The following is a 576,716-nucleotide window of genomic DNA, read 5'->3' as shown; positions in this document are numbered from 1 at the left end:
CAATAGAGTTCCCAAGCAGGGAGCAGAGTTAACTGGTCATGCTCAGCATGCCAGGAGGGGTGTCTCGACTCAGTTCAACAGAAACCAGGAGCTGGGCTGAAGGGGTAACTTCTCCCTGCCTGAGAATGCTGAAGAGGACTGGAATGCCAGAACCCTCCACCATCCCCCAGAAGGGATGGATCGGGTGCACACACTACTGGGCAACAGCTCTCGGGATGGTAGCCCTGGAAAGGACAGTGCAGGGTGACCCTCTGTTGTCCTCTGGGAGCAGCAGAGTGAGTAGCACAGGATCCAGCAACCACTCTCAGTGCACTGCAGGAGTCTGTGGAGACAGTTCCAAAATTGTAAAGAAAACAAAACATATAACCAAAAATAAAATTCAATAGAATGAACAGAAGCCAAAATGAATATATCTATAAAATGTAAATGTAAAAAATGAAAGCTAAAAACAAGACAGACTATCTACAGAAAGAGGGACTTCATAGGCAATGCAATGGCACTAAATTCATACCTTTCAATAGTTACTCTGGATGTAAATGGGTTAAATGTGCCAATCAAAACACACATGGTATCGGGTTGGATAAAAAAGTAAGACCCATCTATATGCTGTCTAAAACAGACTCACTTTAGACCTAAAGACACAACCAGACTGAAAGTGAGGGGGTGGAGAACTATTTATCATGCTACTGGACCTCAAAAGAAAGCTGGGGTAGCATTCTTCATATCAGACAAATTAGATTTTAAACCAAAGACTACTAAGAGTTGAAGAGGGACACTATATCACACTTAAAGGATCTACCCAACAAGAAGACACAACAATTGTAAATATTTATGCTCCTCCCTTGGGAGAAGCCAAATGTATAAACTAATTAATAACCAAATTAAAGAAACACATAGATAATAATACATTAATAGTAGGGAACTTTAACACCCCACTCACAGCAGAGATATCATCTAAGCAGATCAACAAAGAAACAAGGACTTTGAATGACACACTGAACCAGATGGACTTCACAGATATACACAGAGCATTCTAACCTAAAGCAAAGGATACACGTTCTTCTCAGGACGTCTGGGTGGCTCAGTCAGTTAAGCATCTGCCTTTGGCTCAGGTCATGATCTCAGGGTCCTGGGATTGAGTAGCACATTGGGATCCTTGCTCAGTGAGGAGCTTGCTTTTACCTCTGCCTGCTGCTCCCCCTGCTTATGCTCACTCACTCTCTCCCACTCTTGCTTGCTCTCTCTGACAAATAAATAAATAAAATCTTGGGGAGGGGGAGAATATACATTCTTCTCAAGTGCATATGGAACTTTCTCCAGAATATATCATATACTGGGTCACAAATCAGGTCTTAACCAACAACAAAAGATTGAGATTATTCCCTGCACATTTTCAGACCACAACGTTTTGAAACTGGAACTGAATCACAAGAGGAAATTTTAGGAAGGAAAACAAACAGTTGGAGGTTAAAGAGCATCCTACTAAAGAATGAATGGGTCAACCAGGAAATTAAAGGAGCATTTAAAAAATTCATGGAAACTAGTAAGAGTGAAAACACAACTGTTCAAAATCTTTAGGAAACAATAAAGGCTTTCCTAAGAGGGAAGTGCATTGTAATACAAGCCTCAAAAAAAATGAGAAAAATCTCATATACACAAGCTAACCTTACACCTAAAGGAGCTGGAGAAAGAAGAGCAAATAAAGCCTTACCCAAGCAGAAGAAGAGAAATGATAAAGATTAGAGCAGAAATCAAAGAAATAGAAACCAGAAGAACAGTAGAACAGTCAGAAAACAGGAGCTGGAAGCTTCAATGAAACTAGAAGCTGGTTTCTTGAAAGAATTAATAAGATCGATAAGCCTCTGGCCACACTTATCCAAAAGAAAAGAGAAAGAACCCAAATTTATGGAATCATGAATGAAAGAGGAGAGATTGTGACTGACACCAAGGAAATACAAACAATTCTAAGAGAATATTATAAGCAACTCTATGCCAAAAAAAAATTAGGCAACCTGGAAGAACTTCATAAACTGCCAAAACTGAAAGAGTAAGAAATAGAAAACCTGAACAGAAGCATAACCAACAAGGAAATTGAAGAAGTAATAACCCCCCCCCCAATAAAAATCAAGAGTCCAGGGCCAGATGGCTTCCCAGGGGAATTCTACTAAACATTTAAGGAAGAAATAATACCTATTCTACTTAAGTTTTTTTAAAAAATAGAAATGGAAAGAAAACGTCCAAACTTGTTCTATGAGGCCAGCATTACCTCGATCCCCAAACCAGACAAAACTCCATCAAAAAGGAGAATTACAGACCAATATCTCTGATGAACAAGGATATCAAGATACTCACCAAGATACTAGCCTTTAGGATCCAACAGTAAATTAAAAGAATTATTCACCACAACCACATGAGATTTATTCCTAGGATGCAAGGGTGGTTCAAGTTTCACAAATCAATCAGTGTGATGCATCACATAATAAAAGAAAGGACAAGAATCATATGATCCTCTCAATTGATGCAGAAAAAGCATTTGACAAAACACAACATTCTTTCTTGATTAAAATTCTCCACAGGGATGCTTGGGTGGTTCAGTCAGTTAAGTGTCTGCCTTCAGCTCAGGTCATGATCCCAGAGTCCTGGGATCAAGTCCCACATTGTGCTCCTTGCTCAGCGGGGAGTCTGCTTCTCCCTCTGCTTCTTCCTTTTACCCTCCCTACTTGTGCTCTCTCGCACACTATCTCTCTCCCTCTCTCAAATAAAATCTTAAAAAAAAAAACTTTCCATAGTGTAGGTATAAAGGGAACATACCTCAATATCATAAAAGCCATCTATGAAAAGCCTACAGTGAATTTTATTCTCAATGGGGAAGAATGGAGATTGTTTCCCTTAAGGTCCAGATCATGACAGCGATGCTCACTCTCACCACTATTGTTCAATATAGTACTAGAAGTCCTAGCCTCAGCAGTCAAACAACAACAACAACAACAAATAAAAGGCATCCAAATAGGCAAAGAAGAAGTCAAACTCTCTCTCTTTGGAGATGACATAATACTGTATGTGGAAAACCCAAAATACTGCACCCCAAAATTGCTAGAATCATACAGAAATTCACCAACATGTCAGAATATGAAGTCAGTGCACAGAAATCAGTTGCATTTCTATACACTGTAACAATGATACTAAAGAAAGAGAAATTAAGAAATCAACCCCATTTACAATTGCACCAAAAATCATAAGATACCTAGAAATAAATGGAACCAAAGAGGTAAAGGATCTGTACTTGAAAAACTAGAGAACACTTATGAAAGTAATTGAGGAAGACACAAAGAGATGGAAAAACATTCTATGCTCACGGATTGGAAGAATAAACACTGATTGTTAAAATGTCTATGCTACTCAGAGAAATCTACACATTCAACTTAATCCTTATCAAAATACCATTGACATTTTTTATAGACCTGGAACAAACAACCCTAAATTTTTTATGGAACCACAAAAGACCCTGAATAGCCAGAGGAATGTTAACTAAGAAAACCAAAGCTGGGGGCATCATGACACCTGACTTCAAGCTATATTACAAAGCTGTGATCGTCAAGACAGCATGGTACTGGCACAAAAACAGAAACATAGATCAATGGAACAGAATAGAGAACACAGAAATGGAGTGTCTACTCTGTGGTCAGCCACTCTTCAACAAAGCAGGACAGAATATTCAAAGGAAAAAAGATAGTCTCTTCAACAAATGATGCTGGGAAAATCGGAAAGCCACATGCAGAAGAATGAAACTGGACCATTCTCTTACACCATACACAAAGATAAAATAGAAATGGATGAGAAACCTCAATGTGAAACAGGAATCCATCCAAATCCTAGAGGAGAACATAGGCAGTAAACTCTTTGACATCAGCCACACCTACTTCTTTCAGGACATGCCTCTAAAGGCAAAGAAACAAAAGCAAAAATTAACTACTATGACACCATCAAGATAAAAAGTTTCTGCACGGCAAATGAAGCAGTCAACAAAACTAAAAGGCAAGCTATGGAATGGGAGAAGATATTTGCAAATGACATCAGATAAAGGCCTAGTATCCAAGATCTATAAAGAACTTATTAAACTCCACATCCAAAAAATAAAAAATCCAGTCAAGAAATGGGCAGAAGACATGGACACTTCTCCAAAGAAGACATTCAAACAACCAACAGATACATGAAAAAATGCTCATCATCATTCATAATCAGGGAACTACAAATCAAAACCACAATGAGATACCATCTCACATCTGTCACGATGGCTAAAATTAACAAGAAATAGCAGGTGTTGGCAAGGATGCAAAGGGAACCCTCTTACACTGTATCTAGTTGGTGGGCATGCAAGCTGGTACAGCCACCCTGGAAAACAGTATGGAATTTCCTCAAAAAGTTAAAAATAGAACTAACCTATGATCCAGCAATTGCACTACTGGATATTTACCTCAAAGATACAAATGTAGTGATCTGAAGGGGCACTTGCACCCCAACATTTATGGCAGCAATGTCCATAATAGCCAAACTGTGGAAAGAGTAGAGAAGTCCTTTGGTAGATGAATGGATAAAGAAGATGTGGTATCTATTACTCAAATCAGAAAGGATGAATACCTACCATTTACATCCACTTGGATGGAACTGGATTGTATTATGCTAGGTGAAATAAGTCTATCAGAGAAAGACAATTCTCATATGGTTTCACTCATAAGTGGAACATAAGAAATGGTGAAGAAGATCATAAGGAAAGGGAAGGAAAACTGGATGGGAAGAAATCAGAGAGGGAGACAAATATGAGAGACTCTTAACTATGGAAAATAAACTGAGGGTTGCTGAAGGGGATGTGGGTGGGGGATGGGGTAACTGTGTGATGGGTGTTGAGAACACAAGATGTGATAAGTGGTGGGTGTTATATGCAACTGATGAATTGTTGAACACTACATCTGAAACTAATGATGTACTATGGGTTGGCTAATTTAATTTAAATTTAAAAAAAAAAGAAAAATTGATGCTGTGAAAAATTGGAACCTGGGTCTTTTTCATTAATATGTAATTTAGCATTAGTTTGTCAATTTCTGAAAGAAAAAAACAAACTCACTTACTGAATTTTGTAGGGATTGCATTGAATCTTTAGATCATTTTGGGTAAGTTGTGATCTTAACAATATTGAGTGTCTCAATCCATGAACTTGAAATGCCTCTTCACTTAGGTCTTTAATTTTCCTCAGCAATATTTTGTCGTTTTCAGTTACAAACTTTACAGTTTTGTGTTAAATTTATTCCTGAGTATTTTATTATTGTAAACTGAATCTTTTTAAACCTAAGTTAGTTGTTCATCGCTGGTACATAGAAATACAACTGCTTTTTGTATATTGATCTTGTATCTAGCAACTGCTGAACTCAAAACTTTTTCATGTGTGTGAATATTGTAGGATTTTCTATATATAGTTGTCTGCAAATAAAAGAGAGTCACTCATTCTTTTCCAATGTGGGTGTGTTTTACTTCTTTTTCTTGCATGATTATACTGGTTAGAACCTCTAGTATAACATTAAATAGAAGTGGTGAGAGTGAATATCCTTGTCTTATTCTTGATTTTTATCTATCTTCATTAAGTACGATGTTAGCTGTGGGTTTTTATAAATACCTTTCATCAGGCTGAAGAGGTTTGTTCAGAGTTTTATTATGAGGGATGTCAGATTTTTGTAAAATACTTTATCTAAGGAGGGCATGTATTGATGGATTACTGGGTGTGGTGCATAAACAATGAATCTTGGAACACTGAAAAATAAAAAAAAATACTTTATCTACTGAAGGGATCATGTGGCTTTGTCTTTATTCTATTAATATAGCACATTACATTAATTGATTTTCAGATGTTAAACTTTGCATTACTGGAATTATAACCTACTTAATCGTGGTGTATAATTCTTTTTATACATTGCTGGATTCTGTTGGCTCTTTTGTTGGGGATTTTTGGATCTCTATTCATGAGATATCTGTCTGTAGTTTTCTTGTGATACCGTTTACTGGCTTTGGTCTTAGGACCTCATAGAAGAAGATAGGAAGTACTCCTTCCTCTATTTTCTAGAAGAATTTGTGAAGGATTGGTATTGTTTTTTTTCTTAAATATTTTTCATAGAATCCACAAGTGAAGGCTTCTGGGCCTACGTTTTTCTTTGTGGATAAATTTTTAAGTACTTAATTTTTTTGCTATTCAGAGTCCCGATTTTTTAAGTCAGTTTCAGTATCTTTGTCTTAGTAGGAATTAATTGGTCCTAGTGTACATATTACTCCCTTATAATCCTCTTAAATTTTTTAAAAAATAAATTTGATAGTGAGTTCCTTTCATTCTTCATTTTGGTAACTTGTCTTTTTTTTTTTTTTTCAGAGTCTAGCTGACAGTTTGTCAGTTTGTTGATCTTTTCAAAAAACCCATTTTTTATTTTGCTTTTTTTTCTTTATGGTTTCTGTTTTCTTTTTCATTGATTTTCACTCTTATTTCCTTCCTTCTTGCTTTGGGTTTAATTTGCTTCTTCTTCCCATCTCTATGTCCCTCTAGTTACTAAAGTGGAATCTATTGACTTGAGGTCCTTTTTTTTTTTTTCCTTTCCAAATATAGGTTTTTATAGCTATACATTTCCCTCTAAGTACTGCTTTAGCTTCAACCCATACATCCTGATGTGTTATTTTCGTTCAGCTCAAAATATTTTCTGATTTTCCTTGCCATTTCTTTTTTGAGCTATGGGCTATTTAGAAAGTGTTTTGGTTTAATTTCCAAATATTTGGGGATTTCCCAAATTTCGTTCTGCTGTTGACTTCTATTGTAATTCTGTTGTGGACAGAAAAATGTTTTGAATGATTTTAATCCTTTTAATTTTATTGACATTTATTCTATGGTCTACTCTGGAGAATATTTCATTTGTGCCTAAAAAGAATGTATATTTTGTTGTTGTTGTGTGAAGTGTTTTATAGGTAACTTTTAGGTTCATTTGGTTAATGGGGCTGTTCAAATCTTTCTATCTTTATCAGGGTTCTCGTCTAAAGACATAAAATAACCACACTCTGGCTTCCCACTGACTTTAGAGCAATATCCAGGTTTCTTCTCACTCCTGCCTGTCTCTGTGTATTCATCATGTATAATTCTTCACTTTGTTCAGCATAATTAGCAAGTTAAAACTATCTTTGTCTCCTGTTACTGATATCAAGATCCATTACAAAGATAGTTAAGATAATGTGGTATTCATGCACGGATAAATAAGGTGACCTGTGGAACAGAACAGAATTGAGAAAGGAACTCACACATGTATGATCACCTTAAATGTAACAAAAGTGAAAAATTGTGATTTAGGAGGAAAAGATGGTTTTTCTCAATAAATGGTGCTGGGAGAGCTGGAAATCCATAAAGGGGAAACTTCTCCTTTCATTAATTAATTAATATTTCTTTTCAGTGGCCCAGAATTCATTGTTTATGCATCACATCCAGTGCTCCATGCAATGCATGCCCTCCTTAATACCCACCACCAGGCTCACCCAACCCCTCACTCCCCTCCCCTCCAAAACCCTCAGTTTGTTTCTCAGACTCCACAGTCTCTCATGGTTCATCTCCCCCTCCAATTTCGCCAAACTCACTTCTCTCTATCTCCCCATGTCCTCCATATTATTCCTTATGCTCCATGAATAAGTGAAACCATATGATATTTGAGTCTCTCTGCTTGACTTATTTCACTCAGCATAATCTCTTCCAGTCCCGTTCATGTCGATACAAAAGTTGGGTATTCATCCTTTCTGATGGAGGCATAATACTCCATAGTGTATATGGACCACATCTTCCTTATCCATTCGTCCATTGAAGGGCATCGTGGTTCTTTCCAAAGTTTGGTGACTGTGGCCATTGCTGCTATGAACATTGGGGTACAGGTGGCCCTTCCGTTCACTATGTCTGTATCTTTGGGGTAAATACCCAGCAGTGCAATTTCAGGGTCATAGGGAAGCTCTATTTTTAATTTCTTAAGGAATCTCCACACTGTTTTCCAAAGTGGCTGCACCAACTTGCATTCCCACTAACAGTGTAAGAAGGTTCCCCTTTCTCCACATCCTCTCCAACACATTGTTTACTGTCTTGTTAATTTTGGCCATTCTAACTGGTGTAAGGTGGTATCTCAATGTGGTTTTGATTTGAATCTCCCTGATGGCTAGTGATGATGAACATTTTTTCATGTGTCTGTTAGCCATTTGTATGTCTTCTTTGGAGAAGTGTCTGGTCATGTCTTCTGCCCATTTTTTGACATGATTATCTGTTTTGTGTGTGTTTAGTTTGAGAAGTTCTTTATATATCTTGGATATCAGTCCTTTGTCTGTACAGTCATTTGCAAATATCTTCTCCCATTCCGTGAGACTTCTACTTTAAACCCTACCTTACACTATTAACAAAAACAAAACAAAACAAAACAAAAAATCAGTATGATTTCGGATTAAAAAGTGAACAGTGAAACAAAAAAGATTTTAGAAGAAAACAGAATATCTTCATGATCTTGGAATAGACAAACTTCTTAAGCAAAACATGCCAATTATGAAAGAGAACATTGATATACTATATTAAAATTAAGAGCTTCCTTTCACATATATACATATATACACACACATACACATCTATATATGTGTATGTACATACACAACTATACACATATATACATACACATATATAGACGTATATATATATATATACACTTCAATACATATCTATATATGTATAGATATATCTATATATATTTTCAATACATTCTCACAATACATTCAACAGATGACTTGCATCCAGAATTGATATATTTTTGAAAACCACAAGTCAATACAAAACATAATCCATTCAATAGAAAAGTGGGCAAGAACCTGAACAGATATGTAACAAGAGGATAGTCAAAATGCAATAATCATACGTAATGTGCTCGATCTCATTAATTATAGTAAAATGAAAACTAAAGCCACAATGAGAAACTGCTACATGCCAGCCAGAATAAAATGAAGAGAAGACACTACTGAATGTAGGGCAATTGGAACTTTGGAAAACTGGCAGCATCTAGTAAAGCTGAATTATGTACATACTGTGGCCCTGCAATTCCACTGTTAGGCAGAAATGAGTACCTATGTGCACCAAATTCTTGTACTAAATATTTGAGGCAGTACTATTAATAATAGTTCTGAAACTGGGAATGAACCAAACACCCATGTGATAAATACATGGTTTATTTATGCAGTGGAATACTATACAGCCATGAGAAGGAACCACATACAAATACATGCAACAAAAACCTTACAAACATAATGTACAGCAAATAAGCCAGATACAAGAGAATACATACTATTTGATTCCATTTATATTGTGTCCAAAAACAGACAAAAGTAATCTATGTTCTTAGAAGTCAGACAGTGGTTACCCTTGGGGAGGTAGTAACTGATAAGGAACATGAGGGGGCCTTCTAGGGTGGTGGTAATAGTTTGTTGATTGAAGTGATGATTGTATTTGCACTCTATTTGTTAAAAACCAAAGACCTGTGTATGTTATACTTCAAAGTTAATACAAAATGATTTGCTTCTGCCTGGGTAATCCACTCAGACTGAAGAAATGATTCCTTCTCTCCTGGCCTCTTCATTTGGCTATACTCACACTTGTGTTCCCACCTCTTGCTACTTCCCAATGGTGAGGGTGGGAAAAGAACCATTCCCCACCCCCTAAGATGCAGACTAAACTAGATTTGCTACAGGACTGGTTGCTAAAGGAGCAGATCTACCACAATGTGAAGTCCAATTCTATCTTTGCCCTCCTGCCTATTGATGACTCACTTTTTACCCTTGGCTCCTAAGTACACTCAAATGCCCTTCTGCTCTCTCTGCCCCAAGGCCTCTTACACAGGATATATGTTCCTCTCAGGGGACACTTACATAAGTATCAAAGGTTGTTCTGTATTTTTTTTTTATTAAGATTTTATTTGAGAGAGAACATGCATGTACACAAGCAGTGTGGGGGGTGGGATGCAGAGGAGAAGCAGGCTCCCCTCTGAGCAGGGAGCCCAACACAGGGCTTGATCCCAGGACTCCAGGACCATCACCTGAGCCGAAGGCAGACATTTAACTCAATGAGCCACCCAGGTGCCCCAAAATAAGTATCAAAAGTTTGAACCTAAAGGTGGGAGCACCCAGTTAACATTTCAAGTTGTGGGTAGTGAATGGGTGAGAAGTCGTCTGGATTTAATACTCCTTGAGGTGTGTAACATGGCATTGGATTGCAGGCTTGACTTGTCTTTGTCAACTCTGTACTCTCTCTGTGCCTCAGTTCCATTATTAAAACAGAGCTTAGTTCATATACTTATAAGAATCAAAATGAATTAACACATATGAAAGATTTAGAAAAGTAATTGACCTAAGGAGCTTAATAAATGTTGTCAACCTGGCTTTATCCAAGGTATGCTGTCCCCAAGGAAGCATGGCTCAGGATGAATCTAGGAAGCAGAGGACTTTGGGGCTAACCCAAAAGTCTCCCCAAACTGAGGAGGGTACTTTTGGGTGTCCCACACTTGCTTAGTATTGCAGTGAGGAGCAGAAGCCCATGCTTCAGGATTACATGGGAGCAGAAAAGAAATTGAGAAGGTGAAGAAGAGCTGGCTGTCCCCCAGCCTAATCACATGTATCACTAAATAAGTAAGTGTAGGAGTCACTGCACTGACTGCCTTCAAGGAATCAGGAATGTTGCTCCATCAGAGGGTGAGAAATGAAAAAACTTATCAGTTATGTAGTATTTGACATAACAGCATCTAGGGAGGTGGTAACATCATATACCTATGCTTCCTCTTTGACCAAAGGCCCAGTAAATACCACAGACATTTTGGTAGAATTATTATAGGACACTGGTCCCTGGATCTGGCCTTAAAGACCCAGACTTGGCAGTTAACTGGCTCACAATACATACAAAGCCTGGTAGACAACAAAAAGTCAGTTTATCAATAATGAAAAATAATATTCAGTAGCTAGAGTATTTGCACTGGCAGAGCTACACAAGAAACCACATCTTCACTAGGATGCTTGAAGACTTAGCAAAATAACCTATCAATAAGCTAAGACAGGCTGAAGAACACATCCCCACAAGAGCTAACGTGACAGGAGATCTGGACCTCTGATACCTGACAATGCTTTCTCTACCTCTCCACTGTTGACCAACATTGCATGCTGGCTCAAACCCCACCACTTTGCACACCTCTGATGCCCTAATAATGCTACTAACATGAATTTAGGCAGCAATCACATTTCCTCAATTTTTGGGTTTAGGGACAGGGTAGGCTAGGAAACTCCGTACTGGAAATTTACCTTTTAGAGTCATTACACACCTTAGTTAATAGAAGTCAAGATTTCTAATTGATGTCTTCTCTCCCTGAAAGCAAATTTCTTTGGGGAGTCACCCTGGAACCAGAGGCTCGGTGGACACTGGAACAACAGTCATTACCCGCAGACAGCTGCAACGTGCAGGTTAGGACACCTCCCCTTTGGATGCAGCTGGAAATAGTCAGTTTGTCTCCCTGATGTCTACGTGGTGCCTCTCCTTTAGTGTACTCTAGGCCCAAAGAATTCAACTTGAGCATTCTTTGTTTATACCACAATCCAGCCATGTTCCCAGACCAATCCTCCCAATCTGCAGGCTGTGTCCTCCCCATAAAAGGCTGGTTTGATCTTCATTTCACTTTCATCCGCAGAGGACAAACTGGAATGCCTATAATCACTTTCATCAACTTCACATCATGGACCTGATAGTAAAGAGCCATGCCCCCTCCCTAATAATTATAAATCTTGAACGGAAAATTCCCAAACATTTAGACAGGGGGGTGTGGTGGTGGGAGGGTGTCCTCCCAGCTTTTACCTTGGTGATGGGCAGAATCTACCTTTTCCAAAAAGTTCTTCCTGAGTCACTGCCCAGACCTTTAGCTGTAGCAGGAAGGCATCAGGGAATGGAGTGAGGAGGAGAGGTGGCCAAGGGAATAAGAAAGCTCATGCAAAGGGCAATGCCATAACTGCATCCTCTGGGGGTGGCTCATGTACTTCCTGTACACACAACAGCTTACTTCGCTCCGATCGAAGACATTGGCTCAGTCCACCTGGGTTTCCTTTACTCCTTTCTACCCCTTCGGTAAAGGTCCTGGGGGACTCCACCATCCTTTTCTGCTTTGTATTACCACCAGTCACTCCATCCTTCAGGGGATCCTTCTCTCCCACAAGTCATCCATGGGGTGGAAAGGGCAAGAGTCTAAAAATGTTTTATTACTTGTTTAAAATCAGCCAAGACCATTAAATGAAAATGATGATAGGAAATAATAAAGAAGCCATATCCTCTATCAAACTATCAAAATACTTTCTGGAACTTCCCCCAGAATTAAAATAAACCTGGGTGTGTATGTAACGCTAAGAGCTCACCATCCCCACCTCCCAGCACCATTACCAAACCTTTGTTAGCTAACGGCAGCCACCATAGTCAGAAATACTATTATTTATTTCCCCAAACGACTTATGGCAAACCACCACTAAGGCTAAAAGACTTAAATTTTATAAACTGGTAACAGTATGGAGATTGACAAAACACTCAAGAAACAGAAATTAGGTAACCTGTGTTCTCTTGCTAAAAGGTCTGTTACTCTAACACCGTGAATAATCAACATATATAAACAAATTAAGAAACCTCAAGTTTTAAACAAGTACTCTGGATAATTACAGAAAGTAATGTCTTTTAAATCCATGCATTCAATAAATGATTTTTAGAAGAATATGCAATAACTGCTCTGTTTTATTCTTTGTAAGTTTTTCACTACACCTAAATACTGGAAAGTTTTTTTAAACAGTAAAATGTAAAGTAAGGAGAAGGATTCACCTAGGTATCAGTTTTGGAAGAGAAGTCAAGCAAGAAGCCAGGGCTGGAAACAGTCAACAGTTCTGAAATGGCAAATTCAAGTTCTGAGCAGTGATGGGATGCTGGAGCCTACTGCACAAAGTATGATGGTTTTTTGTTTTTTTTTTAAAGATTTTATTTATTTATTTGACAGACAGAGACCACAAGTAGGCAGAGAGGCAGGCAGAGAGAGGGGGGGAAGCAGGCTCCCTGCTGAGCAGAGAGCCCGATGCGGGGCTCGATCCCAGGACTCTGAAATCATGACCTGAGCCGAAGGCAGAGGCTTAACCCACTGAGCCACCCAGGCGCCCCAAGTATGATGTTTTAATGCAAGAGCAGGTACCGCTTCTCTCGGGGCTGAAGGGGAGGAACACAGCACATAGTGCTGGTAAGCTGTATCTAACGTCAGGGAGAATTCATCTGAAGTCTGCTTTTCAGCTTCCTTTCACCTTCCTTCAACCCTCCTATTGCAGTTCCATACATCTCTCTGAGGAAAATGTGCAACAGGTTCACACGGGACAGGTTTTCATTAAGTCGTGGAAAAACAACTACGGCATTTTCATTCAATGAAGAAAGGGAAATCTGTCTAATTACATTCTTGATAACTAGAAACATTAATTGCTATGGAAGGAAATTCTTAAGATAAAGCCCCTAAAATCTGAAACAATTTTATGCTGGCATATAAAACATTCTAACCAGTTCCAGAATTAGATCTTATTAGCAAATAAAGCAGTTAGTATTTATAATGAAATGTAGTAACTGGCTAAAATTCTAGGTAAAAAACTTTCGTGGCCATCTAAAATTCTGCTTTAAACGTACAACTTTAGCGATATATATTGAGCACATTCAATTAATTGTACAGAACACAATCCATTTAATCTTGAAAAACACTAGATAACAAAACTACAGAAATGAGCACAAACCCCCATAAACCAGTATGCTCCCTCAGCAGTTCTACAAGGGCAATGAATTTAATACTGTAAACAAACACTGAACAAATCAGAGCACTGTGGAAAGAGTTCAGCAGCTCTAACAAGTCATACTATTAATTTTTATGCGCTAGGAGAGTAGTGAGGCAAATGGAATTCTTAGAACATTACTTAAAAATAGATTTTTAAAGACAAAGGTCCCAACTCATTCTTATATACACACACAAAAGTTCATCTGTCACAGACAGCAAATGTTGAATTTATACACTGGAGTTTCCGGCAGCATCCTGCACATTTAGAGTAATTACAACAAACAAACAGAAAGTTGTCAGATCTAGGATGGAGCATTCAAATCTGCACAGGACGGGACACAGCTGTCCTGGGGCTACTGTGTATGTGCTCACCGCTGCTTCTCAAATGCAAAAACCAAGTAAATACCTAAAAAGAAAATAATACAAATTAGAGTTTGATTTCTCATATCTGTAGGCTAAACAGAACAATTTCAGTCCTGTTTGGAATTTGGTGAAAATTCTCAAGTTTCTGAGGGGAAAAATCCCAGTATTTCTAAGAGCCCTCAGTTATCTTGAGTCATACTTAAGCAGATACGGGGTCATAGCTATTTACCTGAAAACAAATATCCACGTACTATAATACTCAGTGACATTATAGATCTTGAGAAAGCCAATTCAATGGTTCTAAAAATCTCTAAAAACAGCTTGAGATAAGAAAAATTAAAAGTATAAAGGCAAAGAAAATTAAAACTAAAAAATCTTACAACTTAATTCTTTTTATCTGGAGCAAGACAGGTAGAATAACCGCACTACCATGATTACTTCTGGCATTGGTTACCTAGATTTTCTATTTGGGGGGAAAAATTATTAAGAATTATAAGGAACATATGTAACTGGCAGGTTAAAATTCATCCAATTATCCAACTGTTCTACTGTAAGGACTGATAAGGAAAGTGAGCCAAAATCTACATGATAATCGATGCTTAGACGTATTTATCTGGCCCCAACAGTGATATTCCAGTCCCAAGAATACTCTCCCTTAAATATGATTTCCTGCTTTGGCATGTGTTCACTCAAAGAGATCTAAGTGCATCTATAGTTCCTCATTCTGGATCACACTGAAGTTCAAACCTATTATATCTTCTAATAAGATACTAATAAATTTTATGGTAAGCAAACACCTGAAAAAAATGACAAATCCTTAGAACATCACAAGGATGTTCAGCGTGTACACTAGGACATTCAGTCAGTGAGTCAAGATAGTAGGCCAAGTACCTTGGTGCCCTCCCTTTCTGAGTTAACTTCTGAACAGGGTGCAGATGAATGACTGCAGATCATGTAAAAACCTCCCAATCCTCTAGCTTTTTCCTCAACCTGTCCAGGAGTATGACACCAGTCCTTCCAAAATGCTATTTTAGTAATGCTATTCTGTTTCTTATCTACTAGTTCCCAATTTCTTCTAGGAGAAATGAAACATTGCTGGCAATACAGTAGACAGATGGACAGAGAACAGGCAGGGTGATATCAACATGGTAGATTCTTCTGGAAGACAAGAAGGCAAAGCAGTCCAAGACATTCACAAGCATGTCACAAGACTCAGGAGCAGATAGCATTATTTAGCGTGGCCCTCACTCCAAGCAATCCCTCTGCAGTCCAACCTTGCCAAAACCACCCCAAATACACTAGTACCTACTGCAAACAATCCAGCAGCCCTCACCTACCTTAAATCTAGGAAATCTAGGGTCATTTAAAAACCACTCAGATGCAATGTTTGAATTCAGATCAGCAATAAATAACATTCTTTCCTTTCTAACGCAAACATTCTGAAAGTCTCACTCATATAAGATGTTTTCCATGCAGGCCTATCAATTGGGATTTAAAGAAATAAACACTGAACCACTTCTAAAAGCAAATCAGCGGGAACCTGGGTGGCTCAGTTGGTTAAGCAACCGTCTTTGGCTCAGGTCATGATCCTGGAGTCCCCAGATTGAGTCCCGCATCCGGCTCCCTGCATCATTGGCAGGGAGTCTGCTTCTCCCTCTGACCCTCCCCCATCTCATGCTTTCTCTCTCTCTCTCATTCTTTCTCAAATAAATAAATAAAATCTTAAAAAAAAAAAAAGCCAATTGGCAACAATTCTTCATGTTCCTCTCCCATTTAAAGAATCTTCTAGAGGAGCAGCAGGTTCTGGTAATAGGAGCTTAACGATTAGACCAGCAGGAGTTTGAAGTATAGCTTCTTGAACTTATTAGGCTGTGACACCAGACAAGATGCTCTCCAGTCCACAGAGCCCTCCAGTTTAGAAGAGTGTAATTCATCAAAGAACACACTGATCCGGACAAACTGGATCCTGGCTGCAATGTGACCACTGTTCCTTGCCTACTGCTTTTCACTTCTCTAAGCCGTCTCCGTCCATGGTCTGGGGTACATCTAATTTATCCATCTGCATGCTATCACTAAAGTCCACACTAAGGTGCAGAAATGCATTTTTCTCAACTACAGCTAGTACCACCAGCACTACTTGTGACCAAAGCTGTTTTCCTTATATCATACTTTGGGAGTGGCAGGCTACCTAAGAAAACTGTGCCATCTCCACTCTAGAAAAAGTAATGAAATGTACAGGTTTAGGCATACATTTCCCAGTCTGTTGGTCCTCTAATCCCATTTCCACTAAGGGCAGCAATATTCCGAGACAGACAGGCTCAACATACTGGCTCTATTTGTGTTCTTTTCTCTCTTCAATTCAGCAAGTCCTAGCACAATCCTTTCACACATGAGGCCATGGTTACAAGTATGAATCACCTGGGTAAGCTCTGAGACCTCAGACAAGTTATCGAAGTGCTTTTTTTAATCTGTGAAGATACTATAAAAAGTAGCCTACCCCTAAATTTGTGAGGATTAAATGAGTTAAAACATATGAAAACTCTCCAGTCATGCTTGAGCACGTGTTACTCAATTCTATCAGCTATTACTATCTTTCAGATTTTACTGCTTTTCCTTACACTCTCCTTAATCTCTTTTCCCCATTATAGAAACTTCAGTACTTCAAACAGTTTGCCTACTACTGCCTTTATCTGTGTCTGTTTCTTCCATTAGACAGTATACATCTGGAAAGTAGAGATTATAACTCTACTGTTTTTTATTCCCCCAAAGCCCTTTCAAAGAAATTTACGTAATACTCAACCTTTATCAAACAGATTGTCTCTGATTACCATTTATGCCTTCAACAGAGTTAACAAATACTTAAATGAACAAGAAAACTACTTTTTATGTCCTCAAGGCAGCCATAAAAGGGTATTATCATCATCTTAACACTGAGGGTCTGGGCTTTCACTTCCTCAACATCCACGGACTTCGCAGATTTGCCAGGTCTCTGTCTTCTCTTCCAAAGACAGGCACCTCACTTCAGCATGTCTCCGTACCAGGCCTTTCCTAATCACACATCCCTTTAAAATATCCTGCTCATTGCTGCTTCACTAAATGTTCTAGTACCTGTTAATTATGCCTTTGTTGTCAATGTCAGAGTGGCTAGAGACAAAATACATCGTAGTGTTCTATAAGCCAGAATTTCCAACAGAAATCTGAGGTAAACATAGCAAATACTGATGGCTATGTAGTAATGAGTAAGCAATGCTAATGTTTAAGAATGCTCATGAAAGTTTATATTAAGGAACATCCTGCATGTATTTTCTCTTGGCACTAAACAGCTGTGCAAGAAAGGGGGCGTTAGACATACATAGGGATTCTATGTAAACATAAACACACACACCCTAATATGTGTTGGAAAAATTCCAAAGTTTTCAAATTTTAACGATCATTCTGAAATGATCTTTGGAAACATCAGTTAATCTATATTGATGATATACTCACTTGTGGCTTCCCACTCCGACTTACTTAAGGTTCCCTGAAATTAAAAAAAAAAGAAAGAACATTTTTAGATTGAATATAAATAAATGCCTATTTTTCAATACTGGACAGAAGTGCCCAAATACCCCACTTCACTATAAATATAAGTTGACCCTTGAACAACACAGGTTTGAATTAAGCAGCTATAGTTATATGTGTATTTTTTTCAACAAATAAAATAATCTAAATGTGTTTCCTTTTCCTTTCGATTTTTTTTTTTTAAGATTTTATTTATTTATTTATTTATTTATTTGACAGACAGAGATCACAAGCAGGCAGAGAGGCAGGCAGAGAGAGAGGGAAGCAGGCTCCCCGCTGAGCAGAGCCCGATGCGGGGCTCGATCCCAAGGCCCTGGGATTGTGACCCAAGCCGAAGGCAGAGGCTAAACCCACTGAGCCACCCAGGCGCCCCCCTTTTGATTTTCTTAATAACATTTCTCTAGCTTACATTTTTGTTGAGAATACAGTATGTAATACATATACAAAATATGTAGTAATTAACTGATCATGATACTGGAAGGCTTCTGGTCAACAGTTGGCTATTAGTTATTAATAGCCAGCTATTAGAGTCATTAAGTCTGGAGTCAAAAGTTATAGGTTTACTTTTGACTTCATGGGGAATGACCCCCACACTGCCCAAGCGCCAACTATACACATAATTTAACGTTTCTATTATTGTGAACTAAATATGTAAAAGAAATCAATGAGATTTTAATGGTATCCTCTGAATTTTGTCCTCCTGCCTAATTCTCTAAACCACTGATTCTCAACCAAAGGGTGAATTTGTGTAAAGAGGGTACTTGTGCATGTGTGTAACTAGAAAAAGCATCTACTTATATTTTTAACTTGGAAAATGAAAAAATAAAAAAGCCTATCTTTTTTTTTAATTAAATTTTTTATTTATTTTCAGCATAACAGTATTCATTGTTTTTTCGCCACACCCAGTGCTCCATGCAATCTGTGCCCTCCCCAATACCCACCACCTGGTTCCCCCACCCTTCCACCCCCCGCCCCTTCAAAACCCTCAGGCTGTTTTTCAGAGTCCATAGTCTCTCATGGTTCACCTCCCCTTCCAATTTCCCTCAACTCCCTTCTCCTCTCCATCTACCCTTGTCCTCTATATTATTTGTTATGCTCCACAAATAAGTGAAACCATGAGATACTTGACTCTCTCTGTTTGACTTATTTCACTCAGCATAATCTCTTCCAGTCCTGTCCATGTTGCTACAAAAGTTGGGTATTCGTCCTTTCTGATGGAGGCATAATACTCCATAGTGTATATGGACCACATCTTCCTTATCCATTCGTCCGTTGAAGGGCATCATGGTTCTTTCCACAGTTTGGCGACGGTGGCCATTGCTGCTATAAACATTGGGGTGCAGATGGCCCTTCTTTTCACTACATCTGTATCTTTGGGGTAAATACCCAGTAGTGCAATTTCAGGGTCATAGGGAAGCTCTATTTTTAATTTCTTGAGGAATCTCCACACTGGTCTCCAAAGTGGCTGCACCAGTTTGCATTCCCACCAACAGTGTAAGAGGGTTCCCCTTTCTCCACATCCTCTCCAACACACGTTGTTTCCTGTCTTGCTAATTTTGGCCATTCTAACTGGTGTAAGGTGGTATCTCAATGTGGTTTTGATTTGAATCTCCCTGATGGCTAGTGATGATGAACATTTTTTCATGTGTCTGGTAGCCATTTGTATGTCTTCATTGGAGAAGTGTCTGTTCATATCTTCTGCCCATTTTTTAATATGATCATCTGTTTTGTGTGTGTTGAGTTTGAGGAGTTCTTTATAGATCCTGGATATCAACCTTTTGTCTGTACTGTCATTTGCAAATATCTTCTCCCATTCCGTGGGTTGCCGCTTTGTTTTGTTGACTGTTTCTTTTGCTGTGCAGAAGCTTTTGATCTTGATGAAGTCCCAAAAGTTCATCTTTGCCTTTGTTTCCTTCGCCTTTGGAGACATATCTTGAAAGAAGTTGCTGTGGCTGATATCAAAGAGGTTACTGCCTATGTTCTCCTTGAGGATTCTGATGGATTCCTGTCTCACGTTGAGGTCTTTTATCCATTTCGAGTTTATCTTTGTGTACGGTGTAAGAGAATGGTCAAGTTTCATTCTTCTACATATAGCTGTCCAGTTTTCCCAGCACCATTTATTGAAGAGACTGTCTTTTTTCCACTGGATATTTTTTCCTGTTTTGTCAAAGATTAATTGACCATAGAGTTGAGGGTCCATATCTGGGCTCTCTACTCTGTTCCACTGGTCCATGTGTCTGTTTTTATGCCAGTACCATGCTGTCTTGGTGATCACAGCTTTGTTAGTAAAGCTTGAAATCAGGTAACGTGATGCCGCCAGTTTTATTTTTGTTTTTCAACATTTCCTTAGCAATTCGGGGTCTCTTCTGATTCCATACAAATTTTAGTATTATTTGCTCCAGCTCTTTGAAAAATACTGGTGGAATTTTGATCGGAATGGCATTAAAAGTATAGATTGCTCTGGGCAGTATAGACATTTTAACGATGTTTATTCTTCCGATCCAAGAGCATGGAATGGTCTTCCATCTTTTTGTGTCTTCTTCAATTTCTTTTAGGAGTGTTCTGTAGTTCCTCGAGTACAGATCTTTAACCTCTTTGGTTAGGTTTATTCCGAGGTATCTTATGGTTCTTGGTGCTATAGTAAATGGAATCGATTCTCTAATTTGCCTTTCTGTATTTTCATTGTTAGTGTATAAGAAAGCCACTGATTTCTGGACATTGACTTTGTATCCTGCTACATTACTGAATTGCTGTATGAGTTCTAGTAGTTTGGGGGTGGAGTCTTTCGGGTTTTCCATATAAAGATTCATGTCATCTGCGAAGAGAGAGTTTGACTTCTTCCTCGCCAATTTGGATACCTTTTATTTCTCTTTGTTGTCTGATTGCTGTTGCTAGGACTTCTAATACTATGTTGAACAAGAGTGGTGAGAGTGGGCATCCTTGTCGTGTTCCTGATCTCAACGGGAAGGCTGCAAGCTTTTTCCCATTGAGGATGATATTTGCTGTGGGTTTTTCATAGATAGATTTGATGAGGTTCAGGAATGTTCCCTCTATCCCTATACTTTGAAGCGTTTTAATCAGGAACGGATGCTGGATTTTGTCAAAAGCTTTTTCTGCATCAATTGAGAGGACCATGTGGTTCTTCTCTCTTCTCTTATTGATTTGTTCTATCACATTGATTGATTTGCGAATGTTGAACCATCCTCGTAACCCAGGGATGAATCCCACCTGGTCATGGTGGATAATCTTTTTAATGTGCTGTTGGATCCTGTTTGCTAGGATCTTGTTGAGAATCTTAGCATCCATATTCATCAGTGATATCGGTCTGAAATTCTCCTTATTGGTAGGGTCTTTGCCTGGTTTGGGGATCAGGGTAATGCTGGATTCATAAAAAGAGTCTGGAAGTTTTCCTTCTGCTTCAATATTTTGAAACAGCTTCAGGAGAATAGGTATTATTTCTTCTTTGAAAGTTTGATAGAATTCCCCAGGGAATCCGTCAGGTCCTGGGCTCTTGTTTTTTGGGAGGTTTTTGATCACTGCTTCAATCTCGTTATTAGATATCGGTCTATTCAGGTTGTCAATTTCTTCCTGGTTCAATTTTGGGAGTTTATAGCTTTCCAGGAATGCATCCATTTCATCTAGGTTGCTTAGCTTATTGGCATATAACTGTTGATAATAACTTCTGATGATTGTTTCTACTTCCTTGGTGTTAGTTGTGATCTCTCCCTTTTCATTCATAATTTTATTAATTTGGGCTTTCTCTCTTTTCTTTTGGATTAGTGTGGCCAATGGTTTATCGATCTTATTGATTCTTTCAAAAAAACAGCTTCTAGTTTCATTGATATGTTCTACTGTATCTCTGGTTTCTACCTCATTGATCTCTGCTCTAATCTTGATTATTTCCCTTCTTACGTGTGGAGTTGGTTTGATTTGTTGTTGATTCTCTAGTTCTTTAAGGTGTAGAGACAGCTGGTGTATTCTGGATTTTTCAATTTTTTTGAGGGAGGCTTGGATGGCTATGAATTTCCCCCTTAGGACCGCCTTTGCTGTATCCCATAGGTTTTGGAGTGAAGTGTCTTCATTCTCATTGGTTTCCATAAATTGTTTAAGTTCTTCTTTGATCTCCTGGTTGATCCAAGCATTCTTAAGCAAGGTGGTCTTTAGCTTCCAGGTGTTTGAGTTCCTTCTGAACTTTTCCTTGTGATTGAGCTCCAGTTTCAAAGCATTGTGATCTGAGAATATGCAGGGAATAATCTCAGTCTTTTGCTATCAGTTGAGCCCTGATTTGTGACCCAGTATGTGGTCTATTCTGGAGAAGGTTCCATGTGCACTTGAGAAGAATGAGTATTCTGTTGTTTTAGGGTGGAATGTTCTGTATATATCTATGAGGTCCATCTGGTCCAATGTGTCATTCAATGCTCTTATTTCTTTATTGATTTTCTGCTTCGATGATCTGTCTATTTCTGAGAGAGGCGTGTTAAGATCTCCTACTATTAATGTATTCATATCAATATGACTCTTTATCTTGATTAATAGTTTTCTTATGTAATTGGCTGCTCCCATATTGGGGGCATAGATATTTACAATTGTTAGATCATCTTGGTGGATAGTCCCTTTAGGAATGATGTAGTGTCCTTCTGTATCTCTGACTACCGTCTTTAGTTTAAAATCTAATTTATCTGATATGAGAATCGCTACCCCGGCCTTCTTTTGAGGCCCATTGGCATGAAAGATGCTTCTCCATCCCTTCACTTTCAATCTGGGTGTATCTTTAGGTTCAAAATGGGTCTCTTGTAGACAACATATGGATGGGTCCTGTCGTTTTATCCAATCTGCAACCCTGTGTCGTTTTATGGGCACATTTAGGCCATTCACATTGAGAGTGATTATTGAGAGATACGTTTTTATTGACATTGTGTTATCTTTGAAGTCTTTCTTTCTGTCGATTGTCTCTATATTTCTGTTCAATGCTATTCTTAGGATTTTTCCTCTTTTATAGAACCCCCCTTAATATTTCCTGCAGTGTCGGCTTGGTGGTTGCATAGTCTTTTAAGCCTTGCCGGTCTTGGAAACTCTTTATCTCTCCATCCATTTTGAATGTCAGTCTTGCTGGATAAAGTATTCTGGGCTGCATGTTCTTCTCATTTAGTGCCCTGAATATATCTTGAAAGCCCTTTCTGGCTTGCCAGGTCTCTGTGGACAGGTCTGACGTTATTCTGACGGGCTTTCCTCTGTACGTAAGGAGCTTCTTTGTCCTAGCGGCTTTCAAGAGATTGTATCTACAATTATGATTCCTCAATTTTACTATGAGGTGCCTGGATGTTTTTTTGGAATTTATAATCTTGGGGGGAGACCGTTCTGCCTCTAGTACATGAACACTTGTTCCATTCGCAAGACTGGGAAAATTTTCATGAAGAACTTGTTCCACTATATCTTCTAGACTTCTTTCTTTCTCCTCCCCTTCAGGGATTCCAATAATTCTGACATTGGAACGTTTCATGGCATCATTTATTTCCCTGATTCTGTTTTCGTGGCTTCTAAGCTGTTTGTTCCAGGCTTCCTCCTGATCCTTTCTCTCTATCTGTTTGTCCTCCAGATCACTAATTCTATCTTCTGTCTCAGTTACCCTAGCTTAAAAAAGCCTATCTTGAAACATCTAGTAGCATTATAGGAGGAGGGAATAAGATTTTTCATGCTTTTACAAAGGAATCACAAAATCCGTATCATTCAAAGGAAATAAATTATGTTTAAAATAGTTATCAAAATACTAAAAAACATGTTGATATAGTCATATATATGCTGTTTTGCACATACACTAACAAGACAGAGTAACTAATACAATTTTGAAGAAGTGATGAATATGAACGATAGTCTAAGATGTCCCCAGATATGTGTTATGCAAATATCTGTAATTTCTATTGATAGCGAAGTCACAGCTATATCTAATACCATTGTGGTCCTACTGCATTCTTAATTAAAGAAAGTGTGAACTTCCATGTAGAAGTCAGTGAAAATGGAGATGTAATTTTTCTCCATGTAAGTTCATAGGCCCATGAATTTTATCTATGGAACACAATGAGTCAGCAGTGCCTAGGTTAAGACATAATGACACAGAAAGAAACTCTCCAATCAAGCTTGTAACTTTCTCCCCAGCCTTATCACTCCATTCTCAGTACTGACATATTTTCTTTTCTATTCTGTTTCTAAAAAGGGGAAATATAGGGAGGGCACAGATTGCATGGAGCACTGGGTGTGGTGAAAAAACAAAGAATACTGTTACGCTGAAAATAAATAAAAAATTTAAAAAAAAAAAAAAAGGGGAAATATATTGACATGTACCTGATTTGTAAACCAATGAAATACTTTTGTAAGTTTCCATAAAACATGAGCTTTTGTTTTTCATTTTCTAGAAAACATGCTACACATGAAAACTTACCAAAGGTAATCTTACTTGACTGTTCTTCATGTACTCTGCTGCATGTTCATAGTCATCTATTTTCTCAGAGGCAAGTTTGGAGTTTTCATTTGCTGGATATGGCTACGGAAGCAAGTGAAATTCCTAGTTAGGAAATTAAATGAAGCTTATAATTCAGAAGTAAAAACAGTAAGTCACAGAAAAAAATAATTAAGAAAATAATCCTTAAGTATTATTTTAGCAATATAGACCACACATACTTTTGAAATACAGAAAAAAAATGGGAGAAGGGGATCCTCTCCTAACAAAGTAGCTGTTATCGACAGTCAACTTTCATGATAATCATAGAATATTTATAGTTAGACAAAACTGTACCATTTATTTAATCACCTCCAAGGACCACTTAGCAGCAAACACTTGCATCTCCCTGACTCCCAGGGAAAGACTTTTTCTGTTCTGACACAAAGCTGAAGGAAGTTATTATTGAAAAGGCTAAATATTAATTTAAACATTATGGTGATGTACTAGCCATCAGAAACATGAACAGAAATTATAAATAATACAAATGAAAAACTCAAAGTCCTGGGGGAAGATGGTGGTGGAGTAAGAGGCCCAGAGGCTCACCTCATACTATGAATTCAACAAAGTAACTATCAAGTCATCCTAAATACCCCAGAAATCAGTCTGAAGACTGGTAAAACAAACTCTACAACTGAAGGTAGAGAAGAGACCACACTGAAGAAGGTAGAAAATGCAGAGAGATGGTTTGGAAAAAGCAGATAGTGGCCCCTCTGGTGGGGAGGGAGCTGCAGTCACTGAGAATGAGAAACAGACCAATACGCAGGGAAGCATATGGGGAAAACAAATCCTCATAGCATTTGGCTTGGAAAGCAAGAGGGCCTGAACTTCCTGAGTTCTTGCAACCAGCAAGGCTTAAAGCCTGGTCGGTGTGTTTGGCTCTGGGAGAGCTCAGAGGAAGACACTGGGGCTGCTGTTGAAGAAAAAGCACAGAAACAGCCTGCAGACATATAACATGGAAACAGCAATCTGAAGACTGCATGGGGCACACAGTGGGAAGGTTAACTGCTCATCTCAGAATATGTCCCAGAGAGACAATGATCAGAGACTCCTCCAAGAATAAAGGAACTGGCTGGCATCATTTCCCCTCATGGTCCCTCAGCATAAACACCAACCACCTGCAGGAACCAGGGCTTGTGAACACTCACTACCTAAACTGCTTAAGACAATCCGAGCCTGCCTACACTCTGGTGGAACGGCCCTTCCCAAGAACCCTTGCCTCAGTCCCACTGTGGTGGGCCCCCTTCCATAGAAAACGGGCCCAAACCCGTATCCACACACCTCCCTACCTAGGTGTTTTGCAGGGCCTCAGTTCCAGCAGCAGAGCAAGAAGTCCTATCTCACAAGCAGACCAGAGCACATCTTGATAAAACACACATTCAAGCCAGGGAACAAATAGTGCTCACAACAGGCAAAGACAGCCTCTGCAGATGACTAGCCTAAAGGACAGAGAGACCAGGACACAACAGCAGAGCACACAAAACACACACTTAAGACACTCCTGCACACACCAGGCCCTGGGGACCAAGGGGCACTACACGGCAGAGTACCAGAGAACCTCTCTTCCTAAAGCCATTATCCTCAAGAACAGGAGATGTAGCTAACTTTCCAAACACAAAGAGACACAGACAAAATAAGAAGACAGAGAAATTTGTCCCAAATGAAAGAATAGGACAAGGCCGTGGCTGGAGATCTAAGTGAAACAGATATAAGCACAAGCCTGATGGAGAATTTAAAGTAATGATCATAAGAATACTCACTTGACTTGAGAAAAGAATAGAGGACATCAGTGAGACCATTAACACATATAAGGAATAGCAGAGATAAAGGGATTAAAAAACAAAATGAGAAACATGCTTAATGGAATGAATAGCAGGCTGAAAGAAGCAGAGGAACAAGTTAATAACCCAGAAACACAGTAGTGGAAGAAAATAATCAAGCTGAACAAAAGAGAGAAAAAAAATAAATAGAACAAAAATAAACTTAGGGAACTCAGTGACCCCATCAAACATAGTAACATTCATTTTATAGGTGTCCTAGAAGGAGAGGAAAAGGGGCAGATAATTTATTTGAAGAAATTAACAGCTGAAAAGTTCCCTACTCTGGGGAAGGAAGCAGATGTGCAGATCCAGAAGCACAGAGAACCCCCATCAAAATCAAGAAAAGCAGATCCACACCAAGGCATGCTATAATTATATTTGCAATACAGTAATGAAGGAAAAATATTAAAAGCAGCAAGACAAAAGAAGTCATTAACTTAGAGGGGAAAACCCATAAAGTTAGCAGGAGATTTTTCCATAGAAACTCTTGAAGCCAAAAGGGAGTGGAATGACATACTGAAAAATACTGAACGGGAAAAATCAGTAGCCAAGAATACTCTATCCAGCAAAGCTACCACTCAGAACAGAAGGAGAGATTAAAGAGTTTCCCAGACAAACAAAACTAAAGGAGTCTGTGACCACTAAACCAGACCTACAAGAAATATTAAAGGGGATTCTTCAAGTGGAAAAGAAAGACGAAAAATGACAGTATGAAAGTAGGAAACACAGAAGCAGTAAATACGAATGTTTCTGTAAAAACTCAGTCAAGGAACTCTCAAAATAAAAGGATATGAAACTGGACATCATATACCTAAAACCAGGGAAGAGTAAAGAATGGGTTCAAACTTAAACAACTATCAAATTAATATAGACTGCTATATGCAGAAGATGCTATATACACACCTAATGGTAACCACACGTCAAAACCACTAATATGCAAGGAATAAAAAGAAAGAAATCCAAATATATCACTAAAGAAAACCTGCAACTATGAAAGAAAGAGAAGGAAGGATCAGGGAAAATCTCCAGAAACAACCACAAAACAGATAAAAAAATGGCAACAAATACATATCCATCAATAATTACTTTGAATGGAAATGGACTAAACATACCAATCAAAAGACACGGGGTAACAGAATGGATAAAAAACAAGACCCATCTATATGCTGCATACAAGAGATTCATTTTAGTCCTAAGAACACCTACAGATTGAAAGTGAGGGGATGGAAGGGTGCCTGGGTGGCAGAGTCTATTGAGTGTCTGACTCTCGGTTTTGGCTCAGGTCAAGATCTTGGGGTACTGGGATTAAGCCCCATATCAGGCTCTACACTCAGCATGGAGTCTGCTTGGCATTCTGTCTCCCTCTCCTTCTGCCCTTTGCTGCTTCCCATTCCCTCTCTCTCTCTCACACACAGTAAAATAAATAAATAGATCTTTAAAAAAAAAAAAATAAAGTGAGGGGATGGAGAAACATTTATCATACCAGTGGATGTCAAAAGATAGGGTAGTAGCAGTACTTACATTGCAAAAAATAAATTTTATTTTTTTTAAATTAACATATAATGTATTATTTGTTTTAGGGGTACAGGTCTGTGATTCATCAGTCCAACACCATTCACAGTGCTCACCATAGCACATACCCTCCCCAATGTGCAATATATTTCAAAACAAAGACTATAATAAGAGACCAAGAGGGGCAGTAGATAATAATAAAGGGGATAATCCCCAAAGAAGTTATGACAATTGTAAATATTTACGCCCCCAACATGGAAGCACCCAAATACATAAAACAATTAATAACAAACATAAAGGAACACACTGATAAAAATACAATAATAGTAGGTTACTTTAACTGCCCACTCATATCAATGCACAGATCATTTAAACAAAATCAGCAAGGAAACAATGGCTTTGAATAACACAGCCTACCAGTTGGATTTAACAGGTATATTCAGAACATTCTATCCTAAAGCAGCAGAATACACATTCTTTTCAAGTATACATGGAACATTCTCCAGAACAGACTGCACATTAGGCCACAGAACAAGCCTCAAGAAATTTAAAAAAGATCAAAGTCATACCATGCATCTTTTCTGACCAGAATGCTATGAAACTAGAAGTCCACAAGAAAAAATGTGCAAAGACCACAAATGAAGGGAAGTTAAATAACATGCTACTAAACAATGAATAGGTCAACCAGGAAATAGAAGAAATAAAAAAAGTAAATGGAAACAAATGAAAACAAACAACAGTCCAAAACCTTTGGGATGCAGCAAAAGCGGTTCTAAGAGGGATGCTTATAGCAATACAGGCCTACCTCAAGAAGTAAGAAAACTCTCAAATAAACAACCTAACCTTATGCCTAGGGGATCTAGATAAAGAACAACAAACAAAACCTAAAATCAGTAGGAGGATGGAAATAATAAAGATCAGAGCAGAAATAAATGATGTAGAAACTAAAAAAACAGCTAAACAAAAAGCAATGAACCTAGGAGCTGGTTCTTTGAAAAAAATCAGTAAAATTGATAAACCTCCAGCCAGACTCATCAAGAAGAAAAAGGACCCAAATAAACAGAATCACAAATGAGGAAGGCAAAGTAACAACAAACACCATAGAAATATAATTATAAGAGAACATTATGAAAAAATATATGCCAACAAATTGGACAACTAAGAAGAAATAGATAATTCCTAGAAACCTATAACCCTACCAAAACTGAAAAAGGAAGAAATAGAAAATTTGAACCTGCAAAGAAATTGAATCAGTCATCAAAAAACTCCCAACAAACAAAAGTCCAGGACAGATGGCTTCCATGCAAATTCTATTAAACATTTTAAAAAGAGTTAATATCTATTCTTCTCAAACTATTCTAAAAAATAGAAAAGGAAAACTTTCAAATTCATTCTATGAGGCCAGCATTGCCCTGATACAAAACCCAGATAGACACCACACACACAAAAAGAACTACAGGCCAATACCTCTGATGAACATAGATGCAAAAATCCTCAACAAAACACTAGCAAACCGGGTTCAATAATAAATTTTAAAAAAATCATTCACCAGGATCAAGTGGGATTTACTCCTGGGGTGTAAGGATGGTTCAATATACATGAATCAGTTATGATACATTACATCAGTAAGTGAAATGATAAGAACCATGATCATTTCAATAGATGCAGAAAACTCATCTGACAAAGTACAACATCCACTCATGCTAAAAACCCTCAACAAAGTACGTTTAGAGGGAACCTACTTCAACAGAATAAAGGTCATATATGAAAACCCAAAGCCAGCATCATCCTTAATGGGGAAAAACTGAAAGCCTTTGCCCTAAGAGGTCAGAAACAAGACAAGTATGTTCACTCTGACCATTTTTATTCAGCATAGTACTATAAATCCTAGCCACAGCAATCAGACAACAAAAAGAAATAAAAGGGATCCAAATCACTAAGGAAGAACTAAAACAAGAAATGGACTTTTAATTATAGAAAACAAATGGATGGGCGGGATGGGTGAAACAATGGGCAGGGATTAAGGAGTGCACTTGTCCTGATGAGCACTTGGTGATTAAAATGAAAACTTAAAAAAACAAAATACAGATAAACAACTTGAGTCAACAGAGAACAGTGTGAGTTCAAGAAGATAAGGAAAATAACCCAGCCTCCAAATTATGGGCAGTCTCCATATTTCTCTCTCTCTCTCTCACACACACACACACACACACACGCTCACTGCTTTGTTGTTAAGGCTAAGTTGGTCAGATGTTTATTCAAATTACCTCAAGCATTATTTATTTTTTTAAAATATCTTATTCATTTATTTGACAGAGAGAGATAACAAGAGAGGGAATACAGGCAGGGGGAGTGGGAGAGGGAGGCAGGCTTCCCGCTGAGCGAGAACCTGATGCAGGACTCAATCCCAGGACCCTGGAATTATGACCTGAGCCAAAGGCAGATGCTTAATGACTGAGCCACCCAGGCGCTTGGCTCAAGCATTATTTTTAATCCATTTCAAGTAGCATCCCCTTATACTATGAAGTGAACTGCTCTGTAATATATGTAAATCAAAACAGAATGAACTATATAGAATACTTAATATTTTTAACAACCATCTATTCTACAAAGCTTACATATTCTTTTTAATTACTTTGTCTTTTTGCAGCAAACCAGCTGGCAAGGACTCAGTTTAAACCCAGATCTTCCTGATCAGTTTTGAAGAAAATGATCTGGAAATGTCTACTTTGCTATCTTCCTTTTCCTCTTTCTTTATATGCATCCTATAATAAGCTCAGATACTAAATTTGGCTGTTTGCTGTTTAAGTACATGTTTTTGTACATGCAAAGCACCAGGAAAGATGACAACCTACAGGCGTGTGTGTGTGTGTGTGTGTGTGGTGATTTGTATACACACACTTTTTCTAGTTTTCTATTCTCCCTCAAAATAAAAACAAGCTTCTCCTGCCAACATAAAGTAAATACAAATATTCTTAATTCTAAAATATAGGAAATAAAATCAATGACGAATGTAACATTTTAGTGGTTTAATGGTTTCAAAAGATAATTAGGATTTAAAAAGGATGCTTCCACTCCAAATTGGGAAAGTTGTATGGATGCAACTACAGCAGGAGGCTTTTGTTTAAAAATCACCTATAAAAACTAAAGAAAGTATGAAGGTTAATAGTTTTGTGACCTTGAACAAGTCACATATCCTCTCTGGGCCGCAGACTGCCCATTTTAAAATATGGACGGTCACTGTTTTGCCTACTTTGTGGGGTAATTAGCTTAAAGTACTTAAAAAAAATTCTAAGTTGAATGAACTCTCTGAAGAAGTTCAATGATCAGTTGATTAATATGATCCTGTTGATCAAGAATAAAAATGTTGGGGTGCCTGGGTGGCTCAGTGGGTTAAGCCTCTGCCTTCGACTCAGGTCATGATCTCAGGGTCCTGGAATTGAGCCCCATGTCGGGCTCTCTGCTCAGTGGGGAGCCTGCTTCCCCCCTCTCTCTGCCTGCCTCTCTGCCTACTTGTGATCTGTCAAATAAATAAAAATTTTAAAAAATCTAAAAAAAAAAAAAGAATAAAAATGTTCACTCACCATTTTAGACCTAATTAAATACTGAAAAAGGGCATAAGGAAAACTAATCCATGGCTATCCACTATATTTAAAACTTGTATAGAAACTGTCATTGCTGCAATTAGGGAAAGCACAAAGGGGTCCAGAAGCAGGTCCCAGCAACAATATAGTCTAAAAGACCAGAATTTTGCTAGAGAGTCAGCAAAGAACAAAATTAGGCATGGTATGAGCTCAACTTAGACCCTGGCCAGGAAGATTTTTAAATTACTAATGTTAACGAAAGGGCAATACTGTGAAGAAGTAGTGCAATAATACACCCCTGGGGACATTTGGTAATGTCTGGAGTCATTTTTGGGTGTCACAACAGGGGGCAGGGGTGCTACTAAAATCTAGTGCACAGATGCCAGAGATGATGTTGAATGTCCTAGTGTGAATAGAATAGCGCCTAACAACAAAGAAATTAAAGTCTAAAATGCCAACAGCCCTGAGGTTAAGAAATCCTATTTAAAAGCAATACTATCCAGAAAATAGAATTTGATGATAGCACCACTCACTCACTCATTCATTCATTCAAGTATTTCCTGAGTACCCACCAAGGAAAGTTTCTGTAATGAGCTCTGTCCTAGGTGCTGAAGAGTCTATAGTGATACAAAATAATCCACGACTTATATAAATATTGAGCATCTATATGGCCTTGAAAGGAATCCCAGAAACAGTCAAACAAGTTTACCAAGATCTGGAATGTTTATACCTTTTCTAAACACCTACCTCTAGGGCCTGCATTCGTTTTAACAGCATTTTATTTTCATTGTTCTTAATCTTTTCTTCATAGAACTCCAGAAATGTTTTTTTGTAGACTAGTTTCATATTGTACTTCTTTGCCATTCTGTCCAAAACAGATTACTTAATGAAAACGTTTCCAAAATATTTATAATTCCTCTATAGTTTACTTTCACATAACAGTGACAATGTCCGGGGATCATCAAAAAACTGTTATAAATTCACAATAGGAGAATACAAAATGAATGAAGAGTAACATGCCAATAATTACATCTATAAGATAACATGCATCCTAAATCTCAGTGGGTCACAGGAAACTCTATTACTGTAACAAATGGATCAGGAAATAAAATGAAAGCTATGAGATGGGGATGAACATCTATAAGGAACACTTTTCTATTAATTCCATTTTATTTAACTTGATCCCTCACAGTGGCATTAAGAACAGCTACCATTCCTTCTTAAAATAGTCTCTTTCATCTCTTGGATTCTCTGACAAGATACACTATTAATTTTTAAACCACATCTTGGGCTGCTTCTGCACAGTTTGTTTTACAATTTCTTTTACCTAACTTCTAATGTTCTGAAGTTTGGCCCAGAGCATTATTCATTTTCCCTTTCCTGACTTCATACAGCATGCCAACAGCCATCTGTAGCTCAGCTCTCTCTTGTCATTCTCATTTATTCCACTGCTTCCTAGAAATCTCCACCAGGATGCATCACAGGTATTCTCCAACTTTCCAAATCAAGGCTGAACCCCACTAGACTGTTCTGCCAATCTTTGCTACTTCAGTAAATCTATCTAATGATTCATGCCAGAAACCTCAGAGTTCTCCATGCCACCATCCTCTTTCCAATGTTCCACACACCACTACATCCTCTGTTTACCTATAAAATATTCTTCAAGTAGTTCTTAACACTTCGTTGGCCACCATCTTGCTTTAACTATCACCACCACTCAGCTATACTACTTTGCTTGTTTCTCTGCTTTCATTCTTATTCTCCCTCAATGAATTTTCCAACTACAGTCAGACTGAGCTTTCAAAAAAATACATACATATCACTTCCCTCATCTATGCCCTGCAGTGGCTTTCTAGCCCACTTGATAGAATATAATTCAGAAGCCTTTTGCATGGCCTCTAATGCACTCATCTATAAGAAATGGTTCCTTGGGGTACATGGCTGGCTCAGTCCATACAACTACACAGTATGTGACTCTTGATCTCAGGGTCATGAGTTCAAGCCCCACACTGGGCACATTATTTAAAAAATAATAATAATAACGATGCTGCCTCATCTTGAGCCACTTGGGCCCTGATTCCTTACAACCCACACAATGGTTTTCCTTCAGCTCATTCACATATATTGTCCCTATACCTGGAACATTCTCCCTTTTAGTCTTCAACTGGCAAACTTCTTTTGATCCTTTAGATGTTGACTTAAACATCCCTTCTTCACAGGTGGATTCCTTAAATACTCAATTACACGAGGTCTCCCTGTTATACTGTTTTTTTCCTACTGCATTTGCCAGAGTTTATAGTATCTGTATTTGTTGACAACATAAGGAGTCTGGAGGATGATCTCAGGTAGAAGGTAAAGGAGGAGATGAAGGGAAAATAACTCTTAAACGGTCAACGAGAAGGCTTATGAGGTGAAAGGACAATGGGGAAAGGACAATGAAAAAGAGTATGTGTGAGAGCCACTGGGATATGGATGTAAGAGGCACATGTAAGACAGTGCTCCCCATAATTTGAATTAACCCTTCTTGGAAAGACAATGTAAGTTAAGAGTCTCTTTTATTCTAGGCAGTTCACTTTCTACCATAAGTCTCCAAAATAAGCCTTCAGAAATAAAATCAAGTTGTACACCTTAGAAATAGCAAAATTACAAAGAACTAAGACTCAATTTGTCCAATTTGAATAGGTTTGCCATATAAAAGCTAACTATGTTTTTGTTCAGTTTAATAAAACTGCAAAAGAACATCTCAAAATCCTATGCATTTTCAGATCCTGTCTCACTGAATGTGTAACTCTTTTAGTAAATAATCTTTAAAAAATTTATATTATAGTGATGACTTGTGACTATACATGTGTATCACCATTAAGCAAATTAAGTACAAAAATTGCTAGTGCTTCCTAGCATTTAAAAAAACTTTCATTTTAAAGGCAGGTGAGCGGCTAGAGGACACCTAGAACCAGGTGCATGAGTGGAATACATTCTTGAATCAGGATCTTATTATCAACACTGCCTATGTAACGTATGCAAGTTCAAAGCTATAGTGAAATGTAAAACAACTTTCAATACCTATCCTCATCAAAGGAGGAGCTTTGCTTTATGAAGACTCATTTATATTACAAAGTTACTAACAGTTTAAAAAAATATCTTTCACTATTTTCAATGTCAGGTATTTTCTGCCACAAGATGAAGGCAACAACAAAGTCTCCCTTTCTTATCTATAGGATAAAGTAATTCCATGCATAAAAGAAAATTAAATAAGCAAGGTATAAGAAGCTATGGCATAAACCTGAACTTGAGATTAGTTTTTCTCTTTTTACAAGGCTATACTTTTTCTTTGGGTTCCATTTAAAATAAGGAATGAACAGAAATACTAATTTTTTTTCTTTCTTTCTCTTAAGGCAAAAAGAGAAGAGTAACAGATTAATGACATTCTTACTCATTTAGCAATGGAAAATAGACCAAGAATTCAGGGACATCCACAACACCTTCCAAGTTGAAGTCATATTTGCAGCCAAATAAAGGATAATCTCCTTTCTTCTGAAACTTCACAGTATATATCTCATTCCCAAATGATTCTGTTTCTGAAGCTTCAAGGCGTCTTCTATTAAAGGTTATCCCCAAACCAAAATAAAAAGATTAAAGCTGTTATTAGCTCAGACTTATTCTGATCAGATTATGCATGTGAAAAAACTACAAGATGCAATTTTAAAAAGATACCTGATCAGCTTTTTAACTGGATTTGAACTACTTTTAAGAAGCAATACATTAACAGATCATTCACATGCTCACTAATAAAATTAGGCTGGAAACAGGCTTCACTTCACTACCATGACTACTAGCTAAGTCTTTGAGTATCTGATCTGGAGTTTGTGTAGCACTACAACCTCTGGCTGGGTATAGCATAGGTCTCCAATTTACCCATAAAGATGTTTTAAAGATTCATCTGTAAATCTACCTTTTGACCTTAAATGTTGAGTATCTACTCAAATACATTATCAAAGTATTCAGCCCTTATAAGATCAACATGGCATGTTTTATGAACTCTATTTCTGATAAACATTTGCTACTTTACAATAAGCCTAATTGTGAGTATCTTATAAACAACAATATATCAAAAGCACTTACATCAGTTCAAAGCTATTGGGAGTAGTACCAATAAAATAACCTCCAGGGCTCAGTCTCTCACAAGCATTTCTGAGCATCATGTCAGCCTGCTCATAGGATTCAAATGAATAATGACAGACAAACTGACAACTGCAGATGTCAAAGCACATTTCTGGGTCACGAAATTTGTTAATCAAAAGTTCCTGAAACAAAATTAAAAATTAAAATGGGTCAAGATTTTGAAGTTAACTGTAATATAAAAACTTTTTTGCTAATTAATTTCTAGAATTAGGGTCCTTAAAATAAAGTAGATTTGTCCTCCCGACCACCTATTCTTTCTCTCATTATGTATAATGAGGTCCACAATGAAATGATCTTTTCCTTCTGGTTCAACAGAATTTGATTCCCATTTTCAAGGTAATTTAAAAACTAAGGATGAAATCATGTTTCAAAATCTATCAACCAAATATGACATTTAAAAGAGTTGATGCTTTTATTTGGCTTTACTTCAAGGCTAAAGTAAAATATCAAACAATAACTGTGATTAAAAAAAACCAAACACACACAAAGCTGGCCTTTGGGATACTTTTTAAAAGTGCCAGTATTTTTAAAGGTTTCCAATATTCTAGCAGTATACTACCATTTTTCCTTCTCACTTTCATAACGCCTCTGTAGTTCTTAAACTTAATAATAGTTAAGAAAATCAGAAACAAGTGGAAAGTGCAAAACATCAAATTCTGATATACTGGGAAACTACCCTAATAAATTACAAGGTAAACAAAATGTATGTTCAGTTCTATTTTAAAATACTGGAAAATAAATCTTGTCTGAATAGAAAAGCAACAAATGATTTCTAAACTTCAGATTATTAAAGTAAAAAACCCCCGGAAGTACTCAGTGGGTCATCTAAGGAAATTTATCATTAATAGAATTTCTAGCTGAAACTGAAAATACATGGCATGAGACTTGTAGTGTTTCAAAGTACATTCTAAAAGAACTAACTGCTTTTTAAACACATCACTCAGCCAAACTAAAAATATTAAACATAAATTGACAAACTGAAAAAAATTCTGTACCTTTGAACAATCAGCAGTTACAAATTCTGCACTGAAAATATACTCGTTATCACGACAACGATTTTTCATGTCCTCATACCGCTGCTGACACTGTTTGACAGAAACATCAGCGATATCTGGAAGCAGGACAGGCGTTAGTAACTGGCAACAAAGGCCCACAGAGATAGGATGTAAATGCAAGGATGGTTCAAATCTAGACATTTAGCATGGAATCTATCCTTAGTAAGAGCAAAAAAGGTTCTATTTCCTTTAAAACAAAAAGTATCTCTTCCAATGTAAATGCCTTATTATTTTTTAAAAAGATAAAAAACTTTCTCAATAGGTAGTGATAACAGAAAAGTTCTACCATGATTTTTAAATGCTTATTCCAAGTTAAATGCAGAAAGTTTAGACTCTAATTTGAATTATAAAATGTAAACTATATGCCCAACTTTGAAAATATCAAGGCCCAGCTTTGAAAATATCAAGTTTATTTTTTCTAAATAAAAAGTTACTTGCTTTTTCCTGTGTTGGGATTTGCAATGATGATGCAAAAGCACTGGAAAGTAAAGCTGGCACCTTATCATGAATACAAGCTAGTAGTGCACCAAATGATAAGGTAATACTTGATATCTTCTTCACCACTATAAACTAGCATGGGGGAAAAAACCAATTTCACTTTAAAATGTTCTTGATAAAGCAGTAAAAGTTGATTTGATTAAATCTTGGCTCTTTTTCAATATTCTGTGTAATGAAATGGAAAGTAACAGAACATCTGTGCTCCCTAGTGAAGTCTGAACAGGACTGGTATGACTGTGTTGTGAGCTGTACTGGCGACTTTTTTTTTCTTTATATAATTTTTTATTTTTTTATTAACATATAATGTATTATTAGCCACAGGGGTACAGGTCTGTGAATCGTCAGGTTTACACACTTCACAGCACTCACCATAGCACATACCTTCCCCAGTGTCCATAACCCCACCACCCTCTCCCTACCCACCTCCCCCCAGCAACCCTCAGTTTGTTTTGTGAGACTAAGAGTCTCTTATGGTTTGTCTCCCTCCTGATCCCATCTTGTTTCACTTATTCTTTTCCTACCCCCCAAACCCCCTACGTGGCATCTCAACTTCCTCATATCAGGGAGATCATATGATAGTTGTCTTTCTCTGTCTGACTTATTTCGCTAAGCACAATACTCTCTAGTTCCATCCATGTTGTTGCAAATGGCAAGATTTCATTTCTTTTGATGGCTGCATAATATTCCATTGTAGATATATACCACATCTTCTTTATCCATTCATCTGTTGATGGACATCTAGGTTCTTTGCATAGTTTGGCTATTGTGGACATTGTTGCTATAAACGTTCGGGTACACGTGCCCCTTCGGATCACTACGTTTTTATCTTTAGGGTAAATACCCAGTAGTGTGATTCCTGGGTCATAAGGTAGCTCTATTTTCAACTTTTTGAGGAACCTCCATGCTGTTTTCCAGAGTGGTTGCACCAGCTTGCATTCCTACCAACAGTGTAGGAGGGTTCCCCTTTCTCTGCATCCTCGCCAGCATCTGTCATTTCCTGACTTGTTAATTTTAGCCATTCTGACTGGTGTGAGGTGGTATCTCATTGTGTTTTTTTTTTCCACAGTCAAGTGTTTTCACTTGAAAGCAGCATTGACAGACAAACTGGTTACTTAGACTTTATAATCTGGCAGACATTTTCTTGAAAATGAATCAAGTGAGCCTCTTTCTTCAAGCAAAATAAAGGACAGTATTTGTTACCAATGATAAAACCTGAGATTTCAAGTGAGAATTACAACTTGAAACACTTGTGTCTACCACCATGGGCTGGGCGTCTTACCAATACTTAAAACTTTTCTGATTGGTGGTAACATTAAAAAAATGTGATTTCTAGATGTCAACATTTAGAAGATCTGCATAACTTTAGTGAACATTATTTTCCAAATATCACAAAATCTTGCAGGGCAGATAATCCATTCAAAGCACAAGACAGACCAATGGATTTAAGTATAACAGAATACAAATATTTCATTGACACAGATTCAGATGCTACATTATAACTATCTTTAAGGAACTACCACCTGTGGAGTTTGGATACAGTATGAAAGATGAATATACTCAATTATCTGAAAGGAATGTTAAAGTAGCCCTTCATCTTACAACTACTTTTCAAATAATACATCTCAACACAGTGAATGCAGAAACAGGTATGAAAACCCAGTTGTCTCCTATTATTCCAGACTCTAAAAGTATTTGGAAAAATATTTAAAGTGCCAATCTTCTCACTAAACTTTATGTTTTAATGAATAAAAATACTATTTTAATTCTCAATTTTAATTTCTATAATCAATAGCTATAGCCACATATACAGTACCTTTCTGTGGTCCTCAATCTTTTTTTTTTTTAAAGATTTTATTTATTTATTTGATAGAGAGAGAGAGATCACAAGCAGGCAGAGGCAGGCAGAGAACGAGGGGGAAGGAGGCTTCCCGCTGACCAGGGAGCCCAATACAAGGCTCGATCCCAGAACCCTGAGATCATGACCTGGGCCAAAGGCAGATGCTTAACCATCTGAGCCACCCAGGTGCCCCAGTGGTCCCCAATCTTAAAAATAAGGGTATATACTGTTTATAAAACCAAAAAAGTTGAGAAGTGCTAATTTAGGTAACTTCACAGGTGGTGCTATGTACTTCACCTCACTGGAAGAATATCTGCTTGTCCCACTTTAGTGTTAGGCTGACTAATGGGTTCAGGTGCTTGATTCATTCAGCTACTAAATTCCATCAACCTTTCTCACCTAAGTTGCTTTAGCAACTTTTTATGATTATTGCTTAGATCTATCATTTCATAAAGGATGGAAAATAGTGATTTTCATCAGTGCTACTCTGCACTTATTCATTCTGATTTCTTAATAGAGTGGAATTTCCCTTTTCAACCATTTGGTCATCTTGAAATACAGTTCACACAGGGTAAGGAAGATACCCCAATCGTTAATTTATGAATTGAAGAACGATGAATAAATTTCCTAGCATCCTCCAAGGGTGAACAACAGGTTTTTTTTCTTTTATTTGATGTGTTTCAATCCACTGAAATCACTATTCTTTTTGATGATGAAACTGTCCTATCTTTGCCAGTGGAAGTTTCAAGTTTGTGCTTTAGACACGACTCCATCTTTGATTACTTCCCTCCTTTTAGGAAGGACAAGTTATCCCAGGCTCATTAACTATATTATGTAACACCATCAGTAAAACCTCAAAACTCATTTGAAAAAACACCCATCTCAAACACAGCCACAGATATCTTCTTCTAAGATATTTTAGTGTCATGTGATACTGAGATTCTGTTTATTTTCCAATTACCTGATGGATCACAAGTTATTCTTTCCCATGTCATTATTTATCTTACCTGTACAAACTAGTTTGTTAATTCTTCCCTTTTTCCACTTGAGCAAATCTCCACCTTTACCACATCCCAGGTCCAAAACAGTGATATCACGTTTTTTTTTCTGTCGTACCTTTTCTAAAAATTCCCCTAAAAGAGAAAAATGTCATAATAATCATTTCTCCATTTTTACTACAGCATGAACTGTTACACCTAATACCTATTAACACGTGCCTGACATTATTATAAACTATTACATGTTCTTTTATGTAGTTAATTCATAACTTCTGGTGAACATTTCATTTATATCAGAATATATGTCTGATATTTTAGAAAGTTCATATAGGTTTGTGAAGGTTATTTTTAGAATTTGACTAAACATTGAATAGCAGACATTTTAAATTCTAATTAATACAAGAAAGTTCAATACTTGTTCATATGAAAAAAAATTACTCATAATTTTTGTAGTTTTCTCTTTCTAAAAACTAAACATTTAGCTTATAATATACCTAACTAATTCAAAATAATTAGGGAATAATAAGAGTGCCTGACTTTTATAAAAGATGTCAGGCTTACCACCAAAACCACTACAAGAACTAGTCCAAAAACTATACATACCTCTTAATTTTACTGTGATGAAAATTCTTAAAACACTCCAAAAAAATGAAATCTTTCATCCCAATCTACCAAATCACATTGATAACCAATGAATAGTATCAGTAGGACCCCATACATCAATAGTCAAATGATTCAAGTATCAGTTAAAGGCATATTAGTATTCTTAGACAACTGAAGTATTCAGCAATTCTAAAACCTGATATAATACGGATTTGTATATCTACTCTTCCTCTATTACTCTGTGTTTAACATTTCCTATTTCATGTGTGTACCATTTTGACTGCTAAAATATTCACAGAGAACCTCGTGGCTCAGTCAGTTAAGCATCTAACTTCGGCTCAGGTCATGATCTTGGGGTCCTGGGATCAAGCCCTGTGTCAAGTTCCCTGCTTAGCGGAAAGGCTGTTTCTCCCTCTCCCTCTGCCTCCCACCACCTGGCTCATGCTTTCTCTCTCTTAAAATAAACAAAATAAATCTAAAAAAAAAAAAAATTCTGTATAAATATTTCTGGCTTTCACTGTCCGTAGGATCTTAAAATAATTTCAATAGAGGCACAAATGTTCTATATTTAACTTTCTGCTATGAATCTGAAAAAAAAACAGCATAACCAGAGTGCCCAGGTAGCTCAGTTGGTTAACTGGTCAACTCTTGATTTTGGCTCAGGTCATAATCTAGGGTCTTGGAATTGAGCCACATATCAGTCTCCAAGCTCAGTGGGGGATCTGGTTGAGGATTCTCTCTCTCTCTCCCTCCCTCTGCCCTTCCCCCAACCCATACGAGCGCCACACACAGGCACTCTCTAAAACATATAAATCTTTTTTAAAAAATAGTGTTAACAAATATGGAATAAGTAAAAAACGACTGTAACATCTCTTTATTTCCATACAGTAAGACTAGTAAGAGGGGAGATCATCATGAAACATTACTCAGAGATACCTTTATCACATTCAAGCAGTTACTAAGCTGTACAAACAAGAAAGAAAAAAATGAATGACCAAGAATGGGCATTGAGAAGAGAAAAGGAAAAAAAGCCAGAGAAGGAAGTAGGCATAGACCACACTGATTAAACCAGGCCCAGAAAGACAGGTGCAGATAGCAAAGCACCCATTAAGGGAGTTGCTTGAACAGCTGAAGGAGGAAAGGATAGTATAAATATGAGGACAGAAAAAATTTTTGCTAAGTCTGACTTAAGACTTTTAAAAAATGACCTGTTTCCCTGATTATAAAAATAATACAACTAATGATGTGAAAAATATGGCTGAACTTAAAATATTTATTCAATGAATAAACATATGAATAAATGACACATCAGAAAAAAATACCCTAGAAGTTATCTATATTACTGAGGATGATGAGGAAAAGAGGAAAAGAAAAAAGTGAAAAGAAATTAGGTCTAGAGTCCATAGATTACCTTAGAAGTATAGATTAAAAATGCCATAATACTAACCTTAAAAATAAAAGGGGAGGGGTTGACGAGCCAACATTCAATTACCCTAGCTGAAAACTAGTAGAGACAAATAAATCATATTTCTGTAATAAAACACGAATATTAAAAACAAAGTGAGACAGAAAATATTAGTATGTGTTCGAAATAATGACGCTAGTTCCCACTCCTAATACTATTCAGAATGAATAATGTATCTTTAAAAATTATTCAATTATTGGGGCGCCTGGGTGGTTCAGTCAATTAAGCATCTAACTCGATTTTGGCTCAGGCCATGGTCTCAGAATTGTGGGATCAAGCCCCAGTGTCAGGCTCTGAATTCAGCGGGGAGTCTGCTTGAGATTCTCTCTCCCCACCTCTTCCTCTATCCCTCCTGTTCGTGCTCTTTCTCTCACTCTCGCTCTAAAATAATTAAGTCTAAAAGAAAAAAAAAAAAAGGTAAATTATTGGGGCGCCTGGCTGGCTTAGTCTGTAGATCATGTGACTCTTCATTTTGGGGTTTTAAGTTCAAGCCCCATGTTGGGTGTAAAGATTATTTTTAAAATCTTTAAAATAAGTAAGTAAAATAAGAATTAGTAACTTATCATCAAAACTAGTAGGAAGTACCCATAATTAGCACCTTACTCTTTCTAGTGTAATCATGAAAGCATTCTCACTTTATCTGAGGCTGGCTTTTAAAAAAAACAAACAACCCAAAAACCTTACTTAAAAAACTTCAAAACCCACTGGCTTTTAAAACTTGGGACGCCTGGGTGACTCAATTGTTAAGCATTTGCCTTCAGCTCAGGCCCTACATGGGGCTCCATGTAGGGAGCCTGCCACTCCCCCTGCTTGTGCTCTTTCTCTGACAAATAAATAATATCTAAAAAAAAAAATCTCTAAACTCACATAAGGAATCTGACTACTTAATATGCTAGATATACAAAGCAATAAATATATTCTGAATCAGATTTTTACCAAAGATTTCCATTTTAATTCTAAAGATGAGTTTCCACAAATAAAATGCAGGCTCCAAAAAGTTGAATATCTTCATCAAGTCTCAAAGTAAACTTTATTTTTCCCTAGACACTTCACAAGAAAAACAAGTACAATGAAAAATCTCCACATAACCTTTTGACTCATTAAAGGTCTAGAGATGAAAAATCATGACCCTGCCCATTTTCTTGACTTAATAGAAGCTGAATACTTAATCCAACATTATGTCACTGTTCTAAAACTATTAAGAGTAAAATAGAATAATTACTTAATAGCACTAGGTAATCTTAAGTATAAAAGGAGCACACTGCTTTTTGAAAGCCTAATTGACTTATGAACTTAATATCAATCAAACTCATATATCTTACATAGTCCAAAAGAAAATATGAAAAGAATTATCTTGAAGGTCTAGTTTTAATTTTTGCTCCAGTTTTATGAAGTCAAGACTTGGTAATTAAATGAACACGAAGGAAAGACTTAATGATTTAGCATATGAGTAATCATTTGGGGAAAAAAATGAAACATAAGCAGAAATAAAAAACTCCAAGCTATAAATCAAAAATCAATCAATCATACCAATGAGGACGCTTTTCATCCAATTATTAAAGTTTCTTAGGTAAAAAATACGACTTTGGCTACGCTTCTCCAAACCAACTTCCTGTAGTTCATTATAGTGGGCAGCCACGGCTGAACTGTGTCCCTCTTCTAACTTCTGAAAATAAGAGAATGAAACAAAATTAAGAATCAGAACATGGCAAAAATAAGCTAAAAGAGCATCTGACCTATATAAGGATAAAATACTAACGAAATTGGTAAACTTGAATAAGCAATGGCATGGATGACAAAAATCCCACTAATTATAATCACACATAAGATTTGTTCTCCCCTGTTCCCTATTTTTAAAAACATCTCTTGGTTTAAGATTTTCATCTTGATCTTTCATCTGTATAATTTTGGTCTCAATGTCTAAATAAAACCAGTACTCTTCCAGAGTTCTGATTTATTCAATTCAATAAATGTCAGTCAGTGGATTGGGTTCCTACAAGAAAATAAAATAGGAACAAGTTATATTTATTATATTATTATATAAAATTGATGTAAGTATTAAATGAGATAACACACATAAAGGAATTAGAACTCATTAAGCCATGTTCAGGGTCAATGTTTTTTGTTTTTTCTTTTAATCTATTCCAACAGTTTCCATTTGTGCTACCTACCTAAGACATTCTGTAAAAATGCCACAGTATACAAAGGGCTTCAAATTCCCACACTTCTCTGTTCAACCAAAGTGCTTCATCTTTTACCTATCTTATGTATCAGGTTTAATATTTTTACTTGGAAAAAAGGGTCTTGCTGCTGGTAAAGTTTGAAAACTGTGTGTATAATACAAGCTCCTCTCTGTTAGAAGGGTTCACACCATACCAATGGCAAAAGCCTGGCCTAACACTTTACTCTCCAGGACTGATGCCAGAACTTTTACTCATTCACTAAAGTACTCCTTCCATCCAAACTCATCTTCTGCCTCAGATTCCTGCATAATATAATATTCCCAGATGAAAATAACTTGCTGTCCCTTGTTCTACACTACCCATCCAAAATATCAGGCTTATGTAACTACCCCGATGAGAAACTGGAAACAATATAGTTAAAGGAATTACATTAAAGCTGGGTGTAATGTTGAAATTTATCTTTTAAGTCATAATCTCTACTATTTCTGACACAGGAAAGTGATGAACATATAATATTTTACTATATGTGCTGCCGAAGCGAGCACTGATGAACACATAATAAAAAAGGAAAAAAAAGTATATCATTTGGAACTTAACACTTGTGTTTTTTAAAACACTGAGAAAAAGCAAACTATAAAAACTAGCTTTCAGGTTTCTAGTGAAATAAGAGTTCTTAAATAACAAAAATTATCTCAATTAGCATTAAGTTTCACCTAAATAAAAGCAACTAAATTACAGGAGTTAAAAGCCTACTCTATCTTAAAACATTATCTATTACTAATACAACATTCTTAAGACATTATCTATTACTAATAGAACATTCTTAAGCTTTAAGATTAAATAAAAAATATTCACAACAGTTCCACATTTCAATGACACATCCCATTATGAATAAAAAAATACATTCAACATACTTTTTGCTTTTCAGGAACATCCTCAAGTTCTATTTTTCTCTTTTTCTGTGCGCCATCTCCAGTAGAAGGTTCATCTTTTGGAAAATCACCCGTTTCCATTCTTCTTTTCCTTGAAATGCCTTCATCATCACCAGAACCTTTTTCCTCTGGGACAATTTCAGCATCAAGTTTCCTTTTCTTGGTTGGAGTATCTTCCCCACAACTAGAACTTTCCTTTATAAGATCATCTTCAAATTCCATTTTTCTCTTTTTTGGTGTGTCTACTTGTCCACAGATAGGAGCCTTTTCAGAAAGGCCAGTCCCAGGAGTGGTTGTGTTTTCATTAATACTGAATGAAGATTCTGTTTCCAAATCTACTGATGCTTTTGCCTCTTCAAGAGAGATCTTTCCACACTCCTCTGCTTTTGCAGAATTTTCCATTTTTGCTTACTTAAATAGATAGTAAAACTTCATGAACTAACACTGGAATGGCAAAAATTTGATATTACTTGTAAACACGAGTACTGAAACTTTAAATCAATTTTAACCAGAAGCCAGCCATTTCATTTCAGTAACCAACTAGGAGTTTTTTAAAAAAATCTCATTATAGTGAGAATACTGAAAACATTAACTGATATATGTTTAACTGATATATGTTACAGATGAATCTCTGAATATATGGAAGTACTAATTATAATGCCTAAACATACACACAATCTTACCCATAAAAGTCATTACTGGCGTTGAAACTGACTGATATGTGTGGGGGGGGGGCGTGGTTATTACACAAGCACTAGTTCCATTTCTATTCTGATTCTCAATTTATAGCCTTGGTTCCCAAATTGTGAGCTGGACACTATAACAAACTTGTACAGGCACAGCAGGACACTTTAAAATTTTAAGGGAGGGGCACCTGGGTGGCTCAGTGGGTTAAAGCCTCTGCCTTCGGCTCAGGTCATGATCCCAGGGTTCTGGGATCGAGCCCCACGTCGGGCTCTCTGCTCAGCGGAGAGCCTGCTTCCTCCTCTCTCTCTGCCTGCCTCTCTGCCTACTTGCGATCTCTATCTGTCAAATAAATAAATAAAATCTTAAAAAAAAAATTTTAAGGGAAACCCTGGTATCTGACATATGGAAGATACCACAAGTATAGCTTCAAATAGAGCACAGCGTCAACTGAATAGACCGCACTACATTCCTTTCAATGCTATCAGAACTTGTGAAGCTGAGATTTTGGTGGCACCACAGGAAATCAATGTGAAATAGGAAATGAAGTTGGCAATGTCAAATCTTATTTCAAAGCTTGAGAAACTGTGCAGTACCCAATAGGTGTACACATCCCATTAGTAAGCATTGATGGTTAACGAAAAATTAAACACAAACATCATTTTTTCCTTTCAACATGTGTATTATTGTTTAAGTAGTTATTAAGACATAAATACTAAATTCTTTGGATTAAACTACTTACTAAGCAGAACTGGTGGGTATTTCTTTTGACCTAGTGATACTGGGAAAAAAAAAAAAAATTCAGAGACTAAGAGCACCAAGAACAGGAAAAGTCTGGGAACCTACAGTTAACTTCTGAAATCCTTATTTCATAATGGGTGCCAGAATTAGAAAGTGAAGACAGCAGAAATAGCTTTGGACAAGAAGTTTCAAAACCCAGTCTGCAACTTAATGACTATTAAGTCTCCTTCAAATGTTCATAGGCTCATGAGTAAAATGGAAGGGAGAGAGAAATAAGTAAACTATGGAACAGGAACTTACTAGGTCATTTGACAATTTTTCTATACTTCAACTACGGAGGATCTCAATAAGGCACTATGTGGTTAGTCTTCAAGAAGCTTACAATCTATATACCACTTTTAAAATGTTAGGCTGTGGGGCGCCTGGGGGGCTCAGTGGGTTAAAGCCTCTGCTTCCGCTCAGGTCATGGTCCCTCTAGCCCAGCATCCGGCTCTCTGCACAGCAGGGAGCCTGCTTCCTCCTCTCTCTCTCTCTGCCTGCCTCTCCACCTACCTGAGATCTCTGTCTGTCAAATAAATAAATCTTTTTTAAAAAATAAAATGAAATAAAACGTTAGGGTGTATTATTCCAACCAAACGGAGAATGGAGAGTAAAAGTCCAAAAAGTGGTGAGATTCAACAAATTCAAAACCTGAAAGTTAAAAAAAAGGTGGGTGAAAAATCTTTTGAGTGAAGAAATAGAACAAAAAATGAAGTTGCTTAAGAGAATGGGTAAAAACAAGTCCTTATAAACCCGGAAGGGTTTCAAGGGATATTAGTTTTCACTACCCAAGGTGTAGGTAACAAAATACCAAGACGTGCCAAACTAGGAGGAAGAACTGAATCAGAGGGAAACACACACACACACACACACACACACACCCAGAAACGTAATTTTCAGTATAACCATTTAAAATGATTATGTAGTAATACTGGCCACCAAACTATCAAATGTCTAGGTCAGAATAAACCACACAAAATTTTAAAGGACCGCAGAAATGGGTAAGAAGGTTAAAAACGGAATCAAAGTGCAATAATGAATAAACTCTAAACTAAATTGAGCTGCCCCTCAGAATCCTCAAGGAAGGACCTCAGGGTAATGATTAAACTGACACCGAGATGGAAATGCATTAAATACCCAAAAAGGCATTTCGACCTGGCTTTACAGTCACACCTCTGAGGCAGGCCACGTCTCTATCATTTCAGTTTCTCAGAGAACGACCGAGCCCTAAGGACCCCGAGGCTTAACCTCAAGCAGGATAACCCTTACACTCTGACCCGTCAGCTAGACGGGGGTCCATTCGGGAGGCCTAAGAGGACGCAAAAGAGGCGAGAAGGGAAATCTTCAGCCAAAATCACCCTCTTCCGTCATTGGCGCGGCCTAGCTCTTACTAAACCTCCAGCTCACATTTCCTATCCGCAGCTCAAGACAACACAGACGCTACTTCGGATCCGACAATCCCTCCCCCAGCCTGCCTTCTCAGCACCGCCGAGGTGCGGCCTGAGACAGCTCTCAGGGCTGCACCAGCTCTCAGGTGCAAGGCTTGCTCGGTCTGAATGAGCGACAGAGCCTGCCGACTCCCACAAGTACTGCCCACTTAGCTTCGGGTTGGGTGCACAATAAACCTCCAGCGAACGGTACTGAAGGAACAGGACTAGCGCGAAACGAGCCCATGTCAGGAGTTGGGAGTGCCCCTTGCATCGCGAGGGCGACGGAGGGACTAAAGACAAAGAAGGATGGCCAGAGTTCCAGACACCACACTTACCACACAGCCATCTACAATTCTGTTTGCGGAAGCGGCGGTCGGCGCCACGCGTGTGTTGTTACGCCACTTCCGGGGAGTGGACGGTCACGTGACGCCGCTCTCGGCTGCGAGTGGAGGGTCTCTCGACCTTCGAGCCGGAACTACGAGTCCCGTCGTGCCGCGCGCGGGGGCCTGCTAAGGGACGCGCGGAGCCGCACGGACAGTAGCAAGCACGTTGTTAGTGGGCGCGGCTGGAGGGCCAGGGAGGGTGCCGGCGGTAGGGGCGGGGAGCCAGCGTTCGCCTGAGCCCCTGGAGTTCCGGCACCCTGACCCACGCTCGATCAGGTCACTCTGGTGAGTGCCATTAGAAGAGCTGTCTTTTGGCCTATGCGGCGAGAAACGGCGGTGGCCTCAATCTCCTAAGAGGTAGCCAGGGCCCAAGACCTCTAAGGAACTGCGCAGGGTGGGGGGGTCCAGAGGGCACCTTCAACCCCGGTGCACGTTGGGGAGAAGAACTAGGGCGCGAACCTGACACGTGCCCCGCGCCCCGCGCTCCCTAGGCTACGCTGGTAATTCCGTCGGCGGGGCGGGGGTTCTCCACACTGGCCCGCCCACCACCCCTGGCGGCCGAGAGAGGTCACCCCCGCCCTTCTCTGGCAGGCCTGTGGCTCGGCAAATCCTGTTTGGGGGACTGTTTTTCAGCTTTCTGCTTTGTAACCCTTCAATCTCTGCTATTACCTACGTCAGAAGATGGCTGAGGGGGGACCTGGGAGCCCCCGCCCTTGCAGTTATTTTAAAAATGAGCAATATCTTACATCTTAGGGACTGGCGGATCTTTCTTTACTGCTATACTTGGGAAATCTCTGCCATACCTCCCTTCAAGAAGGCCATTCGCATCTGTCAGATTCTGGAGAGAGGGGCAGCCCATCCCTGTTCTGGAGAAACCCTACAGTATTGTTATTCTGTGTTGGCTGGACTTTCTCGTACGGGATGGTTGGGGGAGAAAATGCACTTTGTCCATCTCCTCAGATTTCCACTAGAGTCCAAGGCACTTACTGTACTGAAACTCGGAAGCTCCATAGTTCAGGTCTTTCATCCCGAGAAAAGTAGGGTCAAAACTGTTAACTGTAAACTAAGGTCATTGATGCGTGTACATTTTAACGTTGTTGTGCCTCAGCACCTCTCCACGTTAATGGCGTAAAAATAGCGTGATTAGATTCACAGTTTTAAAAAGGGGGCATGATTAGATTACAGTTCACCTTGAATTCTTTACCAGAACTGATCCCATGCAAACGCATTTTACTGGCCTACCTACTTGTCGGGGGATAGTGATATTAATGAGACTTCGCTTTGGGAATGGCAACATTTGCAGCCTGTGGTTTACCATCTAGTCATTTCTAAGTTGTGGGCATTAACCTTTCTGAGGTTGTTGACCCTTTATAAACTTTGGACCAAGAATGAGGCCTATTTTTAACAAATGAGGATGAGCCATCAATTTCAGATGACTGTGCCTGTACTTTTTATTATATGCAATGAGCTGTGTTGAGAATTAATTTCAATTCATGTATATAGACCACTGCAAAGGTATAGGTCCTAGAGATTGTACTGTATACATATCCATCCACTAGAACTAAGCGATGACATAGCACGTATTTGGTGGTTCTGATGCTGAAGTATTGAGATAATTGCTGTTATAATTTTGGAAAAAAAATGAATCCAATTTTGACTTCTTAAGAAAATTTTTGATTAGATTTAAAGCCTCTTAACTGTGTGTTTATATAAACTCCATCATGAATTAATGGCATGCATGGGATATAGAGAGATCACATCTTAGGATTTTTATCAAACGTAACTGAAAGTCATGCAGTTTGAGTTGAGATAGAAGAACTCTTGAATGTAGTAGTAATGGAAGGAGTGAATGGGCCAGATAAAATTCTATTTAGATTACTGTTGATGATATTTTCCCCCATTATTACTTGAGTAATATCTGGTTTTCTGAATATTGAATTAAAATAATAGCTAATATTTTGGTACCTTCTGTGTGCCAGACTGTGCTTTACATATTTGAACTCATTTAATTCTTATGTAATCCAGTAGGGTAGTTGCTATGATGATGATTATGATCATCATGGTCATGGTTATGATGATGATGATGATTTTATAGATGAGGTTAAGTAACTTGGCCAAAGTCAAGCAGCTGGGAAGTAGTGAACTAGGATTTGGACCCAGGCATGCTGGCTCCAGAGAACAGAATCTATGCTAATAAAGAAATAGTGCCTGCTGGAAAACCAGCCTTAGAACTGGAAGTTGGCTCCCATATAATACATCTTCAGAAAGTTAATTGATACTTCCTAATGCTTGGTATTATGTTCAGAGAGAAAATAACTCGATAAAGATGTTATCTTGCTATAGTATGAGTTCCAACAAGGCAAGGATCATCATTTTGTTCAATGAGTGCCTTGAATAGTGCCTGGCATACCTGGGTGCTTACTGAATGAATGAATTGCCAAGAAAAGTTTTAAAAATTCTTTTTTTTTTAAAGGAAATAACAGAATTTATTTCAGTCCATTTATAAGATTTCTTTACGCACTGTTTTGATTATTTGGCTCATTATTCACCCAGCGTGCTTTGGATTGTCCTGGTTTGGATTATACTTTTGTCAGTGTGAGAAAATGGAGTAGTAACTTGCAAGTTTTCTAAAGTAAAGGTAAGCAACAGATTCAGTAGATACCATTCCTCTTTTTAAGTCATTAAAAGTGATAGCACTCAGAAATGTAATTTTAAAGTATGATTTCTGTTGTGCAGTTGAAGATCGCATTTTTGAAACATAAAAGTAGATACAATCTTAGAGCTTCCTAAGCCTAATAGTGTTGTTGGAGGATGAAGAGAGGTGGTTTGTGGAAGGGTTGTTTCTCTAGTCTTGGAAGAATGATGTTCTTCCAGTCCACTCACCAAAGTCATCCTACTGGAATTTTACTGCCTTTTTGGAGCACATAAGATATTCTTGTTCAAAAAGTTTTTGGTATGGTTGAAAGTCAGGTTTAGTTGAGAAATCTAACTTTATTATGTGTGGTGTTTAGTTTATGTCTTGACATATATACTTTATATACTTGACTGGCTATACTACTGTGGTTATTTAATCAAACACTAATCTAGGTGTTGTGATGGTATTACAAGATGTGGTTAACATCTGCTTTAAGTAAAGGAGATTACCCTCAATAATGTGGGTGGGTCTCATCCAATCAATTTAAGGCCTGGCTTTTTTTTTTTAAGGTTTTATTTATTTATTTGACAGACAGAGATCACAAGTAGGCAGAGAGGCAGGCAGAGAGAGAAGAGGAAGCAAGCTCCCCGCTGAGCAGGGAGCCTGATGCAGCTTGATCCCAGCACCCTGGGACCATGACATGAGCCGAAGGCAGAGGCTTTAACCCACTGAGCCACCCAGGTGCCTGAAGGCCTGACTTTTAAATTGAAGTGTCTCAAGAAGAAAAAATACTTCTCAAGACTATTGCACTGATTTCTGCCAGTTTTTAACCTACAAGTCTGCCCTATACATTTCAGAGTTGCTGGCCCGAATGGTTTTGTGAGCCAATTTCTTAAAATCTATATCTATTTAGATAAGTAATCTAATAAGATTCCTAATACATAGAAATAAATATCCATTTACCTAAATATAGATAAACCTAAAAACAGATAGATAGTGATTTAGGTATACATTATTTCCTGTTGGTTTTATATCTCTGGAGAAACTTGTCTGATTCAGAGTTTGGTGCTGAGAGTAATTCTAGAGGAACAGATTCTTAAAGATGAGTTTTCTGGGGACGCCTGGGTGGCTCAGTCGGTTAAGCCACTGCCTTCGGCTCAGGCCATGATCCCAGGGTCCTGAGATCGAGTCCCACATCGGGCTCCTTGCTCCACAGGGAGCCTGCTTCTCTCTCGCCCTCTGCCTGCCACTGTGCCTGCTTGTGTGTGCGTGCTCTCTCTCTCTCTCTCTCTCTCTCTCTGTCTGACAAATAAATAAAACCTTTTTTTAAAAAAAAGATGAGTTTTCTGAATTGGTTATAGTATTCTTGGAATTGGTTCCCTAATTGGATTTAAAGGCACTAATTAATGACTATTTCCAGTGGTGAAAAGGGCACTGATAGCCTATGATATGATGTGGCAATATATGCAAAAGGCAGAACATTATCGTCTGTATGCAAGTATTTATAAAAGATATGGTTCTTGATGGGATGATCACCTATTTGATGACTTAAAACATTTTTGTCAAATTACCAAGTATAATGAGACGGACTGGTTGCTAACTGCTAGCTGCTAACTATGCTGGAGAAAGGGGAAAGAAGAGGATGAGCTCAGGTCTCCTGATTCCCAGCTCAAGCTCTGCGTAAATAACTGGAAAGTTTTATGTCTGGCCTAAAGAAACTCATCTTCTGTAGATGCAGAGCTGAGATTGCTGAAAACCAAACCCAGAGCCCCATCCTGAAAAATGGTTGAATTACAGTGCAAAATGAATTCCCCATCTAACAGAGTATCTGCTGTTAGAAAGAGGACATTGATTGAGAAGGAATGCATTCCTCAAATTTGGAATGGGGTACTGAACCCCTAAGTTTTAATCCCTTGTCTTTGCCAGCAAAAGCGCCCTTCCGCTCCTCTTTGAGAATTTAATCCTGCTTTGTGTGAAGTACCTGAATTGGCCTTCCCGGAGTTACTTGCCTTTCAAGACATAGCCCATTCTCCCTAAGAACTACCCCTACTACACTTCTTTGCTACTAGACTCAAGTCCTAGTAGGCCCTCAAAGGGAAGCTACAAAATGTGTCCTATGAAGAGGAGTGCTGCACTCTAAAAACCACATGATTTTTTTTTAAATTTGTAGAAATCTGGGGAAATTTTGTGGGGTTGGATATTAAAGGTGGAATAATGGTGGAAGGAACATAACTTTGGACCAGGTCAAATTTATTGATATAGGAACCATTAAGCAAAGATTCTGGATTCACTATTACAGCTTGAGGGATCAAGAAAGGCTTCTGACAGTTTGGTTAGTTGGCTGAAGCTTGGACCCAAAGGTGACCCATGCTTCCTGAAGTTAAAACACCAGAACTGCCTTGCTATACTATAGAGGAAAGGATCCAAAGGGAGATTGGACTGGTGGAGTGGATTTATCATGTAAGACCAGCTCACCCACTGTGGGAGGGTGTAGAGGAGATGCCTTTCACCATGACAGTGAGAAGTCAATTTATGAGGGGAGCCCTAGCATCCATGAAGAACTTTGTGACTGCTCTTCTCTGGGTCAGAAATTACAGCAGAAACTGCTGCCACTGAACTACGAATCCTTAAATACAGTGAGGATAATAGGAAATTGGGCAGGTATTACAGAGAGACCTATTTTCTTAATGGCATGTCTTATATGCTGAAGGTAAGAAGCCAGAGGAGAGGGCTGTTGAAGTACAGGAAGGAGAATGGCAGTGAAATACAAGGAAAATGTAGTTGAGCAGAGTCTTGGAAAAGACAGGAAGAGGTTAGATCTAGAACACAGGTGGAGGATTGAGCTTCTTTTCTGAGAAAGGAGTTTAGGGATTCTGAAATAGGTGTGGTGCAGGTAACTTTACAAGTGGGAAGGCTGTTGAGAAAATTCACCCCTAATAACTTTGGCTCATTTTAACCCGCTAAGCCACCCAGGCGCCCCCAAACTTTGGCTCATTTTTAAAGGGAAGAGGGGGATAGGTTCATCTGTCTTGTGCGACCACTAAGTAATAAACACAATAAGTAAGTAAATTGTATAGGATGTTAGAAGAGGACTGTTGTGAAAAAAGAAAAATAGAGCAACATAAGGAAGATTAGGATGTTGGGAAGGAAGGATTGGAAGTGGTATTGTGATTTTAAATAGTGTAGTCAAGGGGTACCTCATGGAATGGATGCCATTTGAAAGAAGACTCATAGGAAGTGAAAGAATTAGCCATGCAGACATCTGGAGAAAGACTCTTCCAAGCAGAGGGAACAGCTAGTGCAATATTCTTACAGTGGCCTTTTTAACACGTTGGAAGAGCTGCAAAGGTGAGCCAGTGTTGTTGGAGCAGAGTGAGAAAAAGAAAGAGTAGATGATGCATTCAGAGAAGAAAAGGGAGGAGATATTTGGGGTATTGTAGATGATTGTAATTACGGACTTAAGCTTTTACTCTAAGAGAAATTGGAGAGTTTAAATAGGAGAGATGTGATTTTATATATCTTTTTTATTTTATCATGGGCTGAAAATAAAGTATAAGTGGTTTAAAGTGGTTGGGAAAGGTGTGGAATGGTCATTGAGGGAAGGGAGAGGAAGCTGATTGGATCAGGAACCACTGTGGGTTGTCACACAACATTCACAGCCTTTCTGAAATAAGATGAGGTACCCTCAGTGTATGCTGGGTACTGATTTACTCAATTGTGTGATTTTTGTTAGTGCTTAGCTCCTAGATGAAGTTGTAGGAAAAACAGTTGGACTAGCTCAAGATTACATTTTGTGGGCTGGTATTTACAGATGGACAAAGTAGTAATCCAAGTAATGCACGGAGAATTGAGGCTGGTTAAAGACTTCTGAATGAAACCAGGAGGAGCTGTTAGATTTGAAAGAAAAAGGAAGGTAGGGTAGAGTGCGGCCCTGGAACTAGAGTCCAGAGAGTAACGGTGAAGGCTGTAAGTAGAAGAGGCTGCAGAGAGTAGTTTCAGGATTTCAGTTGTGGAGAAGTATTAGATGACTTCAAGGTGGAATGCATTGCTAAAGAAGCTGGGATTTTGCATGGGTCACCCAAGTGGAATAACGATAAAAATTTAGATGAAGGAAGAATATGAACTTGGTTTGGCCAGGTCAGCAGATGAGAAGGTAAAGAAGGAAAACTAGAACCAATTATTGTTACAGCATACTAAATGGTAGATACCTAACATATTTTTCTCATTTCATCATCATAAGTACTATAGTATAAAAGTTTAATTAACCCCACTTTAAGGATGAAGAGAAATCTACATAAAATAATGCTGGAAAGGGCTGGAACTCAGATCTTTCTGACTGCAAAGCCTGCATTTTTCCTATTGCAATGTAGTAACACCTGCCAGACCCAGAAAAGAAGGAGTTGGAGGAGGGACCATGTCGATTCTGGACCAGTGTTAGCATTTAGAGATCACTATGGCTTGCCTTAGGAAATTTAGATCCTCTGGAAACAAAAAGACATAAACATTTTGTGTAAATGAATATATTTATGTAGTAATTTTGGAAAAATCATTGATTTTCTCTACAGATGATACATTTGACATTTAAGACGGCTCTGGAAATCAGTGAATTATTAATGAGATTCCTTGGGAATTCACTAGGGGGCATAACTTAACCTTTCCTGAAGATTAAGAATTTAACAATGGCTCCATCATTGCCACAGCTCGTATATGTTGCTAAATTCTTGTATTAGAAAGCTCAAAAGCAGAATAAGTTGAAGGAGGTTGAAGGAGGTGGATTATATAATAGAAATTAAATTGAAGGTATCAAGTTTGTTAAGAAGTAGGAAAATAACAGCCCAGAAAGACTACAAACTTGCATGCATTTACTTTTTCTAAACATCAGTTAAGGTGTGATTAAGGCAGATTGAAATGCATAAATTAGAATATTTATCTGTTGGAAGAGGAAAATTTGAATTTCCCCCATTTGATGGTAACGGAGGGAGTTTTTATAACTAGAGCGATTCTTTTCTTCACTTATCCCTTTTATTATGGTCCAGCCTAATGAGTTCTACAATGTATCCCTTCCTTTTACCTGTGATTTAAGTTAAAACTATACTAAATATCAGTTGTATTTGGCAAGGCCAGAGTGTACTTTAAAAAAAAAAGTTAATGGATTTTATTTTTTAGAGAAGTTAAGGTTTATAGAAACATGGAACAGAGATAGTACAGAGAATTCCCATATTATGCACCTCTACCTCCAGTTTCCCCTGCTATGAACATCTGGTAGTAGTGTTGTTCCTTTGTTAGAGTTGAAGTACTGGTATTGATACATTATTAACTAGTGTACATAGTTTACATTAGGGTTCTCTTTTTGTGTTACACAGTTAGTCTGTGGGTTTTGACAGATGTATAATGTATAATATAATGTATAATGACATTTACCCACCTATAGGATCATATAGAATGCTTTGCTGCCCTAAAAATGCTCCGTGCTCCACTTAAGCATCTCTTCCTTCCTGGACACTGCAGCCTCTGGAAACCACTGCTCTTTTTACTCTCTCTATAGTTTCGTCATTTCCAGAATGTCATATAGCTGGAATCGTGCAGTATATAGCCCTTTCAGACTGACTGCTTTCACTTAGCAACATGTTTCCCTCCATGTTTTTTCATGGTTTCAGAGATCATTTCTTTTTATCACTAAATAGTATTCCTTTGTATAGTGGTTCCTCAGTGTGCTTATCTGTTCACCTGTTCAAAGATTTCTTGATTGTTTCCAGTTTGGGGCAATTACGGATAAAGCCGCTATAAGTGTTTATATGCAGGTTTTTGCGTAGATTTTTCAGCTTACTTGGGTAAGTACCTAGGAGCATTATTGCTAGAGCGTATGTTAAGCCTATGTTTAGCTTTCTTTGGAACTGCCAAACTGTCTTTCATGTTGCCTATTACCATTTTGTATACCCCCTAAGAATGAATGAGAGTTCCTGTTCCACATCCCCACCAGCATTTTGTGTTTGTTAGTGTTTTGGATACTAGTTAATTCTAACAGGTGTGTAGTGGTATCTCATTGTTGTTTTAATTTGCAACTCCCTAGTGACAAATGATGTTGAGCATCTTTTTTTTTTTTTTAACTGAGATACAGTTGACATATAATATTATTAGTTTCAAGCATACAACATAATGATTCAACATCCATCACCACATATGTCTTTCTCCCCAGCCTCTGGCAACCATCAATCTGTTCTCTCTACCTGTGAGTTCAGATTTCTTTCTTTTTTTTTTTTTAAGATTCCACATATAAGTGAGATCACATAGTATTTATCTTTCTGTCTCTGACATTTCATTTAGCATAATGCCATTAAGGTCCATCCATGCTGTTGTAGATGGCAAAGTTTTACTCTTTTTATGGCTGAATAATCCATTGTGTTTGTGTACTATATTTTTTTTAATCCATCATCCATTGATGGTTATTTCTGTGTCTTGGGTATTGTAAATAATGCTGCAGTGAATATGGAGGTGCATATATCTTTTTGAGTTCAGGTCCCCCCCACCCCACCCCAGATAGATACCCAGAAGTAGAATTGCTGGATCATATGGTAGTTCTGTTTTTTGGGGACATAACTGTTTCCCATTGTGGCTACACCAGTTTATATCCCCACCAACAATGCACAGCACTTTCCTCCACATTCTCACCAACACTTGTTTCTTTTTCTTTCTTTCTTTTTTTTTTTTTAATAATAGCTATTTTCACATGTGTGAGATGATTGAGCATCTTTTCAGATGTTTATTTGCTATCTGTGTATCTTCTTTAGTGAGATGTCTGTTCATATCTTTAGCCCATTTTGTAATTGTTGAGTTTAAAGAATTCTTTTTGAATTTTAGATGAAGTCTTTGATACATGCTTTGCAAATATTTTCTCCCCATTTGTGGCTTGTCTTTTTATTCTCTTAACAGTGTCTTTCATTAGAGAAGTTTTTAATTTTAATTAAGTCCAACTTACCCTTTTTTTTTTTTAATGGATCCTGCTTTTGGTGGTGTATCTAGCAAGTCATTGCCAAGCCCAAAGTCACTTAAACTTTATTCTATGTTTTCTTCTAGAAATGGTATAGTTTTGCATTTTACGTTTAGGCCTGTGATGCATTTTGACTTAAATTTTGTGAAAGGGTTAAGGTCTGTGTCTGTGTTCATTTTTTTGCATGTGGACATCTGGTTGCAGTATCATTTGTTGGAAAAAACTATCCTTTCTCCATTGAATTGCTTTTTCACCTTTGTCAAAGGTCAGTTGACTATATATATGTGCATCTCTTTCTGGACTGTCTGTTTTGTTGGTCTGTTTCTTTGCTTTCTCCAATACTGCACTGTCTTGGTTATTGTAGCTTTATAATAAGTCACTACTCTATAATAAGAGTGTATCAGTGATTCTTTTTGTGAGGGGTTGGGGGGGGTGTCTTACTGCACTAGCTAGGAATTGCAGTACACATTGAGTGTAAGAATAGTGAGAGAGGACATCCTTGCCTTGTTCCTGGTCTAAGGAGGAAAGTCCCTGGTCTCTCTCCTCTTAAGTATCACATTAACCATGGATTTGTTGTAGATGTTCCTCATCAGATTGAGAAAGTTCCCCTGTACTCTTAGTTTGCTTAGAGTTTAAAAAGTCACGAAAAGGTGCTTGATTTTGTCAAATGGTTTTGCTAGATCAATCCCTATGATCCTATGATTTTTCTTAAGCTTGTTGATATGTTACATTGATTGATTTTCAACTGTTCAATCATTCTTGAGTATCTGGACTAATTCCACTTGGTTTGGTGTATAATTGTTTTTAAACATTGATGGATTGGATTTGCTAATATTTTGTTGAAGATTTTTACATGTATATTCTTGAGAGAGATTGGTTTATAGTTTACTTGGATATCTTCATCTGGTTTTGGTAATAGGCTAATACTGGCCTCATAAAATGAGTTAGGAAGTCTTCTTCCATTTTTATGGAAGAGAGTGTGGAGAATTGACATTATTTCTGCCATAAATATTTGATAGAATTCACTAGTAAAAACACCTGAGGCTGGTGATTTTTTTGAGCGCTTAATCCTTATTCAGTTTCTTTAAAAGATACAGGACTATTCAGGTCATCTTTTTCTTCTTGTATGATTTTTGGTTTGTTTATATTTTTTAAGGACTGGCTCCATTACCTAAGTTACCATATTGGTGGTCATAAAGTTGTTTACAGTATTCCTTATCACTTTTTAAATGTCTGTGGGTCAGTAGTCAAGACTTCTATGTTTCATTTCTGATATTAGTAATTTGTGTTTTCTCTCTTGGGAAACTTAGGGAGATATTTTTCAGAGAACCATATTTTGGTTTTATTATATTTTCTGTTGTGTTTCTTTTCAGTTTCATTGATTGTTGCTATGATGTTGATAATGATGGTGATAACCTGCTTGCTTTAGGTTTATTTTGCTTCTCTTTCTAGTTTCCTTAAGTGAAAGTTTATATTACTGAGTTTACACTTGTCTTTTCTAGTATGTTCATTCAGTGCTATAAATTTCTCTGTAAACCTGTTTTACTCTGTCCCACAAATTTTGATACGTTGTATTTCCATTTTTAATTCAAGATGTTTTAAAACTTATTCTTAGAATTTTTGACCTATGGATTATTTAGAAGTATGTTGTTCAATTTCCAGGGGTTTTCCAGCTGTCTTTATGTTAGTGATTTCTAGTTTAATTCCATTATGGTCTGAGAACATATTTTACATGATTTTTATTCTTTTAAATATGTTAAGGTGTATTTTATGGCCCAGAATGTGGTCTATTTTGTGAACATTTCATGTAATAAGCTTGAGTAGAATGTATATTCTGCTGCTGTTGAATGGAGTATTCTATAAATGTCCATTAGATCAAGTTGATTAATAGTTTAGTTCAACTATACCCTTAGTGATTTTCTGGCTGCTGGATCTATCAAGTACTGACAGAGTGGTGTTTAAGTTTCTAATTATAATAATGGAAATGTTTGTTTCTACTTTAAGTTCTGTCACTTTATGCCCTGTACTTCAGTCTCCTTTTGTTAGATATATACATGTTTAGGATTGTTATGTTTTCCTTATGTTATCATTGCATTGTTATTTTTTATGAAGTACCCCTCTTTTTCATTGATAAACAAGAGATTTCAAAAGTTTGCCTTGTCTGAAATTAATATAGCTACTCCCATCTTTTTTTTTTTTTTAATCAGTGTTAATGTGATGTGTTTTCTCCATCCCTTGACTTGTAACTTAATCTGAGTCTGTATATTTAAGGGGGCATTTCTTAAACAAAATGTAGTTGGCTTTATTTTTTTTAATTCTCTGACAATTTTTCTTTTTATTGGCTTAATAATGTACCATGTTTGCAAATGTTTTTTATTCACTGCCATTTGTTCTTTATTTCTTTTCCCTTTTTTCTGCCTTCTGTGGCTTTAACTGAGAATTTTATATGATTCTATTTTATCTCCTCTTTGGGGGTATCAATTGCAAAAACAACAACAACAACAACAACAACAACAACAACAAACAGTTTATTTGGAGAGAGAGAGTGTGCACAAGTATGGTGGGAAGGGGGCAGAGGGAGAGAAAGTCTTAAGGACCCTGAGGTAATGACCTGAGCCGAAACCAAGAGTCGGACACTTAACTGACTGCACTACTTAGGTGCCCCTCAGTTGCACTTTTTAAATAATGTTTAGTGGTTTCCCTAAATTTTGTAATACACTTTTATCTAAATCACTTTCAAATGATTCTAAAATATTTCATTTGTAGTTGGAAGTACCTTACCATGGAGTGTTATTGTAGAGTATTCTCAATTCCTTGTAGCAGTGCTGTTCTTATTTCACTTATTTTATGCTATTAATCACTTAATGTATTGTTACTAATATTACTTCAAACAGTTGATTCTAGATCGATTAATAATGAAAAAGATCTTATTTTACATTTTTGATCCTTCTCTGTCAATCTTTCAGCTTTTTTAAATTTAAATTCTATTAACCAACATATAGTACATTATTAGTTTCAGATGTAGTATTCAGTGATTCATCAGTTGAATATAATGCCTAGTTCTCATCATATTGTGCCCTCCTTAACGCCCATCACCCAGTTGCCCCATCCCTTCCACCTCCCCTTCCACAGCCCCCAGTTTCCCAGAATCCAGTGTCTCATGGTTTGTCTCCCTCTGCTTTCTTCCCATTCAGTTTTCCCTCCTTTCCCCTTTGGCCCTCTGCACTATTCCTTATGTTCCACATATGAGTGAGAGCATATGATAATTGTCTTTCTGTGCTTGACTTATTTCATTGCATAATCCCCTCTAGTGTCATCCCTGTCAATGTAAATGATGGGTATCCATCCTTTCTGATGGCTGAGTAATAGTGTACATATGAACCTCATCTTCTTTATCCATTCGCCTGTTGAAGATCATCTCAGCTCTATCCACACACAGCTTAGCTATTGTGGACTTTGCTGTTATGAATAGTGGGGTGCAGGTGCCCCTTCGGGTTACTACATTTGTATCTTTGGGGTAAATACCCAGGAGCCCAGTTGCTTGGTGATGGGGTAGCTCCATCTTTAGCTTCTTGGGGAACCTCCATACTGTTTTCCAGAGTGGCTGTACTAGCTTGCATTCCCACCAACAGTGTAAGAGGGTTTCCCTTTCTCAACATCTTCACCAACGTTTGTTGTTTCCTGTCTTATTAATTTTAGTCTTTCTGGCTGGTGTGAAGTGGTATCTCATTGTGGTTTTCATTTGTATTTCCCTGATGGCAAGTGATGTGGAGCATTTTTTCGTGTGTCTGTTGGTCATTTGTATGTCTTCTTTGGAGAAGCGTCTGTTCATATCTTCTACCCATTTATTGACTGGATTATTTGCTTTTTTGGGTGTTGAGTTTGATAAGTTCTTTATATGTCTTGGATACCAGCCCTCTATCTGATATGTCATTTCCAAACATCTCCCATTCTATAGGTTGTTTTTAGTTTTGTTGACTGTTTCCTTACCTGTGCAGAAGTGTTTTATCTTGATGACCACCACAGTAGTTCATTTTTCTTTTGTTTCCCTTGCCTTTAGAGATCTGTCTTGCAAGAAGTTACTGCAGCCGACATCGAACAGTTTGCTACCTGTGTTCTCTAGGATTTTGATGGATTCCTGTCTTACATTTAGGTCTTTCACCCATTTTGAGTTTACCTTTGTTTATGGTGTAAGGAATGGTCCAGTTTCATACATTTGCATATGGCTGTCCAGTTTTCCCAGAACCATTTGTTGAAGAGATGGTCTTTTTTCCATTGGATACTCCTCCCTGCTTTGTCAAAGATTAGTTGACCATAGAGTTGAGGGTCCATTTCTTGTTTCTCTGTTCTGTTCCATTGATCCCTGTGTCTGTTTTTGTACCAGTACCATGCTGTCTTGATGATCACAGCTTTGTAACATAACCTGAAGTCAGGCATTGTAATGCCCCAGCTTTGTTTTTCTTTTTCAGCATTCCTCTGGCTAATTGGGGTCTTTTGTGGTTCCATAAAAATTTTAGGATTGTTCCAGGTCTGTGAAAAATGTCAGTGGTATTTTGATAGGAATTTCATTGAATGTGTAGGTTGCCCTGAGTCACATAGACATTTTAACAGTATTTATTCTTCCAATCCATGAGAATGGAATGTTTTCCCATCCCTTTGTGGCATCTTCACTTTCTTTTCATAGATGTTCTATAGCTTTTAGACTACAGATCCTTTACCGTTTTGGTTAGGTTTATTCCTAGGTATCTTATGGTTTTCAGTGTAATTGTAAATAGGATCAATTCCTTAATTTCTCTTTCTTTAGTCACATTGTTACAGTGTATGTGCATTGATTTTGTATCCTACTACGTTGCTGAATTGGTATATGAGTTCTAGCAAGTTTGGAGTAGAATATTCAGGGTTTTCCACATAAAGTATCATGTTATCTGTGAAGAGTGAGAGTTTGACTTCTTTGCCAATTTGAATACCTTTTATTTCCTCTCGTTGTTTGATTGCTGAGGCTAGGATTTCTAGTACTATGTTGAACAACAGTGGTGAGAGTGGGCATCCCTGTCGTGTTCCTGACCTTAGGGAAAAAGCTCTCAGTTTTTCCCCATTGAGAATGATATTTGGTGTGGACTTTTTCTAGATGGTTTTGATTATATGGAGGTGTGTTCCCTCTTTCCCTACACTGTGGAGAATTTTAATCAAGAAAGGATGCTGTATTTTGTCAGATGCTTTTTCTGCATCAATTGAAAGGATCATGTGGTTCTTGCCCTTTCTTTTATTATAATGTATCACGTTGATTGATTTGTGAATGTTGAACCACCCTTGCAATGCAGGAAGAAATCTCACTTGGTCTTGGTGAATAATCCTTTTAATATACTGTTGGATCCTGTTGGCTAGTGTCTTGGTGAGAAATTTGCCAGCCATGTTCCTCAGGGATATTGGTCTGTGAGTCTCCTTTCCGATGGGGTCTTTGTCTGGTTTCAAATCAAGGTAATGCTGACCTCATAAAATGAGTTTGGAAGTTTTGTTTCCATTTCTATTGTTCGAAATAGCTTCAGAAGACTATGTAGTAGTTCTTCTTTAAATGTTTGGTAGAATTCCCCTGGTAAGCCATCTGTCCCTAGACTCCTTTGTTGGGAGGTTTTTGATTACTGCTTCAATTTCCTTGCTGGTTATGGTTCTGTTCAGGTTTTCTATTTCTTCTTTTTTCAGTTTTGGTAGTTTATGAGGTTCCATGATTTTATTAATTTGGGTCCTTTGTCTTGTCTTTTTGATAAGTCTGTCTAGGTGTTTATCGATCTTATTAATTCTTTCAGAGAAGCAGATTTTAAGTTCGTTGATCTGTTCTCCTGTTCTTTTAGTTTCTATTTCTTTGATTTCTGCTCTAGTTGTTACTATTTCTCTTCTGCTTGGTTTACCCCTTGTTTGCTGTTCTTTCTCCAGCTCCTATAGTTGTAAGTTTAGCTTGTATATGTTGGACTTACTGATTTTTTGAGAAAGGCTTGTATTGCCATGTACATCCCTCTTAGGACTGCCTTTCCTGTATCCCAGAGGTTTTGAACAGTTATGTTTTCATTTTCATTTGTTTCCATGATTTTTAAAAAATTCTCTAATTTCCCAGTTGACCCATTCATTGTTTAGTAGGATGCTCTCTAACCTCCAAGTGTTTGAGTTCCTTCCAAATTTGCTCTTGTGGCTGAGTTCAAGTTTTAAAGCATTGTGTTCTAAAAATATGCAGAGAATAGTACAGTGCAGTCTTTTGATACTGGTTGAGATCTGATTTGTGACCCAGTATGTGATGTATTCCAGAGAATGTTAAATGTGCACGTGAGAAGAATGTGCATTATGTTGTTTTAGCATGGACTGTTCTATACAAACTACAAAGTCCATCTGGTCCAATGTGTCATTCAAAGCTCTTGTTTCTTTGTTGATTCTCTGCTTAGATGATCTGTCCATTGCTGTGATTGGGGTGTTAAAGTCCCTTGCTCTTATTCTATTATCAGTGTGCTTCTTTAACTTGGATATTAATTGACTTATATAATTGGCTGCTCCAGGGCGCCTGGGTGGCTCAGTCGTTAAGTGTCTGCCTTTGGCTCAGGTCACGATCCCAGGGTCCTGGGATTAAGCCCCGAATCAGGCTCCCTGCTCAGCTGGAAACCTGTTTCTCCCTCTCCCACTCCCCTTGCTTGCGTTCCCTCTCTTGGTGTATCTCTATCAAATAAATAAATAAAATCTTTAAAAAATAATAATTATTGGGTGCTCTGAAGTTAGGAGTATAAATATTTATAATTGTTAGATTGTTGTTATTGTTGTTGGATAAACCCTTTAAATGTGACGTAGTGTTCCTCTTCATCCCTTCCTACAGTCTTTGTTTTAAAATCTAATTTGTCTGATAGGAGGATTGCTACCTCAGCTTTCTTTTGAGGTCCATTAGCATGATAAGTGGTTCTCCACCCCTCTCACTTTCAAGAAGGTGTCTTTAGGTCTAAAATGTGTCTCTTGTAGACAGCATATGGGTAGGCCTTGCTTTTTTATTTAATCTGATAACCTGTGTCTTTTGATTGGAGCATTTAGCCCATTTACATTCAGAGTAATGACTGAAAAGTATGAATTTAGGGCCATTGTATTACCTGAAAAGTCCCTGTTTCTGTAGACTGTTTCTATTTCTATCTGGTCTCTGTTACTTTGGGGTTCTGTCTTTGCTTAAAGGATCCCCTTTAATATTTCTTGCAGGGCTGGTTTAGTGGTCACAAATTCTTTTAGTTCTTGTCTGTCTTGGAAGCTCTTTATCTCTCCTTCCATTCTGAATGACAGCCTTGCTGGCTAAAGTCTTGGCTGCATGTTTTTCTTGTTTAGTACCCTGAATATATCATGCCAGCCCTTTCTGGCCTGCCAGGTTTTTTTGGTTAGGTCTGATGTTAATCTGATATTCCTCTCTCTGTAGGTTAAGAGTTTCTTGTCTAAAACTGCTTTCAGGTTGTGAGCTTCACTTTTACATGTTGGGGTGTAGATCTGTTTTTATTGAATTTGGGAGGGGTCCCGTCCTCTCTTCCTCTTGGACATGAATGCTTGTTTCCTTCCACAGATTAGGGAAGTTTTCAGCTGTGATTTGCTCAAATAAACCTTCTGGTCATTTCTCTCTGTCTTCACCTTTAGGCACCCCAAAAATTCTGACATTGGTATGTTTCTTGCCATCAGTGCTTTCTTAAAGCCTGTCTTCATGAGCTATTAGTCATTTTTCTCTCTTTTCCTCAATTTCCTTCCTTTCCGTCAACTTATCTTCTAGATTACTTACTCTCTCTTCTGCCTCATTTATCCTGCCTGTTAGAACATCCAGTTTAGACTGCATCTCAGTTATAGCATTTTTAATTTGGGCCTGATTAGATCTCATTTCTGCACTAAGAGATTCTCTAGTGTCTTTCATGCTTTTCTTTTAGGTCCAGCTATTAACTTTATAATTGTTATCCTGAATTTCAGCTCTGGCATCTTACTTATATCCATATCAATTAGGTCTGTGGCAGAGAACCATTATCTCTGATTCGTTCTTTCGTTGTGAATTCTTCTTTCTAGTCATTTTGCCCAGAGAAGAATGGATGAGCAAATGAGCAGAGTCAAAAGTATTCACCACAACCCAATCAAAAGACACACTAGAGAAATCCAAAGAGATCAGAAACCAAAACAGAAAAGCAAACAAAAACAAAACAAAAAAGGGAGGTGGAATATCATCTCCCAGGATGGACAGAACAGGGTGATCCACTTGTTCCTGAGTAAATTTTGGTCTGTGTGTTAGAAGACACTAAATCCCAAAATTGCAAAGGAGGAAGAACTTACTATATATATATATATATATATATATATATATATATATATATATATATATACACACACACATACACACACACACATACACACATATATATGAAAAACTTACATATATATATAAATAGAAGCGTGAAAAAGGCCAAAAATGAAGTATATATCTATAAAATGTAGGTATAAAAAAATAAAAGTTAGTAACTTAAAAACAAAGGGTTGATAAGATAGGAAACTAGTTGAAAAGGGAGAAAAGAATTTCTCTATTCTCCTACTGGCCTTCCTGTCATGTGTATCTTATACCTTTTGAAGTTGTCCCACATGCTTGGGTGTTTTGTTCTGGTATTTTTATATGTGTTCCTCAGGGGAGAAGGCTTTGGTTTTTTGTTGTTGTTGTTTTTTTCCCCCACTTTGTATTGTAGTTTAGGAAATTGCTTTTGGCCTCCCTTCAAGCTCACCTGTTCTTTCCTTGGCTCTGTGGATTATGAATCCGTTAAAGGCATTGTTGATTTCTGTTACAGTGTTTTTGTTCTGTGGCATTTCTTTTTGATTCTTAGAATTTCCATTCTGCTTACATTCTATGTTGTTTACCTTTCGCATTCAGACTCCTAACAAATTAGTTTTTTTAAATTGACAGGGTTAATTTTTAAGTCCTCAAAACTTCCCAAGCTGAAAGATGCTACATTGATTTTAGAAGTCATTTTTTAGGGATAAATTGAGTCTTTTAAAAACTGACAAATTGTTGACATTCACGGAACTGAATTAGATTGGCCACTAGATGCCAGGTTTTGCACTAGTCCCTGTAACTGCTGGGAATTAAGACAAACTTCTTGTTCTCCAGGAACATAGAGTCCGCAAAGAAAAAAGAAGATTCCAATATCTATGTTTTCAGTGGAGTTTCTTCTTTAGCTTGCAGGACTCAGGGACTTCAGAAGGAATTAGTGCCTGTGATGTAACTTACAGGAAAATGGCAATTGAAGTATGAAGTAGGACCATTATTTACAGAGAATTTTCCACTTTGTGATTTTGTTTTCACAGTTAGGACATCTGTGGCACAGTGGCCCATGGACTGGAGGAGGTGAGGACAAACCAGAAGACTTTATTCCTCTCATTCCTGCTATAACCTGAGCAACTTTGCTTTTATTTATTTATTTTTATTGAACTTCCAAATAAGGTTTTGTTTGACAAGAGTTATTTGGATTCATACAATAGAGACTCAATCTCGCTATTGGAATTGGTTGTTTAAACTCTCTAACTTTTGGGGGCACCTGGGTGGCTTAGTGGGTTAAAGCCTCTGCCTTCAGCTCAGGTCATGATCCCAGGGTTCTGGGATCAAGCCCCGCATTGGGCTCTCTGCTCAGTAGGGAGCCTGCTTCCTCCTCTCTCTCTCTCTCTCTCTCTCTGCCACTTCTCTGCGTACTTGTGATCTCTGTCAAATAAATAAATAAAATCTTTAAAAAAAAAAACTAACTTTTTAGTTAGTGTATTTTTATTTCTTATAGAAGAATAGCATATAAATTAGTTATTCCTTGTGTACTCAGCTATTGTATTTCTAGTGCTGCTTCAATGTCTTAGGCTTCCAGGGCATCCAGGTTGTGAGGAACAGAAATGTGTTCATATAATCTTGAGGAGTGTGGGTTAGGTTAGGAATTTCATGAACTCATTCATTTGCCTTATAGAACTGGAAATTTAGGGGCACCTGGGTGGCTCAGTGGGTTAAAGCCTCTGCCTTCGGCTCAGGTCATGGTCCCAGGGTCCTGGGATCGAGCCCCGCATCGGGCTCTCTGCTCAGCAGGGAGACTGCTTCCTCCTCTCTCTGTCTGTCTCTCTGCCTACTTGTGAGCTCTCTCTGTCAAATAAATAAATAAAATCTTAAAAAAAAAAAAACAACGGGAAATTTAGGATATACTTTCTATAGGATTCCAACAGCATTCTAACATTTGTGCTTTTTCACTGACTTTTTTTCCAGTGCATTCTTCCCTCTCTGCCATTCCTTTAACTTGGTTTCTCTTCTTTTGGTTCCCATCGCTTCCTTGTATCTTTACTTTTTCTTTCCTTTCTTTCTTTTTTTTTTTTACTTGAGTATAGTTGACACACAATGCTACATTCGTTTCTGGTGTACAAGGTAGTGGTTTGACAAGTTTATGCATTATGCTAGGCTCAACACAAGTGTAGCTATCATCCGTCACCATACAAAGTACTACAATATTATTGACTGTATTCCTTATGCTGTGCCTCTTAATCCTGTGACATACTCATTCCACAACTGGAAGCCTTACACCTTTACTCTTGACCACTATGTCTTCACCTTCTCTTTGCCTCAGAATTGCTGTGGAGAAGCTCCTAACTTTCACACATGTGTGTTAACTCCTTCTTTGTGCCTGGTCTTGGGTGGATATTATTGGATTGATTGACTACAGTTTCATGTAGTTTACCAAGTTTTCTGTCAGAACTGTCCTAGACAAGTGTTTATCCTCTGTAATCTCCTTTCAGCTCAGACACTGATCTTTAGGCTGTTTCATTGTGAATAAGGGCAACAGACTACTTTGTTTACTTACAACCTTAGAATAATAATAACTTGTAACATTTTCTGAGCACTTGCTACATATTCCTCATTTCCTAAACATTTTACATGTAGGTAGTTTAATCTCATAACAATCTTATGAAGTAGGTGCTATTATTAAACCCCGTTTTACAAACTGGAAACCAAGACACAGGGTGCTAATTAATTTGTTCAAATGGTACGTAGTTTATTTTCAGGATGTGAACTTGGCAGTCTGACCTTGGATTCCAGGCTCTCAGTTTTTAAATTCTACTGCTTGCTCGTGAAAATTATTCATGACAGAATCAGGCTTTACTTAGAAATTATTCGTAATGCCCCTAACCATACAGGGTAGAGTTTGTATACTGAGAATTAGGCACCATTAGTCATATGCCAGCCACTTGCCCTGTTAAAGACCTTTATGACATAATGCTAAAGTGGAAAAGGATAGCCACAACAAGCAATGTAATCTTGTCACTTCACTTGAGTCTAGTAATGCATTTTATCATTTATTTCCATAACTGAAGCATTAAGCAGTTTAGAACACTGCCTCATCTACACATATGAAAATTTCAAACTGCCGAGGCAGGAAAATACCAGGCAACTTTTGGTATAAGCTACGTCTCACGATTTAAAAGATGTGTTACTGAAATTACTGTATTTCACTGGAAGAAATTGAGGTTTAAGTTGTTCATCACTCCAGATCTCCATTTATATCAGAAATAGAGGCCTGTTCATTCATACCTTCTTCAGGTCTACTCATCCTGCCTATAACAAATTCAATCTAAGTAGAATTCATGAGGAATGACACCTCCACCATTGACCAATAACCAAAAACTTTTATCTTTAATTGAAAAGATGAGCAGACTAATAAAATCCAGAAATGGAAGCTGCCAATGAGCTGAAGCCATTATACACAATACTAGCTGTGAGGCCTAGGTTTTATTTTTCCTGAAGCCTGTTCATTCCAGAATATGTATGATACTAATCAGTCTGTACTTACCATTTACTTTTATTTGAATTCATCTGAGGGTTTGTTCCCTGAAATCTAATGAATCTTACTGTGTATGTCAACAGTATTATGATTGATTACCTTTGGAAGTCTTGGGTTGTACTGTCAAACATTGTTGGTCATTGCCCATGTGTTGTCATTAAAATTAGTTTTAATTTTTATTTTTAAATTAAAAGTTAACTTGAAGTTACAAGTTAATTTCTTAGGCCTTATGTTTCTGTAGGGCACTTTTATCATGTGTCTTATGTATCTTAGTCTACTGAAAATTGGCACAGTTTCTTTCTTCCAGAAGTGGCCATATAGCTTAGTGACTAGGTTTGAATCCCAGCTTCTCCACTCACCAGTTGAGTGTATTTCCTCTTTGTGTTTCAGTGTCCTCGACTGTGAAATGGTGACAGTAGTCCCTCCTTCATAAGATTTATAACACCTACTACATAGTAGGAGCTCAAAAACATCTTACAGTGATGATGGTGGATAACAGCATTGCCACCACATTGCCTCTGGCACTGAAGCCATTTGCTGGGCCTAGAGAAATGACCCCCAGATTCATATTGAGAGGTGTGACCTCGCTGTACAGGATTCTGATTCATTAGGTCTGAATGGAGACCAGGAATCTGATTTTTCAAACAACCTGCCATGATTCTGATGCATAGCCAGTTTTGGAAACCACTAGCCCAGAGATTGGTTTCTAAGGAAACCAAGATAAATATTAGCTCAAGAGGTAATACAGGGGTGACTCTTGTAAACTGTTACTTGAAGTGAAAGAAGCCAGTCACAAGAGACCACATACTGTGATTCCATTTAAATGAAATATCCAGAATAGATAAATATAGAGAGACAGAATAGTTTAGTGGTTGCCTGGGGCTGGGAGTGGGACGGAATGATGAGTGATTGCTCATGGATATGGGATTTCTTTCTGGTGATGAAAATGGTCTAAGACTGTGGGGATAGTTTTACAGCTGTGAATATACTATAAGTCATTGAATTCTACAGCTTAATTGAGGGAAATGTATGTTTTCAAATAAATATTTCAATAAGGATTTTTTTTCAATAGTCAATTAGAAGTGAGAGAGGATAAATTTTTTTTTTAATGGGAGGGGCTGGTTGGGGAAACCAGGGAAAAGGGCACAAACTGGATGCTTGGAAAGAGACTTTTAAAAAAAAAATTTTTTTTTAATTTTTTTTCCTTTAATTCACAAACACAAACATATAATAATCTAATTATCTGAAAGTCTTCTGGGAACTTCACCTCCTGGAAAACTGCCTTGTAAAGGAAATAGGTTTAAAAGAAAAAAAGACTTTTGAGTTCAGGAAACACCTGCATTAAAGCCATGAACAGGAATAATTCAAAAATAATGGTGCTGGAGAAAACCCTCAAAATAAATGCAACTAAAATAGAGACCAGAGATTCATGGTAAAATACTTGAAAGGTATTTTTTGTAAAAAATGAAGCCAAATGTTGTATTGGACAAATTTTAGGTTATAATCCCAATGCAGCTAATTCTTAGAATAAGTAACCAATTGATGTTTCTTCCCCCTTGGAATAGACATAGCATAGATTTGTAGGAAATAAACAGCATAGGCATGGATTGTAACTAAGGACCATGACCTTTACCTAATGTTTGACTTTCAAAACAAATAAGTCAATTTTGTAAAAGTAATTAAGTACTTAATCACTTTTCTCTGTGGCCTTTCTTAGTCGTTTAATATGTAAGTCATTATTTAAAGCACCTGTTATCATTCCTGCTGTTTTTCTTTTTGGTTGTTAACTAGTCTGATTCTTCAAATTGTTTCTTGTCATTGACTTTGCTTTTCATTGCAGCAATCTCCAGTATCACCTTAAAGGTTTCCTGGGAGCCTATTATTGCAAGATGTGCAGTTTCTTTTCATAATTTATTTGCATTGTGTTGTTGGATTATCTGTGAGAGCCTGATAAGAGCTAATATTAACTATTATTTAGGGAGGAGTGAGTCAGAGGATTAATTTTATATGGGGACAATTCATTAATGGATATTTTTATATAATGACGGACAACTTTGTACCCCAGATAACAAATATTCATTAAAATGGAGTACCTATATTTAGTGGATTGCTAAGTTATTGGGGTGCTAACTCATATGCTGTTGACTAGTGTACAGTTTAATAAACGAAAACATCTATTCACAATGTAGGAGAAGCAGTAAGGTAGCTGATGGGGTAGGGGTGGAGATTGTGGTCAGGTGGAACTGCCTGGTATTAAGGGAACGGAACTGATTTCCTGTATAGTAATGCATACCGTAATTCTGTTTTAGTAGTGAGGAAACCTGCGCCTAGAGAAGCTAAGTAATTTGCTCAAAATAATATCTCAGTTGGGTCTGTCTTATTCCAAAGTTTGTATTCTTTTAAAATAACATTATACTGTCTTTTGACAAAAAGTTTAGCTATCTGAAAAAGTTTGTCTCCTTACCAGTCAGAAATATATGTGATTTATAATTTTACATAATATAGTCAAAAGGCATTATAGAAAAAAAGGTACTTGTGTCAACTACTTACCAGAACTTAACAGTTGTAATAATAACTTAGTTGATGCTTGTTAGTTTACAAAGCACGTCTACATCAGAAATTTTATGTTTTATGTAACAACCCTGTGAAGTAATCCTCATTTTACTAGTAAACTTGGGCTTGAAGTTTAAAGTCAGTTATATGAGGGCCCAGGTTTTTTTGCTTCTAGATCTTACTGTTTTTCCATTATGCTCCACGGCTTTCTTGTAGAATAATAGAAGCCCTACAAACATCCCTTTTGTAGCAATAAAATACCCTCAAAATAGTACCCTTAGTGATATCTGTTGGACTAGTTTACTATATCATATTTAAATATATTTTAGTAACATTTTAAAATTGTGGTATGTTTAAACTGTACACCTTAATATTAATTTCTATAGATTTGATGGCAATGTCTGTCCTTTACTTCCTAATAGTTAATGATTTATTTTTCAAGTGGATTGATTTAAAATGGAAATTGGTATAATCTATTTTTTTTTTAATCTAGTCTCTGTAGAAGCTGATATCCATCAATCACTGTTCTTCAAAATGCAATGGAATGTACCAATGTCTGTATTCCGACTGGCACATAGGACATGCATGGAACCACATAAAGCCAGTCTTTTTGGACACTGTCAAAACATAAAGGGACCATTACATTTGTATAAAGCTGAATCCAGAGTAGTTTTGGTACAGGACCCTCAAAAACAATGGCTGCATTTATCTGCTGTCTCGTGTGTTGCAAAGGAAAGGAAGCCATTCACTGCTCATCCACCCCAGCCGGGGGTCCTTCGCCATAAACAGTGGGAGCAAGATATTTTATCCAAGAGGGTTATGTCATCCAGTGCCACATCCCCTGGAACTCCTTCAGAAAAAAAGGAAGAACCTGATCCTTTGCAAGACAAATCTATTAGTCTTTATCAACGATTTAAGAAAACATTTAGACAATATGGAAGAGTTTTGATTCCAGTGCATCTAATAACTTCTGGTGTTTGGTTTGGAACATTTTATTATGCAGCCATAAAGTAAGTTTTTGCTTGGGTTGAGCACCTTTCCCTGCTTGATCAGAATGTTAATCTTCTTAATCGTAGTAATCAAAGCCTTAAATAGTTTTTTAAATGCTTTAATGTCTTTAACTGTTGAGTGTGACTGCTTTTCATAGCTGTTTTTGACATTTTCATAGCTAAATTTGCTTGTCATTCATAGCAGGCGTTATATGAAAATTTTAAACTGTACCATCTCATTTAATCCTCACAACTCTATGAAGTAGGTAGTGTAATTATTCCCATTATATTGATGAGATTAAGGAAGAATAAGTCAAAACAACTTAGCTTTTCCCCAGATATTTTGGAGTCTTATTTCAAAGCCCCTGCTGTTCATCACTGTGCTCGTCTGTCAACATTTAGCATGGCACAGAAATAAAATAAGAGATTTCAGAAATTTGGCAGCACTCTTGAGTTCTATATTATGTATTTCTTAAAGGGTTCACGAATGTAAAAAGATATCTATTACTTTGTCCTATGTATGATTTTGGTGGGAAATTAGTATCATGCTTTTTGCCAAAGCCTGGCTAATATCTGTTATAGATACAAAAATGAACAAATTGCAGGCTCATGTTTTAGTGTTACCCACAGCTGAAAATGTGTGAAGGTAAGGTCTTTTGTTCTGATCAGAAGTTAATTTGTTGGACACTTAAAAACTTGAGCATAGATCTCATGTTAGGTGTTCCTATCACAACTAAAATAAACTTTCCAGAAAAAGTCAATTTGGTGAGCCTAGCGTGAAGGTATTATAAAACACAGAATATCTAAATGCACCTTTTTTGGTTAAATGCGCCTCCTTTCTTTTAAGGTAAGTTTATTATTTACAATGTTTTAGGAGCAGGGTACGCATTGAAACAGATCCCAATGATTTCCAGTTTGTTTCTGCCACTAGCAATTAGGCCATTCCGAAGTCTGCCTATTCCTTTGAATGTGCCCTGTGGGCTTTTCTTGTGTTAGCCTGGGCATGACAGAGCTGAGTGAGCTCACCATCCTGAGCGCAGTGAAATGGCACAGTGAACCCCACTTTGAGTTTTAGTAAACTCAATCCTTATGGGGCTAGAATTATTTTATTCTTTCCAGAAATCCATCGATTTTCGGTGTTTGGTTATATTTAATGGCTTGATAGATTAATAAGATATGTTGGTTTTGCATGTAAGGCTCACTCCTTGGGAAAACGTTATTTTTTACTAAATTAAAGGATAATGAAATGAAGACTTGTTCTTGGAAAACACGGGGATTAGAAGTGTTTCTTTACAAAAGTTCTGGAAGGATTTTTTAGCTTGTGTAGTTGATGCTGTTCTGATTCTCTTCACATCTATTTCTCCATTTTCTTCCTAATCAGTTATACCCTTCTTCGTTACATATCCTTATCCTTTAAGAATTGTGTCTTTCTCTTTATAAATAACTTGGCATTTGGGGACTATCATTTGTAATGGCCTGAAAGAGCCTCTCTGTACATTTCCCGCACAGTATACCCATTACATACCATTTGTTTGCATCTGTTTGTCAGCATGTGTATCTGTACTTGGTAGATGTGGGGGAAGGGACAGAAGATCCAGCAGTCACAGGAAATGCAACAAAAAACTAAAGTGTTTACCCTGCTGGGGGAAAATAAAAAAGAATTGTCCCTTTCTTTACAGAAGATCCTCGTATATCTGTACACTTTATGGATTATCTTTTTCATTAATGACATTGTTCTGTGCATGTATAATATTTATAGAAGTCTTCAAAACTGCCCTTAGTGAGGCGCCTGGGTGGCTCAGTCGGTTAAGCGGCTGCCTTCAGCTCAGGTCATGATCACAGGGTCCTGGGATCGAGCTCCGCATTGGGCTCTCTGCTCCTTTTGCCCCTTTTGCCCCTTCTCTCTGACACAACCTTGTAGAGATCTTAAATCTGACCAGAAGTTCTCTGTTTGATAACTGTAGCTTTGTGATGATGGTTTTGTTCCTGTAGTTAGATGCCTTGTGTTTTAGGCCTCAGGTTTCTAAAGTTACAGATCCATTCTGAGGCACAATGCTGCCTGATTTTTACGGCATTGTATTCTTACTGTGAATGTGCTTTTTTCCTTGTGTATTTCTGCATCAGTTGAAACGTCACAGAGGTGGCATTTGTAAAGCACAGATTTCTGTGAGGCCATGGAAGCTTCAGAGTAAAAAGTGACAAGTGGATATTACTGTTGAAATCAGTCCCTCGCTAGTGTTTCCTATTTAGCAATTCCAAAGGAAATGGAAGTTATTATTAGTTTAAAATAGTCAAATCATCAAATCAGTATTTTAGAAATAAATAGAACCAGGGGTACTTGGGGTGGCTCAGTTGATTAAGCATCTGACTCTTGATTTCAGCTCAGGTCATGATCTCGGGGTTGTGAGATCGAGCCCCACGTGCAGCTCCGTGCTCAGTTGGGAATCTGCTTGAGATTCTTCCCCTCTGCCCCTGCCCTCCTGGCACATGCTCATGTGCCCTCTCCCCCTCTTTCTAAAATACATAAATCACTAAAATAAAGAACTAGAACCAGTTTTTTGCTAATTTATTTTGTAAAAGATACTTGTGCAAGGTGTCTGAGGTAATTGTTTGATCTTTATGATAGTTCTTTTTTTCCTAAATCACTCAGTTTTATCTAATTTTTGGCCAGATGTTTGTCTTTTGTTTCCCCTTCATGATTGCTTTTAAATTACATACTGGGCTAGGAAATGAGTGATAAAATAATTTTATAATTGTATTCGTTGTAGAAGATATAATTAGCATATCGTGGTGAGATATTAATGGTGCATAGTGACTTGATTAGACCCATAGAATAGCTAAGTCCTAGTACTACTAAGTTTTGCTTTAATGGGATTCTGTTGTTATCTAAGAGACTTGAAAAGGAACTGATGGTGGAGAAGGAAGAAACCAGGTTGGACTTACAGTCATTTTTGTCATTTTTAACTTTTTAAAGATCCTTCAGTTACCTGCTTTCCTTTCGTGGATGGCAGGTAATTTTCCTTAATGATGATCAGCCATATGTTCTTGAGAGTAGTCCCTGATTTCAGAGTGTTATAGTGAAATCGTAGAGGGACAATGTCCCCAATTAACTGAATTTTTTTAATACTAAAAATAAATTGATTTACTAGCTATTATGTTATACAGAATACAGCTATCCATAATAATAATGGATCTAGGCAAGTCCCTTCCTTAATTACAAAGAGAAGGAGCACCTATACAGAGACATGCCCTGTAGACCCTCTTCTAACCATGAGTCACACATACACCAGCTATGGGACAGACCGACATCATGTGGCTTCTGTTGTGATACACTGAGACAGAATTAACTGTACAGTTTTCCTGTTTAAAAACGTTTACCTGAACCTGATCAGGAGGGGAAAAAACAGACAAATCCAAATGGAGGGGTATTCTCCCTTGCTAACTGGTCTGGAAACTTCAAAAATCTCAGTGTCAAAGATGTCATACCCTCCTTCTCAAAAAAGTTCTGAGGATCACTTCTAGAGGAAAGGAGACCGGAAAGAAATGACAGGATAGTGACAAGGGACATACTGGAATGAACAATTCAGGAAATTTTAATATTAAATAATATATTATATATTAACTATATACTCTTGTGTATGTTAAATTTCCTGAATATGGTGGCACCTGGGTGGTGCAGTCAGTTAAGCATCTGACTCTTGGTTTCAGCTCAGGTTGTGATCTCAGGCTCATGCTAAGACCTTCTCCATCTCCCTGTGCCCCTCTCCTCCATCCCCTCCTTTTTAAAAATTTAATAAATCTTTTTAAAAATTCCCAAATATGATAGTTATCTTTATGTAGGAAAAGCACAGAACAAGAACATTGTTCTGAGTGAGGGGTGAAGGGTTAGTGTCTATAAGACAACACACAGTGATAAAGGGAGAGAGTGTGAGAGAGCACATGCCAGTATAGCTAAATGTTGATAATCATGGAAACTAAAAATAAATTAGGGCTTAACAGTTCATATTAGAGACTTTTCTTTGCCTTCTCTCCCTCCATCCAAAAATTTGTTGCAGTTTATGGTAATTGCTTCTTCACCTGCCTGCTAAGCCTGCTAATAGAATAGAGAGAGACATCCATTTAGAATAATTAAAGTTTTCATCAAACCCATAGAATCATTTATTCTTTGTATAATAACACAACAAGTACTGTTATAATGTTGCTTTTATAGCAATATAGTTTGACATGTAATTTTAGAGGTGAAAAGCTTAGGTCTTGAAGTTTGAATTGGAGCATTCTGAAGAAGTAGTGTTCGGTTGGGGAAATGAAGACCAAGTAAATCATTCTGGTCATTCCTTCTTTCTTGTCATTTAAAGCTATTAATTTTACTCTGCTAGATCCTTCTATTTTTATAAATATGGTAATTAGTGATATACATCCATGTGCAGAAGCAAAGCAGAAGCTGCAAACAATAAGATACGGTGTAACATTGATGTTTCTGTTCTTTTTCTTCTAGAGTTAAATCACAGTTCTTGACAATGCATAAGTGACCTTTAAACAAAATTTGTTTTGGTGTTTTCAGAAGACTTTTTGAAAATATTTATCCCTTAAAGTTTGTGTGTATACAAACATAATTATGTGTGTGTGTGTGTATGTATATATGTTTCTTTGTTTCTTAGAGGAGTGATGTATAAATATATAAATCATTTTGTTTCTTTCTTAGAGGAGTGAATGTCGTTCCTTTTCTAGAATTCATTGGGTTACCTGACAGCATAGTAAGCATTCTGAAAAATTCCCAGAGTGGAAATGCACTAACAGCATATGCCTTGTTTAAGGTAAGTACTGTTATAAATGAGTTGCTCTTCACACTTAACCAATAACAGGCTCAGTTCCTCATAAAACTCCGTGTTAGTTCCCAGTAGTAATTTTTTGTACCTAAAATACCACATAAAGTACCAAAGTCTAATGGTTAACATTTATATTTTTTTAATTTAATTTAATTTAATTTTTTGGTGTGTGTTCCAAAATTCATTGTTTATGCACCACACCCAGTTTATATTTTTTTAAGTTTAAATTTTAAGAATAACTAAAATGATGGTTTAGAAAGAAGTGACTTGAAAATAGGTAGATCATTCCTAACTTGCTGTGATGAGACAAATGTGAGACTTCCAAATTTCCGTAAGTCATCTTTTTGACATTTCTCCCACTTATGGTATCTTAATTTCCCTTATTCAGAGATCCATGATTGTTGGTTATATTTAGCATTTATTTTACTGTTTATACTAGTTCATCTACTTGGTAAGTCAAATAGTAAAGCTTAGTTCAAATTGTTTTATGGGATAAACTCTAGACTCAGTAGTTACATAGGTTTCATTTTAGAAGTTTGTCCACTATAGCTGTTCTCTGGAGTTGAGACACCAACATCTTTATAAGCAGTTTCTACATCTATGGGTCTTTCTTTATAGTGAGGAGATTCACTATAAATTGTGGATTTTAGCTATATTAATCTTATTTTTCTCAGTTGACAAATAATTATTAAGTTCTATATATCTTCATCCTAAGAAAGAAAACAGAAAACGTTTGGAAACTAGATTTTATTTTATTTTACTTTTGTTGTAATAAAAATACTTAGAAGTATGGTTTTATAGTAGTACAGGTAACATTTTATTCTGTCATCCTCATTAAAATCCTCAGAAATCTTGGGAGATTTCCATTTTTATTTTTATTTTCCATATTTATTTTTATTTTGATTCTGACTAGAGGGCTAAAGCCTAAGTGCTGAGTTTTCAACATTAAAACTTAATAAACTTACCAATTATCAAGTTTCTAGTTATAGTGGGTGTAATTTACCTTAATAAGTCAAGGTATCATGATGATTTAAGCCATTTCCTTAATTATAATCACTCCTTATCCTGTGCTCCCATAACGTGTATGTAGCTCTTATAGTTCATGTCATGGTCTGGGGTTAGTTTTGCAGGGCTTTTTTGTTTTTTTAACATTTGGTTTCTTTAGTGGATTTTAAGTGTTTAGGAATTCGAGGTCATGTTCTCTTTCTCTGTGTTTTCACTGCACCTGATACTGTGCTTTATAGGTGCATCAATGTTCAGTGCATGTTTCTTAGGTGGGAATTGAAACAGTGTACCTGTACACGTAGGTAGGTTAGTGTCAGCAGTGTTCCTTCCCACTCACTGTTCCTCTGTGAGGTGGGAAATATGCAGGGGATTCTCCTGGGTATTTTCTGTCACCCATGGTTTCTCAGGTGGAGCAACAAACACTTGAGATTTATTGCTTCAATAAGGCAAAGCTTCAAAAAGAGGTATGGCGAAGAGCGGAAAAACCACCGGGAGTGTGACCTTGTGACACTGACTAGCACACAGTCCTCAGCCCCCTAGCACTGTCCTGGAAGTGTACCTTTGTTTGAATTGACAAAAATTTGTTGAACTCCTATTCTGTGCCAAGTGCCATTCTAGGTACTGGGAATACTGTAATTAAATAAAATGGTACAAAACACATGCCCTCATGGAACTTACAGTCCAGTAGTGGGAGGCAGTTAGATAAAGAAGGAAAGTTAAAACACACACACCGGGGTGCCTGGGTGGCTCAGTGGGTTAAAGCCTCTGCCTTCAGCTCAGATCATGATCTCAGGGTCCTGGGATCGAGCCCCACATCGGGCTCTCTGCTCAGCAGGGAGCTTACTTCTCCCTCTCCCTCTGCCTACCTCTCTGCCTACTTGTGATCTCTGTCAAATAAATAAATAAAATCTTAAAAAAAGGTTGGGGGGGGGGCACCTGGGTGGCTCAGTTGGTTAAGCAACTGCCTTCGGCTCAGGTCATGATCCCGGAGTACGAGGATCAAGTCCCGCATCAGGCTCCCAGCTCCACGGGGAGTCTGCTTCTCCTCTCTCATGCTCTCTTTCACTGTCTGTCTCTCAAATAAATAAATAAAATCTTTAAAACACACACACACACACCCCCACCCACCCACCCACCATGGAGTTTAGGTGATGTTAAGTGCTAAGAAGAAAGAAGAAACCAGCAAGTGTTGGAGCATTTTTTTTCTTATTATTATTTTTTTTTTCCAGAGGGAGGGTTTCCAGAAGGGAGGGAGTTCAGGCAGTTGTATGCAAGAAGAGCATTCAAGGTCAAGGAGGGGAAATGGGAGTATAGTGTCCTAAGGCCGCAGGGTTCCTGGAGTATTGGAGGGAGCAGGGAGGACGCCGGTGTGGCTGGGATGAGTGAATGCCAAGAGGTAATAGAGCAGCCAGATGATGGTGGCTTTACGGGCCATTATGAACACTCTGGCTTTTACTCAGAAGAGATGGAAAGTCACTGGGCAGTTTTGAGTATCTGACTTGTGTTTTAACAAAATCATTTTGGCTGCTATGTTGAGAACAGTCCATATATGTAGCTCAGCAAGGGTAAGAAGCCCAGAGATTGAGCAGGAGGGGTTACTGCAATGGTATGGGTAAGAGTTGGTAGTGGGAGGACCCAGATGGTAGCAGGAGAGCCCGTAAGATGTAGGTGGCTTCTGGATGTGTTTTGAAGATGGAGCTGATGGACTTTTTTAATGGATTAAATATAAATTATGCAAGAGAAAGGAGTTGAAGCTATTGTGTATGTTTTTGGCTTGAGCTACTTAAGAATAGAGTTGCAGGGCACCTGGGTAGCTCAGTCATTGAGCTTCCAACTCTTGGTTTCAGCTCAGGTCATGATCTCGGATCATGGGATCAAGCCCCACGTCAGGTTCTCTGCTTGTGCAGTGGGGGTGTCCTGGTGGCTCAGCCCATTAAGTGTCTTACTCCTGATTTCAGTTTAGGTCATGATCTCAGGTTCATGAAATCAGGTCCCATGTGGAGCTCCCTGTTCATCAGGAAGTCTGCCTAGGATTCTCCCTCTCCCTTTGCCCCCCCCCCCATGCTCTGATAAGTAAATGAAAAATAGAGTTGCCATTTCCTGAGATGCAGACAGCTTTGAGAGGAGCAGGATTGGGGTGGGACCATTGAACATCATGAGATCAGTTTTGAACAGATGACATTTTGAGCTCCTATTAGACATGCAAGTGTAAATAAATTGGGTGTTGTATATACTGGAATTTAGGGAAAAGGCTCAGTCTGGAAATCTAAGAATCATTAATGTACAGGTGGCAATACAGACTTCAAATTGGATAAGACCATCAAGGGGATGAGGTAGGAGGAGAAGGAGTACAGGGGCTCAATACTGCCCCACAGTGTTCAGAGGTAGGCAACAGGAAGAAGAATGGGGAGGAAGGACTGTAAAGGGGCAGCCTCTGAAGTGGAAGGAAACCAGGGCAGTGGGGGGCGTGGCAGCCAGGCAGGACAGACTCCAAGGAGTAGAGGGGGTAGCTGTATCCATAGTTCTGATGGCTCACAGGCCTCTTCAGTGACTGATGAGAGGTGGGCGTGAAGGCTTAGAGTAAATTAAGAGAAAATGAGGAGGGAAGGTGGAGATGGAGAGCATAGGCGGCTCTTTCAAAGAGTTTTGGTACTGCATTTTAACAAAGAAGCTATCAGAATGTGATACAGTTGCAGTGTTGCTCTTGGACCAGTTCATCTAGTATTCACCTGTGGTCCTTAAATCTATGGTCAAAGTTAAACCTGTACATTCCTGCACTGATTGATTGATTGATTGATTGATTTTCTTTCTTTCTGTCTTTCTTTCTTTCTTTCTTTTGCCTCATGGAAGTTCCCAGTTGGAAGTCCAGACCCAGGGTGGGTTGTAATGAGAAGGTAGCATAAGGCCTGGAAAAGTCAAAGGGATTTGGAAGTGAAACTAAACTAAATTCAGTAAAGAAATAAACATTTGGCCCATGTTTGCCTCTCACCATTTGAAGTGCTTTGGTTCCGATTTAGTTCTACATGTGCGGTATCCACAGGTTAGCAGGGTTTATAAGGACAAGAAACGTATGTGTGTTTGTTGTTGGCCCCGAGCCATCTTTCTCATTTCTCCAAGGTTCACTAGCACTTCAGTGCCTCTACTGGGAATATCCTGTAATCCTTGGCTCAGTGTCCAAGTGACAGGTGTTTGTAAAATGCGTTTACAGAAGAAGATCCTTTGCTAGGAGGGAAAACCATATAGGCTGTAACTATATTAGCCTGGTGAAGCAGTAAAGTAATTTATACTGTTTGGTTATTACTAAAAATTTAAATTTCAGATTGTTTTTGCTAAGACGATAGGCATGATCAGCTGTTGATCCGCCTGTGTTTGCTTTTCTCCTCAGATTGCAACACCTGCCCGATATACCGTGACTTTGGGCGGAACCTCGTTCACTGTGAAGTATTTGCGTAGTCGGGGCTACATGTCGACACCGCCTCCTGTCAAGGAATATCTGCAAGACAGGATGGAAGAGACCAAGGAGCTTCTCACAGAGAAAATGGAAGAAACAAAGGATAGACTCACTGAAAAATTACAGGAAACCAAAGGAAAAGTTTCTTTTAAGAAAAAAGTGGAATAGGGTGCCTTATATAACAGGTGATAGACAATTTCTGCACTTTAACCCTTTGGAAACTATGGACAAAGATACATACATGCTCCTGATTAGGAGGGTTTTTTTTTGTTTTTGTTTTTTTGTTAGTTGCCTAAATACACCAGTTCTCTGAGGGTTAAAGACCTAAGATACCTTTTTAAAGTTGAATATTACTAGAAAAATCAGTGCTTTTTGAAAAGAAAAAGGAACCCAGTATAAGAATTTAACACCAGTAACAGCATCAAGCAGTGGTTCGTGTCTTCGTAAGTCAGAGTTCTTTTTTCAGGGTCTTCAGAATCATACTTGCTTTGTGTTTTGTTGCAGCAGATGGAGCAGTTGACTCCTTGAATAACTGATGTGCCCCTAGGCAGGGTGTTAACACTGGGTTTACATCTTTATGTTATTCGTTGAGCTTTTAACTCTATTCATTTCTTAATGTGGAGACCAATATTATCATCACAACTGCCAGTGAACAAGAGGATATTTAGTGTTTCTGTAAAAACCATATATAATAGTTACCTACCAGTTAAAATACACATTTTATATGAAGGAAGTTAAATAAAAATTGAGTCATATATCTGTAAATAAGATGTATTGGTTACATGTAAGTGAAAAATTGACCCTTTAAAAATTTATTTTTACCCAAAGCTTGTCAAAATCAGTTTTTTTTTAAAGCAAATACATATATCTATGGTACTTTTTCACCTAAAACATAAATCTCTACTTTGAATCATTTGTGTTCTCTCCAACTATTTTTCAGAGGACATGTGAGAATAATATTATACCTTAAGTTTATTGGTGAAATCAAATATCCTTAAGCCATGACTCAGGTTTGCGGTTCTCGATCAGATGCAGGTGTGAGAGGATGGAAGGTGCTATCAGGTTGTTCCAGAGCTGACTCACTCCTGCCATGTGGCAGGCCTTTGTCTCCACAGGCCAACACTCTCAGTGTCTGTTTCAGAGTTAATGTTGATTTCATTGTGCAGTAAAAAATTGTAGCTGCTTTTTCCCTTATCCTGAAATATCTTTTTCCCTTATATTGAAATATGCCTGAGCATTTTACTTGAATTTTTTTAATAGCAAAACTGTCATTAAATTATCTGCTTGGAATGAAATTCAGCCATTGTCAGATGTGAGTTGCCATGATTGTGTGTTTAAGGATGTATGTGTCTGTTTCTTTTGCTCTAACTGCTTTTACTTCAGTTCTAACTCTTGAGTTGCTATTCAGAAGACAGGATGGCCTCTTTCTAGACCTATCATTGTTTTGAGCAATGTGATAAGGCAGGAGAATGTCCGAGGGACTTCCAGAAGCATTCTGGTAGGGAATCACTGCTGTTGGGCAGGATTTTTGTACTAAATATTTAGTTCGGCCAAATTTAGAGAATAATTTAAAAGAAAAAAAATGTTTGCATTTGATACATCTAATCATTATGTTGGAACACTTTATAAGTTAATGCTTTTTTCGGGGGAGGGGCAGGGCAGAGCAGCCAAGGGGCCCGCTGTTGCTCTGCCACACACACTCTTGATCAGGCAGAATGGTTTGGTCTCCTGATACACAGTTGAAGCCATGATTTCAGATTGACAGCACGTTTCAAGTCTAAACACCATTTCCATGTTTTAGCTTGCTTATTCACATTTTTGCAGATATTAAATGCTAAAATATTAACAAATTTCTTGTTTCTTTTTTTTTTTTTTTTTTACCACTTGAGACTATGCCTTTGTTTTAACATCTTATATGAAATGCTTCTGAAACAATTTACTTTTCATGTTACACAGGGCATATTTTCTAGTAGGGTTAAAATTTGGTTTGTTAGAAGTCACTAATAATCCTGAGACTAAAATTTACTTTTCCTGACTGTCCACCATTTGAGTTTTGTTACCTTCCAGTTTTGTTATTGTGTTTATCCAGTTATAGAAAGTGAGTTGCTGATGTGTGCTTTGAAATTCTCTAGTAAAATGTTCTCTGAAGAGGTGAGTGCTTTTGTCATTACTTGGCATCAGGAATATTTGTATCCTATCAAATGCTGTTGTTAGCTAACCTAGTCTTTAAGGCAAGCTACAAATGGCTTAAAAGGGGATACCTGTGTTGTTTGAAATATTAATAGCAGGCTAACAGAATATAGTAATGTGTATAAGTTAAATATATCAGAGTAATATATATAATAATTAAGTATATATTTTATCATATTCATGTAATATCTATTTATATAACATAATTTTATTTAATATGACTATATAATATTTATATTTTATATATTATTTATGATTATATATATTACTCATATATATATCACAGTAAATATATATAGTTTGCTATATATAGTAAACTCCATTTCATTCACAGTCAACTTTATACTTTGGATTAATTTGCCACTACCTTCTGTGAGCAATGAGGCAGAGCAGGGTCCCAAGTCTGATATGCATGTCTGTCTTTAAGTAGGATGTGTTGATAGGGTAAAGAAAGAGCTATGACTGAGATTTAACTTATATAAAGTGATGAATACAGTTTACTCAGCAAATTCACAATTGAAATGAAAAATAGGTTAGGCAAGAGACTTAGTTTATTCAGAAATAATAGCAAAACCAACCTTTTAATGTACCAAAAATAATCTTTTACTGAATCTGTGGCATATAGTGTGATTCTGTTCAGATTTCAACAAAGGAGAAAAAGAATGGATATATTGAGATTCCCTTTCCCCCAGTAATGAAATTACGCCTTCAAATGTAATCTTTGTATTTTTCTTGTTACAGAATATACCCCCATTTATTTACAAATGAAAGATACCCTGTAGTCCTCATGCCCCAGGGTCAAATGGAGCTATTGACTGCTCTACTTTAGTGATCTTAGAAGATAATTTCAGGAATTTGAAAGATCTTAATAGTTTGGGCGGAAGATGTGTTGGGCAAAAAGCATATCTAGCTTTACTCTGTGTTCTTTCCACTGGGTTCAGGCCAAGTCCCAGGATTTCTTTTAAACATGGACTATGTGTGGTGGAATATGGTGATGGTAATGAAATGGACAGAAGGTGATTTTAACAAACAAGACAGAAAAAGTGCAGCTTTCCTTATAATTTTGAAATACCATTTTTGTAAAATGTGTTTGTGACATATACATTTCTCTTTTTCTTAAGACTTTGTTTGAAAGAAAGAGCGGGAAGGAAGGGCAGAGGGAGAATGAGAGAGAATCTCAGGCAGACTCCCCACTGAATGCAGAGCCTGACTCGGGGTTCGATCTCACAATACTGAGATCATGACCTGAGCAGAAACCGAGAGTTGGGTACTCAACCGACTATGCCATCCAGGCACCCTGAGATATGTTTCTGAAAAATACTTTTTTTCATGGTAATGTAGACAAATATATCTTCTGTTAGCTACAATTTGTTTTTTGAAATGGGGATCTTCATTTATTTGAAATTTTCAAAATTGGGTCCATAAGGCCTAAATGAAAACTGTTTAAATGTTTCCAAAGTTGGTTGGAGTATCATTCCATCTTAAAAGCTAACAACCTAATTGACTATTCATGCCATAGTCTAAAATGCACCAAATCATATTGGCCTAGAGCGAATTAGCACAGGAGTATTCAAATAGAAGAATATGAGCCTTTCTACCACCTTGGAATTGAACAACCTGAACCAGAAATCTATAGAACTAAAGGTAGGTACTTTTAATTATTCACTGTGCAAATATGACCTTTGTCTAGTCTCCTTTGTCCATCTGTATGTCATGTGGTATCCGGTTAGCATTAAATGGGATCCCACAAGATGCTGTCCTATGTACCTGAAGGTACAGCAGACTCCAGATTTCATTCTCCCTTAGAGACTAGAATGGCCTGGGGTCCCACTCCTTTCCAGAACCCATCTTCAGCCATGAATTTTGGCCTAGCCTTCTGATTCTTAAAAGATCCTGCAGTTTGAGCTTGTAACTTGTATTTGAGAAAAGCTGATTCAGGCCAATTGTATATATTTTTTCCCCCTCTGTGAGATTTTTCTTTTGTGACTTCTGTGTCACATTGGTTCATTTTAACTAGTCAAAACAAGTTTTTGATTGTCTTGCTTCTTCAGGGTTAGGCTTTGAAAATCAAGCTGTATTCTTTCCTGTGCATCATTGACAATCATCAACAATAATAATTACGGATCATAATTATCTTGTGGCAATTATCTGGCTATTTTCATAAGCATGATCTTACTAGGAAGAATGCATCTTGATTTTGGAAACCTTCAGGGCAGAGTATAATGTTTAGCCCATTCTTTATTCTGATGACTTGATTGGACAGCCACGGTGAGGAAGCATGTGGTTTCTCTTTGCAGATGGGAGCGCTCGAGAGGAGTAATATGAAAGAACACTTGTTCCACATTGTGCTTTCTCTGGGACAGCATGATCCGTGAGGGCAGAAACCGCAGGACAGTTAAAAGATGTTCCACATTTTGGCTGCCAAAGCGTTTCCTCACTTTTCCTGAAAGGGCAGCTTGCATAGACCCTTTCTTCTCTCATTCCCTCTCCCTCCCTCTGTCCAGCTTTTTTGTTGTTGTTTCGGATTTTGATCAATTTAAAAGAAAACTTGTAAGTGAGAAAGGAAACAGGGAGTGTGCACACAAGCTTGCCTGCTTCTCTGTCGTACAGGCCAGTTCTCCCTGTCTGCCTTTAATGGGCACGTCCGCATGGCCCAGCTTCAGAAATAGTGGGTCGGTAAACGCAGTTCCCTGACTTTTTAACCAAATACATGGTCGAAAGCCTTTCACTCTATTTAATAATTCCATAAATGTCATTCTAAGCATATGACATAAAATCATGGCAAATCTGTATCTTCCTTTTTACCAATTAGATGTTTGAGCGCCTTAAAGCTAAGTTTGACTTCTTAAAGAATATACAGCATTTTCTCTATATACACAAATATTTAAGCTGTAATTACCTTTTATGAACCTCTAAGTACTAGATTTAAGATTCTATAATGATTGAAGCTCATTTTGATTAATTTGTGTTTTAGTGAATCTGAATCAGTATTTTTCTTTGGATACTTAATATGGTGACTTAACTCTCTCCATTGCTTTACTTCTCTAAGAATAGCAGCTTCTTTCGTTCTCCTTGTGCTAAGGGTGCAAAACGCGAGTGTCTGTGAAGTCCTCAAAGAGGGATGGCTCTGACTGCCCTCCAGCTACCCTCTGGAGATAGAGTTGCAGGGCTTGGTTGCCCTGGGACTCCACCAGCTGGCCCTTGTTATTCCTCTATTAAAAGAGGATATAGGATATGGTGGGTCATAATTCACGTTATTACTTCTTTTGGTTCAGAAATAAGGGACAAGTCTCAGTGGTTTCCCCCAAAAGTTGGAAATGTCATCGGATACTTTTGTCCTCAAAATCTAACGCAACTTTTGTTGAGGAATCTAGACCATTTAGTAACTGCATTATTTTAGAAGCATTTTAGATCAATAGGAGTTTTGAGTCATTTACCCCAGGCTTGCAGAGAATTTATATAGAACTTTGCTTGTAGCAGGTCATTTTAGAACTGAAACCAATATTTTTAGTTGAAGAAAGGCATGGGAGAGCTGAGTCTGGAATTCAGATCCCAACTTCCAGTTTATTTGATTTATCCTCTTGTGACAGGCATGAAAATAAAGTAAGTCCCAGCTTTGGGTCTTTTGAAATTCTTCGTATTTTTGGAGCCAAAGCCAATTTATTAACATTCTTTGCCTCTCTTCTGCTGGTGCCTGCCTGCCTTCTTTTCGGCTTTTAATCTTGTAATTTTTCTTTAATTCATTCACAGTCCACTATTTTCATCCTTTTCTCTTTAGAGTAGTAGGAAGGGGGAAAGGTAGCTATCCTGTTATTTCCCGTATGGCTAGCAAAAGGAGATATTGCTTCATTTCTCATGCTCCAGCTTCATTTCCCTCAGCCAGCAACATAGGGAGGTTTCAAGGCCGGTTGATGCTAGCGTCTTCTTGCCATCCAGGTTGACCTTGGCAAAGCAGTTAGTAGCTGTTTTCAAACACCTAAATCCATACTCGAGAACAAGTAATCAAAACTTTGGTAATTAGATCTAGTCTTTATATATCTGTACATTTAATATTTCATATATCCAAAGAGGATTTGATCTCAGGAAATTCTCCATTGCCTCCTTGGCAAAAAAAAAAAAAAAAGGAGTTTGTGTTTTCCCATTGCTCCCGTGTGGTGGATTGCTCCTTTGTGGAGCCTGTGTCTGCGGCATACTTGGAGCCAGCTCAGATTGGAATTTTCCATGTACTCGAGGCCAGTCACCAGAGCATGTGACGTGATCAGAAGCTGGCATTTATGGAAAATTTTAGCACTGAGAAGTTCAGTATATCCCTGGTTAAGGATTATCAGGTTTCACTAAAGGATGAGGTTTAGCTGCACTGAGTCCCAAAGAAAATGACCAAACTTAAACCCTGGCATGGCCCATACTGGTGAGCAGCTGTGTGGTACGGCGATGTGTCCCAGAGAATAGCTGTAGTCTTCACAGTGTCATCTTGTTACACACGCTCTGTGCAAGGGGCATGTCTAATGGACCTGACAGGCTAAAACTTGGTTTGCTGCATCTGCCTTGCCTCTGTCACTCCTGCAGCTTGCATGCACACTTCATGGCTGGTGAAGCAAGGATGGTGAGAACCAGATATGCTCCTGTTCATGGGCAGGAGCCCCTCTGTCTGAATGCAGAGCCCCTCCGGGTGGGTTGCCACATCTTGCCTTGTCTCCCCTGTAGCTGTGTCTGGCTGAAACACTTGCCGGCAGAGACTGGCTGATGGAAAAAGAAACATCAGAGTGAGAAATGGAGAACACACATGTTCATCTCAGGTTTAAAGGAGGTTGACAGTAAGGGAAAAACTTGAGTGCTCACGGGTCGCATTCCAGAAGAGTGCAATCATGCCAGTGTTAGCAAAGAGAAATGAAGAATATGGCCTGGGTTTTAGATGAAGAAAGGCAGAGGTGCCTGAAGGGCAAGGGCCTGGTGCTTGGGGCCTGAGGCTCATCCAGGGTCTCCCTCAGGACGAAACTGGGGAAGTAGAGAGAATGCTAAGTAACAGAGCTCAAATCAGCATTAGCTGCTCCCCCACGTAAAAAGAAAGCAAGAGACAGAAAAAGGGCAAGGTGAAGGGGGCAAGGCAAGGAAGGAAATTATTTTCTAAACGATTCTCTCCTTGTATTTTCACATGGTTTCTAAGACACACACACGCACCCTGCTCCCCGCCCCACAATGTGGTTCATTAACCAGAAAACCTGTAGATGACAACAGTAATGAAGAGAAAAACACATATTTTACACAAAACCTATGGCAAGGAAGTTTTAGGCCTGGTGATTTAGTCTTTACCTTGACATTGGATACTTCAACCCTAAGCTGTACTAACTGCTGGAGTATTAAAATCTGGGATTGTGATGCTACCAGCTTTGGTTTTCTTTTTCAACATTCTTTTGGCTATTCGGGGTCATTTCTGGTTCTATATAAATTTTATGATTGTTCTAGGTCTGTGAAGAATGATGGTATTTTTATAGGGATTACATTGAATGTATAGATTGCTCTGGTCAGCATAGACATTTTAACAATATTGGTTCTTCCAATCCATGAGCATGGAATGTTTTTCCATTTCTTTGTGTCTTCCTCAATTTCTTTCACGAGTGTTCTATAGTTTTCAGAGTACAGATCCTTTACCTCTTTGGTTAGGTCTATTCCAAGGTATCTTATGGTTTTGGGTACAGTTGTAAGTGGGATCAATTCCTTTATTTCTCTTTCTTCTCTCTCATTGTTAGTGTATAGAAATGCATCTGATTTTGGTGCATTGATTTTATATCCCACCACGTTGCTGAATTCCTGAGTTCTGGCAATTTTGGGGTGCAGTCTTTTGGGCTTTCCACGTAGAGTATCATGTCATCTGTGAAGAGTGAGACTTTGACTTCTTCTTTGCCTATTCGGATGCCTTTTATTTCTTTTTGCTGTTTGATTGCTGAGGCTAGGATTTCTAGTATTATGTTGAATAGCAGGGGTGATAGTGAAAAATCCTGTTGTGTTCCTGACCTCAGGGGAAAAGCTCTTAGTTTTTCCCCATTGAGAATGATAATTTGCTGTGGACTTTTTGTAGATGGCTTCTATGATAATGAGGTATGTTCCCTCTATCCCTACACTATTGAGTTTTAATCAGAAAAGGATATTGCATTTTGACAAAGCTTTTCCCACATCAATTGAGAGGATCATATGGTTCTTGAAGTTTTTTCTTTTATTAATGTAATGGATCACATTGACTTGCAGATGTTGAACCAAACTTGCAGCCCAGGAATAAATCCCACTTGATCCTGTGAATAATCCTTTTAATACAATGTTGGATACTAATGGTTAGTATCTTACTGAGAATGTTTGTGTCCATGTTTAAGACGGTTATTGGTCTGTGATTCTCCTTTTTGATGGGGTCTTTGTCTGGCTTTGAAATCGAGGTTAATGCTGACCTCACAGAAAACATTTGGAATTTTTCCTTCCATTTCTATTTTTAAAACAATTTCAGAAGAATAAGTATTATATCTTCTGTGAATGTTTGGTAGAATTCCCCTGAGAAGCCATCCAGCCATGGACTCTTGTTTGTTGGGAGATTTTTGAGTACTGCTTCAATTTCCTTGCTTGTTATGGTTCTGTTCAAGTTTTCTGTTTCTTTCTCTTTCAGTTTTGGTGATTTATGAGGTTCCAGGGATGCATCCGTTTCTTCCAGACTGACTAATTTTTTGGCATATAGTTGCTCATAATATGTTCTTAAATTGTTTGGTGTTGGTGTTGATCTCTCCATTTCATTCATGATTTTATTAATTTGGGTCCTTTGTTATTTCTTTCTGATAAGTCTGGCTAAGGGTTTATCGATCTTATTCTTTCAAAGAACGAGCACCTGCTTTTGTTGATCTGTTCTGCTGTTCTTTTGGTTTCTGTTTCATTGCTTTCTGCTCTGGTCTTTATTATTTCTCTTCTCCTGCTGGGTTTAGGCTTTATTTGCTCTGTTTTCTCCAGCTCCTTCAGGTGTATGGGTAGGTTGTATATTTGAGACTTTTTTTGTTTCTTTAGAAAGGCTTATATTGCTATGTACTTCCCTCTTAGGACTACCTTTGCTCCATCCCAAGGGTTTTGAACAGTTGTGTTTTCATTTTCATTTTTTTCCATGAATTTTTATAATTCTTTAATTTCCTGGTTAACCCACTCATTCTTTAATAGGATGCTCTTTAACCTGCATGCATTTGTTTTCTTTCCAAATATTCTGTTGTGATTGAGTTCAAGTTTTAAAGCATCATGGTTTGAAAATATGCAGGGAATAATCCCAATCTTTTGGTACCAGTTGCAGCCTGATTTGTGACCCAGTATGTAATGTATTCTGGAGAATGTTCCATGTGCACTCAAGAAGAATGTGTATTCTGTTGCTTTAGAATGAAATGCTCTGTATACATCTATGAAGTCCATCTAGTCCAGTGTGTCATTCAGAGCCCTGTTCCCTTGTTGATCTGCTTAGATGATCTGTCCATTGCTGTGAGTGGAGTGTTAAAGTTCCCTACTATTATTGTATTTTTATCAATGTATTTCTTTAATTTTGTTATTAACTGGTTTATATAATTGGCTGCTTCCAAGTTAGGGGCATAAATATTTACAATTGTTAGAACTTCTTGTTGGATAGACCCTTTAATTATGATCTAGTGACTTTCTCCATCTTTATTTTTTTTTTTAAGAAGATTTTTATTAGAGAATGAACAGTGGGGAGAGGCAGAGGGAGAGAGAAGCAGACTCCCTGCTGAGCAGGAAGCCTGACACTGGGCTGAATGCTGGGACCCAGAGATCTGACCTGAGCCGAAGGCAGCTGCTCAACCAACTGAGCCACCCAGGCACCCCTTCTTCATCTCCTATCACAGTCTTTGGTTTAACATCTATTTTGTCTGATATAACGATTGCTACTCCCATGTTGTTGTTGTTGTTGTTTAATGTCCCTTAGTATGATAAATTGTTCTCCACCTCCTCACTATCAATCTGGAGGTGTCTTTGGGTCTCTTGTAGATAGTGTATGGATGGGTTTTTCTTTTTTATCCATTCTGATAACCTTTGTCTTTTGATTGGCTCATTTAACCCATTTACATTCAGAGTAACTATTGAAAGATACGAATTTAGTGCTGTTGTATTACCTATAAAGGCCCTGTTTCTATAGACTGTGTCTGTTTATTTCTGGCCAATGTTACTTTGGGATCCCCTTTAAAATTTCTTTTAAGGCTGGTTTAGTGATCACAAATTCTTTTAGTTTCTGTTTGTCTTGGAAGCTCTTTCTCTTTCTATTCTGACTGATATAGCCTTCCTATCAAGTATTCTTGGCTGCATATTTTTCTCTGTTAGCACCCTGAATATATCATGCCAGTCCTTTCTGGCCTTGGATAGGTCTGCTATCAGCTTATGTTTCTACCTCTGTAGGTTAAGGACCTCTTGTCTCGAGTTGCTTTCAGGATTTTCTCTTTGTCTCTAAAATATGCAAGCTTCATTAATATTTCATACTGATGTGTTGACCTATTTTTACTCATTTTGACAGGGTAGAGGAAGGTTTCTGTATGCCTCCTGTACTTGAATGCCTGTTTCCTTTCCCATATTATGAAATTTCTCAGCTATGATTTGCTCAAATATATTTCTGCTCCCCCCACTTCTTCTTCCTCTGAAACCCTAATTATTCTGCTATTGTTTTGCCTTATGGTATTGCTGATCTCTTGAATCTTCCCCTGGTGATCCAGTAGTTGCTTATCTCTCTTTTTCTCATTTTCTTTATTTTCCATAATTTTATCTTTTATATCACTGATTCTCTCTTCTGCCTCATTTATCCTAACAGAGCCTTTTTTTTTTTTTTATTACATCTCAGTAATACAACCTGATTAGATTTTAGTTCTCTTATTTCTCCAGAAAGGGATCCTTTGGTGTTGTCTATGCTTTCTTCAAGTTCAGCTAATATCTTTATAATCATTATTCTGAATTCTAGCTCTGATATCTAATTGATACGCATATTAAGTCTCAGGCAGTTAGTACTGCCTCTGGTTCTTTTATCTGGAGTGTTTTTCTGTCTTGTCATTTTGTCCAGATAAGAACAGATGAGTGAGGGAAACAAACACAAAAATATCAACCATGACCCCAGCAAAATATACATTAAACAAATCAGAAGAGATCAGAAATGAAAAAAGAAAAAAGAAGGAAAAAAAGAGAATATAATCAAACAGGTGGACAGAACAGAATAATACACTAGGTCCTGGGTATATTTTGGTCTATTTGTTAGGAGAAACTAGATCCTAAAATTGTATAGAAAGAAAAAAACTTATATATATACAAAAATAAAATTGAATACAGTGAAAGGAAGCCAAAAATGAAGAATATATATTTAAAATGTAAATGTAAAAATGAAAATTAAAAAAGACTTAAAATGTAAAAGTGAAAATTTTAAAAAGACTTAAAAACAGAATTGATAAAATAAGAAACTAGTTGAAAAGGAAAAAAAGATTATCTAAACTGAAATACTGAAGAGTCATAAGGGAAAAACATGAATTCTATACACTTGTTTTCTTCTAGCACTGGAGTTACATACTTTTGTGTTTGGTGAACTTGGTCTTAGCTGGATGTTCCTACTGGTCTTCTGTGACAGGGCCTGTTGCCCTGATTCTCAAGTGTCTTTGCCCTGGACGGAATCACACCCCCCTTGAGAGGGGGCCAGGCTAGGAATAAGCAGCTTCAGGTTGCTCTAAGTGGCTTTTGTTCACTGAAGGCTTTCCACGCCACTTTAGAGGATGAAAATGAAAATGGAGGCACTTTGATCTCCAGGCCTGGAGCTGAAAATTCGTGCCTCCCTCTCTTCAGTGAGCCCTCAGGAGAAGCAGTCAGTCTTGAATCCCTGGTTTCCATCTGCACTCTGTGTTCACCCAGCCTGCAACCAAGCTTTTTATCTCAGGTGCATGACCCCATTTGGATTCTCCAAACTTTAGAGGGTCCTGCAGCTCCCACCTGCACCAGTCCTACCAGAGAAGGGAGGGGGTCTCACTGTAGTTCTTCTGGTTGGTGGGTCCCTGCTCAGAGAGCAGTCTCTGGACCATGCTGTGGTTTGTGGTTTATGGCAACCCTGAATTGAAAGCCCACTCCTGGGATCGCTGATTGTAGCCGGCTTCCCCACTCCCAATACCTGGGAGCTCTGTCACACTCACGCACCTCTGTTCTTTCTGTGACCCCAGGGATCCTGAGACCACACTGTCCCATCTAGGATTCCACCCCACTTTGCCAAGTTCTGATTTTGCGATTGGATGCTATATAATTTTCTAGTAGCCGGCTTACAGAGACTCCCTCCCACCATGGTCTCTCTCCCATATATCACCTCGGGTTCACTTCTCCACACATCCTACCTTGCAGAAAGTGGTCTCATTTCAATTTGTAGAGTTGGCAGCAATTCTTTTCTTAGATCTCCAGCTGAGTTCACAGGTCTTCAGAATGATTTGATAGCTATCTAGCTAAATTCCAGGGACCAGAAAAAACTAGGGTCCCCTACTTCTCAACCATCTTCTTCCTCCTGGAAGTTTGTGCCTTTTGACCACCTTCCTCCTGTTCCCCTCCTCTGATCCTCCCCTTCTGGTAACCACAAACCTGATTTCTTTTTCTGTGACTTTGGTAGGGTTTTGTTGGTTGGTTAGTTTTTAACATTCCCACATGTAAGTAAGGTCATACAGTATTTGTCTTTCTCTGTCAGACCTATATCAGTTAGCATAATACTTTCAAGGTCCATCCATGTTGTTACATATGGTAGGATTTCCTCATTTTTTAATGGCTGAATAACATTCATTGTGTGTGCATGCACACACATATACACCCACCACCACCACCATCATCTTTATTCATTCACCCATTGATGGACACTTAGGTTGTTTCCGTGTCTTGGCTATTGTAAACAATAGTGCTGTGAACATAGGGGTTGCACATATCTTTGAGTTACTATTCTTGTTTCCTTTGATATTTGCCCAGAAGTGGAATAACTAGATCATATGGTAATTCTCTTTAAATTTTTGAGGATCCTCCATATGGTTTTCCATGTGGCTCCTCCAATTTACTGTCTTGCCAACAGTGCACAAGGCTTCCCTTTTCTCCACATCTTTGCCAGCATTTATTGTCTCTTGTCTTTTTGATAACAGCCATTCTAACAGGTGTGAGGTGATATCTCATTGATACCACATTTCCCTGATGATGAGTGATGTTGAGCATCTTATCATGTACCCATTGGCCTTTCATATATCTTTTCTAGAGAAATGTTTATTCAGGTCCTTTACCCACTTTCTAATTGGGTTGTTTTTTTGTTATTGACTTGTAGGAATTATATATTTTGAATATTAACCTCTTACCAGATACAGATAAATATTTGTAAATATTGTAAATAATATTATAAATATTTAATAATATTGTAAATATTGTAAATATTTTCTCCCATTCAGTAGGTTGACTTTCCATTCTGTTGATGGTTTTCTTTTGCTGTGCTAAAGCTTTTTAGTTTGATGTAGTCCTACTTGTTTATATCTTATGTTGTTGCTTGCACTTTAGGTGTGATTTTACTAAGTCCCCTGTCAATGAGGTTTATTCTTATGTCTTCTAAGAATTTCACGGTTTTAGGTTGTAAGTCTTTAATCCATTTTGAATTGATTTTTGTGAATGGTGTAAGATAGAGGTCAAGTTTTATTCTTTCACATGTGAATGTCCAGTTTTCCCAGCACCATTTACTGAAAAGCCAGTCTTTTTTTTTCATTGTGTATTCTTGACTCCCTTGTCAAATACTAGTTGACCATATATGCTTGGGTTTATTTCTGGGCTCGTGACTGTGTTCCATTGGTGAAGTGGCCTGTTTTTATGCCAGAGCCATATTGTTTTAATGACTGTAGCTTTATACTGTAGTTTGAAATAAGGTGTGGCACTTCCTTCTGTGTTATTCTTTCCCAGGATTTCTTTGGCTATTTGGGTTTTTTTGTGATTCCATATAGATTTTAGGAATTTTTTAAAATTTCTATTAAAAATGCCATTGTAGTTTTGATAAGGTTTGCATTGAATCTGTAGATGGCTTTTGGTAGTATTGACATTTTAACAAGATTAATTTTTCCAGTCCACAAATATGGGATGCCATTCCATTTATTTGTGTCTTCCTTGATTTATGAATGTCTTATAGTTTTCAGAATAGAGATCTTTTACCTCCTTGGTTAAATTTATTCCTAAGTACTTTGTTGTTTTTGATGCTATTATAAATGGGATCAATTTCTTTCTTTTTTTTTTTTCCAGAAAATTCATTGTTGGTATTAGAAAATTCATTGTAAGGATATAGAAATGCTATTGATTTTGTATGGTAATGTTATATCCTGTAACTTTACTGAATTTGTTGATTAGTTCTAACAGTTTTTTTTTGGTTGAGACTTTAGGATTTTCTATATATAAAATCAGGGAATCTGCAAATAGAGACAATTTTATTACTTCCTTTTCAATTCTTTTTTTTTTTTTTTTAAGATTTATGTTTTTGAGAGAGAAAGAGAACATGAACTGGAAGGGCAGAGGGAGAGGGAGAGAGAATCTCAAGCAGAATCTGAGCTAAGCACAGAGACTGACATGGGGCTCAATCCCGCAACTCTGAGATCATGACCTGAACTGAAATTGAGTCAGACGCTCAACTGACCATACCCTTCTTTTCCAATTCTAGTAACTTTTCTTTTTCTTGCCTGACTGCTCTAGATAAGGCTTCCAGTACTGTATTGAATAGAAGTAGTGAGAGTGTTTAATTTGCTCGTGTTGGACCATCTTTGCATTACAGGGATAAATCCCACTTGATCATGGAGAATGATCCTTTTAGTGCTGCTGAATTCATTTGTTCATATCTTGAGAATTTTTGCATTTCTGTTCATCAGGGATATTGGCCTGTAGTTTTATTTTCTACTGGTGTCCGTATTTGGCTTTGGCATTAGGGTAATGCCGGCCTTATAAAATAAGTGTGGAAGTATTCCCTCATCTTCAATTTTTTGGAAGACTTTGAGAAGAATTGGGATTAATTCTTTAAATGTTTGGTAAAACTCACTACTGAAGCCATCTGGTCCTGGGCTTTGCTTTGTTGGGACATTTTTGATAACTGATTCAATCTCCTTACTAATAATAGGTCTGTTCAGATTTTCTATTTCTTCCTGATTCAGTCTTAGTAGTTTTTATGTGTTAAGAATTTTTCCATTTCTCCCAGGTTGTCCAATTTGTTGTCATGCAGTTGCTCATAGTAGTCTCTTATGATTGCTAGAATTTCTGTAGTATCTGTTTCCCTTCTCATTTATAATTCTGAAATTTTGTTGATTTGGTCTTTCTCTTTCTTCCTTGGTTTGTCAATTTTGTTTATCTCTTCAAAGAGCCAAATCTTAGTTTGGTTAATCTTTTCTATTGGTTTTCAGTTTTCTGTTTTGTTATTCCTGCTTTGATTTTTATTATTTCCTTCTTTCAGCTAACTTTGGGGTCAGTTTATTCTTTTTATAGTTCCTTAAGGCATAGAGATAGATTATTTATTAATACGGGTGTTTATTGCTATGAATGTCCCTGTAAGAACTGCTTTTGCTGCATCCTATAGATTCTGTTATTTTTGTGTTTCCATTTTTGTTTATCTCAAGAAACTTCTATTTTCCCTTTTAATTTACTCTGGTACCTGTTTCTTTCACTGGCATTTTAAGCTGTAGGAGTGAGTGTAGACAGCATTCCAAGATAAAGCACTGTCTACAAGTCTGCAGTAATTAGCCAAATGTTTTTTAATTAAATCTAGAATATGGTTGTTATAACAATAGCAGCTCCTTTCATTGAGGGCCCACATGGCAAGCACACTCTGTCCTCCAGTCTTTCCATGGGTGTTCTATGAGACAGGTAACATGTAAAAGCACAGCCCATCAGGGACATTAATTTGAGATAAGGCTAATATTTGAACCACCCAGATCTGTAGGTTCCAAAATCTGTGCGGCCCTTTAATTGTAAGTAGGAGATCTTATGGAAGTGGGACAGATGCCAAATCATCTTAGAATCCATGCCAAAGATGGGAGTGACTAATGGTGCCCTCACTCAGGTAATAGCTCAGAGCTGCAGCAAGTGAGGAGGGGTTGGGGTCACCTGACCCACACATTAGGGGAGACGGACCTTTGTACTCTGGCTTTAAAGCATGCTTACTCTATTTGCTAGTGAGGCTTACTAGAACCTGTGGTGCTTATAGATGCATGGTAACAGTAGCCACAGTACAACTCCAAATGCAGATGGCTTTGTAAACAGGTTAAATTATACAGGAGCTACTATATACAGCTATCTGCAAATATATATACCAGCTTCCTGGTAAGTCCTTTTGAAAGCCTACATTTCAGTCACCACTATGCTGTGTTAGAATGATTAAAACTGTAGCTTTGGCATGTCTGATTTTTTTAGAAAATTGTGTAAAGTAGGGCAAGTGAGGTTTGTAAAAGCTTAAGTCTGAACAGAAACATGATGTTAAGACAAAGAACTTCACAAGTGCAAAGTTTTTACTTTGGGGCCGCTATTTTAAAACAAACATTCGAATTAGAATCCAAAGCAAAACAGCATAATGAGCAATCTAATTATGATGTTCTAAGGAACAGATTCATTATAGAATGGTATGTGCAAGTGTCATCATGGAGAGTCACAAATCCAGAATCTTATTTCAAGGCTCACTATGAGTGGATCTCTGGAAGAGGATGCCCTGTGTTTCCAAATGTTCTCCTAAGGGGGCAGGAAGCAGGCAGCTAGCGGAGTGTGATTTCCAGCCAGCAGCCCTGCTTCTCACAAACAAGCTAATAACCAGAAGAAGTTGATCAAAGGAAGTCAGAGATTGGAGGAGTTTGGGGTCTCGGCAGGCATGTTTTGGCAGCCCTGAAGTACTGTGTCCCCCAGGTTGGGACACAAGGAAGCCCAGGCAGAAGAGAGGTCATCATCAAGGAGGGGGCGTTTGGGGGTCCATTCATGTCCTGTGCTGAGTGTAAGCCTATCTGGGAAAATGGCGGGTCCGGAACTGGGCCTCTCTCTCCCCTGCCAGCAGCCCCTGGCTCTTGGCAGGCCCCTTCCAAGAGCGTCATTACAGCCCAGATAGGAGGAATGACTCCTATGCATGCTGGCAGCTTCCAGACATCAGTTGTCTGGGTTTTTCTGCCCCAGCACTTCTCCCCACGTCTTCAGTTTGTTCCTACCCAGAATGTCTGGGAAGATAATCCCCAAGGGCAACCCTCCACACTGGAGATTGGTGTCCCCGCCTCCCCTCCTTCTTGGCCCCATCCTGAGCCCCACTTGCCTACAGTGGGAATCTGAACACCTTTGCCAGTCTCCTCTCCTCTCATTACCCGCTTCATCCTCTGGAAACAACTCCCAGGCAAGCTACCTGCATGGAGATTCTCATGTCAGCTTTTGCTTTCAGGTAATACGGAGACAGTTACCAAGGGGTGCTTGGTATAGATTCCTTGTGGCAGAGGGGGGACAGGGGTAGGGAGCTGTTTCTTTGCAGACTCCAGGGTTTACTGAACAGGATCAAGGAGGCATCTCAAGCCCTGAACCCCCTCATTCCTGTGCAGAACTCTCTCCATGAGGAAAGTTTATACTAGTCTTAGCTTCACTCAGGGATAGCAAGTTTGGGGGATATTCTGTAGTATCTCTTGAATGATCTACTGAATAAGAGATTAGAGAATTTATTCCAGAACATAGTATGATCTATTACTCATAGAGTAATAGAGAAATAATAGAGAAATAGATAAATTCTTTTCTTATAGCTGTTTTCCCCCTTACACCTTTTACTCCCCTTTCCAAAACAATTTTAAAGAAATTAATTCAGGGGTGCCTGGGTGGCTGAGTCGGTTACACATCCAACTCTTGATTTTGGCTCAGGTCGTGGTCTCAGGGTCCTGAGATGGAGCCTCATGTCAGGTGGGCATGGAGCCTGCTTCAGATTCTCCCTCTCGCTCTCCCCGCTCCATCTCTCAAAAAAAAATTTTTTTTTGAAAATCTGAAATGGGTGTTATTACCAACAATGACTTATATGGCATTTTTAAGATTTCAGTTTCCAAAGTTCATTTGTTTCCGAAGTTCATTACATAGACATGCAAAAATAACTGCTTTTTGTAACCATGCTCAGTTCACTTATTCCAGTAATTTGGTAGATGGAGTGAAGTTTTGTGCATACACGGTTATGTTATCTGTGAATCTGTGTATGTAATTAGAGCTTAGAGATACTATTCTAATCTCTCAATGAAGTAAATTTAGAGTTCTTTTGCTGCGTGATCACAGACTGAGAACCTCTAATGCCGAGGATCTTAAACCTCTGAGGCATCTCTCTCCTGGTTGAACAGTTCCCATTGCTAGAAATCTTTTTTTAATGTTCAGTTAGCCAGCATATAATACATCATTAGTTTTTGATGTAGTGTTTCAATGGTTCATTAGTTGTGTGTAACACCCAGTGCTCACCACCACACAAGCCCTCCTTAATACCCATCACCTGGTTACCCCATCCCCCCACTGCCCTCCCCTCTGAAACCCTCAGTTTGGTTCCTGGAGTCCAGAGTCTCTTATGGTTTGTCTCCCTCTCTGATTTCTATGCCTTCATATTTCCCTCCCTCTGTGGTCCTTCATGCTATTCCTTATGTTCCGCTATGAGTGAAACCATCTGATAATTGTTTCTCTGCTTGACTCATTTCACTCAGCGTAATCCCCTCCAGTTCCATCCATGTCGATGCAAATGGTAGGTATTCATCCTTTCTGATGGCTGAGTAATATTTCATTATATATATGGACCACATCTTCTTTATCCGTTCATCTGATGAAGGGCATCTTGGCTCCTTCCACGGTTTGGCTATTGTGGACCCATTGCTAGAAATCTTGTTCATGTTTTGGGCTTAGCTGGTTTCTGTTTCTCTGACAGCCATCCTAAAACTGGGAGACAGCTACACATCCTCAGGCACCTCGGCTCAAGTGAAGCTGTTCTCAGTGGCTCCTCACACGATGAGACCCATGGACAACCCCTGAACATTTCTATGTAGAACCTGGGCTTGAGGAAAGGTTAGCTAAGAAACCCTAAGAATAGTGTTTCTTTGGGACTAGATTTTAAGACACATGTAGTTTCCCCCCACCCTCACATATGTGCTTTGTTTTTTAAAGATTGCAAAAAAGAAAAACAGGAGACACATGTATATCACTGATTATTTTTAATGATTTTGTGCTATGGTTTGACCACAGCATTAAGAACAAGCAGAAAAAGCTGATTTCATAACTAACAAACAGCACTTAGAGCAACATCTTTCTTTAAAAGTATTGCAATTACAGACCTTAGGTCTAAGAACTACATCACCATTGCTCAGTTAAAAGAGGCAGATACACGACAGTTGGAAATATTTCTCTGTATATAGCTGGGAATTATGTTGAAAGTAAGCACAAATGGCTGTTACAGACTTTAATAACTTCTGGTTATCAGAGCTCACATGAGCTACAGAAAAGCTCGCATACAGTTGTACCTTTTTAGTTGGCTGCTTTATAATAAAAATTAAATGAACTAAATGCTATGAATAGTGTTATACACATTTAAAAATAGCTTTCCAGTAGACAAAGACAATCAGAAAATGTGATTTTTGAAAGCCATGAAATGAAAAATAGCAATATACCAACGAGCACATTAAGGTGAACCAGTATCATTAACAGCAAAGTTTAAGCCTCAATTCTGTAGAAAGGAAGCAGTGGTGTGGGAACACACTTTAGTACCTCTGAGTCTAGAACATTCTCTGATGACACTCATCCTCAAACAGTTCTCCCAAGAGATGGAACCTGGAAGGGTGGGAGTGTTGCTCCTGACAGCAGAGAGCCTTGGCTCCTAATGCCAAACCAGAACCATGAGAAGCCCCCACAGTTCATGAGGGGAACCGAGGGTAGGGGCTGGATGGACAGAGCCTCTCCCCCCCAAGATAACTATCTTGTCACACCTTTTCAGAACAGTGAGAGAAGGAGTGACTATTCATTCTTCAGCATTGAGAGTTGCATTGTAGAGGTGTTTTCAATGTAAGAATAATCTGTAGTCATCTGCTTTCTGGAGGATAAGGGCATGATTCTTTTGTGATTTTCAAAATTAGAACATAACACCACAGAGCAAATAAAAAACATGGATTTTACTAGAATTAATATCCTCTGGTGACACAGTAGAGTGGAAATATGGATCAGATGGGCAAAATTTCACTGACTGCCTTTATGGACAGCACTGGAAAGAATGAACATGCCCATGATTCAACTATGGTTTTGGTGAAGACATGATGGGCTTTTTCCTTTTTTAGTATTAGAATATTTGAAGATAAAGGCAGAGGTCACAAAGGACACTGAGCTGGAACGATAGGATGTGTAAGAGGTGCGAAAGAACAGGCGACGGAAAACGTAATCCCTAACGGCTGGCAAAACCTAGCTTATCAAGATCACCCCGAGACACCAACAGGAATGGATAAAAGATTCTTCACTTGACTGACCGATAGCTAGTTCTCTGTGAATGATAACCCAAACAGAAGTTTTGCTAAGAGCGGGGTCATCTCCTAAGTGGATTTGTTTTTCCTGAGATACTCTTGCCCTACACACGCGTAACATCATTGGCTCCGCAACTTCAGTTTGTCAAAGGAAAGGCACAGAGAGACTAAGGACACGGATGGCTCCGAATGCCTGTGTACTGACCAAAGTCCTCTGCTGCTGGCCAATTTCCTGAACTTGGGCATCATTTCTGTAATTTTAACAAAGTACGCACTTTTCACTGGAGCCTGACCTCTCCGGTCTTCTACAACATGAGATATCTTCTCATAAAGCAAATTCAAAAGACACTTTTTTTTTTCTGACTCTAACACTGGTCCAACTGAGCCTTACTAAAGAGATGAAAATGAGAAGCATCTAGTGGCAATCAAAAAGCTGTGGGATTCTTTTTAAATTATTTTTTAAAAGGTTTTCACAGCAAAGATGCAACTCACTTGCTATACATATGCTGGTCATAAACAGTGGATTGCTTGTTCAGACTTCTTTCCCTTGTGTTATAATATTGATATTTAATAGGAAAATAAACTACATAGACTTTTATCTGTATGCATCCATTTGCAAATTTCCTTACAAAAGAGGACAAAGCACATAGGCATTCACAAATTCTATGCCATTTCTGTTAAAATCAGTATCTATACATTATATTACAGTATTAACAATTTTTTGTTCTACCCATTGGGTAGGATATGTGCATAATATATTCAAGTTATATACAGCACCTTACAAATAAAAAGAGAAGACAGACAACTGAAAAAGCACCATTGTAAGTGAGGCACAACAAAGGTGGGAGCAGAGTGCGGTGGTGGGGGTCTCGGTTCCTGGGTCTGCTGAAGTCAGCAAGAGACCCCGTGGGGGCTTCAAAGCCACTGGCATGCAGAGCTCTTTGGAACGCCAAGGGCGACGCGACATGCGAGTAGTGCGTCCATTACCCACCCACCCCCCCGCCTCCCCCCACCCCCCGCCCACTGCACACAAACAAGCACACGCAGAGAAAGGGAAGAGGATCAGAGGAAGGCAGCGCTTTCTTAGCAAGGCATTCCGACTCACACACACCAGCTTCCCGATGCAGCTGGTCTGGAAAGCAGCAGCAGCAAACGACCGTCTAACCCTGGCAGTCAAATACAAACTTGAACTACGTGAAAGACGCAGTACTTTGGGTAGTAATATCACCTCGGCTGAGATCTTGGTTCCTGAAAAATGTAGGTTATGGCGAGGCAGGAGGATTTTGCAAGGTCCTCTGGCCGGCCTCTGGCAGCTGGCCCCAGTGAGGCGAGCCCGCAAAGCTGCTGAGACTAGCTTTTGTGGTCTGGGGCGAAAGCTATTTCTTCATCTGTGACTTTGGTTGGCACTGGTTGACACCGTGTTGCTCACACTGAGGAGGGGAGACGTGCCAGCCTGTCACCCAATCATGTCATTTTATTTAGGTTCACCAAGGCCAAGGTAATCTGGGTGAACATCAGCAGAATGGAGTCTGCGTTGGGCCCTTCCACTAGGATTGGGACCTGGCAGAGAGGGGAAGTGGCCTTGGGGGCTATGCAATCATACAAAGGCTTGGTGCCAAGCATGGGTCTGTCTTGTTTTAGTCACAGACAAAACCAAAAAGTTAACAAAAACCAAGTGTCCTTCCCAGTTCTTTTTTTCCCCCCTTTGCATACTGCTGAGCTTTGGAAATCTGAAGAGAAATGAATGGTATACGAGACAGTATGCAGTTAACGGTGCTGCTTTACATAGCAAACTCCTAGCAGGAGTCCTGGCATAGCTACCACCAGATGGAAGCTGCAGGCAGGGAGCACAGAGGGGAGCAGCCCCCAGCCTGGCCCCTGAGGACCCCAGCAGGACCCTTCTACAGGCACCCCCTAGTCAGCAAAGCAACTGGATGGATGGTACAGGAGGGCCCTGTCCAGGGGGGCAACTCTGCTTCTGAGGGGAAGGCTGTGATTTGACTGGATTCTTCTAGGTCAGAGCAGTTTTCTAGCAGTGCATGCCCTCTGAGTTCTTCTCATTCTAATGAACACAGAATAAAGGTAAAGAAGATCAAAGATCAAAGAAGTTCAGAAGCATAAGGCATGCTCATCTGTGCACCACATTCCTATGCCAGTGCTTCTGAAGGCCTCCCAGGCTACTATCAGCCCCTGTCCTCTCTGAAGAGTTTGAGCTAAAATCAGCAGACAAACATGAAGTCCTCCTCATGACAAGTCTTTTTAAGTTTTCAATGCTCTCTTCGGCTATCTTGAAATGTCTTGGGGGCTGTGTGTCCACAAGTGTATGTGATGGGGAAGGATGGAGTGCATGCTTGCCAAACTCCTTAACACTAAATTTTGGTCAGGGACACAAAAAACAGAGCAACGTTTACTTAATTACACAGTTTGTTTAGCAAAATCTCGTTTGTACTAAGGACTGCTTTGGCAACTGAAGAACACAGACCTTCTGAAAAAGCAAATACACCCCTGAAGACTTTGTTCCTAGAAATGGGATTCAACATACCCTGGGTTTTATGCTCCTGGAAGTCTGGGGACAGAAGCTGGATGTCACAGCTGGTTCCCTGGGAGCACTATCTCCCCACCCACTGTTCCTTTGAACAATGCAATCCTTTAACACCCTTCTGAAATAATTAACCCACCATGGATCGCCTAAATCACAGGCTCCCCAGCCAGACCTTTGGATCTCCTAAGCATGTGGGCTTCTTGAAGGTTGGGCCTCCGTACAAGCTGCCTCCTCACATCACCCCTTGTCCCTCACCCGGCCAGCAAGGGGGTAATGTGGTGTGAACAGAGCAGCCACACCTTTCAAGAAGCTGTGGATCTAAATCACCTTTTCCCCATGTCAAAGGAAATTAACTATTAATTCAACTCATGACCTTGGCTTTCAAACTAATTCATCACAGAGGTCCAGCCTCAAAGACCATCAAGTCATGGTTTGCTAGGTCTGTGTCTTTAAATAACTATCTAACTCAAAGGGCAATTCTCTAGGGTGGCCCAATGGGAGGAACCTCTTTTGAAGGACGATTCAAGTTACTGGAATTAAATAATTGCTTTGCCAAATTATTGTGGACATCTGCAAAACATTCATAAACTTGCAAAGTGACTAAGGAATTTACCAGTTTCTGACCATAGCTCATTCTTGTAGCAGGTAGGAAAAGGATTGTGCAACCATTTTGAGGAAGAGCTACAATATGGCAGGTTCACCACTTTACCAAAATTGCAGGTGAGGTTTGGAATGATGACTAAGCTTCTCCTTTTGCATCTGAGGGGACACCTAACCTACCCTGAGCCCCCACCCGTGGGGTCCTGACTGGGTCAGATGCTAACAATCCCTTGCACGGTGAGGTAAGGTTCATGCCAAGGGGATGCCCAGCTTCCTTAAGCACGGGCCTGTAACCCAGGCAGTGAGCTGAGCCACAGGAGGGCCTGGGGCACAGGAGAGGCAGGCTCTGGGTCTGGGTCCAGGCTCCCAGGGATCTGTCCAGTCTCGGGGTCCCTGAGGAAGCCCCCCAGAACAAAATACGCCTCCAAACAGGGTCTGAGGCCTAAGTGGCAACTGCTGCCCACTTTTTCTCTCTCTCCTTTTAAGAGAGACTAGATCTGTGGAGGTTACTGTGTGAAATGGATGAGTCTAATGGAGATTCCAATCCTCAAAGCAAAACAAAAACCAGCCACCTACTGACCAAGGGAAGTAGCAGAAAGGAGCCACGGACAGGACTTGCCATTCAGAACATTCTCCAGCTCTTAGCCCACAGCACAAAGTCACCTCCCTGAGAAACCACCCCAGAGACCCACAGACAGACACAAACACACATGTGCCAATTCAGCAATGAAAACCACAGAGATCAGAGTCACTGAGCCATCATTCCAAATTCACTGTTTTACATGCAGAAGCCAAAGGGGACAAGCCCTCCCATGGCCCGGTGCTGGCCAACCCCACAGGCTGCAGCCGTCACACGGGCCAGATGCTGGCTTCCACACAAGGAAGTTACCTATTCTACATAAGAGCAAATGTTTGTAAATATCAGGAATAGTAAAGCTGAGACTAGCGATATTTAAAATGAGCTTTCTGTTTGCATTGAACTACGTGTTGTGCTTTTTCTCCTGTGTGCTTCCAGTCACTCCCCCCGCCCTGCACCGTTGGGTAACCATTGGGGGGTTGGGGGCTGAGGAAGCTCCCCCCACGGGCCAGGATGGGTTCTGAGTACCGCATTCCTCCAAGCGCCCAGGGCCACCAGCAGTGATGGGCAGCGTGCGTGGCCCCCGCCACGTCCTCTCACCCGCTCCAGGGGCCTCCTGCGCATGAAGATGCCCCTGGGGGCATCGCCTGCACACGTGGCCAGGTAGGCTGCCCCAGGGGGCCACTGCTGAGAGCCTCCTCCAGAGCCCTGACCAGCCGTCCAGGCCTGAACTGCACTACCTATCTAGAAAAGGAGAGAGAAAACGGAAATACACTGAGAAGTCACATATTTCAACAGTATTAAAAATAACCACCTTGCATTTTAAACAATTTATTGCGTAAAATAATGTATGTATCTGAGTATATTTCATGCTACAGTGGAAAAAAAAAAAAAAAAAACCTCTAAATTACTGAAGAAACTGCTCCGCGGGAGGATGGGCAGGACTGCGGGATACCGGGTACATAAAATGCACATGTCAGGGTCAAAGTTAATCAAATATGTAGCCTAAGACTAGCAGAGGAACTCAGCAAGTCAGAAACGCTGGGATTTAGTCTTTCCTATCTTCCAATCCCAAAGTCTCCAGATGCTTCTGTGATGCACCACTATGTGAGCCAAACTCGTGCAACGGTAATGACCTCCTTGATTTAGGTAAGTTGGCATATGTTAGGCTATATCCCCAAACATCTTTTCTCGCGTGATTATGGGGAATACTCCGGGTATTCCTTGGGCCTAATAGTAATCCACAGGTGAGAAGACAACATACAGAACTTCACATAGAACAGTCCCCTCATATATAAACATTTAGATAGTGCAACTTTTAAAAAACACATCATCACGACACAAATTAACTCCTTGCATTCATCTAACTTCTTCACTTTATACCTTGGCACACAAAACAGGGATTTTGAATCATATTTTTAAAACAAAATAAAAGTTCCACACCTTCGGAGAAAAAGCAAACTGGCCGATACTTCCCCATGATAATATATAATAATGCATCCTTTTTAATCAATTCATTATAAAATGGGCCATTCTGGCCTCTTTCTCTGCAAAGTCTCCTTTCATAATTAAATAAATCAAACACCTCTGTGGGTTTTATTTCATGATATCTTCCAACCATCCCTTTCTCTGTGTTCCCAAGCCCGCCCTTGGTGAAAACCAGCCCACATCCCGTCCTGACGCCTGTCCCCAAATAAACACTGTTCGCGGTCAGACCGGATGGAAGTTTGTATTATTTCAGTCTAGTCTGCTTGCAATTCCCCTGAAAGGAATCAGAAACAAAGACCACGTTTGCACATTTGGTTTTACTTCGTTGTAGCACGTGAAACGGAACAACAGCGTGCTTGGGGGCGGAGGCAGTGCGGCCCTCCTCCCTCCTTGGTTTCTTCCTCCTCCTGCGCCGTCGCGGGGTCAGACTAAGTTCCCGGGCTTCCTGTCTTTGCCCTGGATGGGCAGCACTGTGCCCCCCGAGCTGTCCTGCTGAAACGGCAGTCTGCTCCCTCTGTGGGCGCCGCTGTGCTGGTGATGGAAGAAAGAGGCGCCCGGATAGTGGCCCATCACCTCGCTGTACGTCGGGGGCGGCCCCTCCATCCTCCCGTTACTGCTGCAGGTGCTGGCACTTATCCCCGAGTTGCTGCTCGGCGGACACGGGCCCCCACTGTACGCGGAAATGTCTATCAAATCGCTGTCGAATATGGTTCGGTTGGGCGGGGCCCTCACAGATTCTCGGTTGAGTTCCCTCTGCTGTTCAGGGTCCCTGAGCTGCAGGGCGCAGGGCCCCTGGTAAGGAGGCGGCTCCTCCCCGTCAGATAGGGAGATGGTGGGCGGAAGGTCGATCTCATGCTGCACGTAGGGGTAGGTGGGCTGGAAACGGCTGAACCGGTCCCTCTGGATAAAGGATGGGGCCGTAAACCTGTCCCTGGACCTCGGGGCATACATGATCTGCAAGGGAAGGAGGACAGGGTTGAAGGCATCCGTGGCACAATGACCACGAACCTGAGGGTATCAAGGAAATTCATGCACGGTCTGTGTTCTCAGCAGTTTGAAGACTTTTCACGCAGTCCTCAAACAGGAAACAATGGGAAACGACTATTTCAAGGGGGAAAAAAGGTAGTTTTCTTATTCCTTGTGACTTACACCACTCACCTTGCCAAACTACAGGTAATCTAGGATGGTTCAACAGTGGAGATTGTGGTTAACTGAAAATTTGGGTTTGATGGGAGTTACCGTGAACGCTATGTAAACATTTTCTGCTGGTTCCAGTGGAGTTCAACAGCAAATTCCGGAGTGGAGGAATGAAGTGGAAGAACGCTGTGGGGGTGGCACAGCAGTCCTGTCCACCAGGGGACAGCTCCGGGCCCCCACACCTTCACCTGGAGCGAAAGGACCCCACTACCCGCTCCTTCGCCTATGACTCAGAAGAATGGGGGCCCTCAGAGTTTTCATGTAAATCTAAGAATAATCACACACAGTGGTATATACGACACACAGTGGTATATAGGAGCATGTTGCTCTATCCATCACTTAAGAAAATACAGAACAAGTGAGTTCTTTTTCTTTCTAGTTTCTAGACTTTTCCGGTTGTTTCGTTCTGGATGAAAGTTTCCTGTAGTTACTTTTAGTAACTGACATGAAGAACATTTTGTACTCCAAAGTAAATACAATTACAGATTTGTTTTCCCAAAATGAATCCAAGTACTATTCTTCTTACATAATTCTCTCCCCTATTCCACCAACCAGATTTCTTCTAGAGGAAAGAGATGTATACAGATATAAAGATCTATATCTCCACTGACTTCTTTCACACTGGAGTTTTAACTGATAGGCAAATCTATTGTTATTTTAAAAATCATATTATGAAAGTTGGAGATGCATTTATAAACTATGCCTACATCTGCCAAGCCTCGTTATTAGCAGCTTATGAAATCAGGTAGAGATCAGGGATTCTCAAACTGATTTCTCTAAGGAGCTTCAGACTAGCACAAATCATCTCTAGGACATTCTAGAGAAAAACTCCTCCTCACCTTTTTAACCAAAGTTACAGCATATGCCTTGATCGAAATGTGTTATTTCTTTCTTTCTTTTTTTTTTTTTAAAGATTTTATTTATTTATTTGACAGACAGAGACCACAAGTAGACAGAGAGGCAGGCAGAGAGAGAGGGAAGCAGGCTCCCTGCTGAGCAGAGAGCCCGATGCGGGACTCGATCCCAGGACCCTGAGATCATGACCTGAGCCGAAGGCAGCGGCTTAACCCACTGAGCCACCCAGGCGCCCCCGAAATGTGTTATTTCTTAATCTGTGCTGTAATACACTTAGCCTTTCCATCAATGTTGTCACAGCGGTTATTCCCCTCCTCTCCTCCCCTCACATGGGTGCAACAGCTACCTCCCACAGCCCACCCCCCACCCCTACCCAACTCCTTACCTCTGAGGCCCCTGGCCGAGGCCCGGAGCTGTCTGAAGGCCACAGGCGCCCTTCCTGGCAGTGGGGGGACAAGAGACATCACAAGAAAAATTATTAGTTTCATGCAACAGCACCCAAAATCAAGGGATCACATTCCTCTTTGACAGCAGCAGACCTGTTTAAAACATGGAGTGACAAAGAACTGGTCCCTTTCACACCAAACATCTAGACAGAGAACTATGACCACAAGGAAAAGTTGGAAGGTTTTGGTCTCAGCCATAATAGATTGAAAACAGATCTGAAATCAAGTATCTTCCAAACTATACACCTGTGTGTTTGCAATACATTCAAAATGTCCTCAAAAGTGGACCCCCGGGTCACCACCCGGATCTGGGTAGGGTCTGAGTGAATCCAAGCTCTTATTTGGAGGCCTGCCCCTCACAATGGGCACTAGCTGCCATGGGCCGGGCACCAGATAACCCCATTCTGGAATGCAACCAGCTTTGCCCTAAGCAGCAGCAGCAGCAGCAGCAGAAGGAAAGTACTACCCTGCCACACTGGTTGGCTTTCAGACCAAAAACTGAGTTTCCCAAAGCCCAAATGCCCTTTAAATGTCTTGTAACGAATTTCTTCTTGAGTCCGTATATATTCATAAGGCAGAGGTAACCGGATATCTTGTTGTTTAATATCTTTTTCAAAAATGTTTGACCAGACTGACGAGGTGATATGCAAACAGTGTACGTGATTAAGGGTCATTTCTAGCACCATGAATTTGTTTACAAGGCATCTCAGTACGTCATCCCTTTTGAACCGCAATTGTTGGCTATTAGCAAGTGTCTGCTGGGCTATTTATTAACTGAAGGCCTGTTACTGTAAAAGAATAAGAACAATTGAGTTGTTCTTGTTGTTGCTGGTGGTGGGGAGAGATGCTTGCATTTTTGGATTCCTAGGAATGTGCACACATGACCTTGTGCCATCACTGAGCCTCCTGAAACCTAAGAACACCCATGAGAAGACCTGCCAGGTGAAACACCCCTACGTGTTTGGACACAAAGGCAACCCTCTCTTGCTCTCTTTTGTAGGCCAGAATTCGAATACAAACACTCCTTTGCAGCTAAACAGTGTTTGTCCAGTACATAGAGCCTGTTCCTAAAATACCCACAGGACATCATGGAATCAGGGGCAAAAATATGAACAGCCCAGCTGCATTTAGAGGAAGTTGGGGCTTAGGGTCTGACTATGAAATTATGTAATGAGCCGTTTTGGTGCCAGCATGGCGACAGGTGACAGAGAGTCCCAAGTAGAATCTAATAAAGCAGCTGACCCGCACCCATGGGCAGTCCTTCACCGGGCCTGGGCAGCTTGCCGGGAGCTTCCACAACTTCCTCCGGGTCAAAGGGAAACATTCAGTATGTTTTGAGGTCATACTGAAAACAGCATAAAAACGAATCCTTGGATATGTCTGTGACTTGTCATTCTGCCCCAGCAACCCTTTCTGTCTGTCAGATGAGCTTGGTTCCATTCCTGCCCCTGCACACACTGGCCACCTCCCTGACCCGGGGGACTGACACCAGGCGACAGCCGGAGCAGGTGGTTAGCCCAGAGTGAGTCGCCAAAGGGCCACAAATAACAGCACCACGCAAGGTGACCCAGAAGCAGGGGCATGCACATTTTCTGAAGAATGGAAATAACCATCCTCAATGGTTTTATTTCCCTAGAAATTAGCCAAACTGGGAAATCGCCTAGAAGAGACCACACTTCGTGGTCTTTCTCCTCCCATTACCACTTCCACTTGGTGCTCTGGGACCCTCCTCTGGAGCCTTTCTCTTGCTGCCTTCAGGGCCACCCTCCCTTCCTGGTCTGTGCCTTCACCCACACTGCCCGAAGCTTGGGGGTGCCTCCAGCTCTGCATTTGGTTAACTGTGGGGAAGTCCTCAGACCCTGTCGGGGGCATGTCTCCTCTCGCTGCAGGCTTCCTGGGCTACTCCCTCCCACCCCCCTTACAGGGCCATCCTCATGGGGATGGGTCTACACCACAGCACCTCCTCCCGGGAGCTCCAGGACCCAACTGTGGGGGCCTCCTGGATTCCAGCGGAATCCCAGTGCTGACCTCTTTGCACTGGCACTCATTAGCTTCTCCTGAAACTTCACATTCCTCTGTCACTCCGGCTCATCTGCTCACTAAGCCCCCTCAACCCCGCTCTGTCTCCCTCACTGCTATCATCAATATTTTATTTATTTATTTGTTTGTTTGTTTGTTTTTAAATATTTTATTTATTTATTTGTCAGAGAAAGAGAGAGAGTGAGCACAGGCAGAGGGAGAAGCAGGCTTTCCTCTGAGCAGGGAGCCCAATGCAGGGCTCCATCCCAGGACCCTGGGATCATGACCTGAGCAAAGGCAGACACCCAACTGACTGAGCCACCCAGGCTCAGTCTCTCCATCATTAATATTTTAACAACGGCATGGCTTATTTAACCATTCACTAACAACTCCCTGCTCCCTGATTCATTCGTTTCTACAGGACACTTATTTTTTAGGCCTTTCACCCACACAGCACACAGGAGCCCATTAAAACAATGAAATCTACAAGATGCCACAGTGAGAATGGTTAGGGTCAACAGCCCAGAAAGCTGTCATTCTAGTTCTGTGCTGGTCCACAGAGAACTGAGACCCAGAAGATGACCAGAATTCTAGAAAGCTGGATCCCAGCTGACCTGATGGTTAGGGACCTGCCTCACTCAGGTCCTCATGCCTTAACCTGCTTTGGCCACACACCATGCTGCCCATCACCAGACTGTCCTCAGTAGCACCGATTCTCACACTGCTGGCAAAGCCTGATTATTCTGGCCCCCCAGATGAGGTGAAGTCCTTAGACTATGATCTGACCCCATGACCAGGGTCCTCCAAGGGGCCTATACTATCTTTTTCAGATAGCTGTGCCTAGCTGAACTCAAAGATGTGGGCCCTCTTGTCTGGACCCCTCTGTTTCCTCATCTCCAAACACTAGTGGTAACATCTTCAGGGAGAAGGGGCTCATCATACAGCCGGCACCTACTCAAATGGCAGTATTTCTGGATCCTCATTATGGAACCAACTTTTATCTTAACAGTGAAGTCTCTACTGTTCCTGGCTAATGCTTATATTATTACATGGTATTATACTTGGAATAAGCTGTGAAATAAGATAATACTTCAAATAGTTCATAGAGATTTGAGCTATAGGAATAAAATTTTGCCAATATTATTACGCAGGCTTAAAATCTTTCACTTCCCTTACAGCTGTCCCTTGTTAGAATACCCACCAAAAGGAAGGGACGCATGCATTCATTACTTCCTCATACATCTACTGGCTACTTCCTGACAAGGGGTCTTGATCCCAACACATGAGATGATGTGCGTAACCGAAAAGGCCCTGTGCCACACCTTCCCATGGGATGGGGTGTGGGGGTAAACAGGGGTGCTGCATGATCCCCAAAGTTAAGCTGTCACTCTCCCACCTTGTTCCACTCAAGAAAGCATTCTGGAATGTGAGTTGGCGTGACATTACTCTAAGGATCACTTTCAATCAATTCTAGTTCATTTTTTTAAGGTCTATTATTCTCAAGTCGCTCATGTTGTATCTATTACTAGACCAATTACTTGAGACACACATTAAAACTGAGCAGGACAACACATGGGGGAATGTCACACCTCATCTAGGAAGCTTACAAGAAGGGCGTTCTCTTGGGTCCCTCTCCGTATGTGCCCTGCCTTGCATGTGTGTTTCTTACTCTCTAGTTTTCTGCCTGGAACAAAGTCACTGTAACAAGAAAGGTAATGACTGATTATCTGATGACAACTGAATATTACCCGGATGGATGACACAGCTATTGACACAGAACAGTAAGGACAAGTGAACTCTTGAGTTGGGGAAAGCCCTTGGCCACCACTTTTCCATCTGTGACTTCGGCAAGCTTACTTCATTTCTCCAAGCCTCAGTTTCCTTACTTGCAAAAGGAGCTTGTTCTGAGGCTCAAATATAGCAAGGTATGCAAATTCCTTTGTCCACGCCTTGCACATAAATATTCAGTAAATGGTAGCTCTTACCATTATAGGCAATGGCTACTGGCTGTTTTACACAGCTAAAATGGGGATAATTTTCGGTTATCACTGCTAAAATAATGAATTCATTGAAATTTCCTCATTTGTTTATTTACAAGACTATTCCAAAGGTGGCATTTTGTCTTTTTCAAAAAAATTGTTTTTGAGTATACCTGACACACAATGTTGCCACCACCTGTCACCAAAGGTGGCATTTTTTTTTTTTTAAGATTTTATTTATTTGACAGAGACAGCTAGAGAGGGAACACAAGCAGGGGGAGTGAGAGAGGGAGAAGCAGACTCCCTGCTGAGCAGGGAGCCCAATGTGAGACTCGATCCCAGGACCCTGAGATCATGACCTGAGCCGAAAGGCAGATGCTTAACGACTGAGCCACCCAGGCGCCCCCCAAAGGTGGCATTTTGAATAGAAACACTAGAAGCATTGGAAGGCTTAAGCAAAGTTGCATTTATCTCAGATTTCTCCAGAACATTTCTCATAAGGTCGGGAGCTGATTCCTAAGAGGGCATTACCCAGGAGACCCCTCACAGCAAGTTCTTCTCCACCACTTCCCACCACTGGGTTTCAGCAAGACCCCAGGTGCTACACAGAAGGGCCCACCAGGGCATGATCACTCTCTGTACTCCTCAGTCATCAGCTCAGCTGACATTAGCCGTCGGCTGAGGGAACCACCATACGTCCAGACACCGGCAGAGGCTGCTTATGCCATGCACGGCTCCTTCTGATATCCTCACATCAAAGTAGGGAGGCAGAAAACAGAAAGATTTAAGAGCTTATCACGAGAGCTTATCTCTTAGATTTTCTTTTATTTGCTAAAATGAAATCTTTCCTGTGAATGAGTACTTCGCCATTTGTCATTCTTCTGCTAATATAGTCACCGACCAGTGCTCACTCATGTTCAAGCACCTGGAGTCGGGTGACCTATTCCTTCTGAATCTGCAAGGCTGTGGGCAGAACCTGGTCTGCGGAAACATGCCAAGGGAGAGGCTTCCCCTCACGACAGTGCCTATCAGCCCAGATCCACAAAAAAAAGCACCCGAAGCCCTTAGACCACCCTGGGGGCTGGCTGGTCATCAAGGGGGTGCTACTGAATCTACATGTTATGGAAAAGGGACACAGGACAGCTCTAAATCTTGTGGGCTTGAAGACAGGTATTTTCAGACTCATTTATACTTGAGAAGTTGCTTTGTATTTTCCTCCTTTCCAACTGTCAATGAACAGTCATACTGATGGAAAAATTTCCTGTTGAGTTGAATCTGCTTGACGCTTAAACATCTGCATTGAAGACAAAAATAATCACCTATCTTTCCAACGATTATCTTTATGACGCCAACAATCAAGATGTGTTATTTGCAGACCTAGAACACAATGACTGCATTTTTTCCCCTTTAAATCTGACCATTTGGTACATTTCAGGGGGTGGGTGGTGAGTGGGAAACTGACTTGTCTTCTTTTTATTCTTTTTTATTGTGGTAAAATGTACATAACGCAAAATATGCCATCTTAATAATTTAAAAGTGTGTTCTATGGCATTAAGTACACTCACATTTTTGTGCAACTATCACAACCATCCATCTCCAGAACATTTTCATCTTCTCAAACCGAAATGCTGTCCTCATTAAACACTAACTTCCCATTCCTTCCCCTGCTGACCCCCTTGCAGCCACCATTCTACTCTCTATGAATTTGACTATTGCAGGTACATTTTATAACTGGAATCATACAACATTTGTCCTTCTGTGGACAGATAGACTGCTGTATTCTTTTTTCACTTTAATATCTTTATAATATCTTAAAGGTTCCTCAATGTGTCAATATTTCCCTCCTTTTTAAGGTTAAGTTATGTTGTAAATATATGTCATATTTTGTTTATTCATTCGTCCGTTGATGGATATTTTGGCTGTCTTCACCTTTTGGCTATTGTGAATAAAATTGCTATAAACGGGGGTTTATAAATATCTCTTCAAAGCTTTGCTTTTAATTATTTTGGGTCTAAAGCCACAAGTGGAACTGCTGGATCATATGGTAATTCTATGGTTAATTTTTCGAGGAACCAAACATACTGTTTTCCGAGCAGCAGTACCATTTTACATTCTCATCAGCAATGCACAGGGTTTCAATTTCTTCCCATCTTCACCAACACTTGTCATTTCCTGGGGTTTTCTGCTAACAACCATCCCAATGGGTATGATGTGGTGCCTCATTTTGGTTTTGATTTGTGTATAGTGTATTAAGTCAAGGTTTTCCAGAGAAACAAAACCAATAGGAAACATTGATACATAGATACACACAATATATGTATACATTTAATATATATAACTTAATTTAACGTATATCATATTATATATATACAGTAGGATAAATATATAATAGGATATTTATTACAGGAATTATAAACAATTATAGGAATTATAAGTAATTACAGGAATTATAAATAATAGGATACTTATTATTATAGAAATTGGCTTATATGGTTACAGGGACAGACAAGTCCCACAATCTTCCATATGCAGGGTGGAGAACCAGGAAAGTTTGTGGTATAATTCAGTCTGAGTCTGATGGCCTGAGAAGCTGGGGGTGATGCACAAATATAAGTGTTAGAGTCCAAAGGCCCAAGAACCAGGAGTTCTGATATCCAAGGGCAGAAGATGTAGCCCCCCAGCTCAAGAAGAAAGAGACAAAATTTACCCTGCCTCCTTGAGCCTTCCAGGGATTGTATGATGCCTGCTCACACTGGGGAGGGCAGATTATTTTTTCTCAGTCAACTGAGTCAAATGTTCATCTCTTCCAGAGTTACTCTCATAGACACATCTGAAAATAATATTCTATTACCTATCTTGGCATTGCTTAGCCCAGTCAAGTTGACACATAAAATAAACCATCACAATTAGTGATACAGAGCTTTTCTCATGTGCTTATTGGTCATTTGTGTATCTTCTCTGGAGTAATATCTATTCAGGTCCTTTGCCTATTTTTAAATTACATTGTCTATGATTTTGTTGTTGAATTGTAGGAGTTCATTATGTATATTGGATATTAATCCCTTACTAGAGATACGATTTACAAATATTTTCTCCCATTCTGGGAGCTGCCTTTTCACTCTCTGGACAGTGTCCTTTGATAAACAACTTTTATATTTTTTGAATTCTAATGTATTTTTTTTCTTTCATTGCCTGTGCTTTTGGTGTCATATCTAAGAAATCATTGCCAAGCCCAATTTCATGAAGTTTCTCCCCATTGTTTTCTTTAAGAGTTTTATAGCTTTAGCTCTTACATTTAGGTTTTTGGACCATGCTGAGTTAATTTTTTGTATATGGTATTAGATGATAAGGTTCAATGTCATTATTTTGCATGTGGACATCTAGTTTTCCCAATACCATTTTTGAAAACACTGTCTTTTCTCCTTGAATGGTCTTGGCATCCCTGTCAAAAATCATTGACTATATAGGTGACAGTTTATTTCTGGGCTCTTTAGTCTATTCCATTGGACTCTATGTCTCTATGCCAGCAATGTACCATTCTGTACTGTAGCTTTGTAGTAAGTTTTGAAATCAAGCAGTATGAGTCTTCCAACTTTGTTATTCCTTTTCGATATTATTTTGGCTACAGTGGGGGGGGGCATTATCTCCCTGGAGATGGCATATGCATTTTAGGATGGACTTTTCTTTTTCTGCAAAAAACCGTCATTGAGTTTCACACGTTTACACTGAATCTGTAGATTGTTTTGGGTAGTATTGACATTTTAAGAATATCAAGTCTTCCAATCCATGAACATAAATGTCTTTCCATTTAGCTGTGTCTAAATTCTTTCAGAGCATTGTATAGTTTTCAATGTACAAATCTTTCACCTTCTTGGTGAAGTTTCTTCCTAAGCATTTTATTCTCTTTGATGCTACTTGTAAACTGAACTGATTTCTTAATTTCCTTTTCCGACTGTTCACTCGTAGTGTAAAAAATGCAACTGATTTTTGCATATTGATTTTTGTATCCTGCAACTTTGATCAATCTGTTTATTAGTTCTAGCAGGTTTTTGTTTGTTTGTTGGAATATTTAAGGTTTTCTATATATAAGATCATATCATCTCTGAACAGAGGTAATTTTAATTTTTCTCTTCTAATTGAAATGCCTTTTATTTCTTCTTCTTGCCGAGTTGCTCTGGCCAAAACTCCCAATAAATACTATGATGAAATAGAAATGGTAAAAGCATGCATTCTTGTCTTGTTCCTGATCTTAGAGGAAAAGTTTTCAGTCCTTCACCACTGCATATGTTAGCTGTGGGCTTTTCATGAGTGGCCTTTTATTATGTTTAGATAGTTTTGTTCTATTCTAGTTTGTTGAATTTTTTAAAAATTTTATTTATTTATTTGAGAGAGAATGAGTAAGAGAGAGCATGAGAGAGGAGAAGATCAGAGGGAGAAGCAGACTCCCCAAAGAGCCGGGAGCCCGATGTGGGACTCGATCCTGGAAGTCCGGGATCATGACCTGAGCCAAAGGCAGCCGCCCAACCAACTGAGCCACCCAGACGCTCCTTGTTGAATGTTTTTAATCATGAAAAAGTATTGACTAATTTCGAATTCTTTCTCTGCATCAATTAGATGATCATTTAGTTTTTCCTCTTCATTCTATTAATGAAAGTGGATTGATTTTCATATGTAGAACCATGCTTCCATGAGAGAAATAAACCACCTTTGGTCATAGTGTATAATCCTTTTAGTATGCTACCAAACTCAGTTTGCTCGTATTTTGTTGAGGATTTTTATATCAATATTCATAAGGGATACTGGTTTTCTTTTACTGTTGTTGTCTTTGTCTGGCTTGAGGGAAATGCTGGCCTCACAGAATGAGTTAGAAAGTGTTCCCTCCTCTTCAAATTTTTTGGAAGAGTTTGAGAATGATTGGATTAATTCTTCTTTAAATGTTTGGTACAGTTCACAATGAAGGCATCTGGTCTAGGTTATTTTCTTTGTTGCGAGGTTTTTGAATATTGGTTCAATCTCCTTACTACTTACAGATCTATTCAGACTTTCTATTTCTTTATGAGTCAATCTTAGTAGGGTGTGTTTCCTGGAATCTGTCCATTTCAACTTGTTCATAGTACTCTCTTATAATCTTTTTTTTTTTACTTCTGTATCTTTTGGATCTTTTCCCATGCAAAGGATACAACGTTTGTAGCATTAAAGGAGAGTAATATGTGACCATGATTTACTGGGGCTTCTGCTGGGACCTGCAGCTGAAACCTGCTGCCTTGCACCCACATGCACTGTGACCATGTGTAAGGCCACTCTCATGCCCCAAATCTTCTTTGTTTTATGCTCTCAGTCCAACTCTCCTTTCCATATACAGGAGACCAGAGGAAACATATTTGAGGACTGGAAACAACCAGATCTCTGCGAGACTGTAAACTCCTAATAAAGTGCTTTTCAAACTGTGAGTTGCAGTCTCTTAGAGAACTGGAAAATCAATTTAAGCGGGTCGAAACCAGCATTCCAAAAAACTGAAATAGAACAGATAATGACTGAGTACATTGTGAGTGTTCTGCAACACTTCTTCCTTAGTTGTGTAAATGAGTATTGTGAATTACAATGTAAAATGTGTTTTTTACTGTTCTTCAGGGTCAAAAACAATCTGAAGGCTTCTGATCTAAGCCAATGATCCCTCATTTTAGATGGGAGAAAGGTGAGGCCAAAGAAGGTGCCCTGCTCATCAGAGGTGATAGCCAGTTTGTGTAAAGCAAGGCTGTTGCTGGTTGGATATTTTGTCTTCTACCCTACAAGGGTACCTCCCAGTGAATGAATGTATTGTATGGCATCAAATATTTGGAACTGTTTTCTCCCCATCTCAGGGTGAGAACTTCAACGCAGAGGCAAAACTCATCTTTGATTATTCAGCAACGCCTTTACCATCTAGTAAAATATATTTTCTCTCATGTCTTCCTTTTCCTCACATAGCTTCTCACCATCCAAATGCTTTAGTATTTCTGTCTTTCCACCCTAGATGGCAGTAACAGCTTAGATGCAAAGGCAAGACCGCTAGGTATCAGTGACTGTTTTCTCCAGTATTTCCTCCTTTCTTCCTCTTCAGGAATCTACCAGCAGACGTATCCTCAAGACTTAAAATGTCCTTCCCAACTCTACTCAATCTAGGCACATCCCTTAAGAGAAAGACAAATCATCCAGGATGACCTGTTGGGAAGAAAAGGGAATCCTCTGTATTTCCAGAACAGTACAATAGATCATAGGCTCTGAAGAGTGAGCAGGAAAGGAGCCACAAAGGTGCCTCTTCTGCACTTGGTGCTGGGGGAGAGTGAGCAATCAGACCTGGAGACAAACTAGCCTGGGAATTAGAAAGCTCAGGGCAACAGAGAAATGTGGAACTACATGCTATCAGCCAAGGCGGGCACAATCACCTCCTCTCTTGTGAGATTAAGCCCAGGGACAGGGCCAGTGCTTTTCCCAAGGTCATAGAGCTGGTAGGGGGATTAACACATGGAGCCAGAACCCAGCTACCTCCCTTGACATCTTTTGATAGCCCCGGGGAGCCTCCTCAGCTAGTGCCACAGAATTAGAATAATCTAGAGAAGTTTGATTTCACCAGAAAAATTTCTAAGGGCTAATTAAAAAGAAACAAGACAGGCTTTACCATTAAATTATTAAATGTTATAGGGTCTATCAAAGCATCACTAAAATTTACCTATTAAAATTTTCACCAATTTTACTTAAAGATCTGATTTTAGCATGCTTTTGTCATAATACACACCATACTCAAATGAGTTATCTTGGGAGTCTATAGATGCTCAGAACATTATTGGACTTGTCTTCATCATCAGCTTATGTTAGCAGAAGATGTTTTTTAATTGCAAAAGTAGCACATGAACACATTCTTATCAAAAAAGTTTTAACACACAAACCAGCCTCTCTTTGTCCACCTCCTCCCATCCCAGCTCCTCCCCAGAGGAAGCCATTGGTTTGCTGTGGGTTTTTCCTAACCCTTCTCTATGGCATCGGTTTGTAACTCAGACAAAATCAGTCTTCCTAATTGAGCACCAAGCTTGTATAATTCAGCCTGATCAGTCACATCATTTGTAAGATTTAACTCTAAATGGATTTTTGGCTGGTACCAAAAAGCAAACCATCTTCAGGGAACAAAGAAGAAAAAGGAAGATTTGCCATCACCGAGATACTCAAAAAAAGATTTTCTCCCTTGAAAGATCTCCAAAATAGGACCCTACAAGCTCTGAAGGTAATTCCAGAACTGTTCTGAGCATCGGCAACATCACTGGAGGGGCAATTTGCACGACTCACATAGCTCTAAAAACAAATCTTGGCTATTAAAAAGACCTTTCTACTTTTGTTCTGAAGAGAATCTGCTGTGTAACAGCTGTGTCCCAGCAACCCTAGCCAGTTTTTGCTAGCAACTTCCCCTCCTGTTTCTCTCACTTGAAGGGAGGCAGTCTCATTCGGAAGCTGTTACAATTACCTTCTGATGCTTCAATCAGACATACCAAAGTGTAAAACCATTTAAATGACCAGTCTGGCAGCTGGACTGCATCTTATTCAGGGAGAAACAGTTTGACAATAGTCAAACTGTCAGTTTGACTGACAACTGCTTGGAGTTTACAGTTCAGTGCTGACTGGTCTGCCCCTCGAAGTCCCTGTGACATTAGGAAATGCAGTTTCAGAGACTCATGATATAATGAATTTTATGGCAACAAGTTGACAAGTACCCCTGCTCTTCCCGGGCAGCAAGAATCTGCCTCCCCCACAGAGAAACTGTCCCCTGCCATCTTTCCTCTCAGTCCGATGCTAAATAAAGCTAGCAGCTTTCTTCTCTTTAGTCTGGAGTGTCAGAGACATGCTTATTATAACTACAACATCAAGTCCTTTAGTTCATTTTTTTTCCACCTTACTAAAATAGTTCATTTCTATTATTTTAGAAATGTTTTTCTAAATGCTTTTCTAAACCTACGTAGAAATGAGAAAAGGCAGGTACAGAGCAGTGCACCTCTCTAGTCCCTGTGGGAATGAACTGTGTCTGTGGTTGACTTCCCCACTCCCTGCACCCTTCACTGGGCCCAGAACACAGCCTGTGGGCTTCTCAAGCACCAGGAGTTCTAAGCCCAGTGTGGTGGATTCCTGAGCTGCTTCTAGAGGAGTCCGGAACTGCCTATCCTCAGGTCATCTTTGCTCCCAAGTCGATGGCCATCTCCTCTATTCTTTTGGCCACCAGAACCCAGCTGCGGAGGAGATGGCCCCCTCTGAGTATGGGACTGGAAGGCAGGGGCCAGAACGAGCACATCCAGCTGGACGGAAGAGACACCAGACTCTGCTGGCCCAGACATACTTGGTTGAACTCCTCTTCTTGCATGAATGATTTTCACTTCTACAAGGAAGTTCTCTCCCATTTCTTTGGAAACCAGGGGCTCTCTTGGTGTAACTTTTGTTTTCCCTCTTGTGATAGAGGTATGAGCGCAGAACAGATTTTCTCTAAACACAATCACCACTGTGTGAAGCAATAGATGGTAATGGCACCATACCCACAACTGAGGGTTCCCCACAGAAAGATGGGACCACAGTCAAAAGGTAAGCACTAGTCCATTCAGAGTGGCTCCATCATGGGGATGCCAGGCACAAACAGAGGCCAGTGTGGCCTGATATGCTGACTTTTCAAGAGAAGTTGTAAATTTCAGTTTTTATATGAAATCTCCCAATTTTTGCAGTTCGATCAAGTTTTGTCAAAACACCCTGTGGGGCAAACCATACACACTGGCCACACCTTAGGCCAAGTCTGCATGCAACATCTGTAGGGAGGGACTTTGGGTGTGGGCTTCTTGCACCCTGGGACACTTTGGATCTCCAGAACCCACATTTCTGTACTGACACAGCTGGGCGTGGCAGGCATGTCCTCCTTCCCAACAGCTGGGAGACAAAACAAATGGCATCCTTCCAGCATCCCACTGGCAATCTCCCCATGGGGCTGGGATAGCACAGGCGGTGCTGAGTGCAGGCTTGGCACAGCTCCATCTCCACGGGGAGGCTGAGGCCCCCATATTTTCACAAGTGATTTAATCCCTGCAGCACTTACTAATGGGGAAATGCTTGACGTGACTCCTGTTAATTTTTTAATTGAAATGGCTGTTTTTATAGGTCAAAATGGCTGAATATCCACAATTTCATATAGTTAACGCCAAGCAAAATGTTTCTGTCCTTCTGCTGTTCCTCAGGAAGTGGCTGGCCACTCTGACCTCACCACTTTCCGCTGCCTGCTGCACCCCAGGCTGTCCAGTTGGGTTCACTGCAGGCTGGCAGAAAGGGCTGCTCCTGTCCCCATCAACCCCCTGCCCAGCTCCCGTGAGAGAGGCTCTGGCGACATGGGCAAATCTCTTTCAAGGCTGTGTCTGGAATATTTATGCCCCTCTCCTTACCAGTCTAAGGTAATGGAAAGAGATCTAGACAGTCTCAAAGTCCAGAAATCACATGAATCCAGGCTTAAAAAAAAAAAAAAAAAAAACCGAGTCTACCTCAGGGAGAATACTTACAGGTTTGTGTCACAAAGCCACTCACTGCTCTTGGACATTAGCTAAGCATTTCCCTCCTTGTAATTTAAGCCTAGGTTGCTATTTTTCATTTTCACCCAGACACGGCTGCTTCCACCAAATTGATGGCCAGTACTGCCCTGTCCCCAGGCTCCCACAGAACCGTGTCTCAGAGATACCGTGGTGATGAAGGCTGACTGGCCGGGGCCAAGGCCGATTCCCATCCATTCCTTTCATGGCCAGAGGGAGCTGGCACAGAAAGGATATGCTTCCAAAAGACACTGTTAGAGCTGGGCCTGGGAGTCCCTGGGAGGGGGTGCCATGTGAGGAAGAAGGCATGTGGAGGAGTCATGGAGGAAGGGACCTCTGACTTTACAAAGCAAACCTCCCAGAATCAGGGTGAGCCTGACGCTTGGCCCAAAGGGGCAACTGGTCCAACCAACCATTTTCCAGAAGAGGACTCTCCCTGAGAACTAGGGATATTCATGGCTATTCAGAGTCCATCTTATTAACCTTAGTTCTGCTTTTCCCTTTGGTCAGAGTGGAAAGCCCATCAGCGAGGAGAGGGGTGGCTCACGTCAGGGCAGTGAAGTTTCCTCAGGCAGAGGCCAACATCTACATGTTCAACCTCTTCCTTGAAAGTCAAACCCAGCTAGTGTCTCACCTGCTGAGATCAGGGGTTCTCCACTTCGGTGCTACTGACATTTAGGGTCACGTCATTTTGTTGTTGTTGTTGTTGTGGGGGCTGCCTTGTGCCTTGCACAACCCTTTTCACACATGTTTAAGATAAATACATCTTTTCTAACATGCTCAGGAGACTTCACAAGGTTCTAGAATAAACGGGCCAGGGTCTCAGCAATGCGCAGGCTCAGAACCGTGAAACGCTCACCCATGGGGAGGCTGACGGGGGGCATTCGGCACCCACAAACTGCCAGCTAGTTGGGCACCTAGGAGGCTTTCAGCGACAAGCTCTGTCCATGAGAGTGGGGCCTTCCTCAATGCCAAGTTCCATCTGAGCCCCTCAGGGGAGGAGGCTGGCTGGCACAGGTGGTCACTTCGGGATGTTCAGGGAGGGCACCTGGATGGGCAGCTTGAAACTTTCACACTGAGCCCTCGTGCCCCAATCCACACCCTTCCTATAGTTTATAGTCCCGTGGTAGACACAAATGGCCACTGGAGACCCCTGGCCCGTCCCAGGAAGACTAATAAAATGCCAAACAGAATTAGCCAGCTGGACATTGCTGAGGGCCGCAGGGAGGGTCAGGGACAAGGAAACATCAGGCTGTTTCTTCATTATTTTGCTCACTGCCTGGTTCGTGTTCAGTGAATGACTAAATGAACAAAGGAGGGCAGGAATGGGTGGGGGAAATTATTCCAAGGCAGAGTCTCAGACCAGGACCCTCTGATCACGCAGGGGACCCCCAACACTTTCCACCATGCTGTGGGGCAATGTTCTCTTCACTCTGTTGAAGCCTCAGAGTCAGCCACGTGAGATCCATGTATAGTAACAGGCACCCTCTTTGAAAAGTGCCTCTAGAAAAATAGCAGTCAACACCTGCTGGGACCAGGGGTTCTCCACTGTGGGACTACTGACATTTAGAGTCAGGTCGGTTTTGTTTGTTTGTTTTGTGGCGGGTGCTGCCCTGTGCACTGAAGGATGTTTAGAACATCCTTGTAGCATCCCCAAGTTATGACAACAAAAATGTCTCCCGGGGCACCTGGGTGGCTCAGTAGGTTCAAGCCTCTGCCTTTGACTCAGGTCATGATCCCAGGGTCATGGGATAGAGCCCCGCATCGGGCTCTCACCAGGGAGCCTGCTTCCTCCTCTCTCTCTCTCTCTCTCTCTGCCTGCTTCTCTGCTTGCTTGTGATCTCTGTGAAATAAATAAATAAAATCTTAAAAAAAAAAAAAATGTCTCCCGACATTGTCAAATGTCCCCTAGGGGGCAAAATCACCCCAGCTGGGAACCATGCACGTAAATTAATCAATTGCTCTCCTAGTGCTGTACTAGGGGAAGCTGCATTTCTTTTTTTTCTTTTTTTTATGTACATATTTAAATCACGTTTTATCTTTATTCATACATAGTAAAAGTATAGATCACATTGTTACATGAATTCCCATCCAACCTCATAGATTAATTTTCCTCCTTTCTGTATTTGTAACTCCCCCTACTGACAGTAAGATATCTGATGTCCACTATCCTTGATGTATTTATGTATTTAATCATCCCCTCTTTTCATACTTTCTTGAGCCATTAGAATGAAATTTGATCATAATAAAAAAGCCATAATTTAAAAGGCTGTTGTGAAAGCAGCCATTATAGGGTATGAATGAACTCACTTCTTAAATGTTATCTTGTAATATTATTTTTTAAAGATTTTATTCATTTATTTGACAGAGAGATAGAGATCATTTCTTGAAAGGCGTTAGGGAAGAGAGATAGACAAAAAGGAGGCAAGACATCTGGTTGGGGCACATTCCTGGGCAGCCAGAAACATGGTAAGCAGCCCACAGTGGTGGCTGTATTCGTCTCTGTGTCTAGAAGACAAGTAAGGTTGCTTTCTCACACTTTCTCTTCCCTCTCTGGACTATCCACAGGTCAGTAATGCTAGTCAGGAGCTGGAGCTACAGTCTGGGCCTGAACGGTCTCTAGTCACTGCGTAAAAACACATCTTGAGTTTGTGAAACGCTGAACAGAGCCTACGGCTAAGCTGTGCAATATCCCCATTCCCATTTGATTAAGAAGGAAAATTCAAGCTTTGAGAAGCAACAGCACTCAATACCCGGTCACGTAAAGAAATAAAAAAAACAGTACAGTAGCAGTGAAGGCATTAAACCCTAAGTTGAGTGCATCCTACGTCTCGGAACCAGGGTCCAGCTCTCAGAGCTAAAACTTTCAGACATTTATTAACAAAATTAGGCATACAGTGTGAGGGAGACATCTAGGGACACAATCACTAGATATTGATTATCTCTTCATTTGCTGTGCAGCCCTTAAGGGACATCCAAAAAATTACCAATTACCTTCTCAGTTTCAAGAAACAGGCTCTGTTGCCCAGCAAACCCCAGAGCAGGGTAGATGGGGGGGGAGCCCCTGGCCCCCAGAAGATGGCCCCACACAAACCCATTCCCAAATGAAACAGAAGACACATTCTAAGTAAGAACAAACTTAGGGGCTCCTGGGTGGCTCAGTCAGTTAAGCGGCTGCCTTTGGTTCCAGTCACGATCGCTGGGTCCAGGCTTAAGCCCTGCATCAGGCTCCCTGCTCAGCGGGAAGCCTGCTTCTCCCTCTCTCCCTCCTCACTGCTCATTCTCTCTCTCAAATAAATAAATAAAATCTTTAAAAAACCCCACCACCCTTAAATTTTCACTTTTCTGCCTAAGCAAAAGTGTTATCCTGCTGGTAAGAGTGTGACTATGTGTGCATACATGTCCCATCACCTGACTGGTCATGGAGCTCGAGGTCTGGGGAGCAGAGCCATGGGCTGGAGCTTAGCCACAGTGGATGGAGGTGGGGACAGCAGACACGGCCAGGTCTACGCTGAGGAGTGGAGGGAGGAGCCACCTCATCAATGCGAGGTGAGTCATGTAGAAGCAAGGTGATCCCCAAATTAAATCTGAGGGGAACACAGAGATCAGTGGGGACCCAGGCCAAACACAAGAAGGCAGTCTGAGTCCCTGTGTGCAGTGACTCCAGATCCCCTGGGGAGTGGAGCCCAAAGCCCAAGGCAGGGAACGTGGGTAAATTCCTGGCAGGAACTTCATGGAAACTTGAGGTCTGCCTATTGATGGCAAGGAGTGAGGATGGTTTTGCCTTCTTCCCCCAAGGCTGGCAGTCAGCATTTCCCGTCTTTGCATTAAGGCTGAGGCAAAGCAGTGATGGCTGATCCTTCTGCAGTTCGGAAACTGTTGCCAAGAGTATGATCTTCTCTCTGTCTTCTCTCTTTAAACTCTGGGGAATGGGGGCGCCTGGGTGGCTCAGGGGGTTAGGCCTCTGCCTTCCGCTCGGGTCGTGATCTCAGGGTCTTGGGATCGAGCCCCGCATCGGGCTCTCTGCTCGGCGGGGAGCTTGCTTCCCCACCCTCTCTCTGCCTGCCTCTCTGCCTACTTGGGATCTCTCTCTGTCAAATAAATAAATTAAATTAAATTAAATTAAATTAAAAAAACAAAACAAAACAAAACAAAAACCTGGGGAATGATGTGTGTTCTGTGTTCAGAACTCTGGAAGAATTCATTCTCTCCTTTAGGGGACAGAACTGTCCCTATACCACAGTGGGGAATCTAGGGGCACCAGGATGCCAGTGTTGGGTGAATCTGGACCCCTTCGGTACCAGACTACTGGGATGACAAGGGGCCTGGGGCCCACAGGGAAACTGGTGGTGGTGTGATGAAAATCCTGTTAGTAGGACTGTTGGAAGCTCATGGGCCTAACCGGGGACCCAGAGAGATAAAGGCAGGGGACTGCAGCAGACAAGGGAAAGCAAGAGGGAGAAGGGGGTTCTTTCTCAGGACTGCTCCCAACAGCCCCATCCCTTCCCTCTCCCTGCCCCCGCCTGCCACAGACACAAAACACCCAACAAACCTTAGTTCCACCCATGCAGACAGCAGAATTAATGGGTCACTGAGCAATTCTGCAGCCCTGATGAAGTGTGAACCAGCCCTCCCATAAGGGTCCAAGGGCCCTGGGCCCGGCAGCCACTCCACCACACCTGCCAGGACGGCTGCACCCCCACACCTATGACAGCCAGTTATCAGACCCCCGTGTCCTGACACAGGGACTAAGTATCACGAGGGGCTGAGTATCATGAGGGGATCCTGCCTCTTTTGCCCACCACCACAACCAAGAGTTTGTAATTGCCTTTCTAAGCCAGGAACTGAAGGCTTCCAGAATCACGGATTGTCCTAGCAGCTCAGAACAGAAAGTGCCAGTGGCCTTCTGTCTCCTGGGTACAGATCATAGAGCAGTTCCACTGAAAACATGTTTTATTTTCCAGGGAGGGCGATTAAGGGCAAGAAGTAGCTAGAAACCCTAAAAATCACAACCTAAGGAGCCTTACCATGGGCTGTTTTGGGAGTCCTCTGCACAATCCAACCCACCCTGATCTCCTTGAGGCGGCCCCGAGCTCCTGCTATCCCCCCACTGGCCTTCTAGCTCACCCACACCCACGGCGCTGCCGAACCCCCGGGGCATCTTATGGACACAGGTGGTGCTTCACGGGCGCCCTCCTGATCCCTGGAACATCTCCAGGGCTGCTTTTAAAAAACAAACTCCATGTAACAGGATGGGCGATTTAGTGAAAGAAGCCAGACACAAAGGAGCACCTCCTGTCGGATTCTTTTGTTAAAAATATTGTTCAAAAGCAAGCGAAAGTGATCTGTGCTGACAGCAGTCCAGGCAGCAGTGACCTTGTAGGGGGCATGCCTAGAAGCGGCACCCAAAGGGGCTTCTGGGGGCTGTCATGTCACTCTTCTGATTGGGGAGTGATTACATTCGGGGTCTTCGGGTTGTGAGATCTCACGGACCTGCAACACTCACGACGCCCGTGCTTTTCTTGAAGTACAGGAACCTTCCATAGGGTGTTTGATACCTGTGGACCACTGTGGGCTGACTCAAGAGGCTGGCCTGCTTTGTGGCCCTTGCTGGTACCCAGCCTCATGTCTGGAGCCTGGGACAGAGTCCTGGGCAGCGCCGAGAGGGAGAGGCTCAGCCCACACTTACCGGCTGCAGCCCGTCCTCCTGCCTTCTGCTCTGATTTGGGCGGTTGATGAAGGACCGGGTGGAGACTTTGTAGTGATTCAGCAGGCAGACAATGACCACGACCATCACCGTGACCACCACAACAATGATGATGATCTGGGCAAACTCCAGCTCCGCTGTGAGGGAAGGGGAAAAAGCCTGTTAGCCACGTGCCCCTTCGTGCCATCACCCAGTTCTCTGAGCAACGTGAACACCAGGTCCTCTCGAGGACCTCAAGAAAGAACTCTTTTACCCCAGGCCTGCTGCTGCCCGAGGCCATTGGCAGACTTTGACAGCAGAATAACATCTGAAGAAAAAGAGACCTGGGCATGGGGCTCTTGCCAATGGACCTCTGGTGGTCAGGCAAATGTGGTACTCAAACCTTGTCTCTGCAAATTGTGTCATTAAGTAGGGCCTTAGGAAAACGTATTCTTGACTTCTAGAGGTGCTTGACTTCTAGAGGTGCTTGACCCCATCCACACATGTATCTCGAAGTTCCAGCCCAGTGTGCATGCCATAGGCTAGCAGCTGCCCAGGCTGCCCCTTCCCGTGGGCAGGCAGGCCCTGGAAGGCTGCTGCCTCCTGGGGTATGAAAAGCTCCAATATCCGAACTCTGTTCCTGCTGGATGGCCCTGCCCCCAGGGGAGGTAAGAAAGTCTGCCAAAACTGAAGCTGCTCCTTCCAGGGTAATCTCTCCCGGAATGTTAAACCCATCTTTATGGTTGAATCACATTTTCCAAAGCACGCCCACGCAGGACCCCCACAATACACCGAATGGAGAATATGTCGATAAAAAGCTCCAATTTCCTCTGCTTAGGGCCTTGCCTTTGGAAGTGATTTAGAAAACACATCGCCCCTGTCTTCAACCTTGCAGGCACCATATTTTATGAGCGGTCAGAAGCTGCATTCCTGAGACGGCCCTTACAGAGGATTTCCTGGCTGCCACCGACACACGCATCAAACTCTAGGACAGGACCGGGGAGCGACCTCTAGAACCACGGCACACTGAGTCGGCAATTAGAGCTGGGTGATTCAAGCCCTTCGGTTTTGCAGGGAGGAAGCAGAGGCTCATTGCTCAAGGTCAAGCCTAGAACCCACGTTTCCTGCTTTCTGACTTACAGCTCATGGCTCTGCGGAATGTGGCCCACTGGTTCCTGGGAGTTACCCCGCACAGGGGTGTGATTGTGCAGGGGGGTCAACTTAAATGGGGAGAGGCTCTGCGAGACGGTGAGGATGCGCGTACACAACTTTGCTGTGAGGTAGGGAGGTATGGGGTTTAATGAAGGGGAAGAGAGAGGGGAGAGCTCTGTCAATTGTGTCCCTGCCTGGAGCCTGCAACACACACCCACGCATACACCCACATACACACCTGCACCCCCACATGGGCTTACAGCAACACACATGTACATGCATGGGCACAGTGCATTCGTGCACATCACACATGTATGTGGATATACATATGCACAAGGCATGCACACACACACACACACACACACACCCTCTTGCTGTAGACCCCAGGCCAGTGGAGAGGTGTTTTCTCTCTGTGTACAGGCTCACACCCAGGATAATGCAGGAAGGGTCTCAGTAGCACCCTCCCTCCAGGGTCTGCACCTGTGAGCCTCCACCGTTCATACCCTGGAAACAGAGGGGCTAGAGTCGGCATGGAGGTAAACCAGAGGGTGTTCCTGGACCCCCCCCGTGTCTAGCCCTGGGACACTGCCCTCCACGTTTGCCCATACATACCCAAGGGACAAAGATGTACAAATGTGCTTGCTGGAGTGGGCTGGATGGTACTTAGCGTGGGGCCTATAGTGGGAGCGGCCTGGATGTGCACCCTGGAGCACGGAGAGCTGAGTGTGAGGGAGCTGAGCTGCTGGGCCGATGTGGTGAGTGGTTGAGGCCAGGCAGGTTTGCCGGGCACAGTCCTAGTGGGCAGTAAAAGGGTAGATCCTATGGGCACGGCTGACTCAGAAGGCTCAGGAGGCAAAGCCCTGAGCAGCTCTAGAAGCCGGTGGTCAGCAAGGCCCTGGTGCTGTGCTTCCCACCTCACCCCCTCCACTGGCATGGCTGTCACTGTTCTGGACACCCCCTGAAGCCGTATGGCTGATCATCAGGTTAAATCATGTCCTGGACTTGACAAATGTTTTCTTTTCTCAAAAAAGCTTCACTGAAGGGCGCTTGGGTGGCTCAGTTGGTTAAGTGTCTGCCTTCAGCTCAGGTCATGATCCCAGCGTCCTAGGATCCAGGCCCATTATCAGGCTCCTTGCTCAGCAGGGAGCCTGCTTCTCCCTCTGCCTCTGCCTGCCATCCGCCCTGCTTGTGCTCTGTCTCTCCTTCTCTCAAATAAATAAATAAATAAATAAAATCTTAAAAAAAAAAAACAAAAAACAAACACTTCATTGCTCTATAAATATGGAAAGAGAGGAAAATGATGATTACAGTGAGGGGCACTGCACAAAGTCTTCATGGGTTAATTCTTCACCGGGAGGATGTCTTTCTAGGTTATCTTTCCCTGTATACAGAAAGCTATGCAGATAACCATTTGTAGCAACACAGTCAAATTGTATTTTCCATGATTCTACAGGCATTTGGGGTATATTTGTGTTTCGTTTGAAAAGGATTTTATTATAAAAATAATGAAGACTTCCTTAAAATGTAAACAATACAGAAGGAAATAGTGTACGATGTAAAAGTCTCCTTTGTAGGCCTGCAGCCCTCCCTGACCCCACCCAGCCCCACAGTGTCCTGGGGGACAGCACAGTTCACCTGTTGTGTATATCTGTGCATTTGCCTATTGAATAAAGGTTTTCTTCTTTTAATGAGTGGAATCATTGTACAAATACATTGCTTTTTTTTCACTTAATATATCACAGACATTTTCAAACAAGAATATATAAAAACCAACCTCATTCTTTATGGTGGTTGTCTAGTCCAGAATACTGATGTACTGGAATTTATATTCTCCAAGTGATAGATGTTTAGGTATCTTTTTTTCCCTTTTTTTCTATAATATCAAAAGATTGTGTGTGCATGTGTACGTATGTGTGAATTTGAGTGTTGACCCACATTTTGAGTATCCCTACAGGAAAGATTCCTAAAATTGAAATTTCTGGGTCAAGGACATATTCTTTTAAATGCTGATGGCTACTGAGACTCGGCCTTCGGAAAGGTCTCTCGCCCCACAAACTACTCAAACATTGAATACTCACCCTTTTCATTTGCACTAATCTGATGGGCAAAATATATATCTTGTTTTAAATTGTATTTCACCAATTACTAGTAATTTTAGATCTTCCCTTGTGGTTATTGGCAATCTGTATTTTTCTTTTTCATAATCACAGTTGTTCATACTAGCTTATTTGTCATTTTCTCATTTATTGGTAAGCAGCCTTGATGTATTATGACCACAAAGCTTTGTCTGTTACATATTTGCAACTATTTTCTCCTCATCTGTCACTCACTAACTTTGCTGTGAGTTTCTCTATAGAAGATAAAAATAATTTTTATGGCATAGAAATAGTATTTTTTTTCTTTTATGTCTTCTAAGCTTCCTGTTTGATTAGGAAGGTCTTCTCCAATAGTCTAAAAATATTTTCCCTAAGATTTTTACACGTTGCATTTTTATGTTTAGATCTTCGTTCACTCTGAATTTGATTTCTTTTGGTCTGAGACAGCACAAAGAACATTTTATATCATCTGAAAGGCATGAATCTTCTGATCTAACATTACATTAGAAAGTTCATCACAAGCAAGAGTACGAAAGATCTCGGTTGTGGGAAACAGTGTATGGAATCTTTTTTTGAAAGGGGACTAGCTGCTCTGAGGTTGCATTTCATCAGCTTTCATATCAACATGGTATGTGCTGTGGGCCCCACGCTGGCCCTGCTGAGAAGCCAAGGCCAGGCAAGCCCACCCCACCCCCACTACACATCCAAACTTGCCGCACTTCCTCCCGGGGCTCTGCGCTCCTGCTCTGCTTACACTCACAGCTCTGCAGTGCTTTGCTCTCAGGACCCCTCTATCCTCTTAAAAGCTACTGATAACCCCCAAAGAGCTTTATTGTACGGGTGACAACTACTGATATTTGCCATATTTGCAATTAACACTGAAAAGTTTAAGAATTTATTCATTAAAAAAATAAACTCATGTTAACGTATATAACAATTATATACACTATTTCTCAAAACAAAAACTTAGTGATAAGAGCGGCACGGCTTTACCCCTCTGCACATGTTTTCACGATATATGCCTTAATAAGAGACAGCTGGATTCTCCCCTCTGCTTCACCTTCAATCTGCTGTGACATGTTTGTTCGGTTAAGATACATGAAGGAGATCTCGTCTTACCGACCACTGGAGACTGGGGTCTTAGAGACACCCCAGAGATCCCTGAGCCCCAGCTGGAGAAATGGTGGTTTAGACTGATGGACAGCAGGTACTCTAGTACAAACACTAATGGCCTGGACTTCTTGGGGATACTCCAGACTCCAGGATTTGAGATGTGGTCAGAACAGCTGTTGGGCCACTGTCCTGAGCTTTCATGCCCAAGAACAGCCACAACAGGTGCACCTACGCAACACAGGACACACAGAGACCGCAGTGGGGTTCATAGGCATCGAAACAGTGTGGAACTCGCCTGGGGCACGGCAAGGGCACAGGCTGGCAGGAGCTGGGTTCCCAGGGTGCCACTCACTAAGGCAAAAAACCTGGTGGTATAGCCCAGCTGGCCAATCTGGGTGACAGAAGTCCAATCAGAGCCTTGGCCACTATATCCCGTGGGCCAGCGTGAGAGGCAGCCCTTCCTGCAGGGACTGGCCTGGGTCCCAAAGGCCACTGTCCTAACAACCAAGTCCTAATCAGACACAGGAGCAACGATAAGCACGGCAGCAAGGCAGCCCCTGCTTCAGTCCGGGGTCACCTGCGGTGTTCCTTGGAGCCCCAAGCGGAGCCCCTGGGGACGGAGCCTCAGCAGAGCGGCACAGCCCCAGTCAAATGAGCAGGTGACCTTCACTTTTGACTCTGGGCAAATACATAGTCAATAAAAACAGACTGCTTTCTCAAACGTCAACAACAGGGAAGTAGGAAGGTTCTGCTCTCTTGGGGGCTATAAGTACTCCTCCAAGAGGGGTTCAGAGAATTCTCAGAGTCAAAATTGGAACAAACAGAGTGAGTGAGTTTTCTTGGGGACAAGCACGATGACGTCCATACTCCAGAGACTTCTGCTACTGATAACCTCTCCCATCAAGACAAGGGTATGTGAGCAGGCCCTCTTCATATTTGCTCTCCCACACCCTCTTGTACTTTAAACAGAAAAATTCTACTAAAACATGCATCATAAAAGGCAAGTTAAGGGAAGACCACACCACTATAGGATATCAATAGCCTGGACACAGTAGATGGGAAACCCAGTCCCCCTTCTCTCATTCCATACATCGTGCAAAAATGGTGATAGTGAATCCCGTCTTTTCCTTTGGCATCCTAAACCCTTCACTCCTGCATGGACACTGCTCAGAGGCAACTGGGACCCCACAGTATTTTGCAGTCCCCGGATGTGGCTCTGTTGCCAATGGCCTGATTTTATGCCTCAAGAAAGTAACTCACAGGACAAGTAAAAGAAGCTTTCCAGGGGCGCCTGGGTGGCTCAGTGGGTTAAGCCTCTGCCTTTGGCTTAGGTCATGATCCCAGGGTCATGGGATTGAGCTCTGCATCGGCTCCCTTCTCAGGAGGGAGCCTGCTTCCCCCTCTCTCTCTGCCTGCCTCTCTGCCTACTTGTGTTCTATCAGATAAATAAATAAACAAGTCTTAAAAAAGAAAAGAAGCTTTCCATTAAGAAAAACAAAACAAACCTTGTTTTCTCACTTCCGAATGTGAATACCAGATGAAAATCAGCACACCTGTTCTTTAAGGTGTCCAGTTTCAAGATTGTTCTACTCCTGATCTCAACCACAGACCTTCTGGGGGCTTCTGGGGACCTTAGGTAGCATTTTCCTGTACTGCACAGTCAGGGCTCAGGCAGGCTGAACACTCTTTGTTTCTCGCTGAAACCACCATCTCTTCAAGGGAGCGATCCCTGGTCACCTGTTTTCCCACACGTGTGTGCATGTGTGTGTGTGTGTGTGTGTGTGTCTGTGTGTGTACACCAACTGCTTTGCACGACACTGATTCCTCTCCACGGTGCTCCAAGCTTGGGAGGCCCAGGGTGCAAAGGCTGTACATACAGAGGGGCAGAAGGTACGGTGCGACCTGTTACCCACCCTGTAGGAGACACCTTTGATGGGCCTTGAAGAGGCATATTCTTCAGACAGGTGCATGCATGCTTCCTAAATCAAGAGGGCACCCAACCCTGTGCCTAGGAGCAATAATCTATACACAGAAGTGAGCCAGATACCAGCTGAGACCTGGCACTGCCCTGGGACCTTGCTGCCTCTCCCCCTCTCATCCTGGTCTGCCCACACCTGGCCTTACAAGATGCTGTCTGTTTTATTACAGTCGAGGAGAGGCAATGTGCGATGGTGCACGGAAAGGAAAAATGCCAGGGATTCTGGTGGGAATAGGGTGGAAAGAGGAGACTAAGGAGAGAATGAATTCTGGAAGAACAATTAAAAATAAAGATTTTTTAAAAATCTACAGTAATAGTAGAGTTCTGAGAAAATAATGGTATATTTTAGGATTTCCAAAATTTCACGTGTCTAGTTTGGACGCTGAACACAGCCCACAGGTCAGTTTTCCTTGATTCCAGTAGAGACTGACATCCACAGAGGGACGCCAAAAAGCAATCCATGCGAGGAAATAATTTTAGGCCACAGTCAAATTTTCACACTCCCCCTCCTTTCATGGGGCTGCAGTTCACGATGTTATAATGGATGAGTCATTACAATCCAAACACAGAAATTTTATAATAAATTTAGTCTAAAACTTACAGGAAGGCATCACAGCACCTTATTTTATTACTATGAAACAGTGACAGCGATGATGGTGATGATGGCATCCTTCTATTTTTATAGAAACATCCCCAAGAAATGCCAGGCTGTGCCATAGAGAATTACAAGAACGGAGGAAACTGTGTGAGGCCTGTTGGTCTATTCTTTGGTTCAATGGAGAACTAAACTGACTCATACTAGAGGCATGAATGTCTGTACTATTTTTAAAGAACTCTGGGGAAGCATGGTTCTACCACCTTGGGTTCCTAATATAACACTCATTTCTATTTGTGGGATGGTTAACACCATCTTCCACTTGGTCTTTCCTCCATTAATATATCATCCTTCCCAGGAGTCCTGTTTTCTAGATGTTTAATTATAAAGCTCCAGATGTGTAATTTATGCCCTTATGGACCCTAAAAATGGGGTGGAGGGGCAAAGTCTGAGCCTCCCATCAGCCCCCTCCTTTCACCCAGCCAAGGAACTATCTTGGCAGCCAGCATTCAGGAAAGTTGCCATGTAGAATACTGGGATGTCGCTGAAAGGGCTGAATGCTTTCCACAGATCCCTACACATCACGGCAAAGGGCCTCTCCCAGTCTTACAAATGACAGCACTCCACTTTTCTCCCCAAGTGCTACAGTCCCTTGGGAATATAGAGACTGTGGCTAGCTGCCACCCAGGCTTATTCTGGGCAGCCCCTCTCTCCCAGGGAGCTTTCCTAGGTCTCTACCATGGCTTGGGCACAGCGATTGAGTATCTGCATCTCCTTCCTCTTTGTCCTCCTGGGCACAGTGGGTGTGGTGAGAAGATGGCAGCCTTGGAGGGTGTCTTACTCTTTATTTATGGCTCTGTGACACTTTTAAAGCGCTGAGTGTTCCTAAAGGCTGGTGAATCCTTTCCCTGGTCCTACAGAGACTGGGCAGAGGGGGCAGGAAGATGGGTGGGGGCAGGAGTTGGAATCTACATGGACCATGATTGCCTCAAGGTTGTGAACTGCTAGTTTAAAAATACCCTTGGAGACTTTAATGGCTGAACGAAAATTCACACTCATTAAACACCATGGTTGAGGGGGGAAAATTGAGCCTGTTAGATGAATAACTTCACAGCTTGAAGCTCAGAAGGCAAAACAGTAAAAGCGATAATCATAATGATTAGATTATATATTTTGAATGTTCTTTTCCTTGGCTGGGTTGACTCTTCCAATCCAACCTGTAACAAGTAGAACAACGGAAAGGGAAAAGAACCACCTGCCAGAGACAGGCCAATGTGGCTTCTCCTCCTAGGCTTTATCTTCCTTAAGAAGCTCTTTCCACGACTTGATGATGGCTCCCTTCGGAGGCTCCCGGAACCCTGTCATAGGACTTATTACTCATAGCGCCCATTTTCTGGTCGTCTTCATCAGGGACTCATCTCTGGGAGAGTACCCTGATCTTCTTTAGAATCCTCAGGAGGCAGCACATGACTCACACAAAGTTCGTGCTCATTTTAGATAAACTGCTAAAGAAATCCGTAGAAGGAAGGGTCCCAGTTCCCTAATCTGCTTTTAACAATGTCTAGCACAGAACCATAGTCCACCAGACATTTCCTAGTGACTTCAGTGATGAAGTTTTGCCAAAGGTTTTCATAGTTCTAAAAACTGACTATTACTATTCTAGGCAGTGTGGACTATCACTGGAAAAAGAACCTTTTGGTTGCTATACGTTACCTGTTTACAGAATCCCATTTCTGTTAATATATGTATATAAAATGTTTTACATGATAATAAATGTGGGAAATGATACCTGTGATCTCTACGAGGAGAGATGAAAGCAGAGTGCAGTCAAATGGCCTGGGGCTCTCTGAGCGGAAGGTGTGGCCCACACCTGTCTGACCCGAGCCCAAAGCCAGGTGCCTTTAATGACACTGGCAGGCAAGGAGCAGTGAGCAAATGAGTTGACTGATTACTGAATCCCTAGAATGTGGACACTGCGGGTCCATCCAGCTAGAATAACATCTTTTTAAATGACTACGGTCCAAGCATTCATTCCATACAACTTTCCCTCATGCATTTTAGAATCTAGAGTCTCATGATCTCTTCAGAAAGAAATCTAGCTAAATATGTTCCAATCAAAGATGATTGACAGGATTTTCTGAAAACACAGCCGAGGAGTAAGCGTAATTACAAACCTTTTCAAAGTCTATCCCTCCACTGTGTTATAAATGGAAAAAAAAAAAAACATACATAAACCCACAATTCCCTCTATAGGATTCATTTAAAATCTGCCCCCACGCCACCCCCACATTATTAATTTAGGTAAACGTATCAGAAACATATACAGATGCACAAGTCACCGTCTTCTTCACATTTAAGAGCAGTTTCTGGTTTCTGAAAGCTCCCTAGCTAGCCGCCTCTGCCTGTCTCTCACAGACTCTCTCAGAGTCACAGTTGGCTTTTCTAAGGTCTACTGTTACTAGACGGGTGACCTGAGAAACAACCCAGTAAACCACCCACATCCTGAGAAACACATCTTTTCTTTCAAATGCTGTTTGCAACGACTCAGGGTGGAAAAAAAAAAACAAAACACCCATGAGTCTAGCAGTGAGTAATAGACTTTCCGGGGGTGGGGGGAGAGTTAGTCTCCCATATAGAATGTTTTTGAAAAAACAAAACTCCAAAGCAGCAAACCTGTGTATTTATGTATAGCATCTCCAGCAGGAACAAACTGATCGCTGATGAGAAAGAAGACGAAAAAGCCTAAAGTACATCTTCCTCCAAAGAGTCGAGCCCTGAAGAGTTCTCAGAGCGGACAGACCCTTCTTGGGTAGATACAAACTTCTTGAGAAAGAGCTTCTGCTCTTCTCAACTCTGTGCTCAGCCCAAACTCCAAGAACTACCACCACAAACCCCAGAGAACAGGCATCACCCGCAGCTGGCCTTTGAAAGTGTACCTTTTTTCAAGAACGGGTCTTTAAACGGGGCCTCCTTCAGTGTGCTGTTGTTCAGGTGGTCCCTGGACATAATCGGGTCCTTTGCAAGGGGGAGTCCAACCGTGATGCAGCCCCCCCGCCCCCAAGTTCAAAGCATCCCTTCGGCTTCAGGCAATCTCCTCTTTAGGCAGCTCAGAGCTGCAGTTATAGCCAGCGTGGGGTGTGTGAGAGAGAGTGTGTGTGTGTGTGTGTGTGTGTGTGTGTGTGTGCGCGCGCGCGCTTCTGCCTGTCTCTCTCTCTCTACTGTACCAGCGGGGCCCAGCCCAGGTGCTAAACTCAAATGCCGTGGCTCTGACCGCAGATCGTGGCTACCAGTTAGTTACCAACGGCCATCCACACAAATCAGGAGCTCTGCGGCAGGAAGCCGGTGGTGTCACAGAGCAGGTTAATAAGTCCAGGGTCTCCGATTGCGCGAGCAGCTGAACACCCAGTGTTGTCTACAGCAATGGACAGCAATGACTCGTCTGTATGTCTCACATTTGGCCTCACGTGGGACATGTTAGGCATGCAGACGAGCAGAATGCAGATAGACTGCCTTGTTCTGTTGCATTCAATAATCTTTTTAACAGGCAAATATCAAAGCCGGTAAGGCAGAGAGCAGGGGAGATCTACAAATCTCAATACAGTATTTCTTCCCTTGATCCCCAATAGAAGCTTTCAAGGTTGGAGAAATGCAGAGAGAGCTTACCCAGGCAGCTCGTGCAAACGGGTGGGGGGAGGCTTAGCTACTCAGGCTTCTCGCTGTGGAGCCAGCTTCAAGAGCACGTCCTGGCTTGAAGTGCCCACAGCGTCTCTCACACCGGGAGCCAGGCTGCAGGCTGTTCCTCGGGGTCCTCCTCTCCCCAGAGTCTCTCTCTAACCGATGGAAGCAGTTCACATAGCTCTCGCAGTGAAGCCGTGCACTGGCAACTGGCAAAGTCATAACCACAGCAGGAAACACTCAGCTTCTCCCCCTCCCGCTCTCACTTCCCTGCCAGCCCTTCCCCTTCTCTTCTCTCCCCTCTGCTTCTCAAAGCAGGGTGGCAAAAACACACCCACAGAGATGCTGTCAAGTCAGGACTCTGCCCTTCCTACTAGGCGGTTTTAGTTTTACGAGGTTCCGAAATGAGAGAAAAGCATCCGAATGGTAGAGCAGAGACAGCTCTCAGGAGGGTACTTTTTCCTGGTTCATTTTGTGCAAACCGCAGTCTCTGTCTCCCCCGAGGTCTAGGCGGTTTTTCGCAGGTGTGTGAAAACACCTCTGGTGTATTCTGATTCCCCTGGGGCTGCGTGAAAAGACTTAAGAGAAGGCTGTGCGTCTGTTGCAGCACTTTTCAGAAAAATCACAGTGCGGCCACAGTGAAAAGGACAGCACGCTGTGGTAATGTTGCAAATAACCCCAGCCCAAGCCCCGCTCTATGCTCAGAATAGCCTTTGTTTTTCCTTGTTTAGGAGAAATAGCAATGACATGTGGGCCATAACAATAGTTTTGGCTGTAGGAGGAGTTGTCAAAGCAAAACTAAACGCCGTTGGTTACCACCAGCATTAGAAACGAAGACAGTTACGTCAGTAGCCCGTCCCTGCTGTCAGCCCCGGCGTGTCACCTGGGGCCCGCAGCAGTGTCCTGGGCCTGATGTCCCCACCGGTCCTCAGGTTGGCCAGAAGGCATCACGATTTCAAGTTTTAAACACTGGGGGAGGGGGGCAAAAGGGAGGGGAGGAAACAAAAGAATCATCAAGAAGATTTTTCAGAGATTTCATGTGGATAAAGGAAGTGGGAATTTCAGCAAGAAAATTAACAGTTGCGTACATTTGCATGTGCCAGTCAAGACAGCCTGATTTTTCTTGAGCAATTTCCAAATTTAAAACATAACTCTCCTCTCTTGTTCTACTTCCCCTCCCCGCCCCATGTCACCTCAGTCACACGGCTGGGTGAATGAAGAGGGTGAGGCTCTGGAGACTGGGCTGGGGTGTGGCCACCAGGACTGGGGACCCTCCTCAGAGAAGAGCCAGCATCAGAAAGCATCAAGCTTCAGGAGGCCCTGCTGGTCTTTGACTCTCCTTTGTCCCTACAGTCCCAGGTCCTTGCCATCTGGGGGTAGCATTTTCTCGTCCATTTAGTCAGAGGGACAGGATCATTCTGAAATCAAGTCCTTAAAAGAGAATGTTCACAAGATTGCATATGACTGCCACGAGAGTCCATTTTTAAAAATTAGGGATTTAGTCAATATCATGAAAATGTTAGTCAACATGATGAAAATTCAGTTCTGCCACTTATTAAGGATTGCACCTGCATTTTGAAATGGTTTTGAAATAGCCCACTTTGGGGTCCTACATTAGGAAAGAGGCCTATCAGTTACCCCCAAAAAACCTAACACATTTCTCACCTTTAATGGCTGCATTGTATTCCACTCTGCCTTAACACACTTATTTTGTTTGGCTGGCCTCGTTACCGCTGCATATTTGGGCAGGGAGTGGGGCGGGGGGAGAATGTGGGGGGGGGTCAATCTTATTTAAACTCCTTGTTCATTCTGTTTAATTGTTCTCAACGTTTAATCTATTTAAAAATCATGTTCAAAGACTTTGACTGTACGGATGTGCCTTGTTTTCAAAATGTTGCCCAAACCACACGCTGGACCCCACTGTGGGCTGGTGCAGCTCCCCGCTGAATGGGAGCTGCGCTCCTGGCTGGCTACGTGTTTACCACAGCCCCCCACCCTCCATGCTGCTGGCTTAACACCAGCATGTCACCAATCTTCAGCATCCCCTAAAGGCTAAATCACCCCGTGGTGGCCTTATTTTTGTTCTATTTCTTTTGAAGGACTGGCCTGAGGACTTTGGGAAGAAGGCACAGAGGTCAGAACGGGGATGCCCAGAAGCCAGGGGTTTGTGCCTTGATCAACACCTCCTTCGAGCCGGCCATGATGGCATGTGAGACATTGGGGCTTTTTAATTAATTGATAGGTGCCAAGATTTCTCTTCCTTTAATTCAGAGAAAATGGCAGCACACACAGCAGAAGGGTGTGGGAAGAGACTAGTCTGTGGAACAAAAACACGAAAGTAGGAAAGAGTGTAAAAAGCCATTTGCATTTAAGAATGCTTTCCTCCCTCCTTGTCTTTAAATATGCATCTTTCAAATGAGTACTCTGATGGGCTAACTGCTTTTGCTAGTTAAAAAAAAAAATGTCCCAGAGCTGTATGTGGTTTCCCTGTGTACACCAGAGGCCTTGGAGATGATGCAAGGAAGGGTCACCTATGATAGACATTTTCACAGGGTCTGTTGACAGCAACAAGGACCTGAAGAGCCTTTGTCTGCGTAGACCTACTCTACCAATATCTTCAGGTTTCCTCTATAGAGGCCTTCATTTCATCAGTTCATCTGACAAATATTCACTAAGTGGTTCGAGACCTTTGGAGGAAATACAGTGGACCTCGAATGTAATCTGACAGACAAGCATTTACTGTAGGGCTGAACTTGTCTTGGGGGCTATGTGTAGGTAGTTCCTTATTTAAGGAACTGAACAAGCTCTAAGGATTGGCTTCCAGCCCCATCTGAATGGGACAAGCCGAGGTGACTGGGAGTATCTGTGACCTGAACGGCCAAAAGAGATAGCACAGGGTAGGAGATTTTAGCCCAGGGGCTACTCAGGGCTCATTAGCTTCAGAAACTACCTCTGGGTGTTAGAGGGGTGCTCCACTATACAGAATCTTTCTCTGTCACATATAACCTGGGTTAGCACCTTGCCTGGCTCCATCCTTGGCTTTAATCACCATGGGCTCCTTGGTCATGCCCTGCTGTCTCTCCCCACCACATTCCCACCCTCACCAGGTATCCCACTCATAACACAAACTTTCACAGATAAATATACTGTACTTTTATAATAGTAAATATTTATAAATTTTACTTATTTTAATATTTATGTTAATATTTATTCATTATCATTTATTTTTATTAAATATTTATATATTAAATTTTATTTGTAATTTATAATATAAATATAGTTATACTTTTATAATGGTTACATAGCAGAAAATTAGCATTTATAAACATTTCTAAAGATCTGTTGTTGTGTTCTAGGCACTTTCAAGTGCCGTATATCTTTTTACCTTCATGTCAACCCTGTGAGGCATGTTTTCTTATTACCACTTTCTAGAGGAGGAAGCTGAGGCTCGGAGAAGGTAAGTCCTTTGCCCAAGGTCAAATTGGCTGCTAAGAGGCAAGCTGGGATTCTGGGGTCAGAATCCTAGGCAGGCTGACTCAGAAGTTCCTACCTGCCCCACTCTGCTCAACGGGCAGTGAACTTACAACGATCCAAACTAAAGGTCCCTGAATGAACCAAAGTATCTCACCAGACTGATGATTGGATTTTTAGAGCCTGACTGCCCAATTCCTTTTAGGCACTAACTTGCAAGTCCATGTTAAAGATCCTGTATCTCCACATGTTGCCAGAGGCTCTTGGAACCATTTTATGTGTCTTGTATACTTGTTAATGTGACTCCTGTTAAGAATCAATGGCCCTGCCCGTTACAAATTCCTATTCTTTGAGGTTTATAACTATGCTGTAAAATTCTCCTCTGACGTGAAGTTTTCCACATAAAAGTTAAGTCCTGGAATTTGGCCTTTAGAAAACAAAACGGTTTATTTTCAGTAAGTTTGCAATGCTTTAAGTCATGAATGAGGATTTTAAAAGAACGCTGACTCCTGCAGACTCAAAACATAGTAACGGTTTGATATTTATGGACATCAGCCTATGGCATGGAATAATTTACTAATGCATGCTTAGGGCTTAATAACTGCAACAGGGGGGCACCTGGCTGGCTCCATTAAGCACTGGACTCTTGATTTTGCCTCAAGTCATGATCTCAGATCATGAGATGAAGTCCCACATTGGGGTCCGTGCTGGGCATGAAGCCTGCTTAAGATTCTGTCTCCCTCTCCCTCTGCGCCCCCACCTCCGGCTTGCTCACGCTCTCTCTCTGCCTTAAAAAAAAGAAATGAAGAAAAGAAAAGACAAGACAAGAAAAAAGAAAAGAGAAAAGAAAAGAAAGAAAAGCAAAGCAACAGAAAGGTTTTCTGTAGGAATATGAACACTTTGCATATCCTCCAACCACAGTGCTTGATACCCCCATCGTTGCTGGTAGAAATGTCAGCAAATATAAAAATACGCAACACGATGGAACTAGCAAGCTGACTAGGCGGATTAAAAGCTTATTAAATAAATTAGTCTAAATCGAATAGCCTTAAATAGCTTCCTAATATGCAACAATACCCCCTGTATTAACAGACTTTGGCAGTTATCTTACACAGTATCTCTTCCACCATAATATTTTTTCTTCTAATGGAAAAAAAAAGAATTATGTATTATTCTACGTTCATGGTGGTATAGATTTTTATAATGGCTAAGCTACTCCTTACTAAGTGAGTTACACACCTCTGAGAACTGCAGCTATTCTTCCAAGCCCCAGGGAAAAAAAAAAAAAAAAGGAAGGCAATATGAAGTTTTTATAGTGGCTAAAATCCGAGGCCCGTTAGACCCAAGTCAGAGTACCAGTCCTGCCATCTGACTGTATCAGCTTGAGCTAATCCCCTGCTTCCTCAGCTGTAAAATGAAGCTAAGAGTACCTGTGCAGGGTGCTTGGAGGACAGACTAAGACGTCATCTCTGAACTCTTACCCCTCAAACTGGTCCAGGGAACTTCAGCATCGGTTAGCAATGCAGGATCTTGGATCCTGCCCTGGACTTACTGAACCAGAGTCTGCATTTGAACCAAAACCCCAGGTGATTCACCTGCACATCAAAGTTTCTTCTGATACTTTGGACTCATTCAAATTCCACATTCAGATTAAATGAGCAAACTGGGGCTTGAAGAATTCATGACACACCACGCAAAGGAAATGAGGGTAGAATCCAGATCTGCTGTTTAGGGCCCAAGCAGCTGCTACTCAATAATGATTTTGAACAGTGGTACTCCACATGCATGCCTTTGTGAGCTCATGTGTGTGAAATCACACGCTGCCCTCCTGGGATAAAGGCAGGGCCTGGTACCACAGGCCAGGTGCTTCTGGCCATCCTCCCCGCTGGTGCTGATGGGCTGACACTGACCCACCCACACCTCTTAGAAAAAGTAGGAGGGGTAGACACTGTTGTCGGGGCTCACAGTAATGATGAAGCTAAACTAGCTTAAGTTAAAACAGTCTCTAGTGTTGAAATACAATTTCTAGGATATTTGGCATTCTTCATAAAAACTCTGGAAGTCCTTGAGGACTTCTGGATATTATATGTTAAGAAAGAGTTCTAATTTTGCCTTCTGGAAAAACTCAAGTGCCATGAGCAGACTCTTCTTAAAGACAGAATTATGAAGATGCCCTAGTCCACTCCATGAACACGGCCCTGCCATCACGTCCTCCCCAGTCTCCCCGTTCCCTGAAAGAGACAGATACCAGGAAATTCAGAGTCTTGGCACTGGGGTTCTGGAAACAACTTTCTACTTCGGTTGCATGCATTCTTCCAGTGGCCCCTCCCAAACTGTTTTCCTTAGCAACAAGACTTATGGATGGTGCCTTCATGAAACTGCCCCGTCATCCTCAAGGGGAGGCCTTTTCAAGGTGTCAGAGAAATGCTCTACTCTACCCTCTTCACATTTCAGGTAAAATATACACATATTCTATATAAAAACACAGCAAATACTTTAATGTTTAAAATATTCAATGTGGTTATTCAGCAAAATATTTTATTTTGCTTTTCAAATATATGATATTTCTCAATTTTGTCTAAAAGCTAGAAGGCTAAATAACCTTCACAACTCAACCTATCTCTGGGAAGACCATAAAAAATAAGCTCAAGATGTTTACAGCTCAGATTTTAGATACTGTGATTCCACTCCTGGTTCTTGACCCCTTGGTGATGGAAATACTATTTTCATTAACACTCTACTACAGGCAAACATTGGGCATTCTTACACATATACAGTATATGACACAATATATGGTCTCTCTATTTGGTATGTATTATTGCTAGTTTACTGAACCATGCTGTGATCATTATTCTTGAGGATTCTAAAGCGTGGTCTCTTCCCAATCACAAGCATTTCTTGGACAATCTGAATTTGGAGGAGAGGCATGGGCTATTGTCTCCAGAGCTCGTATTTTTCTTGCTTATAAATTTCAGGATGTGTCTGGGCAGTTCCAAGACCTTTAGGTTCCTGGCTTTAGTGAAAGGATTAATTTCTTCAAAAGTTGAGAAAAAGTCACAGCACATTCCAGAGTTTTAGTTACTGTTTTAATGTGTATACTAAGGTGAACACTAGAAAAATCCCAGGCTAAAATCCAAGTTAATCCCAAATCACATCGGATTGATATAACTACACTCAGTTCTCATCCTTGACACTTTCAGACAAGCCTAGCATACCTATACTTTAAAAATTAGAACCACTGTTCTCTGGTATCAGATCACCCTTGAAAACATGAGGTCAATCCTCATTTATGTCAGAGCTGAGCACTCACTAAATACCAGTCACTGTGAGGAGACAGGATACAAAGAAAGTGGGGAACTGCCCTTGTCCATGACATCCCTAGTTCATCCTGAGCAAGAGCTAGCAAAATAGTTAGAGTGGCAGGGTGCTCAGTGAGGAGCAGGTGAATGAATAAATGAATGAATGAATGAACAAGTGAATGAGGGTCCTGTAGGAAGAGGGGTTCTTAACCTACATAATAACACTAATAGCTAATACTTCTATAGCACTTACTATGTGCCAGGCAGTATTCCAAAGCACTTTACTCATTTACTTAAGCCATTTAATCTTTACAGGTAACATGAATACTGGTTATTTTCCCAACCCTACAGATGAGAAAACTGAGTCACAGAGAGACTGTGTCCAATGTCACACAGCTAGTAAGTAGTGGTGCCTGGACTTGAGCCAGGAAGTCTCACTCCAAAATCTATTCTTAACCACTAATCAGGCTAACTCTAAATGTGGCAGGTCCAAGAAAGACCCCTGAACCAAATCCTATTTTTTTAGAAGGATCTTGGGGCACCTGGGTGGCTCAGTTGTTAAGCAACTGCCTTTGGCTCAGGTCATGATTTCAGAGTCCTGGGATCAAGCCCTGCATTGGGCTCCCTGCTCTGCAGGAAGCCTGCTTCTCCCTCTCCCACTCCCCCTGGTTATGTTCCCTCTCTCGCTGTGTCTCTCTCTGTCAATAAATAAATAAAATCTGAAAAAAAAAAAAAAAAAAAAAAAAAAGAAGGATCTTGACAGGCAAGCCCCATTTAAAAGATTCAAGGAATGAATTAATTCTCTGAGGCCAAGGCTCTTGGAAGGGCTGACCCAACACAGAGACCATTTAACTCTACTGTCTGAGAAGGAAGTCGTCACATCTCAAGGAAGACACTGTTGGAAGCAAATTTAATTGTACCTTTGGGCAATTTTTCTTTTAGGTTAAACTAAACCTGTCCTCTGGTAAATTAAGGCTATTGTCTTTTATCCCTTTCCTTTTTGGGGGGGTCTCTGAAAGGATGAAGTGTCTGGTTCTATACTAGTAGTATAAAAAGGTAAATAAAAATAAATGTAAATATTTATAAAAATCAGAGGTTTCAGGGATGCCTGGGTGGCTCAGTTGGTTAAGCATCTGCTCAGGTCACAATCCCAGGGTCCTGGGATCAAGTCCTACATCAGGCTCCCTGCTCAGTGGGGAGCCTGCTTCTCCCTCTCCCTCTGCCTGCCGCTCTGCCTACTTGTGCTCTCTCTATCTCTCTCTATCAAATAAATAAATAAATAAATAAATAAATAAATAAATATTTTTTTAAAAAAAATCAGAGTTGTCCAGAAAAACATCATCCCATCATCCCAACCTTTCTTTTTCTCTGTCTCTAGCTTGTTACATCCATAGCCCTTACTTTTCTTTCTAATTTAAAATTCCTTTTCATTTAGATTCATTGGAACCTATTCTAATATTGAAAATTGTAATGTGCTTGAAGGAATTGTTCAGTGTAATATCTTATTCATTTGTGAATTGAAAAGGACTGAAACTGAAAGATAATTTTTAAGCCCACTATAATGTCAGTCAGATTTCTTTGTTTAAAAGGAGGGATCTTTCTACAAAGGCAATGAAATCACCACAAGGAAATGGGAATAATTTAGGTGTTTAGCCAGAGATAATGAAGATGAATTAGGTTTTGAGGATATCTTGCCACTGTGAAAACAGGCAGATACCAAAAAGTTTAGGAGAGTGGGGACTCAGGAGTACCTTTCATGTGGATAAGGTGAAATGTGGTCCTGTTTTTATTAAAAGTGACCTTAATCAAGTCTGTTACTATCAACAATAAGCACCCAAATTAGTAAAGCAACGGAATATAATAAAATAGAGTGGCAATAATAAAAATGGTTGGAATTTCCATAGGATGAATGGTTTTCTGGCAGAAACTCAATTGTGGTTATACAAATAAAACCAAATTTTAAAAATTTAAAGGCCCAAAAATGGTAATGTTGCAAATGTCTTCACAATTTTTTTTTCCCTGTTATGTACTTGATAGAAAAACTTTCCAAAACTATCTATTTACCATTTAACCCTCTTAGAAAGTAGAACTCCTGGCCAAGGCTGGCTGCAGGGTGGCAATTTGGTCACACATTCTCTTGTTGCTGAGTTTTAATTCAAACAGATAAAACAGCAAATGGAGAACCTTGATCAGATTTCAAATAAATGGCTCTTAGGTCTTAGGCTACATATAGGTTCTCTCTGCAGTCACTATGTCCGAACACTTGGCCTTAGCTCCTCCTAGTGGGGTTGAACCCTGGTCAGGAGGCCAGTTTCTGGTGCTGCCTCTACTGTTGCCTGAGATTGCCATTAGTAAGCCTGTGGAGGCTCAGTCCCCATATGTTTTCTCACTTCACTGCTGGGACAAAATTCCAGTGTTCTGCACAATTCAGTCCTTCAAGGCCCACACATAGGATTCTTAAAATATCTGCATTCCACCTATACTATTATTTACTTAATAGCAACTTTTAACTGGACTTTTAAAGTAACTCATTTGAAAAAATTTCAACCTCTCCTAACTAATATCTATGGTTTGATATGCTAGGGATTTTTTTGTGACATATACTACTAAAAATTTACAGCAACATTAAGTTTGAATATAATCTTTAATACTATTTATAATATAAAAGAAAAATTCTTACTGTTGCCCCTTTAAAAAGAAATGTTTGCTATACAATTTAGTTTCAGTCAATTATTTAAGAAAAAGATGATTTATCTACATGTATGCTATAATATTTCTGAAACTGAATATATTTAAAATAAAATATGGGAGTGCCACTTCTAAAATAGTGGGGTAATGAGCTCCATGGTTGGAGAACCTGGGTGGCTCAGTGGGTTAAGCGTCTACCTTTGGCTCAGGTCATGACCACAGGGTTCTGGGATCAAGCGCCGCATCAGGCTCACCGCTCCACAGGGTGTCTGCTTTTCCCTCTACCTCTGCCACTCCTCCCCCCACCAGCCCCGTTTGTGCTTTCTCGTACTCTCTCTCTCAAATAAATAAGATCTTTAAAAAAAAAAAAAAAGGATATCCATGGTCCCACTCTCCAGGAAAATAACCAAAAAGGTTATTAAAAATTAACCTTTTAAAGTCTCTGAAAACTATTTAAGGAGCATAGAACAAATTAAGAAATATTTAGGAGCAAATGAAATCCAAAGAAGGAGGGGAGGGACAACTGGGTGGCTCACTTGGTTAAGTATCTGACTCTTGATTTCAGTTCAGGTCATGATCTCAGGGTCAAGAGATCAAGCCCTGCATCAGGCTCTGCACTCAGCATGAAGTCTGCTTGAGATTCTCTCTCTTCCTCCGCCCCCCCACCGACTCACATGCTCTCTCCCTCTAAATAAATTTTAAAAGTCTTAAAAAAAAAAAAGGAGGGGAATAATAAAGATTAGAGCAGAAAATAACGAAATATAAGTAGAAGAATAGAGAAAATCAACAAAATCAAAATTTAGTTCTTTGAAAAGATCAACAAAATTGACAAACCTTTAGCAGACTGATAAAAAAAGAAAAAAAAGACTCAAGTTACTAAAATCAGGAACAAAAGAAGCAATGTTAGTGTCCCTATCTTACAAATATAAAAAGGATTATAATGAAATAACATGAACAACTGTATGCCAACAAATGAGATAACTTAGATATAATGAAAGAATCCCTAGAAAGGCCCCTACTACCAAAATTGGTTCAAGAAGAAATAGAAAATCTGAATGGACTTATAATAAGACCTTGAATTAGTAATTTTTAAAAAGATTTTATTCATTTATTTGACAGAGAGAGAGAGAGATCACAAGTAGGCAGAGAGGCAGGCAGAGAGAGAGGGGGAAGCAGGTTCCCCACTGAGCAGAGAGCCCAATGTGGGGTTGATCCCAGGACCCTGAGATCATGACCTGAGCCGAAGGCAGAAGCTTAACCCACTGAGCCACCCAGGCGCCCCTTGAGTTAGTAATTTTATAACTTCCCACAAAGAAAAGCCCAGGCCCAAATGGCTTTATTGGTGAATTTTTCCAGAAATTTAAAGAAGAATTAACTAATTCTTTACAAATTATTCTAAAAAAATAGAACATTTCCCAACTCATACTATGAGGTAAATATTACCCAGCTAACAAAACCAGACAAAGACATTATAAGAACAGAAAATAACAGACCATATCTCTTATGGAATTAGATGAAAAATCCTCAATAAGAAACTAGCAAAACCAAAATCCAGCAATATATAGGAAAAGGTTACGTATTATGATGAATTGGGATTCAGTCTAGGACTGCAAGGTTGGTTTAACATCCAAAAATCAATTAAAGTAATATACCGTATCAATAAAATAAAGGACAAAAATGACACAGTTATCTCAAAAGCTGCAAACAATGTGGTACTGGTATTAGGCTAAGTATGATCAGTGGAACAGAGTTCAGAAATAAACCCTCACATTTATAGTCAGTTCATTTTGGACAGAAGTGCCACAATCAATCATTGGGAAAGAAGAGTCTTTCCCACAAAAGGTGATTGCACAATGGATATCCACAAGCAAAGAAATGAAACTGGATCTCTTCCTCGACCATACACAGAAATTAATTCAAAACGGATCTAAATGTAAGAACTAAAACTATTATAAGTTTTTTTTTTTCTTTTTTAGATTTTATTGTCAGAGAGAGAGAGAGCACAAGCAGGCAGAGTGGCAGGCAGAGGCAGCAGGAGAAGCAGGCTTCCCGCTGAGCAAGGAGCCTGATGCGGGACTCAATCCCAGGACCCTGGGATCATGACCTGAGCCAAAGGCAGCCACTTAACTGACTGAGCCATCCAGGCATCCCTATTATAAGATTCTTAAAAGAAAACACAGGAGTAAATCTTTGTGACCTTTATTACGCAAAGCCTTCTTAATTATCCCGCCAAAAGCACAAACAACAAAAGAAAAATAGATATACTGTATTTAACAAAATTAGAAACTTGTACATGAAGGAAAGGTGAAAAGACAACCCACAGAATGAGAGAAAATTTCTACAAATCATGTGTCTCATTATATATCTAGAATATATAAAGAACTTTTACAACTCAATAATAAGAAAGACAATCCAATCAAAAAGTGGACAAAGGATCTAAATAGACAATTTTCCAAAAAGACATACAAGTGACCAACAAGCACCTGAAAAGACGTTCAGCATCACTGGCCATCAGGGAAATGCAAACCAATACCACAGTGAGATTCCCGACACTTGACACTCACGAGGATGACTATAATCAAAAGGCTGACAATAAGAAGTACTGGTGAGACCGTGGAGAAATGGAAACCCTCATACACTGTTGATAGGAATGCGAAATGGTTTGACTGCTGTCCAAAACGGTCTGACAGTTCCTCTAAGTTAGACATATATTTACTGTATGACCCAGCAAGTCCACTCTAGGTATATAATCAAGAGAAATGAAAACACGTATCCACACAAAAACTTCTCTAAATGTTCACAGCAGTAATACTTGTAATAGCCAAAAAGTAGAAACAGCTCAAATGTTCATCAACAGGAGAAAGGCTAAGACTAAACAAAATTCACAGAATGAAACTTTTTCAGCCATAAAAAGGAATGAAGTGCTGATACATGCTAACACATGGATGAACCCTGAAAACATCATGCTAAATGAAAAAAGACTGTCACCAAAGACCACACACTACATCAATCCATTTATATGAAATGTCCCAAATTGGCAAATCCATAGAGACGACAAGTAGATTAGTGGTGGTCTAGAGCTGGTATCTTGGGAGAAAATGGGGATGACCACGAACAGGTATGAGGTTTCTTTCTGGAGTGACAAAAGTGTATTCATTGTAGTGATGACTGCACAACTCTATGAATATACTAAAAACTACAGAGGGGTGCCTGGCTGGTTCAGAGGGAGCATGCAACTCTTGACCTCAGGGTTGTGAGTTTGAGACTCACCTCAGGTACAAAGATTGCTTAAATGAATAAATATATTTTTTAAAATACTGAAATATATACTTTAAATGGGGGGGATTGTATGGTATGTGACTTATATTTCAATAAAGCTGGAATAATAAAAAACTATGAAAATAAAATTGTTTTGTGATTAACAATTAACAATTGCTCTTACTAACATTAATAAGTTTTGTATTTCCAGCTTTAATAACTCAATGAGCTTGCTTTTGCAATTTTTACTCTGCACCATTGTTTGCAAGCATCTTTCTAGGTGTGACTGATGCTTATTCTCAATAAATATAAGCTTAACCAGAATATAATTATCAACATATTTTTCCTCTTTAACATTACATTTTGAAAAACCAGAAACATCTATCAGAATAACGAAACATATAGATCTGAGCAAAACATTGAGATAAATTTGCAAAGTGATTACAGTTTTTTAATCTCCTCACTCGTATTTCAACATCAGTGTTTTCTTCATTAACCAGTGGCTCACAGTGGGAATAAATTAAATGATATTGTTTGGAATAAGGACAAGTTGAACCTCTAGCAGTCAGAATCACTATGGTGTCTGGCAGTGTCAGCTGAGTGCCAGACAGGCAGAAGGACTGAGCCAGGAGCCACCTCCTTCAAGTTCAGTTCCCACCAGGTGAGCTCATGGGCACACTCTTGTGTGTAGGGGGTGATTACAATCGTGTACATGTAAATATATGCAAATGCTCAATGAGGATGCTGATGGAAAATCAGGATAGAAAAACATTTCGGAAGAAAAAAAGTTTTTCCAAAGGCTGCCCAATTTTCCCATCCCCATACTCTTCAGCATTCCCTTCTCCATTCTTAGGCTATAGGCCAGACCCCTAGGTGCAGACTGAGCCTCCCTATGACAAATGATCACAGAGCATCTCCTATGTAACCATCTCTGGCAAAGCACCGTGAGGAAGAAGAGAAATCGATGCCCAGGTCAGCTCACACAAACCTCACAATCTTGCTTGTAGTGCAAGACTGCCCGGCCCCCAAAGGCAATTTAAAAATGTAAATAATATTATTTTGCAAATAGTACTTCATATATTTAAAAATAATTCTACATGTAGACTCTCATTTAGAACAATCAGGTTTTAAGATGTAAGTCAGATAATAAATTCTTTTTTTTTTAATATTTTATTTATTTGACAGAGAGAAATCACAACTAGGCAGAGAGGCAGGCAGAGAGAAAGGAGGAAGCAGGCTCCCTGCGGAGCAGAGAGCCTGATATGGGGCTCAATCCCAGGACCCTGAGATCATGACCTGAGCTGAAGGCAGAGGTTTTAACCCACTGAGCCACCCAGGCGCCCCCAGATAATAAATTCTTAAGAGATTACTAGAACCTGGGGTATGGGGCTGGCTTGGTCAGTTAAGCGTCCAACTCTTTTTTTTTTTTGAGGATTTTATTTATTTATTTGACACACAGAGAGAGATCACAAGCAGGGGGAACAGCAGACTTAGGGGGAAGCAGGCTCCCCACCAAGCAGAGAGACTGATGTGGGGCTCAATCCCATGACCCTTGGATCACGACCCGAGCCAAAGGCAGACGCTTAACCAACCGAACCACCCAGACACCCCTAAGAGTCTGACTCTTAATTTCAGCTCAGGTCATGGTCTCAGGGTCATGAGTCGAGCTCCATGCTGGGCGTGGAGTCTTCTTAGGATTCTCTGTCTCCTCCTCTATCCGCCCCTAACTTCCCTCTCTAAAAAGGAAAATGAAAAAAAAACCCAAAACACTGAAGGGATCACAACATTCATTATCTTGCCTTGGAAAAACCATACACCTACACTCATCATTGTGTAAGATTTTTTCCTTAAAAGGGTTAAAAGCCTGGTTGACTACATAGCATCAAGACACCAAGCTTAGAAGTAATAACATTTCCCATACACTCTACAAATAATCTTTTTTCTTTGGCCTACAGCAGATCTTTCTATAAAGGCTGTGTAAGACAGGTCCCTCACTTTTCTGATCATGATGTTATCCTTTCTGTGGCCTTCAGAGAGAAGGGAAGCGGTACTGTTTTTCAGGTCATGGGTCCCAGTCCATTAAGCCAGTCAGTGCCGCAGACTGCCACCAGCATTTAAAGAAACAGAACAGAATGGAAAATACTGGAGTGCCGATAGCGAGGGTAAGCACCGTGAGAGTTTATCTACAATAAGGATAAGCACAGTGAGAAGTGTGTTTGGGCTCTGAATGCATGTATCCGTGTTTGCACTGGGTTTTGATATAAGATGTATTTCTCACTGGAGGTCAGAGTTCAAACAAATTTTGAAAGGCGCTTGCTGAAAACGTAACTGACTATTCAAATCTGTCATTTCTCCCCAGTTAAACAAGGTGAATCCTCTTCCACAAAATTCCAGTCTTCATCAGGAACACAGGAGCAATACACTAATGAAGGTCTTTTGGAGGTTTGCAGGCGTAATTCAGAGGACTAACACAAGCACCCCAGGGGAGGTCCTGGGCTAGAACCTGACCCACACTACCTGCAAACTGTGTGACTCTGGATTAGTCACATAAGCTTCTTTAGCCTCGGGTTCCTGATCTGTGAAATGGTCATCATCACTCTGAAATGCCCTAAGGCTGTCATAAAAACCAAATAAACCAGTATGTGTGTAAGTGGCATGTAACTCTAAAGCATGCATTATTTCTCTTTGGCCTCATTTGCAAGTGACAGCTGAGTTCTAGATTGGCTCCATTGTTCACAGTCCTTGAATCCAACTCTACACTTAACTCTTCAGAGCAGCGGTGGTTCTCAGCTGGCTGCAGATTTTATCACCTGGGTGTTTTACAAATACTAGTACCTAGGCCTTGTCTCAAACAGACTAAATCAGAAGCCTGACAGGTGGGCTTAGGCATCTGTAATCTTTAAAGCTCTCCAGGTGATTTTAGTGTGTGGTCAGGGTTAAGAATCACTGTCCTAGACTGGATTACTGCTATGATTATCCTTATTTTAAAAGAGTCCATCGGCTGTCTTCCTCTCTCTCTCTATGCTCAGGCAGACAAGCACTCACGAATATACACACATGACTCTTTTGGAATACATTCCTTCACATTGCAGCTGACTTCAGAAAAGACAAAAAACTAAGGCTGATTTACTTAAACCTCTCAATTCCTCCTCTAATTACCTGGTAATGTTAAACGTGAAACTCAAAATCTTTGACACCAAACCAGTTTATAGAATAAAAGTCTTAAACTAGACAAATTATCACCTTGGGTATGCTCCAGGAAATCCGCAAAGAGTTTTTATTTATATGGCATTATTTTAAAATTGTTGAAAGGGAGAAGAAATGGAATTCTACTGTGAGCAAACAAACAAGAGGACAAGATTTGAACTCTGGCTTTTCTCTTCCAGATGTTTTAGTTGTTCAGAGATAGGAAGGCAGCCCAAACTCCCTCATCAAAGGCACTCAGACCCACTCGTGATTAATGGTGTAGAGCCTCCTGCTCCTTTTTATTCAGACCTAAAGCAATGTCTGAAAACAAAAAGCCCCAGGAGTTCCAGTGAAAAGACAAGCATCAGCCTCAAGGCCACCAACTCATTCTGCTGTTTGTTCTTTTCCATTTCATAATAATGGGACCTCTGGATTGAAAATAATAAATTGGTCTTTCAAACTAGTTCTAAATATAAGAGGCTTTATAAATTTAAAAATCCAAAGTTAGAATAAATCCCCAGTACAAGTTATTAGCAAATACTTCCTGAGCTTTAATTTCTTTTTTAATTTTTTAAAAGGATTTTAGCAGACAGAGAGGCAGGAGGAGAAACACCCACCCCCCGAGCATTCTCTTGCAGGGCTCCATCCCAGAACCCGGAGATCATGACCTGAGCCGAAGTCAGACACTTAAACAACAGACTGAACCGCCACGCACCCCCTCCTGAACTTTTCATGTGTTTGCAGGTGTGGTGGATACAGAAGGACTAGTCACATATGTCGAACAAGATGGGGCACCTTTTCAGCCAGAATTCCACGATGGTTTAAACTATTTGTAGAGATTTAAATATTGCAGATTTTAAGAGGAAAAGAAATCAGAGAGGGCTGTGTGGTCAAGGGGGTGTTATGTCGGAGGTAGCCCTCAGGAAGTGTGGCTGCTCCAGGGACATGCCAATTTTTATCATACAAATCAGAACATAGAAGAGGTGGCGTGCCTCCATGGGTGATGTTTCAGATTCTGGGTCATTTACATTTTTTGCTACGCATGAGTGAATGCTCAACATACGTGCACGTGTGCACACACAACACCCCCACTCTCTGAGTACCTGCCTCGTGTCTTTCCTTGTTTGTTTTCTATTTTACCCTTGGAGGGGAAGCCCGGCACCCCACACAGGTAGGGATTTTCTCCTCTGTCCTTCATTCCTTTTGCTAGTTTACACCTTTCTACCACACCTTCACCTCCTTTATCTCATCTGAGATTTCTTTAATTCTTAAGGCATCTTTGCTTTTCTCCAATACCCGTCTTCTTCCCTCTCTAAGCCTCTCTCCCATCTGACTTTTTCTTCCTTTCTAGCTTCATTATGTGAAATCTGATCCATGCCCACAATCTAAGACCTGTTATGCTCATAGCAACCCCAGATGTAATGAGCCTACCTGGGGAAAAGACAGACCAAGGCTGCCAGCACGGCTGCGGGAGTCCCGATAACAGAGCTGTGGGTTCTTTTGGAGCCGGAGCCAGAGCCAACCACCTTCCCTCTCTGCAGCTACATATATATATATATGTAGTGTGTGTGTATATATATATATGTAGTATATATATATATGTAGTATATATATGTGTGTGTATATATATGTAGTATATATGTATATATATACTGTGTGTATATATATGTGTAGTATATATGTATACATATATATGTATATGTAGTATATATGTAGTATATATGTAGTATATATATATATATATGTAGTTCCTGCAGACTCCCTCTGGGTCTCCACCAGGAATGTGCCAACAAGAACAAGCCCCTTAAGTCTCTCTGGATGAAGGCGAGTGTGTCACGGAGGCCTGAGCTCCTTTTCCACACCTCACGAGCCTCCACACAGCAGACAAAAACCCAAGCTGAGGAGGGCGACATGCGGTGGCTTCAAACTGGGGTTTCACTGTCTTTCTCCTAAGGCAGATTGTTCTATAAAGATGAAAAGATTCTGGAGGCAGGTGCTAACAGTAAAAGAGAAGAGAGAGAAAAAAAGGGTGATGGATGATTTAGCTGAGCTTCCTGAGTACACAAACAGCTGAATGAGGGCACCATAAAACATAAAATCAATGTTTGCTGGACTCTGGGATTAAGAGAGCATTTCTTCTAAAATAGGGTCAGCATATTCCCAAGGAACCAGTGGTGATCATATATTCTTTGGGAGGAGATTATGTTGATAGCGCAAGAACAATTCAGTCCTAAGCACGCAGAGGGAGCAGTCCTAAAATATGTCTTCCAGAATTGAAGCTGCTGATGGAAAACACCAGGTGAGTCTGCTGAAAACCAAACCATGGGGATAAAATGTGCCTTTTCTCTCTTCACCTGGTAAAGTGAAACAACCAGATACATTATACTTTTCTAAAAAAAAAATTCTAAGGCAAGGGAGGTAACTGACATTTTAAAAGTAATGCATTATTTGGATGATATATTTTAAAATATATTCCTCATTGAAGCCCCATTTGTTAATTTATTTTAATATTCTGCTAAAAAAATAAAGAATGATAATCCAAAAATTTCAGAAAATGAAGAAATCAACGTAGAGACTGACTTCCTAGCCTCCAAAAGTTATTATTTTATCTATAAAATCCCTGTGTAAAATATTCGTCTCCAACTAGTTCACCCAGAGCAAAGAAACTTCAAAATGATATTCAAATGGGGAATAAAAAGGAATCACCTGCCGGGGGGGGGGGGGTTGAAAGAGAAGGCACAGGTGCACCTCCGAACACAGTGAAACCACTTCTAGTGTAAATGTTGCCAGCGGTTTCAACCTCAAGCAGGAACGAGTCTATCTTCTCACAGTATTTTCATCAAGCTCCTCAAAGTGTCAGTGAGATGGGAGGACAAGTAAATCATTCTTGTGAAAACAGTATTTAATAATAAGTGATGTTGGACTGTGTCCCCCTCAGGAACGTACAAAATGGCACAACTTACAAAAAACCTTTCTGAATTCCAGTTTTGAGGTGTTCTTGAGTCTAAAATAAAGAAATAACTGGTAACTTAAAGGACAGCCATCCAATATACATGAAAGAGATCCAAGATCAGCTATTATTACTTGAAGTTATTTGGGGGCTAAATTTTTAAGGTTGAAAGTGACCTTGGTTTTTTGTAGACACTACAGAGCTAAAGAACTAGACAAAGGATTTGAGGAGCCTAAACAGGATTATAAATGAGTAAAGGCCTGATCATGAACAACAGTTCTTAAGTACTAGAGAAAAATAACCCCACTGTGTACCTGACCTGAGCAGTGGCCCTAGAAAGGATCCAAGGACCTACAAATGGATACAAAAATCCATCCATCCAAGAAAGAGTTTATCCTGCAAAACCAAATATCACACGTCTACTGGAGATGGAAAGATGTCTCCCAAGGAAAGGGAAAGCAATTGGAATTGTTTACCCTTCTGTGTCTTGTAAACTAAGCATAGACCCAGGAATTACCAGATCTTCAACTTGTCCCTGTAGGTGGGCTAAGGGTGAACGTGGGTTTTTCTGTGAAGGACGATGAACAGTTGTCTGTCAATAAAGGCCAGGATGGTGTATTTCCCATATTCCACACACCTAGCCCCGTGCCTGGTACCTGGTGAGCGCCTAATAAATATATGCAAAATATGTAAGTGTGAGACCACAGACAGAATTCTGGAATGTGAGGCCTGGACAGTGGCTCTCAGAAACTGGGGTTTCTGGACCAGCAGCATCAGCACGAGTATCACCTGGGACCCTGTTAGAAATTCAGATTTTCAGGCCCATCTCAAATCTACCTAATCAGAATCTCTGGGTATGGAGCCAATAATCTGGGTTTTATGGAGCCCTCCAGGAGACTGTAATGAGTGCTAGAGTTTGAAAACTACTGACCTAGGGAAGGGTGGCCCGTCAAGACTGAAATCTCCAAGAAGAAAATGAAAACACACAGAATATTTTGATAGTGCCAAGTTTGTAGGCAATCAGGTTTCCTTAGGTCTCTCATTTCCCAAAACTGGACTGCCAGCCCCTTCTGTCTTTTGGATTAGATGGAGTGTAATGCTACAGGAACACACCCACAGACAGGTCCACCCTAATGTTTTAGGCACTCCGACTGTTTCCGATGGAACATTCTGAAAGTTAGGTCCTTGAGTATTTCGGTATTTGTGAGCACACATGGGTGTGAGTCTGTAGGCATGCTATAAATAAACACAGAATCACAAAGTGTACAGTATCTTCAACGGACCTATTCTGAAAAAAAGAAAAACTGTATGATGGGAAACAATTTTCTTAAGGGGGACTCTTGTAAAAATCACAATCTTATTACATGTACACTCTGACTTCCAACGAGACCACAGAGAAAACCAAATGCCATGTAGGAGCAGAGAGTCTCAGGGAAGCCCTTGCCTACACAAGAGAGCCTTCCCCTATTTTCCCAAGTAGGGCCTCTTTTTGATACAGTTTCACTTATTATTATTATTTTTTTGCAATCAATTATTAAAAGTCACTATTGTGACTGAATCAATTTCTTCTCTCTGGAACATTTCTTATGTCTGCTCATTTCACAGGTAGGTCTAATTTTTTCAAGAATTCCAGAGACAAACATGTGGATCGTTCTGTATTTTGAGTTTCCTCAATTTCCATTTTGACTCAATATTCATTTTCATCTGTCATAGAGCATCTAGAACTTAAGAGCCAGGTTAACTGAAGTGAATTTAAAAAGAGAACATTGAGTCAAAATATCTTGGTGATCAAAAGAAAGCTCTTCTTCTGAACATATCGCTCCCTCCTCCACTCTCCCCCACTAGATGTTTCTCTGGCTGAGACAAGCAAGTTCCTCCTAACATCATTTTAAAACCACATGAATGCCACAGGAAAACTAAGGCCAGGAGGGCATTTAGGTGCTAGAGGAGGGAATGATAAATAATGCCTGGAGGGTTGGGGGGTGGGGGAGTAGCTTTCTACTTTAATTCTCATACTTGCATTTTAGGTAGAGCAACTGGCCAGTTCATCTTTAGTAATTATTCTAATACATTTCATAATATTTTCATGAGACTGTGTCTGTTACATAGTTTTTAATTCTGTCACATCTGAAGGATATAAAAAGCATCCATCTATTAAGCCCTCACAGATAAATCCCCCAAACTCCCTGCCCTGGCTTCCATCTCAAGCAGACAAGTGCGTAATATGCAATGGAGAACATTCTGAAAAATTGAACCTTTTCTTATCAGAAGTCATTATGCAAACTTCCTACTTGAAATCTTAAGGTTTTAAAACATTTAAATGAAACACAGAAACATTTTTTCCTACATTTTAGGCTTGAAAAATAATTCTCCTTCGCTGTTGGTCTTATTTCCTTTCCTGTTACTTTGCATCGTCTGCTAGGCCTCAGCTCAATTGATCCTCTTAAGAAAGAAAGAAAGAAAGAAAGAAAGAAAGAAAGAAAGAAAGAAAGAAACCCAACAAATACACAAGGAATGAGATGTTATATATTTAGGCAGGGAAGGAGAAAAAGGAGAGGGAAGGGGAGAGAGGAGGGGAGAGAGGAGGGGAGGAGAAACTGTGTGTGTGTTTCGGAGCTCTGAGTCTGTCCTTACAATGGGACAACTGCTATCATAATCTGACTCATTTGATTCGCAGAAGAAAGACAAATACTAACTGTGACTCAAAACCCTTCTTAGTTTCTGTTCTTTACTAGGTACTCTTCTCAACTCCTAAATGACAGTAATTTCAGCCTCTGTGATTTGCCACACTTTCAGCTTTCACTCACTTTAATTCATCAGTTAATCGAGTATTGGCTAGCTTGTACCTGACAAAATATTTTCGATCAGCTTCTTTAAGGGAAGAAGCAGGGGAAATCTGAGGGTTTGGTGGACAAGTCCACTTGGGAGGAAGTAGGTTTATAGACATCAGCTAAATTTCAGCTCCTCTAGCTGATCTGTCCCACTGACTGGGTTCAATGTTGAGATATTTTTCTTCCAATACAGGGCTTATTATTCTGTAATCTATTATTAGGAATCTGCAATCTCCACACAATTTAACACCAATCTGAGTTAAATAACAGATATTTTAGTTGTTGTAGCAATTGTGCTTACATTTGGAGAGAATCTGGGAGAGCAGCTGTCTGCATCAGTAAAATTCATCACTAAAATTAAATGTTTTAATTTTCCTAATGGGCTTCAAAGGGGGAGGGAAACCAAATGTGCTTTTGAAAGATAATCTCCTGGAAGAGGAAGTCTGTATGGAGGCTTAATCAAATCTGGGGCAGAAGTTAGGTTGCCAAAATTACTAATCACCAAAACGAAACTTCTCGCTCATTAGTGCATTAATACGTGCGGACACCCTTCACCTGGAGTGAGCCTCTAATCCTTGTGGTCAGGCACAATCCTTCTTCTCCCCTCTCTTCACCTTGACCTTAAAGACTCTAAAAAGACCTCTTCTAAAAACAAAACTCGGAAGGCACTGTTATTTACCACCGAAGAGAACAAATTAATGCAGCCTATAGGGTTTATGCCAGAATAAAGAGAGCTGGTAACAGATTTGTTCCTGATGCATTAGAAATGAGACCCTGAGACAAACTCCTGCTCTCTCTCCAGCAAAGCTGATGCACTGACTAGACAGGTAGATATTAGGTACTCAGGCTGTCTGGATGCTATGGAAATAGCATCGAGTGCATTTGACCATCGGCAACGGGGCCAGATGAGTATGAGGCTCATTCTTATTCCAGCCAGGGAAGGAACCTCGTCTGTGTTCCCCTTTTCACTGAAAGGCTGCCATATTTGTCAGCTCAGCCGTGTGTAAGATAAGCTCTCTCCTCGTTATCTAGTATTTCACCAGGCAGGAGTACCAAAGGATAAGAACAATCTTAAATGCCCACGTAGGCAGGAAAGCTGGAACGCCGTCGGACTGGGCACAAAGCCTGAAGCCCGGACTGGAGGAAGTTTACAGTGGAAGTTAATCACTTCATTTGGAAGGAAAGCTCTAAGGGACTTGGACAAATGATTATGATGTATCCTGGCTAGAGAATGAATCAGGAGACAGATCTTAAGGCACTAACTGCAATATTACCCTTAGATAGGTTCTTTAATTTTGTCCCCACTACATGCTCTTACCTTAAATTTCTCCTAAATTAAACAGAACTAAAAGAAGTGGAGGGGGCGTCTGGGTGGCTCAGTTGGTTAAAGCCTCTGCCTTCGGCTCAGGTCATGATCCCAGGGTCCTGGGATCGAGCCCCACATCAGGCTCTCTGCTCAGCAGGGAGCCTGCTTCCCCTTCTCTCTCTCTCTCTCTCTGCCTACTTCTGCCTACTTGTTATCTCTGTCTGTCAAATAAAAAAATGAAATCTTAAAAAAAAAAAAGAAGTGGAGTTACGTAACCATCGGTCCAGAGTAAATGAGGAACAGGTATAAGGAGAGATCACTTTCACAGCCATTCCTCCACGCAATAGTCCATCTTCTTCTTAAAGCTTCCTGAGTACCTGAGTACCTGAGTACTAGACACAGTGCTAGTCACTGATGAGAACAAATGGACAAGTCCGTGTTCTTAGAGAAGCCTGGAGTTGCTGGGGGCAGGCAGGACATGAAGTGATTGTTACAAACCTGGTGGCAAGGGCTGTGTACAGATATTACAGCCCACAAAGGAGCAGAAAGGAAGTACCTAGCCAGTGGGAGGAAGAGACGGGTGGGAGAAGGCTTCCTGGAGGAGGTGGCCATTAATCTGAGTGTTAAGGGATAAGTAATTATTAGCCAGATGAAAGAGGGACAGGAGAAGGGTGCCAGATTCCAAAGGAGAGAGATTGCCATGAAACCAAGGCTTTGAGATGGCAAAGAGCTTGGTCTATCTGGGGCAACTCTCAGCAATGTGATATGGCCAGGGTTTTGTGACCAAGAGGCTAAATGAGGTGTGTACAGACTCCAGACCCTGTGGGTGGGAGGAGCTACTGAAGAGTATGGGGTTGTGTGATCCGGCTGGGGGTTCAGATCAACTGAGTTCTATGGAAAATGGGCTGTGCGGGAAATGGATGAGAGGAGGACAGGGAGAATGGCTTAACAGGACTAGCAGTACTCCAAGGAAGAGGAGATGAAGACATGAGGCATGGCAGAGTGGGAAGTGTTGGCAGGTTGTGGAAATACACCGAAGTACAATGATAGGACTTGGTGGAAGAGGAAGAAGCACGTGTCAAAAAGGACTCCTGGTTGTCAGAGTGTGGCATAGAGGGGTTACAAGTTCAATTCTCTTCGCTCAGAGCATAACATTTATTAAGCCCAGAGATACACCAGAACAGCAGAACTGAGAGGAGCCCCAAAGAAAGCCACAGGCAAAGCCAGGAAACAGTGACGAAATGTTGCCAGCAAGACCATGAGGCAGCAGTACCTGCCTCAGGGTGTGACCTGCTGCTGGACTTCCGTGATGGCAGAGGTGGCACCTACAATGACCCAGGCGGTCCTCAGCACGTAGTGGGCATTTGCAACTACTTATTAAGTGAGTAAATGAGCGAAAACTACATTTACTCATTTAACAGTGGCCAGGCCACCTGGACTCTTACTCTGCGTATCTTTGGATAAATAATAAAGTCTCTTAAAATCTCATTTCTCAGTTGAAAGTGGTGATAATAAAATGTCCCCCCAACAATCTTAGGACCCAAAACACTTTCTTTCTGGAACTCTAATAAAACTTGCCATTTCTCCAGCTTACTTAGGCTCCCAGGTCAGTTTTCTAGAATTCCTAACTAGATTCTAAGCACCTGAAAGGGAGGGCCTGGCCCACATCCTTCCCAGAGAGCTCAGCATCTAAAGGCGCTCACTGAACACATGGAAATCCAGAGGACAGCGCTAGTCCAGGGCCCAGGATCTGGGTTTCCTTCAGTGAGGTGGTCATCCTTTCTGCACCTTAGCCTGTCATCAGCATATAGGCAAACATTGTGTCCTCTACCCATTTCATAGAGCTGTTAAAAAAAAAAAAAAGAGAGAGAGAGATCGTACAAAGGAAGTACTTTGACATCTTAAATTATGTATGTTTATGGGATTCAGTGACAAAATCACAAACTAGAGCAGCTAGACTTGGGACAGCAAACAGCCCACTCTGAGTAGCAGTAAGCCTCAGAATAAGAGCTATGACTCCCAACTGTCTTCCAGTACAGGTGAAGTAATCTTAAAAACAAAAAACAAAAAACAAACAACAACAACAAATAAGAGAGCTCCTCGGCAGAAAATGTATCAGGGTTTGATTTAGTCAAGTGTCAAGGCGAAGTGAGGCCCCTTGAGAGGTGAGCCATCCTGGGGGAGAGCCCAGAGGTGAGCTGGTAGGAACACAGGCCCAGGTTGGTGCCCCGCTAGCCGCCACGCTGTCTCCGGCATTCAACCCACTGGGTTTCTTGGGTCTTGAAACCCCCATGTTTTCAAATGCTCGTCACACATCCCACTCACAGAAACCAAGGCGGACAAAGCAAAGGAGTTGCATATATGCTCTTCTCCTCTAGGCCTGGCCTCTGGTCTTAGGATAGGCACCTGAGAAAGAAGTACTTTCGCTCTGATATAGTATGCTCAAGTTAATTCACATTCAAAGGGAGGTTGAAATGTCGTTCTTTGATGTGCAAAACCATTATGCTGCCCACAGTGCCCACTCCAGGCTCCACACAGTAACCCAGCACAGAACGGATATGGATATAGACGCAGATTCCTCCCCTCTCCTTCTCTTCCCAAAAGCTTCTTGCCCTTTAGGCAGCTCGAAGGTCAAAGGGCAAGGGAACTAACGGTTCGGCGCCACACGTCATGCTAAACCGTTTTATGTCTTTTTTTCCCCCCTTTTACTTTTGCCAGGAATTACTCTGCACACTTTGAGAGAGGAAGATACTGAGGATGAGCAGTATGTGACTTGACCAGAGATGTATGGCTAGCAAGTGACAGTGACTCCAACCCTCCAAAGCCAAGTTTGTTTCAGTGTGCACTAAATCATGAAAAGATAGATGCATTTTCAAGAAAAGCTCTAAATTGTCAAATGCGGTGATCTGCTCCCCACTAACCTCCCACCACACACATGCAGATACCCATGCACATACAGGCACATGAGCAGACATGCACACCCATGCACACCAGTCCTAGCAAGCGTGGCAGCTGGGCTCAGACGTCAGCGGGGGGCTGGGAGTCCTCAGCCGCTGGCTACTCACACACTCACCAAGATGGGTTTGCAGTTTTTATTTTTAACCACTGGGTAAGTGTTTGGGAGCCAATCGAAACCGCAGAACTAAAATTATCAGGTTCAAATTGCTGGACAAAGTTTAGAAAAGGATGAATAGAAAATGAATGGTAGACAAAACAGAAGCTAATGCGAAGATGCAATTTTATGGCTGGATGATCTCTGGTTTCTTTTTATAACGGCACGAGTCCCTTTTTCATGTTCCCGGAGAGAGGGCTCCAAAGAATTTAGAAGAGTCTATCCAGAGAAGCCAGAACGCAAGCAGCTCAGCTGTTTGAAATATGCTAGACTGTCTCCAGACAGTTTACTAGGGAGACAGAAAATGAGAGACAAGCCTCTGTAAAAACTGCCTCACGAGAAGAACAGATCAGCAGAAACGCATTACGCAGAGCACAAATCCAGGTATCAATCTCACGGTAACGCTGTAGCTATCCCCATTTCAGAACTAAAAGCTATGTGCTGGTAAATAAAAGGTGAATTCGTACTAATTAGGCGATGCCGCTTTTCTCTTTGCCAAGGGCTCCCTTCGAAAGAGAGCTGTAGTTCGTTTAAAGACATGTTATGGTTTCATAATCCAGGAACATATAAAATCCTTAGTAACCCTTATTAGGTCCAGAGCTCTGCCCCTCCACCAGACCATGATCCAGTCAACCAGGAGAGGAGATGAAAGGTGGTCAGTCCCAGGAGAGATTCGGGGGTGGGAACCGTCATCTCATGCTTCTGTTAAGCAGCTGCTCTGGGCTAATAATCATCCTCAGGTTCCAGAAGAGTCCTCCTGGCAGCTGAGGTCATGTTCCTGTTGTCATTTAAGCTTATTCCAAGGGCATCCTTGTCAGCAGCAGCCAACACTCACTGAGCACCCTCTTATTTTGTTTGGGGGATTCTGGAGAACTCAGCAAATGGAGACGCCTCCCTGAGCTGGAGGACTCGCCCTCCAGCTGGAGAGATAGTCCTCTTACACCCCCAGGCATGGAGAGCCTCAGGAACCGGAGATGACTGCGGGGGCTGGGGACGGTGGGGAAGCTTTCGGGAGACTGAGCAAAGGAATAGAGGCGGAGATACACACAGCTGTGCCAGGGGCCAGGCTGCATTGCTGGGGCGGCCGGGAGCTCAGGGGCCTGGGGTCTGCTGTGGAGCACCTCGGGGCCAGGAGCTGAGGCTCCTGAAGTCATCCTGAGGAAAGGTGTCAGTAGAAATGACAAACACATAAGCAAAGAATGTGTGAAAAGCACAGCATGGATAAAGTAGATTCATTTACAGCTAACTCGTGGTGAACTAGGGGAAGGGAAGGGAGAGCTGGGAGAGGCTTTAAGAGGGAATACTTTTTGGGACTTCGCAGCTCACGGTGAAAAGGGATGTGGCAGAGAGAGGAAAGTCTGACTCTTGCCAAGTACATATGGCCCCCTGATGCTGTACAGACAGACTGCGTTCCAAAAATATACACGAAAGTCATTTGGAATTGGGAACTAATTTCTCTCTAGAAAAAAGACATCACCAATGGTGGGCTGGTGTCCAGGATACCTCACAAAAGTCTCCATAATCCACATGTAACGTAAATACATGCTAGAAGTAAAGGTGGCATTTCAGCTCTATTGTACATAGAGTCTTTGGTGACTTTGCCTGTGGAGCCCAATCCAATGTTATCATATCTTCATCGGTTTAAACTTCAGATTCAGGATGATCCCAGGAATAGCTGGACTATACTGGCAACCACCAGCCACAGCAACCATCAGCCTTAAGACTGCCCCTCAGCTACCATTCTTTCAGCCATGCCAGTCATCCATGAAGCAAGAGGTCCCTCAGGTTGGGAGAAGCTGGAAAGCCCCAGGCTCAGTGAACGGGGAAGAAGTGATTTCCTATTAAAAAGGAATTCACCCGGGGCACCTGGGTGGCTCAGTGGGTTAAAGCCTCTGCCTTCAGCTCAGGTCATGATCCCAGGGTCCTGGGATCGAGCCCCACATCCGGCTCTCTGCTCAGCGGGGAGCCTGCTTCCCTTCCTCTCTCTCTGCCTGTCTCTCTGCCTACTTGTGATCTCTGTCTGTCAAATAAATAAATAAAAATCTTTAAAAAAAAAAAAAAAGGAATTCACCCACTTAAACACTTGCCATATACAACCAGCTGACTACACATAAAAAAAAAATCAAATGGCCAATGACTTAATAATTACTTCTTTTGTATTTTCCAGATACTTCTCACATTCAAAAATCACCACTATCATTTTAAACACACACTATTCTGTCACCAGCAACTTATGGTCCACTGTGACCCTTGACTCAAAAAAACACTTGGACAACTTTTAAATTTTTTTTTTTTTTTTTTGAATTTTTTTTTTATTTACTTATTTGACAGACAGATCACAAGTAGGCAGAGAGGCAGGCAGAGAGAGAGGAGGAAGCAGGCTCCCTGCTGAGCAGAGAGCCCGACGCGGGGCTCGATCCCAGGACGCTGGGATCATGACCCGAGCCGAAGGCAGAGGCTTAAACCACTGAGCCACCCAGGTGCCCCTTTTAAACTGGCCACTGTATTTTCATGGATTCTACTTTGAGCTCTTGTATTTATCCTTGCTGAATTTCAGCCTGTGTTTCATCCCATCAAAAACCGAAAGTTGCTCCAAGCTAAATAGATTACAGTTACACCACATCCCATTCAGCTTCTTTCCATGATCTGCAATACATACCCACAAACACTAGGTGTCACTATTATTTCTCCCAAGGGTTTCTGTGCCCTCTTCCTTTGAAGGTTAATACTTAATGTCTGTCTCTTCTTTCCTCTATATCCCCTCCAGCTCATTCTCTGGTATCTAGAACCATACATAGCAAACACTATTTGGAGGAGGGCAGAGAAGAACGTGGTGGGGGTAGTGGTGATAATACGCAGGTCACAAGGTGAGATTGGGAAGGTCTTATCTCCTGGGACAAGCAGGGCCTCAGATTACTTTATCTACATTGGGGGATATTTTCAAGGTGTTCCACAGGAATGTAAGTAGCTATTAAAATCAGAAAATAAATAGGAAGGAAATAATTCATCAAAAAGATGATGTAACCAATTGCTTTATTTCAAACATGGCACCTAATTGAGTCTGCAGCAGGTACTTTAGACTGAGAATCCATGGATGGGGTTCGGGGGTGTGCAAACCCCATAACTATACATGAAGCTTAGTGTAATTTGCATTTTTCTGAGGTGAGAGTGGTTGGCCTGCGTTACATTCTCAAGGGCTAAGAACCACAGGTTATTAGAGATGGATTTCCCCCACTTGATCTCTTGTCCCACCAAAAAGGAGTGGAAAAGCACTGACCTCCCTCTCCTCACTCTCATCCCAGCCTCATTCGGGTGTGGAAGGTATGCAGGTATACAATTTTTATCTTTAAATTGATAAAATCTCAACTTTAGAGATACCAACAGAAGAGCCCATCCGTGATTCAGATTCAGTAAGTAAAAATTGGGGCGCCTGGGTGGCTCAGTGGGTTAAAGCCTCTGCTCAGGTCATGATCCCAGGGTCCTGGGATCGAGCCCCGCATCAGGCTCTCTGCTCAGCAGGGAGCCTGCTTCCCTTCCTCTCTCTCTGGCTGCCTCTCTGCCAACCTGTGATCTCTGTCTGTCAAATAAATATATTAAAAAAAAATCTTTAAAAAAAAAAGAAGTAAGTAAAAATTTCAGGATAAAGCCATGCTCTGTCATTATTGCTTTTCTTTTCTTTTTTTTTTTTTTAACCTAGAAAATAAGAGTCCATTTTCAGGTAACCTGATTTTGTTTTCTTAAGAGGTTATGCCTCACATAGTCAAACTATATTAGAATTAGCCCACAGCAAATCAATTTGCAACTGATAATGCAGCCGGTAGTTTTCCTTATTAAGGTTCCATTTATTCATTAAAGAGGATTTGTATAATGCTTGAGATACTATGCACGAAATCTCCCTTCTTCCTTCACTTTTTCTCTTTCCCTCCCTATCACTAAAAAAGAATTCACAGTTTAGACTTTAGAGAATAAGAACATCTTCATTTCTTATGTTTTCTCTTAGGATTTTTCTTAAAGGTTGCTTTTTCTTCCCCCTAATTACAATCAACAGAATTGTAACTCACTCTGGTCATATTTCTAACTTACCACATTAAAAAGATGGGCCTCAGCTGAGCAAAAAAGCTTCTCACTGGCATCTCTAGGTGCTGGCAAACCAATTTCAGTACAAGCCCCTCTGAGACTCAGTACTACAACCACACAGTAGTTAAATCTCAGTTCTCAAAGGCTGGCGACCACGGTTTTTTTTGTCCATGACACAACTATTGAAATATCAGTCTCATTTCCCAAAGTAATCAGATTTCTTTCCAGTCAATGCAGGCAGGGAACAGCATGCCCAAGAGTTTACTTTCCCATTGTGAGTCCTGGTCGTGTTTACGATCATATCTGCTTCCAATTGCACAGGTTGAAACTTGCAGAAATAGGAATCTAGTTTCATGTAAATTCAGACACTTACGAAAAGGCTAAACCACAAAGCAAAACAGAAATGCCACCAGGATATTAAACACACAGAACTTATTTGCTAAATGTCAGGGCAAGATATCCAATAGTATTTTTTGAAATTTATGCTAAGGATTCCTTTCTGCAGAAAACAACATGTTGTTTTGCTTAATGGGGTCAATTCTTCTTTCAAAGCCAGGTCCTCGCTGCCTCCGAAGCAGCAGGTTTCACTAAGCGGTGCCCACGGCCCTCCTCTGGGCCTCCCTCCCGAGATCCCAACACCACGTCGTGCACACCCCTCACTTCACACTCCACCTTCCACTGCCACCAGACATACTCTTGCTACTGCCTTCAGTCATGATTTCACTCATCATGTGTCTTTTGTCCTCTCACCCAACACATCTTAAAGCTCTGACAAAGGGACAGTGCCAGAAACAGGGCAGATAATCCAGTCTGTTAAATGGAAAGAGGATGACAAGGTCTTGATTCGACTAACCCTAGACAGCAGTTATCATCCAACTCATAGGTGTAGTTAAAACAATTTTTAATTCCAACCAGAAAGGTTTAAAATCAGAGGATCAGCATGTGGTTCAGTGAACATTAAATGATGGGCTACAAACTAAACTAGAAACTGGACCAGGAATCGACTGTCTTGACACATGCAATAACTTTTGGGGGACAAGATATCCTCCTCAAAGACTGTTTTCATAGTAACCCTCCCTTTAAACATTTCCTTTGAATTTCTGGGAGTTTTCCTTTCTTTAAAGCAAAATCAGTACTCAGCTGGGGAAGGCGACAAATGGGACGATACAGCCTCTCTCTTCCTTCTAAAAAAGCTTTGTGCTCTAAGGAGGCAAGACACCCAAAGGGAAGGGTATGTAGTATAAATACTCTCACCAGAAATGCAAACTTCAGGCTCTGGATTCTTACTTTTTGGCTGCTGTTTGGAACCCAGTAGAATCTGAGTCAAGAGCAGCAGGAAGGTCTTTGTTTCTAAAACTTCACAATAATCTGTGAGGAGGTTCTGAGCACACTTGCTGCACTGGGACTCCCTTCTACGTTCTGGCATTTCAGAGGGCCACCCAGAAGCCATGGTCTGGGAAGTGCTCACAACGAGCACCAGAGCCCCATCAGCATCAATGCCCAGGACCCCAAGGCAGCAAGGACGGTGAACCCTGAGATGGAGAAGTATGAGGACTGCACACCTTGGACAGGCCACCTTTCTGGAGCACTTAGACACCAGATGCGGGTTGGGGAACAAAGACGAACAGAACACAATTCCCGCCCCAAAGGAGTTAGTACTGTGTTGAGGAAGGTGTCCAGCTGGATGGGTCACAATGTCACAAGGCTCTAAACAGCACACTGTGGAGGGCAGAGGGAGCAGCCCCTCTACCCGAGCTGGGGACAGACAGTTGGCTTCACCCAAGAGCCGTAGTCTGGCCATGTTCTCCTTGTTTCCTAAGAGATTTTCTAATAATACAAAAGTAATCAAGTAACAGGTAAACCTAACAGATGACAGAACAGCCATTATTAAATTTGATAATAGTTGAATGGACTTTTGCAAATCTGGTCATCTTGAAGCGTTCTTAATCGCCAAAGAAGAGAAGTGAGCATTACAAATGACTGCCAGTTACAGTCTCCACTAGGTGATCAAGAAATTAGGCTTCCTTCAATGTCTTCTCCTCAGCAGGCCAAAAGGTCTCTATCCAAGACTACGCATGAAGCCCAAAGACCTCAGACCGGTTCCAGATGTCAGCCCGGAAAAGATGTAGCTTCTGTTCCATGAAGTTCCTGACCCAAAAATATTGAGATGAGGACATGAGACGGAGCACATCAACTATAAAATATCTGGCTTCTCTTTCTTACAGAAGATCTAAGCCTGTGCTCTCACCTTCATCACCCTAGAAAGTTCTAAACATGTGAAACTGAATTTGTCACCAGACTCGCACCCTGAGTTGGCTTCTCTGACAATATTCTGTCTATCGAAAAACTATTACACTCCTCCCCTATCGAACAGAAAATGAATTCCAATTACATGTTCATTTGCTTAAGTGTATGTAAGCTACACACATCTCTTCTCATGACCTCTAAGTCCAGAATACTCCTAAGATTTCTATGGAAAAACTGAGAAAAACTTAATAGAAGAATCCCTGTTAAACAAAACTTTCCAAAGCACCAATTCCTTGAATAGCCCCCTTCCCAGTGTCCTGTAACAAGCACCCTACACAGGAAGGAGCAGCTCCATCCATACAGCAATCCCTCATGCATCCCACACTCACTGGGGTCTTGCAAGTCTCATTTGTGCTATTCTGTACTCTCTATCCTCCTACTATTAGGACAGGACAATGCAAGTCCAACAAGCAGAACACTCATCCCTAGTATTGGTGAAAACTCCCCATTAGGGGGGTTCATGTGACAATGATCACTTCTGGATGAACAGATAAGCTACCCCAAAACACTACGTACTGCTCAGCAGGGTTTAGTGGCCCTAACTTAGGTAAAAGACAATAAACTCTGGGCACTGAGAAACATTAGCATGATTTAGAGGCATGACTTGGAAATCATACAACAACTCTGAGCACATCAACTTTTCTTCCACTGATTGTTCCCTTCTCTGCCTTCCTTCTGGGGTTTCTTATTCTATGTGCACTGAAGCACAACAAAAGACTTAGAGAGCCTCTTGACATGGACTGAAGGATCCCTAAATCTTCTAAGACAAACACAAAAATGAGCCAAAAGTCTGAAGAGTTCTCAGAATCTCCCTCTGTTCCAATCCCAGGTCTGCAAGCACTGCCGTCTACATTCAGATCACCAGTCAGAGTCCAGGAGATGAGGGAATTCACAACTAACGTTCAGCCACTACAGGATGACAGCCGGCTCAGAAGGTAGCCAGAGGGAGGATGTGATGGGGGGCTGATTTCTTCTGGTACTTGAAATCCATCATATAAATCTGTAACTTTTTGGGAGCATGGGTAGCGCAGTTGGTGAAGCATTCAGCTCTTGGTTTTTCCTCCAGTCATGATCTCAGGGTCACGGTATCGAGTCCCACATTGGACTCTGCACTCAGCGTGGAGTCTGCTTAAGATTCTCTCTCCCTCTCCCTCTGCCCCTCCCCGCTGTGTGTGCTCTCTCTCTCTCTAAAATAAATACATAAACCTTTTTCACTGTACCCCCCAACAGTTAAAACACTGGCCCAGTCTAAAAAAATGAGTCTTACATATACTTTGTCCATCTTAGCAATGATTAATGAATTAATTCCAGTCTATGGATAATCGTTCTACTTTTGTTCAGAATTCTAAGCAACACTGGCACATGAACAGTATCAGGCAACCTCAAACTACCCAAAAAGATCATCTACAACTTTAGAAGAACACATTTTCTATGACTCTGATGAAGATTCAACATAGGTGCTCATCTCATTGGCCACCAGAGACAACAGTGGGCATGGAAAGGGCATGGAAGAGGTGTGGCTTCATGGTAATCCCCACACGTTGGGGCCGTGGGTGGAGGTGGCAGAAATAGTACTTGCTTTAGGGAGTCACATTCAGCTTCCTATGCTTTACATGTAGGGTCCTTGGAGCCACTGGGAGCTTCAGGGAGGCAGAAGCTCTGTTCGAATTTAGTGTCTCAGCTTCTGACAGCTTTCTGGAGGAAAGAGAAGACGTGCTTACTAACTCCATACTTCAAAAAGGCAACCCAAGACCCTACTTATGGTCATCGTGGTGTGCTCACCTCAAAGCAGTCCTGGGCACAGGAGACCTGTCTGACCCTATTTACCTCTCCATGTGCAAAATCAGGAGAACGCCTTTTAATTTACCTAGAGCTATGCTGGTCAGTGGCATATACCCACTCATCAAGTGCTTGGCCAAGGCCATGCCACTTCCTCGCTGCCAGACTCCTGCCTTTCTTTACCGCCCAGCAGTCAGGAAGGTGCCTGGCAGAGCCCTGAGAGTGCTGTGAGCTCTCCCATTCTCCCTGAAGACTTTGCCTCTCCCTTGCTCCCAGGACAGCTAATGTCTGGGCTCCCATTTGGAAGCCGTATAAGCAACAAGCTTCAGGACAAGGTCATTTCATCTTGGACCATATAGTGGCATTTTGAGAAGACCCTATCCTGGGGTACAGCTGACACACACACACAGAACCCGACTTCCACTTCCTATTGTCCAGACCCTCTGAATAGTCACATGCCTGTAATTCTTCGTTGTACGACGGGAAGTACTACGAGGGTCAGTTTGCTGAGAAAACTAAAGTGTCATCTTGTATCACGGCCTTTTATCTTGGCTTCAGTTAGATTGAGACCATCTTTCCAGGGCTTAATGATCTTTTAAAAAGAAGAAAAAAAACCCTGCAAAATAAAATAGAACCATCACCTCCACCAAAATATACTTCTGAAGCCCTGCAGCTTAATTGTGATGGAGATCAGCTGTCTTGCCTCACTTATGCATAACAAAGAAAACAAATAAATAAAAATAAATACTACCTTATTCTTCCAGGGGAAGTTTAATACAGTTCAACCAAATTGTTGGTACAATTATCAGTTATTCTCGAAAGAGAAATTAACTCAAAGTAATGCTAATCATTAGCACAGAAGACTTCAAAAAAATACTTCTTCCTCCAAAGATATAAAAAGAGATTTCTTTTAAAACAAGGTAAACATAAGCAGAGTCTCACTTATGGATTAGATTGGTTCCCAAAATTCAATTATAATCGACTTATCCTTCAACTGATAAGCATTTTTTTCTACGGAAACAAGTGTACAGTGTTTTACTCCCTTGAAAACTCAGCTCTATTCTGAGCCCCTGTGTTTGTTAGGAGGAGAGGGTGGCCATGAGAGGGCAGAGGGTTGGGATAGAAGCTTCTGGAGCTGAGCAGCTTAGGGTGAAGGTTTCAACAGCAAGGAGGAGCGAAGAGGATACTTCAGCTTCTACTACGTGCCAGGCTTCTTAAATGAAAACCAGTACCTAACATGAGCATCTCAAGACAATAGAGTCCCTCACATTAAATTACTGCCACAACTTCTCTTACCTTCCTACAATTTTTTTTTTCAAATTATGCATTTGCGCCTATTAATCTGCCAGAATCAATTCATTCATAAAATGTTTATACACTTAGTGCCCACGAAGAGAGTTAGACTGAGCAGAGGGTGTAGAGTGAGTGAAGCTATTATCCCTTAAGACCCAGGTACCTGTCAAGCTGGGATACAAAGGCCTTTCCATGTGCCCTTTTATGACAACTGTGCAGACTAGGTATGCATATACTGACCGGAGAGATGAGTTTATCCAAGCCATAAATTTAAATAACTTGATTAAGAAGTAGTTAGACCTGAAAAGTCAGACCTAATGGGCCTCTAAACAGACGCTCTGTCTACTACAACCTGTGAACCCTGAACTAAGCCATGAACCTCTCTGGCTTTAATTCCTCCCTCCCCTTCCTTCGTTAGCAAGAGGGGGGCAGTGCCCAGCCTCACTTGCCACCAGGTATGGCCATATGATGACCTTCCAGTCATGAGACATTCACAGATGTGTTTTGTAGGATTCCTAGGAAGGATCTTCAAAGGAAAAAAGTGAGCATAATTTTAGACTCTGTTCTCCCTCCATGGTCCAGCCTGCAATATGGATGTCATGGGTGGTGTTCCAGCAGCGATCCTAGATCATGAAGCAACCTCAAAGTTGGAAGCTAAGTTCTGGGAGGGGGCAGGGGATGTAGAGCCGAAAAAGGGAAAGTGCTGGGCCCAGAAGGACTTAGTGGAGTCACTCTACCATTCTACCAACGCTATGCAAACTTCATCCAGAATTTTTTTTTTAAGATTTTATTCATTTATTTGACAGACAGAGATCACAAGTAGGCAGAGAGGCAGGCAGAGAGAGAGGGAAGCAGGCTCCCCGCTGAGCAGAGAGCCCGACGCGGGGCTCAATGCCAGGACCGTGAGATCATGACCTGAGCCAAAGGCAGAGGCTTAACCCACTGACCCACCCAGGCGCCCCCATCCAGAATTGTTTTTAATGTGACGGAAAAAATGCTTGTGGTTTTAAAGCTCTGTAGTCAGGTATCTGTTACTCACAATTCCTAATAGCTATACCCAATATAATAGCAAACCATTGCTAAGACACCAAGACATTTTCAAGCTAGGGTTCAAAAGCAGTGGTCATCATTTTGTTAATCTCATTTGAAAACAAGTAAATATTCTAGTATTTTTGGCAAAAAAGTTCTCTTAGTTTTATTTTAAAGGGAGAACCTTCTCTATTCCACCAACATAACAATTATGACCAGCAAGATGAATAGAAACCAGGAGAGAAAATTCATTTGCATTCAGGAGAAAGAGAAAAAGGACCCCAGAGAAAATTCTTGGTTTGGTGTTAATAGTCTCAAATCTTCAGAGAATTTCAATGCTGAGAAAAAGGCTTTTAAAAGCTGTAAACAATTTGAGAGTTTTTATTCTTATTTAGGTGGTTGGGTCTTTTGCAAAAGTATCAATTCCTTAGTGTTCCTGCAATGCCAGATGAAGACAGTGTTTCTGTGAGCAGGCCCTATGGGGACAGCCAAGTGTGCAGTTCCACTTCTGAATAACTATGAAGTTGAACAAAATTAGCTTGAAGAATAATACATTATATGTTAATAAAAATTAGCTAGAAGAGCTTCTATGCCAATAGGCCCACAAAGGTAAAAGCCCTAAAGGGGCCTCATCTCTGCTTCTGATCCATCTACCCCAGGAATTTCAAGCAATTCAGATACCTCTGAATTAGGAATATATGAGGTACATACTTTTCTTCCCTAAGTGTATTCATTTAAGCTGCATCCATGAAGGTCTACTGTATCCACAGAAGTGCACATCATAGCTAAAAGAGAGAGGCTGTGGGATGGGGGAAATGATTCATACTGACCAAAACAAACCATAACAACAACATGAGATGAGGAAAAGGTTGGGGAGCCCCAAATAGGAATAACTATGAGAAGTGTTAAGCTGTGTTCATTCCCTTGTAGAATGTGGACAAGACTTGGGCTTAGATTCTGCCTAGCCTCTCCACATTAGCTGTGTGACTTTGGCCAAAGTACTTAATGATGCTGGGCTTCAGTGTTCACTTCTTTAGAGGGATACTGAATTGATTAAATTTGTAGGGCAGTACTTAGCACGCAGCAAATGTTCAGTAAATCTAAGTACTTCTCACTTTCCATGACACTTTCATATCCTTTTGGGTAGAGGCATATAAATAAAACAAAGCAAAACTATACACACACACACACACACACACACACACACATACATATATACATATATATACATATATATTTAAATCATCCCTTCTTTTGGTGGGGGAGACTCATGTGTCAAGGATAGTATATATAAAACCATAGTACAATACTCCATTAGTTATTTTCACAGGGCCAAGTCACACCTGTCCATCAGTCCATTATTTAACACCTACAGGGCATGCCAGGAATTCTATTCCATTGGAAACAAAGAAAACTCAAGCCCATCATGCCAAGCAGAGGACAAATATTGGGTTCTATTCTAGTACTATACTGACTTTTAAGGGACAGGGAAAAAAGTAGCCAAAGAACACCTTGTTCACCTTGATCAATGGCCTTTCCTATAATGGTTTCTACACTGACTGGAGGCCCCTGCCTGAGGCCCTTCAGACTTATCCACCAAATGGGTATGACTACTAAAGCCCCATGTCCAAGACACCTGTCCCTTCCTATCACATGCCATGCTGCTGGGAGCAAGTGGAGGTGTTTCTGTATCTCCATAAACAGATAGTATTTTTATTAGAGAAAATTCATGACTCAGATTTGCTGAATGAAGGAAATGATGATGGACATGTCAGAGTGCAGCACCCAAGGCTTTTTTTTTTTTTTAATACTGCGTATAATGTCATCCTGTTCTTCAAAGTCACATCTGATCAACACTGATGGAATTCTTCCCTCTGGTACAAACACAAATCCTTTAAGGCTCCATTCAAAATGCGCAACCCAAGAAGTACACAGGAATTCTGTCCTAGGGGCTATGAAAACGGAATATACTAAATTTCCTCTGCTCATGCAAAAAATTAAGGTATAGGTATAGAATTCTGCTCTCCGTGAGGCAACCATTTCTTTCCCTCAGCTGAGAAAGGTTCTGTTCATTGCATGAACTACAATATCATCCCCTTTTGTTTGTTTGCCTGTTGATGAGGGAGTGTGAGAGGGGAGAAAAGAATGAGTATTTCAGTACAGCTGGGCTGGCTCCCTCCATAGGCCCAAGACCAGGTGCCAGGACAGCCCAGCTGTGAGGGGCAGCTCGTGCCAATGTCACGACCCGGCTACTACAAGAGACTGTTATTTCCTGCTGCTGGCAGACGGCAGGCCCTGCCTGTGTGGCTGAGGATCTGTAGTCCCCCTCTGTCCAGCACCCTGGAGGGCTGCCCAGCTGTTCTCAGAATGGCACTGGCGGGCCCTGACTCCAGCTTGGTGTTGGATATAGCTCTGTTCCCTTCTGCTGCTCAGGCCCCTTGCCACACAAGCTGCAGGCAGCCGTCTGAGACCACAGAAGACACTTTCTTCAGCTATAGCAGCTCTGGTCCCACCCCTCGGTATCCCTTGCTGGTCCGTTTATTATTAGACAACTGGTAGACCGAAAAGTCCATGCATTACCAAAGCCCTCTGAGACATAACTAAGTGGGGATGCTTTTTCTTTTATGGGGAATTATAGTCACACAAAGCCTATTTCTGCGGTGGTATAGCTTTATTTTATATTAATACTTTGAGTTCAAATCATGGTAACGTGAGATTTCATGGCCTTTACTTTTCAGACAAGGGCCTACAGGGTGAAATACGCCATGTTCCAGAGTAGTGACATAGACGTAACTGACATGTGTGGAGCAAGATTCACTAAAAATTCCCACCGGCTAAGCCTCACTTTTAATGTGTCTCTTCTTGCTTTGTCTTTTCTCTTTTGGGCAGGGGGTAGGGGAATAGTGTGGGCAGAGGCACAGAAAACAAGGGCTCTTCAGAGGATTCAGGAGATTTGAATCTAAGTTGCGCCAAGCCTAAAGAATAACACACACCTGGACTCGTCAATGACCCGACAAGCTACAGGGAAGTTAGCAAGGGAAGATTGGATGGCGGCTACTGTAATGAAAGAAAACCGGTTCCCAGGCAAACTGCCAAATCAGGAGAAATGGGAGGTGGTGAGGAGAGGGAAAAGACAGTGGGAGCAGAGAAAAGGTTGCTGGGGCCCCTCAGTGTCCTTTACCTGCTGTGGTTAAACACGGACTTAGTCCCCAAGAAGGTTTTAAATTTGAGGGTGTGTGTGTGTGTGTGTGTGTGTGTGTGTGTGTGTTTGAAGAAAATGGGAACATACAAATAAACTGCTGACATTCTCAAAAACACAAAAACCAAGGATAGCAGGTGAGGAAAAGGTTCTCAGAGCAGGCCTTATCAGGGAAAGACAAGCGACCCCAACCCTCAGGGACTGGCCCACTTAGCAGAGGTGGGCACACACAGCTGCTAGCCTTGGTCTAGAAACAGGAGGGAAAATTGCCAGAGATTTACCTTCAGACATAACAACTGCTGTTTACTTCCAAAGAGGACCTGCTAGAATAACAGCCACCTTCTAATCCAGAACACTATTTTGTTTAGGGGGGGAAAAGAGAAAATAAAATTTCTGTAACTACCAACAAAAAGCATAGGAAGGGGAGAAATCTGGTGGTTTGAAAATAGTCCAGCTATGCCCTGGCTACGAGGATTTAAACCACAGCCCAGACAATTATTGAGGGGTCTTGAAAAGATGTCTGTTTAGAGATCTTTGAGAATAGGGATCTGTTTTGTGACTTTTCTATCTCTCATGGGCCTGGCATTTGATATGCACTTAAGTATTTCTTGATGTATGAGAACTACAGATCCTTCTGTTTATCTGCCCAGTAGGTATGACCATCTATCCCTACAGACCTGCTAATGTTACTACAGTCAAAGCCTTCTGTAAGGAAGCTCTGCACCCTATACTTCTTTGGTTCAACCGAAAAGAGTAACATGGAAAAGCCACAGAAAATGTCATTTCTATAGACTTGCCTATCCCTAATTGAGAAATAGCTAGCTCTCTTTTACTTCCTTCCTTATGCCATATATCTAGAAAACTCTTCTTGTGTGAACAGATTTTGGGAGTCAGAACACCCAATAGTCACTCACCAACAACTCTTTCAGTTGACCTACAGTCCAGCCATCTAGAATTCACCCGCTCTTCCTACTGCCATCCGTAGGCATGGCTGGAAAGGTTTTCATCTGGGGTGCTTGGAAGGCATCTCTGTAATTCCATCACCCATTCAAAATTAAACTGGATCTAATTATCAACCTTAAAATGTGCTATGGATTTTGGTTTAAAGATTAATTAATGTTTGTGAACATGCTCATGTTACCAAAAATAATCATTAGTTATCCCTAAAATCTTTCAAAGGTATCTGTCATCCCCAATGATAAAAGTATCATTTTACTAAAAAAATAAATAAATAAATAAAGTGACAAGAAATAGTGAGCCTTCAGGTATACCGATGGTAAACCATCAGGTCTGTCTATCCCCAAATAGTCAGAAATGGGAAATGGAGGGTTAAGTCTCTTCCTCTCCTAACAAAGAACTGTACTAGTTACACTAGATCAAGCAAAACAGTCTCAATATAGAGGGTAACAGTTGGTTCAAGTTCTACCTTCCCTTCTCAGTCTGATCTATTTTAAGTCTGCAGCAGAGGAAACTTGGCAGCTGAATGTTTCCAAAAGTTAGCATGTCACTTCCCTACTTCAGATCACATATGAGGGCATAGCCTGAAAAGTACAGAGATTCCTGGGGTGGGAGGAGGAGGAGGGCAGGCGACAACCCAGAGCTCATATGTCTCATAAGTTCATCAATGTCCTATCAATAGCCTTTCCTGAAAATTTTTTTAAATTGAAATTCATTGAAAATAAATTTAAAAGAAAAGGCTTAGTTAAGTGGGTGGAGAAATGGGACAAGATCAGGTTTAACTGATTTAGGTCAGCAGAGCTGGCTGAGTTACAAAGTCTCAAGGTAGCCATTCTGGGTCTTAGGGGTCAAGGATGATGGTGTCCCTGACAGTCCCTCTACCAAATACAGTGTGCATTGTCATTTACTCTCCTAACAACCTACACCTACGTACAAAGTAGGTATGATTATCACCTTTTTACAGATGCAGAAATGGAAGCTTGGAGACATTACACAACTTGCCCCAGGACACATCTTTTAAAAAGAGATGAAACCATGATTTGGGAGCCTGAATCCACTTAACCCCAAAGTTCTCAATCTCTCTGTGATCCCAGAAGTGAAGGGCTCTGAAGTCAGATGGGTGAGTAAAACAGGAGCTATAGGATTCGTATTGGATATTTTAGACTTTCCACTTTTTTCTTTCTTACTATTACTCATTGTTAGACATCTTTCATTTTTAAGTTTTCTCTAGTATAATAATACAACAACTATTTACAATTACAAGGGGATTCGATAATCAGAAAAGCTTCCCGGTTCAGCTTTTCCAAAATTAATGTCAGATTCACAGTGCATCCTTCTTGCACTGTATCACTAAAGTAAACAAATACATATTTTAATGCCTCATCTTTCACAAGGTCCAAAAAACACCAAAATAAGTCTCTCATCAAGTAAAGGCAAGTTTCAGGGTATGTGCTTGTGAATGGGTGTCCTCACATTCCTGATTTCTATGAACATGTTTCTTGAACTATAATCAGGACACCACTCATGATGATGAAGTACACTTCCAACAAATAAAATGACTCCTCCGCTCATCAAGTATCTCAGCTGCAGTGTTTAATCACATGGCAGGAACCATCTATTTTCTCATATATTTCTCCTCCTTGAAAGATCTCTTAATTATCTCATTTGCTCCGATATAAAAATGGTACTCTAAAATTTAATTACAAGTGCAAAATCTTAAGGAAGAGTAAAATCGCATCTACTATTGAGAAATTCTCAAAATTCCGAAGTGTATGACCTGAGGAGAAATAACTAGGTAGTGCTCTAAGAAAAGCAAAGGACAATAAGATACGTTAACAGAAGCCATCTTAAAAAGGGTGAAACAAAACTGATTTTTGACACGTTGTCTCCCAAAATAATTTGAGTTGTACATTTCAGATCAAAAATTTGAACACCAGTCACGTTGAAGGATAGCTATAGTGGAGGGTCCCTAATATCTACTTGGGATATTTCCTGAGGCAGTAAGATCTGGAAACTGAGAAGGTCATGTGACGTATCATAGCCATTGTAGAAGTGAGAAAATAGAATCAAAACTCTTCGGAAACTTTCCTAAGGTCCCACAGGTTGTATGCAGAAAACTGAGGAGGACACTCACTACTTTCCTTTATTCCACACAGGTCTGAAGTTTCTTTGTTGAGAGTGCCATAGTTGGGGGTACCAACTGGCTCGTGTTCATCTGCAGTCTTCAATGGGTGATTTCAATCACAGCTCTGCATTCTATTTCCTGTATTTTTATCAGCCACACCAAAAGAACTACTACTCCTTCTTGAACACTCAAAACACTTGAAATTGGAGTCTTCTTTAATGATTATTCTCAAGATAAAAGGCTGAGGTTGAAAGAAGAAGCCTAATCTCATTAAGACCCTTTCATAGACAAACCAAGATGAACACTGATTTCTGGTGGGAAAAAAATAAATTCAAAACTCAAGGATAAAGAGGAAGATTATTGTTTTCCAAATCTTGTCACTCAGTGACCTAAAGATCTTTGAGTCACTCAGAATTCTACTGAGTCATATCTGAAATCCAAGTCACTTGGTATCTTTGGAAGAAGTGTCAGCCCCACTTTTCCCCACTGGCATGGAGACTGATATTTCAGATGCGGGTCTCTTCTAGAGCTGGCCCAAGTCAGTAGTCCCAGCCTAGGAAGTAGGAAGCTAGAATACACTAGAGTTCTGAGATTGTGTCAAGTTATCTGTCACTTCCAAACGTTTGTTCAGAAGCCGCAGAGAAAAACTCAGCCACCAGAAAGACGCTTAGTGACTTGGGTTGTCACATATCTTCCTTCAGCAGTCTCATCTATAGTCTTTTTCGGGGTGTAGCTGGTTCATGCCAATAGATACAAAAGCAAAGGGACATTCTTGTAATCATCCCCCCCACCCCAATGAGGGCTTCCATTCCCTAAAAATAATTTCTTGGTTCCTTTATTTATTTTGAAGACATAAATTTAGAAAGAAAATACAAAAGCAAAACAGGAACTAAGGAGTTCCAGTTTTTCTACTAACAGTTAACCTAAAATCTAAAAAGTACCCAGTATACCCACAAATGACCAGACCAAAGGACTGAACTAGAGATTCCTTATTGCTAGGATTCAACACTCAGCTTGGGAGATTATGAATTGGCAGACTGAACATTTCACAAATGGAACACTCATGCCTCCCATTTAGAGGGTGTTAAGGTACCACCCAGACATATACAGCAATCTCACAAACCACACAGTCTTTGAGGTAGAAGAGGCCTCACAGACTTCTAGCCAACTCCCGTGATGGAGAAGTTGAGGCCAGGAGAAGAGAAGTGATTTAGCCGAGGTCATTGAAAAAGCAATTTGTGGAGTGTAAGGACCTATTTTATGTTTATATTTTGTCAAGAGGCTTTCATTGAGGTTAAACAAAACCTTGTTGTTTAGCCCTTGAACTGTCCTCGCTCCCCTTCCCCCAGGGGATTCACTTAAAGGCGGTCCCGGAAACCAGCTCCCGGTAACAATGCCCAGATACAAAGGTGGGTCAGGCCAGGTGGAGACATCCGATCAGTAGGGGGTTGCATACTGTCTCCCTAGCTACCAAGGAGCATGGGCCCCCGCCCTTTGGGTACCCTTTTGGCGCCAATCCTAATCAAGGTGTAATAGGCTGATTCAAATGTCTGCTAGGGTAAATTATAATTCAATTGGTCACCTAACATCACTGTGGAGTTTCCTGTGTCTGTTACAATCTCATTGGCCACCTGTGCGTGGCCAGGCCCGACCGCATGGTCTTTGCCCTTAAAAGCTAGACTGTGAAACAGACAAGGGTCGCCCTCTCTTGTAAGAGGTGCGGCCCCGAACGTTCGGTTAGATTCTTGATGCTTGGCGCGAAATAAAGCTTTGCTTGACCTTCGCTTTGTATCAGTCTCGCTCCTTTAATCACGGACCCGTTATTGGGGCATAACATGGAGGTGCTATCAAAACCCAGTTTCTTGGGGCACCTGGGTGGCTCAGTCATTAAGCGTCTGCCTTTGGGTCAGGTCATGATCCCAGGGTCCTGAGATTGAGTCCTGCAGTCGGGCTCCCCCTTCTGCAGGAAGGTTCTCCCACTACCCCTGCTTGTGTTCTCTCTCTCTGTCAAGTAAATAACTAAACAGATGAAACCTTAAAAAACAACAACAAAAACCAGTTTCTTGACTCTCAAGTAATGTGATGTTGGTCTCTAGACTTTGAGGAAATAATGTATGTACATATACATACACACAGATATATACACAGACACAAATATTTAGAGATTCCAATTCTGGACAAACAGAGGCAAATAATCTTGTTGCATTGTTTTTTAGTTGACTAGCCTTAAAATATAATTAACAAATTATAAAAACAACTTGGCTTAAGTATACAGACATTTTCCATGAATGCTATTTCAGGGCAGCTACCTCCTTTCCAGGTCTGTCATTCATTCATTTGCCAGGGGAATGAGTAACAGAAGTAGCTGGTAGCATTTCAGAGACCCCAGTGAGGAAGCAGATATGCAGATACTGTTCTAATCACCTACCAAGTATTTGAGTACTCCTTTGTTATTAATCAGTCAACAATTATTTATTGAGGAAAAATGAAAATAGGGATTTTCTCTTCCTGAGAGAGACATTTACAGCCACTAAAGACTTGTGATTCACAATCTCGACTCATTTATTACTTTTATCTACAATGCAATTTTACATTGGTCTTGCAGATACTACTGCATTAGATACTACTGTGTTCTGGAGTATGGTAGTGACAGATCTAGTGAGAGTAACAACACTTGGGTTCCTGAAAACTGTCAAGGCATTCCCGAGAAGAAAAGTATCAAAGGTGTCCACTGTGGTTGATGTGCTTCACAATACCATGATTGCCCAAGCTTATGAGATTTACTGCCGACTTTCTCTTGCTGCATGTTGGGGATGGGAGGAGTTACTCCTGGGAGAATTAGAGGTGTGCATTTATTATATTAGTCAAATTACATCATAACATTTATTCTTCGTTACACCTGTAAGCAGAAAGTAACATTGACATAAATATTCTTGGGAATTCATGTATGATGCTATTATATGCTTTTCATAGTTATAATGTATTTTACTATTATCAAAATCATTTTGCATTTCTGAACAAACACTAACTAATATGGAAGATTACCCAGAAACACATGAAATTCCTGTGGGTATCTTTCAGCTAGCCAATGAGCATTTACTATGGAGGCTCTGTAGGTACCTACCCTATTAGAAATAAAAATTTGCTACCCATACCACATCAAGTGCTGCCCATTTTTCAGGTTTTGCCTACATAGATTATAGCTTTTATTTTTATTGCTACTCTAATGCTTTATGTATAAGTTGGGTTGACTGTGGCCAGAGTGTTGGGTTCAGAACAACATCTTCCACAAGTGCTCCTCTTCACATTCCCTTGACAACCTGCCCCTTCTGGTCAGAGAAACCCACATTGAAATGAAAACACTAAGGCCAGAACAGGGCCTCTGGGTGTCCCGGCACCCTGATCCGGGCCTGGGTGGGTCTCCCATTGTCTTCCCACTCCTTGGTAACTCATGATCTTGTTTTCTTTTGCCAGAATGACACCTACTGGAAAGTATGTATAAATGCAGCCCATTCCCGCAGTACAGTCCTACTCAACATTCTCCCTGGTCTATTTTTGTACAAGGGTAAGAATTTCAACCAGCTTGGATAAACACAGAAGTTGTGTGATGTGGAGATAAATTTGGCAATGGTTGCTTAGGAACTGACAACAGTGCAATCAATAGGCAGTTTCCCAGAGCACCCTACTCCAACACATTTTGAAGTGCCAATCAAACCTCCAAAAACCATTCATTATATTTTGATAAGTAAAATTTCCTTATATCTTGAAAAAAATGATTTGATTTTGGTTTTGTTTCCAATTTTTCCTACTTCAAATTCAAAGCAAATAATGAGACTGCTTATCAAGAATTTGGGTATACAGGTGTCTGTCATCAGGGTGCTTCAGCTATCATTCAGTTGTCATTGCTTCAGTTGTCATTCCATGACAACAATGACGATGAGGAGGAGGAGGAAGAGGATGATGATGATAGTGATTTTGAGAATTATGACTAACACATATATAGTTATTTCTATATGCCAAATACTAGGTAAATGTCATTTCTTACCAACTTCTAATCTCCCTATAAAAAACTTTATCTAAAGGAAACCACCTTTAGATATTAGTTTTTGAGAAGGTCAAGTTTAGATTAGTATCTATTTCAAAGTATCCCAAGGTCTACTAATTGCTTATTATTTTCTTAAACCTGACAAACACTCTGGTACACCCATGATTTTCATGGACTGATTTTCAGAACAATACGTTGAAAGATAGCTATCTATACTTATATTACAGAGTATTGATCAAGCTTTAAAGGGTGGTTCCCTGTAGATGAGGGGGAAAAGAATCACTTTACAGTGGAGAACCTGACAAACACTACCTCAGCCAAGTGATCAAGGTCAGCACTAATAGCCATAAACTGTCTTGACAGTATAGACCCTAGATCAGATGTACAAAGACTAGGAGGTAATCAGCAACAACCAATTCCCCATCATGGAATTTCCCCCAAATATTCCAACTTCTCCCATTGGCATGTCTTCTCTACTAGATGAAATTCATTTTTCCTCAAATGCATCCCCCTACCTCAGGAAACCTATTTACACTTAAAAAACTGGACTCATGTGCACCTATTCCATGAAGCTGTCCTTGCTCTCTATGTCAGAAGTTATTTCTATCAAATTTGTTTATCTGGATCTTAGGTCTAGGCTCATAATTCCTCTTTTTAGAAAAAGCCTATCTAGGTTCAAGCAGAGCCGAGCAAGATGCATCCTACGTATTTCATACGATGAAAGAAGTATATACATTGCAGGTAATCATGGGTCTTCACTGGATTGTAAGGTTCTTGAAAGCAGAGTTTACACCTGTTTAATTTCTGTCATCTCAAACTTACTTATTTCCATAAGGCCCTGTAGCCTCCTACTAACATGTAGAAATGACAATGACCTATCACAAGGATGGAAGCTCTGTTCACTGAAAATGTTCTCTGATTGCCTGGAAATGATAACCAATAGTCTCAGAAATTCAAAGTGACAATAAATAACTTCTTTTTAAATCAAGTTTCCAGACATGATTAATTCTACAAAACAATATCACTAATGCTAAAGAAGATGGGTTTTATTTACCCAATTTATGAATATGCAAATTATATCTCAGCAACTGACGAGCAGGGCAGAAATGTATTCAAAAACTATCATTTGTCTCATGCTTTGGTGGATAATAAATCTAATGCTTAACACAGACTCACATTCTCTCTATAATCATGAAGTCACAAGGAAGACACTGACGAAGCTATTAAAACAGAATGGGACAGAAAGATTCGCACACAAAAACCTTCTTAGAAAATAATACAAGTCCCAAACAATTCTCAAGCTTTAAGTAACCATCTAAGCCCCAGTCTTACTCCATCTATAAAATAATTCAATTATATACTGTATAAACTTCTTTCAATTTCTAATTCTGTATCTTTGTCTAATTATAGTGAGTTTCTTTGAGGCACACCTGGTTTACTTAATAGGACAGACCATGAATTTTTCAACTCAAAAGCCAACTGATCTGCATTTCTTTGTACACTAAGCTAACACCTGCTGTATACATTATAGAGCTACACGACAAAATTTAGACACTTAGAGTTTCTATCTTCTAGCCCATTTCAAATGCAAATTATTTTCAGTAGCCCAAAAATCAACAATTAATCTAATACTGCATTCCACAGGTAGGAGAACATCAAGAAGTTTCATCAGAAGTAATCTAGCTGAGTAACTTCTGAAAACAGAAAAAGAAGAGAAAGAGATAAGAAGGAAGGAGAAGGCAAGTTGTGATGAATTTTACTGCTGTCTTACTGCAGTTGAAGTTAAAATTTTGTATACCAAACTATACCAAGTTTGGTATACAAATCCACTTATGGATTACAATTAAAAGAAAAATTAACTGTAGTCCATAGTTTGTCTATATTTCCTTATTTCTTTTTTTTATTAAAATTTTTTTTATTTTTTTATAAACATATAATATATTTTTAGCCCCAGGGGTACAGGTCTGTGAATCGCCAGGTTTATACACTTCACAGCACTCACCATAGCACATACTCTTCCCAATGTCCAGAACCCAACCATATTTCCTTATTTCTTTTAACATAATGTCTTTTTTCTGTTCCAGGACCCCATCCAGGATACCTGAGTACATGTAGTCACCATGACTCCTTAGGCTCCTCTTGGCTGTGACTATTCCTCACATTTCACTTGTTTTTGATGACCATGACATTTCTGAGGAATACTAGTCATATATTTTGTAGAACTCCCCTTGATTGGGATTTGTCTGATTTTTCCCCCCTCATGATTAATGCTATGAGTTAGGGGGGTGGGGGGAGAAAAACCACAAAGGCAAAGTGTCATTTTTGTCACATCATATCACAGGAGTACATACTGTAAGTATGACTCATGATGTGGATGTTAGCATAGATCTCCTGGCTGTGGTAGTGTCTGTCAGGCTTCTCTACTGTGAAGTTACTCTTCTCCCACTCCTCTTTAAACTCTATATTTGGAAGCCAGTCACATGCACAGCTCAAACCTAAGGAGTAAGGATTTCTGCTCTTCCTCTGTAGAGGTGAAATACTTATATAAATTACTGATCACCTTTTGAAAATATGCAAAAATGGAAATTACTAACTAAATTATTTTTAATGGTCAAGGCACTAAAATTTAAATTCTATTATAATGGTGTTATAATGTCATAATTCTAAAGAAAATGCCATAAATGTTACAATGTTATAATTCTAAAGAAAAGAATAACATTAAAGGGCAATAGTTCATTGTAGCAAAAAATTAAGTAGGTCTATTTGAAAGTAACTTTGGACCCTGAGTCTTTGGTATCTAGACATTCATGTGTAAATTCAGTATCTACATATTCTACCTACACATTACCCTTTTTGGATTATACCTGATCATATAAAGGTGAAATGTTAACAGAAAAGATCCTTTCTAAAGCTGTATTTTAAATTAAATGCCTGAAATAGTGCTACCAAAATATACAACGATTTTATTTAACATATACGGACTTCCTGACTTAGAAAAACATATAAAAACAGCTTAACTTTTACATTCCACTTAAATACACTGCCATGGGCAAATTTTGGATTTTGACCATAATTTGTAATATTTTTATAGGGGAATTATGTATTTTTTTCAAACAACTGAAATATAAAACATTTATAATAATGCTTGCACTGCCTATGACTCGTTCATTAATCTATTGATTCAATACCATTTATGTATGGAGGGCCTACTGTGTGCCAGAAGAGAAAAATAAGGTAGTTATATCATCTATTCAAGCAAAAGATAGACAACAAATGGGATAATGGGATTAAATTCCAGCTATATAACTGGAGTAATTAGAAGTAATAAAACCCACAAAGAGATAAAATGATCTAGGAAGGGACATCCATATAGACAGAGCCTTGGATGGTAAGACTCAATAACTTAAAAACTTGCTGTACAAATGGCAACCAGACTTGCTCCCAGGTCAGAAACCGCACTCATCAGAACAATCAGACTTGCCTCCTGTATTAATACCAAAGGGGGAAACATACTCAAAACACACATCACAATAGACTAGTGGTGGGCCAAAGTTATTGTTTTTATGGAAGGGACAAAGACTATTGTCAACAATAGAAATGGAGATTAGCCAATGTGTCTGAGCTGGTTAAGATTTAAATAATAAAGGTATCAAAAAACTAAAGATTAATTAAGTTCCATGGCTATTAATGGGAATCACCCCCTGTTCTTGGCACAGTTCAGGGAACATAATGTTTCAAATTCTGAAAAGGAAAAACTGATGTTCAAATCATTATTTTAGAGGAAACAAATCCTTTTCATTTAGGATTTTTGCTAACTCTGTAATTGAATTTATTTCTGTGTTAAGAGGCAGTTTGCAGACATATTTTGAGAGTACCGTTCTTTAAAATCTTGTCTCAGATCTTCACATGCTTTTCTGTCACTACACCCAGTGTCTAGACACCCAAATTAAGTACTGTAAACCCAGCAACAACCAAAACGATCCTTGTGCCTTAGATAATGTGTACACAAGTTCACAAACACGTAAGTGTACAAATATTTTCAACAGGCACCAAACAGACCTTTATTTGTGGATAAAAATATTGATGTTGCTAAGTGATAACTGAATAAATCATCAACTATAAGTCTTTTTTATTTATCTTCATCTATTTCCTACTCATAAATAATTTTAACACTGTTCTAGGTCTGCATATATTTAGACTCAACCAGAATGTCATATTTACTAAAAATACATAATAACAAAACACTAACCACTTATCATTTTTCAAATCCTTCCTTAAGACTATAGCAAAGATGGGTAAAGTCTTAACTAATGAAATAATAAAGAAAATAAATGAACCCAAAATAAATAAAATGATTATGGTTAGTTTCAACCTAACTATAGGTCCTTTTTTGCATAGCAAACCCTCAGTTTTTCTTAACAAGAGAGAAATAAAGCTAGGTAAAGAAAATCTGGGAAGTCACCAGAGAGGGAGAAAAACCAGGAGAGACTCTTAACTGTAGGAAACAAACTGAGGGCTCCTGGAGGGGAGGTGAGTGGGGGGATGGGGTAGTTGAGTGATGGGCATTAAAGAGGGCATGTGATGTGATGAGCACTGGGTGTTACACGCAACTGATAATTTATTGAACACTACACCTGAAACTAATGATGTACTATCAGTTGGATAACTGAATTTAAATTAAAAAAAAAAAAAATCTATAGGCAGTCCCAAACGGAAACTCAGCAAATAACTGCATGCACATTCTCTACTAAGGCGGCCAATGAGAGTGAAACTGGCTGAATGTAGGTTCTATCACCTTCCCCATACCTTCCAGAAGAGCAGCACCTTTAAAAATCAAGACATACCAGGAAAAGGGGAGTAGAGAGCAAAACTCCCCTAGAAGCCATGGGGACAATCAGCTAGCTCCCAATCATTAGGAAGTAGTGGGATAAAGCGCAGCACCTGACTACCAACCAAACGCCCAAACCAAACTGTGCAGAGAGCCATGGAGAGGGGCAGAGTCAAGGAAACATGAGCATGAACACGAACACAGGCTGGACAGTATCATGACTTCTCAGGGGCTAAAGAAATCTTGAAGATATTTTCAAAGATGTGAAAACCAAGGTCTAGAGATAGTGCATAAGCCCCCCAAATTTGTCTGAGGTAGAGAAGACTAGGGCACATAAAATATGAACAACACCTTTCAACGTGCCCTCCCCACAGTGCTGGGCTTTCACGATGTCAGCACTATCCGCCTGCACTCCCACAGCAAGGAAGAAGAAGAAGGGTTGTGGAAAAGGCTGCCAGATAACTGAAGAGACATGGGTTCTTGCCCTGTCTCATTCCAGCAGGACTGGGATGCTTGCTTGGTCTCTCTGTGCCTCACTTGGTTGATCTGCCCACTTCCCAAGTCCAAATGCATTGCAGATCTGGGGCTTCTCAGCCTAACTGTGCAAGTGATTTCTTTCCCATTCTCCCTGCTTTCCTGCTTGGCTAGGGGCCTTTGGCTGTCCCCTCCCTTATCAGGTGTTCTGTGATACTGTACTGCCCACTCCTCTAATATCACTTCTCCCATTTTCACCAACTTTCAGCTACTTTCCTCTTCCTTGGGTCACTTTCACTCTCCCTGCAAACATAGGGCCACCTCCTTGCTCTCAGCTCTATCACATATGGTCTGTGACAGCTGAGGCTTCAGCCACCTTGCAGGACTCACCCTTCCCACTGTGTCAATATGTGATTCTGGTTCAGTAGCATGACACATAAGAGTTTGTACACAGATGAAACATAAAATGTGCTCTTTGTAGAAAAACCCGACAGGAACACTTAATCTTTATAAGATGACTGAAGGGAAGGTCTGTGCAGCTGTCCCAGGACTAGGTGGGACAGCCCCTGTTATTGATTAGACAGGCTCCAATGCTGCTTGTAGGGGGATGACAGACCCTGCTTTAGTCATGACCACTGGAGGTGAAGTTGAAAATTGGGTGCTGCTAAAAGTTTTAGGAAGTGGTGTTAGGGGTGATGACATTCAGAGACACACAGAAATTGCGGGCGTGGCACCTGGAAGATAAAAAGTACCGACTGCTCTGCTACCTTGTGATCTAGAAGTTAAGTCTCTGGGCACAGATGGGTAACTAGTGTTCACACCACACACTACCACAAGGAGGGTGTGGCTGAGGATAGTATGTCAGATGGCCCCAACCCAGGGTGGTGGTGTCTGTGCATATCAGAGGGGGCTCAATGGAGGCAAAGAATGGGACATTCCAAATAGGAAGTCAGTATTGGCTGGACACTGAGGAAGGGACTCCTACTTGACACAGGGTAAGGAGACAGACTCTGGAACTCACTTTCAATGTGACTCAGGTTCTTGTCCTTCATGAGAATCTCTAGAACACCCCTAGATTTGGGCAGCCACCAGGGGTCTGTCAGCTGGACCACTTTGATATGCTTGGGCTTACACCTAGACTTGTGATTAGCTCCTGGTTCTCTAATTATTTCTTAACCTAATGGTGACATGAATCCTGTGCAGTTGCTATAATTTAAACATATTACAGAACACTGCTCAGTACTACTCAATATTTATAGGCACGTCAACATAGCCAGTCTAATCCATCACATTCAACTCCTTCTTTACCACTGGTATCAGGGACATTTTCTCTCTTATCACGGTATGCTTTCGTAATACAACTGAACCCAGCCACATTCTACATGGGTGAGCATGAGCTTATTCCAAACCCTCTGTAGTTCCCAATATTAATTCTTTCCACAAATCCACTACAGTTTCTAGGTTTTTTATTTCATTAATCAAAATCTGCATAATACCAATCAGGTGAAGATGTTTCTTTCTTTTTATTTATTTATTTATTTATTTATCTATTTACTTACTTAGAACGCATGCCTGCGAGGTGGGGAGGGGCAGAAGGAGAGAGAGAATCTTAAGCAGGCTCCACACCCACTATGGAGCCTGATGTAGGGCTTGATCTCGTGACCCTGAGATCACAAGCTGAGCCAAAATCAAGAGTTGGAAGCTCAACCGACTGAGCCACCTGGGCTTCAGGTGAAGATTTTTCTTATGCTAGCCTTTTCTTTATTATGGAAGTTAAGCAATTCTGCGAATGAAAGCATTTTCCTGTTACATGTGAAGTGAGTTTCTGCTCAAGGTTCTGTATTTTTTACACTCCTCATGAAGCCATCCCTTGTCCTACCAAGTACTACAACATTTTGTTGGAAACTTTTTTTTGATACTTGTCGTGTTCTAATTTGTAATAATCTGTTTTCTTCAAGTCTTATATAAAGTAGAAGTAAGCCCATTCAAGACAGCAACTGTGTCTGATTTCTGTTTCTGGACATGGTCTACATCTGTCCCCCACCCCTGACCCTGCCAAAAAAAGTTTGCTGAATAAAAATGTGGTAGTTGGAGGATGGCAGTAGTTCAGAATGACCCATGAAACAGGTAATATCATCTCCATTTTATAGAACAAATACAGCTCAGAAAAATCAAGAAACTTCAGTTCCCCAGGCTACTAAAGTGGTAATGCCTAAATCTGAACCCAGCTTCACTTGAAAGTAAAGTTGTCTTCTTGACAACTCTGCTGTCCACTTCAGGAGAAAAATGAAGAAAGCAAGAGCTAAAAGGCTAGAAGCTGTTACATTCCACAAATGAAAACAAGAGAGTCCTGTCTGACCCCAGACACTGTTTGTCTGGAGCGCAACATGGTCAGGGCAAATTTTAACTCCTTCTCCTTCTTCTCCCCCTCCCTCTCCTCCCCCTCCTCCTCCTTCCTTGAAAACTCTTTATTCTTACTGAGTTTCTTCTTTCTGGTCTTCTACCAGAACTCCAAATCCTCTTCCTTCAGTAGCCACAGTCTTTTATTTTATGTTTCACTCTCATGCTCAAACACTTAGGTTCGGTTCCCTTTCTTTAGACATGTAAAAACACAATTACATATTTGTTCTTCAAATTAAATGCCTCTGTGAGTAAAATAAATTTAACAGAACTATTTGGTCTTTTAGAACCTTATACATTAAAACACCATGACCTTAAGCTCCCTGACCAGGCCTTCTAGAAGTCACACCTCACCTGTGACCTGGACCAGCTCCCCCGATCAGTGCTGATTCCTCAACTGTGTGACTTTTGTGGTCGCTGAGAAATGAAGACAGCTGTTTTCATTATGGTTTTAGCCTAAACAAAACTCCAAATTCTTATTAAGAATGTTTAATAAAATCAACAGGGCGTTAAAAACTGCCAGCAGGGAGCTTAGCAAATTAGATGTTTGCCTGTTGCCTCCCTCTGTGCCTAGATGCAAATATTTCTCATCTTTATACAGCTTTTCTGAAACATCATAGTGCCACCCCAACCAAGCACCCCCTCCCCACCTCACGTGACTATGTGTTTGTAAGAAGCAAGCCAACATCATTTTGTGACAAAAGTGAAACTCAACTACATAGCTGCTTGCTTTCGGAGAGCTGGAAATTCGAGAAGTTGCCCTAGGACTCATGAAATAATTGAGAGAGAGCCCCACCTTGAGAAGGTAAAATGGAAGCAATCAGTATTCATTATATTATGCCATCTAATATTTATAGAGTACTTAATAAAGTGGAACCACATTGTTAGACATTGAGAGATTCTTTTTCCCCCACAAGTTTCAGATATTGTTCTTACTCTCAAGTACTTTGTAAAGGAAGTTAATTTTTTTAAGTAGTTCTAGCTTTCAAAGAAGCCCAGAATCTGTAATCCCAACTTAGGGTATAAAGAATCATGACTGTGAACGGACGCTGCTCAGGTAAATGATGAAATGCTACCTATTTCCTGCCTTTACATCTCAAGACAATTTAATTGAAATAAAGTCAATATCAGAGAGAAGAGTAACAAAGGGAGAGGCCTAATTCTCACTGGCATGAGAATGTAAATGCCAGCATCTGGGCTCGCTGTAATCTTATCTAGCATCCATAAATTTCAAGATGTCAAAAAAATTGACAACAGCTCACAGCCTTACCTCACCAACTGGAATTTCAAATATTATCTTTTTCAGTGAGTAAATTCAAGAGAAGGGGATGCCTCCATCCAGGGGAATGTAATACCAGTAATACCATCCCTCTAAGTAAGCTCATGTTCCCCTAGCGATTTCACAACCTTTCCGGCTGCTTCATAAGCCCTGAGGTGAACCCACCTGCAAGCAGGAGCCGCACTCTCTTATCAGGACTTTCACTGAGGCAGCGAGCAATGCGGTGGAGACCAGATGTCCTTCCAGGGCGTTATACCTAATTAGTTCATATTATGTGACCTGTTAAGTCACAGTGAGCAAACGCCTCTTTGGGTATGACAACAGTTTGTCACTTTTCATCCAGGACGCAGAGTAAACCCATCATATTATGCATCATATTATTCAGTTACATCAAACTGCAGGGGGGCTTCTGGTATTAAAAAAAAAATCTCCATGTTTGGCCATTTACTGCTGAGCTATTTCACTCTTAGACAAATAACTCCCAAAGCAGCACATGGTAATTAAACAGCAGGAGAATAAGTCTGTAATATTCATCGGCAGAGCTTTCGTTGCTGACTTCCTTTCCCTCAACCCACAGCTTTCCACCCAAAGAGCTATGAACGTCAGATAAAGACTGGACCCACCTCTCCCTCTATGCAGGTAAATCTGTTTCTCCATCTCAACTGCTGTTGGCTCTGACAAGCCCACTCCTAGCTGAGCCCCCAACAGAACAGCAGAGGCTGACTCCTAAGCCCTAATCCTGAAGGGCCTCCCAGCACTGGCACAAAGGCTCATTTCACAGTGGGAGAACTGACGCCCAGAGAGGGGAAGCAATGGGCCTGTGATTCCACAGCTACAGCGACTGTACCAGAACACCATCCTCCATACTGATACTATTCCATCTCAGCTTTGGTTTTAAGGTAACTCTAGTACTATGACTCTAAATGAAGCCAAATGACTCCATTGATCGGGTTCTTCTTAACCCCAGTCTTGTTCGATTGGCTCTCCCTGCCTTTTAAGAGACGTTGACAGCCATCATCTCTTAATGATTCAACCCCAGGATGTCCCAAACACAGCAAGCACTCTGTTTCATAAATTAGCTATCTTTCCTCCATAACATCTCCCATGTCTTTCCCGCCCTTCCAGTTTTAGCAGCCTCCTCCCTGCCCCTGCGACTCCTTTGTTACTGACAAATACAGCTCACGGTGGATTGCAGCAGGGTAGTCACACTGAAGAGCAACCGAGGCAGCTTTTGGTGCTAAACCCACCACTCCATAAAAGAGAAAGCCATTACTGAATCCCAACAGGGTTAACATAAGATCATACAGAACCATTCTCTTTGGGCACCGTGACGTATGTATCATCCCTGAATTGGTCTTAATCTGCGAAAGTTTACACGTAATCAAATTTAGGTTTTCCCACCCTTCCACTAAAGCTTCAGCCTGAATTTTGGTTCTGCCAAGAGGATTCACTTATGTATTACTTGGATATTAAGGAGCCAAGCCCCCAAAGAGTCCCCTGGAGCTCTTGGATTCCAGGCATCTGATCTGAACATGCATGACTAGTGGGTAGTTCAACAGTGTGTTAAAGAGGCAGAGTCCCCCGGAGCAAGGCGACAGACATACAGACTACTGAAGTCCTGGAACCATCTCCCCTCACACTCCATCTGCAGTGTCCACGAGATCCATGCTGCCTAGGCAATTAGGACCATCGAGAAGAAAATGCTCACTCTGCCCTCTTCCCCCAGCTAAGAAACTTCTGAGAAGCCCTGATGAATAAGTCTGAATGGTTTGACCATTAAAACCTCAGGGTTGACTTCATACAATGGATGTTTACATTCTAAGAAAGTTTCATTTATACTTTAATAATACCTTCAATGACAAGAGTAATAATATCTGCTCATTTTAGAAAATATGAAAAATACTGGTAAGCATGTAAAGAGACACAAGAAAGGTCATCCTGTTACTTCCGACATTCTGAAATGTTTCAGGGAGTTGAGCAACTCTGTCCTAGGTAAAGTCTGAAACTTGAACGAAGCCTCTCTTGGCCTATGAAACATCGCTATTATAAAGATGGCTTCTCTCTGTCCTCTGAAAATTTTCTGGTGTGTTCAGACTTCAGCAAGTCCCTGGTTAGGCCCACCTATACGCTGACTGCCCTCCCTTCTTGCCTACTTGCGTGAAAACAGTATGTTTCCGCTAGGTGCTTTACAACTACACACAAACTCCACTTTCACAGTCCACCATGCAGGCTGCCATCATCAACAATCAATTATTTCCAGAAGCCACTCAAGGTCAATCAATTTCTGGGCCCTGGCTGATTTCATAATTTTCTGTCTCCTGAAAACACATCTTTGTACATAGTTTTCTTTTCGGATCTGTAACTGTATTAAGCTCAGGGCTCAATTCTTTCCAGCTTCAAATACCTTCCCTGCTTAGGAGGTGGGAAGGAAAGCATAGCTTCTACTATTTATGGTGTCCAAGAGGGTTTGTTTACCCTATTAACAAAATCAACAGTTGTGACTCCATGACACCCTAAAAATGTCCCTGGCCCACGGCAGCACCCTGATTGGGAAATTACACTCCAGGAAAACAGTGCCCAGGCAGAGCAGAGCAGTGCCTAGGGCAATAATCTCATTTTCACTAACGTTTCCCAATCCTCTTTCTGAATGTTATTTTTGAATAGCAGCATGGTTCCGGAGCAGGCCCAGCAATTTAGACAGCAGTGTCAGGACCGAGGGTTAGCGAATGCTAGGCTGAGTTCCATGGGTGACTCATACTACGTGTGTGCGCGCGTGCCCACGCGCGCACGCACATGCGTGGTGTGTGTGTTCAGGGTGGGGCTTGTCCAGGTGTCCCTAGACACCTACTCCATGCCAGAGGCTGTGCTCGTTCCCCTCACGTACATCTTCTTACTTAGTCCTCCCAGCAGTCCTGTTTGAGGTAGATATTAGGGCCTTACTGAAGAAACTGTCATGTAGAAAGGTTGACTGACTTTCCCAAGGGCACAAAGCAGATAAAGGGAAGAATCTGGGTTTGGATGACCCCACAGGTGGCCTTTCACTCACCAACAAATTCCAGGTGACTCCACCAATCCAGCTCTGAGAAGTAATATAAGACAGACCAAGAGGGTCAAATAGAAAGATAATTTATACATGCTTCTCAAAAGATGGGATGCTAATTTTAACAATAATGCAACACGGCACATTTTCTCCAACTGAAAGAGGTCTTGTTCTTCAATTCAGTTTGTTAAACCTCCTTCAGGGGCTCTTATACCTTTTAGATAACCTTCAAATTACACATGTCCGTGTCCCTTATCTCCCACCAGCACACCGTTCAGTCAACAAAAGTACGGCTATGTACATTACATGGGCTCAGGAGCACAATGGACAGGACCATAAAGGAAAGAGCCAGATGGTCTCAAAATTCAGATGGCTCCACACCCAAGAGGCTCACAGCTGCTGGGAGTGTTCTGGCAGGCAAAGCCTGCAGAGATAGGATGGAGATAATTTTAGGACCAGGCACTTAAGACCTTCAGCTCCAGCCTGACTTAGAGACACTGGTCGTCCCAGGAAGGCACAAGGACACGTGAAGCCAACTGGGGTTCATCTATGTACTTGGTACGTGCACCTGAGAAGCAAGCTTTCAAGAGAGGGCAGGGATCTGATTTAATGGCAGGACTGAATCAGAAGAGCCATGTTCGATAAATCCTTAAGAAATGGAAATGGGTGATCCCTAAATGGCCTTTCCAGAAACATCCAGCTAACACAGCAGGGGCCCCTGCCATGGAAGCAGGCTGCTAGGCTCCCTGCCCAATGGCACCAGGTAACTGCCTATAAAAGGCAGCAACTGCAGGCCACATCTTCCTTGCTTATCCAGAGAAAGGATTTTCCCTTAACACTTGGGCAACCAGGCAAAAAAGAGATGGAAAAGGAAAACATCAGGAAGGACTCAGAGGGGATACAGGCGAACGGGAGGCACCTTCTGTTCCTCGGAGCTTGAATACACAAGAGGCCTCTTTCCTTATAAACCCAGAGAGCCAGTAGATCTGTGCTTGAAAAGCATCCGAGGCAGGGAGAGGATTTGTTTAAAAACACCAAGGACTTACAAGGAAAAGCAACATAAAAAGAAGGGAGGGGAGTTCTGTGTTTCTGGGACAGCACCTCTCTTCCACTCCCACTATTCCTGAGGGCTGCTATGAAGAGGGCTGCAAGCCGCCCCCTGCCCACCAAGACGCCAACAGAAGGGGAAGGAGATTGATACCTAACCAAGAAGGGTGACACACTATGCACAAGATTGTCACAGGAGCCTGTCTAGAGATGCAAGACAAAACTAGCAAGTTCTTCCTGGGGGGTCAAGGCTGACTTCATCAAGGGGGGCACCTCGATCTAATTCAGGTAGAAAAGGTACATCAGGGTAGAGGAAACGGTGTGAGCACAGGTGTGCAGACAGGAAAGAGCCAGTAGTCCTGGGAAATACTGTGCAGGTAGTGATCAGACACGAGGTGGGAGGCGAAGTGACGCCGGATTGTGATCACGCGGTTCAAGACTACACAATTGCCAAATATTTACCGAGCCAGCAAGGCCTAGTCCAAAAGTGGATAGTAAATAAATTCTCCACAAAACACACTGGCTTAATTCTGAATTGACACAACCTTTTAAGCCACTGAGTCCCCAGTGTAAACTACACAACATTAGTTCCATGAAGAGAGCTTTTGCTATTGGTAGAAGTTGAATTTGAGTTCAAAATTCTTTTTTTTTTTAAATTTTATTTATTCGTTTGAGAGAGAGAGACAGAGAGAGCACAGGCAGGGGGAGTGGCAGAGGGAGAGGGAGAAGGAGACTCCCCACTGAACCAGGAGTCTGACCTGGGGCTCGATCCCAGGACCCTGTGACCTTGACCTAAGCCAAAGGCAGATGCTTAACCACCTGAGCCACCCAGATGCCCCTATTTTTTTTTCATATGTTGCATTTAGTATGTTAAAATTCTCCTACCAGACAAGGTCCAAAAGTAATCCATACTCCAGACTTAGAACCATTTCCAATCATTGTGACCACAGAACAGTATCCTGAGGCATCTTAATTGCTAGTAATGTTCAGTATTAACTAGACACATGCAGACTACTATACACTGGATGATCTTTCAGTAAGAAACACCAGTTCTAGAGTCAACACGCTCACATCTCAAAAGGGTACCTTGCTGCTCCACCAGCTGAGAAAGCCACCACGTAGATGTTGGTGGTTACCCTTCTTCATGCCTCTGTAAACAAACACGCAAGTGGACACTCGCACTTTTGCATAAGAGATCAAAGGGCTCTCACTGCTTTTTCTCTCTTTACACCCTCCCCCACCCCCTGTAGTCTGTGGTAATTCTCTCTCTGTAATTTCTTAAACCAAGTCCCCATTCTTGGCACTACTTATGTGAATTTGAGTTCTTGGTACTACAATGAGCAATTTAAAGTGAACCATGTTGGGGGCACCTGGGTGGTGCAGTCGGTTGAGTCTCCGACTCTCAGTTTCAGATCAGGTCATGATTCCAAGGTCATGAGATCAAGCCCCATGTGGGGCTCCACCCTCAGCACGGAGTCTGCTTGAGCTTTGCTCTCCCTCTCCCTCTGCCCCTCCCGCTTATGCTCTCTCTCTCTTTCTCTAAAATTAATAAATAAATGTTTAAAGTGAACCACTTTTGGGAGACAAATCGTAAGAGACTCTTAATCTCAGGAAACAAACTGAGGGTTGCTGGAGGGGAGGGGGGAGGAAAGGATGGGGTGGCTGGGGGATGGACATTGGGGAGGGTATGTGCTATGGTGAGTGCTGTGAATTGTGTAAGACTGATGATTCACAGACCAGTACCCCTGAAGCAAATAACACATTATATGTTAATTGAAAAAATTTTAAAAAATGAAGTGAGCACTTTTAATGTTATAATGAGCATCCTTGAATATCTATCTTGTGCACTGATCTAAACTGTTGGGTAGAGTGGTACCCACATTTTATGTTTTGTTACATTTTCCCCAAAACCTTCCAAAATGGCAGCCCAATTTAGACCCTAGTAGGAATATTTTGTTGGATCAGGCTGGTCTTGAAAGTGAGGGGTGAGGACTCAGCTCCTTGCCTTCTGAAGAGACCACATGGACCATGTTGGCCTCAGGAAACTCCCATCACAGACAGTTGGCAGTGCCCACAGAAAAGGGGCCAGGCAACTTGCTTAGTCCCCACAAGGAGACAAGTCAACAAACTTGATGGGACCTCAGTAGGCAAAACTCCTGGCAACCCCAAAAGCAAGAGAAAAAAATGCTGCTGAGACACCAAAAGAGTCTTTTATCTTAAAAACTGCTATCAGAAGACAGTGATTATCTAAGTATTTCACACCAGATCTTTCTCCTGACACACTGTAACTAACAACATGTGTGGAGTTTCCTTCAAATTACCTTTCCTACTGCTCATTATAATCTGAAGTGATTTATAATGTTCCTATGAATCACACTGGATAGATTATTTTCTTTAATTCCAGCCAGCAGCTGTTGAAGCAGACTAATAAATAACTACTGTAGAACCCCCACTGAACTCTCTGGAAAGGCTGTAAATATATTTAACAATCCACAGCATAAACACATCTCCAGCTCCCAACCAGGATTGAATACCTTTCAGAAACTCTGTTAGTTATGAACGTATCTGAAGAAAACACACACACACACACACACACACACACACACACACACACACACACACCAAAACTCTATAGGACACATCTGAAATGCCTACTCCTTCCAGAAAAAAAATACAAACCCTGGAACTTCCTGTTTCCCTTACCTGTGCTTTTAACAAATGCAGACATCTGCAAACAGTAGTGCCCTTACATTACACTGGAGTTTATTTAATGTCCATTTAATTTTAGATACTTTGCCTTAGAGACTAAACAAAGAATTACGGAGTTCACGACTTTTTGGTACATGTCTCTTACCAGTTTTTTTTTTTTTTGTCTTTTTATCAAAAAAGACAAAGTGGAAAAATTTGATGCAAAAACAAAAGAACAAAACAAGACCAAAAATCCCAACCCTGTTTTACCTAACCTCTGCTAGCAGCTGGCCATGTAATTTTCAACTGTATGTTTTACTTATTTTCTTGTTCTTGGGCCAAAAGGAGCTTTAACATGCTGGTGCCTACCATTTAGTCTGCCCACACCCCACCCACGGATGTCAGGGCCACCAGGGCTGGACCCGTAGACCTAGCCAAGGTTTTCAAGGGCCCGGTGGCTCTAGGTAGCCCGAGGCACAGCCACCTGGCTCCCTGTCTGGATATCTATCTCCCAGCTAGGCAACTATTTCCTCTCCTCCACTATGGCACCAGTTATACCTCCTTCTCATGCACTGGAGATCGTCTCTTTGAAATAAGAATTATATGTAGACAGTATATTCTTCACCTGTTGCTGGCACTTAATCCAGTATGCAATTGAGCAAATACACATACAGTAATCCTCAGGCTTATTCCTATCAATTTCTGATGTAATGTCTTTCCTCCAGCCGAGACACAGCCATCAATGATACCTACCTAATTCATTTGTTATTTCCATTTGGGCAAAAAAGAAAACATAAACACTGTAACAGTGATTAATACTGAAATAGGCAGGATAAAGTAGGGTAGCATAGGTGATCTTTAAAGAGCTGAAAAGGGGGTGGGAAATAATCTATGTTGTTTATCTGCAATGCACGAACACAAGAGCTTTCTATCGTGAAGGACACAGCGAAAAAAAGCTTGTATCTGTTTTTCCTGTTGGTAAAACGTGAGCTTCCGCAAGTTCTGGTTCCTTCCTTGAATAGCTCTATTTCTACACCAGTAAAACAAATGAAATTGAACTACATTTAATGACTGAAACATTACACTATGAAATTCTTCCTTCAGCTAGTCGGACCTCAAACAGGCACATCCCTGCTCCACAGTATGAGTTTTGCTGTGTTTATTCATCAGATGTTTCACACCCACTTCTGGACCCCAAGTCTCTGCAGAGGCCTCCAGAATACAGTGTTGTTGGGAAGGTAAAAAGAGGATTTCCCAACAAATGTTTACTACTCAAACATGCCTATAAGAGCAATCACTCCACTCTGAGAAAAAGATAAATTGGCAGGAACCACTTGTGGTGTGGGTCCTCCCCCGCTGCCTTTTGTAACAAGGACAGGAGACTTCAAGCCAAAATCAGGTTACATTAAAGGAAAGTGAATTTCCCATTTAGAACCAAAGAGAAACAAAACACTAGCCTCAATTTCCTAAAGAAGGCTTTTCACAGTGACAGCAAAAGAGTCATAAAGGAATTAAAAAATTTAAATGACACCTTTCATATCCCCCTCCCCCAAAAATCTATGAATGGAAAGTTGCAGGTGCCTGGGTGGCTCAGTGGATTAAGCCTCTGCCTTCGGCTCAGGTCATGATCTCAGGGTCCTGGGATCGAGTCCTGCATTGGGCTCTCTGCTTGGCAGGGAGCCTGCTTCCTCCTCTCTCTCTCTGCCTGCCTCTCTGCCTACTTGTGATCTCTGTCAAATAAACAAATAAAATCTAAAAAAAAAAAAGAAAAAAAAAGAAAGTTGCATTTTGCTCCCATTTATACCATAACGTCCACTCTTATAAATAGTTCTTTAATGGTGCTTTCCACATACATTAATTTGATAGGAGATAAATACAAATGTATTCTCACCCTCATTTTACAGATGAAGAAATTGATTGTTGATAATATGATCAGGGTTATATAAACTCAACTCATCCATGCCTAGTTTACAATAAACTTGGTTTTCCTGCTGCAACTTAGGTACAAAAGGCACAGTTGATGAATTTTATATGTACAACCCTGACCGAACTGCCAATCCATACTTCCCTCAGTTTCCAGGCAGTTTCTCAAGCTCCATTTCCATTAGACACTTTCACTTTATACCCTATCCAGAGCATTACTCAACTTTCAGAAATAAATAAATAGCTTCAGGTACACTGCCTGAAAAGATTTATATTGGGCCCTTGAACAAAAACAAGGGTCAGGGACACTGCCCATCACCAACCCCCCCCCCCACCCCCCCGCCACCATGTACTCCAAACTCTGCATATAACTTTTTTTTTTTTTTTTTAGATTTTTATCTATTTACTTGTCAGAGTGAGAGAAAGACAGAGAGAGAGAGAGAGCACAAGCAGGGAGAGCAGGGAGAGGGAGAGGCGGGCTCCCCACTGAGCAAGGAGCCCGATGTGGGACTCAATCCCAGGTTCCTGGGATTGTGACCTGACCTGAAGGCAGATGCTTAATCAACTGAGCCACCCAGATGTCCGTATATATAAGTTTTGACTTCCCCAAAACTAAATTAGTAACAGCATACTTTTGACCAGAAGCCTTACTGATAATATAAATAGCGATTGACACAACTTTTTATGTTATATATATTATGTACCGTATTCTTACCATAAAGAAAGCTAAAGAAATTGGGTGAATGTCCTGCAGGTTCTATTTAAGACAACAGCAAGGAGACACTTGAGTAATTTAAAGAAGCAATGTCTAGGGGAAAATGAAACAAGATGAAACCAGAGAGGGAGACAAACCATAAGAGACTCTTAATTTCAGGAAACAGAGGGTTGCTGAAGTGGAGGGGGGGTGGGAGGGAAGGGGTGGCTGGGTGATGCACATTGAAGAAGGTATGTGCTATTGGTGAGTGCTATGAATTGTGTTAAGACTGATGATTCACAGACATGTACCCCTAAAACAAATAATACATTATATGTTAATAAAAAAATAAATCAATTTAAAAAAGAGGGAGAGACTTTACATCTAACCACAGCATAACAGACATTCTTGTCAAGTCTAGACCTTAGGACAAGTGGCAATTAATTTTAAATCCTAAAATCATCATACACAGTACACTGACCACAATGAAATAAAATTAGAAATTAACAATACTAAGATGACTAGGTAAGCCCCAATAATTAGAAATTTAACAATCCATTTTAAAATAATCCATTAGTCATAGAAGAAATCATGAGGGAAATTAGAAAATATTTTGAAATAAATAGTAAAAATAAAACACTTCAAATTTTGTGGGTTATAGGTAAAGCAGTGCTTAGAGTGATGCTTACAGCTTTAAATATAGAAAAGAAGATAAATATAAAATCAATGATCTGAGTTACCACTTTAATAAATCAGAAAAAGAACAAACAAAATCCAAAGAAAGTAAATGGAAGAAAATCACAAAGAGAAAAGCTGGTTATTTGACAAGATCAACAAAATTAATAAACCTGTAACTAGTCTGGTCAAGAAGAAAAGAGAGAAGACACAAATTACCGGTAACAGGAATAAAAGAGAAAATATCACTACAAATCCTACAAATATTGAAAGGGTAGTAATGTTATGAACAATTTTGTGCTGATAAATTTGACAACTCAGATAAAATGGACAAATTTCTTAAAAGACATATGAAAGCAAAATTGAATACAAAAAAGAATAGAAAAACTGAGGAGCCCTACACTAATTAAACAATTTGAATATGTAATTAAATACCTGTCCCCCAGACCCAGATGGCTTCTCTGATGAATTTTATTGAAATTATCAAATATTTAAAAAAGAAATAATACCAATCATACAAATTATTTCAGAAAACAGAGGAGGAGGGATATTTCTCATCTTATTTTATGAGGCCATTGTTACTCTGATATCAAGTCAGATGAAGGCATTACAAAAGAGAAAAACAATAGAACAATATCTCTCATGAACCCAGAAGAAAAAAAGTCTTTGATAAAATTTTAGCAAATCTAACAATATATAAGAAGGATAATATAACCATGGCAAATAGGATTTATCCCAAGGATAAAAGGTTGGTTTAATATCTGAAAATCAATGTAATTAATCACATTTATAGAATAAATGTTTTTTAAAACCACATGATCACTTCAATAGATCCAGAAAAAGTATTTGACAAATCTCAACATCTACAATAAAACTCCCAGCAAAGAAGGAATAGAAAGCAACTTCCTCAACCTGATTAAAAGCATCTAGAAAAAACATAGAGCTACTACTATATTCAGTCATGAAAGGCTCAATGCTTTCCACCTAAGATTAGGAACAAGGCAAGGATATCCTCTTCTACCATTTTTATTCATCATTGTACTAAAGATTCTGACTAGTGCAATACAGGTTGAAAAGAAAGAAGTAAAACAGTTTCTGTGCAGACAACAGGCCTATACAGAGAAAACTCTAGAGAATCCACAAAAGAACTGCTAGAACAAAAACAGAAATTAAGCAAGGTCACAGGATACAAGGTTAACATATGAAAATCTACTACATTTCTTTAAACTAGCAATAATGACATAGAAATAAAATTTTTTTAAATTTCATTTACAAAAGCATAAAAATATCCTTAGGGGTTAATATAATGAATTTAACGAATGATCTGTGTGCTAAAAATACAAAACTACATAGAAGAATCAGAGTAGACCTTGGTATATGGAGAGATACACAATGTTAATGGACTATAAGACTCAATATTATTAAGATGGCAGTTCTTCCCCAACTAACCTTTAAATTCAGGCAAGTGCCATTAAATCGTAGCATACTTTTTTGAAAAGACTGACAAATAAAATTGCAATTTTATGCGTAAAGGAAAAGAACCAAAGCCAAAGCTGTCTTGAAAAAGGGTAAGATTGGAAGACTTACAATACCTCACTTCAACAGTTCTTATAAGGCTATAGTAATGATGAGAGCGTGGCAGCAGTGTAAGGATAGACATAAACTTCAATGGAACAGAACAGAGTGACCAAAAATAGACCCATCCTTATATGGCCCATTGATTTTCACAAAGGCATCATGGTATTTCAATGGGGGTAAAGACTACCTTTTCCCCTAAATGGGGCTGAAACAACTATTTATGGAAAAAAGTGAACTTGAATTTTATCTTAAACAAAAATTACCTTGGTAAGGATCATAGAACTAAAATATAAGAACATAAGAGCTAAAACTACTAAACTTATAGAAGAAAATAGAAAAATCTTTGTGACATTTACGTAAGGCAAAGATTTCTTAAATAGGACACAAAACTACAATCTATATAAGAAAAAAATTATAAAATGGACTTCATAAAAATTAAACTTGGAGGGTACCTGGGTGGCTCAGTTGGTTAAGTAGTTGCCTTCTGCTCAGGTCATGATTCCAGGGTTCTGGGATCGAGCCCCTCATTGGGCTTCCTGCTCATAGGGAGCCTGCTTCTCCCTCTCCTCCCTGCTCCTGCTCTCTCTCTCTTTCACTTTCTCTCTCTCAAATAAATTTAAAAAATCTTAAAAATGTATTAAATTTTGCTCTTCAAAACATAGATAAGAAAACAAAAACCAAGTCACTGACTCGGAGACATATCTGACAAAAGTTTTATATGCAGAATTTATACATGTTTCTAATAAATCAAAAGGAAAACAATCCAATTAAAAATGGGCAAAAGAGGGCACCTGGGTGGCTCAGTGGGTTAAAGCCTCTGCCTTCAGCTCAGATCATGATCCCAGCGTCCTGGGATCGAGCCCCACACCAGGCTCTCTGCTCAGCAGGGAGCCTGCTTCCCTTCCCCTCTCTCTGCCTGCCTCTCTGCCTACTACTTGTGATTTCTGTCTGTCAAATAAATAAATAAAATCTTTAAAAAAAAATGAGCAAAAGAGTTTAACAAGCACTTCACAAAAGTAAATACAAAGAGAGCCAATAAACACATAAAGAAGATGCTTAACATCAAATGCTTAATCATCAAGGAAATGGTTATGAAAACAATGAGATGTATTACATAAACAGCCAAATAACTAATGGTGAAAGACTGACAATACCAAGTGTTAGTGAGAATGTGGAGCAACTGGAACTCTTATTAACTGCTAGATGTGATGCAAAATTTTATAGCTACTTTGAAAACCAGTATGGCATTGTCTGTTAAATTAAATATATACTTACCATCCGATCTGGCCAGTCAACTCTTCAGTATTTACCAAAAAGAAACGAAAATATATGTCCACACAAAACTTCTATGTGAATATTTACAGGAACATTATTCATAATAGCCCCTAACTGGAAACAATTAAAGCAGATTAGAAGTGGCCTGGGTCTGGGGTCTGGGGTCAGGCAAGTGAAATGAGCATGAAGAATGAATTGGATACAAAGGCAGATGGTAAACAAAATATGTGTGTGTTGACTGGCCCATTGATAGCTGTGGTTAAAAACCATTCTGCTTCATTAGATACAGTCGCTATGGCCAATGGCAAAGGAAATAAACAACCCTCCATGGTAGCCTTCCAGGGTGTTCCAGTGGACAGGTTGGCTTCTCAAGCACTCACCACAGGCTTTATATCTGTCTCTCTGTCTACCTTTCTCCCTTGGATAAAGAGTCAACTTATATATAACTTACATATAACTAAAAGGAATGAGAACCCGGCAGGCCTGGCATCCCCTCCACTGAGGTAGCACACTCGAAATTAAAATTCCCGAAGGGCCTCACCTGGGCCTGGCATTCACTCATGCAGCTCTTTCCTTCTTTGACCTGTGTAAAGAAGCTGGGAAGAGCTAGGGATCAGATTCCAGACAAAACCATCTGAAGATACTGCTAGAATATTTTTTTTATTGTTCAAGAAAAATTCTAAAGCTCTCTAGCCCTCTTTCTTGAAATCTTCCCATTCCAAAGTTATGGTCCTCCAAACCATAAAGGAATATAAGCAAAGCTCCTTATTATTATTTTTTTTTTTTAGTTAAAAATGTCGATAACATTCCTCTTTGTAAGAAGGAAAGATAGAAAGAAAGAGGAAGGGAGGGAGGGGGGAGAGGAAGAGAGGGAAGAAAGGAAGGAGAGGAGAGAGAGAAAGAGAGAAAGAAAAAAGGAAGGAAAGAAGGAAAAAAGGGAGGAAGCGTTTCTGTTTACAAGGTGATTTAACTACGGGTCCCATTAAAAATTTAACCAGCTTTCTGAAAATAAAATTTGATCCATGTGGAGTATCATCAGAAGTCCAAATACCAAACATACCCAGACTGTGCAGTGAGCTAATTACCCTCTAATTTTAAAAAGTGTTGATACATTCATGTGGATGTATGTTAAAGAAAAAGAGAGAGGGTTATAGGAACAGATAAGATAAGAACAGAACAGCCTTGGAATAATAATCTAAAGTCCAAAGGCAGCACGATATAAACCTAGTAGGAGTTTCAATGACAGAAATGAGAAGGATGGGGCTGTTCTAACCGTCCACAGGAAGCACGAGAAGGAAAGGCAGCTTGAAGAGCCAAGAGACATACCTCAAGCTATTTCAGGGAATTTAACAGAAATACAAACAGGAAGGCAACAGCTTCATGGCCCATTCAACTTAAATGCACTTTAAAACTGCATTGTAAATTAGTGCATTTCATACAGTTTTCCCAGCATCATTCCATTTTGCAATTTGTCAAAGGAGCTGTGCAGGTTTCTGCAGACCCTTACAGTTCAGTGAAAGGCATATTATATTCAAGAGAGACACTTAGAATTCTTTTATTTCCCAAACTAGAACATTATTCACCTATTGAGGTGAGTCATTAAACTCAATTCAAAAAAGCTTACCCATCCATCCATCCATCCATCCATCCTTATAGCTATGGACATAAATATTTTTTAAAACCTTTATTATATAAAATTCAGGTATATGAAATACTGCTCTATGGTAAAGGTCAGAGCATTATCACTTCCAAAACATCAAAGGTAATGGGCAACTGGGACACTATTCATAAACTGAATTAATATTTAAATTAAACCCAGATATTAAAAACCAAATTCTTGCATAGCGGAAAATGCTCCGGTTATGTAAGTTGAGATAATGGGCTAAAAGTAAATCCTTAATTCTGTTTCTACTTTCTTCACCATCAAGCCTTTTCTCCTTAAGATGCTCTCCAATAACAAGATGTACTAATTTCAGTGTTATTTTCCTTACCTTCCTTTTCTCATTCTTTCAAAGTAAGTAATGGGGAGTTAAACAGTCAAACGTTTGACAACAGTTGGGGACCAGAAATATATCAAAGTGAATGGATTATGAGTCTGAAAAATCGATGGCAACAAAAAAAAAGTACCTTTCTGTGCAGATTAATGTACACAAGTTAATACTGTTAGAAGCCCCTCTTGCTGAACTTGAGCCTTTAACTAGAACAATGAGTGCTATGAGAAGCAAGGACACTATTTTGTTTACTGGCATGTCCCTTAACCCTTGACACACAGTAGGTGCTCAGAAATACGATGAATTGGGGTGCCTGGGTGGCTCAGTCACTTAAGTGTCTACCTTCAGTTAAGAGCATGAGCCCAGAGTCCTGGGATCGAGCCCCACATCAGGCCCCCGTCTCTCTCTCCCTCTCTCTCTGCGTGCTGCTCCCCCTGGTCGTGCTCTCTCTCTCTGTCAAGCAAATAAATGAAATCATTTTAAAAAAGAAATATGATGAATTAATTAATGGAAAACAATAAATGAGTAGCTGTTAGTAACCAAAACCAAGAAAAAAAAACATAGTGCATATTATTTCTAAGTGAGGCTCATTTTTATTTTGCTGAGTTCTGTTCTACTTTCCAGCTAGCAGCCTTGACATTGAGCTCTGAGCTCCTGGACAAGGGTTCCTCCTTCTGTCCCTGACCAGAATGGGGTCCACTGGCCTCCAGAGCCTCTCTGGAACCCAGAGGACTAAGGACCCAGAACTGAGTGTGCCATTACGTAGTAGGAACACAAGAAGCAAAGAGGTCTTCTGCCCTAAGGGCTAGGAATCCAAAGTATTTTACAAGTACCACTGCTGTTAAAGTTATTATAAAGATGAACATGCCTCTGTTCTGCCAAGTCTGATGATGACTGAGTCTTCACCATATATATAAAAAACACAGACAAGGTGATAAGCATCAAAATATTAGGGATAAGATTAGACTAGTTACCCAGGTGAACTGGTTGCCTGAATTGTAATTCCTTAGACAAATGCCCTCATGCCAATCTAATGCCATCTGCCCATACCCCTTTGTATTTTTTTTTTTTTTAAGAATAGAGGAAATGGGGACTCTAATTGTGTCAATATTTCTTTTTTCCCAAGTACAGTCTATGGAGTAGTAATCTGGCCTGACCTATTTGGAAATAAACTCAGATCACCAAATCATAGTAATCGACAGACCTATTTTATAATCATCCATTTAACGCCACATTTAGCTCAGACAGAGTACAACAGCACAAGCCCCAGTCTCAAATTTGAATTTATAGTAATGTACTTCTAAGAGGGAGGAATAATACAGCCCAAAAGTCTGCTGCCTTGGTGCCCAACCCCACTTAAAATCACTTTTTCATATTTGAATTAAAGAGTATGAGCCCTTCCATTGCATGTAGTGTGGGAAGTTCACATCCTCCTCAAGATTTAACAAACCCCAGCCAATTACATCCTCGGGATCTGATTTACTGCTTCCACTGAGCTCTCCCCCAGCCAGATCCTGCCCTGCTCCCTTCTAGTACCATCACCCAGCATGGCACACGGTCCTTGTTCTTTATTCCCTAAGCAACACCACTGGAAGACAAGCTACTACACTAGGCCTAAGTCAGTACAATGGAGGGGGTCAGTAATAACCTGACTGCTCAGCATAATAAAACATGAAGGTGCCCCAGGCAAAACCAGCAGGGAAGACTTGATCAGCCATACTACCTCCTCAGTGCAGGGGTGTATGACCTCTCTCTCCCCACAAATACACTTTCTCCATTTCCCCACCTATTCTGAAGTCCTCACACTATCTGACTATGACCAGGGGTCAGATGGAGTAAAAATGTTCACCTTTCATACTAAAGGAGGCCCATCAGTGTTCCAACCCAAACTGCAGACCTTTATTACAAGGTATTCTTCCTCCTCCTAATACAGACAATAGCCAGCCAGAATAACCTTCTTTCCTCCCTCTACACAACCTTTCTCTGCTCTATTGTTACCATAAAGTGTGATGATTAAGTCCTAAGACTGATTCCACAAGGAGGATACTCACACATCCGTCTCCGTACTTATGGTCTTTGTGTTGAAGGAACATCAAACATGAGGCCAGATCCTGACTCGTAACTGGTGCCATCCCTTCCTAGACCCTTCGGTGCCTCCAGGGATGGGTTGATTCTGAACCCAAGGCAGACCTTGGAGTTAAGAACTGGCAACATGTGGCTTTGTACAGTGCAGGAGCAATGGATTGGTGGACAAGGCCTGAGGGCAGCACAGTGTGGTCAGCAGATGAAATGAATAAGAACCATTCTGTTAAGAGGTAGCCTAATGCTACTCTAAATCTATCTCTGAGCATGGAAAGTTTTCAATAAAGCTCCTTCAGAATGAATATTTACTGCCTGGGACCACCCTAGCCCATAGGACTACAAATCAGTGCCACTCTCCAAGTACTGTGTCCCAGCTGACATTTCTTATGCCTTGACTTCTTCCTCCCAACTCGACTATAAGTTTCCAGAGGGCAGGATTTATAGCTTTATCTGGGCATCCGCTCAGAGCTCTAGAGATTCCCTGCACATTACACATATTACCAAACCAATTAAGAACCCATGTTTTTCACACCAAGGGAATGTGAGCTATGACTCAAGGCAGCACAGAGCCCATGGTACTTCCTGCCACATGAGCCAGCAGGCTTGGTCTGGTTTCCTCTCTCCTCTGGACCATGTGGAGATTTTTCTTGGGTCAATTTGCTTGTACTGTAGATGTGGCCAGAAATTTAATTCATTTTGGCCAGAATATTTTTGGAACCGTGCTTGAAGGACACTTTGCCCAAGAACATCAAACACTGCTAGAATCATGCCCTTCCCTATTGAGAAACATACTGGGTATTTCATAATTTAAGACTGTTCATTAAATGGCTATGGAATCTAGTTAAAAGAAAAATTTCAGTATGTATTTTAGATCCAAAGATTGTTTTTCTTCTAGGAGAAAAAGAGAGGGAGATGTGTTTCTTCCTTTTGTTACTTTTGTAGTCTACAGCGACACACTACATTTCAACCTAGTTATATTGATTTTTATGGCTTTTTATTGCAGCACCTTGGTGACTCCAAAAATTATCCTTCAAAGAACCTAAAGGTACATGGCTAGAATCACAGGTAGAAGGGGAAACTGCATTCTTTTGCCTTAAATGTGAAATTTACAAGCAGGTAATTTCTTCCCCTACAACCTGGACTGTAAGAACACACATTTGAGGATGACAATCACCCTAAAATATAATTCAGTCATCCTGAATTGAGATATTTCAAAATAGAAAGCTTCCCACCAGAGTGATCAGCATATCATTTTTATGAAAGAAAACTTTATTCAAGAATGACAGTGCTTCAAATTGGAATCTCTCCCATCTCAGGAGGATGGAGTCGCAGTGTGTGTCTCTAACCAACAACTTGACATATGCGATAGGATGCATTTTGGGTGGACAACATTTGTGGATGAAAACAAGTTAGTCAAAACAGCAGGCTGTCTTTTGTGCGCATGTATATTCACAGGTCCTGCCCCATATACAGAGAAAGCTTTGCTCTCTGTGGATGTGAAGATTCATTTTTCTTTCTTAGTGTTTTCCCACCGGAAGGGCTGGCCGCTCACTTCCTGTTTCTTGGCATGTCCACTCTGAATATGAAAAAGACACCTCACAAAGCAACTTGATAGATTCCATCATAAAAGTATGTATTATTTACTTGTGACTCATGCCCTGAACTCTGCAGCAGCCCAGCTCCCTACAGGGCTTTCTAAAAGTCTTGCCTTGCTACAGCCTGCCTTTGAAGCCGCCAAAGTCTCCATATGCACTCCATCATTGGTCACATGTGAATGAATGACTTCCTTTTCAAAGGAGCCATGTTCCAGGTAGCTTGCAGTAATCACCACCCATCTGTATCATCAAAAGTTATCCTCAGAATGTCTTTCTGGGGAACCATGCTATTTGGAACATGGGAGAATTCGATCAGAAATATAGGCCCTGAAGTCTCCCTCGGCACCTAATTCTTCCTGAAAAGCCCCCACTGTTGTACACTGTTTAGAAAGGCAGAATCTCAGGCTTCACCCTGACCTCAAAATCAGAATCTGCATCTTCATAAAACCTCCTGGGGACTTGTATATTATCAAAGGTGGGGAAACGTTGTTACACGAGGGCTAGCTGGGTGCCCAATGGGAGCCTCAGGCTTTACTGCATAATCTGAGTCAACAACCAAAACCAGTTCTGAGCAAACTATTCTTTTAAAGATGCAATCAACTAGCTGTGTGACCTTGGGTGAGTTACATTAACCTCTTCAAAAAAGATTTTTAAAAAACACTAATAATAGTACCTGACTCATAGTGCTACCATGAGGATTACATTGGGTAATATAGGCAAAGAGTAGTTAGCTCACCACCTGGCATGTGGATAATAGCCAACAAACATTGGGTTTTCACAAATGTATTTTTAGACACAGGGTGGAAAAGAGCATGCAATCTCAGACATCTTGCTACCAAGTTACTACAGGAAAACCAAGGTAAATTGTCCAAGGCAGCAGATCAGACAATGAAGTGAAAAGGCCAGATGCAGAAGTTGCATCTCTGAGTAGAGAGTGGTCACCAGGAAACTGGGAAGATGGCACCAGCCTACCGTGCCACAAGAGCGAGCAGAGGGTAGAGGCAGCGGGTTGACTATGTCAAACCAAAATAAAGCAGAAAGCAAGCTGCAGGACACTAGTGGCAACAGAGGAGGAACAGGCTGTGCCGCAGGAGTGTGAGAAGCTGGGTGCTCCAGGCCCAGACCCAACTCTCTGCCTCAGTAAAGACCACAGGTGCCATCCAGGGCTCAGGCAGGTCCCATGAGGTCTGTCCTGTTCATTAGCCCCACCAGTCTAAACCAGGCAGCGCTGCTCACTATTTTACTCCCCTCATTTTGTGTTCTTGGGACTCTGCCTCTCTTTCTCTCCCCATCCGTGCCCTTTCTTCTGTTTCTTCCACTACGAACATGCAGCCAGGTCACCCCAAATTTCCTAGGAGGGGTAGTGGCTAGAAAAGGCCAGAAGCCAAAAAAAAAAAACCACTGGGAGAGAGACCGCAGGCTACAGAATGGCTAATGTTTGGTCAACCTGCAAGTAGGGCTTTGGATGGGGCTGGGAGAAAGTGGGAAGAAGAACGGGACTTTCTCAAAGCAGCATCCTTCCTCAACTTGCAGCCCAGTTCTGAGAGCAGCCCAACCTTGCAAAGGTAAGCTTGCAGAAGGCCACAAGAACCCATGGGTCAGCCTAGGGACTGCCTGCCTATAAAAGGCACACAGTACATGCCTCATTCGAGGACAAATTCATTTGCCAAATGACAACCCTGTCGGTAATATTAAGGTGTCTCCCGTGTACTGCTTTCCAAGGCTGATCTGTAAACGACATCAAGAAACATCTGTAGGACGGGCACTTTTTTTTTTTTTTTAAGATTTATTTATTTATTTATTTGACAGAGAGAGAGATCACAAGCAGGTAGAGAGGAAGGCTGAGAGAGAGGAAGGGAAGCAGGCTCCCCGCTGAGCAGAGAGCCCAATGTGGGGCTCGAGCCCAGGACCCTGGGATCATGACCTGAGCTGAAGGCCGAGGCCCTAACCCACTGAGCCACCCAGGTGCCCCGAGGACGGGCACTTTTGGAGCACCATTAAATTCATCTATTTGAATTCCCTGCTTCAGAGCTTTCTCCATGGAGCTGAGAAAGGTCAATGCCATGAGACTTAATGGTTTCTTACGAAGGGAATGTGTCAGGTCATGAGGGCCAGTGTCTTCCACATTCTACCAAAGACTCCAACCTTAGTCAGCATCGCCTTCAGACTTGCCTCTCTTTGCCAAGGACTACTACAAATGACAGAGAAACTTTCATTATACAACACAAACATAATGATAACATGCACCATAAACACTCATCCAGATAATCTTTTACACTTGCAGGACATGTGGTAATGTGGAAAAAAAAAAGAATGAGACCATGGGAAGGGAGGGAGTGAACAAGGGAGGAAGGGAAGAAAGAGAAGGGGATGAGAGGACCTTGGAGCAGAACTCAGAAGTTGTTCCAACTGTTTCTCTCATCCTTAGGTCCCTGAGCAATTCTCTTCCCCTATCTGAATCTCAATTCAATCACACGCAAATGGAGAAAACACCTTGAAGCATTCAGTAAAGATGAAATGATAAGATGTGGAAAGTGCTTTGTGTACTATGTATCACTGTAGAATTTACATTTTATTTTTGCTCTAAGAAAAACAATACCCCCCAAGAGTTAAGATATAAATCATGATTAATGCTCAAGACACCTGAGAAAATTTTTGTGTTTATTTCAAACACAAACATTATTTGTTATTATTTCAAAAGTATGGCTCAAGTGCAAGGGCCCTCAGGATACACAAAATATGTAACAGATTATTTTTTCTTATATACTTTCAGCTTTATTGTTACGGCTAACATCATTTCCCCTCTTACAAATATTTCTTTTTTACTTCTCACACATGTAAACCTATTCAGACGGCATGATAGGTTTTCCAATATTATAAAAATCCTTTCCACACACTTTGTGATCTGCCACAGCTGATCTGGGGACGCTTTTCCCACCACATGCAGATCAAGGAGTCACTACAGGCTCGTTGACAAGAAGGGGCCTAATGGGCTCCTACAGAAATCCTAAAGGTTTCAAAGGCACTGTTCATTTAAATTGGGAAGGGAAATGAACATGCACAGAGAACATATTTCATACATTTCCAATGGGAGTGTTTGCTTATAATAGTACCATAAAAAATTCCCACAGGAAATGAGCCCCCCCAATAAAATAAGATTCCCAAATTGAAATAGAGTTCATGAGATTTCAAGCATGTTTAATGCTTAAAAATGTTCTTAAATGGAAAAAGCTGCTCAAAATTTGCAGACACAGAGAAACACACACACACACACACACACACACACACACACAGAGGCAAGTGGCCATTTAGAAAACCAGTGCTATAAGGAGGAAAGGGCGAGGTGTGGCAGCCATCATCTAATTCGTGATCCTGAAGCAAACACCACTGTTGTTATATTCTTGCCTCAGGGTCTTGGTCTTCCCTTGCTGAACCATACTGAAGTAGAAGTGATGGGAGGTGGCCCAGTCCCGGTGTGGACAGGTCCCTCAGGTGGGGCTCCAGGTCAGGCATATGGCAGGAGTACTGTTGGTAGAAAGCTGCAGAGCTCGGGGGTCAGGACCCAGGGTACCCAGCAAGGGACAGCGGCAGCACAGAATGAACTTATTTGTGGACACCTGGGATTCCCCAGGAAGCACCCCAAAATATCTGAGAGCACCAAGTAGAACCAAGTGGAATCACATCAACAGAAATTTCCACGGATCTACATCCCTTCTTGCTGATATAGGACCCCCTGTCCCCTCAAAGTCACTCTCTGCTTGAGAATTTCTGCCAAATCCTGGGGGCCACTTGGGCTCTGTTCTCCTGTCACCAGTGCCCTACACCCATCCTGGTGCCCAAACTCCTAGCAGCCCAGAAGGCAGAGAGGAAGAATGGCAGTTTCTCCTTTCTGTTACCCTCCCTTAGAGTCATCACAGCAGTGTTTTACAGAGTTCGGTAAAATAGGTCTTCAGTTTTTCATTTACAGGGCATCATTCTCCCTGTAAAGCAGTTCCAGTTAAGCTAGAGTTCTGGTCTGCAACCTGTGCTCAGGTCTCCTGCTGTCTTCCCATGGCTCAGGGGCTATGGCGGGGCCATAGGGCGGAGCCCCGTTCAAGAGGCCTGGCGTCCTTTCTGGAGGCTGCCTTCAAGCCCGAGTGGCCCCACATGAGTTCCTCTCCCAGAGGCTCACAAGCCGCATGAGGATGGGTCTTTGTGGGCAGGTCAACCCCACCAGACTTTAAGACCTTCCCAGATACAGTGCAGACTCAAGATGGGATCTTAGCCACCGGAAGCATGGTTGTTAACGCTCAGTGGTATTGGTAAAAATTTCTGCACAATCAATCAAGTTTATAGGAATACTCATGTTTTCTTGGGGATCTCGATGAGTTAGCACCCCCCAGCTGTGCAGGATTATCATGATCTAGAAATGGTCCTGTGGTCTGAAAGGCACACTTTAAAATGTTTAAATATCCAAATGAGAGCCTCAAAGGGCATAGGAACTAACGCTTCCTGAATACTTATTTTATGCCAGGTGCCGTGCACTCTTCCTTCTTCAGGCAAACAGGAAGTTGATGTTAGTATCTCTATTTTACAGAGGGGGGCACTAAAACTCTTGGCTATTAAGTCATCTGCGGAAAGTCGCAAAAATATTAAGTCAGGACTTACAAAATGCAGGCCTCTTAATTCCCAATCCACTCTCTCCATCATTAAACACCATTTTCCAAAATAATCTAGTTCAGGGTACCAGAAGAGCTGAAGACAAGTGTGTCTAGCCTGCTTGTGAGCAGACACCCATGCAAGGGCACATACACACTCCCAAATCCAGCACAAGGATGGTAATTAAGCTTTTCTGACACTCAGGCACAGTGAGGATAAGTACTTTTAAACTAGGGCAGCCTTAATTTAGAAATGGGGTGAGATGGAGAGTGACACAGCCAACTTAATTGGCATCTTAATTCTTTTTAAGATCAAGAAGATCAAGTCACACTTAAAGCGTTCGTTAGAAGCTGAGAATAAAATCATAGGCTTAGTTCTGACCTGGAAAAAAAAATGCAGAGCTTCAACCCCAGAGAGCTTGCGTTAAGGGACATCTGCTTTGGTGGGAGCTGTACTGTGTACAATGCATTCTATATGATCTGATTGCTCCAGCTTTTGCTGCAATAAGCAGGTTTTGGAATAAAGACAGTGGGGGCTGCTTAGGAAACAAAAAATAATAAATGGTTACTGTTTTAAGCCTTAGAGTTTTTGGAGTAGTCTGTTACACACCATAACTGAGCTACTAGCTAGCTGCTACAGACAATAATTTTCCTTTCCAGTGATAAGATTCTCTCAAAATCTGCTGCCAGACCATAGTGTAACCACTCTGCATGTTTACTTTTTTAAAAGATTTTATTTATTTTTTTTGACAAAGAGTGACACAACCAGAGAGGGAACACAAGCAGGGGGAGTGGGAGAGGGAGAAGAAGGCTTCCCACCGAGCAGAGAGCTTGATGTGGGGCTCAATCCCAGGACCCCAGGATCAGGACCTGAGCCAAAGGCAGGCACTTAACCACTGAGCCACCCAGGCACCCCTTGTTTCTTTTTCCTAAAAAACTCAGGTTAAAAGATATGAGTTGGTGGCTCATTCGTTAAGTGTCTGCCTTCAGCTCAGATCATGATCTCAGGGTGCTGGGACTGAGCCCTGCATCGGGCTCTCTGCTCGGTGGGAAGCCTGCTTCTCCCTCCCCCACTCCCCCTGCTTGTGTGTTCTCTCTCTCTCTCTCTCTCTCTGTCAGATAAAAAAAATAAAATCTTAAAAAAAAATAAGATATGCCTCTATTTAACTAACTTCTTTTTTTCATATATAGAAATGATACATTAGTTTTCTTTAGGAAAAAAAATTAAGCAGGGGTGGCAAGATGTGGAATTGGTAGTTTTGAATGAAGAAGGGTCAAGATGCAACAAGAGGAATATGCCAAAGCAAGGGCACAGATCAACATGTACTTTCATAAGAAAACACAGAAGAAAAATTAATGGCTGGCACCAGATATTAGAAGACCCTCCAATGCTTACTCACACTCGAGTACAAAAGAGCCATGGCAACATCTGAGGAGGGGTTCTCTCCGGTGTTCCCAAGTTCACTCCCAATCCCAAGAGTTTCAAGAGGGAACTTCTGATCTAGACCGATCTAGGACCCCTGACATCAGAGAACTCTGTAAAGAGAAACGTCTCTGGAGAGTCGTGCTGTGTGTCTCACGAGGACTCCTGACCAGGGGACATGGTGGGAGGGTGCTTCCCTCTTTGCTTCTGGCCAAGGCAGAAAGACGGTCATGGGGCCACTCAAAAAGCTTTAAAAAAGTCAGGGAGCCTCAGTGCACTGCTGCCTGATTCCCACCAAAGAAACCGAGGGATGGAAGAGAGGGGCTGACTTCTTTGTTCCTGCTGCATGGGACTGGAGCTAAAGGATTTCCTAGTCTTCCTAAACAAAGGATGTGGATCATGAGGGAGAGCCCACGGAATTCGGTCCGAACCTTCCACAAACAGTCTGACTGGGAAAACAAAGGGATCCTAACAGAAAGGGTCTGTGTGCAGGGAGCCATCCAAATAGCAAGAGAAGCGTCCAGTGGAGGAAGAGGTATCACCTACACCAAGGAAAGTACAAGAGAAAATTCCCAATGGGCAACTCTGGAGAACCCATGTGGACCAGTTTTCCACTGTGGCATAGCCGATAGCCATAAATTCAGTGGCTTAAAACACCTGGTGATCAGCTCACAGTTCTGTAAGCTGGAAGTCCAGCAGGGCATGGTTAGGTTCTCTGCTCACGGTCTCATGAGGCTGTGCTGTCACGTGGAGCTTGGGATTTTCTTCCACATCCACCCAGGTTCAGGGCAGAATTCAGTTCCTTACTCTTGTAGGACTGGGACTCCCATTTCCTACAGCATGGCCCACTCCTCTGACAACAGGACAGCTCACTTCATCAAGGCCAGCAGGATGGCATCCAAGCTGCTGGTGCTTCTCATCTCTTTTAAGGACTCACCTGATTAGATCAGGCCCATCCTGGATAATCTCCCTTTTCATGAACTGATTGGGAACCTTATTACATCTGCCAAATCCCTTCACCCTTACCATATAATCTTGAGAGTGACTGTCCAATCACAATTAGAGCTGCCACCCACGCTCAGGGGAAGGGATTAGCTGGGGTGTGTTTATCTGGAGGCCAGGATATTGGGGACCATCTCAGAATTCTGCTTCACATACCACAAAATCACTAAACAGAGAGTGATACATATATGGAGACCCAAAGAACACAAACCATCCTGGCCTTGCCAGCATTCCAACTTCCCTAACCCTCTCTCTTTGTATATTCTATCTTGGTTAGCATGCTGGAGGCAGGGTAGAAGTGTGATGGGGTTTAAGGACAGACGGCCACACTGCTCTCTGGACTCCTACCCACAGACACTGACCAAGCTACTTTTTACTGCCTAACAACGAGGAGTCAGGGAAATGCCCGAGCTGAACCAGAAGGGTGAAGAACTTCCATGGGAGACAAATGAAAATGTTTTTAAAGATTTTTTTTTTTAATTTGAGAGAGAGCACAAGCAGGGAGAGCAGCAGGCAGACGCAAAGGAAGATGCAGGCTCCCCACTGAGCAGAGAGCCCAAGGAGGTGGGGCGGCTCGATCCCAGGATCCTGGGATCCTTGAGTCCTGCTTGATCAATTACAAGGAGTGATGGGTTTGGAGGCCACTTGGTTTTCTTCTTTATGCTTTCGGAACTCGAAACACCTAATAAATATATTAAACACATATATGCTTTTTATATAAAGATAACACTGTAAAATATTATTTACCAAAAAAGTTGATCATATTATGAGTTTCTTACTAAAGTTCCCAAACAACAACAGTAACAACGACAACATCACTCTAGGATTCACTGCTGGGATTTTAAGAGCTTGGGCTCATTTAAAGGAGTAATAAGTACCTCTGGCCCAGATTAGGAAGACAAAGGTAAACATTCAGGATACGGCTTTTGTGGCTGATGTCACATCACTCTGGTCCCTTTTTGCAATGTTCACGCTTCTACTTGAATGACGTGGATGAAGACTGGTGAGTATTTTGGGTAGGTGCCATGTTCCATGACATGAAACTTAGCAAGTCAGTCACATCTCAGATAACACATCTCATTTGCACAATAACTTTTTACATAGAATTTAGCCCTCAGGACCACCCACTGCAGACATGGCCTCTCCAAGCATCTGGGAAAATAAGAAATGTAAAAGGCATGTTGTTAAGCATATTTACATGATTAGCATACAGTATAAATTCTACACAAATGTCAAAAATTGGTCTGTTGCAGAAGATTTTCTAGAGTCAGTTATGGATAATGTTCCATTTCAAGGGGCTGCTTGGGCAGTGGGATCAAAGGCTCTTTTGTTTTACATACCAGCAAGGTTTTCAAACCAGCTGGTCAGAGAACTATGCAGCTTATCAAGGGAACAGGAACTCAGCCAGCCACAGCCAATACTGAAAAGTAAATTAAGACAGGAATACTGAGGCATTTATCACTTTAAACAAAAGAAGCAGATCAGAAATATTTTTGTTTCAATACATTGCCTTTAGGAGAAAAAGGATATTAGCAAACGTAATCAACAAGTAAAATTTGTAAGGGGCATTATAAGAGCCAGGAGTGAAGTAAGAGCTTAGGTAAGTTACTTTGCCATAACCCTGGAAAGTAAGAATGAGGACTGTTATCTAGCCTGCAGACAGGAGACCTAGACGAGGCAGGTTCAATCACTTGCCCACAAAAATAAAACCAAGCATGGGAACTAATTATTCACCAGCCTTAGAGAAAACATGGATGGCTATTAGGTTTCAAATAGATGTGCAATAATGAGTCTTACCATTTTATAATAAAATTTTTCCATGTTTCTCATTCTTGTCCTAAGGTATCTCTCATATTTAAGATATTTTTAAAAATTTTAAAACACAGAGCAAATAAGCGATAGGGCTGAAGTAAACTCTGATGACTCCCAGTGGTTTGTTCATTAGAACGGATCCTGGGACAAGGAAGGTTTCCAAATCACAGCTCCTCCTCACTCCACTCATCATAAAACAGAGCAATAATAAAGGCTGTGATCTTGTGGCTTTTGGGCCATCTCCCAATTCACGTCATCAGCAGTATGTCCAACACAGGTACTCACATTGGATATCACTAAAGACACTCCGTCATAATTTGAAATCTTCTGGTTTGTTTTATTGTGTTCGATCTCTAATGAGAGCACCAGCCATAAGCTCTTAATGACTATAGTATACTTTCCACAACAGGCCGATTTTCACACCTGTATCAAATTATGAAATAGTCTAATCATGTAAATATGCTTAACAAGAAGATAATCAATCTTCTCAACCCCATTTTCCAAACAAATATTCCTAGTGAAGACAAAGAACAATTTCATTTAGGAAGTTCAGAGAAAATGCACTTGCTGTTTAAAGCAGACACACTGGACTCTAAAAATACGGAGCGCAGGGAAGAGAATCTGAGTTCTGCATGGAGAGTCCCGATCCGTGAAAGGCAGATGAAGTGGGGTAAGTAAAGGAGACTTGGAGGGGAGGAAGGAGGAGAAAAGAGAATGGTTATCTCAGGTATGGCAGAAGCAAGGGCCCCTTGTGAAAGCTCCTAGGCACGGCAGACTTACTGTCTTCCAAAATCTAGTTTCCTTCCCACACTAGAACATTCATCTATAGTACTCATGTTCCAGAAAACTAAAAGCTTGAAGAGCCTCCTAATGTGTAACACCAGACACCATGAGAAATTGAAAACATGAGCATCAGAACAATGTCTCCTCCCAAAAGGGGCTCACAGAACATGTTTGTTCCACAAGTTGTTAACAAGTCCTTTTCTAAAAACAAAAAGGACTCCATGGTTAAGTAGGTATGGAGATTGCAGTGCCAAGCAAAGTCGAACAGGCTTTCTGATTTCTTGGGACAGTCAATGGACTAATGAGAGTGGTAAGTCAGCAGAGGAGCCAGGAGGCGACCAAGGGTGGGGTGCAAATTCTCCACCACCAACATCCCCTCTATGTTTTGACAAAGAAAATTCCTGTCTTCCTACTCTCATATAAGAGAACATTTTTGAGTTGCCTCTTCTGGGTCAGTTGTCCTAAAGAATAGCTACCCCTAGAAGCTTCCTGTATAGCATTTTGAACAGCTAGATGTGTACCCAGTGTTCCCAGCCTGGTCTGAATATGGAGCTTCCTCTGTCAAAAGACATCTATTACTATGTCAGTGAACAGAATACTAAAAATATACGAAATGTGGTTTAGCAAAATTCACATCAGAGATATTAAGGTGAGGCTGTTCTTCTATGCCTCACTACTATTCTAGGTTCCTATTTTTCTTCATCATGGAATGCCAACCGGGCCACTTTCTGGTAATCCTGGAGCACAGTATTTAGCAGACTTGGTAAGCCACCTCCAATGAAACAGTAAAGAAAATCAGAGTCATCCCGTGAATTCCTCTGAGGACCTATAGTAACTTCCTTCATTGCCTGACCCCCTGATAAGTGTATTCTCAAAAAGAACTGGTAAATTATAGGGCTTTTAGAGGACACTCATGATTAAGAATTATTCTGTTTCTGCTCTCTTTTTCATGTATATTCATTACTTAAGTGCATCTGTAGTTAGGTGCACATTTTACCTACTAAATTCCAAGTATGTTTTAAACTTCAAGTCTTTGTAGGTAACAGCATCTAGTTTACACAGCAGTGCTTGGTTACATATACCCTAAGAACAACTTGGAGCTCATGAAAATGAAAACTCTATATGAACTGGCAAACCACAACACTTTTAGAGTATTTACTCTAAGTGAGAAAATAAGATATGGTAGAATTTTCATCTCTGCTAACTTCTGGAAGATGTTAAGTCTTTTTGGAAGAGGCCAAGTTCCCCTTGAGGAAATTAATCCCAAGAAGGAAAATCCAAGGCAAGGCAGACAAAGGAAGTGCTGATGGTAAACCGAGGAGAGTATGGCACATTGATTCCAAATGTTTCTGAACTAGAAAAAGGAGGAGTTCCACCTCTGACAATACAGTGAATGAGATCCCCAGACCTGCCCCCTGCTGGAAACAGCTAAAGTGCTGGATAAAATAAAATGAACAATCTTTAAAATACAAGTAAAAAAGCAAGCAACATTCAGAAATTACATGAAAGCAGGCACTCAGGAAGTCACTGAGCAGTGAATGAAGGCCAAGGTGATGAATCTGAGTTTTTATTTTAATGGCTCTTGCAGCACTGTAGACAGGAGACAAAAACCCCAGGGCATTTCCACTATGGGGGTCCAACAATAAACACTGCTGTTTGATAAAACTGGGTCTCTCGAGAATTATATGCTTAGGGTAATGGTGAACTAGAATAAAGCCACCCCCTGTGCCCATCTTACCCAATGGCCTATAAGGAAAATTACTAGGCTTGAGGAGGTGGGAAACAATCTCCCATGAGAATATATGACCCTACGCTTGTCCTGAGGCAGGTTTATAAACTAAAATCATACTTCCTAGGTAAGTCAAAAACACTCAAACCAATAACAGAAAATGGTCAAAAGCTAAGGATATTTAAGACATTTGGTGGATATAAATGCAAATAGCCCCTGGAGGTCTTCAATCTAGGCCTCAGGAAGGACCACTGGCATAGTTCTAAGAAAATAGAAGCTCACATTAAAACACACCCCCCCACACACACACATTCCAACAAAACAAGAAGCAAAGCACCATGAGTGAGAGCCAGCAGAAGCACAGGAAGCTGAATGAGATTTGCAAAGACTTCAGATATGGAAAATATCGGTTATACAAAAGAAAATTAAGTATGTTTAATATGTTAAAAAAAAAAAAGAAATGGAAACTTTATATAAGGAACCAGACACAATTTTTAAAAATGACTAGTCCAACTGAAAGAAACAAATAAAACTTCTAAAAGGAAAAATGTAATAACTTAAACACAATCTTATTGCATGGGTTTAATAACATGTTAGTGACAGCCAAGCAGTGACTTAATGACTAGAGGGAATTATCCAGAATGTGGCACAGAAAAACAGAAGACATGGGAAATATAAAAGCGTTAAGAGACATGGGAGATAGACTGAGAAGAATTAACATACAGTTAATCATAAGGAGAGGAGAATGAGAACAATATAGAGACAATATCTGAAGAAGTAACAGGTGACAATTTTTCAGAACTGCTGAAAGACACCAATCCAGAGACTTGGGAAGATCACAAAATTCAGAGAAGGGAGTAAGATCTTGGTCAGGGGAGAAAGGGAGAGAGAGGGAGAACAAAAGGAAGAAGAGGAGGTAGAGAAAAAGAAAAAGAAATTCATGGGTGCTTGGGTGGCTCAGTCGTTAGGTGTCTGCCTTCGGTTTGTGTCACGATCCTGGGGTCCTGGGATGGAGGCCCACATCAGGCTCCCTGCCCAGCAGGAGGCCTGCTTCTCCCTCTCCCACTCCCCCTGCTTATGTTCTCCCTTCTCTCTGTGTCTCACCCTTTCAAATAAATAAATAAAAATCTTAAAAAAAAAAGAAATTATTGTCTACACATATTATAGGGAGAAGAGAATATCACATAGAAAGACCTTAAAAAAATAGCTGAGAAAAACTATCCCACCCATGCAGCCCCAACAACTATAAACAATACTTTCTTTCCAGGGGACCCATACAAGCCTCCAGACTATACTTCTTGTGTAGAAGACAGGTATTCACCTGCCAGCTTCCTGAAAACATAATAACTTCACTGTAGTGCTGGTCCTAAGAGCTCATTTGAAGGTTTAAGGAAACACCACCAGTAGATCATGTAGCCCTTAGGCACGTGAGGAACACGCTCCAAAATGAAGCTACTCTTGGTTACATAGGGGGGTTCTTGGAGGAATGACTGATTCACTATCTATGTGCACTCTGTAGGCAATGAGCATCTTACAAAGGGAGTCACCTGACTGGAAAAAGGGGAACAAAATTTGTCCTTGAACTGAAGTGATCAACAGTTCCTTGACTCTAGAAGGCATTCAGGTCAGCCTCAGCTCACTGGGCACAGTTGGTCTGGGTGACAGACTTGCCTTGGTCTCTTGTGGGCCAAGGCAATCTGTGCAATAACTTATCCATTCTGTCATGCCCAGATAAATACCTCAGGTCGTGTGGAAAGGTCAACAGAGAAATGTAAGGAAAAATCACCTGACTTTCTCAGGTAGTATTTGATGATTTAATGGGATCTCTTCTGCTTGTTGGGTCTGGGATCCTGAGGGACAAAGCCGAAGTCATTATTTCAGGTTGGTCTTGTTCTGTTGATAACAGCCTTAATTAAATATTGTATGAAACAAATTGAATGGATTTGGTTCTCAGCCTTTGTGGTGATCAACAGAATGGTGTACTCAGGGGAAAATTTCTCAGAAGCCAAGTTGGTGTAGAAACAAGAGGTGGATATTACTCGAAAACAATTCTCCATGGGGCTCTTGTGGTTCTGCAAATCTTGTAAGCAAAGGCACTAATTGTCCTTCGTTCTGGATTATAATTTCAAGAATGTCTATATAGGAACCAGCCTTACAAGATAGTATCTCCCTCTGGAGCCAAGGGCAAGTCTGTTTACTTCAATATAATAAAAGACAATACCTCCTTCCAGACTAAAGGAGGGACATGGGGCACCTGAGTGGCTCCGTGGGTTAAGTGCCTGCCTTCAGCTCAAGGTTCAGGTCATGATGGAGGCTCCCTGCTCAGCGGGGAGTCTGTTTCTCCCTCTGCTCCTCCCCTCCCCTCCCCCATGTTTGTGCGTGTGCATGCGTGCATTTTCTCTTTCTCTCTCTCGCAAACAAGTAAATAAAATCTTAAAAAAAATGAAGGAGGGGAACGCTTACTGCTAATTATAAAAGATTTGGGTTACCTAAGCTCAGGGTTTAATTCAAACCACTGCCTATGCATCCATTTGGGCCAATGGCACCCCAGTGGGACTTGGGGCAAGGAGAAGTGATCCTAATATGCTGATGCTCATGCTGTTTGTCATTCTGGAAGTAATAAAGTCCTTTGTTGATAATCCAGGAGTCTCATATCTTCTGCCAGTATCCACAGAACTGGCAGGCTAAGTTGTTAGCTTGCAAGTAGGGTAAAACCTTGGACCGTTCCCAGATCTTGACACAAACAACCTAAAAGAAAATGGGCAAAAAACTTGAAGATGCAATTCATGGAAGAAAAATTAGGATAGCCAATAAACATACCAAGTAAATGAAAACGAGAGCTCCAATGAGATACTATTTCACCCTGAAAAGCCTGACAAAAGTTGAAGAGTCTGACAGGAAGAAACTCAACACTTAGACACTGCTGGTGAAAATATAATTGAGCTAATCACTCTGGAAAACAATTTGGACTTCCAGTGCCATTGAAGACTTACATATCCCATGCCCTGGCAGTATCATTCAAAGGTGATTCACTGAATCCCTTGCATACAGGCACCATAAGACAAGTATTATTTGCAATTAAAAAATATTTAGAGCAACTCAGATATCTAACAATAGGAGAATGTAAATATCTACCTTGTGGCATATTTATACCACCCATGCAGCTATATGGATGTATGTCAGAAACTTGTTGAAAAATAAAGTTGCAAAAGAATAAAGCTATTATGATTCATCATATAAGGTTTAGAAACATATTTTAAAAAACGAATTGTTTAGGAACACATATATCTGAGGAAATCTATAAAGAAAAGAAAATAAATGATAACTACAAATGCTGAGTAGTGGTGACCTGAGAAGAGAGAGAAATGGGTGAGCCCAGAGTAGGCACATGAAAGATAGCAAAGGTAAGGACTCTTCTGCTTGGACCAAGTGGTGGGAACATGAGTGTCCACTGAACCGTGATGCTTCTTAATAGCTTACATATATGTTACAAGCATTTGTATGTAAGAAGCTAAAAGGGTTTTATTTATTTATTTGACAGAGAGAGAGAGAGATTTTTTAAAAAGGGATGTGAACTGCCTGAGGAGCACAGGCTGATTCCAGGTTGTTTTCCTTCAAAAAACAAAAACAACAAACACTGTTAAGAAAGCATCACCAAGGGCTTTTTGTCCCAGTGAGTTGTCACATTCCAGGGTCAACAAACCCAAACCTACTTTACATAACCTCATCTCGAGTTCAGGATCAAACTTTTTAGAATCAAAATACACAATGCTCGGTGACGCTCACCCTAAATCAAAAACAGGGTCAATGTGAAGTACTGCTTTGTTGGTTTAGGAACCGCTGAAATTTACAACGCTACCTGAACACTAAAGGGCCCAGCTCCATGAGCACGTGTCTGTGAAGAGTCTTTCTGTTGCCGAGGGGCAGAGCTCTGCCTGAGGACATGCTACACACATCATACCCTCAACTGCTTCACATCATAACCCTCCTGCTTCACAGGAAGAGCAGGTACTCGCTGGATCACCATCGTGCCTCTTCAGCTTACGAGACCCAGCTGATGAGTGAACAAAGATGGGAACACCATTGGAAGTACGGATATCTACAGCCATCCATTAAAAAATGAGGTCTTCAGAACACCATTAAAAGAGATCATTCATGATTTTACTGCTATAGGGCCTGCTAGAAAGATTGAATCTTATTAGAACTTTTTATGGTGCTATAACAAAGTTTTACCTTCATTTTGGGGGAGGGCAGGGAAAAAGGAAGAGATAGAGATAAATATGGAGACTTTTAGGAGGCAGAATATTTTAGCTTGCTTAAGAAACATTCACCATAAAATGCAAATAAATACTTCAAATAGTAATGATCTAAATATAATTCAGAAATGTTTTTGGCCCTGCAGATCTTTTATCATTGTCTGATTGGGGGGGACGGGGTGGTCCTAAGAAAAGTAAAACAGAAACCATTGTTAAATGATGGGAATTAAATATTTAAATTTGTAAGTTTACTGAGACTTCTTTAAGAGATTGGTAAAACACCAGGTAACCTTCATCAGTGGTATATATTAGCAGAAAAGGCATCTGTACTTCCCTGAAATTCTGCCTAAATGTCTCATCAATGGCTTGCTTTATCTGACAATTTAAAGTTTATTTCTTTATCTTGGGTTCTACATGCTTTCAGGTTTTTTTGGTTTTGTTTTTTGTTTTCGTTTTGAGAAAAAGAATGCATGCACATGTGGAGGGGAATGGAGGAAGAGGGACAGAATCTTAAGCAGGCTCCAGGCCCCATGTGGAGCCTGGTGCGGGGCTTGATCTCACAACCCTGAGATCAAGACCTGAGCCAAAATCAAGAGTGGGACGCTTAACAGACTGAGCCACCCAGGTGTCCTGAAATGCTTTTGGTTTTTGCAAGACAATTGTCCTGTAACTGCATGGCTTCTAGGACAAAGTTAGCTTTCAGAGTTACATTTAAATGGAAACACACTGCAGCAACCCACCACTTCTAGGACTGGATCCCTGTTTGTCTCCTGCCCTTTGCTATATATTTGGAAGCTTTACAAAAAGTGAAGTCAGAACTACTCATCTTTCCTTCCTTCACACCCACAGGTAGCTCACCATGGATTTGGGTTTATTTCAAACAGCCTCTCATGAAATAGAAGAGTGATATCAGGGCTGTGCACGAGGCAGGGAAGCTCTCTGAGCCATCTCCATCCATAGGGAAGATTACTTACACTGTGCTCCACCATTTACATTCTGTCTCCAACAACAGCCAATCCTTCGACACTTATGTAACTTAATTACTTCCTATTTAAACATTGCAAAAATGTCCATGAAGAGGAAAGCTGCCCAGCCACAGTGGTACTGGGAGAAGAAACGAGGTACAGAGTGGGCACAGTTTTGGCTAATACGTCTTTCAGTCACAGCATACAGCAATGTTCTATTTTGCTGCTTAGAGGAGACTTTTTATTCTGCTCCTCTATAAACAGCAAGATTGGGCAGATTTGAACAGAGCGGTTCAACCCTGGAGCTCGAACCTTCTCACTGGGAACCTGGAAGAGGCTGCAGCAGCAACACAGGCCTGGGTTTCACCTCTGGGCTGATGCATGTGCTTAGATCATCAGTCTGCATTACTTAACTCTGGTTCTGGAATGGGCTCAGTCACTGCTTCTCAAGATAGAGTTTAGAGTACCAAGTGGACCCACAGCTTCTTCAAATGAACTTACATAATGACACAAACACTAAACGAAACACAGTCAAGATTCTATGTAACAAATAGCACCCTGATTAGGGACACTACGGCCACACTGGGCCTGCTCCGTCTCTATTTTGTATCCCAGGATCTTGGATGATCGGTCAGCTAGCCCCACCTACTTCAGATATCTATGTTTAATTAAACAAGAGTCAGACATTTAAGTCTGAATTTCATAAAGAGAGGGAAGGAGAAAGGAAATGGGATAAATACTTGTTGAGTATCTATTACATAGTAGAATCTGTTCAGTGACTTATTTGCATTCAGTTTCCACATAATTTCATGAAATTAGTTTATTACGTCATTGTATAGATAAAGAAACTGAGGTTAAAAGAAACTAAGTCACATGCCCAGTCATGAAGGGGTCAGGACTCAACTTAGGACTTCAGCAATCCAACGATATGCATTTGAAAACATGTGGGTCCACGTTACAGAATGAGAATTATATCATTTACTAGATGTAAATGTAAAAGTTAATATATGAGGGTGTCTGGGTGGCTCAGTAGGTTAAAGCCTCTGCCTTCTGCTCAGGTCACAACCCCAGGGTCCTGGGATCGAGCCCTGCATCGGGCTCTCTGCTCAGCAGGAAGCCTACTCCCCCCCACCCCCCGCCTGCCTCTCTGCTATTTGTGATCTCTGTCAAACAAATAAATAAAAATCTTTTTAAAAAGTTAATATATGCAACATGCTATAAATCAAATACAATAGTAATTTGTAATCTTTGCACCTACCCATTTATAAAATGGTGAAATCTTAAACAGAGTGGAGGTAAGAGACATGACTCTGATACTTTGAATCATCCTCTTTTCATCACCCTATATTTATCCATTGTGATTTTCTATGAGCCTTACAGCTGAAAAAACCTTTACTACTTTCTGCTGTGAGTTCTCAATCTGTCTACAGTTTCTCCAAACTCTGACTTTGAAATAGAGTCTTTATCAACTGGACTTCTAAACTCTCTTATATGTTGCAAATTTAAAAGGATAAGCTAATGTGTGCTAGGTTAGTATATACCTTTCCCTGTTACCTAGGTCTGCCTGGTACTCTATAAATATCCTTTAACATTCTCTAGTGAAATCAAAGTGTAACCTATCTCCAAGGCTTAGGGCCCTGATGTTTTCTACCTGTCAAGAAAACTTAGCATAAGTTCTTGAAGCTCACAGAAAATGGAGATGCCATGAACTGATGATCAAGAAATGTGAGAGGGGGCGCCTGGGTGGCTCAGTGGGTTAAAGCCCCTGCCTTCAGCTCAGGTGATGATCTCAGGGTCCTGGGATCGAGCCCCACATCGGGCTCTCTGCTCAGCAGAGAGCCTGCTTCCTCCTCTCTCTCTGCCTGCCTCTCTGCCTACTTGTGATCTCTGGCTGTCAAATAAAGAAATAAATAAATCTTAAAAAAAAAAAAAAAGAAATGTGAGAGAAGGAAGTCTGTGATGACCCATGAGCTATCTATCAGCTAATGTGGGCCCAATACCCCCACTCCCCCTAAGAACATCTGAAGCTTCCAAAGTTTGAATTTTCCCTAATGAAACAGGGGAACGAGGCACGTCATTAAACTACTCCTTAACTACTTCACTACAGTAAAACATGTTCATGTAGGAAAAATATTGCCCACCCACAAAAATACGTTGTGTTTAGCTCATAGTAATAATGTGGCAAATGTGACTGGTCTTCTGCTATTTAAATGCTTTCTGAAGAATTAGACAAGTTACATTCCAGAAAGTAGTACTAGTTTATATATAAGCCTGGAGGCAGGAATGGTGCAGAGATCATAGCCCCTTCAGAACCAGCTCTATGACCACAGGGCAAGACTATTGAGAAAAACATGAAATGTAGCATAGGGCAGACTGAGATGATTTGTTAATCAAACCATCAACATGTATCAAGCCTATGAAGCCGGCAACATCCTGTTCTGGTGCTGAGCAGGCCCCTCTGGGCAGTTTAGGTCCTCATTAGTTTAAAGGAACTGCTGCTGGGCAGCTAGTGTCTGTGGTCAAATAGGAGTCACTGCTCGCATCATCTGATAACTCAGAGCACAGCCCCTGAAGTCCGAATGCAGTGAGAGAGGATGGGATATTTTCCCTGGGGGGATACGTAAAATAAGTCAAAAATTTTTTATTTTTCAGTATTTGTGGGAAGTAATCTATGTTGTCAAAGTTATCTTCAAGCAAAATTTGACATGCCAAAATATTATAGCCAATGGGAATTTGGCTAATAATACCCAGGACAGTATGTGAACCTAATTAACCCTCAAAAAACTAGATGGAAAATTTTAAATTAAATTAAAAAGGAATGCAGTTATGGTTAACTAGAAGTGGAAGGAGGCTGAATACTAGGGGAAAAATCAATCTCCAATTTTGTCAAGTTAAATGTAGTAGTCATTAGTTTTCTAAGACTACTTCAAGAAAGAATTGATCAAGGCCATTTAACATAGTAACTATAAACCACATAAAATTGGTCAATGAATCTAAGGAAGTATGAATCTAGCATGTGAAGGACAAAAGTAGCAAATCTATTAGGGACATAACACACATGTTCAAAAGCATCAACATTTGAAAGGAACCCGGCATCGAAACAAGGAATACTTAGGGCGCCTGTGTGGCTCAGTCGGTTAAGGGTCTGCCTTCGGCTCAGGTCATGATCCCAGGACCCTGTGATCGAGCCCCACATAAAGCCCCACATCCAGTCCCCATTCAGCAGGGAGCCTGCTTCTCCCTCTCACTTTGCCCCTCCCCCAGCTTGTGCTCTCATGCTCTGTCAAACAAATAAAATCTTAAAAACTGTGAGCATCTGGGGTCCCAGGGTGGCTCAGTCAGTTAAGCATCAGATTCTTGGTTTTATCTCTGGGTCAGGAGATGGAGCCAGAGGTCCAGCTGGGCGGTGCTAAGCGAGGAAGGAGCCTGCTTAAGACTTTCTCCCTCTCCCTCTGCTCCTCCCCAACCCCACACCTATGCATGCACTCTCTCTCTTTCTCTCTCTCTCCTCTCTCAAAAATAAATAAATAAATCTTTTTAAAAAAATTGCAAGCATCCAACCATTTCTACTCCAGAAGCTCATGGTAAGTGCCTTGCAAAACCATATGTAGAATATTCCTGTTTCAGGATATTTTCTTACAAAGTTGTTCATAGGAAACAAGGCCATGGATGATTAGGCAACTACTAACTACACAGGGATCTAAAACCATAAATCGTGTATTGTGACTCTCAAGGACAGTCCTTCAGAGTCCTTAATTTGGTCAGGTAGTTATGCCACAAAAGATGTGCAGCTGAGGGGTTAAAAAAAAAAGGGGGTAGCTAAAATATAGACACATTTCCTTATTAAGCTTGTATCCTAGAAGTCTAATGCAAGAGACAACCATCAAAAGAAACAGAAGCAAGTCACATTTAAAAACAAAACACCATGGTCTGCCTTCCAACCCATTTAGATAAACAAAACGACTGCTGGATGAGAATCCAAAGAATTTCAGTGATAAACACTGAAAGTACTCCTTGTTATAAATTTAACTTCAGTGCCCAAGAAATGTCTTCAACTAGATGCATAAGCAGACACAATAACATACACTCCAGATGTTTTACATCTTGCAGTCTCTGAAACATCTTTCCCAGTGCCAATGACAGTAAAAACAGATTTCTTGGGACAGTTTCTAATAGTCTGATTTGGGGAGTTAAGTCAAACAACCAAAAGTAAGGCTAACGTCTTTTCTTTCTTTTAGGTCTAGGCTTTCTTACTCTTGAGAACCAATACTTTCTAATACAGCATGTTTAAAAAGAAAGAAATACTGACGGATGATGTTATGCCAGCTATACTGATGGCATAGGACTTTCATATCAGTGGGTCAAAACCAACTACTCATTTTCTCATCCCCGAATTTTCCAGTCAGTCCTCTAGGAAAAACCTTCCCCCTCGGGAGATCACAGAACTCGTGATATATATTTTCTTTACCCATAATTTTGGAGAAACATGCCCATTTTGTAGTAAACTGATAGCTGTGTGATGCTTTTTGAGAATATTTTGCTTTCTCTTTTCAGAAACAGAATTAAAAAGCACAGTGGGGGGCGGGTGGAAAGCACAGTGGAGAAGAGGCCTTCTGAGCTTGCCCAGTTTTCTCCTACTTCTTCTTTGGGCTACCCTTAGACCATTCCTCAAAGATCCTTTTTGTAAAGACACAAGCGACACAAGACTAACAGTCTCCACGGGCAACCCAGTCCAGGCTCAAAGGATCTTGCTCTCAGAAATTATTTCCATTTCCCTAACCTCAGTGTGTTAGCTTTTATTTGGAAGACCTAACTTTAATTCCATGTTTCCCAAGTAGATGAAAAGACTACTTTGGTACCACCTCTACACCTCTTCCTTGGTTGTTTTTTTTTTTTTTTCCCTCTTACTCCTTATACAAGCCACATTAATCCTACAATTGCTTCCTATAAAAGCTGTATCTCCCCCATCCTTTAGGTTCCTCCTACTCTCAGTAACGAAGATGGGGAGGTGCTCACCAGGCTCTGGGTGTGACCCTCACAAGGGCTGCAATCTGTCATTACATGTTAGGAAAGCTAACCTGATTGTCATAACCTTTCCTCAGAGGTCTCCTTTTTCAACCCTTTAATCATCTTTAAATGACTTTCTTTGGAAGTATCTCTTAAAGTGCCCCCATACAGTAGAATTGAATCATTTTAGAGCTGGAAGAGACACTGTAAAGTCATCCATGCTTTTACAGAAGGGAAAACTGAGACCCAAAGAGGCTGGGTGACAGGCAGAAAGTCTCCCAGTTGATTACTAGATTTTACTGATTCCAGTTTTAACCAGAAGTCATGGATTCCTATTCCTACGAAACATGTTACCTGTTCTGTTCAAGATCTAAGTACAGGCAATGTTTGCTTTACACGCAAAATTCGGATATGAAAAAAAATGTCAATTACCACACTTTAAATAACACCATCCCCAAACAACACAGTTCAAATTTTAGTTATCAGAGTGTACTGACTAGGAGTAATTGCATAAAGCCCAAACTCTACAGCTAGCTCTTCAGTCTACAGATCACTCTGTAAATAACAGCTGAGCATCAGGACCAGTAACCAATCACATCACTTCTCTCAAAATCTGCTAGTGACTGGTCACCACACAGCTGTTATTTACACATAAACAGCAAAGGGCGTAGTTGTGCTGTGTCCTGTGTCCCAGGGATACATACGTGCCATTTTACAAAAATGGTAATCAGAAGAGAGAACTAGCCAACGAAGATAGAAAGAAATCCCAAGGGATGAGGCTGGAAGTGAAATCTGAATTATAAATGGAGGTATAGAAGAAATAGCCAACAATGGGAACAATGACCTTGATGCTGCTCAAGACGTATCATGGACAGCTAGAAAAACTCTGAGAAGGCAAGCTTATGGACGTAAAGGAGGAAAGGAGTTGTGACAAAAAGGATAAAGTTGTGACCCAGGGGAAATGATGGCACCAAAAAAAAAAAATTTACATTAAAAGAACTCTTAAGAGATATTTCACAACACTGAAAGCACGAAGGATAAAATACTGGAAGCTGATCCAAACTATGAAAGGAGTATGACAATTCATCAACGCACAGGAGAAATACTTGCTCCATACCATAAGTTACAGGACAGGAAGGAGATAGCAGGCTATGTTCAAACTACTCTTGATAAGTTTTAGGAGAAATAGAACAGTTTGTTTCTCAATGTTTCTAATGTTTTAAATTACAATATGCTAAATAAATACTAGTTGTACTACCATTTGTCTCTTCCCTATACATATGTAATTGATAATAGGCATTTTTAATGTTTTGACAAAAAATGTTTAAAGGTCAAGGAACAACTATAATTTTTCCCATGATGATTGGTGGGGCTAACCTAAAAAAAAATCTCCTTTTTCTTGTTGGTAGAAGCTAACTGAGACTTAGCTTATGGCTGATTAGCTCCTACAATCTACAGGAATTAAAAGACATTAATATATTTCTTATTCAGAAACAACCACCATATCCTGGGAGTCCCCAGAGTGTGCGAGGGATTCTACCGTAGGCCATCATGATAACCCTGCGAGCTAGGGATCAGGTGTCTCGTCCAAGCCACTTGGCAGGGCTAAAATCCAAAGCCAGTTCCTCTGACTCCACAGCCTATCCAGGTCCTCTGGTGGGAAGGAGGGCCTCTATTACAAAGGATGGCTAGTCCCACATCAGAATCCATCACAAACAGCAGTGGCAAGAACGGCGGCATCTTTGTGGGAAGGTCAACACAAGACTCTTAATCATAACTCGCACTCTTGCCTTCTGCGGAAGAGAAAATGTGTATTCTGTATTACCTATTCACCCTTGAGTGTGCAATTGCTCATTTAAAGACAATGGATGTTCTTCTTTATAACGATGGTCTTGGTCTTTCCTTTTCACTTCTGCTGGATATCCAGCTTCGAATGCCCTCCAAGAATAAAACAAAATTCATTTCAGAACAGGCCTCATTCATTTTGCTGTCTGGGTCCTCTCTAGCACGCCTATGCTCCCACTTCCTATACCTATGGTTCTTTATTTTATGTGGAACTGTTGGAATATTCGAGGAAGTTCCCTTCTGATCCTTCTTCCTCTTTCCTTTCTTACCTGTTTCCCTTACCTGATATTTAAATCCCAATCCCTACTTAGAGGACTTAGGGTATTTTTATTTAAGAGAGAGAACCTCCTACATGTCACCATTTGTTCTGGTACCTGGTGGTGAGGAAACATGTTGTCTGTTGGAAACAGCGGCAGACTGCCAACTATCTGTGGAAAGGGATTTTCAAAGCCTGCACAGCATAGAAATATTGCTGGAGCACAAAGTGCTGCCTTTTTCAATGATACCATTTGTAATAGTATTTAGGGCCATCTTCCAAGTAACTGAGCAAAAAAAAGTCATAGAGTAAAATAAGTCTAAAAAAAAAAATCCTTGTCAATGAGTACAAGGTGATGTATGGAAGCACTGAATTACTATATTGTACACTGGTATATTTGTATATATACCAATGTATGTTAACTGGAATAAAATGAAAACTCAAAATAAAAAAATACCCTTTTATCAATCTCTGCTTTTAGGTATACAAATTATAAATATTTTATCACATATCATCAACTGATTGCAGCCACAGATGAACGTTAAGAGACACCATTCATGCACAGTCAAAATTTAAAACTCCATGTAATACCATCAGTACCTTAAGTTTGTATTAATAAAAGTATATAATCCTGATTTATACAACCAACCCTGCTGTCACCCTTCATTCTTGAGCATCTCCCCCAAACTCCGTTATTGCAGCAGATATTTGCTGTATTTCCTGACCTACAACTCTCTGGACATAAAGCCCCTATTAGATGGAAAGAAATCCATCCCCCAAATAGCCCATGGAGAGTTGTCTAACGAGGTCGGATCTCGGCCGGTGGACGTGGGGGGTGCTCCGTGGATAACTGTGCAGTCTGTCACTGATTTCCCAGATGGCTGTGCTCTCTGGGGATGCCAAAATCTGTGCCGAAGCACTCGGAAGTCCTGTTTCCTGGGCAGCTCACCTTCCTAGGCTTGGCCCAAACAGTCCTCCCGGTGGGCAGTCCCTGTCCTGGTGTACCTGCGGATTCTGGACAGTTGCAGCCCAAGCTGGCTGAGAGTACATGAGAAGCAGAGCTACAGAGTTTGGCCCATTCTGCCATCAGAAGGAAGCTATTTTCTCTAAACATTATTTTGTCTGTAAAGTGTTAACAAATAACTAAGAATTTAGTAGATAGCCAAACTGTATATTTATGAGCTTGGCACTCATGATATTACATTTTTTAATGACTTTGTGGCTAGAATGAACTTCATATACAAAAATTTGGCTAATGCTTATAGGCCAATAATCAAGATTCAACTGTGGGTGTGTAAAGGAGTTAGAACAACTTAAATCCAAATAAAAGCATTTCAGAAAAAAAACTTAAAAGTTATCACAAAATGTACCTCAATACAGTCCTAAGAACTGGTTAAAAATCAGGGCCAACACAGAAGCTGTTTGGCTCTGGGGAAGAATTTTAGAAGACATGACACCAATTGATAACATTAATTCACTTAGTAGCAATAGCATGAAACCTGTGTGATATGAAACTTTGAGTCAAGAGCTAAAGAAAACATAAGGCAAATCGGTCCTAGGAAGAGATGGAGTGGTTTTCCACACCCTATTTGGAAAACTTACGGAATGGCTACTTGTGCTTTCATGATAATTCAAAGCCCTGTTAATATTTTCAATATTACCCAAAGATTTTACTTCTAACCAGATTTCTCTGTTGTGCTTATCCTGAGCCTCTAATTTGTATATAGTACTAACTTCAAAGTAGTTTAAGGTTGGTAGGATAAAAGGATTTTAAATGTTCTGTTCTCTTGGGTTGGAAATAGCAAAACCACAATTTTAGTGCAGTTTCAATGTTTCAAAATATTATTTTAGTTGTTAAAGATCTTGAAATAAAACCCCCTTCATTGTGCAACGTCCCTTGTATTTATCATGAACTAAAAGAAACAAAAAAGGCTGTTTCATTCCCCTGCCCCTGATTCTTACAAAGACAGAGGAGTATGTGTGCTTGCAAGTGTGAGGATGTGTGTATGTGTGCATGCACATGTGCGTGCATGGGGGGAGGTGTCATACACAAGTACTTCACTTTCCCTCCTAATTCTGATCTTTCAGGTTTCTATGTGTGCTAATACACACCCACCTGGCTGGCAGACCTTTTCACAGTGTGCCCTTCAAGATTAAAAAATATATATATGTGTGTGTATACACACACACACACACACACACATATGCATACGCATGCTGATATGTATATATACACACATCTATACATACCAGCACAGTTTGAAAACAATGACAACCCAATGGAGTGCTGCAGAGAGAAAGAAAGGAACTAAGGATGAGACAGACAGACATGCTCAAGAAAATCACTTCCAACCAGGGTCTGGGGCTGCACAGCTAACCAGACAGGTATTCAGCTCTTCGCTTCTGCAGACTTGCTCAGCATTGAAATCGGCTGTCTGCCCAGGAGGATGAGGTAATGTCTAGGTTTAATGCCAAAATCTCTCTAACTGGCAGGACACATCGGGTAAATATTTCTACTGCAGGAGACCACATTCATTTGATGCTGCTGCCAGTTTTATTATTGTTATTATGCTCATTAATATTAATACCTAGCCATCATACCTGTTTAAGACCGAATATGGAAAGCCAGGGTTTTTGCTAAAGTCACATTAGCAGGTATGGGAGAGGAAAAAGCAAGCCTCCTGCTCTACTCCCCACCCCCAAGCTTCCCCTAACAACGACAGTCACAGCATAGACCTGCAATCCCTTTTACACTCTCCGGGCTGCACAAACTGTCTTTCCCCGTGACTGTCTCTCCCAGTAGCTACAAATCTGGAAAAGTCCTTGGGTTTCCCCAACTTGCACCCTGTCAATGAGAATGGGGGAGGAGGTCATAGGTGGGAGGGGCTTCAGGCCCACTTCAAACTACCTGGATGGTTGTGACATTTGGAAACATAGTAGATTGCCCAGGGTTTCTTCTTTCTTATTAAAAAAATTCCAAATTTGCTACCCCATCGATTTTTGATGACCTGCTTTATGGCCTTACAGATTAAGGGTACCCTTGTGCTGATACTGAACAGACCCCATAACTTGTTCCCTTGATGATCTGTCTCTGCGGTTACTGTCAACAATATATACTCATATCACAGCATATGATCCTACAGAAACATTTACAGAAATGCTCAGGGCTCCTTTAATTTAAATTTTCCCTGTTGTTACTGGATGAGTCCTCTGACATCAGCCTTTATTCGGTTAAAAAGGCCAGACTTTTTGTTCTGGGAGTCCCCAACTGAATGTCAAACTTCACATGGGTTCATGAAAGACCGCTTACAAGGGACGGTCCAACTTTCACCAATCTTATCTCTTCTCACCAAAGATGTGAAAACAATGCTTCCCTTTCCCAGGCATTATTCCAGGAAGGGGCAAGAAAGCATGATGACAAGCAAAGTCGTCCTGCAAAAGGTGCCATAAGGGCAGTAATTATGCGTGAACAACACGAAAGAACATCTGAAACCCAACATTATCCTGCAACAAGACAGAGAGAGGCACCCCTGCACTCTGACCTCATCTACATCACCTGATGGAAGGAGGAGCTCTAGAGAATGGAATCAGGAGGCAACTCCTCAAATGTGCCAAAGATGGGAAAATAGACAGACAGACACTATTCTTGTGCTTGGTTAGGGCCAGTCCAACCCAGCTGGCTGCTAACGTCTATACCCAGTGACTCCATGAGGTTAGCTGAATGCTGTTTTGTTTTTGTTTTTGCTTTAAGATCAAACAACCCTCCATAAGCAAAGAGTTTCAACTTATTCCTAACCTTTCCAAATTTCGAAGTCTTGGACAACATACACGTGCTTCTAAATGGGAAACCAAGATTTCCTATGAATCAGGAAGGTGATTCACTGGAGATGGAAACTAGACATGGAGGTGAAAAGGAAACCAGACAATGGTGAGGTGTTCCACTGTTAGGGGAGTGGGGACCTAGCTACTTGTCCCAAGAATAATACCGGAAGGAGAGATCAGAGTGAAAGTGAAAGGGGATCATGGAGATTTTCCACAGCTGGGGAAGGTAGATGCTTGGAAGGATTTCTTCATGTCATCCTCACCTGGGCGACTTCCCACTGTGAGAGCTGAAAGAAATTTTACTGTTTCCCCTCCCCCCATAAAAATATTTCTTCTCGCTATAGCTTTGTGTTCATAACTCATCCTTCTTTCTCCCATAAAGGGGGGACCTTTGTCACCTACAAGAAAAATTGGGCTCCCCAAATGTGTTTTGATCTGATATTATGACATGAAAGTCACTTGTGTCTTCTTATAGGGTTTGGTGAACTGCTTTTGAAAAATGGTAATAATTAAGAAAGGCTGAAAATGTACAGTAGTCACCCTTTTAGAAATGCTAAAAGGCCCATTTTTAAGCTGTAATAAAAGAAGCTAAATAAAAATTCCCAAAAGCTAAGCAGTCTAAATTTTATTTAGACTGCAGAAAATGCTCATTATGAGTCGGGCAACAGGCTGAATGGAAATTACTAATTAATTGAACACTGGAAATTGCTAATTAATTGAACATTATAGCCCTAAAACTCATTAATTCATCTTACTGCACTTCCTGAATACATGCACATTTTTTATGTTTTGTTAAACTAATAAAAAAAAACAATTTTAAAAAATTAATGAAGAGGTTCTAATCCTTGTGCTACTTGGCTACCTATCTTCAAGTCTACCAGTCGCAGGGTCGACTCCCTTCAGATTTGCTGAAGTGAATAAACGTGTGAGCATGACATTTTATACTCTGTGGTTTTAATTTTGGCTTACATTAATGCAGTGGTTTGGTGGTAACAGCCACAAACCTTGAAATCACACCCTTTTCCTCCCACCTCCCTATCCTTATTAATCCTTATTAATCTCAACTATGGGAGCCTTCGACTCTAACACCAAAACCAAGAGTCAAGACTCCGTGATACCCCTCCCTGAAACCACTGAACGAGGCGACCCAGTTCAGTGCCAATTCTTGAGTCACCCTAACTCTAAACGCTCTAAATTTAACTGGATTCTTTCAAGGTTGAATTCTGATCTCCTCTGCTCTTCATCCCCAGTGGGAGCGTGGCTTAACTTCCACAGGAAAGATTTAGGTCAGATGAAAAGATGGTATTAATATCTTCAACAAAAGACTTGTTAAGCATTAGACTGTGCTACCGTGGAAACCTCATCCCCTGCAAATCTTTTAATAGAATCAAGAGGGAGGATGGGAGGTCATCCTGTTTACCCCCTACCTTCAAGCAGACCCCACTAAAATCATTCTGGGCAGCGAGGCTGCCTTATTTTCAGGGCGTGTTTTTTGTTTTTCCAGAGAAGCAGATTCCACAATCTTCCCTAACAATTTACTCTAGTTCCTGACAGTCTTCATGACTCAGGATTCATTTCCTTATGCTTAACTTAAATCTCCCAAGCTGCCACTGGAGCTCATTTCCTCCCGTGCTCTCATTGGTACCGATGCGGAACAGCTGGTGCCTGTCGTCCGCGTCATAACTCTTCCTGTCCCTCCAGACACAGCCAGTCTCCTCCAGGCCAAGCAGGGGGGTCCAGAGGGGTGCCAGGAGAGCCCAGAGAGTCTCCCCTGGGGGGAGGGGCAGGAACGACTAGGATAAAGAAATTCCACAAAGCGGCTGGCAGTGGAGGCAAAGGCAAGCTGACTGAGTTAGAAGATGAAGAGCTCTTCGAGTTCACTTAATTTTATAAAATAACAGCCCTTATGATTTTACTATGGGATCTAGGTGGAGCTTATAAACCCTTTGAGTTTCAGCTGCTATCGCAGTACGAAATTAACACCTTAGTTACCTAAAAACAGAGGCTAGGCCCAGTGACCTTAGAGGTCCTTTCTTGTTCTAGAATTTGTAATTTTATTAACCTATTCTTGACCCATCTTAGACACTTTAGAGGTTACTGACCCAATTCTGAGAAGCAGTTAAGGGAAGATTGAAGGATCTTTAATGTATTTCTTTTCCTTTCTACTAAGCCATGTTATTAGTAACAAGCCCCTTTCAAGAACACCATCCCATACTCCAGGAAAGGAGAAAAAATAAACCCCTGTATTTCCTCTAAAAGATAAATACAAGGGCTCACTCCAAGTGACAACACCAGAGCCATTTCTTAGGCTGATGAATAGAAAACATTTGTTGACTGAAGGCAGGCTTAGAGAAACAGATGAGATACATTTACAATTTCATTTGTCAGGAGAATTTTAAGTTCTGAGATTTGTCAACTAAAGAACAAAAGCGATCTGGGTTCAATTCCTTTCTCCTTCCTCCCAGCTACATTCACCTTTTTGACACTGGAATTGAAACTGTTTCCCAGTTTACAAAATAAGGCCACGAGAGTTCTAATTTCTCTTCTATGACGAAACTCTGTATTTATGGATGTAGATTTTAATTTTAATTGTCTTTCCTTAGAATCCCACCACATCGGCCCTTCTGAATAGTCCCATACATTCACATTCAGAGGTCATTTTCACAAACAATGACTTATCCACTGTAAAAATTTGGTGAACTTGAAAATGGAGGCCAATAAGATCTTAAGAGCCATCCTAACCACCATGCCAGGAGGCTGAGGGTACCAGGGTAGAGGTGAGTATGAGCCCATTAGATTCACTCTCACTACTGTAATAATAGGAAAAGTGACCTTGAAGGATGACACGTACAGAGAGAAGACACTGAATTACAAATTAACATTTTACAAGACTTGTTTAACAATACTTAAGAATTCATTGATAAGGCCTATATCCTGGGAAGCTGGGGTGGGGCACCCAAACTTCTTACAGGTCACATATTTTCTTCAAGTTCCCACTATAAATGTCATTTATTTAATGTGTATTTTCTATACTACAGGCATACAGTCAGCATGTAGTATAAGAGAAGATATATTTGACTTGTTTTCTAAAACTGAGATAGTAACTTGAGAGAGATCTTGAGAGAGAATTTGTTTCAGTGGACACACTGCATTGTGAACTCACTAAGAAAAAGCTTTCACAGACTTCAATACCTAAACTCTTCAACTGAGGCCAGGCTGGAAATGAATCATATTAAGCTCTCTCTTTTTTTCAACTGAAGCCCCTTGAAGCAGAAGTTAGATGAAGATTTTATTTCCCCTTTCAGTGAATATATGTTTTTGTGTTAGACAAGCCAAAAGCTACCACAGTTGGAATACAGTACATGTCAATATTTAATCTGTCCCTTCCTTTTCCATTTTTAAACCACAATACATCATCTCAGCATGATTAATAACAACTGTCTCGCTTCTCCCTGCCTGACTCCAGCTTTTTTTGTTGCTAGGTAATGTTTGCAGTCAGCTGTCCTCCAAACACGGGGAGGATGGACTCCTGGTAGCCGCTCATATCTGAGGACATCAGTATGGTGGCTATTGTGTCTAGGGTCAGCGTGTCTGTCTCTGTACTATGGGGCACCCCCAGCACATTCTCAGGACACGGGTACCCCTTGGGTTGTCCAGCATATGGGTAGGAAGAAGCAAGAGCCCCACAGGGGTTTAAGGAGGCCCAATCCAGCAAGTGTTCTTCTTCCTAAGGACCACAGGGGCCAGGGGCATGGGTGGGTATGACTGAGGCTTTTACCTCTGCCACACTTTGCGCCTGTTCTGTGTACTTTTTTTGTCTCAAATAGAGACAGGCCTGCCAGTGGACAAAGTAAAGAAACTATGTTCTGCTCTGAGCCCTGCATGGGATTTCCTGGTGTAGCAGAGAGAAAAATCAATGAATCTCAGTCTCCCTCAGTTCCTTGCTTAAAGAAAAGCCCTTATATTTTGAGCCAGGCAGAGTGTTCTATGATTTAATGACAGAATGCTATTCGAATATTGGAAAATATTTCCAATGTATTCAAAGCCATTCCCAACTAGAAATACCATAGGGATTCTCAGGACTTTAGGAATAACATGACGCAGTAGGGGGCGTACAGTGCAAAAAGAGGAAAAAACCAATATATTTGTTTTTATATAAATTCTCTTTAGTGATAAATACTTCCAAGATCTAAATTTCTCTCTTATTTTTTCTAGCTCTAAAATCTGCTTCTGTGATCTAACAAAAAAAGCAAAAAGAAACTTCACAACAAACCAAAAACCAAAAACCACAAAACCACAACACAAAAAAGACTCAAAGAGCTAAAAAGACCAGACTGTCAGGATGAGCCTCCAGATGAAGGGGAGGCACATTCCCAGAATGGGTACATATGTACAAAACAGCTCTAAAATTGTTTGAAACAATTAAATGTATTGATTGGGGGCAACATGTCAAGCTATTTAGAAGACGAGGGTCACATCTTAGATTCCCCCATACCATTTTGCTACGGGAGGGACATTCAGAAACAGTTGAGTAAGGGGGGCTTGTTGGGATGGAGAGAATGAAGGGTGGGACGATGGCCTGGCTGGTGCTCTGACAGGGCACCCAGACAGCCCGTGTACTTCAGCCTCAGCCAGGGAGAGCTCAGTCTTTGGGGGAGCAATGAGGGCCTTGCAAGGTACCTTGAGAATAAGGATTCTGGGAGTGTACCTCGCTCTGGTGGGCTTTGCACACAAAGGCTCGGAGGAGGTTCAGTCCACCACAGATCCACAGTCCACAGATCCCTCTGGAGATCCCCAAGGCTACCCCAGTCTGTGGAGACCCCACCGCTGGGTAAGGTGAGACAATGCCCCTTAGCCAGTCCGTGTCCTCTTCAGGGAGGTAGACTGTCCTGTTGGGCCAAGGAAGAGGCACTTGCTAAGGAACAGCTACTTCCTGACAGATGACAAGAGTGAAGGAACACGAGCAAACTTGGAAAAGCACACGGAGTGAAGGGATAATCCTTTCTGTTATACTAAATAATACAGACATTCCATATCTTCGTTACCTTTAGCAAGGCAAAGACACAAGCAAAATCCTAGACAGCAAAAGGATGTCACCTCAGGTGGAGACAACTTGTGACTAGAGGGAAGACTCTTCAGAAAGGCAAGATCCTATCAAGGGCCCAGAACGTGGGGGAGAAAGACCGAGATTCACCTTCCTGGATGCCTGGGTTCTGGAGGAGCCTGACAGCAACCTACTTGCATATGCACCTCCATGTGTCTAAGTCCTCACAGTGTCACCTCATGGTCTCAAGCCTTTCCCCAGCAACTCAAGGGATAAACATGAGCTGTGTCTGGCCAGGCTGGCCTAGGGTGGCATGGGTCTTAAAGCACAACAAGCTGCATTTTGAGCTCCTGCCTAGATGCCTGTCCACCTATAGCAGCTCGGCAGTGGACCAGCAATGAATGGGGGGTGGGGCACAAAAACTTAGAAAGCAACACAAATTATCTATATTTGTATTAATTATATCCATAAAATACAGTATTACAGTTTTAGATACAGTGAAGCAAGTTTCATTGGCATCCATAAACTGATGATAGAAACAGCTCTACTTCTCCTTTAGTGATCAACGCAAGCTTCTGTGGAGGTCTGCAAGTTCAGGGATCCAACAGCACCCACCTGACGCAACTCTGGCATGACAAGGTACAGACCTTCACACTGACTTACTGAGGAAAGTACTGGGTGGAGAAAGAAGAGATCTGTTTTCTGGGCCTCTAGTTCTAGATCTTATTCTTTGTCTGTAAAGTATGTGAAGAACTTACCTCTGGGCCACCTGACATTAACTTCATTGTTGCATATATGCAAATATCCTTGCTGTACTCAAGTGCTTCTTTTGCTATAAACAAATGTTAGCATCTTAACTCTGGGCTACTAAATGACACTGACCAACACTACCTGTCTCTAAAGAAAAGATGCAAGTTAGATTCGATGGTACCAGCTATTAATTATTTCAAACATAAAAAGTAGCTTCAAATGCAGTAAGTCAAATATACTGTCATTCAACTTTAAATGTGTCTGTTTCAGGGCATTCTCCAAAAATCTCTGTCTTTAAAAGGAACACCCATACATAAGAAAGTATACCCAGTAACAGAGACAGTGACCACCAGACATCAGACTTGGGTTCAAGAGGTCATCAGCCTCAGACACGACAAATAATTCTAGGAATGTCTTCATTATCACAGTTATCTTACACATAGACATTTATAATAAATTATTTACAAAACACTACCATAAAGGGGCACTTGGGTGGCACTGGACTCTTGATATTGGCTCAGGTCATGATCTCAGGGTCATGAGATCGAGCCCCGAGTCAGGCTCTACACTCAGCGTGGAGTCTGCTTAAGACTCTCTCTGCCCCATCCCCACCACACTTTCCCTCTCTGCCTAAAATAAGTAAATTAAGAAAAAAATAATCTTTAGGGGCACCTGGGTGGCTCAGTAGTTAAGCGTCTGCCTTCGGCTCAGGTCATGATCCCAGGGTCCTAGGATCGAGTTCCATGTCGGGCTCCCTGCTCAGTGGGAAGCCTGCTTCTCCCTCTCCCACTCCCTCTGCTTGTGTTCCTTCTCTCACTGTCTCTCTCTCAGTCAATTAAATAAATAAATAAAATCTTTTTAAAAAATTAAAAAATTTTAAAACTATCTTTAAATAAAAAAAAACACTCCCATAGAAATATAGCACATCTCAGGAGGGAGACAAACCATAAGAGACTCTTAATCTCACAAAACAAACTGAGGGTTGCCGGGGGGAGGGGGGTAAGGAGAGGGTGGTTGGATTATGGACATTGGGGAAGGTATGTGCTATGATGAGTGCTGTGAAGTGTAAACCTGGCGATTCACAGACCTGTACCCCTAGGGCTAATAATACATTATATGTTAATTTAAAAAATTAAAAAAAAAAAAGAAATGTAGCACATCTCAACCCCTCCTTCTTAAGTATTAAGGACTCTGTATGGTATGTAGCATGTTGAATAGAGTCTGTCTGCTGCCTTTTCCATAAAGAGTCTAGATGGCACCCGAGTAGGCCTTTCTCCTGTGAAAAGGAATGGAGACTGGTTGGCCACCCACTACTTCCAACTAAATCCCTCCCACAGTCCAGGGATTCACTCTGTTGCCCATTTTCAACTTCTGAGAGCTTCAGGATAGAGTCACAGAAACACCGTCACTAGAGAGAGGAGGAAGACTGTCTGAAGGGAAAGGTAGTACAGGAGCTTCAGCCTGCCTCTCCCTGCCCTGTACAATCTCTGGCATAGCCAACTTCTGGTAAACTCCTTCGTTGTACAATGAGCCGAAACCGACTACCTCATATCCTCTAAGGAGAAAAGCACGGCCAGGTGAGGCTATTTCTGTTCTAAAGAAGGTAAGCACTTCCCCTTCACAGCATCCCAGAACAGAGATTGTCAAGATGCTGCCTCAGTCCCACCTTATGTCCCAGCTGTCTCTTTTCATGCAGTGCGGGTGGTCTTCACACAGAGCAGACCCTCATCTGTACACGCTCACTGCTTCCAAGGTCTCCTCTGGCCACAGCCTAGATGGCAAAAATATGCCCTCCATGACCAAAGCCACACCTGTCAGGGACACGGAGGAAAGTTCACTGTTTGCTTTTAATATTCTTTTCTTTCCTTTCTGAAAACAGCATAAAAAAACTTTACCTAGAAGCTTCTATAAACCGTAAGATGAGGTAAAGCTTAAAGGGGTTTGGGCTGTAATTAAAAAAAAAAATATATATATATATATATTTTAAAGATTTTATTTATTTATTTGACAGAGAGAGACACAGTGAGAGAGGGAACACAAAAAGGGGGAGTGAGAGTGGGAGAAGCAGGCTTCCCATGGAGCAGGGAGCCCAATGTGGGGCTCGATCCTAGGCCCCGGGATCATGACCTGAGCCAAAGGCAGATGCTTAACAACTGAGCCACCCAGGTGCCCCTAAAAATTTTTTTAATAAGGTGTAATGGAAAGCACACATGTCATAAGTTACACTTTCAGAAACTGAACACACCCATGTAAATGTTTTAATTTGGACTGTAATATGTTCAAATAAAAATCTCACAAAAGGATACATGAGGGGAAAAAAAGGTTGGATTTCACTTCATGTATTTGAAATTCACTTGCTATTATTTCATAGTAGACGGTCACAAAGTTATTAACAAAACTTAAGGGAATATAATTACTAGACCACATCAGGTCACAGTAGGTCACTTTGGGTATATTAGCTTTATATCCCATAATGCTGAGTTCCTGGCTGTTAGCACCTGGGGAAGATGGCATATCCAAGACAGGAGTCTCCTGGTCTCTGAAGAATGAACCATGGTTTTCTAATCATTTATGGAGGTTTAGGATAAGCATTTACTTCTATATGAAGTAAATTATTAATCTTTTAGCCACCTTCATGCCTGGCACACAATCCCCTCCTTTCCTCTTCAATCCCAGGTTCCTGTAAGTCACTCACGTTAAAACAAGCAGACACACCACAGGGGCATTTTAAACTAGCAGAGATGTGACTCCAACCCACACGCTGGAAAGGCTGTTGCTATGACACAACTACATGGCTGTTTGTGTCAGGAATGTTGGGCTGGGGAGCCTCCGGCCCCGCCCCGCTGCTCTTGGACCTGAGGTACTATGACTCAGGAATCCTCACCAGGATTTCCAATCTGTGTATCTGCTATCGATGTAACGGGGTTGGGGGAGGCAGTCAGTGTTCATGTATGAGTAAGTATGTATGCATGTACATTTGTAGAGCAGGAAACACAAGACATTAGATCAAGAGCCTACCAATGAGTTCTGAAAAATAAGGACGAAAAATAAGGATGATTCTGTTGCAATTAAAAATGCCAAGCGGCAAACATCAATTCAGTATCTCCAGAGGTCTTGTACCCCCTTGTGATAGGTGCTCAACAGGGAATGTCTTGGACTGATGAACAGAAAACACCATCAGTGCAGCCCTCATGCAGCCTACATACCTCAGAAATGCACCTAGAAGGGTGGCAGGGAGAAGGACCACGTGGATTTTAAGCCCCTACAACAGTCAGGGCATACTTCTGTCTTGCTTCGCCTCCCTCCAAGACAGCAGGATGTAGAAGGTACCGAGGGGCACTGAAGGAGATGTCAGCTCTGCCCTGGGACATGCTCGCCACCAGGGCATAGGTGTAGGGGACGAGGACCCAAGAGCAGAAACTTGAAGAGGGAGCAATGACGCACAAGGCCAGAGTGGCCGACGTGGAGAGAAGTGGGGCAGAGGGCAAAGTTGTCCCTTGAAGTCCTTGATGGGCTGGGGAAAGGGTGAGCTTGGAGTGGGGCAGGTATGCTAAGAGCCAAGGAGTCTGGTGGTTTCTCTCCCATGATGTAGGCAGGGTTATCCTTTAAAAACCCCAATCAGCTCGTGTTTTTCCTGGCCCAAAGTCCTCCTCGGCCTTCCGCTTTCACTTGAAGAAAAATCCAAGTTCCTTACCAAGGACCATGAAGACTTACCTAACCAGGCCTCATACCTCTGTGCTGGCCTCCAGTGAAAGCATGCTCCTGCCTCTAGCCTCCGATGGCTCCTCCTGGTGCCTGATACTCTTCCATGAAATGGCCTGGGTACCCCTCACTCAAAGACCTTCACTACCGCCGGCTGCCACCACTCTCCAGCCCCACCCCCACCATTTCATTCTTCTTCAAGGTACCTCTAATCACATGATATTACATCATATTTTTACTGTTTTTTTTCCGTCTCCTAGAAGGCAGGCACTTTATTGGTGTCTTAGCCCCAATGTTGAAGATACAGCAGAACTCAGTGGTACTCATTGTACAAAATAAAGAAGAAATGAACAAATTAATTCATTAAGCCAGACAGGCAGGCAGCCCATGGTCATTAAAAATCCGGACAAGAAGAGAGAACAACAGTAGCAACAGCAACAAATGAAGTTGATGTTGTGACTGCCTCTCTGCAAAGGTTCTGGCATTTCTGTCCACATCAGGCAGGATGGCATCTCCACGGGCCAGGCTGGGGAGCCAGCCCTCTTCTTCCATCACCCTCTCCCTGTCCTTGCCACTTGGCACGGCCAGTAAGTCATGAAGGCTCCCTGAACTGACATGCCTTTGTAACTCTTTCTGACCATATCCCCAACCAAACAGCAAGGGCAAGCCTAGCCAGACAGGGCTCCTGGCCACCATGGAGGACAGTGTGCCTTTTGCTCTACTGGGGAGGCAGGGAGGGGAGGGAGACAAATCCCTTCTGTTTCTGGAACTGGACTACGGTTGGCGAATGAAAAAGCAATGATCTCCCTCACAGAAATTCTACTAAGGAAAGAAAGATCTCTATTTAAAACAGAATTATGAAAACTCAGAATAACTGATAAGCACATGGAAAGGTCACAGTCATCTAGGAAATGCAAATTAAAGCTTCAATAAACTACTACTACCCACCCACCAGAAACAGCTGAATGAAACAGCCTGACCATAGCAGGTACTGTGGCGTATGTAGAGCACGGAAGATTCTCATAACTCTGCTGGTCACTGGCTGGAGTGGAAATGGCCCCAGCAATTTCATTCCTACTTTTCCAATGAAAAAGCAGCTCATGGGAGCTCTGTAGGTGGGGATGGGTGAAACAAAAATACAGTGAGCTCTGACATATGCACTTTTCTAATGGACATACTGACGCAATAAAAAATTTTAAAAACGGAATGACAACATAAAAATGAGATATCTTTTCTTCCCTCCTTTCCTCAGAAGAACATTTATTTTGTAAACAGAGGAAAGGTGTGTGCAGAATCTTCTCTTTAGAGATCTCTGTGTGGTGTCTTCTTTCTCCTTGGTGGAAGGAGCTCTGGTCACTCTGCTTACGTAACAACAGATCCCTTCTCCTGGAGGGGGTAGGTTTTCCTGTGCATGTGACAAAACCCATCCCTAACCTTTCCAGATGGCTTTAAATTATACTCTGCTATTTGTTTTCATGATCAGCCAATCCAACACATTTCCAATCCTTTGGAGAAAGGAACTAAGGGGAAAAGTCATAAAGAAGTAATACTAACAAAAAATAAATGTGTAGAAAATTAGTTTGTACGTGAAAATTCCATACCATGTCACATAACCCAGGGACCTATGACTGCAACAAGCAAGTGCTTTTCATACTTGGCACTCATCACGCTAACAGCGCTCAGAGCCCTTGGAGAAATAATGGTGTGTATTTAGTAACTATTTCCTCATTAGATGGTTTCTGAAGTCCCATCGCATTACTGTTTGGAAAGTAGATAATGGGGTTAAAATTCAGTTTCCAGGATTGCTTCTTAGTTCTTGATATTTCCAAGTAGTTGATGCATCCCAGAACCATGGGTAATTGTCAATAATCCACACCTTCTTTAGCCGAGGCTGCTTCCATATTACTATAAAACTAATAAACCAGAAGAAAAGAAGGGAAAAGGCCCCTTTTAAAGCAATTAATAAGGCTTTATCATTTTGTATTTTCAGCCACAGTTGATGTTTTCTGTTCTTATTTTTGTGTGGTGCTATTACCTATTTACCCTGATGCTAAAATATAAAAATTATATAATGCAGGACTCAGTACTCTGTGACACGCGGGGAAATGATTAAATTACTAAAATTGAAGCACCTGAGCACATCAGTAATGAGACTCTGGTGCGTGAGCGGGCGACCCTGGGGCCATGCACTGGGCCAGGTTAACACCCAGACAAGAGCAGCAGCCATTTTCACACCATCTGTACTTTACCCACAATGCTGTCAGTTGTGTGGCCAAGCTTTCTTGGCCAGAACCGCTGGGCCAAGCTTCAAATTTGGGCCTTACTGATTCCCAGATCTGTGTTTTTACTGCCCAGCTACACTGCCTCACACCAAAGCAAGATGTCCATCCAAAGAACAAAAGCATAGATAAGAAATGTGAGTACTCCCCCAGGAGGTTTTGGTCAGCTGTGAGAAGGTAAGCACGCTGACAGCCATTCTCAATACACGTGGAAGTGTTTCCAGGGATCCCAGCGAGGCTGAAGAAGCAGATGCTTTTAACCAGAAAAACAGGCAGTGAGCAACCCCCTGGGGCTCCTTAGACAAAGGATGTTGTATAAGCCCAGAATGAAAAACCAACCTAAGGTGCCATTTGGGTCTGTCATTTGATCTACGCAGACCAGCTGTGAAAGTTCTTACAGAGTCCAAGTTCTGACCATTCAGGAGGAAGCGAGGGATGGCTTCCAGGCTGGTCAGGTGCTACTCTATCTACCATATGTAGTAAGCTTTGCTGCCTCCTCCATGAAGCCCTCCTGACTCTCCCAAGCAGCTTCAGATACCAGGATGAGACCTTATTACACCCAGGCGCGTGTCATCACTGTAGTGATACTATCTGTTCTCATGACTTCTCCCACCAGCCGAGGACCTCCCTTCAAGGAAGGTTTGTCTTTTCATCTTTAGATGCCCAGTACCTAGCAAATAATAGCTATTCAGTAAATACTGGCTGAATATATGCTCTAGATATAATATTTCTCCAAATACGAAGCTGGTGTCCCCACCGATCACCTCCATTCGGTAATGTGACTTTCCAAAGTTTTCAGAGGAGCTACAGAAATAAAAGTTATGTTCTAATTTTATAAAATGATCCTCTATCATAAGTGTTAAAATGTATAATAATACTGCTGTACCCAAGGCTGAAATTTAAATATCAGAGATATTTAAATCTACCCCCCAACACATCCAAATCAGTGTCAGATTAGCTGACATTCATTTGAAGAATCAAAGAAGGTACAGGCACCTATGTTGGGTATGTGCACTGGGGACTGTCCTGCTGGGGCAATGGTGGGGGCAGAGTTGTATCTTTTTAAGTCTGAGATGAGAGAGTAATTTTCTGGAGAACGCTCACCAGTGAAATAGAAACGGTGTGTGTGTGGGGGGGGGGGGGTATTACTCATAAAATTTAACAAGAAACTGGTTGACTATCAAAACAAGGTCCTGTGTTGTGCCTGCAATTTAGCGCCTTTGCTGAGAATTCCTTTTGTGAATGGAGTGAGAGAGAATGCAGATATCTGGTAGGCTTGGTCAGAGTGGGCCAGATCCAAGTCCAACGGATCAGGTTAGGAGTGGTGAGGCGGGGGAACCAGCAGGAGACAGAGCAGACATGCTGAGTCTGGAGTCCATTATGGAGGGCATGTCCTCAGTGAAAACACAGAGACCCTTCCAGAACCTGGAGGAAAAGGCCTCAGAACTGGCAGAGCTGGAACACTGCAGGGCGAGACCTAGGTAATGACCTGCGCCCCATTAACCTCTTGTCTCAGCCTGATTCCTCATCAGTAAAATGGAGCTAAAAACATTCACCCTCACAGAGACTGAGAAAATTAAACGACACAATATACATAGTGCCTAGATTTAGCAAATGAGCAACAAACATGTCTCATCTACCTCTTCAAGACCACTGGGCCAGGAAAATGGACCTGAGACATAGAGCTCATGCCCTCTGCCCCCACTTGTGGCAGGTGCACTCAAGACCGGTGCTCCTTTCCATCCCAGTGGATGCAGATTACAATCCTTCTCAACACAGCAGCTGGGCAGCCACATGGTTTAGTGAAGACCTTCAACAGTCCTCAAGTCCAGGGGTCCATCTGGGCAGGGGCAGGGCAGGTGTTTTACAAAGGTTTCAGCAGTACACATGGAAGACTAGACTTGAGGACAAGGAGCTTTAAAAATAGAAAACATATTTCTTGGGACACCAGGCAAAGGTCAGAGCTTCAGAACACAAAAGACATTCCTTAACTGCAGCCCTGAGTCACGGCAACTCTAGTTAGATGCTAAGCCTAGGTGCCTGGAGCTCAACAGAGCCCCTCCAGGTGGGTTCCACCAGGAACCCGGATGGAAACATGGGCAAAGGTTTAAGAGCCCTCAGTAGGAAGGGGTTAGGGAGGAGGAGACTCCCCTCTGCTGCACCTTTGGGCATTTCCAAGGTTTGAGAGACGCAGGTCACCGGCCCTAAAGGGATGCCCCTCGCTTTCCTGTGGGAGAGGCGAGATTTCCAGTCCAGGCTCTCAGATTGTTTTGACTTAAATGGAAAGAATTCTTTTCCTCCCCTACCAGTATTTCTCTTTCTTTATGCTTTCACATACCATGACAACAACAGAGGAAAGATGCCAAAACAGAGTTGCAGCAAGGTCTGGCTACTGACAAACTGTGTGGCCTCAGGCAAGTGGCTTAAAACTCACTTAAAATGAGGGAGCTGGTTCCTTCCAAGACCCCTTCTTCCCTCTGTTACCACATCACAGAGGAAGGAACCGTCCATGAGAGGAATTGATTTGTTACTGATCTAAACTCTTCCTTACCTCCCTCCCTACTATTTCTTTCTAGTCATCTACTTGATCACCACCTGGCCTCAACAGCCTCCCCGGTTTATCAACCACATTGTTTTGTCCAGCAGAGCAGTTAGAGATATGATAATAAAAGTATAAGCTGCTTGGGGATAGAGTGGGGGGGAAAGGGGATAGAGAGGGGGTGTCATTAAACATCCAGACTAAAACATTGATTTCTAAGAAAATCAAATCAATTTTGACTTCTGGTAACTCTGGCAATTTCTGCCTGTCTCCTCCTTAGGTATGCTGCCTAAGGCACTTTCTGGATTTACCCTGTCCCTAGGACAAGGGTTTAAAGCACATGACAGGCAAATCATATGCTAAATCATTAGCAGAGCTTCGAAGTTGTTTTGCAAGTAAAAAAGTTATCCTTTCTTTTCTGGAGAAAGACTCTTCTTATGTGCTGCTCCAACGGGGGGGCGGTGGTGGTGACGGGGGTGGCAGGGGTAGGAAACAACCCAGAACAGAGATGAATTAGGGTCCTGGAAAAATGCATTTCTGTCCAGCCTGCAACGGTATTACCAGAAATAAAGACAAATGAGAGTTTTACAGAAGAAAATCAGAACATTCTGGATAAAAACTGTGAGTAACTTTAAAACCCCACATGTTATTACAAGACAAATCAATTGAAAACTCCAGAGTAGTACAAACTATTTCACCAGCCCTTCCTCAGCCCCATACCCACTTTCTTCACGTTCCTTCTCCTTTCAGGCAATGGGAGCCCAGACATATCAAGTGTCTGGCCCATCCCAGTCACTACCTGGTGTTCATCAGGAATCACAAACTTAAGATGTCCAAATCAAGACCACCCAGCACCACAGTGACCCCGTCCTGGTCGACGGTGTCTACATCCTTCCATGAGCTCAAGTCAACAACCCTAGAGCCTTCCTATCTCCCCCATCGCTCCCACATCCAATACCTGATCCATCTGGTCCACAGCAGACTCTGTTGACTCAGCATTCAAAATATACCCACTACTTCTTATCCCTTCACAGGTACCACCATGTGGTCACATCGTGTTTCATCTCTTTTCAGAATCTTCCAGTGCCTCCTCATTTCAGAATAAGAGACTCCTTCATTCGGTGGTGCTTGAAGCCCTACAGGATCTGGCCCTTCACTCTCCCATGATGAACCTGCTTCTTTGACGTCCCTCAACTCTAGCAGACATGCTCTGTCCCAGGGCCTTTCCACGGGATGATCCTTTCCCTCTACATCTGCCTGGTTTACTGCCTACCCACCTTGGGTTATCATGCAAATGTCACATCCTCAGTGAGACCTCCTCTGATCTGAAGTGATCCCCATTCTTTCCTTTGCTTTCTCCAAAGCACTCCTCACCTTCCCTGCACCAAAATGTCTGTTTCGTTCACAGTGCCTGGTACATAGCAGGTGTTCAATATTTGTTGAATGAATGAATGAATGAATGACACTTTCACCTTAAGTCTCCATACCGGGCTCACATTTTATTAACTCAACTTCCAGACATCTCCGAAGTCCCACCTTTCAACTCAAGGGCAAAATCTATAGTCCAAGATTTCTCATCATCAAAAAGCTGGTATTTAACTGATTTTCTTTTCACCAGTCTGTTTATAGTTCTTTTCCTATGGAAAGGAGAACACTCATCTCTCTCCCTCTGGTCTTGTCCACTCCCAAACCTCTCCATCAATCTGCTTTATCAGGCATCTCTTTAATGCACAGAGCACTTTCAATGCAAATACTGTTTACTCTGATACACAGACACACCCACAACTGTTTCAGAAAGCAGACAAGGAGCTCTGTACTACTACTATAGAACTATTCGTCTTTACTATACATTTTTAAAAAGATAGATATTAGTTTAAAAATCTATATATGGGGCAGGCTTGGCCCAACTCTGCAAAACCACATAAAGGTCATCCAAAACTCATTGTTTATTAGCAACACCAAGTGTCCTGATTCTTCTGATACAAAAAAGAAACTATAACCTGAACCATTAGAAAGTACCCAGACCTGCAGACTTTGCAACACATTTCCATTTAGTGATTTCAAAGGCAGAAAACTTATTACTTTGAGGGACTGCTAATCTTGTTTATCTGAAAGTAAAACAGTTGTGTTTGCTTTGAAGGGCTCTAAATGGTTTCAGAATTTGGGGATAGTAATTTGGCCTTTCACAAATACATAAATTTCTGAAGTACCACTCTGAAGCAAGCACCTCTAAAATAAAAAGCAATTCTTCCTTCCCTCGGTTTGCCATCTCTTCAGTCATTTGCCTTTCAAACACCTCAATGCCTAGGGGTTCTCCTGTAGAAGACAGAAAGGTATCCTTTCACCCTCAATCCCTGCTCACTACCTCGACTCCCACACCCTTTCAAGTACTGACCAAGAGACTTCCTTCATTTCCGCTCCAGTGTCTTCCAGCTTCCTCCCTTTCCAGAACTGATGCCCCATTTCATTAGGCTACATAGGTGCTCCTCAGGGCTTTAGGGCTCAACTTTCCCTCCCGGTGAGACCTGGAGTTGCAGCTCATCCCTCAGGGCTCACTGTGCACAGATGGACACTTCCACCAGGGGCTGAGGGCCGATACCAGCAGCCCCGACCCAGACTAATTATCACTGCTCCCACAGGAGGTGGTGACAAGCACTTTATCACATTGAGCTGCCCCAAAAGCCCATCAGACACTGAGCAACCTCAGTCACCTTCCGGAGCCATCAACTTACTTTGTGTCCCACATTTCTCCATGATGTGCAAACCAATGGGCCTCAGGCTAGCATCACCTTGCAGTCAGCTCAGGCCCTGGACCCCCATGGGACACCTCTGGCCCAGCACCACATTCAAGTTTCCCCATGTTCCTTCCCTTTTGTGTAACTTGGCAAGTTCTGTTCTTATATTTGAAGGGAGATGGGGAGAATTCAGAGATTTAAGTCCTTATAAGAGCTTCTCATCCAGTTGTTCAGTAAGAGTGGCGGTTTGTGCCAAGCACAAACTGGAAGGCTGGTATTCCTAAAAGACAATGATGTGGTGCAGTAGAGCTTCCTGGACCCATCCGTCACAGGTTCTCCCCTGAAATGCCCCACTCTGGCCCTACTCTGTAGGCCCCCAGCCCTCACTGTGATCCCAGTTCCCATCTCTCTCGTGGAGCAAGCCATCCATCATTCTGAGCTTGCTCACCTCCACGCCTTCTCCACCTGCAACTGCAGAGACCTCTCACTCCCCTTCCTAGACCCCTAAGAGTCGGGCCTCACCGGCTTTGCACCTGTCACTCTGTTCATCCCCACCCCCAACCCTCCTCCATACTCTGCCCACTCTCTCTCCTTCTCTTCCCCTGTGGGATTCCACATGCCACTCTCTTGCCCCCAACTCTACTTACCTTTCACATCCCAGCTTAAATGTCATTTCCTCTGGGAGACCCTTCCTGACCCTCCAGTGGAAGCCCCTTATTCAGGGCCCTCTTATAATTCTTTTTCTAACTGCCCACCTCTTCCCACAGATTGCAAGCTATGGAGGAACAGATAAGACTGCCTATCCTAAGCCTGCAGAATCCACACACCTGGCACAGACCCGACATGGGGCAGGCATTTAATAAAGATTTTTGGAGGGAACAAAGAAATAAATGGTGATGTCCAGGGACAGAACAAGGCTGTACCTGGAAGAAGTATGAGTGATGGGGATAAGTGCACAGGACTGGTGTGTGTTTGGAGGGGTGAGTGTATGCCAGGGATAGGAACTATGACAACAGCTCAAGGGCAACTAGGGCTCTTCTCAGCAGATGGGGACACATGCTCAACCTTGTCATCATGTCCCCCAGGAAATCAAGCCACTGCTGTAGCAGTAAGTGTCAACGCTCAGCCTCCATCTGTAGAGAAACCTTGCCTACTCGGGTTTGAGCCCAAATCAGCCTATCTGCCCAGAAGGCAGTCATGGAGTTAAGGGCTTCCAAGTAAGGGAGGGAGGGAAGCATCTGGTTGGTGACTCTCCACTCCCAGACACTCTCCTTGTTGACACTTCCTCAGCTGGGCTACCTCCTCCTGGCAGGTGTGTTCACTCTCGAAAGCCAGACATCTGCCATCTTAAGATGACTACAGGAGGCAGAAGGATAGCTACACACAGTATCTGTGAGGACTGAAGCCACATACCAGTGCATGCTGGTATGTTGGTCTGTGGCCTAAAGTCACATGCATTCACAGCTTCCAGATCAGATCTCCTGAGAAGACTAACCAGGTTTGGCCAGAAGGCTAAAGTTTTGCTTAGGTGATCTTTACCTGTTATTTCTTCGATGCTGTGCTGGCCATGCCTCTCTGGCTAACATCAGGGACAGCATGAATGTGGGGAGCACCAGTGAAGATGTGGCTGGAGGGATTTTTCTATGCTCTGTTTCAGGCCATTCATTCCTAACACATCTTGTCATGGCCCAAATCTAACTTTGAGAGCATCCTTCGACATTATGAAGCTCTACTTAGGATGTTTTTAATAAAGGGGAAAAATCTGAAAACACTGAACATTTACACAATAGTGTATTTCAAAATCTTTTTAGTAATTTTATCTTAGTTGCTGTAAGTTACTATAGGATTCCCTCTTTTGCTGAAATAGTCAAATAACTCCCTAATGAGAAAAAGCAAGCCTAATTTTCTTTCCAAATCACAACTACGTAGTTGTCAGACTACATAGTTGCAAGTCAGACTCATTTAAGATAGAAATCAATAACCGTAACAAGAACACAGAACATGGCATCCTAGCATGGGTGCAGACACTTGCCAGAGAGCACCTTCTGGGAGGCGACCCTCTTCTACCATAGTCAACTGAGCCTGGAAGAAAGACACAGTGAAAACAGCGAAGTTAGTGCTTATGTGATTTAACAGTGTTTCGCTTCAAGTTATTTTAGAAGCAAGACAGCAACATAATCTCGTGATGACAGATTAATTTCCCTAAAACGAAGAAGCCAAAATCACCGAATCATGTTTGTTAGAACAAACCTTTAGCTTCTGAAGACCTGTTTTTGTGATAAATCCTGAAAACTATTATATGATGAACTCCACTCTTTAAGAAAGTAACTCAACTTAATACCTGCTGCGTTTGCTTACATCCCCTGTGAGTACATATGCTTCTGGGCTTCCATCCCTTCCACACTTTGCATCTGGACTCTCCCAAACATGCCTGATATCAACAGAGAAATCCTTCACTAAAGCCTCCACGTGCACTCGAGGCTCTCCTTTTACTCTTTCTTTCCTTCCCCCATGGCCTGGCTGACCCCCAATTCCTGAGAGCTGAGTCTGACTACAGGGAGTAGAAGTTCTCTTCCTTTCCCCTTGGGCCTGTGATTCCAATTTCTACCTCTAAAAGTGCAAAGTCAGAGGGAACAGGTTTAGATCACAGTAACAGGTAAGACATTTATGAAGAACTTCCCAGAATCCCAGGATCTAGCGGCTTCAGACATCAGAGGACTAGGGCTTTGTCTACCTTGGGTCAGACACTCAGACTAGGATTTATGAAACACAGGCCCACGTCACCAAGCACTGATGTCTAAGATTCTTCTCCAGAAGTGTTTTATTTATTTTTATTTTTTAAATTATTTTTATTATTTTTTATAAACATATAATGTATTTTTATCCCCAGGCGTACAGGTCTGTGAATCGCCAGGTTTACACGCTTTACAACACTCACCATAGCACATACCTTACCCAATGTCTATAACCCCACCCCCCTCCCCCCAGCAACCTTCAGTTTGTTTTGTAAGATTAAGAGTCACTTATGGTTTGTCTCCCTCCCGATCCCATCTTGTTTCATTTATTCCAGAAGTGTTTTAAAAGCATGAGCACCTTCCGGGCAAAGAGATATATAACATCAGTGACTCTCAAGCTTTTCTTGCTTGAGAACTTAATGTTCAACTCCAGGTCTAAAAGGGAACCACAACTGTGGCTCTTTTCTAAATGGTTCACTTAATGTATGAGAACTATCACCACACCATCAAAGCAGCCTGTTAACCTACAGAATAATATTCCTATTGAGCTGAAGCCTCCTGGTGCCCTTTTCCACCACTGCTCACTCATCCAACACATACTGAGAACCTGCTTGTGCCCAGCACCACGCTAGGATCAGAGCCTGCCCTGAGGACCACATGGAGAGCAGGCATCAGGTGGACCATCAGTGAACCAGGCACATGAGCCTGGAGAGGACATGACGCTTCACAGAAGGAAGTCTGGGCAAAGCCTTAAAGCAAACGTGGGCATTGAGCCAATTGGGTGAGGGGAGAAAAACACTCAAGAAGTGTGGTTCAATGCAAAGAACTCAGGAGGTCTTACAGAGGAGACCAGGGTTGCCAGGTGGTCAAGTGGGGTGCTAGCCTGCAAAAGGGTCTTGTGTCTGCTAAGCAACAGGGAGCCAAACAAGGATTTTAGGCAAGGAACTGACATAACTAGATTTTCATTGTTTTTGTTTTTTTGGGTTTTTCTTCTTTCTTTTTTTTTTTTTTTTTTTTGAGGGGGGTAGTGGAAGAGAGAGAGAGAGGGAGAGAACCTTAAGCAGGCTCCATGCCCAGTGCAGAGCATGACACAGGGTTTGATCTCAGGACTCAAAGATCATGACCTGAGCCAAAATCAAGAGGCAGATGCTTAACCAACTGAGCCACCCAGACACCCCAGCAAGATTTTGATTTAAATCAGAACTCCAGCTGCTGTTCAGAATGGAAGGAGAACACATGCTTCCGTGGAGGGAGGGGGAGTACCTAGGGCAGCGTATCTCAATTTGGACGTGCACACTCATCACCCAGCAACCATGCTGAAGTGCAGTCTATCACCCAGTAGGTTGGGATGGCGCCTGGGATTTGGAATTTCCAACAATACCCCAGGTAATGCAAATGCCGTAGGTTCTCAGCCATGAGGTCACCAAGGTCTTAGGGAGAGAGAATGAGGGTCTGGGGTTAGGCATAGTCAGTGAGGAAGGGCCAGGTTCCAGAGGCAGGTACAGTTTTCTTATGATTGTTCCACTGCATCTGACTATCAGAATTACGTTGAGCGCACGGTAGGAAACAGATGAAGGGGTCAGTGAATGGATGAATGAAGACAATGTGCCTTTGGCACCTTTAGTTGACTTGAGATGGGCCATCAGCATCAGGGACTGAGGATAAGCTGCTGCCACCTTTCCTCTAACCAGTGAGATGTGCCTGCTGGATTCGTCCTATGGCACTGGTCCTTCACTACATTAATTTGAAGGTTCTACTTTACTGCCCATCAGCATGGCTGTGTGTCTCCTGTGCAGCTGCTTTCTCCTTCCTGAAAGTGAATGCAGCTTCTCAAAAGGAGCAATGAATTGGGGGGCACATAAGTACCTGGATATCCCCTGGACACGGACCCTACGCCTCACTTTCTATGTCACGGTTTTTCTTAGCTATGAAAAGAAGGATTGGACTAAGAAATGCCTACAGTCCTCTTTCCATAATCCCATAACGTGAGCTCCACCCTCAGCCTTCCCTCTCCCCTTTGTTCCCAAAGATTTACTCAGAGCCTCTCTACCTCCCAGACTAGGGCTTTACCCCAACTTTCAGCCTCCAGCAACTGCTGAGGGAAAGAGTTCACAAAAGAAAAGCAGTTTGGGGAGCACTTTTCTAGAAATACTCCTACCATTTCATTGGTTATAGAGATTGGTAGATGGGCATGGAAGAATGGCAGTTGGCTGCCTTCACAGGCAAGCCCGTGTTTCCCAGCATGTGGACATCTCTTTCAGCTTGCTCTTCTGACCATGAATCCCAGCAACAAATACCTCTTCTGGTCATTCAGACTGAGGAAAGGAAGTATAACACCACAGTCTTGCTGGAAGGGAAACTGAGGTATAAAAGAAGTTTCCCTCTTGGGAAAAGTTAGGGCACAATCAGGGTTTCTTACTCCTGGTGTTCCTTCTTTTATTCTCTACCTCAGAAAATTCCCCCAAATTATTAAATTATTCATTAATATAACTTCAGTCTCTTAAAAGGCCTAGTCCATTGTGGGGACAGATTCAAACATGTTTGTAAAAACTGATTTAAGTAACCTCTTTTTTTTTTAATCATGATACAGTTGACATATAACATATTAGTTTCGTGTGTTACAACATAATAATTCAATATACGTATGCGTGGTGAACAATCACCACAGTAAGTCTAGCTAACATCCATTACCACACACAGTTACAGATATGTTTTCTTGTGGTGAGATCTTTTAAGATCTAGTCTCTTAGCAATTTTCAAATATATCATATGGTATTATTAACTATAATCACCATGTTGTATGTTACATCCTGGGGCTTATTTTGTTTTGACACCTTGAACCATTTTATATAAGTAACTTTTCTTGATACATCAAAAAAGACAAAACCAAAAAATGCTAGTGGAAGGCTTTTTCTGATATAAGACCTAATCTAATTTAATGTAAGTATTCTCCACGTCACTCCATCCTCTTGTTTAAGGATATGAGGCCAGGCAAACATTTGCAGGAGACCATACCTAGGGCCAGATGCCCTCACCACCAGCTGCTAAGCAGGTGATGTCAGCGAATAAACTGGGCTGGATGGAAAAGACAGGGCAATAGTCACAACACCACAAAAGACTCATGCCTCTTTGTGAAGGAGACAGAACCAGCTACTACCTGAGCCCCACCAAGGACCACCAGCAATGCAGGCCCATCTGCCAGGACACCTTCCCAGTTTTTGAGAGACATTTGACTGGATTCGTGTTAAGTCCCCTAATTTTTTTAATGTTGGCAGTGTGTTCATAATTTCTAAAACACTGAGAGGTAACAGTGTATATGCCAAATTAAACACATGTCTACTAGATGTGACCAAATATGGCAGTTTACAACATCTCACATACAACATACAAAAGAACCTCCCCATCCCCAAGGAATTTACAGTCCATGGGTTCACAATCAAGGTTCTCGCTTGCTTCTGTATCAAGTGCTAATGCCATTACAGGTTTAAAGATCCTTCATTGTCTGGTCCCCCAGATTCATCCAATTTATAGTGCAAACCCCTGACACTCAATTCTAATCAAAACACTGTCCTGTATCCACACGATCGGACCATTTTCATTTCCATCTCTGTCTCTTTGCCTAAGTTATTTTACATTATTTCCCAAAAATGTCCTCTCTTCTCCTGTCCATTCACCACATACAATCACAACCTTTCCACACCACTTTCCTCTGTACCTCTGGTGAAAGTATCTTTAATTGTCAATACCACAGTTTAGCATGTCATCATACACTGCTGTTATTGTGAGTCAATTGTTCCATATATATTTGTTATTTCAGGCTGGGGAAAAGGAGCAAGGTCTTGTTGCACAAGATCCCGTGTGTTTTAAAAACAGGGTCACAGGAGATCACACATACCATAAGATATAAAGCCGTGTGGGACATCAGCCACAAAACATACTACATTAATTAATATAAAGCATAATAGCCACTCCTGGCTTGGCATTTCTTACAGTGGGAGGGAGAAGAGCAACCCAGCCTAAAATGGATGCATTAAGTTACAGTGCAAAGTTAAAATGGAAAACAGCAAATGAATGTTCACAACCTTGAATTCACCAGTCTACTCTATTTCCCTCTGGAGTCAAGTGAGTACTGAACTGGTACTAAACCTTACTTGGGGGTTTTCTGGAAACTGGAAAGAGTCATACCAGACCCAGGGCAAACTCAGCTCCCAGACTGTAGTTCCCAGGAGACCATGGCATTTGTCTCTGTTCCACGAACCATTTTAACCCCACACCAAACAGGACCCGTAGTCTTACCAGTGAACTGATTCCAAGAGGAATCCTGAACCAACCCCTTGCCTGGACTCCTATGGCTACACGCTTTCCTAAATGTTTCCTGAGTCTTTTATAACTGCCACCAGCAAACTTTGAGCCAGATAAATCCAGTCTGACCTCAGGACTCCGAAACCCACCAACTGTTTGAATTCGTCTGGTGGGGATAGTGTACTCATTCAGAAACATCTTGACTATGGACAAGTGCCTACAGCAACTAGAGAAGTTAGAGATGGCAGGAAGAGGCCAGGCAGCGTGCTCTCCATTTCCTGTCTAGGACTGTAGTCTGGGGAAGATGAAAACAAATTTTAATGTCTCCATTATGAAGAGAACACAACTCACCAGGTATATGATTGTTAGGCTATAACTAGGTTTGCTTCTTCTGTGAATGGTATTCTGTGATCAAGTGTTTAAACCTATCTGATGTGTTGAGGGGAGGGGGGCACTGGTGGCATTCACCTTATACCCGTAAAGTATATTCATTTCAATTGAGAAGCTTAATTAATGGTGGCTTCTACAAACAAATGCTGTTCAGAGAACGATACTGACATATTGAGATTATGAGTACATTGAAAATTCACACAATCCTTGAAAATCTGTTTAAAAGACATGTACCCACCCACAAAATCTTCTCTACATGCTACCCAAGGAAAGTGATGCATTTTTTGCTCATAAATGCCCACTATGAATAATGAAACCTACCCCTTTTCATCTGTTGAAAACAAAGATGGAATAGATTTGAAGAGCAAGATTATTCATGAGATAATACAAAATTCTGTAGTGCGTCAACCAGGAATCTATGTGATTCATAAATAAAATCATTTTATTGCACTTGACCTTAAACTTTCTCTCCATGACCTTCCAGCTAACAGGAAGGCCAGGCAGATGAAAATTAAGGTAACAAGACAGAAAGGGCGGGAGTAGGAGAATGAATCGGATGAAGGAGGCTGTCAGGTGGATTTTGCGTTAGCTCCGAGGACGCCCAAATCCTCAGACTTGGCTCACAGCCTTGGCAGGGTCAGGATCCTGCCGATTCCACAGTGCTGCTCCTTTGTTCATATTCTAATGGGTTTCACAGCACAGAACAGAAGCTACACTGTTATGTCAGAACATTTCATGAACCTCAAGTCTTTTATCTGAAACTGAAGCCTAAATGACTCCTTTTGTCAGCCCGGGTTGCTGGCCATTCCCTTCAAGTACCTGAATAAAAACAAGGCAGGCCAGCGCTGTCACATTTCCAGGCTCCAATGAACTCCACAGCATCTCAGAGGGCAAAGAACTGATTTGGTTTGTGGGGCTTCAGAAGGCTGTTCTCCAGGAGATGGCAGGGTGTAGGAGAAAGCACACCGTCTGCGGACTGGCTGGCCGAAACAGCGTGAGACCTCGTCCGCCAGGCCTGTCTTCTTCACCCTCTGTCCTAGCAGGCTGCTGGTAGGTGGGAGGCTTCGATTTTAGTGGGTATGACAAACTCGACCCAACCAAATCCTCTGCCTCAAGCCACAAATCTGGTTTCTCTGAGCAGAAAGTCAAAATCCATGCTTTTAGGAGCTGAGTTTCCTTCTCTTCATGACCTTCTCTTACAAGAACTCTTAGAACAAGAAGGGATAAATTATTTAGTAAATGTCTCCTATAGTGCCAAAAGCTCCATAAAAGCCTTAAACAACAACAATGACAGTGTTGTTCAAGGAAACTGCTGCATCATCCATGAGTGATTAGCAAGAAGTTGGGGAGCACCCAGTTTATCTGGATCTGGGGGCTGTGTCAGGCACAGCTATGAGGTTTGCAAGTCTGCTTTGACCCTTCTTCTCCTCCTCCAGCTGCCCCCAACATCTGACTCTGTCATATTCTCCAGTGCCCTTAGGCTGATGGGTCTCAATGCCACAGCGGCATCAGCAGTAGCTGCAAACTTAGAGGAAACACAAACTCTCTGAACACCCCAGGACTTCTGCATCTCAGAGGATAGAGTGATATCATGGACAAAAAAATTGGACAGTCTGTGCCTGAGCCTTTTTCTCCCTCTTCCCCATTAAAAAAGAAAAACAGTGCTTTGTTCCTTTCTGATGGTAGGCTAAGTGTTTCACATTTTTACCACCGTCACTGTTCCCTATTTAGCAGATACACAGCGACAGGCTACAATGGCAAAGAACCTGATCAGCGTTCACTATTATCATTTGCACATTGCCTTAACCAGATCAAGGTTATGAGTCTGATTCCTACAGATGTCTATTTACGCTGGGTCACTCTGAGGCTACAAGGGGAAGTCCTTGGTCTGAGACAGACATCAGTGTACAGCCCCTTGGAAAAACCAGTCAGAAAGACCATGAAGAGCCACTGGGGCAACCATCAGTGAAAAGTGCTACATACAAATTATGACATCGGTCATGATACCTACAGGACTTCACAAAAGTATCTCCAAGTGTGTTATTTCATCCACAGCAGTGGCATTCCAACACACTGTCTGCAGACCAGATTCTTTACCTAGGTCAGCCTGGCCATGGAGAAGTGGGTGTGGCTGTAGAGTCAACAGCAAAAAGAAGGGCCCACACACCTCATCAGAGTGCTCTCAGGGGTGCTCTGGTTGGGGATGATTGAAGGTAGGGCACTAGTGAGGACCACCAGGTGCCTGTGCAGCCAACAGGTGAGGTATCAGTCTGGGGAAGGAGAAAACAATCTTCTTGCCCCCAGTCTTCCTGCACCCTGCACCGTGGATAAGAGCAGCAGGAAAGCTCTCAGAGGCCCCACTTCAGAATGAGAGAAAGAGTCATCACTATAGATCAAATACCCCATTTCTCAGAGTGCATTCTTAATTTCAAAACATATTCCTGAAAAGCAATACCATACAGAAAAACCAGAAGGGCTGACAGATTAAGGTCTGTGCTTTTAACTACTTCAAAGTGACCTACTGGGGCACCTGGGTGGCTGAGTTGGTCAAGCATCCACTTCTTAGTTTCTGGCTCAGGTCATGATCTCAGGGCTGTGAGATCGGCTAGTTTCAGCTCTGCGCTCAGCAGGGAGGCTGCTTGAGATGCTCTCCCTCTGCCCCACCCCCACACCACTCTCTCAAATAAATAAATCTTAAAAAAAAAAAAAAAAGAAAGAAAATGACTTACTGATCCATTCATTCAAGGAATAATTCTAGAATTCATACTCTATGCTAGGCAGGGTATAAAATGACTTCATATACATCTCACAAAGCTTGTGCTCCAGTGGTCCAGGCCATTTGCTTTTTGCAAATCTGTACAAGTTAGAGTCATGAACTGTGAAGACTGGGGTACAATCACAAAGCTGGTGAGGGAGCCAGATAAATGCCAGAAAGTTTGTTTTTTCATGAAACGTGACCATTAAGCTTGAGGGTGAAGATACAGTAAGCACTTAATTCTCTATGTAAACATGACTCTGGAGAAAGCCAGGAGACACTACAAACATTTCTGTAGCCTCATATTTAAAGATTTGCAAAAGTGCTCAAGTGCATTCCTCTGAATATAAAGGATCTAGTGACTATTACTTTCTTATCATACGTAATCCTAACAGGGAAAGCCTATTACTCGATCTTTTCTGATCCCCAGAACTGTAAGACTAATTCTGGAGAAGGAAAAATAAAACACAACATTATTTCCATTCTATTTTAGGGGGGGATAAAGTATATAACACATTTTGTCATTTAAACCATTTTAAGTATGCAGTTCAGTGGTATGAATTATATTCACAGTGTTGTGCAACAATCATCATTATATGTTTCCATCTTCTCCATCACCCCAAACAAAAACTCTCTAACCAGCAAGCACTAAGCCCCCATTCTTCCCTCCCCACAGCTGGTAACTTCTAATCTACCTTCTGTCTCAATGAATTTGGCTTTCTAAAAACCTCATATAAGTGGAATTAAACAATAATTGTCCTTTTATGCTTGGCTTATTTCACTTATTATTATAAAATGTTTTTCAAGTTTCATCCATATTATAGCCTGTATCAGAATTTCATTCCTTTCTATGGATGAATAATCGTGTGGATATATCACATTTTATTCAACCATTCATTAGTTGATAGACAGTTGGATTATGTCCACCTTTTGGCTGTTGTGAACAATGCTACAATAAACACTAGTATATATGTATGTATGTGTGTGTGTGTTTGAGTTCCTTGGTGTTCAGTTCTTTGGTGTATATACCTAGGGATGGAATTGTGGGATCAGATGGTAATTCTACATTTAGCTTTTGAGCCTTAACAACAAACCATTTTCCACAACAACTGTACAATTTTATATTCCTACCAGGAATGCCCAAAGTTTCCAATTTTCCACATCTCTGCCATTGCTTTCTGATTTTTTATTATGGCCCCTGTACTAGGTGTTAAGTGCTATCACATTACAGTTTTGATTTGTGTTTTCCCAATGGCTAAGTATATTGAGCATCTTTTCATGTGCTTTTTGGCCATTTGCATTTCCTCTTTGGAGAAATATCTATTCAAGTCATTAGCCCATTTTATGGTATTTTATTGATTTTTATTTTCAATTTTTTCCTGGTTTTATTGAGATATAATTGACATATAGCACTGTGTAAGTTTAAGGTATACATCATAATGATTTCATTCACATACACTGTGAAATGATTATCACAATACCTTTAGCTAACATCCATGATCTCATACAGATATAAAAAGAAAAAGAAAAAAATGGTTTCTATTCCTTGTGATGAGAGCTCTCAGGATTTACTCTCTTAACAGCTCTCATATACACCATACAGCAGTGTTAAGTATGGTCATCGTGTTGGACATTTCATCCCGAGTACTTATTTATCTTGTAACTGGAAGTTTGAACCTTTTGACTGCCTTTCCCCAAATCCCCCTAAACCCCTACCTCTAGTAACCACAAATCTGATCTCTATTTGAGTTTTTTTTTCTTTTTTAAGATTGAACATATAAATGAAATAATATACTATTTATCTTTCTCTGGCTGATTTATTTCAGTTAGCATAATGTCCTCAAGGTCCATCCATGTTGTTGTAAATGGCAGGAATTCCCTCTTTTGGGGCGGCCGAATAATATCCCAACAAACACACACAACCCACATTTTTTTTATTCTTTATTCATTCATTCCTCTGTTGATGGACACTTAGGTAGTTTCCATGTCTTTGCTCTTGGAAATAATGCTGCTATGAACATGGGAGCACAGATTTCTTTTTAACATAGTGTTTTTGTTTCCTTCAGATACAGTAGCTCTCTCCCTGCCCTTATCCACAAGCCATACATTCCAAGTACGTTAGTGGATGCCACAAACTGTGGATAGTACCAAACCCTCTACAGACCATGTTTTTTCTCATACAAACATACCTATGATAAAGGTTAATTTATAAATTAGGCACAGTAAGAGATTGACAATAATAACTAATAATAAGATAGAACAAATTATAACAATATATTGTAATAAAACTTAGATGAATATGACCAGTCCCTCTTTCTCTCTCTCTCTCTCTCTCAAAATACCCGACTGTACTGTACTCACCCTTCTGAGGATGAGACGAGATGGTAAAATGCCTACATGAGGAGATGAAGTGAAATGAATGATAGAGGCGTGTGGCATAGAGCTACTGTTAACCTTCTGATTATGTCGGGAGGACCACCTGTTTCTGGACTGCAGCTGACCACAGGGAACTATATCTGCAGAAAGTGAAACTGCAGGTAAGGAGAGACTACTGCCTATTTCCAGAAGTGCAACTTCTGGATCATATGATAATTCTATTTTTAATTTTTGAGGAACCTTCACACTGTTTTCCATGGTGGCTGTACCATGGAATACCACCAGCAGTGCGCAAGGCTTCCCTTTTCTCCACATCCTTACCAGCATATGTTATCTCTTGTCTTTTCAATGACAGCCGTTCTAACAGGTGTGAGGTATGTCACTGTGATTTTGATTTGCATTTCCCTTCTGATTAGTGATGCTGAGTACATTTTCATATACCTGTTTCGCCATTAGTATATTTTATTGGAAAATGTTTATTCAGGTCCTTTGCCCATTTTAGGACTTTTTTTTTTTTTTTTTTTTTTTTTGCTATTGAGTGGTATAAAGTTCTTCATCTATTTCGATATTAACCCTTTGTTGGAGATGACATTTGCAAATATTTTTCATATTCTTGAAGCTGTCTTTTTATTTTGTCTATCACTTCTTTTGCCATCCTTTTGCCCATTTCTGAATTGGGTTGTCTTTCTCTTAAGTTTCAGGAGTTCTTTATATATTCCACATATTAAAACCCTTATCAGGCATATGATTTGCAAATATTTTCTCCTATTTTGTAGAATGTCTTTTCACTTTCTTGATAATGTCTTTCAATGCACAAAAGTTTTTAATTTTGATGAAGACCAATTTATCTATTTTTCCTCCGGCTGCTCATACTTTTGGTATCATATCTAAGTATCTATTACCAATTTTATGGCCATAAAGATTTCCCCCTATGTTTTCTTCTAACAGTTTTGTGGTTTTACCTCTTATAATTAGATCACTCAACTATTTTGAGTTAATTTTTGTATCTGGTATGAGGGTAGCATTCCAACTTCATGCTTTGGCATGTGGAAATTCAGTTGTCCCAGTACCATTTGTTGAAAAGACTATTCTTTCCCCACTGAATGAACTTAGCATCCCTGTAAAATATCAGTTGGCCACAGATATATAAGTATATATTTCTGGACTCTCAATTTTACTCCATTGGTCTATATGTCTATTCTTAAGCCAATACCATCCCATTTTCAATACTGTACCTTTGCAAGCTTTTAAATTACGAGTCCTCTAACTTGGTTCTTTTTTCAAGATTACTTTGGTCATGTAGGATCCTGTACAATTCCACGTGAATTTGAGGACTGGCTTTTGCATTTTTGCAAAAAAAAAAAAGGGTGGGGGGTTGGTATTTTGATAGGGATTGCACTGAATCCGCAGATCATCTTGGGTCATATTGACATCTTAGTAATATAAGTCTTCCTGCCCACAAATATGTGATATCTTTCCATTTAATTAGGGCTTCTTTAAATTTCTTTCAGCAATGTTTTGTAGTTTCCAGTGTACATGTCTTTCCTACTTGTTTAAATTTCTAGGTAGTTTATTCTCTTAGATGCTATTTTAAAATGTTATTAGTTTCCTAATTTCCTTTTCAGATTGTTAATTGCACATGTGTAGAAACATAATGGATTTCTCTGTGTTAATCTTCCCTGCAACTTCGCTGAATTTTACAAATTAACTCCAGTAAGTTTGTTTGTGGAATTTTTGGTATTTTCTATACATAAGAGAATGTCATCTGCAAATAAGGGCAGTTTCTTTGCAATTTGGATGCCTATTACTTCTTCTTCTTGTCTAATTGCTCTGGCTAAATTTCTAGTACAATATTGAATAGAAGTGGTCAAAGAGGGCATCCCTGTTTGTTCCTGATCTTATAAGGAAAGCCTTTAGTCTCCTACCACTGAGTATGGTGTTAGCGTCAGTTTTTTGCAAATGTCCTTTACTTTGTTAAGGACGTTTCCTTCTATTCCTGTTTTTGTGAATGTTTTTAATCATGAAAGGATGTTGGATTTTGTCAAATGCCTATTTTGTGTCTATTGAGATGAACATATTTTTTTCTTCATTCTATTAATGCAGTATATTACTTTGGTTAACAGTATATTACAGCTTCATTATTTTTAAAGGGTAATTATTACAAATATGTATTGCTATATAAAAACTATGCTCTGAGCATCATTTTAAAGATTAGTTCATTATTTCATTCATATATTAATTATACTCCCAGGCTCTATCCTATGTACTGAGGGTATATCACACCAGTCAGCTAAACAAACATATCTACCTTCCTGGAGTAACATCCTGATAAGTAAAATATAATAAGCAAGATAAGTAAAATATAGAGTATGTTAATTAGTGGCAAGTGATAGGAAAAATAATAAAGCAACAACAGGGACAGAGAGTATGAAGAAGTTTGATGTTTTAGTTAGAAGCCTATCTAACTTACAGCATTACAGTTTATACACATGTCCATAACCTAGCATTGCTGTAGAATTAAAGAAAAACACTTTTAGTGAAAAGGAAGAAATTGTCTAAATGACTTAATGTCTCCCACAAAAATCCTCTGCCAAGCCACAACCCATACTAGGAAATCTCATTTCCTTTTGGCTCCATGTCCTCCACCAACAGATACTGACCCTGATGCCAAAAGTAACATGGTTTTTAGGTGTTATGAGCCAGTGAGGGCATAAATGGCACCAGATATTGCCCTCTTCAACCAGAAAAAGGCTATAGAATCTATCAAATGATAAATGAGTAATAGTCCAGAGTCAAATGCTTCAAATTACCCACGTTTTCTAATTTTCATCCCTTTCATTTATTTTAACAGCTGAAAATATTCAGGACTGTGCATTTGTCCTTAAGTCTTATAGGCTAATTTCTCGATATTGTATGATTCTTTAAGTTATAAAAGGTTGCATGGTCTTTTCATTGCTGACTCCAACATGCTACAGAACTTGAACACATTCACCTAACTTGGAGAATAATGAAAAAATGCAGCATGAGAACGAAGAGCATGCATGCTATTTGATAAACTGACCACGTACATGGAAGCAACAACTGAATGCCACTTAACTAAATCACAGAAATAAAATACATCCAGGTTTTTAATTTTCTTCTAAGGAGGCTCCCCACCCAGTGTGAAGCCCAACACGGGGCTCACAATCACCATTCTAAGATCAACACCTGAGCTCAGATCAAGAGTCAGACGCTTAACTGCCTGAGCTACCCAGGTGCCCCGACACATCCAGGTTTTTAAAACCAATTATTATGTAGGTTAAACACCACTTAATTTAAATTATAAAACAAAATAGCAATATGCTTATTAAGAGCTATGTAGACTTTTAATAAGGAGCTTCTTAGAGAAAACAATCATTTGACTTTATATCTAAGAGGCTGCCTGCCGGTCACAGGCTCAGTGATGTCTTTCAGGCTGTTCACCTCACTCGCCTTTCTCCCATCACAGCAGACAGGACACACTGTGTGAGTAACAGGAAACCTGTGCTTCCTAGTCTTGTGCCCAGGCCAACCAATTAGCATGTCACCAAGAGGGGCAGATGCACATGAATATGGAGCACAGAGCCTCATTTTTCTCTTCAGTCTATCAAGCCATGAATTCACTAATCCAGTTTTATCCTAGAACCTTGGGGGTGGGGCTGAAGGGAAGAAGGGTTTCCCAAGCCCCATCTACAGGGATGTGAAACTCGAAACAGTCAGGCTCTGTCAGCCCCAAAGGGTATTTCTGAATGCAATGGCTCCATCTTTCTATACCCAGGTGCACTTCCTGGCAGAAGGTAATAGGTATACAGTGACCTCCAAACTATTCTCTATGGTAGACAGTCTTGATGTTATGTCATTTTATATAAAGAAAAAGGAAGGCTTGTTATAAAATTTTTTGCCTGAAAGGTAACAGGTATGCCCAGACATTTAATAAAAAAAGGCCAAAACATTGAAATGAAATTACGGGTTGCCTTGATTTCAGAAAAATGTAGGGGAATGAAAATATGCAATGATTAATTTTATTTATTAGATTTGACCAATTTCTATAGAGAATTACTATTCTTTGCTCGTCAACACAGTTTAAGGCAATGTAAACACATCCCTATTGCTACCATGCCCAAATATTTCTCTGCTGAGCTATTAGCCATAGTTTCATTTTATAAAAACCATAATAGAAAATGTGGCCAAACAGCTAGATGGAGTGTTCCCAGCAATATGGAGAAACAGTTGTGTTTATGCAGAGATTAGTCTTTCAAATTGAGAGATCTCCAAAGCTCCATTTGTACTTAAAAGGCTTGTCTTTTTGTTACCCAGTAAATAGCTCATTCATATTCTACAAAGAAAACCCTCTAAATTAGGAAAAATAGCCATATTTAACATTAGGTAAGGAAATGGGGCTGAAAGCGAGAAAATAAGTCTATTTCCCCCAGTTTCTTGGACTAGATTAAAGCCTGTCTTTATAATTTAAAATAGCCTCTGTTTTTTCCACATACAAGAGGCAGAAATTTCATGAAAGGCTGAGAAGTACTATCCATAAATGTAAAAATTATGCCAGAAAACAAGAAACACATTTTTTAAAAGAAATCTTGGGCCTTCTTCTCTTATTCTGCAGCACATATTTCTTAGCTGCTACATTTCCTCCAAAGATGGAATGGTAGTTGTCAAGATGGTCTGAAAAGGCAGCATTCGGCAACAGGTCTTCATGCCAGGGCCATCCTTCCTACGCACAAGAGTACCCATGAGAGTATTTTTGGACGACTTAAAACAACTTAAACGTGACCTGAAGTTCATTTCTCAGAATTAGGAAAAAAATATCAGAATTGTGTGGGTGGCATGTACACTATGTGATGCAAATTAGAGCCTCTGGAAGGCACAATGTACACTGGTTAAGTCACTATCTCAAAAAAATGACAATCTGAGAGATGAGAATATGTGTTAAGAATTGTTTTCAAGTCTGATTAAATATTAAAATAACATAATGGAGCTATGACACTGAGAGGCAACAAAGGCAGTGTGTCCTGCCCTTCATCAGCCATGTGTCTACACATGACTTTGTTTTTGCCTTTGTTGTAGCAGGCGGAGGGTGCAAAGAACTGACAAGTGGAGCCCGACAAGCAGTGTGCTCTTTCAAAGGAGGAGAAAGGATTCCTGTCAGGGAAAATGGAGGAGAAAGGAGTTCTCTTCAGACACAAAGAGGGTTGGGAAGAAGGAGAGAGCCTGAGAGTCTGTCCTCACCTGTCAAAGTCCAGGGATGTTGCCACACTCAGGAAGAAGTCAGCATTCACATGGCAGCCCTTCCCTAAGTGCACACACACATCATGCCCGCATCTAGAAATTCTGTGTGGGAATCACCAATTGCTTCACAAAGATTCTACAGCCGTCGGTCCCTAAGAATAGCAAGTCGGAAAATATACCACTCCCCCTTAAAGCCATCCTTAGTTAGTGCAGCTGAACGGTTGGACATGTCTGTCAGCGGGAAGTCTCCATAGCAACCCCACCCAAAGTGTCCAGATCTCCCCAAGAACACCTCTTCGCAAGAATTATGATGCTCCTTCTGAGTCTGGGCAGCAAGTTGTTCACCAAAAGATCAGATCCATCTGGCTCCTTCTTTATAGAAAAGTTCCTGGATAGAACTTTGCTTGGGGTCTTTGCATTTTGGGGCAAAGTCCTTACCGTCCATGTCTAGCCCTTACAGCCACCACAACTAAGCCTGCCCTGTTCTTCTGGACCATCTCCCTGCTGCACTGAAACACTCCTTTCTTGGAGAGCTTTTCAAGGCTTGGGCATAGAAGACTTCTGCATTAATTATGAAGACATATCCCAATTACATACCTCCCAGATTTCTTTTTTATAATCACTAAAATCAGCTCCAAGATCTAACTACTTATAGGACACTGAATGTCTCACAGTCCTATCTAAAATTCAGCTTATCTTACACCAAACTTGGCATCTTCTCCTGAAAAGCACCCTCCTCCTTGACTGCATGGTTTGATGAATCACACCTTCATTCACTTGACGCCTGAAAGCTTCCCCTGGGTTTCTCTCCCACCAGCTCAACAGTCCTTTGATTATCCTTCTTCACTTATGTTTTAAGAGTATTCGCATTGACTGATTGCTTCCTAGTCTTACTGTCCTATTCAGAACTATCTCACACCTGGCATGCTTTGTTTCCAGTAGGTCCACAAAATGGGTCTACTTTGGGGATGGCAAAGGATTCCATAAGCATTAGTTGTGTTCCACTGCTGTAGCTGCTGTTGCTGTCATGGTAGACATGATGTCAGCCCACTGCTCAAAAATCTACTGTAGTTTCTGTAGAATGAATCTCAACCACATTAATTAACAGAACAACTGACCCCGAACTCCTTCTTCAGCATAATGTCCTTTCCTACAAGGACCTATAAGAACCTTCCACTGTCCTTCAAGTAAAGTCGGTTTCACTGTTAGTGTACGTGACCTAAGGCAGAAACTTAGGAAATGCTTTCTAAAATGAAGCGGCTGGGCTGGAACTTGTAGATTTGAAGTGAATGTAAATGTCCGTATCTCTCACAGAGTATAAACACTGAGAAAATGTAGCAGCAGATTTTTTTTTCTTTTTACTTAAACAGTATCTTCATAGACACAAGACCATGTATACTAGGTTCCCTACTGCTGTTGTAAAGAATTACCACAAACTTAGTAACTCAAAACACAAATGTATTATCCTGCAGTTCTGAAGGTCAAAAGTCTGGGATGAATCTCACTGAGATAAAATGAACATCAACTGGGCCACATTCTTTCCCAGCAGCTCTAGGATGTTTCTTTGCCTTTTCCATCTTCTAGAATCTGCCCACCCACTTGGTTCAAAGCCCCTTTTCTCCATCTTCAGAGCCAGCAATGGCAGGCCATGTCCTTTTCAAATCGCATCTCTCTGACTTTTCTTCCACCAACACATCTCCCTCTGGCCACAGCTAAGAAAAGCTCTCCGCTTTTTCAGGCCCGTGCATTTGGGGCTATCTAGGCAGTCCATGATCATTCCTGAAACTCAAGGTCTTTTGCATAATCCTACGAGTAAATTCTCTGTTGCCACTAAAGGTAATACATTCACAGGTTCTGGGGATTAAGACATGGACAACTTTGGGGGGACATTATTCTGTCTACCACACTTAAGTAATGAAGCAGAGAGACAAAACCATGCAGTGAATATTTCAGCATATTTGCAGAACTGCTCTCATTGGATACAGGTTAATTTTCACCTGCCACACACACTCCAACATGGCCACAAGCCTGCTCATGGAGGATGCCAAGGATGAGACTTGTATAAATGATATGTGCCTAAATGATAATACGTGCATAAGACCCATTCTCCTTCCCCAGCCAAAGAAGAGCTAAGTCTTAAATGTCACATGCTAACAAACAGCACTTTTAAATTCATGTGCAGCTTTCCTTCTTAGTTGCTAATTTTTGTTTTCCCTGCATGGCATTTTAAATGCCTTGTCGTGTGGAAGTTGATACAACTACGTAGATTTGTACCACCGCTCCTGCCTTAGAATGAGCCCCAGCTCTTCCCTTAGGCTCTCTCCGCCCAGGACCTTCCTTAGTGATGCTGTGTTCTTGATCCCCTTGGGAGACTTACTATAATTACCCTTCTCAAAAATAAATGAATGAAATTATAACTCTCATGATTAGTAAAAGACAAAGAGATCATCAGAATATGTACTAATGACCAAAATGACAGTGCTGGAATTTGCTGTTTTCTACAAAGATTCATGGCTTTGTTCGCTTAACATTTATTAAGTACTGTCTTTAGGGAGCTTATAACCAGGAAGGCCAGTAGGGTAAGCACTGAAGTAAGGAAACTGCAAAGGAGAAGTCAGGGCCTCCCACGCTAATGGAATGATGCTGAGAGAGCAATGCCTCACAGCAGAGAGCCCTGGGGCAGCTTGTGGGGCAAGCTTTAGAGCAGGACCATGAAGGAGGGGACAATGTGAATTTTTAGAGATGAAAAAGGTAAAGAAGTGACAGAGGCAACCTTAGATAATGCTGTAAACCCCAAAATTCAGAATAAACCACGTATGTTTAAGGAAAAGAACAGTCCTGTAGAACTACACTTTATTAAGTTTCTTTAGCCTGAGACTGGGATCCAAACCCACATTAATAGCATAAATTGGTTTATGTCTGCAAATATAATAATGTTTTTGCATTTCTATTTATATGAATGGTTTACAAAAATAAAATTATAATCAATATATGGATATATAATCATCGATATTCATTTGTGTGTGTATATATATGAATGTTATGTCAAAATCACCGTGCACTGAGTGTCTGTTATGTGGTAGGCTTTGTGCCGGACACGAAGGGTCTAGAAATGCATAGGATATAGACCATACCCTGGAGGGATTACTCAAAATCCAGCAGAGAGGGATAATGAAATAAATAATTAAAATCCAACAAGTCGTGGGTTACAGGGATCCACGGTAATAAAAAAAAGAGCACAATGAAAAGAGAAAGGGAAATCAACACACTGAGAACTTAAAGTGGCTCATATACCATGCCAGCTGCTTCACTGCCCTTCCTGGGAATGCCTTACCCAAAAGAGCAGCCAAGGTGGGCAGGGAGTGGTGACAGAAGCAGGTAGTGCCTCTTGGCTGATGAAGCAGCACTCTCTCCCAGGCAAGGCATGCTCAGAGAAAGGCATGTAGGAAGAAATAAAAAAGTTTTTACCACCTTTGAATTCTGGTCTCCCCTTCTCAGGGTGGAACTTAGGTCAGTCCCTAACTCCCCCACCACAGTTGGTCATTTGGGTAATTATTGATTCATATCCCAACCCAAACCACTGGTACACTGGACTTTTGACCCATCTCCTGCCTAGCAGTCCATGAGAAGATGCCCCTTAGTTCTTGGAAGATGTTTTCTTACCACATCAATGAAATATGTGATTCTTCCCGCATTTGCTGGGAGCCAAACAAGAACATGTTTCTTCTAACAATGGAAAGCACTTGTGAGATGACTGGTCTCCCTATAAGAAGACCTGTTAGACATATACATGGAAATCAAAAGAAGCACATACTGGAACAGTCACCTGCTGGGGCTCAAAATAAAAGGTAGACTAATATGTAGGCTTATTTCATGCATATTTTTGCTTTTATCATCATCTTAAAAATGTATAATTATAATGTATCATCCATTCATCTTAGCATCACCAATATTTGTTCAATTGTATGTTAAGCCACCAAAAATGATATCAAAGCATTGCAGTTTTCACAAGAGGACCAGCGATTGTATTTTCAGAAATTGACAATGACTTTTTACGATATAGATAATAAAATAACTTCACAAAAAACATCCTTGTATATATTAAAATTTGGATTTTCCTAGTCGTTCATTAGTAAATGTCTGATATCAACGCAGTAAGAGAATTTTATTAAATGCTGATAAATTAATCCCTTTGTGTTAACAAATAGACTTTTTTTTTGCCCCAAATTTATACACTCTAAATAATACTTTTAAAGCTATGACTTGTTTGATACAGTACTTGAGATCTTCTCCATACAGTGATAGTGTAGTGTATACATTTATTTTGTATATTATGATGCCATGACATCTTAAAGAAAACTTTTTAGCTGGGAAGAGACTGCTCTTCCCAGGACTAGCCAATTCTTGGAGCTACCAAAGGGCTCAGCCAGGAGCACACCTTTGATATGCAAACTAACCAACCGAGAGTCAAACCTCTCTGTCTTGTCCACCACAGAAGGCAATATTCCTGTGCCCCAGTCACCCCAGGGCCAGGTACCAGGCAAACTAGAGACTACCGCTATAGTCCAAAGCCTGCCAAAATTATTTGACGTAGCCAATCTAACTATTTACCCTGCCCAACCTTGCCATAAAGGCTGTGGCCCAAGCTCTCCACTTATTTCCAACCTCTACCTCCATCCTTTGGTCCTTTCTGGGACCTGTGAGTATAATAAACTTCCTTCCAAGTCTTGTTCTCTTCTCCTCCTGTGGCCACACTATTCTGACTTTACATATCATTTCTTATAGCAGATAGAAAACCTAGATAAAGTGTGTTAATATGCAAGAATTACGTCCAAACAATTTGTTAAGACAGAATTTCCAAGCAGAAAATTTACACCACGGAGGAGGCAGAGGACTGGAAAAAGGAAAAAACAAAGCAAAACAAACAAACAAACAAACAAAATGGAGAGAGGCTGAGATGAAACTCTTATGATTCATTTCTTTGATCTCTTTCTTGCACCTGTAACACTGTGGGAATGAGTTCGCAAAGCATCTTCTCTAATAGGTGGTATTTCCGATTGTAGGAAAAAGGGCAATTTCATTCTGTTCTTACTGAGTGCAAGGATAATGACTGGGTATTTTATATAAGGTTACTGGAGTTGGGTCTTTAAGAAAGGAGGGACAAACCATATTGGTCCTGTCATTGCAGTCTGGTAAGTGGTATCCAAGAAGAATTACTCAAGGTGGGATTTCTGTTCAAAATGATGGAGAGATGTGGAGCGCCTGGGTGGCTCCGTCCGTTAAGTGTCTGCCTTCAGTTCAGGTCATGATCTCAGGGTCCTGGGATTGGCTGCAACAGGCTCCCTGCTCAGCGGGGAGTCTGTTTCTCCCTCCCCCCCACCTCCACCACACTGCTTGTCCTCTCTCTTTCTCTCAGACAACTAAATAAATCTTTCATGGAACACTACATCAAAAACTAATGATGTACTTACTGTATGGTGACTAACATAACATAATAAAAAAATAAAAATAAATTAAATAAATAAATCTTATAAAATAAAATCTTGTAAAATACAATACAATACAATACAATGATGGACAGCTGCATCCAGAAAGAAGAGGTGGTTGCTGGTTCCTGAAAAACCATCTCAGGATTCTAACAGATCTTTCAAATTTGCAATTTAGAAGGTCAGAAGAGTACTTTTAAATAAACAAAAATGTAAACTACAGACATGTACCGCCTACCCACCAACACACATCACACAGACCCTTGGTCACTCTCACTTTGGGCCCGTGTTTACTTCTAAGCACCTCAAAGTCTTTATTGACTTGTGTGGTAGATGCCTAGTGTCTGAGAAGATCCCAAAAAGAGAGAGGCCACATTTACTTTGTGAAGGAGCCACCGTTATAGGGCTGTGTACCCTCTGGAGAGCTTGTCTCCCCCTGAAATTCACTCTTCCTCCCTGTGCCATAACAGCTCTGCTGAAACCTTCACTCTACATTTCATTTGAAACAGACCTAAGTACAGACAGCAGGGATCATCATCCAGTTTAAGAAAAAAAGACAGAAAAGAAGAAAATAAGAGAAGTGAAGGAGGAAATCAGATGGGAAGGGTGCAGGGAGGGAAGGGAAAAGAGATGAGGGGTAAAGGATGAGAGGATGTGCGTTTCAAAGTTTAGCTCCTATGTGAGAAGCAGAAAAAAGAATTGCTACAGCAAAATATCCTTCTAAACTTATTATAATAATGTGTTAAGAAAAGCCTGAAGAAGGGATGACTGTGGTTTTACTTAGAACCTATGATGAGTTTCCTACTACACAGCAAAGCACTTTACATAGTCTTCTCAATTGTATGTTAGTGACCTTGACTGCAGGTGAGACATATTGCTAGGAACTGTACTGTAGAGAGAGATACTGCAGAAGAATATGCTCCTGGTGTGTATATACAGGTTGATAGAGTGCCATCCATCAGACCACTGGGAACAATTTCTCTTTCAAAGTGCCCTTGGCAATTCCCCTACTGTTCTGTTCTTCAGGTGATGGGGAGCCCTCTCCCCTCTCTGGTGGGAAGAGGGTCTTGCCTCGTGAGGATCATCTTGGCATGTGTTTGGGCTAGGCTGGCAAACTAGATTCTAGGATGAGGGCAAACATTCCTTTGTAGGTGGAACTGAGGGGGAGGCACAGGACTGGCCAAATAAGGGGCTGAGACAGTGTGTAAGGATATGGGTGTCTACCTTGCCTTCCTTTTGCTATTGTCCTTTAACAGTAAGAAGCATCTTACCACCTAAGCCTAACCGTAAATTTCAAAAGACCAGGGACTCTGGCTTTATTCATGTCACTATCACATAGCAGTCTCCCCTCTCGATAAATTTTTACTGTTCAGTGCACATTTTTCAGGAGTGCTCTGTGCCCACTCCTCCTTGACTGGTGTGGGGCTGGAGACAGGTAAAGGGGAGGTGGACAGGCAAGCTCCTGGGCAGCTTACTGGGAGCTATGGAAGGGAGAAAGGAGCAAACACATGCTCTGCCCTTGTGTGTGGCGGGGGTTGGGGGGTGCATCACGTCTCAGTACCTGCCCTTTTGCACCTGCCTTATGTCCATGCACAAAGTGACCAAGCCCTTTTGCACCTGCCTTATGTCCATACACAAAGTGACCAAGCTCAAAACTCCTCCATGAAGAGTGGGAACACATGGGAAGTCAGGAGGACACGTCCTCAGTGGGATGTCTGGGCTATGGAATAATGCTGAGAAGCTCCTGGTATTTCTGGACCTTCTCAGTCAAGAACAGGGATCACTGCAGGCTCCAGCCTCTTCTGACCACAGGCTGCCCAGGGCCATGTCAGCATCTGCAAGAGCTTCACATATACACCCCAAGCCACTGAAGTGCACCCACATTCTCCATGAGATAATCAACCACAACCAACTAGTTGATGTATAGTTACCTTATGTGGACTTTTAATTACATGTGTTCATTTCATACATGGTCTTCTTTTCCTATCTGGGAGGCAGTACGATTGTTTTTCAGGTTTCCATGACTTGTGTCAGCCCTCACAAAGCTTAGAGACCCTAGGCTCCTTGCCCACATGCCCACTGGGAAGAATGACCTGCCTGCTGAGCCTGGAGCAACCCAAGTTCTGGTCCCAAGATGCGCTTGAGCGTGCTTGGTCCTCTGCCGAGCCTCCCCAGGCCCTTCCTTGGCAGCTCTGACTCTTCTTTGGTCCCCGGCTACTATGTACTTACAGGTATCCCAGCATCAGTCTACTTTATGTCCTTTGTGTCCTTTGTAGGGGAGGACCACCAAGTCTTCCATGCTCTGGATTACCCAGTAAAGTGGCTGGTATAATAAGTAATGGTTGAATATCTACTAGGTCCTATGCCTTGTTCCTACCTTGTGTATGCACAGCTAAGTGTACATGCGAGGGGAACATCTGATGAATGGATAAATATATAAATGATCATGACCTTTATCTCTGGACTTAGAGTTGTATAGTCCAAGGCAACACAAAACATCCAATATAACAGCAACTGTCATAGGAAGGCAGTGCTCCCCCAGTCCCCAGAATCTTCTGGACGAGGCCTGCTGTGTGTGTGCCCTAGACTGGTACCCTGGCACTCAGCATCCTGTCCACCTCATCTCTGCCAGCTGCAGGTCCAGGCAGGACTCCCATTATGGGCTAGGTATGCCCTCCTGCCACCCTCCCTGCAGAGAGAGTCATCCTTCAATTTGGACAAACACTACCGTCCCTGTACAGCAGATAGCACCTGGCTGTCTTGTCTACTCAGTCTGACAATGCTTTTCATCCAGCTGACTTCTGCAAAGTGGCAGCAAAAAAATAAAGGGTGGGGGGAGCTGAGGGTATGTCTTGGCATTAGTAAGAGCAAAGATTATGAGCAGAATGGAGTCACTTGTTAATATGAGCCAGGAAGCAAATACAGAACAGAACTGTAAGATAGGAATTCAAAATTCTATATATTTAAATTTTAATGTAACGCACTTAAATCATCCCTTTAAATTTGGTATACCAGAATTCTGTATGCATTTATATAACACATTTAGAACCTCCTTCTAGAGCTCGGAAACTCTGTCTAGATAAACATCAACCACAAACAGCACAAAATCTAATTTATTTTAATCAAACGACTACATCCTATCATTATCGTTAACATTTCTCCTCCACATGGGCTCTGCTCTCTTGTTCTCTCTAACAGTCCTACTAAAGGGTGCTCTTCTATCATTTCTAGCCCCAGAAAGGCAGCATACTTTACAAAGGAGCCAGGAGGTCCCTTATGGAGAATAACACTGCAGTAAACAAAAGTTACCACCAGACACTGAGATATGAGCAGCACACCCTCCTGTTCTGTCCCCGCACTCAGCAGAGGCACGGGAATGAACATCTGCAGTGTAAAAGCGGCACCCATTAGCTCCTACAGCTTGTTAGCATATTTTAATGCTGAGATCACAGCTTTCTATTTCTGTCAAGGTGCTACTAGGTGCCAGACTCTGGATTCACACATTGCGTCATTATTGTCTCCAGTGAACAGATTACACAGCAATATTGGGGATGGAGGTTGAGATGTAATGAGAACGGGTACCAGTGGGAAAAGCAGACGGAGCACCTGGCACTTTGTAATGAATGAATGCGCTGATCACACGGAGGAAGGTTCTAATTTGAACGGGCACCGGTAGACAAGTTCTACCCTGATGAGCACCTCTCTCAAAAACCTGAAAGTAATTACATTGCTTACCAAGAAACACCTCTCTTGAATAAATGTTGTGTCCAATACATACCTCATTCACGTTAATAACAGATGTCAAGTCACCAATTCAGGTGCTGTTTTGAGCCACAAGGGACTCTAGGATCAAAAACCATGTTACTTGCCAGCAGACCAAGACACCCCAGGCCCAAGATGCTGAAGATCTAAGGTCACTACAGGGAGAAGCAGAGCTGCTGTTTCTCTATTCTAACTCATTCCTGTGACACCAGTAAGCACAAATTCACCATCATCCATGATAAAAACAAGTGTCAGTCCTGGTCCTCCAAGAAAAACATCATTAAGGTTTCTGTCCCTTCTAAAAACATTACACCCAGAGTTTCTACACAATTCACAGATTCCCTGATTTCCATAATGCATGCACATGAACATACACCAAACACATGAGCAGCAAAACAAAACAGCCTATCATCAACTGTTTTCAAAGGGAAAAAGAGCTGGACCCTGTATCTTTCTCCAAATACAATTCTTGGGGCACCTGAGTGACTCATTCAGTTAAGCATCTGACTTCGGCACAGGTCATGACTTCAGCATCCTGGGATGGAGCCCCACGCCGGTAACAGGCTTGTCCCTCTTCTTCTGCCCCTCCCCACTGCTCATGCTCGCTCACTCTCCCTCTCTCTCTAATAAATAAAATCTTAGGGAAAAAAATTTAATTCTTGTTCTTATTCAAATGTTGTATCTGCACACAACAAAATCCCATGACACACATCTCACTCACATGCATCCCAGAAGGCAGGGAAAATAGGGAGAAGTTGGTAAAGGGGAATAAACTTACAGCTCTAAGATGAATAAGATCTGAGAATCTAGTGTGAAACAGAGTGACTACAGTTGAAAGAGCTGTACTGTAGAAAGAAAACTTGTGGAGACAAGTTTAAACTTAATTTAGAACTTAAACATCCTCACCAAAGGAAAAAAAAGATAAATGTGAGGTGATAGACCCATAATTAACTAATGGGGGGGGTGAAAGGCTTTCACAGTGTTTATATATATCACTTTAAAAATTTTACAATTTTATTTGTGAATTATACCTCAATAAAACGGAAATTTTAAAAAAAATTTTAAAGAAAGTTGCAACGTACAACCAAGATGTTGCCATGATGACCTCTCAGCCCCTGGCTGACTGACAGGAGAGCCCAGGGCCCCCCTTACTGTGAAGACCCACACTATGAGGTAATCTTTCTTCTCCCTATTCCTCTCAGTGCACTGCTCCCCCTCAGCACTGAGTTTCCCAGGAAGAGGTTTCTCCCCTTCTCCATGCTGGATCCCGGCTCCCTCAAAGACTTGTCCCTGGGATCCTCCTCTTGTTCTGGAGTCACCCACTGACCTCTCAAAAGCACCCCCTACCCAAAAGAACTGCAGGGCCTCCCTTCCTCCTTACCCCTTCCCCTTCCTTCATGGCCAAGAGAGCCTCATAGGGCTGCCAGGCACTGTGCTGGGCCAACATTACAGAAACGATGGAGCCTGCAGAGGCACAGGCGGGGCCCACACTGGGGCCACCCCACACTAAAGGACACCTCCAGGCTGGGCACACTGACTAGCTATTCGTCTTCTGATGTGGCTTGCCCAGATTCCTCCAAAGTCTTTTTCCTACATAATCTTTTTTTTTTTTTTTAAGATTTCATTTATTTGAGAGAAAAAGAGAAATAGAGAGACAGAGGGCACAAGCAGGGGGAGGTGCAGAGGGAAAGGGAGAAGCAGAGTCCCCACTGAGTGTGGAGCCCAATGCAGAGCCAGATCCCAGGACCCCAAGACCATGACCTGAGCCGAAATTAGATGCTGAACCGACTAAGCCACCCAACTGTCCCTTCCTACATCATCTTAACAAATATCATAGCAATAGACTATACTCAAAAACTGTTGGAAAAGTGCCACTTGTCGTGAATGTGCTGGGTACCTACCCCCTCTTACAACCTTCTGAGTTATGTCTCTGTGTCGCTGACCTCATGGGGCACATACCAAGATCACACGAAGGCCACCTATTTTGGGAAGAAGGGTCCTTCCAGGTGATTCCCTCTTCATTCTTTGTCTTTCCCTGCCACTGTCTCACCTGAAGTTAGTATGGAGCCATTATATAGTGGAAAGAAAACTGGTCTAAGAGATAGAAAGCATTCATGTCAAGGTCTCTGCCACTGGCTATTTTTGTGACCTTGAGAGAGTTATTGACACTGCTTGAGTTTAAAGCTCCCAGGTCTATAAAGAGGAGCACTGGGCTAGGTGATCCTCAGGATCTTCTGCATATAATTGCTTTGTAGCATAACCTTATTCCCTTACTCAAAAACTTTCAATGACTTCCTTCAGGACAGAGAATTAAACTATTTGGTCTGATATCCCCGGCTTTCTAGGATCTGGCCCCAACCTGCTTTTTCTAATAATGCTCCTCAAGATCAGCTCTTACCTCCAAGCAAGCTGGCTTATCATGGCAATTCCTACATGACATCCCTGCACACCCATTCCCCTACCTGTGCTTCTGGCCCATCCTGCCTCTCAGGAAAATGAAAGTTCTCTAGAAAATCCCATGATGAGGTCTGCCCTGAGCTGTCCCACCACTAGCACTAGATGGAAACAGCTGGAAAACTGAAACCATATTCTGTATACCTACACCCATCCCATCACCCCACCCCGATGCCTCTTACATATTCAACACTCACAAAAATACTCTCCATAAAATATGCCTCCCAAAAAGGACACGTTGCTTCTATTTAGTACATCATTTTCTGCGAACAACTACACTAAATGTATCTAGAACATTCTCCAGCTTCCTGTCTAGATATTATCTTTCAATGACTAATTCTCTTTCAACTTCTAAAGAGTAATTGGTCTTGGTATGTTGTTTTCTGGGAGAAGCTAATTACACTAGCCATCAGTTCCTATTATTTCCAGATTAAAATGTCTCAACATAAGAACAAACATGAAACTACAAGAGCATGGGGAGGTAGTTCCTGGATTCTGGCCACTGGCTCCTGATGGCCTTGTGAGGGTTAGCAGCATACACTGATAGGTCTAAGAAAGTGAAGATTCTCCCATCTCCTAAGGTCAGATTGACCTTTAAAAACTTAGTGTCATGCCAAGCTCTCTTCCCATGGAACAGGCAACACTCAACATTCCTATCTTCTAAGCATACCTAACAGAAAGAAGAGTGTGTCTCCAAGAAGTGCATTTTCCTTGGTTGCCCTTCTGTGGAAAACCATGTCAAGTCATAGACAAAGACTTAAATCACATCACGGAGGTAAACAATTATCCCTGCCTGGCTCAGCCACTCCCCCCATAAGAGAGAGCTGCCACCAGACTCCAACCTGCTGCCTGCTTCAAACCCACACTGGTTGGACAGACTTGTGAGCAAACCCCACTGCTGTACCTTCTAGGAACAATACCTGGCCTTCCCCTCCAAGATCTAAGGAGAAAAAGGTCAGAGGCTTAGCTCAAGTTCCTTGCTCTTCCCTTTTTTAGAATCAAATCAAATAATGGAAGCCCAGAGCGCCTGCTAAAAAGACACAGATCTGGAGGCAACATGCCTGGTCACCCTTCCATAATAGGTGTGTGCCAACGTGAAGGCAGGGGTCTTTTCTCAAAGAGAGGGAACAATACCACATTCTCTTAGCCAAGGCACATACATAAGCCCACAAGTCACCCCACAAAATCTCTGGAGTCTTTAAAACAGGCAGATGCATCTTTTGTTTCTCTGATTTTAAGTGATCAGAACCAAGAGGTGTTGCGGGTTCTGCCAAGTGTTGTGGTTCCCCTTCCAGACACCCAAGGCCGTCCATGTGAGCGCACATCACTCTCCCAACATTATGCCTTGTTGCCATAATTGGGACACTTCTTATAGGTTATCTAAAGGGTATATATAACACTTATGCCATAAGTGTAAAAGTCTGATGGGGACAGCAGGCAAAAGTTTTAGGGAAAGAAGGTGCCTTTCTGAAGGACCACCAGACCTTCTAGGCAACCTCAGCAGTATTTCTGAGAAGAGCCATTTTGGAACAAGGACAGACTTGCTCACTGCTTACAGCTGCAGCTCTGGAACACAGGATTTCATGCTTCCCTCTCCAGGAGTTGAGTACTTTGAGAATATTTTTCTTCACTGATTTTCCTTTTCTTTCTGGAAGGAAGAATCAGAAACTGTCTACTGTGCCCTCTGCTCTTAGAACATAACAAGAATGGATGAAGGAGTGAAAAAAATATATTATTGTTAAAAAAATCCATGTTGTTGGAATTTTTTTCCAAATTAAAAGCCTATGCCCATGTCTTGGTTGAGACATGGCTGAAAGAGCTATGAGCCCAGGTGGTTCTTTCAGAGGTCTTGCTCTCATGCGGGGCGGGGTGGAGGGGTCAACTCTGTCTCTGCAGCACAGGACATGTCACATGATGGTTTATTTCGGCTGTATTTTTGCAATTACTCAAAGATGGTCCTTTCCGAGCTTTACTGCAGACCCTTTGCAGTAAGTCTTCTAAGGCACATAAATGAACTGCTCACATCAAGCCCAACAACGAAGCCCTTTGCAGCTGAGCCGAGTCATCCTCTTCACATTGGTGGTCCCCTCACCTTCCCCATAATTTCATCCTGTTAGCAATAGCCCCTTCCCCACCACCACCATCACATTTATACTGTGAGTTTCTGTGAACAGAAGCTCACTATTTATGTCATGTAAACTCCTGGCACTGGGGAAATGTGGGGTAAAATGACCACCGGAAAGTAGCCACATCCTAGAGCTCGACCAAGCAGGGCCCTTGTGAAATTTTTATCTCATTTCCTACAGCCCCATTAGCACAGCAGATTGTGATGAGGTCTAGCTCTGGAAAGTTCTGAGATTCATGAGAAACAAAAGCAAGCCAAGCGAGTTTCTAAAATCCTTCTTAATGAAGAGGCTAAACTCTAGAAAATGAACAGTCAGGATGGACAGTCTTAGTACCCTGCTCATCAATACCCATAATTAATACAGGTCACCCAGTGGTCTGTGTCCTTGTCTTAATGCTCCAAAAAGTCACCCTCCTTTTCTGCTCCCTCGCCTTCCAAGGACCATGTCTGAATTAAATCATTCTGCATTCTGTGGCTGAGTACAGTTTAAATCAATAGCGTTATCATACTACAACTCTCCTTTCACGCTCTCCCTAATGGCTAATATTAGTCAAGTTTGCACTGAAATTGATCAGTAACAGAGGGTGCTTTCTCTTAACAGCCCCCTCCACATCTAACCACCCCCCACCAGCAGCCCTTGGCCTCCCCCAGGAAGCAGGATCCACATTGATTTCTATCTGATTACAGGAGAGCTTGCCCTGACTTTCCCCGGTTACTTAAGCCGGCGTCTCATTGGGTGTCCTTAGAGACCAGGGCTTCGCTCAGGCAGAGAGCGTCTAGACAGTATTCATGACCCATCTGTCTGGCACGGCCCAGCGGATGGCAAACTCTATTAGAACTGAAACCATTTTTCCCTCCTCCTCCTCCCATCCCTCTCTCCCTTTGCGAAGCAGGAATCTGACACTGAAAATTACTATCATTGTTGCAATTCTCAAAATAGCACCGCCAGACTTTCATTAACATCCACGCTAGACTACTAAATATTTAAAGAAGTGGATAAATTTCCTCTGAAGTGGGACAGCCCTTGCACACATGAAAGCAGTCACAGAATCAAAATGTAAATCTAAGAGGTTGTTTTTATCCACGTAAATTTAGTGTCACAGCAGGAGGAAATGATGCCTCAGGTTTATGGAAACTTTCCCTCCCATTTGTTCTCTGCCTTTGTTTATCTGAAAAGGCAGAATTGCCTTTCAAGACCCGACAAGATTTTAATTGATCCGAAAACTGTCTTGGAGAAACAAAGGCAGCAAAGCAAAGGGGAGGGCCCGGGAAGAGCCCCCCTGCCCCTCATCCCCCACCCCCTGCCTTCAGCAGTGAAGGCGGGTGAGCCGGCTGCTAGTGCCTCCTCGGGCGGCCTCACCCTGCGAAACCCATCCAGGTGGAATGTTGCCAATGATAACCTGGAACTTGATCCTGCTCAGCTGAAGAGATGCGTATCCCTTCTCCTCGCCTCCTTTTAAATACCATCCTGGATCATTTTCGTACAAGCCAATAGTTGTTTTGTCGTGGGTTCTTTTTCTTTTTTTGAGTTGAAAAAGGGGTGGGGAGCCCTGTCAAAAAATAGACACCACTCTGCAGAACAGCTTGCTTCACTGAAAGCGGCCTCTCCTACCGGCCTTGACTGACGTAAACCAGAATTCAGCAAGCAGGACCTCCAGAACACCAGCCACCCTGCCGCGCTCGAGGACAATGCAAGACACTGGAAGACCCTTGTCCTTCCCTCCCTGCAGTCAGCAGTATCAAGAGTCCAAGCTGCTGAGTTGCTTAAGGGCCCAGGAAACAGGCAGGGGCCTCCGTCCACTGGGACAGCTGAAGGGCCTGAAGGGGCCCTGGTGTGCAACACAAGATCAGGAGGGAATTAAGGGGTCTAAGGCTGCAAGCCCACATCTGGCCAAGGAGGGCTCTTGGGGCTCACAGCAGGTGAAAAGGGGAGAGTAATGGCAGAAAGAGCTGCTCCGCTCTTTGGGACCCGTCAAGCTTGAGCCACACAATCTGCCATGTTCATAGGGTAGCTGTCATCATCCTGTCCCAATGGGGAAAGTTAGAGTGGGAAACTGATTTCCCCCAAATCATGTAAATAGTACACAGCCTGCGCAGAATTGAAGGAGGTTTTAATTAATTAATTAGTGGAAGAAACCCAATGATCCCTGACACACTAGGACGACTGGGTTAAGTTTTTGTAATCTATTTGAAAATCCAGGATGAAAACAAGATTATCATCATCTATAGATCGATTAAAAATTGTCATATAAATTATTGCTCTTAGAACACTCACTTCTATGGGCCTTCATAATAACAGCCTGCTTGATCTCCAGCCCCAAATGCTACAAATCTTTAAAAACGGATGAGCAGATCTTTACCTTCTTCAAAAAAAAAAAAAAAAAAAAAGGAAAAAAAATACCCAGAAACAAAAACAAAACCACAGCCTAACCACAGATTCCTAGTTGTGTGAGTCTGAATAAATTATCTAGCCTCTCTGAGCACTATTTCCTATGAGAACTTTTCTAGGATGGTTTTGATAAATGAGATGATGCATGTAAACACTTGGCACTCAGTAAGGTCAGCTCTCTCCCTACCTTATCCCCACCCCTGAAGCTGCAAGCCTTCAGATAAACTCTTTGTACACACCCCAGCCCCCCCTGCACACTGGTCATCAGAGAAAGGGAGCAATGTTTCTGATGAAACACATGGGAACCGTAAGTGGGTAAAAAACTAGGGTCAGAGAGCTCCTGGTGTGCGCTTCCGTTCCTTAGCATTCGAGATGACAAAGAGATTAAGAGTGGGAGGGTCCATATCTGGGCTCTCTACTCTGTTCCACTGGTCCATGTGTCTGTTTTTATGCCAGTACCATGCTATCTTGGTGATCACAGCTTTGTAGTAAAGATTGAAATCAGGTAACGTGATGCCGCCAGTTTTATTTTTTTCAACATTTCCTTAGCAATTCGGGGTCTCTTCTGGTTCCATACAAATTTTAGGATTATTTGCTCCAGCTCTTTGAAAAATACTGGTGGAATTTTGATCGGAATGGCATTAAAAGTATAGATTGCTCTGGGCAGTATAGACATTTTAACGATGTTTATTCTTCTGATCTAAAAGCATGGAATGGTCTTCCATCTTTTTGTGTCTTCTTCCTTACACCAGTTAGAATGGCCAAAATTAGCAAGACAGGAAACAACGTGTGTTGGAGAGGATGTGGAGAAAGGGGAACCCTCTTACACTGCTGGTGGGAATGCAGACTGGTGCAGCCACTTTGGAGAACAGTGTGGAGATTCCTCAAGAAATTAAAAATAGAGCTTCCCTATGACCCTGCAATTGCACTACTGGGTATTTACCCCAAAGATACAGATGTAGTGAAAAGAAGGGCCATCTGTACCCCAATGTTTATAGCAGCAATGGCCACGGTCGCCAAACTGTGGAAAGAACCAAGATGCCCTTCAACGGATGAATAGATAAGGAAGATGTGGTCCATATACACTATGGAGTATTATGCCTCCATCAGAAAGGACGAATACCCAACTTTTGTAGCAACATGGACAGGACTGGAAGAGATTATGCTGAGTGAAATAAGTCAAACAGAGAGAGTCAAGTATCATATGGTTTCACTTATTTGTGGAGCATAACAAATAATATAGAGGACAAGGGTAGATGGAGAGGAGAAGGGAGTTGAGGGAAATTGGAAGGGGAGGTGAACCATGAGAGACTATGGACTCTGAAAAACAACCTGAGGATTTTGAAGGGGCGGGGGGTGGGAGGTTGGGGGAACCAGGTGGTGGGTATTAGGGAGGGCAGAGATTGCATGGAGCACTGGGTGTGGTGAAAAAACAATGAATACTGTTACGCTGAAAATAAATAAAAAATTTAATTAAAAAAAAAAAAAAGAGTGGGAGGGATCTGACAGGTGTCCCAGTGCACACTCCTCACAAGCAGTATTCCTGCTGAGACTTTGCTGAGAAATACAAATAATTATCTATGAAAGATATGACTGAGGCAACTGGCAAGAGTTTAATGTGAAGTAGATATTGGAAAATAGTACTGTGTCTAACATTACATTTTGGGGGTTTGGGTAACTATGTCATGATTATGAAAGAGACTTTTTTTTTTCTTAGGAAATACACATTGAAGGATCTTGAGGTAAAGAGGCATGATGTCTACAACTTACTACAAACTGGTTCAGGAAAAAAATGAAAATGTTAATATATAGAGACAGAATGATAAAAAGGATAAATTTTATAACTTTATTATTCGAAAATTATTTCAAAATGAATTTTAAAAGACAGCAAACAGAGAAACAGCGCTGTAAATGTAATAATATTTATTGAGCATTTACTATGTACCAGGCATTATTATAATTGCTTCACCCAAACTATTTTATTAAATCCTCAGAACAACGCTTTAAAGGAAATACCAATATCATTATCATCATTCTACGAATAAGAAAATCAAGATAGGAAGAGGTGAAGCAACTTGCTGAAAGCTACAATCAGTAAGGGATGACTGCAGGATTGGAACTCAGGATTTGATATTATAATTTATATATTTTAAATAAATTGTAGAGCTAGCCTGGGACCCTATTCACGGTTCAAAACATTGGGTCTATAGGAAAATATGTTCTCCAGGAGTAATAAGAAACCCAGGATGCTAGGGATGCATTTGCATAAAACTGGGACCTGCCCTGGTAGGGCTAATCAGGTAAATAAAGCTACACACCATGCCCACACAGACACACTCCCATACTTACACACTTGTGTATGCACAGACCACACACATTCACACACTCTGGCACATTCACTCACACTTCTTTAGGACCTGCAGGAAGTATTTCACATCTCTTCCAGGCTTTGCACGAACCAGCCCTTCATATAAAGCATATGGATATTCAGAAGCCGAGGACAGATATTCAGAGGGTTGCTGTATTGGGAAACCTTGACCTCCAAAAAGCAGTAAGTCTATCATACTGTTGGTCACAGGATAAACTAAAGTAGGCTTATACTCTGGTTAGTTTGGGTGTTTATGGTAACCTAATATATATTGCAATGACAGATGATTTGGGGGATAGACCTTATTGTCATCTCTTTCTGTGTCCTATCACGCAGGCTGCCAGGATTGTATAGATTATTTTTGACTCTTCGGTTCCATTGGCAGAGTACTTGGCCACGCAAACAGAAATTTCTTCACATCCTCTGATCTGACCTGAGTTTTCTAAAATAATCACATTCATCCATTCACTCAGTATATACACACAGGGCCATGAACCACATGATATATATTATATACTATATATGCCATACACTATATACTATATATAGGCCACATTACCATACGTTATACATGCCACATACCGTATGCTGTATATGCCATGCACCATGCCGTTTATGCCACACGCTATTGTGGGCACCAGGGCTACCGCAGAAAACCTTATAGTCCCTGTTCACTGAAGTTCATGCCTACAGCACACTGAGAAATAGCAGAGGAAGGATAAATGGTTTTCAATTGAATAAAATAAACACTTCTCATGTGTCCATATACGTACTGTCCGTGCTATGTTAGCAGTATCAGTATTCCAAAGATACAAGCATAGCCCCTGCCTTCAAAGAGCTTACTATCTGGTGGGAACTATACTTGTATACACGTAATGATCATGCAGAACAGACAGCACCTTAGGAAGGGCACCAAGTGCTGCAGGGTTCTAAGCAGGAGAAATTGTTTCTGGCTTTGGGGAGGGGATCAGAGGAAGGGTGACCAACTTGATATAACAGGAAGCTGGCCAAAACACTAAAAAAGATGCCAAATGAGAAACTGGTCTGCGGTGGAGGAAAAAAATTGCTTCAGCTTTGGATGCTCAGGGTTTAGGAGAGCAGAGTATAGCCCTCAGATCTGCATACTGGGTATAGCAGAAGGTGGTGGGCTCAGAGGCACAGGGCTGTAGGAAGCTCAGAGTGCAAGGGAGATAAAGGATCAACAGGGTGAGGTGAAAGAGCAGGCATGAGGGAGTGAGCTCATGAGGCTTCTGGGCACTGGGAAATTGGACAGACCCTCCACTCCTGGAGTTTTACCTGTTTAAACAGGCCATTGGGGATCCAGAATCCTGGATAAGACCCAGGAGTTGGGTCACCCCAAGTGCAGCAGAAGGGTTTCCCAAAAGGTTCCATATATATATCAAATGTGCTTTAGGAGCCCCTGGGTAGCTGGGTCGGTTAAATGTCTGCCTTTGGCTGAGGTCATGATCCTGGAGTCCCAGGATGGAGCCCCAAGTAGGGCTCCCTGCTCAGTGGGGAGTCTGCTTCTCTCTCTTCCTCTGCTCCACCCCCTGCAGCAAGTCAGCTTCTCCCTCTGCTCCTTCTCCTGCTGGTGACCTCTCTCTCAAATAAATAAAATCTTTTTAAAAATGCGCTTTAATTCATTAGTTCATAATGACACATAAAAAAAAACCTCATTGGTTACCTGTGAAGGGTGATAGGGAACTTTCTCATTATTAAGAAAACTGATCCTATATGATATGGTAATCACATAGTTAATGGGGAGTTTCACTTTATAGAAGCATTCCCTACTAGTAAATGGAGAAAAAAAAGTGACAGAATTAGGTTATGACCATTTTGCAACCCCTCATGACTAATGGGCCTCTGGAAAGGAAGAAAATGACGCTGGTGAAGCCACTTCACACACACAATATTCAAATGTAAATCTCCCCAAACTCTAGATGTAACTACCAACTGACAGGGATTAGAGGGGCTAGAGGAGCACATGTAGTGACTTCAGGGGAAAGCAGTCAGCAAAAGCCTGAGTATGGAAACCCTACAGAAGAAACAACCCAGACCCTTCTACCAACAATTACAAGAAGTTAGGGGGTATACTATAGAGTAAAAAATTCTTGAGGGGCATATCAATCCCTCTTGGAGAAATATTTGGAATCTCTTTGGATCCTGGTTCAAACAAACTGCAAACAGAATATAACAACATACACATTTATGAGACAACTGAAGAAATATGAACTCTGACAGGATAGTTGATGGTAGTGACTGTTAATGTTTACCGAAATAATTTCAGTAAAGAAAAAAAAGGCCCAGTCTTTGTGAAGCCTGGTTGTGAGTATGTTTTCCCCATGGTTATGAGGCTGGTACCAAATATAAAATACTGTGGTAATCACTTCATAATATACGTAAGTCGGATCCTTATGCTATATACCTTCAACTTAAACAGCACCGTATGTCAATTCTATCTTAAGAAAACTGAATGAATGAATGAACGGACAAACATACTTGCAAGGTGGAGAGAGCTGGCAGAAGACAGGAAGGCGAAGCACAGGGTAGTAGAGCTCAGTGCCTAAAGGTGACTTGAACCTAGGTGCAAGTCCCTTTCAGGGTGGGGTGAGGGGCGGGTGGAGAGAGGACTGTGAGAAGAACTGCTTTGGGAAGAAAGACACTCAACTCAGGTTTTAATATGTTAAATTTTATTTTATTTGGTTGTCACTACCCTAAATGGCCTTGGGCCAAAAAAAATGTCCTTCTTCAAAAGTCCTGAAGTTAAAATCCTGGCTTAATTGGGTATACTTTATTAGCTTTAGTTCATTGGATTTTGAGATTGAGTTTTATGAGACCACCTATGGAGAAAGAAGCAACTTCTCCCTCCCGTTGAGATGGGAGCTCCTCCACTCCCTGATTTCCCTGAATCGAACCCCCTCAGTTAATTGGAAATTCCACTGATGCTGAAAGTGAAAGTCGTTCTGATTAACTGCTGGCTTCATTTCAACTTTGGGCTTACTCTTAAGGTCTAGCGGCATGAATTCTTTAGCTGTGATTGCTTAAGGAAGGGTTGTTCTTGCCAACCTTCTCAAAGGACATGGCTCTTCTCAAGGCTACTCAATGATTGCTTCTGGGAAGTAAAAGGAACTCTGCGCTGTCCCCGACCAAGATGTGGCACAGGGGCTTTGAAAATGTCATATAACAGGAAACAGCCTGGTAGGAACGGTGAGGCAGGGTTCACTGAAAGTCTGCAAGCAGCAATGCAAACATCACCCAGGGCGACAGGTGAGCTATGCTGCTCTCCCCCACACATGCACAGCAGACCCACAGGCAGCTCAGTGCTTTTCAGAGATGGACAGAAAGTGTAGCATGACTTATTGGCTTTTCTCTATGGGTTCAACCCACCTTTCCCACCCTAGCTCAGGCGACCTGCTACTCCATCCTTCTCCCCACAATCGTGCTATCCTTGGCCCTGACACTCTGTCCCTCTCCATGCCTCCCTGCACACCTCCTCCAGAAAGCCACCATGACTACTCGTCCAACCAAAATAATTCTCTCTAACCTACTGAACCACAAAATACTAGAACTGCTTAGCTTTCACTACCCTGTGCTTGTATTTATCTTCCAGTTCCCCAATTTGATTATCAGCACCACGGTCACAGGGTCTATGTTTTTCTTCATCCCACACAATTCCTGGTACAATGATCAAAGAAGGCACTTAATAATTTTTTTGTAAATATAATAATTTGTATAAAAATAATTTTATTTTTCTACACAATAAATCATTTTATTTGTATAATTTGTATCTTTAGTGCTCAGGAGTACAATATTTTGATGGAGCAGCCAAGAGAAAAGACATGAGAAAAACTGGCAATTTAGGCTGACAACATTTTTCCTCTTCTATTAAAAAAAAGTGCATCCAGGAAAATTCTTTCCTTGTGAGACAACCAACACCAGCCTAGTTCTTCACATCTATGCAAACACTTTGAGGCTCACAGAAAAATAAACCAGCCTCAGTCAATGGATGACCTAACCATAGTTAGTAAAGTAGATAAAGCAGGCAAAAACACTCAGTTTAGGGACTTCTGCATGGCTCAGTCAGTTAAGCATCTGGCTTTGGCTCAGGATCCTGGGATCGAGCCCCACATCGGGCTCCTTGCTCATCTGAGAGCCTCCTTCTCCCTCTCCCTGCTGCTCTACCTACTTGTGCACTCTCTCTGTCAAATAAAATATACTCTTCATAAAAATTAAAACAGAAAAACAAAAAACCCACCCAGTTTAGGTTGCAAAAACATTTTTTCAAGGGAAAAGCTAGTTAGAGCTACTGTAAGTGTCTCTGTTATTATTAGCATTCATGACCTCACAAATGACAGTAACTTTTTCTTTCTAACTTTAATCTAGGGTAAATTTTAGTAAATATCAAATGAGACGGAGATGACCCAAACATCCTAGCCATGGTGCATGCTCACAGCCAATAACATAGGCAAAAAACTGAGTCTAGCTCATCTGGAAATCCAGAAGATTCCAGTTTGCTTTACCGTTAGCACAATCAAATAGCAGAACACTGAATGTTCCCTACCGGTGGGAACAAAGCAGGTCAAGTAAATGAATCTTGTTCTTAAACAGGAACAAGGAGGAAGCACTATGTATTTTTCTGGAATGTGACATTTTATAGGTAAGAATTCCTGTAGAACTTGAAGTTCTCGAGGCAGAGAGGAAGGAGAGCCTCATCATCAGAGTTAGTACTCTGTGAAGGGCATACTGTCCATCTACTGGAGGAAATGTGTTGGTAGATCCATTAAAACCCACTTTCAAATAGAGAGCCTCTAACCCTTGCTATGCAGCTATTAACAGGAAGTAACATATCTTTGTTAATTCTACATTCTTGCCCAGTAGGGTATGGGGAAGAAAATATATTCACTCAATATTAGATCATCTTTCGGCATCAACAAAGAGCAAGGAGGCTACAACTCTTCCCAAAGACTCCTGACAACAAAGAACACACCGGTGACAACAAACTCAGAGCAGGTGTCCCATATGACAAGGGAACCCAGCTTCCCTCTGTTGCCTGTGAAGGACTGGGGGAAAGGAGTGCAGAGGGGGCTGCTGGCCAGATCAGAGCAAGCTGCCCTCAGTAGAGCAGGGAGAAGTCGGTAGGAAGCATCTAGAATCTGTAAAGATGAACTCACCTTTGGATATCTGCAAAGTCCTGTTACATATGAAGACTGACTCTGGCATTACAGACAGAGGACACAAGCTATGGTGGTCCACCTCCCCAAGAAATGGCCACACAATGAGTAAGGATGATAAGAGTAATGACGCGATTATATAGCCTATGCTTTTCATGTATATCATTTTACTTAAATTCTCACAGCAAACTTATATGGCAGAGAACTATTCCCCTTACACAAAAAAGAAAACTAAGTCTTAAAGGGGTTTAGTCACTTCCTTAAGCTGGAACTTGAACCCAAGTCTACTTGAAGCCACAGCCATGGTCTTAAACTTTGTTCTTATGTCTCCTGGTTTTTGTCTTAATCTCCCATTTTAGCTAAAAGGACACAACAAGTTTTAGTTATATCTGGACAGCAGGGACTGACAGTTCATCAACAGGATCTTAAGGTTCCTAGTAGGATAATCTTTTGTGGCTGCCTGGGCAACGTGGAGACATTTATAGATGTAACTCCTTCACCTAGCTTTAAGCAAAATTAAAGCATTCAGATCATTAAAAATGAATGAAAAAGATATCTGGAAATAGGCTTTAAAAACCAGAAAGTACTACTCTTGAAAAAGGGAGAGAGGTGGGGGGAAGGGAAGGGAAGGGAAGGGAAGGGAAGGGAAGGGAAGGTTGGGTTCAATACAGTAAGAGGACTGCAGCTGAACTACCCTGAAGTGAAAGGGAAGCACCTTCAAGACACAGAGACATAGTCTCCAAAGTGCCCCAGGTTAGAGGGTCAAAGGTTTGGTCTGTCTGCTTTTCACACAGAACTCTCCAATCCAGTGAAAGTAGCATATGATTTTAATACTCTCTCCACAGTTTATCATGTAATGTGTTTGCTATTACTCAAATCTAGAGAAACAAAAAATTGTCTTTACATTGTTCTTTTCTTCTACGACCCACTGACTTGAGTCTAGTTGACCTACATCAAGTGCTTAGTACCAGCAAGATTCCATGTGCTTTATGACCATCCCACTTAATCCTTACAATGCCCATTCTCATGCTCCATCTTGCAGATAAGGTCACAGAGCTGTCCCATTATTAGGTGAGTGCTGTGGCCTGGATCCCAACCCAACAGGCAGACTTGGAGTAGGCAGGACAATTTACTATGGAGATCCTTTCCTTGTGTCCAGGCAAACAGCATTATGCAATTACAGTATTGATGACCATAAAGTTACTCAGTTATTGCTTCTAGAAAGTCAAAGGAACTCTGCTCTCCACAACCAAGATGTGGCACAAGGGCTTTGAAAATATCACCACAAGAAACACAAGGACCAAACAACAAGAAAGTATACTCCTAACCTTAAATTGTCTTCTCAAAGTATAGAGATAGGACTCTAAGGACAGTCAATATAAGAAAATGCAAACTAACACAACAGAAAAACTTGATAAGAATTTTTTTTTTGATGAGAATTATTGCACTATTACACTCCAGAATTTAGCAAGCATAAATAAAAGGCTTAAATCTCACTAGGTATGGTCATTTTCCGAGTTTGCTTTCAACATTAAAATAAAGCAAGAATAGAGAAAACCATTTCTTTTTTAAAAAATCTCCTCTCATTTCACATTACAGTATTAGTATTTATGCAGTCTGATAGCCATAACAAAAATTTTAAATCTGTAAATAAAAAAACAAATATAACTTTTCAAAATAATGGCAGTAAAACTTGGGAAAGAAGCAAATTCCAACAAATGATTTGAGCAGGACCCCATGAAGAGGAGAAAACATCCCTTTTGGACCTGTTATTTCAAAGACATTCTCATTATTAAGCCACTTCACTTAGCTCAAGAAAACAAGTTTCCTAAGAGAAGTTCAGCAGTGTTTCAAAGCTGACTTCTTACTCCTTTCTCTTCATAAAAACCATGAGATCAAAACATCGATGAACTTCAAACTCTGATTTCACCTTTTCAAATTCAAGAAATGCTCAAAGCCTCGGCCTTGGGATTCACACATGTAAACACCTTACTTAACTTGTTTTCCATCTAGTGCCAAACAGAAAAACACAAAATCAGAACCTTTTTCAAGTCCCATATAAATTCTTCTATTTTCTTATTTTAATTACATGATAAATTATGAACTCTCCAAGTATCTTTCTTTGCTTATTTAAAATTTTAAAATCATTATCTTAAATTACTCTAAAAACTTTCTACAAAACTGACATGAATACTAACCCAAAATATTATTTCTTTTTTTCTTTTTTTTAACTTAATTTAATTTGTGTGTGTGTGTGTGTGTGTGTTCCAAAATTCATTATTTATGCACCACACACACCCAGTGCTCCATGCAATATGTGCCCTCCTTAATACCCACCCCCAGGCTCACCCAACTCCCACCCCCCTCCTCTCCAAAACCCTCAGTTTGTTATCCAGTTAGTGTTTCTAAGTAGTCAAAGCCTATTTCAAAACACAGCACCACTGGCCATCTCTGAAAGTAGAATGAATTTTCCACTTTTAGACACACCATCTTTCTATACTGAAAGAAAAAAAAAATTCCCTTTGTGAAAGTACAAACTCTCTTTTCTTAACCAAAAATCAACATCCTTTCCCTTTCCCTATGACCCCACCTCCTAACCATTTCAAAAAACAGAATCGGACTTAACGATACCAAGGTAAGTAGGAGGGACTTACAGTTGAAGATGCCAGGAGGTGGGTGCTCGGTCACCAGGAGACAATTTTCTTCATCACTGTTGTCCCCACAGTCGTTCTGTTGGTTACAAACCAGTGAACCAAGATACAAGCATTTACCACTGGTGCAGGTGAATTTGCACTCTGAAAAAATACAATATAGAGCATAAAGTAGTCAATGCAAGCTTGATGCTCTTGAATTTTTACCCCCTCCCTGTTCGTGTGCCATGGTAATTTGGGAAATCAGTCTATGTGTAGATACTAAAAAACTGAACTCAGAGAGGGCTCTCTTGGTAAGGACTTTCATCCTATGAAACACACAAGACGGTATCCCAGCCAGGGGAACTCTGGGGCCTGCAGTATATTACTCACTCCGTGTCTCTAATCCGAAAATGAATAACACAGGTGCTTTCTTTCCATGACCTGCCCAGCAAAAGTCATAGATATAGGGTTCTTATTTTGCATGAACACATCTGTGGCAGTTTCCCAAGCCTCCAAGAATGTGGGGAGCCTTGGAAGCAGCAGCTGGGGGTCCAGCAGAACTTGAGAGCTCAAGCTTAAAAAAAGGAGGCTCGTATATTTTATTCCCAACTTGTCACTGGATGTTGTGAAGCTCTGAGCAAAATATTTAACCTCTCTGGCATTCATTCATCTCGTGCCTAAGAAAAACCAATTTTAATAGCAGGCAGGGGTAGCACTGACTTTATAATGCAAAACATAGGAAAATAATGGGTGCTCTCTGCTACCTGAGAAGCACACATGCCAGGGGCCGTGTGAGTAACTTAAAGAACATGATGAAGCCCAGCTCAAATTTCTGTTGGCCATGCTGAATATGGAATCCCTGAAATCTCTACAAACCAGTAAAAGAAAATGGAATTTACTTTTGTAAGACTTTGAAATAAATTTGCAAACTTAACATATTACTATCAATGTAAGCATTAAAGGATAATGGAAATTACACAATTATATACACGTGGGCCCATAAACATCTATATCTATCTTACATGGCATATCACCTTGCATTCTGTGAGCTTTCTCCTAGGAGCACCCACAAAAGCTGGCGAAACCCACATAGTGTGTACAAATCCGTGGGTAGGAAACAAAGCCTCAGGAAAAGCATCGCAGACCCCTGCTGGTGCTGCCTATCACAGCCTCTTCATTTCTCCTCTATTTTGTCTGTCTAGAATATGGGTGGCAGGCCTGGATCAAATCCAAGGTCCTTTCAACTCCAAACTTCCATTATTCAAATAAAAGATTGGGCATCAGCACACCAAGGCCTCCTCCAGCTGTCCTAACAACAAACGGGGCTGCAAAGAGAATAACCTTTTTACCTGTTGCAAAGAGACAGGAAACTTAAATCCTCAAAGTATTTCTGTGACCCAGTATGAAAGGGATATTACAGTTCTGCATGTGTTCCCATTTTCCTAAAAGAGTATAGAAAATACCAGCCCACCCCCTGACCTAGTTTAGAATAGCATGTGAACACAGCCCAACTGCACGTCTACAAGTTCATCACTGGCCAGAGTGTCCAGGTTAAGAAATTTGTGTGCTAAATGCGATCCAGGCAATGTGGTGGGAACACTGCTAATGCCAAATGCTCTTCCCATAAGGTAGAAATATTAAAATCCAGCTGTTTGAAATCACATTTATGAAGTGACTTTTTTTTTAACTTAATGGAAAAAAGGGATGTCAAGAAAAGAATTTATCTTTCTTTCCAAAAGAAATATTAGAGTTCAGATTAATACCAAACATGAAAAGGGCATTAGCCAAAAATAGGCTGATGCTGTTGAAATGGTAACTGGAATAAAGGGAATACTAATCTAAATTGAATTAAACTCCAACTAAAAGATTAACCATCGCTGTGGTTTGAAAGGATCTCAGGTTAGACTACCACGTTCCAGTTTGAGTGGAACTTTAAACCAGCAAGAACTTGAAACTACCCCCACATGTTACTCATTTCAACTTGTTCAAGGAAGATCTAGTCCAGAGAACAAAATGTTTTCAAGGAAATGAATTATGTGATTCATTCACTTATATAATCAATATTTTAGCCCCTTTTCTGTTATGTGCCAGGTATCAAGACATGCGAACACAGAGATGAAAGAGTAGCTCTCTTCAAAGGGCTTACAACATGAATTTTTTTAATAACGTAAGAAGTGACCACTATATTTTCTCTTTCCAAGGACATATTTTCCTTCTTTATATCCTTCACATCTAGAGCGCTGCCTAGCAAGTAAAAGGCACTCAGTGAATCACGTATTTGTTGAATAAATGAATGATTTAATCTAAGCCTTGTAAGGACTCTGTGAAATAATTAAGGTAGATATTATTCCCATTTCATAGATGAAGAAATTAAGACTCAGAGATTGAACAGCTTGCCCATAATTAAACTCCTAATAAATGGCAAAATCCAGAAGTATGTGCGGATCTACCAGCGCTGGTCTCAGGCTCTCTCCAGAGCTGCCTCTCAGTTTCCGAGTCTGCTTTCATGAATGTGTAAATTCATTTGTAATGAGGATCCCCCACATATGTAACAAGATTCTCAAAACAGTTTATTTTCTTAAGTAGGCTTAACATTACTCAAGATGCATTAACAAGGCTTTTGCTGCTGATTTGCTTAGAAAGCTCTTACTTCTTAGATAATTGCAAACATCGACATCAACCCATAGAATTTCAAATTCAAAAAATCTAAATCTTCTCAATGGGAAGTCATTAGCTAACTATCAAACTAAAGGTCTTTCCATTACATGGCCACTTGAATCAAAACAACTAGATAGAAATTTTGAATCTATTGACTTCTGGATGTGATTTAGAAAATACTAGAAAATTGCTATAATGTTATTAAGTGTTAAAGATTAATGCTAAAGGTGGAATGAAATTGCAGAGTAAAACATCTAAGATAACAAAATGGTATCAACAGAAGCAGGTTTTCTTTTTTTTTTCTTTTTTTAATTTAAATTCAACTTAATTAACATATAGTATATTATTAGTTTCAGAGGTAGAATTTAGTGATTCATCAGTTGCATATAATACCCAGTGCTCGTTCCATCAAGTGAGAGGCAGGCTTTCAACTAGATCCTGACTTACAAGGCCATCTCCACCATACTTGGCTATCCAAAAGCCCAGCGTGTTCAGACATTAGTGAGTAATCCTCTACTAACCAAGTTATTGTGATATTTGAAACAAACTAAGAGCCCTAGATGAGAGGCTCTAACCTTAGCTGTGTACAGGAATCCCCTGGGCATCTTTCAACATTTCTGATGCCTGTGCCCCAGCCTAGGCAACTGTTCTCAGTGGTCCAAGGTGCAACCTGGGCAGCGGTTTTTACTAGAGATCCTTAGAATGACTCTGATGGGCAGTGAGGATGAAGAACCACTGCCTCCTAAGAATTAGATAACTTACTTATATTTAGCCCCCTTTTCAGTTAATAGTTTTTTATTGGAATGTTTAGTCGGTACTTGGTAATTTACTAAAAACTTCTCTCTTAAAATAGGCAGGTATTTTAATGATTCTTGGACATTAAACCTAATTGCTACAACTCTGTACTGCCAAAAAGGTATTTCAGAAGCTTTAGGACCAAAGGTTTGACCTCCAAATTACATTTTGACCCACTAAAGACAGAAAACTTCCTCAATGAAATAAAACTCATGTGAGAGAAAGAAGATAGAAGAATAAAAAATTTTTCTTACTATATTTCATCCATTCTTTGTTGAGTATTTCTTGTATATACTTGTTGAGTATTTCTGCCAAGCCTTAAGTTGAAGGATATCAAAGATTGCTTAAACATTGGAAATATTTTGGCTACAAATTCATGATGAATTCAGATGTGTAATACTGGAATGGGCTACAGAAGGAACAACTTGGGAACTTAGTTTTTCCTTTAGGAGCTATAGACATAATTTAAAAATCTGTAATACTTAAATAATTCCTCTTCCTTAAGGCTGGGAATTCTATTTTATTTTATTTTATTTTATTTATTTATTTGACAGAGAGAGAGAGATCACAAATAGGTGAAGAGGCAGGCAGAGAGAGAGGGGGGAAGTAGGCTCCCTGCTGAGCAGAGAGCCCGATGCGGGGCTCCATCCCAGGACCCTGGGACAATGACCTGAGGTGAAGGCAGAGGCTTAACCTCTGAGCCACCCAGGTGCCCCAAAGTTGGGAATTCTTAAATGAAGAAAATGGCATTTCTTTCTGCAATAACTCTCTGTTTCTTATGAAAAAGTTTCCAGAATCAGCAATAGATTTTAGAAGCACTTTATATACTCAAAGCAATACAGAATTTCCTCCAAATTTAGGGTCTTCTTTAGTTTTTCTACATACCTACATAAAGCTTTCTGATGATCTTATGACTTTGAATTGCCATAGCTTCATAAAATACTAATGCTAAGAGGGCCCTAGAGACACAGTGGTCCAACCTCTCATGTCACAAACGAGGAAGTAGTCCAGAGAGAATTCCTGACTTATGCAAAGTCAAAAAATGAATTCCCTATAACGGAACATCAAGCCCAATATTTCCATCAAATTGAGGAGGAAATTTTTTTTGCCTTAAATATCATTCTAATTATGTACAAACTAATATTAACCATCTGGAGTAGACCATGTGAGAGAGGATAAAGGAACAGAATGATTCTGTGAATCCCAAACTTACATACAAAAACAAAAACAAAACAAAACAAAACAAACCTATATTTTAAAAAAATGGGGAGCACCTGGCTGGCTCAATTGGTACAGCATACAATTCTTGATCTCAAGGTCATGAGTTTAAGCCACACATTGGCCATGGAGTCTATATTCAAAAAAATTTTTTAAGGACTGGTACCCTAATGATTTTATATTTTACACCTAAACTTGGACAGGATTCAAAGATAAATGCCCAATTTTTTTTTAATTTTTATTTATTTATTTGACAGAGAGAGACAGCAAGAGAAGGAACAAGCAGGGGGAGTGGCAGAGGGAGAAGCAGGCTTCCTGCTGAGCAGGGATCCTGATGCAGGGCTCGATCCCAGGACCTTGGGATCATGACCTGAGCTGAAGGCAGACGCTTAACTGACTGAGCCACCTAGGTGCCCCAATAAATGCCCAACCTTGAACTCCAGAAGAACAAACCTGCATCTCAGAGACGAAAGTTAATCTACTTGGTAGAGTCAACAATCTATCAGTTAAAAGACAACAAAAAGTACTTGGAAGTTGCTAAGAGAGTAGATCTTAAATGTTCTCACCACAAAAAAGGAAGTAAACAGGTGACCTGACCTAGGTATTAGCTAATATGATAGCAGTCATCATTTTGCAATACAGAAGTGTATCAAATTAACATGTTAGACACTTAAACTTACATGTCAATTATATCTCAATAAAACTGCGGGAGAAAGGCAAAAAAGTTGTTTTCAATCTTTCCTACACTCTTTTTTAAGGCCTTAGTTATCACAGATATAATCTCAGTCACAAAATAAGGACATATATACAGTATTACATCACAGCTGTAAAATCAGCCTTTTTTGTGAATTGGCAAAGTAGTCTATGATAGCTATTTCTGTTAAAATTCATATAACAACATCGACTCACTCAGTTCACAGTTCTATCATTCACAAACCTGAAAACAGAGTGATTCTGGCTCCAACATTTCTGACATTAAAATCTAGAATTTCCTCTCAATAACGGGGGCCTCCTGAATGCACCTACATTGTGAGTAACAGAGATTAAACTTAGTTGTTAGCAACCTATAGGTGAAGAGTTAATAGTTTTCTAAAATTAGTATAAATAATTTTACCACAGTCAACATAATTTCACATTTCCTAGCATAGAGATGACAACAATATTTTTATCAACTTAAACACACACCACTTATTCCCAGCAAGGTACATGATTACCTACCATAAAAGTAAAGTTCAATAAAAATGAAAAACAATGAGTAGAAGACAAAAAACATAAACCAAAAAATGCAAGGGGAATAAGAAAAACTTTGTGACTTAAGAAAGCTCTGGGAACTGGTCATTACACTGAATTCCAAGGAAACTAGCTGCCACAGAGACAAGAAAACCAGAGGCATGGTGACCAGCCCTTGCTAGCCAAGAGTGGTAGGCATTTCAGTTAATCAGAAACAGACTTTCTCCTGCTTCTAAGACTTAAAAGGGTCTGTCACCATTTTTATTAGTGGGTGCTATACAACAGTATGGAAGCTATCTTAGATAACCAATTTTGTCAAAAAAGGGAAGAAGGCTCTCCAGATGGTTATTTCCTTTATCAGCTTTCAGTGAAGTTAGAATCCTGGAGTAGTTTCTACAAAGTGAGCCAGAATGACAGCCCCAGAAAGTACTGATTTAGCAAATTAGGAAGATAAGGCTTTGAGGATCTTCAGAAATGAAAAGCTAATCCTTAGGGCTATTCTCAAATGTCAGCTTTTGACAGCACGTGAATGGCCTAAGGATGATAATATGCATCTTCTCCTACAAAACTTTTTAATGCAAAGAATACACTTTGAGTAACCCGTAGGAGACTTACATAGTAGCCACACTGATCTCTTTGGAAGTCTGCGGGAAGAGATCTGCAGAAGTTGCATGTGCCTCACCTAATATCACACAATGATCTACACAGCATGCCCAAAGTCAAATGTAAAGACACTGTATTACTAATGATGCTCTTCCCTCCCTCAAAGACAGAGCTGACTCTCCTGGTTATAAATTTGGAACAAGGGGGAATTTAATTAGAAGGTTTATATTCTGTGTAATGAATTAAGTTACCACAGCATTTAATAAAAGTCATATCTTAAACGATGCTACTCAAACTATGGTTGTCCTTCAAAAAGATGAATATGACATGATAAAAGGATATTTGCCCATATAATAAGATTAACATAGAAAAGCCTCCCATCAAAGATTGTAATAAAATTTTTTAAACTCAATCCATTTTATGATATGGCTTATCACTCCCACTATGGTGCTGAAAAGATTATTTTAATGTGTCTGAAATGATCTGAGAACCATAAGTGAAAAATGTGCTCTTAAAAGTCCAAGGAATTTTCAGGCTTTAGACTTCTAGTCCTACAATTACCTTTTAGAGCAGCTTTAAATATTGCCTAAGTTTCATCAAAACACCATAAGGCATTTTAAAAGTCAGTAAAAGTCTTTAGGATTTGAATTGGCAAATGGCACTATTTCTTTTTTGTGTTTAAACCAATTAATGAATGAATTAGTTTCTGTGTTTTTCTGTATATAAAATGTGAGGAGGTATTCTGACTAACTTCTTAGCATAGTACTAAAACCAAGCAGGTAAAAACTACCTTAAAACACTTTGAGGAATAAAGTATTTATCAATATATGCAATGCATGTGGGAAAACAGTTTGAAAGTTCAAAATACAAACAGTGTCTACCTCTGGGCGCTAGAGTTGCTAAGTAATTTATAAGTTCCTTGACAATTTTAAATATGATTTTATCATCAAGAAAAGTTCAAATCCTCTTTTAAGGGGAGAAATCTCTGTGAACAACAAATGTTTACAGAATTCTTAATCTATCACAATCCTAACTTTAAAGACAATAATGGAATACTGAATTCCCCATGACATCATCCAAACAGAAATCCAGACAGACAGCTCCAGCCTCGTAAGGATAAACACTATTTCAGTTACATTTCATTTCATTAAATACAAAATTGACCACCTATCATGGGCGGACCAGTAGTAGCAGAAGGGATACCAGTAAGTTGTATCTGCCCAAGTAACTGCCTGAGAGGGAGGAACTGCTTGAGGGGAGTGGCAAGCAAAATAGGTCAGCCTTGAGGTCAAGCCAGGCCTGTGAAGGAGAGGGGAGGGGAGAGGAGAAAGGAAAGGAGAGGAAAGGAAAGGAGAGGAGAGGAGAGAAGAGGGGAGGGAAGTGGAGGGGAGGGAAGGAAAGGAGAGGAGAGGAGAGGAAAAAAGAGAGGAGAGGAAAGGAAAAAGGAAAGAGGAGAGGAGAGGAGAGAAGAGAAGAGGAGAGGAAAGAAAGGAGAGGAGAGGGAGAGCCAGGCACTGGACAGAAACCTGCTTCACTATGAGAACTGAGGCCTTAAAGAATATTAAGCACATGGACTGATACACTCTGACATTTTAAAAAATATTTTAGAGCAGTGCAGTGTGTTTAAGAGTGTCTGTGTGTGTGTGTGTGTGTGTGTGAGAGAGAGAGAGAGAGAGAGAGATAGATAGATCCAGGTCAATTAATTTATACAAAGAGGGGGAAAAAAAAGAATGCTCATAAAACGAGCACGCTGATCAAGGTACAGAAGGGTGGGGGTTTGGTTCCTGGGGTGTTCAACTTTCATTTTAACAGGATGTCACTGTATGTAAAAATCAGGCAGGGGAGGTAGGGAGCAGGTATCCAGTCATGAAGAAACTTGTCTGCCTCGTTGAGGACTGTTAAAGGCTTTCAATCCATAGGCTTTAAATAAATGTATTTGAATGTCATGGTGATTGGACAGAATTGAGCATTTAATATATACTCACCAAGACTAACCTCAGATAGTGGTTTTCTTATTCCTTTGCTCCATGGAGTGAGCAGCCTAAACCACAAAACTCAACAAGAGTTTTTAAGTGGCCCACTAACAGATGTTTCCCTCTGCATCTGAGGTATATAACAGCCTATGAGGGCCACATCCAACTCACAGGACCAACATAAACGCTACAGCACAAAACTGGGCCCCAAAAAGGAGACCCACAGGGCCAAAAGGGAGGCATTTATCCTTGGGTATCACAACTTCTGGGCCTCAGGCTCTTTCTCTCTAAGCCATTCACTGCTTCATTCATTCATTCATTCAGGAGTCCTGCACTGTTTGGAATAAGGAGCATGGCCCTAGAGACCAAGGATAGACATAAATAGTCCATGGTCCTGAAACTCAGAAAACTGACTTCTCTTCTAGTTCTTAAATATCGTGTTTCTTCTCAGGCAAGAATCTTAATCTCTAGATTCCTTGCTGGTAAAAGAGGTGTCTGGCTTAAACCAGTGCTTTTGAATCTCTGCTCTGAGTAACTGAGGTGTTCCCTTTGAGGCCTCAGGATCACCTGCAGGAGATGGGGTGGGGGTGGGGTCAGTGAAGGAATCCTGGCGGTTCCACTGGGATCTGCACATAGGTTAGGATTTCCTCTGAGATTTCACTGGAAAAAGTCATCCCCCAGCAAAAAATTCACCACTGAATGTCTTACGTTCTAAAAGTCCTTTCAGTTCTTAAAAATCCATGGTTTAAGAAAGAAATCTTAAAGGATGAAATCCCACTTTAGCCCTTTGGGACTTCTGTTGCCTGGTCTTAATTATCCAAATGACAGGTGATCTTTAAAAATCTCTGAATTCTTGGGGTGCCTGGGTGGCTCAGTGGGTTAAAGCCTCTGCCTTCGGCTCAGGTTATGATCTCGGGGTCCTGGGATCAAGTCCCGAATCGGGCTCTCTGCTCAGCAGGGAGCCTGCTTCCTCCTCTCTCTCTCTCTCTCTCTCTCTCTCTGCCTGCCTCTCTGCCTACTTGTGATCTCTATCTGTCAAATAAATAAATAAATAAAATCTTAAAAATAAATAAATAAAAATCTCTGAATTCTGGATATTTTATACATACTGATTATCAACACCATCCCTACGGGATCCTTCACATCAACTGTACCAATGTGCTATAACTTTCCCCATTTTTAAATTAAAAACACTTTTGTCCCTGTTCTTTGCTTCCCTGCTCCCATAGTTTAGTGCCTCTAATTTGCAATTCTTCCCTAAACAAACTCCAGTCAGGCTTTGGCCTCCATCATTGCACCAAAACTGCCTTTCCAGGTCCCCCCATGATCTCCATGTTGTTTGCTCCAATGTGGTCACCTCAGGCCTCATCTTATAACACTGCCTGTGACCACCTGGAACCAACTGCTTCATGCACCCAAGGACATGTTCTCCTACCTCAATGACCACTGCTTCTCCAAACCTCATTTGGAGGGCATTTTTGGGTGCCTAGGCTCACCCTCAGCCCATTCCCTTGAGATCTCAAGTAGTCTGGTGTCTCCATGCTAATAACTCCCACAGTGATACTAGAAGTTCCCACGTCTCCTTAGGCTCTTGATTCCTCCAATCACCTGCTCAACATCTCCATGTGGAATGTAACAAACATCTGAACTTACCAGGACCAAAACCAGACACCTTCTTTGCCCATGCAAACTGACTCCACTCATAACTTTCTATATCTCGAAATTTCATCCTTCCAGTTGCTCAGGCAAAAACACTGGAATCATCTTTGACTCTTTTACCCAATGAATCAAAAAATTCTATTAGCTTCACCTTCAAGATACATCTGGAAACTGGCCCCTTCTCATCATCTCATTCTGGTCACCCTCGTCTAAGGTGCCATCATCTCTCAACCAGGTTACTTCAATAGTCTTCTGACTAGTAACCCATCTTTTCCCGGTCCTTCCCATCATATTCTAGTCCCAAGAGAGCAGCCAGAATGTTCCTGCTGAAATGGAAGCCAGATCAGGTCTCTCCTCTGCTCAAAACTCTCAAATGCAAGATGCCTGGGTGGCTCAGTCAATTAAGCATCTGCCTTCTCCTCAAGTCATGATCCCAGGGTCCTGGAATCGAGTCCTACATGGGATGCCCTGCTCAACAGGGAGTCTGCTTCTCCCTCTGCCCCTCCCCCTTTCTCATGTTTGTTTTCTCCTTCCCTTTCTCTCTTGCAAAAATAAATAAAATCTAAAAAACAAAAAAAAAACAAAAACAAAAACAAAAAACTCTCAAATGCCTTCACTCAGATGGAAATCCAAAGTCCTTACAATGAAATCTACACAACCCTCCATAATTGGACTCTCCAACCTCTCTCTCCTTCCTTTAGTTGGCTCTGGGGTCAGCCTCTTCACTTCCCCTGAACACACAAGGCTCCCCTATACTTGTTGTTCCTTTGCCTGCAACACACTTTCCCAGGATATCTGCTTAGCTAACTCCCTCATTTTCATCAGGCCTTCACCCAAATGTCAACAACCTCTCTGTAGGGTAGTCTCTGACTACTCTGATTAAAATTGGAATCCTGGGTGCCTGGGTGGCTCAGTCGGTTAAGTATCTGCCTTCAGCTCAGGTCATGATCCCAGGAATGGAGCCCTGCATGAGGCTCCCTGCTCAGCAGGGAGCCTGCTTCTCCCTCTGCCTGAGCCTGTTGCTCCCTCTGCCTGCTGCTCCCCCTGCTCATGCACTCTATATCTGACAGATAAATAAATAAAATCCTTAAAAAAATTAAATGAAATAAAATTGGAATACTTTCTCCATTACATTCCCTCCCATACTCCTGGCCTTTCCCATCCTCCTTTCCTATTTTCTGTTTCTCCACAACCAATTTCCATCCAACATTGTATTTAAATATATGCATAATCTTTTCCCCCCACTAGAATATAAACTACATGGCAGGTAGGAATTTCTGTCTGCCTCAATTTACTGAGGAATTCTCAGGGTCTGCAACAGGGCCTGGTAAATCATAAGTATTCAATAAATATGTGTTAAATAAATCAATGAACAGAAATAAAATCTCATCCAGAGGTTCTTTCTTTTTTAAAAGATTTTATTTATTTATTTACTTGTCAAAGAGAGAGAGCACGAACAGGGGGAGGGGCAGGAGGAGAAGCAGGCTCCCTGCTGAGCAGGGAGTCTGATGGGATGCGGGGCTCCATCCCAGGACCCTGGGACCATGACCTGAGCGGGAGGCAGATGTTTAACCGACTGAGCCACCCACACGTCCTGCATCCAGATTCTCATAAGAAACACAATTAACTACCGGTATCCCTTTGAGTGAAGAAAGTCTTCTCTAACTGAGCAAATATCCTCACTGGGGACATACATATATACAGAAAATGAGGTAGAAAAAGGGACAAAAAGGAGATAAAATTCAAATATATTACTAGCAAATTATATAAAAATTTTTAAGGCAAAGAATTAGTTAAAATTATTAGCCAGAGTAGTTTTTAATTACCTGTGGTCCTCACTTATGGAATTATTCTCTCTCCAGTGTTCAATGTCACAAATATTTAGGCTTTTTCCATCTGTCCCTTCCCAGTCATCTGGCCTAATTCCTAAATTGCAATATTCTCTCTCAGTGCAGTCTTGTATGTTTTGGAAAGAAAGCCTATTGTCTGGCTAAAGCACTGGACTGTTTATTCAGGAAACAGCCAGCTCCTTCTCTGACAGCTTCCAGCACCCTGAGAACAAGGTGTGGACATTGAGTTCTCCACCTGCTTCATTTTTTAATATTTACACTCAAGTTCACAGGAGTCCAGGAGTAAAGCAGGTATTTCTCAATTCACGGTACTGCTGATCCAGTCTTGTCCTCAAGTTAATCACAGCTAGTTATTTTATATTTGGGTACAAACTGCCTCACTTTCTTGTCTCGAGCCTGGCAAAGCTGTCTGCCTGGGGTTCTCCAACTGTCAAATACCCTTTAAGAAATCTCTCTTCTCTGAAAACTCACACCTTCCGAGAACTCCACAAATCCAAATTGCTAACCTAAAAGTGCACCAGGGAGATGGCTACATAAACTCTTGTGTTCCCTGCCTCCTTTAGCCAACCCACACTGGAATTTTGAGATGGTATCTTTATACTTTTTTAATGGTTAATAGGATGCTCTACTGTAAGGAGAATATCCCTTGCCTCAAAGAAGGTTTGCTACATTTTGTTTTGTCTTATTTCCTCTATTGGTTCCTTGAAAGCCCTTCTTTTTCCCCTCAAATAAACTTCCCACTTCAGGCCTTATTCAGCCCTACTGTCCTCCAGGATAAGTTGATGAACTCCTATCCATGATGGTGCTATATCTGGTCAAGTCTCAAAGTTTCTTCACAACACACATGGCCCTAGAGATGCTCAGTGTGGGTAGACAGAGTTAGCCTTTCGTGTCTAGAGGAAGATCTTCAGATACTTAAAATGAGGGTCTTTGGTTTCCACAACTAGTCAGATTCAAAGCAGGGATCAATATGGGTGAAAAGCCATTGCCATGTCCTCCCTTAAATGCCATATTTTAGAAGGAGGAACTCTAACAGGGGAACCCTCTTGGCCCTCCAGTAGGCTCCCACTGATCCAGGACCAATTCTGCCTTGGACAGGAAAGATGCAGAACCTGCAACCCTGCCCTCCACTTCCATCCATGGTTACCGCTTTACTGGAGAAAATGACCTACTTCTGCCAACAGTAACCACGTGAGAATCCCAAGTTCCACAAATACAAGACATTTTTGGTCCATTTCAGGCTTTTGATAAAGAATTTCTTCATAGTGCCATGAGCAAATTAAAGACTTCCTGAGTTCTTTTGCCTATCTACGCAACGACCAAAAAAAGACTATTTCTAGTAGACTTAAGAAACTTCAAAACAGGGGCGCCTGGGTGGCTCAGTGGGTTAAAGCCTCTGCCTTCGGCTCGGGTCATGATCCCAGGGTCCTGGGATCGAGCCCCGCATCGGGCTCTCTGCTCGGCAGGGAGCCTGCTTCCCTTCCTCTCTCTCTGCCTGCCTCCCTGCTGACTTGTGATCTCTGTCTGTCAAATAAATAAATAAATAATCTTTAAAAAAAAAAAAAAGAAAGAAACTTCAAAACAATTTGATTAATAACCTAGACCAGGATCTTAAATCCGTCTTCTTCAGTGGAACACTGGTTGATAAAATTCTTACCTTCGGCAATTAACAACTAATCTGTCATTCTGCTCAATTCTTCCCTGAGGGCATGCCCAGGTGGGAATTTGTTCCACTTGCGTGGTATGACCTGATGACCCAGCACCCAGGAGCTCTGGACACACTGTTGTTCTTGGTTGTCTGTGCTCAAATCTCCTCCTGTGATCCCTCTGCTCTAACTTTTTTTTTTTTTTAATTCTATTTATTTGTCAGAGAGAGAGAGGGAGAGAGAGTGAGCCAGCATAGGCAGAGGGAGAAGCAGGCCCCCCGCCAAGCAAGGAGCCCGACGTGGGACTCGATCCCAGGACGCCAGGATCATGACCAGAACCGAAGGCAGCTGCTTAACCAACGGAGCCAACCAGGCGTCCCCCTCTGCTCTAACTTTCATGGAATCATGTCTCCCTTCATAGGCTACAATCATTTTCAACCTTCGCCTACCCTTCGGCATCTACCTCAAACAAAATGGACCTCAAACATGATCAATGACCTACTCCAAGTACTTGTTCACCATTGCAGCAGCTGAGATCAGATCAGCTGGGCTGAAAACCACAGTACTATCAATGATTCCGTAAGTATGGAAGCACCTGAGGAGAACAATTCATCCAGCTCCCAAGGCCATCCGCTTCAGTGTGGAAAACTCATGTCTGTTGTCACTTCAGCTCCAACATTCTTGCTGAAGTCTACCCCATTCTATCTTGTTCCTTCCTTAATGGAGACAGAAGCAAATGGTCTCACTTAAATAACCAATCATACCATCCAAAGCTACCTTTTTTTTTTTTTTGGTAAAGATTTTATTTATTTAGTTATTTAGTTATTTATTTATTTGAGAGAGAGAGAAAGAGAGAAAGCATGCACTGGGGGTATGGTCAGAGGGAGAGACCCTCAAGCAGACCCCATGCTGAGCATGGAGACCAATGCAGAGTTCAATCTCATGACCCCGAACACACAACCTGAGCTGAAATCACGAGTCAGTCAGGTGTCCCCTGAGGTTACTCTTTAGTTTTCCCATCTCCAAACTCTAATTCCTCATATTTGTCCACATTACTGGAAGGCATAAATACACTAAATGGACATGGAGTGGAGTTTTAATGCTATTTCACAGCCAATATAGGAGGTTTCCTCAATACTATTTCTGTACACAAATTCATAAAACAGCAATAATAATGGACAAAAATAAAAGACAAATGTGGCATAGAACCTGAGTCCTCAAACATGCACCAAAACCAAATAAAAAAAAATACAAACCAAAGTAATTTTTCTATATATTCAAGTAAAACAAAGCACTCTACTTAAAATGTAGCCCTCCCAACCCATGTCCAAAACTGCCTATGTTTTGTATTTTCTATAGCATTTAACACCTTTTATTATAATGCTCTACAATTAACTTTTTTGTATTGTTTACACTCTCTGATCAATAGAATTTAGGTTTGCCTGAATGTAGGAAATTTTTAAGGTACTATTTAATGTTACTTCCCTGAGGCCTAGAAAAATATCTGGCATGAAATAGGTTCTAAAAAAAAACCAAAAAACAAAAACAAAAAACTTGCTGAGTGAAGGAAAGTTTATTCTATCAAGTAAATAGCTATTTCCAAATCATAAATAACATGTGTCTCTTCTACTTTAAATTCTTCAAAAAATTGGCAATGAAGAAGTCAAACTCTCTTCACAGATGACATGATACTTTATGTGGAAAACCTAAAAGACTCCACCCCCAAATTACTAGAACTCATACAATAATTCAGCAATGTGGCAGGACACAAAAATCAATGCACAGAAATCAGTTGCATTTCTATACACTAACAATGTGACTGAAGAAAGAGAAATTAAGGAATCAATTCCATTTACAATTGCACCAAAAACCATAGGATACCTAGGAATAAACCTGACCAAAGAGGTAAAGGATCTATACTCTAGAAACTATAGAACACTTATGAAAGAAATTGAGGAAGACACCAAGAGAGGGGAAAACATTCCATGCTCATGGATTGGAAGAATATCGTTAAAATGTCTATGCTGCCCAGAGCAATTTACACTTTCAATTCCATCCCTATCAAAATACCATCAATAATTTCCACAGAGCTGGAACAAACAATCCTAAAATTTGTATGGAACCAGAAAAGACCCCGAATCACCAAGGGAATGATGAAAAAGAAAAACAACCTGGGGGGCATCACAGTGCCTGACTTCAAGCTATATTACAAAGCTGTGATCCTGAAGACAGCATGGCATTGGCACAAAAACAGATACATAGATCAATGGAACAGTATAGAGAGCCCAGATATGGCCCCTCAACTCTACTGTCAAATAATCAACAAAGCAGGATAGAATATCTAATGGGAAAAAAGGTAGTCTTTTCAATATATGGTGCTGGAAAAATTGGACAGCCACATGCAGAAGAATGAAGTTGGACCATTCTCTTACACCATACACAAAGATAAACTCAAAATGGATGAAAGATCTAAATGTGAGACAGGAAGCCATCAAAATCCTAGAAAAGAACATAGGCGGTAACCTTTTCAACACTGGCCACAGTGACTTCTTCAAGACGTTTCTAAAGGCAAGGAAAACAAAAGCAAAAATAACCTTTCGGGACGTCATCAAGATAAAAAGCTTCTGCACAGCAAAGAAACAGTCAACAAAACAAAGAGTCAGCCCACAGAATGGGAGAAGATATTTGTAAGTGACATTTCGGAGAAAGGGCTGGTATCCAAGATCTATAAAGAACTTCTCAAAGTCAACACCCCCAAAACAAAGAATCCAATCAATAAATAGGCAGAAGACATGCACAGACACTTCTCCAAAGAAGACATACGAATGGCTAACAGACACATGAAAAAATGTTCAACATCACTCAGCAGCAGGGAAATACAAATCAAAACCACAATGAGATACATTACACCAGTCAGAATGGCAAAAATCAACAAAACAGGAAACAAGTGTTGGCGAGGATGTGGAGAAAGGGGGACCTTATTACACTATTGGTGGGAATGCAAGCTGGTACAGCTACTTTGGATAACAGTATGGAGGGTCCTCAAGATGTTAAAAATAGAGCCATCCTACAACCCAGCAACTGCACTACTAGGTATTTACCCCAAAGATACAGACAGAGTGAAAAGAAGGGGCACCTGCACCTGCATATTCATAGCAGCAAAGTCTACAATAGCCAAACTGTGGAAGGAGCCAAGATGTCCTTCAACAGATGAATGGATAAAGAAGATGTGCTTCATATATACAATGGAATATTACTCAGCCATCAGAAAGGATGAATATCCACCATTTGCATCAACATGGATGGAACTGGAGAGGATTACTAAGTGAAATAAGTCAAGCAGAGGAAGACAATTATCATACGGTTTCACTCTTATGTGGAACATAAGAATAGTGCAGAGGACCATAGGGGAATGGAGGAAAAACTAAGTGGGAAGTAATCAGAGAGGCAGACAAACCATGAAAGACTCTGGACTCTGGAAAACAAAGTGAGGGCTATAGAAGAGAGGGGAGTTGGGGGTTGGGGTAACCAGGTGATGGGTATTAAGGAGGGCTCGTGTGGTGATGAGCACTGGGTGTTACACACAACTAATGAATCGTTGAAACACTACATCAATAACTAATAATGTATTTTATGTTGACTAACTGAACATAATAATAAATAAAGGAATGAATGGATGGATGGATGAATGAGTAAATGAATGAATGAATGAACGAATAAGTAAATAATAAAATCTTTCAATAGATTCCCATAACCTTCAAAATACAGTCCATACTAGCTAGGTGTATGCGACTCTTCCTCCTAAAGTGCTCCCGAGCACTTTTACAAATCTATTTCCCAACTCCTCTACATATCACCCTGGAAGCCAGACACACCGAAACACAATGATGTTCTCAAGCACACACTTCATTGTGCTCTGGTGTACACTATTTCTCCTGCCTAGGATGACCTGCTCTTCCCACCCCTTACCTGACCTTTCAGGAGAAAAAAAAAATAGTGCCATGTCTATAAAGCCTTCCCCAACCTCTCCATTCCCATTACAATAAAATACTGCTGTCTCTTTTTCTGTTCCCATGGCAACCAGCACATTCCCTCCAGTACAGTGCTTGTCATGTTGCTGTCATTGTTTGTCTATTTGTCTGTCTCACCCACTGGTGACACCTCTCTAGCCGCAACACATCACATCTTTGCATCCCCAGCAGCTGGCAGAGCAGGTGATTAATAGTTGCTTGGACTTAAATTGAATCCAAAGTGGGGGCGGGGAGGGGATGAGAGAAGCACACTTAGGGGTTCAGTTTTGTTTCCTTCACTTGCATCCAAAATCTATGCTTTCACCACAGACTATCCACACAGACATATAAGTTAAAGAAAAAGATGTAAAAAAAGCAGAACATGCTTCACTCCATGGGTTTCACATTGATTCAGAAGGGCCCATTTATCTTTGCTAATTAAAGCTATTAAAGCTGGGTAAATTGTACAAATTACTATACTCACCCCCTCTCTACTATATGTCCAAATGAGGAGCCAATAAACACTAGAGGATAATTTTAGTACGTATGTTTTTCAAGCAGAGAAAATTATACTTAAATTCTACACCAAAATGACAAAATGTCAATGATCACAGGTTTCCTATGAGATAAAGGACACGTGAGAAGGAAGAACATGAACAGGACTTTCTCCAAATCTTCAGATGCACACATGGGGATAACCCCAATTAATCTTGGTAAAATGATCTCCACTGACCAGAAGTTCAAAGATGATGCTGGGAAAGGAGTTTGTCTCTGGAGTTATTAGAAGCAGCCTAGGTTGCTGAGTGAGCCCCCCGGATCCCAACAGCTGTCACTGGCTGGGCGTATTTTAACCTGCTACTGAGGATTGATAAGCAAACATCTGTAATATTACTGATGTCCAGAGCCTTTGTTTTATCTCATTGATATTGGGGTAATCACAGTGAGTTACCACTTGCCTAGAATTCTGACAACTCTGGGCCTTTAGGGAAGAAAGATTCTTGATTTTAAGGAGATTTAGGAAAAAACCCATTTACTATATTTTCCATTGAGCTGTGACTTCAGCTGCTTCTAGAACTGGGAGGGCTGAGTCCATGGGTGCTCACACTCCTTCTTTCTTTTACATTTCTCACAGTTAATCACTGTTTTCTTTTATCTGTAGAACACCTGTACTAGGGCACCTGGGTGGCTCAGTAGGTTAAAGCCTCTGCCTTCGGCTCAGGTCATGATCTCAGGGTCCTGGGATCGAGCCCTGCATTGGGCTCTCTGTGCAGCAGGGAGCCTGCTTCCTCCTCTCTCTCTCTCTCTCTCTCTCTGCCTGCCTCTCTGCCTATTTGTGATCTCTGTCTGTCAAATAAATAAAATCTTAAAAAAAAAAAAAAAGAACACCTGTACTGCTTTCTCCACAGCCTTAGACAAGTGTCAGCTTCCCTGTTCTTCAGCTTCCCCCTCAGACTAACCAAAATGAAAGCAGTCAACTTTGCAACCTGAGAGTCATCAAACATCAGATGCCCTTAACTTTTACTTTCTTTATCCTCACTGTTACTTATTCACTCACTTAGCATTTGATCAACGACCATGTATGCCAGGTCCTGTAGTAGAGGCTTTTTGCACATTACCTCAGATGAGCCAGGTGATGCTCGGAAAGCTTCACTGAGCAGACAGTCGCCTGGGGAAAAGCCAGAAAACAATTCACCACAGGCTCACTCTCCCCAGTCCTGGGCTCTGGGCCTCCAGGCCCATACCAAGCTATGGTGTGTAGGTCAAATGTGGAGGGGCGGGAGGAGGGGGCCCCCGTGGCAATGGTGACTGTGCTGCAGCATCTACAGATTGGAGGAGAGTGGGGCAAAACCCAGGCAGGCTTCCTAAATTCCACACACCTTCCCCATCTAGCTACTGCTTCTCCCCAGGACACAAGTAATCGGGAAGTAAGTGTCAAGGCAAACAAAAGTATCCTCATACATGTACTCAGAAACACATGTCTATAAACACCATGGCCCCCTACACACGCACACACAAACATGGACAGCAAGGGCCTAAAAGGCAACTTGACTATTCCCTCCTGCACGGCGATCCCATTATAAAGAGACTTTGAAAAGTTAGTCTGTGGACTAAATGCAGAAAGGTACTCTCTGCTCCTATTAAAATATTCAATGATTATTTTGCCCAGTGACCCTGGTATGTTTTTCTCCGTATGATGTGGAGGAAGGCTACTTAGGGGAGCTTCCCCATCTGATCACCACACTCAGGGGCTGCTCTGATGAAAACATCCCACCAACATAAGCATCTGCCATGCTGCACTGAGTTCCTTGTACATTCGGGACACAGAGGATCAAGGTGACTTCCAACATCAGCAAAAACTAACATTTTCTATGCTGTCCAGAGTATTTTAAAGAAAGTAGTCCATAGTCAGCCATTACCTTCTGCAAAGCTCAGGCAGTGATGAGTCCCAGCTGAGCAGGGACTGCTGTGTTCCATAAGCCATGCAAGGAAGCTCTGCACTTGGGTTCCAAAGCCTGAGCAACATTTTACTTAGAAGTCTCCAGCAGAATAAGAATTAGAGCTCAAACACGCTTTTGTGAAATTTATCTTCAGTTAAGACCCATGCCCTTTATTTTAGGAAGAATTAAGGTGTTAAAAAGACATTCTGTGCTCTGCTGGGCTGTGTCTCAAGAACCTCTCCTCTTTAAAAAAGGTTCTCAATATTGTGGCACTTTTTCCATTATAAATCACAAGGGTGGAAACCAATTACCAAGGGACACATGGTTGCTTCTCCCTTGAAGGTGCACACAGAATGGCAGAAAGATTCTGTCCTCCTCCAGGGCATCACACACAGTATTCAGATAGGCATTTCGACCGGACCATTCAGCTATCATGTGTGTATGAAGGGCCTGGGTTAGCGTGTGCACAGGAGTGTGTCCGGTCTTCTACCAGCTGAGAACAGAGAATGTTAGGGCTGGAGGAAACACTAGAAATTGTGTAATCCAACTCCCTTATTTTAGAGATGAGAAACTTCAGGCCCCCAAAAAAGGAGGAGCTATAACATGGTGGAACTAGAATCAGACCACCTGGGTTCAAATCCTGGGGCAACCGCTGATTACCTAGCCAATCTTGGGCAAGTTGCTTACCTTTTCTGGGTCACAGTTCACATGTTACCTTGTGGGGATATTTTAAGGATGAAATTATATGATTCATGTAAGGAACTTAAAAGACTCCCAAATATATATTCTATCTGAAACTAAGTTTGGGCCAAGCCATGATCTAAAACTCTGGCTTAATGACATCCATGCTAACTGCTTTCCAACTGGGATCATCACTTATATTGTACAAGATGTTGTAAAAGGACAAAAGGACTGAATGAACATCAAAGTACATGAATCCATATTATATATGTCTATATACAGAGGTCCTTGTCCTAAAACTTACGTGGATTTCCAAATACCATTATAGCACATATTTCCCCCCAATAAAATGCAGCAAAGTATAACTGAAAAATTTAAGGGACCCCTTTAGACTCTTAATGATTCTATAAATATGGCCCTAAGGTAATTTATAAAGCTAGTAAAATACATTCCAACTGAAGCATTTACTGTAAGTTTTTATTTTTGGTGACAAAAGTACCTGAAGCAGTTTTTCTATGTCATACAATCAAGCCACCATGGAATTAAAAAAATCTTTGCTTTCATTTATACAGCATTTATATTGTCTGGTTTCGAAACCCAACCGTCCAGAGTCTTAAGGTGGCAGGACTGAGCTGAAAGTCCCCTGAGAGTGGGAGCTACAAGTAACAGACCAGCACTCTAGCTCTGGCATGGTGCCTGGCCCACGTATGCACGCTTTTGGAACCAAACTACTGTCTGGCAGATGGTGCCAGCCAGCCATATCTCAAAATGTTTGTTCACTAGCTGCTGCTCAAAACTTTGAACCTGGCATACCAAAGGCAGTTTAGGTGTCTCAACATGCAACCTACAAAAGTACGGGTTATTCAAAAGTTGACTGTATTAGACCTAAGGCCCATCCATAGTGACAGGCACCCACTGTGGAATAATAAAGACCCAGAACCCAGAAGAGATGAGGGACAAAGGAAACATGAGAAGGGATTTGGGACATCAATAGGAGAGGCAGTTTTAAAAGCCTCTCAGGCAGGAAGAATGATCTGAAGGAGACCTGGCACAGGCAAGGTCTAATGGCATAAGCTTCCATGTCCCAGGTGGCGAGTCAGATGGGAGCATAGGAGTTGTGAGTTGACAGAACCAGGTGAGATGCCCAATAAAAATGGCACCAAGCGGGTTCCTAAAGGCGAGTGTCCGGACAGGGCTGGAGGTTCCAGCACAGACTCAGTGCCCAGGAACGGGGGAGCATGAAGGAGCCTGCTTCCAGCATGGAGTGCCCACCATGGCCAGGGCTGGGCTCGGCTGGGAGATAGAAAAGAGACAAAGTAGAGAATAAGCTACCGAGGGAGGGCAGGACGAACGCTTAAGGGTCTCAGGTAACAAGCAAATGTTCGGGGCTCAGTGTGGGCTCAGGACTCTTGAACGTCTGGAAAGCCAAGCCTCCAGGACTACCACTACCAATATTTAAACAAAAGGGGAGCCACAGAATTGGGAAAGCCTTTAATTTCCCAGGGCCTCTCTTCCTCAGTAGATGAATGTCATCGACCAACATGGCCCGGTGGTGTCAGGAAGTGCCATGTTGTAAAACATAGAGTAGACTTAAAACATAGAAAGGCAGATGAAAGGAAACACACAAAAAATTACTTACAATAAATAAAGCAAAAAGGACTCCTGACATATATAGGCCACAATCCAGGCCACTGTTATGGGAGCACCAATTCATGCAAACCATCAAATCACTGTTCACAAATTAAGAGATGTATTCAAGTCACCATTCAAAAGTAGAAAAACTGGTAGCCCTCAGCCTCTTACTTGTGCCTTGAAGTTTTACACAACATTTGTGAATTACAGCAGGTAAACCTGGGAGAGAAGGAATCAATTTATGCCAACACACTTATTTTTTTTTTAAGTTTAAGTTAAATAAGTTTATACTTACTTGTTCGTTTAAGTAACCTCTACACCCAAAGTGGGGCTTACCGGGCCAGCCAGGCACCCCATATATCCATTTCTTAAAATACTTTTCTAATTTCCAGATCTTGATCAGACCTTGGCCTGATCTCTCCCTACCACCCCAAGATGTGAACTGTGGAAACTAAAGCTGTGAGCCACTTCTCAATCACAGGTGCCCTCATCTTTTTAAGGCAGAAGTTGATTTCAGAGGCAGGGTAGCAACGCAGTTAAGAGTGGATACTGCTGCCAGTATACTTGGACTTATGCGCGGCCTGACTACTTCCTGGCTTGGCAACATTGGACAAGTCACTTAATCTCTCTGTGCTTCAGTTCACTTACCTATAAAAAGGGGTCAGAAACAGCATCTGTCTCAGAAGGTTGTTATGTGAATTTACTCAAATAACAGATGTAGAAATCACCAAGACTAGTGTGTGGCATAGAGAGCAACATGTAAGTGTGTGCTATGATTATTACTGATACCTTCTATTATAACAAATTTGTTTTTTACCCCTTAATATAACTCTTGTGCAGTTCATATTTTTTCGGCAGTAACGTGGGATAGCTTTTTTTTTTTTACTGTAGCAATTACCTTTCTTTGCAAAGAGAAAATAAAATTTTGTTGAGTAAGTGAGCGAATGAATGAATTCCTGTTTCACTAGATACAGGCACCAGTACCAGGAAACACAGACATCTGAAGTACATACCGACCTTTCCCCAAGCCGCTATGTAATTGGCACAGTGGTTCCTGGATGGGGTCTGTTTTCATTATTTATCTCTATAGCATGGTGTGATAATGAGCCCTGCTGACCTCAGGCATCGTGTAAGATAATGGACCCGTGAATGAAAGTGGAACCACAAACCACTAAAGACAAAGTCATTGCTGTTATGGGAAAGAAACCTGGGAACAAAACCAGAATGTCAAAAGGTGGTGGTGCTGGGATGATCCCATTCACAAAACTTGAAAAAAATGCAAGAACCTCAAGAGGCCCAGGGCTACCCCATGTTCTGGCTGGTGAATGTGACAATCATTCATGATCACTCATATTTATAATTAAGCAAAGGGCTTCCTGGGCTTTGTCCCATCTACCTCCCACAAGAGGTATTAGTGGGCATCACTGAGCCCACCTGTCCAAGGGTAAACCGAGGACGATGATTTGCCACAGTGCAGAACAGCCAATGTGTGGCAGGGTGTAGACCCACACTCAGGGGTTAGGACTCCAGTTTCTAGGATAAGGTCTGCTAAAAAGTGGTTGCATGACTTTAAACTCTGGGCCTTGGTTTTTCATATCTGTAAAAAAGGAGGCAACTAAATAGAAGATTTTTGGTGACCTTTCTAGCATTGAACTTAACTTTAAACTACCTTCAGCATTAACTTCCTAATTATGTCCTACTGGACAACCATGGTATTCCCTGTCTTAGTTCATGACCCTGCTTCCTAGGCTGCTGCCCTCCTGTGCTGAATCCTTTTCCTTTATCTTTCATTCAACCCAGCAGCTTCCATTATCACATAGACTTAAAGCCCTTTACCAGTCCCATGTCATGACTGAAGATCTGGTTGACCCTCCCTTCCATCCCCAGACCTGCAAGTCACTAAGTGACTAACAGCCAATATAGCGTCTACCAAGGAGCTCCACAGTGGGCAAAGAAGCACTGTGGAGATGAGGCCAGCAGCCAAACACAGTCCTATCCACCCAAACTTCTATCCTGGAAGGCTTTCTGTTGAACTAACATGCAGCTTCAGGAAGGACCCACTCAGGGTCTAGGTAGACAAGCCTGCCCACCCATCCTGCTTACTGACGAGACCACAGATGAGACAGCCAGAAATCTTTCTCTCCAGACAACAGCTTTGGAGAATTGGAATCCTGTGGGATAGATGAAACAGTGGATTCCAAAGGTTGCCAAGACCTGTCTTAGGAGGGTGAGGTTTGTCCCTCTGATAAGCTGAGGGTGTCGTCTACTTTCCATGTTAACTCCTGCAGCTATTCAAGAACAAGTCCACTTCCTTCATGAGGCACAATGTCCCTCACAGCCCTGGGACTGGGGCTGGCTCCTTCAGATATTCTTGACCATGAAGGAGACACATCTGCCCTGCAACCACAGTGCCCTCGAAGCAGAAAGCACCCATACCCCATCCCCAGCTGAATACCATCAGGACCTCCCCTGCTGCTCTTCATTACAGTCTTACCAACAGCCCAGGCATACCACAGGCTGGATAGACATACACAAACCCCACTTTCGGGGGAGGAGAATCATCTGGAGAAATGTTATTCCTCTAGGCTATTACCCATCTGAATGAACAAATAAAAATGATAGTTTTTCGGGTCATAAGAGACTGTGTATGTTCTAGAAATGTGAAAAATCTTGTACATCAGCACTTCTGGGACTAAGTCCCCTACCTTGTGCAAAGACCCCCACCTTGTGCAAAGACCCCCATGCAAGGGTGCCACCAAATATCTTACCTCTGGTTTGAACTGCAGGTGAATTTCAATGATCCATGATCATGAGTGAAAAGGAGAGTAAGGATGATCTCCAAAGAACTATTTACATACGCTTCACAAAGAATTTGGGTACCTCTATTTTGCATGAGCCTAGTGTATGGGGATTTTACTTCATGGCGAGTAGTGAAGCCCACCCCCTTCCCACAAGGGCTAGATTGTCTGGGCTTAGGGTTCTCTGGGCTCCCTCCTACTCCGAGTTCTCCAACACTTCAAGCTGAAAACAGTGCAGGTGGCTATCTGAAAGCCAGCCTCCTCATTCACTATCCCTCGCCTAAAAACAATAATGAGGTCTTTTGGTTTAATGGACTTCCTGCTAGGCTGCAGCAAACACAGAAATGCAAAAGTAAGTAAAAAATGGCTCATTGTGTCAATGGGGGACTTTATCATATTCTCCAATTAGTCATATAACTAAAAATTGAAACATGATTTTCCTTTGTAAAATCCAAGTTCCTGCCTATCCTCTAGCCTCTAAGTGACAAAGACAACAGTGATGTTGACTGTACAAGGAACTGAACTAGGCACTGTACTTACACTGTCCTGGTGAACCCAGTGAGGTAGGTATCAATAACCCCATATTGCAAGGGTGAAATAGGCTCCAAGAAATGGCAGGAATGACAGTTTCTCAAGTTTGCATAGCTCCAAAGCCCACCTGTTTGTCCCTTCAGGAGACCTGCTTTGTAAGGGCAGGCTCTCCAACTTGTTCCATCTTTGTATTTCTTTTGAGCCAAGCACAAAACTAGATACAATGTGAGCCTCTAATAGGGATTTGTAGAACAAAGTGTCCCTGATCATAGTATGGCTGATCTTATAGTTCATCTATGGCTTGAGAAAATATGTCCAGAATATTTAATTACCACAAACCTTGGGGTTGGCTAGAAATGCCAACACTTTTATAATTCTTGTTTTCCCCAATGATTTCAAGTGCCAACTATATTCTCTCATAGAAAGAAGATATAAAATGTCTTAGAAAAACTAACTAAGTAATACAAGTTATGCAGCAACCACAATGGACACTGGATAGCCAGTAAATTTTGTTGACTGACTAAATGATTGACTAGAATTCCCTGATTTCTAAAGATGTAATTTCTGTACTCAAGCAGAGGCTCTATCTCTTTTCTCAAATCACATTCCACCATACTGTTTTCTGTAAAAGATACTGTTTTGGGAAAATTACAAACACCTGGTCATGGACCTGATCACCCTGGAAATAGGGTTAAAAAGAAAAATGCAGTTTACAAACTTGACACACGTTTAAAATATACTGTGATACAAACTCCTGCAGAAGCATTTACTTTGTCCTAATTTTCTATCAGTTTAAACACAAAATGGCTGGAATCTATGAACAATCAACCAATTGCATTTCAGCGATATAGTATATAGTTACAATTGTTTTCCTGACCGGCACTGAAACTCTTTCTTAGGGACTTCCTTATTTTATGCCCTGTGGGAAGTGGAGCACCTTCACAACAGAAAAAGCAAATACAAATAAAGCCTTGGGTTCCAGACTCACTAGCAGCCAGGGTACAGTGATGTAACCTTAGCTCCCAGAACCCAATGTACCCTCCTGGTCTTGACCTGGAGCTAGTGGTATGAGAAAGAAAGTTCAAGAAGAGTCCATCCTGCTGGTTTGCGTTGCTTGAATACTGTCACATATGTCACCCACACCATGTAAAGAAGAAAGAAGCAGCACTTCCAGTATCTCAAAGAGAAAAACCAGTAAGTCTTCCTCTGATTAGCTCAGTTCATAGATGATAAATAAAAGTTTGGGAGACTGCGGAGAGTAATCAGCCATATAATCACATGCAAATAGGTACATTAAGTGCTCAGTTTACTTCTCCATGTATTGAGCACCTACTAGCTACTAGGTTGCTAGTCTACACACTAGAGCTATAAAAATAAGGGAGACAAAACTCGTGCCCTTAAAGAACTCATAATCTAGCCATGGAAATTGGTACACAGATCATTTTCTCACAACCATAATTATTTAATAAGCTAGGTCTGCCTGCCCTGTTAAAATGGAGGCCCATAAAGTCAGGAACGCTGTCTGTGCTTTTACTGCTGTCTCTCTAGTTCCTCAAGTATCCAGCCCATAACAGGCAATCAATATCAGATGAATAAATGAGCACACGAATGAATTAATTTAGTTCACTTACATAGAAACACCATGCTAACCGTTACACTAAAGAACTATGGAGTCCCGTAAACCAGGGTAGAGTTCACAGAGGAAACACTTGTCGACCTGAGTTCCGAAAATGAATGCGAACTTCTCAGAGAGAGAGAAGAAAGGCGCGGCTGCTGGAGAGGAAACAACAAGCAGAGGCTGACGGTAAAGGATAAGCCGTGTTCTGCAGAAAAGCAGTCAGTCGGTGTGACAAGGCCAGTGTGGAACGTCTCCACAGGGAAGAGGCAAATAGTGCAGTGACCGAGGCCAAGTCGTGTCACTCAGCTGACCGCTGTGAAGGAGTTAGGGAGCTACCCTGAGCCAACACCAACTTAAGAATTCAGTGTAGGGGCGCCTGGGTGGCTCAGTGGGTTAAAGCCTCTGCCTTCGGCTCAGGTCATGATCGCAGGGTCCTGGGATCGAGCCCCGCATCGGGCTCTCTGCTCAGCGGGGAGCCTGCTTCCCTTCCCCTCTCTCTGCCTGCCTCTCTGCCTACTTGTGATCTCTGTCTGTCAAATGGATAAATAAAATCTTAAAAAAAAAAAAAAGAATTCAGTGTAGACTTCTGGGTTGAGTCTTATAAGGCCGATTTCAACAAAAAACAACAATAACTGAAATAGCTGCTCTTTTATATGAAGCCATGGTGACTACTGGAGGTTACTGCCGAAGTAGTAACATGTGAGTTTCCAGCAAAAGCTTTGGTCAAACATTTATTGAATACATACTGTGGCAAAACTGTGAGATACTGGAACTACAAAAGATGATTCTCCTCATTAAGAATCGATCTAAATTTGCTTATAATCGCCACCTTGCACAGTGGCCATGTGCCTCAGAGACCTCCAACAGCAAGGGGAAGCTGCTGTGCTCAAGATTCAGCCTCGTAACAACGACAAATCCACCCTCTTGTTTGTTTTAAATCTCTGCTTCCCACTAGCAAAAAATCATCACCAAAATCAAGCTATCCTTTTAGAAACAGAGCTTTCAGTTTCCCATAAAATGGGTTATCCACTGTATGAATCTTTTTAAAAGATTTTATTTATTTATTTGACAGAGCAAAACAGCAAGAGAGGGATCATAAGCAGGGGGAGTGGGAGAGGGAGACGCAGGCTTCCCGCTGAGCAGGGAGCCCAATGTGGGGCTCGATCCCAGGACCCAGGGATCACGACCCAAGCTGAAGGCTGACGCTTAACGACTGAGCCACCCAGGCACCCCACTGTATGAATTTTTTTAGGCATCCCACCTCTTTGGTTTCACCTCATCTTCTGTTTAGGTTAATCACAAGGCAAACTGGAAGAAGGAAAAAACTTCCAGACACTGTGTTTTAAAGTCCAATGTAAACCATTATCTGTAATTCTGAACTCCGTATAGGCTGTGCTTCCACCCACTAAGGCAGATGATCAAGCAAGACAATAAACATTAGCAAAGTGGTATGTTCACTTTAAGGGTATAAATATCCATAATGACTTTTTTTAACTTCTTACTTTGAGATAATTTTAGACTTACAAAAGAGACGCAAAATACTTCAGAGTTCCTGTATACCTTTAACCCCACTTGCCTTAGTGTTCTAATTTGACAACTATAGGACGTTAACCAAAACTAAGAAAGTAACACTGGTATAACACATTAACTACAAATGTTTTTCAGATTTCACCAGTTTTCCTCATTCCTGTCCTTTTTCTCTTCCAGGATCTAATATAGGAGCCCAGGTTTCATTTCCTTGTCTCATCTCCTTAGTCTCCTCCATCTGTGATGGGTCCTCAATCTTTCCGTGTCTTCCAGGGCCTTGACACTTTTGAAAAGTATTGGTCAGGTCTTTGGTAGAACGTTCTTTGACTTGGGTTTGTGTCATATCTTATCATGATTAGACTAAGAGTATACCTACAGGGAAGAAAACCACAGAGGCCAACCTCCCCTCTCACAGCATCCTATCCAGGGATACAGAACGAGAATATGTTTATTACTGCTGACATTAACCTTGAGTGTTTGATGTCTGCCAGTGTTCTCTAACTGTAAAGTTATTATTTTCACTTTGTAATTATAAGTATTTATCTTGGGGGGAGATACTTTCAGACTATTCAAATATCCTGTTTCTCCTTAACTTTTACCAACTAATTTCAGCACCTATTACCTACAGCGATTATTATTACGGTATCCTAATAAGGAATGCCTATTTTCCTCATATCATCTACATGTAATAATGGGAATTCTTCCAAAAGGGAGAGTTGTCCCTTCTCTTCCATCCCATAACACTTTTTATTCTTATGAACTAACTCTAATGCAAGAATTAATCTAGGGGATGCTCCTATTGCAATATGCAATGCAAAATTTGCATATAATTCTAGTACAAAATGAGGAAATACAGGTTGCAGGTAGAGTTCGAAGAATGTAAGTTCCACATAATAGGTTAATTGTTCCACCTATCAGTAGCTTAAAGTCTTCCTATATGTACCAGTAATAAATAAGATGCAAGGTTATTTAATAATCCATAGCCAAGATAACCACAAATAGTATGGTGCAGAATTATCGACAGTCAAGGACAGATCCCCTAGAGGACAATTAAAAGCATTTTACACAGTATCCCCAGGGGGACCTCATACAGCTTTCCTTTTGCTGGGGAGTGGAGGCAACAGCTTCCCCCTCTTGGGCTCTACCCAATCACTCACTACCAGGAGGCATGTCTTGCTCACATTAGGAAGGTGGCCCATTTACTTCCCTGGTGAGAGGAAATGGTGTAATTATTTCATGTAACGCAGGTAAAGCTGGAAACAGGCAGAATTGAGCTCATCAAGAGCAAACCTATTTGGGGGGTCAGGGTGGGGCTAGGACACACAGGCACAATCTCACCACTCCTCTGAACTCAGTGTGCTCAGACATCTTTGCTCTGTGCACACTAAAACAAATACAATCATCACTTTCTGTAAAGTGATTTTAAGCTAATTTCCATCACTCAAAAAGGTAACTCGAGTTCATGGTACAAAATTTAGAAAACTTAGACAAACTGGAACCAAAAGAAAAAGGAAAAGAAAGAGGAGAAAGAAAAAGGAAAAGAAGTTAAGAGAGAAAGGAAGAAAATGCATCTTGACCTCAAGAACCAAAAGAAAGCACCATTAACAAGGTGTGTCCTTTCTACTGGCCATTCTGTAATTTGCATGCATTATCTTTTTTTTTTTTTTTTTACAAAAATGCGCTCACAGTTTACCTACTGCATTTCTTTAATAAATTATGTTTAATTGAATCGAAGGGAACAGTGATTGCAGGACACTTTTATACCAATAAGAAAAAAGAAAGAAAACACAAGCAATTTTAAGATGTGATCATATCCCATTGTTGGAGATGTTGCAGTGGGGTGGGGAAGGGTAATATGCTTCAGACTGACTGCGTACTTAGGGTTTCTTCAATACTTCTCATGTTATTAAAAATGCCTTCCTGGCATCATTTTAATGGCTGTGTGTTGTCACGTACATGGCCAAAGTACCTCCAGAGAAGTTCACTTATTTACTCAATATTTATTGAGCACCTACTTTGTCCTATGTGCTGGAAGTAGACTAATGAGTACCTTAGAAGCTTCAGGGATTTGGGGAAACAAACACCAGGGGGAAAAAACCCACATAAATATATCATTAGAAATTATGGTAAGGGATGTGACAGAAAGTTCTGTGAGGCACAGACAGGCAGCCCACTTCCATCAACAACCATGGGACACTTTTTGGACAATGGCTGGTTGCATTCTTACCATTTGGCCAGGAGGTGGTTCTCTGAGCTCTGAACAGGGGGTCAAAACTTTGGACAGAGAGCTCAAGCACAGTTCCCCCTTCAGGCAAACTTGGCACAGATTGGAAGAGTCAGGTAACGTATTAAAGTGACCACATGGGAGACACCTCCTCTTGCTCATCTTGCCATCTAATGACAGCATTAATGTAATCCCCCGGCACTGTAGTCCTACAAACACGGGGCAGAAATTATTCAAGGTGTTACACCACCCTCAACCCACTGTTACAATGAAGGGAAAAGGGCATTTTCCTATAAGCCAGATCATTTGTAGGCCTCTAATAAGAAATTAAACTGAAGAACCTGTATCATCACAGCTTGGCCTTTATGAGTAAAGCACCCCAAGTCAAGCAGGTGACGTCAAGGAGTGATCATAAGAAAATCTACCAGGTTCTTCTCTCTCTCCCTTATTCTCAGATTATCCAAAACACTGCCAAGAAAAAAACAATCAGAAAAAAAAAATCTTAAAATCCATACCACCATGTGCCTTGTTTATTATTCTGTTCCACAGTAGGTCAGACCATGTTAAATTTATGGGACATATGAAAGGGCAGAGGCCAACAGTCCTGGCCTTAAATTGCCATTAATAAATAGTCATTTTATTTTACTGCTGAATCAGTGTCTGAGCTCCAAAGGTCCAGGACTCAAGTCCACCTTCAACTGCCACACCACCCAATCCTTAGCAGCCTGACAGTCACCTTTCCCCTCACAGACAGCAGGCCTCTGGAGGACATACACTTCACCCTGTGAGAATGCGGAGGCCCATGGCCATCTAGCCCACTCTGTGTCCTTTCCCCCAGTACATGCCAGGACTGCTATGCTGAGGTCCCACGGGCAAGCAGAGGCAATATGCTGCCAGGTAAAAGTCAGCCCTGGGGCCATGAGAAACTGTGTGCTGTGCACCTGGCTCTGTGTTCCAGCTCATCAGGTCCTGGGGTCTGCCCCAGCCCCACTCCAATTTCCCCTTGTAGAGGCAAGCAGAATGATTCAGCATGAACAAAAATTTTGGAGCAGACAGGTTTAGCAATAACAGGGAAGCACATCCCGCAGGAAGCATAATTATCATGTGCTCCATGACATAGATGGGACAAAGAGGACAAAGCGTCCCCCTTAATATAGAATCCTGACTTGGTCCTACATGATGCCAGAGCCTTCATCTTCTCTGTAACAAAAACAACAATAACTAAAGCCTAGGAAGCATGGCTCATGTTGCTTCCTAATAAAGAGAGACCCACAGCTTCTTGTTCACAGGTCACTGTCATTTCAGAAAGCCAAGTAACTTACAAAAACCAGCCCTTAGTACCTCAGCACCGCTTTCCCAGCTGGGACACCTGAGTCTTACCAGCTGGAAGTTGCTGAGGTCACTTGGAGTTGGAAATTGGCCAGGTGTTATCAGTCAGGAGGGCTGGTTAGTAAGAATCCAGAGCAGATCTGTCTAGAAGTCATGTACACACCACTCTGATGAGGGGCAGCTGTCATGGTATGGGGCTCTGTTAGACCACAGAATGAAATATGCCGCAAAACTAGAGGTGAGCGTATCAGTCTCCATAAAGACATGTGATACTGATGTGTTGGGGGAGGCATAGTAAGAATCTTCACAAAAACTTTACTCCGTCTAAAAAAAAAAAGAAATTAGGCAGGAACCATCTGCCTTAGAGGAAAGGGTCCAGGAGCCCTTTGGTGCTCACACACACCCCCAGCACCATCACACACCCTCCAAGTCAGTGAGGGGCAGACAGCCCACGCATGCCCAAGCAAGTCAACAGTAAAAATTCTGAATGGTGAAAATGCTCACACATCCACATACCAACATTTCAACTTTTTTTTTTTTTTTCATTCAAAATAACTCTTGTGCCCATGGTACTGACATCTGAGAAAAAAGACAGGCGGCAGAGATCAAATTATTGTGATAGTGCTGTCTTTGACAACCGACCACCTCGTTAGTTTATAGCTTCCATTCTCAACATGGTACTTTAGGAAGATCGCATACCCTAGTTAAGGCGATGGGCTTGGGTACAAGTTCCAAGCTGTGTGTGCTGCATTGCGTCTGTACGCCTTGGCTTTTTGTGTATAAAGTGTGTTTAATACCTACTTCTGAAAGTTGCTGTGAAGATTAAACAAGATGCTAGATGTAACATCCTTACTATAACGTCTGACCCAAGCTTCATATATAATAAAATGGCAGCTAATAATAATGTATTTCGTATTATCATTAATAATTATTACCACCTGTTCATCAAAAAACAAATTTGAAGCTATAGTTAAGACAACAAAGCCATTTCCCCAGGGGGGGTCACACCGCATCAGGGAACAGCAGCAGTACAGTCGTCATGAAAGAGGGGCCCTAAGGGCTGCTATGTCACATCTACTTTTAGATCAATACATCTTCACTAGGTTTCTCTCGCACTACACTTTTTTCATCACTTATATAACCTACATATTAGATCTTATTTCTGTTCTTTGCATGTGTTTCTGAAAGGTCACAGATGACTGAAATGGATATTAAAATAGGTCCTAAATTTGTATAATTTTTTAAAAAAAATCTAAAACATAAATTTAAAATAACTACAAAAAATATGACTTTGGGAGAAAATCTTGCTTCACAACAGTTCCCATGAAAAGAATTAGAGGAGTTTCCATGTTCAATAACTCAGCATATCTCTCACTTCACATCGTGACAATGCACCATGCCTAGCACAGAGGACACTTGCAGCAGGTAGGCAATGCCAGGGTGGGAAGGCTGCCAGAGAGCAATCTAATCTCAGGCTGTGTTTGAAAGCATACAGCCCAAGTTGAGGTCACATCTCACTGCACGCTATGCTTTCAGACATCTGGATTTGGGCGTATCATGTGTACCTGTGGACACGAGCTTTACAGGGGACTAGAAACAGAACACAGAGCAATGGGACACCAAAGCCCCAATAGGAAAGTGTGGTTTGTGACACACCACACACCCCTGAATGGAGGGGTCATGGTCAGGGTGTAAAACCACCCATCAGGGATGCTCAAGAAAGGATTCCAGCCTCCAAGGCACCTGTCAGACCTACAGGACATTAATCAAGAAACAGCAGAATTTGAAATCATTTGGCCTTTTAGTAAAATATACTTAAAAGGAGAAGTAAAAGTCATTTCCCAAGCTACATCAACCATAGGGTAGGGGCAGGACTGTGATACTGTGATTTATAATAAGAAATACGTAGTTTGGGGCACCTGGGTGGCTCAGTGGGTTAAGCCTCTGCCTTCAGCTCAGGTCCTGATCTCGGGGTCCTGGGATCTCTCTGCTCACCAGGGAGCCTGCTTCCCTCTCTCTCTCTGCCTGCCTCTCTGTTCACTTGTGATCTCTCTGTCAAATAAATAAATAAAATCTTAAAAAAAAAAATAAAGAGAGAAATACATAGTTGATCTTGGTCCCTGTGTTTGGCACAGAGCTCCTAAAACTCTTGGAATTTCCTAAGTGATAAGAGAGCCTTAAGACGTCTTTTGTTATTCACAACAAGCCCCTTTCAACCAACCTGAGTTTAAGTTAATGACTTTTGGAAACCACTAAAAACGGGGTGGGGGTGGGGGGGTGGGGGGGTGGTGTGCTGATTGCCAGGGGTAGCCAATTGCATGATTAAGGGGGTGGAGATTTCAGCCCCACCTCTCAATCTTTGAGGAAAGGAGAGGGGCTTTATTCGCCAACGATTTAATCAATCATGTCTACGCAATGAAGCCTCCAAAAAACCCAATAGGACAGGGTCTGGAGAGCTTCCAGAATGGTGAACACAAGGAGGTGCTGGGAGAGTGGCACCCCAGAGAGTATGGGCTCCACCCCTTCCCGCATACCTTGCCCTTATCTCTTCCATCTCGCTGTTCCTGAGTTCTGTTTTTTAAAACAAACTAGTAATCTAATAAGTAACATGCTTCTCTGAGTTCTGTGAGCTGTTCTGGCAAATTAATGGAATCTAGGAGGGGGTCACAGGAATCTCTCATTTATAGCGGGTCAGAAAACCCGACTTGCCACTGGCCTCTGATGCAGGAGGTCATGTAGGACTGAGCCCTTACCCTGTGGGATCTGACGCTGACTCCAGGTAGAGGGTCAGAATTGCATTAAATTGTAGGGTTGTCCAGCTGGTGTCACAGTGCTGCTTGGTATGGGAAATCCCACATATCTGGTGGCCAGAGGTGTGGGTGTTATGTGTAGAAAAGGAAAACAGAAGAGATTTTTGCTCTGTAAGGACAAAAAAATAGCAAACAAACATACCAACCAGAGCTGTCTCTAGCCTGGTGGGCGCAGGGTGCCTGAAGACCTTGCTCTCTTTCACCCAAATATTCTCTTTCTCATCCTTGCCATTCCCACCATCCTGGGATTTACACACAACAGAAAAAGCCTGCTGTTAAGGCCACAGATTCCCACACCCTCTCTGTTAAAGTAACATAGATGAGGCCCAATTTGAATTCTGTTTATTTACACTCTGGGCCCTATAAAGACAGGGTCCTAGGAGATTTCTACGGTAAAATTTTCTGGCAGTAAGACCCTCCCTCCACCCAGGAAAGACAATGAAATGAGGTCAGGAAGTAGATGTACAGAATCATCAAATCACAGTTCACCATCAGAAGGGGGTTTCAGAGATCATTTTAATTCCTGATTTCACACAGAAGTTGGGGCCCACAGAGGTTAAGTAACTACCGAGGGTCACACAACTATGTAATGGGAAGAACCGCCTACATTCACCTCGCTGTCATTCGTTACCAAAGCCAACAGTGAGAGTTTTAGTATCCATTCTCAAATGGACTCTTTTTTAATAATTATAATATTATAAAGTAATAATATTAAACTATACTGGATGTGTACAACCAAAGGTATTTTACCACAAAAGTAAGAGTCATTATTGACCCATTATTTATTAAACATTTTGAATTTTACCTAAAAGAAAAAAAAAAGAAAAGAGAATCTGGAAGTACAGGTAAGTACAAGGAAGTAAAAATTCTATCTAATGCTATCATAAGTAGCCACCATTAACATTTTGGTGTATATCGAAATATACTGTCTGCTCCTTGAGTATAAAAAAAAGATCATCTTCATATTATTTTATGACCTACTTTTTTTCACTTAAAAATATATCATAAGCATCTCTCTAGGACATCAAATGTTCTTCTAAAAAATCCTTTGTAATAGCTACACAGTACTTCATTATAAGGATATACCATTATTATTTAACCATGTGTTATTCTGGGACTGGTTCATCATGGTATTTTAATATTGCTATCTTTCTAAATTTTGATTGTGTCAGCCAAGGACTGAGCAATTCCTTCTAGTCTCCTGTCACTTGGAAATTTGATAAGCACACTTTTTATTGCCGTCACCCAAGTTCTTGACAAAATCCTTGAGATGCAACCATTTGACAGGTCCCACCTGGCATTCATCAACATTCTTCAGGATCATCAATTAGGAATTCGAATTATAAGAAAAAAAAGGAATTCAAATTATGGGGAGAGTCACCCAATCATCACAAATATTTGGTGTCTCATTTATTCAATATATGTTTACTCACTTCTGTCTATAAACAGCACTCACCTAGAAGCTATAAAAATGTCTGCAGAGTGTTAGGAATACCTATATAAGTTAGAACTTTTATAACTCTCGTTTACAAAAATGCACCTAGAGTTGACATCCTAAAAGTTACAGTGTTTTTCCCTTTTTTAAAATCTAAGAGACTTTAAAACTTTTCACAAGTGTCTTTTGAGTTAAAATAAAAAAAAATCCCCACAATAGCAAAAACATGTTTTGGAAACATGTCAGGATTACAAAAATTATTCAAGTTACTGGAGATTAAAAAAAAAAAATCTCACAATTCAAAATTTAGCTATTGGGCAACTCTATCATTGCTAAGCAATGAGTTTCTGAAAATGGGATGTCTATAATGAAAGTATGAATTCAGGTCACAGTAGCACGGTCCCATAACAAGAGCAGCAGCTTTGGTTTTGAAGAAAGGGCAGTAGACTGTGCCTGACTTCTTCGAACAAACAAGGAAACTCATGTAGTTACGAGCAAAGAGGAACCAAGAGCTGCAAGCCTCAAGAGAAGAGTTGGAAGAGAAGGACAAAGGATATTTTTGGTGCATATCTTTTTAAAAGGCGGTATTTAATGCTGAAAATATCATGAAAAGTGCATCAGATGTTCTCATTTTAAGTGAGAAGAGACAAAGTATGGCAAGATTAAAAAGTGATTTGGCAAAGTGCCATTGGTACTGATTCCCATCACTATTTTACTATGTACTTGCCCCGCTTAAGGACAAACCACCGTTGGAAACTGTGCTTAGGAAGTAAGTCCAGAAATCTAAGGAAAATAAAGTCCAGCATGAACTGGTGATGATATTACCTGCTAGAGGGTGGCATTTTAAAAGGACGCATGATGAAAAATAGCTTTGTGTTGGCGGAGGGGAACCCAGTTTAGGAAACAAGAACTAGGGCTGAAAGCGGATACCATTCTCTGCTTGTCTGGCCCCAAATGACCACAGTCTTGAGTCTGAGGGGGCCAAAATGGGGGTGCTAAGATGCAAAATGTCTGCCATATCTTTCATGTCCCTCAGCCTCTGCTGGAAAGAAACACAGGCTCTCCCCAGACCTGAGGAGCTCATTCTACGGGGCACATTTTCTCCCATCACACTTGCTGTTCTATTTCCCACTTCTCCATGGCCACAAGTCACCTGACCTGCAGTTGTTTCTCTCACACTTGTATCAATGCGTCTGAGCCCTGTGCTTAGGAAATGCCAAGAAGTAAAGAAAGTGAAGTCCAAGAACTGACCTTGAGTATAAGAGGACTCTCCTAGTGGACTCAGTGTTTGGGAGATAGACAAGTTTTAAAAAGCAGTGATTCAAAATAAGACATAATGTACTAAATATATAGCAAACAGTGCTAGCTAAAATTTACAGATACTCACCCAGATTCTCCCTCCCTTTGGAGAGAACAGTGAGAATCAAAACAAATTCAAACAAAAGCACAGGGACCACCCATCTGCCCAGCCCTTTCCAGGGCATGTGACCCTCCAAACAACCATCTTGCCGTTCATCAAACACCAACGTTGTTGTGAATCCAAGCCCTCTGCCCTTGCTGGGCCCTCTGCCCAGAACTCTTGTTGCATCTCCACATGTTCTCTCCCTTCCTTTCTTTCCTTAGAGAGGCCTTCCCTGATCATCCTATCAGCCACAGTCATTCCCTCTCACCGTCTTGTTTTCTTTCCCACTTTATTTTCTTTTTCTTTTTTTATTTTTCCTTTTTGTTTTTTTTAATTTCTTTAATTTAAATTCAATTAATTAACATGTGATACATTATTAGTTTCAGAGGTAGGGGTAGGGATTCATCAGTCTTATATAATACCCAGTGCTCATTACGTCAGGTGCGATGTGTTTGTTTACTTCTATATTATTTGTCTCCCGGCCGATTTGTAAATTCCTTGAATGCAGGGTCTATCTCTGTCTTGTTCATCCCTGTAACTCCAGCACCTACTACAGTTCCTAGTATACAGCAAGTGCTCAATAAATTTGTACCAAATGAATAAATCTAAGAGGAGGCCTCAGGTGGTGGACCTATAAATAAACCATAACCATTTCCTCAATCATCCTTAAGGCAAAAATAAGGCCTCCTCCTGGTCAGGGTTTTTAAAGGATGTAAGAGAGAAGAAAGATTTGCTGCCACAGATGTGCTCTCAATCCTGATCAACTTGTAAAAATACATGTGAACACAGCTGGGTTTGTTGTTAGCCTGGTTCATTTCCAGCCATGGACTCCCACCATAAATACTCTTTTCACCATCTTAAAGGGTCTCCATCCCTGTTGCCATATTTAAGAGTTTTGTCTGCTCACCTGTGAATTGAGCTACACAAATAGAGGGACTTGCCTGGTGCCAGCCAGTCTGGGCTCCACACGGGGAACTGAGTACCAAGTTTGAGCTTCCTAAGGGATGCAGCCCTACCCTCAACCCGCTGGACTTTGACCCAAATCCAAATTCCTGCTGGAAATGGAAATTTCTTAAGGCTCCCAGGATCTTAAAGAGACATAGAGAGACACATAAAACACCCTTATGGCACTTTTTAAATATTTGAAATAAAATCTCCGAGTCTTGCATGCTTCCCTCTTTTTTCCCCACACAAAAAAATATCTGTACAAATACATATGACATGGGCATGCTGTCCTGAAGAAGCCTGCCATTCAAGTAAACTATACAGTGTTTTTATTGAATGAAATGTTCTTTTGTTTTATAAGTCCTTTCATACTTATATTCCCAGAACCTAGCCCAGTGTCTGGCATAAAATTCAATCAAAGTGAATAAGACAACTATTGCTGGCTGGCTCTCCAGGCCCAGGAGTGCTCTTCACATCTAGCAAGACAAAAAGGAGGAAGATTAACAAAAAAGATACAGAATTTAAACCGTTTAGCAATATGTATGCTTAAATTACATCCCTGCCCTATTATAAGATATAGCAAAAAATATGTATTTAAATGACAAAATATAGAGTAAAGATTCACACTGTACAGTGAATGCACTGGGAACAAGAAGTCACAGGGGAATATTAAGTTCAAATTACAAGGGGTATCCAAGAATTGGAGACTTGTTTTCTTGTTGTTGTTTGACAAATAAACTAGGAAAGCATACATCCACATGAGTTTGACCCATTAATTCCAATGCTGCTCCAATCACTCAACACCCTTTGGAATGTCTCTTCTGGAAACATCTCCAGACCTCATGGGCAAACATGATGCCCACATATGGGCCTGCTGGCGGTGGGCTGAAGTGTGCAGAGGCAGGAAAAATTCATCTAGGGACTAAGTTGTGTAAATGAGGTGAGCCTATGCCTAACAATTGCTTGTTACCATAGAGCCGTACCAGCATAAACTCACGTATTTCCCCAACAATCCTCTTAAGTATATACTAGTACCATTATTCTCATGTAATAGATGAGGAAAGGAAGACACAGAGAGATTAAGTTACTCACCCAGTGCCACAAAGGCGGCTATGGCAGAGCCAGGATTTGAACCCAGGTAGTCTGAATCACAGACCACACGTGCGTAGGCACACTGCAGATCCATATATCTCTACTGCAAAATATACAGTGTCTTAAGATGATTGCTACTTAGAACAACACTGATTTGGATATCAACATTTTAGACACCTCTGGGAAAAGGGTCATGAATGAGGATGAATCTATATGGTCAGAATGTGGATGAAAATAGCTCTTTCCTCCATAGGAGTCCAGTAAGTTCTTAGAATGAGACCCCCTTGGCCGAGACAAGATGGCGGGGAAGTAGGAGGAGGCGCCTTTTCAACCTGCACCCTAAAGTGAGCTGATTACCTACCAAAGAACTCCGATCACCCATGAAATCAGCCTGAGATCAGAATTATACACGTCTGGATCTCTACGGGGGCCAGAAGACGCCAGTGGGCAGGTAAAGTGGAGTGGGAACGTCGGACTGATATCGGAAGATAAACAAAAGGGGGAGGGAGCCACCAGAGGCGACCGACTGGAAAATAATACCCCAATACGAGAGTGCCCTGCATCTGGGGACCAGCATTAACTTGGAGTCTTGTTGAAAGCACTCAAAAGAGCAAAGACTCGCGCGGGGAAATTGTGGGAATCGGGGCGGATAGGGATAGGGGCTTAAGTCCCCAGACCCAGGGCAGCCTCCCCTGGCGCTGAGCCAGAGAGTGCGGCGGAGAAACCTGGTCTTTGTCCCGGAGCCGCCAGTGCGCCCGAGAACGGGTGGAGTCCGGCTCCCGTGAGGGGCTGGGAGCCACACCAGACGGCAGAACGCGCACCTTACTGGAGATGCGCGCGTGCCTCAACCTCCCTTGAGAGAGGTGCACGAACGCCCAGCCTGGTGTTCTCGGACCCACGCGGCGATAGACCCACGCAGCGATAGAGCCGATAGAGCTGGAGGCGCCGCGCCCCAAACCATCCCCTGGGAGAGGTGCGCGCAAGCCCTGCGCTCTTAGCCCCAGCCAGCGGGAAAATCTCAGTGTGCGATCGCTGCTTGGAACCTCTCTGGCGGTCTGGAGCTGCCCAGACAGCCACAGCTGCCTTGGTTTTGCGTACAAGCAGGAGATCCTGCGTCCCCAGGGACCGTGACTCAGAACCTGCTTTGCCAGCGGCCCAGCGGCTGCAGCACCTGCAGGGGAGCAGACTGAGGCTTCTCTCTGAGAGGGAGGTTGGGGTGCAGTTTTCTTTCCTCTAAACCTCCAAAAACCATCAAAAGCTGTCAAGGCGAGAGAAAAGAAGTGAACAAACATAAAAACCTCCAGAGAACAAAAACCTGAAAAAAACGTTTTTCTCAGAGCCCACCCCCTTGAGGGGGTCGGGAGGACTTAACTCAGGGAACATCATTGACTGAAAACCCACGTGGCAGCCCCCTCCCCCAGAAAACAAATCAGGAAAGAAAAAAAAAAAGACTACAAGAGAACAACCACCACTACTTCATAGATACAACTTTTATTTTTAATTCTTTCCCACTATTCTGGTTGATTTTTTTTCTTTTTTTATATAGATAATTTTTTAACCTATTTACCATCACAGTGAGAGGTCCAGTACATCAAATTCCATGATAAACTTCTAACCTGAATTTTTTGATACATACACATGTGTTTTTCTTTTGCTTTTCTATTTTCTTAATTTTTTAAAAAAATTTTTAATTTAGTTTAGTCCAGTTTATTCCTTTTTTATTTTTATTTTCTAATATTCATATAGAGTTAAACTTCAAGGTAATCCCCTTTCTCCAAGCAATGCTACCCCTATAGGTGAACCAATTTTTAATCTCCCTTTTTCTTAGGAAAGTTGAGTCCTTTAACAAAGATATCAAGATACATCCAGGAAGAATCAAAATAACCTTCCTCGCCCACACCGAGAATCTATAACCATGCTCCCATCTTTTTCTTCTGCCAGTGTCTCTGTGTATTTATGTTTGTCCGGATAGTATATAAATCTTATACTTGGGGTTCTTCTTGACGAGGCTCCTCCTTTTTTTTGCTTATATATATATATTTTTTCTCTCGTCATATACTTTTATCAGTCTTTTTGTTTGTCTGTTTTTGTTTGTATACGTCATAAACCTTACCCTGGGGCCCATTTGGGCTGAACCTTCACTTTTATCTTCCCTTTTTTTCCTGTCTCTCTCTCTCCCTCTTTTTTCTTTTTCTTTTCTTTTTTCTCTCATTTGGGTGGGGAATCCTGAGTGCTCAGAAGCGTTCCAGGGTGCACCTTGACTGCACCACGGTCAATACATCCAGCTACATCTGTCCAGTCATCTCTCACCAAAATGACTAGGAGGAGGAATCCCCAACAGAAGAAAAATACAGAGGATGGGCCTTCTGCAACAGAGCTAACGGCTATCAACATAGACAATATGTCAGAAAGAGAATTCAGGCTAACAATTATCCAGGCAATAGCTAGGTTGGAGAAAGCCATGGATGACCAAACGGAATTGATTAGGGCAGAATTGAAAGCGACCAGAGAGGAGGTTCATAATGTTAGGGCAGAGCTGAAGGCCACCAGGGATGAAGTTCACAACGCTCTCAATGAGTTCCAATCTAATCTAAATTCTCTAAAAGCTAGGGTAACTGAGACAGAAGATAGAATTAGTGATCTGGAGGACAAACAAATAGAGAGAAAGGATCAGGAGGAAGCCTGGAACAAACAGCTTAGAAGCCACGAAAACAGAATCAGGGAAATAAATGATGCCATGAAACGTTCCAACGTCAGAATTATTGGAATCCCTGAAGGGGAGGAGAAAGACAGAAGTCTAGAAGATATAGTGGAACAAGTTTTTCATGAAAATTTTCCCAATCTTGCGAATGGAACAAGTGTTCATGTACTAGAAGTAGAAAGGTCCCCCCCCAAGATTATAAATTCAAAAAGAACATCCAGGCACCTCATAGTAAAATTGAGGAATCATAATTGTAGATACAATCTCTTGAAAGCCGCTAGGACAAAGAAGCTCCTTACATACAGAGGAAAGCCCATCAGAATAACGTCAGACCTGTCCACAGAGACCTGGCAAGCCAGAAAGGGCTGGCAAGATATATTCAGGGCACTAAATGAGAAGAACATGCAGCCAAGAATACTTTATCCAGCAAGACTGACATTCAAAATGGATGGAGAGATAAAGAGTTTCCAAGACCGGCAAGGCTTGAAAGACTATGCAACCACCAAGCCGACACTGCAGGAAATATTAAGGGGGGTTCTATAAAAGAGGAAAAATCCTAAGAATAGCATTGAACAGAAATATAGAGACAATCGACAGAAAGAAAGACTTCAAAGATAACACAATGTCAATAAAAACGTATCTCTCAATAATCACTCTCAATGTGCATGGCCTAAATGCACCCATAAAACGACACAGGGTTGCAGATTGGATAAAACGACAGGACCCATCCATATGTTGTCTACAAGAGACCCATTTTGAACCTAAGGATACACCCAGACTGAAAGTGAAGGGATGGAGAAGCATCTTTCACGCCAATGGGCCTCAAAAGAAGGCCGGGGTAGCGATTCTCATATCAGATAAATTAGATTTTAAACTAAAGACGGTAGTCAGGGATACAGAAGGACACTACATCATTCTTAAAGGGACTATCCACCAAGATGATCTAACAATTGTAAATATCTATGCCCCCAATATGGGAGCAGCCAATTACATAAGAAAACTATTAATCAAGATAAAGAGTCATATTGATATGAATACATTAATAGTAGGAGATCTTAACATGCCTCTCTCAGAAATAGACAGATCATCGAAGCAGAAAATCAATAAAGAAATAAGAGCATTGAATGACACATTGGACCAGATGGACCTCATAGATATATACAGAACATTCCACCCTAAAACAACAGAATACTCATTCTTCTCAAGTGCACATGGAACCTTCTCCAGAATAGACCACATACTGGGTCACAAATCAGGGCTCAACCGATACCAAAAGACTGAGATTATTCCCTGCATATTCTCAGATCACAATGCTTTGAAACTGGAGCTCAATCACAAGGAAAAGTTCAGAAGGAACTCAAATACCTGGAAGCTAAAGACCACCTTGCTTAAGAATGCCTGGATCAACCAGAAGATCAAAGAAGAACTTAAACAATTTATGGAAACCAATGAGAACGAAGACACTTCACTCCAAAACCTATGGGATACAGCAAAGGCGGTCCTAAGGGGGAAATTCATAGCCATCCAAGCCTCCCTCAAAAAAACTGAAAAATCCAGAATACACCAGCTGTCTCTACACCTTAAAGAACTGGAGAATCAACAACAAATCAAACCAACTCCACACGTAAGAAGGGAAATAATCAAGATTAGAGCAGAGATCAACGAGGTAGAAACCAGAGATACAGTAGAACGTATCAACGAAACTAGAAGCTGGTTTTTTGAAAGAATCAATAAGATCGATAAACCATTGGCCACACTAATCCAAAAGAAAAGAGAGAAAGCCCAAATTAATAAAATTATGAATGAAAAGGGAGAGATCACAACTAACACCAAGGAAGTAGAAACAATCATCAGAAGCTATTATCAACAGTTATATGCCAATAAGCTAAGCAACCTAGATGAAATGGATGCATTCCTGGAAAACTATAAACTCCCAAAATTGAACCAGGAAGAAATTGACAACCTGAATAGACCGATATCTAGTAACGAGATTGAAGCAGTGATCAAAAACCTCCCAAAAAACAAGAGCCCAGGACCTGACGGATTCCCTGGGGAATTCTATCAAACTTTCAAAGAAGAAATAATACCTATTCTCCTGAAGCTGTTTCAAAAAATTGAAGCAGAAGGAAAACTTCCAGACTCTTTTTATGAAGCCAGCATTACCCTGATCCCCAAACCAGGCAAAGACCCTACCAAAAAGGAGAATTTCAGACCGATATCACTGATGAATATGGATGCTAAGATTCTCAACAAGATCCTAGCAAACAGGATCCAACAGCACATTAAAAAGATCATCCACCATGACCAGGTAGGATTCATCCCTGGGTTACAAGGATGGTTCAACATTCGCAAATCAATCAATGTGATAGAACAAATCAATAAGAGAAGAGAGAAGAACCACATGATCCTCTCCATTGATGCAGAAAAAGCTTTTGACAAAATCCAGCATCCGTTCCTGATTAAAACGCTTCAAAGTATAGGGCTAGAGGGAACATTCCTGAACTTCATCAAATCTATCTATGAAAAACCCACAGCAAATATCATCCTCAATGGGAAAAAGCTTGCAGCCTTCCCATTGAGATCAGGAACACGACAAGGATGCCCACTCTCACCACTCTTGTTCAACATAGTATTAGAAGTCCTAGCAACAGCAATCAGACAACAAAGAGAAATAAAAGGTATCCAAATTGGCAAGGAAGAAGTCAAACTCTCTCTCTTCGCAGATGACATGATTCTTTATATGGAAAACCCGAAAGACTCCACCTCCAAACTACTAGAACTCATACAGCAATTCAGTAATGTAGCAGGATACAAAGTCAATGTCCAGAAATCAGTGGCTTTCTTATACACTAACAATGAAAATACAGAAAGGCGAATTAGAGAATCGATTCCATTTACTATAGTACCAAAAACCATAAGATACCTCGGAATAAACCTAACCAAAGAGGTTAAAGATCTGTACTCGAGGAACTACAGAACACTCCTAAAAGAAATTGAAGAAGACACAAAAAGATGGAAGACCATTCCATGCTCTTGGATGGGAAGAATAAACATCGTTAAAATGTCTATACTGCCCAGAGCAATCTATACTTTTAATGCCATTCCAATCAAAATTCCACCAGTATTTTTCAAAGAGCTGGAGCAAATAATACTAAAATTTGTATGGAATCAGAAGAGACCCCGAATTGCTAAGGAAATGTTGAAAAACAAAAATAAAACTGGTGGCATCACGTTACCTGATTTCAAGCTTTACTACAAAGCTGTGATCACCAAGACAGCATGGTACTGGCATAAAAACAGACACATGGACCAGTGGAACAGAGTAGAGAGCCCAGATATGGACCCTCAACTCTATGGTCAAATAATCTTTGACAAAACAGGAAAAAATATCCAGTGGAAAAAAGACAGTCTCTTCAATAAATGGTGCTGGGAAAACTGGACAGCTATATGTAGAAGAATGAAACTTGACCATTCTCTTACACCGTACACAAAGATAAACTCGAAATGGATAAAAGACCTCAACGTGAGACAGGAATCCATCAGAATCCTCGAGGAGAACATAGGGAGTAACCTCTTTGATATCAGCCACAGCAACTTCTTTCAAGATATGTCTCCAAAGGCGAAGGAAACAAAGGCAAAGATGAACTTCTGGGACTTCATTAAGATAAAAAGCTTCTGCACAGCAAAAGAAACAGTCATCAAAACAAAGAGGCAACCCACGGAATGGGAGAAGATATTTGCAAATGACAGTACAGATAAAAGGTTGATATCCAGGATCTATAAAGAACTCCTCAAACTCAACACACACAAAACAGATAATCATATTAAAAAATGGGCAGAAGATATGAACAGACACTTCTCCAATGAAGACATAGAAATGGCTACCAGACACATGAAAAAATGTTCATCATCACTAGCCATCAGGGAGATTCAAATCAAAACCACATTGAGATACCACCTTACACCAGTTAGAATGGCCAAAATTAGCAAGACAGGAAACAACGTGTGTTGGAGAGGATGTGGAGAAAGGGGAACCCTCTTACACTGTTGGTGGGAATGCAAACTGGTGCAGCCACTTTGGAGAACAGTGTGGAGATTCCTCAGGAAATTAAAAATAGATCTTCCCTATGACCCTGCAATTGCACTGCTGGGTATTTACCCCAAAGATACAGATGTAGTGAAAAGAAGGGCCATCTGTACCCCAATGTTTATAGCAGCAATGGCCACGGTCGCCAAACTGTGGAAAGAACCAAGATGCCCTTCAACGGATGAATGGATAAGGAAGATGTGGTCCATATACACTATGGAGTATTATGCCTCCATCAGAAAGGACGAATACCCAACTTTTGTAGCAACATGGACAGGACTGGAAGAGATTATGCTGAGTGAAATAAGTCAAACAGAGAAAGTCAAGTATCATATGGTTTCACTTATTGGTGGAGCATAACAAATAATATAGAGGACAAGGGTAGATGGAGAGGAGAAGGGAGTTGAGGGAAATTGGAAGGGGAGGTGAACCATGAGAGACTATGGACTCTGAAAAACAACCTGAGGGTTTTGAAGGGGCGGGGTGGGAGGGTGGGGGAACCAGGTGGTGGGTATTAGGGAGGGCACAGATTGCATGGAGCACTGGGTGTGGTGAAAAAACAATGAATACTGTTACGCTGAAAATAAATAAAAAATTAAAAAAAAAAAAAAAAAGAATGAGACCCCCTTAAAAGGAGGTCATGAATCTAGCCACCATCTCCATTGGTGGGCTTTACATCCTCATCTTATGAGAGTTAACAGGACCCATCTTAGAGATAGATAAGACACACCAAACAGCCAAAACAATCTGGAGAAAGAAGAATAAGCTAGAAGCATTATGCACCCTGATTTCAAACTGTATTAGAAAGCTTTAGTAATTAATACATATGGTATTGACATAAAAACAGACACATAGATCAATGTGGAGTCTAGAATATAAATAGAATAGGGAGTCTAGAAATAAACCCAAGCATCGTCAATTAAGATACAATATTAGGGGCGCCTGGATGGCTCAGTGGGTTAAAGCCTCTGCCTTCTGCTCAGGTCATGATCTCAGGATCCTGGGATCAAGCCCCGCATTCGGCTCTCTGCTCAGCAGGGAACCTGCTTCCCCCCAACCCCCCACCTGCCTCTCTGCCTACTTGTGCTCTCTGTCAAATAAATAAATAAATAAATCTTTAAAAAAAAGGATACAACATTAATATGGTCAATTAATATACAACGAAGGAGCCAAGAATATACAATGGGGGAAAAGACAATTTCTATAATAAACAGTGTTGAGAAAACCAGACATCCACTTGCCAAAAAATAAAACTGGACCCCTATCTTATACCATGAACAAAAAAAATAAATGGATTCAAAATGGATTCAAGACTTGAATGTAAGAACTGAAACCATAAAACTGAACCATAAAACTATAAGAAAACATAGTCGGGAATCTCCCTGACATAGGTCTTGGTGATGATTTTTTTTTAACATGACAGACACCAAAAGTTAAAGCAACAAAAGCAAAAATAAACAAGTGGAACTATACCAAACTAAAAAGTTTCTGTACAGCAAAGGAAACCATCAGCAAAATGAAAAGGTAACCTACTGAATGGTAAAAAGTATTTGCAAATCATATATCTGCTGAGGGGCTGACATCCAAAATATATATGGAACTCATACAACTCAACAGCAAAAGAATAAACAATCTTCTTTAAAAATGGACCAAAGATCTGAACGTTTTTCCAAAGACTTACAGGTGGACAATACACATAAAAAAGATGGTCTTCATGATCAATCACCAGAGAAATGCAAATAAAAGCCCCAATGAGATATCACCTCCCCCTGTTAGAACAGCTATTATCAAAAAGATAAAAATAACAATTGTTGGTGAGGATGTGAGGAAAAGGATCCCTGATGCACTGTTGGTGGGAATGTAAACTGGTGCAGTCACTATGGGAAACCGGATCAAGTCCCTCAAAAAATTAAAACCAGAACTACCACTAGGACCCAGCAATTCCACGTCTGGGTATTTATGCGAAGAAAACAAAAACACTGCTTTGAAAAGCTCCCCTGCATCATGCTCACTGCAGCATTATTTACAACAAGGAAAATATGGAAACAACCTGTGTGTCCACTGATGGGTAAATGGATAAAGAAATTGTAAAACACACATACATACACATGAATATTAGCCATAAAGAAGATTGAAACCTGCCATTTGTGACAACACAAATGGACCTCAGGGGCATCATGCTAAGTGAAATAAGTCAGAAAAAGACAAACACTGTATGATCTCTCTTACATGTGGAATCTTAAAACCAAAACCCAAACCCCACACATTCATAGATACAGAGAACAGACTGGTGGTTGTCAGAAGGTGGGGGTGAAATGGGTGAACTCTTGATTTAAAAAAAAAAAAGATTTATTTTCCTGTGGGGCATCTGGGTGGTTCAGTTGGTTAAGAGTCTGCCTTCGGCTCAGGTCATGATCCCGGGGTCCTGGGATCCAGACCTGCTTGGCAGGAAGTCTGCTTCTTCCTCTTCCTCAGCTCCTCTCTCCTGCTCCTGCTCTCTCTCTCATTCTCTCTCTCTCTCTCTCTCTTTTTCTCTTTGTCTCAAATAAATAATCTTTTTACAAAAAACACTTAAAAAAAAGATTTATTATTTGAGAGAGAAAGCACACACTTAACCAACTGAACTACCTAGGCATGTTGATATGGGGCATTTTTTTGTTTTTTGGGGGTTTTTTTAGTTTAAATAAAAAGAAGGAAAAAGTCACCTAGTTCAACTTCTTCACTTTTACAACAAATAAATTGCTCAGAGATGTTAACTGACTTTCAAAGTATTTTATATATTGTGGGGGAAGGAGATGGGGGAGAATTAACATAAATGCTGTCTACATGCATTATATGATTTCTCGGTAAGGGCCTGTGGTGAAGAGAAGCAGGAGAAAGAAGGTGTCGCCTTTGGGCTCTGCTAATTTGGCCCTGTGGAGACGTCCACTTCTACCACTTTGAGGTGGGTGCAGTCTACCCTTGATGTTCCTGACTCAGACTTTCCTTCTCTTTTTTATTCTCTTCTTTCCTTCCATAACCATTCATTTCACTATTTATCTATCTTCATCTTTTCTTAAATTCCCTTTATTTCAGAGTCTGACATGTTGCACTGATGGAGAGAATTTAACAAGATGAGGTTCTAGCTGGGGTCGGTGTGCTAGAAGAGTTGGACAGTTTCTGGTACAATGATGACTCTACCCTGTGCCACATTCTCCTGCCATCACTTCTATGTTAGGAAACACAATAATGTTTTTCATAACAAACCTTTTCATCTGCCAAGTTCATTATCCCCTTTGTAGCTAAATGATCTACATACATATTTAAATCTTCAAAGTTTTATGAGAAAAAAAATCATGAGAAGCTTGATGATACACATATCAGTATTTTTTTTTTTTTTAGCTTTAAGTAACACAACCAAACTTTCGCTAACTAAAGCATAAAAGCAAGGAAGCAAAGTGAATACATTTATTGGAAGGCCGCTGAGCAGCACTACTGACTAACCAGGCCTAGGAAAGCCAGGAAGCTGAGCACCGAGGAGATACATATTGTGGGAATTCCTGTGTTGACTATGTTAGGAGCTGCCATCTATCTAATGAGTCCATTCTATCTGCCCCCAGCGGAAGCTCCTAGAAGAGGGAACCCGATCATTTTGGCTTAGCTTGTCTCTGGAGTCCTGTGACTAAAAGCTCACTAGAGTCGAATAGGGGGCCAGAAAAGCTCCCACAAAGGCATGGATGCTGGGAAGGAAACAGAAACAAAAGAAGTCTCCACATCATCATTATTGGCTATACGACATGCACACATGCCTTTCTGTCCGCAAACACCTTTTGAAATTATTTCAAATAAAATGCAAAAATTTTTTTAAAAAGACACTAATCAAGAAACTCCCCCCCCCACCCACCCCACGCTGTCTGAACTTCATATTCCAGGTTGTCACGTTACTGAATTCCCACCAATGACAATTAGCACAAAATCCTCTATTAAAATGCAATCACCCCTAGCAAGGCCCTTTCAACCTCAAACTAGACTCTATGAAGATAAGAGGAGTGGAGCCCAGTGAGGAGGGCAGGAGCGAAGCAGCAGAGCTGGCCCAGTTCCTCTCTCTAGACACGAGTGGACTGATAAAGTATTTCCAGCAAGTGTGGCCACATGGAGACTATCCTTATCTATTCTGAGCCAAGGAGTGGACTTTGGGGGCCCTCCAGAACTCAAATCCAGGTAATGTCAAACTTTTGCGAAGAGAACCCGAGTAACCCTCCAAAGAAGTAGACGACGAGGGTGGGGGTTGAATGGCGGGGCCCAGAAACAAGGCACACACATGAGTTTACAGAGGTAACCCTCTGCTAACTTTAAGGTCTAGCCAAGGGTAGACTAGGCTGGCATAACACCCAGGGCACCTAAACCAAGCTCCTTCTCCTGTTCCAGCCCTTACTGCAGTCTGCCAAAAGAGCTCCCAGACCTTCAGTTGGATGTCGGGGAGTATTAGTTCTACTTCTGGAATCTTTAGTTACTGCCAGAATATCTTAAAGTCTAGATCCTTCTTCTCTCTCTGAACCAGAAACGGGCTTTATTTCCATTCCACAATCACTTTGTTCCCCCACGAATCCTTCTCTGGGCCCAGGAGGAAAGGATGAGGACAATGTCTGGTCCCAAAGTACTCTCCTGAGCACAAGGACCCTGCACTTGGCCTTGCGGCCTCCCCTCACTCTTCCATCCGGCCACCCCAATGAGCTGGGATTTGTTTTCCCACTACTCTATCTCTTCTAATCTAGCACATCTTTTTCTGGTAGCTTGTTCCCTGTAGCCGCCTTGACCCACCTCTCCCTTTAGCCCTTTCTCCCTTCTCCAAACTTCTTCATACACAGCTGTTCATACTCCCTGATTCTGCTTCCTCACTGCCCATCCATACATTCACCCCTGACCGCCACATCTTGACACCGTCCCCTGAATGGCCTCGTTGCATTGCCCTTTAATACTGAAATTCCACATAGTCCTGAGCCTCTTTTCTCGAGCTATATACCGTCTCTCCATAATTGTGTTCCTTCCCTCTCTTGGCTTCAATTATTAACCCCCAGTAATGATGATGAAAAATAACCCGAGACACCTCCATGTAAAGATGCTGGAAATACAATGAAGCTGTGTGTGACCCAAGATAGAACAACCTCTAATCCTGAAGCTCTTGAAGGCCTGGGTACCCACGGGGTAGACCCTTTTCAGAAAGGCCCAGTGACAGGCTCTACCTCTTATATGTGAGTGGGCTCCGGGTTTGGTCAGGAAGCGAAGATAAGAGGAAGCACGTAATACTGTGCAGTAATAGAACTGGAGTCTCTGGACAGGCTTTACTGCCTCTAGGAAATAGAACGTGGGGTTCTGAGGAGATGTGTGTGAGTACACACAGGGATCACAAGCCCCCATGAGAAAACTGGAGCCCCAGGGAGAACATAGGGGGTACAGCTTCGGCTCAAAGGAAAGTGTGCTCTGGGCCTTTGTCTACCACGGACTAGGCAGCCATGTCATATACAGGGTTGGTGGGTCCTACGGCCTGTTCCATGAGGGAAGCAGGTAAATCCCAGGGCAAAACATGTACGTAGGAAGTGGGAGAGACAGAGATGTACAGGGAAGGGGTCCATGAAGGAGGGAGGGGCTCTCTTTCTGAAGAGGTAAGAGACGGGGCAGACCCATAGGCAGGAAAGAAAGGGCAGAAGCAGGCTGCCCTGTGAGAGAATCATCTGTGAAGAATGTAACTTGTGTTTTTCTCTCAAATTCTGTCAACTGTCTTATTTGGCTCTGAAAATTTTTCCCTTATCCTGAGCCCCTACTGGCCATTTGCAGCCTTCGGTAAAGCAGGCCCCCTACAGTCTTGTGTCAGCACTAGTGCAGGGTTCAGAGAGCAATGGAGAGCTGGCCTCAAACTGTCCCCCCGCCCCCGCCGAGATAACAGCTGGGCCACAGCAATGTTTCTGAGGGCAGCGGTGCAGCTCCGGGGGTGGGAGTGCTCAGAGTGGAGTGGAACAAAAAGGGAGGTGCTGGGGGCAGAGAAGCAGTGTCGCTGAGCACAGAGAAAGAAGGGCTGTGAAACGAGCTCCTTTCCCCAAAAGTCTGGGGACACAGGTGTTTGCCTCGCCAACAGGGCCGACAGTACCATAATCTACAACTGCTGCTTCCCGAATCTCCTTATCCAGCCTCTGAATCATCTCTCACCTCACATCCCTTCTTCACATAGCCACTGCCACTGTCTCCACCGCCAAGTAAACTCGAGCTCTGGCCGGAGAGAACCACCACCCAGGCTCTTCCCACTCATCTCTGGGCTGTCACTCTTGCTGCCAAGTCTTCCTGGGACTCCCTCCTACCCCAGTCACCCCTCACGTGGCCAAGTCCTACTTCTGATCTCTGTTTTGAAGTCATTTCTTATTGAAAACTCTTCCCCGGTGCCCATGATGTGGGGCAGATGACACTACCACACAGCCCATGGGAACGGGTCTCCATGACGATCATGGATCACGCCCTTGTCCAGGTCCCCTCTCAGGCTTTACACCCCCTGGGGGCTCAGCTCCTGGCGCGCTCAGAACAGACTGGAAACTCAACAAGAACTGCAGAGGGAATGGATGAGTCTGGTTCCCACTGAGTGGAGCAGGCTCATGAGCAGAGGCTTACCCAGCCATCATCTTCAGCGTCAGTGTTTCTTTAAAATGGATGAAACAAGCTGATGCCACTTAATTCTTCCATCTATAATTCCTCTCTCAGCGGCGAGACTCTAATATTTTGGTAACTTCACTTGGCAATCATTTCTTTTTAAGGAAGAAATGCAAAGTCTGCCAAGAAGGAAAGGAAAGGAGAGGAGAGAGAGAGGGAGAGAGAGAGGGAGAGGGGAATGAGAATGGGAGAGGGAAAGGGGAAAGTGGAGGAGAGGGAAGGAAAGGTGTGACTATGAGTCACAACTTGGTTTGGGTCATTCTATTCATCTTTGCAAAACACCGAGTTGAGCGAATCCCACCTGAACTGTACAGTCAGAGGAAAAGCACATAATGGCTTTTAAAACAATGCAATCTTCAGCACGAAAATACCATTCCAGCAGCTAACTTCTGCCACTTGTTGTTGGCAAGCTCTTCTGCTTCTGGGTAAGAACTACACTGATGATGTACAGATCTTCACTATTTCTTTTTCTGTTTTAACCAGTGCAACCCTCTTTCCACTCTCTGAGGGCTGACAGGGCTTCATAATCTCTCAGCCATACGTCTGACTCTAAGCAACAAGGATTAGGTCCTTTATGCTCAAAAGAGAGTGTGTGCTTTTGAGATAAACAGAAAAAAAAAAAAAAAAAAAAAAAAAAAGCTGGTGAGCCCTGCCCAGGCCATCAAGGGGGAAGGGGAAGGGGAATACAAAAACATTCCCCCAGCTGAGCATTATCTCTGACCAAGCACAACTTCCTTGTGCCCGGCCTCCTTCGCCTCCACCCTCTTAGGGACAGTGCTGCCACAACAGCCCTGATAAAGTCACTCCCCAGCTAGAAACCTTCGAAGGCTCTTCACTCACCACCAGATAAACTCCAAACCCTCACACGGAATGCCCGCCCCCTTCCTCACACTCCTGGTCATGAACCACTTGTGCCTGCACTAATTCCACCTCGATCGCCCTCTCCCTTGGCCTGGACTCTCCCTCCCTGGGCTCTGGGCTCAGCCCGTTTTCCCTAAGCCACCCCACGAGCCTACCTACTATGAACTCCCAGAGAGCCTCACCAGCAGTGCTCAGCACTCAGAAACTTCTACTTCACATTGCAGCGCTCCTGTCCATATGTGGTATCACCACAGAGGAAAGCGGGCTTTTAAACATTTTCCACATTATAGATGAGGATGGTTTCAGAGAAATAAAACATTTGTGAAGGTGCATTAGGGTCAGGTAGAAGAACCAGCCAGACCCAATGCTTGCATGCCCACCCTCTCTCTGTGTCCTGGTGTGGCCTCACCACTCCAAGACACCATCTTCTGGAGAGAACAAGACATTGGCACCAGTGAGTGGCAGGACAGACAGGGAGAAGGTGCAATACCAAGGTGGACAGAGGGCTCCAGCAGGGCACTGAGGGACCCCAAGGGAAGGAACAAAGAACAACAAGGATGAATTTTCCCCATATTGGTTTTTACTTGAGTTAGTCTAATATCTTTAGCCAACATATTAATATGTAACATTAGAAGACAGTCTGGGCCTCACAACGGCCCCACCCCAAACACAGGAAAGTTGCTCAAAACTGGATAAAGAAACAACAGAGGTATAGACTGTACATTTGGTCCTATACTGTCGCTTCACATATTGCAAACCCACAGAAGGGTAGGACAGGGACAAATTAAATGCCAAATCCATCCATAATTCACTCACCCCATTTTGGCCTAAAGGTCCCAGTACCTCAACCACCTAAACATTGTCAGTACTATTCACATGCAGCCACACGGCTAGGCTGACGTTGTATTTGCCCCCTTGCTCATGTCCACCCTCTGTGACACATGAAATAAAGACACATGAAGTAATGACCACAAGCAGACACAGAGGAGGCCTGGCTCCAGCAGGAGAAGCCTCATCCCAGACAACCTGTCTCTGAGGTCAGACCTGTCTCCATGTCAAGGTCTCGGCAAGCTCCAGGGGACTTTCCGGCACAGCTCCAAGGGCTTCCAGCACGGCAAGGAGGCCATGGAGGGAAACAGGCAACCTGGTCCAGCACTGCCACCTAGGTTCTCTCTTAGCTCTCGGTCGTGTGGGCTGAGGTCACAACTACTGTTTTATAGGGGAAAAAAAAGCTGGGGTCCAGGTTAAGTAACTTGCCCAGATCTCACCCCAACCAAATGGTAGGACTCAGACTAAAATTCAGATCTTACGAGTCTAAGCCCATCTTCTCCTATCCTTACTTGCATCCTCGGCACACAAAATTGACCCTGTGTGTAAAGGATGATCTATATGCTTACAAGAGATATTCTCCAGAATCTTCAAGCTCTGGGTCCAAAAGAACCTCCTCTTGCACTAGGAACTAGTTGCCCAATGTCTAAACACTGAATGGACCATCAGGAGGCAAGAGCAAACCAGAAACGTGAGCTAGGCAGATCTTTCTTCTATTCTAGAACATTAGCCAGCATATCTAAATAAATGGAAATTTTCTTGTTCATTTTACGTTTTTAAGGAAAAAAAGATTTTGTTAGAAACAAGGTATGCATTGAAAATATACCAGCTGGACTGCTGAACAGTATTGGTGCTGCCCTGGGCTACAACAGAAGAAACACAGGCGTTCCCGTGCTTCTGCACTTGCTTGCTTACAGACCCCTAAAACGCCATCCCAGGGACAAGACACACTTCTGTGTGGTCTCACTGAGCCTCGAGTTAGAGAAGGAAAGCAAGGCTGTGAGCCCATATAGTGGATGCCACAGTTTACAGACAAATGATTTTATCATTATTATATCCAAAAAAATGTCCTTAGAGGCCAAGTTTTCTTCAATATACACCTATAACATGCATCTCTCCATGAACTAAACAACCTCTTCAAGCAGCGTTTGGGTCATAGGTCTCTGTGGATGTTGATAAGCTAGAAGGGAAACACTTCTGACAAAGGCTGGCCTTGACCATATTCTAGGCACAGTCCAGTCATTTGTGCTCATTATTTGTGCTGAAGTTACAGGTTCTAATCTTAGCCACTCATCTCACCAGGGGTGCTACCTTCACTCAACCTGTGCCTATTTTTGCCCACCTGTCAAAAGCACTTCATAATAGCAACTATTTTATAGAATGGTTTGGAGGCTTGAATACGGTTATACAGATAAAGTGCTTAGGATACGGCTTGGCACAGAGTAATACTCAATTGCTATCATCCTGGGGAAGTAGAGATAAGGAAACTTAGGCTTACATTCATGGCATACTTAGTCAAGACTGGATGAGTGGAGAAAGCAATCCGCAAAGGTCGAGGCTGATTGTTTCATAGACAGGAAAAGGGGCCGACAGCTTACACGGTGAAGGCAACTCAGGGTAGGAGTGGTGAGCAGGGTGCATAGGACTGGTGCGGTTCATATGCTCCCACCTGGAAAATGGTACTTACTCCCTGATACAAGCATCGGCCCGGGTACAGGCTAAAAGAGGATCACCCCCATAAGGAGAGCTAGAATGGGAAGACGCAGGCTGTACCTAGAGCCAGGTACACAGAGCAGCTGGAATTCCAAGTACAAGCAAGGAAAATGGGTTTAAGAGTCCTTGGCCGAAGACAAACTCAGGAAACTCAAGAGATATACAGCAGCCGCTGCTGCACATTGGTGAGAGGCAAAGGCAAGAACCAGGAAGAACTCAAATAAATTACATAAGGAGATGCATGAGGCAAGAGGGGCAGGAGGTCTTAAACAAGCAGCAGGAAAGTAGACCTGTACCAATACCTTTCTTTTGAGTGACAGCTGCCTTTTATCTGTGACCTTTCTGGAGTGGGGGCTTCTACCCCTGGTCAGTCTAGATGCTCTTGAGGTGGTCAGAGCACAGTCTTTCCCCAGTTACTAGGCACCATTGCTTTTGCCAGACCATACACAAGAGCCAAGGAGACTGTGCATCAGTTCAAATCACAAGAGAACCTACAGTGACAAAAGGAGATCCCAAAAAACCACAAGGTTCTAGCCCCACAAGCCATGGGAAGTAGTCTCCCAGAATCTCCTGGCTTAATCTCAGTCTCCAATCTCACCACTCCTCCCACCCAAGGAGAACCCCCTTCCAGGGCATGTCAGCCAAGAAGCCACCCAGGATGCCAATCTATGCTGAGTACCAGCGCAGTGCTGGTGCCCCAAACATCTTTACAAACAACAAGAGTTGGGAGAAACTGCATTTATCTTATCTCTTTTCCATAAGCATGCTGTGGGCAGTTGGAAGCTGCGTTATGACCAGTGTTCTGGACAGGAAGTGAGTCCCAAGTAATAAGAGATCATTGTTAAAATGCCTTCGAGGCGATGGAGTTGCTTACCTGTAGGGCCTTGGTTTTGCTATGTGGGATCCACGTGCTTACACCCAGCAGCACAGAGGCTGTGTGGGGTACCAGCAGCCCACCTGAACGCAAACTCTCCCACAATGGGCACCGAACCAACATTAATGGAGTACGAGCTCACCAGCATGCCCAACTGTGGGTGTACCCACTTCGCCCCAAATCTGCCCTTAAGCCGAATAAGACCCTTGCTCTTCCTCACACATGACTATTTCCACCTTCCCACGCATCTTTCTGCTTCTTTGCCTCTCCATCAAACCCTGCTCAAATCTGAGCTCCTCTGATAAGCTCAACAGTATTGGTGTTTTTTTTTTTCTTACGTGTCTATTTTTACTGTGGGCAAATATAAATAATATAAAAATTACTACTTTAACCATTTTTAGGTGTACAGCTCTGTGGCATGAAGGACATTCATAGAGCTTCACAACCATCACTGCCATGGTTCATTCTTCTTTCGTTCCTATAACATCCCAAAAGCAGGATGACAGAAAGACTGGTGAGGTTAACAGGCAGGCATGTAAAAGTCTGTATTTTCCAAGTTAGAAAACAGACAACACTATCTGACAAATGCTTATTGTGTGAGTTCAGTTTCAAGCTTCAAATTCCTCTCTCTCTCTCTCTGTCTCTCTCTCTGTTCTTCACGCCCTGCATTGATTTCTAAAGGAAAAGGCCTGTTTCTCTCTGCTTCCCTGCATGCTTAGGATCCAGCTCAAGCACAGACACACCTGTGTTTCAACTCTGGCACCACAGCTTGCTAGACAACACGGCTTCAAGTAGCCTGCTCTGGGCCTGTGTTGTTCCCTTACCAATAAACCTGGGATAACGCGCATACCACCCAGGGCTGTCGCGAAAATTGAATGAGATTGCATATGCAAAAGCACCTGGCAGAGCAGACAATTAATCTTCACTCCTTATGTCAGCTCTGTGAAATGGTGTATCTGCGATCACGGATAACTAATTCCAAAGGGCAAGGAAACCACCCTTAATTTTCTGAAATTTTACCACAGGAAAAAAAAAAAAAAACCACAATAAATTTAAATAAGACCGGATGGCTTCCCATCCTCTGAAGTGAAGGAGCCCTGAGCCCAGATGCTACCTACGGGTATGCAAGACCACGCACGGTCATCCTGGATCTGGAACCAAGAAATGCCTTCCTCACACTGCTCTGAAAACATTCTAAGGTACTGAAGTTGGCTGAGAGGAGAAAACGTCCATGTTACCATATTCACTGTTGTTGCTTAAAATTTGTAAATAGAACCAGAAAACATCCACCCATATGTCACAAATGTTTATTTCTGAATCCCCCTCTGAGCTGTCACGTTTGAACATAATGGCCTGAAATAAGCACGTGCAGACCTGTTACTCCAACTTCAAGGCACATGCCCATGACCTGTGAGGACCTCACAGAGTTGCCGCCCTAGAGGCCTCTGGAAAGAAACCATCACTCAGGGTTGCCTCTGAGCAAGGAAGGTAGAGTGACTGGAGTGCATAGACAGAAACCATATTGGGTGGAATATAAATGAGGGAGAGAGGAAACCATATGCTGGAGACTTCTAGGAGCAGAGAGGCCAGGGCTTTGGGCAGAAGTCCACAGCCTCTCCAGACCATGCTCCCAGATCCACGAAAGCAGTGAGGCATCTGCTCTGTACCTGAAATCTAGACCATGAACTCCAGGGAGAGAGATCATATCAACCTGTTCTGAACACCTCACAGATGTGGCATGAGATCCCATCAAATGTTTGCTAAATAAATCCTTGGTTTTTCTAAAGCCTTGACTTCTAGTCAACCTCTTGAAGACGGTGATGGGAGAAGAAAACCATTAACTGAGCACCAACTATCTGCTAGGCTTATTTGATACTTTACATATATTAGTTACTTCATTTAATCTTTATAAAATCCTACTGAGTAGTTCTTATAACCTCCATTTTGATGTTGTAAAAGGTATGGCCCAGAATGTTTAGCTAATTCATCAACATCCCCCAAATTCCTATTTGGGGGAAAGTACTACCCAGGACTGCTTCTCCCTGGAAATCATGCCTTCTCTGGCCTCTGAGTTCATCCTGCAAGGGTAAACTCAAGGTAGTCGAAACAAAGGATTCTAAAACCTCTGCACACCAATACAGCAGGAAGCTAGGACCCAAGAAAGAAATTCAAGAGGTCATATGTTGAAGAAGTTACCCGCTTTCTGCCAAAGTCTTTGATTTCTGCAGAGCTAAACCACTCCTTTCAAGGATAACATAAACATCCAAGTTTCAGAGGTATCATGGACAAAAGCCAACATTTTTCAAAGAACCTAATGAGATTTGTAGGTCATTTTTGACCTCAGATATTCAAGAACAAGGAATTCTTCTTAAACCAGTGCTGATTCCTTATAACCAACATTCAAACCAGCCTTGACTTTTGTGTGTTTATACTAAGAGCCAGCAAAGAGTAACCACCATCACTTTGAATCACACTTTAGGATGCTGTGCTCAAAAATTTAAAAAACTAGGAAATGGAAGGCTTCAGCAAAATAAAAATATATGTCAGATTAAACAGTAATTTGAATGTTTTTATTAAAGATTTTATTTATTTATTCGATAGACAGAGATCACAAGTAGTCAGAGAGGCAGGCAGAGAAAGAGTGGGAAGCAGGCTCCCCGCCGAGCAGACAGCCCAATGCGGGGCTCGATCCCAGGACCCCGAGACCACGACCCGAGCCGAAGGCAGAGGCCACAACCCACTGAGCCACCCAGGGGCCCCATTTTGACTTTATAATTCCTGTAATATTTGTTTGATGTTATAGCTATTTAAAAGCTATCAAAATGAGGAGTTCATAACTACATTTTATTACACATATTTAAATAACCTTAAAATAAATACAATTTCCAGCAACACTGAAATTGTTTCTTGTCCTTATTTAAAATGGGTATATATATTCCTCAGACATTAGGCTACCATAATGCCTCTAAAAAAGATGATCACATCTATCACAGTAGGAAAATTCTAGAAACACTGCAGAATAGTTTAGAGGGAAGAAAATGGAGATACTTTCAGGACTTATTAAAAAAAACACCTTAAATTGTGCATTATTTATACATAGAAATAATGTTATTAAATAAGGGTTAGGTTTGTAACTGAGGACCAGATGCCAAGCTAAATAGCACAATGTAAAAACCAAGCACATACCCACAATATGTTCTGAATGCTCTCTTAATAAATCTAACTTCCCTCAAGCCAGAGCATGCAAGATTTTACAAAAAGCTATTATTATCAATCATTTCTACATCTGTTAAATTGCAAGTAGGAAGATTGTCTGGGCTTCTCCGGTGCACGTCACCAAAGATCTCATGGAACTAATACAGACCCTGAGGTCAGAGAAAAATGATAGAAGGATAAAAGTCTGAGGGAGATGAAAAAACATGAGTAAAGGATTGATATATTTAAAAATGTAAAAAAAAGGAAAAAAAAAAAAAGGTCCAGTTTATCCAGAACTTCAGTCGCAGCAAGAGAATAAAGGAAGAAAACACCAGGGAACTTTGAACTACAGGCTGAGGATTCTAGACTCTTTTTAGGAAGCGAGAAGGAGCCATGAAAAGTTTGGGGGCAAGAGAAGGTATCATTAAAGCTGCACTTTAAAGAATACTGGCAGAACTAGAAAAGGGGGAGAATGGAGGCAGGAAGACAGACTGCCTCATTTCCTTTTTTTCATCTGCAGCACTTTGCATGTGTCTGGCAAGAGTTCTGTAAACATGGACTCAATAAAAGCTGTCCCAATAGGGGGCTGCTTCACTAGCACCAGAGGACAGCGACACCTGAACTACCGCTAGAAGGAGGGCAACACGACAGACCAGCAGCATGTGCTGTCCTCTGTTTTCCTTTCTTAAAAAGCCCTGGAGGTCTTGTCATTTGGGAAATGCTGCCCATACTCTGCCCATCTGGGACCTTCATATTGCAAGTCTCATGTGAAAGACTTTGAAAAGCTCTATAGTTAAGAAACCAATTTAATTTGTTCTTCCAGAATTTGGCTATGAATCCACCCCCCCACCACCACCACCCCTCTAATCGTGGAACAACTCTCCTAAGACAAGCATCCTCCAGGCAGGTCTGGAAAGTATGGACTAAGGTGAGCCATGGTCAGCACATGGGCACAACCTCAAAGGGGTCAGTAATAAGCTGTAAGTCGGGTCAGGATCCTTCAGGGCTGTTCAGAGTCCTCTGGTCAAGCCTCCAAGTAAAGCCACAGAGTCCCAGCACTCTAGCTAGCATGAAAGAATTCCATGGGGGAAAATAAGCATCCTGACAATTCAATTTAAGTGATTCTTCCTTTTTGGTCATTAGTGGTTAAGGAAACCCAGTCACCGAAATCCATACAAGAGCGCTCTTTCAGACACCTGAAGACTATTAAATCAACTTTTGTCCTTCTCCTTTATGAGTGAAATAACCTTACTGTATTTAACACCTAGGTCTGATTATCCTTTTCACAAGAAAGATGTAAATTCTAGAGGAATTTGGTTCATTTATTTAGACATCCAAGGATATATGTTTCTTCTAACCCAGAACAAAATGATTCCAAAAGCCTAAGACACTTAATTATACAAAACAGTATTTAAGGGTAGCATTGAGGGTGGGAAAGAGGCAGAAATCTGAAACCAGCATCTTCTTTAGGATATAGTAGTGATAACCCAGGCTGGATGCTCTCCCAGTCATCAGAGAGTGCAGTAAACCTCAGATGAAACCATCACTATTAGGATGCTTCATCGGAGAGCTGACTGACCCAGTCTGGAAGGAGTCCCATTTCTCTCTGCCCAGATGCACTGGGGGTGGGGGGTGTTTTTAATAAGAATCTGATCTTGCTGGAGTCTGTCCATCTACATTATTGCTGCTATGAACTAAAGCCTGGCAGAAAGACTGCCCAAAAGAACAAAAACACCGAACTTAGGACACTTGAGATTTCACTCGCCCAAATGAGATATTAGCATCGTTGTCCTAGCTCGTGGCACTCAGGTAGCCTTGTAGCATCATGCTCTGGAGAGCTCCATAAACATGCATTGATCTCATGATACCAGGCAGTGCAGGCAGGCCACTTCATCTCAGCTGAATGGCAGGGACTGGCCACAGCAACTATGAACAGGCGACCAGGAAAAAACTGAGCTCAGCACAGTCTTAGACGCTAGGAACAATCAATCCCTTTGGAAAAGCTTAATAAGATTCACATCTTTGGACTCCATAATTCTGATTCTGGGAACCTAACCTAAGAAAAGGGCCCAAACCATAGGAGAGCTTTTGCACAACGGTGTTCGTCAAAGCATTATCTGTAAGGGCAAAAGCTGTCAAAAGCTGCAATGTCTAATAAGAGCACAATTTAAAAATTCAGGGATACATACATAAAAGAATACTATGCAGCAAGTTTAAAACTATTTATAAAGAAAATATTAGGGTGCCTGGATGGCTTAGTTGGCTGAGTGTCCAACCCTTGATTTCAGCTTAGGCCGTGATCTCAGGATTGTGAAATTGAGCCCCGAGTCAGGTTCCGTGCTCAGCGGGGATGGGGGCGGGGTTCTGGTTGGGATTCTCTCCCTCTCCCTCTGCTCCTCCCCCCACTTGTACATGCTCTATGAATTAATTAATTAATTAATTAAATCTTTTTTAAAAAATGCTCATAATGTTAAAAGGGACTGATCAGGTGATAAAACGGAATACATATTATGAACAGTTCTAAGGAAGAAATTTATGCAGAAAAGAAAAGATTGAAAGGACATAAGCCAGATATTAACAGTGGAAAGCTTCATATGGCAAGACTGTATATATGCGTAATTACTTTTCTAATTGCAGTTTTTCTGTGCTTTCCAAATTTGCCTATAATGAACAGGTAGTACATGTAAAAGAGAAAATTAAGGGTTTTTTTGTTATAAAACAGTATCTAAATGATTAAAATCATTTCTAAATTATATGTGCTTAGGGGCACCTGGGTGGCTCAGTTGGCTGAGCGTCTGCCTTCAGCTTAGGTCGTGATCCTAGAGTCCTGAGACTGAGTCCCGCATCAGGCTCCCAGCTCAGCAAAGAGCCTATTTCTTCCTCTCCCTCTGCCACTCCCCCTGCTTGTGCGCGCTCTCTCTCTCTCTCTCCCCATTAAATAAATAAAGTCTGTAAAAAAAAAAAAAAATTCTATGTGCTGAGAAAATTTAAAACAATATATAAATTCCTGTATGCAGGAAAGAAAATCATAATTAGGAGGATGGATTTATAATATGTATCCATGTGTGCACACCTACATTCACACATGAAATAAGACGTAAGAGGGGACTTTGAAAAACATAGGCAAATGAGCACTGGCATGGTGAGGAAGTGACTTCCAAGCTCCCACCAGTCATCACAATAATTGCACATACTCCAAAACAAGCAGTGGGCTTGCCATGCAAACACAGCTTCACACTGTCTCCCAGGCTTCCCTTCCAGCCAGACTGCAGCCCCTAAGCCCTTCTTTAATAGGAATCCTGAGCCCCCTAGGTCACAGAGGCTAATACCATCAGCAAGAGTATTTAAACATAAAACATAAACCGACAAATCTTTTTAACTGGAGGTATGGTTAACTATATAGTGACTTTTGTCATGCTCTAAAACAAGATTCAAAGCCAAGGAAAAATGCCTTAACCCCTTCACCATTCTAAATATCTAAAGCAAGACTCTTTTCCACTGGCCTAGAGAATCCACAAAATCAGTGCATCTTTGATTCCAGAAACTAAGACATTAGCACCTTTAGTTGTCCTGGGATAAGAAAAGACCAAAGTTGAGCTCCTGCGTGGCTCAGTGGGTTAAAAGTGTCTACCCTTCAGCTCAGGTCATGATCCCAGGGTCCTGGGATCGAGTCCTGCTTCGGGCTCTCTACTTGGCAGGAAGTCTGCTTCTCCCTCTGCCCCTTCCCCCACATGTTCTCACTCACTCTCCCTCTCTCTTTCATAAATAAATAAATAAATAAATAGGTAATAAGAAAAGATTAAAGCCAAGAAACATTTAAGAACAGCAAACCAACTAAAGGGATAGGCACCAGCCTCCTACTTACCTCCTACTCACCTCCACAGCTTTACCCTACTCCTTGGGCAGGGACAGAGGATTGTCCCTTTCATTCTACATCCTAAATAACTTTGACCAACTATGTGGGGAAAGGAAGATGAGAAGCACAGGCAAAGAATAAACAATGATGAGCCTAGTTCACAGGGACCCACTTCCAGAGAAGGCTAAAAGTACATACATCTCCTTTATTCTACCACTGGTTATTTCCCTAGAGATATTGGAAAGCTAAAGCCATTGTCCTACAGGTACATGTGGGCCCAACTCTCACAACAAATATTCAATAATTGACAGCTACCTTAAGAACACATAGATTCAGGGCACCTAGATGGCTCAGTCGGTTAAGCATCCAACTGTTGGTTTCGGCTCAGGTCATGATTTCGCTGTTGTAGGATGGAGTCCCACGTTGGGCTCTGGGTTCAGCATGGAGTCACTTCAGATTCTCACTCCCTCTCCTGCCTACTTACTTGCCCTCTCTTTCTCTCTCTCTCTCTCAATAAATAAAATTTTTAAAAAATAAAAATAAAAAAAGAATTCAATCACTTCTGCTGAGTAAATGGGACCCATCAGTCCCTTTTTCAATTACAGACTCTCCCAGCCCACCCTTCTCCTGTAAACACCACTCCTTGGACAGTGGTGGCTCTCACAGCTTGCCAGGCTTTCATATGCACCGGGTGCTTGGGCATTGTGTTAGGATCCAAGTTCTGGTTTAGCGGGGCCAGGTGACACAGAGGCTAATTAAATCCCAACCTCTGACGGGAGACCCAGGCAGCAGTAAGGCTCCCTAGGGGACCCCCATGTGTGGCTGATGTTGCACACACAGTGCTAGAAGATTCGGAAAGGCTGCCAGCTTAGTGTAACTGCTGGCTTTGTTGAGTGTGTCCCTGCACCCATAACACCGGCACACTAATAGCGCCTCGGAGTTGTGCTGAAGACAAGTTAACACAGATAAAGCACAGGATAGGTTCTCTGAAACACTGGCCATGGGTATTATTTTACTACTGCTACCAATATGATTATTATTCAGGTAGGCTGATGCAACTAGGAGGAGGCCAAATTTGTAAGGAAACAGAGTCCCTGGGTAAACTCTAAGATAAAAGAAGTTAAGGAAATATGAGCTGGGAGGAGCCTTGAGAGGGTGCCTAAGAGCAAATTGGGAGGAGGTGACCAGGGTCCTGTGCATAGCCCACAACCAGGGCAGTAACAGTCATAATTACAGCTGCCATTTTCTTGGGCCTTCACATTTCAGGCACTGTCTTAACTACTATGAGTTCTGTAGGCAGAACCCAGGGGTTTCCGTTATTCAGAGTCAACTGCCTCAAGGTCCCAGGCCATAAGCCAGCCTGTGATCCTGACAGGGGTGGGCAGAGCAACCCAATAAGTGGTGGAGACCAGACGAAACTGCATTAAGGGTGAACCATGGCAGACCAAGGCCCGTCTCAGGAGAGACTGTGTCTAGAATCCAGTGGATTCTAGTCACCTCTCCAGTCAACCCTCCACTCCCTGGTCGGGCCTCTCTAAAGGGCTGACTGCAATAAGGCAGGAGTCTCAGGAGCCAGGCAGGAGGAGGCAACAACTACAGGAGCTTCTCACCTCCCGTGTCAGCAGTGACACAGCCGGGGAGCGTGGGGACTAGGCTAGTGTACGTGTTGAACCATGGGAACCATGCACTCTTACTCCAGTTCTTTTTGTTCCCGCTTCCTCTCAGAATTGCCTTAAGAGCTTCTTTCCATGAGCATCCTGGGTGCCTTTCCTCCCCGGCTGTCTCCCAGAGAGTGGGGAAGAAGGGCTTGAAGGGCCTGGCCACTTCACAGAGGTGCTTCATGTCACGGCCCTGTATGCTACCCGTCCACACAGAAGAGTAGAAGGGACATTCCGTGAAGGAGCAGCTCACGTGACTGAAACAGCTGAAGTGTCCCCATTAAGGGAGACAAGAGGGCAGGGTTTCCCGTCAGCCAGGCTGGAAGTCTGAAGATAGTTCTAAAGCACTCAAATTTGTGTGCTCCTCTGAATCTACATTTAAATACTGTTTCATTCATTTTCAAAGGGCTGTGACCACCCTAAGAGGACCTTCCCCAGTACAGCCGCCAGGACAAGGGCTCCCATGTTATGGATGCAGATACTGACCAAAGCCTGGAAAGCATTAAACTCCATATTCAGCATCTCACACAGGTAGTCTCTTTTTTCCTCAGAGCAGCACCACTGAGAGCTGAACATGACCATCTTCACTGACAAATAGGCAAAGGGAAATATAAAGGAGCTCAGTGCCTGTCCAAGAGCAGAGCTCTAGTCAGTGAAGAAGGCAGAGTCCAATCCAAGTCTGTGTGGCCCTCAGCCCAAATTTTCATGATTATCCTACCATCTTTCCTTTAAAAAACAAACAAACAAAAACAAACACAGAAACCTCTTTCTATGTTGAAATGTTTCTTCTGGATTCCATGAGTTTCTTCAACCTCACAGCCCCCATTTTATAAATAAGGAGCCAGAGGCCCAGAATGATTAAGTGCCTCACTGGGATATTAAGTGAATAGGATAAGAAACAAGGACCCAAATTCAAAAGGCCCTGTGTTTCAGGCCATGGCTTTGGGGCATCAGCCAAAGTGATTCCCTGTAAAATGTGACAACTGGAAGCCACAGGACAAAGCAACGTCAAAGAGTAGCATGGGGATTCCCCATGAGCTCACTTATATGAGAAGAATCCCAGCTAGGAGGCCAGTTCAGCAGAACCACCTCCCCACCATCATTTGCACATGAATACACAAGAGAAGGAAAGCTAAAGATGGGGAGGGAGAAGTTACTCATTATCAGTAACTTTATTCCCTCAGTCTTCCTAGTTCTGTGAAGAAAAACACAGCCCCCTGCCTTGCTCTGCAAGTGACATTTCCTTTAGAGAACAATGACTCGCAGGATATTGTGTGCACCACATTACTCGACGAAAGCAGAATCATAAAATGTCAAATCCTTTTTCAAATTCCTATTTAGAGAGCAGAAAAACATACTATTATTTTGTCAAAATCAGTTACCATGGCAGCCTGAGCCCCTTGGCTCCGTATGGCCTTCAGTTCATAAAGGCAAACGCATGCTCATTTCATAGGGATGTTTGGTATTTTATTACCTCCCAACTCAGAATTGAAACAAAGTTTTAAGTGTGAAGGATTCTCACCTGTGAAAGCATTTGTGGCCTGAAAATCAGCTTCCTGCATACTGCTCCCCAGACAAGCCTGTGCTCCAACTCTTAAGCTATCCTGGCAAGAGGAAACTGCCTGGGCGAGGCCTCAGGTCACTTCCATCTTGGCTTGTCGGAGTCCATCGCTCTGCCCCGTCCGGCTTTTGGTAGCATCTGATGCCCACCTGCCCTGCTCCCAGACCCTGAGAGCGGGCAGTACCTAGGACAGCACCCAGTCCAGCAACGTGCACACTTGGGGCACACAGTCACGTCAGCCGTCCAGCCAGAGTGAAGGCCATGGTGAGCCCAGGAGCAGAGGAAGCTGTCCCGCTGAGACCTGCTTTCCCACCTTACAGTGAGGCCCTCCTCAGCCACTTGGCAGCCAGCATCCTCCACGGGTCTCAGCCGCTCTAAGGGAGCTCAGTATGGTCTGATCTGCTGCTCTCTGTGCTTCGCCTCTCCCCTTGCTGAAATTAAAAAGAAAGAGATCACTTTCCTGATGACTTGCAGGAGTATTCAATTTAGTAGACCCATAAAGGTTAAAAAAAAAAAAAAAAAGAGAGAGAGAGAGAGAGAAAGAAAACGCCACCCAGAGTGGTGATCATGGCCATGCTATGGGCACTGGGGGAGCTCTCGGTAGGAAGCAGGTGCAACATCTTTTTCTGAGTGTCTGTGAAGGTGGCAGGGAACGGAGGTAGCTTTTACTTGCACTCCAGAAAAAAGACAGCAGAAAACAGCATTCTCTGCTCTAAGCCTCGCTAAAAATGGCTATAAAGGTGACATAACATTCAAATGTCTTTCCCCCAGTCACATAGTTCATAGATACCCTGAAGAAGAAACCCATTTCCCAAGCTTGCTCCTGAAGTGCTCTCCCTGTTTGTGCTCTCTGTCTCTGTGTCAAATAATTTAAAAAACAAAACAAACAAACAAAAAACTTTAAAAAATGACTCTCAAGGGGGAAGACAAAGGCCTGTATCAATATTTTGAAGAGTAAAAAGGAAAAGCAAATTTAATCTGAAAATTTACATTACATATTACATAACAATAAAAGCACTTTACAAAATACTTTCCAGATATTTCAGTGTTGTTACATTATATAAGAAGCAACACTAATAACATGAATGTTAGAAGCCCAAAGGATGAGACATTTTAAAAGAGAACCTGAATAGGAATATCCAGTACTAGAGTAAAGAAAACTTTTTTTTCCATTATCACCACTTTACTCTAATCAATTTACATCACTCTTTTGAATATATAACCTTCATTCCTATTTTTCACCATCAAACTAGAGGAAAAAAAATAATTTAAGAAAACAGCACATAACAGAAAAGAATACTCCGTTAGCTCTTCTTGTTGTAAATATAAAGTAATAAAGGAAAATATCACTAATACAGACTAACTATAAGGAAGACCTTATGTATTAATGAAGCACTATAATTATATTAAGAAATTCAATTGTATTGCCCTCATGTACCTGTAGTATCACAGTTAATAAGGTGTAGCATACCATGAGTACATAAACTTAATGAATAGGTAAAAAACTTATTTTAATTAAAAAATCATTTATGCAAATAATGGTTTTGAAGTGCTTGAAAATGCAACAAAACATTTTTTCTCTGAATTGAAACATTCCACATAAAATGACCAACACACACAATATCAGCCTCCTAAAGTCCTACACTAACTTCTAAAGTAAACCTAATCACATGTACGATACCTATCAATTTTAGGAAATGAAATTGCCATTAAAAAAAAAAAAACCACTTGCTCTATAACACCTTGGTTTTCTTTGCCCTTTGCTATGGTGCTTTCAATGCACAGAAATGCTAGATTTTATTTGCTCTCTGTTTCTAAACTCAGAGACGATCTGAAGTGTGAGAAGGTGTGTGTGGTTGCTTTACTCTGGGCTCTCTGTTTATTTTATTTTGTTTCATTGAAAAAAGTACAGTTACCTCACTTTATCTTTTTTAAGATCTTGTTTATTTATTTGTCCAAGAAGAGAGAGAGACAGAGCACAAGCAGGGGGAATGGCACGCAGAAGGAGGAGCAGGCTCCCTGCTGATCAAGGAGCCCGATGCTGAACTTGATCCCAGGATCCTGGGATCATGACGTGAGCTGAAGGCAGGCATTTAACCAACTGAGCCACCCACTTAGTACTGCTACCTTACTTAAAAAAAAAAAAATCAAGCTATCCTATATCACATTTCAAATGGCTATGGGAAAGACTAAGGCAAATGTGGACAGAAATAGAACAAACACTTTTTTTCTCTTTTCTTTCTTTTACCGTATTCATCACACTCACCAATTCTTTAGTTCTTCTAAAAGAGAAGTATGGTGACAGGTATGTAACAGCTCACGGGGGGGGGGGGGTCCCAGGCATAGTATTGGCATGGATTTTTATGGCAAGATGTGTGTGGTTCCCAATAAAGACGAGACAGACACAACTGTATTATCTTACTAAAGAATGACTTTTGTATTCCTGCAAACACTCAGGCTCCAATATATGCAATTTTAAAATAAAAATTTAACTGTAACTGCCATAAAATGTTTTCTTAATAGCCACTAACAACACAGATACCCTTTCTAGAAATATACAAGAAAGAGGGGAGGGTACCCAGGACTATTCTGTTCAGTAGGGGACATCCAAGACAGGACCAGGAACCCAGCCACACTCAGTAGGAGTCAGATGACCCAACAGGTTAGGGCACAGAGGTGGATGATTAGGACCCAGAAGTAGCAAAGGAACAGCACATCTGCTTCCACAGCTTGATAACCAACCAAGAATCAGCAACAAGGCAGAGAACAGAACAAATGGTACCTCATCCACTTTTCCCATCTAACCCTCTCCTAGGGCTCTTGCTCATGATTCTATTCACCTTCCAATCTCAGCTCAAATGACCCTCATCAGAGAGGCTCCCTTGATCGTCCCCCAGACTAACTTCAGAGCCTGGCCACCCAGCTTCCCGGCACTTGCCATGGTCATGGCTGCATGCAGGGTTCCTGATCTCTTAGCCCCCATCTCTCCTGCTGGACTGTAAGTGCCATGAGGACAAGGACAGTGACTGGCTGACCGTCCATTACGCCTCAGCAGCCAGGACAGTGCCTGATGCCTGTGTCTGCCAAATGAACGGAAGAGTGGCTGAAGGCCATCAGTGTTCTGAGGGGTACACACAGAGGTGCTCAGCAAACACTTCCAAGACAAACCCACCCCAAGCAGTGAACTGATGGCAGCATTTCCTGGCTGAGAGGCTACTCTCCAGTGCTGGCTCTGAACCTGGGAACTGGGAGGGCTCTTCCTACCACCCACTGGTCAAGGTGAGACAGTGATTACTAGCACTAATTCCTAATGCACTCACACTTCACAGAACAGCCTATCCAGTAGAGGCCCTTAAAGGACACTGCTTTATTTTATTTTATTTAGATTTTATTTATTTACTTGAGAGAGAGAGAGAGTGAGAGAGAGAGCATGAGAGGGAAGAGGGTCAGAGGGAGAAGCAGACTCCCTGCTAAGCAGGGAGCCCAATGTGGGACTCGATCCCGGGACTCCAGGATCATGACCTGAGCTGAAGGCAGTCGCTTAACCAACTGAGCCACCCAGGCGCCCAGGACACTGCTTTAAATCCTCACAAACCACAGAGAGAAAACTCTGACCCCAGAGAGGTTAGATAACTTCACACCAAAAACTACAGTGCAGTAGAGTCAGGACTAATGCCTGTGTCTCCTGCCCCTTCCATCAACTGTTCTTCCCAGGCTACCTCTGCACATCAGGTAAACCTCCATGGTAAACCCAAATTCCCTAAACCAAAATGTCTTAAACCGAACAATATTCAAATCAGGGAAATGAAGGGGGGAAAAATGAAGAAAGAGTAAAGAGAGAGAGCCTTCACAGAATAATCCTGAGCCACACATTCAAGAGCCCTCACTACAGCAAGCAGGCTAACATCCTCCTGTCTTCTACACACACACACACACACACACACACACACACACACGTTCTATTTATCCTGGGAAGATGGGTAGGCCTAACCAGAAAATAAATTAATTCAATACTGCACTTGAAAAATGCCATTAAGTCCCTCCCATAACAGAGCAACAGTTACTAAGGAAATAGAGCACACCAAACGGAAAAACATCCCCACAGGAAGGGACCCTTTTTAAAGAGCGAACACCCACAAAACCTAACCAAGTAAGTTGTAGAATATGTTTGCTTTACCACTTATTCATAAAAACTTCCACAAAATGCAGTCTCCGAGGAATCACTGGGGAATGAAAACTGCATTCATCAGATCACAGCTTTCACAAAATTACACTACAGAAATAGACATAAGGAATTCAGGAAACATTAGGGTCACACACTTAGGCACAAAGACCAAAACCCAGAAGCAAAGTGAAACCACAACCTTTTTAAAAACAATCTAGGAACATTAAAGAAATGTGTAGTACATAAGGAATAAACACTCCAGTTTCATTTTTTATTTCCTCTCACTGTGGACAGACTGCTTCACTGGCTGAGTGTCGGTTACCTAGGTGATGGCTAGACTGAGCAGCCTAACGGGCTCCAGGCCGAAGGGACTCAGGGAGTTGAGGCCCCGTGCCTGTGTCTGATGATCTGTCACTGCTCCACCCACCAAAGAGGTCCTAGGGAAAAAGGAATACTGAGAGATGAAGAGATAGCTTTAACCTTGACCCTCCCCCCAAAAATCAAAACATAAAAATTAACACATTAAGAATTTGTACTGCACTGCTTACTGAAAAAAATCTCCACTACTGGCTGGCTCACTTATGTTAAAGTGATAATGGACTTCCAGCAAGATAGGTGTGAGAAAAAGTAGAGAGAAGAAACCTGAGGATCTACTTCTGACCGGAGTTTGAATCAGGTGTCACCATGGGAGAGAGATGTCACACTTTCCCGCATGAGCTCTTCTACCTCACAAACAGAGAGTCTGGACCTCAGCAAGTGCTCATGAGTCTCAACATTTCCTAACAGCCAAAAAGAATGTCCTTGGAAAAAACATGCCCCCCCCCAAGGCAGCCATGGGGCAGAGAGCACCAGACTGGGCATCCTTCCCCTGGTTCTGGGCCCACATGTAGGACTCAGTCAAGTCCCTCAGCCTGTCAGTCTCCCACTTTCTCATTTGTAAAGTGAGAACATGAAACCTGAGGTCCCTTCTGATCCTGATTATTCTCCTGTGGCCCTGTCTCTAGTCAAGGGAGAAAGCACAATGTGTATGAAAAGAACATAAGGACCAAGCACAGAAAATCTGCACCTAAACCGAAGTCTGAGAACAAGTCAGAGAAATAAGCTGCCTAGAACCAGGGGAGGCTGAACTGGGGTGATGCAGATCCTTCACACTACTTTTAATTTCTTTTTTTTTAACTTTATTTTTTCAGTGTTCCAAGATTCATTGTTTCTGCACCACACCCAGGGTTCCATGCAATACGTGCCCCCCTTAATACCCACCTCTGATTCAGAGGTATAAAACAATTTGAGGTTGTGTTATAAAAGCTATGAAGCCATCCTAGCCCCCGGGAGCTTGATGGGCTCCAGAAAGGCCGCCATTTTAGGAAACAAGTATAAAATCTAAAACACTCATTACAAATATACACACACACTGCAGAAGGAAAAAAAAGTCATTCTATCAGAACATCCTTTAAAATGTCACTTTGGCAAATATGACACTTGATGAATCCTGAAGGATCTGTAGTCTGAGGCTCTACTCCAACCGAATAGGAGAAAGAATCCCCCCAGGTAAGTTAGTAGGATAACTGTCCCTAGTGATTCGGTAAGTTTGTAACTACCTTCTCATACTGTTTAGGAACAAAGGAAGCAATAAGAGGTCATCTACCCCACTCCTTCATTTTATGGAGGAGACTGAGACTCAGGGAGGAGAGGGAATTCATTGAAAGTGACTGAAATGATGACGGCAGCACTGGGAACGAACCCAGGTGTCAGTCTAGGCCCAAGCTCCAAGTTCCCCCGTACACACAGACTGGCCAAAAGGAAGAAGCTAAGAAGCGGTGCAGCAGACTCCTGTAACAATAGCGAATGGACATCAAGGAATACTGAGATGATTTCCACTTTCCCAGGCCCAAATTGGCCTACGAGCACACTACCAATCTGCTGTAAAGAATAGGCAAGGAACGGTCTGCTTGGCACAGAATCAGAATGTGCACAGAAGGTGTGAGCCCATCGTGGTCACCTCAGATGTGAACACCAGCCAAGCAGAAGGCGGCTGTGGGAGAAACCGTTACCACCCAGCCTGGTGCGAGACGTCCTGACAGGCCACACCAAGGAGTTGGGCTCTGAGATGCTCCACACCCAACACTCTCCCCCATCCTAATTGTCTTCAGATAAAATTAGTTTGCAATGGGCATGATAGGCAAAGATAAAAGGGCTCCCACAGGCAGCTAACAAGCGTGAGCAGTAAGGAAGGGGAGCTGCCCTCTGGCTCCTTGGGTAAGAGTAGGAGAGAATAAGGACCAATGAGTTGTTTGTATGAAAGTGTTTGTCTTCCTCATACATATTCCCCAATGTCCTCGTCACCCAGCAATGCCTGCTCTGCCAGTGTCACCACTCACAGCACCCACGCCAAGCCACTCCCCTCCCCAGCTAGAGCAGCCTTCCATGGTACACTTCCCATGACTACCCCTGCTCTCTGGCCTACGGAACACTGTATAGGCTGCAACCTCCCATTCGGCACTTCAATAGTTCTTTGTGGGACTATTACTCGAGCAACGTATTATTTTAGGTGATGGGGAGACAGGAATGAGCTAAACAAACCAAGCTCCTGTCCCCAAAGTGTCTATGGTGTTTATGGAGATATTTCCTAATGGAAACCTTCCGCTAATCTGCATCCTCGGCATTGGCCACCATGGAGCCTAGAATACAGCAGGTGCCCAATAAATGCTGGTTGTACTGCACTGAACCATATCTGAGCTTCAGCTTAATTACCTCCTTGTAACTCTGTATCAGCTGCACAAAGTACCAAGGGCATGGTACGCAAAGAGACCGCAGGGCCCAGGGCACTGTGTGAGGGACGTTCCAGCTGGGAGTCTGGGGCCCAGGCAGTGCCAACCAGTCCACCATTTCAAACACACTCAAAGGAGAGCTTTATACACAAACAGGCCAGAGGACAAAAGGCCAGGCTCTGAGTTGGACTACCTTGAGTTCACCTTGTTTGGGGCTCTGGGTGATTTTAGCAGTTACTTAATCCCTTTGAGTTCAGTTTCCTCACCTGTAAAATAGAAGCAGGGATGGAACTTCCCTCATAGAATTATTGTATATTTAATGAGCAAACATACACAGAACACTGGTCTCTAATGAATGGTAAACACATAAGAGTTGCTACAGTGATTACAACTCACCATACCAGATTGATAAACTATGTCTTCAAAGAATATTCCCCACCCACCTTTTTCCAGTTTTCATCTGACCTAACTGGGCAAAAGATGGCATTTTATCTCATAGCTCCTCAGTTGATTTGTCTTGATTTTTTTTAAGTTCTTGAGAGATAAAAATCTAAGCTTAAAATCACTTTATATCAGCTAAAATTCGTAAGAGGGGAAAGGATACAAAATTAGACAAAATGTGTGGGTGAGATATTTGGTATGAAATGTGGTAGAATACTAGAAGAAAAAAAATGACAAAAAAGGGAACTTGCCTTTAAAAGGAAAAAGAGCCTCTTGGTATATTCAATTTTTTTTTCATGTCTTCACATTGAAATACCAAATTTAAAAAATAGCAATAGACAGTAATAAATAAATTAAACCAACGTTTTACATCTCTTTGCCAGATAATAATCAGGCAGGGTCCAATCTGCCAATCTGACGTTCTTCCTTCCTTTTCCCCATTTGGTTCATTCCCTTTGTAAAGTGCTGACTTTTTAAGCCCTCTACATGCATTTCTCAAACTTCCATAAAGTCCTGAGAACGAAACTCCGCACATAGAGGACATCCTACCAACCACTCCCAGCAGTGTGATAAATCCAGCCCTCTTCTACATAACACCAGGTGTTGGAACAGAAACACCAACACTTTAAAAGCTAATAAAACTTGATCAACAATAAAACAGCTGATACTCCCTATAGAAATGAAGGATCTATATAATTTTAGTTGCTTGCATTAGCAAAGGTTTCCTAAACTTCCCTTGTTCACCAAGCTCCAGGCCAGCCCCACATTTGCACCTTTAGTCAAAACACACAGGGAATGTCTAAATTTCCATTGTGTAGTTTTGTCTTGTTTGCTCATATTCATTTTCTGAAAAATATATTCATTTAGGAAAATGATAACTTTCTGTTTTATAATTTTTTTTACGATTTTATCTTTATTAAGTAGTATCTACACCCACCATGGGACTTAAACTTACAACCCCAAGATCAAGAGTCACATGCTCTACTGACTGAGCCAGCTGGGCACCCCTTTGTTTTACAATTTTTTTCCACTCTATATCCAGTTTGAGGTGGATAGGGTTGTATAGGAATACTCTGGTAACATTTCTCTTAGATATTTCCAAAGAAAAGTCTATGTTGTCTGGGACAGACAAGAGACATCAGAGATGTACGGTGAGCACCAGACAGGTTTCTCCCCAACACCTGGGGCCTGTAAGGCTCTGGCAGTAGTCAGCTCATTTAATGTAGATGCAGGTGTGGGGGACACACACACACACATGCACACACACACACACTTAGCAATTTGTGCCCTGGCAGAAAGACTCCTCACTGCCCGAATACATTCATTACAACAAAAGTTAGGATAAGTCCCACTTACCTCCTGAAAGAGAAAACAGTTCCTTCCTATAGTCTGCACAGCAGACACAGACACAGATCCATCCCATATCCTCTTAGAACTTAAACTTCCTCTCAAAATGGTGTTGTTTCTATCATTTAAGGGAACCAGAAAAACAAATGACATATAATGTGTCAAACACCATCCTAGGAAGATCATAGATTCCCTGACTACCTTGGAGAAACACACATTCTCACAGGAGAGTGAAAAGACAACCTCTAGACCAACCTTTCAGGAATGACTTGGAATTCAACTGGGGAAACTTGTCATTTGAGACATACCAAATTCTGGAAACAACGCATTTGGCCCGGTCAGTTAGCGTTGGTGGAACAACTTAATCTGATCACAGAAATCCAAGGAGATGAACGTTTCAGCAGATGTCTGAAGGATGTAACACAAAATGGTACTGTCTGAGGTTGGCCCCCGGAGCTGATGTCAGCAGCAGCAACCAGTCTGAGAGTGTGACAAACGAGCTCTCGGTGGTACAGTTACGCACAATAATGAACGTTACATCTGTGAGAGGCTCTCGCACACCAAGCCGTTTGACGAGCGGGGCCTGACTCCACATACATTAGGGAAACACTGATAGAGTTTCATATCTTCCTGGAAGGCTGGATGAGGCAGGGCCATGAAAGTGCATCTGTTCTGAAGAGCAGCTGTTGAAGGGCGACAGAGAATTCCGGGGAAAGGCTGCCTGGTATTTAACTAATGGGACTACACAAACCCTGTCCCTGTGTGTTCTGGAGGCCTCCAGGCAAGCAGAGAGTTCATTAGACCAATTTCCGCTGCCTTGGTAACAAAGGCCTATGCGTGTGCTCTGACAGACCAAGAGCCAACAAGCGTCATTCATGGGGGAAAGCCCGACGGACAGGTACTGCGCATCCCGCCAAGCAGCCCGGGGGGCAGCAGAAACACGGCCTCCTCTCAGGGAGAATTGGGCCCTCCACAAGCCCATTGTGACTGGACACAGTCTCCTACAGCACCTGAGGCCATGTGTTTGCCAGATTGCTGAGTCCGTTCAGCTTTCGAGGCACTAACTGGCAGTGACAGAAACTCTCTCATTCTGAACAGTGTATTCAACCCAGCATCACTAGGCTTGATGCTGAGTCTGCCTCAGCAGTCCACCATCAGATCTGGACAAGAGAATTCCTGCGATACCACCGAGGAAAACTGCAGAACTCTGGCAGCGAGATGAAATTTTACCAATCAAATGTGAAACCCGAAGTCACTGGTCATGTTCCCGTCACTTGCCAAAGTTAGCTATGCAGTGTCTGTGAGGACTTTCAAGATCTAAATCCACCAACGGACCTCACCAGCCTGACAGGCAACTTTCTCCGCATTTAGAACAGTATCTTCTTTCAGTTTTTTCCGTTTTCCTTCTCAAAAATCCAGCCCTTATTTATTCCCTTCCCTTCTGGCATCAACAAGTAGGCACTGACTCATTCTAACCTCTGCTGTGCAGTTGGGAGCCCTCAGCTAGCTTCTTCGGATAGAAGCCAGGGCCTCGTCCCTCCACATGCCTGAGAGGACTGGAGGGAAGCACAGGTGGCAGGGACCATCAGGCGGGAAGGCAGGAAGAGACTTCACCACAGTGAACAACATCACCCTACTCCCCACCTTCCCATAGTCTAGTAAGTAAATTAGTTTCTTCAAACAGCAAGAATGAGGATTTAATTTTGTTCCTCACAGGAAAGCAAGCTGTTGTTGCTTTTCACCAAAATACTCTTGCTAGGCCATTGTTCCCCCAAATATTTGAGAGGAAGCATACAATCATCAAAACTAAATTTTGTCCATGTTGACTGAAAAACTAAACATATTGACAAATACATTTGAAAGAAGAAATAGCCATATGTAAATATACAAGACTAATGTCAAAAAGCATGGAGCCGCCTGTTTATCTGGGCTGGCTAGCTGGAAGAAATGATAGAAAGGATGGGGGCTAGGGGAGGTGGGTGCTAAGAGAGGCTTCCATTGAATGATGAACCACTGCAGTCAGGAGCTCGGCAATACCCCTTGGCCCTGACACAGCCACTCACTCTGGGGCGGGGGTAGGGGGGGTTGCTGTGCTCAGAGAATCAAGCATGGCTTTGGGGTCAAACAGAAGGGGCTCAGAATGACAGTTCTCCTGAGCAGCCTGCCACACACTACTTGGGCATGTTATACAACCTCAGTAAGCCTCACTCTACTCATTTGTCAAATGGGGCATTAATATAACTGTAAGGCAGTGGTGCTGACTAAGTGAGAAAATAAAGGAAATGCACGTACATGGCATCCAAAAATCTAACAGGCCTTCCAAAAAGGGTTAAGGCAGCAATGAGGAGCAGGGAAGCAGGGAAGAAGGGCAGGAATGATACGGCCTATGGCTGTCTAACCCCCGGGAAATGCATTAAAGGTGAGGTTGGCACTCTGGAAAACAGTGTGGAGGTTCCTCAAAAAACTGAAAATAGAGCTACCCTACGACCCAGCAATTGCACTCCTGGGTATATATCCTAAAGATACAAACGTGGTGCTCCGAAGGGGCACGTGCACCCGAATGTTTATAGCAGCAATGTCCACAATAGCCAAACTGTGGAAAGCGCCTAGATGTCCATCAACAGATGAATGGATAAAGAAGATGTGGTATATATACACAATGGAATACTATGCAGCCATCAAAAGACATGAAATCTTGCCATTTGCGACGACGTGGATGGAACTAGAGGGTATCATGCTTAGCGAAATAAGTCAATCGGAGAAATATAACTATCATATGATCTCTTTGATATGAGGAAGTGGAGATGCAAGGTGGGGGGGTTTGGGGGGAGGTAGGAAAAGAAAAAATGAAAAGATGGGATTGGGAGGGAGACAAACCATAAAAGACTCAATCTCAAGAAACAGACTGAGGGTTGTGGGGGGGAAGGGGGATGGGAGAGGGTGGTGGGGAAATGGACATTGGGGAGGGTATGTGCTATGATGAGTGCTGTGAAATGTGTAAACCAGACGATTCACAGACCTGTACCCCTGGGGATAAAAATACATTATATGTTTATTAAAATAAAAAAAAAAAAAAAAAAAAGGTGAGGTTGGTCGACCAGGCTGTAAGAAAGTTTAAAAAAAATAACAAAAGCAAAAACAAGGACGGAAGGGGTAGGAAAAATAGAGCACCTCAGTGGGACCCATTCAACTCCACTGTGTAGCTGAAGAGCTAAAATCTAGGGCCTATTAGATTAGAAATCAATATTTCATTTTCAAATACTTAAATAGGTCAACATCAGGTCCATTGCCCTTCTTCCTGACCACAGGCCAAAATTTCCCCATCTCACCCAGACATTTACCCTGTTAGCCTGGCCCCCCTTTCACCTCATGAGACCCTCATTCCTACCCCAACAGGGAAAGCCAGTCAATATTTACTTTACACCCACTAACCATAGGGATTCCCCACATCGGAGAAATCACTCTTATTGAAATGACTCATCTCTTCACTTCCTTTGAATAAAAACATGTTATTATGTTCAATAAAACCATACAAGAAATAATAGCTAAAGATGACATTTAAATAACTTATACCAACACCTAAAAATGGATTCTTGGAAGAAAAGGAAATGATTGGCATTGCAAGGATATTTTAAGAGCTCCATCTTTTCCCCTCCTTCTCCACCCACCTCCCTCCACAGATGAGTCACAGCTACATTCAGAGCCACAAGGGCCCCTGTCCTAGAGGTAAACTTGGGCAAAAGAGGGTTTTATAGGAAGGACGAAGGCTGCCATTGAAATTTAAAAGCAGTCTAGCTACTCTACTACCATCCTTTCCCTTCTGGTTCCCATGGCAACAGACCTCAGATCGCCAAAAACAGGGTAAAGATAGCACCATGCCCAGTTTTCCTGCAATCTGTTTCCATGGGAACTGGATGAGAAGGGAATGGAGGCTGGGTAGCTAGACGGCCTGCAAACCTCCATTCCATCAGCTACAGATGCAAACAGTGCTAGCACCCTGCTCCAGCTCCCTGCAGGCCTCCACAGACTCTGCAAGAATGACATGTTCACTCAGGGATGGAGTCTCAGAGAAAGGGAAGCTCACAGTAAGCTAGACCGTGGGACCAACAACCGCTGCGAACCTCCAGACACCCACTCAGCTAGTGATTCGCTTTTTCAAACTCCCCTCACCAACCAGAGGTGATGCATTTCAGACCAGTGGTTCCTACATCTGGCTGGGCACCTGGATCATCCCAGACACAGTGAAATGATATCTCAGAGGCGGGGACCAGGACTCTATAGTTTTTGGTCTGCTCCAAAGGTGATTTGGATGCTTGGCCATTCTGGGAGACCAACGATCTAGACTAAGAGCTTCCCAAATTTAAGGTGCTCATGGAGCCCACGGGCACCACAGTGAAATGCAAATTCTAATTCAGCAGGTCGGAGGCAGGGTCTGAGAGTCTACATTTCTCATTTCTAACTCGCTCCCAGAGGATGCTGATGATTCTGCTTCTTGAACCACATCTGAGTACTGAGAATCTAGACCCCAATGAGTCTGGCTCTAGAATTTTCTCAACTGACCAAAAATGGAGGCCATTTCCACAAGAGCAGCTTATTTATCTTCAGCCATCAGTCCACACCCAGGCCAGGCCTCTAAGACAGGAAGCATGGTTTAGGGGCCAAAGAAGATGGAGGATATATTACCATCCCTCTACCTGTTTCCACTGCCTCCAGGGACAGTCCTGCATGGATAAAAAGGTAACAAAATAGTCAATATTTATGTATAACTGTCAGGGGAACCATGACGATTGTCTCTCCAAATCTAATTTCTCTAAAAGGTAAAAAGAAAATTCTATATAATTGAGGCCCAAACTAGTGGTGGAAAATGTATGAAATACTTCTTTATAAATATAGATGTATGATCAAAGAAGAACAGAATGCCACATGTCATTTTAAAAGAAATAAGAGGTAATTTTGAAAAATTCTAAAATTAATAAGGAAATAACTCAGCTAGCCCTAAGATTCCCAGTCTTGTAGAAAATCTAGAGAGTAACAGTGGGCTCCACATTTCAGCTAAAAGTGTGCAGAGTAATACAAAAGTAAGGTTGATTTCTACGCTGAACTGCAAAATAACTTTAAACCACATAAAATGCCAACTTGTAACTCAAAAGCAAGTCACTGATTTTCTATTTTAAGAAATCTCCATTTTGCCTACGTATAAAAAGGGAGCTATTTCCGTTTGTTTCATTAAATACATTTTGTATCTCGTTCTTCACAAAGCATAACATAAACTCATCTTTGAAAATTAAAATATGAACAAAGTATTTGACTCTAAATCATAGAATTGTGTTGTAAGCTTACTTGAAAAACATTCTTCTGATTCAAAAAATGTAAATGGGGGGAAAAAAATCGATTCTTTGATTAGTCAGCACACAAGCAACAAAGAGAGCTCAGCGTTTTGCACAGTCCTGTAAGTCCTACAGGCAGCCAAAGAAAACTTCGCACATGCAGTCTGCAATACATTTTCATTCCAATGAGGCAAAAATATACATATATTTATTTATACATGCGTATATAATGTCACACACAAACTTTAAAAAAAGCCCTGAGTTAGTTTGAGACTGAGTTGCTTTTTAGGTTCCCAAAGCACATGAAACCAGAGCGCTACGACTGCTGTGATAAGAAAATAAAGTCCAAATGAGGGATTTCTGCGTTTGCTTAAAACACACACACACACACACACAAAAACACACACACAAACAAAATAACAAAATTAAACAGCTGCAGTAGAACTCGCCAAAGGGATGTGCGCTGTTAACTGTTCCATTAAAAAAGATGAAAATAATTGGGCATAAAGGCAGAGTTGTGCTTGCGCCGAGCTCCACGGAAATCTGTTAGTCTGTGAGACCCTCGCCAGAGAATCGGTGGTGGATATTTACTGCGTACCTATGTTTGTTTACTTTCTGTTTACGTGAAGAAGCAACTGGAGCAGAGCCAGCAAACTTCCACCAAAAGGCCAGATGGTAAATGGAAATGCAAGGCATATCGCCTCTGTCCTTCCTCCTCACCTCTGTAATTACATCGTATAAGCAGCCACCACAAATACATAAACGAGTAAGTGTGATGTGTTCCGATAAAACTTTATTTACACAAACAAGTGCTAGCCAGGATGTGGCCTGTGAGCTGTACTTTACCAACCACTGGACTAGACTATAAATTCCGTATTTTGAAGGAAATGTCTTATTCAACGTCCTCTCCACAGCTTCAGGTGAGGGAGGAGAAAAAAGGCTGCAGGATCTGTCTCATACCCGTTTTCCAGCCACCCCTCAGGAATGCCTTGGACTCTCGGTCCCAAATCTTCTAGCATTTCCCAGCACTTAGACAGCAGCTCTGTACAGCTGCTAGTAATTAACATGCAATAATTATTTGTTGTGTGCTGTTTGTGTTCTCTGCATCTTGTCTTGTGCTGTCTTGCATTTATCTTGTTTTCTTCACTACATTCTACTAGTCCCAAGGGCAAGACTTTTTAATTTGTACTTTCCCTCAAAATTTAGCTTAATGTTCAGCAAAAGATACTGCTGACAAATAAATCTCCCCCTCCTCTCAAAGGGTATGCAAAAATATGGTGAAACCAGGGGGAAAAAACACTACCATCTTTTATGTTTCCCACCAATGTGACTGTGGTAGAGAACGACCTTCAGGTCTAGCCTATGAAGGCCAAGTTCATTAGAACTTCCGGAGGGCTAGGGCTGGCCTAACCCAATAGTGTTCCTGGATATTGCACATGGAAGTATCTACTAAATTCAACAGTACGATGAACTGTATGGTGAACTAAGCTGATTTCTTACACTTGAACAGAACTCTGGAAGTTGGGAATAAGAAATGCCTTTAGATATCATCGTCTAGTCCAACTCACTGTCCCAGAAATTATGGCTCAGATATCATGAAAAGTCATTCAGAGCTGGTCCTTGAACAGCATATAAAATTGAGCTAAATCTCATGCTCCTTTAAACATAATAAAGAAATTCCTGATGTCTTAGGGAATCCTACAATGAATCTTCCCTCGTAAATAAAAATATATGTATTGGTAAAAAAGATGTTATTTCCCTCATTGAGCTGCTCCTTGAATCTAGATTATCACAGACTCAGGCTACCTAGTAGAAGGTGCACCAGTCCTTACAGTGTTTGTACAGGAGTTTATGACAGTCTGAAGCAACACAGCAGAGACAATATAAAATCGTGGCTTGGAATGCAGCAGCAGCAGAGTATGGAAGGCCATGCCTCTGGGGACAGCCCCAGTCTTAGAGCACAGGAGACACCATCATTTTCACAGACCTGAGTCCTGAATCTCAGTTTCTCCGTAGACTGTTCCCATGAAGCACCAAATTAAGATGAACATAGGTAGCAACTTCCATAGCCATCTAAATCCCAACGGAGGAGAGCCTTCTCTGCAGCCATCTCTACTTCCCACTGCTAGAACCTGGTTTCTCAAGGCCAGCAAAACCTTCTTGGAGCCACTAGCTCAGTCTGAAAATCTTGTTAGCATAATCTGATGAAAAAAGGTAGAAAGATGAAAAACTATGAAGGAGACACCACCCACATCTAAAAACAAGGTAAGGCCTGCTGTCACTGAAAATGGCCAGCTCCCTGGACCATTCCAAGCTGTTTCTTTCAGCCACTCTGGCAGGAGAGGAAATGGAAATCATAATGGGTATCACCTTTTGCATTTCTAGTACTATGAATCATGAAACTTGCCTTATGGGGTGATGCAAATACTAAACTATGTAGGGTCATATAAAGTGCCTTACACAGAGCACCGTCATAACGGGAATCATTAAGGACAGTCAGCACAGTCAACTCCAGTAAATAAAAGCAGTAAAACTAGTTTTCAAATTATGTGTTCACATGGGACTCGCTGATGACAGTGTTTAATCCCAGCCTAGATTCTCAGTGACACCTATCATAGTTCTCCATGTCCACCCTTGCCCTTTCCTCTCTGTGCCCACTGGAATAGGAGCAGAGGCCACAAGTCCATTACACCCAGGACTGTAAGTTCCTATAGGACAGTATTTTTCAAAGTGGGTTGTGGCCCATTAGTGGGCTGTGAAATTAAGGTCGTGAATCATAACCAGTGTATTTTTTTTTTAACAGAGAAGGAAAGAGAGTACATCTCAGAAAGTAAGGGTGAGCGTTGCCTCAAGAAACTTCTGTACAGTGATAGATAGGTGGGTACTGGTATGTGTATGCTGGGTCACAATGCAACATTTATTTCTTACCACAAATCATGGGCAAGATATAAAATTCACTTCTTACTGAGAAGTACTATGCGACTAACACAGATCATCTCCAGAGCTCCCTGTGTGAAAGGCCACTTGTTGCTAGGAATTTAATTAGTGTGTTGGCTGAATGGCCGTGTACTAACTACTCCATACTAATGGAGACATATTCTAGTGACAGGAGCTCAAGAACTCCCCAGAACCCTCCACAGTTCCAAGTCTGACTGAGCCCTGCTCCCGAGTAGCCAGCATGGCTAGGGAGCAGAGCTGGGCCAAAAGGGATGATCTTCACAATTACCTTCTGATGAGGCAGAAGACATGGGAGAGGCAGTCTAACCGTGTAAGCCCACTCAGTATTTACTAGAAGACTGTCATCTGAGGAGAAGACACTCAAGGACATGTTATTTATCTGCAGAACATGAAGTTCATTTTCCATATTTACTAAGAGGTAGTCAGAGCATTTATCAAAGGTCTGAGGGCACAGAAGCAGCTCTCTGAAATGCCAATCTGATCAGGCTGCTTTCCTGCTTAACATTCTTCAGTGGCTTCCCCACTGTCTACAGGATATAGTTCAAATTCTGAAGCATCTGTGGCTTTCTGTGGTCCAGCTGCTGCCTCCTCTTCCCATACTCAGCTCCCTCCAGTTGCAGTGCAAGCCCCGTGTTCCTGCCAACGCGAGCAACTCCACAAGTTGTCACAGCCCCTCCAGTGCCTGGAGTGTCTCTGCCAGCAGTGCCCTCACCAGCACCAGACAGACAGACAGACACACACACACACAACCTAGGATTCATGCCTCTGGGGGCTCCCGCCACACACAGCCCCTTCTTAAAGCACCTGCTTTCCCAGCATGTTTTCCATTTTTCTGTCACTACTAGGCTAAGCGGCTTCTTGAGGGCAATAAATGCGTATCTCTCTGGCTCCAAACACAGGGCTCCAGGGGTAAGAAGTGCTCCATAAGCACTTAACTGAATGGAAAAAGACAAAACTACTCTTAGAAGAATGGTGAGTGGTCATTGCTCTTCAGTTCATACATATATGCCCCATCTCTGTGAGCCTGGTATCAGTACATTGTCCTACAACCTGCCTTGGCCCCCCACATTCTCATCTTGGTGTCCAGTTCACTGCTGGGCACACACACAATGGACAGTTTCCTCTGGCAAAAACGACGGCCTCTAACATTTTCCTCCTTCTCGGCTGACCATTCACTCCACCCAAACGGAAAGTCACAACGCTAACAAGCAGGGTGATCAGAAAGGAGAACAGAGAGCAACTAAGGCCAAAGACAGCTCCCCAGAAGAGGATTCTGTTAAATACATCTTTGTGATATATAAAAATTGTATCGTTACATACAAGTTACATACGTGTCATAAGTTGTGTGTTATGTACTATACACACAGGGTACATACACAAGTCCGTGTATATGGAAACAGATGCGGAAACGGAGGTGGAGACAGAAAACATCTACCAATAATGATGAACTAACCCATGGCACTGAGTGGGGGAAAGTCACACAAACTAGGTTCATCTCGCCAAGATGACAATTCACTCCCCAAATCCAAAAGATGACCGACCCTGCTGGTGAAGTTTTAATAAACATTAGAAACAGCAGCAATTACAAATGACAAAGCCATTACTGGGGTGGGAGGGGACCAGACACACACAACATAAAAACAAAAGCCTGTATCTGGTAAGCTCCTGGAGATAATGCATAGTGATTCCATTCAGTCCTTGAGTACCCAAAAGCATTCCCTCCCCTGCTGAGTGTGCTCAAGTGCACATGCCTGGGGCAACAGAAACTCATCACCTGATGTGCAATGTAGGTCACTCACCAGCATGAGTGACTGAGGGGAAGGCAAGGTGGGTCTGCTTTTGAAGGGACTGGGTACAATGAAAGGACAGGACAGCCTCGCTCCTTGTCCTTGCCTTTGAAACTGGAGAACTTCTTAGCAAGCAAGGAAATCTCATCTTCTCATGTGGGGCAAGCCCACCCCTCTGACCCAATCCACACCCACAAGGAAAGTCCCATCTGTTTCTTCCTATGGACAAAGGGGTTATTACTATTCAAAGAGATAAGAAGGAACAGGGGCTGCCCTAGTTGTTGCCACTGACAAACCCCTGGCACAGGTAAAAACTCATTAGTGTTTTTAATCCAAATGTAAACTTGTTAGAGCCTTGCTCACGGCTACAGCAGATTTGCCCGTGGAGATTCTATCCCCCTCTTCCTATATTAACCCTCCCAGCTTTCAGAAATGTAAGTATTTCAGATGAAAAGTAAGAGGGAACTGCCAAAGATGGCACGTGGCTATATAATCACTTTGCGTACCACTAGTTAGCAACATGATTAGCAGAGCTAAGGGCATCTCAGAGCCCTGACTCTGAACCTTCACGCCTCTCCCCAAACCGAGTCTGGCTCAGGGCACACCTGGCTTCCTGCCATAGTTGCTGTCTAAATGCCCCAATGCCCCTGAGTGAGGTGTGGGGTAAGAAGGGACACATTCTTTATGGGAAAGAAGCTCTGCTCCTTTCCAATCCTGCCTCCCTGGTGATTAGCTCTGGGGGGCTACCTCCAGACACCGCCCCGCCATGGACTCCCTGAGTCACAGAACTTCAGGCTGCCAAACAGTTCGTCTCACAGAAGACACTGTGGTTACCTTTTAATCCTGATCAGTATTTCAAATAACATTTCAAAATAAAAATTGATACGTGTAGCTATTTCTTTATACTGTAATACTGCTTCACATCTCTTATAAGGCTGGTCTTTCCCCCCACAGTCCAAAAATTTTACCCATTCCTCCTTTGTAGACAGGTAAGACTGGAGTCAGAGAAGCTAAGGGCTTTGCTGGAGGCTACAAGATAAGACTGGAACAAAATCTGACTTACAGGAGCTCTTGGCAGTGGAAAGCCAGCCTCTGCGGACTGCACCAGCTTGGCTTCTCCAGAGAAGCAGGGCCAGGGTGGCAGCACAACACAAAAGACAGCCCCAACACAAAAGAATAAGAAAAAATGCCCCCTCCCCTGCCTTGGGGTGGGGGTGGGGACCTTTCCTGCCTTCAGGAGATGCTCCATGAGACTACCTCTTTCCAGAAGCTGTGCAGGTGGATTCAGCACCTATGATAACAAGCAGTAAACAAGAAATACTACAGAACAAAGAAAGTCAGTTTGTCCTCCATCTCTTCCAACTAAAATCGTTCAGAAAGGGTAATAACATAAGTGGGACCAGAAAAGAACCATAAAAGAAAGTTCTAGCACTTTGTTAAATGAACAGATTCAGATTTCAAAAGGAAAAAGGTAATACATAGATATAGATAGATGGATAGATAGATAGAAAGATAGACAGAAATTAGATGGACAGACAGACAGGTAGGACATTGTGCTTGGCTGGTAAGGAGTGAAGACGACTCAGTTGACTGAAGTCTCGTCTCCTGTCATCCTCCCTACGACCTTGCACAACTTCTCCAGTCTTGAGTTTCCTCAAAGGTAAAGGGAAAGATTGAACTAAAACCCTAGCAGAGTCGCTTTCCCCTCAAAATGTATGAAAGAAGAAATTTGTGAAGAGCACAATTAAGCCACTTATCAATATTTTCTGTAAGGTTCACACTGGTCCTCGGCCAGAGTACCATCCAAAACTTAAGGTGTTCCAAAACAAGCTAGTCCCCAAATCACCTAGGAGAAAGTACCTAGAGAAATAATATAAATAAAGTAAATCAGGTAAGTGCCACGAAAGCTTCTAGGAGAGCATCTGGCACACAGCAGGCTCTCATCTACCCAGACAAATGGACAGGACAGAGAGACCACAGAGAGGTGACAGGTGAAAAAAACCATAATTGCTTTATGAGAAAAAAAACAGGTTTATACCTGTGTTTTTTATAGTTGTTCAATTTAAATATGACCTGTAAAGTGAAATTCTGATACAGACTGGGCGATTAGTAACTGCAGCTCCTTAAACATTGAGTAGCCACAAGCTACTCAAGGCCAGGGGGCAACACCCACTTCCAATGCCCAGAAGGGCTACATGCATTCTCCTCACTCTACTGTGCACCAGACATCCAGGTCCTTACCCTCTCTTGGTCTCCTCACATGTCCATTTCTCCTCTCTTTCTTTTGTTGCTTCTTCCTCCCTGGCTCATCCCCTAAGTGTTGGTGTCCCTGAAGTCCCACTGTTGGCCCTTTCATCTTCTCCCACTAGAGGACTTATCTTCACAGTCACCTATGAACTGATAATCCCAAATCTGTAACTTTGGCTCAGAAAACTTCTCCTGAGCTCCAAATCCACTCCCTAGTCTCACTTGCATATCCCCCCAACATACCCAATGTTAAGACACTGAAAACAAATCTTTCTTCCCAAACAAGTTGTTCCTTCTCTTTTTATACACCTTGACTTAAAATAGAAGATGCAGTCATCCCAAAACCTTCATGTTTCTGGCCCTCAGCCACCCATATACCTATTAACCCCCTTTAGTACACTCTGTTCCCACTGCCAGAGCTATGTTTCTATAATACCCCTCTTCAGGGCTTTCCGGGGTAGAAACTGACTGTGGTTCCCCAATACCAGTGGTATGATGTGTAATTCCTGAGTGTGACCAACAGAGTCCTTTACAGTCTGACCTTTCCAGACTATTGCCCTGCCCTTTACCCAGTCCTACAATTGGCCATGCTGGGCCGGCTCCCTGCCCCTAAAATCACCAGGCTCCTTCCTGTCCCAAGGAATGACCCACCCAAGTCTAGGCCTGCAGGCCCCTTTCATTCCTTCCCTGCCTGCTAGTTCCTGTGTATCTGGGGAAGTCCTTCTTAAACTCATGAGCTCTCCTCTGCCAGACCCACTACACCCCACCAGCTGTCCACACCACCTGACACACAGCCTTCTCACGCTGTCACAAGCCACTGGTTTCTCCCACCCACGCAGTGATTCTCAGACTCTGCAAGGATCAAAACCATCTGGGGAGTTTATTTTAAATTAAGGTTCCAAGTTCTATCACAGGTTGTATGTGATCCGCTGGGGCTGGAATGGGTTATAATACATTCCTTCACATATCCAAAGGCCTTTCATGGGGACAGTACATAGGACAACAGTTCCTAGCTCTCATGACCGGAACTAGGATCACTGAGGGAAAGATATGGCTTCTACTCATTGACCGGAAAGAAATTTAAATAATTGAGAATCCTGCAAAACTGAAGTTGACTGCTTTATGTAGCAGTAGGTTCCCCATCACTGCTGCTGTTTGGAGAAAGGCTAAAAGACCATGTGTCAAGGGTACTGAAGAGGAATTCATCCATCAGATAGGACTGCCTCAGATAGCCAAGAAATGTCCTCCCCTTCTGAATGATGTTATAAAAACAGTATGGCTTAACCCTTGTTGAATCTCACTCAGAGATCTGTTGTCAACAGTGACCTCAAGGACACACCCTAAAAGGACAAAGAGGTTCTCTCAGATACCTACCATAAAGATGGGTCATGACCCAGATTCCCGGAGAAGACATTTACAGACAGAGGTTCAGGAGTTAAGGCTAGTATCCATCAATTTTGTCTTAAAAATGGGACTTGAGGGGTGCCTGGGTGGCTCAGTGGGTTAAAGCCTCTGCCTTCGGCTCAGGTCATGATCCTGGAGTTCTGGGATCCAGCCCCGCTTCGGGCTCTCTGCTCCGCGGAAAGCCTGCTTTCCCCTCTTTCTCTGCCTGCCTCTCTGCCTACTTGTGATCTCTCTCTGTCAAATAAATAAATAAAATCTTAAAAAAAAATGTTTAAAAAAAAATGGGACTTGAATCTCAAGTATTTTTGCTACTTGAAGCAAGGAGTTATGAAGATGTTTGTTCATTCTTTCTTTCTTCCTTTCTTTCTTTCAGAAGGGATTAAACCAAAAACAGAAGTCAGATGTTAAAAATCAAACAACACTCATATTTATTCTGGAGAATTTTTTTCTGACATTGAAGCTTACAACATCAAATAAATATATTACAGACCCTCATGTCTAAGAGCTTATATTACAAAATGGCCAATCCAAGGATAAGGAAATACTGATCTTCAAAAATCAAATATTTAATATTAGCTGAACATCCAACAGCTGATTTTTCCACAGAAGGACCTGTGAATCATTCTATTAACTGTCCTTAGGGAGACAGTGCAAAAAAGAAACTATGCTGTGGATTATTCTCTCCTTTCATTTAAAAGCAACCAGGATCTCTTGCAGAACACTCATCAACTTTGAGATAAACACTCAATTTACTGGGTGTTCAGAACTTATAGGAACAGATATTTACTTTGAATTTCAAATAATCAGTATATCCTTATGGTCAAAAAAATAATAAAACCCAGCCGAGGAAACTTTGTTACTTGAGACAGGCAGCCCTTTGAATGAAATGACTTCAGTCTAATGGGTTTTTACAGGAAGAATGTTTCAGAACCAAATCAATTTATTCTTATGACATTTCCCCATGTCTAGATACAAACTAGATAGTATCAAAAAAGGAAACTGTCCGTGGAGAGTATTCATAGGCACAGGCTGTCTTCTAAGTGACACTGTTGAATTCTTCTTATGAGCAAAAAAAAAGAAAAAAAAAAGAAAAGAAAAAAAAAGGTGGAGAAGGTTTTAAGGAATATCACCACTCTCTACAGAGTACTACAAATATTGAAAAGTTTTATCACTGTAACGGTGACCACAGAATTAAAAACAGCCTGACTTTGTGCTAGAATTATCTGCCTTGTTTCCCACAGCCCAGCTTCCATTCTGTGGCATTAATGAAGACGTGAGAGGGAAACAAAGTTTTCTGTGGACCTAGCAGAAGACAGCACCCGATTTAGTAAAGACACCTTTCTGTTTTCACAACTCTTGTAGAGCCAGCACTCGAGGTGAAAAGCAAAAGACAGCTGCGAGAGCAGCAAAGGGACTGCTACGTGGGAGACCTTTCCAAGGTCAGACAACTGTCTTCCGGGGGAAGAACCCACAAAAAAATACTGAAGAGTTTCCTCAGTGACTCCTAGCTACATCCACCTTTCCCTCCCTATGTGCTTCACACCCACCGTCTGCATCACATCATGAGCAGCTTTTCTTTTTTTTTAACAGTGAGTAGCTTATTTATTCACAAGACTATTAGAATTAAACACTTACACGGTACAGAAGAAATTTTAAAATACAATTGAAATGCTGTTAATCAACAAACACAAAACTAGAGCCCAAGATGGTATCACTCATATTATTTTCTGTTCTTGTATGAGACTTTGATATCTTGGGGGCCTCACTGACCAGAAAGAGAATTCCCCTCCCAGGTCTAGCTAATTCCTAGAGACAGTAAATAACTTGTCTAGGAGCAGGCCTCTGAAACACAAACCCACCAATCCAGAGCCCGTACTCTGAATGAGCTCTTTGGTCTTCTACACTTCGGGAAACAATATTCCTGGGCTCTAATCATCCCAGGGCCCAGAACTAGACCATGAGGATGAGCAGCTTTCCTAAGTACTTGTATTGTACAAGGTACAACCACATAAGGTATCCTTCACTAACTGCTTTGAGGGTAGACCTTGTCTCTCCAGACGATAAACTGTGATGGTCAAGGACACTGCCCCATGTCCCTTGCACCTACTCCCTCAGAGCATTTTACACACTTCAAACACAGCAGGCACCCTATCAACTACATGGTTTAATACCTGCCCCAGAGGCACCTGGATGGCTCAGTGTGTTAAGCCTCTGCCTTCGGCTCAGGTCGTGATCTCAGGGTCCTGGGATCGAGCCCCGCATCGGGCTCTCTGCTCAGCGGGGAGTCTGCTTCCCCTCTACCTCTCTGCCTGCCTCTCTGCCTACTTGTGATCTCTGTCTGACAAATAAATAAATAAATAAATAAATCTTTAAAAAAAAAATACCTGCCTCAGGGGTTTCTTGCTTCCTTCCTTCCTTTCCTTCTTCAGTGAGGAATTACTGAGAGACTCCCGCAAACATAATACTATTTTCAAAGCATCACTGTCTCTAGTTACGCAACAAAAAGAGAACAAAGTGCCTCCACTGAGGAGGATTTTTAAATTGACTTATTTGTATAACACGTGCCCCTACACGAAAAAAAAAAGTCAAATAATACCTGCCATTAAAGAACATTTCTTTTAAAAAGCAATAACATTCACTGTGGGAAAGAATGGAAAATACAGACAAGTAACATAAAAAATTAACACTTATAATCACATCACCAAAACTAACTAATGTTAATATCCTGGTATATATCCTTCGGGTTAGTTAAATATGCGTATCTTTTTTAACAAAAAAACAGTATCATACCAGAGATTATCGTATAATGTTTTCATTTAATATATGCTAAAACTCATTCTATGTTAATTATTCTTTAGAACAGAATATTTATATGACCTCAGTATATCTGAAGATAATCTAATAAAATTTAGAATAAAATTCATCTTCACTCCTTGCTGATAAAAGGATCAGGTCTAAAAGAGAGCAAAGAACAGGCACAGTACGTGGAATTATTTAGAGACTTTTAAAACTGACAGGGATCACAAAAAGTAAAGTGTCAAATCATATTACAATTCCACCTAAAAGAGTACTCTAATGCTGTTAATCTGGCAATTAAAATGTTGCACATTTTTTAAAATGAGACTTAATTATAATTATAAAGACTTAAGGTAGCTATGAGACCCCAACCAGTATTTGTTTTATTTTTATTACAGTACTACTCCTGACACTACATATTTTATTGTGGAAATGAGAACTACTATTATCATTGTCAGCTGTCAAAACACTTCCTAAAAGCCTAGGTCATAAGCCAATACTAACTCAAAGACAACATGATAGTTAAAAACGCCGAACTGTCCTCAGAGCTGACTCCTAGGCCCCTCTGACATAATGCATAACAGGTTTTGTTCTGTTTAGACAAAGATCTTTTTAGTGTTAGAATAATTAAACCACACAGGCACACTTGAGAAATCTGCATTTTAATTTCTACTATCATTTTCCTTTGATGCAGTCAATCCTAAAGACTTTCATTAAAGGAAGCAACTCACAGCCTGCCCATCCACTCCCATTCTCCATTCTTCTTATTCTCAAGCCTTTCCGCCAGCTGACATTTTTGTGATTAACCTGATAACTACAGCACACAGAACTGGTTAGAAACATGATTAGTTTTTCCAAAAAGATGAGTCAGGCTCTCATACATCAAGCAAAGAAAGGAAAAATTGTAGTTTTCCAATTAAGCTCTTTTCTGAAAGCATAGAAGGATTCAACAAGCTCATACTCAGTGACCCACAGACTTCTCATGTAACTTTCATAATGGAAGTCAGAAGGAACCTTCCTGCCCTTAACACAAATAAATACTAAATCTCCGCTCAAGAATAATTTATGATGTTTATCATCTTTGCATTCCCTTTTCGTTTCTATTAAATTGGTTTCCATACTGAAGCTGCTTTCTGTTACTTCCACCTTTTGACTTTCTACTTGTTTTATTCAGTTCGTCTTCTAAGATGTGTTTCCATTTCTACTAAGGCCCAGCAGGAACACGTGGGTGCATACCTGAAACAAGCAGATTGAGATCTGAAGGTCACCTGGGCTGTACCCCACCGGGGCAGTGTTTCATAATCACACGGCTAGACCAGGTTAGCTCTATGGTATTCCTAAATAGCTCCTCCAAATCATACCTTGATCTCCCGTGTGTCAGTTCCCCCTACGTACATACTTTATCGGTCTATTCCACAGGTTTATTTGGACTGCAAAAGACTCTGATGGATAAGGTCACTAGACCACTACACAGACACAAATACATGAAAGTAAAATTGTGACTCATATGCAGAAAAACCAAGAAATGTTCCAGGACAAGCTGTGAGAATAACACAATTGACACTAAACAGTTCTCCGCACACAACTAGCCTCAACAGAAATGTCAGTGTACAAGTCAAAGCAACGATGACAAATTCTAAAAACTGCCTCTTTGCTCTTAACATCTCTGCTCACACTATATTCAAATACATGTTCTTGCCCCCCACCTCTTCTGGGGATAACAAGTTTTTGCTCCCCTTACCCATTAAACCACCATATAGCCAAGATGTGCCAACTGCGTCAAAACCCCTTGCTAACAGGAATCAGATCAGGCAAGCTGGGTCTCCCATAACCCTCCTCTGATCAACCAGGGGCAAAACTCTCACATGGGACACAGTGTGTAGCTGACATCACACTAGGTGATGCCCTTAACGAGAAAAATGCAACTCATTATTTTTCATCTATCAAACCCTGTCAGCATAGACTTTACTACGCTGCCTGACACAGCAGCGGTAGTGATGATGTCATCCAGGCAACCCATGAAGTGACAAGCACGTGAACCAATGAAAGAACGAACCCATGTGGAGAGGCCCAGAAAGGCGATGTTCCAACCTCCTGGCAGATGAGGCAATACCAGTCTGGCTCAGGGCCACGGTGATGCTGGCTGTCCTGAGGCGTTGTGCTTAGAGTCACAGAACCATCCCCCGTCCCCAAAGTGAAATGCAAGAAGAAGGGCTTAGAATTTAAGGAAAAAAGTATGCACTCTTCTTCAAATCCACTATCTCTCCCCTACTAGAACTTATCACTAGACAGGTTGGCATGCTGTGTATACTAAAATGACAGAAGAATGGTAACTTACATTCAGAGGCATATTTTTAGTTAACAACAAAAGGGAAGCCCTGAGGCCACATCAACAATCATCTTGATGAGCTCCTTTCACAGGGGTTTGCTTGGTACTCAAAACTGAAGTTTATGCTGCTATCTCCGCTCCTTCTCTCTGTAAGCCAATAACTACAAAGTGCATTCAATATCCAAATATTTGACGCAAATTATTTTTTTTCTCTTCTTCTTCCAAAAGGGAGTTCTTTTTTTTTTTTTTTTTTTTTTAAGATTCTTTATTTTTTTGGCTGGGAAGTGGAGCAGAGGGAGAAAGGGAGAAATCCTCAAGCCGATTCCCCACCAAGCGAAGAACCGGATGGGGCGCTCAGTCCCAATACCCTGAGACCATGACCTGAGCCAAAACCGAGCATTGCACCTTTAACTGACTGATCCATCCAGGCACCTCTGAAAAGCAATTCTTAATGCAAAATGTGGTGGGGTTGTCCTATTCATTTCCCATCCATTTGCCACTTCCTCTTGGGGAAAAAGGGACCAGACTCAGTGGGGAGAAACAAAGGGAAAAGACAGGACCAAAAAATACCAGAAATTCTTGCTCGTTGCAGGAACAAACACTTTCATAACCCCTCTTATTGCATTATGAAAAAGCAGCGCATGCAATCTTTCTCTTTGTATTCAGTTTCCACTCCTAAGAGGCCTAGTATGAGCAGTCCAACTGCCCTACTTCTTAGTGGCCTTTTTACCTTTTGAATAATGATACTAGAGAATCTTTTGAACTGAATTATCTTTATAAATAAATGTAAATGGCCTGTACACGTAAGGGCAGAAATTGGACGACCCACATTATATTTACTTATGTTCTTTTCATAGCAATTCATGGTCATTTTGTAGGTATGACATAGAAAGTCCACGACTTAAAACTGCAGACAACTTTTGTCATACTTAGTTATTTTAGTACTGATATCTACAATGGAGGCCCAAGGTCTAACAAGATAAAACACATCACAGCATGGAGACCAAAACTACTATTTATCACTGATATATATTGATAACTCCCCTTGCTGGGTACATTGTAATGTTGCATATCTCTTCACTTGTATTTATCTTGCTGTATCTCCAATTAAATTACAACCTTCCTGAGAGCAGAGAACACATTTTTCTGGGAAGAGAAGTTCTAAACGATATTTATTCTTAACCTGACCCTAAAACAAACCTGCTTCCAAAGTGGCTCAGAGATGTGATTTTTTTCTCCACTGATAACAAGAGAAATCAAGAAAGTGGAAAGCCTGGGGCACCTGGGGCACCTGGGGCACTCAATGCGTTAAGCCTCTGCCTTCAGCTCAGGTCATGATCTCAGGGTCCTCGGATTGAGCCCCACATCCCACATCCGGCTCTCTGCTCAGCGGGGAGCTTGCATCCCCCCTCTCTCTCTACCTGCCTCCCTGCCTACTTGTGATCTCTCTGTCAAATAAATAAATAAAATCTTTTTAAAAGTTAATTAATTAATTTAAAAAAAAAAAAGAAAGAAAGTGGAAAGGCCATTTAGGTAAGAAGAGCCTGGCTAGGATCTTGGCTGGGGACAGGGGGCACACCTCATTTATCACTCCAGAGAGACACCATTCTCCAAGACTCACTACTGTGTAAAGTTTAAGTCTTTTGATTCCATGGCTCACCCACAACTAACATTCTGTATGCTCCATCAGAAACAGCAAACATACTAGTCTTGTTGATTTCAAAGGCCAGCAACAGTCAGGACAAAAAAACAACCAATTTCCAACTGTGCCTTAGTCATATGCCTGTTGGTTGAAAGGAAATCTCTGAAACACACAAGTCAATCTCAGTAACAGTGTCATCTGAGGGTGAAGAGGTTGGAGGAATCTGTACCCTCTGCAGTTGTCGTGGTTGGCTTGCACCAAGATGTGTTTAATGTAGCTGTCACCAGAAAGTTTAATTCTTCGGGATAATATTTCTGATGAAGTACCAACATTCCTATTATTCATCATTTATGTGATTACAATATCAAAGTCAACTGGCAGTGTCTCCTTATTAGGTGTCTACAAGAGAGAACTCCAGGAAAATTAAATTCTCAAAAATGAGTTCACAATCATATTTATCTGCCATTAAAAAAAAAAAATCCTTGCTATTATTACGTAGTAAATAGAAAAGCAGAGTATTAGAGTTAGCAGGTAACCATATGACTCTCCTTATAAGCTGGCTTAAACAATTGTAAAGGCAGGGAAGCTTGAGGCTTCCCAGCTGGCTCAATCAGTAGAGCATGCAGCTCTTGATCTCGGGGTTGTGAATTCAAGCCCCACAATGGGTGCTGAGATTACTTAAAAATAAAATCTTAAAAAAAAAAAAAGAAAAAAGACAGGGATGCTCTTACTTGACAAGTCCATCCCACTGTTGGACAACTTCAACTGTCAGAGAAATCACCTCCCAACAATGGAGCAGAATTTTGCTTCCCTATACCTTGTATTCACAGGCTTTAGAATGATAATCTCAAGCAATGCTAAAACCCACCTCTTCCTTCACCAAAGAGCCAAGCTATTTATCTGAAGGCCTGCATCTAACAAATATGGAATCCTCTCCATCCTTCGGTTTTTCATTTTACTTCTCATGTGACATGATGTCCAAAATTTTGAGGGTGTCATTGTCCATACGTTAGCATGAAACCTAAAACTGAACATAGATGTGGCCTGACCAATGTGGGTTTCCATGGGGAAATCACAGGCACTGATGAGACACTAGGCTTCTATGAATGCAGCATGAAAATTTGATGGTGGGATTTTGTTTCCAGCTGCTTCATATTCTTAATATACATCATAGTTTCTAGTTTTGCTGTGTTCTATTTTACTACTAATGTCTTCTCCATCTAATCCTTTCCATTTTCCCATCCTAAAATTAACGTTAACTCTGTTTCTGAGCCAAAATACAATGCAAACTTGCATTTTTCATCCATGTCAAATTGCATCATATTGGTGTTAATTTTTCTGGCCTATCTATGTCATTCTGAATTATGACTTTTTATAATATATTTACTGGTTCCACATGGAAATATAAACTATCTGTCTCAGTCTATTGAGGCGGCTATAACAAAAATACTATAAACGGGGTGATGTATACACATTTATTTCTCGTAGTTCTGGAGGCTTGAGAAGTCCAAGAGCATTGTGCTGGCAGATTCAGTATGTGGGGTCTCATGAGAGCACACTTCCTCAAAAACAGCCATGTTCCCACTGTAACCCCACATAGTAGAATGGGTGAGCTAATTCTCTGGTATCTCCTTTTTAAGGGCAATAATTCCATTCAGAAGGGCTTGGCATTCATACCTAATCACCTCCTAATCACCTCCCAAGGGTCTCACTTCGTAACACTATCACCTTGGAGGCTGGGATTTCAACATACGAATTTCAGGGGGACATAAACATTCAGACCTTAGCATCATTTTTCAAAATTTCAATTATTGAAAAATTCTAATGGGGACAGAGTTAGAATATCCGTCCCTCTGTAATAAACTTTTTTGTAATAAACTTTTAAAATAAACAGAGTTTATTTTATAAGTAAATAAAATAAACTCTGTAATAAATTGGTGGTTGCAGTGTTAGTATTTTTCTTCTAGCTCTCCTGTACATGTAAAATGAGATAAATCAAAGGAGTAAGCATGAGATATACTAATTCCATCATTCCTCACCTCCATGAGAACCAGGATTCTCGGTGTAGAAGGAAGGAAATAATGTAATCCAGAAAAGGTTAAATAAAAGCCCAGTAATCCTGAAATCCTAAATTTGAATTGAATATATTAAGATAAGTTCACAAGACCTTTTTTATCTTGCACTATGTATATATACCCAGCCTTATTCACCAAAAAGATCTAAAAACAATAATCTAATATCTGTGAGCATCCCTAGTACTTAGATGACATTCCTAAACTGCAACTTTCTGTTTAAAGAAGCCAAGGCTTTTTTTAAAAAACAGCTGATTCCAGGTCTCGTACAGAAAATGTACAAGATGGGGACACCTGGGTGGCTCAGTCGGTTAAGCATCTGGCTTCGGTGCCGGTGATCCCACGGTCCTGGGATCAAGCCCCGCACTGGTCTCCCTGATCAGCAAGAAGCCTTTTTCTCCCTCTCCCTCTGCCTATAGCTTCCTCTACTTGTGTGCACTCATGCTCGCTCTCTCTCTCTCTCTCTCCGTCAAATAAATGAATAAAATTTAAAAAAAAATGTACAAGATGAACATGGAATATCTTGTCATACCAGATAGCAAGAAAATCATCAAAGACTACTACGGTCATGTCAAAGAACTCAGCAAAAAACTGGAAGAGATTCTCATTGGTCAAAGATGGGACCATTTTAACTTTAGTAATAATAATTGTAGTGGACTGAAACCCATCTGTTTAACCCATAAATGTAGGGCACCTGGGTGGCACAGTCGATTGAGTACCCGATTTCGGGTTTGGCTCAGATTGTGATCTCCTGGTTGTGAGATGGAGCCCAGGAAAGGCTCTATGCTCTGCGCAGAGTCTACTTAAGACTCTGCTTCCTCTCCTCCTGCTACCCCATGCTCTCTCACTCTCTTTCTCTAAAATAAATAAATAAACCTCAAAAAAATAAAATATATCCATAAATTCATAATTATATTTTAAAAACCAATCCATCAGCTTTTGAGGATGACAGGGAAACTTGGTGACTAAAAGAAACATCCAGTATTTAAATGAATTATACTACTGGGTAACCAAATGGTAGATAGGGGGAGGCATCTCCTTACAAAAATGTTCCAGCTAACAACAACAACAACAAAAAATGTAATTACAACATGACTAGTTTATAGCCTCCAATAAACTAATGGAGCTAGGAACATATTATTAAAAAGGGGGGGGCAAGTAGACATTTTATGTCTCCTGATGAAAGAACACAAATCATCTAGACCAAATTCTGAGTCTTCTGGATACAGTTACCAATTTACAGGAATTATAAAGGAAAGAGAAACATGCTGAACTGCACTATGACTATGCAAGTACCAAAATCCAAAGTGAAGGAAACTATAGGACAATAGGCCCTAGGTCTTTAACAAATAAATGTCAAGGAAAACAAAGGGATAAAGGGAGAACTTGTATATTAAAAAAAAAACAAAAAACAAAAAACTTACAAGACTTATCAAAGTTCTTTCTAAACATAGGGAAACATCAAATTATAGATTAAACTTAGATGATAAAATCATAAAGAAATGCCAAGAAGTCATCATTATAAAGACAGGATAGTGCTTACTTTTGGAAGGAAGAAGGAAGGAATAAGATGAGATGGGAAAGGGGCGCATATAGGAGCTTCTTGGGTAGGTGGCAAAGTTCTATTCTTGATATTAGTAGTAGTTACAGGCATTTTCATCACAGAATAATTTACTGAACTATAAATTTTTATATGTTTCTGTTATCTGTATTTTATCTTACAGTAAATTAGAAGTTAGAAGAGAAATTATTTTTAATTTTAAACAAAATGCCTGTCTTACTTTATTCTTCCTTCTATACCCCTCGTCTTTTCCACTTGGCTTAGGATAAGACAGATAGTAAGAGTGGACAATTAGAGGGTTTTTCCCTTCGATTAAATATGGTAAACTACCTTGAAACAATGCATTCACATCATCTGAGTCCATTGCATACTTGGTTTATTGGCACTACAGCCTTCCTGAGCAGCTATGGGCACTGGCTCCCAACAGCTTACAGACACCCCTTCTAAAGAAATTCTCCTTGGCTGAATGGGAGCCACCACCCTCAGAGGGTATGCTCAATGGCCGACCCCATGCCTCAGCACCTCCAGCCTACAGGCAGCCAGTAGCCAAAAGGTGACTGATAATGAGTACAAATAGCCCTACCACCTTCCCTCAAAGTTAGACCAATTCATGCTGGGGAGTCCCTATGGGATGATGTTAAAGTAAGACTCTGGCTGAGACCACTTACCTGCTCAGCTCCTCCCCCTACTGCCCAATCCTGTTCTCCTCAACCCCCTATTCCTGAGAGTGTGTCCTCAATAAATCACTTCCAACTGTATTGTTGTCTTGGGCTTTGCTTCTAGAAAACCAACTAAAGGGGTACCTGGGCAGCTCAATCAGTTAAGCATCTGACTTCAGCACAAGTCATGCATGATCTCAGGGTCCTGGGAGCCCTGCATTGGGCTCCCCGCTCAGCAGGCTTTCTGCTTATCCCCTCTCCCTCTCCCTCTGCCTCTCCCCAGACTCATGCTCTCTCTCTCTCTCAAATAAATAAAAGCTTGAAAGAAAGAAAGAAAGAAAACCAACTTAAGACTTGAAAAGGAAAAGTCACTTTTGCAGTAATGAAAGTGACTTCAGTATAAGAGAAGTGAATTACTGATAGGTATGAGAGGTCCCCATAAATCATCATGAATAAACATTTTGTCATTCTAGAAACACTAAATGCCACCAGCATGTCCCAACATCTTTCATTACTTAAGTGGATGAGCCACTAACTCCAGCATAAGACTCCCTAATAACTGATTTCTAATATCAACTCCACAAGAAAGACAGAAAGCAAAAGGTCCTAATTTCTCTTGCTAGTTGATTACCAGAGCCTTCTATTAAACAGCATCTCAAGAATCATCCAGGTTATCCAAATGGAAAGATCAAGTTGACTTTTCACTGGATCTCCAGATTCATCAAGTCTCCAAGTCTTCCTAAGTTTTAAGTGTCCAATTTTAGATGAAAAGAATTGGTAAGGGCTGATTAAAGGAAACAAACAAAGTCTTGACAACATAGACTAACTAGAGGAGTACCCAGAGCCTCTGAAGTTCCCCTTTGACATTGTGCCAATCATTCTTTGACACAGTGTGACAGTATGACAACTTTAATCAACACATTGAACATATGCATTTATTATCAATGTATCAAAAAGGCATGGAAGTGAGGTAGAAACAAGCACCTCTTTCCATTCACTTCCTCTTCAGGGGTCTAATTAACACTTGGTGTTGACAATGGGTTCCAGAGAAGAACCTCCACGAAGGTGACACTGAGATGGCCTCTGGGCACCAGGTTCACCCTAAACTACCAAAGGACTCAATAAAGGCCTATAGCACATCTATCATTACCTAACAACATGCACCCCTTCCTTTCAATCAGTATTGGGAGGCAAACTGTACACTAAAGAAGACCAGCAAATCCTATGCAAAATTATTTTGGAGTATATTTTACAAGAAAGTTTGCTTTACAACAATTAATACATTCTAGGTTCATAACACCAGATGAATAATCTAAATCACACTGAAGGCTCAGATGGTCATTTACCTATTCTCCTTCCTTCAAGAAGAATAGTACCTAAGTCATCACAGGACAAGCTATATTGGCACTTTGATTTAACAGGCTATAAATCAGTTCAGACTGCCTCTAATTCTCTACATCTTTCCATCACACAAATAAATACAGTTTCTAAATCACAGTACCTGATGTGAAAATTAAAGAGTGTTAACCCAATAGCAGTGGGAAAAGATTTCTATTTTATGACCACACCATGCTGACTGCCCCAAAATCAGACAAAAATTCATACCAGTACTAAGAGCAAATTCCCTTTTTGTGAAGAAAGAAGTTGTTTTGCATTTATATCAGCACAATGAAAACTTCAATATGAGAAATTTAAGTGTAAAAAATTGACAATTTCAATTGCATTTTTTTAAACAGTTGAATAACTTAAACTCTAAATATTTTTAGTCATCTGAGCTAAATCACTGATGTATTAACTGGGCAGACATCTGGAGAAGTGATGTCAGCAACACAGCAGACTAAGAGACTCTAAGCCCTCATTCACCTGCAGGAAAACAGACACACACACACACACACACACACACACACATAACTTCAGGCCAGCTACATTAATTTTATAGGAGTTGTAGAAAACAAAAGTCTACAGCAACCAAGCAAAGGACCAAACAAGAAGCTACATTCAAAATAATAGGAAATTTCCTCACACTCTTATTCACCCATGTCCCAACCCCTTCCCAGCTTGACGTGGCCTTTATCTGGAAGGGGTAGCAGCCCAGTTCCCAATTTCCTCTCTTGAAACAGAGGGAGCAGAGCAGACCTATTTTACAAAATTTCAACCTTTCTGGGGACTGCATAAGGGATTGGTTTTCGTGTCACCTAACTCAGAGCTCAGACAACAAAAAAGCAACACACCTTGGATCTAAGGCTAGAAAAATTCCTAGGAGAGAGAAAACTGCAATAAAACCTGGAGGGAGACTACAAGACACAAAGATGCATATGGAAAGAGATTTACAGAAGCATACAATAGAAAATGAAAGGCCAAGAGAAGAAATCGAAGTGAGAATCATAGGGAATTAAGACACTGAAAAGCAGCCATGTATACAGGAAAATCAAGAAAGCAAACACACAGGCTGAAGCAAGACACATATCCAGAAAAGGCCACCTTACTTCTCCAGATGTTTGTCCAGTTAATACATCAGTGAATTGAAAAATTCCCTAGAGAGGTTTAATAGCAAACTTCAACAGGTTGAAGAAAGAATCAGATAACCTGAACACAGGTCATTTGAAATTATCAAGTCTGAGAAGGAGAAAAAATTGAAGAAAAGTGAACAGAGCCTAAAGAACTTATATGTCACTAAAAAGTGGACCAAAATATGCATTATGTGAGTCCCAGAGGGTAAGAAAAGGATGGATAGATATTATTTGAAGAAATAATAGACAAAAATTTCCTAAATTTGAGAAAAAAAAAAATCACAGATCTACAACTCCATGTAGGCAACAAACTCCACAAATAGGATAAACACAAAGACACTCACACCAAGACACAATATCATCAAACCATTGAAAATCAGAGAAAGAATCATGAAAGTAGCAAGAAGAAAGCAACCTATGACATAAAACAGATCCTCAATAGGATTACCAGGGGATTTCTCGGTAGAAACCTAGCAGGCCAGAACACAGTGCAATAATAAATTTAAAATGATGAAAGGGGAAAAAAATGCATCAACTAAAAATTCTGTATTTGGCAAACTGCCTTATTTAAAAATGAGAGGGAGGGGCACCTGGGAGGCTCAGTCAGTTAACATCTGACTCTTGATTTTGGCTCAGGTCATGATCTCAGGGTCCTGGGATGGAGGTCCGTGTTGGGCTCTGGCTTAGTGCAGAGTCTGCTTGAGACTCTCTCTTCCTCCCTCTCATTCTGCCCCACCCCTCATGTTTGCTTTCTCTCTCTCTCTCAAATGAATAAATAAATCTTAAAAACAAAAAAAGAATTGAAGAGAGAAATTAGATAGGTCTACAATAATAGAAGATTTCCCTACCCCAACTTCAGTAATGGATACAAAGAAGACCAATAAGGAAACAGTTGACTCAAAACTAAAACCAACTGTACCATAGCAGACATATACAAAATACTCCACACAACAACATCAGAATAAACTTTTTACAAGTGCACATGGAATACTCTTCATGACAGAATATTTGATAGAATCACAGAACAAGTCAGTGAGTTTTTAAAGACTGAAATACAAAATATCTTTTCAAACACAATGGGAAAAAAAAAAACAAACTAGAAATCAATCCCAGAAGGAAAAGTCAAAGATTTGCAAACTTGAGAGACTTAAATAATATGCTATTGTTTGGGTCAAAGAAAAATATCGTAAGAGAAACTAGACAATATCTTGAGACAAATGAAAATAAAACATAACATACCAAAGCATAAAATGCAACAAAGCAATGCCAAAAGGGAAATTTATAGTTATACTACTTATATTTAAAAACATCTAAATTCATCAACCTAACCTTATACCTTAAGGAACAAAAAAAATAAAATAAACTCAAAGCTAGAAGGACAAAAATAAAGGTAAGAGGTAAATGAAAAAGAGAATGGAAAAACATTAGAGAAAAATTTAAAAAACCAAGCAAGAATTTGTTGAAAAAAATCAAATTGTCACACCTTTTAGTTGGACTACCCAAGAAAAAGAAGAAAAGATTCAAAATACCAAAACCAAAAGTAATTGTGGAAACATTACTACCAGTTTGACAGAAATAAAAAGTATTATAAGAGAGGATTATATGCCACATTTGGGACACCTAGATGGCACCCAATTGGACACCAAATGGACAAACTCCTAGAAATACATAACCCATAAAGACAGAATTACAAAAACACAGGATATCTGAAAAGACCTATAAAAAGTAAGGAGTCAGTAATCAAAAACCTCCATTAAAAAAAACCCAGGACCAGATGTCTTCTCTGATGAATTCTACCAAACATTTAAAGAATTAACACCAATCCCTCTCACACTCTTCCAAAATACTGAAGATAAGGGAACACTTCCTCCATGTATTTGCGTTCCTTCCAAATTTCCTCTTGTGATTGAGTTCGAGCTTCAGAGCATTGTGGTCTGAAAATATGCAGGGAATGATCTCGATCTTTTGGTACTGATTGAGACCTGATTTATGACCCAGGATGTGGTCTATTCTGGAGAATGTTCCATGTGCACTAGAGAAGAATGTATATTCTGTTGCTTTGGGATGGAATGTTCTGAATATATCTGTGATGTCCATTTGGTCCAGTGTGTCATTTAAGGCCTTTATTTCCTTGTTGATCTTTTGCTTAGATGATCTGTCCATTTCAGTGAGGGGAGTGTTAAAGTCCCCTGCTATTATTGTATTACTGTCGATGTATTTCTTTGATTTTGTTATTAATTGGTTTATATAGTTGGCTGCTCCCATGTTAGGGGCATAGATATTTAAGATTGTTAGATCTTCTTGTTGGACAGACCCTTTGAGTATGATATAGTGTCCTTCCTCATCTCTTATTATAGTCTTTGGCTTAAAATCTAATTGATCTGATATAAGGATTGCCACCCCAGCTTTCTTCTGATGTCCATTAGCATGGTACATTGTTTTCCACCCCCTCACTTTAAATCTGGAGGTGTCTTCGGGTCTAAAATGAGTTTCTTGTAGGCAGCATATGCATGGGTTTTGTTTTTTTATCCATTCTGATACCCTGTGTCTTTTGATTGGGGCATTTAGCCCATTAACATTCAGGGTAACTATTGAGAGATATGAATTGAGTGCCATTGTATTGCCTGTAAGATGATTGTTACTGTATATTGTTTCTGTTTCTTTCTGATCTACTACTTTTAGGGTCTCTCTTTGCTTAGAGGACCCCTTTCAATATTTCCTGTAGAGCTGGTTTGGTGTTTGCAAATTCTTTCAGCTTTTGTTTGTCCTGGAAGCTCTTTATCTCTCCTTCTATTTTCAATGATAGCCTAGCCGGATATAGTATTCTTGGCTGCATGTTTTTCTCGTTTAGTGCTCTGAATATATCATGCCAGTTCTTTCTGGCCTGCCAGGTCTCTGTGGATAGGTCCGCTGCCAATCTAATGTTTTTACCCTTGTATGTTACAGACTTCTTTTCCCGGGCTGCTTTCAGGATTTTCTCTTTGTCGCTAAGACTTGTAAATTTTACTATCAGGTGACGAGGTGTGGACCTATTTTTATTGATTTTGAGGGGCGTTCTTAGCATCTCCTGGATTTTGATGTTTGTTCCCTTTGCCATATTAGGGAAATTCTCTCCAATAATTGTCTCCAATATACCTTCTGCTCCCCTCTCTCTTTCTTCTTCTTCTGGAATCCCAATTATTCTAATGTTGTGTCGTCTTATGGTGTCACTTATCTCTCGAATCCTCTCCTCGTGTTCCAGTAGTTGTTTGTCTCTCTTTTGCTCAGCTTCTTTATTCTCTGTCATTTGGTCTTCTATGTCACTAATTCTTTCTTCTGCCTCATTTATCCTGGCAGTGAGAGCTTCCATTTTTGATTGCACCTCATGAATAGCTTTTTTGATTTCAACTTGGTTAGATTTTAGTTCTTTTATTTCTCCAGAAAGGGCTTTTATCTCTCCGGAGAGGGTTTCTCTAATATCTTCTATGCCTTTTTCGAGCCCGGCTAGAACCTTGAGAATTGTCATTCTGAACTCTAGATCTGTCATGCTACCTATGTCTGTATTGATTAGGTCTCCAGCCTTCGGTACGGCCTCTTGTTCTTTTTTTTGAGGTGAGTTTTTCCGCCTTGTCATTTTGTCCAGGTAGGATTTGCTTTCTCCTGCTGTGGAATTCCGCTGTTCTTGGTGACTGAAGTTGGTTTTGGATGGTTTCTTGTTGATCTTCTGGGGGAGGGGCCTGTTGTAGTGATTCTCAAGTGTCTTTGCCGCAGGCGGAATTGCACCGCCCTTGCCAGGGGCCGGGCTAAGTAATCCGCTCGGGTTCGCTTTCGGGAGCTTTTGTTCCCTGAGCGCTTTCCGTAGAGTTCCGGAGGACGGGAATGAAGATGGCGGCCTCCCAATCTCTCGGCCCGGAGGAGCCGAGAGCTTGGGGTTCTGCTCCTCAGTGCGCTCTCAGAGCAAAGCGCCCAATAGCCCCGCCTCCCTGGCTTGCGGTCGCGCCTCGAGGAAAGCAGTCAATTGTTGGAGCTGGAGAAAAGCGCCGGGTCGCTTTTGTCTCCGCGGCCTGCGGCCGCGCTCCGAGCCCACCCAGCCTGCGACCGGCACAAGGTAACCCCGGGCTTAGAGCTCACTCCTCGGCTTTGTCGCTATAGCCGGCTTCCCCGCTCTAATACCTGCGAGCTCTGCGGCACTCAGACACCCCCAGTCCTTCTGTGACCCCGCGGGTCCTGGGGTTATGCTGACCCCGCCTGGGTTTCCCCCCAGTTTAGCCTCTGGAGCGATGTCTCCCAGTGGAGCCGACTTTTAAAAGTCCCGGTTTTTTGCTCCGTCGCTCCGCCGCTTGCCTGGTGCCGGCCCCTCCCCCCGGGGTCTATCTTCCCGTCGCTTTGGATTCACTTCTCCGCAGGTCCTACCTTTCAGAAAGTGATCGATTTTCTGTTTCTGGGATTGTTGCTCTTCTTCTCTTCGATTTCCCGTTGGATTTATAGGTGTTCACAATGGTTAGATAAGCTATCTAGCTGATCTCCTGCTACCCGATTTCGTCTCAGCCTGCTACTTCTCCGCCATCTTGACTCCTCCCCCAAGGGAACACTTCCTAACCAATTCTATGAGACCAATTTTACTATTACCAAAGCATACAAAAACACTCTAAGAAAACAATATCCCTTATAAACATTGATGCAAAACCCTCAATAAAATACCAGCAAACCAAATTCAACAGCATATTAAAAGGATTATACAGCATGATGAAGTAAGATTTATTCCTTGAATGCAAGGATTGTTTGCATTATCAATAAAAATTATATCAATGTAATATATTACATTAATAAAATGAAGGGGAAAAAAATCACATGATCATCTCAATTGATAAAGAGAAAAAATGACAAAAGTCAACATTGTTCATGATAAAAATACTCAACAAACTAGGAACAGAAAGAAATACTGCAACATTACAGAGGTCCATTTATGAAAAACTCACAGCTAATATCATACTCAATGGTGAAAGACTGAAAGATTTTCCTCTAATACCAGAAACAAGACAAAGATGCCTACTGCCTCACTTCTATTCAATATAGTACCGGAAATCCTAGCCAGAGCAATTTGGCAGGGGGAAAAAAAAAATACAGGGCATCCAAACTGAAAAAAAAGAAGTAAAATTATCTGTTCACAAAGGACATGCTCTTATACAAAGCAAATCCTGAAGATTTCACACAAACAAAAAATTTAAAACCAATCACACTAATAAGTGAATACAGTTAAGTTGCAGGACACAAAATCACGTAAAATTCAATTGCATATCTATATGCACATTATCTACGTACACTAAGAATGAACAATACAAAAAGGAAATTAACAAAACAATTCCACTTATAATAGCGTCTAAAGGAATAAATAAAATACTTAGAAATAAACTTAAGTAAATAAAAGATCCATACACTGAAAACTAAAAAATATTGCTGAAATTAAAGAAGATACCAATAAATGAAAAGATATCTCATGTTCATAAATTAGAGGACAATTGTCAATACTATCCAAAGTCACTCTTTACATCCAATGCAATCCCTATCAAAATCTCAATTGTGGGGCACCTGGGTGGCTCAGTCGGTCAAGCGACTACCTTCAGCTCAGGGCATGATCCTGCAGGCCTGGGATCCAGCCCCACATTGGGCTCCCTGCTCAGCGAGGTCTGCTTCTCCCTCTCCTTCTGCCCCTCCCCTTGCTTGTGCTCTCTCTCTCTGTCAAATAAAATCTTTAGAAAAAAATCTCAATTGTGTTTTTTGTGGAAATAGCAAATCTATTCTAAAATTCATATAAAGTATCAAAGGACCCCAAAGAGCCAAAAGAATCTTAGAAAGGAAGAACTAAGTTGGAGTTCTCAAATTCCTAATTACAAAACTTGCTACAAAGCTACAATAATTAAAACAGTGTAGTACTGGCATAAAGACATATAGTCCAATGGGACAGAGATCCCAGACCATTCGATTGGTACAGGACTCAACTGGAAAAATGAAATAACCATACGCAAAAGATGAAGTTGGACCCTTACTTAACACCATGTGTAAAATTTAACTTAAAGTGCCTGCCTGGCTAAGTCAGAAGAGCACGTAACTCTTGATCTTGGGGTCATGAGCTCAAGCCTCACAGTGGGGGGTGGAGATTACTTAAATAGGTAACACTTAAAAAATTTTATAAAATAAATAAAAATTAAAAAATAAAATATAACTCAAAATGAATCAATCTAAACATAAGGAACTGAAAATATAAAACTCTTAGAAGAAAACATAGAAGAAAAGTTTTACATGACATTAGATTTGGTAACAATTTAGATACACCAAAAATTCAGGCAACAAAAGAATAAATAGATAAATTGGATTCATCAAAATTAAAAACTTGCACACCAAAGAAAACTTAAATCAAAAGACTGAGGAGAAAATTCATAGAATTGGAAAAACATTTCAAATAATGTTTCTGATAAGGCTGATGTCCGAAATATAAATACCCACAACCCAAAAACAAACAAAAGCAAGCAAACTGATTAAAATACAGGCAAAGGACTTGAACAGATGTTTCTCCAAAGATACACAAATGGCCAATAAGCACATGAAAAGATGTTCAACATCATAAAGCATTAGGAAAGTTCAAATCAAAACACAATGAGACACCACTTCACACCCTAGAGATTGGTTATTATCAAGAGAAAAGAAAAAATAAATAAAACAAAATAACAAGTGTTGATAAGGACATGGAGAAACAGAAACCCTTGTACATTGTTGGTGGGAATGAATAATGGTACAGCTGCTGTGGAAAACACTACGAGGTTCCTCAAAATATGAAACAGAGAATTACAATATGGTCAAGAAATTCAACTTCTGGGTATATAACCCAGAAGCACTGAAAGCAGAATTTGAACAGGTAATGTGTATACCAATGTTCCCAAAAGCATTATTCATAGTAACCAAAATAAAACAACGCAAATGTCTTTCAAAAGATAAACAGATAAAATGTGGTATATACACACAATTGACTATTACTCAGCCTTGAAAAGGAAGGAAGTTCTGACATTTGATACAACAAGGATGAACCTGGAAGACAATATGCTAAATAAAATAAGCCAAACACAAGAAGACATATACTTTGCTTCCACCAAAAGCACAGAAATTCATAGGAACCAAGTAGAATGGCAGTTGCCAGGAGGCTGGGGGCATGGGAAACAGTGACTCAGTGTTGAATGGAAACACAGTTTCAGTTTGGGAAGAAGTAGTAGTTTTGGTGGTATTGGTTGCACAACACTGTAAAAGTACTTAATGTCATGGAGCTATACAATTAAAAAATGGTTAAAACAGGTGCGTGGCTGGCTCAGTGGGTGGAGATTGTAATCTTGGGGTCATGAGTTCTAGCCCCACACTGGGTGCAGAGATTACTTAAAAAAAAAAAAAAAAAAAAACTTAAAAAAAATAGTTAAGGGGCGCCTGAGTGGCTCAGTCAAATAAGCGTCCCGCCTTTGGCTCCAGTCATGATCCTGGAGTCCCGGGATGGAGCCCTGCATCAGGCTCCCTGCTCAGTGAGGAGTCTGTTTCTCCCTCTCCCTCTGATCCTCCCCCAACTCATGCTTGCTCTCTCTCTCTCTCTCGCTCACTCTCTCTCTCAAATAAATAAATAAAATCTTTTTATTTAAAGTTAAAATGGTAATTTTTGTTAAACATATTTAACTACAATATTAAAAAGTTAACAAAAGATACATTGAAAATGGCTACTTCTAGGAAGTGAGACTGAGGAATTTTTATTTCCTTTTTAAATTATTTATTATCTCTATTTTCAATATGTTTTCATAATCTCTTATTACCATCTTAATAATAAAAGATAAAACCTTTCTGTTTTATTATTTTTTAAAAAACAAATATCAGCATTGTATTTTGGTACTGTACCTATTCTGGCTATATATAGTTTTATTATGTTTTTAATCTAACTTTTTCTTTACATATGAAAACAATAACAAGTTTAAGAAACAGATAGATATATAAAAGGACGAGAAATGAGGGGTACCTGGATGGCTTAGTCAGTTGAGCATTTGACTCTTGGTTTTGGCTCAGGTCATGATCTCAGGGTTGTAAGATTGAGTCCCACATCAGGTTTCCTGCTCAGCAGGGAAGGAAGTCTACTTGTGATTCTCTCCCTTTCCCTCTGCCCCTCTCCACCTCAAATGAATAAATTAATTCTGAAATATACATATATATGATATATAATATTTGTATATTATTGTATATGTATAATATTTGTATATTATATATTATATATTATATATATTATATATTATTTATATATAAAGTATAAATAGATATATAAGTATATTTTTATATATATAAAATATACAAATATTATATATATATACACACACACACATATTTCAGAATTAATTTATTCATTTGAGAGAGAGGCCAAGAGAGCAGAGGCAGGGGGAGAGGCAGAGGGAGAGGGAGAAGCAGGCTCCCAGATGATCTGGGAGCCAGACATGGGGCTTGATCCCAAGACCTGGAGACCATGACCCAAGCCCAAGGCAGATACTTAACCATCTGAGCTACCCAGGCACCCCAAATAAAAACATAAAATGATAGGTTCGCCATGTAACATTAATTTTGGAAGAGCCATTAATTTAATCAGTGAATGTTACTCTTAAGCTGCAATGCAAAGTAGTCCTTGAAATATGGAAAACAGGACACCTGAGTGGCTCAGTCGGTTAAGCATCTGCCTTCAGCTCACATCATGATCCCAGCATCCTAGGATCGAGTCCCACATCAGGCTCCTTGCTCAGTGGGGAGCCTGCTTCTCCCTCTACCTGCTCTACCTGCCGTTCTCCCTGCTTGTGCTCTTTCTCTAGGACAAATAAATAAATAAATATTTTTTAAAAAGAAATAGGGAAAACAAAACTATCAAATGCCTTGTCTTTCCTACCAAATTATGCTGCTATGTCACAGTTACTATAAATTAAGCATAAACAATATTTTTAACTATTTTATGTATTCTTCAGAAAGAATGTGTCTTTTCCCTCATTCAACCCCAAAGTGGACCAAAAATAAAATCCCTTGGATTCACCATTGTCCTCTTCAGAGGAAACAAAGTCAATGAAAAGCATCATCTCAAAACACCATCATCTTCCCTGTCTACTCTCCACCCTAAATCTCCCACAAATCTACCCACCTAATAACAAAAAAGCACACAAGCCAGAAATTGTTTATAGGAGCCAAATGGACAAACAATTAAGTCTGATCCTAAGATGTTCTTAAGTGTTAGCAATGAAGCCATACACACACACACACACACACACACACACACACACACACAAGCATACAGATTAACAACCATCAATGACCTCTGAAAACTGTGTTCTTCACAGAAATGTAAAGACAGAGAACATGGCAGTTCAGTTCTATTTTCACTAGAACCTTATCTTGGCAAAGTAAACATATGTGTGAGAGTAACCTTTACACCCTCAGAAACATTCACAAACAAATCCACCAACGCTGTATTCAAGAAGGGCACAGCAGTGTTCAGGGCTGAGGATCCTGTTAGAGTCAACAGCAGTAGTTACTGTTTTTAGATCTCTCTGCTTGAGAACCTCGACCACTCTAAATTTGTGAAACTAGAAAAGATTAAAAAAGAAATGTGATTTTACCCACTCATCCCTCACCTCCATAAAACATCTGACTAGGTCCCCTTAAACAAAACAAAGGGAGAGCACATAGTATATTAGTGAGTTTACTTCTAAAAAGGTAAAATCAAGGGAGAATAGAAAGGAATAATGATCGGTGATAAAAAAGCATCATTGTGTTCAGAGAAGTTGAAGAAAGACAGCGGATGAAAATAGAGCCTCGTCTACCTCTAGCCTCCTGTTTGAGCCACAGAAGATGGAAAAAATGGAAGAAGGGAGGGAGAAAACGTGAAGCTGTAGAAAATCATGTAGTTCTTAATGTTCCAGTAAATTAAAGTTCCAGGACCATTACTTGCTACTCAGATACAGCTACCTCTGTGATAAAAATCTAAAGAGACTAAGGTTTCTTTGACCATATATCCATTCTGCTGTGACTATACTTTCCAATCCTGAAGAAACACCAGGGTATAGTGACAGAGCATAATCTTTTAAATTTGATTTTGAATTCTCACTCTGCCTTTTGCTGGATGACAATTTTCAAGTTACTTAACTTCCATGAAACTATTTTCCTTATCCATAATAATGGAAATAGCAGAATTTTCTCCTTCTCTGGATATTAAACAAACACGAAAAGACAATGAATTAAATGGAATTTCCAAACATCATTTTCAATGCAACGAGGAGACAGGTGCAATTTAAAGACTTTAAAATATCTGTAACAACTGCCCTAAGCAGGTTAGACTGGGCAGAAAGTAAACAGAGGGAGGTAAAGGAAAGAAGCACGGAGAATTAAACAGACTCATTGTTAGAAGATCCCAAACACCACAAGCAAAAACATACTTGAAGGTGAAGAGCACATCTTGAAGAAGATAAGCTATATCCCATGTTTGCAACAATGGGTGTAAGAAATGATATGAGCAAGGCAGTAGCAGAAGCTCTCTAGGACGTCAGGTTCAAAAAAATCAAAAGAGATGAGGTTATTCAAAAAATCTCACAGCTTTAAAAAAAAAAAAAAATCTCATGCATGAGCCATGTTTGCTGGAAATAACCCTATCTACAATGCAGCAGAGATGGAGGGAGGCTCTGGACTGTGAAGTCTGAAAAGCTACCCTAAAAGCTTTCCCATACCACAATACCTCTTGAAAAAACTTGGACTCAGAAAATCCAGTAGACTCAATGATGAATAGTTTAAAAAAAAAAAAAAACTGGAGAAGCAATAAAAAAGATATTCTATTAAAAAACTGTAAAACCATAAAACTTACCATGAGCCAAAGAACACTTCCCAGAATGTTGCCACAAATCAGATGAAAATTGCGACCAAATAGTTTCCATAAATTTTCAAAACTTAACAAGGTAATCACCTCTATGAAAACAAGGGACATTTAAAAAAAAAAAGACTACAAAGTACAAATGTAAAAAATTCAAGATAGATACAGTAAGAATCAAGAGGAGGGAAATAAAATACGAGCTGGCAGAAATCACAAAAGAAATTTTAGAGGAAGAAAAAAGTCATAGAAATGAAAATGAATTTGAAATGAGCACAAAACAGAAAAGATATCACAGAAAATAAAGGAAGGAACAGAGGATAGGATTTTAAAAGGCAAAAAACAAAACTGGACTCATTGACACAAGTACTTGCTATCAATTAAGGACTAAACTTTGTCCTACGATAACCTCACATGGTGGAGGTGAGAATTCATGGGTTGATAAAACTGTTTACAGAAGTGGTTCAATCACCATCTTTATTGTTACTATCAGCATATTTACAGCATCATTTATTTAGAAGACAACACAATAACCAATCAGAAGTTCAGGGAGATGAAGATCTACATTGGAGTCCTCAGCCCACGGATGAGAGTCAAACAGAAAAGCAATGGGCCCACAACAAGATACTAACTTTTAAGGTAGAAAGAAGGATCCCTAATAAAGGCAGAATAAGATATCAAAGAAGTAGTTTATTAATGATCATACTAATAATGCCCATGATGATGATAAGAATATAATGTTTGCTATATTATTACTACTGAAGCATTTGCTATGTGTGATAAGCATTTTAATATATTCTCATTTAACCACATATAACCTCTTGAGGAAAGAAGTGCTATCCCCATTTTATAGATGAGGATATTGAGGTTTGTTCCAAACCACATGGAAGTTTCAAGATGACTGAGTGCAGAGCTGAATGCAACAAAGAAATCTAGTAGAACAGGCCTTAAAAGTACACAACGTGATCTGCCAACATGAAGGTCACCATGAAAGCAATTCCAGTGAAATGCAGAGGACAATGCTAAACTGCAAGCAACTAAGAAGTGAACAGGACATGAAGAAATAAAGACAGTGCTAAACATCCCATTAACGAAGGTGAACTACAAACAGAAGGACAAACTGGCCAACAGGATAGGGGAAGTGTCTGTGCTGGTTATAGATTCCAGGTCTGGGTTTCCACTGTGTTAAGGTGGGTGACTAGAGCATTTTGTGGGCCTACTGCACTCTCCAGATCTGCCCTCTCAGTCTTCTCTCAGTCCTCTTTGCTCTCCCATTGACCTCCCACAGATATCCACACCTGTGATTTCAAATCTCACTGCACGACTGGGACTCAAGGTTATAGACCTTTGGCTATGGTTCCATGTCAGCCTTTCCAGTGGCCTAGAAAGACATATCCACATGGATGTCCCACCTTCTCCTCAAAATCAAAATGCTCAAAACCGAAGCCACCATCTAAACCCACAAGTCTGCTCCTTCTTCCTTTCCCCCATTTCTGTCACTCTTCTTTATATATAGTAGGTGCTCCATAAATATTGAGTAAGTAATTTCTGAACCTTGCTCCCTCAAAAATACATTATGCTCAATGTGGTTAATGAAGCTAAAGGCACACAATTCTTTTTCAAGACTTGGTATGCTAACTCTGACATCTTTTGAAGATTACATCATTACGTGACCTTAATTCTTTTCTTGTTTTAATTAGTATTTAATTAATTAAATAATTAATAAGGTTAATAAGGGTTACTAGGTGGCTGAGTTGATTAAGCATCCAACTTTGGCTTCCACTCAGGTCATGATCTCATGGGATCAAGACCATGGTGGAGTCCATGCTCAGCGAGAGTCGGCTCAAAGATTCTCTCTCTCTGCCTCTCCCCCAACTCACACACACACACACACACACACTCTCTCTCTCTCTCTCTAAAATAAATAAATAACTCTTTTTAAAATATCAAAAGGTTAATAAAATATTCCATAGTAGTCAATGGAAACCCTTATGCCCTATATACATTTAACATCACTCCAAGAAATCTGATCCCATATGCTTAATATTTACATCTTATCAGAAACAAAAGTCTCTTTTTTCTTGATACACAATCAAGAAAGAATTCCAATCATACAAGTAAAATAGAATCAAGTATTCATCTCAGTATATCCATCAAAGTATAAAAGCTACAATTTACAGTAGTATAATACATTATCAGAACTTTCTGCTTGCGGTGATATATTAAGATATTTTCATGAAATTTACTTGAACATCCCCAGAAAGCTTAAGTGGTAAAAGCATTTCACTATTTTTTACTTCTCCAAGCTAAAAATAAGGAAAGGCCTGGAATTCAGACCCTTTAAAATGCATATATACAAATCATCCACAACAAAACCAACAAGAAAAATTGAGATGAGGAAAAAAAAAATTGAGATGAGGGTAACTGAACAAAACTGGTACAACAAAGAAGCTGTTTCAGTTTTGTTTTGTTTTTTTTAGATCTTATTTATTTATTTGACAGAAAGACAGAGTGAGAGAGGGAACACAAGCAAAGGGGGAGTGGGAGAGGGAGAAACAGGCTTCCCGCTGATCAGGGAGCCCAATGCAGGGCTCAATTGCAGGACCCTGGGATCATGACCTGAGCTGAAGGCAGATGCTTAACGACTGAGCCACCCAGGTGCCCCAAGATAGTGTTCCCATATTAAGGCATACTTTTGCCTGAAGCAAAAGGATACTAGCAATACTGATTCTGTGTTTATTTAAAATTCTAATATCTTGTTCACCATGGACTTTGGTCCTAATTTTGATTTTTCAAAGTATTCTTTATTACTGATAATAAATTTTCAGTACCTCCTTAAGTTGGTACCTGACTCTAGCCCTGGCCCTGTAATACATGACTTAAGGAGGGAGAAAACAAAAAAGCAAAGAGCACTATCATATTTACTCTGTTTCCTGCTTAGGACACAAAAATGATCAAGCTCTACAGTCCTTGCACCCCTGAATTAAATTGCCATTTAAAAATATCCATTCCTCTCCGGATTGCTATTCCTGCCATTTTACACAGCCCAAGTAAGTTCTCACTTCTAGGAGCTTATGATAAAAAAGGAACATCCCTGATGAAACCAAATACACAAAGAACATGTAGTTAGAAAAATAAAAATACACAGGTATGTATTTCTTAAAAGAACATTTTCTAAAGAACAAACTATTTTCTGAGGAGTCTGAAAGAAAGCCGCTCTCTTTCTACTACTCCTGTTCCCAACTGCTTCCCCGCTAACCAAGCTTCACAAAAGTAGAAATCCAGAGCCGCTGCTGCTGGTTTCATAACTGCCTGGGAAGAAAAGGAAAACTTTGAGTCGAACTCTTTATGTGACACAAATTTCCATTATCCAAAATTGGGAAGGTATAATGTTGAATACAAAAAGAGGAGAGAGCCATATTTAAAAGCAGATTTGAAATAAATAGCTATATTAAAAAAAAAAAAGAAATCAAGAAGGAAAATACAATTTTTCACAGAAAGTAATTGTCAAATTATGGAAGTGTGTGGTAATACAGCACAGAAGCTGACTGGATCGCTTGATTTTCTACTTAGGATTAAGTTTTCTATGCTGTGAATTAATATTTTATGTGTTAACTAAAGGGAACAAGCACAGTTTTTTTTAAGTTCTAAATATAACTATACTGCCTTTCACTGCTTTCTTCACAAATAAAGATTTTAAGATTTTGTGTTTATTCTTAATACATTATTTTTGGAAGAAAAGTCACTACTATAATTATCCAAATCTGACAGCTGTAAAACTGTATGGAAAGGACTAGAAAACAGAAGACACAAAGAAACTAATTCAGAGCTATATAAACAACCACTTAAAATTTGAGGGAGATTAATAGAGTTCAAAAGAGAACAATTAAATAGCCACTAAAAGCCAAACAAACTACAACTTTCAAAAATCGTGCACAGAAAAAGGTTTTGAAAATGTCTGCTACTACATCTGAGATAACAGAGTAGTAACTTTCAGAAGGAAACTAAAGAGAGAACCAAATAATGAACAGATTTCTGTGGTGAGAAGCAGTTGCTAAGCATGCAGACTCAGAGGTACAGGGGTAGCAAATAAACCTGTTGTTCAATGAACTGCTTGTCTGCTAGGCCAGATAACAAATGGGGAGCTAAATCTCTCAGAACCCTAAAGGATGCTCAGGATGAAAATTAACTAGCTTCTGCTTGCTGATTTTATAAACATGGAGGGAGAGCAGGGGACAAAAGACTGCTTTGAAAAGAAGTTACGAAATCAAGTATCTCAAATTATGCTCACTTAACAGAGATCATTTTGGCTCACTAAAATACTGTGCTTACTCACTACCTCCAATTTACTTTTCCCTGATTTTACTAGAAATCATTTCATCCACAGTCACAGGCAAGGCTTCACAGTTCCAGTAACAGAGAAGGGCCACATCCTAAAGGATCCCATACAGGACCGAACCCAAAACCCTTCCTGTTGGGGCTATGCAATGCTGGGCTATACACCTGGATATGGTCCACCTGATGCTGTGGGCATTTATAATATGTCAAAGGAAATACTGAAGTCAAGAAACATCTTCAGGGGTTCCTGGGTGGCTCTGGATTAAAGCCTCTGCCTTCAGCTCAGGTCATAATCTCAGGGTCCTGGGATGGAGCCCAGCATCGGGCTCTCTGCTCAGCGAGGAGCCTGCTTCCCCCTCTCTCTCTCTGCCTGCCTCTCTGCCTACTTGTGATCTCTGTCTGTCCAATAAATAAATAAAATATAAAAAAAAGAAACATCTTCAAACTCCAAATTACACTGGTCTCCCCCTGGTTTACCGCTCCCTGCCATGTTACCAACTGGCAGCAGTATTCCTTAAGCCTTTGCCTAGTCGATCAGATGAGAATTACAAAAACAGATTTTTCACCTCCATATAAAGAAAAAGTTTCCAAACTTAGAAGTGTCCAGAAATAGGATTATGTTCCCTATTAAGGTGGTGAATTCTCTGATGCTAGAAGAGATCAAGCACTGTCACGGTAACCCCTTGTCAGAATTTATTCAACCAAAGGAAACTAACTGTACCAAGAGACTCAGGAGTACTGGTCCTGCTGCAATCCTGGGATGAAAGCAACTGATTCCCATGAGGTATTTTAAAACAAAAAAATGGTCTCTTCCCTAAGCCAGGGTATGCATTTTAAATGTTTTTGTTTAAAAGTCTCCCTCTAGGTTAGATGTAGCATACAAGTAAAAATAAAGTAGAGGCAACTGGATTATGGTTTTTTTAAGATTTTATTTATTTGACAGAGAGAGATCACAAGTAGGCAGAGAGGCAGGCAGAGAGAGAGAGAGGGGGAAGCAGGCTCCCCGCTGAGCAGAGAGCCTGATACAGGGCTCGATCCCAGGACCTTGAGATCATGACCTGAGTGGAAGGCAGAAGCCCAACCCACTGAGCCACCCAGGTGCCCCAACAACTGAATTTTATTAACACAAAACTTTGTAGCACAGCCAGCCTAATTAGATTAATACAAACTTGGAAACAGAATGGGCAGACAGAAATTCAGCTAAGAGACTTGAAAAGGGAAGCCACAAAAGAATTTCGAATGCGATATGCAATAAAGTTCATTGTCTCATCAGAGACTGGGGACCTCAGGACACCATCAGAAGTAACTAGGGTTTTACAGCCATGCGGGTTCCACTGTCCCCGAGTCGAAACAAAAAGGTTTTAATGGCATGTGAATCAGCCCATTTGGCTTGGTTTTGGTTTTCACACCTTCTTACCTTTGGAAGTATAGGTCAAGAATTTTTTTACTTACAAAATTATTATTTAAAATAATGATAATAATTCAACATAGTGATCCGGAGTAATGCCTCCTGACCTAAGCATTAAATCTTACCAGTTTTAGAGCCAGAAGGCAATCAGTGCCCTAAAATGCACACATCTAGATGTCACTTCATTCACGGCTACCAAAATTTCAGTCACTTGAGTGCCCTCTTCTGTTTTTGCCAAAGCTACGGACCAACTGTGGCAGTAAAACTCCCACAGTCATACAGTGCCATTTTAAATTCAGATGAAGAAAAAAAAATAAGAAATGTTAGCCTACAGATAGGGATTTATTCTAATTTCTGAGGACACACTTGAGATCCGCCATTAATTTAAGCTCCATGCTGCCAAGAGAACAAAGATGACCACAGTCAGGAGGGGAAGCAGTTTGCAGTGCTGTGAAGGAGGGGCTACAGGTGAGGGCATGGCCTCATCTCTGAGGAGACCAGCTCCTATGTCAGAGAACACTCCTAACGCTGACACACCAAAGGAATAATCAACTTAGTAACGGACAAGCTAAAAAAGGCTAAGTCTGTTGTACAAATGGGCCGAATCATTCAAAACAGCAGATACGCAGATGTGGAACTCAGAAAAGTCTATTCCAAATGACACTAAGAGAAAAGTACTTAACACAATGTTAAATTCAACTGTGTATGTTAATAAAAACTAAAAGAAAGCACAGATTCTCCTGGTAGAAATTGCTGGTGTCATGCGATGATGAGTTTTTTCCCCCGAATAACTTTTATTTTAACCATATGAATAGTGTTCACTGGAGAAAATACAGAAGGACAGATAAACAAAATAAAATCATCCATAAACTTTTCATTCAGACAGAAACATTATTTCTATTTTGTTGCATTCTCCCAGACTTTTTTCTATATTAATATAAACATACACATTTTTAAGTAAAGTGGAAGCATAGTGTACATACTGTTTTATAACTTGCTTTCTTTAATAGGTTCTATGTTCAAAGACTATAATTCAACAATTTTATAAGGTCCTCTAGTGACACCACATAAAATACACAGGTGTACCACCAGTTACCCAACCAATCCCTAATTGCTGTGAATTGACAAAAAAGATGGAAGATAACCAATTTCAAACATTAATTTTTTATTTTTATAAAGATTTACTTATGTTAGATTGAGAGAGAGAGAGAACACGTGAGTGGGAGGGGGGCCGAGGGAGAGAATCTTGAGGCAGACTCCCCATTGAGTGTGGAGCCAGACAAGGGGCTCGATCCCAAGACCCATGAGATCATGACCTGAGCTGAAACCAAAAGTCCAACCAAATGAACCACCCAGGCACCACTCAAATGTTAATGTTTTTAAAATGACGGAACCCTCCTGGTGAAGAAATACGATTTGTAAATCCATCAAAATGAATTCAGACAAACAAGAAACACTCTCTTTTTAAAAAGGAGTCTTGACAGAGCACCTGGGTAGCTCAGTATGTTGAGCACCAGATTCTTGATTTTGGCTCAGGTCTTAGTCTTGGGGTCATGGGATCGAGCCCCACATCAGGCTCCATGCTCAGCGGGGAGTCTGATTCTCTCTCTCTCTCACTCTCTCTGCCCCTCTCCGGTTCCCTCTCTCCTTCTCCCCCTCCCCCCAAACAAATGGGTTTTTTAAAAAATCTCAGTAGCTGAGCAGGCAAGGATCTTCCACCCAACTTGCTCTTGGGGATGTGTGCACTATGCTTGTGGGTTGATCCCTAAGATCTTTGGGTACACTTGAGGGTAATTTAAGGACTGTCTCTTTATTGTTACAGATCCTGCCTTTATAATAAATTATCTTCCTTAGGAACTGACTCTTTCTTATTATGAAATGTCTCTGTCTTTAGCGATGCTCCTTGCCTAAGTCCCCTTCACCTAATATTGTATATAGCTATACCAACTTTTTCTTGGTTGGTTTGCTAGCACGTTCCTTCTTTTCCCATCCTTTTACTTTCAACCTTTCTGTACCCCTTTATTTAAGGTATGTATACTATAAGCAGCAATTTTTAAAAATATCCAGATCAATAATCGTTGCCAGACAAATGAAGTATCTAGTGCAGTTGCATTTCATGTAATAATATATTTAAGTAGAAACTTACCATGTTGCTATTCTTCTGTTTGTCCCACCTGTTTTCTCTCTCTCCTTTCTTACTTTCTGATTCCTCAATTACTTTTCATCATTCAATTTCTCTTCTATTACCTCATTAGTTATACATTATTATTATTTTAGTGATTACTTAGAGATTACAACATACGCTCTTAATTTTAAGACATACACCTCACTTTACTCTGCTTTGCAATATTTTTCAAATTGAAAGTTTGTGGCAACCCTACATCAAGCAAGTCCATTGGTGCCATTTTTCCAACAGCATTTGCTCACTTCATTTCTCTCTGTCACATGCTGGTAATTCTCAAAATATTTTAAGATTTTTCATCATTATTGCATTTGTTACAATGATCTATGATCCCTATTTTTCCTGGGACACAACAATATTGAATCTAGGCCAATCACTAACTCTACAAAGACCTCTATGTATTCAAGAGAAAGGAAAAGTTGTACATCTCTCACTGCAGAAGAAAAGTTTGGAACAAACCTCTGTTTGTTTAGGGAAAGAAGCTGTCTCCATAACATAAAGGGGCAAAGTGCAGCCCAAGTGCTGATGTAGAAGTAGAGCCATTTATGCAGATCAAGTTAAGATAATTCATGAAGGAGACTACATAAAACAACATATTTTCAATGTATACATAACAGCCTTATATTAGGAGAAGATGCTATCTTGGACTTACATAGCTAGAGAGGAGAAGTCAATACCTAACTTCAAAGTTTCAAAGTTCAGGCTGACACTCCTGTTAGCTAGGACTGACACGGCCAGAGATTTTCAGTTAAAGATAAGGCTCATTTGTCATTCTGAAAATCCTAGGGCCCTTAAGAATGATGCCAAATCTACTCTGCCTGTGCTCTATAAATGAAACAACAAAGGCAGAATGACAGCACATCTATTTATAACATGGGTGAATGAATATTTTTAGCTCTCTAATGAGAACTAGGTTCAGAAAAAAAAGATTCCTCTCAAAATATTACTGCTCACTGACAATGCACCTGGTCATCCAAGAGCTCTGATGGAGATACACAATGAGATTAGCATTGTTTTCATGCCTACTAATGCAACATCCCTTCTGCAGCCCAAGGTTCAAGGTATAATTTCAACTCTCAAGTCTTATTATTTAAGAAATACATTTAATAAGGCTATAGCTGCCATAACTAGTGATTACTCTGGTGGACCTAAACAAACTAAATCAAAACCTTCTGGAAAGAATTTACCATTGTAGATGCCATGAAGAACATTCAGGATTCATGGAAAGAGGTCAAAATATCAACAAATACAGGAGTTTGGAAGAAGCTGATTCCAACCCTCACAGATGACCTTGGGGGTTCAAGACTTCAAGACTATAGACATGACAGAAATGACAAGAGAACTAGAATTAGAAGTGTAGCTTGAAGATGTGACTGAACTGCTGCAATCTCATAAAACTTGACCAGATGCTTTTTATGGATGAGCAAAGAAAGTGTTTTTTTGAGATGAAAACTCCTCCTGGTAAAGATACTGTAAGGACTATTGAAATGACAACAAAGGATTTAAAATCTTAGTTGATAAAGCAGTGGCAAGGTTTGGAAGGACTGCCTCTAATTTTTAAAGAAGTTCTACTGTGGGTAAAAATCTTTGAAACAGGATTACATGCTACAGAGAAATCATTTGTGAAAAGAACAGTCAACTGGTGAGCCAATCTTCATTGCAATCTTATTTTAAGAAATTGCCGCAGCCACCCCGACCTTCAGCAACCACCACCCTGATCAGTAAGCAGCCATCAATATCGAGGTAAGACCCTCTACCAGCAATAAGATTTGACTTGCTGAAAGCTCACATGATGGTTAGCATTTTTTACCAATGAAGTTTTTTTTTTTTTTAAGATTTTATTTATCTGACAGAGAGAGAGAGAGAGCACAAGCAGGGAGAGCAGCAGAGGGAGAGAGAGAAGCAAGCTCCCCACTGAGCAGGGAGCCCGATGCGGTGCTCAATTCCAAGACACTAAGACCATGACGCAAGCAAAACACAGACGCTTAACCAACTAAGCCACCCAGGTGCGCCAATGAAGTATTTTTTAAATTAATGTATATACAAGATATTATTTTGTTGTTGATGCTCTACAGTCAATATTCATGTAGAATTTTCTACATAGTTATTGTTTTTGTTACTTTTCCTATTTCTTCCTGTATTTCCATGCTTCCATTTGGAATCATTTTTCCTCCTGTCTAAAAGAATTATCTTTAATATTTCTTTTACTATGGGTCTTCTGGTGACAAATTCTCTCTGCTTTTGTCTGAAAATGTCCTTTAGTTGCCTTCGTTTTGAAAGATATTTTCACTGGGAAGTGAATTACATTGACAGTTACTTTCTTCATCGCTTTAAAGATCATTTCATTGTCTTCTCATTTCAATTATTTTTGTGGAAAAGCCTACTCCCGGTCTTACAGTAACCCTTTTAAGATAATGTATGTTTTTCCCCTACTGCAGTTTTATACCTTTGATAATCAGCAGTTAGCTCTCATCCACATTAACTGTCTGTAGATTTTTGAAAGTGGTGGTAGGTATACAGGTAACCAATGTATAGAGATTGTTTGGTGAATCTTCATCCTTTGTTATGTTTTCTGGTCAACTGCACACAGATACAATATGGAATATTCCTTATTCCTTTGGCCCAGACATCTTTGTTGAGCCTGATGTCAATGTACACGTGTGGAATTCCCATATCCTTCATGGCAAATTTCCAGATCTCTCTGAATGCCCAAAGGGCACACTTCTTGAAACCCACTCCTTGAATGCACTTGTAAATGTCGATGGTATATTCACTGGTCACTATATTGTTGATGGCAGAATGGCCCTCTTCTCACCACCCTTCTTTGCAGGAGCCATTCTGCTGGGCCGTGGTTAGAAAACTCTCTGGCTGCTTTTTAACACTTTCTCTTTGTGTTTTGGTTTTACTATGATGTTAGGTGTGGTTTTCTTTGTATTTATCATGTTTGGAGTTTGTAGAGCTTCTTGAATCTCTGACTTAATGTCTTTATACGGTTTGAGATTAATTCTCAAACATATCATTTCAAACATTGCTTCTGCCCCAATCTGTCTCTTCTCTCATCATTTCTCTTTACTTACACACATCCTGGGTCACTTCACTGTGTCTCATATGGTTCCTATGCCCTTCTATTTTCCTACTCTTTTTTCTCTCTATGTTTCAGTCTGAATATTTTCTATTGGCTTATATGGCAGAGTTTGCTAATTTCCTATGTCCAATCTGCCATCAAATTTATCTATTTAATTCATTTTATTTACTGTGTCTTTCTTTTCCAGCAATTCCATCTGGATCCTTTTTTTTATACATTCCATTTCATCTGTGAAATTTTCAACTACTTTCTTGAACATATTAATGACAGTTCTTTCAAAATCCATACCTAATTATTTTAATAGCTGGATCACCTGTTGCTGTTTTCAGCATTAATTTTTACTTTTTTTTTCTTTTAATCATTTAGTCCTATTTCCTAGCATCCCTGTTGATTTTTCATTGAATGCCAGACATTGTGTATCAAAAACTAATGAGACAATCTGTGAGTCTGGCTGATGTTATTCTTCAGAGATTATTTATTTTTGCTTTCTGGCAGGTTATTAGAATTGGGACGGACCACTATAATCCACTCTGAGTTAAACTGGTTCAAAGCAACATTTCAGTCTTTTGTGAAGGATGCTGTATTTCAAGTTTACTCTTACTCCTGGGGGAGGCCAGACCCTAGCAGGAAGTCTAGAGTCCTTACCAGGTCTCCTTTTCCTTGACAAGTCCTAAATTCCAAATTTTGTTTCCCTGGAACCTCCTCACTGCCTGCTTAACCTCTCAGCCTTTAAGAATAGCTTTCTCACAGCATGGAGGTTCCTCAAAAAGTTAAAAATAGAGCTACCCTACGACCCAGCAATCGCACTACTGGGTATTTACCCCAAAGATACAAATGTAGTGATCCGAAGGGGCACATGCACCCGAATGTTTATAGCAGCAATGTCCACAACAGCCAAACTACGGAAAGAGCCTAGATGTCCATCAACAGATTAACAATAAAAAAGATGTGGTGTGTATACATATACATATACATATATATACACACATACATATATATATAGTATTGTATTTATAATGGGATACTATGCAGCCATCAAAAGAAATAAAATCTTGCCATTTGCAATGGATGGCACTAGAGGATATTATGCTGAGCGAAATAAGTCAATCAGAGAAAGACAATTATCATATGATCTCCCATATATGAGAAATTTGAGAGGCAGAGTGGGGGGTTTGAGGGGTAGGAAGGGAAAAGAATGAAACAAGATGGGATCGGGAGGGAGACAAACCATAAGAGACTCTTAATCTCACAAAACAAATTGAGGGTTGCTGGGAGAGGTGGGGTATGGAGAGGGTGGTTGAGTTATGGACATTGGGGAGTGTATGTGAAATAGTGAGTGCTGTGAAGTGTGTGAGCCTGACGATTCACAGACCTGTACCCCTGGGGTAAATAATACATTATATGTTAATAAAAATTAAAAAAAAAAAAAAGAATAGCTTTCTCTTCACTTCTTAACCTCTGAGCAGTTAACACATCTGCAAATGCCTTGAAGAGAACAGCAGTGCAGATTATTGGGCTCATCTTAACATTCTTCCCCTCTGTCCAAGATCCCAACACTCTTCATGGTTTCAACTCCAAGTTTTGTCTCCACATAGGGCTGCCAACAGCTCCATTAATGATCCCAGCTTCTTGGAAAGCACTTTCGGTTTGATTTGTTTGCCTTTCAATTCCCAGAGCCCTTATGAAGGACCAAATATGTCAAGAAGAAAACCATCACAGAATGTTGGCTTGATCAGTATGCCTCCCTTCTCTTCAGTATCCTGGTTCCTCAAGTCTTGGCCACCTTTTTTGTACTTGTCCAGCTTTTCAAGATGGCTTTATGGTAAAGTTGACCTATAAGCTACTCCACTTTCACTAAAAGCAGAAATGAACTAGTGGCTTTCATCTTTGGAGCTCTTTCCTATCCAGAAATCTCTCTTCTTTTGGAAGTTACTCTAAAAGCCCTCAAAGTTACATAGCTAAATAGCTGCTGATTTAAAAGCCCAGATAAGTAGGATCCAATTATTTCAAGTACTCATCAGAATTCTACCCAGGCTTACTACATACACTGCCCTGCTCCAATTGCAACTCTGAATATTTCCTGGGGTTTGACAAACCTGAATTTGCCAACTCTCACTGCTGGGTTCACCTCTACATATATCCAACTTCCTTATATTTGGTCCAACCCATTTTGTCTTACGAGTCTTCCTTCCAGGCCTACCTGCTCCATATTTCCAGTCACTAAGCCACATAATCAGACCTAAACATTAGACTCAATTCCACCTACCTGTCTAGACAATTCTGCCTATACTCTCAATCCAAGTCAAGCACCATCCAATGTTTATCTTCCAAGCTTGGAGACCCTCCTCCCCTTTTCAAGTCTCATCTGTGAACTGTCGGTAAGCAGGCCTTCACTTTCAGGGAGAAAAGACCAGCTCTGTTATGCAATACAATGACTTATAAGAAATATATATTTGGTCATCCAGATAACCAAAATACATTTCTCAGATATATGTGGTCTTCACCCATAGTTCCTGAAAAAGCTTCAGAGCCATGAAGGTGAAAGAGTGTCTTATTATTAATAAAGGTGACTTCTGAAACTCACCTAAGGGCAGGAGCTGGATGCCAGGAGAACCAAGTGATTAGAGGGTTGGAACATTTAGTTCCCTGCCCCATGAACTCTAGGGAGGGAGAGGGGCTGAAGGTTGAATCAGCCAGTGGTCAATAACTTGTTAATCATGGCTATGTAATGAAACTTCCATAAAAACCCAAGAGGTCAGCCTTTTTATTCCTTTTTTCAGAGTGCTTACATGGATGGGGAGCCAGAATGCTTCCATATGCCACTGAGCCAGGCTCAAAGTCCATGAGGATAGAGACTCCTTTTGTTTGTGACCTTGCCCTTATGTGTCTCTTTTTCTGGCTACTGATTGCATCCTTTATTATATCCTTTAATAAACTGGTAAACATAAGTGTTTCTCTGAGTTCTTTCTCTAAGTCACTCCAGCAAATTATTTGAACCTAAGGAGGAGGCCCTTGGATCCTCCCATCTTTCCTTCTGCCTGCTGGTCAGAAGCACAGGTAATAAACAGCCTGACATGTGAAGCGGGTGGGGGCAGTCTTGTAGGACTGAACTTAGCCTGTGGAATCTGATACTATCTCTGCGTAGTGTCAAAATTGAGTTGAATTCTTGGACACCCTGATGATGGGGACTGCATGCACACTCACACATACACACACACACACACACACACACACACACACACAGAGTTTGGAATTGAGTGCAGGAACGTTAAAAGAGATGCTGTTGGCTAGGAATGCCTGAGGCACTCACCTGGACCATATTACTTGTGGCAGGTTGACAGGGCCTTATGGTTCTGATTATGACTGCAAAATGCACCTAAGCAAAAAAACATCCAGGAACTCTGAAGAACAAGATTTATTACCCAGAGGTCTTGGAGGGTACATGGCAGGCCTGAGAGCCACACAGCAAAGTCAGAGGTAGAAAGAAAGGGAGAGACCACAGACCAAGGGGTCTGCCTTTATTAGGGTCTGAGAGTGGGGTAGCTTAGGATTTCATGGGTTCACTCTTCATTGGCAAATTTAAGACATAAGAGTAGGAATTAAAGAACAGGAAGGAAAAGGCAGGGTTACTCAAGTGGTCAGTTATCTATGTGTTACCCGGGGCTTTCTAAGGAGAACTTCATGGATGGAGGCAACCTGGTTCACATGTGTGAAATGTTGGGGTTGGACTTGACTGGTTTACAACCCTTCAAGCAAGGCTTCTTCCCCCATGGACCTCAGGGCACACAACCCAGTAGTCCATTATTCCTGACTGCTATTTCCAGCATTACACATCATGGAGAGGGGAGTTACATGGGACCTGGGGAGCCTGAAATCTGGTGTTCTGAAGGCTTGATGCCTCATTAAGAACCCTTATGGCCTATGGAACTACCCAAGAGAAAAAGAGGTAGAGCTTTCTTCCTCTAAGCAATGACCTGAGACCTTCTGAGCACACCTGGGAGGGGGAGCAGCTCTCCTGGTTTACACAAAGTAAGCCTATACACACCACCTAGAAAAGGGTCTACTTTTTTTTTAAGAGATATTTATTTATTTGAGAAAGGGAGCACATGCATGTGTACAAGGAGGGGCAGAGGATGAGGGAGAGAGAGATTCTCAAGCAGACTCCTTGCTGAGCACTGAGCCTTACAGTGGTTCAATCCCATGACCCTGAGATCACAGCCCTGAGATCATGACCTGACCAGAAATCAAGAGTCTGATGCTTAACTGACTGAGCCACCCATGCACTCCAAGGGTCTACTGATTAGATACATATGTCAACCTTCCAAGAGGAAGTTGAAAAACTGGTTTACCAGTTGTCATCTCCAAAACACGTAGCACTCACAGGCCATGCTTAACTATCACTAGAGCAGTTTCCAAATGCACTGGGCCAGTGGGGACTACTGTTTAATTCTTGTTGATAACACTTTTTCAACAAATGTGCAGTTTCTAATGTTAATATTTCAAAATAAAGCTAAGTCATTTTTATTCCTTTTACACATATATTACTACAAGAGCAACAGCCACATCACAAGAAGTGTTAAAATTAAAAGAACACTTTCTAAATAAACTATCTGACATGGTTTAACAATATAAAAACAACTACCATTTTTCCAGAGCCCTTTGCTCATATCCCTTTGCTGCCTCTAACTCATAAAATATTCTTAGGTCAAAAATAGTCTCTTTTACAAACAAACAAACAAACAAAAACCCAGGCTCTTAAATACAGAGAACAAACTTGTGGTATTAGAGAGAGGGTGTGTAAATGGATGAAATAGGTGAAGGGGATTAAGAGTACACTTATCTTGGTAAGTACTGAGTAATATATAGAACTGCTGAATCACTACATTGTACACCTAAAACTAACATAACATTGTATGTTAGTTTACTGGAATTTTAAAAATTTTTAAATTAGTTTCTTTTAAAGTGTCCTCTCTAATCTACTTGTGACTGAAAAATCCCAGTCTGTTAGGAAATAAGTCAAAACCCCATAAATTCTACCAAGATATTTCCCCTTGAGTCCCACCGATTCCCAAATTCATTACTGGGATGACTTGAAGATGTTGCTTCTTCACCTGATACTAACAATTTGAAAACAGACCTTTAAAGACTAACTTTGTGCTAAATTTATCCATGAGATATTATTAAAGAATGGGCTGAGAGCAGTGGAAAGATATTTTTTGGATCCACCTAGTTCACAATAAAATAATAATGATTCCTCTTGCTTCCCTCCATTTCTGACTTCCAAAACATAAAAAAACAAAAAACAAAGGACAAAAAAAAAAAAAACCAACCTGCAAAAAGAAATGATTTTCCTCACCCCTAGCACTAAAATATCACTCAACGGAGGAGTGGATCAGCCCACCCCCGTACAGGGTTGGTTTAAGAACACGGCCATGCAGACTAGCATTAGATAAAGGGAGCAAAGTCAAAAAGAGGCAGAACCATCACTGTCCTCAAAGTCCTTACAATTTCGAAGACAAAAAAAAAAAAAAAGAGAGAGAGAGAGAGAACACAGCTGTGAACAATTAAAAAGCAGTACATCAACAGGTGCAAAATGTTCTTGTTAAATGAAATGCACACGAATGCCAAGGAGACTAACTTCCCGTTCCCACTGTGGAGAAGACTTCGGGGGAAGACAGTCCTTTAAACAACTTTATCACAGGGAAATCGGGTTCACCGCAGAGATAAAAACAACCCAAAATTGCTCATTTGCCAAAAGAAGAGAACGGTCAAGAGCACATGTGAATGGTACTTGCAGCCCATAACCACCCTCCCTTATGACCACACCACTGAAGCATGGGGCTGCCAGCTAGCCGGCTATGGCAGAGAGCTAGGGTGCAACTGACCCCAGTCTGCAACGTGAGGCCAAGCGAGGCGTCCGAACCCAAACAGGTTGGCCACACATGCTGATTCTCACAGGTCTCTGCGAAAATGAGGATGCAAAAAGTTTTTTTTTCCTTTTTTTTTTTTTTAAAGATTTTATTTATTTATTTGACAGATCACAAGTAGGCAGAGAGGCAGGCGGAGAGAGAAGGGAGACAGCAGGCTCCCTGCTGAGCAGAGAGCCCGATGCGGGGCTCGATCCCAGGACGCCAGGATCATGACCCGAGCCAAAGGCAGTGGCTTTAACCCACTGAGCCACCCAGGCGCCCTGAGGACGCAAAAAGTTTTGCAAGCTTGTCCTTTCTTCCAAAGAATAGAGATAGCAAAAGATGAACAAAATAACAGATCCTCTCTAGTAACCCCCCAGTTCTATGAAGATGGAGGCCCTCTTTAGCACTTCTTCACCAAAAATGCTTACATTTGTAGATCAAGCCCCACAGAAGAACACAAAGCAGGCCAACCCCTTCCTGTAGTTAACAATCAGTAAAACGATCAAAGGTAAAGAAAAAACAAAAGGAAAATCACATAGAAATAGAACCTTGTGTTTCTTTTATATTATTTTATTACCATCTCTCTCAAGCTCTAGGCTTAAACAAAAAACACAAGACATATAATACACCTGAGGCTTAGAAAGAGTTTTCCCCACTGGTTTTACAATTATAATTATTTAAGACATCTCATTCATATAACTTTAAGAGGAAAATTATGCAGTAATTTAACTTTGAATTTATTTTTTTAATGGTGCTTTCCCATAGTTCCTATAGTATATAGCTTCCTCTGGATTTTTATTTTACAGATTAGCCAAGGACATCTGGATGACTCAGGAGATTTTTCCAAAGCAACCTGAATATGTAGGACTCCTTCCGGTTAGGCCTGGGAGCATTTCCTCTACCTCCAGGCTAATCTATCATCTTTCCTAAACAGAAAGACAAGGAAACCAGATGGTACTGCCCATTGTCACAGTCCCTAATGTATTCACCTCTTAAGAACCCCCTAAAAGTTATTTTAAAATCTCACTTGAGGAGCACCTGGGTGGCTCAGTGGGTTAAGCCTCTGCCTTCAGTTCGGGTCATGATCCCAAGGTCCTGGGATCGAGCCCTGAGTTGGTCTCGCTGCTCAGCAGGGAGCCCGCTTCCCCCTCGCTCTCTGTCTGCCTCTTTGCCTTCTTGTGATCTCTCTCTCTCTGTCAAACAAACAAATAAATTTAAAAAAAAAATTTTTTTCCCCAAAAAAATCTCACTTGAGCACACTGTAATGACCAACTGAAAAACATCATTTGGTGCAGTTTGCACCCTTGAGGATAAAACTGGGGTAAAAGTCAGCTTTGCTGGCCAATGCAAGTGGTGCTACCAATGGCCTGAAGAATAATGGTCCCTGGGAGTCAATGGAAGAGAGCTGGTGACATCAAAGAGAACTGATGGACATGAGAGCTTCTTGTTGCCACCACCACCACCAGGACCACCCTCTCAGTGCTGCTTCCAGGACACACAAGTACTCTCTCACATAAGGATGGATCTATAAGCAGAGAGAATCAGAAGGCCCTGCGTGGGATCTGCTGCCCCATCCTGAGGAGACTGAAAGTCAGCCCCCCTGAGTAGCTACTTAAGAATGGGATGGAATCTTAATCATATTTGTGCCCCACCTACCACAAATCTTGGCATATAGGAAGCACCCAATAGTAAAACGGACAGATGAATGAATGAATGAATGGATTTGAAATATAAAATAAGAAAGGTCACATGGATCCTCTGCCTTCCCCAGTAATAGTCAAGGCTTTTAAGTTGTCCTTATCTTTATAACAGCCCTCCAGGTAGGTAGTGTTCTCCTCATTTTGTGGAGCAGGAAACAGAGGCTCAGTGAGTTAAATAGTTTGTCTAAGGCCACAGTAATTAATGCTAAGTGTGGAACAGGAATTTGAACTTTTACATCTTCTATCAAAACCTGCATCTTTCCAAAACACCAAATCATCTTCTTAAGGGCAGTTTAACTCTGCAAAGTTTCCCAAGTAAAATTTAAAAATAAGCAAAGGTAAATATGCTAATTTCAAAACTAAAATATTATATTTCTCAGACTGTCTTCTGTAAATAATATAAACCCAAACATGCCAAAACACAAAACTGATGTCAAAACCCATCTGGAAGCTGTTATTCCAGATGCAAACAGCAAAAGAAACCTGGAAACCTCAGACCCAATGACAAGGAACTCAGGTCAGGACCACATGTAGAAAGGAGTCCAGGGGATAAGAAAAGCACAGAGCCAGCTAAGGCTTCCTCCTCCAACCCCACCTCAGGGGGAATTTACTGGTCATTCCTCTCCAGTGCTAATGGCCTCTCTGATCAGATCAGACTGTTAAATCTCTGAGAGCAAGGACTATGTCTTCTACCTATATATATTTTTTTCTACCATGACATCCAACCCCACACTGTACATATCACAAAATGTTAGTTGGATTAATGTTGAATTAATGAATGAACAAATAAAAGGCAAACTTTATAAGCAAATTAAATGTAATAATAGCAAAAAACAAACAAACAAAAACCCCTGAAGTGCTCCCTGGCTATGGAGAGGGTTAGGTTTTCTTTTGGTTATTAGAGCAAACACAGTCCTACTCTTATCTTTCCCCTGACTGCAAGCCCAAGCAGGTCTAACAGCATCTCCTATCTTCGCTCTAATTTGAAAGAAGTGGATAATGCCAATCTGCAGATCAAAAACACTATCATCTTGGCCATTTATCCAGCTCTATATTTCTCATAATGAATCTTTAAGTGATCCCATTATCATCTATCAGTAGTTTTAAGTTCAGTGATAGAATTCTATGGATTCTATGGATTCAAGTCACAAAGAAAGGCAATAAGGGGCACCTAGGTGGTGCAGTATATTAGGCATCCGACTCTTGGTTTCAGCTCAGGTCATGATCTGGGTCGTGAGATGACGTCCCACTCTGGGTTCCACGCTCAGCATGGAGTCTGCTTGAGATTCTCTCTCCCTCTCTCTCTCCCTCTCTTTTCCTCTAAAATAAATAAGTAAATCCAAAAAACAAAATAAAGGCATAATTCCCCCAAACACACACACATATAACAAATTCACTTCTGGGTATCTTGATAAATCACAAATAGAAACTGTTTTTTAAAATTGTATGTTTGGCCAATATGGTACTGGCACAAAAACTGACACATAGATGAATGGAACAGAATAGAAAACCCAGAAATTAACCTCCAGTTATATGGTCAATTAATCTTTGACAAAGAGGGAAGAATACCCAGTGGGAAAAAGATGGTCTCTTCGACAAATGGTGATGGGAAAACTGGACAGCAACACTCAAAAGAATGAAACTGGACCACCTGCTTACACCATACACAAAAATAAACTCAAAATGGATTAAAGACCTAAATGTGAAACCTGAAATTGTAAAAATCCTATAAAAGAACATAGGCAATGACTTCTTTGACATTGGCTGTAGCAATTTCTTTCTAGATATTTCTCTTGACACAAGGAAAACAGAAAGAAAAATAAAATACAGGGATTACATCAAAATAAAAAAACTTCTGCACAGTGAAGGAAACAATCAACAAAACTAAAAGGCAACTGGGGGGCGTGAGTGGCTCAGTCAGTTAAGCATCTGACTCTTGATTTCACCTCAGGTCATGATCTCAGGGTTGTGAGATCTAGCCCCACATCAGGCTCCAAACTCAGCGCAGTCTGCTTGAAAGTCTCTCTCTTCCCTCTCTCTCTGCAGCCTCCACCATTCCCACACTCTCTAAAATTAATAAATAAAATCTTCCAAAAAAAAAAAAAAAGCTAGGGGCACCTGGGTGGCTCAGTGGGTTAAAGCCTCTGCCTTCGGCTCAGGTCATGCTCTCAGGGTCCTGGGATCAAGCCCCGCATTGGGCTCTCTGCTCTGCGGGGAGCCTGCTTCCTCCTCTCTCTCTGCCTGCCTCTCTGCCTATTTGTGATCTCTGTCAAATAAAATCTTTAAAAAAATAAAAAAATAAAAAATAAAAGGCAACCTAAGGAATGGGAGAAGATATTTGCAAATGACATATCCAATAAGAGGTTAGTATCCAAAATATATAGAGAACTTATAAAAAAACAAATAATCACCCAAAAAAACAAATAATCCAGTGAAAAAATGGGTAGAAGACATGAATAGACATTTTTCCAAAGAAGACATACATATGGCCAACAGATACATGAAAAGATGTTCAATATTACTTAACATCAAGGAAATACAAATCAAAACTATGATGAGGTACCACCTCACACCTGTCAGAATGGCTAAAATCAACAACACAAGAAACAACAGGTGTGGCAAGGATGTGGCGAGAGGGGAACACCCTTGCACTATTGGTGGGAATGCAAACTGGTGCAGCCACTTTGGAAAAGAGTAAGGAATTGGCTCAAAAAGTTAAAAGTAGAATTATCCTAAATCTAGCTTCACACTACTGGGTATTTACCCAAAGAATACAAAAATACTAACTCAAAGGCATAATTATACCCCTATGTTTACAGCAGCATTATCTACAATAGCCCAATTGTCCATCAATAAGTGAATCGATAAAGATGAGGTGTGTATGCATACAATGTAATATTACTGAGCCATAAAAAAGAATGCAATCTTGCCATTTGCAACAACATGGATGGAGCTAATGGATGGAGTTATGCTAGGCAAAACAAGTCAGTCAAAGAAAGACAAATACCATTTATGATTTCACTCATGTGGAATTTAAGAAACAAAAATTAGCAAAGCAAAAAAAAAGAGAGAGAGAGGGTAAGACAAACCAAGAAACAGACTCTTAACTATAGAGCACAAACTGATAGTTACCATATCTATGTGGTGCTAGGGGCTAAATAGGTGATGGGGATTAAGGAGGGCACTTGTGATGACCACCAGGTGATGTACACCGATGCTGAATCACCATATTGTACACCTGAAACTAATAATACACCATTAACTGACTGGAATTTAAATTAAAAGTTTTTTTAAAAACTTCATATTTGGCAAGAGCTTGGAAGTTGTCACATGGGCATTTCATATTACAGCAGCAGGTCCAACAATGACAACTCTGTGATAATTTAAGCAATAGTTCATATAGCACAGATGATCTTAAATAAACAATGGCCTCCCCTGGGTCAGTCTTTCCATTCAACAGGGTCTGTGAGCAAGGAACTCTCGAAACTGAGCAGAACGTTCACTTTTCATCCCACAGTCAGCCTTCTGAAAGTGCTCTGGTAAAACTTTCCAATGCCCTCTTGATTTCCAAATTCAATGAGCACCATTCAGCCCGTCTTATATGACCTCTCAGCAGCGTCTGATGCTTTGACAGCACCTGCCTATCCCCCTCCACAGTTATCAGGACTCCACTCTCCCAGTCTCTCTCTGACCATCAGTGGTCTCTGACACCCTTGCAGGCCCTCTTCCTCCACTGAGCCCTGAAAATTTACTGCTGCCTGGAGTGCTGTCCTGAGCAAAATCATGCATCCTGAATTTTTCTGACTTTACCTAAATTTGCTCACCAGTGGAGAAATGCTAAATGAAGGAGAGCAAGAAGAAGGGAGTAAGAGGAGGGAGAAGACGACGATAAACCACAGGCTTGCTCAACTACACCTATGTGATTGGCAACCACACAGCCAAGAATCAACCATGTATGGAATTTAGTTGAGGCTGTTCAATGGCAGGAATTCAAGGCCTTATGCTAAAAAGTCACCTTCATTTGCTTAAAATGATATACAGTTAAAACAGCTGCCTGTCAACAGACAAGTCAGACTTAGTACAGTTGACAAAAATAATAGCCAGTGTAAGCTGGTAACAGCTCCAGCAGGGACAGGATGAATCCTGAACAAATCATTTTTCATAAAGCTAGACATCAGACTAGCTGGCATTTTCCAGTCTTAAATACAGTCATCCCAAAGTCCCTCTTTCCCGTCTCTCCTGTATCACTCCCAGTGTCCCTCAGACCCCACTTTCACCCCATCTCCCAAGTTGTAGAAAATGCTTACTCCACAAAGATGAATCATGTATAAGATCTTATTCTAAGTGATCAAGGTCAAATTGGTGTTCTGAGACCAATTCCAATGTGTGTGTGTGTGTGTGTGTGTGTGTGCGTGCGCACGCGGGGATGGGTCCCCACACAATGAAGCAATTCTTGGACACCAATAGGGTGTCCAAGGAGAATTCAACTCAATTCTGATGCTATCTACCCAGACATACCGTCAGATCCCAGAGGCTGAGGGCTCACTCCTGCAACACTGTTCTCCCATGCCACTTGAGGGGCCAGTCGCAGGCCCAAGTTGTTACCTGTCCTTCTGACCTAACTGCTCTACATGAGAGGTTTCCACAACCTCCTCCTTGGATTTCAGATGTCAGTCATAAATGCAGGTCCTGTAATTCTGACTGACTAGCTATAAAATCAGAGGTTCCCAGGACCTCCTCCTCAGGTTCCATTAATTTGCTACAGCGGCTCAGAGAACTCAGAGAAACATCTTGCTTACTAGATTATCATTTCATCTAAAAAGGATGTAACTCAGAAACAGCCAGAAGGAAGAGATGCTTTGGGCAAGGTATGGGGAAAGGGCACAGAGCTTCCAAACTCTCTCCAGGTGCTATACTCTCCCCAATCTCTGGGTATTCACCCACCCGGAAGCTCTCCAAACACTGTCCTTTGGAATTTTACGAAGGCTTCATTACATACATTACACTGAGTAAATCACTGGCCATTAGCAACTAAGTCAACTTCGAGCCCCTCTCCCCTCCCTAGAGATGGGTAGGGGGTAGGGAAGGACTAAAAGTTCCAACCCTCTTATCACCAAGTTAGCTCCACTGGCTACCCATCCTTAAGTGCTTTTCAAAAGTTTCCTCATTAACATAATAAATAACACCTTTTATCACTCTCAATGCTTAGGAAATTCCAAGGGTTTTAGAAGCTGTGCATTGGGAATTATAAACAAAGACCAAATAAATATAAGAAATATATTTTGGTTATCTGAATAATCAAATACATATATTTCTTATAAATCACAATATCACTCACAAAGGTCTAAGTTATCCGACCCACCCTAATTTGTCTTTCTAAGGTCTTTAATGTCATTACCACATGACTATTGAGTACTACGGAGACCACAGGAATGGGGTACTGTGTCATTTCAGACTCCTTCCAATGAACCAACCCCCAAATCCTCAATGAACTCACATGGGGAAAAACAGAATTATAAGTAATAACCATAACAGGCTGGGCACAACTAATAATTGCTTGCAAGAAAAACTGGGAACCAGAATGAAAAGAAAGTGAAATATCTAGAGTTCTACTTTCACTGGCCAATTCATCCTCATCCAACTAGTGAATTTCCAAGGCTACTTGTTGGGTATTTGTAACCAGCATTCCAAGGCACTCTAGACTACCCTACACTTCCCTTTCATGACAGTGCCAGGTCCCACCAGGCAGAACTACTCACGGGCGCCAGGGCCACATACAACCCTCCATAAATCTAATCCACCCCACTGAGAGCATGCCCTTCATTTTCCATTTTGGGTGGCAATTAAAATCTCTTTCCAGTTATGGGAAATGGAAAAATGTAGTAAATATACATTAAATAAAGTCAAGAAGAAAGGACAAATGCAAATCACACTAAACAAAAAAACAAATATAATTTGAATAATCTGTTATTTTTAGGTTCTAGAAACAGAAACCAACAGAATTTCTAAAACCAGTTAATCCTAAACAACACTGTGCTTCTACAGCCAAGTTGGAAATTCCTTCCTAACTATGACTCAAAATCCAGAAGCCACAGAAGAAAAGAATGATAAATATAACCACATAAACATCAGAAATTTCAGTCTGGTAAAAATCAGTATAAAGACAAACGACAAAAGCTTCAAAAGAGTATATGCAAGTTTTATCACAAAATCTACTTCCCTGATATACAAAATGCTCCTAGAAATCCATGAGAAAAAAAGGTGCAATCCACAAACAGAAAGGGCTCGTACAATCACGTGAAAGGTGCGCAACTTCTCATAATAATAGAACTGTATATTAAAACTACATTTAGGCACCACTTTCCACCTATCTGTTTGGTAAACTCCAAAAATGTGGCAACATGGTCTACTACTAAGAATGTGGTAAAAGAGTCACCTTCACCCACTGCTGATGGGGGTGTGCAATGTCAATCAAAACTACAAATGGGGGCGCCTGGGTGCTTCAGTGGGTTAAAGCCTCTGCCTTCGGCTCAGGTCATGATCCCAGGATCCTGGGATCGAGCCCCGCACCGGGCTCTCTGCTCCTCGGAGAGCCTGCTTCCTCCTCTCTCTGCCTGCCTCCCTGCCTACTTGTGATCTCTCTCTCTGTCAAATAAATAAATAAAATCTTAAAAAAAAAAAAAAACTACAAATACATATACTCTCTGATTTAACGATTCCAAATCTGGGAATTTATCCTTAAAGTTATGCTTGCATACAATTAAGTGCAATGTAATTTAGTGAGATGAAATATGTTATTCATGGTATTTTGTTCATATAAGCAAATCTGGAAATCAGTTAAATGTCCATCAATAGAGGACTGACCAGTTTAATAAATTATGGTATGTGTATTAAATGGGACACCAGGCATCTGTAAATGGTGGGGGGGGGGGATGCGGTGGGGACAGAAAGGAGAGAGAAAGAATGAGCAGGAAGGAAGCTTTTGTATGCGCTGATGTGGATGTGGAAGGATCTCCAAGACACATTAAGCATGAAAAGCAAGGTGTGCAGAAAACAGGTAAGAGACCTTTTGGATAGACGGAGGGTGGTGATTGATATATTCTCAAATTTATCTATAAATAGGTAAGAAAATTCTAGAAAGATACATAAGAAACAATAACTGTGATTATAGGGACAGAGACAGAGTAGACAGAAGTAGACTTCTGAATGAATACCTTTTGATAATTGATTTTATTTTTGAACCATGTAATGATATCACCTAATTAAAAAAAACAAAAATAATGAGTTTTTTAAACATATCACAGTTTTATTTTATACCAAATTCCATATCAGCAAGCCGACACATAAGAAGACTATGTGTCCACTTTCCACTGATGTTCTTTTTGTCTCCTCCGTCATTTACCCCTCCCCATTCTCAGGGAATCCTTAATATTTCCTCACGGTACTTAGTTTACCAATCCTCTATCCTCGAGCCTGTTCCCACGACAAGGAATTTCAGAAAACAGAAATTATTCTTGAATATCATAATTGGAAACTAAAACACATGGAATCCATTTTCTTAAAACTGCAGTAGGTAAAGCTGAAAGAGCTGAAAACTTTTGGATTAATCAGATGAGAATGGCTGGTTGGTGTTGTTGCACAGGGATGAGAGTGAAAGGCAACCACCCTCCATAGCCTCTTCCCCAGCACTTATCTAGGTGGTCTGACCCACAGTCTGGCACAGTGCGGTATCGAAAGTCCAATGCCTTCGACAGCATCAACCACGACTGGAGCTGAGCAGGAAAGCCGCAAAGCCCCCCATGGGTCCTGGCATGAAAGACTCTGTCTGAAATCCCAGACAACCCACCTGGATGGAGGTACGTGGGTGCGTCCTTGCACGGTACGGAACTGTACTCAAATTTTTCCAGCTGTTTACCTTTGCATCCTAAAAATTTCCAGAAATGACTTTCCCTGGTGATAAACTGTACTCTCCAACATTTCAGGCCATAGTTTTTGCATGACTGCTTGGCCTCTGTACAATTTGAGCTAGTTTCTTCTTATCATCATATCTTACAGGGCAATTAAAACCACTTTAATTCTTTCCTAATAGAATCTAGTGCTCATCTATCTAAACCCTTTTATCAAGTGATCCATTGGTAACAACACATGTGCTTTCCATTCAAAGAAGTGCTTTATTTTGTTTTGTCTTGTTTTAGCTTCCTCCTTTTTTTGTATCATCTTGGGAAATGAGGGGCAGGAGAGTTAATTGAGAAAAATTTAGCTCATGTATAATAAAACTCCTCTTTTCCTTCATCCAAAGCTAAGTCCTCAGAGGGCAAAGTTAATCTAGTTCCCCTTCAGTTGGATATGAGAATACACATGGGTAAACCCAAGATGGCCAGGCAGGCATCGAGACCACGTATGGTGTGTAGTCTCACACACACTCTCCTTACGCTACGCTCCAGCCCCCTTGTGCCTTTACTGTTGGCAACTATAGGGTCAACTGAGCCGCCAGAGTCAGACAGCCTTACACTGCTGGAGAAATCTAGAGAATCAGTCTATTCATTAAAGACTACCCCCCAATAAATCTTTCTAAAAAGAAGGAACCAAAAGCTTTCCTTTTGGACCATGGCCAAGTTCTCATTTTACAACCAGCAGCAGGTCCCAGCACTCCAAAACAGAAACAGTAACTGCATATTTTCCTCTTTTCCCTCTGCAGCTGGAGAGCAAGCATGAAGTCCCCAGGGAGAGACCACTGCGGGGCCGGGGGCGGGGGGTGGGGGGGGTGCCGTAGGCTGTCTCCAGGAGCCTTCTCACCTGCCTGCCCGTTACAAGAACAAATGCAAACATTTTCCTTTCAGTCTGGCAGTATAAATTTCCAAAAGGCACCCTCTGCATTTGGCCTTCATGCACATCAGTTAATATATGAACTAAAAACGTGAAATATATCCCAGGAATAACACTGAAACAGGTAAAACAATGTAAAGCCTCCTTAACCTATCCCAAAACTACCTGTTCTCCTGAAGTGTCACTTACCCCAGGTAGTATCAGTCCTTCCTGAAGCAGTTGCTTTTTGACACTTTTCTTGGAAACAGAATACCATCCTAACAAGCTGTTACTCCCCTCCACAGAGCTGCTGAAGACTAATAATTGAGCTACAAACACCAGGTTTGGCAAACTTGGGCTACAGAAAACCATTAATCTTATGATGGCATTTTAGAGGTCTCCACAAAATCACATTTCCAAATGAAATAAACCTAGTCTCCCAAACTGGGCTACATTGGAACAAGGAAACAAACAGCCTGAGACAGCAATGAATTACAAATGGCATGCTAATTACCAGTCTACATCCAGAAATAGCTGAAGACTGCAGGATTTTTGTTGTTGTTGTTGTTAAAATAACTACAGCCTTTATTCTAGGGTTGGGCAAAAGCATCTGATTTATTCAAATGCTTCAGCTTCTAAACATAATCGCGTTTATATGTACTTATCTAGGAGGGGGAGTGGGTGGAGAGAAACTCTGGGGGCAGGGGCATGGGTTCCCAGAGACAGCAGTGGGTGGTCAGTAAAGAGCAGCAGACCACTGGGGCATGTTCCCAGGCAGGCACCATCAAACCCACCTGCTGAAGCTGACTTGTGGGGAGGGGCACACCTGGGACAGGGGACAACTGGACACTCTCCTGCTTGCCCTGTCAGTGGTGCTCATCTCAGACCCTACAGAAAAAGGAAGGGGACAGTGGAAACCAAGTTTCTACAGCATCTTTCAGCACTTTCATCACTTATTGGTGAATAACCAGGAACAGTGCCCAGGAGAGTTGTACAGAGTTTTGACTAGAGTCCTGCTTTCAAGATACTTCCAATCTGCTAAAAAGGAAAAGAAGAAAAAGTTCATGAGCATGACAGAAACACAGTCCACTGGGCTAGGTTCCCTAAGGACAAGATGAGCATCTCTCTGTGCGTGTGTGAGATCAGCTTGGGAGATAAAATACTTCACCTGAGATTCCGGGTCATGCTAGGAATGAAGAGTGTGCCCTAAAATGTTTACTCCCAAAATCTGGAGTCTGAGTCCTGTTGAGAGACATCCTACCCCTTCCTCTTGCCCCAATCTTCAACCTTGTATTACCTTGTTACCCGTCTAAATATGTCCCATCAACCCACCCCTGCTCTCAAGTTCTAGAATACTCCAGCAGGAAGTCTCCTTCAAGGTATTCTGGTCCAGCAAACGTTTCTCCAGCTTCATGGAGCTGCAGGCACAGGGTATTCTTGTGTCAAAGATTAGGAAATTTTGGATTAAACAACATTGAGGTTTTCTTTACCACAGGACTTCTCACAGTCTAATATGCCCATGGTGCATTAAGAATCTCCAAGAAAGGGGAGTGCCCGGGTGGCTCAGTCAGGTCAGCATCCAACTCTGGATCTCAGCTCAGGTCATGATCTCAGGTTGTGAGATCAAGCCCCTCAGGACTCTGTGCTGGGCGCAGAGCCTGCTTAAGACTCTTTCTCTCCCTCTCCTTCTGCCCTCCTGACCAAATAAATAAATAAATAAATAAGAATTTCCAAGAAAGGGATTTAACAGACAGTATTTGTAAAATTCAGTTGACTGGAAAATCTTTCCTTTTGCCCACCTCCTAAAGCTATTCTGAACACACGCTGGGCTAGGCTCTGGGCCCACCTTCTCCTTCCACTGTCGGCGAAACGTTTGCTGAGCACCTACGCCCGCCAGGCACATGCTGGATGTCAAGGATATAAACATGGAAAAGACACACACTCCTCAGGTGTTCAGAAACTCTGTAACGTGAGGTGCTTGAAGTAACGCTGCTGGTTAGCAACTGGTTTCAGAGCTTGAACTAGCTGCTAGCTCCCCAGTCACCACACTTTCTTTTTTACCACAGCCCATCTCTGATCAGAAGAGGGGTTCAGCTTGAGAAATTTAAGACCAGATGAAGGTCTCCATAAGTTGAAATCCTTCATTAAAATAGAACACAAAGTATTCCCTTTGCATGCTTGAACAATCCTGTTGAGTGTTCATACAACGAAGGAATTCTTGAATAAGGTGGCTGACAATATAAAGATGACTTAAAGATACCAAATTCGCTTATCCTGCTGTTGAGTACTCAAGTTTTTATTTCATGGCCAATTTTCGCATACCTGCGCCAAAAGTAAGCCGAGATGATTCTAAGCATCTCCATGGGGACAAGCCTATAACAGGCAGCAACACCACTCAGTACAGGCACTGGTCCCTGAATCACAGACCTTCCTTGGCCATGTCCTTAGAACAAAAGACCATCAGAGCAGAGGCTGCCCCTCTTCTTCTTTTTAAAGATTTATGTATGTATGTATGTATTTGAGAGAAAGAATGCACGTGAGAGAGAGCATGAGGCAGGGAGGCGGGTGGAAGGGGCAGAGGAGAGGAAGACTCCTCTGAGACTCTTCTCAGACTCCCTCTGAGCAGGGAGCCCGAGTCAGGGCTCAATCTCAGGACCCTGGGATCATGACCTGAGCCGAAGGCAGACAATTAACCGACGGAGCCACCCATGCACCCCAAAGTTGCCACTTTTGTTCCCAGGGCTCCACAACAAGGGTTTAGTTTCCCACCACAACCGTCCATTCTGCCTCAAGAGGTTGAGCAGGCACAGGTGGGTGGAAGCATGGGAAGAAAAGCCACAATTTCCTCTCCGTGCTCTGGACTAGCCCCACCTGTAAGAAAGCACTGGCTGGGCTTCAAAATCCTGGCTCTCCAGAGATAAGCAAGGACAGGAAGCTGTGGCTAGGGAGGGTAGAATTCCTCAGGGGCCAAAAACTTGTCAGACACTGGGTAGAGCCAGATGGGCTATGGCCAGCTATTCCTATTTCCAGTACATTCTCCTGAATACAGGCATTTTCTCTCCAGACAGAGCCAACAGAGCCTCTTTACCATGAAAGACTGATCTGTGCAAGCATCAGGTGACCACAGGTAGGCAACCTTTCAACCCACCCCCTCTTTTGAGGGAAACAGCATCCTCGAGGAGCCCAGGAGCAGTGGACTCCCCCTTGTTTCTATACCCCTACAAGAGTACCCTAAAACACACTTCACCACCAATGCAGACATCACCAACAGCATCCATGAGGAGTCTGAAGATACAAGGCACAAGTCGAATGTCTCCCTGAAATTCACTTATAACTGTCATGGCAGACTAAAAACTGCAAGTTGCAACACCAAGGGCTTTAATCTTAAATCCAGGACTGGCTCGAGAGTACTAGTCCCAGGTGCGTACATCTCTGGCCCATGTAGTTGGTTACTTGGGCTTTCTCTTATCTGAAGCAGAGAGATTGAGGGGGTTGGGGTGTGTTACCCATTTAACTTGATTCAGTGAGGAAGAGGCAGGTGCTCCAAAAGCAAAACTCTAAAGAAAGATTTTTAAATGCTTTTACTTTGAGATATCAAACAGGCACATATAAACTTGAAAAGTTCTGGCACTGCTATTAAAATCTGTCAATTTCCAGAAAGAGTCTGGCCCAGGCTTAATCTTCCACAGCCACTCACACACCCACCATCCACAGCAGTAGGGCACTGCTGATTGTGAAGGTTGATCTGATGTTCCTGTATGGACTGGGGGCATTAGAAAAATGATCTTCACTTTTCAGAGGAAACCAAATCCCCTTTTATTAACTACAAATGTCACTTCACATGCATACCTCCATGCTACGTATCATCACTGCTCTAAGGATTCCGTCCTTGAACTTTAGAGGGAATGATGAAGGCATCCCATGGATGTTTCCCCCAGAATTTCAAAAATGGAGGAATTTCGAACAAGCTTTATGTTCAAACTACACATGACATACTGACTTCCACTTTCCCAGAATTTGGCAACAGGGCCCATTGCTAATGCTACCTGTCCAGGCCTCAGAAGAATCCCAAGTTGAAGCAGGACAGACTTAAACTAGACTGTTGGACCCCAGGTGCTCAGTGCCAACCTGAACCTGAGAGCTGTGCCCTGATCAAGTGCATTTTCATCCAAGCTCCTTGGCCCCAGACCCTATAGGCCCTTGAATTTCTACCAGAAATCTCTATGCCAGCTTCCCACTGATAAATGCTGGGAGTCTCCATTGTCTTTAGAAGCTAAGCATTGGGGCACCTGGCTCAGCTGGTAGAACATGCAACTCTTGATCGTGGGGTTGAGTTCAAGCCCCACTTTGGATGTAGAAATTACTTAAAAATAAAATACTTTCAAAAAAAAATAGATAAGTAAAAGCTAATCAGCTCCTCACTCTTGGATTATCCCACCCTAGAACCAGAGCTCTGCCCCTGACCAATGGCAGGGAGGCTGCCCCTCCATAGCCACCTGTCTCCCCCAATGGCTATGCCAGGCCTCTCCACACCACAGTGCCCCTATGTGGCCCACTACATGCCTGCTCCAGGGAGCCCTCCTGCCAGCTCCTGCAGATAAGAGAAGTCCCGCTATACTTCCAGCTTAGTCCAAATCCCAGACCAACTGCTCCTTCTCATCTGAATGATCAAAGAAAGGCCTGTCTGTCATCTTAGAAAGGATAGATAGGCCTGGTAGAGACTCCATGTTAGACTTGAAATTTGGACACCAGTATCATGGCTCTGGCATTCAAGAAACCATGTTTCAAGAACTGGAACAAGTACTTCCCTTTAATCTGGTCCATGTGTTTACCAGGCTCCAGTAAAGAGGGTTGAATTGTCCCAGCTCTTTACAGGATACCAGAAAAAGGGCTTCTACTCAGCCAGAAAACACCAAAGAGCACAGTGTCACTTCTCCCCTTCCCCTCCACCCTCAGGTCAGCAAAGCAAAGGCCCCTCCAAGACGTAGAGACCCTTGGGGCCCCAGAGTCACTCAATCCCATCACCCTCTCCTGTGAACATTCTCCCGTGGCCAGCCATGGGGACCTGGGGACTTCTCTTACCAAAGGGCAGTAATTTCCTTTCGGACCATGCAGCAAAATGAAAAATAAATGCTCAGGAGAGAATATTAAGCAGTGAATGGTGTACCACAAAAGGCCAGGTACTTCATGTATAGTAGTATCTCCTTCAACCCTCTTAAGAATGCTATTTGAGTTTAAGGTATTAGCTCATTATAGATGAAGAAACTAAAGTGAAGGAATTTGCCCAAGGTCACGTAATTAGTTATTGATAGGCCCAGAAATCAAACCCAGGTCTGTCTGCCTCCAAAGATCATGAACTTTTCACACAGCCATGGGATTATGACCTTGTAGAAAGTACATATTTTTTAAAAGTTTTAAATATTAAAAGACAAAAGAAATGCACAGAAAGAAAAACAGTTGTATGAAAATAATGAAACCACAGTGACTTTTGTCTTTTTCTTTGTTCCTAAATTATTTTACTTTTATCATTTAAAAATGTTTTAAATTAAGAAAGAAAATGTTAGTTATAAATCAAAACTGTATGTATATCAGTGAAGGGGTACTTTCCATTAGTTCTATTATAATTTCTTAAGAAAACAAAATGGACCTGTCAGTTATCAGTGATATTCATGGATAGACACGTGGAATGCAAGAACCCCTATACCCACATTGTCAGAGGGGGTCATGTGATTAGTATTGCTACTTCTGGGCTACAGCCTGAAATTTCTAGAACAAGCTTTTCAGAGTTCCTTTTCTCTACTTTATGCAAGGTTACATTTAAGAATTCCAAAAGTTTCAGGGCGCCTGGGTGGCTCAGTCAGTTAAGCATCTGCTTTCAGCTCAGGTCATGATCCCAGAGTCCTGGGATCGAGTCCTGCATCGGGCTCCCTGCTCAGTGGGGAGCCTGCTTCTCCCTCACCCACTCCGCCTGCTTGTGCCCTCTCTCTCTCTCTGTGTCAAATAAAATATTAAAAAAAAAAAAGAATTCCAAATGTTTCAATTTGAGACGGACTCTAAGTAGATATAATCCACTGCATGCTCTTCCTGCTACGGTACAACAGGTCATGCCTCCTTTCAGCTTGGCCTAATGCTGCAGAACCCTTGTGGAAGTGAACTGAAGGGACAGCAGTAAAGACAGCCTAACAGAACACAAGAAGCTCTAGACTGGAAAGACCACCAGCTCTGCTCCTACTTCTACAAATGGCGGTCTACACAGCCCTGTGCAAGTCACTCCACATTTCTGGGCTTCTGGTTTTCCTCTTTGTGTAACGGAAAGATAGAATCAACGATCTCTACAGCTACTTGGAGTTCTAAAACTCTGACTTTATGATTTCTGCCTTTGTTAGTGCACAGTGCTCAATCTCACACACAAACACTGAAAAAAAATTTTTTGTATAATCACACATGAAGGGCACCTGCATGGCTCAGTCAGTTTAATGGCCGACTCTTGGTTTCAGCTTGGATCACGATCTCAGGATCCTGGGATCAAGCCCCACATTGGGCTCTTTGCTCAGCAGGAAATCTGCTTGGGGAGTCCTTTCTCCTTCTCCCTCTACCCCTCCTCCACTCACTCACTCTCTCTCTAAAAATAAATAAATAAATCTTTAAAAAATATTTTAAAAGTACACACATGAATATACACATTCTAGTTTACTTCTATTGGAAAGGTCTCAAGGCCTCATAGGAATATGGCCATGTCACTTGTTCCAGGTACTCAAGAGCACGAAACAACAACACAAAGATTCTCTTATCTCGGATGTTACCAGACCACAACCATTATGACCTACTGAGTATAATGATGTTAAACATTTAAAGGTGCCCAGGGAACCGCTAAAATTCATTCTACTTCTTCCACAGGTTTAAGCTTACATACGAGACATTTGGATATATAAAGCTATGTTTTATGTTCCTGGTAGTCCCAGGTGACAGCACAGCTACAGGCTGACATGTGGGGAGATGCTGAGGGAACCCTGTGCCCACCTCTGTGCTTTCAAATGCAGAAGCCACTGGTTTTCCTTGGTTCACGCTCAGACACCATGTGATCTCCACATACATGGCTTGATAGCGTAATGATTCTACAACAGGTACCCTATAGAAGAATCAACTTCCAAGCTTTCCTCAGTTATAAGGTCCATCCCAGCTTTCTGAAATGTTGGGCACATTACACAAGGTTACATAAGTTGGTATGGAAAAGACACACCACTGTATGAGGGAAAATTCTAAGCAAAAGAGTAAAGTAAGTTTCTCAAGTTTCTACAAAGTCCAAATGTCAACAAGTGGCCTTGCTACTGCTGATACCTTTGTTTAAGCAACTTCCCTTAGAAAAAATGTTGGCTTAATTCCTCAGTTGCCAACAAAGATTCCATAACTCATTTCTTCCAGGGCAAGAAGGGTTTACCTACATATCAAATGCTTACTTTTCATTGTGTTTGACCACTACAAAATATTTATGTATGTCCCTAAAATCTGACCAGCCAGTCCTCAACATGTTCTTTGTTCCTGAGCATTTTCTCACAATTACTGACTAAATCTGAGAGAATGTACTTTTCTACCTATTGAGAGTACTGAAAATTTCTCAGCTCTTCTAACAATCTCCCAGCTATTCTATATAAGACCAAACAAAAAAGACATTTTTTACTGTTCTACACAATAGGCCGGCACTCAAACAAGTAGGCAAGTTGCACTAACATCAGTTATGATGTGAAAAGTATGCAATCAGCATTTTCCTAGCAACCATTAAAATTATTACTTTCTTTTCTTTTTCTTCTTTTTTGAGAGTGAGAGGGTATGGGAAGGGGCAGAGGGAGTAGGAGAGAGAGAATTTTAAACAGGCTCCACACTGAGCATGGAGCCCTATGCAGGGCCCAATCCCATGACCCTGAAATCATGATCTGAGCTGAAATCAAGAGTCAGACACATAACCAACAACTAAGCCACCCAGTCATCCCCAAAATTACCATTTTCACCTCAGCTTACAACACTCTCCATCCACACCCTGTGGTGTAGAACAAGGTCCAAAAAGGGTACAGGGGTCCCTTTCAATTCTAAAGAAAAAGATACAACTTATTTTTCTGTTAATAACGGCTCTGAACTACCACAGACCTCATCCTTTTGACGACAAAAATCTCTTGCTATGTATTCAGATTGAGTGATTAAGCCTTTTTAAGAAGAGATCATTCATCATAATTATCTCCTACTTAAGCCATTTATGGTCAGGTCCTTCTGATGTGCTCCCAGCCTACAGCCCCAAAGTGACAGTCACCTTGACCATCATCAGCCCTTTCATCATGGGCAGTAACTAGCACTTAACATGTACATTTCTCAGCTTACTTTATGGAATTAAACTTAAATAGCCAGAGGTTATAAGAAGAATCACTAGGGCAAATCTGTCATTCCAACTTCACAAATAATTTACCAAAAATTTAGAGAGAGCTACTACTGAACGTGTAACTAAAGAACTCCTCCAGCCCCCACGCGTCTGTGAGCCTGACTCCTACAAGATCCCTAAAGAAAATAGGCCTATCTTCAGACAGTGCCATTAACATATGATTTTCTAGAACTTAAAGCAAGGTAAGATGCAATATTTAAAAAAAAAAGTTTAAAGATAAACTTTAAAGGTAGCTTCCCAGGGTGATCAGAAGAGGTGGCAATGACTAATGAGGTAATACTGACACCTAAAAATTCATATGCACTGTGAAAAAAATGAAGGAATATGACATTCAGCCAAGATTTCTGAGTGAGGCAGTCAAACACTTTTTTTAAAAAAGCATCCTGAAGTTGTGACTCGATCTAAAAGTGAACAGTAAGACAACTGTACTCCCGAATTTCTTCTTCTGTGAAGGCAATGAAGGGCTGGTGTAATGCAATATTCCAGTCCAACAAAGCCAACTCATTTGTACATGATTTGCATACATTTGCATAACTTCTATACAAGTAGGTATTCTCTTCATGCATCTAAGTTTAATTAAATAATTAAGGTATCTGCTCAGAGATGGTAGAGGGGAAACAAAAGCCATAAAATAACCATAGTCCAACTACGCTGACTTAGGGAAAGGAAATAAACACATAGACTAACACGTGAGATCAGCTATAGCCTGTCTATATGGCAAAAGCTTCACAGCAGTGACCTGGAAATAATGTCTCTTCCACTAAATTAATATGTCCACAAAAAGATCAGCTCTCCTTTTTTGGAAAAGAAATTCTACAGACACCATAGAAGGGATATGATTCTGTAGAGTATAGTAGGGATATAAAACTGAATTACGAAGAATGCCAACCCATGCCCCAACGCTTCGAAGATCATCAAAAAATGTGTAATTTTGTCAAGACCTAAACCAGTGACTTTAGGTTTATGTTTTCATCATGTGTCTACCTTAAAAGTTAAAAATTCAACAAAGAAGGCTCACAGTATTCCTTTGGTGGGGTGGCCAACCCCCAGAAACAAAGCACACCTAACTCAGGAGCATTCTTATTAATACCCAGAATTGATCTCCTGGAGTCCCCACTGCTTTGGTCATCATTCCATTTCCTAGTATCTCCTGAACTGGAAAGATTCCAGATCTCTCTCCAGTGCCCTCTGTTCTCCAGAATTACCAAAGAACAATAAAATGGTAGCCAAAAAAAAACAAACAAAAAACCTTATATCAGGACTGTTGCTCTCCCACAAAGCAGAAGCCAGCTTATTGTTGCCTCACTTACTGCAATGTAAATCCTCCATGTAATAACCAGAAAACAATGCCCTGCTCAATCAGGTGGAGTAAGCAGAAATCAAGAAATCTGTATCTTCCATGCTTCATGATATTCAATCAATCATGTGGCTCTCTTATGCTCCAATTTCTTTACCTGGAAGCATGATTTTTAAAATTTTTCAACACGGCCACTGTAACTTTTGAAGAACTGGACAAGAGAAAACTCATCCCAAGAGTGTCCTGTCTCCCTTCTCAAAATGTATTAGAGATGTCTCATTTCATTTGGCATTGTGAATGGTATCCCAAAGCTGAAAGACTAAAGAAAGTTGAGATATTTCTAGACGCTAAAGAGATTTTATAACTCGGGTTTCCCTAACCTATAGTCACCTCAAGTCAGAAAGCAATCTGAATTAGGTAGAGAAACAACACAGTAGAGCATGGCTCACAGAATCACAAATATGCACAGAACCCATCCAGGAATAATCTCAGTAGCCAACCCACAGATAATCTATGTTCACATGAAGATGCACTCAACATTGTTATTACTGTTTGCTATATGCTTTTGAAACACTAAGGCAACACCTAAGACCCAGAAAAACATCCAGCCTTCAGAAATGCTTTATCATTATCTCCATCCACTCTACCATACAAATAGCAGACAAATTGCTTCCTGAGGACACGAAATTTCTGAAACCCATAGTCCTTCCTTGTCACTGCTGAGCCCCTGGATAACACACAACAAATACAAAAGGACTGGCTATAATGAAAGTACCCAACATCTAACACTCCTTGCTGGTAGCCTAGAAGGGAAAATCTTGTTTCACTGGGACATTTTCCAAAATTTCATCTGATTGGTCAAAAGTAACCTAATCCACTAGCCCAACAGATTCAGGGGCAATATTCCCAAGGTAAAAAGAAAACTCCCTATGCTATGGCCACTGCTTGGGACTCTTCAGTCTTGAACTCAAAAATAAAAGACACAATTAAAAAAAAAAAAAGAAGAAGAAGAAGAAATGTAGGAAAGGGAAGGGAAGGGAAAGGAAAGGAAGGGAAGGGAGAAAAAAGAAAAAAGAAAAAAAAGAAAAAGGAAAAGAAGGAGTTGTAAGCCTAAGAATGCAGGAGAAAATTACATTGGTCGTGAGATGACACATTTTTATTCCCCAGAAACATTGCTTTGTTAAAATTTAGGAATTCTTAAAGATAAATCACATTTATATTGAATGTGACCCTACTATTCCTAAGAATCTTAAGATCGTAGTTGTCAAGGTTTGGAATAAAACAGCTGCAGTTCAGACCAGGCCAGTCTGCAGAGTTCGCTGCGGAAGTAAGGAAGACCAAGCCTTTGATGAGGTGAAAGGTGCATGAGGGACCTGGAGACCTGAGTGAGGACATTCCTGCTCCGTTTACATGCAAATAACCTATAACCACATGCAGACCATTACAGCTGTCTGAGCCTCAGCTTCTCCAACTATACAATTCAACTGGTAAAAGGTTTTTGCCCGGACTGATACTTTCTGGTTTCAATCAACAAGTACTCAGTTAATTATTTACTGAATGAGTGAATGTGTAAAATGAATGAAAAAACTAAAACTGATTTTGCCTTCAGATGCCCCTCTTGGTGGCAAAGAAGGCTTTGCTGCTTATTATATCATGTATCATTTTGTTTTCCGAGCACAACAGATTGGGCCTTAGTCAGAAAGGTGGAAAACATCAGTGAACACAGACTGACGGGACAAAGGGAGGGTCAGTTACTTGCTCTCTTTGTGAACTGTTTTGCTGTGACTCAGAGGCCCAAACTCTATTCAATCTGATAGTCCATTTTAGTTTTGTTTAGGTGTTTACTGCCTGTAAACTAAGAAAATACTTTAAGAGTTTACTTACCCGCAGGAAATTAAAATGCACAGGTGTCACAGCAGATCTGGATCTGGCCCCTGCATGAGCTAACTTTCTCTCAAAAAACTATGGTGCAGACCAAGGTTTCCAGATTTGCTCACTGGTACTGGCAATAATAGCACTTACATAGACTGTACCCTCTTATATATTTTTTTAAGATCTTATTTATTTATTTGACAGAGAGAGAGCACAAGCAGAGGGAGCCGCAGGCAAGAGGGAGAGGAAGAAGCAGACTTCCCTGCCAAGCAGGGAGTCCGACTCAGAGCCTGACCCCAGAACCCTGGGATCACGACCTGAACTGAAGGCAGACGCATAACTAACTGAGCCACCCAGACGCCCCCCTCTTCTATTTTTATAGGCCTATCTTAGAGGCAAAGGTTTGGTATAAATCAGCTATGACTTAAAAATAGGAATAAGACATTTTCATTTTTTGTTATACTCGAACTTCTTAGAACATATCCAGTGCTTGACCTCTAATTAGTTTCATTTTTCACTAAGTGTTTCGCTGCTACCTACCAATAAGGAGAGGTCACACAACTGATAGGGAACAACAAAATTCTTTCAGGAAACCCTGATTTGCTTCTTATTAAAAAGGAAAATATGCACAAACTAGTACAGGAATAAGGCACAAAAACGTGCCTAAAACAAACCCAAATTATCTTTGTTAAGAATATCTGTCTGGAGAATGAATAAAGAAGAGAAAACCAAAGAAATGGAAGCTTTAATAGCTATCAATTCTTCTGGCCAAGCGAAAGTTCTATAGTGTTCTAATGACTTGAGGATTGGGTTTTATCTAGAGTAAGTTAGATACGTAAAAAGGCGGATGTTGAGATATAGAAGAATGCTTAGGATATAAACAAAATCAGATTAATGAAGAGGCAGCTGCTACAAACTCTCAAACTGACTGTATCAGGGTTCTCCAGAGAAACAAAAGCAGTAGGATTCACACACACACGCACGCAGGCACGCGCATGTGCGCGCACGAGAAAGAGAGAGAAAGGGGGTGGAGAGTGAGAGAAGAAGGAAGGAAGGGAAGGAGGGAAGGAGGGGAAAAAACTGATTATGAGGAACTGGTTCACACAATTACAGAGGTTAAGAAACCCCAGGATCTGCCGTCTGCAAGCTGCAGATCCAGAAAGTCAGTGGTATAATTCCAGTCTGAGTCTAAAAGCCCGAGAACCAGAAAGCCAATGGGGCAAACCCCAGTTCAAGGACAGGAGAAGACCAATGTCACAGCTGAAGCAGGCAGACAAGAAGCAAAAGGAGCAAATTCATTAGTCCTTCACCTTCTGTTCTCTGCAGGCCCTCAGCAGATTGGATGTGTCCACCCACAATGAGGAGGGCAATCTACCGAGTTCACTAACTCAAATGCTAACCTCATCTGGAAACATCCTCACAGACATGCCCAGAGATGTTTAACCTGGTCACCTCTTGACCCAGTCAAGTTAACACATACAATTAACCATCGCACTGACTACAAACTAAACATTTAAGGCACCCAAAGTATTAACACTTTACTATGAAGAACCATGAACAGAAAGGAATCCCCAGCTCCTCTTTTTCTTCAAGGATCATGGGACTGAGGTCCCTGAGAATCATGGAGAAACAAAGTCATCCATTTTGATGATAAAGAGGAGTAGTCATCCACTGTCCAGCCACCCTCAGGAGGACTGAAGTCTTCCACAAGGTTATCATCCCACCGGCTTCCTAAACCCACCACAACTACCAACACCTAAGAACTACACACCGGATGTGGGAAAGGTATACACACACAGCCAATAACCAGTCTTGTCCCAGACTGAAAATACAGAATGTTCCAGTGGTTCCCCTAGAGGCTGTTGCACTCTTGTGATCCCCCAACATATGAAAGACTAAAATAAATGTGGTTCTTCTTTAGGTAGGAGGAAGCCTATTTTTGAGAGTGATTCTTCACCCCACCAAATTTCAGCAAGAAAGAGTTCACATTTGGTCATCTGCAATACAGCTGTTATTCTCTCCATGACAATCCCCAGGGCTCAGGACTGGACACAGCTGGGTCTGCAGGGAAGCAGAGCCCTCTAAAACAGAGACAGACGGACCCCCAGATGATTTTGCCAAACTGTCTTTTAGTTTGCCAAGTACCACAATGGACAACTAGCAATCCTTAATCACGGTCCCTATTTATATGCTTTCTCCACTAAAAATTAAAGTTCCCAAAAGATGGAGTCAATATTTTTTATTCAATTGTAAATTAAAGACAGATGACAACTCTGAAGAAGGTTTAAAGTTAAGTAATTAGACAATTAATCAGCCAACTAACAGTATGAAATCTCACTTATATTTACACATTTATGAATCCTTGAATGTGCTGCAATCTATGATACTCTATTAATCCCTTCCAACAGTGTAAGAGTCATCAGAAATCCTATTATATGCCTCATGTAATCTCTCATTCCCTCAGCTTATTCATCTATGCAATCGATACAAATGAGGAAACAAACATGATGTAAATCCCTAAGAAGTAAACCATTAGAACTCAACAGAATAATACTATTCAAGCTCAGAGCATTTTCGAAACAACTACCAAATAAGTCAAGTGTTGGGATCCTTACAGTAATGTGGAAATTACCAACCAGGGGAGCATTCTCAATTGTTGCCAAGCAGAACAGAGCTCAAGTTCCTTGTGAGGTTCTAAAGGCCCCCAACTGCCAAAATGCCCAAAGGCTTGGATGATGCTGTTGCCATAGTGTTTTTGCCCTTTTGCCAAAGCTCCATATTTGTTTATTTTTTTTTCCTTGGTGGTGTTTTAAATGTTTCTGTGTAGGACAGTTGTATTAGTAGGTCTTAACTGCTTTGTTAGTGTCACCAAAGAACAAAAAGTACAGTCTACTGCCAAAGTTGGTAGATCTGTTACTATGGCGCATTTTTTCATTTGTAGTCATGATATTATGCAAATTACTTTATGGATTCCTTTATGGATCCTTTTTGCTAAAATTACCAAAATTGTATCATCAATATTTCAGTATGAAATAGGCAAAGCTGTATATCTGGTCCTAATTTTACTTTGCTGTAAAATTGACATAGTTTTAATGTAAACCATTCTATTATGGATGTCCAAAGTAAATCTTTCAATTTCAATAAGCTTTTGTCCTTTAAACAGATATGGAATAGACTTTATTGATGTAATTTGGGCTAACATGATGGAAGGTGGTTAAAAAGAGATTTCACTTTAACCATCTGAAATTGAGGTTGGAGCATATGCCCATTTTATTCTGGTTTATATTCTACATACAGTTAGTTGAAGAATTATAAAACTTCTGTTTTGTCAATTTAAAAAACCCCACAGAATACATTAGAATTGCTACATAAGTAAATCTTTGTTCAAAACATGGGAGGACCATAAATTGATAAATTATTCCCATTCTACCTTTTTCATGGAATACAGTAATCATTTTTGAAGATAACGATAATAGTACCTGGCCATTTATCTGATAGCTTCTAGGTCTATGCTAGATTTTCTAAAAACTCTAGAAACTCAGATTATTATACTAAAACTAGCTTGATAGGAACATTTTGCTTTAATCTCTTTGCCTTCTTTGATATAAAGTTTTTAACATTTTTCTCTGCACTAAACCAATGTCATCAGAGTTTCTTTAATTGATCTTCTATTAATTATTCTTAATTGCAGGAAGCTTATATTAATTACTAGCATTTTCTCTGAAATAAATATTCAATTATCTGATTTTAACTGAGACTAAGTCCACTCATAATGTGTTTCTCTCTCCACTCACCCATACTAAGTTCTACATGAAATCATAATAGAAATAATAATAATTTGAGCACCACCCCCTCATAATGTGAGAGCAGATGGTTGAGAAAATGTAAAAGCCCCCTCAACAGAGTCAAATCATCACAGTCAGGGCATGAGACAAGAATGTAAATGAGGATACACAGGCCAAGAGTAGACTGTTTACCCAAAAAAATGTTGCCACTCCCTCACCCACTTTCCAAAGTAAAGCAAGAACTCATTTCTCACATCAGTATATCAAATTCAGTCCAGGAGATATAGAACATAAAACCCATTTTATCCTTACCTTTGGTTCTGTATTAATAAAGTAATATTCATTAAAATGCATTTTTAAAAGAAAATTGATTACAAAGCTTTTGAGTGTTCACAATTTCTAATGGCAGAATATCAACAAGGAAACTTTTTCAACTGAATTTAGAGATGGAGTGAAATCCTTTTTTTTTCCAGCTTTATTAAGGTATGATTAACAAATGTGGTAAAATTATCTTTTTTTAAAGATTTTATTTATTTATTTGTCAGAGAGAGAAAGAAAGCGCACAAGCAGGGGGAGCAGCAGGCAGAGGGAGAAGCAGGCTCCCTGCTGAGCAAGGAGCCTGATGTGGGACTCCATTCCAGGACCCTGAGATCACGAACTGAGCCGAAGACAGATGCTTAACCAACTGAGCCACCCAGTCTTCCGGGAGTAACATTCCTAAAAGTTCTTCTAGACAGTTACAGGAAGAAGATAAGATACTATGTTAGGGGATTTTGAAACCAGGAGTTCATGGGCAAAATGGGCAAAATCACCTACATTGAAGGTTGACTATAATATAAACTATCTGAAGTAATTTTTTTTTTTAGATGATACATATGAGAGTAAGTGTGACTGCAACAGGCCTTAGGGCATCCAGGTATAGATAGAAAATGCTTTGGGTAATGGATATACCAAGGGGAAAATCTCTAAGGCTCACTGATGAGGTAAAAGGATACACAGTACTAAATATTAAAGCTTAACAACTGTTTTCGGACAACTCAAGAGAAGGACAAAAACTTGGCAACAGAGCAGATGATCATCATTATTATAAGACAAAGAAAGTTATCTATTTGCGGCGTCCATGCCCTTTTTAGAAGTCCTGCTCTCCTACTTGTTCTACACCTTTGTGATGATCTTGCCACATGCTGATGACAGCCAAATCTGCATCTTGTTGTCATGACCTCTCCTCACCTCAGGCTATTGTCTAACTGACCTCTAGCAAACCACCCACAGATGTTCTACAGACATGCCGGTCAAGAAATCTCACCCTGGGTGAGCTCCACCTCCTAGGCTGCCTGTCTCTGCCCATACCAACTTCTCGTTTACCCAAGGCTGGAGCCCAAAAGTTATTCTGGAAACCATATTTGCTCCATGGGCACACCCAAGGCCTTGCCACTCTAGGCCCTCTTCTCTGTCACTGCTGCCCAGGGCAAGCCTTTTCACTTCTTCCCTGGAAAAGCCCCCATGCTATTCTTTCTGGCTGATCTTAGCTTCTGTCTCTCCCCTCCATTCACTCCTACCCATGGCCACCAGACTCGACTTCCCTAAACATATATCTAATGTCATCATCTTCCCTGAAAAGCCCAAAATGGGGTTCCCCAAGCTACAGGATAATCTATGCACCACATCCAAATACTTTATGGTCTGGTCCCAACTTCCTTTTCCAACCTATCTCTATCTCTTGCCTTCCTTCTCAAGTACCCTACATCCCAACCACATTTCCACTCTTCTAACACACTATGAATTTTCCCACATCCATGCATTTGTGTGAGACTTTCCCAGTGCTCAGAATGCTCTCCCCTTACATTTGCCCACCTAGAAAACTAGAGTTCATGGTTTAAGACCCACTTTAAATGTCACCACCTCTGTGAGTATACCAACAAACTTTCCTAGATGGGTATACAAGATATCTCTGCTCTGGGTCCCCTCGGCACAACATGCAGAGGACATGTCACCACGGACTATGACTAAGGACGTATTGTGGATCTCCTCAATCAGATCATGTGTCCCTCTGTAAAGCAGGACCTGCTTCCCATTCATCTTTGTGCCCAAGTCCTCCTCAGAATACGCAGCTCTACAAATGTGTCTTAAAGATAGATTTTATCACAAACAGCTGATTATTTTTTCCCACTGCTCCTCCTCCAACAACTGCTTTGTCTCAGTGACTGATAAACATCTACATACTTTTGAAAGCCCAAGTTTGCCCTGATGTTCGTAGCAGCATTATTCACAATAGCCAAAAGGTAGAAGCAAGCCAAGGGTCCAACAATGGACAAAAGGATAAACAAAATGTAGTATACACACATAATGTAATATTACCAGCCTTAAAAGAGGAAGAAAATTCTGACACATGCTACAACATGGGTGAGCCCTGAGAACACCACACTAAGTGAAATAATCCAGTCACAAAAACACAAAGACTGTATGATGCCACTTATATGAGGAACCTAGTCAAGTTCATAGAGACAAGAGAATGAATGGTGGTTGCCAGGGGCTAGGGGCAGGAAGCAGGAGGAATGGGGAGTTAGTGTCTAATGGGTATAGAGTTCTAAGTTTTTCAAGATGGTGGTTGGTGGTGATGGTTGCAGAACAATGAAAATGTATTTAATGCCACTGAACTGTACACTTAAAATGGTTAAAACATACTGTTTTCCATAGCAGCTATGCCATTTTTCATTCCCACCAGCTATGCAAAGGGTTCCAAATTCTCCAACTTATATATATTTTACCATAATTAAAAAAAAGAAGAAGAAGAAGCAGCAGCATCTGGATGGCTCAGTCAGTTAAGCATCCAACTCTTGATCTCAGCTCAGGTCTTGATCTTGGGGTCAAGAGTTTAAGCCCCATTTTGGGCTCCACATCGGGTATGGAGCCTACTTAAAAAGGAAAAAAAAAGGAGGAGCAGAAGTTTGGGAACCAATTAAAGGTCAAAAAATAGGTAACTAGGGGAGCCTGGGTGGCTCAGTTGGTTAAGCGTCTGCCTTCAGCTGAGGTCATGGTCCCAGGGTCCTGGCATCGAGCCCTGTATCGGGCTCCCTGCTCAGCGGAAAGCCTGCTTCTCCCTCTCCTCCTGTTTGTGTTCCCTCTCTTGCTGCTTCTCTCTTTGTCAAATATAATCTCAAAAAAAAAAAAAAAAAAAGGTAAGTAACCTATCACAATCCTAAATGGTAAAAATTTATTTTAATAATGACTCAAAAGCACCGTTATATCTTACAAAGCACTAAAAAACATTTCACAAACCCACCTGGCCCCATGAAACAACTCTTTCTCAAATGATCCGAGAATCTCAGGACATTTTCTTATTTTTATATCTCACATGTGGCAGTTGCCAGACTAAACACCATAGGAAGTAGAACTCCCTACCCAGTCACTGTACTGGGTAAATGCAGCTCAACCCAAGTCTAGAAGTAAAGAAAGCCAAGGCATTATATTCTTGGAATATAACAGCACAGGGAAAATATTAGAACAGAACAGAACCTACATAACAGGCAGCAACTTAGGAACTTTTTAAAAAGTTAATGTAGACTCAAGCCAGAAAGGGTTTAGGATGAGTACTTCCCTGCCCCAAATGCCCCATCTCCAAAGCGCTGCTGTGGGAGACAGACAAGTGGCTGCTGTAACTGACAAGCCCATCAATATCATGGTTTCCTGGCTCCTGTAGTTCTACCTGTGAACTCAACAGAACAACTTCTGTTCCCAAGTGGAAGGTGTAGCCCAGGCAGTGTACCACTGCTGACCTGGCCTGGCACTCTCTCCTACATGATCATTGGGAGCTATAATGCTCTGTATTTGTAAATTATCTGTATACTCATTCAGCAATCTTGTCTCCCGAATGTGACTGGTCCAGTTAGACTGAAGGTACCGAAGCAGAGCACCGCTGAGCAGCCCCAAAGCCCACAGCGTGTTGTGGAAACTGACACGAAGCACCCTCATTGCCGAATGTTTCCTCCACCATATCCGAACAGGTGAATCCCCTGACTTCCCTGTCGTAATCTCCAGGTGTAGAAAATGTGGAGAACCATAGCCAAGTAGATCCCAGGAAAAGAAGGAGAAACCATTAAATGTCAGGCTGAATCCATACAGACCCCAGACATCCTGTGAGCAGCAGGCACCTCTCCCGAGCACTGAGCTTGCAGAGTTAACCAAGCATTGCCAAAAGGCCTTCAGTAGAAATCATCTCTGACACAAAAACAAGTATTACATGAAGTTCAAGAAAAAAGCCACAAAGCAAAACCTCAATGGAAACTTCCAGCAGTCCCCTTTGTGTTGTTAGGTTAAACAATTTATAACTGGACCCCCCTCCTCCCTCTGCCTGTCCTCTTTATTCCAGTTGACATCTTCCTTTGCCCACATTCATTATATTTCCAAAATGATTTTTCCAAGTTAAATGAACTTCACATCTTATGCTCTGCTGCAAATGCTCTTAACCTTTTTGGAGGTCAAAATCTTACTGAGAATCCCATCAAAGCCCTCTGGCTTTCTCTGCAGGAACAGGCACAATTTCCAGGAATTCACATATGTCCTGGGTCCCCTGGAGGTTAAAAACCTCTGTCCCGTGGCTGCTTCCTTCCATCTCCTTTCTACATTGAATTTGAGAAGCACTTGGCAACCTACCTCTATTTGTGAAAATTATGTAACAAACAAATTTCAAGAATCCATAAGGACTTCTTTTGATGGCGTGGCCCATCCACCCCACTGATATCAAAACTCTAAGGGGAGGTCATCTCACATAAGCTCAATACATTCAGCCAGTCTGACACACAGCAGCCCTGAAGGACGACTCCCTCACAGATTATGATACCTGCTCCCAGTGATCGCCCTCACACATGTACCAATGTGACTTTGTGGGGACCGCTGAGACTCAGTCTGTTACAATTGGCATCAGTTGCCACCGGCAAGTCATCACAAGAACCTGACCTTGGTAAGCACATTTTACACTTGAGTGCTATTCATCCGGGTGTTACCAAGCGGGGGTTGGGGAGGCAGGAAGACAGACAGTGACAGTGCCAGAGCGTGCTGCCAGGCACTGCCCCCCATCCCACAGGCTGCAGAAGCTGCCTCACCCACACAGAGAGACTGAGCCTGCAAAGCCAAATTTCTGAGCTGCTGCTGAGACTCCCATAAAAAGCAATGCTATTTCTAACCTCCCTCACCATGGAAAAATACACATGCCACCAAGCAACCCAGAATCTCTGAAAGGTTTATTTTTATACTCTTCCCCACGCCCCCTACCCTTACCTCCCCCACAAAATTTTTAGGTGGAAAATTTGCTAGCTTTTTAGCAGTTTGACACTACTGTGCTAGGCATGGGCTGACGAAACTGCAAGCATGTTTGATTTTAAAGCAAAATGAAAAGGTATTTTTCTGATACAGCTCTGAATGAGTCTACTTTAAGAAAATGATATAGTCTAATAATAGAAGGACACAATCCAATAAATAGGCAAAGAAAATTCCCAAGTTCCCAGACCACAGACAGAAATAACGGCGTTAACAAGGTTCTCTTCCTTATCTCTAAAAGTGGCGCTCCTGCTTGCTCCACTTTCTCTTCACACTGCTGATCTTTCCTAGTTCAAACAGGGTGCAAAACATCCCTGATGCCCTTGTGGAGTTTCGATTTTTCTTTTGCCGCTCTTACCCTTAAAGAATGAAGGGAAAGCAGTGAGATGGACTTCAGATCTGAGTCCCCTGACACTGTGTATACAGGTAGGCAGAAGGGAGGGAGGAAGAAGAGGAGAGAGAGTTAAGGTGGGAAGCAGGAGGGTCTGAATGAGGATTCGAGAACCCAAAAATTCTTTCAGAATTTTTTTCCAGAACTAGTCAGCCTGGCATCTGTCCCGGGACTCCTCCCAATGGGAACTTTGGTGTCACTTCTCTAATGGCAAACTAGAAGGCCAGAAAGGCACCAACCCACCACTGACTGGCTTCTCATACATAAAGGAAGTTTTAGTGTCACCTCTGAATGACCCTAACCTACCTATAAAGCAGAGTTTAATCCTGCTACAAGTTAGGGAACCTCCAGCACAATATGGTCATTTACACCATAGCTCCAAATGTTTTTGTTTGATCACATTTTCACAGTTTAATCTGGTTTATTATACATGTCAAGGAAACATCTGGAGAAAATAAGCCTTGCTTTATTTACCAGTATAAAAGGCAGGGACCTACACTCATAGGTGTCCCTTCTCCCAGCACTACTGATCCTCTTTGAGTTTAAAAGTTTAAATTTCATGCAAAGCCAGGAAGTTCAGGTTAGGGATGTATGGCTAGCATCTAAAGGTTTTGTTTTTTTTTTTTTAATATTTTGTTCATCTATTTGCCAGAGAGAGAGAGAACACAAGCAGGAGGAGCAGCAGAGGGAGAAGGAGAAGAAAGCTCCCCGCTGAGCAGGGAGCCGGAAGCAGGGCTCGGAAGCAGGGCTCAGTCCCAGGACTCTGAGATCATGACCTGAGCCAAAGGCAGAGGCTTAACCAACTGAGCCACCCAGGTGCCCCTAGGGTTATTTTTTAATGCTGGAGCATCTCCCCACTGGGACCACAGGTCTTACACAGAAGACTTTCACACTGCTTCCTGTTCCTCACCATCTACTTCTGATCCTTTAAGGACCCTAAAGGAAACCAAAAAAGAGGTGGGATTTTCCCCATCTGAACCTTTCTTATTTGTGCCGAGAGCCAACCAGAACTAAGTCTGAGGTTTTTCTCACAACAAGGACAGAAAATGGTGTGGAAAGCTTGAATTAATTATTTCTTGCCCTACATCCTAGAAGAATTATGTTCAGTCAAGTCACCAGCACCACATTCCACCACACCTGGCTCCAGCAAGAAGATTCCTCATGAAATTCCTCAGCACACCTCCTTCTCCCTGAAAGAGGACAGAGAGATCCATGCCTCTGCTCCCTCTTTTCCTCTGATCCTGCCAGCACATGGTCCCTGGATAAGAACTAGCATTTGGAAGGCAAATACTGACATTTTATGCAACTCCTACTGTGCATGAATACTGAATTAGGCAACCTCACAATAAGTCCACAAGATAAATATTACCCCATTTAAAGACGAGAAAAGCTGAGATCCAGAGAGGCTCAGGACTTATCAGAGTAGAACAGTGAAGGAAAGTGGCAAGGACAGAATTTGAGCCAAACCCATGTTTCCAACTACACCTTAAAAATGTGAGGCAGCCAAGAAGTATGTGTCTTTAAATTTATCGAGGAGGTCACAATTGTAAATTTTAAAATACATTTAATAACAACCTAAACTTGGTAACCCAACCCTGTTTTAAAACCAAGTCCAAAAAAATCCACTGTACAGTAAGACAGGCACATGCTGCAATTTGTGCAAAAATCCAGACCTCCTTGGGCTTTCCCAGCCCAGCAGTTGGAGCAGAGTTGTAAGGCCACCTGTCCATCTTATCAGCCCTTAGGAATGTCTCACAGTCCAGCTGTGAGCTTCGAGAGACAGAATTTTACAAGTAACAGCGCAAATATAAATTCCAGGACAGTCAGCTGTAAACCTATTTTAGAGGTGTGAAAGTTCTTGCAACACCTCAGAATCCGAGTATGGTGCCTGAAAATGGCCTGAGAGGCACAAAGCAACATGCAGGTTTGCAGATAGGGATCTGTTCTTTAGCCATTCTAACGTTTATAAGGAGCAACATAGCCTTGTATTTCATTTAAAATCCATATACAGTAACGTAGTCAAGAAAAAGATTTCCATTACCAATTTTGAAAGTTGCTGAAAATAACTGACAGAATGAGGTAACCCCATATATGGTGGGAAATCGGGTTCTTAACGGAACTTGCAAGTATATTTCTACTTTTGTCACAGTTCTGTAAATTGAGCTGCACGGTCCCACGGTATTTCAGTTATCCAGTAAAATTCTATTTGAGGATGGCTTTAGTTTTTGGTGGGTAAGGTTAAAGAAGACTCTATCTGAGATGATGAAAGAGTACCCAAACTGTGCCCACACTCTCTTCAGCACTGGGAGAGATGGGTTGTTGCCCCCCACCTTAAGCCGGTGGTGGGCATGCCAAATTATGGAAGAAAAAGAGCACAATTCATCAACACTCACCAAGTAATGGGCGCCTGGGTGGCTCAGTTGGTTAAGTGTCTGACTCAGGAAACAAACACATACGGACTGCATTCTCTCACCAACAGAGAGGAATTGCACCCAATGTGGACTCAGAGTGTGTGTGGCTTGTTATATACCGCAGGCTTCATAGCAGCTACAATTTTAGGAAGGCTCCAAACTGTGAAAAGTCCATTTAAATTCAAGGGTCTGTGCGCCTCAGGGAGGAAGCACATTAAATCACTCCAATTGCCCCATCTACTTCCAACTGCAACCATATAAAAAGTCTGGATATGCTCTGAGAGAGCATCCAGAGTGGGAATCTGCATCAATTCATTTCATTTAACAAAAGTTTTACTGAACTCCTCCCTTACACCAGGCACGCTTTAGGCCCTGGGGGGTGGGAGGGGGGGGTGAACAGCAGGAGGGAAGGAGAGAAGATTCTTGCCCTTATAAAGTTTACAGTCTAGTAAAAACTTGGAATAAACAATGAGTCATACCTGGCACATTAAAATTTAGGAAAAAGTTGCACCTTATATTTTATAGAATTTCTTACTTTCCTGACAACTCTCATGTATTTCTTCATTTAATGTTCCCCATAGACTGGCGATTAGGCAGAACAAGAATCACTAAAATCAATTAAGAGTTGACAAAATAGAGGCACTGAGAGGTGGTGAAGGGGTATGCCTAAAGTGAAAACCTGGCAGCGGGCAAGCTGAGGGAGGGTAGGCTTCTCCTGGTACCCTCCCAGCACCTTTGATGACTATCCCCCCAAGGGCTGACTCTGAGTGGGTCTTTGGGTCTGAGGATGTCCAGAGATGACCAAAATACACAGGTGTCACCTAAGCTTCTCCTTCCAGATAACCCAGTGCCCAGCCACTTACACCCACTCTCCAAAACATCAACACACAGGCACACAAATGGAAAACCAAATGCAGTAAATTAGGAAGTCAATCCCCTCTTCACAATAACAAACCACACATGCTACCAGTACAGAGAAAGAAAAACCTGTCCACCTGATGTTACAACAGCTAAGAAAGAGAAAGGAACTAGTATCTATTTAATGTATGCTATATGCCAGAGGCTGTTTTAAGTATGATGGCTCCTTTATTTCTCATGGCAATCCCATCATGATCCCCATTTTCTGAAGTAGGAAATCAAACAAAACACAGAATTTAGAATGACAAATAAAGAATCCCATTTCCCACTGATCTTAAATGTTTTTAAGTATCTGGGCATTAAATGCTCAGGTTCAGCAACAAACAAGTTGAATAGTAAGATTATTCTTTTTTCCAGTAAATCTAGAAATATGTGTTTTATATACATTCACAGCTCAAGGTGAATTACAAACAAAAAAGAAAAGTCCACATTTAACCTGATATCATGCATTCCTCCTACGGGAAAAAGTTAAATTAGTAAGATAGTTTTTGTAGAAATTGCATGACTTTCTTGAAAGGTACAGCATCTCATAACGGTTAGTGCTGTGACAACCTCTGCTTCACAGTCATTATCAAAGAGTCTCAAGTTCTACTCACCTTTTAAGCTGTATGAAAACTGATGTGAGTTCTTGAAAATGGTCCAATACGGAGACAATGGTGTGATGTTACAAATATAGAGCTTGAACTGCTAAAAGAAAAAATAAAGAATTTCAGCGAACCACTTCTTGGTTTCTCTTCACGCACCCTCCCTTTCCCCAAGTTCCACAAAAATAGTTGAGAACTATCACAATAAAAGCCACAATACCAAAGTGATTAAATTAAGAACACAAAGATAAACATCAAATAAAAAAGGAAGAGAAAATTATAGCAAAAAAAAAAAAAAAATTGAGGTCAGGGACCTGACTGAGCTAGGGACAAAATCCCCTTATGAGTTTTTGAGCAGCCACAAGGGGCACCCTGTTCTTATCTTCCAAACAAAAGAGACACAACTTACTCCTCCAACATACAAACCTTTCCTTCAATGAGGGCCCAGGAACAAATAATGAACAATACCCTTATTGGACATGGTTTTTTTAAAAAGATCTTAACAGTTTGAATTATCTTGTGAGCATAATCCACGCAACCCTTAACTGTAAAGAGAGGCAGGCCCAGGGGCACATTTCTCCTCCCATGAAATATGTTTAATTTTGTGGGAGCAACACAGACCCCTGCTTAGGGAAGACCCTTAGGGGAACATCCACTGTTCCATCCACAAGGCTGTCTTGACACCTGCCCTTTACCCCGTTGGTAGAACATTCTCCAGTTTGGCGCTCCAGACTTTGTCCAGGTCCACTTCCAGTTCACACAATCTGTCACGATCATCCTCATCTCACCTCAGTGAGTACGCTCTATGTGCCTCACACCATTCCAGATCATGTCAGGTGACTGCCCTGTGCCTTAAGGAGCAGCTTTGGGTAAACTTGGTCAACTCTGCCTCAGATACCACAAGCACCTCTCAGCACCCAGGCTGCCAATGTGTAGGATTACACTCCTGTCCAAGGTTGAATAAGCCACCATCTGTCTAGCTTGTGTGCTGTAGCGTACTCTCCAGGAGACTTGTCCCTTAAAGTGTGTTCCTACCATATGTCACTCCTGAGTGATCAGCCAAAGCTAAGACATCCAGATAAAAAATGACCGTGTCTAGCCAGAGGATCCTGTGAGATTCCTGTGGAGGTCCTCCCCAAACACATAAGACAAACACCTTGCTGTTTTTATGTAACTCCTCAGTACCAATACTACGCACCCACAGACATTACTTTCTCCTGTTCATGATCTGCTGAGATAGGGGAAAATAATCCACTTCTGGTTTTCTAAAGAGTAGTTATTATTCCTCAACTGGGATTGTTCTCATCAGTCTTCCTAGGATTCAAATGTTCAGACTTATTGAGAAGAAAAGGCGGTGGAATAACCAGAAATGTACTGAGGTGGCCAAAATTACTCTGGAGGGCAGGCAGAGCCTGTGACTTGCTTCTAACCAACAGAATATGGCAGAAGTAATGAGAGGTCATTCCCTTAATCAGGCTGTCTACATAAGACTGTCTACATAAGACTCCATTTCAGCAGACTAGAGAGTGACAGACTCCCTTTTTACCTCTGAAGAAGTGAGCTGCTATATGGTGACAAGGACTGTGAGGAGGCCATGTGGCAAGAAACTGCAGGGTCCTCCAGGTGCTGAGAGGCCCCGAGCTGACATCCAGCAAGGAAACAGGAATGTCAGTCCTATAGCTACAAGGAAACGAAAGCTACCAACAACCTAAATGATCTTAGAAGTGGATTCTCCCCACTCGTGCCTCCAGATGAGAACATAGCTGGGACCACACTTTGCCGACTTCTGAGATCCTGAGTAAAGGACCAGTTAAGCAAGGCCCAGGCTTCTGACCCGTAGAAACCGTGAAGTAATTTATGGGTATTGATTTAAGCTACTAAGTTTATGGCAATTTGTTATGCAGCAACAGAAAATAAATTTAACTTGGTAATTAAGTATAGGGATATATAAAATACATACATATATGTTATATGCATACATAATTGGTACAATAGAACAGCCCTTCCCACCTGCCTCATCCATCATAAGTGAAAAGTCATTTCTCCTACTTGACTATAAACTCCTTCTGGGCAAGAACCACATCACCATCACCTTGACATCCCCTTAGACTCTGCAGGGTAAGTGGCACATGGGAGGTTCTTACATTTTTTTAAAGAAGCCAAATTAAAAGAGTTATGACTTGTCAATCTCTAGTTTTCTGCAATAAGGCCAAAGCAACAGAATTTATGCAACCCTTCAAAACAGCACTCAGAACCTCTAAATTAATTCCAACTAGGTGGAAGACACTTAGCCTCATGCTCTACCCCCAAACAATAAATCCATAATTTCTCCAGTACTGGTTATTTCATTTTACCTATAAACCTGAGTCAGTGCTTAGAAATGTTTCTCAGTAGTCACTACTTTTGCCAAATATCCTTGCCGCTCTTCTGGCATTTAGCTAACTAATAGCTAAAGGTTAAAAACAAAAAGATCCCTAAGAAATTTTTCAAAGGAAGAACTTGTTACTTGTTCTTAATTTCCCATTCATACCAATAATTCATTCCTAACCAAAATAGAAAAAACTGTATAGGTCAAATAACCCAGCTCTAATTCTGAAACAAAATGCTAATCCAACTTCCTGACAACCTATATTAAAAGCGCTTTAAGACTGATTTTTTTATTCGACAGGTGTTGGCAAGGATGTGGAACGAAGGGAACCCTCCTACACTCTTGGTGAGAATGCAAGCTGGTGCAGCTAGTCTGGAGAACAGTATGGAAGTTCCTCAAAAAGTTGAAAATAGAGCTACCCTATGACCCAGCATTGCACTACTGGGTATTTACCCCAAAGATACAAAGGTAGTGATCCAAAGGGGCACATGCACCCCAATGTTTATAGCAGCAATGTCCACAAGAGCCAAACTATGGAAAGAGCCTAGATGTCCATCAAGAGATGAATGGATAAAGAATATGTGGTATATATATACATACAATAAAATATGCAGCCATCCCCCCCAAAAATGAAATCTTACCATTTGCAATGACGTGAATGGAACTAGAGGGTATTATACTGAGCAAAATAAGTCAACCAGAGAAAGACAATTATCATATGATCTCACTGATATGAGGAATTTGAGAAACAAGACAGAGGATCAAAGGGGAAGGGAGGGAAAAATGAAACAAGATGAAACCAGAGAGGGAGACAAACCATAACAGACTCTTAACCTCAGGAAACAAACTGAGGGTTGCTGGAGCAGAGGGGGGTGGGAGGGATGGGGTGGCTGGGGGATGGACATAGGGAAGGGTATGTGTTACAGTAAGTGCTGTGAATTGCGTAAGACTGACGATTCACAGGCCTGTACTCCTGAAACAAATAATATATTACATGTTAATATAAAAAAGATTTTTTTAATTTTTAAACAGATGATTTTTAATTCTCTTAAGCAAGATTTTACTTAAGCCCTGTTTAAAATAAAAGTTGAATATGTAAATATATTCGGTTTCTGCTATCCTTAAGAGATAAATTGTTTTTTATTACAAAGAAGATTGTGACTAAAGCTCTATTTTAGATTTTCAAAGGACTGGTTTAATAAAAGAGATATTTTAAAAACATTCAAATCAATTAAATTACTTAAGAGACTACAAAATAAGAATTTTATTCACTATAGAAAGCTATCATACTCTCCTGAAGTCTATATGCAGGATTGTATTACATATTCCCACTCCCTCATAAATCACTCAGCAAACCTTAACATTATCTCCAAGGTTTATCCCCGGGTGCTGAGCCTCTCAGGCAGCAGTGTTTTCACACTCAAGCCAAAAAAAAACTAAAAACACCAGTTCCGTGACATAGGAGGCAGAGAATTTCAATAAATTCACCTCTTCTTCTCAGCAAATTTTAACTCTCTTGGGCTGAACTTCATGTGTGAAAATAACCAATGACCCACACCATGGAACTTCACCCTGTGCAGAGAAAGAAACAGGCCAATTTACAGACCCCACCCAGGTCTCTCCACCCTCAATTCTAGTAAGTACATGCCTTTTCTGTAATCTCACAAAACGCAGCTCAACACAAAGTCCAGAGCTTCAAAGGAAGAAGACTGAGCAATAATATCATGCCCCCATCAAGGAAATTAAGCCTTCAGTAGAAAGATTCACCCAAGGGAATGACCCTTAATGAGAACTATTAAGCCTAGAACCTCAGAGAAGATGCTAGCAGAGTTCTTTACACATAGAACATACCCTGCTGCTTGAAGCATTAGAGGAATTCATACATAGGTTTTCAAAGTGATAAAGTATGGTCCTATGGGGATGATGATCTCACTAGCTCCAAACCATCTTCTTTTTTTTTTACTTCTTCTTTTTTTAAATTTAAATTTTTTTTAGTTAACATAGAGAGCAATGGTAGTTTCTGGAACAGAATTTAGTGATTCATCACTTACATACAACACCCATTGCTCATCACAAAAAGCGCCCTGCTTAATACCCTTCATCCATCTACCCCATCCCCCCACCTCCCTCCCTCTATCAACCCTCAGTTCGTTCTCTATGGTTAAGTGTCCCTTATGGTTTATTTCCCTCTCCCTTCCCAGGCCCCATATGTTCACCTGTTTTGTTTCTTAAATTCCACATGAGTGAGATCATATGACATTTGTCTTTCTCTGACTTATTTCACTTAGCATAATGCACTCTAGCTCCATCCATGTTGTTACAAATGGCAAATTTTCATTCCTTTTGATGGCTGAGTAATATTCCATTGTGTTTGTGTGTATATGTATATGTATGTGTATACACACACACACACACACATCACATTTTCTTTATCCATCCAACAGTCGATGGACATTTGGGCTCTCTCCATAGTTTAGCTATTACTGATAATGCTGCTATAAACATCAGTGTGCATGTACCCCTTCAAATCTACATTTCTGTAACCTTTGGATAAATATCTAGTAGTGCAAATGCTGGGCCATAAGGTAGTTCTATTTTTAACTTTCTGAGGAACCTCCATACTATTCTCCAGAGCGACTGCCCCAGCCCAAACCATCTTCTGAATGCCATGTTCCCAACACATTTCCAGCAGTTTACACAGCACTATAGGTTCAGTGGTCACAGTCTGGGAATCATGAGCTGCTGAGAGACAGAACAAGACAGAGTTGCAGGTATTCCTGGAAGGTAACATGAATCAAGGAGGTTGCCTCCCTTGCCCCAAGAAGGGGATGCATGAGTGGCAATAGACTGAAACACCATAAGGGAAGTGAGAGACATTTATTCTTAACCTTCACAACATTCTCTTCTTCTCTTTAAGGTAAAGGAAGACATTTATTCCTGACAAAGGTTAAGAGAGAAATCTGGCAGTGTGCCTTTCTCTGAAACTGGACTGGCTTCCAGCTGGGAACTGTAGCCATTTAAAACACAGTGATGCCTGGACTCTCTGCTTAGCAGGGAGCCTGCTTCCCTTCTCTCTCTGCCTACCTCTCTGCCTACTTGTGCTCTTTCTCTGTCAAATAAATAAATAAAATCTTTAAAAAAAAAAAATAAAAAAAAAAAATAAAACACAGTGATGCCTGGAGACAAGAGAGCCATTTTGTATAAATTGTAAGTTGGGAGAGAAAAAACACAAAGTAGTAGGTAATATACTTCAGTGTTACACAAAGAGATCAAGGAAAATAGAAAACAGAGGTCTCTTTCCCAAAACTATACTGACTTTACATCTTTTTTCAGAAACATTGAGGCATTCCTTAAGGATGGACCTATACTTCCACCCCAGATGCACCAATTTTGTTAGGTACATTTTCACGACATAAAATGTGTGTATCCATTTATTCAACCCAATTTGAGGCCACCCTGAGAAAGGGTCAGGCCTCCAGGGAACATCACCGGCAACCTCCCTGCAGAGCCCAGGGTGAGATGCAAAGAGGTTCCAGCCGCAGAGCCAAGACCAACAGTTTGACAAGTTGTATCTTAACAAAGCATCACCAACCATTTCATGGGTGCCTTTCAAAATCGAGGAATGCAGAGGAAGAGGGCAGCTCTGGGCAACTCCCAGCAGACACAAAACCAGCCGGGGCCATGACTGAGGAGAAGGATCCCAAAGCCAGCTGCCTTCTGTCCGCGGTCTTCCTTACTTCTAACAGAGATTTCTGTTCCCAAAATAGAAACGAAGGACCTCCTCAAAGCAGATGCAACAAAGAAACAGTCCCATCCTGCTTGCCAGGAAGAAATAAGGCACCGCTACGGCCATATCCGAAAGTCATCTCTTCTGGAGCACAAAGGGCTGGATGAAGGGCCCTCGCTGGGGAATGGCTGAAGTGGTCAGCCTCCTCAAAGACCTGGTCCCCAAGGCCCCTCGGGGGGCACCTACTGGAGTAAGGCAGTGCCGGGGGGCTCCCACACATGCCTCCTCCCACCCAGCACAGTACGGCAACAGCTCTGAGGGTTGTGCTCACAGGACAGCAGGATGGCCAACAGACCCTCACAGGCTCTTCCCGCCCAGCCTCGCCCTTCAACCAAGAAAATCTTTCAGTCAAAGCAAAAACAGTCCATCTGCCTATGGCTAAAGAGACAGGTTTTCTATCTTCCCTGCTGTTTTGGCTTGAGCTCTTCAGACTGCAAAGTTCTGAAGCTCCCTTTGCTAAGCTTTATAAAGGCGGGAACTATGTATGAGGAAACTAGGACAACGCCACCCCCAGGCAGCTCTGCATTGCGAGGAAGCTCTGGAGCCAACATGGCAGCTCGAGCTCCTGCCGAGTAAGGCGACGCGGCCTCTGCGCACGCTTACGCACGCGCACACGCACACACATGCACACAGATGCGCATGAGCGTGATCACACATAGGGAGGTGCACACGCACAAGTGTGAAGGACGCATGTAAAATCTAAAAGCGGGATGCTTCAGGATCCATAAAGGCAGAATTAAATGTTTCAAAGCACACAAAGGGCGAATAAAGTTTCTAAAAGCTGGAATGAGCACCTTAAGGAAACAACAATGAAGAGGATGATTTCTTTTAAGTGACATTCAAGTCCAACAGTAGTTTCCTAGTTATTTCCAAACTCAAGGGCAGGAAGACAAAGACCTACACCTCCACAAAGGATCACAAAACACTTGAAAGCAACGAAAAACCTGACAGTGATTGGGACATCAAGATCCTTTTTCGCTTCTTAAGCAATAAAGTACTGTCTCATTTCTCAAGCATTCTGGGAGGAGTTCTCAAGGTCAAACTATACTTTTTAAAGCATATTAGCACACATCCAAATGGAGATGTTACCAAATCTGTTACAAGCCAAAAAGGGAATCAAACACTCAGTCACTATGACAGGAACTCCATGAGCACGTGGACTGGTGGAGTAAAATAGCCAAAGACACAGGCTGCCCTGGGTTCAAATCCAGCGCCACCACGACTGGGTGCCTGACCCCAGGGAAATGAAGCCATCTCTGAGCACAACAGCTAACAGATGAAGATAAGGTTATCTACCTTTCAGGTCATTGCAGAGACTTGGAAAGACAATAGCGGCCTGGGTAACTGGTCATAAATATTAAATATATAGTCAAATTATATAAAGAACAGCATTGCTTCTGATCAGAGAAAACCAGCTTCTAATACATATGACTCACAATAGAAGTACCTCGTCCCAAGAGTCCTCCTGGTTTACCTCACCCTCTACAATCCTCCTCACTCACTTTCCAGTGTTCTTGGGCTATCTGCACATACCCTCTCTCATGTTTACACGGGACTCCCCCATGAGAATACCAGCTCTTAAGAACAAGTCTCACATTTTCTAAGGCTAGGTCTCATATTTTCTGGGTTATTCTATATAATCTACTTCTTTCCCTGTACCCCTCAACCATACCCATATCTCATATCTGGCATTCCCTAGAATAGCAGCCTCAGGGGAAGACTTGAGGCAAATTCCCACCTCTCATATCTTACAAGCTCTCACACTTAATGAGTTCAAGCCCTGTTCCTTTGTATCAGTGAGGAAGAAATCAAGGAACATGGAGGTGAAGAGTGTTGACCAAGTGACACAGGTGGGTCAAGTCCCAGGGGCAAAGAACTTGGCCTCTTGCCTTCCCCACCATACCACTGGCATGTGCTTATCACAGAGCCTACCTTCTAAGAAAGAACAGTAGCCACTGGCATTATAGAGATACGTGTCAAAATGACCTACATATCCTACCATACAGCACTGAGGTTTCAACATTCCTGAGAGCAAGACAAGGCCTACTTCAAGATACAGCCATGCATACCCAGGATTCTGAGCTCTGGCCCAAGTGTTCTATTCTCTGCCCCTTTTGACCTCCTGTTTGATTACTTAATTAATTACAACAAGAAGAAATCAAACAGATAAAGATACTCAGGCATCTTGGTCATTCATTTCTAGGCAATAATAGTAACAATAACAATAAAGCTAACATATATTTAATCTTTGCTCAGTGCCTCTCTTGCAAGTCACTTTACATATCTCATTTAATGCTCACAGCAACCTTGTATGGATGTTGTTAGTATCCTCAGTTAGCAGATGAGACAACCAGAGGCTAGAGAATTTAGGTGATTTGTCTAAGGTCATACAGTGATTAAGAGGCAAAGCTAAGATTTGAACCCTATTCCATCCTACAAGCAGATCCACAGAGCCATCAAAACAAATGGTTAAATTAAGAAATAAAGCAAAGCTGACGTATCAAAAAATGGATATGTTTTATTCTTGGGAATTCCTTTGAAAACTAAGGTGTATTTTGGTTACCCTCAAACCCAGACTTTATGAGTCTGTTTGGAAATAGCTCAAGTCATTCACCAATAAGCACACTTCTTTCAGACCCTTTTGGTCACTTCCCATGAACACTCCACAGGCAGAAACAAATGTGGATACTATGGAACCAAGCTGGCAGATAAGAGCCCTAACCCCCAAAGACTGGCACAGTGGGTGGCCACAGCCAGGATTTCTCAGAAGCCACAGTGGACTCAGTCCCAGGCTGGTGAGGCAGCCATGTTTTTGAAGACCCATTATGTGCCAAATTTTCCACCACATACTATCAGAAAATAAAAGGGACCTAAGTTGTTATTTCTCTAAAATTCTAAAATTTAGCATGGAAAACAGGACAAACATAAATAAGTCTGTGCTTTTATAATTAAATGTCAAGAGTGGTTTTCATATGGTAAAGATAAAAATACTGGTATCAATTAATTTTATTGATCTCTATTTAAATATTTAACATTAAAAATGGACCCAACTCTCTGTAGAAAGCTGTTTTAATGGACTGAATCCCTAGCACTGTGAAGGGGTGATGCTAAATGCTGGGAACAGATCAGAGAAGTCACCAAGTCGTGTGAGGTAGAAAGAAGAACCCCAAGTATGTCAAACTATACACTCAAACTCATTCAACCATGCAACCCTCTGGCAGGCTGTATGAATACCCACCAAGTGCCAGACACTATTCCAGGCAGTTGGGCACATCAGTGAGTAGAACAAGGGTGTACAGTTGAACACTAAACCTACCCGACAGTTCAATTAAGTAGTTCACTCAGAAATGGTAAGGGCCATGTACAAAGGCAAGTACAGAGTGGAGCAGAGGACAGCCAGTATGGCCAAAGGGAAGTGGTACCAGAGAATGCTCCCTGAGAAGTCAGTTATCAGAACCAAGGCTAGAAGGAGGCAGGGCCCGGGGGCAGTGGGGGCGGGGGGGGGGGGTGGCGTTGGACGCATGGATGTTTGAGAAAGAACATTTCAGAGAAGGGTCCAGGAACAAAGAAGCAGTGTGGCTGGACAGAACGAATGAGGGCAAAAGTATCAGGAGATGAGGTCAAAGAGGCAATGGGTGTCCCAAGAGCTTGTAGGCAATTGTAAGGACTTGGCATTTCTCAAGAAAAATGAGGAGCAATTCAAAGAGTCACACATTCATTCAACAAGGATTTACCAGATGCCAAGCCCTATGCCAAATGCTAAAGACATAAGAACAAGAAGAAGGTTGAAAAGAGGCCAAAAAACTAGACTCCTCAACCTTCAATGGTAGCTAAGGTCTTCTTCAGTAGACTAAGTAACCAAGAGTACATTCCAAGCCTCACCTGAGAACCTGGAAATGAGCACTCTCTGAGCTCAAAGGATGCCTCTCCACCCTTTATGTACATATAAATCCTGAACACTGACCAGGAGAACACCAAAAATACAGAAGATCCTAAAGCTGTGTAAATCAGCAGTGAAAATCAAATGAAGTCCAAAAATCATTTTAGTCCTGATTATACTTCATTAGATTTTAAATATTTTAAATCTATCAATGATGTTACATTAGCTCCATAATAACTACAGTGGTTTAAAATCTTCACACCCTATATTTCCAGTATTTCTAAATGGCAGAATGTTTACTGTTCATTGATATCTGGATATGTTTTGTTATTTTTGTAAACTAAGACAATAATAAACATCAATACTTGAAAAAAAAATCAATACTTGGTCTTTCTCCTCTATTAAACTGCATAGATTATATCCCTTCATATTTCTTCTGTAACTCACCTGCGATACTAGTCATTTTGGACTTTCAAACACTCTTAACACATGCAATATGTACATGTATGTATATACACACATATATGTATGAAAATGCATATATATATACGCATATATACATATACTGAGTTGTGACATTAAATATCTCTATATACTGCCTCAGACCACATATGTAACTTTTTAAAAATTTCTAAAAACAAAACAAAATTTTAAAAATTAAGTTTCTAAAAATAATACTTAGACTTATGGTTGTGAATTATATTCTATCTTCTCTTCCATTGCACATCACTTTTTGAGTGAGGGTTGTGACCTACTAAAATGATTTCTTGACCAGCCAAGGAGTTGTGAACTGCAGCTCTAAAACAGTAGTCAAGGCGCTTAACCAATTAACTATTAATTAATTAATAACCTCAAATTCATCACATCACCTGTCCCCTACTTTGTCCACCTACCCTTTCCAACTGCAGAAAAGAGCAAACTCTAGTCTACTGGTAAAACTCCAGAGTGTCCCAAAGGTTTATCCTTCACAGCACAGCCCTGCAAGACTCAGGGACTAACCAGAAGGCAGAAAGGAACTAACTGTTCTCTGCTGGAGCCAAACAGAACTCAACCCATCCGAACTACCTGCGCATGAATTTGTCAAATAAAGTCTCCAGTATTCTGAAATAACTTAATGAAAACACATTCTACTCTGAAAGGATCTTTATCTTTGGCATCCAGTGCTTCGATAAACCTGTAAATGGTCATTAAAATAGGACCAGTATAAGCACTACTTTGCATTTGAGAGTAGGGCAGATTTGGACTCAGCAGGTCTGCAGCAAGCCCCAAGATTCTTCATTTCTAACAAGCTCCCAAGGGATGCCAATGTGGTGGTCTGGTAACAAAGCACTAGACAGCACTGGGTCGTTTACAGATCAGGTAGCCCTCCCTAGAACCCCCTAATAATGTGTATTCAAATACACAGCAACCCATTCAGCAAAAGGCAGGTGTTTAGGGGATATCCACAAACACATTAATGTGGGCTTCAGCTGATGGCAACCCACCGATGATGGTGATGGAAAGGGCCATCTGGGAAAACTGGAGGACAGCACCTAAGAGAGGGTGTAAAGGAACCACATGGAGGAAACTGACTTGGAAAGCAGGTCCAGCCTCATACAGAAATCTACAAAATGTCCACAGATGAAAAGAGAACATCTATTTGGAAGTCACTCATGTGGGAGACGACTTTCAGGCAAAAAGCCTTGAGCAATGCAATGTAGAAAAGGCCCATCAAAATATCCATAGGTTCTAAATGACCAATGGGCTACTTACAACTAGGCACAGTTAACAAAAAAGGGATAATCCCACACATTGCCATACCTCCTCTTCTTCCCCCTTGCCATACCTCCTCTTCTTCCCCCTTTACCCCATCCACTACTCCATTGCAGACAGCCTCTCCTCTGCTGTCCTGCCCACAGCTCTCTTGCAGTGTATTCAATAAACTTCTATCTCCTCTGTTCTGCCTCTAGTGAATTCTTTCACAGCCTGCACCACTGGCTTCCACCCTACTGTTGCCCCACATTTGGGGGCCTCCATCCAATTGAGAGATACTACATTTAGACTACCAACTTAGATACACTAAAAGTTAGCTATGTCTAATGGACTTGCTAGAGTTCCAGCTGGCTGGAAAAAAACATATTGACAATGAAAACCACCATCTTTAAAAAAAAAAAAGTCCACCTCTCCCCCCCTTTTTTTAGAGACAGAGTGGGGTTAGAGGTGTGGTGCAGAGGGAGGGAGAGAGAGAGAGAGAGAGAGAATCTCAAGCAGGTTCCACACCCAGCATGGAGCCTGATGCAGGGCTCAGTCTCAGAACCCTGAGATCATGACCTGAGCCAAAATCCAGAGTTGGACGCTTAACCAACTGAGCCACCCAAGTGCCCCCCACCTACCCTATTTTATTTGAAAGGAACACAGATGCTCCAAATACTCCGTGGTAATTGGTCACTTTAATTGAAATTGGATACATGCTTCTAATACCTCATTAGAGGTCAAGTTCAGAACACAATGTCTGAGTGTAAAAACTATCATCAGCCAATTGCTTATCTTCCATTAGTTCACAGTTGTGTTATTTTTGTCATTTTTTAAAAGATTTTATTTATTTATTTATTTTTTAATTTTATTTATTTATTTGACAGACAGAGATCACAAGTAGGCAGAGAGGCAGGCAGAGAGAGAGGAGGAAGCAGGCTCCCTGCTGAGCAGAGAGCCCGACGTGGGACTCGATCCCAGGACCCTGAGATCATGACCCGAGCCGAAGGCAGAGGCCCTAACCCACTGAGCCACCCAGGCGCCCCTAAAAGATTTTATTTTTAAATAATCTCTATACCCAACATGGGGCTTGAACTCAATGACCCGGAGACCAAGAGACTCAGGTTCTATAGATTGACTGAGCCAGCCAGGCACCCCTGTTGTTATTTTTAAATTACCATATTCCTCTTCCTTTTACGCCATTCTTGGAAACTATTTCCCAGAATTTTCTCCAACAAATCATCAAAAAGTAACTATTGGGAGTTGAAATTCTACCCATTTGGAGGTCACTATTAACCAACTAAAGTTTGGACATGCCGTTCTGCATGTTCTACATGTTACTGGATTAATAAGAGTAAAAATAAAATTCCAGAAAAGGAAAACCTACACTTGTACAGCCTTCTCTTATTTGAAGCCATGCAGTCTTTCCTCATTCTTGTGGGTTTCATTAAACAAGAAGCACAGAACACTGATTTGCTAGTTTCCATACTTGCTGCCAAATTTCCACTTCTGCAATACCAATTTCAATCCAAAAAAAAAAAAAGGAAAAGTTAATCTAGTTCTTCACATGGTCCAATTTATTCAGAATGTGAGGTAAAAAGTTGGAAGAAAGGAAAGCAGTGTTTGGCAAATAATGCAAATGTTAATTTATTGTCTTATTTTTTAAATTGCTACATTGTCTCAGAATCATTTCCTCCTCTTAGCTCTGGAAAGTTTTTAAAAATGTAGACCCTGCCAAACAATGACCTTGTTAGAAGCCAAAGTTTCGTTATTTTAAGGAATTTACTACCTTTCTGCGGAACGAGTTCTCATGGAAATCCTTCCAAACCACTCACTTTGTTAAGAATTTTTGCACATTTTCAATATAATGCTTATAGCTTCTAAAAATTTTAGGGTTTTACTTTGTGCGCTGCTTCAGTCTTTAAGAAAGCAGCATAATCTATCAACTGTGACACAGGTAGACAAAGGGACACTTAAAAGGGAAAAGCATGAAGTAACTTTGGTGTAGCAACGTTACATTACAGGGGAAAATCAAGCTAGGGGCAGGAGGCAATGGATGCTGCATGCTCCACCTGCTAAGTACTAGACAGAAGAGCAATTTTGAAAGCATACCACTTCGCATCTGCTGACTTATTACAATATCTCCCCCTTGGTGTCTTCAATAGCAAACTCGGATATGCATGTAAAGACCAACTGGCACCGTGGTTTCAGATCCTCAGATGAAATAAGTCCCACTTAGCCAGAATCCAAACAGCTGGGAAATTCAAGTAACTGGAATTTGGGTGAAAAAGAAAGGAACTACAACCACAAGAACTTTAACAGACAATGCGATCAGCCAATTTCCGATTACAATGGCTTGCCAGGACAGGAGGGAGAGGGGAAAGGAGAAGGGTCAAGGTCACGAGGTGGAAGCAAGAGAAAATGGACCAAATGGGAAACGAGGAGGGTGAAGGAGGAAACGGAGGCATCAGGAAAAAAAGGGACTCACAGGAAAGGCAAACAGTCAGCCCTGTCTGCAACCCAACAACAGAGATACAAAATACTCTGGCATGTGACATGAAAGCGAAGGAAATCAGTATAAAACTGGGATCTCAGGGCGTCTGGGTGGCTCAGTGGGTTAAGCCTCTGCCTTTGGCTCATGATCCCAGCCAGGGTCCTGGGATTGAGTCCTGCATCGGGCTCTCTGCTCAGCGGGGAGCCTGCTTCCCTCTCACTCTCTGCCTGCCTCTCTGCCTACTTGTGATCTCTGTCTGTCAAATAAATTAATAAAATCTTAAAAAAAAAAACTCCTTAAAAAAATAAAAAGCTGTGGTCTCAGCCTTAGGAAAATCTCTCTCCCCCCACGCACATCTCGAAAAGCACAAGAATTCAAGTCTGATGAAAGAATGCACATTACTTAAATCGAAGCTCAGAAAGGACAGTTAGGGACTCACGGTCTGCATTAGTTCTCCTGGAGAGACAACCGGTCGCCTGTTACCACGAGCCCCAGGAAAGCAGCTGGACCATGCTGGGCAGTGCTTACGAGTCGGTGGTCTCCACCACACTGGTCTGAGTGAGGTTCTGTTACCTCTGCTTCCAGCTCCCAGGGAATCAAACGCTGGGAGCAAGCAAGCAGCAGAGCTGCCCGCTACGTGTGAAGTGAGGTTTATTCATCTCAAGTTGTGTGGGGTAGGAGCTAGATCTGAGCAGGAGCAGCCCGCTGGTTTCAAGCTTGCAGTTGCTGCACAGGTTACGGTAGAAAGCCAAAGAGCGTGCAAGGTTATTCCCCTGCAAAACATCCCAATCCTGATAAAACTGTCCTCGTTCTTCTCAAATCACACCACAACATGTGACAGGTGGACATGGTGTGCTGGTTTCAAAAGGAGTTAAGACAGAGCACTCTTTTGCTAACTGTTAATGTCGCGGGCCTGTGTGCGCACACACGCACGCGTGTATACACACATTTGCATGCATGCCTCTAGTCACTGCGAGTATTGTTTTCAAAGGTACCAAACATTTCCCTGATTTATTTTTTTAAGAGTTTATTTATTTGTTTGACACAGAGAGAGAGCGAGAGAGCACAAGGAGAGGGAACAGCAGGGGCAGAGGGAGAAGCAGGCTCCCCATTGAGCAGAGCCCAATGCCGGGCTCGATCCCGGGACAACGGGATCATGACCTGAGCTGAAGGCAGACGCTTAACCACCTGAACCACCCAGGCGCCCCTTCTCTGATCATTTAAAAGTGCATGACTCCGCACTCTCACATGCAGTGAATGTCTCTAATACAGCTAATTATCTGAACTTTCAAGTAAAAGTATATCTTCCAAACACAGAACTTAACTGAAGGCTGCTACACAATGACTTTAGAAGTCTTCTTCCTAATTCGGATTGCCATGTGAGAACATTTTTATCAGCCTCCCCCGTTGCCGAAGATTCCCTACTGAACCTAGCCAAGAGCTAGCCCAGAGCTCAGACAATGATGTTATTACAGGTAGAGACTCCATGTGAAAGTAGGTCTATCGTTCAGTGAACACAGATTTTTTCAATCTCACTGGAACACAAAAATTGCAACTTTTAGAACTGCTCTGACTCGGAATTCTGTTCATTTCAATTCTACACCAAGGCAGTGACTCACCACCCTTTGAGGTTGTGATGAAAACTGTAGCTAACACCCTGAAGGCAACTCCAAGGGGTGGGGTGGGGACAGGGCTCCAGGGACAAGAGCAGGAGTCCAGCCAGGACGTCAGAGCTGGGCTCGCTTTGAAGCAGCTCCCTTCCTTCCACGTAAGAGCCATCACCGGCTGCCATCCCCATACGAATGCCAGCCACTTCGGCAGCTTTCCTTTGATCCGAGATGATCATTTTGCCAATTACAAAGCAACTCATCCTCAGCCGTGCCCAGAACGGGAGAAGACAGCCGCTGGAGACCCTGAGAATCCTCCCCACCTCTGGACATGGGAGCATCATGCCAGAAAGAAAACAAAAAGCCAAACCCTGAGTTGGGTGCCTCCCTAGCTCTGTGGTGTGTACCGGTCTCCAAGGCTACGCCTGCCTCAGCAGTCTGGAGCGGAGGGAGGGGGCTTCATGCAGCAGGAAGAGTGCGGCATGTGTCCACGGTCCAGTCCCGAATCTCAAGCTGGGTAGCCAAATGACTTAACTGTTTGTAGCAAAATGGCCTTTAGACTTCTGGGCCTAACGGGAGAAGGCAGGAAGGGTCCAGGCGAGGGCTAGCCAGCCCATGACCTACGGGACAACTACAAAAGTGCCCGACGTTCTTATTACCACACACGCTCCTGGGCACCACCTCTGCTGCTGAGTCATACTCTCTTAAGGTGGAGTTGTGGGAATCTGCATTTTTAATAAGCTTCCCCCTTAAAATTCTTAAACATACCAACATCTGAAAAACAGATCCAAACCCAAATTAAACTCATGTGTGGGGGAGCGGGACAGGAGGCTGGGGGTGCAGAGGTGGAAGGGATGGAGACAGGAAGAGCAGGCTCCCCCGGACGGGCACCAGGGCAACCCCCTACCTGGCCTGAGTGCCAAGCAAACAGGACCCACCACTGATGAAGCGGGCAGGAGGGGGAAGAGCTACAAGTCCTGAGGTACACACCCCACCACTGAGTGACTGGTAGACGCCATCTTACTTTTCCTGGTGAGTCAGGGCTCCAATGAGATCTAATTGCTCTAGAAAAACAGGGATGTGGCATGACTGGCTTCTGAGTGCCGTGGAACAATTCATTCCTGTTATGCGTTTTAACGAGTTAAGATGAGCCCAGAAAAGTGCTCACCTCTCCTGCTGACATCCATGCTTCACAACAGAGGAGGGCGGCCTTCCAGGCAGAGGAGCCAGGAAGGGGGTCTACCGGATGTCTAGCTAGAGAAATGGGGTGAAATAGGGAGCAGCGGGAGAGGGGCCCAGAGACAGAGACCAGACCAGGCCACTGTGACCCATGGCCACACAGGCAAGTCCAGGCTTTGCCTTTTGAAGCGAGGCAGTGACACATCAGTTGTGCGGGCCACATAACTAGAGTGCTGATTCTCACAGGGGGTCCCCGACCAGGAGCATCAGCACCTCCTGGGAAAATGGGAGAAATGGAAAGTGTCAGGCTCCACTCCTACCAAATCAGAAACTGCATTTTAAAGAGCCCTCCAGGGGCACCTGGGTGGCTCAGTGGATTAAGCCTCTGCCTTCGGCTCAGGTCATGATCCCAGGGTCCTGGAATCGAGCCCCGCATCGGGCTCTCTGCTCAGCGGGGAGCCTGTTTCTCCTCTCTCTCTGCCTGCCTCTCTGCCTACTTGTGATCTCTGTCTGTCAAATAAATAAATAAAATCTTTAAAAAAAAATAAAAAAATAAAGAGCCCTCCAGGTGATTCAGACACTCACTGAAGTTTGAGAGCCTCTGCTCCAAAACACAGGGGAGAACCTAGGCAGAGGGGAGAGGAAAACCAGAGGTCAAAGGCAGAGAGCGATCTATCCAGAGGTGGCTGCAGAAGCTCTAAGAAGCACTAAGAACCGGAGGCAGTCACTACAGGCAGGAATGGGAAAAGCCATGTGAATGAATACTCAGAATAAAATGGCAGGACTTGGTGATCCAGAGGCTGGATGTGTAGACAGGAAGGTGGAGAGCCAGCCCAGGTCCAGGTTTCTGGCCTGGGCAACCAGCTGTAAATCAGGGGAAAGAAAAGAGATCTTTTATTATCATTGCACGGTCAAACGTGCCCATGTCTGCCTCAACCTTGAAACACTCAAGTCCATTTTTATAAGCCAGCATGGAGGCTTCCAGATTCAGGAAGATCGTATTTAAATGCTTTTATAAAATAGCACAGTTGTGAAATGCATCCATGTGCTTTCTTCAGATACACTTCTTCAACTATCTCCTTCAGTAATGCATCTTGGAAAGCTTCATAAACAAAAATCAATCCGGATTCAAAGTCTTGGAAGAAGAGAAGGGCTATAGAGAAATTACTTCGCACAATCCAAAGAACAGCCATTTGCAGAGAAAAGTATGAAACACCGCTTAATGCTCATCACAATTTTTAATAGAAAGGAAAACACAATACAGTGTCTAATACAAAACACATGTTAAAGGTTTCTCTGCCCAAGAACGATATTTACCTTAAGTCACTGGGCTTGAGATATTTATGAAAAAAAAAAAATTCCCTTCTTAATTAACTATACTCATAAAGGATGCTGTATCATTGAATGGTGGCAAATGTCTCAAAAATAATTTCCAGGTTTCTAAAATGTTTTCACACTTATTGTTAAATATGCATGCATCTAATGTTCTGAATAGTCTCTCTTAAAAAAGCAACAAGGCCCACTGTGAGGATGTGGACTCCAGAGAGCTGGGAAGCCATCCAAAGTCTCCATCTCCAGGCCCCATCCTTCCTGTGACCACTTAACACAGAGCAGCCGTCTGGCAGGCTGGTCAGGTCCTGTGGTCCTGAGTTGTACAGAGCCATGGACAGCCACTTTCATCCCCCCTCCCACTACCACTCTTTGAAATGGCATCTGACCAACAGTAGTGAGCCTGGAAAGGCAGAACTGGGGTCTGATCTGCCATGGGAGGGACGGGGTCATGTGCCCCTCCCTGATTCCATCAGAGCACCCTACAGACTCCTCGCCAGACTGTCCTGCATGCAACAACCAGCTTACAGACTTACTCCAGAGTTCTGTTACAGTCCCCCACCACAAAAAGTCTGGACCAGTGTCCTCACTTATAATCCTAACACTTAGGAGAGGTCAGCCATGTCTTAAGCACTTGACATTATTAGCTCAAAATCTTTATAAGAACTCTATGAGGTGAGCCATGCTATTACCAGCATCCTCCTCTTACAGATGCGGAAAATGAGGCACAGGCCATTTAAGTGAATCATCCAAGATCACACAAACTAGGACTGGGTAGAGCTGGGATTTGAACTGGTGGGTGCGGTGAGGTACTACCAGCTCCTGACCAGCTCCTGCCTCCATGAGCCCCAGTCCCTCCCCCGCTGCCCTTGCTGGCCTTGCCAGCCTCCAGTGAGATCTGTGAGATCAGAGATGGAAAGTTGGCCCATGGCGCTCAGGAGTGCACAATGCAGGTATACCGTTCAGACTTCAGTTCCCACATACACAACCCCCTGTGGGTCACACTGTCCGCATGGCATCATCCCCCTTGCCGACTTCCCCCTGCATTGCACTCCTGCCTTCAAGGCCCCCACCACTGTCCCCTTCCTAATGCAGACCACAGGTTCTGAGCAGAGGCCTGGAATGACACCTACCAAGCCATGAGTCTTGGCAACCTTCAGTAGAGAAGAGATCTTTGAAAGGTCCAGAGCTGGTCTCTGAAATTCGAAAGTAGGATAGAAATACCATAGTTTCTAACAACACTGCCTAAATTCTCACCTACTGGTTAATTTCCCGGGTGGGCTTCTCACCAGCTCTGGGGACCTCACTGGTCTCGCCTTTGGGATACAGCTGCCCAAACAAGTCCCAAAATTTCTGAAGGTCAGAGATTGAGACCAACAGCAAGGATTCTTAGCCCACAGCGTGAACTGAACTGGGAGTTTTAAAACACTTGCTGAAATCTATCCTGTCCCAGGCAGAGCATTTTCTTGAAACTGTCTTTCTATAAATGAAGAGACCTGGAGCACTCTAACAACTGTTCACCAGGAACCAGGAATCCAAGTCCTTGCCTGCAAACCCACATTCTTTCTTGGTAAACAATATGAAGGAAATCTATCACCCAGTAAGCAGAACAGCGAGAACCCACTGAGATCTGTTTTTCCACCGGCAAATGGAATGTTGGGGCAGAGTTTTGCTGTTTACTGGCGCTAGGACGAAATGCCCCCAGCATCTTCTCCTCACCTCACCAAGCCTGCCACTCTAAGACACAGGGCATTGTAGTTAGGCTCTGGAAAACACTCGTCCCACCATTTGGTGAGCATACCCTCATCTTTTAAGGAGGAATGTAGAGGGACAGTCAGTAGACTGCCTGAGAAGGAGTGGTGAAGGCAAGCTGGGCCATCCAGCCCAGAAAAGTGGAGGATCAGATAGGGTGACATAAGGGTCTGCAAATTTCTGCCAACATGGAAGAAAAGCAAACCCTGATCAAAATTGGTTGAGTCACAGAAATACTATACTTTAGAATCTCATCATTCCCCACTAATTGTCATATGTCCCCATTCACCCCAAACATGAACAAATGTGGTCAAGTTCATGTAAAACCAATACTACTCAGCTATTTCTCAGAACAGATTAGAGGAAGATTTGCAGAGTGCTGTCCTACATGTCAGCTGTTCATGACACTACAAAAAAGACAATCTTTTCCAGTTAGGTTCCCAAGGCAAAGAAAGGCTTCAGAGCTCTCGAAAGGGCTCCTGAAAAGCCAGGGAAGGTAGTGTGTCAAGGGGAGCAATCAGCTACAAGAGAACACGTTTGTCGCTGTGGCCAGGCAGCAAAGGGTGTGTTTCCAAAGTTACAGCACGTGGGCTGACACATGAAAATCAGTAGGTCAAAGAAATGAGTAGGGAGAGGGTGTTTGGGTTATGGACATTGGGGAAGGTATGTGCTATGGTGAGTGCTGTGAAGTGTGTAAACCTGGCGATTCACAGACCTGTATCCCTGGGGCTAATAATACATTATATATTAATTTTTAAAATTTTTTTTAAAAAAGAAATGACCTTCGATAAAAAAGCAGTATGTGCTCATAGGAGAGTGTCTGAAGATAAATTATAGCCTTTTCTCTTTCAGGGGAAGGTAGGATCCATGCTCCTTTGAGTTTTGTTAGCAGGAGGGAGGGAGGGAAAGAGGGAGGGATGGATGGGTAGATGGATAGATATGACAGATAAACAGCTATAAATGATAGATGGAGAAATGATATATAGGCAAAAACAGATGTAGATGATAGGCATACAGATGCATAGACAAATGGATGGATAGACAGAAATAGAGATGATAAAAATAGATAGACAAGGCAGACAGGTAGACAGGTAGAAATAGGTAGAGAGAGTTGATAAAGATGATAGAAATGTAGACAGTTGCTAGAAATATAAACATAAAATCAGAAAAACAAGCTAAAGAACCAACTGGAAGAAAATGAATCAAAACCATCTAACAATCTATATAATAGAACATTCCACAGCTGGTGGTTTCTTTTATTTAGTATTTATTTCCTCTCTAAGGGCTAAAACTGCGGGATGTTTTCGCATTGAAACTCACTCTACCCAAAAGTCAATCAGAAATGAGGAGGTAGCCACACCTGATGCAAATTCATCTTTCATGGAGGACACATGGAACTGCAGAGGTGCTACAAGAAAAAAGCAGTCTCTAGCAACAGAGGAACACGCTGTTATCCTGAAACAAGCATGAGATGGTAAGCTGTAACCTGCCCCGGGACCCACTGGTCTGCTATCGTACCGGGTCCAGTTCTGTATGGCGGCAGTACCAGTCAATTCTGAATTAAAATTATGAGTTCCCATCAGAGAGCATTTTCAGAGAAGACTTCATTTTAAAGAAGTTAAAAGTCCACTTGTTTTGGTACAAACCTTTCTCCGCCTCCTCTGAACGTTGTCGGTAATCTAGCCAAGGAAAGAGGAACTCCATATCATGAAAGACTGAGCCACAGCCTTAGTGATCAGCTAAGAAGCACCACTATTGGTCTGAATACTGAATGAATAATTTCTTATAATAAATTTAATAATTAACTTAATAAATTTTAATAAGTTTCTTAGCTACAAATTTCTATAAGGTGTAATCAGGTGACAAAAGCTTTTTTTTTTTTTAAGATTTTATTTATTTGAGAGAGAATGAGAGCGAGCATGAAAGGGCAAAGGTCAGAGGGAGAAGCAGACCCCCTGCTGAGCAGGAAGCCCGATGTGGGACTTGATCCTGGGACTCTAGGATCATGACCTGAGCTGAAGGCAGTCGCTTAACCTACTGAGCAACCCAGGCGCCCGCGACAAAAGCTTTTAAGGGGACCTGGTTGAAGAAAGAAGGGCAATTGTGAGAAGAGGTTGAAGGTTCAGGGCACAGGTGACAGGTTCATTCCACCCCCCAGACTTCCCTCTAGTCAACTGTAAACATTTGTTTAGAGACTTGAATTGTGAAGTAATGGAAGCAAAATACAAGGAAATACCCAAATTCGGTGACCATAAAATCTTCAAGAAAACGTATGACATTTCCAGCATTTTCCCTATTGTCCCAGTGGCTATCTTATTAGCAGATTCCATTTTAATGCTAATGAGAAAGAATTCATAGAATTCACTGATTGAGACAAATCGAGAGTTTAAAAAAAGAAAAGCTTTATTATGCCTTTAGACATGAGCTTCTTCACTGTCAAGCGAAATGTTCTGGAAACACAGAAGAGAAGAAGAGAAGTAGGGCTACCTCTGATAAAGGAGTCGGCCATCCAAACCTCAGCAGTTTGGGACTATCTGTCCCGGTTAGAAAAAAAATGGATTTGGGACAACGGAATTTCTTTTCTGAATATGAAGCAGACACTGGAGATCTGACATCTTTTCAACCACTACTTGGCCAACAGGTATGTCCTAAACCTTACCCACCACTTTTCCACCTGTCAAAACTGCCTCTAGCTTTAAGGCAGAGTTTCTCAACTCAGCACTCCTGACAACTGGAGCTGGAGGATTCTTTGTTGGGGGGACTGTCATGTGCACAGCAGGACACTTACGGGATTCCTGGTGTCCTGGATGCCAGCAGCACCTCCTGACTCCTTGTTCTGACAGCCAAACATGTCTCCGAACGTTTTCAATTATCCCCCTGGGAGACAAAATTGCCTCTAGTTGAGAATAACTGCTCTAAAGCATCCAGACCAACAATAAAATACCCCACAAGACCTTTTAGTTTCTCACGATTTGAGGCCACAGGCTACACTCTGAACCCCAGACAGCCATCTTGCAAATGTCCGCCAGGAGCACAGGGTGGATGGGGTAGGACCGATGATGGGTCAGGGCAGAGGCACCATTATTAGCAGGAAAGCAACTCCTTGCCACGTTCTGGCAGTGATGAGAACAGATAACAGCACCACCCCTGAGTCTGACAAGCGCGATCATAAAAGAACAAAAGGACAGGCATTGAATTCCTCTCTGTGCTGGCCATTGAAGGAAGGGCTGACTCTCAAACTTACACCTTAATATTAGCCTTCTGAAGAGCATTAAAACAGAGACGATTTTCAAAACAGAGCTTTTCCACAGGAACCAGACCATTTTCGCTCCACAATTCAATTCACCAATTTAAAAACCAGACCCACAGCTTCCGTGCTTGGGCCCTTTTTGAGCTGGAGCCATGAGGCCACGCGTATCCTCCCAGACCCTTCCACCGCTCCTTGATTTAACGGCAGCATATTTTAACTGGAAATGATTTGTGACAGCACATAAACAGCTCTGAATACAAACCATTGTCAAAGGAGGTATTAACAAATTTGCACTTCTCAGAGTTCCCACACAGGCAATTTTCTCATCATTCTGACAAGAGAAATGTTTAAGGAAAATGCAACAAACAGTTTTGAAATCTATGGGCAATGTTTTCCAAATAAGTGCATCAAACAGCTATTTCGTTTCAGCAATATGAATTTCCTTTCGCCCCACCAAGTGCACCTGCATCGTGAGATGCCCGGGCACCTGGGCTTTCCCCCTCCACTCACTCAACCCCCTACTTTTGACCCTCTCCTTAGAAAAGAGAAGGCTCTCTAAGGTATGCCCAGTACACATACCTACACATACCGGCTTCCCAGGGGTCTCATTTGCGAAGGTCCCTCTAAGAAAGCATCCCCAGGGTGCCAGATGGCTGGAGATGCTACTGGGGGTGTTCTGTAACTTGACCCAGTTCACACCAGCTCTGGACTGAAACCCAGCAGCCCTGATGAAATGCCTACCCTGAAGCCAGGCTTCAGAAACACCATTGTTCTCACTCAGTACTTCTCAAACTTTAAGGTGCATGAATCCCCTGGGGACCTCGTTAAAAGGCAGGTTGTGATCTGTGGGACAGAGGCAGGGCTGAAAGTCTGCATTTCTAACCAGCATCGCAGGGAGGTGACTCAGATAACAGAGTAAGGAAAGAGGCTCTAGCTTAAAAGATGAGTGAAGTCTACTCCCAACATGGATAGGACCCACTTCTGACACAGGAAGATGCTTTTAGAGGAAGCAGATTTCGTTTGTTTCCCAAAGTTCCCACCACCAGATTCATGGGTCTGAGTCCTGTCAACATACATAATCACTGTTCTAATTTTCGATAGAGTAACAGAGCATTACAACCTGCTGTGTACACACGGCACCCCTTCCCCCAGGGAATCAAGGTGCTTTAAATTGAATCTTTCTTGCAAAGAAATTCCATTTGATTTCTGGACAAGACGAAGACTCATAATGTCCTAAATAAGGGGTATGCCATTTTCTAAAAGGTTATTGTGCACAAAGGTTAGGCAGAAACAAGAAGACCACAAACCATAGTAATAAAAGTAGGCCAAATAACATCACTTATCATAAGAAAAATTGTCTCCTTGTAAAAAAAATAACAACCCGAACTGCTCCTTCCCTAATCTTCCCCAACCTGCTAAAATACAACTCCAGTGGCTCAGCCAAAAACTGATGCACGCTTGTCTTTCTTAGCCCTCACCAAATCCTCAAAATGCTGCCTCCCAAGTCCTGGCTCATTCTCTCCACCTAGGCCACCCTGACCTGGAAAACCATCATCTCCTGGGACTTGATACTGTACGGTCCTGTACGGTCCCCTGCTTCACTCCAGAGATCCCTTTGAACCTCAGACGAGACACTGCTCAGCTCCACACCTGGAATGGCACCTTTTCACCAGAGCCCTCCAGGACCACGAGCCCACATGCGCACCTGGCCTCCCTCCCCTCACTCTCCCTTCCCCTGCTCCTCTTCAGTCACATGACCTTGCTCAAGGCCTTTACACAGAGTTCTCTCTGCCTAGAAATCATCCTAAATATCCACATGGGCCACTCCCTTGGATCCCTGTTCAAATGTCACCTGAACAATAAAGTTCCCTGACCCCTAGCACACGGAATCCTACTTTTGTTAACAACGGAGCTTTTCAGAAACACAATATTGGATATGTCCTGTAAAGGCAAACACAGCATCTGGAGCTTCAGGCCCAGCTATCCCCTCTAGATCAGGTGAGCAGCCTTCAAGCATCCATGCCCTGTCTGCGCCCAGTCTTCCTTGGCCGTGCAAGGGGAGACCTTCCATACCCCTGCCCGGTCTCCACACTGTGACCAAGTGAACAGAGCTTGTCATCCTGCAGCTTTGAACACTCTGATGACTTCCCAAAGCCTTTAAGATCCCACTGCCTCCGAAGAGAAACCCTTAACCCTCCTGCAGGACCCCTAGCCCATGCTACTTTCCATTTCCAGCTGCTGAGTCTGTTCCCCTGCTCTCGTGTGAGTCCCTGTCCTGGGCTGGCTGTCCTTCACCGCCCAGCTCCCACCTCCAGAAATCCCCCAGCAACCCCAGGAACCACAGAACCTCTCTCATGTTCATGCTTGCCCTCGCTAGCTCTCGAAGAAGTCTATGTCTATTCGCAGGACTGCTTGATCCCTGCACTCTCCCCCTTTCCAGTCAGCTCTGTGAGGTCGGACTGAGCTCGCTGAGTCAGGGAGAGGGTTGTCAGGAACTCACGCAAAGGTCTCATGGTCAGTGACACCTGAGTGTAAAGGGCCAAGTGCTCTGTGCCCAATTGAGTCCGATTCTGTGTCCGAGTCTACAGAAAAGAAATAGGAATACAACACAGCCTGATCGTTAGGACTTGAATATCAAAAAGACGATTCTGAATTCCAGCTTTTCCTGTTTTCACTGAATGCATTCCTTCTTTCGTTGTGTCTCTGTCTCTCTCCCTCTCTTATGTGCAGATTTCATAAGGTAATGCACACTGTACCTCCCTTTACAAATTAACCCCCATTAGCACCATGTGCCACAATCAATCCCAAAAGGAATCTTGCCTGCTGGTATTAAATCAGTCATTAGAAAGACTTATTAGCTTAGCGTCATGCTAGTTTACCTGCAGGCTTAGAAATTTCATCAAACAGTGAAGGGAAAGAAGAAAAAAAAAGGGTTTTTAAAATATTACTCCTCCTCGATTCTTATTACATCTCTATAAAGACATGAAGCAAATGACATACTTCAGTAACAAGCCTAAGCCCTAGAACAGCAGCAGACAAAAACGTTGCGGGCTGTCCCCCACAACGACTACCTCCGGTCACCTGGAGGCCCTGGCCCCTGGTGCCTGCTCCCCACATCCTCCTCCGCAGCTGTGACACCCGACACTCCTCCCTCCACTTCCCCGCGCCCCCCCACCCCCGCCACTGCACCCCTCCTCCGCACCTCAGTGCCTCCAGACTGAAGGCATCCACCCCTTGGAGCTCCCCTGGGACACCCGACCTTAGATCCTGCCTCCAGAGCCCAGGCCAGGCAGAAACCACTCAGACTTGGGAGTGGGGGTGGGAGAGGCCGTGTGCCAAGAGCAGGCAGGCCTGGACCCTGGACCCTCTGGCTGCCCCTGCTTCCACACGAGCATGCGTTTGTCTCGTGCCATCTGTTCTCGGAGGCCTCGTGGTGCAGCCAGTGGTTTGGAAAACAAGCAAAGTGCCAGGATACAAAATAAACAGAAGAAAAACCCAACAAGACCACATGGGGACTACATGAGAACAGGGCCCAGCTTGCAATGTCCTTGTGCAGACACGACTGTGGACATGGAAGGAAGACGGCAAAGGAGGCTGCTTCTAAACACTTCGTGGGAGCCTTGCCTGTAATATCAGCCAATGGCACCCTAGCTTGTCATGGCAGCTTCTGCACATTCTTCAACAGCCTTTACGTACCACATATTCAGAAACCTGCCACACACGTCAGTGCTGAGATTCCATCCTGCTAAGTGTGGACGGACTAATAATTCACACAAGGATGCTATGTGATGCCACAGAGATACACTGTCCCAGTCGTATGTCACAGGTGCACACACACACACAAAAAAATGCATCAATATCTACCTGTAAGGAATTCCTAATTCTGAAGATGACTAAGGACAGAGGCTGGACCTTGTCCCCCACATGTCCAGCAGTCCCAGTGCCTAAGGCTGCACTGGGAACCCACCCACTTCCAATGGAATGACTACAGTGCCAAACCTGTCATCACTCTTGGGTTTCAATTCATTATAATAATATTAGCAATGACTACCGGAAGTACATCTCATACGCAGCAGAGGTCAGTCTACCTGGTCCAACACAGGGCTATGGCCTTCCCCTGGGTCCCCAAAACCCTGCTGTCCCGAGCAGAATGCACACAGTAAATGACTGCTGGAGGAATAAATGCCTATTTGCATTTGAGCTTCCGCAACGACATCCACTTTTCCCTGAAAACTTCATGTTCAGCAAGGAGGCTTGTTCTGATTCCAATACGAGAAGGTTTCCAATACGTCCTGTCGCTGGAAGACCCAAGTCCCCTTCGAATCATTTCTGCGCAACCACAAAAATAACATTCTTTTCAATTTGCGTCATTTTCAGAGTTGAGTTTTCATATAAGCCACAATATTTATTTTGAAGACCCATAAGAAAGGCATCCTAGCCTCCCCCACTGGGGCCACAGGTCAGGAATTCCACATTTGATTAAGCAATTGTTCCTCAAAATACCAGCTCCTTAAAATGTAAATAATCCCAAGGGGTCAATTCTGAAAACACTAACAGCTATTAACACCTTGGTGTGAAGTAGCTCAGTCATATATCTATTTATTGGTAGTCTGGTGGTCATTCATTCACTCAACAAACAATTACCTGATAACACCTAACCTAATGAGAGGTTAATGAGGTGACTGTGCCTGGCACCAGCTAATAACAGAGGGAAGGAATAAGAAAGAGAACCCGCCAGCAGAAAAGAGTCCATCTGCAGCAAGGGGTAACTCTTCCATACCCTGGAATGCAAGTGGTGATGTAAGGGGGGGAAGGTGGAATACGGAATTAAAGCCGTTGTCCTGTGAGATGCTGCCCTCTAGCCTGGCTCTCAGTCACATATCTCTAGGAAAATGGACCTTCTCTTGAGGTCATGCTGGGTTACCATAAGTAACAAACACAAACTTCAAGTGCCAAATAAAGGCTCCAGAGAGACATTTCCAACAAATCCTACTCCAAATTCCTTGCATGTAGAGCCTTCTTCTTGGAAACAGTGACAAAAAGCAGGAAAAAGATCAAACCAAGTCTTTATTTAAAGGTGCCAACAGGGCGCCTGGGTGGCTCAGCTGTTAAGCTTCTGCCTTCGGCTCAGGTCATGATCCCAGGGTCCCGGAACTGAGTCCTACATCGGGGCTCCCTGCTCAGCGGGGAGTCTGCTTCTCCCTCTGCCCCTCCCCCCTCCCATGCACGTGCTCTCTCTCCCTCATTCTCTCTCTCAAATAAATAAATGAAATCTTTACAAAATAAATAAATAAAGGTGCCTGTATCAGCAACTCTCGAGCATTGGGAAGAGACCGGATGATAACATGCAAGCGTGCCAGGTGATATCCCGCAGGTGCCGGTACACGTGTGGGAAAGGCACTGCGGAGGGAGGGTCACAATGACCCATTTAAGGCCAGCTTACCCAACAGGAAGCGAGATTTGGTGGGACAGTGTGGTTAGCCATATGCTGACCATAGTTCGGAATGGGTAGTGACCTACGCAGACTCGCTCTCTTGTTCCCTACTTCTAGAGAGTTGGAAATGTTACCAAAATAAAACGTTAAAAATAAAATTGTTTGAAGAATAAAAAAGGGCAGTGGCTAAATGTAATGTGGCATACTGGATGGAATCCAAGAACAGAAAAAAGGACTTCAGTAGAAAAGCTAGTAAAACCCAGATCAAGTCTGTGGTATTAGTTAGACATTCTGTACCAACGTTAACTTGATACGTGATCAAGTTATCACAATGTTGGGGCCCCTGCGTGGTTCAGTGGGTTAAGCCTCTGCCTTCGGCTCAGGTCATGATCTCAGGGTCCTGGGATGGAGCCTGAGCCTCAGGCTCACTGCTCGGCGGGGAGCCTGCTTCGCCCACTCTCTCTGCCTTCTTGTGATCTCTGTCTGTCAAATAAATAAATAAAATCTTAAAAAAAAAAAAAAGTGATCACAATGTTAATGTGGTAAGTATGCAGTGGTTAGGCAAACTGGAAATATCAGGGGACGCTGGGTGAAGGGTGCTAAGACCTCTCTGTGGCTACTTTGCAACTCTTCCATAAACCTACAGTTATTCCAAAGTCATTGATAGGAAGTTAGAAAGAAAAAAAAAAAAAAAAAGGCAGTGGCTTAGTGATAGAAAGGGAAGGGATATGGATTTTAAAATCCTGCAACTATGCTGAAAGTTGTAACCCTTAAGACCTACTACCTCCTGGCATCTAAAAGCTGGTCAGATTGGAATTTAAAAGCTGGTCAGATTGGACTGCCTGGTGAGAAGGGATGTGTTCTGAATGATGATGCTTAAAGGTCTTGAGTTTACCCTGGTCTTTTTTGCTCTTAGCATGCCATTACTGTGTCAGTGTGCAATGAATATACACTTGCTGCTAGGAAATTTTTTTTAAGTGCTTATAGATTAAAGAAAGGCATCAGAGACTTTCAGGAACAAAACTAACCTAACTTTCAAAAATACTGAATTAGGGCACTTGGGTGGCTCAGTTGGGCAAGTGACTGCCTTCGGCTCAGGCCATGATTCCAGGGTCCTGGGATCAAGTCCCACATTGGACTTCCCCTACTCTGCAGGGAGCCTGCTTCTCCCTCTCTCTCTGCCTGCCACTCCTCCTGCTTGTGTGCACGCTCTCTCTCTCTCTCTCTCTCTCTGTCAAATAAATAAATAAAATCTTTAAAAAAAAAAAGAATATTTCAAAATCCTGAGTTATAGATCTTTTTTTTAAATAATCTGTAATTTTTTTTAAAGATTTTATTTATTTATTTGAGAGAGAGAGAGAGATCACAAGTAGGCAGAGAGGCAGGCAGAGAGAGGGGGGAACAGACTCCCCGCTGAGCAGAGAGCCCCATGTGGGGCTTGATCCCAGGACCCTGAGATCATGACCCAAGCTGAAGGCAGAGGCTTAACCCACTGAGCCACCCAGGCGCCCCCTGAGTTATAGATCTTGTGACCAACTTGCAAGTCTACTAACCCTGCGATCACTAAACGCACATGTTTTCATATCTCAGTGTGACTACCAGAATATCAGAACTGCAGAGCACCAGGTCCTCCAGATAAACCCGTTCAATGTTGCAGAGGGAGAAGACAGCTTCTGACACAGCTCACTCCACGGTTCACCTCTGGAGACCAGTTCTCCAAAGACAGACAAACACGGCGAACACTATCACCATGGATCATGAAGAACACCATGTACTCTAATACCTACTCCATCCAATAAATTGTGGTCCAGTCATCCAGAATGGGCTGTGGCATCTGCATCTAACAGGAGGGAAGGGGCCACAGAAAGGGAAGCGATCTGCACACCCTCGGTGCGTGAACATGCATCAGTATTTTTTTTTAAAGATTTTATTTATTATTTGACAGAGAGAGATCACAAGCAGGCAGAGAGGCAGACAGAGAGAGAGGAGGAAGCAGGCTCCCTGCTGAGCAGAGAGCCCGATATGGGGCTCGATCCCAGGACCCCGGGATCATGACCTGAGCCAAAGGCTGAGACTTTAACCCACTGAGCCACCCAGGCACCCCGAACATGCATCAGTATTAAATTTCTCTCCCTCTCTCCCAATCACCAGTGAAACATTTTACAGAAAGTGACCACAGATTTCTGTGAATGATTTAGACAAGTGGCATGGGAGAACTCCACACGTGTCCCCAAACTCAAGGCCGCAGAAACATGGCAAATGCACAGTGCCGGGTGCCAGACAGCTGAGGTGCTCAGGACCAGGAGCCACAGGCCCAGGCTGATTTCTATCCGGGCAAAGCAGACGGAACTTGATGGCAGACCACTTGGACCCCTTGGGCTGCAGCAACAGCATCCCCTGCAACTAGCTCTTTTGTGAATGCTTTACGGTGATTTTAGACGATATGGGTTATCTGAATTTATCATTGTTCATGCACTTTAATTAGCCTCTAAAAATACAGGGACCCAACCTTCATGCCAATCTTGGTTCACACATTGAATCCATTTTTAACAATGCATTTTTAATGTGCTCTTGAGCATCTACTTATACATCTGTCAGTGCCCGCCTTGTAATTCCAGGCAGAGACCCACTCTGCAGAAATGAGTAATGACAGCAACAGCGTACCGAGCCCCGGGTCCCACAGCATGCAGGACACGCCTCCTCACTCTGCACGCCTGTTCCCTGAGTCCTCCCACTGGGCTGCAGGCAAGTCAATGCAGAAGCCGAGGAGAAGAGCGGGAACGGGCAGGCCCATGCTCACATCTGGGAGCCAGGAGCTGCAGTCTGTGCCGGTGACCTGGGAATCAGTATCACTTCTCTTGCTCCTCGCGAAGCGGAAAGGATCCTGCTTCTTGCTCTCATCCTGTATGGAGAAACTCTGCCGTCCACAGTCCTTAGCAACAAGTGAGAGAGCCGGGGTCCAAGAAGGGTTTAAGGGACACAGCCAATGACTTCCAGCCCGGGATGACTTGGGCGTGTCACTCAACCTCTCGGAGTCTCAGTTTTCACATTTGCGAAGCAAGGATGACAACAATATCTAGATAGTATGCATTTGGCAAAGTCTTGCATGAATATTAGTTAGAAGTAGTAGCATTTCCTGTTAGAATAAACTCAGCAAGAACTTCAGGCAGCTCCCAGTGCATGAATAAAAAAACACTTTTTGCACAGCAAAGGAAACAGTCAACAAAACCAAGACAACCGACAGAATAGGAGAAGATATTTGCAAATGACATGTCAGATAAAGGGCTAGTATCCAAAATCCATAAAGAGCTTATCAAACTCAACACCCAAAGAAAAAATAATCCAATCAAGAAATGGGCAGAAGACACGAACAGACATTTCTGCAAAGAAGACATCCAAATGGCCAACAGACACATGAAAAAGTGCTCAACATCACACTCAGCAGCAGGGAAATACAAATCAAAACCACAGTGAGATACCACCTCACACCAGTCAGAATGGCTAAAATTAACAAGTCAGGAAACAACAGATGTTGGCAAGGATGCGGAGAAAGGGGAACCTTCTTACTTTGTTGGCGGGAATGCAAGCTAGGGCAGCCACTCTGTAAAACAGTATGGAGGTTCCTCAAAAAGTTGAAGATAAAGCTACCCTGTGACCCAAAAATCACACTACTGGGTATTTACCTTAAAGATACAGATGTAGTGATCCGAAGGGGCACGTGCACCCAAAAGTTTATAGCAGCAATGTCCACCATAGCCAAACTATGGAAAGAACCTAGATGTCCATCAACAGCTGAATGGATAAAGAAGATGTGAGATATATATATATATATATATACACACACACACACACACACACATACATACATATACACACACACACAATGGAATACTATGCAGCCATCAAAAGAAATGAAATCTTGCCATTTGCAACTACATGGACGGAACTAGAGGGTATTATGCTGAGGGAAATAAGCCAATCAGAGAAAGATAATTATCATATGATCTCTCTGATCATATGAATTTGAGAGGCAGGGCAGAGGTTCATGGGGGGAAGGGAGTGAAAAAACGAAACAAGATGGGATCAGGAGGGAGACAAATCATATGAGACTCTTAATCTCAGGAAACAAACTAAGGGTTGCTAGAGGGGAGTGGGGTGGGAGGGATGGGGTGGATGGGTTATGGACATTGGGGAGGATACGTACTATGATGAGTGCTGTGAATTGTGTAAGACTGATGATTCACAGACCTGTACCCCTAACACAAATAATACATTTTATGTTAATTAAAGAAAAAAAAAGGGGGTGCCTGGGTGGCTTAGTCGTTAAGCATCTGCCTTCCGATCAGGTCATGATCCCAGGGTCCTGGGATCGAGCCCCACATTGGTCTCCCGGCTCAGCGGGAAGCCTGCTTCTCCCTCTCCCACTCCTGCTTGTGTTCCCTCTCTTGCTATCTCTCTCTCTCTGTGACAAATAAATAAAATCTTTAAAAAAAAAAAAAAAAAAAAACCTCTCCCCTCACCTGCCTCTCTCACCTTGAATCTCCCCCCATTATCCCTGGTACTCCTCAGTGAGAGCTCACCTATGGTGGGGCCAGGGTGGAATTAAGCATGTCTCCCAGGGGGTGAGGCTATAGCATAGTCAGCGCTCCACAAGGTCCAGAACCCACCAGGTGACACACATAGTCCCTCAAAGTCAGGGTTATTCCTGTGTATACACTTCATACAAACTACTCCCCTGAAAAGCATTTCTTGACATTTTCCCCTTATGGCACTGACAATATGGCATATCTCCACTTTTGGGAACCCATCCATCACCTCCACCAAAATGAGACAGATGACAATGCTCTCCAAGAATCTCATGTGCATAAAAAAGCAGTGAGCCCCCCTCCAAAATCAGAGGTCCATGGGACACAGATAATTCATGGGCTTTTGCTCTGAAAAAATTGCTAATGAGACATAGTGATACGCACTTTCTAAATATTTATTAAATCTTACTTTTTTTTTTTTTTTTTTAAGAGAGGGAGAGGGGGCAGGGAAGGGCTGAGGGAGAGGGAGAGAGAGAATCTTAAGCAGGCTCCATGCCCAGCACAGAGCCCGATGTGGGGCTCGAGCTCACAACTTTTGGATGGCAACACTTGCAGGGTAGATGTAAGTGATCCTATCAACCACAATATATTCCACGTGGATAAATAATATTTCAAGATTTCAAAGGTTAATCAGTTAACTATAATAACAAAAAGAGAGGCATAGGTAGGTAACAGAGAAAACTAGAGTTCTTCACTGTAATATTAATTTATTTATGCTTTGCAATTTAGTTTACTAAATGCTAGGCAGGTGGAGTTGGGCAGATGGATGGATGGATGGATGGATGGATGGATGGATGGATGCAGATGTGAAGTTTCGAGTGCTATCCCCATACTTTGCCTCAGGTTTCCTCCTCACAGTTTGAGAGGTGTGATTATGCCCATTCTACAGAAGTTCATAGCGTGCCCAACAGTTAAGAGCCGGGAAGTGGCGGAGGCCAACTCCAGCAGGGAGAACCAGGGCTGGCCCAGTGCAAGGTGGCACTCAAAGAAAACATGGCCCAGTTGCAAATTAAGATCAGCTGGAATCAGACACAAAGACTCTAAGTGCTTCCATCATAAAAGACAGCTCAGAAACACTCCAATAGGGGATACAGAACAGAGGGAGGTGGGAACAAAGGCACAAGGGCAAGACCAGTGCCCTGGGAGGGCTGCGCCTCTGTAGACAAGCTGGACTAGAGGCTCAAGGAGCAGTCAGCGCCCCTGCTCCTGATAAATAAGATGACAGCACCAATTTGGACCTAAGGGGGGACTCTAATTGTTTAACAGCTGAAATTAAGTTGCGCCAAATGGGGTCAGAGCTGAATGCAAAGCCACGCAAAACTGTTAGATGATATTAAAATAAACTACTTGGAAGTCACTTTTATTAGAGTTAATAAAACAATACACCTTTTTTACATTTAGTTCTTCTTTCTTATTCTATGTACTTCAGAAACTGCATACTATTCCAAAATGGCCATATTTCAAAAGGTAAAATATTATCAGTCTCTGTATTATTGTTCTGAAAAATCCATTTCCTAATGAAAATCATTAGTCAGTGCTCGAAGGTAGTTCTTCTGTATCCGACTTGAGTCTATAAAGCTCTTGCCTGCCCTCCCGTAATTAGATGTCACTAATCACCCAAACACAGCTCCAGGCCTGAAACCAAAACACCAATAGGAATTAAACAGCCTATTTTGAGAGCACGTCCTAAAAACCTTAACCCCTTATCTGTAAAAGAAATGTGAACTGGTATGGAGGTCGCCTGATATTTCCTTTTTTTTTTGGTAAAACCTGAAATACCGGAATCCCCAACAAAATTGTTCTGATGGGCTTCCCTGGACACGTGTAAAGAAAGGATTCTAGAAATCGACATGTCTGAAGCACTCCTCTGGTTTAATAAAACTCCTGAAACACGTATTTTCCTTTTCCTAAAAACCTCAATCTTGTATTATTATTTTAACACTATAGATTTTTTTTTGAAGATTTTATTTATTTATTTGGAAGAGAGAGACACAGCGAGAGAGGGAACACAGGTAGGGGGAGTGGGAGAGGGAGAAGCAGGTTCCCAGCTGAGCAGGGAGCCCGATGCAGGGCTCAATCCCAGGACCCTGGGATCATGACCTGAGCTGATGGCAGACACTTAACAACTGAGCCACCCAAGCACCCCAACACTATAGTTATTTTTTAAGCTGTCTTTAAATCACTTCTGGAAGGAAGCTGGGCATGCATAAAGAAATAAATAAGAAACAACCGTATCCAAGCTCTCCTATGGGATCTTTGCTCTGATGGAGACATAGGTCTGAGCTATTCTCAAGTGAAACTAGACTCTGGGGTCTGATCTGAGCCTTATTCCCACAGCACAGGGTGACCAGCACAGGCAACAGAAACCATTCCAAATAGCTCAACAGAGTCGTCCTGTCTCATGCAGAAGGTGTGGAGGTAGTGGTCAACCACTTCTCCAGAAAGCCAGCCTACTCTGTGGTACACAAGAGCCTCTCAGTCATGAACCCTTTTCATTCTTGGCCTCTACCAGGAGTGATTATGACATAGATGTGCTTGGATGTGCTTAGTAGTGTCCCTTGAAACCAACATCCAAAAGGCTCCATCATGAGATGAACCTGGCTGGTGGCGGGGTGGGGCGGGGCGTGACAGAGAGTCACCCTTACAACAGCCAGCTGGTCAGTGAGGGGTGAGAAGTGGTGAGGCTAGCTAACCATCAGGGCCCACAAACAGCAGCCTTTCGGCGAGAAAGCCTTGGGCCTGAATTCATCTGCTGCTCCCTCTTCAATGTTTGTCCCTGAGACACACCCATGGTCCAACCATGCTCAAATCAGTACAGCCAAGGCTTTGCACACTCTCTCTAGCTGGGATCTCTGCCCCATCTCAACTCTCAGAGCACCAAAGCTTTTCTTTTAAGAGCAATGATGCACGTTAGAACTGATGAAGACCACGTGGGCGGTCCCTGCGAAGAGTGTCCTGGCCGAACTCGTGAATCCACAACGATGGGAAATCACACAAGAAGCACTATGTCCGGTGTAGAACTTCACATGTCTTTGGGTCCTCTCAAACTAGCACCGTGTCATACAAGGTGCCCAACAGGACACAAAATAGAGGAGTAGGGGACCAAGCCTGCATAAAACAAGGCCAATTGTCTCTCAGCCAAAAAGCAGGAGACTAGGCCACAATCTGCCACCATCCCCCAAAGCCACCGTGTCATTGTCCATTCCCCAGTTGATCACTGAAGACCTACATGCACCAGGCTCTATGCTGGGCCTTGGAATTAAAAAGTGCACAGTACAGACAGTTTGTGGGCTGTAGGTGTGAGCCCAGTCCAATAGGAAATGAGGGTGTGAACACACACACAAACACACGACGCCTATACACACATGCACATGCTATGACCAAACTCTGAGGAAGCACAGGGGAGTGAGGGGACCTGCCAACCCAGGGTGCGAACATGGCCTTGGGAAGTCTCAGGGAAAGGGGGAAGGTGAAGCAGCATCTCCCAATCGGGAGAAAACAGAGGAAGGACAAGAGGGTAGGGAGTGAGAGCCTGGCGGAGGGCAGGGGCACTAAGCCTGCAGCTCAGAGCCCCTGCCCATCAGGAGATGGACTTTCAGCACACTAGACCACGTGAGCCTTTTGTAAATGAGCTGGCAACTCTTTCCAGAACACCCTGATCACACGCATGTGACCCATCACCGTCACTGAAATGGACCCGTGTTGGGTATTTTAAAACACTGTCCTCTATAACTATGCAATGAGTGTCCATGTGCAAGGCTGTCTGAAACAGGGCAAGGCCAAGGAAATATTGATATACTTATGAATTCCCTTCCTTGGCCAAACAGGAGCAGCCCCCCCGCCCCCGACCAACCTACACCCGACACTGACGTGGAGAGGGGCTAGCAGTGCCAGCCGCTGGGAACATGAACACTGCAGCTCCAGGACAGGTCAAGGCCGGCCCTGGGAGGAAAAGGCTACAGCCGCTGGCTTTTCTAGCAAGGAAGCTTGTGCAGCCGCGTGGCAGGGTGCACTGCAGAGGGCGTCTGGAGGCCTGCCAGCTACAGACCACGCGGGCTGTGCTCCTTCCAGGGCCACCAAGGAGAGCGAGGGGGCTGAGTCTCCTCCCCACTTCACGCTGCTCCAGTCCCAGGCTTTAAAGGGTGAAAAATGTGGTGTGAAAAGACAGCACCGTCTTTCTGAGACTATTTAAAGTCCTCTGGCCGGACGGCTGGCCGTAGCCCCCTTTGGATAAACCGCTACTTTCATTTGCTCTAAGACTGTACAATCATTAATACCTGTAATTCATCCTAACTAATCAAAATTCATACTAGTTAATTCACCAGCTAATTAGAATTTAAAAGGGCGCTACTGCCATTCAGGCCAGCTCATTTAGGAGCTATTGAAATCCTTATACAAGACGTAGGTGAAAAGGGAGAACAGAGTCTGTTTAAACTTCTAAGTGGTCCCTTCAATACCCTTTGTTCCCTCAAATCCCTCAGCTCAGGAGGCTAATCTCATTGGATTAGCTGCATTAACATTTCCAGGACCCTCTCCCCTTCCACCAGGCACCCCCACGGGCAAGCTGGGTCTGAGGACACAAATGCCCTATCCAACCACAGTTAGGAGCAAGCAGCAATCAGCAATCGTCTAAACTCTGTGCAGAAACCGCCACATGAGCTCTGCTGGGGCAGGGGCTGGGGCCAGTGGGTCGTGGGCAAGCCTGGCCTTCGCCACGCCGTCTGACAGCCAGACTGAATCCAGCTCTATAAACATGTCTTTCCACACTCCAAACACAGGCAGCCACCAGTCCCAGCCGTGTGCTGGCCCCACCCCAGGCATGGCCTCATTTAGTATCTCCAGAATCCTAAAAAGTAACACACCTTCAGTATGCATTTCAGCAGAGACTGGAACCCAGGTTAGTGGGACTCCACAGCCCACATCCCCTTCCCTGCACCAGGCCAGCTCTTGGTTTGCTGTATGTAGAATGCCCTAATTGGCACATCTCTCTTGCTCACCCTTTTCTCCTAACTAACCAGGGACCCTCCAGGCTTAGCACAGAAACTCAGCATGCAAGGTAAGATACAGAAGTCTTCCTTTGGTGTGAAAATGAACAACCCAAATAAAGGCTTGAGTGCCATCCAGAAGGGCTTTGAGGGCATTTAGAAACAACAAAAGATTGCACAGCACTGGAAATGCCAATATCCTTCCAGGTGAGCCGAGGAACTCCAACAGGAGCTAACACCTAAAGGGCACAAACCAGACAGCAGTGCGCTTGGAGAGCAAAGACGAAGACATTTTACCGTGAATCACGGCCAGTCCTTAGGAGTCTGTCTCCAGTTCCTATCTTCGAACTAACAAAGAGAATTCCTAGATCTCTTTTGGAGCTTGGAGGGCAAAGTGTCGGGATACCCTACAACTCAAGAAAGGCAGATATACTGGGTGTTGTTATTAAGTTTCTGGGTCCCAGTAGCTGCTGGGGTTTTCAGCAGAGTTTCAGAGCACGTGCTTAATGGGAAAGGGCAGAATGGGAACAGCTCCTCACCATTGCCCATGTCGTCTATAATCAGGCCAAGAGCTATGACTCCCATACTTGCAAGCCAGGAGGGGCCCAGGGAGCCACCAGTCTCCACACCAGGTGCTCATTTGGAGACAAGATCTTAACAGCGTGTATGATCAGAGCACTACCCAAGCCCACAAATGAATTAAATGAACAAAATAAAATAATGCACAAGAAGTGCTAGACAGCAATGCTGACGTGAAGGGAGTTCTCAGTGGGGGAACTGAGCCCAGAGGTCTAGAGTGTCCATGGTGCCTGTCCCAGGGCAGTCAAGCAATCCCACCCACTGAAGGACGAGATACTGAGTTGCTTGGGGATAATGCTGCATGGGGACAGAACTGGGAATAAGAATCTATATTTCCTGAATGTCCTCCAACTGCTTTTTCCATTAAGTAGAACCACCCCAGTTCCAACTGATCCCGGGGCTGAGTGAAGTTATCACCCTTGTCACCAAGGCAAGAATGAAACAGCATTCTTCTACAGCAGTCGTCTACCAGTCCATCATCATGAGCACCTAAGCTAGAAGTTATAGATACTAAGAGGCCATCCATGATGATATCATAGAACTACGTCCTATCAGATCATCAGAGGAAGTGGGCCAGACACAGCAGGACAAACAGCGACCCCGCAAGTGGTCAAGACATGGGGGCAACGCACCATTCAAGAACTCAGTTCTCTGCTTTTCAAAGCAGACACCTGAACCATCTTACCGGATGGTCACAATAACCTTTTGAGAAGGCAAGCATCGCCACCCGCCCCATTTTCCAGATAAGGGAACCAGAACTAGACTAAGAGCACACCCCCAAAAGGAGACCAAAAGCTGTAACAACATGGGGTTCCCCAGACATCTAGCTCAGGGCCCCCACCGGACCTCTGAGAATATCACCAATTACAACCAGCTGGCCATCAGCCATCCCCAAGCCAGCCTCTCCACCACTTACATTAGCCCCGTGAGGCCCCCAAGGATAACGGAAGACCAACAAAGAGAAGCCTACTGATTTTCTTGAGCACTTTGTTTCATTCTCCATGGAATGTACAACTGAACTCGATCTGCATGCTTCACGTCCCCACCACGCCCCCTGTGCAGAATGTCAAAACCTCATCTCTGATTGAGATGGGACCCCCATGGGTTCTAAACAAGTGCAGGAAGGGAAGGAGGCCATGGCTTTGAGGGGGCAGCCAAGGGAAACGAAAATAGTGCCTCTCAAAGAGATGTCAGTGCTTCCACAAAAGAAAATGAATCCCCACGTGATCAAGGTACAACACTGTGCACCGTGTTCAGGAAGCAACCCAGCTCCACCAGCAAAGACGGAACCCCTTCCGACTGTAAGCCATGCACCCGTCTCAGAGGCAACGACAGGCACAGAGGTCAGAGGCTGTAGAAAGCAGTTTGGCATCGTGTCCTGCCATTCGATCAGAGCTAAATGGTGATTTAGGGGGAAAAAAGATGGAATCATGATGCTATGTGTAATTGTTTCCACATCTAATGAGAAACTCTGCTGTGCGTAGGACTGCCCAGCTTGGCTCAGGGAGCGTGTGGTGCCAGATGGAACCACTCTCTGTAGAGAGTAAACCTTACCATCCCCATAGCAACTCCACCCGTGCTTCTAAAACGCTTAAAAAGACACACATCAAATTGTTTTCCACAACGTTTTAGAAACTGACTTTTATTCCACACCCTGAGGAAACCAAGTTCACTGGGAATTTTCTTGTTATAAAAATGATCCCTGTAAGAAAGATGGAAAAGGGGAAAAGGCAGAATTTTTTAAATCGCCCTTAGTATTATACTGGAAGATATCTATTTTTAACGTCCTGTTTGCAATTGCTTCCGGTGTATTCCGGATGGAGGTACACGTGTCTGTGTCATTTAAATCAGGTTCCTGACGGAAGCAAAGACTGGAGCTTGGCCCCAAGAAAAGCCACCCAACCTGGGGCTAGACGTGTGCAGTCCTGGGTCAGGCAGGACTGCAGAGGTATGGTCCAGATGGGAGGGAAGAACCTGCAAAGCAGAGACCTTGACCCGTCCATGGCTGCCCATCTCCTTCACAAGCAAGGCTAGCAGGCAATGTTACACCACACAAGCTAAAAACCATTAGCGGAAATAAACCGCTGTACTATTTGCCACTATTTGGAATTTGTCTCATTCGGGTTTTTTTGCCTTGTACCACGAGGTGCTGAGTTTTCGCATCCTTGTGGATTTTAAATCCGAGGCAAGAAAACAAAACTCAAGATGATGTACCTAATCCCAGAATAAAAGCACAGTCAGATGTCTGGAAGATGAGTCAGACCTCCAGGTAACTGTCAAACACTTGGTCTTCTGTGAAAAGATGGAAAAAAAGATTCACAGACCATTTTTCTCCATTCTGAACTTTTCCTGATCCCAAGAACAGAAGAAAACAGCTGAGGGAAAGCAAGATTATAATAGAGACATGCTGTCTGAAGAGAAAACATGTACCTATGACGATTTTACTAAAATGAATAAATCTGATGCTCTTTTACAGTTTTAGCAATTTTCTTGAAACATAGAAATAGTATCCGATTCATCCATAATTTATCTAGCCAGCGAGTAAAATGGAGGAGGAGAGAGGGAAGGCAAGAGCCTATCTGGGAAACAATGGCTTCTCCTAGCTCCTAGCAGATAGTTGGCTTTGGGAAGAAACAGTAACACAGAGCTTTCATGCAGGTGAGCAGAAAAGCCCAAGGAGGCAAGGAGTGGGAGGGGTGATGGCCATGAGGTTGCCTGGGATGTGCCAGCCTCTCCGCTTTCCCTTCCGTGGCTGGACTTCAGCCCTTCTGACAGGACGTTCTGTTTGCACTGAGGTCTGACCTGACCCACGGCAACTGAGGGGGAGACACCCAGCACCCAGAAGTGGCTCCACCAGGGAAGGAGTACAGCTCACGGCTCACCCCAGCGGCACCATGTCCCCCGCTGACCCGCCCCCCCCCACCCGAGTTCACCTGCACATGCACCGTGGTCCCCAGGCTGCTGCTGGGCACCTCCTGGGAACAAGAGGCAAAGCGACATGCCCGCCCCCCCGCCACACTTACTTTTCAGGGGTGGGGGTGGGGTTAACAACCAGCATGTGAAACAGTTGGAGAAAACCGGGGCAGGGTCCAGGCAGGGCCCAAGGTCAGGGACAGCCACCTGAGGAGGGTCACCAGACTGAGGACTGAATGGAGTGGGGGACAGGTGTGTGGCCCCCAAGGGGGAGTTTCAGCAGAGCAAGCACAAAGGCCCATGGTGAAGAGTTGCAGAGGGAGGGCAGCCAGACCCCAGAGACCCCACCAACTGCTGGGCTGAGACCAGACTCCTGGGGCACTGGGCAGGAGCAGGGGTTGGCCAGCCAGGAGACTCTGGCCTGAGTCGGGAAGGGACACACTGAGCTGCTAGCAGCCGTGCCGGTGACAAGTGAGCAGGTTTGGGGCCAACTTAGAAGACAGAACAAAGAGGATCTGTTGATGGGATAAGGGGAATGACGAAACAAAAAAAATAAATAAATAATAAGAGTCAAGGAGACCTCCAAGATGGGTGACCTGACTCACTGGGCAGACTGGAATGCTGTTACTGCTACAGTGCAGCAAAGGGCAGGTGGGGGAAACCAGAGGGATGACGGGGATGGGTGTAGTGGAAATCAGGACATGGTTTTTAGACACAGGTTTGGAGATGCCCAAAGGACACTGGAGATGCCCGACAGGCGGTTAGATACGAGTTTGGACTTCAGGGTTCAGGGCTGAGATCCCTATGCAAATATACTGTTGACTCCTGAACAATGCAGACAGGAGGGGTACTAACCCCTGGACAGTCAAAAATCCATCTCTAACTTCTGACTCCCCAAAACTTAACTATTAATAGCCTACTGTTGGCCTTGATTAACACTTATTCTGTCTGTTATATATACTGTAAGTCATACTCTTTTTTTTTTTTAAGATCTTATTTATTTATTTGACACAGCAAGAGAGGGAACACAAGCAGGGGGAGTGGGAGAGGGAGAAGCAGGCTTCCCATGAGCAGGGAGCCAGATGCGGGACTCAATCCCAGGACCCTGGAACTCTGACCCGAGCCAAAGGCAGATACTTAACAACTGAGCTACCCGGGCGCCCCATGTACTATACATCATATTCTTAAAATAAAGTAAGATACAGGAAAAAAAAACAAAAACAAAATCACAAAGGGGCCCATGTCTGCCTTAGTTGGTAGGGCTTGCAACTCTCAATCTTGGGGCCATGAGTTTGAGCCCCACAGGGGGTGCAGAGATGAGTTAAATAAATAAATAATTTTTTTAAGAAAAGGAAACCACAAGGAAGAGAAAATATATTTAATTTATAGCACTATACAGTATTTACCAAAAATAAATAAATAAATAGCCCCGTGTACACGGCCCCACGCGGTCCAAGCCTACGTTGTTCAAGGGTCAACGGTACAACCAATTTCAGTACATGCAGAAGAATCCTGCCTCTAAGCTTTCCAGATGTGGGTATAAAGTTCTCAGTGCAGAAACCGTCTCCACTGACAGGTAAAGGAGAGACCCCACTGAACACCAGCTCTGAGCCCGGCCCTCCTTGGTGGCTTTGCCTGGAGGGCCACATCGCAGAGGTAGGGAGACCATGGGCTCAGACACATCTAGAGAAGGCTGTCAATGAAACAGCCCCAGAGACAGTGGCAAAGAGGTCACAGAAAGGAGTATTTCAAACCAGAGGGCGTTCGCTTCTTCAGGGGGCGTGCAAAAGCACCTAATTCCGCGCTGGGTTCTGCTTGCCATTCGCCTGTTGACTCCAGAAGGGCTCCCTGCCATCTTGCCATCTCCTTGCAATCAACACACAAGTCAATGAAGTGAACAGATCATGTTACCGCTCTATTGTCCGGCAGCAGAGAATCTATTCGCATGGTAGAAGAGACAAGTTCACTTTCAAAGCGTTGGGAAGAGCGCCTCCCGTCAGCACCGCCCTTCCAGGCAGACACCTTCCTCAGAGGCAGGGCCAGTTCATTACCTACCAGCTCTCCACCCAAGTCCCCGTGCGCAGCTCCCGTCTGAGCCTCAGTCCTTACTGATCTCGACAATGAATTACCTACAGACATCACAGAGCACTTCATCTGCCTCCTCCACATTGAACGATAACTAAACTGTCGTCAGTGGGAGTCCGAACCGGGAAAAGCCTGCAGATGCTGCAGCCTCCGTGTCTGTTAGGGGCCTAGGACAGCAGAAGCAGGCCTCGAGTACTTGGGCGAGGCAGGCTCCGCGCGCGCGGTTTCAGGGAGGGAGAGGAGGACGCACCCCTTGAGGTCTGTGGAGGGGAGAGAGAGAGAGAGAGAGCAGGACACTGCAAAGCAAGCGTGAGCAGCGGCCTGAAGGACTTCGACTTGGAGTACAAGAAGGGGGTCAGTATACTTGGCAACCCCGGAGGCAGCAGCAGAGCCACACATGACAGTAAATGGCTGAGTGGCGAAAAGGGGCCACTACAGGTAGAGGCGTAAACTGGGCACAGGTGGCCAAACGCTGGTCGAGGGCTGAGGCTGCAGAGCAGCCTTATGTAACTGGGACAAAGGGACCCAGCTCGGAATGAAAAGGATTTCTTTTTTTTAAGGTTTCATGTATTTATTTGTTAGAGAGAAAGAGAAAGCACAAGCAGGGGGAGCAGTAGGCAGAGGGAGAAGCAGGCTCCCCGCCAAGCAGAGAGCCGGATGCCGGACTCGATCACAGGACCCGGGACCATGACCTGAGCCAAAGGCAGACGCTTAACCAACTGAGCCACCCAGGCATGCCAAGGATTTTTTTTTTTTTTTAAGATTTTACTTATTTATTTGACAGAGAGAGAGAGACAGCGAGAGAGGGAACACAAGCAGGCAGGGTGGGAGAGGGAGAAGCAGGCTTCCCGCCAAGCAGGGAGCCCGATGTGGGGCTCGATCCCAGGAGGACAGAGATCCCAAGTGCTCTGGACTCTCAGCATGCAAGACGGTGTGCGGGGAACCTGCTCCACCCTAACCAACAGGTGGACACTTTAGATTTGCTGCTTTTTAAGTGCCACAATGGGCTCACTAGCAAGCCTTCCTTTCCCAAAGGAAAAGAAACAAGAGGAGGCTCCCAACAACCACCCAGGCCGCCAGCACACTTCACTTCCAATGAGATCTCGTCTACACAATTCCTCTGAGAAAGGATGCGTGGTTTGGCTGTACCCCTGAATTGGATTTTGAGTGCTCTACTCTAATCTCTCAAAATTATGTCACCTGAGTGTCCAGCCAGCAAGCAAGGGGCAAAGCCTTGGTCCCAGCAACTGCAGAAAATACCTTGCCATGTGGTTTGGACAATGACAGAGCATCTCTTTCCCATTAGGTTTTGCACATTAAAATAAACTCCAGTCTGAATTCTACATTCAGCTAATGGCCACATTAGAGAAGAATAAGGAACAAATCCGTTAATTACACTTCTATGTACATTTCATTAATTATTTGTTCCTTCAAGCCAAGGAACCTGAAATGAGATACCGTCTGTGAAGAGCTTTAAAAAGTTACAAATGTTTTGCAAATAGAAGGCATTATTGTTACCATGTGGAAGTGATAAACCTGGCTTCCTGGTATGAATGGCACCAAGGAGGAAATGTAAGCATTTTGTAAAATGTGAACAAATACTGAGTATTAAAAAAACCACAGTCAAGACAGAGTACCCAGGGCAAACAAACAGATAAGGAAATTAAGCCCAGCAGGCTTGTTTTTCTTCACCATTACTGGCTGTGCATTCGGTCCTCAGCAAAGATGGGAGGAAAGACTCCACAGAAGAGTCTTGCCTACCTTAATCCAGTGCCATGACACAAGAACGAAAATGATAATGACAACACCTAATGTTTACCAGCTCCGATGGTGACAATGGACTGGTGTTCAAATGCCCCTCCAGGTTCCCCTGCCTTTATCCACACCCTTCCAGCACACCTTTCTCTTCCGGTCCTTGTCCATCGACAGAGGCACATGTCACATGTGTCAACTGCCTTTTTCTCCCCTACAAAATCTGTCCTGAGCCCCCTTGCCCTTGCACCCCTCCCCCCATGAGAGCCCCTCTCACTAACCATCAGCACGGATCTCCGTTCTCTGGGCATGCTGCCCCACTGACTAACACTGTCAGGCTTCTGACACTCAAAACTCTGGCCATAATGTACAGTCTCCGAAGGCAGGGAAGGAACCACATGTTTACTTATCCCTGCAGCCTCCACGGCCCCCACGACCCCCTCGGCATATTAACTGAACTTCACCATCCTCAGGGCGCCTGGGTGGCTCAGTTGGTTAAGCGTCTGCCTTCAGCACAGGTCATGATCCCAGGGTCCTGGGATTGAGCCCCACATTAGGCCCCCAGCTCAGAAGGGAAACCTGCTTCTCTCTCTGCCTCCACCTCTTCTACTGCTTGTGCTCTCTCTGTCTCTGTCTCTCTCTCAAATGAATAAATAAAATCTTAAAAAAAAAGACTGTTTACTTTTAAGTAATCTCTACACCCAACGTGGAGCTCGAACTTAAAACCCCAAGATCAAAGAGTCACATGCTCCACTGTCTGAGACGGCCAGGTGCCCAGGAACCCCAATTTTTTTAAGCACAAACTCCTATGAGCAAAAAAGTGTGAGCACACATACAGGTCACATGTATTTCTTTATAAATTAACACACATGTACTGCAGTAAAAATGTAGCATACACGTACACACAGAAGTTTGAAACCCTGATATTTGCCTTCTAGAGCCCGGTGCATCTAGCCTTCCAGAAGCCAGCGACTGTGAACACCCTGTCCCTGCTTGTCCACCTGGCAAAACTGTGTTTCTTCACCAAGTCTCAGCCCCGAGTCATCCTCTCCCAAAGTCTTCCTTGACAGACCAGAGTAGACCCAGAGGTCCTCCTCACTCCTCCGAGCCCTTCATACCTCCTGGTGCCACCAACACACTGGCCAGGCCAGTCACCCAGTGCAGCAGCCACGTGGGCGCCTGCCTTCCAGCAATGTGGGGACAGAGCCAATGCCTGGGCATCACAAAGCTCCACAAGAATACAGAGCAGGGAAGAGAGGCAACACACGAAGCCCATCAGACCCTGTCATCTCACTCTCTCACTTAAACAAAGCCCTTCCTGACTCATGGCTTAAATAGGGTTTCCCACTCTCTTTTTTTTTTTTTTTTTAAGATTTTGTTTATTTATTTGACAGAGAGAGACACACAGCGAGAGAGGGAACACAAGCAGGGGAATGGGAGAGGGAGAAGCAGGCTTCCTACCGAGCGGGGCTCGATCCCAGGATCCTGAGATCATGACCTGAGCTGAACGCAGACACCACCCAGGCGCCCCGGGTTTCCCACTCTTAACTAGAGACCTGATTATAAACCTCTGGCTCTTAGCTGCTGGGTGCTTCCTGGACACGTAGTCTACCTTGTCTTTGAGTCTCCAAGTCCCCCAGAGGGCAGGAGCCAGGTCTGCACTACACCAGGCTGGACAGGTGCCTCACAAATACTTAACCTGACTTCATAACAGCGGCCATTTCCTGAGCACTCACTAGTTCACTTAGCCTCTCCCCACTGGCTTGCATATGCATTATCTTACCTAATCCCCTTCAAAACCTAACAGGTGGGCAGATAGTTGTTTTAGAGAAGGGTCAACAGATCTTCCTAAAGTCATGCAGCCTCCCAAGGGCTCGGTCAAACAAGAGCCCAGAAGATACACCCAGGAGAGGCAGAGGAAGGCAACCCTTTATAAGCAACCCCATTACAACACGTCTACTAAGACTCTTCTGTACACACTGCGGACAGCGGGGTGCTGCGGGCGGTACGCTCGGCCCCACGTTTTTGCCCTGCCGTTGCTTCCTCAGGTGGGTCAAGTGAGAACGGCCTGCCTGCCGCGTAGCCGATATCAGAATGGAAGCCATCCCCTTAAGCACACAGATGTGCCCCAATTTTAAAAATCCAATACATAAACCATGTTATATCAGTAAAAGGATGCATTCACATTGCAAAGTAATACACTAGGAGTTCCATTAAATAACTCCAACTCCATTTAATGTCTAACTGTATTTATCAGAAAACAATTATGATTTCTCTGGATTAAATTTTCTACATAATTATGGAGTTATGACTGTATGTGTACAACATTTAATATTTTTACATTATTCTTCAGATGAAAAGAAAAAATTTTTTTAAATCCCAAGACCTAGCTTGAGTAAAATAAGGAAGTGAAGATTTTGTACAAGAAGTAAAGATTCTGAATCTCACCTTTAAACACCAATAGGATGAAAGCTAAGTTCTGTAAGGGTACGGTATTTATCTTAATAGCTGAAGGAGTAGGAGAACAAACATTCACCCAAGTCGTCCAACTGTAAACATCTCCTCCACCTCTAAAATTATGCATGCATTATATCCAAAAAGGCCCTCTGTCCCTCCTAGAAAAACATCCTGGCATTTTATCATTCTGTTGAAGGAGCAAGCCAAATGCAGGGAGGTCAAATTAAACAAAAGTCTGTCAGCCCCCATACACATCAGCCAACAGCAAACAGAAGGAAGGTACACAAGGTGTATTTTTCAATCACCCAAAGTGCCCTGAGTAAATGTTCCAGCCAACTATTCAATAACATCACTAGCACGCAACTCCCTGGGACACTCCTAGCCAGTTTCCGCAAGGGACCCAGCACAAGCTGCCCTCTGCCAAAGGTGCTGCCTGACCCCTCATGGTTGGACCGCCCAGGTGGCCACCAACCAGCCCTCCCACCCAGTGGCAGTCTTCTGCACACTCCATCTCCAAGGCCTTGGCACTGTCCACACTACCTGCCGAGACAAGAGCGTATTTGCACCTGGAATGCAGCAGGAGGTTGACTGCGTGGCCAGTGGGGGATAGATGCAGGCCACTGCCCACACGGAGCTGGGCGCCACCCATGCCTGAGGTGCCAGGGCTCACTCACCTGAACACAGAGGTGAGGACCCTGCCCACTGCTCACCCGGCATGCCCCAGATGGGGCGCACTTCCACCATGCACCCCAGAGCATGGTCAACACCACTGAACAAACAGACACACAAAGGTGAGCGTGAACACAACAAGCTATGTGGGACTGGCCCCACAGATGGAGGGCTTCTGTTTTGCCCCCACCCCACCACAGCCAGGACTGTGAAATGGGTTTCCCTCTGGCCAGCCACTCCCAACCTTCCAGCTGAAAAGGCTGCCTTTTGGAGAAAACAAAACTGCTTTGCTTTACTTAATTGAAATTTACTAAGATGATTTTCCTCTTCCCTCCAGCTTCGGGAGCAATCAGCTTAGCAAGCCAGACACTGTTGATGGTTGCGTGAGCCTCTAAAAGGGCAAAGGCCTCAGCCAGAAGCAAATAGCCAAGCCTGTGGAAGCAGGAAGGGAGTGCCCTCCACAGAGGTAGCAAGGTCAAGTGTTGTGTAGCAATCCTCAGGTCAAACCTAAGAATATGAGTTCTACGTTGGCATCCTTGGGGACAAGGCTAGGGAAGTGTATGATCTCAGAAAGTGGTCTTCGAAAGGGAAAGGAGTGACTGAAGGAGATGTCACACCGTGTTCGAGCAGCTGGCTACTGAATCCATCTCTCTCTCATGGCCCTCACTCTTCCACTGTGAGCCCAAATTCCCCCACAGGGTAGGGTGAGGACTGGGGGGAGGGAGAAGAGACCAGGTTCAGTCCTTGGCCATAAAATCCTCTAATTTTATTTTAAAATGTATTAGATTATTTAGTGTCTTTTACCTACCTAAGTAGAACTTATCTCGAATTTAAAATAGCACAAAGATTGGGGCTCCTAGGTGGCTCAGTGGGTTAAGCCTCTGCCTTCAGCTCACATCATGATCTCAGGGTCCTGGGATGGAGCCCTGCATCGGGCTCTCTGCTCAGCAGGGGGCCTGCTTACCCCTCTCTCTGCCTGCCTCTCTGCCTACTTGTGATCTCTCTCTCTGTGTCAAAGAAATAAATAAAAATCTTAAAAATAAAATAAAATAGCATGAAGATCTTATACCTCCCTGAGGAGATCATCCACTAAATCACTATGTTTGCCCACAACAAAACTCTAGCGAACAGCAAAACTCTTTTCACCTATGATCCAGATGATACAGACTTAGATTCTTTTTTTTTCTTTAAGATTTTATTACTTATTTATCTGACAGAGAGAGAGACAGCAAGAGAGGGAACACAAACAGGGGAAGTGGGAGAGGAAGAAGCAGGCTTCCCGCCGAGCAGGGAGCCCGATGTGGGGCTCAATCCCAGGACTCTGGGATCATGACCTGTGCTGAAGGCAGACGCTCAACCAACTGAGCCACCCAGGCGCCCCTAAAACTAGATTCTTATAACAAAAAGATGGAAAGGAAAATGTAATCATAACATTTACTGCCCAATTTGCAAAGATTTTTTAAAAATAATACCTAGCATTGGCAAGGGTGTAGCCACCATTTTGTCTATGAGAGTGCAAAATGCCCCATCCTTTCTGAAAAGCAAGCTGGTGATACTTTCGGAAGAACCTCTAAAAGTTCTTATACACACGATCCTCCCTTTTAGGAATCTATCAAAGGATGTAATCAAAATGTTCAACTCAGTTATCATTTAGAATACAGAAAACTGGTAACATCCTCAATGTCCCAAACAGATTTAAGAAAAAAAAAATAACAATATAACCATAGGGTAGAATGTTATAGTTATCAGCAGTGGTATCTTCGGAGAATATTTAAATTATATGAAAAATGTTCACAGTAAAATACAAAGTCTGAAAATGTACATACGTTCTACATATAATTTTATAGGCTGGAAAGAATCTACTAACCTACTAACAGAGGTCTTCTAAAAGTAGTAGAATCAAAGACAATTTTAGTTATTTTCATTTTCTTCTCTGTTTCTTTTTTCTTCTTCTTGGTTTCCTTGTTTCTAATTATGCTCAATAAGAATATAACCAGGGGGAAAAAAAAGAATTTCAGGGGTGCCTGGGTGGCTCAGTCTGTTAGGCGTCTGCCTTCAGCTCAGCCATGATCCCAGAGTCCTGGGATCGAGCCCCGCATCGGGCTCCCTGCTCAGCAAGAGGTCTGCTTCTCCCTCTCCCATTCCTCCTGCTTGTGTTCCCTCTCTTGCTGTGTCTCTGTCAAATAATAAATAAAACCTTTAAAAAAAAGAATTTCAGAGACTAGATCTATGAGAATAGTTTTAGACAGGCCTAAAAGAGTCTGTGGAATGAAAAGTCAGGTTCAACTAGAGTGGACAGAGCTGGACTGGCGGCTGGCGCACCCAGGCCTCCATGTCTGCCTTGACAGGCAATGCTAAAGCCTGCCACACAGGCTGTGATGAGCATGTCCCAGGGAACGGACGACTGATGCACTTTGGGACAAGCCATGTGAAAACACTGTTGCTCGGTGCTGTGGAGATGGGGAGGACCGAGCACAGACCAAAACAGGAACTTCCAGTACCCCACAACGTGTGGACACCGTAATACATTCTACAGGGACCCCAATCACCTGGCTGGGCTCAGGGGCTACCATGGATTCCCGTTCTTGCCCCACTGTCGTGGGCTTGCAAAGAGCTGAGGGGCTGTCCCTCCAGGCCCAAGGGAATCTGTATCACCTAAGAACTTGCTGTAATCCCAAACATTTGGGTTTGTCCAAAACGGACACTCTTTCTTAAGAAGGACACGTCAATATGTGTGGTTGATTAATCTATGCCCTCATGAATCAAAATAGAGACTCTTAAAGATATGATTATTTTGTTTTGTTTTGTTTTGTTTTTTCCCAAATGCGGGAAGCAAAGGGAAATGAAATCAGTAGCATTCCATGTACTAGATGATCTGGATCCTTCTGAGTGAACAAACATCCAGGAGGGCCTCATTCAGCCTCCCCACAGCCCCACAAGACCCACAGCAGACAGAAGGCTTCTCCTCCACCGGCCTCAGTTCACCCCTCAGAAAACAGGTCCTAACGCTCTGACCATCGACACCCAGACAAGACTAACAGAAGAGGTTTTTAAGGAATGGTGCAGAGTACCTCAGCCAACAATCCTGCTGCTGATTTTCACTTCATCTGCCTTGAGGGACTCAAGGTTCGAGGTGGACAAAACAAAACTACCAACAGCCTTGTCACCAGTGTGACACAAACAGGAAGCAGAGGCTAGAAAGAAATTGGGAACGGCGGTGAGGGGGACCATAATCAGAGCCACAGATAAAAGCAGGAAGGAAGAAGAAAGGCGCTTGCTGGCTGAGCAGTCACTGGGACCTGTTCCAGGACCGGGACCAGAGAGAAAGGGCACCGTCCTCCTCCACCCAACTTGTCCTCCTCCACCCAGCTCCACCAACAGGTCCCTGATGAAGAACTTCTGGCTTGGGGGTGGACCTCGGGCGGCCTGGAGTCCCAGCCCAGATCCCAAGTGAGAGAATGCCTGGGCTGTGTCTGACCCCACCCTTTGTTTACAAGAGGTGCGACTCTGGGTCATTCCCAGGCTTCTCGCTGCCTTCCTGCAAGCTGGGGACGGAGCAGTCCAGATGTCACAGGGCTGCACCGAGGACGAAATTAGTTCATATAGGTGCAACACTAAGAAGAGCCTGGCATACAGTCAGCACTCTGCAAGTGTCTGGAACCGCTGCTACTATTCTCTGACCAAGTGCCCTAGTGGAGGCGGGCCCGCCAGAGGTCCAGGAGCCCTTCCAAAAGCAGCCTGGCCTCCTGCCGTGGACTCTCCACTCTTGCCTTCTGGAGCTGTGAGATTTTACTATGGAAATCCCCTCCCCAGCTCTGGGGAGGTTGCAGGCCCTTGGGGCCCCAGACAATGAAAACAATGCCCAGTGGAGCCTCCACCAGCCACAGGCCCGGCCCATCTCTGGAGATCAGTGGCCAGTGGCCGGCTGGGAACTGACAATGCCCAGCAGGAAGCCTGCCATTCTGCAAACCCCAGGGACAAGGAGTCCACACACCTACACAGAGGGTCCCTTACCACACCTCTCATGGAGGACTGACCAGCCGAGGGTGGATGGGATGCACCCTTTTTGCGAGATGAATCAACGCTTTTACTTTGAAGAGAAATTCGAGGTCCATTTAGGGACCATGTGGATGAGGACACACAGATGTTTGCTCACACCCACCTAATTCCTGACCTTCACGTCACTGGAGTAGTCCAGGCCCTGAATCTCGTCTGCAAGGGGAAGATCAAGTCATTTGGCAGGGGCCCAACTTAGGAGGTGGCTTTGTAATATGAGCGGTGTGTCCGCTAACAACTAGAGCAAGACCATTAAGTTCATTACACCTGTCACTCTGCCAGCTGACTATCCAAATTGCCAGAGATGAAAGTACATTATGCCCAAGGAGTGCCACCCTGCCCCCTCCCAGGGCAGCGCGCGCGCGCGCGCGCGCGCGCGCGCACACACACACACACACACACACACACACACACTTATCTCAGACAATTTGTTCTCAATGTCTGCACCTGCAGAAAGAACGCAACTGTAAACAGCTTGAAACTTGGCTTCGGGAACACTGAAGGCCTGAGCAGCCGAGAACAACGTTTAGTTTTGTCCGCAGCAGGTCCCTGGGAGGAAGGCTAGGTGCCATGTCCCCTGGTGCAGAGGGAAGAATGTAGTGGGGCCAGAGGGGGAGGGGAAGGGCCGGGCAAGGGGGCAGAGCTGCCCAGTGACGCGAAGGACACACAGCTGTTCCGTCCATTCTGCTACCCTGCACCCCTGCCAAAAATAAAAGCAAAAGACACACCCTTTTCATTTCCGAACCAAGTCACAGAATTCTAGGCAAGAGGCAGAGAGGCCTTCCTCCCAGCTGCACAGCCAGCAGGCTCCCTGGGTGCGCAGCGACCGGACGCCGGCTCCAGAGCGCGTTTGCAGTGCAAGCGTGTTGCAGACAGCAGTAATTCATTTATCCCTGTCATGTAACATTAGCAATCTGTCTGGAGCTTGGCAAGCACCAACTTGCACTGTCATATAAACTGTCTGACAAACTTAAAGTTTCGTAAATGGTTCTCTTCCAGCAGACAATAAAGCATCATAAAAAAAAAATAGAAAGAAAGTTGTCATCTCTTTTTCTGTTCCTTCTCTCTTCCTTGTCTGAAAAAGGGTTGGGAGGAGAGAAAAACAAAGAAAAGCAATGACAAAAGCACGGACACAAACAGAAGTGATCCCTCAGCAGGATTCTTAACCTTGGAAAGTCTCAACATTTTTCCGATGCCAAGTAAATGAGTAAATAAACGGATGGGGGGAGGGGTGATGTGGTGGGGGTCAGTCATGAGGGGGGTACAGAGCAAAATCTGCAAAACAAAAGTACAGTCATTAAAAATTAATAAAGGGTGTGGACATCAGCTCCCCACCCCCTTCTGCTCGTGGGGATTTGAGCCAGACATTCTGCGTCCTCATTAAGTGGTGTCTGGCAGGCTGCCGGAGTTTTAGTGGGTTCTGGGAATGCCAATATATTAACCAGAGGACTTTCTGCATACCCTTTAGAGTTTTTATTCTAGAAAAGTCAACCATTTGGCACAGTGTAGCCTTATTTTTGTTCGGGAAAGCTCTCAGCTGCCAATCAAGAGAGAAATTATAGCTATGTTCTTCGTAATTTCCAAGACCTATCTGGAAAACAAGCCTAGTGGAAAGAAAAGTCCTCACAAAAACAGCTTAAAAGGCCAAAGTGCCATTTTTAGTGGAAATTCAAAGAAAAACAATCCATCTCACATGGATATGAGACAACACAAACACTATTTTCAATTCCTCCTATGACAGAGGAAAAAACAATAGTCACTGGGAACAGGAATCCAATATTTCTGTAGCAATTAATAGTACAGGTTCTGGGGGGCTGTTCACTCCAGCTGCCTAACAGTGAAACGAATAATGCCACACACACACACACACACCAAAATTTCCCTAAAAAAGTGGCAGGTCCTGGGGCCTAAATTTGCGAATAGTAGACAGAAACTTTATGTTCCTATTTTAAAACTTAAGACTCACGTTCCATGCACACCCATAATATAGGTCAAGGTGTAATTCTAGACTAAAGAATCCCATGTAAGCAGAAAGTCACTCTGACACCAGAAAATAATGGCTTCCAGAATAGTTTTCTGAGATAGGAAGAAAGGGAGGGAGGGAGGAGAAAGGGAAGAAGGAAGGAAGGAAAAAAGGAAGGAAGGAAGGAAGGAAGGAAGGATTAGAGGGAGGAAGGGAGAAAGAGGAAGAAGCGACAAAAGGGCAAGATGGGACTACAGAGCAATTTTGCTGTTTGTATTTAATAGCTCTGTGTCTAAATCAAGTATGTTTAACATTTCTAAAAACTTTCCAGGTTAATATGGAATAATCTTTTTATAGCTATTGCTCCTTGAGTTTTCTTTCTTCTCTACTAACTCTCACCCAAAAGGACAGGCACATCATAGAAACTCCATAAGTCTAGATGATTAAACATGAGAAGAAATAGGGCAAGAACTACCAGAGAGATTGGACAAGCAAGTGTCACAACCAAGTGTCCCTGTCCCTGCCCCAGCCCTGAGAGTGCTTGGGTTTACACAGAGCAGTCCTCTCCAGCCTAGACCATGGGTGACTGACAGCTAGGTGACAGCAAAGGGATCCAGACGGAGCTTAAGGGTCTCTGCTTGACATCAGGACAGAAACTACCCGCATAGAGCAAAAGTCATTCTCAGCTCTCTCTGACGCCCTGTCCAGCTGGGAACTGCCCCTCCAGCAGCCCAGATGAAAAACAGACAGCGTCCCATGAGCTACAAGGATACTCTGGCAGGCTGTTAAGTCAACCAAGACTACAGCACATCCCAAACTGTAAACACCTCTGCAGATGGGTCCTTGCTCTCAGTGCGCCAGGCAAGAAAACTATTCTTAGAACACTGTCAGCAGTTGGGGGGAAATATTTGTCTATGTATGTATATACTATGGCAGGGGGCGAGGAGAGGTGGGGAGGGTGCGGGGCTTTGATTCTCAAATCATGTGCCAACAAATTGGCACAAAATCCCTTAATAAGCAGGTGGCATTGGCTGGATTCCTCTGCAGGACTGTGGTCATGCAAACCAAGCCCCCAAGAGGATTCAAGAGACAGTCCTAAAACCCTGTGGGAAAAGTCTTCTCCATAGTAAATACAAACCTACATGAACTAGAACCATGGCCAGTGACGGCAAACTCTTCCAAGGGCAAGAGAAGAATGTTAAGAAATTAAAAGGGTCTTTTAAAACAAGGGAGGAAGGAGCTACAACTCCATTACAGCACATCCTAACCGGCATTTACAGTCTTGGCCCTAATTCCTAACAGTGTGTTCAATGTCAATTGCAAAGTGAAGCTCTTAAAAGAATGAAGCTTTCAAAGATCATGAGGCATTTACCCATGTTGTAAAAAGCACTGCTTTGCAAGGGCCATCAAATAGCATTCAAGGGTTGATAGGAAACCAAATATTATAATTCAATAAATGTGCATGGGATGGGCAATATTCAGATCTATTCGTTTGTCTATGTAATGACTCAAATTTGACATTATGATCCTTTACCAAACATAAAGAATATGTTGCAAGAGAACTGTGCAGAGCACAAAGACAGATATACAGATGACAGGAAATTCAATATAAATACTAGAAAGAACTAAATAGTCACATACAAAATGCAGAACATGGCTTGATGCAATGGCAGTTTCTACAGAACATTCCTTGTCAATGCAAAGCTCAGTCCAGAAGCTCCAGGCAAAATACAAGTGGAAGAATATCTTTCTTGGCTAGCCAAACAAGTGGAAAGGGCCACCTTAAAGGGAGGTTTCCTAGTACTAGCCGTAATGGAAGGCACCAACCTCCATGCCAGCCATGGGACCCATATATTTTTAAGAACCAAGGCTGCTGACCATCTCTACCCACCTCCACTGCAAGAAACTTAATTATAGTAACTCTCAGACTCAACATCCTCTAATAGCTTATCTCCCCTCACAGCCTACAATGCCTAGCACACAGTAGGTCATCAATGAGTATTTATCACAGTAATTAATTAACATTGTAGAAAGCAGCCCTGAACTGTAAGTAGGGCCTGGGGATATCGAAGCCAAAGTAATTGCAAAGAAAGAGAAGGTGATAGATGGGACACAGAGAAAGAGAAAAGAAGCAAATCAAAATTACACAATTCTAGCTAATTAAAAGACTCTTTGGGGAAAACAAAAATTAAGCTAGTTTATGTGGCCAGTGCCACTCAGCAATCATTCCCGTGCCGGGCTAGGAGCAAGGAAGCCCTCCTTGCTTTAAAGAGTTTCTCGCTGTTCTGACCGACTGCACCGTGCCCCGCCAGCTAAACCGAGAACCAAGGCACTGACTGACGCGTCTTCTCCAGGTGCCACCCACCCACCACGCTCCGTGTCCTCCTCCTGAAAATCTCTGCCTCAACGGGAAGCCAAGTCTTCCTTTTCCAATTAAAAAAAAAAAAAAAAGTTTTGAAACAAGCAAATGCCCTCTCCACCACCCCAGCAAATTAACCTGGATCGAGCCCACTGTCTTCCAGCCGTGTACTTACACGGCTAGCCCCCAACGCCACTCCGGGCGGCGCACCCGGCAGGGGTCCCAGGGACGCCTCCTCGTCACTGTGCAAAGAGGACCCCACAACAAAGGCAAGTGCTGAGCCCGGGCTGGGTGTTCGTCGTTTCCTGTTTATTCCACCGTTAAGGGTCAAAGAGAAATTCAACACACGCCTGCTTCCTCCAGGGCTCAGAGACCCAGCCTGAGTGTAACAGCAGCCGCCGGGAGACAATCGACTTCCAGCCAATGCCGGGAGCTGCGGGCGGCCCCGCGACCGACGTCAACGCGCGCTGGGGGACCCGGGCAGACGCCGGGTGAGGCGGGCCCCAGGGTCGCGGGGCGCGACCTGCGGGGTCCCGGGGTGCGGAGCCGCGCGGGCTGCGGGCTGTCCAGCAGCGGGATGCAGGGTCCAGAGTACGGCCCGCTCCCATCCCTTTTCCTTCCCGCAAACTCCCCAGCAAGGTCCTGCACGATCTTCCCGCTTCCCGCTGACCTCCAGTCCTCCCCACCACCCCTCACCGCCTGCAGTGGCTCGCTGACAGGCCCCAGGGAACCGAGACCTCAGTTTGGGCAGTTACCGCGGCGCTTACCCCGGCCTCCCCGCGGTGCAGAATTAGGTCCTGCAACCGCAGGACACCCCGCGCCGGGCACCGAGAAATAGGTCGGCAGCGTTCCTCCAGCAGAGCACACAAGCAGAGGCGGCGGCGCCTCGGTTCGGAGTGCCGGGTCGCCCTCCCCACACGCGCCCCGGGCGAGCGCCCCAGGACGCCGCCGTGCCCACGGGCTACACAGTCTCAGACCTGGAGAACTCGTCTCCGGGGGACTCGCCGGTCTGGGGAGGACTCACGGGGCTGCGCAGCTCCCTCCAACCCCCGCCGACGGCGCAGGCTCGCGGACGTCCCGTTCCCGGAGCGTCCTGTCCCCGCGTCCTCCGCCCCCTGTCCTCCCCAGCCTCCCCCCTTCCCGCCCCAGCGCCGCGCTGAACTTGGGCCAGACGCCGAGACCACAACAGCCACCTCGGATCTGCACTCACCTGCGGCCGTCCCTCCGGAGCAGAGGCGGGGGACCGCCCGCACTGCGGCCCGCCGGGCCACCGGCCCTGCTGGCCGCGGGGGAGGGGCGCGGGATGCGGGGCCGCCGCGGCGGGAGTGCGCGCCGCGGGTCGGCGGGGAGCGCGGCGCGGTGCGCCGGGTCTCTTTAAGAGCCGGGGACCTTACCCCCGGGCCTCCCCCGCGCTCCCCGCCCCCCTTTCACTTTCCCAGAGACTCGCAGCCTGTCTGGCGGCGGCGGCGGCGGCTCCTCCCCGGTTCGCAGGGGATCCCCGGCCGGCCGCGGCGGCGCGCGGGGCGGGCAGGGCCAGCCGCAATCGCCTGCCTGTCCCGCCGGGCCCGGCCCGCAGCCTCCGGGAGGAGGGGGGAGGAGGGAGACGGTGCTGCAGCCGCCGAGGGAGGTGTCCCGCCTCCCGTCGCCGGAGGGGGGGAGTGTTCCGCCTCCCGCCGCCGTCTGTCTCCAGCCGTAACTGTGCTCGCCGAGGCTGTGTCTGTCTCCAACTCCTCCAGTCTCTCCTCCCTCCCCATCCCCCTCCGCGGCGGGGACCCGGCGTGCGGCCAGGCCGCGGGGGCGGCGGGGGCCGCCGTGCTGCCGGCGGGTGGGCTGGTCTCGACCCCGAGTGCGCGAGCTGCACCAACCTCTGCAGGCTGCGTGCACGGAGCTGGGGGCGTGCGGGCGCCGAGGCCGCGGGACCCCAAGGCTCGGCGGGGCCCGCCGGCTCAGCACAAGGCGGCGGGCTCGGGCCTCGTGGGGCGCGCGCCCACCGCCGGCCGGACAGGGAACTCCAAGTGCGGAGAGACGGCTGGCTGGCCGGCGCGCCGGGAGGAGCCGGCATCCCCCGGCTGGCTGGCTAAGGACAGTCTCGGGAGAGCAGGCCGACTTGTTCCGTGCGCCCAATGGGCAGCAGACCTTTGGGCACCAGTACCGAGACACACAGTAGGGCTGCAGGACACGTAGTGGGACCGATGAATCCTCCTTGAGCCAGCCCCGCCGGGCTGCTCCTGACCTCACGTGGTCACCCCCCCTTAAAGAGTCCCCGCCCTTTATGAGGGCAATGGCTCCCTACTAGAAAGTTAGCTGGATTCTTCCTGTTACGACCCTTTCTCCTTGAAGGACCTACATCTCTCCTCCTCTGACGGCCCTTTAGGACTTGAACTCCACCTGAGTGCAGACAATATGTATGCATTTTGTCCTCCAGAAGTAATAGCATTGGCTGCCAAAGTGTTTGGGTACTGCCCTAGCATATGGCATTTTAACCCAGTTCTATTACAGTCGCCAAAATTAGATTATTCCCCTCTGCCCAAAGTAAACCCCCTGCAGACATACCAAAATACACTAACCTGGGGTTTCAGGCAGGATCTGTGAGAGGTGCAGCTAATTAAATTAATTTTCAACTTCCCATAATGTCAGAGAAGAGAATCTTTTGAAACCGATGAATAATTTGTCAGTAACATTTTAGTTAGTGAAATGTTGGCTTAATTCAGCTTTCTTTAAAGAGCTCTCCACTCTCTTCTACTCTCATGGTAATTGCTGCATAGAATTTGATCTGTCTCCATTTATTGTGTCAAGTCCCCTGCTAAGTAGATTGTCTTATTTAATACAATAACTGGGGCAGCCAATGCTTTCCCATTTTACAGATGAGAAAGTTGAGGCTCTAAAAGATTTAGTAACTTGACAGCAGACCACAGAGTTGGGTTTAAAATTCCTAACTGGCTACATACGAAGTGGGGAATTGAACCATACTGCCATCTACCTACGGTAACTTTGACATCCAGTTCAGTTAAACTCAGCCCCTGCAGCAATGGGTAGCATCTGGTCTCTGCCAGGAGAAAGCCCAGATCCCAGACCAACAGAGGTGCGTTTAGACTACAGAGACAACTGTGAATCTGGCTGCTAGGGTAAACTTTTATTAAATGAGCAATGAGCTAAGTGTTTAATACAGGTTATCAGAACGTGACAAGCATACACTTACTAGTTTATATTTCCTGATCATGAACGCATACCACACAAATAGCAGCTCAGATGCTCTGGGGTTGGAGAAACTGTTCTTGCCCTCTTGGGGCAGAAAGAGAAATGACTTTTTCCTTCTAAACGAGAAACATGCTGCTGTATAGTGTCTCTACATCAGTTCACAAAAATAATGGAACAATGTGGTACCTGGCTAGTTCATTCAGTGGAGCTAAGCATCTGACTCTTGGTTTCAAGGAGTGGGACATGAGAATTCTTTCTCGGTATAATTCCAATTACATTTTACATGTTGTTTGTTATATATCAACAATACTTACTCCACAGAAGATCAGTCATCTAAACAGACAAAAATAGGAAGGGCAAACATGAGTGTGGAGGCTGCTTTTGGGCAAGCAGGCTTGAGCAATGGAGTACAGAAAGGGCCCTCAGCAACCAGTTGGCTGAATACACACAGGTCCATTAGGTGACCCCCAGCTCAAAATAGCCATGACCCTATCTGACCAATGGGCTACTTACCACCACCAGGCACAATTGCCAAAAGAGGGAAAATTCCATACTTTGCCATATCTCTTCATCTTCCCCCTTTATAAACAGTCCCCCACGCATGGGGTACCTGGGCGGCTCAGTTCGTTAAGCATCTGACTCTTGATTTTTGGCTCACATCATGATCTCAGGGTTGTGAGATCCAGCCCCTCATGGGGCTCCATGCTGGGCATAGCTTGCTTAAGATTATCTCTCTCCTTCCACCTCTGACCCTCCCCCCCAAGAAAAACAGCCCCTACCCACTGCCTCCTTGCAGACAGCCTCTCCTCTGCTATCCTGCCCAGTGCTCCCTCGCAGTATAGTCAATAAATCCCTATCTCCTTTGCTCTGCCCCAGGTGAATTCCTTCACTGCCAGTGTCACCAGCTTCTACCCTGATCATTGCTCCACATTTGGGAGCCCTCGTCCCATCAGGAGAGACACCACATTTATTTTTTTTTTAAAGATTTTATTTATTTATTTATTTGACAGAGATCACAGTAGACAGAGAGGCAGGCAGAGAGAGAGAGGGAAGCAGGCTCCCTGCTGAGCAGAGAGCCCGATGCGGGACTCGATCCCAGGACCCTGAGATCATGACCTGAGCCGAAGGCAGCGGCTTAACCCACTGAGCCACCCAGGCGCCCCGAGACACCACATTTAGACACCACAATGAACAAATGTTGAAAAAAAAAAAAAGATTCTGAGGGCCCCAACTGACCACAAAATACATGTGAATCAGAGAACATAATTCTGTTACTTTGAGCTCATGCATAACATTTCGATGACACTTAAGCTATCTCAAATGATCCTTACTACTCTTTGTACTTTTTAATTTAAATAAGAGATGGAGGGGCACTGGGTGGCTCAGTGGGTTAAGCCTCTGCCTTCGGCTCAGGTCATAATCTAAGGGTCCTGGGATCGAGCCCCGGCATCGGGCTCTCTGCTCAGCAGGGAGCCTGCTTCCTCCCCCACCCCACCCCACCCCCGCCTGCCTCTCTGCTACTTGTGATCTCTCTCTCTGTCAAATAAATAAATGAAATCTTTAAAAAAAATAAAAAGTATTTTAAAAAAAATAAGAGATGGAGAGGAGGAGGTAAGAACAAAAAGCTTGCACTGCAGGTTCTGCTGGGGAAGTGAGAGTCCCAGTCTGGATAAATACTTAGGACCGGAATCCATGGATGAGCTCAGCTCTAGGAGACAAGGATCTGTCCCGTATTTCTCAATGATGTCATAGGCATGTTTCCTCATGTTACTCTGCACCATCAGTCTGTCTCAGAGTTCAGTCTGTAAACCAGAGATAATAATTCCTACCTCATTGGGTCTGTAGTGAGGTTGGCCATGTCCCCATCTACATACAGATTACCTTCTTTGGGATGCTACCTTCCCCACTACTCCAGGACTCACAAATTTTACTTTTCTACAAGTGTAGGTTTTGTGTGGGAGGAAAATAATTTTCCCTCGACCCTTCTAGGTTCTTGGCTAAGACACTTTTTGTAATAAAAAGATAGATTAATGAGAGAAAAGCAAAAATTTAGTAACATGCCAACCCCCCATGTCCATGGAAGAGACCCAAGAAAACTGAGGAACTCTCTGAAATGGCCCAAGCCATGCCCTTAAATAATATCTCCACTAAAAATAAAAGATGTAGGTACCTGGAGACCAGGTATGGGAGGTGACCAGGAAAAGCGCAGTAAACAGGATAGAGTTGTTATGCATAGTTAAGTCCTTGCCTTCTTCACCGCAAAAAGTTGGAGACTCAGAGTCACCCTTCTCTTCCTAGTACAGAAGGAGACACCCTTACAAGTGGAGATTTCCCTTCTACGTGTAAATGTCTCATACAAAAGGGTAACTTCTGCTTGGTTTTCAGAGCTTCTCTCACGCCTGCTGTTTTAAAAAAAATAATAATCAGCCTAAAATAATTCTTATGCCAAAGAGGCATGTCTGGAGGTGGAATATTCTTCTCCCCTCCGGTTTAAAATCATCAGAGACAGAAAGGAAAATGTTTTGCAGGCAACTTCTGCTTTCAGCCTTGCTGCAATACTCTCCCCGAAAAAGACAAAAACAAAACCAGTATCTGTTCTTTCTCCTTGACGGGAAGGGGGTGGGGCGAAGACAAAGGAGAAATACAGCAGGAAAAAAATGTAAATGATTACTTCGAAGATTGCCCATCCAAACATTCTTCTGTATAGTGTCTCTACATCAGTTCACAAAAATGATGGAACAATGGGGTACCTGGCTAGCTCATTCAGTGGAGCCTGTGACAATCTCAGGGGGTTGTAAATTCAAGCCCCACATTCAGTGTAGAGATTACTTCAAAAAATATAAATAAATAAAATCTTAAAAAGAAATGATGGAACCATTCCTAGGTAATGACACGTGTAGTTTCAAACCATTTACAGCTATTAAAGTATAGTAAAATCCCTTCAGTCTGTTAAGGTCAGAGCAGCCCACAGCTTCTACCCTGGCTTCTGTCTCATCTGGCGCCCAGGTGGCCCACAAGTAACCCACACAGGGGCAAGGCATCTCAGGGCTCACTGATACCTCCCTGGGCCTTGGGGATATGATCCAGGACCAAAAGTTGGGTGTAAAATGGTTGCTGCCACCCCACCCTATTCCATTGCTTTCCCTAAACCTGGTCCAGGCAGCTCCCTACCAGGGTATTAGCTATCAAGTTCAGGACTTAGCACAGTACCTGGCCTAAAATGTATTCCATACATATTAGCTTTCTTTAACCCTTTTCCCTGCCAGCAAAGACAGGCTCTCTGTTTTTGTGATTTTGGACCCTGACATTTTAGCCATGCTGGATCCATGTTAGAATTCTCTTCCTCTGGGGTTCCAGGGGTTCAAATAAATTTCTAGGGCCCAAGAGGGAGCCACTCCTGCCTTGGGTGTCCCCATCAGCAAATGGGAAACTTAGATAACTTTCATCTCCTTGACCTGAACTGTAGTAAATCTGGTCAGCCAATCCTCAACTGCCAAGTCAGCGCTGGGACTTCTTGCCCCAAACAAGCCAGTCAAGCCTTTCCCATTTGTTTCTTCCTTCTTCTTTATATTCTGCCCTATAAAAGCTTCCTGCCTTTGCCCCATTTTGCTGTTCTCCAAAACAAAACTATCCATTTCATGAAATGCTAAAGTTTGTATGTATCACCTAGATTGTCTTTCTTAAATTTTTTTTAATTTTTATTTTTAAAAATATTTTATTTATTTATTTGACAGAGAGAGACATAGAGAGAGAGAGAGGGAACACAAACAAGGGGAGTGGGAGACAGTGAAGCAGGCTCCCTACCGAGCAGGGAGGCCAATGTGGGGCTCGATCCCAGGACCCTGGGATCATGACCTGAGCTGAAGGCAGACGCTTAATGACTGAGCCATCCAGGTGTCCTTTAATCTTTTTTTGAACAGAGGTTAGGGCTGTGGGGAGCCTGGGACAATGAAGGGTCCGACTCTTGATCTCAGCTCAGGTCTTAATCTCAGGGTCATGAGTTCAAGTCCTATATTGGCTTCCACCCAGTGTGGAGTTTACTTAAAATTAAATAAATAAATAAAATAAAATAAAAATAAAATCCAGGTCAGGGATGCTGTCAGAGGAACTAAGCAATAGCTGATACACCTACAGCGTAACATGGGGCAAAAGGCACCGTGGAGCCCACACATGTCCCTAACCTGCTTTCTCTCTGTTCCCTTGTCCCCTTAGGATCCTGGGTCAGGTAGAGTATGCAGTAGCACTGGGCTGAAGGGTGCTAGGCTCTTCTACAGGTTGCCTGTGTCACTGACGTTGAAGGGACAAAAGATAACCACTATATGTTTGTCTCCATGGGTTCCAGGTTGTCCCAGTGTGTGCTAGTCTGTCCTTCCTCTCAGTCCCTTTGTGGTCCGTTTTCCTGGAAACTTGCTGGCCTGCCAGATCCAGATTCAATAGCCATCCATGGGCTTCTCACTATTGCCTATAATAAATCCTGATTCTGTGTCACCTACAAAGAGTCTTGTGATCTAACCCTGACTGATTAAGAATTACACACCTGTGTTTTTCCCTCTCTTTGCTTGTTTGGAAGAACATAATACCCTCAATCTAGCTTTCTTTAAGGAAACGTGCTCCCCCCCCAACAAAGTGGGCAAATTGGTGAAAATATACTTTATCAAAGAAGATACTAAATAGCCAATAAGCACATGAAAATGTACTCAACTCATTAAGGAAATGCAAATTAAAACTGTAATGAAATAGTACACCCACTGAAAGGGCAAGCATTAGAAGACAGACAATTTGAAGTGTTCACAAGGATGTTAAACAACTAGAACTTGCATACCCAGCAATTCCACTCCCAAGAAAGCACAGGAAAAACGTGTGCACATGCCTGCCAAAATGTAAGTACAAGAATGTTCATACCAGTTTCTTCATTAATATGAAAAAGAAAAAGACTATGGGGTGCCTGGGTGGCTCAGTTGATTAAGCGACTGCCTTCGGCTCAGGTCATGATCCTGGAGTCCCAGGATCGAGTTCTGCAACAGGCTGCCTCTCAGCAAGGAGTTTGCTTCTCCCTCTGACCCTCCCCTCTCATGTTCTCTGTCTCTCATTCTCTCTCTCTCTCTCAGATAAATAAATAAAATCTTTAAAAAGGTAAATAAATAAAGCCTAATATTAAAAAAAGAAAAAGAAAAGAAAAGAAAAAAGAAAAAGACTGAAAACAACCCAAATGTCCATCAGTGGATAAAGAATAAATGAACTGTGGTAAATTCATATGACAGAAGACCACAGAGCAGTTAAAAAAATTTAATATTGCAGGAGAGGAGCTAAGATGGCTGGGGAGAGATGGACCCTAAGTTCGTAGGGTCCTTCAAATATAGCTGGATAGTTATCAAAGTATTCTGAACACCTGCAAAATCAATCAGAGATCTGAGAAAAGAAACACTTCTATTCTACAAATAGAAAAGCTTTTGGAAGATAGGAGGTGCAGAGACTTACACTTTTTGGAAGGTAGGAGGTGCAGAGAATTGAATCCGGGGTGATATATCAGAGAATACAGTGGAGGGGAGGAAGCCGGCTTAAGGAGGCTACCACAAAGTACTATAAGTAGCAGGGCACAAAATCAGAACTTTTAGAAGTCTGCTACAGTGGGGGACGTCCTTGGCTTAAAGGCGCTTAAGGGGGCTAAGTGTGGTGGAATCCTAGGTGGGACAGTATGGTCTCAGGATCCCCAGAGTCATAAGAAGAACAGGAGTGCCTGAGTACAGCAGAGTTCCCAGGCATAGGAGCAGGGAACCTGGCTAAAAACAGCAAATCTAGGTGTCGGCTTTCTGTTTTCTGTTGCCATAAATTGTGAACCACTGCCAGGTCCTGCGACCACTCTCCAAACAGGGGCCCAACAAAAGGCAGAAGCGAGGGGAGACCCCTTCCCTCCCCCAGGAGGAACAGTGCAGGTCCATACCTCAGAAGTCTGCAAAATTTGAACCTTAAAATTCAATTGCATACTGGAGATAAAAATGCTCATTCACAGACTAGGTAAACACAGAGTTCGGACAGAAACCAGGGAGACAAGAGGGATTGACTGCTTTTTTGTGAGGGCTCACTGAAGAATGGGGAGTGTCTGTGTGAAAACTCAGTTCTGGGGCTGAGAGTGGGACACAACCACATTCATCCCCCCTTTGGTGCTGAAAGCCTTCAGGGAGAAAACTGGGCCACATAGTAGAATCTGGAGTCACTTATATAGAGCCTGGCACCCTGGCCAGTAAGGCACACTTCCACAAGGGTAAGGGCACTTAAGAATCAGCACAACAAGGGTAAGAGCTGAGAATCAGAGCAATAAAATTGTATTTTATTTTATTATGTGTGTGTGTGTGTGTGTGTGTGTGTGTGTATAATGTATATATGATTTTGTGTGTATATATGTATATACATATTTTTTTTTCTTTCTTTCCCATTCTGGGCCCCTACTCCAGAAGACTGGCACAAACTGCTGGCTCCCAGCAAGTTTACTGATCATAGCTTCAGCTTAAGCTCTTGGGGAAAACAGTATATAGGATTTGGTTTTTGTTTTTTATTCTTAAGTCTTTCAGTATTATTTTTTCAGTGATTTTCTAATTTTTTAATTCTTTTTTCATTCTTTTTAAATTTTAATATATATATATTTACTTTTGAAGTTTTCATTTTATTTTATTTTATTTTTGTGTAAATATATATATGAGTCTTTCTTTCTTTCCTATTTTGGGATCTAGTTTCTTGTAACAAGCACACCAAAATACATCCAGAATCTACTTTTCTGTTTTGTTTTGTTTCTTGTTTGTTTGATTTTTTCCTTATTTTGTTTTGTTTTTGTTTTTTTCTAGTTTGTTTTTGTTTTTTTTTTTTCTGTTGTTGTTGTTGTTATTGTTGTCTTTTTTATTTCCTTTCTTCTATTCTTTTCTGGACAAATTGACAAAATGGAGAAATCCACCCCAAAGAAAGAACAGGAGGTAAGTACTCACTGCCAGGGTTTTAATCAATATGGATATAAGATTTCTGAACTATAATTTAAAATAATGATTATAAAGATAAAACCTGGGCTTGAAAAAAGCATAAAAAACACTAGAGAATCCCTTACTTTAGAAATAAAAACTCAAATCTAGTCAGGCCAAAATTAAAAATGCTAGTAAGAGATGCAGTCCCAAATGGAGGCTATAAAAATGACAAGAAATGAGGCAGCAGGGAGACTCAGTGATATAGGAGATAAAATGATGGAAAATAAGGAAGCTGAAAAGAAAAAGAAGAAATAATACTACTGGATCACAAAGGGAGACTTACAGAACTCAGCAATTCCATAAAGCAAAATAATATCTGGATAATGGGGGTCCTAGAAGAGGAAGACAGGGAGAGAGGGGCAGAAGATTTCTTTGAACAAATTATAGGTCAGAACATCCCTAATCTGGGGAAAGAAACAGGCATTCAAGTCCAGGAGGCACAGAGAACACCCCTCAGAAATCAATAAAAATAGGTCAACACATCAGCATATAATAGTGAAGCTTGCAAATTTCACAGGTAAAGAGAAAATCCTGAAAGCAGCTTGGGACAAGTAGTTCTTAACCTATAAGGGTAGTCACTTAAGGCTGGCAGCAGAACGGTCTACAGAGACCTGGCAGGTCACAAAGGACTGGCATGATATACTCAAGGTGCTAAATGGGAAAAATATGCAGTCAAGAATACTTTATCCAGCAAGGCTGTCATTCAGAATAAAAGGAGAGATAGAGGACAAACAAAAACTAAGGAATCTGTGAACAATAAACCAGCCCTGCAAAAAATATTACAGGGCTCCTTTGAGTGGGGAGAGAGCCCCAAAGCAAAAAAGACCAGAAAGGAATAGAGACAAGCTTTAGGAACAGCCACTTTACAAGTAATACAATGGCACTAAGTTCATATCTTTCAATAGTTACTCTGAATGTTAATGGACTAAATACTCCAATCAAAAGACACAGAGTATTGGAATGGATTAAAAAAAAAAAGACCCATTAATATGCTGCTTATGAGAGACTCATTATAGACCTAAAGACACCTCCACACTGAAAGTGAGGGAGTGGAGAACCACTTATTATGCCAATGGATATCAGAAGAAAGTCAGAGTAGCCATCCTTCTATCAGACAAACTAGATTTCAAACCAAAGACTGTATTAAGAGATGAAGAAGGACACATATCATAATAAAAGAATCTATCTAATGAGAAGATCTAATCACTGTAACTATTTATGCCCTCTAACATGGAAGCAGCCAAATATACAAACCAATTAATAACAAAATTAAAGAAACTCATTGATAATAATATAATAATAGTAGGTGACTTGAACACCCCACTCACAGACAGATCATCTAAGCAGATCAACAAGGGAGCAAGGGCTTTGAATGACACAGTGTACCAGATAGACTTCACTGATATATTCAGAGCATTTCATCCTAAAGCAACAGAATATACATTCTTCTCAAGTGCACATGTCACATTCTCCAGAAGAGATCACATACTGATCAAAAATCAGGTCTCAATTGATACAAAAAGATCAAGATTATACCATGCATATTTTCAGACCACAATGTTTTAAAACTTGAAGCCAACCACAAGAAAAAAAATTGGAAGGAACACAAATACATGGTGGTTAAAGAACATCCTACTAAAGAATGAATGGGTCAACCAGGAAATTAAGGAAGAATTAATAAAAATACATGGAAGCAAATGAAAATGAAAACATGACAGTTCAGAACCTTTGGGATCCAACAAAAGGAGTCCTAAGAGGCAAGTACATAACAAATACAGGTCTTCCTAAGAAACGGGGAAAGTATCAAATACACCTTATACCTAAAGGAGTTGGAGAAAGAACAGCAAATAAAGGCTAAATCCAGGAAAAGAAGGGAAATAATACAGATTAGAGCAGAAATCAATGATATAGAAATCAAAAAACCAGGAGAAGAGATCAACCAAGCTAAAAGCTGGTTCTTTAAAAGAATTAATAAGATCAATAAACCCTTAGCCAGACTTATCAAAAGAAAAGATGAAGGACCCAAATAAATAAAATCACAAATGAAAGAGGAGAAACACCAAAGAAATACAAGTAATTCTAAGAGAATATTATGAGCAAATTATATGCCAACAAAAGAAGCAATCTGGAAGAAATGGATGCATTCCTAGAAACATATAAACTACCGAAACTGAAACAGGAGAAATAGAAAACCTAAATAGACCTATAACCAGCAAGGAAATGGAAACAGCACTCAAAAGTCTCCCAACAAGAGTCCAGAGCCATATGGACTCCCAGCAGAATTCTACCAAACATGTAAAGAAGAATTAATACCTATTCTCCTGAAGCTGTTTCAAAAAATAGAAAAAGAAGGAAAATTTCCAAACTCATTCTATGAGGCAACATTACCTTGAGCCTAAAACCAAAGACTCCACCAAAAAGGAGAATTACAGACCAATATCCCTGATGATCATGGATGCAAAATTCCTCACCAAGATACTGGCCAATATCCTTCAGTTGGGGCGCCTGGGTGGCTCAGTGGGTTAAGCCTCTGCCTTCGGCTCCGGTCATGATCCCAGCTTCCTGGGATCGAGCCCCACATCGGGCTCTCAGTTCAGTGGGGAGCCTGCTTCCTCCTCTCTCTCTGCCTGCCTCTCTGCCTACTTGTGATCTGTCTGTCAAATAAGTAAATAAAAAATTAAAAAAAAAAAAAAGATACTAGCCAATAGGATGCAACAGTACATTGAAGGATTATTCACCATGACCAAGTGGAATGCATTCCTGGGCTGCAAGGGTGGCTCAACATCTGCAAATCAATCAATGTGATACACCATAATAATAAAAGAAAATAATAAAAGAACTATAGCACCCTCTCAATAGATGCAGAAAAAGCATTTGACAAAGTACAGCATACTTTCTTGATTAAAACTCTTCACAGTGCAGGGTTAGAGGGAACATACCACAATATCATAAAAGCCATATATGAAAAGCCCACAACAAATATCATTCTCAATGGGGAAAAACTGAGAGTTTTTCTTCTAAGGTCAGAAACATGGCAGGGATGTCCACTCTCACCACTGTTGTTCAACATAGTACTGGAAATAGCCTCAACTATCAGACAACAAAAAGAAATAAAAAGCATACAAATTAGTGAAGTCAGACTTCCACTCTTCCCAGATGACATGGTACTCTATATAGAAAACCCAAAATCCTCCACCAAAAAATTGCTAGAAATGATACAGGAATTTAGCAAAGTCTCAGGATATAAAATCAGTGCACAGAAGTCAGTTGCATTTCTATATACTAACAATGAGACAGAAGAAAGAGAAATTAAGTGGTTGACCCCATTTACAATGCACCCCAAACCATAAGATACCTAGGAATAACTCTAACCAAAGAGACAAAGAACCTGTACTCAGAAAACTATAGAATACTCATGAAAGAAACTGAGGAAGACACAAAGAATTAGAAAAAATGTTCCATTGGAAGAACAAATACTGTTAAAATGTCTGTTACCCAAAGCAATCTACACAGTCCATGCAATCCCTATCAAAACACTATTAGTGTGGCACCTGGGTGGCCTAGTGGGTTAAAGTCTCTGCCTTCAGCTCAGGTCATGATCCCAGGATCCTGGAATGGAGCCCTGCATCAGGCTCTCTGCTCAGCAGGGAGCCTGCTTCCTCCTCTCTCTCTGCCTGCCTACTTATGATCTCTGTCTGTCAAATAAATAAATAAATAATCTTTAAAAAATATATACCATTAGCATTTTTCACAAAGGTAGAACAAAAAATCTTAAAATGTGTATGGAACCAGAAAGAAAAACAGAATAGCCAAAGGAATGTTGGAAATGAAAATTAAAGCTGAAGGCATCACAATTCTGGACTTCAAGCTGTATTACAAAGCATAGTCATCAAAACAGCATGGTATTGGCATAAAAACAGACAATTAGATCAATGAAACACAATAGAGAACCCAGAAATGGACCCTTGACTCTATGGTCAACTAATCTTCAACAAAGCAGGAAAGGATATGAAATGGAAAAAACAAAACGGTTTCTTCAACAAATGGTGTTGAGAAAATTGGACCGCCACATGCAGAAGAATGAAACTGGATCATTTCCTTAGACCATACACGAAAATAGACTCCAAATGAATGAAAGATCTCAGTGTGAGACAGGAACCCATCAAAATCCTGGAGGAGAATACAGGCAGAACCTCTGTGACCTCAGCTACACCAACTTTTTGCTAGACACATCTCTAAAGGCAAAGGAAACAATGGCAAAAATGAACTATTGAAACTTCATCAAGATAAAAAGCTTTTACACAGCAAAACAGTCAACAAAACCAAATATAATTGACAGAATGGAAGAAGGTATTTGTAAATGGCATATCAGATAAAGGACTGGTATCCAAAATCTATAAAGAGCTTATCAAAGTCAACACCCTAAAAACAAATAATCCAATCAAGAAGTGGGCAGAAGACATGAACAGACATTTCTCCAAGGAAGACATACAAATTGCTAACAGACACATGAAAAAAATCTCTACATCACTTGGAAATACAAACCAATACGACAATGAGATACAACCTCACAGCAGTCAGAATGGCTAAAATTAACAAGTCAGGAAACGACAGATGCTGCTGAGGATGTGGAGAAAGGGGAACCCTCCTACACTATTGGTGGGAATGCCTGGAATGCACCAGAAGCTGGTGCAACCACTCTGGAAAACAGTATGGAGGTCCTCAAAAAGTTGAAAACAGAACTACCCTATGACCCAGCAATTGCACTACTGGGTATTTACCCCAAAGATACAAATGTAGTGATCCGAAAGGGCACCTGAACCCCAATGTTTATAGCGGCAATGTTCACAATAGCCAAACTACGGAAAGAGCCCAGATGTCCACCCACAGATGAATGGATAAAGAAGATATAGTATAAATATACAAAGGAATACTACTCAGCCATCAAAAAAATGAAATCATTCCATTGGCAACAACATGGATGGAACTAAGACCAGAAAAGAAAAAAAAAAAAAAGACCATTCATGTTTTCATTCAGTGACTATTTGTTGAGGTCCTACTATGTGCCAAGCTCTGAGCCAGGCACTAGGATCAGAACTATGAATCAAAATCACGATCCTCACTGGACTTGAATTTTCCATGGGAGTATTTGACAGCTCAGGAAAAAGAGAGATACCATTAAAACAAAACAAGCAAAATGTGTTTTAGGCTATTATAGTGCCCACTAGCTTCTTCCTGCCTTTTCCAGGTGAAATCTCAGGGGAGCCCACTTCACCATGGCCATGGTGCTCTCACCCAGGGAAAACACTAGAAAGTCAAAACAGGTAAGCGTAATTTGAAACAGCAAGGGCTGTGAAGAATGGTAGAAACCATAACTCATTGTTTCAGCGTTTTGGGGCAAGACCCTCCCTTCAGTTCACTTGGCCACTGAAGGAGTGATTAAAAAAACATGTAGAATCAAGGCCAACCTCTGATTAGGCCAAAAATGTTAAGCAGACAACTTGTTCCCAGCTAGCTGCCAACTAATCTCAATTAAAGAAAGAGCCAATAGCTTGACATTTTTATAGAATATTACAATCCCTGGGGAAGTGCCCTGAAGGTAAACCAGTCTCAGAAATCTCTCAACTACATTCTTGCCAAATGGTTTTCCAACTCTTCACAAATTCGCTGCATTCTTGGGCAGCCCTGTGGCCCAGGCTGAGTTTTGGAAAGTTAGGTCTTGCACTGAGCTGAGACTGGGGTCCAAAAAAGCTTCTTCCTGTTGTCCCAGCTCTTGTGCCTGAGCAAGATGACATCTTCTTCTCCATGAATCCCTACCTGAAAGCAGCTTTCCTGCCTGCCTTGCTTTCCCTCTGCAGATAGCATGGTTCTTCCAACCATTTCTCATATGCTGTGGGCTTGAGTTCCCCCAGCACCCTGGCGGTTCTCCTCCAGACACTCCTGGCTGATCAGCTCCCTCCTGCAGTTTGGTGCCCGACACCCAGCCCAATGCCATGTGTGGTTTTCACCAGTTAAGTCAGGTAGGTCACCTTCCTGCACATGGTAGTCTGGTTATTGCAGACTAAGACTCTATGAGTTCACTTTAGCAGCAAATCACAAATAGCCTACAACCAAACATCTAAAACCCCAAATTCCTTTTTCAAGAGGGTTCTTCTGATGGCAAATGATAACGCATTTGAAAAGGGAAAGTAACACTGAAAATGGAATTTGGGGGCTCACCTTATTTGTGAATTTCAAGGGAATTTCAAGGCAGGTCTGAAGCCAGGTCTCCAAGGAAAATGCCATACTTCTATCTGTCTGTTTGTCTCCGTGCCATATTCCATCTCTGCTGCTTCAATTGGGTCTGATTCTCAGTCAGGACCTCTCCATAGGGTACCAGCGGCTCCCAGTTGCTGCAGCCTACCCTCCTGCCAGCAGTTTCACACCCCCAGTGGAAAAGTGCATCTATCCCAAGGTCCTGGGAGAACTCTAGACTGACTGACCACATGTACACCCAAGACCCAATCACCAAAAGCAGGAAAATGGGGTGCACTAATTGATTAGGACCGAGTTTTGCATTGACCTTTGTGTAATTGGCTCCACAGAGAAGAGTGTTTCTAAGAGCAAATGAAGGTAAGAGGAACACTGCTTAGGCAAGAATAGGAGACATGTACTCCAGCCATGTTGGCCATATTTAAATCTTGATCAGTCCCTGCACCCATTCCAGGCATGAAATCAGCACCAAGCCCTGTAGCTGTACAGAGAAGTAACAGCCCTCTCAACACAGGTGATATTCCACACTGCTTTGTAGCCTGCTTTGTTTCACTTAACATTATAGTACAACATATATATTATATTATATACATTATAATAAATATATGTAACATATTATAATATATTAATTAATTCTAATATAACAAAATATTATATATATATATATATATATATATTCCCTCAAGTCATTAAGACTTCCTGATGACATATTTTAAAATTCTGGTTACAATTTCACAGATGTACCATCATTTGTCTAACTGTTTCTCTACTGTTAGACATCGTGTTTCTTTCATTCTTTTTTGTGTCTATAAAAAATAGACACTAATATGAACATTTGTTTACATATTTCTTCAGAATTTCTGATTATTTCTTTAGAAGAGGTTTTTAGAAGTTGATTAAATATATCGAAGAGTATTTCAAAGTTCTTGATGGATATAAACCACATTGCTTCCCAGAAAGATTATACCGAAGGACATACTTACGGAAATAGGGGTAAATGGTAACTTTAATCTGAAAACAAAACCACAACATATAACTAAGGTCCTAGCTAGCTCAGAGACTGAAACTTTCAGGACATTCTGTGCCTGCCGATAGCGGCTAGATATGTCCAGATTAAATCTGGGAGACAGTGAGTTGGGGATTTCTCAGACCAGACCATCCAGAATGGATGATGTGGTTGGCAAAGATTGCATCAGCCACACCAGCATGACAGTCTTGTCCCCTGTGTCACCCTGCCTCACCCATTTCCCCATCTCTGCCCTTTTTAGAAAAAGCACTAACAACATCATTCACACTAAATGGTTGTCAGGTTTAATCCAAGGAGATTAATTAACATGAAACAAAGTTAAATACATTAATTCCTCATTCTAACTTTTCAGGCATCAGTAAGCTGATTGGAAAGGTGTTCTTGGATAAACCTCCTTATTCCCATAATCACACAGGGCAAGCAGCTGCTTTTCCAAACCAGTCCTAAAATTCATCTTCGTCCTATAAATGCTTAAGGACCCAGTGAGTTGTAGGCAGGTGAAGTGGTTGATGAATCAGTAGCCGACAGTATATTCTTTATAGTATACCAAAGTATCAGTGAGAAATTAATGTAGAAGTTGGAAATTCTGAGATTGGTCTTTGTTTACCAGAGGAAGAAAGAGGCCAATCGTGTGAAGATAATTCTGTGCCAGTTACTGTTTATTGAGCTCATACAAGCACACAAGCACCACACCAAGAAGTTACAGATTTATTTCATTCTTAAAAGCAAACCTTGGGTCTCACGCATATTAAATGTTGTGAACATACCATATAAACACTACTTCTGGCATCTGACTTCCAGACCCTTGTCTTCTTACCACACCGTGTCTTGAAATCAGCTGCCCACAGTGGCCACCTCTCCTGGCCTCTCTAACATTGAAATATGATTTGTCCCCCTATAGGTGTAGTGTAATGTTGTTAAATGGAAAAATAGTCAAAGCTAATAAAATTGTTTTAAACTGCTGGTGGAACCACTATCGATGCTTTAATATTGGTCATTCATAATGAGCCTAGTGTCAAGTGTCTGACTGGTCATTGCTGGGAAAAGGAGCATCTTCTTCTGAACAGCCTCATGTCAAGTTCAAGGCTGTAAATCCAGTCCTCCTTCAGGTTTATTTGCCTTCCCTATTTTTGACTTTATCCCTTATGGCAGACATGGACAGTGCCTGGTGATTACAACACGATGTGAGGACTGCTGTCATAAGGCTCCCTTCAATCCCACCTCCTTTTGGAAATCTTGACACATCCCACTTTCCCTGGGGGCTTGCCCTCCACCAGCCTCCCTTTACCCCCACCTGTCCCAATCACACAGTTTCCTACTTTTCCCTAGCTATATCAAGGGGAAAGGTTTAAAGACCAACATTAATATTTTAAAAACCTAAACTGTGTAAATATTTCATCGTTTTTATGCCCACTCATTCGGTCTCTTTTTCCATCCAGAAAAATTTGCCACTACTTCCTATGAACAGAAGTCAAATTCTAACCAATGACATGTCTCATTTGAACTTGGTTATTTCAAAGGATATTATTTGAACAATTTCACATAAAAATTTGACATTTCTGCTTCTCCTGAAAAATGAGAAGACCTAGCTCTTCATCCCTGTATCCCCACCGGGCAACGGGTGGGAGTTGACAGCAACGCCCTATGGGTGGTTGTAGGCAGGTGTCCTCATATACTCTCCTGCTGAGCTTTGAAGGGGGAGGGATGTGGCATGATTGAGTTTTCAGTTTGCCCTGGCTGGGTGACAGACTTGGTTTGGCTAGACACTCCGGTGGATATACCCAGAATCTGATTGCTGCTCACCACTCCCACCTTCCTAGCATGAGCCACCAATCTCTCCCACCTAGCCCATTACAAAAAACCCCTAACTTCCTTGCTCTGTGGTCTCTTCTCACAGGCAACCTGAATGGTTCCTGAGGAAACTATTCAAAACCTCCAATGGCTCCCATCTCACTTGGATTCCAACCCAGTACCCTTCCCAGAGTCTACACAGCCCCGCCTACCTCTCTGGCCTCTCTTTCCCTCTTTCCACCTTCTCCCATGCCCCTGGTGCATTCTGGCCTCCCTAAAGCTCCCCAACAGGCCAAATGCTGTCCTCCTGACCCTCACCTTTGCATGCACTGTTCCAGTCTTAGTGTCCTCTTATCCACTCAGCTGGCTGACAACTTCCCTATCCTGGCTATCTGCTTATGTTGCCTCAATTCCCCTGCAAAGAGAGATCAAACAAATTTCATATCCCTCCTGTCCTTCACCGTCGCTCCATCGCTCCGTTCTGCTTTATTCTTTACACATCACTAGCTAACAGAAGATTCTGTTTTGTCATCAGTCTCTGCTCTCAGCACAACCTGCACCATGAGTCTACTGCTGTGGCCAGAAAACCCAACAGAGACCCGGCACATGGTCACATGCAGCAACTATTTTGGAGGGAGAAGCTGAGAGATGATCCATAGCAAGTCTGTCATGGAAGGCTAAGGGAAAGATCATGGGGATGTGGCCAAGAGAGCATGGTGGACATGGAGCAAGGAACAATATGGGATGTTATCCAGGGCAACAGTGGTGATGAGCTACAGGGGACATCAGAAAGTGCTCCAGCCCTCTGATTTGGACAGCCAGGTGGAAGATGGTAGCATTTCATCCAGAGGGGCACCAGGAGATATCAGGCTGGAGGGGAAGGCCATGAGTTTGGGTTTAAACACTGGACATTGTGTGGAAAGTACAAGCTATAAGGATGCCAGAAGATGGACATTCTATGGTCATCCTGAGATCTTTCTGTTCAGTACAAGGGACACGAGAATCCATCTTTAGAAGAGGAGTCACTCAGAGGGAGGATGTTCTGGATTTGGGCTGGTAACCTCCCTTTTCTGTGTCAAGGAGAGCCTACTTCCTACAGGCTGCTGAACTCAGAGGAGGGCCAGGAGGCTCTAAGAAGCTTCAGCTGACTCATTGATACAATTGTTTCCTTTAATAAAGTAAAGCCTTTCTTTAAAATCTGGGGGCATGACTTTTTTGATGGAAATCAATTCAAAATCTTTATATAACCCCTGCAGCTTAACGGCAAGGGCTGCATTACAGTATTCGGAAAGTGACATAAAAGCAGCAAGAATGAAGCCAGCTGTCAGGACTACCTAAGGGAGGCATTGATATCTGGCCGCCTGGGAATTCTAGGACTTTCTAGAAAATTTAATGCGGTGGAACTAGAAGGATATTCTTTCACACAGTCCTAAGCATTCGTTGCCCTAGATGTAGAAAGGGATTAAAAATGAAAGCAAAGCATTGACTCACAAAGCAGGCTTGGGGGTGAGGTAAATGGCTAGAGTAGAGACACATGGGTGGCATGAAAGATTAAACATAGAAGGCGCCACAGGTATGGGCAAATCAGTACCCCCACCACTGATGAAGCCAGGATTCTGGTAACTAAAGACTTGTTTATAGCATAAAATAACTGAGAGAGTCCTCCTCAATTAAGGAGGAGAGAGAGGGAAGATGAGAAAAGCTTCACATTTTCAGAGATTAAATCCTTCCCATAGACCACAAAAGGGAGAACCATTACAGGAAATTTCATTTTAATGGGCACTCTGGTTGACTATTATCACTGTTGACTATGAGTAATTCTGTTTTAGTACATGGGAGTTAAAATTTCTGCTTTTTCAGACAACAGTACTTTCTGCCAATGAACTGTGACTTGAAGCTCTGTGATTTGTGTAAATGTGTTCTAATTAATTGAGCTCTAAAATTGACTTTGAGGATCTGAAGGTTTTGGAAATGGATGTTGGCTTGGGAAAAGGCACCTTCTAGGAACGTGATCAAAGATACTTAACTGACGGAAAGCCCCTCTAAACTTATTTTGGTGGAGGAAATTTTTAAAAACCTGTGCATGTTTAAATAAGGTAAAATTTAATTAAAAATATTTTAACATTAGAACAAAGTAAAGAATGGCTTAGTAAAGTTAGAGTTGAATGGGAAACATCAGTATGAAGTCACCTACTTTTTAAAAGATTTTATTTATTTATTTGACCGAGAGAGACACAGCAAGAGAGGGAACACAAGCAGGGGGAGTGAGAGAGGGAGAGGTAGGCTTACCGCTGAGAAGGGAGCCCAGATTCAGGGCTCGATCCCACTCGATCTCAGGATCCTGGCATCATGACCCGAGCCGAAGACAGACGCTTAAAAACTGAGCCACCCAGGTGCCCCTGAACTCATCTATATTAAAGGGATTCTAATTCTATCACAGGAACACTGGGCAGCCCCTGCAGGGTGTAATATCTGTCTATAGTCTAGGCTTACAGAGAGCCCCAAGGCCTACCTCTTGGTCTCTATTACCTTCCCCATAAATAGGGGTCAGAAATCCTTGGAAGATCACTAAATTTGTGCTAAGATGGAGAAAATCAAGATGGGCCCAGGACCCTTGGTGGTTGCCAGAAAACGTTTTTCAAACTGTTTGGAATATTGCTAAATGAAAGAACCCTCACTAACCAAACTGTTGCTTTTTCAAAAAGAAAGTACCCATTCTAGCCAACTGAAGCATGCTAAGCATGAGAGTACTTAATCTAAAGGAAAGAGTTTGTTTTTTTAAACTGAAGGTTAATTTATTCAAATTGTGTGAGTAATACGCTCAAGTTCTGATCACCTAAGTTGGCAATCTTAAATCATATGTAAGAATATAGGGGTGCCTGGTTAGCTCAGTTAGTAGACCATGCAACTCTTGATGTCAAAGTTGTGGGTTTGAGCCCCAGGTTGAGGGTTTGTTAATCTTAAGGTACAGTGTATTAAAATATCTGTTGACAATGTAGGGATGCAGTTATCCAAAAGCTAAGTGTACAAAATGGTAGCTAAATGAAACATTTATAAACAATTTTAAAAACTGAACTCCAGTAATCATGCTCTTTGGTATTTACCTGGTACACACAACATATTTATAGCAACTTTATTTATAAGTGACCTAATTTGGAAGAAATCAAGATGTCAGGGAGCCTGGGTGGCTCAGTCCATTAAGCATCTGCCTTCTGCTGGGGTCATGATTCAAGGGTCCTGGGATCGAGCCCCACAGCAGGCTTCCCACTCAGTGGGGAGCCTGCTTCTCCCTCTCCCTCTGCTTTGTCCTCTCTCAAATAAATAAATTCTTTGAAAGAAAGAAAGACCAACCAAGATGTTCTTCAGTAAGTGAATAGTTAAATGAACTGTGGTACATCCAAACAATGGAATATTATTCTGCAATTAAATAAAAAGAACTATCACGCCATGAAAAGGCATGGAAGAACTTCAAATGCATATTGTTAGCTAAAAGAAGCAAATCCAAAAAGGCTACATATGATATAATTCCAATTATATGACTTTCTAGAAAAAGCAAAACTATAAAGACATTTAAAAAAAGAATCAGTGGTCCAAGTAGCTGAGGGGAGAGAGGGATGAATAGGTAGAGTATGGGGAATTTTTAGGGCAGTGAAACTATTCTATCTGATACTGTAATGATTGATACATGTCATTATACATTTTTAAAAACCCATAGAAAGTACAACACCAAGAGTGAAACTTAATGTAAATTATGGACTTCAGTTGTTAAGAAAGCATCAATGGGGGCACCTGGGTGGCTCAGTCAATTAAGCATCTGCCTTCTGCTCAGGTCCTGATAATGGGGTTCTGGGATTGAGCCCCATGTCGGGCTCCCCGCTTAGTGAGAGTCTGATTCTCCCTCTCCTTCTCTTAAATAAATAAATAAAATCTGGGGGAAAAAAGGGTAAAGTATCAATATTGGCTCATTAACTGAAACATTAGTGTATCACACTAATAGAAGACATCAATAATAAATGTAATGGGGTTAGGGAGAGGCAGTGAGAAAATACATGATAATCCACTATACTTTCCACTCGATTTTTCTGTAAATCCAAAACCGCTCAAAAATTAAAGTTTATTAGCCAAAATAAAACAGCTAGTTTCTTACCTAGGCACCTCATAAAATGGTCTCCAATAGGAGCATAAGCAAATATCTCCATTACAGACAACTAGAAATCAGGATTGGTCCTACAACAAAGGTTCATCTATCCATCGCAAGTGCAAAAGGCTCAAAAGATGGTCATCAAAACAATCTCTAAGCTGAACCTAGATATGTGTCCAATAAAATCAACATTCTTTTTTTTTTTTAAGATTATTTATTTATTTATTTGACAGGCAGAGATCACAAGTAGGCAGAGAGGCAGGGGGTGGGGCGGGGTGTGGGATAAGCAGACTCCCTGCCAGCTCCATCCCAGGACCCTGGGATCATAACCTGAGCTGAAGGCAGAGGCTTTAACCCACTGAGCCACCCAGGCACCCCTAAAATCAACATTCTTAATCGTTATTTTAGTATTATGTTGGGCTCATTATTTACAACGCCGTATTTGTTGCTTCAACTATCAAATTCAATCTTTTACAAAGGTAATAGTACATATACTTAAAAAACTAGTTTGTAGGACGAGGGACTTGGGCTTCCAGTCAAGCATGGTAGATCAGTCTTGTGTTTATTGCTCCCCCTTCAAAAGCCCTACTGAAGTGATAATAAAAGAATAGAAAAAATGCAACCCCACGAGGTTGAAAAAAAAATGAGAGGAGACCAGCTCAGTGCATCTCAGTGGACTTTTGGAGAATGGAAAGAAGATGAAGCTTAGAAAAACATCACAGGAGTGGGTAGATATATCAATCATTCAGTGTACCAATTTGTTGCACAGAACCTGTGAGGAATGTCAGGGGGTGGGAGGGGAGCTGGGTAGGCATGAGACTGGGAAAAGGAGTACATGTAGAGAGTGATTTAACTACTGGGTCCCCTTTCCCACCCTGAGCAGCCAAGAGACCTCCCTCTACCAGCTCCCTCCTTAGATACCAAGGGTTATTTTCCCAGAGATGTCACACCTCATGGGCATTAGACTAGGGGCAGTAAATGAAGCAAGGAAGCATGGTGATAAAGGCAGAAAGATGAAGTGCCCAAGTGTATGGCCCTCTGACACTTCTTTCTGACCTGTTATCAACCATTTAAATATTTATTCAACAAATATTAATATGAATATTAGTCAACAAGTATTTTTTGTGTGAAACTTGTACCAGATACTGTTTTAGGGGATTCAACAGTGAACCAGACAGGGAAGTCCCTGGTCTCATGAAACTGGCATTGTAATAGGGCAGACAGGCAATAAGTAAATAAATATTAAAAGAACAGGTAATGCTTGAAGAAAACTGAAATAGAATAATGGGACAGAGTGGCAGGACTCCACTTTTGACGGGTTGAGGGGGCTGAACTTCAGAGGAAGTGATACAGAAGCAAAGACTTGGGTAAAATGGAGGCCTCCAGCAGGGAGTTAGGTGCCAAGTACACAGGTCATGAGACAGAAGCATACAAGGCTTGCTCGATGAACAGCAAGGAGTCCAGTGGGTGCCAGGCATGCAATGATCCAGGGAAAAGTAGGGATGATGTGGGAGAGATCCTATAGTGTCAAGATTATGATGAGAACCTGAGATGGATTCTAAGAGAGATTGGGAAGTCACTGGAAGAATCTGAACATAGTATCTTGTCTATTGTAAATAACTCTGGGTGCCATGCAGAGATCAGATGAGGCGAAGATGGTGGAGGTGGCCAGACCTGTCAGGGGCTACAGCAGAGCCCCAGTGCCAGACTACCCATCACCACCAGCATGCCAGCAAGAGGGAGGAGAGTCGACTTTGGCTCCAATAAGTAGCCTCAAGAAAAGTTCTACCTATCAGCACCAGGGTCTGCTGCTGAAAGGTGTTGGAGTCCTGGTCAGACCTTAGCGCAGTCTGCCAGGCTACTGGAAAAAAAGATCCCGTACATGTACACACAGAGCTTCCAATCCCCCATTTTTTTCTTAATTTTTCTAATTTTCAATTATAAGACAATTCAAACATATAAATACAAGAATAATATGATACCTAACAGCTGTGGCAAGATAAAGCAGAAATGGACATATCACTTTATCTACTTCATATCTTTCTATTTTGAAAAATGAGTGGATGAACTAGTAAAAAAGAAAAATACTATAAATGTAGGTGACGCTCTCTCTCCTTCACTACAGATGGACATGACTATGACATTAATGGATATTATACCCTTTTGCACTTTTACTAATTCTTATTACATCCATAATAATCTGAACTATTGCATTGTGTTTTTAAAAGTACATGATGTCATACAGTATATATCTTTTGCATCTTGATTTATTCACCCAATGTAAGAGATATGAGATATTTCTACTGATATGAGTGATAGCTTATTAATTTTAACTGCTGGAGAGAGTGGTATTAAGCAAACAAATCACCACCATAACAATCAACCTGAAATTTGCCAGGCACTTTCTAAGCACTTGATTTGTATTAAGTGGTTTTGTCCACAAAATGACCTTAAAATATAGGGACTATTGTGACAACCGTTTTAGAGATGACAGAACATCTACAGAGAAGCTAAGAAAATTGCTCAAATTCACAGAGCTCATCAATGACTGAGTTGGAATTTGAATCAAAGCAGTTTGGCTTCAGAGTTATGTTCTTAGCCACTCTTGTGGAAAAAAGAAGTTAGCGCCAATGTTTCGCTATTATACAGGTTGCTAAACTAAACATCTTTATCCATATCTACTTGTACAAATATGGGAAAGTCTCTCTAAAGCAGACAACCGTAAGTGGTTTATAGGACATGGGCATGCTTGATGTGGTATGCTGTGTAATGGCCCCTAAGATGTCCATGTCCTAATCCCTGGAACCTATGGCTATGGTATTTTATATGGGAAAAGGGATTTGCAGATATGATTAAGTTAAGGACTTTGAGATGAGAAGATTATCCTGGATTATCTGGGTGAGCCCAGTATAATCACAAGGATCCTTATAAGAAGGAAGCAGGAGGGTCAGAGTCAGAGAAGGAGATGTGATAATGGGAGGAAAGGTGAGAGAGGAAAGCTAGGAGAGAGAAAGAGGAGGAGAAACAGGGGGAGCGGGGAGAGAGAGAGAGATTTAAAGATGCTACCCCATTGGCTATGAATATGGAGAAAGGACCATAAGCCAAGGAACACAAGCATCTTATAGAAGCTAGAAAGGGCACAAAACCAGATTCGGCCCTAGAGAGTCCAGAAGGAAATCAGCCCTGCTGACTCATTTTGGACTTCTGACCTCCCAAACTGTAAGACAGTAAATTAGTGTTGTTTTAAACCACCAAACTTGAGGTAGCTTGTTACAGCCACAACAGTTAACTAGTGCATCTGGAGTGTAGGAAGCTAGGTGGTGTGGTTGATGTGGAAGTGTGGATGTACAGGGTACTGAGATGGAGTTAGAGAAGCAGTGGGGGCCAGATGGCCTTCTAGGTCATGGTCAGGACAGCAGCTTTTATTCTGAGTGAGGTGGGGAACCACCTAAGGTATAGCACAGTGCAGTGAAATGATTTCATTTACCTTATAAAGAATTCCTCTGGCTACTAAGTAAGAGTAAGGACAGTAGTAGTAGAATAAGAGACGAAGGCAAGTCCAAGAGCATATCCAAATCTGTGCCTTCCTGAGGAGCCAACATCAGAGGCTTAACATCATAGGGAGAAACAACTTCTCTAAAGCAAACCAGCCAGTCAGTCACTGAAAACATAAGCAAATAACCACCACCACCACAAAAAACACTACCTAGAGGTTCTACAATATTTTGTCAAAAAAGTCCAATTTCTAACAAAAAAAATATGAAATGTACAAAGAAACAAGAAACAAGAAAGCATGACCTGTACACACAGAAACACACACACACACACACACACACACACACACACACACACACACACAGAGGCAGGGAGCAGAAACTTCTCATGAAAAAAAACTGAAGGAAACCATACTTAAAGAAATAAAGAAGAGTGTGATGCCATCATCATATCAAAGAGAGAACATCAATTAAGAGAAATTATTAAAAACAACCAGGCATGTCTGGGTGGTGCAGGCAGTTAATCATCTGACTCTTATTTTCAGCTCAGGTTGTGATCTCAGGGTCATGGGATCAAGTCCCACATCAGGCTCCATGTTGAGTGCAGAGTCTGCTTGCGTTTCCCTCTCCCTCTACTGCTCCAGCCCTCCCCCAACCTGTTCACTCTCTCCCTGTAAAGTTAAAACAAACAAACTAAACCAAATGGAAATTCTGGAGTTTGAAAGTACAATGACTGAAGTGGAAATTTCTTTGGAGGGACCCAGCAGTAGGTTTGAGCTGACAGAAGAAAAAATTAGCAAACCAGAAGATAGGTTGATGAAGAATATGTAATCTGAAGAACAGAGGGAAACAATAATGAAGAAAAATGAACATAGCCTCAGAGATTAGTGGGACTCCATTAAGTACACCACATATGCCTAATGGAAGTATCGGAAGAGGAGAAAGAGAAAAGAAGAGAAAAATATTTAAAGAAATAATGGCTTGGAAACTCCTAAATTTATTGAAAAATATTAACCTAGACATCTAAGAAGCTCAAAGAAATCCAAGTAGGATAAGCTCAAAGACAGCCACAGACACTTTGGGGTAAAAATGCTGAAAGGGAAAGACAGGAGAAAATCTTGAAAGCAACAAGAGGAAAGAACTCATGGCTTGCAAGTCTTGAGCTCCAGTGAGATCAACAACGGACTTAACCAGCACAAACAGCGGAGGCCAGAAGGCAGTGAAGTAACATTCAAAGTGCTCAAAGGAAAAAACTGTTCACCAAGTATCTTACAAACAGCAAAGCTGTCTTTCAAAACTGAAGATGAAATAAAGACATTCCCAGATAAAAACTGAGAGAATTTGTCACCAGCTAACTTATGTTCCAAGAAATAGTAATGAAGTTTTTTCAGGTTAAAAGCAAATGATCCTAGACAGTGATCAAATCCACAATGTGGATGAAACTCAAAAATATTATATTAAATGAAAGATGCTTATATGATGTCACATGTATGACATACCCGGAGACAGTAAATCCCTAGAAACAGAAAGCATATTGGAAGTTGCTAAGAGCTGGGGTTGGGGAGGAGAGAATGGAGGGTAACTGCTTAGTGAGTACGGGGTCTTTTTTGGAATGATGAAAATGTTTTGGAATTAGATAGAAATGGAAGTTGCACAACATTGCCAATGTACTAAATGTCATGAAATCATTCACTTTAAAATGGTTAATTTTATGTTATATGAATTTCATCTCAATAAAAAATGTTGAGTCCAAATTTTAAAAATGAAAGTAGAGCTAAAAATACAAAGAGAATAACATGATGAAAAATAATATGGGGGGGGGGCTGCCTAGCTGGCTCAGTTGGAAGGAAGGACATGGTACTCTTGATCTTGAAGTTGTGAGTTCAAGTCCCACATTGGGTGTAGAGATTACTAAAAAATAAAGAAATAAATAAAAATTAATAATAATAATATGGAGGAAAAAAGAAAGGAGATCCAATCTATAGATTACAGGTCTCCTCAAGAGTAATCAAGAAAGAATAAGACATAGGCAATCATCAGCCCCAATAAGAAAAATCTAATTTAAAAAAAGTAAAAAGCTTTCCAGAGTTGAAACAAGCCTTGGTTCATGGATTAAGAGTACTTAGTGCATTTTAGGGGCTCCTGGGTAACTTAGTTGGTTAAGCATCCAATTCCTGGTTTTAGCTCTGGTCACGATCTCAGGGTTGTGAGATTAAGGCCCATGTCTGGGTCCATGCTGGGTGTGGAGGCTGCTTAAGATTCTTTCTCCCTGAGGATGCAGAGAAAGGGGAACCTTCTTACACTGCTGGTAGGAATGCAAGCTGGTGCAGCCACTCTGGAAAACAGCATGGAGTTTCCTCAAAAAGTTGAAAATAGAGCTACCCTAAAACCCAGCAATCGCACTACTGGTTATTTACCCTAAAGATACAAATGTAGTGATCTGAAGGGGCACATGTACCCCAATGTTTATAGCAGCAATGTCCACAATAGCCAAACTATGGAAAGAGCCCAGATGTCCAACAACAGATGAATGGATAAAGAAGACATGGTGTGTGTGTGTGTGTGTGTGTGTGTGTGTGTGTGTGTGTACACACACTCCATTATATATATATACATATATATATATATATGTATATATATAATGGAATACTATGCAGCCATCAAAAGAAATGAAATCTTTCCATTTGCAATGACATAGATGGAATCAGAGCGTATTATGCTGAGTGAAATAAGTCAATCAGAGAAAGACAATTATCATATGATTTCCCTGATATGAGGAATTTGAGAGCAGAGTGGGGAGGTTGGGGGTAGGGAAGGAAAAAATGAAACAAGATGGGATCAGGAGGGAGACAAACCATAGAGACTCTTTTTTTTTTTTAAGATTTTATTTATTTATTTGATACAGAGAGAGAGAGATCACAAGTAGGCAGAGAGGCAGGCAGAGAGGGGGGGTGGGGGGAAGCAGGCTCCCTGCTGAGCCGAGAGCCCAATGCGGGGCTCCATCCCAGGACCCTGAGATCATGACCTGAGCTGAAGGCAGAGGCTTTAACCCACTGAATCACCCAGGCGCCCCCCATAAGAGACTCTTAATCTCACAAAACAAACTGAGGGTTGCTGGGGGGAAGGGGGTATGGAGAGGGGGTTGGGTTATGGACATTAGGGAGTGTATGTGCTATGGTGAGTGCTGTGACGTGTGTAAGCCTGACAATTCACAGACCTATACCCCTGGGGCAAATAGTACATTATATGTTAATAAAAATAATTAATACAAATAAAAAGATTCTCTCTCCCTCCCCTGCTGCCTCTCTCCCCACCCAAAAAAAGAGTACTGAGCACGTTTCAGATAAAATTAATAGACAAAGACCCATACTTAATAATAGTCTGATAACATTTTTATATCTAAGGATAAAGAGAAAAATTCTACTGGAATCCAATCATGAATCCAATCCATCAATCATGAGTTACCTACAAAGGAGTAAGAATCAAAGCAGCTTTTATACTTCTCCATAGCATTAAGTTTCCAGAGAAATATCACAGTAGGCACAGAGATTTGAAGAGCAGAATTCTTTATGTCGGCAAATAGTCATTCATATATCATACAAAGACTCGGGAAATAGATTTCTCAAAAAGATTTCTTGAATTATTGGAATACATAATATGTACTATGTTTATGTTTATTATGAATATATCCGACATCTGAAAACCAAATATTCAAGAAGAAGAAATTTGCGGTAGAAGGTATTGTTAGTAAAATTCAAAAACAATTAAAAATGTAAATACTGAAACAGGGGTGTGCTGGTAAATGTTCAACAAAATCTGGGGTGCAAAGGAAAGCTCTGGTTTATAGCGATTTCTGGGGCTAAGTTCTCCCATTATGACTGTTTCCAGCTATCAACATGATCTGATAGAAAAAAAAATCATAATTCTCATCTCAAATTGTATTAACATGAACGCATCAAATGTAAGAAACATCAAAACCTACTACAAACCAATCAAAGCAATCAAAATAGTGTAGTGTTGGAGTAAAGACAAACTATAGACCAATGGAATAGAATAGAAAGCCCAGAAATAAATCCTGCACATATGGCCAAGTGGTTTCTGACAAGGGCGCCAAGACCACCCAATATCAAAGAGACAGTCTTTTCAGCAAATGGCATTGGGAAAAATGGATATCCACATGCAAATGTATGAAGTTGGACTCTTACCTAACACTATATACAAAAATTAACTCAAAATGGATCAAAGACCCAAATGTAAGAGCTAGAACTATAAAATTCCTGGAAGAAAACATAGGGGAAAACTTTATGACATTCAATTTGGCAATCACTTCTTTTTTTTTTTTTTTGAGATTTTATTCATTTATTTGACAGATCACAAGTAGGCAGAGAGGCAGGCAGAGAGAAGGGGGGGAAGCAGGCTCCCTGCTGAGTAGAGAGCCTGATGCGGGGCTCGATCCCAGGACCCTGGGATCATGACCTGAGCCGAAGGCAGAGGCTTTAACCCACTGAGCCACCCAGGTGCCCCTTGGCAATCATTTCTTGAATATGATACTTTTGGTTGTTGTCATAGGGAATAAAAGGAAAAAAACAGATAACTTGGACTATATCAAAATTAAAAACTTCTGGATATCAAGGGCATAATCAACAGAGTGAAAAGGCAGCCAACAGAATGGAAGAAAATATGTGCAAATCATGTATCTGACAAGGGATTAATATCCAGAATTTACAAAGAACTACAACTCAATGATAACAGTGACAACAAAACAAATAACCTAATTAAAAAATGGATAGACATTTCTCTAAAGAAGGTATGCTAATGACCAATAAGCCCATGAAAAGATGCTTAATGTCACTAATCACTTACAGAAATGCAAATCAGCAATGAGACAACATGATGAAATTGATCACACCCACCTGGATGGTTACTATTTACAAAAAAAAAAGGAAAAGAAATTAAAAACAAAAAAAGGAAGAATATTCGTGAAGGTACATTGGAACTGTGTGCACTGTTGGTGGAGATTCAAAGCGGTGCAGCTGTTGTGGAAAATACTCAAAAACTTAAATTACCTTATTATCTAACAATTCCACTTCTGGGTATGTAACCAAAAGAATTGAAAGCAGGATCTCAAAGAGATATTGGTAGACCCATGTTCATAGCAGCATTATTTACAAGAGCCAAAAGGTAGAAGCAACCCAAGTGCCCATCAGAGAATGAATACATAAAATGTAGCATATATGGAAAATTATTCAGCCTTTAAAAGGAAGGAAATTCTGACACATACTTACAACATGGATGAACACTAAGGACATGATGCTGCATGAAACAAGTTAATCACACACAGAAAAATACTGTTGGAGCCCATGTATATGAGGTCCCTAGCATAGTCCAATTCATAGAGATGGAATAGTAGCTCCCAACAGCTCAGGGGCTGGAGAACAAGACAGAGCTCTTAAATTTTTCAAGATGAAATAGTTCTGGGCATGGTTGGTGGTGATAGTTGCACAATAGTGTGAATGTACTTAATGCTACAGAACTATACACATAAAAGTAGTTAAGATGGTAAAGTTTATGTTATGTGTATTTTATCAGAATTTAAAAATTCTAGAGGCGCCTGGGTGGCTCAGTCAGTTAAGCATCTGCCTTCGGCTTGGGTCATGATCCCAAAGTCCTGGCATTGAGCCCCACGTCGGGCTCCCTGCTCAGCAGAGAGCCTGTTTCTCCCTCTCCCTCTGCCTGTCTCATTGCCTACCTGTGTTCTATCTGGCTGTCAAATAAATAAAATCTTTAAAAAAAAAAGAATTAAAAATTATTTATGGAAAAACACAGACATGAAAAACATTCATATTAATACGTAGGAAAAAAAAAAAAGATGGGCACCCCTACTGAAACCCTGAAGAACTTAAAGTGTAAGGGTCACCTAGAGAAGGAGGATCCGGTAAGACCCAGAAAAGGAGCAGAGAGATAAGTAGGAAACTTGGATGCTGCTAGACTTCAAAGGCCAGAGGAAGAATTACCATGGAAAGAGTGTGAGTCTCTGTGTGTCTGAAGATGCTCCTGGTACATCTCACATGAACCCTATGTCAGGAACTGGGAGCAGAGGCTCATATACATTTATCTCCTTTTTCTAAAACAAGATTTATCTATTTATTTGAGAGAGAAAGAGAGAGAGAGCACATGAGCTCATGAAGTGGGGGAGGATCAGAGGGAGAGAAATTTCAAGCAGACTCCCTGCTGAGCAGGGAGCCCCACGTGGAATTCCATCCCACTGTGTGTGAAACAAATGCAGAAGGAAATGTAGATAAAATTAAATGTCCTTATTACCTGCAGCCCATTGACAAATCCTTGAGGCAGGCAGAGTATAATGTTCCTCCAGGAAGCTCCTGATCACTGTCTTAATGTTATGGCCTTGCTAGAGGGGGTAACAACTTTAATTTGACAACAGCAAGGCCTCCAGTATCCTGTGAGTCTTCTTTTGCATATGAAAATCCTTTTGGAACTTCCTTTATCTTTACTTCCCCCAACCCCAAAATATATTATCAGTTGCTCCTCATAATCCCAGGACAGCAGGCAGCAGCTGCCCCTCTTTCTGCCCACAGGTTCTGTCCCTGTGCCTTAATAAAACCACCTTTTTGTACCACCTTTTGTACCGTGGCCATTGGCTCTGGACCACACCAACATTTCAAAACTACATCACCATGATCCATGAGATCAGGACCTGAGCCAAAACCAAGAGCCAGAGGCTTAGCCAACTGAGTTACCCAGGTGCCCTATGTATTTTTCTATTATCTCTCAGCTGTTAACTTCCCTTGGATTCTGGAAGAAGACATGAGACTCCAGGATCAAAGACAAAGGACAATTTATTACAACAATAGCAGGTCAGCATATTTACACTAATATGTTGAGCCCCGGTTCTCAAAGGGCAATGCAGAGAGAGCCAGATGACAATTAGATAGACAGTGGGGTGCATTTCAGGAACGGAGGGACCTGAATCTTTTATACTGGTCTATAAGCTTGGCTGGCTTTGCCCCCAATGGGGACGCTATCTCTGTCTTCCAAGTTTGTTGACTATACAACAACCTTTAAAAGGTAGTCTATAACAAAAGTCACTGAGTGACTCACTTGTAAGACACGCTAACATATAAAAGACCAGCACTAGTATGTTCCTTCTACCTGTGTTGTTACACTAATGTTGCATATATCCAATTCCTTAACTGTATATATGCTATATTACTTTGTGTGTTTGTAAACTTTGTATAAATGCTTTTGTAGTATACACATGACCTTTTTTTCACTTATTGCATTGTTTAAATTTATTCAATATGACACATATAGTTTTTTTTTCATATTTATTTATTTATTTATTTATTTATTTGACAGAGATCACAGTAGACAGAGAGGCAGGCAGAGAGAGAGAGAGAGGGAAGCAGGCTCCCTGCTGAGCAGAGAGCCCGATGCGGGGCTCCATCCCAGGACCCTGAGATCATGACCTGAGCAGAAGGCAGCGGCTTAACCCACTGAGCCACCCAGGCACCCGAATTTTTCTTTATTTTTTTTAAAGATTTTATTTATTTATTTGACAGAGAGAGCAAAAGCGAGAGAAAGCACAAGTAGGGGGAGCGGTAGAGGGAGAGGAAGAAGCAGACTCCCTGCTGAGCAGGCAGCCCAACAGGGGGCTCAATCCCAGCCCCAGGATCATGGCCTGAGCCAAAGGCAGATGCTTAACCAACCGAGCCACTCAGTTGCCCCAACACATGTAGTTTTAGTTCATTTATTTTAACTGGTAATAGTATTTCACTGTGTGACTCTATCATGATGTATTTAACCATTCTCCTGTTGACGATATTAATGAGTTTCTAGTTCTTTCACTCTTACTCCATTATCGTAATGAGCATCCTTGTACATGTCTCTTTGCACACAGGTGTGAGATTTTTTTCCTTAGGGTCTATATTAGAATGGGATTTCTGGGTGTGAAGGTCTGTTCATCTTCAATTTTTAGTTGCTTCTTTTCTAGTAGATGCCTCCTGCCAGAGATATTCCTCTCTGACCCCAGTTAACATGGGGACAACACATAACCTAGACAAGGCCAATCAGATGCTCTCAAGGGCTAAAGTGAGTGGTTTAAGGAAATGGGAACAACTGGAAGTCAAATTTGTCATGAAAGGGAGACCCAAACCCAGTTAGGTCTGCTGTGTGGCCTCAGTTGAGACTCCGTGGACTCAGAACTCCAGAGGCTCTCAGTGCTGTCCTGTGTTCAAGCCTGCTTCGTACGTATTCTGCCATTGAGAACACATGCCAGTAAGTTTCCTTTGTGCCTAAGAGAACTACTGTCAAATCCTATTGCAGGCAGATAAGAAGTCTTTTTGATAGATTATAGGAAAAAGCAGAAGAGGTGCACCTTCTGCTCAGTCAGGAGAGCATGTGACTTTTGATCTCAGGATCATGAGTTCAAGCCCCACATTGGGAGAATTGCTTACTTAAGAAAAAAAAAAAAGCAGAAGAGGGTAGAAGGAAAGGAGAAAGAGGGAGGAATAAGGCTAAAGAGAAGCAAGGAAAGAGAACGGTCTTCACAATTTTCAATTTTTGGTTTTTGTTTTCTTTTCTTTTTTAATTCAGAGAAACTTTGCCAAGTAAGCAGGAAAAATGTCCCTTCAGCAGTATTAGTAAGACTTTGCTGGCAAAGTTTTAAAACATGTAAAAGGATAATAACAACAAAGCAATTACAATGTACTGTCTACAAAAAAATAAAATAATAGGCAATGAAGCTTATTTTGCAAAAAGAAAATTGCTACTCTGGTTATGGAGGTTTTGGTTTTTTTTTTTTCTTTCCCAAACGAATACAGTTGTCCTCCCATTATCTGGGGAGACTATGTTCTAAGACCCCCCCAGGGGAGGCCCAAAAGTGCAAATAGCATCGATTTCTGTACACTACTGTTTTTCCTACACATATATATCTCTGACAGTTTGAGTAATAAGTTAGGTGCAGTAAGAGATCAACAAAAAAATAACTAATAATAAAATAAAACAATTAAAACAGTATATTGTGATGAAAGTTTTGTGAATGTGGTCTCTCTCAAAATAGCTTACTGTACTGTACTTACTCTTCTTGTGATGATGTGATGATACAATGACTACGTGATGACACGATGTGAGGGGAATGACATAGGTGTTGGGATGTAGTAGGAAGCTGCTCCTGACCTTCTGGCCATCATTTCTGACAGAAAGTGAAAGGACAGATAAGGGAGGACCACTATATTAACACTATAATACCTTTTACATGAAGCTTAGTAACTCTTTTTCCTTAATTTCCTATTATAAATAGCTTAGTTGACTCTACTAGTGAATGGAGATAGATCTTTGGTTAAAAAAAAAACACAAAAGGTAAAGTACAGGAATGTGTTTTATAAAATGGAAATATATTATGTAAGGAAATGAGACTTTTTTTCTCTATACAAACCAAGGTGGTGGTTGTATGCTGTACTCATTGATGACTGCATGACAAACTACCATAAACATTGTTCATTTAAAGTAACCCCATTTTTAAAAAAAAGATTTTATTTATATGAGAGAGAGAGAGATAGATCACAAGTAGGCAGAGAGGCAGGCAGAGAGAGGGGGACGCAGGCTCCCTGCGGAGCAGAGAGCCCGATGTAGGGTTCGATCCCAGGACCCTGAGATCATGACCTGAGCCGAAGGCAGAGGCTTAATCCACTGAGTCACCCAGGTGCCCCTCCATAAAGTAACCCCATTATTTTGTGCACATCTGTGTGGGTCAGGAATCTGGGGAAGGGTCAGCTGGGCAGATGGTCCCTAACCTCAAGGGCATCAGCCAGGATGACTGCGACAAGGACCTGCTTCCAAGATGGTTACTTTGCTCACCTGTTGTCACCTCAGGCCCCTTGGCTTCTCTTGCCCCATGGGGTCTTATCTGCTAGGGCTTCTCAAAACAAGGTGTTTTCAGGATTTTTGCTTTTCTTACCTGGAGCCAGCTTCCAAGAAGAATAAAGCAGAAGCTGTCAGGTCAGTCAAAGGCTGTGCTGGATCTGGCCATTATCACTTGGGCACTTCTGTCACGTTTTGTTGGTTCATGCCATCATAGAGCCAGCCCAGAGTCACCAGGTTAGAGGAATAGATCCCACCCTTGGTGAGGGAGGGGAAGTTCACATTGCAGAAGAGCGTGGGAAATGGTAGATACAGTTGCAGCCAACTTTAGAAAATACACTTGGCCACACTGTGAAATAATGTTTGCTCTTTGATTCACTTACAATATCCTAGGATCAAAAGATCCTCAACTAGAAATACCGAGGTTTTATCTTTATTAATGTGAATTTTTTTTTCTTTATACCACTTTCCTTTGAAATGAGTAAAATCATGTATGGTCATGTTAACAAGAGAAACTACCCAAAGATACATATGCCTGGGTGGCTCAGTGGGTTAAAGCCTTTGCCTTTGGCTCAGATCATGATCCCAGGGTCCTGGGATCGAGCCCCACATCAGCCCCACATCAGGCTCTCTGCTCAGCGGGGAGCCTGCTTCCCCCTCTCTCTCTGCCTGCCTCTCTGCCTACTTATGATCTCTCTCTCTCTGTCAAATAAATAAATTTAAAAAAAAAAGATGATCAGATCTCTCCTGCACTCATTGGATTTCCACTTCCCTGTTGTAACCCATGCGTCTTTCCATGTGTTCCTGTCCGCCCATACACAAACATGGACACGCACACGTGCAGACTCCAGTTGGAGGTTGTGTTTAGAAAACTGGAGTAACAGTGTGCTTCCTGCTCTGTAACTTCCTGGTCACTTACAAGACCACGGGCATCCCTCCAGGCGTACAATGAACTAATTTTTATTAAAACTGTAACATTCCATGTTGGTTGTAACTGTAATTTACCCAACCATCCCCTTTGTAGCAGAGATTTTTATGGCCCATCAGTACCCTGCTACCCTTCTGGGCACACACACCTTAACGTTTGGCACCACCAATGGCCTCCCTCACCTGCTGAAGCATTGCATTTCCTTTGCGCTCCTCTACTGCGGCAAGCATGCACACACATCCCACCCTGGCTCCTGAGAGGTCAATGTTAGCACAGCTGTCCACAGTCTTGATCCTGTGTGTTGCTTTTGCTGTTCTAAGCCATTGATGTTTTTGAGCCAAATGAATTTATGTTTCTGTTCATTCATTATGCTTCTTTCCTTTTTTTGGTTATACTTCTTTTTTTTTTTAAGATTTTATTTATTTATTTGATAGAGAGATACAGCAATAGAGGGAACACAAGCAGGGGGAATGGGAGAGGGAGAAGCAGAGCCCAATGCAGGGCTCGAACCCAGGACCCTGGGATCATGACCTGAGCCAAAGACAGACGCCTAATGACTGAGCCACCCAGCCGCCCCTGGTTATACTTATTTCTATTGGATAAGCTTATTTGTTATGTTTATTTCTATTGGATAAACTAACACACCCTAATGTGTATAGCCCTTTTGGTGCACCTTATATTGTTTGAAGTTCTGCTGCTGCAAACTACGCTGTGGTAAACTTTATACTCTCTGGTGATTTCATTTGTACAGGCTAGACTCCCAAAGTCTCTCCTATAGATTGTTGGGTCAAAGGACTTTAAGTTTTAATACACATTTTTAGATTACATTCCTCAAGAGTTTTAGCATTCACACCCCTACCAGCAAAATAAGGCTTTTTCTCATTCACTTTAATTTTTAATTTTTGTTGACTTGAGGAACAAAAAAAAAGAAAAAAAGAGATATCTTATTATTGCTTTAATTTGCATTTCCCATACCAGTTTCCAGCAGTTCACACTCACCAGCAATGTAGGGATGCGTGATGCATTTAAATTTTTCAATCCCGAAAAATGGCATTTCACAATTGCTTTCATTTGCATTTTCTCAACCAATTTTCAGATGTCTATTAGCCAGCTAAGTTTTTCATTCTGTGAAATGTCTGTGCTCTTTTATCTACTTTTCTAGTAATTGTCTTTCCTTATCAATTTATGGGAGAACTTGGTGTGCTAGAAATAGAAAGTGCTGTAAATGGTTTTACCCAACATCCGGTCTCTTATCTTTGCTTGTGATATCTTCTTGATGTTCAGTATGTAAAATTTTGTGTTAAAATACATCCACTAGGAAGATGGAAAAATTCTGGTGACAGGGGTGCCTGGGTGGCTCAGTTGGTTAAGCATCTGCCTTTGGCTCAGGTCATGATCCCAGGGTCCTGGGATCGAGCCCCACATCAGGCTCCTTGCTCAGGGGGAGCCTGCTTCTCCCTCTCCCTTTGCTCCTCTACCTGCTTGTGCTCTGTCTCTCTCCCTCTCTCTCTCAAATAAATAAATAAAATCTTTTTAAAAAAATTCTGGAGATGGATGGTGTTTATGGTTGCACAATAGTGTGAATATGCTTAACACCACTGAACTGTACACTTAAAAATGGTAAAATGGTAAATTTCATGTTATGTATATTTTACAATAAAAAGCAATATGTCTGACTTTTCCTTATAGCTTCTGGGTTTCTTTTCCTGCTTAGGGAACTCTCTTTCACTTAAGGTTATAGAAATTGTCCTTTAAAATTATAGTTTTATTTTTTACATTAAAAACTTGAATCCATCTGGAATTTACTTGTAAATATGACATAAAGTATTGGTTTTCCAGCTGTATTAGTCAATTATACCATCATGATATTTTTCTTTTATTTCCATTAATCCGTTTCTGGCCTCATTTTTGTTTAATAATTAGAAATTACCGATGCATGTTTTTCTACTGAAGTCAATAAGTTATCTTTTGGGAGCAGACTATGAGATTTCTATAACTGATGGGATTTCTAATCACTCTCAAGGAAAGAAAGAAACAAACATATGCATATATAAATTAAATCATCCCAAATGGAGTCATTCTTTCTTACACTCTTCTAAATATGCAATGGAGAGGATTTTTCTAAAAGTCTGCATTTTTGTAACCAAAATGAAGTTGAAATTTGGCAATTAATTGAATTAATTAATGTGAACAATAAAACAAAATGCCTGTTGAGGCTTGAATTATTCACTTTGACTATTTTATAAGAGTTATAATTATCCAGCTCAATTTTTCTATGTAGGCATGACATAATCATTCTTGAATATTAGCTTCGTATTTTTATTTTCTTCATTACATTGTTTTATAAATTAAGATAAAAATTAAAATAATACTTCTGATTGTAGGTGCTTAGCAGACACAGCTGGGTCCCATATCTATTTTCTCTAGGACTGTTATTGTTAATGAGTTACAACTGCTTGGGGGCATTTTCAGTGGATAGAGATGGAAATATGGATTTTTTTTTAAATCATGAATGCAAGCTAATATTTCTGTTTTAAATTTAATATTCTGTTTTAAATTTAACTTCAAATGGATTTTACTTAATACCTTAGTTTATCTTTGAGTTATAATATCACTTTATCTCATGCTAAAAATCTCATTGCTAACAACCTTAATTCAATTACTCATTTACTCTACCCTGATATGTGTATCTGTAGACATTTTAAGATATTTTTAATAAACATATAAAACGTATAAATATTCATGTATGATACATATTTTATACAACACATGTAAAATAAACTATGGATACAACGGTTTTCAAAGTAACAATCCCATATTACTACGAACAGCCCAGCCGTAGTACTGAAGGAAGGTCTTTACAGCTCTACCTCTGTTTAGGCTTCTCACTAAGGATGGGTAGTGTAAATACTGTGATCTAAAGTCTCTTAAAATAATTATTGCTCTCTGAATGGTTATGTCACCAGTCCAACAGGGTCATTCTTTTCCGTTTGTTTTCAATTGTTAGGAACCGGTTCTTGCTTTTGGGCTATTTACAATATATAACATGTTTATATGACCCTGAAGTCAAAACTGTAAAGCACATTCTACTCTGAGAAGCCTCAGTTCCCCAGCGTTGGCCTCTTCTCACTCTGTCCCTTCCCTCCCCTGCAGTATTTGGGTCATCTTTCTCTTTTTCACAAATATGAGCGAATTCATAGGCACACGTTCATGTTTCTCTATCTTTCTCCCCAAACGTGAACACACCACATACACCGTTCTGTATCTCGGGTTTTCCCACTTCACAGCATGCCCCAGGGTTCCCTTTGTTATCCATGCATCTCATCCCCTGTCCTCTCCACTGTGTGGGTGGACCCCAGTGTACTGAGCCAGGCCCACGATGGACACGAATAAAGCCACGATAAATAATAACCCTGTGCCTGAGTTACTTTGGGTTTTTACCTGTATTCCTCCAAAATATTTTTCTGTCGACATCAAATTTAGGAGAAATGCCTGAAAGCTAAAGGAATTGTGAACCTTAATTTTGAGGCTAAAATGGTCCTGAAACATTTTCTCAACCCTTTCCGCTCCCATTCTGGGGGACGGCATGCACCATTTCCCAGGTCCTAGCTGGGCTCTGGACGCAGGGCCCTTGCACGTGAGGCCCACGGTGCCAGCGATCTGGCTACTGGGGACATGGTCTCCTCTGGGCAGGGGCTTGGCAGAGACGGCTCATTTCAACGTGATGCCAGATGTCCCTAGGTTCCAACTTTTTTTTTTTTTAAGATTTTTATTTATTTATTGGTGAGAGAGAGAGAGAGAGAGCGCGCGAGCGAGCACAGGCAGACAGAGTGGCAGGCAGAGGCAGAGAGAGAAGCAGGCTCCCCACCAAGCAGAGAGCCGGATGTGGGACTCATCCCAGCACGCTGGAATCATGACCTGAGCCGAAGGCAGCTGCTTAACCAACTGAGCCACCCAGACGTCCCCTAGGTTCCAACTTTTATGTAATTTATATCCTTAAGTTAGGTAGCAATCATTGAAGCAATATAAATACAAAGAAGAAAGTGCATAATATATGTGTCACAAAACAATCGCAGATGTATAAACAAATGGTCTTGCTCCTTTATTTCATTTAATCTTTTCTCCCCCTTTCTCTGATGAACTTTTGCCTGTAGAGTATGCCATGGGCTTTTGTTTAAAACACACGCAAGAGGGGTGCCTGGGTGGCTCAGCAGTTAAGCACCTGCCTTCAGCTCAGGTCATAATCCCAAGGCCCTGGGATGGAGCCCCACATCAGGCTCCCTGCTCCTCAGGAAACCTGTTTCTCCTTCTCCCATTCTCCCTGCTTGTGTTCCCTCTCTCACTGTGTCTCTCTGTCAAATAAACAAATAAATAATCTTTAAAAAATAAAATAAAATACAAGAATTATGTAAAATAAAAAATTACTCTATTCTTTATTCTATTCTTTATTCTACATATTCTTTATTCTATATTATTTATTTTAATATATATATTATATTATATAAAATAAGAATTATGAACTCTAGTTCCTTCTACAGTAGGCCAGAGCCCCCTGCAAAATGCCTGAAATGTACTAATCAATAAATATGCAAGAGATTTTTACAATGGAATTTTCCCATAAGAAACCATTAGGCATAAATGACAGTTATGATCGGGAAAGGAAGGGCACAGGAATTTTGAATTAAGTGATCGATTATTTTCCTGCCGGAGTGCACCTGGCTCATGAACTTCCTTGGGGCATAAGGTGAGCCTTTGAAAAGCTGTTTTAAGTGCACCAGGAAGTAGAACTCTGTTCAACTTTGAAGCAAGCAGATTTTGTGGGACGCTGTGTCCTTCACTTGGGGTGGTGGAGGAGGACAGAGCGCTTGCAGCCAGAGAGCAGGGGTGTGGCTTCTGAGCCTCCTTTGCTGTCGGACCTGGAGGTATATTTACCCCTCCGTTTTAGGTTCCTCATGAGCAGAGTGACAGTTCAGAGTGACTGTTCTCACAGATACCAGCCAAAACGATGACAAGGGTGTCTGGGTGGCTCAGTCAGTTAAGCAAGCTACTGCCTTCAGCTCGGGTCATGATCCCGGGGTCTTGGGATGGAGTCCCACATTGGGCTCCCTTCTCCCTCTGCCATTCCCCCTGTTTGTGCGTGCTCTCTTTCTCTGTGTCAAATAAGTAAATAAAATCTTAAAAAAAAAATAAAGTGTTGATAAATAACCCTTTTCTTCTGCATAGCATGTTTTGGCTGCAGAGTGGTTTCAGACAAGGTCCCGGGAAAATATGACATTTCCTTTTTTTTTTTTTTTTTATTATATCCAGTTTTTGATGCAGTGTGTGTGTGTGTTTTTAAACAAGTACGTACTCCATGTTCATCCACTAGCAGTGACATCAGTGATCATCAGGGGGGCTGGAGACCTGAAGAAACCAAGCCTTGCATTCTGTGATGTCTTGGCAAGCAAAAGCCTCCAGTCCTGCTGGCCTTTGTGTTGCGTGGTTTTGTTGGTGCACATTTGTATTTTGGACAAATACACTGGGTTATTATTAGAATTTAAAAAAAAAATAATGTTCTTACGGGGGCACTGGATTTTTAAAGTGAAAAGTTGATAGGAGTGTGTTCTTTGAAATGAAAGCACCAAGAAATTGTCAGGTGTATTTGCCTTACTCCTTTGCCCAGATTTCGAGCTTTGAGGACAGACGTTGGTCTCATCAGTCTGTGTCTCGAGCCTGCTGGGAACAGATCAGCACCTCCCATGTGTTCACTGGGCTGGGGAGAGTCCCCAAGAAAGAGCTGAGGTCTCGGGCAGGGGGGGTGTCCGTTCCTTGTTTGGCAGTACTTCCTCTGAGATGGCTGGCAAGTAGCTGTGTGTGTTAGGCCATGGTGCAGGAAGGGGAGTTTTAAGATGAAGACCGAGGCCCTGCCAGAAACGTCTGCGGTTGAAGATGGCCCCAGCTGCTCAGCATGTCCCTGCTCGGGCAGTCTCTCTCTGGTCTGCAGGCCTCTGTTTCCTTGCCTCTGAGGAGGCCTGCGGTCCTCATTCAACAGGCGTTCATTAGTCACCTACCTGTGTCACATGAGTGGGTACAGAAATAGAGAACCACGGCCCCACTCTGCAGGAGCTGCCCTGTAGAAGGGAAGACGCCCCGGGAACTCGAGCTTCGAGGGAGCGTGACAAGGCCAGTACAGGCAGAAAGGCAGGAATCAGACCCCAAGTGTCCCCAGGAGACAGGGGGCCCCTGCAGGGTGGCTCTCTCAGTCCTCAGTCTCTATGGGTGCTGAGCTAACCAACCGGCCTCCAAGAGGGAGGTTCCCCCAAGGCTGATGCCCCCCAGGGGTACCGGTGCAGCCTTTCCCTGCACTGCACAGTCCTGAGCTCCTGGGCTGGCGGGTTGGATGAAGGGCAGCGACTCCTCTTGCTGTCCTGGCCTCCCCTGCACTGGCTGTCACATGAGGCACAGCCAGGCACACAGCCTGCCACCAGCCAGCTGTCAGCTCACAGCCAGGGATACAGGCCTGTGGCCGCAGCTGAATGACCGGGGCTGGTCCTTACATTGCAGTGATAACTGAATACACCTGTGCACGAGAAGACGGTGTGAGCTGCCACCCCCAAAGCCCCAGGCCAGCGCCAGGGCCGTTCTACCAGCTGACTTTGTCATTTGCACATAGCCCAGGGTGGTCCACAGAGCCTTTTGCTCCAATGACCGCCCTCAGTTCTTCCCACGCCCTCGGCAGCCCTCACTGCCCAAAAGAGAGATCACTCATCGGGACCCAAAACAGGGCTGCCCAATTCTAGCCGAGCTTCACGGCCACCCAAAACCACAGCAGTAATGATGGCAGGTGTACGTGAGATGCTCTCTGGGCCAGGTACCACTTCTCATGCTCTCTTTGCATTACCTCCGCTAACTGCCCCGCAGCGGCAGAGGAACACTAACTCTACTATCACCAACCCCACCGACAGAGGAAACAGAGGGAGGCCTGTGAAAAAAGTAAGAAGTGGCAAGTCAGATGCCAGAGATCTGACAGGCCCTCCAGGCCTTGGTTGGATCTCTCCAGGGAGCAGAGAAAAGCTTCCCACCTTCCTCTCCTTTTGAGCGTCGAAGGCTCTTCCTGGCCCCCCTGTAAGGCAGTGTGTGTGTTTTCTCTCTCCCTGGGTGCCTAACAGGCCTGATGCCCTGCCCCTGGGAAGACTGGAAACCAACAGGAAGGCTAATTAGGCCCAGAATCTGGCACTTAGGAGCCGGGCTTTCACAGCAAACCACATTCCCAAGTGCCAAGGATAAAACCAACATGGCTAACCAGAGGGATGAAACTGCGGTTTCATCAAAGGGCAGGCCTAACAAGTCTTCTTCCCCATCAATCTTTACTCAGTTGGCCAGCATCTTCCTTGGGCCACTCACGGGATCCCATGTGATAGGTCCATTTCCACTCTCCTCCCTGTATACGCGAGGGTTTATTTCTGGGCTCCCTGATCTGTTCTACTGAGCTCTGTGTCTGTTGTTATGCCAATACCAGACAGTCTTAATGACTACAGCTTTATAACAAAGTTCGGAATCAAGGTGTCTACTGTCTCCAGCTTTGTTCTTCTTTTTCATGACTGCTGCAGATCTTCAGGGTCTTTTATGGCTTTATACAAATTGTGGAACTGTTTCTTCTATTTCTGTGAAAAATGCCATTGGAATTTTGATAAGGATTGCACTGAAACTGAATATTGCTTTGGGTACCATGGAAATTTTAACAGTATAAATTCTTCTAATTCATGAGCGTGGAACATGTTTCCATATACTTGTGTCTTCTTGAAATTCTTTCATTAATGTCATATACTTTTTAATATACAGGGTTTTCACCTACTTGCTTAAGTTTATTCCTAGGCATTTTACTTTTTAGTCAGATTATAAATTAGACTGTTTTCTATTTATTATAGTTCTTTATTAATGTATAGAAATGCATTCGATTTTTACCCTGCAATTTTACTAAACTTGTTTATTAGTTCTAACAATTTTCTGATGAATCTTTTGAGTTTTCCATATATAATATCATGTCATCTGCAAATTGTGAAAGTTTTACTTTTTTCTTTCTAATTTGGAATTCCAATTTTGTTTCTTTCTCTTACATTATTGCTCTGGCTAGGATTTCCCATACTATGTAGAATAAAAGTGGCAAGAGTGGACATCCTTGTCTTGTTCCTGATCTTGAGGAAAAGCTTTTAGCTTTTCATCATTGAGAATGAACGTAGCCTTCAATGTGTTGAAGTATGTTCCCTCTATACCCGCATTGTTGAGAGTTTTTATCAGAAATGGATGTTGAATTTTGTCAAAGGCTTTTTCTGCATCTATTGAGATGATCATATGAGTTTTATCCTTTAGTTTGGTTAATGTGTTGTATCACGTTGACTGATCTGTGGATGTTGAACCATCCTTGCATCCCTGGAATAAATCCCACTTGATCATGGTATATGACCTTTTTAATGTATTACTGAACTCAGTTTATTAATATTTGTTGAGGGTTTTTACATCTATTTTCTTCAGGGATATTGGCCTGTAATTTTCTGTTTTTGACGTGTCCTTGTCTGGTTTTAGTATTAATGTAATGCTGGCCTCATAAAGAGAGTTTGGAAAAGTTCCCTCCTCTTCTATTTTATGGAAGTGTATGAGGACTAGTATTAATCCTTTGAATCTTTGGCAGAATTCACCAGCGAAGCTATCTGGTCCTGTACTTTTATTTTTTGATAAATTTTTTTTATTGTTCATTCATTCTCCTGACTAGTAATTGGTCTCTTCAGATGTTCTATTTCATCATGATTCAGTTTTGGTACATTGTATGTTTCTAGGAATTTAACAATTTTTTCTAGATTGTCCAATTTGTTGGTATATAATTGTTCATGGTCATCTCTGATGATCCTTTGTATTTCTCTGGTATCAGTTGTAACATCTATTTCATTTCTGACTTTATTTGAAACCTCTCCCTTTTTATCTTGATGAATCTAGCTAAAGGTTTGTCAAGGTTTTATCTTTTCAAAGATCCTGTTCTTAGTATCACTAACCATTGTCTTTTTAGTCATCGTTTCATTTATTTCTGCTCTAATCTTTGTTATTTCCTTCCTTCTGCTAACTTCGGATTTTGTAATACTTTTTCTAGTTCCTTGAGGTATAAAGTTAACTTGTTAATTTGAGATTTTTCTTCTTTCTAGAGATAGGCATTTATTATTATGAATTTCTCTCTTAGAACTTCTTTTGTTGAATCTCACACATTTTGATACTTTATTTTTTATTTCTCTTTTGATTTCTTCATTGATGCATTGGTTGTTCAATAGCATGTTGTTTAGTCTCCACATATTTGGGAAGTTTCCAGTTTTCTTCATGTAATTAATTTCTAGTTTCATATCACTGTGTTTAGAAAAAATGTTTGATACGATTTCAATCTTCTTCAACTATTAAGTTTTGTGCACCACCCACCCCCACCCCTCCAGACCTCCCTCCCCACCCCTCCACTCCACCCCCCCACCCCACACCACCTCCGGCACCCACCCCCAGCAGCTCTGGAGCAGCTCCAGGTCTTAGCTCTTTACATTCAAATCAACCCCATACTCTCAGGGACAGTTAACAAATTATCTAAATCTGAAAAACTCTGTCTATTTATAAACAATTGAAAGTTTTAATAATATTATTTAAATGCCTATGTGGTTTGACAGTCTCATACACTGAAGGCACTAACAAACACTAATTAATAATGAATGCTAAATAATTATAAGATGATGATAAAGTCTGTATCACTTTATAATTATAATCAGGAAGATAATTAATAATTAAACTCTAAACAAAGAAGAATACAGAAAATAGTTCATGTAGACTCAATTCTTTTGTACTTTCCATTAAATTCATTAAAGAAGAAACTTAAAAATCGCAACAAAATGTACAATATCACATTCTTTTCTCAAAAGATTTTATTTATGGGATGCCTGGGTGGTTCAGTCGGTTAAGCGACTGCCTTCAGCTCAGGTCATGATCCCAGGGTCCTGGGATCCAGCCCCACATAGGCCTCCCTGATTAACAGGGGAGTCTGCTTCTCCCCACCCCCCTGCTCATGTTCTCTCTCTCATTCACTCTTTCTCTTTCAAATAAATAAATAAAATCTTTCTTTAAAAGATTTTATTTATTTATTTGAATGAGAGAGCATGAACAAAGGTGAGGAGCAGAGGCAGGGGGAGAAGCAGGCTCCCTGCTGAGCAGGGAGCCCGATGCAGAGCTCCATCCCAGA

The 576,716-nt window shown here is 41.8% G+C and overlaps 3 protein-coding genes across 10 annotated transcripts; 1 reads left to right on the top strand and 2 right to left on the bottom strand.

Annotated features, from left to right (window-relative positions):
- Positions 1-12,304: 12,304 nt before the first annotated feature.
- RNMT (RNA guanine-7 methyltransferase) lies at positions 12,305-48,315 on the bottom strand. Of its 2 annotated transcripts, XM_080821056.1 has the most exons (12): positions 48,223-48,258; positions 46,971-47,108; positions 44,976-45,437; positions 43,409-43,544; positions 39,820-39,945; positions 36,418-36,533; positions 35,363-35,544; positions 34,674-34,838; positions 31,988-32,105; positions 24,268-24,369; positions 17,757-17,790; positions 12,661-14,313 (listed from the first exon to the last, which is right to left on the bottom strand). In XM_080821056.1, the coding sequence occupies exons 3-12, from the start codon at positions 45,393-45,395 to the stop codon at positions 14,276-14,278; spliced, it is 1,437 nt and encodes a 478-aa protein (XP_080677182.1). In that variant the 5' UTR covers positions 45,396-45,437; positions 46,971-47,108; positions 48,223-48,258; the 3' UTR covers positions 12,661-14,275. The 2 variants fall into 2 exon arrangements, with proteins under 2 accessions (XP_080677181.1, XP_080677182.1); XM_080821055.1 differs by lacking the exon at positions 46,971-47,108 and having other exon boundaries at positions 12,305-14,313; positions 48,223-48,315.
- A 51-nt stretch (positions 48,316-48,366) lies between these two features.
- Positions 48,367-83,849, top strand: FAM210A (family with sequence similarity 210 member A). Of its 2 annotated transcripts, none has more exons than XM_080822027.1 (4): positions 48,367-48,555; positions 72,777-73,293; positions 77,975-78,086; positions 82,489-83,849. In XM_080822027.1, the coding sequence occupies exons 2-4, from the start codon at positions 72,818-72,820 to the stop codon at positions 82,720-82,722; spliced, it is 822 nt and encodes a 273-aa protein (XP_080678153.1). In that variant the 5' UTR covers positions 48,367-48,555; positions 72,777-72,817; the 3' UTR covers positions 82,723-83,849. The 2 variants fall into 2 exon arrangements, with proteins under 2 accessions (XP_080678153.1, XP_080678154.1); XM_080822028.1 differs by having other exon boundaries at positions 48,424-48,627.
- A 23,916-nt stretch (positions 83,850-107,765) lies between these two features.
- Positions 107,766-530,107, bottom strand: LDLRAD4 (low density lipoprotein receptor class A domain containing 4). 6 transcript variants are annotated; one of them, XM_080821462.1, is made up of 7 exons: positions 529,967-530,107; positions 471,554-471,644; positions 372,167-372,636; positions 304,114-304,254; positions 130,218-130,372; positions 110,889-110,942; positions 107,766-109,405 (listed from the first exon to the last, which is right to left on the bottom strand). In XM_080821462.1, the coding sequence occupies exons 3-7, from the start codon at positions 372,204-372,206 to the stop codon at positions 108,875-108,877; spliced, it is 921 nt and encodes a 306-aa protein (XP_080677588.1). In that variant the 5' UTR covers positions 372,207-372,636; positions 471,554-471,644; positions 529,967-530,107; the 3' UTR covers positions 107,766-108,874. The 6 variants fall into 6 exon arrangements, with proteins under 6 accessions (XP_080677588.1, XP_080677589.1, XP_080677590.1 ...); XM_080821463.1 differs by lacking the exon at positions 529,967-530,107 and adding an exon at positions 529,734-529,873; XM_080821464.1 differs by lacking the exon at positions 529,967-530,107 and adding an exon at positions 498,121-498,182.
- Positions 530,108-576,716: the final 46,609 nt, after the last annotated feature.

Source organism: Martes martes, assembly GCF_963455335.1.
Source record: "Martes martes genome assembly, chromosome: 13".
Lineage (NCBI taxonomy): Eukaryota > Metazoa > Chordata > Mammalia > Carnivora > Mustelidae > Martes > Martes martes.
This window is presented reverse-complemented; position numbering and strand designations above follow the sequence as displayed.

Excerpts from the sequence above, each read along its gene's own strand:
- RNMT (XM_080821055.1), bottom strand. The coding sequence starts at position 45,395 with ATGGAAAATTCTGCAAAAGCAGAGGAGTGTGGAAAGATCTCTCTTGAA. Across the intron at positions 35,545-36,417 it reads TAACTGCTGATTGTTCAAAG|GAACTTTTGATTAACAAATT; the intron begins GTACAGAATTTT and ends ATTTTGTTTCAG. Across the intron at positions 32,106-34,673 it reads TATTTTCCATTGCTAAATGA|AATGGCAAAGAAGTACAATA; the intron begins GTAAGAATGTCA and ends TGTTTTGGACAG.
- FAM210A (XM_080822027.1), top strand. The coding sequence starts at position 72,818 with ATGCAATGGAATGTACCAATGTCTGTATTCCGACTGGCACATAGGACA. Across the intron at positions 73,294-77,974 it reads TTTTATTATGCAGCCATAAA|AGGAGTGAATGTCGTTCCTT; the intron begins GTAAGTTTTTGC and ends TTTCTTTCTTAG. Across the intron at positions 78,087-82,488 it reads CAGCATATGCCTTGTTTAAG|ATTGCAACACCTGCCCGATA; the intron begins GTAAGTACTGTT and ends TTTTCTCCTCAG.
- LDLRAD4 (XM_080821462.1), bottom strand. The coding sequence starts at position 372,206 with ATGCAGGAAGCTGATTTTCAGGCCACAAATGCTTTCACAG. Across the intron at positions 304,255-372,166 it reads GGCCACAAATGCTTTCACAG|AGTGCAAATTCACCTGCACC; the intron begins GTGAGAATCCTT and ends GTATTTTTTCAG. Across the intron at positions 110,943-130,217 it reads AGGAGGACGGGCTGCAGCCG|GAAGGGCGCCTGTGGCCTTC; the intron begins GTAAGTGTGGGC and ends CCCCACTGCCAG.